This window comes from Miniopterus schreibersii, assembly GCF_964146895.1.
Source record: "Miniopterus schreibersii genome assembly, chromosome: 5".
Taxonomy (NCBI): Eukaryota; Metazoa; Chordata; class Mammalia; order Chiroptera; family Miniopteridae; genus Miniopterus; species Miniopterus schreibersii.
In genome coordinates, this window is record NC_138106.1 from 22,002,126 (window position 1) to 22,578,841 (window position 576,716).

At 36.0% G+C, this 576,716-nt stretch overlaps 1 pseudogene across 1 annotated transcript; it reads right to left on the minus strand.

The window, feature by feature from the left end:
• Positions 1 to 422,061: 422,061 nt before the first annotated feature.
• On the minus strand, positions 422,062 to 425,344 carry LOC308557940 (sodium/potassium-transporting ATPase subunit beta-3 pseudogene; annotated as a pseudogene). The gene is made up of 2 exons: positions 425,151 to 425,344; positions 422,062 to 422,868 (listed from the first exon to the last, which is right to left on the minus strand). The product of its transcript is annotated as a sodium/potassium-transporting ATPase subunit beta-3 pseudogene (transcript).
• Between the last annotated feature and the right edge of the window lie 151,372 nt (positions 425,345 to 576,716).

The following is a 576,716-nucleotide window of genomic DNA, read 5'->3' on the forward strand; positions in this document are numbered from 1 at the left end:
CCTCCAAACTGATTGCTTTTACTACTTTTCATTTCTTGGTCATTCTGCATTCTATGGGAATTTGTTTTTTTTTGCAAGGGAATTGAGGTTCCTGAGCTTGTATGCTGCAGTCAGGGCTTAGGTTTGCTCTAGCTGGCCTCTGGGTTCACAATGATGAGGATCATAGTGTGACAGGAGTCAAGGCAGAGTCAACTCCAACATCTATTGGCTGCTAGTTAGTGATCTCGTTAAAGTTTTTGGCTGGATATTGATATTTTCAGGATTTTGGAGTGGTGGTTGATTCTTGGGGCAATGAAATAATTAGATAAAATCTCTTTTATTAGCATGATTAAAAAAAATATTTTAAAAAGTAAGTTACATCTTAGTTCCATAGAAGGAAAAGTCTTTTACAAAATGAATTTGAGACTGAACACCATTACCAGAAGGTCCGATAGTGATCTTCTGTGTATTGCATCAAATCTAAACTCCTGAACCTGGTATCCAAAGCCTATAACAGGCCCTATATCAAGGCTTTGCCATCCTTATTTTGTGATTACAACGCATGATAGTTACCTTCAACTTATGTGCTTGTTGGCACACACACACACACACACACACACACACACACACACACACTAAACAATGCATTCTTTAGTAAACACCTACTGTGAATACATACTGCACCAAATATTGCATGAAGCAGCGGAGATAGAAAATATTCACCGAGGAGGTTGGGCTTTAGGGGGAGAGGAAAACTCATACATGAGAAGGAACAAACAGGGGCAGAACTGAGTGCCGGCCATGTGTGAAACCAGTGGCCTTGCAACTGAACTTTCCCTCTAACTTATTCCCTGACTTCTCTCAAGCGGTTAAAAGAACAGTGGTCATTGTCTTAATTAGAAATGAATAAAGGTGTTGTACTACTTTAGGTGACTCAAATCAGCCCCCTAGAACCCTTTGTTAAAACAGAGAACAGGATACACATTTAGGTTAAATTGCAAGTTGCCTCCTCCAACCACATTTAGAATCTTCTGTCGAACCAGACTTTTTCTACTTTTCTTTATATGTGTATGTGTTGGGTTTTTTTGTTTGTTTGTTTGTTTGTTTTTCCTTTAGCAAACTCCTGCTTTGTGGATGGGGCAGCTTTATTTGCTGTGAGAGAGATGAAGGATGTAAAATTCTGGTTGGTTCCTGTCCACAATGATTGTCTTCCCATTGCCTTGAAATGCTCCATGTCTGAGTGGTGTAAATCTGTATGTGCCCCTTGAAGGTCTAACTGTGTCTATAAAAGATGTTTTTCTCCATTGATTTGCAGCTAGATGACCCCATTATTTTGCATATACTCTTATTTGGGATTATCTCAAATTTAGCTTTTTCAAATTTTTCAACACCTTTTCCCTTTACACTTTCCTGGGGCTTCACTTCACCTGTATGCCAACAATTCCCAGCTACCAATCTCTAGATCAAACTTCTGCCTTAAACTCTTAAGCTCCATATTGAAATAACTACTTGACATGTCTACTACTTGACATGTCTACTACCCTGTCACCAGCGCCCCAAATTCAGGATGTCCAGTACTGAGTCCCCAGCAGCGCTGCTTGAGTGATCCTTGCTTCAGGAAGCAGCACCACGTCCTCAGCTGTTCCTTACCCTTAGACCCATGTTCAATCCATGTCAGGTCACAGATCTTTTATCTCCAAAATAGCTCCCCAGTTTTTTCACGTATCTCTATTTTTACAAGCATCACCCTGTTCCGAACTATTACTTATCAAGTTAATTATTTTATGGATGTGTTTGCCTGCTAAGCATTTTGCCCATATTTACATTTTCTACCCTTTAATTTATTCCCCTTTGTGTAGTCTGTGTGATCATTTTTGTGCTCAAGTGGCTTAAACACTTCCATTTCTTCCAGTTGCATTGTTTTGAAAGATCAAAATCATATTCTATCCAGAAAGCCTCTGTTGGGGAGGAAAATAATTTCCCTCTATCCTTATATCCTTGTGGCTGGTCTAGTAATTAAATTGACATAAGACAGATTAACAGGGGAAAAAATTATGTATGGACGGGAGTCCCATAAATATGAGACCCCAGGACAAGTTGGGCAGTTGAGGTTAATAGGCCATCTTGACATTAACAGGGGCCTGGGGCTTCCAAGGGGAGGAGGGTAATTCACAGGCCGATAAAGAAGAGCAGATGTTTGGTAATTAGATGTTCGCCCTGCTACATAGATAGGTCATTCAGATAGAAGTTTTCTATGGCAAGAGCTTTATCTCTAGGGCAGGCCCCTATGTAAATTCTTTTCAGCAGCTGAGGGAGAGAGAAACATTCTTCTAGAGTCTGCTGGGTCTTGACTGATTTCAGCTTAAAACAACCCACATGGCAAAGTGGTGCATTTTGGGGAGGCTTGTTCTGAACCCCTTCATCTCTATGGTCAGGTTGTTGCCTTCCCCTCCCACCTCATCCGAAGCCTTGCTCCCTTTAATATTGCCATTCTGACCTCCTTTCTATTCCTAATACTCCAGGTGTTCTTTCTCCTCAGAGCCTTTTGAAGGTCTGAAAAGAGAGTTCTCCTTGACCCCTCCAGTGACCTAGTTCAGCTACTCGTCCTTCAGATCACATCTGAGATGTTTCTTTCCATCTTCCTGGGCCCAGTAAACTAGGTCGTGATGGCCCCCTCTGCCCTCTCCTGGCACCTGGTAACCTCCCGGCAGAGCACTTACCAAGCTCCCACTACATATTATCTGCGCGATTGTTTTCTTTCTTTCCTGGGTACTGGGTACAAGGCTCCCTGAGGGCAGGGGCTGACTTAGCATTTTATCTGCATAAATTGAAAAATATTTGTTAAATGTAGGGAAAATACCCCTTCTAATTGAGGGCTTACTTTTATTGTTTATTATCAACCCCTGCCTCCCCCTTACGGAAGGGATGTGATAAGAAAATCTTTGGGAGAGTGGAGGGAGGAACAGAGAGAGAGAGAGGGGATGTTAAGACATAGAAAGGCGGCAGAGCATGCTGAGCAGCCTTCCTAAATTTGCCAAGCACAGATTTTGCCTCAAGGTGGTTTTCTTCCTTTCTTTTCTTCATACCCAGGGTTTGTGGTAGCCCAAGAAATAGGGTTAGAATTCTTACAAAAAATACAGCAAGGCTCTCCTAGGGTAGGGGCTCCTACTGACCTGTGCTATTTAGCACAGCTCAGTGCTACACATGTTCAAAGTTAACACACCCAAAGACCAAGTGAAAAAAATAATTAGGTATTTGTGAGCAAAAATATAACCAAGAAAACTCATAAAAACAGCAAAGGGAGGGAGGGAGAAAAGGAAAGCAGAGAGAGCGCGGAAACACCAGCTTTGGCGTTAGAATCATGCTGTGAGCGCTTTAAATAATTCTGTCTTTGCCTTAAGGAATCCAGCCCCCTCATTATTGCTTTGGGGACTAGAAGAAAGATCTAGGAGCAGTTCAATCCAATTAGAAGGGAAAAGAGGTTTTCTCTGGCAATTGCTCTGTAAATGTGTGTGTCAGGAAACAGAAAAAGGTGACACTAAGCAGCATATTTTGTTGTTGTCAACAGAATTCTTTTTTATTTCCCACATTCCAAAGCATTTGAAAAGGAACCATAACCTAATAGAAAGAAGTATAAGGTAGTCCTGCCAAGGTCAGTGTCAGCTTTCATCATTATCACCTGCAAAAGGACAGGTGGACCAGGTAAAACCACCTGGGGGGGGCTCCCCCTCACATTATATTCAATTGTCATATTCATGTGGTCAGTAATGGGACTGCTGGTGTGTGACACTTTTTGAAACTCTTGGTATTGTAGGCTTGCAAAATATTTCAGTGGGTAATAGTGTCAGACTGCGATAATTAATCTTGGAGGGGAAACCTGTTTCTGAACTGGAGCATCACTTCAAGGTGTGACAGTGTGGTGTCTACTCATTAAAAGTTGCTCGTGGGCTTCTACTTCTTACCTATAGTTTAAAAAATAAAAAAAAAACCCATAATCATGTTAGAAAGGCTTTTGCAGTTGGATTTTTAATGTTATGAAACACATACTCTGAGTGGTGCTGCTGCCAGGGAAAATGGGATCTTGTGGTGTCACGAGAAATGAATTTCAAAGGGCACAGGCGTGGGAGAAGTTTAAACATAGTGGTAAGATTTATTGGGGTGAAGGGAAGTAATACACCCTCAGGGATGCAGAGGGCAGGCAGGCTCTGGCAGCAACTGCTCAAAGATCCTTGATAATCCTGCATATATTGTCTTGGTTTTCGGAAAGAGCAAGGTCTTTCAAATTAACCAACCCCCTTCCTGGGTATTTCCTGGGCTTGTACTGGGCCCTGGCCTTAACCTGTCCTTTCCTAGGCCTTCTGGGGTTCCTGCTGTCACCCAATCTGATCCTTTCCCCAGACCAGGCCGTACCCCTTTATGGCACCTGCACATGCCTCAAAGTAGAAGGACCTCCCCCTGCGCCACCCTGGCTTCTACTGCACATGCCCCCCCCCCAGTGGAAGTCTCCCTTGCTCCCCCATAGCCCCGGTACCTCAGTACCCATTCCGCTGTTCCCCTGGGAGATTCTTCCTGCTCAGGGATTGCCTGGGATGAAGTTCTGAGGCCAGAGGATGCAGCTGTTCCCCGGCGGAAGCTGTGAGTGTTCTGGCCTCTTAGTGGGTCAGGCTTAATATCTGATTCCGCTCCTACTTTATTATGCTTAGTGTCTGCTTCTCTTTGCTCCCTTCCTTTGTTAATACTAACTAGCTACCTAGGCTAACATAGTTGGGAAGAGCTGGCTCTTTCCCGAAAACCAAGAAAAGATATGGAGGATTATCAGGGATCTCAGAGCAGTTGCTGCTGGAGCCTGCCCGCCCCCTACAGTACCACCTAAGATTTTCTCAGCCCTGCGCATGGCAATGGGGGGTGATGACAGTGGGGGGTGATGACAATGGAGGTGATGACAATGGGGGGTGATGATGGTGGGGGGCGATGACAATGGGGGGTGATGATGGTGGGGGGTGATGACAGCGGGGGGTGATGACAATGGGGGGTGATGATGGTGGGGGGCAATGAGGAAAAGCAGAGAACTGAGAAGGTTGAAGATGGGGGGTGGGGATGTAATGGACCCTGGAGATCATGGAATCTAGAGCAAAATCCTCATTTTACTAAGAACACAAAACCCAGAGAGATTAGGAGACTTGTTCAAAATCTTTCAGCTGGATATTGAAGGTGTGTAGTGTCAATGTGAAAAATGTCCAAAGCTGTAAAAAATTTTTATGAGTTTATTTGAGCCCAACTGATGACAATCGCTGGGAAGTAAAATCTCAATGGATTGAGAAAATGCTCCAGAGAATGACAGTTCTGCAGTTTATTAAGGAGGAGCCCTAAGGGGGTGACGTGGAATCCATTGGTGGTAGATTAGGGAGGTGGGAGAAAGCAAAGCGGGGAAATCTTTGAGATTGGATATATAGTAAAATGAGACAAAAACTTCTTTCACATTGGTGGGTATAGGATAATTAACAGGTAACACTGGTAGCATGTAGAGGTGGTATTTTGGGGCAACAGAATGACAATGAGAAGCTCTATTCTTTGGCCAGAGATTATGCCCTGAAGAGTCTGAAAAAAAGGGGATTACTCTGACATCCCAAAGGTATGTTATTGTAGGTGAAAAAAGACAATAGACAGGCTCAGTTAAGGTAAATATTGACCTTTGTCAAGGAAGGTACCTGCCTAGGACATGACTACCTGCCATGAATTGCTTTTAGTTAGAAATTTTTATGTTCAGCCATCATATGTGGTTACTTGAGGTCTCTGAGTTTGTAAACTCACCATGCAGTTCTCCCCTGAGCTTGTCAGGTTTAGTATGTGGCCCCTTCTCCATCCACAGTAGTCATAAATTAAAATAAAATTGAAAATAAACAAACCACACTAGGCCTGGCTGGCATGGCTCAGTGGTTGAGCATTGACCTAGGATCCAGGAGATCGAGGTTCGATTCCAGGTCAGGGCACATGCCTGGGTTGTGGGCTCGATTCCCAGCAGGGGGCGTGCAGGAGGCAGCTGATCAATAACTCTCTCATCACTGATGTTTCTGTCTCTCTCTCCCTCTCCCTTCCTCTCTCTGAAATCAATAAAAACATAAAAAATTTTAAAAAGTCCATATCCTTTAAAAAACACATACACACAAAAGAACAAAACAACAACAAAAACCCCCATGCTGTTTCAATGAACAATCAGTCTGATGGGATTTTTATGGAGTTTTAATCAACGTGATCTTTTCAGTATCAGAGTGATAACAAAGGTGTAGTTACTTTAATATCCCTTTCCTCTCTTCTTTTTATGGAACGTAGTTCTGAAGCCTCAGTGGCAGTGATGCATTAGCTATTAGATGGAGATTACATGCATAAGTCATCTCCCTGAGCCTTGTTCCACTCGGCCTTACATGCACGTTTAGGAACTATATTTATAGAATACACTGTATAACTTTTTGGTTTATCAAATAGATACATTTTCTATTCTACAAATATGTTCTGAATATGGGCACAAAATGGATTGATTCAGTCACCTCTTTTTGCTTCTCTTAGTTATCCTGTGAAATTTTAGTTAAGTGCAAAACTTTTGGCAACTGAGACTTCAAACCTTTGGGTTAAATAAACGTAGGAGGAAGAAAAATTTTACAGAATTCTGTAGCTGACAATTCCGTGCATTGAAATCAATCCAAGGATTCGAGTCCAAAATTTCTTTACAGCAGAGCCAGGATACATAAGCAGTTCAATTGAGCAGTGAGAAGAAATTGAAAATGCTAGCGGTGGGAGCTTGTTTTTTACCAGATGCAGGTAATTGCAGTCTGTGATTTGTTGTCAGCATCTAGGGTTTAAACAACAGCCCCACCCCTACCTAAAAATCAATCTCTACAAAGAATCTTCTTTGATTGATACAATTATTGCAGAACATACATTTGATAAAATTCAAATCTAGAATAAAAAACAAATTAGCGAAATTAAAAAGAAAATTGATGATTAGCCCTGGCTGGTGTGGCTCATTTGGTTGGGTGTTGTCTTGTGCATGGAAAGGTCACCAGTTCACCACCAGTAGGGGGTGTGCAGGAGGCAACCCATCCATGTTTCACTCTCACATCAATGTTTCTCTTTCTCTCTCCTTAAAAAAAAAAGATTGATTATATGTGTATATTTATCTCTAGCTCTAGCATTTCACTATTGGAGCTATTTTAATTTTAAGCCACAGCTTTTTATTTTATCATTTTTTAAAATTATTTTTTTCATTAAACCTTACCCAAGGATATTTTTTTAATTGATTTTTAGAGAGTGGAAAGGAGGGGTGGGAGAGGAAGGGAGAGAGAGATCTATCCATGCGAGCGAGACACATGATTGTTTTTTCTCCTGCATGTGCCCAGACCAGGGCTGGGAATTGAACTTTCAACCTTTCAGTACATGGGCGGACACTCTAACCACTGAGCCATGCCGGCCAGGGCAAGCCACAGCTTTTATGCAGGGTGGTTCACAGATTAAAACTTTGGCATTTGTAATTAATTGGAAATTATTTTTTATTTTGAAGGGAATAGAAACCTCATTTACCATTATTAGATTTTGATCTTCTAAACCTATCTAAAAGGAAATAAAAAGCCTCTAAACATTTTTTAAAGGTTACATAAATATTCTTATTATTATACCATAGATGTATTTATATTTTAAGTATTTTTAAAATTGATAATGCAATTCATACATGTATGATTTAAATAATTTCACCTCCATTAACATAACACCTGACATCAACTTAATCAAGCAGGGGATTATTTTTTGTACAGCAGATATTCTAATACTCTGATGTATTTGCAAATCACCTGGGGACCTTGTCAACAAAGTGTTTTAGATTCAGTAGGTCTGGGGTGAGGCCTGAGCATTGGCACTTCTAACAAGCTATCAAGTGATGTTTCTGGAGCTGGTAGGAAAACACTTGCGATCTTAGATAACAAGCGGTCAGGAGGTTCTGGCTTTAGTATACAGGTTCCACAATGTATCAAAATCTCTGTGATTCTGCCCAGCCAGCATGGCTCAGTGACTGAGCATCGACCTAGGATCCAGGAGTTCACAGTTCAGTTCCCGGTCAGGGCACATGCCCGGGGTTCAGGCTGGATCCCCGGTAGGGGCCGTGCAGGAGGCAGCCGATCAATGACTCTCTCATCACTGATGTTTCTCTCTCCCTCTCCCTCTCCCTCTCCCTTCCTTTCTCTGAAATCAATAAAAACATATTGAAAAAAAATCTCTGTGATTCTTTTGTCCTTGGCAGTGCTCTAAGATGTTTGTTTCATGTCCAGCCATCAGTCTGAAATTGTGTCAGGAACAAAAGATAAAGGGAAAAGGCAGTGCCATGCAAGCTGTTTATCAATGATTTTTTTTAAAGAAGTGCCTTACATGCTTCTCCTAGTTTCAAGGGAGCTGGGAAATCATGGAACATAATTGTCATGACTAGTGTAGATCATTTGGAGATCCATCACATCGCTATCCTGCACAAAACCAGGAGTCTCTTGGCAGGAAGGGGTGAGTGGGTTTTGGGTAGCAATCGACAGCCACTGACACAATGTACATGGTGAGGGAAGAAAAGGTTCATACAGTATAAATGATACACAAGAAAAATTATTTTCTAACCTTATTGCTTGGTCTTTTTCTCTAGAAGTAACCACTTCCTGGTGTGTATCTACAAATGTTGTCTGTATACTTGCAGATAGTTACATTGTATACATTTGTTTTCTTTCAATACTCAACAGATTTCAAAATGATATTTAAAAGTGGTGCAAATCATGATTTTCCCCCTTAATAAACTTAACTTAGTGTTTTGTTTTTTAAACAATGATCTGTTGATATTTTGTGTAGTTGAACACAATTTTCATCCAAAGGCACATCTTCCTGCCCTTCCTGTGTCTTGACCAGCAGCCTGTGGCTTTCTGCCTCCCAGGAAAGAGTGTGGCTGCTTTTTGCTTTCTCTCCCCACACAGCTCCTGCCCCACTTGATAGCTGTTGTTCTGTGCCCTGGTAAAATTATAGCAGATGGAGAAAGTTGATGAGAGAGATGAAGGATGGGGTGATTCTTGGCTGAGTGACTTTGCATTCTTTCTGTTTAGCAGATGGTTAAAGATGACACTTGGGGCACTTCCATGAATTCTCACTGCTGCACTGAAGATTACTTTTCTGCAGTTCTCTTGACCTGGGTGGATGCCTCTCTATTTCAGTAGTTGCTTGCAATGCTCTTTCTGGAATCTGGTGTTCGCTTCCATGCACTTGCTGCCATCGTCTCACCATCTTCGGGGTTCCTCTGATCATGTGATACTGGCCCTCTCCCCCGAGTCAGCGGTTACCCTAGAAAACATCACACATCCCTTGCTCTTAGAAGCGTGGGAGTCAGGACAAACTACACTCACTTCTTTTCTGCAGCGTTAAGGTCACTTAAATTTTCTCAGGTATGAGATAGGAACAAATCCTCCATGACTCCAACTGCAGACTCTCCAAGGGTCCCCAGAAGCATCCCTTTCCCCAGCCTCGAGGTGACGTGGAAAGTACTCCATGTTCCCCACCAGAGGAGGTGGTGGGAACCTATGTGGCAACATTGTTTCCTCAAACAAATCTGCAGCAAATTTTCCCTCTGGAGTCTTTGGCCATTTTTCATGTCTTACCTGGTTGAGGGTGCAAGAGACACAAAAGTAGTTCTTGACTGTTTTCATGATAAGTGTTGCACATAGGAATCAGTTTAATGTTTTAGTATCTATCGTATTGGTGTCTCAACTTTCAGCATCTTTTTACATGATCTGAAGGGTTTATCGCCCTCCTGTTGTTCTTCACCCCTTTGCATAGATCCATATTTCAACTTGGTAGCTTTTTCTTTCAGTCTGAAGACTTCTTAACATCTGCTGGCAGTGAATTCTTTCAACATTTTGGTGTCAGAAAAAGTAATTATTTATCTCTGAATTCTTGTTATTTTTTAATCCTCATGTGAGGATATGTTTTTATTGATTTTTAGAGAGAGAGAAAGGGAGGGAGGAAAGGAGGGAGAGGTAGAGGAAGAGAGAGGTTGAGAGAGAGAGAGACGGAGGGAGAGAAACATATGTGAGAGAAACATGGATGGATCGCCTCCCATAAGCACCCTGACCAGGGATAGAACCTGCAACCTAGATATGTGCCCTGACCAGGAATCAAACCCACAGCCTTTTTGTGCATGGGATGATGCTCCAACCAACCGGGCCACCTGGCCAAGGCTCTTTTTTATTTTTGAAAAATAATTTGGGTATACAATTCTAGGAAGGTAGATTTTTTTTCTTTCATTACTTTATAGATACTGCCCCACTGCATTTTTGTATTACATTGTTTCAAGTGAAAACTATAATGTCATTCTTTGTTTCTCTGTTCAAAAACTCCTCAGAAACAATTTTGGTTATTACTTCTTTTTATATATATTTTATTTTCCACTTCTCTCCTCCTTTAGAGACTCCAGTTACATGTATAATAGATGCCTGAAGTTGTCTCACAGATCACTGACGCTTTATTTCTTTTTCTCAATACTCCTTTCTATTTTCTTTTCTATTTGTATTTTATTTAAAATAGTGTTTATTGCTATGTCCTAAGGTTAACTAATCTTTTCTTCTGCAGTGTTTAATCTGTTGTCAATCCTACATCATGTGTTTTTCCTCTCAGACACTATAGTTTTCATGACTAGAAGTCTGATTTGGGTGTACATCTCTAGTTAACATGCTCAGTCTTCCTTCTGTCTTCTAGAACATAAGCAATATAGTTTAAATAGCTGTTTAATAACTGGTTGGGTCTTCTTGTTTACAGATGCTACTATCTGTGTCATTAGTGGTTCTGTTTTTATACATTTATTTTTCTTCCTGTTATGGTTAAATTTTCATGCTTTTGTTTGGATACCCTTGAAAATCAACCCAAATTGAATTTTACCTTTTTGGGTACTGGATATTTTTGTATTTCTATAGGTATTCTTTGGATTTTTTTCTAGGACACAGTTAAGTTCCTTGATTCTCTTGGGTCTTACTTTTCACATTTGTTAAGTGGGACCAGATCTGTGTTTAGTCTAGTCTGGATCTCTCCCCATGAATGAGGCACACTGTGACACAATCCGAGTACTCTGCCCAGAATTTTGTGATTTACAAGACTCTGTCACTCTGGCTGGTGGCAATACAAATTATTTCCTGTGTCGACATCCTGTAAACTCTGAGGATTGTTCCTCCTACTCTGTTCGAGTGGGTCTTGCCCTGGCCTTAAGTAGTTTCCTCACACTTAAGAATTCATCCTTAGTACTAGGACTGGATTGGGAGCCCTGCAGATATTTATAGTTTTCTCTTTGTGCAGCTCTCTCCTTTTCAGTCCTCAGCCCTTCAAAGCCACCTTGTCCTCTCCAGACTCCCAGCTCTGTCTCAATTAAGTGAGATAGCCAGGCTCTCTCTGGCCTCTCCCGGTGCTGCAGTTCAGAAGTTTTTTCAAGGAAGTCAGCTGGGGCAATCATAGGACTCACCTCATTTGTTTCCTTCCCCCAGGAGTCAGTTGTGTACTGCCTGATGTCCAAAGTCTAAAAACTATTCTTTTAAATTTTTAGTCTAGGCTTTTAATTGCTTTAGTCAGGAAGGTAAATGTTTGTGCTACTTCATCTTGGCCAGAAGAGGAAGTCCATGTTACAGAATTTCATGGTAAAACAACTTAGTATATTAGCCAGGGTCATCTGACATATGCAATTTTATTTTATTTTGACACTTTTGGCAAAGGCATTATCTCTACTCCATGTAATGATGTTATATATTTTAATTTTAATTTTTGGAAAAAGGTAACACACACACACACCCCTCTAAAAAACATGCACTAGATTATACAAGTAGGGTTTCACCTTTGAAGAAGAGTTTCTTATTTCACCTTTCAGGAGGAATCCAGTTTTACATTATTGGTGGCTCCTGGTGTTAAAGATAAGTGCTCACTTTAAATTTAAAAACTATCCATATCTATGAAGGTGCAATGGAATTGACCCCATGGATAGGTTCAGGTTAACAAGTTCAAAGGTCACCTGCCAAGGAAAGTTCCCTCTTGATTTAAGAAATCTTTCTTAACTTGGGTTATTTTTTTGTTGTGTAAAAATTAAGTTTCTCTCAAAAGTTTTAATTCCAGTAAAAAAAAAAAAATCAATCAATTCTGTCTTTGGTTAAAATATATACCTAAAGTTTCCTATTCATTTTCCTTTGCCTGCTGCTTCCTTTTGTTATGTTATAGTACAATAATCCTTTTTAATGATCTAGTCTGGATAGTCAGGTGATTTTTACCATTATTGTTATTATTCATCAATACATGGAAGGCCTTTTAATTTTAAGGTCTTTGAGTATATCGAGGAGGAGTCTGGGGTTGGACAGAAAGGAAGCTGCCATAAAACTTCAGAAAGTACAGGCACAGAAAAATGATTATATGCATAAATCTCAGTAGCATTTGTCCACCATGGTGCATCTCTGTGGTTAATTAATCAAAAGCCATTAAACAACAACAACCAACAAAAACCTGACTCCCTAGTCTGGCCAAATGGAGCTAAGATGACTCTCTTAATTATTTGCTGGTTGGCAAAATATATTGGTTGGCAGGAGCTAATCAGTGTGATGGAAGACGTGTTAAGACTATGCTGTAAATTCGTGTGATCTGCTGAGGTCCTACAGAAATGTGTCCTAGCCTCCTGCCGTGTGTCACAGCAGGTGGGGTGATGCGTCATGGTGCTTGTTAGTTGCCTTTTCCTTTTTGTTTGTTTATTTTTACTGTCTACTAGACAGAGAGCTTGCATGTGTTCAGCTTCTGTTCATTGACTGTCTTTTCAGTGCCCAGGACAGTGGTATTTGATTAATACAGGGGTGGGCAAAAGTTGGTTTACAGTTATAATACAAATAAATAATACAATAATTAATAAATAATAATACAAGGATAAATTATGCGTGTCGCATCCTCACAACTGTAAACCTATTTGAAATAAATGGATACATTTTACTCAACAGATTGTGAAACATGTAGTTTGAGAATTTATTTCTCTATACTTTTGGTATGTGTATGTACGTATTTCAGGAAAAGATTATGTTTTCATGTAGTTAAGAGTTTATTTTACTTTTTTCTGGGTACTAACCTTTGTTTATAACTATAATAGATTTAGTGCCTCTTTTGTCCTAAATATTAAAAGTTTCAGAAATTACTTTAGTCTGAAGTGATTACCTTGTTGGTAGTCCCAATTGCTTTGCTGTCCAAATTTCAGTATTGCCCTGTATCTTTGCTTCATGCCATAGCTCTAGTCTGGTAATAATTACTTTAAAATATACATCAAGATACATTTTCTTAAAGGAAAAACCTTTAGGTTGTCTTTTCATCCTATAGTAATGATTGCTATACTAAAAATAAGAAGTTGTAGCTATACTATTGTTGATCTACTGGGGATGTATTAGACATTACCCCTTAAAAATCAGCAATAGATTTTTGCTGAGTTAAAAAAGTTTTATCCATTTCAAAAGATTTAAGCTCAGGCTACAGTAGGAGTAATATCTAGATAGATAATAGCACCTTGTGGGGCTCTTTTACTGAAGCATCCTAGTGTCCGAACAGATATCAACCCATATCAGTTAGAACCAGATTAGGGACTGGCAGCACCTGGAATTGTACTGGCAACTAATAAGGTGAAAAATATAACTTTCCCTATAACCTTAATAGAAGCAATTGTTTGTATATAAAACTAGTTTTGAGCAGTAAGTATAAAGGATGGGGAATTTATGCAGTTTAGAGAATAAAGCATTTGCAGCAGGTAGTTACAATTGCTAATCTGACTGAAGAAGGTGAATGCCATTGAGAAAAAGCCTTACCACAAAGAATGGATAACCCCCAACCTGCACAATATTGGGTAAGCGGTCAAAAACAGAATGAGAGACAATGTAAACAGAGGGATTCAATGGCTTGTGTTCCAAACAGGGGATGCTGTAGGTAATCATGTGTGAGAAGAATAAAGGTTCGACCCTATATATTTTTTTATGATTAGAAGGAGCACAGAACCCCCTTTTTTTCAGTGAAAAGCTTACCAGAGAAAGAAGCATAGAACAGAGACCTAAGGGAGTTAGCCAAAGGCAGGAAGGGGCTGAGTGCAGAAAGCAAGTATAGAAGAGCTAACCTGAGCAGACCAGAGCCCGGGGCGAGGGAACCTGATGAGACTGGCGAACTAAAGGTATGGACTGAAGTATGAAATCGCCATTTTTATAGTCTGAAAGATTCAATATTGGCAATTTCATGTAGCTCAACCTAATAGATTAGTAAATGTGCAGCAGAAATAGTGAGAGCAAGTGGGAAGAGTTGAGACGGAAGAGATTAAAAGCCACCAAATACATGCCATGCAAGGCCTACGGGATGAATGAATGACATAGACTTTTTTTCTATATAACTTCAAGCTAAGAGTCAAGTAGGAACGCTACGTTCATAGAGAAAAATAGCATATAATAGGTTGTTAAAGAGAGCACTCTATTTTTTCACTTATGAATATTTAGGTCAACTTTGCCTTATTTCACTGCGCCCCTGCTACACAAAGAGGTTTTCCCCAGTGAGAAGATTGCGCCAGGATTTTATCTCTGCTTCTGTATGGGACACAAGTCCAGATAAAATATGTGTTTACATCTGTGTGTGTTAGGATGGAGAGGGTAATGTGGCATGGTGATTCTTTATTTTTACTTGATACATTTGTATAGCGAAGCAGAGAAGGGTGACTTAGTTCTCTTGGTCCGTAATCTGTCCAGATCCCCTGCCTAGACCATGGGTCACCAGCTTTTGGCAAACCCTGCACTTACCTTGTTCCAATGTTATTCTATTATATAACTCAATAATATTGCTTCATCTATATATGGAGTATGTGTATATATATGCACACATATACAAACATAAGTGTGCACACATATTCGCCTTATTACAGAAATACTTGAATAAATGCTCTAATAGATAAAAATGACTTTCCTCTTCTGTACTTTTCCTTTGGGCCATAGTAATTTCCAGGGAAGAGGCAAAATTTAAAAGATGAGAAAAATTGATTCTTAGTAAATAAAAGGATCTCCAGATGGCTCAGAGGAAATCAGTGCCACAATTAAATGAGAGTGCTAGACTGAAATCCAAGACTGAAACACCAGAAGAGAATTGAAAGGTTATCATCAACCAATCTTTCAATGATATTTTAAAGCAAATTGTTAATTCTATGTACTTAAAGTCAGCAAAATAATTAAGCTGAAGACCCTCTCTCCCTTTGATTTTTGTTTATTAGCTTTTCTGGGTCCAGTTGAGAAATGACTATTGTACTTATATTGCTCCCATAAATGTTGATTTTTGGCATTTGTCTTGAGTATATCACACTAAATAGAGAAGCATTTAAAATGTATTATTCTTTGAAAATTTTGTCTGTTGGTTATGCATCACTTCAGTATGTAGCAGCATCTTGTGACACATGTCAACCCTCTGTGACAAGTAGCATAAAAAATAGATTTGAAATCTGGAAGAAATAAATGCAGGAATCAATGACTTCTAGTGGCTGCAGTGAACTGTCTAGTCTGCCACGCTTGACAATTTCATGTTTTATGCAGAAGAAATACACTTGGAGAACACATTGGGAAGTCTATACCCAAAGCCATTTGCAATCAGTGAAAGAAAAGAAATATAAGCATGTGAGAAATAAGCTCACCTATTATTTTTCAGGGACTTTGGGAATTGTGTATATCAGTATCCCCCAAACGGGGGGGAAATCCTTTTCCCCCCTAGGGATTTTGTAGTTCATGAATGTATCTACTTCGGATAGATCCACTATAACAAAATATCAGGAAAGAAAAATTATATACACAAGGCTGGTCCTTGGTAAGGGAGGAAATAAAAGAACTTTACATATTTCTTCCCCTTTTTCTTTACTCTAGGCCCTTGATTGTCTGCCGCTATGATGCTGTTCTTGGTTATTCTAGTATACGGGAGACCATGGATTTTTCCTAAAGTACTTACTGAAAAATTAAGGCATCCTCTCCCTGATAGGAACATGGTGTATGCTCCCCTTAAGGATCTGCTCTTCCGTATAGTGAATTTCTGAAGTTAGAAAAGTCTTCGTAACTCAAAGACCAAAGAATGGGATAGAATAGAATTCAGATTAAATTGGATTTCATTTCCAGCTCTACCACTTTCAAAGGGCATGTTTCTGCTCACATATGTTTCTCCTCCTTGAGACTAGGTTTCTTTCTCTATAGAAGTTGAATGACCTTCCTTCTAGGGTTACTATGAGAATTAAATGAGATCACGTGTAAAAATTTCTGGTATGGGGCCCAACACATAGCACTCAAAAATGCGATTTTCCTTTCTATTCTTTCATTAAAAGGTGAAGTAATGTGTGGCAGTATTAAACATTGGACACAAGCTAAAACCCTACCTCGTATCCATTCAAATTAGACAATGTCCAGTGCTTTCCCAGTGACAGCATTATTTCAGCACAGTACCTAGAAAGCAGCAGACCCTTACTAAGAACTTAAACACTGAGTGGATGCCTGGGCTTGCCTCCCTTGGAGCATGTTTCAGGATTAGGCAGGTGCATCTGATAACTGTACCTCATCATTTCCTAGGTCTTAAAAGCCACAGGTTGCTACATGACCTTATACTTCAGTATCAACATCTAGTAGGAAACCCATCAACTTTGTTCAAATATCTTTCCATGCCTAAGTTTGGAAAAAAAAATCCAGAAGTCAATTTTACAAAGTAGATACTCAGAACAACCTTCAGGGGTTGGGGAAAGACTCTAATAATATTTTAAGATAGAACTGTTACATAAGAACATTAAGAACTCATTTCAGATTTATGCAGCAATTTGGTATTTAAGTAAGAACTCATTTCAGATTTATGCAACAATTGGTATTTATCATAGACTATGATGATGCTTTTTATTATTTAAAGTTTTCATGCTTATTTTTCCCCCCATAACAGCATTCTAGGTAATAATTTGACAGTCAAATCTTCTACACATCCTCCCAGTGGTTTTGTGAAAATTGAAAATAATTATGATTTTTAAAAATATGTAGGACTGTTCCCAGGCTGTCATTTACTGCTCTGGGACATGGTTTTCCTTCTGAATTGTATGTTCTTAAGGAGGGTCTTTCTCCTTAAACCTCTCCTTCACTTCATATTCAGGAACATTCAAGACTAACACCCTAAATAATAATGAGACGTAGCTTGTTAGAATGTGTGAAGCAGATCTAAAGAAAAGTAAAATGGGGACTTGGATACTATTATTTTACTCAGATCAAATTTAGCTAGTTTTGGTGGATGATTGAAGCAGCAGGAGATCTTTGAGAGGGATTGTTAGTAAGTTAGTAAGAAATGCACAGGTGAACAAATGTGCTACTTGTAATGCTGTTATAAAGTTGTGGTCACATGCTTACTGATATTGAGCTCTTCCACTCAGAATTTAATATTTACAAAAGTGGGAGATGCTATTCTCTTGCTTTTGCAAAGAACCTACAAATGCTCTCGTATTCTATTGACATGGTAAAAAAAACCCAAAAACAATTACTTCCTTTCTGACCAATTCAGTTTTTTATATAATCAAAAAAAGATGAACTTAATTGCAACGAACATCCTAGAGCCTATTAAAATAGAGTACAGCGAAAAGAGTATGAAAATATGCATAATACCTAACTCTTGAGAATTGGATGATTAGCATTAAGAAAAGGATGATGAAAGACTGAGTTTAAGATATGATTTAAACTCTTTTCTGTCACACACTGTCTGGCATGACTGATGATGCCACCACCATTGACAATGGGAGTTTGAGAAGATGTGGAGCACTTTCAGTGCAGTGATTTCAGACTCAGGTGATCTACAAACGAACTTGTGTTGGTGTTTCTTAATTTTATATGTTAAAAATTCAATTCCAGGAATATAGATTATTTGTATCAGCATCGAATTTCAACTTATAGCCTGTTAGCTGAGGCACGCTCAGTGCTCTGTTACAGAGTTATATTGATAATCTGAAATCCTTAAACTACAGGGGAGAGAGCGCGGGCCAGCAGTTTTCAGCATGTCAGAAAACATTAGGCTCCTAAAAATCAATCCGTGTCGCTTCTTCAAAACAGTTGTTCGTCCAGAGAAAACAAACTACTACCTTATGAAGTTGGTGACTTATGATGACGATATAACTTTGTTCCCAGCATCAGTAAAAATAGTAGGTTAACATGAATATTCTTTGACAAGTTCCATCTTGCTCTCACGTGTATTTTGTCGTTACACTAACTCTCAGGGAATGGGGGATAGTCATTGTGTTGCCTTAATATTCATCCCACTCTCCCAAGGTGATTTGCCCGGGAGTAGACCGGTCTGAGAGATGCACGGAGAAGCAAACACAAGCCTGCGCTGCCATTTCCTGCCTGAGCGGGCACAGCTAAAAAGTCTGTCCTGTGTGCCTTCCCCAAGAAGCTCAGAACGGGCTGGGAGGGAACGGCTGTATTGCATTTTTCTTTCTGCACATGCTGCCTGGCCGATTTCCTGTAATACTGTTTGCTGGATAAATGAGTGAGTGAAAAGCATTTAGAACCAACAGGACATAAACAGTTCACCAGCAGCGCTTCCTTTATGGCTTTGGCTCCTTGGACCCTTGCAAATCAGCATCTTCCTCATTGTTGAAGCACTGCTGGCTCTTTATCTTCTGAGCCCTGGGGTCATGTGAAAGGTAGAGCAGGAAGCCGACGCTCCCTGAGCATGTTAATGACAAATAATTTCCAAGACTTCTATCCAATATGAAGAATTATATCTAAGAAAATCAGAATTTGATTTTGAATATTACCAAGTACAGTCAATCCTAATTATTAGCATTGTATTTGTGCATTCACCCACTTGCTAAAATTTATTTGCAAGCCCCAAATCAGTACTCACAGCACTTGCAAGGCCTTTCATACATAGCCGTGCATGGAGTGGTGAAAATCTGAGTTGCCTCATGCTAGCATTCCCAGCTGAGGTCCAACAAGTCTCCGCTCCGCTTTCTTGTTTCAGCTCTCAGACCAAACAAGTGTCCCTCTCGTGGTCTGTTTAGGTGAGTGCCATGTCTTTCACGCTTTCGTACTTTTTGCTGGTGATTTTGCTGTTTAATAGGGTCCACACACACAGCACTGAAGTGCTGTCTAATGTTCCTCGCTGCAAGAAGGTTGTGTTAGAAATGCTTCACTAGTGTTAATGAATCACCAATGCATATTAAATAAGGTGTCTTTAAACAGAAATACACATACATAAGTGATGTCATCATCATTTGATGGAAATAGGAACAGAGACTTGCAGCAAACTAACCCTGTATTTTCACCAGGAGCAATGATTCAGTATTTGCTCATTCAGTGCTTGCAGCAACTTTATAGAACATATTTACCACGCATAATAACAATCCAATGTAGATAATACTTTCACCTCAATTTTACACATGAGGAAACAGATTGAAATCAGTTAAGTGGTGCCTGGCAAGAGATCGTATCACTGGAAGTAGTACAACTAAGACTTCCAAAATATTGCTCTTTTAACCAAAGTAGACAACTTTATGTGTGAATGTGTGTGTGTGTGGGTGCGCATGCCTTTGTGTATCCAGGAACATAACATTTTTTAAAGTATTTTTTAAAGGTGAAGGACAAGAGATACTAAATCCTATAAAAATAGGTGCCTTTATTATTTGGGTAGAGCTGAGTCAAAATTTGTTGAAGCTTTTATACTATTTTGTGAATGAATTAATTGCTGTTTGGCACTCAGCTATTTTTCTAAAGCCAGGTAGCCCTTAGACGTATGGATAGTCAAGGAATTTGGTCCTGGAAATACTATCACGGTGGCATTTTCCATGGCTTTTCCCATCAGTTTCCTTTGGAAATAAGAAATGGACTGCAAATATACCCAAGTGCTTTAAAAAAGAAACACAACACAACCTATAGTTCTTTTACTGAAATTGGTCTCCATAGACTCATTTTCCTCACAGAGAGGTTGATGGATAAACATATCTGCCTATGGGTGGAAGAAGTGTTTTGAAAAGAGTGCTTCAAGGTCACAAGGCTTTAAGAAGACATATTTTCCTGCCAGCTTGCTCAGTAGGGTCAAGCCTTTTCTTGGTGCTGTAAAAACTTAGAAGACAATTAAGCTATGGACTGTTTGACTCCACTTGGTTGCCTGTATCCACGGGGTCTGCATTGTTAGAGAATACATCTCATGGCAGATAGTACGTAAAGGCTTCGTGGTGGCAATAACTTGTACTGCCCCTGCCCCTCCATTCCATTGCATTCATTTTTATTTTGATAAAGCATTGCTCCTTGGAAAATAAAGAAAGATACACATGCCCCGAAGAGTGCATTTCAATTTAAGAACCATTTATTAAGAATCTGCTCTATGGCAAGCCCTATTACATTAGAAATGCCTTTATTTCCTGAGTTTAGAGAGGTTTCTAGTATTTGTAGAATTCTAGTATATAAAGATGTTTTCTTTTTTATTTTATTTTATTTATTTTTAGAGGGAGAGAGAGAAATGTTGATTTTGTTGCTCCATTTATTATTTGTGCATTCATTGGTTGATTCTAGTGTGTGCCTTGATTGGGGATCGAACCTGCAACCTTGGCATATTGTGATGATGCTGTAACTGACCTGCCCTGCCAGGGCAGAAAGTTTCTTATAGAATATTGGTATGAATTGGAGTGGCTTTAGTAGAAATGGACTGATTGTTTAACTGGTCCTAGAGCTAACCCTGTGACCAATGGGTCAATATGTAGTATCCTAGACAAGTTACCTAATATCTCCGACTCTCAGTTTCCTAATCTATAAGGTAGGATAATATTGTCTACCTTTCCGAGTTATTGTGAGGAATGAATTAAGAGACACATAAAGTGCCTGACACATAATTGCTCCATACAGGTTTGCTATTATGCTTTTATCACAAGGAGTGAATATAGGACCCGCAGCCCAGCCCGGTTTTTCTCTTTACCAAGGAGAACACTTAGCACTTACTGGAGCTTAGGAGAGTGAGGACAAAGAGCTGTTCCTGTGCCTGTCATTAAGACATCACAATGGACGTTATTTAATTTATTTCTTAAATTTACAACCTGGTGCCACTCTGGATGGACTTGTTTCTGGACGTAGCTGAAAAATAAAATGCTTATATTTAAAATTCATTCAGCAGTGTGGCTGTAGCAATTGGAAATTGCTACATTATCAGCTCTGAGGCTCCATTTAAAATGCTTTCTTGCTATGTCTTGCATATTTGCCAATTGAAGGTTTGTTGAATCCTGATGGATTGGTCATTCCTCTCGCTAGGGCCACCCAGGTGAAAACTTCTGACTCCCAGGGTCTATAGACAGAAAACTCAATTATCTGCTGTGGCCCCAATCATGCATAGACATCAAGAATCTCTTAGGTTTTACTTGAATCAGATATTGGAAAAAAGTCAGAAAGTTAACTGAGTTTTTCTATATTCATTTCCAATGTTTTACTGAATGATTGGAAAGTTAAGGGTCATTTTATAAGGGTATAAGTAATACCATGTGACACTATGTAAAGCAATCGTAGCCATGGCGTTATTATTAATGGAGGAGTAAAGAATTAAGAGCTCAAAATGTGAGCTCAGATAAGTTGAATTTCATGCCCCATTTCCCTACATGATTTTCATAGTATATTTCAAAAGTATATAGGCATTTTTCTTGTAAAAGACACCTTTTTGTTTTCTGATCACATTAAAGCTCTCTTTCTCTCTATTTTGTTAAATCATTTCTCTTCAACACATATTTATTACCCTTATTTCTTTCATATCTCTGACTTCCTTGCAATTATTACTCTACTCTTTACCCAAAGAGTAGCTTTACAAAGATAAATTAAGTGAAGAACATGTGTACTGTGCTTTATAAATCTCCATTGATTGACCTCAGCACTGTGGCTGACACTTGGTTCCTATCCCCATTTTTCTTTCTTCCTCTTGCTTATAAAGCAAAGATAATCTCTTTCCAGCTTCTCTTTAAGCTAGAAGTGGCCTTGTGGTCTACTTCTGGTCAATGAGATATAAACAAAATTCTCTTGTGTAGATCCTGGCAGATTTTTGTTCCCTGATAAAAGAGAAAGATACCTCGTAGACGCTTGCTGGTACCGCCACTTCCCACTTCTTCCTTTCTTGAACAAGGATTTGAAGTCTGATCTACAGTAGCCCTCATCACCATGAGGCAACAAGAAGAGTCATTATGGAAAAGATGTCAGTATAGGAGCCTGGGTATTAGATGACATCATTCTGCTGCTAAATTAATCCAGAGGCCGCCTACCTCCACATTTGTTACTAAAACAATAATTCTCTTTATGGTTTAAGTCCCTTTTAGAGTTGGGTTTCCTGTTACTTTTAACCTAAAGCATCTCTGAGGAATATAAGTAGTAAATTCATCAAATAATACATCTGAGCTTACACTATTTTTGTGTACTATTTATGGTGAGAGACACAAGGAAAAGAAAGAAAAAGTGATTCTGAGAAGTATGCTATCCATTAGGCAGAATCTCATACCGTGTAAACTTCAGCTTTGGTGAGGAACTGGATCAAGTAAGCAAAAACATACAGGTTAAGTGTAGATGACATTAGAAGTTTATAAATAAATTGTATATATGAGAAAGAGGGAGTCCTGGGAGCATAGCCCAATGATCTTCCTCGTAGAGAGCTAGGTCTTCTTCTGTGGCATTCATAATATTGGGGTACTGTTTTATTCCTGCCACTCACACAGCTCACAAGGAGCATACTCAATGATGTAGCATTGTGCCAAGGCACTGGAGACACACTGAAGATGACTATTCCTGGCTCGAAAATTGACTTGCTACCTGGCCTCAGGCAAGACACTCAATCTCCTTGTCTCGGTTTTCCCCATTTGAGCAGAATGATAATTTTCCACAAAATTTTTCTACAGAGGCCTATTGAAAGGAATATTAAAAGAAGATTTTGAGTCCATTGAAGAAAAAATGCTTTGTAAAAGTAGAAAAATTTGGTTATTTTCCCAGGAATGGAGAGCAGGAGACATATTTCATGGCTGCCCAAGGCCTTACATGGCCTGTACAGGCATCTAAGAATAGAGCTCTCTGGGAATGGAGTCAGTTACCCTCTGATCACCGTTTCCTCTAAGTGCAGAAAAGCAAACGATACCCTGCTGCACTGAGGGGACCTGGCAAGGCAGAGCTGTCCTCGTTAGCTTTTCCGTGAGCATGTGGGAAAGAGAATGTAATGAGGTGGCACGCATGAAAGGATGGGATGGCCTGGCTATTTAATCTGAGCACATCCATTTCATTCAAAATTATTAAGTACCTAACTGAACAACATTCTGTAATAGGTATTTTACCAGGAGAACTGTGTAGCACTACCTAGAGTCTTATGGTTTGGGCCCTCACTAATTATTTTCTAAAATAGGATTCTATTGATGTTCCAATAACCTATTGATCTCCATTACACTATTTCCTTCACATTGCTATCAGGTTCATCCTTTTAAGGCAGAATTTAAAAAAATCATATTATTTCCTTGTTCAAACATTTCTAGTGTTTAACAAGTGCTTATAATTTAAGATCAGAATCTTACCTAAGCTTTCCAGATCCTCTACAAAATGATCTACATCTACTATTCCCTATACATAAATTTTCCTCAGCCTGAATTATTGTTCTTTCTTTTGTACCTATTTGTCCCCAAACCCTCCCCCCCCCTTCTTTTCCCTTCAGTTTAAAAGGAGCCTAAACATACATCAAGGCTCTGCCAATCACCATCTCATAGAAGCTGTTCTTGGTCTCCTTCGTATATGGTACCCTTAGGGTTTCATTTTTCTCATATGGCACTTGTGCTATTTCATCTTATATTTTAGTCATTTGGGTATCATTTTATTTCACCCGTCTAGAACACATCCTTCCTGAAGGAAGAGGCTGTGTCTACTTGAGTACCTAACATAGGGTTCATTGGCCATCCTCAATGCTCAATTGAGAAAAATAAAAAGTGTTAGGTTAGATTACACTCTAAAACCACTAATGTGTACTGTATTATAATAGACAAATGAAATAATGAAGTAAAGCATGAGTGAACAGTAATGTATTTTATTTGCATTCTAATAGATTCACAACTGGCCGTGGTAGGGCCACGGGGGTGGAAAGTGAGGGTGCTTAGAAGTGAAACTCAGGTCCATGTCAGCTCAATATCACATACTCACCTGAAGCCTCATAGTTATGACTTGGAATCTGTTCAATATCAGCTGAGTAGATATTGAATGTAATTGATCAACATTAAAAGAGAGGGGGTGTAGAGAGAAAAACAACAATTTTAGAAAACACTGCTATAAGTACAAGTATAGCCTAGATTTTTATTCTATGATTATAAAGCTCATAGCATTTTGGGAAATAAAAATATTTAATAGATGAATTAAAACAATTATTCAAAATCAAAGAATAATACCCTCTAACGTCCATTGAATTTTTCTAGCGTGAATTTCACACATTCTAGTTCTTACTCTACCAACACCCCTGTAGAGTAGGCATTATTTTCCTCTGTTTTGCAGATACGGAAACTGAGCGAGAAAGCTAACGGTGGTAGGTGAGAAGTAGGGCTATAATTCCAACCCTAGGCAGTCTCCCTCCAAATCTCACGATCTTCCTAATTTACCCCTTTCTTCCAAACCATCTAAGCTTCTCTGAAAGTGTTCCGCAGTTTGACAATTTTAGAAATTTCCGGATTGAAAATATGAGAGGCATCTGCCTGGTTAGGAGGAGAGAATGACTCATTCCAGTTGAGGATGAAGCTCATAACCTCCAGGCACCATGAGCAGACCAACAATTTAGGACAGGAAGGCCGGAGTCCACAGTTTACATGCAGGCAGCAGGAGATTGAGTTCTTTGCTGGCCAGGTGTGTATAATAGATGAATAAGCGGAAGGAGGGAAAGTTCACTGTCACTGTCAGTGTGATGGGTTATAAAACGTGACCTCATCGGTTCATTTGGGGGATGCAAAATGTGTTCAAGGACTTAGCTGTAAAGTCTAGAAGTAGAAACCTCCTAGAGAAACACATATGAATTTTTAAAAAGTGACTGAAAAATTGGAAATACTTAGGAAAAAAATCTGCTTCAGCCAGGATGACATCATTATATAACTGCTGAAAGCAATTTGTTTTCTAGAATCAGAACAAACCCCTCAAATTGACTTCTAGTTTGCTTCTTAAAAGAGATAAATTGGGGCGGGGAGCTGCTCTGCTAATATTCACCAGATAAGTGTGTTTCCTTTGTGACAGACCCCTTGGAATGGGGTTTGTTAAAATGAATGCATTGCATTCACGGGGACAGCAGCGCTGCTGGGTCCTGCTGGCAATAAATGGAGCAATTCGGTTTTGACTTGGATGTTCATCATCTCTCCACTTCTGCACATCGCACAGGGAGGGGGACGACTGAAGTGCAGCCTGTGGGCTGCTGGTGTCATCCCATTACCGCACAGCCGAGATGGTGCACGGTGCGTTTCTATTCAAGCATTTAATACATTAGTCTGTAATTTTTGTCTTGGAGGTAATGAGGCCTGACAGCTTTGGCGGGTGAACGATAACAATCCCACACTTGTATCTTTGAAATTCTTTGTTGCCAAATTCATAAAGGAAGAAATGACTTTTGCAAAATGACAGTAAACATGCTTCATTTTATAAGACATTGTGGTTAACAACCTGAAACAATGAAGCGTCTTTTGAGCTATAGCTAAACTAATTTGAGCTATATTAAAAGTGCTGATGTGGAGGCTAAGCTACTGTCCTGCTTTCCTTTTATGTGTGTTTATTTTTGTTGGCTTTTTGTTTTGGGGAGGAAATAACCTCAGGAAAACACATATGGCCTAAATCTGAGAGATTGATAATAGTAATAATGATCATAGTAATAATAATCATCTCATCCAATATTTTCCCTCCATAGAGCCTCATCTTGAAAACTAAAAAGACAACCGGCAGGATGGTTTTGAGAAAGGCTGGGATTACTGAGCAGTGTTGTCACTCGGTACATGGATCAGCTGCCACGGGAGACAGGATGACATGACCCGCTGCTGAACACCTCACTGGAGTGAGTACCATGGGTTTTCAGTGACAGTGAAGTGCAAAAGGCTTTAATACAACTGAGAAACCTTTGGGAAAAGTGGCTTTTAACATCACGCTGACAATTAACTGGTTCTTAAGCATAATTAATGGAAAAAACCCACGGTAGGAATTATTTTTAGCTGAAATTAGCTGACAATTCAGGGCTCACCGGGAGTTGCTGGCATTTGAAGTGTGGACTGTTGCCCAATTCAGCGAGAAGTGCATTTGCCGGGCAAACCCGCTGTAAGTATCTTGTACTCTGTCAACCAGAGCGTTGCAGGGGGGAGCTCACTGTTCAGACACAAAGTTTCTCTTTTTGGACGCTGTTCAATCACCAATGCAAAGTCCTAAAAAAGAACACCAGAAGTGAAATAATGAATAGAGGCAAGTCTGAGAGGAATGATATGACCAGTTAAAATAATAAAATTGTTTCCTCTATTCAGAATAAAGCCAGGCTATAGAGATGTGAGAAATTTGGGGATGAAGAACAAAAACGCGTTGCTTTGAGTGTCTATAATTATAGGTAAAAATTGACGCATTGCGTTTTATTTTATAATAATTGTATCATTTAATCCTTGCTGCTAATTCTTGCTAAGGGGGGCGGATTAACTTTTCAAATGGACTTGGATGGTGGTTGAAAACAGGAATCCTAGGATAAGAACTGCTTTTTAAATGATGCTTAATGGTATCCCTGAAAGTTTATAGACTAGGCTGTTTATAGCACATAATGGGGACCTTTTGAAAGAAAGTAGAGGACTCAAACTGGTCAGGTAAGTAAAAGATCGTGTAACAAATGGGTACATTTTTCTAATAGAAAGTGTATTTTTAAAAGGTGGCTTTCTACTTACTGAAATTTCTCTTGCAGACAATACATGACCATTTAGTAAACTGTCTCTTTCAGAGCTGTCATTGTTTTAGAGATAGAACCCGGTCTCACATGTCAGACCAGAAAATGTCCTAAAATGTTTCTAGGAGACAAAAAAATGTTCACATCAAATGAGTGAGAGTTTATGTTCAAGGATGATACTACGTGTAGTCATTGGCCAACCATCTTGATAGTGTTCTCTGTCTAAATTCTTAGCCTTCAAGAATTCAAGTTCAAAATTATCATATCACATACTCTGAGATTTTAGGCAAACTTTTACTTTGGCTTCCTGTTCCTTATGTTAAATGATGACAGTGTTCTCAAGTAACCCCTCCACTCCCATAACATTCACTATTGTATGGAGTTCATCTTGCACAACTGCATAACTTTACTTAAAAGTTGAATTCATAATTTAGTTTTATTTCGTGTGATCATATTTGAAGACAACTTGAAAGCAGATGTTAGGACCAATTTTCAGTCTCCTGAGACAACACTGTGACTCAAAATGCTATGGATCTCTTCCAGAAGTCTGCAGGCAGTATTCCAAGACTGCCAGGAGATATCTAATAGGAGATGTACACAGTCAGACCTGCAGAAGGTTGGGGACAGGTTTTCTACTTAATTCAGATAGTCTAAGGAAGACTGATGTCATGCCTCATCAACACAAAGACACAGAGACATGTCCTCTTTGAGTTGTATCCTGTTCTGTATACTAATAAAAACATGTAAACTTGGATTACGAAGATTGGCATAAAGCTTCCTAGGTTTTACTTATTATTTTATTCCAGGGGCCTAGTTTATGAAAGACATTGGCAAACTAGAATGCTAATAGCCAACAATTATTAATGTGCTCAGGGGAATGATAATTATCTTGAGGCTTGAGGAATCTCAAGATGTTCAGCCTGAAGAGGAGAAGTCTTAATACTAGCCATCTTTTGCTAAGTCATTATATTTATTTTATTCTGACAGAAAATAAGAGGTTTCTGGCTCAGAGGCAGACATTTAATTACTTACAGGACATTTTAATCAGTTCCCCACCACCCAAACCCCCATGGGGTGACATAATGAGGGAAAATGTCACCATAACATACATTGGGGACAGGAACTCCAAAATATGAATCTCAGAGCTTGTTTAGGGGCTGATGGCACAGCTGTTCCCTGATCTCTGGGAGAATAGAGAGAGAGAGAGACATGAAGAGAGGGAGAGGGAGAAGGAGAGGGAGAAGTGGGGGGAAGGAGGGAGGTGAGACAGAACTTTGCTCTTTAAGTAAATCATCTCTGGGGAGAAAGGGTGATGATCCCTAGGTTTACTCCCCTTTGAAATGTAAATGAACAGCTCCAGGGGAGATACCTGCCTTGAACTTTCAAGACTTGTTTGCCATTCATATATCTTTTAATCCATCATGCCAGTAATATTTAGAAATAAGCTTTGACTACACCAAAACACAAACATATGTACTATTGTTTCCTGATATGCTTAAGAGTCTGAAGAACATTAAAATAATAGATGTAGGTTTGCTTTCTCTGAAGTCAAGTAATAAAATGGGGAAAATGGACTGACATCAGAGGGAAACATATTTCCATTCTACTTAGAAATTAATACCCATTTAACAATGGACCTGATTCCCTCACAAGTCTGTACATTCTTTTCCCCGGGAGATATACAAATATACTATTTATGTTGGAGGAGCAGTTCTTGCAATGAATAAATCGACTAGGTAATCTCCAGCAGTGACATGTGTTTCAGAATAGAGGCATTTTCATTTCAGCAAGACCCCATTAAAACTAAAATTCTATACAATATGAACTAAGAAATGTGGTTATATTGTTTGGCTCTCGCTCTGAAGAATCATGGTGTAGTGTTATCTGGGCTGTCTCACTCTCAGCATTCATATTTCTATATTTCTAATAGGATAAATTAGGAACAGCATAAATAAGAAAGGAAGACTTGTCTACATGCAGACCCGGCAATTATGAATTTGACTGAGATAATTTTATAGGCAGATAAATCATTCATTTTACACCCGCCTCTTATACTAGGCAGTAAACTCCTAAGGGTAGGTAAGTTGTCTCTCTCTCTCTCTTTTTAATCTTCACCTGAGGATATTTTTTCCATTGCTTTTCACAGGTAGTGGAAGGGAGGGAGAGAGAGAGAGAGACATGGATGTGAGAGAGACACATCAATCGGTTGCCTCCCGCACGAGCCCTGACCAGGGCCAGGGATCAAGTCTGCAACTGAGGTACGTGCCCTTGGCAGGAATCGAACCCGGGATCCTTCAGTCTGTGGGCTGTGCTCTAACCGCTGAGCCAAACCGGCTAGGGCACCTTGTCTCTTTTATTCACTGTATTTTCAGTGTACTGTACAGGGACTCAAACAAAATAGCCACTGAATACTTTTGTAATAATAAGTTAGTAGGTGGACGGATGAATGATAGGCGTTAAGGTTTCTGTAGGTTCTTGTCCAAGTCTTTAAATTGAGTTTAACAGCTCTTTGAAAACTCCAAGAAGAAAACCCATTCTGTTTATAAGCAAGAAAGGCATTAAGATCTAATTCTGTCTCAAGTTAGGCAATAACCCCATTGACCAAATTCATTGGTGATAGATTAGGGAATGGGAGAAAGCAAGACAGGGACACTTCTGGAACTGAATAAAAGTAAAATGAGTAGACACATACTCCTTTTACATTTGTGGATATAGGATAGTTAGCAGTTAACAATTAAGATAATAATAACAATGAGGGACTCGGTGGTCTCCTGCTCTGGTGGGGGATTGTGTCCTAAGGGGTTTGGGGAAATGAAATTACCCTGACACTCTAAAAGTATGTTATTGTAGATGCAAAAAGACAGTTAAGACAGGATCAGGTAAGGTAAAGATCCACGTTTGTCAAGCAAGATAACCACCCAGGGCTTAACTACCTGCTATGAATTGCTTTCAGTTAGAAAGTTTTAATTTTAGTTCATCCTATGTGGTTACATGAGGTCTCTGAGTTTGTAAGGCTGCCATGCAGTCTGCCCCTGAGTTTGTCAGGTTTAGTATGTGGCACCCTTTTTGTCCACATATTCCATATTTGAAAGTTGTTGGTAAGTGGATCTTAAATGCCTGGGTACAGCAGCAAAGCAACAGATTGCAGCTGGGAACACATGATAAGCTAGCCAAACGTGGGACAGGGGCTAAGCTTTAACATGGCACAGAATCTCTGGACCTTGGCTCTATTTCCGGCCCTGGTTTTCCATGGTGGGACAGATGGAGATGGGCCATTGGAGAGGCATCTTTTTGATTTTGCATCACAAATAAATATTACCAGCAGACTTCATCCTCCCTTGTGGGTCCCCAGAAATGCTTTTTCTTGTGACACTGCACAAACCCCACTTCCAGTGGCAACACGTTCACCTTGCGTAGATCACGGATCTCTCAAACACTAACCAAGTAGTGAATTATTACAAAGTACCTGCCCTGCAGGGGGTTCAGAGGGAAATGTGCATGTAGCCTTCTTGGTTTGGGGAAGAATGGGCATAAAAAGTGTCATTGTAGAGCCCTGATAGCCTAGGGCAAGTACTTACACCTCGTGAGTTTAGCTGGAAATTTAGTTGTCTCAAATCAGATGTGACTCCAGATTCCTGAAAGAACCAAATGCAAATAAACCCAGGCTTCAAAAACTTATCACAGATAAAGCTGCAAAAAATATGAAGACAAATTAAAAATCATAAGGTGAGAGAATGAATCCCCTTGCAGAAGCATCGGCTGGAACAGCAAATAGGACAATCTGCACTGTGTGGATAGCAGCGATCAGAAATAACAGACACAAAATAGGTGTGTTTGGGATAAAATGAAGTATTACTAGGAACAGGAATATACAAACTGACAAAACATTTTTAAGAAAAAGAATAGAAACTTCAGTGTTAGAATATATTATACATAATGATTGAACTTAGAAAGTCAGTGGATTGTTAACTTTCTGAAGAGCACAGATGAAGGGAATGTTAGTTTGGAAAATGAATCTGAAGAAAATAGGCACAGGCAAGTGCAGGCGAGCAAAGGAACAGAAGACGTCAGAGGTGGAAGGAGAGACTGAGCTCATCTAACACATATCTTCAGGTTCCCAGAAGGGAGAATGGAGGAAACAAAATAGTCAGAGAGAAAAAACCAATGTACATTTTTCAGAAATGAAAAACACCAGCCAAGAAGTTCTGAAATCTCAGAATAGCAAAGCAAATAGAATATCTAAAAGTGATCAGAGAAAAAAGAGAGATTACTCACAAAGATTCAACATTAGCCTAATAGCTGATTTCTCAGTAGTAATAATGGAAGACAGAAAACGACAACAAAGCTTTTTCAATGTGCTAAAAAAGTAATTATCACTTTGGTGTTTTATACTTAGTGAAACTGTCTTTAGAGAAAGAAGATAAAATACAGATACACTTATAGATGAAATAATGGCAAATAGAAATACTTATAATTAAGTGATAATGAAAATATAACAAAATTATAAGATGCAGTTAAAACATTATTTAAATCAAAGACTGGAGAACTTTCTCTGTCAAAGGCCAAAGAATAAATATTTTAAGCTTCATGAGCTACATATGATCTGTCATATATACCTTTTACATTTTCTATTTACAACCCTTTAAAAATGTAAAAACCATTATGAGCCTTGGGGGCATAGAACATGGCAGAATTTGGCCTGCAGGCTGTAAATTGCCAATCTCTGATTTAATGACTAGAAATTAATGATCTCAGAATTCAACTTAAAAATTAATAAAAGAACAAATCAAAGAAGATAGAATGAAATTATACAGACAAGAGTAAATTAAATTGCAAATACATTCAGTAAAATGGTCAGTACAACCAAAAGATGGTCTTTTGAATAGACTAATAAAGTTGAATTAGTGCATAAATATTTAATTTGATCAAAGTGACAAAGCAAGAAATGACAGATAAAGATAAGCCATTTATCACATGGAAACATATACTGCTGTGCATTTAATCCTGGATGCGTTGTAGTTGCAGAATAGATTATAATCTGGGTATCAGTGAACAAAATTATGCATGCATCGCTATGAGAAAAATGCTTTACACATGACCTGAAAGATGGTATAATTAAATCTAAAGTGCTTTTACTATAGTTTGACAATAGTTTAATCATAAAAAATTGTTTTGGCTTAATTAAAAAAAAAAAAGTTGTTAGGAATCAATTGCCAAGATTCCTTAGAAAATAAGCTCAAGGTGATTTAACACTATTTTTTTCAATATAGCAAATGATCAGTAGATAGATACTGCTTTTCTACCATGTGACAGTCACTAAGCTAGGCACTTTGTATGTAGTGGAGAACTATTCACTGTGGTTCCTCACCTCAGGAGCTTATGTCTATTAAAAGTCTCAAATTAAATTTGAAATAGTCCTGCAGGGCGTGGCTCAGTGGTTGAGTATTGGCCTAGGATCTAGGCCATCAGGGTTCCATTCCCGGTCAGGGCACATGCCCGGGTTGTGGGCTAGCCCATCAATGACTCTCTCATCATTGATGTTTCTATCTCTCTCTCTCCCTCTCCTTTCCTCTCTCTGAGATCAATAAAGATATATTAAAAATAAATAAATAAATAAATAAATAAATAAATAAATAAATAAATAATAAATTTGAAATATAGTTACAAAAAATGAGAAGTGTTAAGAAGAAAAACTTAGGATGTTATGAGAAAGGAAAATAGAAGGGAACAAAATTTTATTGGGAAACAGAGAAGTTCTCTCTGTAGAAGAGATATTTAGGTGGGAAGCCTAAATATGAGTTAAATGTGGAGGTGGGGATGTGGGTAGGTCAAAGGTCATGCCAGAAGCAACAGCTACTGGAGGCTCCTGAATTGTGGAATGATGGAGGGTAATGTTTGAATTAGACTGTGAGAGGAGAAGATGGACATACAATGAATGAGATTTTTTTTTTTTTTTTTTTTAAGTTTCAATGGATCACAAATAATTTTACTGATTCAGAAATCAGTCACCTCTCAAGCAATTAACTTAATTAAATGAGGTTGGGTGACAATACAGGTAGGCACCACAACCCTGGCCCAGGTAAATAGGGAATAGATCACATGGATATTGAAGGCCTTGTTAAAGAGCTTGGATTATATTCTTACTGAGATGAAAAGTCATAGAATGTTTATAACATTTAAAAACATCTGTGTAGATGATGGGTGGAGAATAGTTTGTAGGGTAACACACAGAAATAGGGAAGCCAATGGGAAGCTCCAGAGATCAGGTATGAGATGATGTTGGCTTGGGCCAGGATTGAAGCTGTGGAGACAGTGAGATGGGAACAAATGTGTGACATAATCTGGAGAAAGAATTGACATAGAATTGACAGGGTTTTGTGAATTTTCTGTAGGAAGATGAAGGAATTCTTATCTGATAGCTTCTATTTCTCACAGAAGTGTGAAACAAGATTAGTAGCGAAAAGTGGTGAAGGCAGTGATTTTTAATGGCTTCTGCACATTAGAATCGTCCAAGCAGCTTAAAGACACACTAATCATTGCCCAACCCCTAGAGATTGGTTTAATTGGTTTGGGGTAGGGCCCAGGCATCTTAATATTTTCCAAATAATTTACCTGTGGCTATAGTAGATACTCCCTTGCAGCAGAAATGAAATTTGAAGTGCATTTGAAGGTGGCAGTCACAAATTTAAAGTGCTGAAGCACTTTAGTTTCAAGAATCAGAGACTGAAAAAGCAAGTGAATCAGGGGCTTTGCTAGTCAAGTGTGATGGAAAAAATGGGTGAAATATGCTATTTACAGAGGGTGATTATGATGATGGGTCATGAAACCCAACAAGGAACTGCTGGCCCATAGGAAAGTGGTAGAATCATGAGGCAAGATACCTGGAAGGTCACTAGATGACTTAGCAAAGAGGAAAAGCAGGTGTGATTTGAATATTAAAAAATAAAATAAATGAATGAACAAAACAGAAACAAACTCATAGATATAGAGAATACATTGCTGCTTGCCAGATAGGAGGGGTAGTCAGGGATAGGTGAAAAAAGTGAAGGAATTAAGAAGTACACATTGGCAGCCATAAAAATAGTCACGGGGATATAAAGTATAGCATAGGGAATATAGTCAATAATATTGCAATAACTATGTATGGTGCCAGGTGGGTATTAGACTTATCAGGTTGATCACCTCACAAGTTATATAAATTTCTAATTACTGCTTTGTACACCTGAAACTAATATAATATTGTATGTCTACTGTAACTGAAAAGCAAAATTATTAAAAAATAATTTTATATAGAAGAAAAGTGCCCTAAGGGAATATCTGTGTGTGAATTGAAGCAGCAAAGTGAGAGGAGACATTTGAGGGTAAAGGGTATTTTGCCTTATGTGTATTACTTGTGACTATTATCGTCATTATTATTCCGAGATGCTTCCTAGGAAAAATTCATGTAAGACTTGAGAGAACACTTACCAAGCATACCTGAAATCCCCTATTCACTGGGAAGATGAGAAATAGTGAAAGATCCAGAATTTATCAGACTCAAAACATTGTCCACCTAGGAGACAATGGAGTGAATTCTGTGTAAATTCTGTGGAACACAATTTGTGTTGTGGGTATAGGGTAATATAGGCAACCTTAGATTGACTGGTCATTGACTTAGTGCTATAGTGTATTCCATAGTGGTTAAAAAGCACAAGTACTTCAATTATATTGCTTGGGTTCAAATGACAGCTCTGCCTATTATAAGGTGTGTTACTGTGGGAAAATTACTTCTCCTTCTGTGCCATGTCTTCCTTTCCATAAAGAGGTATGGCAATCGTTCCTAGGGTACTATGTAAAGTTCTTAGCATATTATCTGGCACATAGTAAGTATTCAATGTATTAGCTATGATAGGTAACTAAAAATTTAAAAACATATTCTTTTGAAAACTTATCAGATCACATCAGACCCCTACTTAAAAACCTTGACTGTCTTCCTATTACTCTTGGCGTTAAATCAGATTCCTTCCTGTGACATGGCTCCTTCCTACTTCTCTAGTCTCATCTCTGTGCCATCCTCCCCTCATTGTCCCTAAAGGTCAGTGCTCCAATCTTTCCCAGCCATTGGCATTTGCAAAGGCTTATGCTCCGCAGAACTAACACTCCTCCTTGGCATTCATTTGTGTTCCTAACATCCCTGGTGCATTCAATTGAGCGTCTCTTGCCCTTTTTCTTAAGGTTCTACATTTGAAAATACCCCTCAACCCCACATAAAAAAATCACAGCTTGAATCATGAAGTTCCCAGAAGCAGAATAAAACACTTTCAGTATTTAAAAGTTAATCAGCATTTTAATTACTAAGCTTTAAGCTTTTCTTAAAAAAAAAAAAGGGCAAAGCACATCCATGCTCACAACCAAGTCTGATGTTACTTGAAATATCAATTAAAAACCCTTGAAAGGAAAATCTGAATCAATGCTATAATAAGATGGTAAGAGGGGAAGAATCCCCTAGGAGTGGAGTGTCATTATCTGACAGCTTGTGCTTACATGTGGGGTCTGGGGTTACTGGCATCCCCAGGTACAACAAGCAGATAGGAGATCCAAGGTGGTGGTGGGCTGAGTGGAAGCTACACTGACACTCTCCCAGGACCAAACTGGAATCACAACTAAAATATAGAAAAACCATCCTGAATAACCAACTGCAGCTGAAGATGAGCTGGGGAGCACCCTCATAACCAAGGAGGAAAAGTGGAGACGGCATAGAGACTGGTAGGAAGTGCGGAGGTGCAAGAAGGCTGGCTGGGCTCCTACAGGCAGCAGCTGAAGGTCCAGAAGGAGATCTCAGCTGTGGGGGTCTCCCACTGAGAATTCTGGGGCCTAAACTCCAAGCTGGCCTTCCCACACAAGAGCACCAGAACTGAGAAAGGTGCTCACATAACACCTGGCTGTGAAAAGCAGCAGGGTTTCTATCTGCCAAGAAGAGACAGCTGAAAATGTAGGCACCTTTTTAAATGGCCAACACACAAAATGTCATGTGCAGCCACTCACCTTGGGCTCTGGTGGAGGCAGAGTGGACTAGAGCAGTGTTAGGAGAATCCAGAGGGGCTGGCTGGGGGAACAGATCTCAGAGGGCACTTCTCTGGACCCCAATGCTGAGTCATTCCCTCATAAGTCAGAGGACATCTTTCTCAGGCACACATTTACTCTCCAAGCAGCTTATGCCTAGGGGGGAAGCAATTGACCCACCCTTTTGGAAAACCTCTAGCCCTATCTGTTGGAGTTTCTATAGCCTGAGACTCATTAAGAGACTGAATAACAGCTCCTGGGTGCTTTGAATCTTTGCCTGATTTGCTTCTGGACCCAGGGCTTGGAAAAGCAGACCTCGGTGCACATCTTGGTCTTGAAACACACTCAGCCCCAGCAGAGGAAACCAGAAGTTGTGGAGTGTGGAAAACTTCAAACAGGGTACTTGAGGCCAGTCACAAACAGTGTCTGACATTGGCCTGCACCAGAGACCATCCAAAAGACTGGGGTTCCTAGCAGATCTGCCTAATACAGAGAAACAAATCCAAACAGGCAGCCAAAATGCAGGGACAAAAAAAAAAAGCCCCAAATGAAGAACAAAAGAATTCTCCAGAAGAAGAACTAAATGAAATGGAGATAAGCAATCTATTAGATATAGAGTTCAGAATACTGATCACAAGGATGCTCAACAGCATGAGAAAAGATATGGAAGCTATGAAGGAAATTAAGAATGACATAGGGAAAAAAAACAACCCACAAAACTGGAAGGAATGAACAGCAGGTTAGGGGAAACTGAGGATCAGATCAGTGAATTAGAAGACAGGGTAGAAAAAAATCACTGAATCAGAGAACCAAAAAGAAAAAAACAATGAAAAAACAGGAGGACAGTTTAAGGGAGCTGGGGAACAAGATGAAACTTATCTATTGCCATTTTTTTTTCTTTATACTTGTTTCTTGTTCTCTCTATTTCAACTTCTTATTACAGCAGTTGCTTTAACATTTCTTGCAATTCTGGTTTGGATAAGAGTGCCAGAAGAGATCGAAAGTAAGCAAGGGTTAGAGAACCTGTTTGAAGAAATAATGGCAGAAAACTTCCCTAACCTGATCAAGGAAAAAGGCACACAAGTTCAGGAGGTACAGAGAGTCCCAAGCAAGAAGAACCCAAAGAGGCCCAAGCTCAGACACATCATAATTAAAATGCCAAAAATCCAAGACAAAGAAAGAATCTTAAAGGCAGCAAGGGAAAAGCAAACTGTTACTTACAAAGGAGCTTCTATAAGACTGTCAGCTGATTTCTCATCCGAAACGCTACAAGCCAGAAGGGAATGGCATGAAGTATTCAAGGTAATGCAAAACAAGGATCTGAAACCAAGACTACTCTCTCCAGCAAGGCTATCATTCAAGATAGATGGTGAAATAAAGAGCTTCCCAGACAAAAAAAAGGCTAAAGGAGTTTATCACCACCAAACCAGCATTGCAAGAAATGTTAAAGGGACTGCTGTAATAAGAAGTTGAAAAGGAGAGAAAGAGAAACATAGGCATAAAGAAAAAAAATGGCAGTAGATAAGTACCTATAAATAATAACCTTAAATATAAATGGATTAAATGTCCCAATCAAAAGACATAGGGTAGCTGAATGGATAAGAAAACCAGACCCAAATATATGCTGTCTACAAGAGACCCACCTCATAACAAAAGACTCACACAGGCTGGAAAAAAAAACACACACACTAAAAACTTCTGGAGGACTTTAAAGGAGAGATCGACAGCAATACAGTCATACTAGGGGACTTTAACACCCCAATGACTTTGCTGGATAGATCTTCTAGAGAAAAAGCAACAAGGAAACAATGACTCTAAATGACACACTAGATCAGATGGATTTAATTGACATTTATAGAGCATTTCACCCCAAAACAGCAGAATAGGCATTCTCCTCAAGTGCGCATGAGACATTCTCAAAGATAGACCACATGTTAGACACAAAACAAGTCTCTACAAGTTCAAGAGGATTGAAATCATATCAAGCATCTTCTCAGACATTTACACCATGGAATACTATGCAGCTATAAAAACGAAGGATCCCTTACCCTTTGAAACAGCACCGTGAGACCTGGAGAGTATTATGCTAAGTGAAATAAGCCAATCAGAGAAAGACAAGTGTCACATGATCTTACTCCTACGTGGAATCCAATGAACAAAATAAACCAATGAGCAAAATAGATCCAGAGACATAGAAGCAAGCAACAGACTGACTAATCTCAGAGGGAAGGTGGGGTGGGTGGGTAGGTGGAGAGAGATTGACATAATTTATATGCATATAAGCATAACCCATGGGCACAGACAATAGTGGGGTGAAGGCCTGGGGGAGGAGTACAGGGTGGAAGGGATTCATGCGGGAAAATAGGGGGCATTTTTAATACTTTCAACAATAAAGATAAATTAAAAAAAAAAAAGAGTAGCTGATAGACTGGAGCTAGAGGTAGACTGGACCTGGTTGTTCATCTAGTAGCAAAGCCTTTTGTTCCGGGCATGCTAGGAAGCTAAACTGGCTGCAAAGGGAAAGTGACATGAGCTCACAGAAATGTGGGCTCTGATTAAACCATTATTCTAAATAAAGTTGCTTTACTCCTGCAAAATCCCTTGCTACCTTCAAATAGTGGCTTGTTTAAAATACCCATTTTTTGTGTGTGAAGTTTTGACAGTTCTCAACCTTGCAGGCAGTTTGTTTTCTGCCGGTCCCCCAGCCCTTTTCTGGCAGTCGGAACTGTCACTACTGTGAGCTCTGTTCTGCTGGTGAGTCCTGACTTGAAAATTCTTCAGGGTCATAGAGACCTAGGTATTTTCAGTGTTAATGACAGTGATTTTGAAATGAAAAATAATGTTTTCTTTTCTCAAGCAGTGGAAATATCCCAGGGCTGTTCATTATTTTGTACTTTGTTGATCAATTTTTCATACGTAGCCCATTTACCCAACTTGTTCATCCATTTCCCTTCAGGAAGCTTTGTCAGGCCCCTTCATTTACATACGGTAATGCTGTTGTGGCTGTCACTCCACTCACACTAATCTGTTCCTTAACCTCATAAAAACATTTGACAGGGCTGAGCCATCTTCCAGAAAGCAGAAAAGCGTAAATGCAGGCAAGTTTTTACTGGTTGACAGAGGATCAATTTGAAATCTCAATTTCTGGACAGTGGTCTGTGAACCTCTCTTGTGACATAATCATAGTGCTGGGTTCCCACAATAAAAGAAAATAAGTAATAATTTTTTAAACTTTAAGTAATCTGAAGATGCAGGGCTGTGGAGATGGAGAAAAAGATAAATAGCAATAAATACAATACTAGAAAGGTTTCATCAATACGGAAGCTGGAAGAAATCTTAATCACCTAGCAAACCAATTCATTTTGCAGATGATGAGATTAAGGTTCTCCCAGCTAATTAATGGCATAAATGGGCCAAGGGCTTAGGTCTTCTAATGCCCAGGCTAGTATTCTTGTGTTTCTGGTGCTTCTACTACTGTGCTTCTGGTCAATAAATGCTCCAAGGAGCCTCCAGCAGCTGTAATTGGTCCATGTGGCTCTTATCAATTAAAGCAAACCAAACCAAACAACTAATTAGTCATTTCCACTTCTGTGTTCCAATAACATCTTGAAAACACTCAGTTGTAACAATTCTACATTTTACCTGTTCATTTATGCATCTGTCTTCCTAATTGGATTGTCCTAGTGGGACCTACCTTTGTCTTTTGAGTATTCTCAAGGCTTGTACATTTTCTAACAGGAAGTCTATTCTATTTATTGAATGGCCATACATCTTATATACCTATCACATTAGGAATAAGATAAATCTCAGTCTCTAGCTATGGTAGATTATTTCAGAGAGTTTCCTATACTTACTATCTGGTGTGCTATTGACTCCCAAGTGGTAGCAAGATCTTTCACTTATGGAGCTTTTTCTTCTATAAGTGAAAAGACAGAACATGGGGGGAAAAGTTTCTTTAAAATAACTGCTCCAGGTCTCAGTATAAAAACAAACAAACCAAAAAGACACAAGAATTTATAAATTATTAAGTGATTGCACTTTGTGTTTTTACAGAGTGTGTTTCATCTCAGGAACTCCCTGGGCTTTGGGAGAATCAACTCCTTTATTTTGACAACAGTTTGGAGGTGGACAGGGGGTAGTATTATTTTGCTGATGGAAAAAAGTGAGGCTCAGTGGGGTTAAATGATTTGCTTGGGGTCACACAGGGCTCACTCTGTGTTCATTATTTGTTGAGGAGTTGCTTCTGAAAAGCATTGCTGGTCTACTGTAGAGAAGCTATTAGGTGGCCCTGAGTTGGAACCTCATCCCTGGGATTTTCTATTTACAGGAAAAGTTAAGATGCTACTTTTGGGTTAGGCTACATCTTCATAAAGGTTTCATTTAGCAGAGGAACAGAAATCAGAAATATTTTGCTTCTCTGACCTTTCATCTTTATCCCCTCCCCTAACAGCTGGACCTCTTTGCCACCCACCCTAAAATCCTTGTGTTTAAAGCTACTATATATATTCTTCCAGATAAAATTTAAAGTTATTGTCCAAAAGCACCTTCTAATGCTTTTTTCTGGGTACTCTTCCAACAAGAGATTGTTTCTGCCCTTTAAACACTTCACTGTTAAAGCCAATATTATTGATAGCTGAAAAATTCTCACACAACAACCTAATTAACCCACACCCATCTAGGGATATAGCAATGTTCATTTGATTTTGATTCGCAGTTTACTGACTAATTGTTCTGTGCAGGCACAATACCATCAATAATGGCAATAAAAACATTGGTATTTGGCTTTGCACTATAAACGGTGCTGTCATAAACATAATTTCATTTCATTCTGCCATTAGTCTTGGGAAATGGTCATCATCATCCCCATTTATTAATGAAGAAAATAAGGCTCAGAGAATTGGTCAGCCTCACTCAGACAGCAAGTAGTAGGGCTAAGATTCTAAGTCTAGGTTTTGAATTTAGTATCTTTAATATCATCATCATCAAGTTATCACACCAACAACAATGCTAAAATACTTTGCATAGTTATCAAATTCTCTTATGTCCTAAGTACTTTGCTAAATATTTTCTGTTAACACTCACCCACCTTTAAAGTCAAACGGATGCCATATATTAATGGCTATGTGTCTGGCACAGTGCTTGGCACTTGACATACATACTTTTATTTAATCTTAACAACAACCCCAGGAAACTGAAGTCAGCCAGTTAGGTAACTTGCCTAAAGTCATACAGTTAGATAATGGCAGATGATCTGTTTTTGTTTTTTAATATAGACGAGTTTTTTACCCAGGGAGTGTTGTATGAAGAGATATAGTATATATTCTCCAGGCATTGCTCTCAAGGGGAAGAGGTCATTGATAGCCTTAGAGCAGAGTTAAATTGTCGAGATGATAAGGTCCCCACCCTGGGTAGAGAGAGGAGCAACATCGCTAGCTCTGTTTCCCTCATCCATGCACAGAATCACTAGGAACTATGAAATTCAGTTCTGAAAACAGCAACCAGGATTGAAATACCAGGGGATAGAAACTTCCTCATTGAGGACTTTTATCTTAAGGAAGGCAGTTGTAATAAAATTTATGTACCCGTACCAGATTAAAGAAAAAGAAGGTTTAAAATGTGATTTCTGTTATATCTTAAATCATACTTGGGAGTGACAAGGCAGTAAATGCCTTCTGCACTTATGGTTCATGAGGCATGCGGAGAAACTTCATGACAATTTATATGAATAATTACACACAGGGTGATTCCTTAGAAGAAGTTTATGAAAAGTGTGAGACAAGGAAATTGCCCCTTCCACCCACAGAAAGAACATATATAAACGGTGCCTATATAGAAGCAGAAGGCTTTAACAAAATACTAGCAAACTGAATTTAGCCCCATATAAAAGGGATTATACAATATGACCAAGTGGGATTTATCACTGGAATGCAAGGCTAGATTAACATTCAAAAATCAATAAACGTAGGAGACCATATCAATAAAGGATAAAAATCAATGTTGCCTTATTCAGAAAAGGGATATTTGCACATGTAATTAAGCTAAAAATCTTTGAAATGAGATTATCCCAAACTTGGACTATTCAGTTTGTTCCAAAAACCCAATGACAAGTGTTTGTGTAATAGTGAGGCAGAGGGACACTTGATTCAAAAAGCAGCAGCAGCAATGTGACCACAGAGGCGGAGACTGGAGTAATGTGGCCACAAGTAAAAAAAAAAATGCCAGTTACCAGAGACTGGAAGAGACAAAGAACAGATTCCTTGTAGAGCCTCCACAGGGAGTATGATCCTGCGGACACCTTATTTTATAATTCTGGCCTTCAGAACTGTGAGAGAACACATTTTTATAGTTTGAAGCCACCAAATTTGTGGTGATTTGTTAAAGCAGCCCAAGTAAACAAATACACATTGCCAAATTTATTTAGATTCAACACCATCCCTCTTAAAATCCCAGCCGGCTTTTTTTTTTGTTGCAGAAATTGACAAGCTGATCCTAAAACTCACATGGAAATCCAAAGGACCCAGAATAGCCAAAATGATCTCGAAAAAAGAACAGTTGAAAGACTCACACTTCTTAATTTCAGTATTTACGACAAAGCTACAGTATTTGAGACAGTATAGTACTAACATAAGAACAGGGACACAGGCAGCCCCCGAAATGGGAAATAATATCTCTGATTCATACATCTAAATACTTCTAATTCATATTCCGATCTATAGATAGGGTATATAGATAGCAATATGATTTAGAGTCCAGAAATGAACACTTATATTTACAGTCAATTGACTTTAGACAGAGGTTCCAAAACGATTCATTAGGAAAAGAATCGTCTTTTCAAAAAAACGGTGCTGGGACAATTGAATATTCACATGCAAAAGAATGAGTTTGGATTCCTCCTTTATACCATGTAGAAAAGTTAATCTCAGATGGATCATAGACATATAGGTAAGAATTAAAACTATAAAATCCTTTGAAGAAAACATAAGAGTAAATCTTTTGACCCCGGGGTAGGTCATGGTTTCTCAGATATGATATCAAAACACAAGTGCCAGAGAACAACCTGGATTGGGCTACATCAAAATTGAAGACTTCTGTGCTTCAAAGAACACCATCAAGAAAGTGAGAAAGACACGCCCCAGAATGGAAGAAAATATTTCTAATTCACACATTTAATAGCTTACTGGTATTCAGAATATATAAAAAAACATTTGTAATGCTATAATGAAAGGAAAAATAACCTAATTAATACATGGGCAAAGAATCTGAATAGAATTTCTCCAAAGAATATTTACAAATGGGCAATAGGACATGAGAAGATGCTCAATATCATTAGTTATAAGGAAAATGCTAATCAAAATCACAGTAAGATATCACTTCATACTGACTAGCACGGGTAGAATAAAAAAACAGACAATAGCAAGTGTTGGTGAGGATTTGGAGAAATTGGAACCCATATACATTGCTGGTGGGGATGTAAAATGGTGCAGACAGTGTGGAAAAGTTTGGCAGTTCTCAAAAGTTAAACATAGAGCTACCATATGACGCAGAAATTCCACTCTTAAGTATATGTCCAAGACAAATGAAAACACATGTTTTTAAGAACTTGTACATCAATGTTCATAGCAACATTATTCATAATAGCCCCCAAATAGAAACAACACAAATGCCCATCAATTGATGAACATATAGATAAAATATGGTATATAGTGTAATATAATTTGGATACAAGAATGTATGAACCTTGAAAACATTATGCTAAGGGAAAGAAACCAGGCACAAAAGACCAAATTATTGCATGATTTTATTTATATAAAATGTTCAGCATGGGCAAATCTATAGAAAGTAGATTAGTGATTGCTTAGGGCGAGGGGTGGAGGTGGAGTTTGGGGGAAATGGGTAGTGAATGCTAATCCACATGGGGTTTGTTTTTGGAATTATGAAACATTCTAAAAGTGCATTAATAGTTGTGAAGTTCTATGAATATATTGAAGAGCATTGAGCTGTGCCATTTAAACTGGTGAATTATATGGTATGTGATTTATATTGCAATAAGGTTGTTAAAATCAAACAACTACAATATACCAAAATCTAACACTAGCCCCTTCTAAGAAAAGCACCCTTGCCAGATTATGCAAATCTTTTTCTTTTTGTTTGTAGTCATCAAGAAAAAGCCTACTGTTTTAGATAAATTTGGGTATAGACCTCAAAAGTATGTAGGTAATTATCATAAGTTATTAAGTGAAGCATTTAGAATTTCAAGACAGACCTATAAATGTTAAGTCAGATTTTCTATCAATCTTCATATCTATCCAGGGTGGGGTAAAAGTAGGTTTGCAGTTGTTCATATGGAAAATAATACAATAATTGATAAATAATAATACAAGAATAAACATGTTATTTTGTGTACTCACAACTGTAAACCAACTTTTGTCCCACTTTGTATATATGTAGTTTGGGGGCCCAGAGAGCCTTTCCCTTTGCCACAGAAATTGGCAGCTGCCATCTGTATCTAAATGTCTGATATTATCTCTAAGTTAACTCTAGTAAAAAGAAGTCCTCAGTTAGCAATGGAGGGTATTTTCCAGTATTAGGCCCATGAATCTTGAGATTTCTGTTGTTACCTAGAACCCAGAGCTACTTGCTGTAAATTACTGAGTTGTCTAGGAATCACCATAATCACCCACGAAATGTTAGATAAAATAGAATTCTTTCATCAACCCAACTTAAACCGGCTTAAACACAAAGGAAATTATTAGCGAAGACATGAACTGGCTTCAGGCATGGATAAACCAATGTACTCAAATGATGTCAGAAATCTGTCTCTCCGTTTCTTGGTCCAGCTTGCCTCTGTGTTGGCTTCTTTCTTGGGAATGGTCTCCCCATGTGGTAGAGTGATGCCCAGGCTTTCACCCCTTCAGATCAGCCACTCCAGCACTTATGTTTTTCCAGTAGTTCCCCCCCTGCCCCAAATCCCCAAGGATAATACATATTAAAAAGGGTTTGAAAGTCTGGCTTAGATTTGAGGCAAAACTGAGAAATTTCAAATAGAGAATAGATAGTTCCCCAAAGAAAATTGAGTTGTTGCTTTGAGAAGAATGAAGAGTGGATGCCAGTCAGACAAAAACAGCAGATGTCCACTATATGCCCTGGTCTCCACCACTCAAAACATCCTGGGTACAATCCACTGAAGTTTTATCCCTCTAGGGCCCACTTTGTATTTGTTTTCAAAAATAATTTTTGATTGCCAAGTCGATTACTTTCACAGTCAATGCAGAGGGCTGTATTAAACAATTTATACAGCAGCACTGTTGTCTCTCATGAATAGAAGAAATAAACCCTACAGACAGAACCTGACCTTGCCAGATCCCCCAGGCAAAGAAACCTGTTTTATACGCAGCTGATGTCGAGCTCCCTAATAATAATGCCATGCACCGCATGTGAGCTGTGCTAAATGCCAAGTTTTACAAAAATCAGTGTGATATTTCTCCTAGAAATGGAGCTAACAATTATTTTCAAATTCAGTGTTAGTTAAAAGTAATTGTTATAGGACAATTTCTCTGTATAGTTTTGAAATGTGTGTTCTCTTTGTAAAAATCATATTATACAAAGTTGAAGTGAGTCTACATTTTAAGTTAATTTCCTGTGGTGAAAAGGCTTTCTGGAACTCTGGAAAATTCAGATTGATGTCAAATTTTCATGGTACCAGTTACAAGTTGTATGACCTTGGCAAGATTTCTCAACCCCGAAGGTCTCAGTGGTCTTACCTGCAAAACAGGAACACCATCTAACTGCTCGAATAAAGGATGGCAAACCATGGAAGGCTTTGAGCATCTTTAATATGAGCAAAGCATAAAAGTAAAAATGCAAAATAAAACTAAGGGCATAAAATGTCTATATACGTCAATGAAAACTTTGAAGAAAGGAGATAAAATTCTATATAAATATTAATACTATTATACAGAATTATTGACCTTATCAAAATGTTTCAGAATAAAAATAATTTTCTATAAGCCAGTGTGTCATCATAATGGATAAAATAGATGGGAAAAATTATTGGAGTTCATTCATATTAAATCCAGTAAAGTGGCTAGGATACAGGTAAACCTCTATCTCAATTCCAGCAACATCCCTTTTTAAGTGTGAAGCTTTAGATTGATTAAATAACCACTCTATTTCCTTATCTGGAAACGGTGGATAGTATTTTTATCTACTTTGTAAAATTCTTACAAGGATAAAATAAGGGGATGCATAGAAAGTGATTTGCAAGGAGCCTCACACAAAATGAGTACTTGATAAATGATATTTGTTATATTAGGGTTATTATTTCTATTTATTAATAAACATTATTTCGGTGCTTAGTTGGGACAATAAGCTCAAGAAACCTATTACACATAGAGGTCATTGCTTAATAGTTGATGCTATCAGCTAGGAGATGCAGATCTATACAACTGGGAATAAAGTGAATCTCAACTCATTCCAAGGTACAAGTTGCTCTTGGATAAAATGTACATTTTTCTTATCTCAGGGAAAGTAAGGTCACATTTGTTAACAGTACTGAAGTGCAAGGAAAAGAACTGATTCTTTCTTCTAGCACACAAAGGTCTCCTCAGTGATCAGGATGCGACACTGGAAGGAATAGCAACCATTCTGGAAGGAACCTGCTTCACTATTCAAACCTTCCCTCCTGCCCCTTCAGTTTGCACCTCTTGAATACTTCTCTTGTGAGTGTCTTTATTACAGGATTTACCACACTGTATTGCAAATTTTCAGTTTCCCGCCTGTCTCCCCTGCTTGATGAAGGACTCTTTAAAGATGTCTAAATGGTAGTCATCTTTTATTTCCAGAGTTTAGGATGCTGCCTGGCAAATAATAGGTATGCAATAAAAGTTTATCATATTTAATTTAATTCATACAGGGAATTTTCAAAGCTCCTTTAACTTATACATGAATGATTTTTTTTCTTTGGAAGCATTACATCTTAGCTATTATTGCAAGCAGGTATTCTACCTCTTTAAGTGTAAAATGACAAAGATAATCCATCTCCTATACAAAACACATATGTGAAAAACACCAATTTTAAAGCACCCTGATACAGGGTGTCCCAAAAAATGTATACACATTATAAAGGCCGCGCTTATTAAAATATATTTCATGTTCAAAATGTAATACAATCTACAACTATCAGCTGTTAAACTGTATATGCATTTTTAGGGAACGCCCTATATATTGTTCCAGTAGGTTTAGCCCATATTACTTAAGAACATGCAAAAATTAACCATACTGCTTACCTGAAACTCAAAAGAGTTGGATTTAAAATAGCCTGTGCATCATTTGTATTAGTAAATTAGTCATCATTTTGCACATGAATAGGCCTCCTGAACCTTACACCTTGGTAATTCACACTCTTCAATCTTAATGTTGTATATTAAAATAGAGTCCTTAATATAAATATTTCCTAATGTGGGTTTTAAATTTTAATTTCAAAATATTTCTTAGCTTCAAAACAGAAATACTCAAATGAAACATTTCCTTTATAAATTTGATCAGGCAACACAAATATATGATCTCTCTTCATTAAGCTTCTAATATCCTGGCAGACAGAGATATCCTAGAGATTCCAGCCTTGCTTAGCCGGCACCCACTATTGCTTTAGCCAGTTCCTTGTTAAAAATCCTAGTGGTTCTGCTGTCGTGTTGAAGTCTGATATACACTCAGGTATCATTAATGAATTACTGTATATTATATGCATTAATGAATTACTGTATATTATATGCAAACACAAAACAGTAGTAGAATCAAATGTACTTCAAGATGCTACCCAATGTGGGAACGTCTTCTACAGCATCCCTGAAGTCCTATATCCAGAGACTGGTCTGCTAGTTTCTATATTTAATAGAGACTCCTTTCTGCCCATGATAAAGAGAACATAAAATTAAGAACTGGGAGAGTTCCAGATTTCAGCCTTAAGTTTGCAACTGCAGGGCTGGGTTAATTTTGGAGAATTGTGTAATGTCTGTCATACTGTGAAAAGACCCGAGATTTACAATGGAGTCAAGTAGGTATGATTTCCAGCTGCTTCCTAACTCTGATTTTGGGAACTCAATCTGTTTATGTTTCTAAGGGTGTTAAAAAAATCACATGAATTTATTACTTTAGGAATAATAAAAGAATATTTTAAATATCAGAAATTTTATTCTATAATGTTGATTAAGCTGGCTGGATATTGGTATATGTTGGTCCCAGAAATGATGTTATCTAATTGACATTTTTATTTGTTTGCCCTCATTATAACTGTTCTATAACAGCAATTATAACATTGTTCTATAACACATTATGAATACAAATATTTGATAAAGACATAAGACATATTTACTTTACTAATGCCTACATATGTTTTTAAAGTTACTAGGGGGAGATAAATTACAAATAACATGCTATTAAATTAGTTCACAAACATGGTCGTTTAAAAAATAATGAACCAAAGGTGTTAGAGCAGAGATTCAACATTCTTAGATTTTGCATTTGAGGTTCGACTACTTACAAGTGCCCTTTAAGGCCCAAGAGCCAGAGAAATGTGTAATTTTGCTGAAACACACATTTAACCACATCATTGACGAGCTTGTCAAACCGAAGTGAGTAAGTCAACCAAAAAAACAAAAACCACATCTCAAAGCTCGCCTTCATTATGGTCTACTTGTAAGAAAAAAAATAAAATAATGTGAGCTAAATTATTTGGTGAAGCAGTATTCATAACACTGAGATTTCTTCAAATGTTTTATATTTATCCCTTTTGAACATCAACACTTGAATGTTTTTCTAATTTCGTTTGCCTATTATTTGTTGGCTTATTGGTTGGTTTTGTTGTGGACTACATTTTGTTAATGGGATATAACCTGGTTATCTTTTAATAATGAAAGTTTTTTGATCACCCAAAGTGATTGTAACCATCTGGAGGACACTTTTCTTCATTGCTCCCACTCTGTCAGCACCTTGTCTGATTTGAAAACCTAGAGAAATAATTTGTATTTTTTATGATGCACTTTTTGTCAAATTATTTTAAATACATCATGTTTTTAGCTTATGAATTGAAAATCGAATATTATGGATGGAATGTGTCTGTCTGTGGTATGAGCCGGGGAGGGAGCCAGGAAAGCAGGGAGGAGGGGGGACAGGGGAAAAGTTTTGGAAATAAAGAGCTGGATGGTGTGCTTACTTTTCTTTCCACAATGGGAAAAACAGCAGCAAGAAAACAGCCTCTTCTGTCAATAGATCCTAACACAGATTCTGCTTTCATTTCTTTTCTTCTTCTTATAATAAGACAGCAGTGATATTTTTCTAACATTTTCTGTACATGTTGCAGTAAAAGCAGCACGTTGGCTTCTCCTAGTATTTTCTGTGAAGTTGGCAGGAAAAAGTATTTCCCAGTGGAAACAGGACAAAGCCTGAAGTCCCAGGGTCCGGCCCCTGCTCTGCCTCCCACCAACGGTGATGGCAACTGAGCTCGCTTTGTCCTCCAAATGCTTACCACAAAAGACGCTTACGGTGCCAAAATAAAGTATCCGTATCAGATACACAGAACAGCTAGAAAATTATTACAAATCAGTGTTAAATTGAATTTTATTTCTTCCTCCATGTTTAATAGACACCAGCGCTCATTTTCAAGAGATAATTCCAATTCTTTTTCTCCATGACCCCCAATTTTATATTTGGATGTAGCACCAAAAACCAACCAACCAAAAACAAGACCTCTCTTTTCTACAGAAAGCAGTAACTCACTACTATTCACAGTTTTCAACTGTTTCTGACAGATTTTAAGCATACAGAATATACCAGACATTTCTTTCTTGCCAATCCAAAGGCCTCTTGAAAATTTGCATCTTTCTTGACCCCTCTGTAGGATTTGAAACTGTTAAACCTGATGTAATTCTTGAAGTGTTTTCTTGCTGTGGCTTCCACGACAGCATTCCCTGCTGACATGTCCTGCTGTCCTCTGGCTGCCTCTTTCATTCTTTTTTAAGAGCTCTCCTTCCTATGCCTGCCACCCACATCACAGGTTCCCTGTGGCTCGCTCAGCTCTCTTCTTTCCATTCATCTACTTGACACAATTGGTTTCTTTTCCCCTTTTGAGATTTTAAAAGGATATAGTATTTGTTTTTTTCAGAAGTTTTATTGAGATATAAAGGACAAATAAAATTGTATATATTTAAAGTGTAGAATGTGAGAATTTGACATACGTGTATGTACATTGTGAAATGATTACCACAATCAAGTCGATTAACACATCCATCACCTCACATTCTTACCTTTTTATATTTTTTAGGTGAGAACACTTAAGATTTACTCTTTTAACAAATCTCAAATATACAATAAAGTGTTATTAAATATAGTCACCTTGCTATACATTTGATCTTCAGAATTTATTCATCTTACAACTTTTGTTTATAGTCCCTGGCAACTAACTATGTGTTCAGAACATTTTTTTTTTAAGGACTCCATATGCAAGTGATACCATCCGTTATTTGTCTGTCTTTGTCTCGATTATTTCTCTAAGCATAACCAAAAACCAACCAACCAAAAACAAGACCTCCCTTTTCTACAGAAAGCAGTAACTCACTACTATTCACAGTTTTCAACTGTTCATCCATGTTCATCCAGGTTCATCCATGTTGTCTCAAATGGAAGGGTTTCCTTCTCTTTTTAAGCTGAATAATATTTATATGTATATCTCCCATTTTCTCTGTCCATTCACCCACCGACAGACACTTATGTTGTTTCCATATATTGGCTACTATGACTAATGATCAATAAACTTGGGGGTTCAGCTATCTATTTGAGATACTGATTTAATTTCCTACGGATGTATATCCAAAAGTGGGAAAGCTGGATCATATGGCAGTTCCATTTTAAAGAATTTGAGAGACCTCAATATCATTTTGCATGATGATATCTCTTGTTTTTTTATAATAGCCATCTCGACAGGTGTGAGGATATGTCTTACTGTGGTTTTGACTTGCATTCATCTGATAACTAGTGATGTTAAGCACCTTTTCTTGAACCTGTTGGCCATTACATGTCCTTTGGAAAAGTGTCTATTTAGGTCCTTTGCCCGTTTTAAAATCAGATTCTTTGGTGTTTTTTACTACTGAGTTATATGTGTTCCATATATATTTTAGATATTACTCCCTTGTAAGACATATAGTTTGCAAATATTTTATTTCATTCAGTAGGTTTTTTTAATTTTGTTGATTAGTCTCTTTGCTGGGCAGAAAATTTTTACTTCGTTGTAATCCCTCTTCATTATTTTTCCTTTTATTGCCTGTACTTTTGGTGTCATTTCCAAAAAGTCATTGTCAAGACCAATATCAAGGAACTTTCCCCCTATGTTTTCTTTGAGTTTTATGGTCTCAGTTATTAAATTTGAGTCTTTAATGCATTTTGGGTTAATTTTTGTGATTGGTGTAAGATAGAGGTCCAGTGGACACTCGAGCTTTATCAGCTGGCAGCTTTAGAGCCCAACATTCTCTTTGGGTTTTAGACGTTAGTGTCTATGGCAAGTGCAGCAATGTCTGGTAGTCACAAGAAGAACTGAAAATGAGGAATTAGTCCTTCATAGATCTGTGCGTGCAAATATGTGTGTGGGGTGTGTGTGTCAGGCAGAGGTGGTCCCAAAGAGAGAAAGGGGAAGAAGCAAATCATCCCAGGTTGAAACCGTTTACAGGGTTGGGAAAAGTAGGATTGCAGTTGTCTGTATGGAAAATAATTAATGAATAATACAAGAATAAACTGTTTCATATTCTCACAACTGTAAACCCCCTTTTCCCTACCCTGTATACTATACTATCTTTTTGTTAGCATTTGACATTTTAAAAATATTTGGACACTCATAATTAGAGAAAATATTCAATGTGCAGAGATAGTGCACTAATTTAAACTTGTATGGGTGTATATATGACTAATACGATGCCATACTACTTTATTATTTATAACACTCTTTTGTATGTATCACCTGCACAAACCATAACAATAACATGTTAACTCTTACCAGTGTGTTGTGGGTTAGAAATCTAAGAAGCAAAGTGACTTCTTCAAGGTTACATGGCTAATAAAATCTGTTTTTTAAGTATTAAGAGTCCCTTCTGTCCCACATTCTAAGAAACTTGACTCAGGCATGGTTGCTGAGATTGGAACAGTGAAGTTCTGGGCAATTAATTCTTGGATTCATAGGAAATTGGTACCTTGAGAAGAGGAAAACTCTTAAAAGCAAGGCTGAGTATTGCAAAGACAGCATTATTAATTTCCTAAAGTACCCAGAGCCCGCCAGGACCCAAATGGACTTCTGAGGGTGAGGGTTTAAGATATATGGCATTATAATTTATATACCTCCATAAGTTCTCTTTTATATTTTTAAAAAATATGTCATTACTGATTTCATAGAGAGGAAGGGAGAGGGAGAGAGAGAGAGAAACATCAATGATGAGAGTCACTGATCAGCTGCCTCCTGCACGCCCCCTGCTGGGGATTGAGGCCTGACCCAAAATTGAACCTCAATCTCCTGGATCATATGTTGATGCTCAACCACTGAGCCATGCTGGCTGGGCCATAAATTCTCTTTTAGATGTCCATCAAGCCATCCTTTAGCTTCCAAGGTAATTATTTCTTATAGTCATGTGAGATTTTTTGTTTTGTTTGCATTTCTACACTCTAGAGTCTGGAAAGTTTGCTCTTTAAGGTGCCTTGTAGTATCTATAGAAATAGGGAAAAATGATTTTTGTTTGTTGAGGTTTAATGAGCTTCCCTGAGACAAATTTTTGCTGTATACTCAATTTTGAAATCAGGATGTGCTTGTGACAGGGAGGGAACATAATGGCAGCAATGCTGTGCCTTATACGTCAGATAATTATAACAATTAGTGTCAGTCAACAGAGACAGCTCTCCTGGGGAAGAAGCTATTGGAGATTCTGTTGCCTGAAAATTTGCACTAAAACCATTAGGTCTGGTGGAGGTGGATATAAGGGGGATAAATGGTGATGGGCAGAGACTTGACTTGGGGTGGTGAATGCACAATACAGTGTATAGATGATGTGTTGTAGAATTGTTCACCTGAAACCTGTATAATTTCTTGACCAATATCATCCCAATAAATTCAGTAAGAAATAAATATAAATTAAAAATTAAATGGAACATTCCTATGTTAGGTCTATGTGGATATTTCACATTGACTGTAGTGGGGAGCTACTGTTGTTACATCTGCAGCTCTTGCCCCCATGTGTGGTTTTCCTTGATTAGGCAAAGTTGGAAGACAAGGGGAGTGCTGTTAGTGAAGGAGAGCGTGTCTTCCACAACCCTCTCATGTAACATTCAAGTATTTTGCAATACATTTTGATCACTGTGTATTGTGTAACTTCCCGGAGACTTAAACATGATCTACTTGTGGCTCATAATAAATCTGGCTGAAATTTTACTGTCCATTCTTCCTAATAGAATGAATTTTAAAAGTGTGCTTAAAAATATAGAGGTAGTTTGAAAAACAGGGAATAAGCTTTTTGTTCAGACAGAAAGAAGTTCATGGGGTTGGGAGTTTGGACTGGAACAGCAGGAAAGACGTGGTATCATTTTGTATCTCTTTAGTCTGACATTAATGTTCATTCTAAATCTGTTGTAGATGGCCTTGTAGTCTTCAGTGGGTTTTAGTGACAGTTATAACTTTTAAAAATGATATAAAAGACCTAAAATAAAATTAGGAGCTTAGAGGTAGCAAATCAGAATTTGAGACCCATTTATGTCAGTCATTAGCTGGGTAAACTTGGCCAAGGTAGCCTATTCTTTGAGAACCAATCTCCTTTCTGTAAACTGAGAGGGTGCAAATTAATCATTGAACTTCTCTGCATGTTTATTCCCAAGGAAGGTAGGAAGGAAGGGTCAAGGGTGAGAGGGCAGGGGTTTCTGAGGGAAGAAGACCCGTCAGCTCTGAAGGTTTCCAGCAGAGAGGGGGAAGGTTTCGTAGAAGCAGTTTCTGGGATGAGCAGGAATTTGAGGACACACATGAAAAAAAAAAATTATAAAGGTTCCCTTCTGCATTAAACAACGTCACACCTTACTTTAGTAAATACTTAGAGGTGAGACACTTACAGGTTTTCTATGTCATGACGAAAAACTTTTCATACTTTTCAAGTGTAGTAGTGCTGGTAAGTTTAAGCCAAAACTTTAAAAAAATGCGACTTTTACATATTTCATCAAAAAGTTGAGAATAACGCTCTCCAGAGGTTATATAAGCTGAATATCTATGAATATTATTTAGCTATATTAAATAACAATATTTAATAGAAATAGAAATAGTTTACATTCAGTTCATTTTTGACACCAAGGGCAGTGAGAATGGTTTCTCACAACCTTCTCTTAGCGCTGCAGTCAAAGATCAGACCCAGTGAAGCAATTCTCACTGTCTAATGGGTATTCTAGGTAATGTTTTTAATATTAATGTGTACAATCCATAATTATGTTCTTTTCTTTTGTATATTGCTCTTGCCATATTGATCTTAGCTCTTTTAAACTTTAATTTACGTCTAGAAGAGAGTGTGTGTGTGTGTGTGTGTGTGTGTGTGTGCACACGTGCACATATACCTATTTTTTTTTTAAGGCTTGTAAAGATGCTTCTTTTATACTAAAAAGTATCTCTATACATAGATTTCTTTCTGGGCTATACATTCACTTGCATTGCTCAATTTGAGGGTTTTCACAGCAATACCACATAGTTATAGTTACTCTAGCTTTATAACAAAGATTTTAAAAAAATTTAAATTAAGTTTATTGGGATGACATTGATTAATAAAATTATATAGGTTTCAAGTGCACAATTCTATGATACATCATCTGGATACTACACTGTGTGTTTACCGCCCAAAGTGAAATCTCCTTTCGTCCCCGTATATTTGACGCCCTTTACCCTTTACTGCCTTCCTTCCCCAGTCCTCACCCCTCCCTCTGGTAACCACCACACTGCTGTCTGTGGCCATAAGTTCTCCTTTGTTCATTTGTTGCTTTCAGTTTTATATTCCTCAATGAGTGAAATCATATGGTTCCATATGGTTTAGTTGATCCCTAAAAACTATTACAAGGTAGTATGTTACTTGATAGTTGCACCAGAGTTTTAGCAAGACCAAGTGTCACTCAGTATTGGTCACAGAATCATCAGTGAGGTGAACTGTGGATCTAGAGCAGGTATGAGCGTGGACATACCTGAAGTGTGAGTGCGTTAGCATTCTCCAGAGAAACAGAGCCAATAGGATATATATGTTTGTGTATATACATGGAGAGTTATTTTTTATATATGGATATTTATTATTTATTTTACATACATGGAGATTTAGATATATGAAGATTTATTATATATGGAGATTTATTATTTGTTTTATATATGAATATATATGGAGATTTATTATTTATTTTAAACATACAGATATGTATGGAGATTACATATATATATGACCAAATATGTCTATATATATACATATCTTATAATTCAGTGTTGCACTGATTATGAACACAAGCAAAACAATGGTCCAGCAAGGTGAGGTAAAAGGTCATATTCGCCAGTACTCACTTGCAACTTGGGCCAAGTATTTCATCTCTCTTGACTTAGTTATCACATCATTAAAACTATCATTTGATGCTATGTAGTGCTAATGTACATGTAGTTGGCAAGCATTTTATATTTAATTATCATAACCACCTATGAGATTGTACAGTTATTACCTTCATTGTGATATAAGGAAACTGATACTTAGAAAAATCAAAGTAACTTATTCAAGATCATAGAACTCATGAATAACAGAGTTGTCTTTATCCAAACCTTGAGCTGTTAACCTTTACATTTTTCACTGCCTGTATTTCTCCATTCCACAAGGCATTTGGACTAGAACAGTGTTTCCTAAGATGTTTTCATGGATCTATATGACTAAGGGAAGTTTAAAGAGATTCTCTTTAAAAAGTCTTGGGAAATATGGATTTAAAGGCACTTAAACCCTGTTCTTTTAATAAGAATCTTTTAAAATCCTTTATTATGGTAACATACATTACTACTGGAAAGAAAATATTATACATGGTATTCCACAAACTCATCTTGACCATAGAATCTTATTTTCCCAAAATAATTGTGGGGCTTGTGTTCTGTGGAATGGGCTTTGTGAATCACTGTACTAGAAAATTTCTACGGTTTGTTATAACCCTTCCATTCTACACTTGATGATCTTAAAAGTGTTAGTGTGCCAAAGAAGCTTACTTTGTCATACCTCTTTGATGACCATTGCATTTTAGTAAGCATGTGTTGGGGAGGAAGAAGCTTTCCTCTACCCTCAAGGTTCTTTTGGCTGGTCTAATAATCAAATAGACATGAGAAAGATTAACAAGAGAAAATGACTGAATTTAATTACTATGTGTGTATGGGAACCCTGCATACATGTGAGAGTCAGAGACCTCACATATAATGAGAGGCTCAGAGGAAAGGAAGCTCATTGCAGGAAGAAGCAGATGTTCAGTAATTAGAAGTTTGCCCTGCCATATAGCTAGGTCAAAAGAGATGATCTCTGATAATTCCTTATTACGGGCATGTCCCCTAATTAAAATTCTTCTAGGTAGCTAAGGAGGGGGGGGCGGGAGCAGAAGTTTCTACTGAGCCCACAGATCTGGTTGCTTGTAGCTCAAAACAATCCATATGCCACAGAGGCACATTTGAGGTGACCCATTCTGAAACCCAACACACGCAAAAACTAAGTAATTATATCAGTTAATTCAGCAAAACCTGAAAATTTTGGGTGGGTAGGATTTCTGATGTCCTTAAAAATACAGTAATTCAATTCATGGAGTGTTTATGGATAGTCTGCACTGTGAAAAATGTTAAACTGTTCATAGCTGTAGAATATGAAAAAACAACAACATGATCCCTGTCTTCAAAGAGATGCAACTGAGATTTCAAAGCTTATGTCTATGAAATATGAATGCACATACTTATGAAACATATCATATAACTTGTAATAAGCGGTACAAGTGGTTTTTCTGCCTACAAATAAAATTGCTCCTTTATTTCACTTTATCTTTTTTTATTCCTAAAGAAAAGTGTTAGCATCATATTTAGTTTTTATGATTATCTTCTATGATCCTTGTATATTTTGGGTAGCTATTTCTCTTGTTCGGTTATTTTTCTTTCAGATACTTGTGTTTTTAAGTAGAGATGATTGCACACCAAATACTCTACAAAAAGTTCTGTACTTGCATTTTTAAAAATCAGTTCATTCATATAGGTAGTAATCATGGAATTCACACATTTCAAGAAGTTTACCTAAGCAAGTAAAATGAATTGTAAGTAATGAATTAATTTTATCTAAGCTCTTTTTGCTTTCCCAAGCTTAAGTTTCATTCACTATATAGTTGATTGGAATCTTTTTTTGGAAACTTAATTTGTTACTAAAAAAAAAAGTCCTGACTGATTGAGCCATTAGGAACAGCCCTTTTAGGTAAAGTTCCAAAGTCTTAAGTCAAGCACTCAAGATTTTCCATTATTGAGTTTTCAACTCCCATCTCCCTCTTTCATTCACAAATTACTTCCCACAATTCACCCTCTCTTACTCTATGTTTGAGTTAAGCTTAGTCATTTGCTTTTCCTCACACAAAGACAATGACAACTAATCAATCCGAATGCTCTTAAAAATAAATTTCCACATTAAATTATTTAGTATAGTGGTCATATATTTGAATAAACCATAAGCTCATTGATGGTAGAATCCATATATATTTTTTTTGCAACTCCTATAGCATCTAGCAAGACTATAATGAATATAATTGATGCTATATAAATATTTTTGAATGTGTTATGAATCACATGAAAAGTTAGTAACTTTTCTGTGCCTTTGTTAAATTTGGCAATTTAATGGACTCATAAAATCTCAAAGGGTTAGAAAGTGTTGTTTATATTTTACTTGTTAGTATTGGTAAATGACTAATAAAACTAGTGATCTTTTAAAATTATTTCAACGACTCTTTTCTTTCATCAGATACCTGACATAGAAATCACATTATGTGAAAATATTTGTAATGTTGCTGGGAAGTATTCATAATAGACAATTAAACATTTTAACGGATCCTATCTGCCAGAGCCTAGGTTATTAGTGGTTCTTTGATATCTTGTTTCTCTTGGTACTTTTCAGTTTGTCTATTAGCAATTTCATACCTTCTCTAAATCATATGTACTTGAGCTTTCCAAAGCTAGACTTTAATTAAACAGAATGGCAACAACGAGATTGCATTATTGCAGTCTTTTACTGTTTCAGGAAGAGAGTACTTTTCTTTTCTAATATATAAAATTCATTTCTTAAAGAATATTCCCCGAGACAAGGAAAATAAAATGTAAACTTGTGTCTTTTGAGTGCTTGCCAGGTAGCATTCAGCCTACAATGTAAGCCTTCCAGAACTAATTAAGGAGCCACATTATTATCTATAGAAACAGAATAAAAGCTCCGCCGAGCACACCCTCACCGCGTGGGGATTCTGCCTGGGCCGGCTGTCAGTTTTGGGGCTCCTTCTTCTTCCCTTTGAAGACTGTTCGTAACATGGAGATAAACACATTCCCTGCCTGCAAGAGAGGTGCACCTGCGAATGTTTAATGTATCGGGGCATTGGGGAGATTACTTTAATGGATTTTTACCAAATTATGTTTTGACAGTCAATTTAAATACATTTCAGTTACCACTTTCACCTAGGCTAACATCCAATGGGAGACAGGAAAGTTCTCTTGAGAAATGATGGAGGAAGCTGATGATAAAAGGCCCCAATCAAAATAAAAAACTCAGTAAAAGAAACATGAGTTAATCAAATTGCTGTGGCTGAGAAAATATCCTTTCCTGTACAAGTTCTCAAGTGTAAGTCATGTAGATACAGGGAAGCTGTTTCTATAAAACCCATATTCAATTCTCTTGATAACTGGTGAAGTTTTGAACCACTCTGCTATGATTGGACATAAAAATAGTAAATAGAAAATATGTTTTTTTCCCCTTTAAGTAGTAAAATAAAACTACTGGTTTTTGACAAAGATTTTTTTTTAGCTTCAGGAATAATATTGATTTTTCTATTTGCTCACCTAAAGTAAAAGCCACAGAACCTTTTTAGGATACTTCCATCCATGATAACATCCTGTACTTAATGCTAAGTTCAGGTAGATGTCTATTTGTTTCCATTGTGAACAGTGACTAATTGCGAGGAGGTGCTTAATGACACTTTAGAGAATGAAAACAGTTATTATAAAATGCTCCCTCCTTGGCTGGCTGAGTGAAAAAAACCAAACCAAACCAAACCAAAAAACCTGAGGAGAATAGAGTGAAATGCCATGGGAAAACATAGAAGTGAAATCAAGTTGTCTCCTTTGGATAGTAAGGTTTGAAAAAATATTTCAGAATACCTTACAAACATTAACTAATGATTCTCTACCCTATACACAAAGTCACATTATTAGCATTATAATTAATTGGATGAAGTTAAGGAGGTGTTGAAATAATTGTACGTGGGAGAAAATGCAGGCTGCTGGCCCAGTTATAAATCAGGGCATGCAGTGATCCTGCTCGCTACTGCTAGCTTTGGAATTGTGTGTGTGTGTGTGTATGTGCCTGTGTTAGTTTTTCTTGACCAATATACGTAGGTAAAGGTATAATCAGAATGTTCAACAACAAAATGATTTGAAAGTCCTCTATTATAATGATAAATATCTACATTAGAACTTGTTTGTATTTAGTTGTTTAAAAATAAGACTTTGAAGATAATAATAAAATCTTGTACGCTCATCGAGTTCACAATACGTGTCCCAGCCTCTATGTTAAACAATTTATTAAACATTTTTTTGTTATTTGTAAATTAAACTAATACCCTTTAGGAGGGTGGCATAATTATTTTCAGTTTACAGAGCAGGAGACAGAGACTTAGTCTACAGTTTGTTCAAGGCCAATTTAGTTAGCAGCAGAACTGAGATGCAGGCTTGGGATTGCCTGCTTCAGAGCCTCCAAGCTTTACCATTAATTTAGCTACTTTGCTTTGTGTTTTACTTGCAGTTTGCTGAAATGTGCTCCTGGTTTGTTGATTCCTTTTCAGAAATTATGCTGGTTTTTAGTAAAAATTGCATTATTTCCCTGCTACCCATATAGTACTTACTTGTATCATTTCCATGAGAGTAAAGAATAGACATCTGGCCCTACGGCTTTGGCTCAGTGATTAGAGCCTCAGCCTGAGGAATGAAGGGTCCTGGGTTCAGTTCTGGCCAAGGGCACGCACATTGGTTGCAGGCTTGATTCCAGGCCCTGGTCAGGGCCCGTCCCGGATTAAAAACAAAAAAAAGAATAGACATCTGTGTTACTCTTGCTCTGCTTGTGGGTATAATTTTTAGCTTATTTCTCCCATAGCCACCCACTTCAGTGAAGAACTTATAGCTGTGTTACCCTGTTCCATTCCAAATGTGTGCTGAAAATGGATTTGCACTGACTCCCTGGGACTGGGTCCCACCTTTTCCTGGCTGGCAGGGTGTCTTTGGGACCTCCCGGTGGAAGGCCTCCCGGTGGCAGTTCACAGTTCACATCACTCGCCTCCCGCCAACCGGACCCAGCTGTTGTTCAGGTTATTCAGTTTAGAGCGTTTCCTTGAGCATTCACGGCCAATTGTTGCAGCTGTCGCTCGGCCTTTGACAGTGTCCCCTCCCTGTTGTGTTCTCCATTCTCGGTTTCCGCTCCGAGCCCAGTGCGGCTGGTAAAACCACAGGGGCTGGATCCTGTCCCCAGGTTCGGGCCGGGGCTCCGCGTCCCCACAGCACTGCGACTGAGGCGTGGCTGTTGCCACTTTGTTATCCTGCAGCCTGCCTTGTGGTGTCAGCGATGTTGACGTGGAAAGAACGCCTTCTTTCTAAACAGACGCACTGCGGTGTGTGAATTGTCTTATTTCTCAAAGTCTCGAAAGAAATTTTGAAGAAATGAGACATGCATCTTTTCATCCGTAGCACACGCCTCCAAGAGTCCAGATATGACTCTGTGAGGACCTGGAACACGTATGAGTAAAAACATGATTTGGGCACCAGACTTTGGCTTTTTCTTCAAGGACAGAGGCGTTGCTATTGGGGGCATTTGAGGGCTGGTTCTGTTTTCTTGCAACTCTATCGACAGGACTCTAGAGTGCGTGGAATTCTTTGGGATACACTTTTGTAAATTTTTTATACTCTTGGACTTAGTTACCAAAATTATGGAATGTGTCATAAGGGAAATAATAAAATTCCAGAAATATAATGATGAACTTGATAGGATTGTTCACACACAAAAATATTTGGAGATAATCTAATTTTCCAACAGAAGTTGGGTTAATTCAGTAATGATATACCATAGAATGGGATATTACATGCTCACATTAATGTATTTTCTTTATACAAGTATAAAAATGGAGTTTATAAGGTATCAATTATATTAACATACACAATGGAAAATATATAAGAAAACAAAATAGGCTAATGGTGATTTCCTCCTAATGATGGTGTTTTGGTGATTTCAAAGTGTCTTTATACTCTTTCGTATTTTCTAAATTTCTGACATACTGTTCTAAATATCAGATAAAAAGAATCATTACATATACTTGTTATACAAGCATTGATTCTTGAGGCTGAGACTGACTATTGACAGTAAAGCCACTTCCTCTTCTTTGTATGGACATGGAAAGACCACATTGCCCAGTCTTTCTTGCAGGTTAGTAACATAAGGCTATGTCCTAGTCAATGTACCGTGAGCCCAAATGCTGTCCCTCTTCTAGGCAGAGCCAAGAAAAACATCCCCCTTTGGTGTTTTCTCTTTCCCTTCGGCAAACTTGATGTAGATGAGTCAACAAGTTTTGATTATACAGAACTTAGGTTCTCTGAATCTCAACTTGAGGAGAACCACCATGGAAGCAAATGTTTTATGAATGAGCAGTAAACCTTTATCTTATTTGAGTCAACATACATTTTATTGTTTAATTATCATAGCAGCTAGTATTACCTTAAAAACCTCTTTGCTTCGTTCTTCTCATAGGATTATTGTGAAGTAAATGTGCATTGCCAGCCCTTCATACATCTTAACTACCATTACAAGCTTTATGTATTAACTTATATTGGTACCTACCATAGATGGGTGTTGGGATATTATTTTGATCTTTTGTTTGAGAAAGTAGCTCCCTAGAGGCAAAATTTTGATGTTAACAATAGCTTATTTATCAAGGAGCTTACAAACCTAAAATAAAGCAGTTGATTTCCAAAAATAAGAAACTTAATGTCACACAACTTGATTCTTGTATACATTTTTAAAGATCTCTCTACTTTGATTAGGGATTTATGCATTAAAATATCTAAAGTTGTTGGTTGTAACTCTAATTTATAATATTAAAATATATATTTTCTATTGGTAGATTTCCAAAATTATATTTTAATATTCCTATTTTGTAGGAATTTCTAGTGAGTTTTATTTTAGGCAGAGTGATAAAATACATGAGCATTATATTTGAGTTTTCCTCATAGATTCAAATGTATAAGACTAAACTTCAGAATTTACTAGGTGCAAATCACAAAAAGAAAAGTGTCAAAACAAATGTGAGTTAGTGGAAGCCAATCTGTTCATTTTTTAAAAGGTGAACTGGCATAGATTACATAGTTGTGTTCTGTCATCCCTGTGTTAAATATTCTGGAGCCATTGCCATATACTAATTATTGAGATTGTCCATATGAAGCCAAATTAGGGTATTTTCTTAATGAAAAGTAATAAACATTGAACCAATGTTATAAAATTTTTCTTCACTGGAGTAATTTTTGGAAACTTTTCCAAGAATATATTATTTAATATACATAAAAAGAATATCATGCTTATAATACCCCTTTGGTTAGGTGAAAATGTGTAAATGATAAAGGGCAAGATGAAATGTCCTATAAAATATATAAATGAAAAAATATTGGGAGAAAGCTGCTTTTAAATATAGTTAAATATGAAATTTGCAGAAGTTTTAAAGTGGATTCAACTATAAAGATGTAAAAATGGGTTAAATGAGATAGGTCCATGCCATGCTAACCTTGGAGCAGGAGACTCTTTGGAGTGTGATTTATTCATCACAAAAAATCTTTGACAGTGTCAGCATTATAATTCACCTGAAAAAATGGTTGTGTAGGGGTGAGATTTGAGGGTTGTTAGGAGTGACTCCTCTCTCAAAAATTCTCTCTTCTAGCCCTGGCCTGGTTGCTCAGTTGGTTGAAGCATTGTCTGGATGCACCAGGGTTGTGGGTTCAGTCCCAATTAGAGCATATTTAGGGGTCAGCCAATTAAAGGGCAGAGCAGTGGATAAAGTTTTTTTTTTCTCTCTCTCTCTGATCAATGAAAAAAAAATTATCTCCTTTATAGGTGTCTAAAACTTCACCCATAGAAGCGCTTTGTATCAGACAGATTATGGTTTGAATTCTAGCTCTGCCATTTACTAACTATAACCTTGGATAAATTATCTAAACTTTCTGAGATAAAATTTCTTTATAGAATCCAGTAAACAATACCTCACTTCTAGTCTGTTTCTTATGGAGATTAAAAACTATATTGAACTGAAAGCACCAAACATCAGTCCTGGAAAGTAATTGTTTTTCAATAAATTGAAGAAACTCCTTACGAGTTTATTATTTGCTGATTTCTTCTGGCTAAGAAGTGGTGGGAACTGTACCCTTTTTGATCTTACTGTAGGATAGACAGCATATAAGTTAGTTTGGTGATGTCTAGAGGGAAAAGAAGAAATATATAAGAGCAACTTTTGATAATTTCATAATAAATTTTTTATCTTAACTTTGATGCAATAATGTCCCCTATGAAATTCTATCCTGAGGAATAATTATAAACCTGTAAAAGCTATATATAGCAAGATGTTTCTTTTTTTCTTTTTTTTTAAATGTATCTTTATTGATTTCAGAGAGAGGGGAAAGGAGATGGAGAAAGAGATATAGAAACATCAATGATGAGAGAGTCATTGATCGGCTGCAGCCCACAACCCGGGCATGTGCCCTGACTGGGAATCGAACCCCGATCGCCTGGATCCTAGGTCAATGCTCAACCAATGAGCCACGTCCAGCCCGGAGCAAGATGTTTATTACATACATTTTTACAGTAACATTAATAACAATAAAAATAGAAGAAAATACATATTTTAAGAACAAGGAAATATTTAAATATATTGCAATAAAAGCATTGGATAGAGTATTATGCAATTATTGAAAATAAATGCTATAAGAGAAAAAGGATTCTGATATGTGTATGTGTACACACACACACATATATATAAGATTGAGAGAAAATAAAGCAAAATCTTTGTAGAAATAGATAATTTTTGTTTTCCCTCTTTTCTGAAAAGGGCTTTTATTGCTTTTACAGAAACCAAACAAATAAAGGAAGATGGGTGATTTTTTTTTTTTTTTTAACAGCAAATTCCACAGCTGATTGCGGCCCATTTGTGATATCAGAACAGCCAATGGGTGGTGTGACCTGACAATAACTTGTATTAGTTTTCAAGCCTCAAAAACTAAAATTCATAAGTGGACACTGGTGAAAATAGTAGGTCAGTGCCCCTTGCTTTGCATTTGTCCTTTATGCATTTAGGCATGAAACCAAACTGCAACAGAATTCAAAATATTCGTAGTTCAGTATCATTAACGAACTTGAAACAAGTGACCTGCTATATTTGAAAACAAAATGAAGAAAAAAAAAGTTGATTTAAGGCTCAGGCTATTACTCTCTTTTCTGAATACCATCTCTTTACCACTCGTTGGTTATATCAAACTTTGATCTTGAATTTCCCTTGACTGTTTTGCATGACACTGTGGGGCCTATGGGCACCGCCGGAGTCTGAACTTCTCTCAAGGCAGTGGCATTACTGATGCCAGAGCTACATTTCTTCTGTGTAGTCTTGGAGAAAGCAGATCAACTAAATATTCTTAAGTGAATTTTCTGTAATACTGGAAAAATATACAGGGTGCGGCAAAAGTAGATTTATAGCGTTCGTATAAAAAATAATACAATAGTTAATAAAAAATAGTATAAGAATAAGTTGTGTGTTTTGCATACTTACAACTGTAAACCTACTTTTGCCCCACCCTGTACATGTCATGAAATGAAGTATTACATTTCATCCATGAGCGCCTTTATCTTTATGATATATACACCAACATAGCAAGGTGTGCTCAGCTGGTGGGGCTCAGCGGTAGAGCATCGACCTATGATCTAGGAAAATCATGGTTTGATTCCTGGTCAGGGCACATGCCCTGGTTGAGGGCTCAATCCCAGTGGGGGGCCTGCTGCAGGAAGCAGCCGATAAATGACCTTTACATCAATGATGTTTCTGTCTATCGCTCTCCCTCTCCCTCTCTCTTCCTCTCTCTTCTCTCTGAAATCAACAAAGACATATATATATATTTTTAAATAGCAAGTTGTTAAGGGAAGGTGACAGTGGACAATTAACACATACCATGCTACTCTTGTGTTGTGAGCGATATATGACTGGATTAATCTAGCCCTGATACACAGATTCTATAGCTTATGTTGCTTTTTAATTGCTATACTTCTTTTTAATTTTGTCAGCAGGTAATATAAGATAAACTTATAGCCCAGAAGCTTTGGAAATATGTCGAAGTGAATTGGAAAAGCTCAGCATATTTGCTTGAATGTTCTTATAAATTCACATTTCAGTTATGAATCTCACATTCTGTGTTTCTCTCCTTGTCATGTCAAAGAAGCAGTTGGGAGACAATTTTCTGTTGGTCTTTCTCATTTCTCCACTTTTGACCACATGCCCTCCCTGACCATTTTGGTTCCAGACTATGTTTTTCTAGGATGTTTTCATAGCAAATAGTCTTGGTAGATAAGAAAATCTCTTTGAAGCAGAGGACAGTTTTGTTTTCTGCCCAATATAGGAAAGATAATGTCTCCCTCTGGGGCAGAAGTCAAGCAGGTTTGCTTGCTGTCTGTTATAACAACATGGGGTTTCCTGAGCTTGGCGTCCCTCCCCTAAGAGTAAACTCACCGCATTCAATATCCCCAAACATTTGCCTGGCTCACTCTGAGTTGCTGATGGGACTTGAGGGATAAAGGAAATTGATACTAATGTGAAACTCATGCTGCTTTTTGTACTGTGTCTTCTGCCAGTATCCATATAATTGTTACATTCTAATTTGTGAGTCGACAAACATTGTTAAATCCTAGGCCCTTCCTATTTCTTGACAGAAATTTAGATCTAAATTGCTCACTATCTTTAGCAATAGCACATGTCAATTCTTACAGGAATCTTTTAAAATCTCATTTTCTGTTTCTTCAGATTATGTGTATGGTATATGTAATAATAGGTACGTATTATATATGTGTGGATATAGAAATAATAAATGTTGAGATTTAGATTTAAGATATAAACGTTGGCGCTTAGGGATATACTTTTGATGGGAGAGAAATAAACCTGATACTGAAAGGGAACGAAAAGCAATGGGAAAAGATCAATGTGCACTAGCTTCCTTGCTTCTTCCCTAGTCTCTCTTCCTCTTATCTTTGTATTTTTAAGTGGCATATTTCCACCCTTTGTTCTTTCTAAGCAGAGTCATTGTGATAAGGTTTGTGCCAATATAGGGAAGAAAGTGAAAACCTGAGAGAGAGACAGGGAAACAGGCGTGTTAGAGGGAATTTCCCCCCTTCTGTCTTCTCACGGTTCTTTATTCTGCTTCTGCTCTTAGTACTCTGACAGTGAATTGCAGCGTAAAGTTTCACGTTTTAGTAAATTGCCACTTAGAGGAAAAGCTTAACTGGGTTCTTTCTAACCCACTAACTTTCTACATTTGATGATGCTTATTGTCTCACATACGGATTGTTTCTGGTTTTTCTTGGGAACCTCGGTTGGCCTAGATCTAAAATTTTCTTTACTAGTTTAGGAGAAGCAATTCTGGGAATATAAACTGGCAGTTAGAGCCCACCCAGATAATCCAGTATAATTTTCTCATCTCAAAGCCTTAATTTAATATTATCCACAAAAATGTTTCCGTGTAAAGTAACATTCACAATTTTGAGGGATTGGGACTTGATATTTTTGAAGCCCATCACTGAGGGACTGGCCAAGGGGACAGCTGTGAACTGAGGACCCAGTCATCTCTCTGCCTAATAAGCTGAACCATGCAGAGAGCAATGACCCCTTTTACAATTTGCACAATGGATATTATGAGAACTGAGGACATTTGGAAAAATATTGGAAAGGTTGATACACATACCCAGAATTTTATGGGTAAAGTTTCTCCTAGAAGGCTATCCCAAAGACATAATTGGACTACAAATGGACAATGAATTGCCAAGGAATCTCTGTTTATAGATTGAAATGAATGGTATTTAATAGGAAGGAAAATGTTTTTGAAGAGAATATTTTTGTTTTTACCCATTTTTATAGAAACCAAACTACAATACTTCTATTTGAAATATTAACTTCTCGATCTTTGTAGTCTCCAAATAAGCATACTTCCCTTATTGATTTTTAAGGAAACATCTTGAGGGAAAGCCCATTATGGTAAGTCTCTGAAGCAATTAATCATCCCCCCTATTAAAATTGAAGTCCTAGCTGTTAAAACCACGAGGAGCAGCAGAGACACGGTCTCCTAAGAGCTGTTCATGGCTTAATGTAAAAAGGGCTGGATTTAGAGTTAGAGAAACCTACTTACTTGGCTATACCTCTAGCTGTGATTCTGTCCAAGTCATTGAACTTTTTTGAGCTTCAGTTTTCTATATAATAGATATTATCATATCTGCATCACAGGGATGCTATCTATAAAATAGATCATAAATAAACACATTAAACATGATATGAAAAAACATAAATTTACATATTATTCCTTTTTTTTTTTTTTCATGGAGAGAAGACTTATGTAACAAAGATCAGAAATACACCCCTAGTGGCCAGTCAAGCAGCAATTTCACGAATAGCAATCCAATGTAGCTTTCTTTTGCCATTTGTTTAAATGTTAAAAATGTCAATTATTCCAAAGTGTACTAGTCGGTGTCAGTATTTTCTTTTCATATCTGCATAGAAGAATCTGCACTGTTTCCTTTTTCTTTTGGGCACACAGGGGATAGCATTGCCCTGCTTGGCCTATAGATAGATAACCATGATCACTGAATTAAGACCGACAGAATATGGGCCTTCATTATACAGGCCACTTCTAGGCCTGGTCCCTTATGGAATATTCTATTTACTGTTTATTCCCTCGCCTGGTAGACAGAAAAAAATCAATAGAAGTCTTTGAAATCCTGGAGCAATGGTTGACAAACTACAGCCCATTGGACAAGTCCAGCTGTCTACCTTCTTGTATAAGTACTGTTTTGTTGGAATGGACCCATTGCCTACTCATTAATGCTGGTATGTGGCTGCAAAGGCTGAGTTGAATAGTTTTACTGAGACCCTATGACCCACACAGACCAAAATATTTACCACCTGGCCTTTTATAGAGAAAGTTTGTGGACCCCTTTCCTAGAGGGTAATGGACCTGCAAAGTGGAAGGAACTGAGGTTCCTAAATGATTGCAGCAGCCCTGTGCAGACTCCTGTTGAATTACAATGTGAGTGAAGATAGACCTTATCATTAAGATTATAGGGTTTTGTAATCCTCCAGCTGGCATTTACTTTAATAAAGAAATTGGTACTGGGAAACCTTAAATATGGCAATTATTTTTAAATAAAACAGCAGAGGCACAATCCATGAGAGAAATAATTGATAAACTGGATTTTATTAAAATTAAAAGCTGCTCTGTGAAAGAAAATGCCAAGAGAATGAGAAGGCAAACCACAGATTGGGACAAAAATCTTTGAAAAAGACACATTTGATAAAGGACTGTTATCAAACATACACACACACACACTTTTAAAACAACAAAAAGAACACAAACAACTTAATTAAAAAATAGCCAAAGACCTCAACAGATACCTAAGAAAGAAAGATATATGGACATATAGACAGCAAATAAATATATGAAAGATACTCCACATCACATGTCATCAGAGAATTGCAAGTTAAATCAATGGGATACCATCACACACCTATTAAAATGACCCGCGTCCAGAACACTGACAATGCCAGCTGCTGATGAAGACATGGAGCAGCAGGAACTCTCCTTTACTGCTGTGGGAATACAAAATGTTACAGCCGCTTTGGAAGGCAGGTTGGCAGTTTCTTACAAAACTAAACCTGCTCTTACCCTATGATCTGGCAATTATGCTTCTTGATATTTATCCAAAGGAGTTGAAAACATATGTCCACAAGAAAAACAAAAACAAAAAATCCCCACAGCAGCTTTATTCACAAATGTCAAAATTTGAAGCAACCAAGATATCTTTCAGTAGGTGAATAGTTAAGTGGACAGTGATATTTAACAATGAAAAGAAATGAGCTATGAAGCCATGAAAAGATGTGCAGGAAATGTAATGCATATGACTAAGTGGAAGAGGCCAATGTGGGAAGGCTATATGATTCCAACTATACGACTTTCTGGAATGACAAAGCTATGGTGACTTACAAAATGATGAGGGGCTGGGCAGTGGGTGGGAGCCATGGATAGGAAGAGCGAAGGAGATGTTTTTGGCCCGTGAAAACACTTTGTAGGATACCATAATGATGGATACATGCCATTATATATTTGTCCAAATTCACAGAACGTGCATGGCCAAGAATGAACCCTAATGTAAACTACATACTTTGGGTGATTATGATGTGTCAATGTAAACTCATTATTTGTAACAAATGTATTACTCTGCTAACAGATGTCCATAATGGGGGGCGGGGGGCTATGCCTGCGATACAGGGGATATTGGGAAATCTCTGTACTTTGTTTCTCCTTGATTTCACCTGAACTTAAAACTGCTCTAAAAAAAAGTAGTCTTAATAGAAAAATAATAGTGATACAGGAAAAAATAAATAAAAGTACTGCCCCCACCCCACCCACCTATAAAGAAGTGAGGCTGGTGTGAAATTCTCAGTAAGGGAGTGGAGGTCTGCTCGTGGAAAACCTGTTCCTGTGGAGTCCTATGGCCATATGCAAATGCTATTCCACCTTCTAATACAAATTTTGTGGTGACCCTTTAAAGACAAAAATAGTGCTTTTTCATTCTTTCTGCCCTTCCTCTTTATTCTTTTGTCATACTTTCATGTTCACCTGCTTTTGTGCTTTTTAAAAAACCTTCAAAGAAATCACCTCTGCAGCCTCCAGCAAATGCTGCCGGAGGGGGTTCGGTGGATGTAAAGGGAAGGCATGTTTGCCCCAAAGAAGGCCAATGTGTACAGCTTAAGCAGCGACAAAATTGGCTACATTCAGCATCCGGAGGGTTGAAAAGAATGTGAAAAACTTTGGTCTAAAAAGAAAAGTTATTTTAAAATCCTTGAGCATTTTGAGAACAAAATGAGCGAAACCGATATTGTACATTCCTACTTTAAGTGTATATGCTTTTCGTTATTGTGTGGTATTCATTTAAGATTTTTTATGGATAAAAGTATTACATTTTATCATCTCCTCTTCTCACCATCTTCTGTTTTTATGTTTCCTTTTTATATTTCATTTTGTTGAGTCCTGAGAATGTGGAATTGAGTGAAAGCCTGCCACACTGGATTGGGTAATAAGAAATCTTGTAGCATTTTAACAAGCAAAATTTTTTCAAAGAGAAATTGCAACTTCATATGAAAGATGTCTTTCAGTTACGACAGTAATAAAATCAAATAACATGTAATCTTTTTTTAAAAAGTATTTTTATTGATTGATTTTTTTAGAGAGAGAGAGGAAGGGAGAGGAAGAGAGAGAGAAACATCAATGTGAGAATGGAACATGGACTGGCTGCCTCCTACATGCCCCCTACCAGGGGTCGAGCCTGAAGCTCCAGGGAGGCGCCTTGACTGGAAATCAAACCAGCAGCCTTTTGATACATGGGGATGAGGCTCAACCGCTGAGCCACACCAGCCAGGGCAACATGCAATCTTAATAGTTTTGTATTGCACACTGCAGAGCTTTAGGGAGAGAAATTGAACATCTTAAAAAACATTTATTTTAGCTAATGTGTCTGTATCTGAACAGTGTGCCCCCCCCCCAAAAAAAAAAAAAACAAGAGGGAAAATTTGTGTTGGGAAATTTGGGTATGTATGTAATTCTGATGGAGCTTTTTGGGCCACTGACTAACATTAAAAATATTATGAATTTTTTTGCATCTGGACTATATCTAATAGGAGCTCAAAAAACACTTTTTCAACCTTCATAGTTAGAAAATAAAGTTGAGTCACTGCAAATGCCCCCCAAAAAGGACTTAATTATAAAATACACTTACAATTAGTGGCAGAATTTTCATAGGAAAACATTAAAGTTAGAAGGATATTCACTAGTATATTAATGTTTATTTCTTAGCAATAGAATTAATGATGGTTTTAATTTTTATTCTCTCTGCTTTTTAGTATTTTCCTATTTATTTTTTGCACAGAGGAATTCACTGCTTTTGCTATAGACACTATTCACACTATAATCATAAAAGTAGAGACTCTTGTAACCTAGACTACCACTGCTGAATTTGAATCCCAAAAGGAGTAATTATTTCATTCAATAAATACATACTCAGCACCTATAATGTGCTAGGAACTGTTCTACGTGCTGAATCTACAGCAGTGAACAAAACAGACAAAATCCCTAATCTCACTGATGCATCATTCAAGTATTGGCTGGCAGAAATCAATAATATATTAGGTTACAATAAGTGATAAAATAAAGCCAGATGAGATAAGATAAGGCAGAAAAAGAAGATGGAGAGGAGAGTGGGTAGAGCAGGATACTTTTTAGGTAGGCTGGTCAAGAAGGCCTCTGGTAGAGCCCTGGATGAATGGAGTTCTAGAACTGCAGTGCTCCACGTGTGAGTGTATGTACCTGTGTATGTAGGATGATGGTGTGGGTAAATTAGATTGAGCAAAAGGGAAATGTGGACAAAGATGAATCAGAGAAGTAGCCAGGGTCCAGATTTGATGTATGGACAAGCATTTTTGGGTTTTGACACGTAAGTGGAAAGAATACTTTGCGGAAATAGGCAGTCTGTCTTGGTGCAGGAGTAGATGCAAATAACATTAGGAGGCTGCTATTAGGAGGCAAGGGATGTAGCTTGTATAGTTGGCAGAGGTGGAAGAAGTGAGAAGTGCTGAGATTTTGGATAAATGCTTTAGTAAAGAATATTTCTGGTTGGAGGACCCATGAGTATTACTTAGTTTAAAAGATTTTAAGTTTTAGATTGCTCTTCTGATTTTCCAAGACTCATTGGTCTCTCTGAGATGTCACTTAAAGCCACAAAGTATCGCCCAGCTGGGCGTGGCTCAGCGGTTGAGCATCGACCTAGGATCCAGGTGACCAGGGTTCGATTCCCGGTCAGGGCACATGCCTGGGTTGTGGGCTCAATCAATGACTCTCTTATCATTGATGTTTCTGTCTCTCTTTCTCCCTCTCCTTTCCTCTCTCTGAAATCAATAAAGATATATTTTTTTTTTTTTAAAAAGCACAAAGTATCTGACAGGTCAAATACAAGAAGTTAATCTAGTTGATATGCACATGTATTTATAGTTGGAATCACTCTTATTTAGAGGTATGTTTTGAAGATGTAGATAGATGGATAGATGATAGATACAAACATTGGCAGCATTGCTACATGGAAATTTTAAAATTATACATACACATATACATATGAACAAATATGTATATCACATGTACATACATACACATAAGTATATATGTATATGTGTATGTATAGTTTGAAAACCTCCATATTGCAATATTATCATTATAAATATAGCTACCTATATTTCTTTTGTGTGTTTTTTCAAAAGAATATAAAAGGACAACTCAGAACATTTATAAAATTGTATGTGTGTGTATATATAAATTTATATCTATTATTTTAATTTTTTAATTTTTATTTTATTATTATTTTTTAGACATCCATCCTTAGAAATTTATTTGTAACTGCAATTCTTAGGGCTCAAAGATTTTGCTTCAGTCAAGAACAATTTTTTTTTTTTTAAATATATCTTTATTGATTTCAGAGAAAGGAAAGGAGTGGGAGAGAGAGATAGAAACATCAATGATGAGTCATTGATAGAGCCCACAACTTGGGCATGTGCCCTGACCGGGAATCGAACCCCGATCACCTGGATCCCAGGTCGATGCTCAATCGCTGAGCCACACCCAGCCGGGCTCAAGAACAATTTTTTACATTAAGAAAATCAGCCTCATACACACACGTGCACACACACACACACACACACACACAGAAAGGGTTGCTGATACCTGGGCAACCTAGAAGATCAAATTTTTTCCCCTTCATTCTTTTTTCCATGTAATGACTGAATCATTGTCAATAAGATAAAAGTGACCACCGAGGATGGTCTAAGATAAATGCCCAGGCAGACTTGAATTATTTACTTCCGCATCCAGAACTTAGATTTAGGCATAACGCTGTTATATTGTAAAGGTCTCCACATCATTTAAGGCAAATTATTGACTGATAAAATGCAATTATCTCTTCTTATGGACAGATATTCATTTGTATCATTATTGAATTATTTAAACATATTGGGTTCTTAAGATAGGGTCAAACTTTTCAAAAGATAAGGTTTTAGTTAGAAATTTAGAGGCTGGAAACTAATTTCTTATGTCCATTTGCTTTAAAGGGATCGTACTTTCAGTAAATACAGGTTAATTGTAAAGTAGACTAACTCAATTTTTAAGGTCAGCTACAATAACATCTTTCCCAAGGAAGGTATAAAACATTTATCATTTTCCTCCCCACCAATGTTCATGAGGTTATTGCTGTTTTGAGTGCACATTATGATGATGAATGACATCCCTCTTCTTTACTTCCATTTCAGGGACCAGCACTTTCGTGACTATTTACAAGCAGAAATTAAGGTGACTCACATGCTCGTTTGCATTTTCCTCAAGAGAAAAATTACTAAGAGGTTGGGTAGCTTTATTTAGTGTCGACATTTTGCCTCCCATGATGATTATCATAGGAAATGGTGTATGTAATGTACATTCAAATTGTTCATACGTATGGTTCGGAATTTGAGACTGCTAATCTAGAATGCAAATCAAAAGGAATGATTTTGCATTTGAAAGTTCCTTTGCATAAAAGTAAAAAAGAGTAATGGTTCTGTAGATTGGTCCCATTTTTAAAATTATAAAAATGGCATGAGTACACATTTCAGAATGTGTTGTTATTATCTTGTATTTTTGCTAATTAAATTTTGTGCAAATTAAATGGAGTTTTAAAATTATTAAATGACACCCATGATTAGTGTCAGTAGAATAGTGTTTTGTCATAATATAGTAGACCTTTAGCCAGAAAACCACACACAAGAAACAGAGGAAAAGGCAAGATATTTATCATTGTGAATTAGAAGCCATTCTTTCTCCAACAGGATGCTTTCCCTCTGTCACCACCTTCCACTCCCCACTTTTTGGGGGCTTTTTCTTTGTAGAAGCCCATGGTTAATGACTGCGGTCTGGCTTTATTGTCTCTTCACCTCTTCACTTCAGGTGGCCCAGGAAACTCCTTAAGGTTCGATCCAGTTGTCTCATTTGGCATTTTTTCCAAACAGACTGCACTAAATACACATCCAGTCAAATATCAATTAGCAAAAAGTTCTGTAAAAAACTGCTTAGCAGTTTTATTGACAGGTGGTGCCAGCAATTCCCTGCTTGGTTCCCTGCCTTTGTGGCCATTTCTCCATTGATTTTCAGTATGTGGGGGTCTTCCCAGACATTGAATGTTATTTGACATCAAGGGGGAAGAAACTCCGCTTTGCCATCATGATCGCTGGCCCCTTCCCGGACTGTCTAACCTTGGGTGTGAGAATCACTGCTGCAATGGCAACACCTATAATGCGTCTGTACTTTTGTTTTTCTGTGTGTGTCTAGTGCCTGCCATGTGCTAAGTGAGAACAGGAGGAAACATTCGTGTGTGTGTTCTCGAATTCTTCCTGTTCACTTCACACGCCCTGTTAGCTGTGATGAACTGCGAATCCTTTTCAAACCTAAACTTGTAAACATGCTTCTCCACTCATCCCAGAGAGTTCTTTGCCCCTGGCTTCTCTAGGTAACTTGCAGCCTGTAACAATGGGCAGTCTCCGATCCGACCGGTTCATTTAGTTAACTAAAGGGGAGACAAAGACTAGGTAAAGGGGCTCGTCAGATGCACCGGAATGAACCACAATGTGGGAGTATTTCTGCAGCCTGATGGCACAAAAGACCACATTTCAACCATTGCTTCTGGAGACAGAACAAATATTTTATGTTACTAACCAAAGGATAAAGTGCTTCATATGCATGTTCTCCATTTTATATTTCATGGTGGTAAAAGTCCACCAAAGAATATTAGATAATTCCTGATCTTGATATTCCAATACCTGGCACAGTGACTTAAAATAAGTGATTGATACATAGGTGTCGAAAGAATGCCTGAATGAAAAGATGAGTGTCTTAAATTAGGATTCTGTTTAAATGACTCAATTCATAGATTCCAGCTTCACATATAAATTCACCAATTATAATGCAACTCATGCAAACACTGTTTCTTCTCCAGGGAAGTTTCTTTTAGTCAGTTCATTTCTACTTTAACACAGTAGTGGCATCTGTTGTCCAAATATGTGTTTCCTCTTTCCCACAAGGCATGTGTGATATTGATGAATTAAGCATGGATCAATATGAGGAAACACAATCTAGTTTCTCAATAGATATCATTACTTGAGTCAATTCTAAGAACATTTACTCTGGCAATATATAAATGTAATTTAAAAAATCCAAACATCTAAGTTAAATTACTTTTGAATTACGTACCATTTCGTTTATCTACCTCCATTTGTGTAGATAACTAAGAGTTGGTATTTTATATTCGTGATTATGGTTTGAGTAAATAAGTGAAATTATTTTGAAATGCTATCATTCTACTGGAAACAGAATTGGATTCTACATTTTATTTTGTCCACCGTGATGAACAACTTTTAACTCTCTCTGATTCACAAGTCATCGTGTAACCCCAGCCTTCTATATTGTCAGACAGCCATCTCAAAGACCATCTATGAAGAGCAATGCGCAAAATAAAGAAATTATGAGCTCACAGGGGTTTGTTGTAGGTTCTCCTGATTATGCTACGTACATTTCTTCAACTCGGGTTGTATATATTTTAAACAACTTTCCATGATCTTGTTTTTGGAAACGAATATTGCCGATCAGTCTATGACTTTATGAATTTACCTTGTAGGTATGTCAGTTAATGGATGCACTCAAGTGTTGCTTGGATTCACTATGCGATTGATGGCTCAGACCACTGTTTTCAAAAGCAGATTATTTGTGCAACTGTCTTTTATCATTCAAATCCTTCTAACTCTGTAGATTTTTTTATATCCAATATAAAATGAAATAATGGGCTGTTCGTACAGTGATGTTGATGAGAATAAATAGGTTGCTCTTTTGTCCTTTAGGGACTCCATCTTTTCCTTCTTTCTCTCAAAAAAAAAAAGAAAAAAAAAGAAACAGAATGAAGGGGTGAGGCATGCTCTGAGCCACTCACTACGGCAGCCTTATTTGCTCAAAGAGACAGAGCAATTGAACAAATTGACAATCAGAATCTTCTGCTTTTTTTAGGAAAAATTCAACCAATGAGCTTTCAGGTCTTTTTCTCCATCTCTTTCCTCTCACATGTTACATTCTCAGGGGAAAAAGTATTAGTGGAAAATACACCCTATGGTGACAGACAGAAAGCACTGCAAACAAACCAAGGTCAGGGTTGCATTACCAGATTGCTCTCTTTTCAGTATGTAAAGGTGATTTCTGAATTTGTTTCTTCATCTCCCAGTGTTTTTTATTCGGAAAGGTTAAAATGTCTTCTTCAGATCCTACTTGACTTCTTTAGCTCTAACTAGGAAAGACAGGTCTAAGTGCAGCTGAAATAGTATCCAAGAAAATGCACTGTGCTTCTCCCATTTTCAATGCCTTGTATTACTGGATGAGATACGAAGTTCAGATGGGCCATGTGTGAAGCAGAATTGGAGCATGCTGCTTGTAGATCACTAAACCCAGTCCATTAGCCATTTGATATTTGTGTTTTTCTTATATGACACAGTTCATTCATGTGGATTTACACTAAAGGCAGGATGACAGTCTAAATAATTATCATCTTATTGAAACTGAGGAGGATAGTTTTGATCAAAATTTAGCCAATTTGAGGGCACCTGGAGGGCTTAGTGATATAGATTTTTGTAGCCCAGTAGTTCTCTGGGTTGAGTCTCCAGACTTTGCATTGCTAATAAGGTCTCAGGTGACACTGATGTTGCCTGTCTATGTGCAGTTTTTTCAGTACCACCGGTCTATGTAATTTCCAAAAATCACTGTGATGATGGCAGTTTCCATTTAGGGGATTCAAGAAAACACATCCCTCACTATAATCTATGTGTTATGTCCTAGATATCCTGGACTCTTCCCCCACAGGCATCTATTCTCTATGCTGTTTAGTATTCTTCCTTGGAAAGGAATTTTTCTGAGATTTCATTTCTGCATATCTTTAATCAGCTCTCAAATAGACTGGATTATCACATAGAGGATTTGGCTCCTCACAAGTACACACAGTACCACAGAATAAACACTAAGATGCAGGCTGCTAATATTTACTTGCACTGAGAAATTCAAGGGTTTTGTGCTAAGAAGCATTCTGCTTCTTGTCTGATATGTGAGCACTGCACCTGGCCTTATCCCTGGTACACAGGAGGTGATTAAGAGCTATTATCTTCAAATGAGAAGTAGAATGACTGAACAGTTTTAAGCATAATGATGAAACTGCTTTGTTTTTAGCTCTCTCTTATCCTGATGGGGCAGATAGGAAAGCCCTCTCTCATCTACTAATGCAAATTTTGTGCTCTTGCTCAGTTAAGTAGCACTGTACTATTGATTTGGTGAAATTGAATATGACTTGAGGAACTCCATCTGGTCAGGGAGTATATTTATGACATATGCTCAGGAGCAAATTATATTTAACCAAGTGTTAAAAATGCCTTTCTCTATTCCCCTAGTCCTGTCAAAGAATTCGAATTAGACCATTTTTCACATTTAAGAATGCATTGTACTACGTTTCTTTTGAACTTTCTGCAAACGTGTTATAAGCTTTATCTTGTCTTTCCTTACAACACTATTCAGAGGTGTGTGACCAAGCAGTGTTATCCTCTTTGTACAGGCCCATAGAAGTTAATTGACTTTCTCCTGGCCATGGAGAAGTAAGGAGAGTCAGCATTAAAAGGACCATGAGCCTGCTTTTTCAGAGTGTGAGCACAACGGCCGCCACAGAACTCTTAACCCTATCTTTCTACCACCTAACACAAAATATCCCCTATCCACGAGAATTACCTGCAGGGAGTGAGGCTTCTTGAAAGATGTCTGCATGAATTATAGTAGGTCCAATTTAGGATCAAGTAAAAGCATCTCTCTTCCTACACTCTCTGCTTGTGATTTCATAAAACTTCTAAAATATCCCTTATTTTAGTGGGGGGAAAATGAAGATTCTGGTAATTACCAAAACAGAGAAGTTGCTTAAAAATTTCTGAGATGTTTACTTAAAATTTTGCCTGTACTCTATGCTTACACACAAAATCCCATTTCTGATATAATGTGCCCTGACATATTGTTGGAGGCAGTCTGCTATGGGCTTCTTATGCCTCTACTTGCCTTGCTAAGTTTGCCAAAACCACCAGATCCTGCCTGCTCTTCCACCCTGGCCATATTTTGCATTGTTTCTGTGGCTGGCAATTCTCAACTGCGAGATAACCCTCACAGAAATGCATCATGTTTCCTTGCACAGCACTCTGTCTCTCTTTGGACACAGAGCAGACTTGCCTGCTGCTTGCTGTGAGTGGCAGATTTTTTAAAGCTCTGAGTTCCCCAGCTGCAGGGCAACTGGCTGCTTGCGGAGTCATCCGTCTGAGCCCATCACATTGCCCTGTGGAATTCCGAGGCAGGGGAGCTGCTAAAAACATGCTGATATGCCTGCTGCTGTTTTTGTCCTGATTAAGCAGTTCCTTTGATCCAGGAGCCTCATGTCTTCTGTAGGCAATCGTGATACTAACTTATGAGCTGTGTTTATTCCAGTGGGAATTCTGGTACTTGTTGCTCTCCTCCACACTGTAAAACATATTTAAGCTGGGCAAAATCCCCATTACTTTAGTTTCCCCCCAGCAGATTCTTCCTAAACTTGAGGTTATTTCTTGGAGAAAAGTTTATTTCAGTCACGTTGTGGTTCTCAATGAATTAAATGAGGCTGTAGAAGGATCAGATAAACATAATGTGAAAGTGTCAGAAGCGTAAGAAATTTGGCTTAGGAACCAGGAATGCCCTCTCACGATATTCTTATTTGAATTTCTTATCACTGTGGCAGCAATATCAGGGTTTCTGTGTGTCAGGCAGCTGTCCCAAATGCAAAGGTATATTACTGCCCATAGCAGCTGCAGATGGACTCAGAGGCGGGCTGAGGTGATATTGGGCAAACTAGCAGCAGCGTTTGCTGCAGGAAGACATAAGTGTACGGTATTGCTCTTCTGTTGTCACCGCTGTGAGCAGTCTGAGAGCAAGAGCGAGGTGATATTTATCTGTGTTCCTCTGTGACACCAGTTGTAATACCTGCAACTTAAAGGTTTTATTGAAGGCTTGTCAAATAAATGAAATCAAAGGCCTTGCTGGAAGAGGCTGTATGTTAGAGTCTGAAGCCAATCTACTTGGGTTCAAATCTCAACTCTGCCACTTCTTAGCTGTACACTTGGTCAGTGTCTTTAATCTCTGTCTCAGAGTTCTTATCTGTAAAGATGAAATAATAATAAAAACTTAGCACTCAGTAAATACTTGGTAGCTGTCTGTCAGTTATTATTAGCATGAAAGTATCAGAACCCCATAGAACTCTACTTCTAAAATATTCAAGGAAAAAAACCCTATCCTTGCTGACTTAGTTGTAAATTTTTTTATAGTAATCATTGGTTCAAACTTAGTTTTACATTGTAGTAACCATATTTTACCCTAAATCTAAATCTATCATAGAATGTAAAAGTCACCTTACATTTAATTATTTTAAATGTTATTATGCATGTTCTCCTGTAAGGTGATGAAATTTAAATATTAAGCTAGATTTTCATCTTTCATAAGTATTACCATTCTTTGGCAACATGAAACATTCCCACTTCTCTGTGTACACATTTCTCCCACATTCACCACCTTGCCAGACAGCATAGCTAATTCTGAGTCCAAATCAACACAGGCTGTCAATTTGGTATGCACAACATCTGGTTGCTTCCATAGTTACTATTTGTGGAGGTGAAGGTGGTATATTTCATTTGAAAAATGTCATTGGGTCCTGCCAATTCTGAGCACAGTTCTCCTTCTTGACAAATATGTTTCCAAACTCCTCTTCCTTACTTGAATTTTGAGATTTTTCTAAAGAAAACTTTACTACTAGATCAAGACTATCATGTAGTTGTTTCACTTTAAAGCACTCTTAAAAAGCATAATATCTTCTGTAATATCTACAATCAACACAGATAATGTTGTATTACCCAAATTGCTGGAAATCTATTATGCCCTATATATGCAGTAAATGAGCAACAAATCTACACAGCTGCTGCTAACAGCTCTTTTAGACTTTCCTGTAGTTAAGCAATGAATCTTTATCGACTTCCTGAATAATTTACTCCTAAATGCATTAAATTGAATGTAAAAGGAAGTTCTACAAAATGAAGACAAACCAGTTCTGGGAGTTGCTAATAATCTTAAAACTTCCATAATGTTCTTCTGCTTCATCTTTTTTTTTAATAGGCATGATTCCGCTTTTCTCCTTGGGTCTGAGCTTTAAGTGATGTAATATTCTTAGCTTTAAGAAACACTTAAGATAAAACAACTTTGTAGTTACTGGTATGAGTCTAAAATACAATTGAATATAAATAGGAGAGCAGAAATTTCTGTTATTAAAATAAAAATAAGTTGGTCACACTGATTTTGAATGATTGAATATTTTAACCTACTGTTTTAAAAATATCACTGTAAAAAATACAATAAAGACAAAAACAAAGAACATAATTTGGTAGAATTATTAGAAATAATGAAGTAATCACCTCGAATGAGGGCTGGCCCTAGGCCAAATTTGAATTATCCAAGCTTATCTTTGCAGCTATTCTTACGACCATTTCTCCATTTTCAACAGCTCATTACTCTCCTCTTTCTTAATGATAATGTTCATGATATTCAAAACCCAGAATTGGAAGGGTCTTGAACGTTCATTGGTGATATTTCTTCATTTACTGATTAAGAAAATGAAGCCCAATCAAGCAAATGACATACAAACCCTAGACCAGTTGGCTTGTGGGTGGCAGAGCACAAGACTGAAGTTAGGTTCCTAAATCTTAATCCGGTTCCTTAAAAATAAAAATCACTGCTCTATCTAACATGAGGGATATAAAATAAAATTCTTTCTAGAGAATCCTGGCAGAGCTCTTCCTTCGGTACCCAGATCAAGTGCTCTCTGATATAGTATCTAATACCTATTCCCTCGAGCTTGGCTTTCCCCACATGTCCTTTCTCCTCAAGGTGATGAATAGCTAATAACATAGAACGAACAAGTTATCGCTCACAGAGTCTACACTTACATTTTAATGAGGCCTTCTGCAGATACAGATATTTAATAAAAAAAAAAGTATGTCCATTGTCATTTCAGGTAATTTGATAAATCTACAAAGAATACTTTTTGAGAAGGGTACCTATTCAATAACTCTCAATTTATAACTATCGGGAAGATAACTGAGGCTACTGAGATTACTAATGAGGCTATGCCTTCAGCCAGCTTCACAAGAAAGGGTTACAGCTGTGTTCCAGTAACAGCAAGGAACAATTATTCACACAGCTACATGGTTTTCTAGAGACCTCACTTCCAGATAAATAAATAAATGAACAATCTTTCCTGTAGGTTCTCCCTTGCCAATTATTTCAACTGAATTTTTCACAAGAGATAATTGTATAGTAAGTGACTCAAAACTAAGATGCTAGTCAACAGTACAGATGTAGGTTTCCAAGGTTCTAATCAAAGTGGTGACATGACCATCTTCACCTCTTGATCAGTATTATCTTATATGATTTCAACTGGGGTAAGTGATTGATAAGTACATAAAAATTGCTTAGGGAATATTTAAATTTAATGAATTTCTTAGTAAATGCTTCATGAAGTCTGTTTAATATGTCCTCTTGGAGACTATTCTGGGTGTTTCTTGCTTCCTTTCAATTTTTCAATAAATTGTATCGGCAATTTTTATTTCTAAGTTGAAAGAATTGTTAGACTCTGAGCACGCTGAAATACATTTAAAATAAATACTAAAGAGTAATAAAGTTTATAGGGCAAACTAAGCCAGGAGTAGTGTCTAGTATATATTGCTTTTTAGGAAATCACTTTTTTAGTTTTTATTTTTGTTAATTCTCACCAGAGGATATTTTTCCATTGATTTTTAGAGGGAGTGAAGGGAGGGAGAGGGGGGAAGAGAGAGAAACATCTGTGAGAGAGACACATTGATTGGTTGCCTCCCACACACTGGATCGAACCTGCAACCCAAGTACGTGCCCTTGACTGGGAATTGAACCCGAGACCCTTCAGTGTGTGGGCCGACCCTCTAACCGCAGACCAGCACCAGCCAGGGCTCATTATTAATATTAATAGGGTGTCCAAATGCCCTAGTTTGCCTCCGACTGGGGCGTCCCCAGGAAGGGTGACTTTCCTGGGAAGGGTTTTGTTGTTCTGTGAGGGAAGTTCCGTCTCAAACTGGGACAAGTTGGTCACACTATTAAAATATCTGCAAACACTGGAACTTTTATTTGGTGTGTGTGTGTGTTTGTGAGAGAGCGAGTGAGCAATTGTGCTACTTTGCTATCTGTCCCACAGAATCTATATTTACCCTTAAAAAAAATATTAGAGATTTTGTTGGGCATATGGTAAAAGACCAAAAACATTTACCATCTCCTGTGAAGCTCCGTGTGGCTATGTAACTACACTGTGGACAGTGACATGCGACGGATAATGATTTGTGAGAACCCTGGCTTATGCTCCCTGAAGGGCAGGGGGCCCCCGTCACCTTTCCTTCCGCCCCACGAGCTGCGAACTGATTCCACCTGGAGCAGTCGTTTTGGATTTAAAGGTGGGGAAGCCATGTGGTCAGAACAGAAGGGCTACCCTGGCTGCTTCGGGTGGATCACGTTTAAATAATTATTATATAAATCAGAAATCTCCTGTTTTATTTTGAGGCCTCTGTTACAGCAACTTATCTTGTACCCTAAACCTGATTTCTTTTTCCGTTTCTGTTTGTCATAACTCCTTAGGCCCGTTGCGTGGGCTTTCTTTTCTTCTCTTCTTTGTTAGAAATCATCTCTACTGAATTATCTGTATCACAAGATCAGTTTCTTGGATACGTTAATTGAGAGAGAGAAATAAATTTAGAAAACACGTATTTTTTATTTCATGTTACAGATCCTGCCTTGCAAGGCTGCTGGCTTGCTAAGCACTGGAACGTCCTACCCTGGGTGTGGGCTTGTTCCCTGCATTTCTCCTGTATTACTGTGCCTTAGAAGGCTGTTGCTTCATTCCAGAAAACACATGAGGACAGTGGGTTAGGAAATATTTATGTGCCAGCAACACATATAATTCAGAGACCCTTCTGGTAAAATATAAAAAATAATGGGGTAGGAGGATTTTTATTAATCAGAAATGAAGAACAAAAAATACATTTTAAAGGCAGAAACTAGGAAGATTTTTTAACTGACCTACAGAGATCTCATTCCCCAATTTTGATTGTGACCTAGACAGTGAGCTTTCACATCTGAGAATGTCTCTATCTCTTGAAAGGAGGGGAGTCAAGAAGCAAGGCTTTGATAACTCAAATCTCTATGCCTGGGCAGGTGGATGGTGACCTTGAGAAAAAGTGCTTTTTGCGTTGCAAGACACAGGCTGAGAACTGTTCCATATTTCAGATGCCTCCCTTGGATAAAAAACAATGTGAGTGCCAGCAACAAATGGGTGGACAAAATAGGCTCGTCAGAACTCATCCTGTTACTGTCACTATTTTCTGCATCAAAGAGGTCCCAGGTCCAGAGCTCCAGGATGTCCAGCTGAGGAGTGCAGAAGGATACAGAGGGATAAGCCATGTATAACTGATAAATTACGAATTTTACTATCATAAACTCAAGTATACATAAGTGTAATTGTTCTGATTTTTCTTATAATTGGGATTAATTCTATTTCAAGCTTCCATTTCCCTTAATGAGAAAACTTGACCTTTTAACAGTCATTTAATATTTTCTTTAGTGGTATTATCTTTGATTTAAGACCATATCAGGAGTCCTTTCCTACTTTTCCCCAGTGTCCACCCCAGTGGCATCTGGGCTCAGTGGTGTCATGCCTGATGTCACAGCACTGGGAGCACAGTATCTGGCCCTCTATCAGTCTCTTTACTTACTATTTCCTGCTGTGCTATAACTTGTCCTGTCTGATTGGTCCTAAGCTGCTCACATCTCTGCCCTGACATTGACTGAAATAGTCCCTGGTAGATCCAGTCACAGGCTGGATAGAGGCATCTAAGCACCATCCTTGGCTGCAGAGTCCTCTTGATGAAGAGCTGACAATGACTTTTCCTCTTTGGCTCACCTGTAAGATGAGCTCAGAAGTTTGTCTATTCTCACCTCTCACCAAGATCCTCTGGATCCTCAATACCTCACTGCCCCCTCTCCCAAATACACATACCCAGGGAATAAAGGTACCTATTCACTGTGTTCTGGGTCTACCAAAACTATCCCATAATCACATGTAACTTTACATGTAAATATTATTCCACTCTGCTCCAAATGAGATACTTTCATTGATTCATTTTAAGGGGGTGGGGAGCGGAATCCGGTTTACAGATTATTTTTTTTCTTATGCTCTTTATGTCAGGACCTAGCTCTTAGATGTTGAAATTCCAAGAGTTCTCTTCATTTCTCTTTGCATTTCTGAGGGGGGCTTTCCTTTCCATTGGGAAGGGAGGATGATGTCTAGTTTGACTGACAGAGGTTGCCAATTATGCTGAGAATTTACAAGTTCTAGAAAACTACATTACAATTTCATGTACCAATTCACCACATGCACTTCCGATTTTGATTAATTCACCCAATACATAGCCCCCGTCCAGAATCCCAGCTCTGTGTTCATCCTTGCTCAAGACAGTCAAATGAGTAGAGACAGAATGCAGCCAGGACATCTGTCAGACATAACTAGGGTAGTTGTGTTTTATCTTGTTGTTATCTATAATTCTTTTCTCCCACTCTCTATAGTTACCCTCCTTCAACAAGGAATTAGGTTAAATTACATGTACTCAAGTCATATCCACTCCATAGATGATAAGTTGAAATTTATATTGATTTGTGATTTATGAAATTTATGTTGCTTCTTTTCTGTTCAAGGAAATCTAAATATAGACATGCTGTCCATTCCAAGGGGAAGATTTATTTTCTCTTTTCTGTAACAAAGAAACCTTAAGCTGCTGGGGACAGGGATGTATAGAGCCTAAGAGTTGGTATCTTAGTGACCATTGGCTCCAGTGGGTTCACTTTTCTTGTAGGTTAAGGGCGGCCCTATGCACTGGAGGGGATTTATAGATAGATGCCTCCACCTCCACGGCCATACACACACTTGAAAAGGACACCCTGCTTTATTTGTTCCTTTTATTGGGATTCGGCATAAGATGTTGGCTGGCAATTTTTTTCTCTACCAATTTAAAGTTTAGACAACTATAGTAGTTTGACATTGAAAAAGGAGAACTTTTTTGGTCAAAGTTACAGTTTCGTTTACTTGAGTTAAATCTAAGTTTCAAAATTTAAATAGAGTTTATAGGGAAAACAAAATAACCGGTAAACTCTATTATATTAATGCGTGACTTTAATTAGAATTATTAATTAAATGACTTTAATTAGAAGCAAAGTAATATTAAAAATATATGACTTTAATTCATTTCTCTTTTTTAGTGCTTCTGGCAAGAAAGTAGTATTTATCCACAATGACAGAATTTAAAGTACTAATTGGTTCTAACTTTAATTTACTGGAGATCTAGTTTAACTATAATGAAATTGAAAATCAATAGCTAAAATAATCAGGAAACTTGTTAATTTAGGAACAAAACTGATTTTATTCTCTTTTGGTATTATTAATTTACAAAACTAATTGTATGTAAAGTTTAGACTACCTGATTTTATTTTTATTCTAAACAGAATTTATACAGACAGTAATAGGCATATTGTCATTGTTCTAGTTTTGTGAATATATGTAATTACAAAATGTTAACTACTTAATCTTTGAATTAAAAAAAATTAATAAAGATGTGAATGCCAAGGTAAATGCATAATTCTAAAGTAAGAATTAAAAATGTCTTGGTATCCCTGGGCCGGGATAGAGTTTTAAAATAAAACCTCACAAAAATTTTATACTATTGCATATTCTAATTTTAAGTAAAAGAAATACATTGAAATAGTAAATAATATTCTCTAAAATTGTTGGAAGTAGAGAGTAGACCACTTCAGAATTTCTTTAGCAATGAAAAGCATTTCAATAGTGAAGTTTCTTTAGAAACAGAAGAAGTTAGATGTAATTCTAAAGAGTAGTATTTACCAGGTTGGGCTAGGTATGAGGTGAGTAAAGTATTTTCCAGGTTTTTGGTTGAAATATATTAACTTAAAAGCCATTTAGTGTCTTAGTAACCTCAGCAACTCATGCATTTACAGTTGCAGCTCTGCGCACGAGACTCGCCCAAATGCAAGGTTCTTTGGAATTCTTCTCCATGACCCTGTGGGGGAGGAAGATGCTTTCTTCTCCCCTTCAAGATTCTTTCAGCTGCTCTAATAATTAACTATACATGAGACACACTGATGATAAAATAAGCAAGTTTAACTACATGCATACCCCATGTACACAAGAAGCTCAGAGACAGAAAGGCAAAATGAGGCATGTGTGACATTTTGAGCTAAGGATGAGGCATGACGTCTTGGGGCTTTGAAGGGATGAAGGTCATCCGCTGGATGAAAAGAAGAGAGATGTTCAGCCCTGGCTGGTGTGGCTCAGTTGAAGCGTGTCCCATACACCAGAAGGTGGTGGGTTTGATTCCTGGTCAGGGCACGTACCCAGGTTGTGGGTTTGATCCCCAGGCATGTAGGGGTGGCAACTGATCTATATTTCTCTCTGACATCGATATTTCTCCCACTCCCTCTCTCTTCCTTCCTCTCTCTCTAAAAATCAATGGAAAGAACCTAGTTTATGGCTCAACACTATGCTGTAATTGAAAGAATTATGACTGTAACTGTGGTAATGTTAGTCACAGGTTTACATTTTGCTTTAGAGGATTTTTAAAAATTTGTTTGCTTGTTTTAACATATAGGATCTCATATAAAACTAACTTCCACTTATGAGATTATGAACATTTAATTAATGAGAAAATGAAGACCCAAAGAGGTTAAGTGACTTTTCAATATCACATCTTTAGACAGTAGATGAGCCAGTTCCTGAGAAAACCTTTTGGAACTAAATCCAGTATTTGTAAGTACTAGACATTATTGAGGAGATCACAGAAATGAATGAACAGTATGAGACAGAGTAGCTTTATTAACACCATGAACTAATAGAAGCCTTGTTAAGTTATATTATCTTAATAATAAAATAAGTATACTATTTTGATTTTTGCCTTTCGTGGGAATTGAATGTTTTAGTCAGGTAAAAATTTCTTACCAAAGTTTTATAATTTTAGATGTAAGACAATTTTATTCAACTTGTATTCTGGTGCATGAAATATTCATTTAGTCAATGAAACATAGGATTTAGAAGTAGAAAAATTTGTCTTTGTACATTCTCAAGGAAAAATGTCACTATTGGGAAAGTAGTCATGGCTTATGAATAATTGTGGGCCTTTTGAAGATACTTCACATAAGTATTCAGCAGCACATCTAAAAATGTTTAAATGGGTGCTGAAAATGATCTTCGATAACTTAATTTTATTTTTATGCTGTAATCTTGAAGAAATATATAAACTGATATAAATACATTACAATACATATAACCTAAAAGCTGCCTACCATGTAGGTTATATATACACAGTGTTGCATCATTAAAACAATATTTTTTAGTTCCAAGAATGAATAATGCTCCCCAAACTGCTGTTTACCATACAGGCTTTTGTTGTACTTAATGGGACCCAAATCCTGAAGTGGGGCAAAATGCTCTTTTTCTTTTAAATGTAATAGATTATTTGTGATCTCCTTAGAAGTTATTATAAGTACCTTTTAGTTAACTAAGATACTTAAATATGATATTAATGGATGTTTTCATTATTTACCATAACAGGTTAAAATAGGATACAATTTTATAACATGAAAATTTTATCCAACTAAAATGACGTTTTAGGCAAATTTCAATGACTTCAGAATCTATATTTTCCCATTAGAAAATCAGTTTTTATGGAATCTTGACTGTGTACACTATGGGTCATTCTCTGTGAAACTGTCAGTTTAGGTCCCACATATTTATATTTAGGGCTGGGGGATAAGAGAACCTCTAGATTAGCACTTATCAGAATGTAGCCCCTGGACCTTAGGGGGTTCTGAGATCCTTTTAGGGGGTCTGCATAGTCATACTCTTTTCATAATAGTAAATAATAGTATAAAATAAATGTCCACTTCGCTGAAATTTCCAATGAAAGTGTAAAAGCCACGGGGAGCAGACTGCTGTGGGTTCTTAGCAAGAATCAAGGCAGTGGCCCCAGGGTCTGAGAAGGGAGTTGGGAGCATGAGTAAGTGTGGAGTGACTGCTGTGACACTTTGGCCGCAGTTCCCAGAAGCTTGCTTCCTCTGGTTTGCTACTGTTGTATCTCTTTTTAAAAAAGTTTTTCTGATTATTATAGAACTCTTGGAAAATATTGAATCTTTATTTATTTTAAAAGCAGGAAAGGGAGAATAGTGAGAAAAACAGAAAAGGGAAGCTTCACGGGGAATGTGGTTGCAGGAAGATTTGCAGCGAAGTTGCGAGAGTCTATGAAAGGGAGCCGCCCGAGACCTGCTTTATTCACCAGCTGCTGGGTGGCGCCCCTTTCCCAGAATCTCTGCGTTAAAGCAGCCTCCGGTGACAGAGGGAAAGGTTGCCAGTCCTTGGGCTCCTTTTCCTGTCTTTGTCCCAATTCTTTTCTGTCTCTTCCCTCTCCCTGTGCCCTCCCTGCGTCATTAGGCTAAAAGCAAGAAAAGCCTTAGTTAGCACCTCCATTTGGTGCCATTAAGTCAAGCTTTTTAGCCTCAAAACCGTCCATACATACTGCATGATGTAATACGGGGATATTTTAGCCTCTGAAATGTCTCTTGGGGAATGCAGTGCATATGTTGATAAAGCAGGGGAAAGAGGTCCTAGAGGCTATGAAAAAAAGGGCACTATTATTTTCTTAAGAGAGCGTGTCCAGGCAAGTGTTTATACTTTTGTTTTTCTACACCTGGAATTGAATTTGGATTTGCAGTTTCAGGGTAGGAGCTTGAGCAAAACGGAATTGTTGTATATTTTTAGAAGAGAGAGGAATTGAAAGGATGAGTCAGGAGACGGAGCCCAGAGTAAAGGAAGACCAGAGGAAAAAATACTTTGCAATGGAAGGAAGGGCTTTGGAGATCAGAAATTGCTTCTTGAGTAGTTTTTAATTTGTTTGCTGTGTGTAATGTGAAATAAATATTCTTTACCATCTTCCTTACAAGTCTTCAGCAAAATGCACTCTTCTCTTTAATGCATTTTTGTGATTAGATTATTTTAGAGGACACAAAGAAAAGAGTTATATGTCTGAGTTGATAAGCAAAAGGAGGCTGCTTATATAAATAGAAGGTTGAGGGGTGATAGCTGATATCACAGTTCTAACTCCAGTTTCCAGAATAGGACTCTGATTGGTTCAGTTTGCCTTTTACTTCCTTCCTGCACCAATAAACTGTGGCCCCAAGGCACAATTGTGTCGCTTTGTACAAATATGACTTCTACTGCATGCATATGGATGAGGTGTTGTTCTCAGGCCAGCAGGATTTGGAGAACTGAACATTTAAATCACTTGGCGTTCCTATTTTTTTCTTGCAATGATATTTTCAACTAATATACTGAAGCAAGATTCCATTTTAAACATGTATGGTTTCTAACCTAAATCATTTCCATTTTTTTCCTACTAAAAATATTTGTATAGAAACATAGAAACCAGTAAAACATGCAAAAATTGATATATTTTGGAGGTGTATTCATATGAGAAATGACAAGGCAGTTGGGTTTTCCAAATTTGGAAGATTATTTTAGGGTCACTAGTTTCAACTGCATGAATCCTTTGCAAGAAAATTGATGTTCTGTGACTGATTATTTTATATAGAAAACTATTATTGGAAACAGTTGAAAAGTAATTAGAGAAAGGAAAATTTATTTGCTTAGAGGCTAATTGCATGAGTAGAATTTCCTTTTAATATTTAATGAAGTTACGATTTTAGAAATGTGCTAAAAAAAACTAATAGGCTCAGACCCAACAATCAGTGATTTGTTTGAAGGTTGATTATTTATTTCTTATGCTGTTTCCTCAAGTCACTTGAGTAAGTTTATTTTCACTAAAATGCTAGTATTCTAATTAACAGGATCTTGCTTACATGTTGCTTAAAAATAGCAACAAAATCTGCTCCCAAATTGCTCAAAAGTGAAATTTTCCAAATTTATCATGGAAATGATTAACAATTTAAGATTATACATAGAGTAACATAATAAAGCATGAAACATGTAAAAGTATAGACTTTGTCTCAGAGAAGAATATTTCCTGAATGCAGCTGGATAGTTTGAATAAATTAATACTAATGTAGCCTTACAGTTACAAAATTATTAGTAATGAGGAGACTTTTAATAATATAATAAAAGCAGTTATTTTCAACCTTTTGCATTTGAATTATGTTTGTTTTCACTTGCCCTCTCCCTTTTTACTTTACAGTTTTCCACCCCAAAAAGCAAACTCTCCTTAGCCTTCCTTGAAAGTGGAACTAAAAGTCCAAGTAAGAGGAAGCATGGTTTCTACGAGTGCTTTGAGTGCATCTTAGAGGACTTACCTCGATTATTTGGAAGGATGCAGAAGCACTTCACTCTGTAGTATGATGCTAACCTCTATTCTCATCAATGCCAAAGAGAACAAAGCTACTAGATCCACTATATTACATCTGGTTCCGTTGGCACTATTATCATCTATATTGCCTGGTGAAGAAAGGCGTAATGTTCACTGGAAATAAAAAATATTCCTATTGGCTAGAATTTGAGAAATCATAGAATTGAAATATAGAAGGGTCCTGGGAAATCTAATTCAACCTCTTTTCCTCTCACAAGTGAGGAAATTGCTATTTAGAGAATTCAAAATGCTCATGGTCACACTGATAGTTCTGCTTCACTTTTAAGCAGCACATTGACAATGACTTAATTGTATGAAAAGGACGTGTTTATTTAAAGATAATGGCAAGAAATTCATATTTTTTGAGGGGCTGGCAACTCTGAACAGTTACGTGGCTGTGAAGTGATCCTTAGGCTGTAGGAGTAAGGGAGTGTCTTTCTTCCACAGGTTGTCTCTTACAATAAATAGGGGACATTTTCAACCTTGTCACCAATTTTCATTGTGGCAGCTACTTTCAGAAGTAGCTAGGAAGCAGTGGTTAAATAGTCCACAGCCCAGTGGAAATTGATCATGATGTGACTTTGGTACACAAGCCAAAAGTGTTCAACATTCAGACTGTGTTTTCCAGCTAGCTGCTTTTAAAAACAATTTAGGCCATAATGTTTCATGGTACTTTAAACCAGATGTTCCTAGGCTTTTAACATTTAAAAAGAATTATGCACTATGATCTAACAAACAGAATTTTAGTGCAGTTTCACATGTTTAAACACTTGTCTTTCTTAGGGACAGTTAAAATTTGTATATATTTTTATATATTTGTATGTATCTGTGTGTATGTGTGTGTATGTGACACATACTTTTGATTAAAATATCAAGTAATGCCTACTTATCATTAAGTTCCACTCTCAAGTCTTTTAATTGTTTTAGCTGTTTCTTTTAGTATTACCTCTATATATTTCATGTGTACCGATTTTAGTTAATAACTATTTGTTTTCTGTTACGAGGCATTAATTTACTTCTATATAACTACCTATTCCTCTTCTATCCTCTTGCTGTAATTACATATTTTTTTGTTTGTTTAATGTGTACTTAGTATTATGACATGCAAAATTAATCACTAGAATACCCAAGAAAATGATCATCCCTCCTTCCTTCCTTTGTTCCTTCCTTCCTCCTCTCCTTCCTCTCCCTCTCTCTCTTTAGAGATTCTAATTGTGTGTTTTTTTCCAAATTTTCTTCTAATACCAAATACTTACATAGTTCTTTTTATCTATCAGGAGCTGTTTTCAGTGTTTTATATATATTTGCTCAATTTATCCTCACAATGACCTTATAATGTGAACACTATTATTATCATCACTATTTTATAAATAGGGAAACTGAAGGCCAGAAAAGATGAGTCAATGGTGCAAGATCACACAACTACTAGTACGGTTAGAGAGAGGATTTGGACCTAGGCACTGTGGTTCAGTGTCATGTTAAACACAGTATTAGTTTCTTGCTATATTTTGTGTTTTTAAAATATATATGTATATTTAGTGTTTTAAAAGCTCAATTATATGAGAAATTTCTATCATTTATTTCCCATGAGGAAAAATTCGTCTCCCAGAGTTTGTTTTATATTTTATTTTATTTTACTTTACTTTGGTTTAATAATTATTTAATTTAATTTAATTTAATTTAAAAGTCAGCATTAGAAAAAGAGAGAAGAAAAAGACTATTTACTATGTTCCCAGGTGGTTGCAGCAAATGAGAATTATCATTGTGTACCTGTTACTGCTTCAGGAATATAATGTGATCAGAAAGCCAATGACATTTGAGGCACAGAAGGAAGCTTGTTTTAGGTTAAGAGAAAAACTTAAGAAATTGCCTCAGAGGGGCCTCAATTTCGTCATTCAACACTAGAACACTCTTTCTCTTATTTTCTGTGTTTTGTTGATAACTGAGATCTCGATTTAACTTTAGTGAATTTGTTTAAGTCATTATTTTCTATTGTTTTATAGTTTCTGTTTCCTGTGCACTTTCTGGTTTCTGACTGTGACACAGCTGCCCATCTGGTTAATTATTTCTATGTGGCCTTCACTCCAGACCTTCCTGCTTTTTTCTCTGTTTTCTTCCCTGCTGAATCTCAGCATCCCTTCCCCGCACAAACAGGCAAGAAGGGCCGCCTGCGGTCATACAGTTGGCCACCCCTAACCCGAGGGCTCTCTGAGATCACCTGTCTTCAGGTGGTCATCCTCAGGAATCTGCAAGGATGGACTTGGTGTCAAGGCTCAGGTATTAACCATCCTGTTCTCAAAAGCTGGTGCTTTTATTTGAGTAAACTCTAAGAGAAAATTGCTTAGATTAAAACTTAGACAAATAATAGATCTAACTTTATGATGTAGGGAAGTTGGGAGGCCCATTTTCCTTAATTTAAATGAATTCACTTTACTTCTTTTCTGTACTTGGAATTTACAGATGAACTGAACCTCTGGGTAAAAAACTGAGATGTTTATTGAACATTTCTAGTCTGTAGGCATTGCTTTGTTTTCCATATTTCTTGAAATATTATTGTTAGAATTTGAACATATTCTTTCTCTGTGGCTTGAAATAATTCTATAGGCATCCCATCTCCTCCTGGGGATTTATTTCTTCCCAGTACTTTCAAGGGCAGCTTCTACTTCACTTTCTATAATTACAGGTCCTTCCTCATAGGAATCCTCTTCAAAAGTACCTGTCAGAGGTGGCCTCTTCTGTAAAGATCTTCAATAGAACCCTGTTCCCACCTTCCCTTTACTTTCTCCTGGTCAGATAATGTGTGTCCTTGTCAGTTGTTCAGCACTGCTAGTCCAGGTTTGAAATTTCCCGTTTATTTATTTAATCTTCTGGTAGAGATCTCTTTGTTTCCCTTTTCTGTTCCCTTTATCTCCTTACAGTGACTATGGTAGGAGTCCTCTTGATCTCTGCATGAGAGCCACTGAAAGCCTGCGTCCAGGGTTCTAGGCCTGCTCTGGCGCATTTGCCTCCTGCGCCTCGCCTGTCTTTAATAATCCTGCGTCTCTCCTTTCACCCACACCCGCGTTTACTTCCTTGCAACTCCTGGCGTTGTCTTTTCGCTTTTCCTCACTAACACTGCTTCCAGTTTCAGCCCACAGTTCTCCTGGCTCTCGGTCAGTTAGGTTTACCAGCGCCAGCCTGTTTCTTCTGTGGACTTGAAGTCCCCTGGGAATGCTATGGCCTTGTATTTTGGCGCTGCGATTCTTCAGGGTTCTTCTTCAGCTTTACTCTCATGTTTGATATTAGCGGTTACTGGAAAGTGCCTCGATCTGCTCCTGGCTCTGCTTTGGTGGAGAGAACAGAGCTTCTCCATCTCCCACCTGCAGTTCCCGGTCGGTCTATTTGATTCCTGCCTTGGCCATCCGGTGATGTCCATCCGGTTGTTTGAAGCACGTGTTTACGGTGGACAAGTGGCTGGCCTTGAGGAAATCTATGAGCTCACCTGCTGTTGCATTTCTGACCCCTAGTCCAGATCTTCTGATGGCATTTGATTCTGTTTTGCTTACTACTTTTGTATTCCAGTCATCTAGAATGATCAGCAGGCCTCGTTTGGTGTGTGGCCAGTTTCTTCTTTGATTCCTGTGTGAAAGCTTTCACTGTTGCTCCTGTAGTCTCCGCAGCTGGAGCATAGGCTTGGGTAATGGTGTTAATCGGTTTTCCTAGAAGTCCCATTGATATCACTCCACCAGACCTTGCCCTACAGCCCTCGCTGCCTGCTACATCTTGCCTCCGTATTAGAGCCGCTCACTACCTTCTGAGTTTGTCATTTCCAGAGTAGAGTACTTTATAGTTGCCCGACTGGAAGTGGCCCATTCAGGTTCACTTTAGTTGACTATCACCAGGCGCTGCAATGTTTATTTCTTTTTATTTTGTGGATTGCAACCCTCCTTCCTTTATTTATTTTTTCCCCAGCTTTATTGAGGAATAATTGACAAATAAAATTGTATGTATTTAAAGTTTACAGCCCTAGCCGGTTTGGATCAGTGGTTGGAGCGTTGGCCCGAGGACTGAAGGGTCCTGGGTTCGATTCCAGCCAAGAGCACGTACCTTGGTTGCAGGCTTGGCCCGTCATGGCTAGTGCGGGAGGCAACCAATCGATGTGTCTCTTTCGCATCCATGTTTCTCTCTCTCCCTCTCTCTCTCCCTCCCACTCTCTCTAAAAAAGTAATGGAAAAAATATCCTCAGGTGAGAATAAAAAAATAAAAAAAAGTTTACAACATGATGAATATATATAGGTACACACATATAAATTATTGCAACAATCAAGTTAATTAACACCTTTATCATCTTTTTTGTGCATGCGGTGAGAATGCTTATGATCTACTCTCAGCAAATTTCAAGTATACAATACCATTATATTAATTATAGTCCCATGCTGTATATTAGATCCTCAGAATTTATTCATATCTCAAAGTTTATATCCTTTGGCCTGTACCTCCCTATTTTTACCACCCTCAGGCCTCAGCAACCACCATTCTGCTGTGTTTCTATGAGATCAGCTTTTATTGTTTTTATTTGTTTTAGATTCCACCTAAAAATAATACCATGCAGTATTTGTTTCTCTCTGTCTGTCTTATTTCACTTAGTATAATGCCCTCCAGGGTCATCCATGTTGTCACAAATCAGTACACCTTCTTTTAGATGCACACTGTAAGACCTTAAACAAATCATTTTAGCTTGCTAAACATTGCAAATCAGATCTTAAGAACATTGGATTACGTTAGCTATCTCCAATAATCCTTCATAGAACACTAAATGCGTGCACTTCTCCATGGAGGGAATAAAAAAGATATATGTGGCCCAATAAGTTGGAAAACTTATTTCCCTGTTAGGACATTACAAAACTCTTTTACCATACTAAAGCTTCAAGAGGTACCAAGGAAAACATTTCTTTAACTTGGTTTAATCCAGCATTTCTGACACTTATTAACAAAGATTCTTTTTTTATTTCCCTCCCTCTCTCTCCCTCCCTTTAGCACTGCAATGTTTAGACGGCCCATTTCTTGCTTTACAGTTTCCAGATGACCTTGGTTCATGCTTCTTACGTTTTATGTTCCCATTGTGTGTGCTGTGCACACCAGCCGCTAGACATCCTTCCAGCTTTGGTCTAATTGTATCATTATAAACAGTGCTATTCCTATTTGTTCTCTACTTTTCCCCGTAACTATTTGAGAGCTTTCTGACCTGGGAGTCTCATCTTTCAGCGCTATTTCACATTTCATTTTGGGCTCTCTTGACCAACATAGGATATTCAAGGCAAAACAAAAAGACGAAAATAAAAACAATAAGAAAAAGTGCATCAGTGATTTACCATTGGCTTCTGCTGCGCAGTGTGTGGGTCTAAAACACATGCTCGGGTCCGTGATGTTGCAATCACTGAACACCTATGAGATGTAAGTGTCCCTGTGGGACATGGATACTTTATCCTTGCATAAATACATTCATATTTATATTTTATTACATGTTTTCTTCTAGTAGGTTCTGTTACCTCTTTATATCTTTCTGCCTTTAAACTCACCTCTTTTAATCTTAAGTGTACTATATTTTTATTTTATGTTAAAATTTTTGTTACATAGTGTTTATGCTTTTTTAAAAAAATATGTTTTTATTGAGTTTTTAGAAAGAGAGGAAGGGAGCAGGATAAAGAGATGGAAACATAGATGAGAGAGAAACTTCATTGATTGGGCCCACAACCAGGGCATGTGCCCTGACTAGGAATCAAACCGGTGACGTCTTGATTCCTAGGTCGATGCTTAACCACTGAGCAACATGGGCCAGGGAGTGTTTATGTGATTTATTAAGAGCAAAATACCGAGGCCCTCTATAATTGATTTCCTAAAATAAATTATATTTGGTTATTTTTTGTCTGTATACAATATGATCTTTCTTTGTCTTTCAGTGCTACATTCTAGTCCTGATTTAGGATTTTTAATATATTTCATGTTACTTCTGTTTTTCATTTGTTTGTTTTTTAGTTAAACCTTGCAAAAGAGCCTCTTACTTAGGTTTATTATTTGCCTCCAAACTGCGTAAGACGATTGTCCTTGCTTTGATCTTCTTAAGCTGTTTTGTTTTGTTTTTAATTGCCAATAAAATTGATCTGAGGAAAAATGGGTTTGGTTTTGGGGCTAATACCATTAGGTGAATTAACTGCCTACAGTTTTTCTGGCAAGAGATTCTATATTGAGGATGAAATAGAGCTCAAGATTTCACCTCTTATCCTCAAATATATTACAGAACAGAGAGCTTCTTGCCAGGTCTAGTTTCCTCTTTTTTATAATCCTTTTGTCATTTTACAGACTAGGAATGGTTGAGGATATATCTGTGCTCAAGTTGCTAGTTTCAGAAAATTATATGTAGAGTCTCAGGACAGCTCCAGAAATACCCTAAGTGTTTAATAAATGATAGTTGCTATTATTTGTATTCATTTATTTGAGCTTTTTTTTTTTTTTTTTTTTTACTTTACGCTTGATTATATTCCAGTCCCAGACTAAGTTACTGTTTTCCATTCCATTTACTGTTCCATAACTCATAAGATCTTTTTGTTGCCATTCTCGCTCTAAGGTTTTGTTTGTGTGCTTTTTCTCAAAATTACCTTTCCTTAGCATCCTGGTTCTACTGACCATATTTATTCATTTATTCTTTATATGGTTTCCCCATTGATCATGGTGCTCTCTAGCTGCCTAGGATCAAGTGGCCTCATTTTCAACAGCGAGTCTGCCGCTCACTTTCTCTCCCTCTTCTCTGCATTTCCAGTCCTCAGAAGTCCTCCTCACCTTTGCACAATATCAACAACTTGCATTAACCAGACACAAAGCATTTCACCCTTTTTGATGATTTCCTGCAAGTAAGATAAACTAAATTGTACGCGTGTATTGGGAAGAACCCACTTTTCTCCTGCAGGCTCTCCGATGCCTCAGAGTTTTAGATCTGGAAGAAATCATAGAGGCCAGCACTACACCTTCATTTTGCAAATCTCAGGCTGGAGACAGTAGGTGAGTGACTGAGTCATACAGAGTGACATTTTTAAAGATTACCCAGTTTGTATAAATTTTTTGAATTTTCTGATATATTATTGTTAACACTCAATGTTCAATTTTCTAAATCGCCATCCACAAGCCTGGGACAGCTTCCCAGATCACAAGCACATTGGAAAGAAGGCCACTTCCATAGCTTTCTTTTAAACAGTGGTTGGGGTTCATCTGGTGACTCAACGTTAACATCGTAGCTTTAGGACTCCATGTTTGAGTTACACGAAGACTATATTCCTCCTCCGTGCTTGAGTAGAGTGTGTCTAGTTCCTCTCAAACTATACAAAGAGAGCTGACAGAAATGTATGTCATATAAAAGCAGGTGCTAACGATTCATAAAGTAGCTTACATGATTAGAGTTTAAGTTAACATCAGTCATGCAAATATGTTTCTTAAAGTTACCACAAGAAGTATATGCTTGCAAAGATTATATGTATAGGTGTATGTGTGTGTGTACACACACACACACACACACACACACTTCATAGGAATTTCCCACTTATGCCTCTTACCTGTGCATATACCACACACATTTGTAGGACAAAAGAGGTCAATCTGGCTCATCTTTGCTTAAGTTTTACTTTGTACTCATGTGATTTTAAATAAATAGTTTCAAAGTAAATATTTTGGCACAAAAATGATTGTTATGCAGTAATCACTTTAAAACTATTTGCGATTATCACATGACTCCTAACACTCGATCTACAATTAATTGGGTTCTTAAAATGATTCTCAAACAGCTATGATTTTAAAGAAGTTTTTTTTAAAAAAATCCCACTCTGCACACTTGCGTAGCAAGAACCTCTTAAGACATTTATAAATGTCTCAATCTTTTCTTCTCTAGCATCATTATAAATGACTTCATGACAAGTGCAAATTTTCCTCCTTGTTCTTTGAAAAGTACCAGTCAGATGTGGCTTTGAGTGACATCTCTTTTAAGGAAGAACAAAGGAGGCCAGCAGCTCAAATAATCATAAAATTCTGACTTGTTACTGTCACAATGATTGCCTAAGCTTTAAAAAAGAAACGGGCCATTAATGGCACAATGTAAATAATTGTGTAGACTCTGAGGTGATTAGTTAGCAAGATGGCAGAATTATCTTGTCAAAAACAGAGTATTTTTAAATACCTGAAAATAACTCTATATCAATCCTTATAATGAAAATCATGGCTTCCAGCATTACTAGGCCCAGAATAATGAAAACTAAAAATAGGATTTGGTATTTTTCCACAAAATTGCTTATAAAGAAAATATTGAAGTTGTTCTCTGTGTCTCTTAATCTTTAGTTCATTATAAAATGCTCTCCTAGCAGCTGAGCTGTATCAAAATTGAAATGTCACATCTTTGAATCCTAGGCATTCCTGCTAAAACAAGTCCCATTTTGTTTATGAGCCGTTTCCATCGTCATTATTGCCATTGGTATAATAGGTTATATTGTTGATCACTTATTCTGTGCTGGTCATTGTTCTGAATTTTTTACATTTTTAAAATTGCACTTATTTCTCACAGCAACTCTATGGAATAGTTACAATTATTATACTCATTTTGTGGATATGAAAATTATGGTTTGGAGACTATGAGTAACTTGGCCAAAGTCACTTAGCTAGTATGGGGCAGAGGTAGGATTTATAAACAAATCAGTCTTCATTGCCTTAAAAAAAACAGTCTCAAAGGTCATCTTTTTCCCCCTATTTTTTACATAATATTTGAAAACAAAATTCAGTATTACATAATATTTCATCTTTTAGATATACATTTTCTCAATCATCCTGAAATTCCCCTTAAGGAAGGTTGCTAGAAGTAGTATTACTGGTTGAAAGGAATTCATTTTTTCAAAAAGTTTTTGATAAATGTTGCCAAACAGCTTTCAGATATTTATACCCTTACCTGTAGCATAGGGAAGTATTTTTTTTACTTCCACCTACTTTTCATGAGTATTTTTAAATTAAAAAATATATATATATCTTTATTGACTTCAGAGAGAGGAAGGGAGAGGGAGAGAGATAGAAACATCAATGATGAGAGAGTCATTGATCAGCTGCCTCCTGCTCTCTCCCTGCTGGGGATCGAGACCGTAACCCAGGCACGTGCCCTGACAGGGAACTGAACCACTATCTCCTAGATCCTAGGTCAATGCAACTGGGCCATGAATATTTTTAAAATTTGAATTACATGATATTTTTATGTGAAAAGGCAAATACTTTTTTATTTTCTTATTGGCTATTCTTTTTCAACAGAATATTTTATATGAAAACAAAAATAAAAATACATTATCTTTAGATTTTTGGCAATTAACAAAAGCTCTCAACATATTATTATCTCAACAATATTTATTTGTCATTTCAAGCTTTAATGAGCTCATTTTATTTAACTCTGCAAAGTTTTGATGGTCAAGATAAATAAAGCCCAGTTTGGGGGTTGAGGAGCCTTTATAGGAAACTATATAACAGCAGAAATGATACTGCATGACGTGTAATATAATAGGAGTGAAAAGGTGCTTTTGAGCCCTGAAGAGCTCCTCATGTAGGCCTGTGTTGTTCAGGAGAGCTTCTTGGGGGAGACCGCATTTGCATTTTGTCTTGATAGGTGAATAGGAATTTTCGAAGTAAAAATAGTTAAGAGATAAGAGTGTTTTAGAGAACACAGTGCGTAACCGAAGGAGGCATGAAAACAAAACATCAGATTCACTGAATGCTAAAAAATTAAGTTTTAACTGGAACATTGAGCGAGTGTGCTCAGAACTATAAGGAACGGAGCATGAAAGATTGTAGCAAGGCAGGAAAAGCCTTGTTTTGTGTCAGAATGAAACATCAGTAAATGGAGTCACTATTTAATTGTAATAAACTATTTTAGCTTTGACAAATCATTTAGAAAAGTATATTCATAATTACAAATTCAAAATCTGGTAATTTCTTTTAATTACTCCAATTTTGTAGCAAATTATTTTTGACTATCCTGATGATGATAATTGGTACCTTCTATTGAGTGATTTGAAATCTTGTTTAATAGCCACGCTTGCCTCACAACTCCTCAAAAATGCCCAACAGAACATCTCTTTATTTTCTCTAACAAACATTAAACTGGCTTCAACTACAACATTGTACTCATTTTCTTCTCATAGGAAATGCCCTCACTCTGCTCTCCTCTCCACTGGCCGTATTTAAACTTATCCATCAAGACTAAACTTAGATGTCTGCTCTTCTGTAAATATTACAGCTCCTATTGGAATAATTTCTATATCTCTGATTCTCTGTACCTCCAACTCTGCATTTTATGTAGTTTTCCCCCTCTGATTTCATAGTTCATTAAATTGAGCTTTCAGGAATTTATGTATTATCTTCCATTTTTGCTGCCAAAGAGAATTAGACTAAGAAACTAAACATCCTACTAATATTGTTTTGTTCATTGTTCATTCATTCATTTTTCAAGTAATTATCATGCACCTGAGTACACCCACTTCTCAGATCCTGAAGGTCAAAGGGAGCATGGTTCATATCCTTCAGAAGGAGTTTAGAGAAGGTAGATATTTAAACAAACTTTGGAGCTCTTTATGTGATACAGAGGTGGCGCAATGGAGGGGAAATATCAACTCATTGATTATGGCTGGATATGGAATTGAGATCTGTGAAATTTTTGGACACTTCATACAATGGAGAAAGCTTTACAGCTTTGCAAAGAGTAAGGTGTTTAGCAGGCTCATAAATACAGAAGACACAGCGTGTACTAGTGAGCAGAGGAAGACGTCAGGGAGCTTCAGGTGCGGCGCTGGTTAAATGACGGGGCCGGGAATGGGGAACAAGCAGATGAGACGCTAAGGTGAGCACGGGCCTGTATAACTTGAAATGCAGTTTGGAGTTTGTCTTGAAGTTGAAGGATATTCTTGAAGAACTGAACAGGAAGGAGCCAGGATCGCATTTGCGTGTGTAAAACATTACCCTTCTGGAATGGTAGAAAGTGGCTCAGGGGTAGCAGAAAGGAAAGGAGGGGGGATAAGGTTGAGGACCTATTTTGGCAGGTCAGGTGAGAGATGCTAAGGGCTTCACGATTGCACTGGGAAGAGGCAAAATAATACTTATCCTAAAAGCTTTTTTCAGATAGAAAAGAATACTTCTGATCAAAGTCTTTCGCAAGGATTTTGTGACCGAATGTAGCAAGCGAGAGATGAGAGGAACGGAAGGATGAAGCCCTGCGTTTTGTTAGGCGGCCGGGCGGCGCAGCATCCAGGACTAGGGGCGGGAGAGGAGCTGTGTGGGTGACGGGTGTAACGGACTGTTTTATAAATGCGACTTAGAGGCTGCTGTGGGCCCGGGATGTGGTCGTGGGAAGCAGGTTACTGCATATACCTGCTTCGGCTTTAGAGGAAAGATCTGGGCCCCGGATACAGATCCGCAAGGCGTCAGAAGGGAAAGGGGTCGAGTCGCTCAGGAAGACGGCAGAGACGAAAAGCGCAGCAGAACAAGCGCGCACTCCTGCTCGTAAGCGACTCGGTGGCTAAGGGGTCCCATTCCTTGTCATATGTCCTTCGATAAAAATCTCTCCCTCAACTTTTGCAATACAAAACTGTTGTCGGGACACATATATTTGCCAAGTCAGAGGCAACCTAGGACCTGTAATGGGGGTTTGGGGGCAGAGACTCCAGGAACCTGTATCCACCCCAGGGGAATCCAAACCCCTCTCTATCATTCTCTCCTTGTGACCCAGAAACAGATGGAGTTCAAAATAAGATTAAGAGCAACTAGTTTTAGGTTGACGGATTGAATACCCCCTACTAACACTTGTTCCTTTTCAGAACTTCACATCGTGATGAAAAGAAACTCATAGGAAACTTGGCTCCCTTTTGTTCATGTCGAACCTTTCAGTCCTTGTTAGACAAATTTCAGCTTAAAAAATCCTGCTACCCATAAGAGGCGAGGTGAACCCTGACTTGGACTAAAAGCGGTAAAATAATGAAGAGGAGCTAGAGCTAGCAAAGGAAACTGAGGCAATGTGCCAAAACTCTGCCCCATGTTTCGAAGCGTTCGTGCAATGTAAGCGGAGAGCATTCATTCGCATCCACTGGTCGGGCATTATATTACTGTAGGGGTCCTGATATCTGGGGATTGAGGGTTGAATGTGAGGTATGGAATCGGAGGAGCCTGTATAGACTTGAGAAGGGACTTCAAGGGGGAGTAAACACTTTATAGATTGCACATTTAATATTATAGTGATAGGGTGTCCAAATGCCCCAGTTGGCCTTGGACTGGGGCGTCCCCAGGAAGGGTGACTTTCCTGGGATGGGTTTTGTTGTTCTGTGAGGGAAGTTCCCTCTCAAACTGGTACAAGTTGGTCACACTATTAAAATATCTGCAAACACTGGAACTTTTATTTGGGGGGGGTGTGTGTTTGTTTGTGTGTGAGAGAGCACTGACCATAACATTTCGGTTAATAAATACTCATAAATTTGAATGAAAATTTTTAATCACTTAGTGTTCCATGGTGTAGGCAAACTTTGGATCATGTTTACAAATGAATATGTAAGTTTTTGTTCCTAAATCCATTTCTTCACATTTCATAGTCAACTTTTAAAACTTGGTATTCAAATTTTTTAACTTCAAAACACTAACAGTATTATAAGTCATTTGAAGTGCTTGAATTCCAAAAAAAAAAAAAAAAAATAGACTGATAATATTTTGCTAATGAAAGAGTGCTGAAGTATAGAGAATATGTTCAGCATAGTTGTTTGGATTTCTCCTTATTTTAAATTTATGGAAATTGGCAGCCATCTTTCTTTATCCAGAGGCAATGCTTCAGGCACTTTTCCTATTTTCATCATTATGTAGAGAAAAATATAAATGTATTTATCTGAAAAACATTTGAAGTTCCTTGTGCTCACGTTTCGATTCTAGTTTTAGGATCTTCTTTATCATGTGTACAGGGACTAATTATTCAAGTACCACATTCTGTTAAGTGTTCTGAGAGTATTTGTGTTTTTTCTTAATAAGTCACTGAAAATTGAGACTGAAAACTCTAGAAATAAAGTAACTGCCTGAATTATGTTCTACCTATTACTTTAAAATTAAGACCATAGATATACATTTTGTACAACAAAAACCAAATGTTGGGGTACCATACCTTGGGTTTGGAGGGGGGGGGGAAAGATTTGGTTTCTATGAGAGAGTTCCACCAAAACTCGATATATGATCTGCATTTTAGTTTCTATTGTTGTATAATGAACTATATCAAAACATGGTGCTTAAGACAATTGTCTTTGCTAACATTCAGATAGAACTTGGGTGGTTGTTTTTCTGCTCCATGTGTCATCAATCTCTCAAGTGGTTGCAGTGAGATGGAGGCTGGGCCTGAACATCCAACAGGGCCTCACTCGTCTAGCACCTTGGCAAGGGTGCTTTGGAGCTGAGCCTCTCGCTCTCCATGTGGCTCTCTGCACATGGCCTGCCTGAGCTTTCTTACCTGGGGAGGTCCCCAGAGCAAGTATTCTGAGCAGCAGAGGAAAAACTGCAGATCTTTTCAGGCCCAGCCCAGACTCAGAAGTTGCACAGCATCTCTTTGGCTGCATTCTGTTCATCAAAACAAGCCACGAGGCTAGTCCAGGTCCAAGGGAATAGGCACTAAACGTCATTCCTCGATAGGGGACTGTCAAGGTCCCACTGCAAATGAGCATGTGGGATAGGAAATATTGTTGTGACCATTGTTATAAAACCAGTCTATTGTAACCTGGTTTTGTTTCCTTCTTTTTATTGGGGCTAGGTTTTCTTCATTTGTGAATTGAGATGGTTAATTCATTTGTTCAACCTGTAATTACTAGACAGCTATAATGAACTGTTGAATAAAACAGATACAGCTTTTGTCCTATGGAACTTTTTTTTGGATTGGACTACGTAAAGTTTAAGATTCCCTCTCTTTAGAATATTTAATGGTATTTTAAAAAGAAGCAAAGGTACAGCCATAGTTTTTTAATGGAGAACATGCTGTGTCCTAAGGAATATTTTATTGTCCAATGTAGAATAGTTTTATTTCGATTTTTAAAAAGCAACCTGATTGCAACAGATACTGTTATACTTCATTATTTTAAAGTTAGTTCTATCTCCATATACAACAAATATAAAGGAGAAACTCAATCTCTGAACAGTTAAAACTTTGATGAAGAAAGATGCATTGACTGGGATTCTAGAAACTAGCTACAGATAGAATCAGGGCAATTATGTTTAATCAAGTTATCTTTTCATTTTCTAGGTGGGTAGATTAGACAATAAATGACAGGAAAAAAATACTAAAATTTTCCTCATTTTCACTAACTGATTGTAACAAAAACATAAAGCAAAACAGTCCAGCTTTTTGGTGAGATCAACTATTTAGGGAGAAAATTATGCTGTCCAACCTTTCAACAGCACCATTCATAATAAACTGAAATAACCCAATCATGCATCACACCTTTCGCCCACCATTGTATTTAGTTTTTCAAAAATCTTATGATTGTAGTTTTAAAAGCAGTCAATTACCCAGACAATGAAGCTGATGAATTAACTAATTTATATTCTCTCTAACTGTTTTGATGAAACTTCATAAACATGCTGTTAGTTACAGCCCTCTGAGCTTCCAATGGTTTACTATTTGTGACGATAAGAGGACGACAGGGAATATTTTAACATATGCCAGAGTCAAGCTGAGTGAAATATGACAGTTTATAATCTTTGAGAAGATTGATCTTTGAAAAATATTTGCATATAAAGTACTTGCTTTTACACCATATTTTAAAAGCCCGCATGAACCAAAACCCAGTGCTATCACTTAATACGTTGCTTAAATGATATGCAGTGCGTATTTTCCTTGTCCCATCTCAGACCTTTTTTGTAGATATTTTATAATTAATAATATAGGAAAGAATTGTGGAAATAGTAACCAAAATAAAATTACAGTTGCTCAGGTTAAGGGAAAGAAATGCTGTATTAATATATTTCTGAAAAATAACACATACACATAAAGATACAAGCATAACAATGTACTTAGAGCGCTTCTTACACTGTTTTCATTCAGGCCTTTCCCTTTGAAGAATAGCTAATGGCAGAGAGCTTTTTAATTTTTACTCATGAAAAGTTCAGGGACGTTGTTTTCTTAATCATTTTGTTCTGTTTAATTTTAATATTAACGTTTAGTGAATATACTTTAATACTTAGTTCTATGGATTTAAAACATGAATGGATTCATATAATTACTCCCACAATTAGGTACAGAACAGTTATATCAGCCCAAACTGCCTGTGTTTCCCCTTTGTCATCACTCCCTGCTCTGACAACTGCTAATCTTCATTTTGTCATTATAGTTTTATTTTTTTTAAGAGTATTATAGAAATGTAACCATACCTTAGGCAATGTTTTGAGACTGGCTTTTTCCACTCAGCATAATGCGTCTGAGATTTGTCCAAATAGTTGCATATACCAGTAGTTTACTCCTTTTTATGCTGAGTAGTATCTGTTGTGTAGCTATATCGCAGTGTTTCTTTCCATTCACCCACTGAAGCACATCTGGGTTCTTTGCAGTGTTTTGGGCTTAATTATAGAGCTGCTATAAAGATTCACGAATAGATTTTATATAGACATATGTTTTTTCATTCCTCTAAGGTAAATTCTCAGAGTAGGGTTGCTCGATTTATGGTAGATAGTATTCAATTTTTTCAGGAACTGCCAAACTGTTTTCCACGGTGGCCGAATCATTTAGCATCTCCACCAGCTAGATATTATAGCTCTAGTTGCTCCATGTTCTTGTCAGCACTTGTCATTGTCAGTGTATTTTTATTCTAGCCATTCTAAGAGGCATGTAGAACTATCTCATTGATATTTCCCTAATGTTTAATGATATTAGTAAAATAAAATGTAGACTGTGACTCAATTTTTATTATTGAAACTTAAGTAGGTAAAAATGTAAGTCAGAGTTACCTAAAATTTAGCTTTAAAATTAGTATATCATCTAAAAACATTTCAAAATAATTAATGAATATATTTTATCTTTTGTTACAAGTAATTTTTGAAGAGCAAATAGCTTTTGTATAAAACTAAAAATGCAATACATCACTGTGCCTTCTAAAATTATTCCTTTTTATGTTATTTTCCAAATTTTTTGGCCTATATCACAGATTTCTATATATTTGAAATTTATTTTTGTCTTTTTGTTAATATAACATGTTCAGCATGAAACTATGGAATTCGTAGAGTTTACATCAACTTTTTCTTCATTCTCTCAGCAATGGCCTCACTAGTTATGCATGAAAAAGCCATTGGAAACCTAGACTTCCCTGTCTTTTACTTCCCATGATAAAACACCCTGCTCTTCTCTGGTTCAGTCATCTAATTACCATTGGAAACCATTCCCTTTTCTTCCTGCCCCTGTCTGGGCAGAACATTCATTATCTCCCAATTGGGCAATAATGATAATAGCTTCCCAACAGGTATCACTACTTCAAGTGGGTAACATTGTCATCCTACAACACAAACCTAGTTCTAACGCTTTCCTGCTTTGGCCCCTTACTATCACCAGATAAAGTTTAAGTTCCTTGGTTTGTCATTTAAGAGTCTTTAATTATCCGTCACAATCTACCTTTACAGCATCCATGGGCAGTTATTCCAGGCCCTCTAGAATCGTCACTATTCTAAGTAATCTAATGATGTTTCAAGTTTTGATGTTCTTGTAGCTGTCTTGAAATACTCTACTCCATGCAGATTCACTTAAATTCCCTTCTCTATAAAACATCACTGATTACTCAGAAGTGAGCCCCTCCCTCTTCAGCTCTTCTTTTTTGAAGGGCAAAACAGAATATCATACTTAACGTAGTTTTTCTTTAATAATTAAAAAAAAATCATCATCATCAGTTTTATGTATGTAACATAACGGGCCTGTTGTCTTTGTAACTATAATGCATTTCCTGACATATGTATTTCAATTCATATGTGTTGGATGAAAAATGAGTGATTAGATTTTACAGATTAGAAAACAGGTATTAGTGCTTAATTAATAAAAGTTAACAAAAGAGCAGAGATACATTTAAAACAGAAATGCATTTATGAATATGGTAGCTTTTGCACCAAAGCCAAATAATCATGCTAAAGTAAGGGTCTTGGTGAGTTAAATTAGTTGATCTGAATGGTTGACTTAATAATGATCACACTTAGAAAAAGAGTTTGTTTTTAAGAATTTTAAATTGATTTTGAGAGAGAGAGAGAGAGAGACATCATCGATGAAAGAGTGAAACATCGATGAGCTGACTGGGAATGGAACCTGCAGCCTTTCCATGTACAGGATGATGCCAACTAACTGAGCCACACTGGCCAGGATTAAAAAAACAGTTTTGAGAATAAAAAAAGGAAGGAAAAAACCCAAGGTTTAAAATAATTTTTTAAGGGTCCTAGGGATTTGTTTTTATCAGGTATGGTAAGATGCTCAGACACAGACATGACTGTTTTGCAGGTTTATTATACCTGGACAGTTCCTGGAAACAGGAGTCACTGTGCGCCACGTCAGGAGGCCACTTGGGGAAGCACTGAGATGGTCAGGAGGCAGAGGGGTCAAGGAAAGTTGTGGGTAGAAGCCTCTGTTGTTGTTTCCTCAGAAGGAACTGGCAAAGCGAGGCAGGCAGCTGAGGACTGGCTAGTTAGAATATCAGCAGGCTCTGGGGCATAGGCGTTGGTTGTCTGCCACCTGGCTCTGGAGTGACTGGAGGTGCATAGGTCCTGGAGTGAGAGACCCCAGTAAAGCAGGTGGTTAGGGTATGGGCCCTAGATTGACTGGTTTGGATATAAAAGGGTGCTCTCCAGCCAGCTGTTTATTATCTCTAGGAACTGGCTCACCTTGGGAGGGACAGTCTCTCCAGGATCAGCAAGGCACCACAATGTCAAAGCGTCAGGATAGAGGAAAAATAAAAAATAAAACTTGTGAAATGAGTCTCAAATGATGATAACAAACCAGAGACACTCATCACCTACTCCTTGCTTTAGGCAAGAAAAATCTTTGTTTGCAACTATTTGGCTCTTGTGGCCTTATGAAGTATGTCAGTTTGTACCTGCAGCTGAGAGAAAACAGCTCTGAAAGATTTGTTTGCAAACCGCTCAAATAGCAAGACCTTTTGATGGAAAAACTGAAAGCTTGCTCTCAAGCACAGCCAGAGCCAGCAGCTCCAGCAGTGAGTGGCAGAGCCAGGACACCTTATCCACAGAAAATGACTCTCGTGCATTAGTCAACTGCTCTCACGGCAAAGGTCCCTGAGACCCTGGGAGAGGGCTGGGAAACGGCAGGAGCTGGATGATGTTTGTTTCCAAACCTTTGGTGACCCGGTCAATCGTTTATCAAATTATCGACTGTGGTGGGTGCATTCACTTGTATTTTGCTGGAGATAAAGAGTGATGGATTAAACCTTTGAAGCAAGGTAGGGTGAGAGATGGAGGAATATTTTTCAGCCACTCTATTTCAAAGCCATTTTTAAGCCTTGCCTGTCTGGCCTGTTAGCCCATCCATCATCCTCTTGTGCAATTCATCAATGCACTTTTGCTCATGGATAAGTAGTTACCTTCTATTTACACTCCGCTGAGGTGTTAGTACAGGGACATCATGGGGTCAGCTGATGGATTCTTTCAGGTTAATGCCCGAATGAGGGGCATGAATTAATCGAACCACAGCAAGCCAAGCTTCTCTAGCTTGAAGGATATTGTCCTAATTTTTTTTTTTTTAATCCTCACTTGAGGATATTTTTTCCATTGCTTTTCAGAGAGAGTGGAAGGGCGCGAGAGAGAAACATCGATGTGAGAAAGACACATTGATTGGTGGCCTCTGCACTCGCCCCAAGGAGCCCCAACTGTGGCTGGGGATTGAGCCTGCAACCGACGTGTGTGCTCTTGGCTGGAATTGAACCTGGGACCCTTCAGTCCATGGGCCAATGCTCGAACCACTGAGCAAAACTGGCCAGGGCTGCTATCCTAAAATTCTTAGCGGGTTAGGACAGTTAGAAAACAAGTATGCCCTTATTGAAAGTGATTCACTAACACTGGAGACCTGTTTCAGTTAAAGTCATATTAGTGCATATTTTTAGTCTCCACAGAAAATTAAATAGAAATGTGTGGCCAAGTCCCTTTCTCAGCTGGGACAAGAACTGCATAAAAGTCACCACCAGTGACCTTCATATAAAACAGGATACAGTTAGCAACTGAAATCCCAAAGAGTTTTAGATCCCTTAGCTTTTCTTCCTTCTTTCTGGCCTGCTCTAAACACACACCCAGCTTGGTTGGAATTCCTACCCCTCCATACAAGAGAGAAAGAACTTTAGGCTCCTGCTTCCTTCTCATTCACTGCTTTTTTGGAGTCTTGGTAAAGCAAATGAGAATGCTACAGAAAGAAAGAGAAAAATTCTGAGCTGTCCTTAATTAAATTACCACAGTCCAGAGGGTGGGAGGAAGAATAAAGGGGAGGTAATGGATTAACAACTGCGGGCTGAAACCAAAAACCACTGCTCACATGCCCCAATATTAGTTGAAACTTTGAATCTACTTCCAGGTGGTTGTCTAGGAAAAATAGCCCATCACCAGATGCCCGGGCCTCTTGCTTACACATGAACTTTTCAGACTACTGCTCACAAGCAGTCCAGAACCATCAAAAACTGACACTTAAAATAGGATTGCAACCTTAAAGTTTCTTTCTTTCTTATGGCCTATTTCAATGCAAAATAAACTTTCTATCTTCATCTTAAATCAGGTTTTAAAATGTGGTCATGTTCAAATTTAATATATTCACTTCTCTAGTATAAAATGTACTCCATTTCTCTGTAATTCAGACTTTCTATTTTTTTGTGACTCTAAAATATCAGGGTATTTATAAAATACTACTTCAGAAGCTGCTTAGCTCACAGTGTTGAAAATATTGGCTTCTGAAGTTCTATAATTTCTTGCAGTGTCAAGTACAAAATACAAGAGTTCTCCTAGGTCAAAACAATTCTCATCAGTATCAGAGAATGACGGAGTTATATGAGGTTAAGTGTAGAGATACTGAATTTAGATACTGTACGCTATACAAATAGAAGGCAAGGTCTGTTGATTCCAACTCTTTATTTTCCTTCCCATGGTCAACTTCTTGTGCCATTTTCTTCTTTTTATATGTATATTCTCCAGTCAAGAAACTTCATTTTTGCCTGGCCGGTGTGGCTCAGCAGTTGAGCATCCACCTAGGATCCAGGAGACTGTTGTTCGATTCCCAGTCAGGGCTCATGCCTGGGTTGCAGGCTCCATCCCCAGTAGGGGGCGTGCAGGAGGCAGCCGGTCAATGACTCTCTCATCACTGATGTTTCTCTCTCCCTCTCCCTTCTTCTCTCTGAAATCAATTAAGATATATTAAAAAAAAAAAAAAAAAAAAAGAAAGAAAGAAACTTCATTTTTGAAGCTTGTTTCTGGAGCTGCTTTTAAAAATGTATGTTAGAATTACATGTTTTCCTCTTCTTGGAAATTTTATTTCAGAGAATCTCTCATTTTAATTAAATGTTGTTTGTAGACTTATTTATAATTCTCTTTCAAAAGAAAAAATTGTAATTATTGAGTCTATGCAAGAGATTTTTTTAAAAAATTGCAACGTTTAGATGTTGAAAAAAATATTTGGATGTATTGTGTTTCTCTGGAAAGAAATATTTTTTGCATTATATTTCATTCATTCTTACATGAAGAATTTTTAATTCAACTGGCATCGCCACTTCCAAAATAAATGTAGATAATAATGCATTATTTCTTTACTTAGTTCTATAAGAAGCCAGGATTCATTGGGAAGTGTTATTTTAAAATTTCATGCACTTAGAATATAAGTATATTTACGAGCAAGAAAGTTTGGGGTAGCAAGACTAAGAGAGCTAATCTTAAGACCATTCCTCTTTGCTTTACTTCCTGTACTTAGTAGGTATCAATAGAAGAATTTAAATTTTTGTATGTGACCAACCTGATTGAACTGTTTTGACTAAATGGGTCAATAAAAAACAGTTGACCTAAGTGACTGGCAGAATATTTAGCCATGACATTTTTAGACACAGCCTCATTATCCCTGGAGATATTTCTAGACTTATGTTTGTATAGTGCATACCACTACTGATACTATTGTGATTATAAAGGATCCTACCTTAATAACATCATTTGGGTTTTGGAGATCATTCTTTAGTTTTCTGACTTCTCCAATATGTTATGTTTCTTATGTTTTTCTTCTTCCACTTGATTTAATCTTTTTCATTTCTTGGCTTTGTGCCCCTGGCCTTCAAAGTTCCCTTTTATTTCATTTTCTCTGTCTTTGCTTACAGATTTTATGCCTAAATTCTTAGAACCTATGTGACAGTCATTCAGTCCCTTTGCTCAAATTTGCAATACAGCACAACAGGCAATAAAAGCTTTGATACATCTATTATTAATAGATAAAATCTAAAAACTGTGTCCAGGTAATTCAAAAACATGAGCTTCTATAGCAGTGTCTATATAAGACAAGAAGTTGTGAAGGTCAAAAAAACAATAATAGGTGTTACAGAAATAAAGTAAATTGATCAACTCAATAAATCTAAATGTTTCTATGCAAAGATATCATTTTTGAGGAGTTTCTATCTCACTAACAAAGCATAACATTATCTGCATAACAGAATGCAAAAATTTTCTTATTGTCAATTATCCACGTGGTTGTCCACCAAAATCCAATCTCCATTTCTTCTACAGTAATAGCGCCTTCCAATTTTAGGTGGGCACATGGCTGCCCAAAATAAAACTAAATTTCTCAGGCTCCCTTTTAGTTAATCAGGATCAAGTGTTTATTCAATATAAAGAGATTTAAGGGAAGTTGGTTTGGTAACCTTTGAAAGGTATACTTAAAGGAGAGACAGACATGCCTTCCTGTTTCCTGTTACTTGGAGTCAGGACATAGATTGACTGGATATGGAATAGCCAGTTTGGGCCTTGAAGTAGAAGCTATAGAGGTTAATGAAATAATACAGAAGAAGATATGGTCCTGCACAATTGTGGAATTGCTAAACCAGGACAAGACGGTTCTAGTTTATACAAGAAGTAAATACATTTCCATATTGTTTAAGTCATTGCTCATTTTGATTGTGCCTTTGGTGTACCTGAAAAGGCATCAAAATACCCAGGGGTATCTGTTTTCTTCTAAGAATTTTGTAGTTTTGTATTTTACATTCAGGTCTGTGATCCATTTTCAGTTAAATTTTGTGAAGGCTATAATAAGGCCTGTGTCTCCTTAAGCCATGTTAGGGGAAGGTGATTGTCTATATCTCCTTCATTTCTTCTTCAGTTTATTATAGAGACACAAGCTCTATCTCTAGTTTCCCTTTGCCGCTTCCCTTTTAATGCTGAAAAGCTCATTTTAATTTGGATAGAGGGACAGCCTGAACATTTATCTTTCTTTTTGTATTTCTGCTAAAAGATCCAACTTATTTGCACGGTAGATGCCTCTTACTGACTAGGAATAAGTTCTTAGACGTGGCCATGAGAAAAGAGAATAAAAATATCAACATTTAAAGATATTAGTTCATAATATTATTTAAGCTAGGATACCTGGAGGTCAAGACATATAGAATGAAAGATTTTATTATATTAAATGTAAAGTCTCCTGTACAGCAAAAAAATAAATATAAATAAATAAGGGAACTATTAAATATAATTTGTATTAATTACAAAAAGGACTAATTTTCTAAAATTCTTACAAATCAATAATATAACATAAACACCAAATCTCGGAAGGAAGGAAGGAAGGAAGGAAGGAAGGAAGGAAGGAAGGAAGGAAGGAAGGAAGGAAATGAACTGGCAATAGATGGAGGAATAAATACTAAGGGCTTATAAGTAGATTAAAAGATGTTAAAACTCACCCATATTGAACTATTTCATATTGTAAGTAGTTCAGATTAAGACAACAATGAATAGGAATTTCCCATTTTTCACCTTGTCAGAAATAAAAAGAAATTGATTATATACAGTGTTGGAGAGGTTGTAGGAAAACAGGCTTCTTCGTACATTATTGGCAAAACGTACTTTGGTGTACCGAATGTGGTGTGGCTTTTACGACGTTTATGACACCCTCCCCGACGCCCACCTGTGGCTTTCGCAGGCGTGTGCGCACACGCCCGTCGCAGCTTGCTGTGCAGCACAGTCTGGACGGAGGCTGGGCGGTCGTCGAAGGGGCTGTAGGCACACAGTGAAACACTGCGCAGTGAGCTTCGGCTCCAGAATATAATGCTAAGTCAATTCATAACTTGTAAGCACAAAAACATAGAACAGAAAACTTAAATCTGCTTCCAGAAACGTATACAGGTAATGTATTTGTGTATGTTTAAAAAAAAAATAAAGATTTTAAGACGATGTCTATTATCAAGTAGGAACATACTCTGAGGTGGGAGAAAGTCACTTTTTATTGTGTAGACTTTCTTGTTTGAATGTTTTATCACACTTTTGTATTTTCCTACATAGACTAATGATTAGAAAAAGGAACTATGACTTATTTCAAACCTATCATATGAGGTCTCTTTTCTACTTATTGCTTTGGAATGTTTCGTCTACAATTGCAACCTGGCAACTGATGGCAAAACTCTGAAATGGCTTAGAATCGGTAGAAGTTAAAGGCACTATGATTTCATTAGAGTGGTATTTTCACTAATTCAAAATAAAACTTTGTAAGTAATGAGGAACCGTTCTGTTGATTCTTTGCTCCTATATTTTTGGGGTTTAGAATAATGACATATTGTTGATTCTGCTAATAGATAAGCTGTATGTTTATACTGCAAACTCTAATGACTAGAAAGCCTGCATTGAACTGCAAATGAGATTGCAGTGCTCAGCAGGAAGAGTATATGAATGTTTTCTTAAAACTATTTAACATTGATTGGTGGCTGTATGTACCAGGCACTTAGTGGGATGGCTATGTTTATTTATCATCGTCATCGCTTCCTTATTTCCTAATCATTCATCACTTATTTATTGTCCTCAGTATTTTGGGAACTATTCTAGGCCTGTGCGCTGATGGAGTTTATATTTTATATTCCAGTTGTGAGAAGGGGAGACAAACCAGTGAGCCAAAGAGAGAGAGAGAGAGAGAGAGAGAGAGGAAGAGGGAGGAGAGCCAGTAACTTAAAAGAAAGCAAAAGGAGCCCATCTGAATGACAGACACTGGTGGCAGGGGGGTGAGGTTGGGATTGGAGGTGGCCCATGGTATCTTAGTTTGTGACAGTTAAAGAGATGGCGAGATGCTATTTCAGAGCACCGAGTAGGTTTTATTTTCTCTATCTTTGCTTCTTTGTTCTTTTCAGCATATTTTGGGAGAAATGAGTGAATTTATTTCTATAGATGCAAGATTGCCACTTTCACAGAGAATTTAATGAAGAGACTCTCAATATTATTTGAAGACTATATTTGTTCCAACTTAAAGCAAATGGTAGATTTAATCAAGTCAGAGAGGGCAATAGTTTAATGAAGGCAAACTTTTAGTCTGGGCCATCTATTCTCTTATTCATTCATATAAAAACACTCTTTTAAAGTGTCTGTTTTCTGTGCAGCCTGGTGATTTAGATTCTCACGGATGTTAAGGTTGTAGGTTTATTTGTGTTGTTTTTTTGTAATATCAAGTGGTTCACTCACTCTTTTATATATTCTTAACATTGCGTTAGTTTGTATCTACTTAAGTAGCAGGAACTGCTACTGAAAGCGACACCGGCAAGTTGTCATTAGTTTCTCTTACAATAGGTAAAGCGGAGGGGGTGGGTTGGTTGCTGGCACTGACACGGTCGCCTCAGGAGTCACCTGCCTGCCATTCTCCATCATCCTAATAGGCTGGCGTTTTGCTTCTTGTCGTCAAAACGGCAGCTACGATTCCAGGCACGAGATGGGGAGAGGCAGCACTGGTGCTGTGATTGTCATCTGCCAGGGAAGCAAAACCTGTCCTAGAAATGTCCTGGCGCTTCTGCTCCAGCCTCCTGGCCTAGGACTGAGCGCTCGGGGAGCCGGGGGCAGGCCCCCGAAAGCCCTAAAACAACCTCCATGTGCTTCCCACAGCTCGTTCACTGACACTCCACGCAGAATCAAGGAATGTGGGTGACAGTGGGTATCAGGTAGCTAACGGTGAGCAATTTGCTATAAATACAACTTAAGTTAAAACACTGCAAAAAATAGACTGTTTTACCCAATGCATTCAAAGAAAGATATTCTCTGAGGAAAGTTTTAGCTGTTTGGCATTTTCTCAAAGTTGTATTATCTATTTTTGAACTGGGCTTTTCTTTTTAATTGACTATAAATAGGTGATTGTCAAAATTAACTGGGATGATAATAGTAAACACTTGTAATTTGCCTGTGTTCTACATGCTTTACATATAATAATTCATTTAATCCTCACAGCAGCTTTGGGAGAAAGGTACTACTATTATCTTCATTTTATAGGAAATTTGAGTCATGATGATGTTAAGTAACTTGCCCATGGTCTCACAGCCAGTAATTACTGGACCAGGATTGAAACTCCTGGTTTCAATCCACCAGCAAGCAAATAAGGACCTCAGTCAGCCTAAGGGACTGAATTCTGTCAACAAACTACCTGAGCTTGAGAGAGGACTCTCAGCTCCCACAAGGAATGGAGCCTGTTCAATCCTTTCATTGCCTTATCAGGGCCTGAACAGGACCCAGCTAAGCTGTGGCTGGAATCCTGACCCGCAGACACTATGAGCGAATGCATATGTGTTGTTTCAAGCCATTAAGTTTGTGGCAATGTTTTACACTGTAATAAAAACATTAATACAATATTTGAACTCCAACACTTGTACGTTGTATCTTAAATGAGATACTTAGTCATTTTGAATTTTTTTTTTTCACGCATTAAACTCATCACAAGTAATAACATTAATAGCCATGGCTGACAGTAACTGAGTACATTGCTTCATTCCAACTACTCTCTGTTTCTAAAAACACATTAATTTAATTCTCACAAGTATCTTGATGTAGGTACTGTTATTATCCTCATCTTACAGTTCAGAAAACAGAAAGAGTGAAACCTGAGGCAGAGTAACTTCTATAACGTAGGCAGCTAAGATCAAGGATTTGGCTCCATCTATAGGAACCCCCAGGGTCTGAGCACATGACCACAATGTTCCCACCTCTTGGCCTCTACTGCTGGAGTTCAGGACACTGATGTTTCCTTTCTTGGAACATAGTCTTTAAGAGGAACTATCAGGTGGGTTCCAAATATGTTTTCTTAAATCATAACATAAAGCAAATCAAAAAAAGAAGGACAGATGAAAAAATTTAGATTTTTTTATAAGCAAAATGAGAATCCTCCACTGAGAACCGTTGTAGAAGAGCCACATGAAAGGATATCAGCGTGATTTATTTTAAGATGAGCAATTTAAGTATATTCAATTTCTTATTGTCAATCATACCTCAGTAAAGCTGGAAAAGTAAATGAATACTTAAGAAAAGAAAGGATATCAGCATCCTTGAGAAAGTAGCAAATGTGTCCATGATTACTTTGTCATTTAAATGAATTTTAAAGAAGTTTTAAAAATTGTACATACCTACCAACATGGTTTGTTTGCTTTGTAATGTCTAATAATTTTTATTTCATTGTCCATATTTATTAAAATGGATGATTGTAGGAAAAATTGGAGCAATGCTGTTACCGTATATCCTGCTCCGCTATGGTTCATAGAGCCTACATCTCCTCATATTCTTCCTTGGGCTTTTTAAATTGAACAGAAATATTTTTGTGCAGCACATGAAGTTTTGCCGTGGCTTCCATTTCACATTCAATGTGCCCAGAATATCTAGGTGTCTGTGTAACTTTCATATTTAACTCTTCTTTATGTCCTAAATTATATCTTCATAATTGATTCTTGGAAGGAGGGCAACTAAAATGTATTGAAAATCAACAAGATGGCAATCATTTCATATGATACTTCATATAGTCCTCTGGTGTACTGTGTGGGTTTTATTGTTCACATTCTACATATGGCAAATATGAGAATCAGGAAGATTTAATAATTGCCCTAGATTACCTAATCACTTGATGGCCATTTGGGGACTTGAATCCAGGTGTCTCTTGCAAACACTGGGCTCTTTTTCCTATAAACAGACTGTCTCTTAATCTAGGTGTTAATCTATCTGCTTCCTTCTTTTATTATTGACAGTAGCCACCTGCCAAATAAATTTCAAAGGATTTTTGAAAAAAATTTTGGAATATGGATACATGTCTGTACTGGTTGCAATACACACTACAGCCCCCATACAAGCAGGTTTTAATGACACTATCTGCTTTACCCTTGGAACTCCTGATACCTGGGTTTGAAATCAGTACCCTCTTCAATAAATTTTTATTTATAAAAATAAGTTTCCCATCACAAAACTTCATCCACTGGAATACGTATAGCAAATAATTCAATTTCAGAATTTGAAGTGACTTGCAGAAGTAGAGTTTACTGTCACTTTTAATCTCCCATCGTGTAACTGAAAAATATTTAAAATGTGAGAAATTCACTTTAGTGTATATATCATATGACTTTGTTTTCTCTGTATGCCTATTTCTAGTTACATATAATGCCTTTAATGAGCCTTGATACCTTTAGATGCTGAATTTCCTGAACATTGAAGAACTACTTTCATGCAGAGACAAAATGACTGGTTCTTGTTTAATAGAATTCTATTAAAATTAATGATCTCTGAATTAGGAATTTTTAAAGGAATAAAATCTCAACTGTGCAACCTTAGGAAAAATGTCTAAAAATAATTTACAGAGTTTTCTCAATATGCCGGGTAGTGGTTATGTTTATTTACTTTTACATTTACATATTTATGTGGTTTATGTAATGCACACAAGTTAAGAAACCAGCACTGAATTGGCCAAGCTCCCAATAGATCCACCAGGTTTAAAGGAAGCATATTGAGACTGAGGAAAGATTAGAGAAGGGGAGGAAGTCAGTGCAACTGAAGCTTAAATCCTGTGTGAGCTAGTGGAGGGGTGGAAACAGGGCTGGACAAGAAGGGGGGCCATCTCAAGAAGGTTACAACAGGATTTCTTAAGTTGTGCCATGAAAACTTTAAAAAAGTGAGAGTGGATAGAATAACAAAACAGAGGGAATGGATTAGATGCAACTCATTCAGTTAAGAAAGACAAATCTCTGCATCCTGGAATAAATACATGCTCTGGAAAAGGAGTCTCACATTACCTTTAATAATATGATTATGTTTAAAAGTCCTTGCCCAGCCAGCGTGGCTCAGTGGTTGAGCGTCGGCCCACGAACCAGGAGAGCACTGTTGGATCCCCCGCCCGGGTTTCAGCTTGATGGGCCAGGGGGGCGCAGGGGGCAGCCCATCGATGACTCTCATCACTGATGTTTCCAACTCTCTCTCCCTCTCCCTTCCTCTCTGAAATCAATAAAAACATATTTAAAAGTCCTAGGAACTTAGGGGTGAGAAGCACCAACTAGGGAAAACGGATAATCATAGATTCTCTTTAAAGAAGATATTTCATAAATTCATCAGTGTTTCATTCTTATTTATACTTGATATATAATGTAAATAATGTCTCTTTTTAAAAATAATTTCTTTTACTTTTAAGTGTGTTTGTTACTAAAATATATAAATGTTATTATAGGAAGTGCAGGTGCCTCCATATCACAAATATGAACCATGTATGTCTACGTGGACAGCAAATTAGAGATGCTTTGCCACTTTTCTTTTACCCTATTTAGCTTTAGGTTTTTGTCTATAGACATTTGCTTTTTAGTTGATCAGTTTCTCAACAAGCAAGAGAAAACATACTTTTTTTCTTGAAGATTTTATTGGTACTAATTCAAAGTAATGCAGTATAAGAAACAGTATTTTTGGTTTACAAAAATATACTTGACCTTGAAGTTTAGAAAGGAATGCTCTGTACTAGTAAATAAACAGATTCATTCTGTCATTGAAAATATGAAGAGGTGATTTACCTAGAACATCAACCTGTCATTTTTGCTATATTTTTGGTTGATTTTTTTTTTTTTTTAAGTAGGAACATTTTGAAAAATATCTTTCAAAACAACAATCTTGCGGCATTTTCCCTATAACTATCAAAGCAAAGCCTGTGCTCATGTTCTAGAGAACAATAAAGGACAGCACAAAGTGAAATTAAACAGCAAATTATTGCCATAAAAAGACCACATTATTATTATTATATAAAAATTGGGTATATTTTATAAAATTGGTCTAATTTTATTATTGTTTCTCTTTTAGATTAGTGTTTAATTTAACCAACATTGGGAATATTATTTCATTATTGTTAATCTTTTTACTTTAAAGGGGAAAAAAAGTCCTTACAATATTAACTTTATATCTATTATCAAATACTTTACCATAAATTGAGGAATAGGCTGTTTCAGTATGCTGAGTTTCCCCAAGCTTATGTAAGTTTCAAAAAAAAATGTTAACAGTGTTTTTGCTGTTTATAAGACTAGCACTCTGGTTTATTTTTTAAAATACAAATGTTTCTCTTAAAAATCTATAAAGCCTTTTTCTTGAAAATTGTCCTCTGTTTGTAATTAACATGAGGGATAGGAAACTAAACAATCTTTTAAAGGAAATAATATTGTCCAAAGGATAAAGTATAAATTGAATTTCAGTAAGTAGCAATGCTCAAATTCTTTCAAGCTCAAAGCTATAATCTAAATGAGAAATGAAACAGTAATAAAACAAAAAGCATGTGTGCTCCCATTATAAGACAGAATTCAAGGACTAATAAGAAGACATATAAAAAGACCAATTTTGTATCAACTAGCTTTTCTTTTACCATAAACAACCTTGTCTAGAGCAATATTTAAGTCAACTTAGTTACAAATGAAATACTGAAAAATTTAATCAATAATATTAAAGGTAACCTAATTAGCAAATATAAAATTCAATGAATTGGAAGATTGAGCTACTATTGTGAGACAAGTTAAGCTTTCACTCTAGATGTTGGTTGCCTCTTTAATTTTTTGGATATCAATGGAACTTCAGGTAAGAAACTAGAAAAGTAGGATGGGAAAGTGTATTTAAGTAATAAGAAAGATTCTCCTAACTTAGAACCATGCCTTAAATGATTAGTTTGATCCTAGAACTCACCAAACCTCTAAAGAGTTGCTCTAGGAACCAATATAAAAAACATGACCTAGGGATGACCAAAGGGTTACTGCAAAGACACTTGGAGTTCGATATATTCTGCATATCAACAAATTATAGAGTAGCAACAGGAAAGGAAACATAGTAGAAAGATGAATAACAGTCATTAAACCTGTACAGTTAAGAAAGAAAATATTTGTGTTTTATTATTCAACTTTGAGTAAGTGTAGAAGAAATACTGAAAAATTTTCACTAGTATTTTCTTACAGAAATTGTAAGCAGATTAATACTGGAATACATCAAACTTATATATAACTTTGCATTTTTCTCTTAAAATGGGATACATTTCACGATAAAAGTAGAAACATGCATTTGCCTTCTCTAGGTCCCAATTCTAAGAATCTGTTATGCTTTTAAAAAGCAGCCCGGGGGTGGGGGCTGGGGGTGGGGGGTATGCTTGTAGTGTTTTGAGAGCTTCCATGAAGAGAATTCATTTTACAGATATAGTTCACTAAAAATAATAAAACTCTGATGGTAAATGAAATTTGGCTACTTCAGTTCCTCAAGTTGGTAGTTAATTCCCCGCCCCCCAATTTTTAATGCCCGGAGGTCCTTCTACAATTTCTATTTCTAGTCACAGAAATAATCAAACAGGCACCCTCTACCGTTGGCTAGCATCCTCCACCATAAGCTGCCCTTGTGAGTGAAGCCTTAGGGGAAGCAAGGCACCAACGCCAATGACCAGGCTGTGTGCTTCTGTGATATTCAGGCTGCCAAGTAATGTCTTCAGAGGGGTTATTGCTGGGCTGTTTATGTTTGAAATAGAGTGTTTCTGTTACAGAATGCACTTATTACACAAAGTTCACGGAAGAACCTGAAATAATGTAGAGAAGATCATTATGGCCAGGCATAAGGGTCAGTGAGAGCACAAAGCCTGCTGCCCCGAAGCACATGCGTGCGATTTTATCACAAAGCTCTGCTGGCTTTTCTCACTCAGCGGCATGTGTTGAGTGGTTTTTCTGTGCTCAGTACTAGGTGTGCAAAGCCGTGCATGAGGAGGGTGGTCGCTGTTCTCAGGAAGCTTCGAGTCTAGGAAAAAGGGTCAGTAAGAGTAAATGCTGAAAGTGCAAACAGTAATATGATAGGTGAAGTATCCAGGGCACAATTAAATTTTCGGGAGACTTCCTTAAGATGGATTTGAGGGACCACTAAGTCTCCCATCTTCTCAGTTGGCACCTTCTTAATCAATCAACTTTCCTTTTCTCCAAACTCGGATGTTTTGAGTTTTTGCCTCTCGAAGCATCAGGCAGAGCGAGAGGCCTTGGCCCGGCTGGTACACTCCCAGAGGAGGCGTGGGTGCTGAGGGCCTCTGGGAAGTGCTAAGGGGTGTGCTGTTCATGGCCTCGCAACTCCTCTCAAGGACACCTCGGCCGGGGAACACGCTGCCTCAGGCAGAGCGGAGCTTGCTCACAGAGGAGTGGTAAAGGGGAACATAGAAGCTGATTTATTCAATCGGTTCAAGAAGCTTCACACCTAAACATTCTCAAGTAGCCACTTATTTATTCCTATAATATTTTCAAATGAAGCACAGAGTTGGGAAAAGAAATATTTTATTAGTTTAGGTGGCACTGAAGACCAGGGCTCCTTCCTTCCTTCCATCCTCGCTTTGACAGGTAGTCTGGGGAATGTTTCCACCTTGCTTTACTGGGGTTCGTGCTCGGCCCTGGGAGGGTGGGGCGCTGGCCTAGAACCTCGGCAGCAGCGAGAAGAATCCTCGGAATTCAGACTAAATCATTCGATAAAAATTCTAAAAGCCATGATTGTGAAAGTCTCAGCCACCAACGGAAAAATAAGGGATGTTAGAAAAGAATAAAATAGCTGAAAATAAAAAATTATTACTATTTTAAAATTTGTATATGGTGAGGCGTTTTTAAAGAAACGTATTACAATTTTTTGCTAAGCTAATATTGAAGTAAAAATCATCAATACTGTTGAAGAGAGAACAGCAGGCCCAAATGGCGTTAGCCCTTTATGCCAAACCTGTATTGAATGTCGGACCCGATTCCCGCCTTAACCTTCCCTGAGCCGACCGGCCTGGATCCCCTGAGCCGACCGGCCTGGATCCCCTGAGCCGACCGGCCTGGATCCCCTGGCGCCCGGCCTGGATCCCCTGAGCCGACCGGCCTGGATCCCCTGAGCCGACCGGCCTGGATCCCCTGAGCCGACCGGCCTGGATCCCCTGAGCCGACCGGCCTGGATCCCCTGGCGCCCGGCCTGGATCCCCTGAGCCGACCGGCCTGGATCCCCTGAGCCGACCGGCCTGGATCCCCTGAGCCGACCGGCCTGGATCCCCTGGCGCCCGGCCTGGATCCCCTGAGCCGACCGGCCTGGATCCCCTGAGCCGACCGGCCTGGATCCCCTGGCGCCCGGCCTGGATCCCCTGAGCCGACCGGCCTGGATCCCCTGGCGGCCCGCTGTCCCCGGGAAGCAGCAGCCTGCGGGCAGAGCAGCCCCACGGGCCCCCCGCAGGCGTGCAGCCCGCGCAGGGCCCTTTCTCTCCTTCAGTGCACAGCTCCCTTGCCGCGCCCTGGGGGGGGGCACCCTGCCGCCTGCTGCCTGGGACGCTGGTGCTGCCCGGGCCGTGGGGCTCGCCCAGGGCGCTCCCCGGAAGGGGTGGAGCATCTGGGCGACCCATGCGTGGGGGGGTGGGGGCGGTGGTGAAACTTAGTGAGGCTGGAGCAGCCGCAGAGGCCTGTCCCCAGGCGCCCAGGGCCCCACGCGTGCCCCGGGGCCTCGGCTCTGCCGCTGCGGAAGAAGTGCGGGGCTGGGGCGCAGCGCGGCTCCCCAGGAGGGCGGCCCCTAGCTGCAGGGCGGAGCCTGGGGCCCGGGGTCCAGCCTCTGCCCCGGCGCCCTGGAGCCAGCCCAGGCCGGGCCCCCCGCCCCCCGCAGCGGGCAGGCGAGCGCGGGGCGCGCTGCCCAGCAGCCTGTGCCCAGCTCCCGCCGCTGCGCCCGGGCGTGGGCGCGGGAGAGGCTTTCCTTTCACCCCCGCCCCTCTCTTCCCTGCCCCTCCAACCCCCTTCCCAGGTCTGGCTCCGCCCCTCCCCACCCCCACCCTTCCCCAGGCTGGGCCCCGGGGCCCTCCCGCCCCCACCCCCACCCCCACCCCACCCCGCGGAGCGGCGCCGGGCACGGTCTCCTCCTCCCCGGAGACCCCAGACCCCACCCCAGTCTCCCCGGAGACCCCAGACCCCACCCCAGTCTCCCCGGAGACCCCAGGCCCCACCCCAGTCTCCCGGGAGCCGCAGGGTGGGGCCGCGCGGTCCCCTGGGGCTGTGACTGTCAGCTGTGCAGCAGGTCGAGCTCAGCGTCCGGCTCAGCCCCCTGGTTGCGTTTGCTCCCTGCCTTTGCTCGCACAACTAGCTGGCTCTTCCACCTTGGCGCGCTCAGATCCGCCCCGTGACATGATGTCTTTGAGCAATACGCACCCATAAAATAAGGGTAAGAAGATGGCAGGAAGGAAAAAAACCCCATTTTCACTCTAGGTTCTTTGGCTGGTCTACTGATTAGATGAACATAATATATTGATTAACAGGGGACGTTTACTAACAGGTGTGCATGGGAAAGACCAGGGGAAATGGGTAACCCCCAAACGGTCAAAACCATCACCTTAAATATCTGCCTTGGCTAAAGGCAAAAGCGGGTGTCTCTTACCAAGGGTAACTTCTACTTGGTTTTCATAGTTTCCCCCCTGTCTGCTCTTTCTTAAAAATAACCAGTGTAAAATGTTCCGTATACCAACGGGACATATTTTGGGGTGGCAAATTCTGCTCCCCGAGGTGTAAATATTTCTTAGAGGTTTGGCTTTGTTCTCTGCGCATTTTGTGGTTTACTCACGTAAAATGAGAATCCAACTAATTAAAGACTAAATGAGAATTCATTATATAACTGTTCAAATGTTTTTTTTAAAAAGAAGAAAAAGCCTGAAGGTATAAAAAATTTATTTCACCTTTCTTTTACTTTTATGGGATTCTTGGTCTCACTCAGCTGTCAGTCATTCTCATTAGTCTGGGCACATTCTTCAAGCAATCTAAATTGTTCCCACAGTGGCAGCCAAACCAAATAAACAGCCGAACATTGAAGAGTGTCTGATTCCACCAGAGACCTTAAACAACAGAGTGGCCCAGAAAATTCCTATTAAGTGGAAAAGGGTAGGAAACCACAATGACAGCTTTGGCCATAGAAGGAAAATACTCTCTGTAGCTTTTCCTCAATGTGCCCCATCAAAAACAAAATATCTTAAGGACACAAAATAAATAGAACAATGAAAGGCTTTTTGCTCAGCACCAGATAAGAAAAGTATTATAACAGGCAAAAAGTTGTACTTTGAAATGCAATGTAGCTCATTTAGGTTAATTATGCATATATGTGAGAGAGTACAATCTTATTAAACAGAGACATAATAAATATGGTCCGGTTTATTTAATATTTTTAAAATTATGAAATATATATGCTTACCTGGAATTTTCTCTTTTCTGAGGTTCTACTCTATGCACGTGAAGCATCACATATTTTATGAAGTAAAAGATCCACATTAATGGGTTTAAAATTTGAGGTCTTAAGTTTTTGAGAATCATACTCTTTTTCCATAATTCTGAACATAAACCTTAGCACCTTTTCCTATTTGCACCAAAAGCCAAATTAAAATAAATCTATACCTAATTTTTGGGGAGTTCCCTATTTCTAATATATAAAAACAATATTTTGTAGGCGAAATATTTAAAGAACTTGACATTTATGAATTCTTGACAAAAGAGCAAAAATTTAGACTCTTAACACTGTAACCTGCTCACTCAAAGTGGAAAAAAAATTCTATTATTAGGGGATGTTTAAAAAAACATACAACAGACTCAAAGCAGAGCCACTGTGATAAACACCACCAGGGCTTAGCACCTAACCCAACTTCGGGTTTCCTCTGGGATTTCCTGGCCATCTCCTTTCCACTAAGCGAAGGTGACCTTGCCTGAAATAATCAACTCTTTTAAATTTCTTGTCCTGCCCACTTTCTGCCGGTAAAACCCTTCCAGTTGTACACCTTCCTCAGAGCACCTTTCTCTTCTGCTTACTACGTAAAATGTGGTCTGATTTGTGACTCATTCAATAAAGCCAATTAGATCTTTCAATTTATTCACTTGGGTGAGATTTTGTTCTTTAACAGTGACATGATTTAGAAATGAATGTGCATAAATCCATTAATTTACTCAGTTTCCCACTACAAAATATGATGGGGATGGTAGCACTTTATTCTATGTCAGTACAGATGGTAGATTTTCCTACAAAACTTGTGGTGAAAGTTTTTAGGGGCTGATTTAAACAAACAGATACTTATATACTAAAGGGCATTCTTAGCATCTTTTAAAACTTGGATTCTTAATTTTCCAAGATTTGCTTTGCTTTTAACACTTAAGAGTGGGGGGTTTTTTAAGTCACAATTTTGGTAATTTAACTATATTTGATAGGAAATTAAAACTTGTTTCTAGTTACATAGGATATATTAAAATGTAAGACATAATTTATTAAATAATTGTGAAACAGAACCCCCTCCCCCAATGAATTAAAGTGGCTTTAATCTTTTGGGAAAGGATAATCCATATAGCACAATCTCAAATATTCTTGTTTAAATAATCAATTTTTAAACAATTTTCTAACTGGCAGTGATTAATCTCTTTCAATCTTTCTACCAGAATGAAAGGGTAATCGAAATTCTTTATCAAAATAAGTTTTCATCTTGAATGCAGCAGTCAAGCTGGTTTTCGTTATCTTTTAAAGAATTGATTAAACAAGTGGAGAATAGAATAGGCTGGGTAAAAAGCACAATGTTGCCCTTTATTCAGAACTTATTACATAAACAATTGAAAACATTGTCATTTACCTAGGCGAAGAAAGAAAGCAAATGAAAGACCTAATGATGAGGGCCACACAAAAGACTATGATTATAATGGAGATCAATGAGGTTTAATTTATTCTGTATCATATTATGAGGAGACGGAGCATTCTGAAGTGGAAGACAATAAATTAGAAGTAGATCTTAACTTTTTTATTTTGTGGAAGATAGCTAAAAAGTGATTAAAGGGAAAAACAATTAAAACTCAAATATCGTTAATAATGAATATTGAAAATCCTTGACACACTGTGGAAGGAATTTTTCGGTTAATTCTCTGCATAGAATCAGAGAGGAAGTATAATAAAGAATGTTTGCTTGGCATTTAGGAGGCCTCTGTAGTTGATAGTTTAATATGAAGACGTCTATATTTGGAGGGAATTATTCCAAATTAAATCAAGAAAAAGTTCACAGGGTACGGTTTTTGGCAGTCGTGAAGGAACTCTGGTGCACCTGCTTAGGAACATTTTCCCCTTGTATAAAGGTGTCTGCTATTTTGCCTAGTTTGTGGTAAGTAATTTGCATAAATCCATAATGTAGCTGTCAGATTCTTTTCTTTCTGGTAGCATTCTAATGCTAATAGAGAAGTGAAAAACAGAATTAAAAAAATCTTTGTAGACCCAACATCATTACATTTGACATCCGTATACTCTCTGTGATAAATATAGCATCGGCTTTTCTATGGTGATGCTTTCATAATCTTAGCTTCTGGGCGTTTGTGCTACACAGTGTTTGCACAGGACAGTAACATTTTACTGATGGCAGGTAGAGAGGGTTTTGTAGTGTGTGACTCACTCTCTCTGTATTTGAATGAGTGGGAACAGACAGTGGATAGCCTAACTAATATTTGAACACTTGTAAGCAACATTTGCCAGCCACTTCCTTGGCCTTTTTTGCCTAAAAATTTTCAATTGAAACATTGTAGTTACAGTGAAATTGTGATATGGAAGTATTGACTTAAAAATACCTTACTAACTCTTTAAAATATAATTTCCAATCTAGGAAAAGTGATCAAATAATTCATCCCAAAGATCTGAATCTTTGAGGGTCTTTTTGGCTGCTCATCATTTGGGGAAAGCATTAGCGACCATGAACAGAAGTTTGTCTTTCACAAATGGAAAATTTATTCACACTCAAAGCAATGTAAGAAGTAGTTATTTCCAAGTTCAGGAAAAATACCAAACAAACAAACAAAAATGAACATATAAATCAATCAACTATAAACTTTATTATTGTTATTTCCTCTTATATCTAACAGGGCACCCTCAGGTCATTAGGTTTAGAGCAAGCAATCATATAGCAAAAACAGTTTCTAGAGCACCTAATTAGAAATTTTCTTTGTACATTTATTTTTCTTGTTTAAAATACAATTTTATCTACAAAAGGACTACAAGCTGTGTTTATAAATAGGTCAGATTGATATAAAGAAGCAGCCAAGGTGTAAAATTCTACAAAATGCCAGGAACCATGTGAGGCAGCACAATTCAGAAGCAATTCTTAGGAGAGTATCTGAAAAGCCATCTTCCTTCCCATTGACAAGAGAGATGTTAGCAAACTGGAAAAAATGAAATAAAATTCAGAGGAGAAAAATATCTTATGTAGAAAGAAAGCATTAAACAAAAGCAATTATGCAGTCAGCGGAGGGGGTGTCCCTGAATGTTACCACTCCTAGAGACCCTCAACAACGAGATATCTTTCTTTATCCACTCGTCGGCTGATGGGCACTTGGGCTGTTTCCAGACCTTAGCTATGGTAAATTGCGCTCCTATGAACATAGGGGTGCATAAGTTCTTTGTGACTGGTGTTTCGGGTTCCTTAGGATATATTCCTAGGAGTGGGATCACTGGGTCAGATGGCAGGTCAATTTTTAATCTTTTGAGGAACCTCCATACTGCTTTCCACAGTGGCTGCCCCAGTCTGCATTCCCACCAGCAGTGCACTAGGGTCCCCTTTCCCCACACCCTCGCCAGCACTTGTCCTTTGTTGACTTGTTGATGGAGACATTCTGACAGATGTGAAGTGATACCTCATTGTGGTTTTAATTTGCATCTCTCTGATGATCGGTGACTGAGCATTTTTTCATATGTCTCTTACCATCTATATGTCCTCTTTGGAGAAGTGTCAATTTAGGTCCTTTGCCCATTTTTTAACTGGATTGTTTGTCTCCCTTTTGTTAAGTTGTATGAGTTCCCTACATATTTTGGATATTAACCCTTTATCCGATGTGTCGTTGGCAAATATGTTCTCCCATACAGTGGGCTCCCTTTTCATTTTGTTGATGGTTTCTTTTGCTGTGCAGAAGCTTTTATTTTGATGTAGTCCCATTTGTTTATTTTCTCCTTTGTTTCTCTTGCCCTAGGAGATGTATCGGGGAACATATTGCTAGGAGAGATGTCTGAGATTTTGCTGCCTATGTTTTCTTCTAGGATTTTTATGATTTCATGTCTTACATTTAAGTATTTTATCCATTTTGAGTTTACTTTTATGTATGGTGTAAGTTGGTGGTCTAGTTTCATTTTTTTGCATGTAGCTGTCCAATTTTCCCAGCACCATTTGTTGAAAAGACTGTCTTGACTCCATTGTATGTTCCTGCCTCCTTTGTCAAATATTAATTGACCATAATGGCCTGGGTCGATTTCTGGGTTCTCTGTTCTGTTTCACTGATCTATATGTCTGTTCTTGTGCCAGTACCACTCTGTGTTGATTACAGTGGCTTTGTAGTATAACTTGATATCTGGTATTGATATCCCTCCAACTTTGTTCTTTTTTCTCAAGATTGCCGTGGCTATTCAGGGTCTTTTTTGGTTCCATATAAATTTTCAAAGAAACTGGAAACACTAATTTGAAAGTATATATGCATCCTAATGTTCATTGCAGCATTATTTACAATAGTTAAGATTTGGAAACAGTCCAACTGCCCATCAATAGGGGAATGGATAAAAAAAAACAACTGTGGTACATTTCTATGATGAAATACTACTCAGTCATAAAAAAGGAAAGGAATCTTACCTTTTTTGACAACATGGATAGACCTAGAGAATATTATGCTAAGTGAAATAAGCCAGTGAGGGAAAGACAAGTACCATGTGATTTCACTTACATGTGGGATCTAATGAACAAAATAAACTAATAAAATGCAGAAAGGTTCATGGATACAGAGAACCAATTGACAGCTGTCAGGGAGGGGTATGGGGGCTGAGTTAGAAAGGTGAAGGGGTTAAGCAAAGAAAAAAAGAAAGATCCACAGACACAGATATGAGTGATTGCCAGTGGGAAAGGGAAGGTAGGGGGAGGTAGGAGAAAGTAAAGGGGGGATAAATAGTGATGGAAGGAGACTTGACTTGGGGTGGTGAACACACAGTACAATATACAGATGATGTATTTGAGAATTATATACCTTAAACCTATATTATTTTATTGACCAATGTCACCCCAATAAATTCAATTAAAAATACACATAGAAATTACTTTCTGGAATACAAAATTTTACTTTTCAAATTAAAAAACTCAGTAGATAAAATGGTGAGGATATTTACACTTGAGATTTGAGCTAATAAAATGCCCAATATAGGAGTCAGTCCTCTATTATCAGCAATAAAACTGGAAACCAAATAAAAATTGTCCTGGGGCTCACTGGTATACCTATGCTTGGACTATATTGCTGGAAATGGGGTAAACTAAGAAGGAATATTGTTAGTTATCACCAAGATTATATAGGCTAAACATATAAAATATATCCAAGAAGAAATTAGATTTATGAATGAGCTCCAAAAATAGTTTGTGAGATAAAGATAACTATTATCCTTCTACAAAGTGTCCATTAGCACCACTGTTTAAAACGAAAACCCTTTTGAGTGAAACATGATGGGACTAGACTGAATTTCTCAAATTTTTTTTTTTTAAACTATAGAATTCTTTGCTCAAATGCAATGGTTTACAAAAGGGTGAACAAGGTGGATAAGTCAGAGCCATACTGACATCTGGGTTCCCTCATCTCCTAGTCTTTGGTGGTAACTTTTAGGGAGACTCTCTAGATAAATATCTTATATCACCCTTGAAGTCTCTAAGCTGTATGAAAACTAATAAAATTTAAATATTTGTCATAGCAGATTGATTCAAAGTGGAGAACTGACCTAAGAGGAAAGCATTTGGGGGCTGTCCTGAGCCAATCTGTGGTGTCAGCGGTTTTGTCTCACAATCACATTGTGTACGCAGCAGTGAGAACTAAAGACACAGACTGGAATGAGCAGAAAGATCTTAATCTAAAAGACCATAGGGCAAGAATGTTGAATGTGTAGGAAATGAAAAAGCTAAGTAAGCCTGTCAAGAGGGAGAGGAGAGCGGAGCCAACACACGTGTACACAGACAGAGGTGACGGACACCACGTGGACCTCTCCCTGAGAGAGGGCGGGAGTGGCCCCCACTTTCCAATGAACTTTCTGTTCTTTAACTTGAGTTTGCCACAGGCCTCGCATCTCTATACTTTGGAAGATCTTACATGTCTGCTTTAACACAAAAAAAATTGTACCTTTACTTGATCACAGTTTAGTGGTGTGTGTTTTTTTCTTGTAATCAAAAGATTCTATATTGAAAAAAACCCAACACCATTAGAGCTATGAGTGTGGTTGTGAGCAGTAGCATCTAAACCATTTGGGAGTCTGCTTAAGGTGCCATGGCTGGGAAGAAGGCATTGAGAAGCCTTCACTCAAGAAGAAAGCTTTCAGTTCATGGATACGTAATAAGAAAAATGTTAACACAAACTTTTAGAATCCAGATCATAAGACTACTTAGGAAGAAAAATTGGGGCATTTAGAAAAATACCAGGTTGGTGATATTTATTGTTATTTCAGGTTACTCCTTATAGCTATAAGAACATTGAGAACACAGACGCACTCCTGTTTGGAGCTGCTTGGCTGGGAGCAGACCATGAAAAATGAAAATAATTATATAAAATTGCTTTATGAAGCCATTTCCACTGGTTGCTAGCACTCCAAGAACATTGAAGTTCAGGTACAAAAATGCAGTTTGCCAACTGAAGCTCATATCCCCAAATGTGCTGTGTTTTGGGTTAACGTCAATGCTTTCATGGAAAAAAACAATGGAGGGAAAATAATCTCTTGGAGATTGTAGTTCAGTATCTGAGATCAGCAGAATTCTTTGTGTTGTTGGAAAACTCTTCTTGGGAAGCCTTGGGGGGAGTGTGTGGGGGCAACCGGGCTGCAAATCTGTGCAGACTCCATCATTTAGAGTCAGCTGAGGTTGTTAAATGTTGGTTAGGTGGGTGCTCTAATAAAAAGGGTGGCAGGACAAACTTATGAATCTGAATTTGGCTTTTAATAAAATCCCCAAGAATGAAAATATAAGTAAATCCTATGAGAGTTTTATCACTAGCAAATCTTCTTGGACAGACGCATGTGCCTGACACAAAGTGCGTGGGAGTGAGTCCCAGGCTCTCAGGGGATGCTCGGCATTGATTGAAAGTCCTGGGGTGCTGACACAAAACTGCAGCTACGAGACCCTGAAAGGAGTTCACTCTCTTCCTCCCTACTCAAGACTGAGTCTCAGTAACTATGGAAGGAACCCACTCTCTTGCTTCCGCTAACTAAAGAGGGATTCATCTGGAGACTAAGCAAAACCCTTCCAAATATCTAACTTGGAAATAATTATGCTCAAATACTGTGTCCAGTTAACAGTATTGTGGGAGCTAAAAAATATTAATACTTTTTCTCTCACCTCTAAGTTCTTCTAGGCTGGGCTAATAACCAAATTAGCAGAGACAGATTAGCAGGAGAAAATCAAAGTTTAATACATGCACATGGGGAATCCACATAGTCATGATCATTCCATGAAAATTCCAAAGACAGTGAGGCAACATTGAGTATATAAGACATTTTTGGACAAAGGAGAAGGGGGTGGACATTGGGGTCTTAAATTTCAGGAGTGAGAATGGGTGATTCACAGGTAGTTGAGGAAGAGTGGAACACATGTGGCAGGCAAATCCTTGCTAGTGACCCAGAAATGTGGTCCACAGGGTATCTAGCTAACGGGCACTGCCTGAAGCCCTCTCATTGATCATCCCTAATTCACATTAGGTTAAGCTAATCCGGGATGTGGCAGCATTCCTTTTCCAGTTCCCAGCAAGCCAGCCTCTGCTTGGGGTTCCATGATATCTCCAGCCATGCCCTGGGACCTCCTTTTCAGTTAAGCTCAGCTGAAAGGGGTTCTCCTCCTCACATTTAAAAGCGACCTGGCTAGAAGAGTTGGAGGAGTCATAATTCTTTTCTTTATTGTCTTATTCCAGGCTGCTGGACATCACACCATAATTGCTGCTGCCTCCCCTCTTTAAACCCTTGCATTTCCTTGAGAACTTTGGAAAGAGAGCCAAATGCAGTAATTCACAGACTGCAGACCTAGAGCTGCTGAAGGACTCCATGCCCTGCCCTGCTCCAGGGCTTTTGTGTATGAAACCCTAAATTACTTCAGTGCCTTTGGATGGCTATATCCTATTTCAAGAGCATTTTGACATTTTAGATATTTTCTTAGTTCTCCCTGACATTTGAAAAACAACTAGCCATTGATTTTTTTTTCATTAGTTATGTCCCCCAAGCCCATGTGACACTCAGAGGCTGATCTGGGGCACCCTATATTCAAATATAACAGCTGACAAGCTGCAAGGGCAGGTCTTGACCCAACAACCTCCCTTCACTCCCTGCCATGGTGCAGTAAACATTATCCTGCCACAAAGCTGAGAAGCTTCTCGTATTGTGGCACCTACTGAGAATGCACAATTCGAAACGGCCACTGTGGTGAACAGAGATACGGGCTCTGGTGGCTAGGGGCTATTGACTAATAATAGCTTAATATTGGGTAATGGCAGGTATTCGTGCTATATAATGAGTATTTATTATATGCTGCTTGTAACTGAAGGCACTTGTTATTGTCATTTATGTGAAGAGTATCTTTGATAAGAAAATCAAAGCAATAAAGTAGCAGCTTATGCATAACAAAGCAGCAAACTTAGATCTGATACCTATTATTGAGATAGAAATTTAATATTTATGTAGCATATTAAAATGATCTTTTTGTATATACAGCTCTAGGGAAGTAATATTACTTTGTGTCATACATAGAGTTCAGGGCTTCTGTGATTTTTAAATGAATTTTTAAAGTATAAATCATTTCTTATAAGGTCATCTTTTAAGAGATTTTAAAACCTAGCCCTATTGATGAATACAAAATGGCCAGAAGGAACAGAACAGGAAATGTTTCTTTTTAAACTCATCCTGCCAGTGCTTTAGGGAAAGGTTTTTAGTTGATCTATTCTATTTGTTCTCATGAATAGTAAAAATATTCTCCTTGCAAACCAGCTCTGGTGGTGGTGGGTTGGTTACCTACTTTAGTCAATCCAATTTATTTCTACAACCTGGACGCTTTTTTGTTTGTATGTTTGTGTATTTTTTCAAAAACAGTTAACATAGAAACCTTGTTATGGAGAGAAGACAAGGAAAGGTGATTTAGGATCAGCAGAGGAAGAGCCTAAAGCATGGGTACATTAAAAACTCTTGTTCCATTTAATAGCAACTAATCAAACTCTCAAAACTTAAAATATATTTAACAAGCATATATGTGTATATATGTAATATAGGATAATTCCATATTCGTCTTGTGTAGAAAATGTAAAATAATGTTACCAAAATGTATATATGATTGTAAAGAAAGTTACTCTGGATTCCTCACAAATGTTTATATATAGAATAAAGTACTTCTTTTACGTTTGGGTGCATAACAATCTATTAAAAAGGACTTGATTCATGTTTGTCTTACTAACTTATTATATATGACATGAGGCCATGTGTTTGAGCCATAATTCTTTCTATAATTTAAAAAAAAAAAATCTTTATTGATTTCAGAGAGAGGAAGAGAGAGGGAGAGAGAGAGAAACATCAATGATGAGAGAGTCATTGATCGGCTGCCTCCTGCACGCCCCCAGCTGGGGATCGAGCTGCAACCGGGCCTGTGCCCTGATCGGGAATCAAACCAGGATCTCCTGGATCCTAGATCCATGCTCAGCCACTGAGCCGAGCCTGGCCAGGCCATAATTCTTTTTAAAATGAGGTCTTTATTTAATAAATAGAATATATGTACAAAATATCATAGAACTCACTGTAGCCATCCTAATAAATCCCAGAATATATTAACATACTTGAATACATTAAAAGTAAAAGCTGGCAATATGGTACCTTTCTTTCTTTGAATATTTATAACTATAGTTAGCAAAGGAGTAATTGTTAATATGCAAGAATTGTGTGGTATATTATATCTGATAATGCATTCATTTTAATAGCTATACCAGGGAAATATCCTCAAAAAAAATTCACCCAAACTAAATATTATTAGCATATGAAGAGTTAATGATTTATTATTATTATAGTTAATAATTAATTGTATGAGGTATATTTCAAGGAAATTTAAAAATATATATAGCAATATACAAAATAGTTTGTGAAATACCTTGTGTGTGTTGCAGAATTCAAAGATTAAAAAAGGAAACAATAGTACCCTATAAACAATGCTGGTTTTCTGAAGCAATATGAGTCCATATATTGTCTATTTTATGGAAATTTCTGTTTCAAGCAAGTCATGTAAGCTCCTGTGTTTTCCTCAGGCTTAATTTCATCAGTTGTAAAATACAAAAATAATACATGCCCTATAGTGTTGTTAGGATTCCATGGGCTATTATATCAGAAATGTCCTATAGGATGCTTGAAAAACAGTACCCTTCAAAAATTTTAAAACTATATATAATATGTTTTATATAATACATTTTAAATAATTCATTAAATATTTTATTTTCAAGGGTTCAAACTTTTTTATAGTAATATACTTTAATTTTGAGCAAAAAGAAACATTCAGCAGAAATTAAGTAGCTATATAGAAACACATAAAATATACTTTAAACTTCTTAAAATTTTTCATTATTATTATCCATGGAGTTTTGTTTTATATAGTTGATTGAACTTGTAATCTCTTTACTGAATTTAAATTTTCACATTTCTTTGTTTGAAGATTATGCATCAATCCAAAAGGAGATGTATTTCAATTTTTAATATTATACAGCCAAAGATTTACTATAAATATCTTCTGATGTATATAATTTGCTTAGTATTAAAAATCAATACATGTTTAAAATCTGGCATAATTCATGCAGCATATTACAACTAAATGTGACACTGTAGATGCAATCATTTGTTATTTCACAGTATTTATTGATATCATTGGAATAATTGGAGTGTTGTATTTTATTTGATAGCTAACATCTTGACTGACACTTTCAACGTCAGCATTAGGGGATACAAAAACCTTATGCCACAACTTCATACAACTGAATTTCTGGGCAATTGAAACCAATAGGGATGGCTTGAGTGACATTTTTAAATTGTTTTTTTCCTCTGAGTGGTTTTCATTTAATCACAATAATACTCTAGGTTCTATCTTAGGTCCTGAAGTCTTTTGAGGGAACACTGCTAACAAGACATATGTCCTTTTATACTATTTTCATCTGTTAATGTCATGGGATTATCTTTGCATGACCACAATTTTATTCAAGGAAATTAAATTCAGCTAGAGGAAAAACAGAAGAAAAAACAAGCTGGTAATGGAAATAAAATATTGCCCAAAAGGGGTTTTGGCAAATAGACTTATCACTTTTGTCAAACATTGTTAAGGTAGCTATTTGGAGCATTGTCTATGGAGAGTAAGTACACTGATGTTTAAGACCAATAATGAAGTATGCTGCCTCTGGGAACGCCTCCCACAGCCTCCTTCTAGCTTTACCCCCAGGGCTCCTGCTTGGTCTCTCACCAGCAGAGTGAGCTCACCTTTTCTCTCACAGGCCCCATTAACATAGCGGGTGTTGCTTTCTCCATATGACTGATAATCTAATCTATTCTATGGAGTCTAGTCTTCCTCTAAAACTTAGGGGTAAGGGTCTCAAAATTCAGTTCACTTTAATGCACTTTCTTGCACCACCCACTCAGCCCTCTTAGCCTCCCTTTGTTCGTGTTATTGCCTTTGATGTACAATTTTGGTAGGAAGGGGAAGTTCTAAGGGTTCTCACTGGCTTGTTTATTCCAACTCAGCTTTTAGGAACTTGGGAATTACCCTACTTGGATTGGCATAACCATTGGGCACACTGGGAGAGAGACTCTGGCACTAACTCCATTTATCACCTAATTTTCATAAACCCAAACTACAACCAATTGATCCCAATAGTATTTTGGGTCGTCAGATAAAATAAAATCAGTGTCCGCGTCTATAAAGCTCTGAATGATGTGTGTTCTTTCCTTCTCTCAGTGTGTATCTAGCTTCTCTGATAAATCGTCAGAGGGGTCCCATCAGGGAAGTTTTAAGGACAATTTACAGAACATTCTTGGCATGGTATCTTAGCATCCGTCCTTACATGGACCTGGCCTCTTTTTCAAATTCAAAGGATTCTGGTCGTGATCTGGCTGTGGTGAGATGACTCTTCATTGTGGTGACTGAAATCAGACCTCTGCTCACAAGCCCTAGTGCTTCTCTATAATTATATATTGAAAAACTGTAAGAATGACCACTCTTTTATTTCTAGGGATCAGTAAATTCCAGCCAAAGATGTATGTGGGTCAAATATCCTGACTACTGCTCTGGACCTGCTGCCTATTATAGTAGCTGTGACCTCCTTGCCTCGGGGGTGAGGTGATGCCACGGGGCCTCTGCCAGCCCAGAAACTCACATTTCAATGGCAACATCTCCCGCTTTGACCTCTGACTTGCAGAGGACAATCATGGGACTTCCTAAGAAGGCAGGAACTCTCCCTCATTAATAAAATGCTCAAGTTTGGGAGATAATTGGGCAGTTGGTGGGCAAATTGCACACAGAACAGTTTTGTACTCCAATATTCGTATCTGCTTATGCCTTTGGATCTTTCCTCTGTGTTCTTGTCAGAAAGTTCTGGCATCTCAAGTTCATCTGATGTAAATCACTGTTGAAGCCTGGTCCTAGTCAACCAACCAATAATTGTTAAAGCCATATTGAATCGAGGAACTTTGGGAAGTTCATCACATTGATACATTCAGACATTTAATATAGGGAATTGATTAGTACGGGAGTGCAGGGGGGCAAGGTGGTGCTATTCAGAGCTCACACAGAACACACTTGCCACTGAGGCCCCTGGAGCTGTGCTGCTGCGGCTGGACCTGCTCCCACTGCCACAGGGCACGGAGCCAGGAACCCACAGTCCCACTGCGGTGTCTGTGCTGATGTTGCTGGGACCTTTACCCCTCTGTGACCTACTGATGCCGTTCTCTTGGCCATCTCTACTATGTCAGGGGCTCGCAGGCGTTCCTCGTAGCCTGCAGTTGCTCCCTGCTGCCACCACGGTGATCAGAAGCAGCAAAAATAACATCTCTTTTCCTTCTATTCTCTGTTCTCCAGCTACTGCCTCTTATCAGCAGAACCCCATTGAAACCTTGAAGGTCAAGTGCATATGAAGAATTCAGATTAAAGGCTTCCAGGACCGGGCTGTATAGAGGAGGGTGTGGAAGGGTGAGTATGTGGGTGGACACCTACCCTCAAGTGCACTTACAATCCTTTTTAAAATTTGCAAAAAAGGATTTCAGGCAAGCTACCAGAGGTAATAGAGCAACCAAGAAGTTTTGAATTTTTTCAGAAATTTAGAAATTTTAGGTCACCTTAATTCCTTTTTTGCTCCACAGAATTTTAGCTGGCTCTGGAAATGTCAGTGTCTTCTTTCTGCAGCCCTTCTTTACCTGAGAGTGGAATCTTTCAATTTTCTTTGTCACTCTCCTGATAATTGCATTCTTTGTGCTTTACTTAGAAAAGGGGAAAAAATTGTATTTCATCATAGTGTTGATAAGTGGAATGCTATTAATATATTTCAAAAATATACTTACAGAATGAATAATTTAATCAAGGTTTATTAGAGAAAAACACTAAAATAGATTTAAGCCATTTTTAAAAATTTTATCTTGGTATTAGTGTCTTGAGGGTCCTCATATTTTATATTAAATATCATTTTTTTAAAAAAAATATTGTTGAGATATAATAGATATATAACAATATTAGTTTGGGGTATACAACATAATCATTCAATATTTAGGGAATATATTGCAAAATGATCACAAAAAGTCTAACATCCATTACTACCATAGTTACAAAAATATGTTTTCCTTGTGATTTGGACATTTAAGATCTTCTCTTTTAGCAACTTTCAAAGATGCAATTCAGTGTTATTAACTATATTCATGACGCTATACATTACATCCCCACAATTTATTTATTATATAACTGGAAGTTTGTACCTTTTGTTTGTACCTCAAGTTTTCAACTCAAATGTCATTCTTACGTTACAAAAAGAAAGAGATTCTGCGTATTATCATTTTCTTAAGTCATATATAAACCTATGAAGTATTGCCACATTCCCCAGCGTAACACATTAAAATTATCATAGAAAAATAAAAAAAAAAGTCATATGACATGTGCTTTCTCATTCTGGGAAACAAAATTAGATGAAAAGATTCCTGTTTTCTAGGATGGGGACATTTCCATGGGTTTGCATCAAGATGAAATGTGATGGCATGTGTTTCTCTCCCAGTGCATGTATTTAAGTAGTCTGATATTTTTGCAACAGCTAAAGTATGATTTTTAAACTTCCACTGCTGCAACTTGACTGTTTAAATTTCTTAGCTTTCCAAAAAATCTGTGTTTAATAGGCTTTCCTTCTATTTTTTAAGGTGTCTTTGGTCATTGTCTTAGTCTGTTCCAGCTGCTATAACAAAATATCATAGACTGGGTGGCTTAAATGATAAACATCTATCACTCACAGTTCTGGAGTCTGTGAAGTCCAAGATCAAAGTGCAAGGCAGATTCAGTCCCTGGATCAGAGCCCTCTTCTTGGTTTATAGTTGGTGGAATGAGAGCTGTGATGGCTCTTTTTTCTTTTTGTAGGGACATTAATTTCATCATGGGGGCTCCACCTTCATGACCTAATCTAACTCTAATTACTTTCCAAAGGCTCCATCTCCAAGTGCCATCATGGATTAGGGCTTCAACATTAATTTTCAGAGAATATAAATATTCAGTTCATAGCAGTCACCTTTCCAGGATGAGTATGAAGACGAAGCTCCACATGAAATTGTTCTTTCTTAGAGGCTGTTGCTAGTCATTCTTAAGAGAGTTTTCTGGTTTATTGTTTTCTGGTTTATGTTGGCGCTGATGACTTTGTAGGCTTTCTCAAACTCTGCATATTTACACCAATTTCTACCTTTCTGATAAGATCCAGAATCTTAGGTTTATCCTCAAGATTGATTTTGCCTTGAAACTTAGCATCTTACACTGCTGCTTTTTTGGGGAAAGAAATAGCACTCAGATTCTTTATCGTTTGATTACCATTAGTTTGTTTCACCTGTCTGTGAACTACATAAGGACAGGATTGGTTGGAATCTGTTCTGGTTTACCATTGAATCTCCTGGAACCTAACACAATGCACCATTCTTGATGTTCTATAAATAATTTTTGTATGACAATATGAGAAAGATATACTATTTGGAGTAGTAGAGTCAGGTTCAGAAAATGAGTAAGATTTTCATAGGCAAAGAAAGGAAGAAAGAAATAAAATGAAAGACATTTGGAATGGAATAGGAGAGTACAATATGTTTTCACGTAATGTCAAATAATAATAATATAATCCAGGAAGGCAAGATGCAGGCTGGCTTGACAATATAAGAAACAAATGGGGCCCGGCCGGGTGTGGCTCAGCGGTTGAGCGTCAACCTAGGATCCAGGCGATTGGGGTTCGATTCACGGTCAGGGCACTTGCCTGGGTTGCGGGCTGCAGCCGATCAATGACTCTCTCATCATTGATGTTTCTATCTCTCCCTCTCCCTCTCCCTTCCTCTCTCTGAAATCAATAAAGATATATTAAAAAAAAGAAAAAGAATAAACCTCATTAAAAAAAAAAAAAAAAAGAAACAAATGGGGCCTCGTGATTTTACCAGGGTCAGAACAATAAAAAGAAATAGCAAAAGTCAAGAGAGACTTGGGGAGGATTTGAGGGATAGAACTTGTGGGCGATCGATGGTGGGGGCCATGTGTGCTTAAGGAGCAGATGGTGCCTTTAGTCAGAGCGGAGAGAGTGCCGAAGGAAGGGCTGATTTAGAGAGATGATTATTTGGTCAGCTTTTGATGTGTTCAGTTGGTGGCGTTGCTGGGATACCCAGTTGGTTGGTCATTTAGCCTGTTGAGGAGAAGGCGGATTGGGACGTCAGTAGGCTGAACTGTGCTCCTGCCTGTGTGTCAGAAAATCAGCTTGGCCTTTTGCTCTTCTCTGTTAATTAGGGAGCCTGTTCAGGGGCTAGATGATTCATGAAGTCTCTTTTGTTCTCAAGTTTGCCTTTCCACCTTCTAGAATTTGCCCTGCATAAAATATACTTTCACTTTTAGGAATTTCATTTCTTTATTGTGGTAAAATACGCGTAACACACAACTTACCATTTTAACCATTTTTAAGCGTAGAGCTCAGTGGCATCAAGTACGTTCACATTGTCCTGAAGCCATCACTTCTATCCTTTTTGAAAACCGTTTCATCTTTTCAAATAGAAACTCTGTTCCCATTAAACAAGAATTCCTCTTTTCTCCTTATTTCAGTCCTGGCAACCTCTAGTACACTTTCTGTCTTGCTCAATGAGGTACCTAGAATAGGCAAATTCATAGAAAATGTACTTTTTTAAAATTGAGTTTGTACTTGCAATTTAGAAACCTACCAATTTCTGTATCATTTTGCTACCATGTACAATTTATAAGTACTTATAATATTAGGAGAACTAAAATATTATATGATTATTAATGGTCAATGAGGTTGTTTAGAATGTTTTTTTAGAAGTGCATTTAAATCTAAATATTATAATTCAGTTCTAAGAACACTTTGTCATCTCAGTTAATTGCATATATAAAGGATACGTATGGTTCTAATATATGTTTCAACAATGTTCTATATATTCCCAGAGATATATTATTTTTTGTGTCTAGGTGTAATAATAACTTTCTCTCAGAAAAAAAGTATCTGAGAGAGTTCCTATAGAACTGAAAGGATTATGGTCAAGATCAAGGAAAACAAGATATTGCAGTAAGACCAAAACCATTCTTCTACAATAGTATGATTCTTCAGTAGCCCGACTTTTGTCTTTGTCAGACAGAAAATAAATACTGTATACAAAAACCATAATGTTGATGGTTTATAGCTGAAACTTCAAAATTTCTAACATGAGCCCAAAGCTCAGGCTTTACACTCAGAAAATGAAGATGCCTTTGACATTGTCTGACATTGATTATTCTAAATAGGTTTGTGAGGTCGTCTTAATATTCATTCATGGAAGATTTTAAATCTACTAATCAGCCCGGCCGGGCGTGGCTCAGCGGTTGAGCCTCGATCTGGGATCCAGGCGATCGGGGTTCGATTCCCAGTCAGGGCACATGCCCAGGTTGCGGGCTCGATCAATGACTCTCTCATCATTGATGTTCCTGTCTCTCTTTCTCCCTCTCCTTTCCCCTCTCTGAAATCAATAAAGATATACTTAACTCTACTAATCATTGATATAATTATCTTCTGAATAGGCTCTGAAAATTAATTTAATTTGGCAATTTTTCATGTAAATATTTTTTAAATTAAATATACATATATTTATTGATTTCAGAGAGAGGAAGTGAGAGGGAGATATAGAAACATCAATGATGAGTCATTGATCGGCTGCCTCCTGCACACCCCTTATTGGGGACCAAGCTGGCAACCCGGGCATGTGCCCTGACAGGGAATCAAACCGCATCTCCTGAATCATAGTTTGATGCTCAACCACTGAGCTACGCTGGCTGGGCTCATGTAAATATTTTATTCAAGCTGATCCTAAAATGTACATGTTTTTCAGATTTAATTTTATGTGTTGATTATATATGACTGAACTTCACCTTTTGTCCCTAAAGCTTTAGGAGCAATTTCTACATGTTCTTATTTGCTGTATCACAGGTGTGCACGTGTATGGATGTGATAGGGGTGTCAGGAAACGGGCACAATTCAAATGTATACTTTCCAATAATTAACAATTTGAATACAAAATAAATGGTTAAATATCAAACTAGTAATTTTCATAATAGACTTTAGAGAGTTTAGGAAATGATATACCAATATAAGTAAGAATAATATGGATTGTCTTCCTATGGTCACGAAGCAGAACTCAAGGTGATGATTTAGATACCCCTATCTTTCTGGGTTCTTTTTTGAAAGAAAATGATCTCTTGTCCTCCTTGTCATATTATCTCTCAACTTCCTCTGTCAGAAACAGGTCAGTATTTATTTATTCATTCCTTTACCCAACAGACATTTCATAGGCATTTCTCTAGGTCCTGGGATAGAGATAGTGGTGAACAACATGGCAAGTGTCCTGCCTGCAAGGAGATTATACTCCAAAAGAGAGCAAGAAATGAATGAAAAATTTATTAATAATGAGTGCTTTGTGTTGGATTAAAACACAGTGATATGCTAGTTTATAACTAGTTAGGTGAGTTGTCAGGCTAGGTTTCTTTATGTAGGTGAATTACAAGCTGAGAACTGAGTGACTAAAAGGAGCCAGCCATGTGATTACCAAGAAGGGAGTTTCAGACATATAGACTATCAGCCTGGAGGTGGGACATCAGAGATTAGTCAGACAGCAGAAATAAGATAAATATAGATGAGAATAGGGAGTTGAGGAAAGCTGAGGTTGCAGAGGTAGACAGGGGCCATATCATGCCTGATAAAACTCATATCTCTAGTTGGGTGTTTAAGACCCTCCATAAATGGCCACAATCTATTAATCTGATTGAACTTCCACTATGCTCTACACTTTTGCTCACTATTTCCCAAACAAACCTGTGTTCTTGCCATCTCTGTCATTTTATGGTAGAATTCCATCCATTTAGAATGTCTATTTTTCTGCATACCAAAATGCCAATCTCTTATCAAAGACCATGTCTTTATAAGTAACTAAACTGATGTTATTTTAAATATAGAATCCAGTAGGAGATATTTCAAAATATTTAACTTAAAAATTTACCATATATAGTATTTTGATATATTGTCTAGGTTGACTCAATTATAATTTTTTTCTTTTCTTTAAAGAATTGCCTTTTTCTTGTTAAAAATGACATATATGCTCCTGCCCCCTGCAAGAAAACCCAAACTGAAACCACAGATATTTAAGAACACATGAGAGAAAAAAGAAATTATATTATTTCCACTACCTAGAGATACTTACTGTCAACATTTAAATCTGTGGATATATCTATCTTCCTATCATCAGTTTATCTACTGTTTCTATTAACTCATCCATATATAAATGTAAACAACTTAATAATATTGAACATTTTCATGTGATAAATATTTTTCATTTTACATAGATTATTATTTCATTTTGTGGAAAAAAACATATATATTTGATCAGTACTGTCAAGTTATAAGTTTGATTTTTTTGATTATTCACTAAGTTAATATACCAATGAAAATCTTTTTTTGGTAAATTTATATTGAGTTATACACTTAAGTTTTCATGACAAATTCCTAGAAGTGGAATGACTGGGTCAAATATTTTACAAAATTTTAAGACTTCTGATACTTATTGCTGAATTGGCTGTACTGAATTAAATAACAGTCATGTCACTCTTAACGTTATCTAATATTGCACACATCGGCGCATTATGCCCTTTACTACTTACTGGAGAGTGAAGATTACACTTTTAATTTAAGTCCTTCATATAACTTAGCAAAGTAGCTTTTCAACAGTAAAAATTTTAGGCCATAATTTTGATAGGTTGAAAACAATGAGAATGATCTGGAATACTTATGGGTTTTATGTCACACTGATTTCTCTCACACCCACTCTGCAGAATGATGCCCTCAATATTATATGTTGGCTTAATGCTGGCACTAGATTTGAAGACAATGATTGACCTATGTTGTTAAGCTGGGATGTAAGAACATGGTCTTCATAAGAAATTAATTGAACCATACCATTTATGTTCTCAACAATGCTGTATTATTTTATGAGTCATAAAAACAAAATTTTTCTTTTGCAATGATAACTCATAATTGAAAATATGTCCATAGAATAAGACTTAGTTTTTAATCTAGGCAATGTTTCCATAGCTGTGGTTTGTACGTTCTCAAGTTTAAGAGTTAAGACACACTGAAGAATAAATTAAGAAGTGCCTTATTCCTAGTTAGCATTAACCTATAAATTTAGCCAATATCTTCATATAGTTGCATCTTCAAATTGAAAAACTTTTATATCCATTCAATCATTTAAATATTACTAGATAGAACCTAAGTCAGAATCATTAGCGATGCTAAGGATATTCTGCAATCCACTGTGACAATGTTCACTTAATGAACAGTATTAGAATTACAATGTGTTTTTTAAAAAATTTTACCCAAATAAATAGCACCAGCAGAATTAAACTGGAATTTAATGATTAAGGAAAGGGAAGGCTTTGATTTCCTTCCCCTGTTGAGAATGATACTTTAGTTGATGATGACACTACCTCTATTGCACTCAAGTAAATGTCCACCCTAGGGGTCAGGCAAATATAAAATAATATATTAAAATAATCACAAAAATATTTTAATTTAGAAGCAATTTAAAATGTCTCAGAGATTACCTGCTGCCTCTTTATGCCCCTTTTTGTCATGAGAGTTTCTTAAAAACTGAAAACAGATTAGACAAAAATATATTGTCTTTTTATTTCTCACATATTAGTTCTTTTGACTTAATTTTTTCTCTTTAGAATGAGAAATAAATGAAAATAGCAGGAATAAAGAATAAAATGAACTTGAAATTTTTCATATTTTTTATATTCTATATATCAAATCAAATATAAAATGTTATAAGATAATCCTAAAAGCTGCAGAATATTATTTACATGTGATAAGACAGAGTGATGCCAAAGCTCATTAGCATGTGAGTTTTGACCCTGATAATAAAATTACAAAACAGTGTAAATCTATGGATTATCAAATTGAAAATTCAACAGTCAATCCAACGTGCGTACAGCATACAGTCTAGGGCAGATTTGGGTCAACTCATTGTGAACAAGACTGTTACACATCTAGATACATTAGGAGAAATGAATATTATGCGGCATACAAACATCTGAAGTCTTTTTCTTTATGGTTGTCAATTTTCTAAAAATATCTCATAATATTGTTTTTCCTAGACAGTTTAAATATATTTACTGTCATTCAGTATGGATGGACCTGGAGAATATTATGTTAAGCTAAATAAGCCAGGCAGAGAAAGACAAACATCACATGATCTCGCTTATACGTGGAATCTAAAGAACTTAATAAACTGATGAACAGCATAGAGTCAATGACATGGAAGCATAGATGAGACTGACGAATGTCAGAGGGATGGAGGCAGGTGGGTGGAGGGGGAGAGAGTAACCAAAGAACTTATATGCATATATGCACAACCCAAGGACATGGACAATGGTGGGGAGAGGGACTGAGGAGGGGGGTGGGATGGGGTGGAACGGGTCATTAGGGAGAAAAAGCGACAGCTGTAATATTCTAAACAAAAATAAACAAAACAAAACAAATATATATATATATTTACTGTCATAAATACTAAACATTAATGTTTATGTTAAGGTATCTGCAGATTCAATTAGCAATTTTATTTAGTATCTCACAGTCATGATAAAGAAATTATTTGGCTAAGTATTAGAAGATAAATCTGAACTAGCCAGGATCATGTTGTCAAATACCTATAGCATAATATCAATATTATATCAAAGTGCTCTATCTTATCACACTTTAGAAGAGAGAAAACATTCAAATATTTAAATAATTTTTTTTCATTTTCACTTAGATATTTGGTATTGGATTCAAAGCAAAACTAATCATTTTTCCTCTTTCAAAACAGCTTCTTCTTATGACTTCCAAATTTCTGTTGGAAATGTCACTGATGTTTAACTTATTCATATTTATAACCAGGAAATTATGCTTTAATTATCTATTCCCTTTACTCTCCCATTAAATGTGTCACCATGTTTTGTCTAACTTCTGTGTTTTTTTGTCATTGGATCCATTTTTTTCCATTCCCATTGCTAGAATTCCCACCACACATGCCCTGAACTATTTTGATAAACTCCCAGGATTTATTCTTATCATCTTTTTATTTTGGCACTATATCTTTTATACTAACTTCCTGATTAATCTTCCCAAAGTAAGATCTGACCAAAGCACTCTTTTGTTCCCCAAAACTGTTGTTTTTAAAAAGCAACAGCATCGCCATTCCTTACCTAGTTAAATGCAAACATCTTTTATCTTGGTCATTGACAATCAAATTTCAACCAAGATGATCAGATTTATCTCTGACATTTTTCCATACTCTGTGCTCAGAACAAACTGGAGAACTGGCTCTTCCCAAGGAAAAGCGCTTATGTTCCATCTTAGTAATTGGAATTTGCATTGAACTGTAAGCTACTTTAGGGTGGGGATTTAGCTTACTCACCTGGAACATAGTACGATACATAACAGATGCAGACTGTGAGTCGAATAAAGTATTAAAATATCAAAAATGTGAGGAGTATAAGTGCTTTTCAATAATAGTTTTCTTTCTTAAATAATTATTTACTAGCTAGAAAATTAACTCACAAAATCATCTCCTCTGATGCAAAGTCATTTTCCCAATGTACTTACTTACAGCACTGTCAGTCAGAACCCTGAAATGGGTCTCACTAGACTAAAATCAAGGTGTCAATAGGCAGAACTGCTTTCTTTTCCGGGGTCTCTAAGAGAGAATCCAGCTCATTTTGGTTGTTGCCAGAATTCACTTTGTGTGTGTGTAGGCCTGAGGTCCTCATATTTATGACCAGGAAATGGTTATAAATTCTTGCAGCTGTCCCTAAGCATTGTTTCTAGCTTCTGGAGGCGCTACAATCCTTGGTGTGTGGCCCTCTCTGTCTTCAAGCACAGCACTGGAAGGTCAAGTCTTTATCATGCTTTGCACCTCTCCTGCCTCTTTTTCTAACCTTGAATCTCTCGGACATTCCCCTCTTCCTTCCCCTTCTGTTTTAAGGACCCTTGTGATTAGATTGTGTCCATGTCAGATAATCCAGGATAAAATACCCATCTCAAGGTCAGTAACCTTAACTGAATTGACAAAGTCCTATTTACCATGTAAGGTAACATTCTCAGTTTCTGGAGATTTAGGGCATGGGTGTCTTTGGAGGGCCATGATTCTGCCTACTTCAGTAAATGCTTGGAAAATCTCTTGGAGAGGAGAAGAAACTCCAAATAATTTAGGGGAAATTATTAAGAATCTGGACCTTGAAGTGTGGAACTTGCTGTATGTACATTAAGTCAGATGAAAGCATTTAGGGCAATGGCTATAATGCAAAGATTCAACAATGGGGAATTTGAACGAATGATTCAGAAACAGTAGCAGCTTGGCGTAGCTGAAGATAAAGATTTAGTGAGAAAAGAGGCTGGAATTAGAGATTAAGTTGACCCTCACTGCTTGCAGATTCTGTATTTGAATGTGCATCTGCTTGCTGAAATTTACTTGCAACCCCCAAATCGATAATCTGCAGTGCTTTCGCATTCGTTTGCAGACATGAGCAGAGCCGTGAAAACTTTGAGTTGCTGGCTGCTCGTGTTCCCAGCCGAGGGCGAACAAGGCGGTGCTCTGCCTTCTCGTTTCAGCTCTCAGGCTGTAAACCTGCTAAATGTCACACAGGCAGTGGTGCTGTGGAAGGGCAGGTTTTCAGCTTTGATGAGAGTGGCTTGTTTTCCAAGGACCTTGGCGAATGAACAGAGAAAAGGCAAATGGCCTCCAAGCCTCTGGCTTTGAATCAAAGGCCATAAAACTAATTATTTCTAAGAAATATGTATTCAACAAGACGTCTTCAAACAGGAACATGCATGAAACAAGGCGATGGCAAAGATGTTGTCAGCAGAGGCCTGTAGGAGCCTAACCCCGTATGTCCCCTGGGAGCCGTGGTTCCTGGCTCACTAATGCAGTGCCCAAGGACACCGTGTAGAACATTGTCACCATGTAGAACATTATTACTGGGAATAAAGAGAATGAACTGGAGAATGGAGCGCCATGCTGAGGGATTAGGAGATTCTCAGCATGGGACAGAAAACTGTCAAACACCTTTAGATAGAATTAATCTAAATATGGGTTTTAGAAAAAAATTGGTAATTTATGAAATTTGGGTACTCACGGGATAAAAATAATATATTGAATTTCTTAAGAAGCAATGTCAGTGGTCATGGCAGGAGATTTTAAAGGTTTGAATTAGAGGGATAATCATGAAAAATACTGAATTCATGTGAAAGATATTTAGGAAATAGAATAAATGAAATTAGCCTGTTGGCTACATGAGATGGGGAAGGTGGTGCATGTAGATGATTCCTATATTCCAGTTATGATATTTTTCTGTCCTTAACTGAAATAGAGAACAATTTAATATCTATTCTAGAATTATTGCTAAGGATAAACAAGTTCTTCATAAAATCCCAGTGACCATAAAGTTAGTGAAATGTTATCCATTGTGACTCTCCACATATCTGATTATATTTAACAAAAGGTAGCAGAGGTAAGTGGTAGCCACGTGTGACCTGGAGACAGCCAGGCTGGGTTCAAATCCTGCCCTTTGTACTTACTATCTGAAGTAACTCGATATTACCATCTCAGATGGGATGATCATAAACTTATTTTGTGAGAAATAAATAAATTAATTAATGAAAGCATGTAACTTGTATCTGGAATTAGTAAGCATTAAATAAATGTTATATTTATAATTTCAGTGGAGTTTGTTTCCACTAATTACAGGAAACTATATTACACTTTGAACATAGAGCAAGAAAGATCAACTAGTTATGCTGATGAATAAAATTCACTAATTTTTTTGAGTGATTTTTAAAAATTTTATTTGTTAATCCTGAAAATATATTTCATTGATTAGACGCACATTTCAAGAGCCAAATATGACACATAATAATGGAGATTGGTGGGAAAGAGGAAAGCATATTTGTGTTGACTTGTTCTTATTGTAACATGAGTCTAAAAAATAATATTTTTCGTAGAAAGTTTCTTTTAGCCTTGTAGCACTTTAAGCTGTTTCTTGATTGTTTTATATAGGGATATGTTTAGACCATATAGAGTACAGTATTGCATTTTTCTTTTCTTCTTTTTTTATCCAGAACTTCTCTTCTGATACAATTTTTGTAAACTCCATTACCAAGTCAGCATGAGTATTTGGTCACAGACATTTAACTCATCCAAGTAATTTTTTGGATTCCCACTGCCTCACTAGCAGGATAGTCAATAACTCCCTCTGAACTCACCCCCTCTCTTCTAAATTGTCCAATCATATTGAAATTTTCCATAGTTCAAAAAAATAACAACCTGACACCCGTGCCCAAGTAGAGAATAGCTGGAATCTTACTCCTATCGCATGACACCTTTGCGGAAGACTTGCTACTACACTGTGAAAACCCTCTGTGACCACTGCTATGATGATGTCCCCTCTGCCAGGTCCCTGCACTGGCCCCTGTGGCTTTATTGAGGGGATTCCCCTTCTCTCGGCTAGTGAGCCCCATATTTATATTCTCAAGATTACAGCCCTCAGTGGTCAGATTATTGGATTATCATTCATGGTCATCTCCCAGGATACACTATCGTTCAGGAGCACAAGGTGAGGTAACAGCTAGCAGCCGGCCTCTCGTGGACTTAATTTCCCATCTTTCTTTGTGCCTGCCTAAGGACTGGACAAATTTCCCTTAATAATAGTGTCATAAAATAATATATCTTTTTCTATGGATAGTGGGGCTGCTTGTGACATTTCGAAGGGCTTTATTTTAAGTGGCCGTAAGGCAATTTATTCTATCTATGCAATTCTCAGATAATCACTCACCTTTCAGTCATTCAGGCAATGGAGGCCGGTGCCTTTATTGATTCTAAAGAATTTTCAGATAATCTCTTTCCTGCCACATGTGTATGTATGAGTGTGTGTGTGTATGTGTGTGTGCTGTGTGTATTATGGCAAGTTACTCCACTAAATAAAATGGGAGATAATTTGTTAAAATGCTGAATGTGCTCTTGCTATACATGTGCATGTTTGCACACAAAAGGTTTTTCAGACTTCAGAGCATATCTCACTCATTATGAATTTGCACCTTTAGGTTTTAGTTTTCAAACATTTTTTTTTTATCAATTTAAATAATTGAAACTGTTGACCAATCTTTAAAAATTATATAACCTTTAAATTTTACTTTTCTTCTCAGAGCTAAAAAATGCATTAATGCCTCAAATAAAAAGAACTCCCATAAGCTTTGATTTTAGTATGAAGGTCTGGACACATGGCAACTAGTTGATTGCTACCCATTGTTTCAAGTTTGAGAAAATAATGAACTCTGTAAGTCATGTTTGTCCTTGCCAAGGACTAACCGTTTTAAGGACCAAATGTATATGGAGAAATGTTTTAAAGTCAGCTTGGGGACAGCTAGATTTGAGGATTTGGGAAACCATTCATTCCCCGGCAGGAAGAATTAGAACATAGCATAAGGTAAATATCGAAGTAACATTTTAGATTAAGATCAAATGAACATCAGAGTGTAGCTATTTCATTCCAACCCTATTTATAATCAAGCATAATATACTAAAATAGCAGTGTGAGTGCACAGCTTTCTGATGATAAGGAAGATGATTAGAGCCTTATAGGCAAGTTGAGATAATCAGAGAGTCCCACCGAGATGAGGCTGGGCAAAGCGAACACCAGATTCAGCTCTAGGGCTGGGGCTGGCAGTGAGGAACTGGAGAAGCCCTCCCCAGAGGCCAGAGGAATCGTGCTGAAGCAACAATCAGTATGCTCCTGCTTTAAACCTTCCAAAGACTCTCCACTGCTTTTAATAAAATGCAAACTTCTTTAACATGCTCAACATGTAACTTTGTCCTACATCTATGGCTCCTGTTACCACAAACCCAGGTGCTTTTTCTGTTTCATTTGTTCTTCACACTGAACTTGTTTTTGTTTAGGGGCTTTGCATTTGCTAGTTTCTGTACGTAGCATATCAACCTCAGAACTGCTCCCATTTGTTTTTAAAATGCTTTAAGGATGTAGAAAGATAGTACAGCCTGTGATAAATGATAGAAATATAGTGAGGTTAAGCAGACAAATATAAATAACTGGAAAGCTTCATGGGACCCAGATAGCAGGCACTGGCGAAATAAGCGTGGTTGTCAATGACTTGTGAATAGAATATGGGAAAAATTTAATGGGAGGGGAAAAGAATGTTTTCTAGCAAGTAATTCCTATTAAAAGGATTCAAAGTAGCACCTTGTTTTTTGGCATGAAAGGATCATCTGTAGGACACTGGAAAAACTGTGTTATACCTTATGGTAAGTGAATATTTATCAACTGTTATTTACAAAAATTTTCAATGGATTTTTTCCAGTTGTCTATTGAACTACTCCTATATTTTATGACTCGAAAACAACAACCATTTTATTTTTGCACAATTTGCGGGATCAGGAATCCATGGAGAAATCAGGTGGCGATTCTTCTGCTCTCCATGGAGTTTGCTCCAATCACTTCGCGTATTTAGCTGGTGACTGGTTGGTCTGAAGAATCCCACATGGTTTCACCGATGAGTCTAGTTTCTTGGCAGAGACAGTTGGAAGGCTCAGCCCAACGGGGACTGTCTACCAGAGTGCTTACGTGTGTTCTTTCTAGCACAGCAGTATCAGCATAGTCAGATTTATTACAAGGCTGCCCAGGGCTTCCAGTGACAAGAAGTGGAAGCTGCCAGTTTCTTAAGAGCAAAGCTCCAGACTGGAATAAGATTACTTCCAACATATTTTGCTGGACAATGCAGATGCAGCCTCTCTAGGTTCAAGAGGGAGACAGTGGCACCCATTCTCTATGACAGGAGGGCCAGTGCATTTGTGGCCTTATTTAATTTGCCTAAGGACACGAGGTATTCCTATAGTATTAGCTAGGCTATGCATAATGTGAAGATGGTTGCAGATGGATTTCTAGATGTATTGGATATATAACCAGAGGTATGCAAAAATGAAAATAATTTTAGAATTTTGGTTTCTACGCTAAAAAATGTTTACAATTTCCTCCTCACAAGTCCATTCTCCTCTCTCCAAATGAATGGGTGTTTGTATTTACTATGATGACCTTTCTGTTTTAACTTTCATGTGTATGTAAATTACTAAATAATAACATGCTTTTGCAGTATTTAAAATTTGATAAGTATATTAATGTACTTCCTGTAATCTGTTTATTTGCTTAACATGTCAATGAGGTTTTTTTGTAGGCTGACATATGCATTTTCAACACCACCTGTTAAATTTATCTCACAGTTTCTTCTTCGACTCACATGTTCTTTGAAAGTGTGTCGCTTAATCTTCACATATGTTGCGATTTTCCATCTCTAATTAATTTTAAACCAATCAGCAGAACTCTACCACTTCTATCTTCATAATTTAGCTGTTTTTTGTTGGTTTGTTTTTACTTATGACCAGTTTCTTCAGTTTAGGTGATATGTAATATTAAATAAAATAGTTTTATGTAATTTTCCTGTGCGTTACTGTTTATCTGAATTTTACCTTTGGATTTTGAAGGCTTTCTAGACATTGGCCCATGACAGATTTGGGTAGACAATCAGTAAGCAATGATTTTTCCCTTAAAACTCTGTGACTGTACTTGATTTAAGTAGATTACATATTCAAGATACTTCTTAGTAAATTAAAGGTGGAGAACTGGCTTTCTAATTACTGTTATAAATCAAAGAACATTCATCATTTTCTCATTTTGGGTTAGTGACATCCACCCCTAATAACTGAATTTAAACTCCAAATGATTGGGTCCAATAAGTATTTCAAAATGAAAAAAGAAGTATATCATTTTCATTGGTCCTCACAATTTTTTTTTTTCATAAATATTGCCAGATTTTGCAGTCTTAAACTTAAATGTTGACTCCTATATTTTCTCCAAAAATCATTGTTCTTTCTTTTTTCTACAAATCTTTGTTCCTTCTCAGGTACCTTTAACTGCCAACACTTTTTTTCACAGGTAACTGTAGGTTTTCTTGTCCAGCTGAGAAAAATTAAGTACATCATTCTACATTATAGATCCAGTTTCTTTGAATAATAACTCCTTTTTATTTCACTCTTGGTCCATTTAGATGTACATTCCTTCAATCACACACAAATGTAACTGCGCAACTACTATGTACCAAATATTCCATTGGGGCTGGGTATACCATGGCAGGCAAAATCCTTGCCCTTATGGAGCCTCTGGTCTAATGGGAAAGATATTAAGCAAATACTGTAATTCCATTGGCTTTGATGGAATTGATCTGAAATTAGTGTGTTCCCCAAATACGTCCCCTTGCTATTCCTTGTTCTCAACAGAAATGTCCTCTTTCTTTCCAAATCTTCTTTGTTCCTTTCTAAGCCCTATACAGCATTCAAATCCAAGCTCAAACCAAACTCACTCCATTAGTGTTTTCCCCCCCAAAGATTATAATCTTTCCCCTGTGATTATAAATAACATTGATATTACCAGAGCGAGTGCTATATATTTGTCTGTCTTACTTATTAGAACTTCCTTGATACATCATTGATTCTAAACACTAATTAAATGTGTGAACCAGAGATTGAGCTTTAAAAAAATTCCAGTGTCCTCAGTGGTCTGCTGGGAAATGTTGAGAAACTTGTTCATGGGCGAAAGAGGGAGGAAAGGAGCGGGGAGAGAATCCCTGATTTGTAGCATTTGTGGCTTTATGTATTAAAAATACTTTCATCATGGACGATTTCAGTCTATCAAAAGGACATTACTGAATATGGAAAAAGGAAGAGACTTGCAGTAGCAAACCACTGTATAGTATTTCATACAAATTCCTGGGCTCATCTCGCACCTACTGATTTAGAAGCCCTGGGAGAGCGGCACAGCAATCTGTGTGTTAAAAAGCCTTCTTGGTGATTCTGATACATCCTGAAGCTTGAGAGCCACTGATCCCATATAATACCTGGCATGTAGTAGAAGCTTAATATATATTCTTTTAATTTGTTTGCACGAGTGATAATGTAACCAGTTTCATAAACATCATTTTCTCTACGCTATCCATCCTACTCTATCTGATCCTCTGACTTAGATAATAAAAGAGAATGTGATTTAAAGAAAAATAAGAAGAAGATATAACTTTGTGTGGTATGGAAAGTGAGATCAGTGTTGTATTCTAGAGCACAAGTTAGTCAAGGGAGATGGAAAATTTGCATTACGTGCGTTTATATTGTAGCTGTGGAAAATCAGCACCATGTGAGGGTAAATAATCTGGCTAAAGGTAAATAAGCATTGTTAAGTCTCTTAAATATAAAATCACAAGAAAAAAATGAGCTAAAAAGCAAAAGACAGAGACATAGACAACTGTGACCATAGGTTTTAGGTAAACTGGGAAGAATTTATTGTTCTGTCTTGTTTATTCTCTTCTGTGATAATTTACTAGCATAAGCTTCCACAATCAGGCACTGAGAGAAGAACAGCAAATATGCCAGTTTTGATAGTTGTTGAGAAAATGAATGCCATTTAATTAATGCTCTCTGTAACTTGATTAGTCAGTAAATCATCATTGTTGTGAGGAACACAAAATTGAGCGCAAGAGAAAGTAAAACTACCAATCTAATTAGGTAGCTTTTCCTGTTCTTTCCTCACTTTGGAGCTGTCTAATCTTTTGCTCCACTGGCTTCCTAAATTTTATACTCGGATTTAGTAAACCGGCCATTGTGTATATTCCATAAAACTCGCCACTAGATTTATTTAATCTTACAGTTTCTATTTTCCTCATAGAAACACATTTATACTCCTGTTTATCTACTGAGGGTGGAGTAGGTGTCTAATCTCCCCACAGCCAGTGTAGCTGATTCTAAGCTGCCTCTTTCCCAAACACACATACAAACGAACGTGTGACAACTCTCACCGCCCCCACCAGCAACTGTGCTGTGGCCCCAGAATTGTCTCCTCTTTCTCTCCTCGGGTTACTTAGAGTCAAGTGTGGTAAGAGTACCTACCCTGTTTCTATCCTGCCAACAGAGCTCATTGATTTTCAACCCTGGCTGTACCTTAGTATCACCTTGTGGTTTCAAAAAATAAAACCGATGTCTGGGCCCCACATGAGTCAGGCGAATAATAATATCTGCAGATGAGAGCCAGATGTCTGCGCTGGTTAAACCCCCTCCTGTGATGATTGTGTGCAGCCAGGCTGGAGAGCTGCTGATTTTCCCCGAGCTCTAAGGCCTGACAAACCCGAACAGGAGAAGGGGCTCTGCTGAGCCGGGCAGCCCAATTTGGAGACCGGCCTTGTCATAACAAAAGTAAATTGGATCCTCTGGCTTGGGGACTGGCTTTTAAAAATTGAAGGGGTTTCTTTAACTTGAAGTATTGCAATGCCAACTAAAACCTGAGTCTATAATGTGCGAATCACATTGTGAAAGCAACTCACTGCCTTATGTCCTATTCGCTGAAAGGTAGGCTTAGTCTTCTGTGCCCAGCACTTAGTAGCAGGAGCTTAATAAATGTGTTGAATCAATAAACATCCTAAAACATATTTCACAACTCTTTTTTTTTTTAGTGAGATCATCAATAGTGCTATTATTTAAATATTTTTGGCTTTTTCCTTATGTCTTTGAACCAAGAATGGCTAGAAAAGTGTTTTTGTTGTTTTCGTTTGTTTTGTTGTGGTGATGGGTTGTCGCCTTTGTTTGTTTTACTTACTATTTCAGAAGTTTGTACACATTCTAGAGCCATAACTCTCCTAACTGCCTCTTCTAATGCCATCTATAAAAATGCTATCACAAAATGCTCTTATAAAAGTCTGTGTTCCTTGGTCGAATGCTTCGTGTGACTATAAATGTGAAAATACGATCTTCTAGGGGTTCTGCAGTGTGTAAGGCTGTCTCCAGGGGCTGTGAAGGCCTTTGCTCTGGGCCCTTCCTTCTGTTCCATGTAAAACGTCCTTTCACTTTTCCCTCACACGCCAGCTTCCTCCCTAGGTAGACATTAGATGCTATTTGCTTCCTCGCTGGGTGGTTGTGATTTTATTCTGCTTATGTAGGTGGTGGTTTGCCAAAAATAAAGCTTTGGATCAAAACAACTTAGTCAGTGATTATACGTAGACAGCCGACGTTTTCATTGTGACCTGCTGTCTCGCGTACATTTAATTTTCCCTGATGACTTTTAGCTGATAAGCATTTGAACGAAAACTTAATTTCAAGGCTTGTAGGGAGGCTTTATTTCCGCAGGAACACTTTAATTCTCTTGGCAGACTGTAATATCTAGGATTAAAATATAATAAAATAACTTTATTAAGTTTTCTTAGAGCCAAGTTTTCGGCCACCTGAGTGTGAGAAACAAAACATTTGCCGGGGGTGATATTGCTTTGACAGTCGTTTTAACCAGGAATAGTATACATAAAACTGTTACTTTAGTAAACTGTAAAAATGGATTAATATTCACAAAACAGAATTAACCTTGTAGATATCTGATTTCTAAATATTTTCAACCACCGTTCTCTTATAGCTTAGCAATGGGACTTTATATAGTCCATCAGAATATATTACGTACATAAGGTGAGTTCTGAAAGATGTTATTGTATGATCTTTTTCAAGCCCCAAATGTTTCAAAGTAAAATATCTTTCATATTGAATATCCTGAAGCATATCTGTTCCATTCTTCACAGGGTTTCGTCATTACCGTAAGTGCATTTCCTCTGCGTGAACAGTATCTGCCAAGTTTCTCCTCATAGAGGAAAAGTCCAAAAAGTCTCCAGGGATTTTTCTAAGTAAGTGCTATTTTCTCATATATTTCTAGAAAAAAACAACAACCATGCAGTCTGCTACGTTCATATAATTTACACAACACTTAAAAGAGGAAATAGAGCAAGTTGAAAGTTGCCATCTATTTATTGGGAAATTGGGGCATTTAAAGAGCTAGTGAACCTCTGAAATAATTTTTTGTATTATTTTTTAATTATCTGCAAAAGGAGTAAGTTTCATGAGTTCCTTGCTTTTTACACTACTACCATCTTTGCAAATCAGTGGCATTCCGCATGTGGCACTGTATTTCTGATAGGAAACTCAGTTCTTGAGGAAACCAGGGACTAGATCATGCCGGATAAAGATAAAATCTATGGTTAAAAGACTTGATTCTTGAAACTCTCCTCACTGTATTCATGTATATTAGATGATATATGAGATGATTAGCGTTAGAGACTACAAATGATTTAATCTAGGTTCCAAAATTAATTTTCAGCTATTTATATCTGTTAATCTCCAACCAGAAGTGGGAAAGAAATCTCTCCTCTGGGTGTGGGGATGGGGAGCACTTCTGAACCTCAGCCCGCCTCCACCTCTTTGCTGTGTATCTCACCCTTGCCCTGCTTGTCCACAGAGAAGAGGGAAGTTGCTAATATAACTGATCAGAGTAAAGGGTCCACATTGGGTCTCAATTAATGACTTACTTTTTAGTTTTAGTGACATTTTCCTTTTGAAAATGCAATTTTGCAACCAAGCAAGGCCCTGGCTTTGTTTTTGTTTTATTTTTTGGTAGAGGTGGGGTGGGATTGATGCAGTCTGGATCACATTTTCTTGTCTTCTGAATTTATCAGGAGAATGGAGGATCTTTGAGGTCTGAGTTTGAGGAAGGAAATGGAATTTATTGAGTTTTAGGTAAAAAAATGCATGTATCAACCCACCTTGAACAAAAATTTTCATGGGAAATCAATGAGAGGACCCTGTTTCTCTGTTGTACATTGTATGTATGCGTTCCTTATGGATTCCCAAAGCAGGTTTCAAATCATCGGTGGGCTGCCCTGAGAACTGTTTCATCTTAATCTTATAAGAACCCTTGCTTTTACCTATATCATCTGTGTATTTTACTGGTCTTGAGGAGAGAAATGATCTAGACAATCTCTTCAAGGACTGTCCTCAAAGAATTTAAAATACTTTCCCCTCCCTCCTTCCCTGCCTCCTTCCTTCCATTCTTCCTTCCTTTCCTTCTTGTTTCTGTTTCTTTATTTGTTCTCTCTTCTTTGAAGAGGAGGGCAAGTCAGGATGAAAACCATAGAAGCATATCTGTGTCAGACTGTGGTATGTAACAGAGGAGAGGTACAGAAAATTTGCAGTGACTTTCTATATTAAGAAGAGATTCTTCCCATATTTTGTGTTGAGGTGGATGCAAGAAAAGATGTCTTGAAGGAGACAGTGATTTTTCCTAAGCTTCTGGCCAGTCCGGAGGGTGAGGTGCTATGCTACAGTGAAGCCAGGAGATGGGCAAAACCATGGCAGTAAGAAAGAGAAGAGGCTCGGTTTATCTAGAAGTCCTTCATGCACTGACAAGTCCTCAGGACAGATAATACTTTAAAGGTCACTTTTTTGCCACATAGATGAGGCATCTTGGGATCAGACAAGAAACTGGGTAGGAACACATTCCAGGTGTTATTTTAAATATTGGCTTTGGAATTTGTAACTGAGCAGGTTCTAATCATTGAAGGTTGCTGAGCTAGAAACTGATCTTTGGCGATTAACTTTTTTTGGCATAAATATGGAGGATTCATTTAAAGAAAAGATACTAGAGACAAAGAGATTTTTTTTTTTTTTTGCATATATTGTATTACACTGGTTGAGTAATAAGAGTCTGAAAAAAAAGTGGAGAAATTTGTAACCTGGTGAAATAGGTAAAAGAAGGAACAAACAGAATTGAGAGGCACAGTAGATGTAAAAAATGACTTGTTAACCGATTGGAAATGGTGATTGGGATAATAGATACAATGAGTCAAAATCTGCCATAACATTTTAAGCGTGGGGGCCCAAGAGAATAGTGGTGTATTAAATGGAAACATGAAAGACTGGAGGCCTCGCTGAAGATACTGAGTTCAGTGTTGGACAGACTGAATTTAATGTGGTCACGGATATACAGATGGAAATGTCTGTAAATATTGCTCTGGTGTTAGAGCTTATCATTTACACCTTCTGTGTGCCTGCCCAGCTCATTCTTTTTTCTATAAAGAAAATTAATCTCCCACAGCTTTTAAATGTCCCGCCCCTTTTATGGCCACTCCAGCAGCACTGCTGTGTAGGCAGCTGGCACTGTGACTTGTTTCCCAGCCACAGCTGAATAGACACTTGGCCCTAACTGTGTCAAATCGGAATCTTTTCCATTGCTCCGAATAATTTAACTTGGGTTTTATTTCTTAGGGTCTAGTTTGTTGCTTGAACTTGGGTTGGGACATTAGATGTATGTCGAGACAGAGAAATATAACTAATAAATATAAAATATAATTAAGCCATGTACAGAAAGATCCAGAGATGAGTGAACACATGGAATCAGGGGAAAGGAAATGGATATACACCTATAAGCAAATTCTTTATGATAAATGAAATTCAAGATAGAAAAAAAAGAATATTGGCTAGGGACACAATACCATTTATATAACTGTATGATAAAAATAATTGTTGCTCAATTATAGCAGATACTTCTTGAGATAATGCCCTGTCTCATATTGGTTTTGCCTTTTTGAACCTGTCAGCAGTATATCAGGATGGGGCCTCAGGAACTATATTTTCACTGTGTAACACTGATAGACTCAAAAGTTAGACTTTTACCCAACATGGATAAATTCCATTTGCCTTGGAAGAAATATGAAACTATTTGAACTGAGTGACCCACAGAACAAATGTGATTTTAGTCATGTTTCTCTCTAGTGGAAATGAACATGCCAAGGTCTCTAGGGGGTGGGTAGCTTGGATCTGCTCATTTTGATACTTGTGGATAGGATTTGGATTTTATAATTTAATTCAGTTCTTTCCATGCTTAGTTAAACAAGAATCATGTTTTTTGGTTATATGCAACTAAAATAAACAACTAATTCAGCATATGACAGTAGTGGAAAGAAAGTTACAATATAAAAGGGCGTTGACCATGGACAGGTGGTATCCAGGCATTTACCAATTAATTGGAGACTATGTATAAGCTGTTATGGGGATCACAACAAAGCAATATGGCATCATGCTCAACATATATAGCACTTAGTTTTTGAGGCCTTTTTCTAGACATGAACTTTTTTGGTCTACATTAACCACTTAAAATATTCTTGTATTTACTTAGATTTCACAAATAATAAATGTCAGGGTGAAAGAGGTTACACAACTCGGACCTTGTGACTAGTGAGTGGTGGTGGGCTTGGCCTCTAGGTTTTCTGATTTCAAATCTCAATTACTTTTCTCACTATATTATGTAATTATAGTTTTCAATTCAAACAGTTATGAAGCATTACCTAGATTTTGATACTTAAATTTAAAACTAAATAAATAAGAAGTAAAGTATAATAAGTTTGTTCTAATGAGATTTTAATAAAGCAGTAAAAATAAAGCTTTAAGATTTTGTGTTAGAAATGTCATTCTTGTTTTCACAACTCTTTCTTAAAAACTCTGCCCTTTTCATAAACCTGGAGTGTGCAGCCGTATGTTTCACGTAAACTCAATCCTTTGGCCTTAGTTTATAGGATCAGGGGTCAATGTCTAACTCAGGCCAGACCTACTGTGATTTTAAGCATAGACAGTAAGTTCCAGGGCACCAGGTCTGTAAGATCAAGTGGACTCAGGAGCTGAGAAGGCAGTTTTGGGGTAGTATTAGGGCAATGCACAGATGGCTGAATTAGCAGAGAACTCTAATCTGTAAAAGTAAGGAAGGTAAGCAGAGAAAAGCAGAAATGACAGACCATTCAACCTCCTGGAAAAGAGAGAGAAATTAAGCAAATGTATTTGCTGTGGTTACTGTTTGTCTACTTCCCAGGTCTCTTTTCATGGAAGGCTCAGTTTTACTTCTTGAGTATGTCCTTCCTCCAAACCCCCATTCAGTGGAAATGGGTTTCTGTAATAACATGTTGCCTACTTAAGAAAACATTTAAATATTCTAAGCAAATGACACTAAAATATAATGTAAATTCACCTAGCAATAATAAGTGAAATACAAATTTATATCTACACAGATTTTAAGTGACATTTTGATTATATCTTTAATCTAATATACATAAATAATATTGATTTATTTCTAATCATTATTTATAAAATAATTCATGAAATAATTTCCTATTATTGAAGCATTACCAACCAAATGAAGCATATACAGCTTTGTCAAACCATAAATACTGATTGTACGTGATAGCAGGTTGACAAGGTAATCATGATGCTCTCTGTATTAATTTTCTAGGGCTGTCAGAAAAAATATAGGCAAATTGGATGACTCAAAACAATAGTAAATTTATTCTCTCACAGTTATTGAGGCTAGAAGTCCAAAATCTCTCTGGAGGCACTAGAGGAGGAACTGTTCCATGCTTTTCTCTCAGCTCCTGGTGCTGCTGGCAAGGCTGGTGTCCCTTGTCTTGCATACACATCACTCCAGTCTCTGCCTCGGTGGTACTGTGGTGTTCTCTGTCTGTCTCAGGCTGTCTTTTCTCCTCAAAGGACATCAGTCATATTTAGCTAGGGTGGGCCCACCCTAATTTATTTTTTTCACAAATATTATTTTTTATTTGTCACCGTTAATTGTCTGAATTTTAAACAGATTCTTCGACTGGGGCTCAAATCCATCAGCTCATTCAACCAACACCTGCCTCACCCCAGTAGCTTCACCTGGAAGCTCCATGAGTTTTCCCAGTTCAAACGCGGCTTCCTCAGCATTTTCACCTTTCTAACAAAGACATCATGGGGTGAATACATTGATAGACAATCATTTTCTATGTCTTTTCCCGTGCTCTCTGGAATCAATTTTTTGACCACTTCTTTCAAGCCTTTGTCTGTAGTTCTCGGGTCATGATTTTCATCATCTTCTGGATTTTGCAGGCCTGTGGATGCTCCGCATAAGAGGTCTTCTGAGTCTGATTGTTGTGTGTTTTAGTGAAACCAACACAGAATAGACAAAGCAAATAATCCTGGGTAGTCTTGATGTCAACATGAGCTTCAATCGGGGCTTGCCAGATTTTTGTTCTTGGAGCACTTTTTTTTTCATGTGTAAGACCCATGCCATGGAAATGAGTCAGGCAGCTTTTGCCTTGAACATCCTCAGTAATTATCTTAAATTTTCTAAGCACAACTTCATCTATTCTGCAGCTCAGACATCATTTCTAGTGACAAGGAAGTGATGAAAAGCGATCTGGTATGTGTTAGAATGAATGAAAAAACACTAATAAATTTGTGTTATAATCTGAATAAATAAAAAAGACAATGCTGAAAACAGGAATGTACAGTATAGGCATGAGAAAATCAAGCAAAATAAAGTGGGGGAAATGATAGATATGGAAGAAAAAGGAGATTTGAGGTAAACATAACTGAATCCCTGAATGAAAGATTGGAAAGTATATTAAAGGTTACAGGAAAAAGCTTTCCTCATAGTAAGTCTTATAAAATTGATCCAGGTGCATCAACTGTGGTTCATACCTGGGTAATCTTTTTGGACTTGAAAGATTTCCATGGAGGCCCCTAGGCCAAAAATCACATCCTGTACAAGAAGGGAAAATCTCTACAATAGCATTCAGCGTGAGAAGGTAGTGACACAAATTCTACTAAAGTTCTTGGCCATAGACATATTTTGCAATACGTGCAAACACATGGAATATAGTACTCATGAGATCTTCTTTGAAACAAACAAAAATATAAACCATGAAAATGTAATCCGTGAGTGTAAGGGATGAATGGGGAAACTACCTAAGCACAGGTTCTTCAGGGGCAGGTCACTAAGGCCATGTTCAGATCATTGAATATCGCTATTACCAATGACAGTGCTGGCAAACTGGTACAATGTACAAATGTCCTCAGGCTCATGGTGACAAGCAACACAATTAAGCCATACGTTTTGTGCCCTGAGCAGGGATCAGTGTCATGAAAGAATTTTAGGAAACATCAGGCTGTATCTGCTGGATGACCTGTTGGAATAAATTCTCACCAGGCAGTTCCCACCCCAATCCTAGTCAGCAGTATTTTTGGTTGTATTTTGGTTGCCCAAAATACATACATCTAAGTCTTGGGATGCACATACATTTAATTTCAGTACAGCCTTCCAGATTGCCTTGCAAAATAGATGTAGCAGTTTATATCCCCGATTACTGCACAGGAATTCTTGACCATCCATATTGTTGTCAACACTAGGTGATATTATTTTTCTACCTTATGGACGTAAAATACTTTCTATTGTTAATTTTTATTATTCTGATGACAGATGAGATTGAGCATCCTTTTATTTACTTTATTCCCAGTTTAGTACTTCTTTGACATTCCTGTTTAACTATTTCACTCCTATTTTCAAATGAATTTTCAATAATTCTCTTTTGTATTGGGGGCAGTTGGTATATTTTATATTTTACATATTAATTTCATCAGTTTTAGATGTTGTAAGTATTTTCTCTTATTTTTAAAATCTATTTTAAGTTTGTGGTTAAACAGATCCTTAATTTTGATTTAAATCCCCCTTATTTTTCCTATAGATTTTGTGCTTTGGGGATCTTTGAAAATAAATCTATCTTATCGTAAATGAGGTTCTTCTACTATTTTTCTATAAAAACTTTACTTGCTTTACTCCATGTATAGTCTCCCTTTGTATACTATGTACATTAAAGAGTATTTTCTACAGAGAATAAGTTAGCTCTCCCAATATCAGTCACTGAGCAGTCTATAATTTCCCATTGCTCTGTGCTATCATCATTACCACAATTTCAAACTTATCAGTTACATAACAATCAGAATCCTATAATCTGTTCCATTTGTTCCTTCACATGATATTTCACACTATATCCATTAATAGGTCTTTTCATCATGGCTTACTATCTGGTATAAAGAATGTGCCTCTGTTATTTTTTTAAGTTGAATGAGCTCTTTATAGACTTTTTTCATGTATTTTACAAGGAGCGGTATGTGTTCCAGCTGAAGTTTTGATTGTGACAGTATTGGACTTGTAGATAAAGTTGGGGCAATTGCTATTTTTTCCATGTTAAGTCATATCTCTATTGCATGTTATATCTCTTGTTGCTAAAATATTTCTTTATGTTCTTATTAGAGTTTTAACATTTTCTTCACAACAGCTATCATTCTGAAAATTAAATATAAATAGCATGTCTTCTATATTTTTCTATCATAAGATTGGTAGAGTTAAGTTGGCCCATGAACAGTGCAGATTTGAAACATCTACTATATGTGCATTATTTTCAGTTAATATATAGTCAGACCTCTGTATCCCCTAATTTTGAGTCCACAGATCTATGAATTGATCTGAACTATTCTACATAAGGGACTTGAGTATCTGTGCATTTTACTTACTCATGGGACCCTAGAACCAGTCTCCAGCTACACCGAGGGAGGCATGTAGTTAAGTTTTTGGGGAAGTCAGAAGTTATATGTGGGTTTTTTACTACACAGGGCACAGTGCTCCTAACCCCTTTATTGTTTAAGGCATAAGTCTATATAAACATTTGGTGTAGGTAATAAATAAATTAATCAACATTTATTTCTCAGACCAAATATATTTCTTCCACTGATATTGCAAGTCTTACTAAAATAATATTAATAACTGTAGAAAATTCTAAAAAAATACTAAAAAGCATGAAAATAAAACAAAAATTATCTATAATTCCTACAGCCAGATATAAATTGTCTACTTTTACAGATTCAAAATAATAGGGTTTTATATTCTTAATGCTACTCTTAACTTTGAAAAGACAAAGTACCTCAAACATAATGGTTCTAATTTTAGGTTATTTTTATAAGATGGTCATCATTTTTATTTCCTTCTAAAGAGTAACAGCTAAAGTTAGTGTGACATTCTATAGGAGAAATAATACAGGAATGAAATTATGTCACATACAGAGAAATTGAGCCCCAATTAGTTGGTGCCTACTGCTTTATAAGCACTCATATTCAATGTAGATGATTAGCTTATAAGAAAAAAGGAATAGCATCCATTCTTGAAATGTAAAATTAAGTCAAGTCAAAACAAATAAGAATGAAAAGGTTAGCGTATGCCATGTTGTCTTCCCTATCTTATGAATTTGTGAGAGAAAAAAAGCCTAAAGATCCAGTGATAGATAAATTTTTAATTTTTTAGACATGTAACTGCTATTAATTAAGAGTTTCTTTTGATGAAAAGATCAAACAGTCTGAGTATAGAAAAAAACATGATATTTACAATCTGTACTATACTACGACTCACACTTATTGTGACATTTGAATGGAATTTCTAGTGGTTTAGCTTTATTTTTTCCTTTGTTTTGAAAGATTGCCATGTATGTATAACATGAGTCATAAAACTCTACATCGTAACAATTTACCTTCACCTAACTTTTCAGTTACTTTTCTTACTGTATAATCACTCTCACCCTCGGGCTATGTCTCTTATTAGCTCACAAACATTAAAAAATGTCTTTAGAAACACTGTTTGGGCTTAGAGGTCCTCTTTCTTTTTCTTCTTTTCTATTTTTGAGTCATGACTGAGAGCTACTATTAGAGATAAGTTGTCATTCATGGTGCATAAAATTTAGAATAATTGTAAGTAGCCTGGCTGGCCGTGGCTCAGTGGTTGAGCGTCGACCTGGGATCCAGGCGATCAGGGTTCGATTCCCGGTCAGGGCACATGCCCGGGTTGTGGGCTCGATCAATGACTCTCTCATCATTGATGTTTCTGTCTCTCTCTCTCCCTCTCCTTTCCTCTCTCTGAAATCAATAAAGATATATTTTTTTAAAAAAGAAAAAGAATAATTGTAAGTAAATATTTAAGCATTTTGACGTATACCACATCAAAATAGTCATCCCTAACCATAGATCATTGAAGACTGGAAACCTACATTTGAAAAGGAAACAAAAAATAAGTATTTAGGGGAAAATACCTAAAATATAACCGTATAGATTTGATGAAGGAGAAGATTATTTTAAAAATGAATTCTATAGAAATTCTAGAAAGAGAATGGACAAGTCATAAAGGGAAACATTAATTTGCTTACAACAAATACACTGTTTTTACATTTATTTCTGTTTTTGAAACAAGATCCTATACACAAAAGGAAAAGCTCCAGGAAGAAAAAGATTTTTCCAAAGCACTTGAACAATGAGGTTTTGCTGTCCAGAATTTACAAAAATTTCTATAAGTCAATTAAGGGCAAAAAGAAAAATAACTAAACAGTAGTAAATTGCAAAGCATTGAATCAAGTAGTTCACAGTCAAGGAAAACTAAATGGCTGATAAACATCACTCATGGCTCAAACTTATCACTAATCTCCCTAATCAGGTTATCATTTCCCACCTATCAGATTAAAATCAAATAAAAATTCCAATGCCGGGAGGTAATTTGAAGAACAAGATGAGGTTGGATAACACAGGAGCCAAGAGCATGGGCTATGGCATCGGTTGCTCGTGTTTCAAGCCTGTTACAAGCGTACAGCTGTGTGCCTGGAGCCAGCTACTTTATCCAGCCGGGAGACCACTCTCCACGGGCCTGCTGCACATCTGCAGATCCTGTGAGTGAAGCACTTTGCTTAGAACTGTCTTTTCAAGGCTATTTGTATAGTGAACAGTCTGAAGGTAGTGTCTTCCTCTGGAGCAGGGGACAGGCCTGCTTACAGAATATTAGCAACGGTTTCCTGAGCTCGCTGTTCTTCTTGCATCAGGGAACTCACTGCCTGCGCAGGTGTCACCTGACATCCTGGCGAAGGCCTGTGGGAACTGGACTAGGGAGCTGTGCAATAAGTGCTAATATGCTGGGCACTACTGTTACTATTAATAATAAATTGTCTTTTGTCTAACCCAGGACTCTCCTGTCTTCCACAAGTATCTTTGAGCCTTTGGCAGGCTAACTTGCTAGGTTGTAAGGAAGGTGCAATTTCAGACCTTCACAGTTCTTTGAGATTGTCTCTTTGTCTAATTTATTTTTTTTCTCATCTGCTTTGGAGTGGGGTGTGTGTGTGCTAATTTCCATTCATAAGACCATTATTATTTCACCTAAATTGAAAATGTTAATTGTTTAGAATAGTATTTGGTACAGAGAAAGTTCTCAATCTGTTTCTGTGTATAGAAAGTTCAAAACAATACAAAGCATTGCTATATATTTTTTACTGTATACGTATATAATAATAGGTTTTAAACATATGAAATAATAGACTACAAATCCATTGTAATCATTAATTCTGGGAAGGTAAGAAGGGTTAAATTTTTACATAGGGTGCCTCAATTCTATTTATTATGTTTCAGTGTTTTAAGAAGTATCTCTAAAGCAAATATAAAAAAAATATGTTAAGACTGTAAAAGGCTGGATATTATATACATGGTTTTTCATTTTATTATTACACATACTTGGCCATATTTTATTTTTAAATATATATCTTTATTGATTTCAGACAGAGGAAGGGAGAAGGAGAGAGAGAGAGAAACTTCAGCGATGAGAGAGCCATTGATCGGCTGCCCCCTGCACGCTCCTGACTGGGGATCGAGCCCCCAACCCGGGCATGTGCCCTGACAGGGAATCAAACCCCGATCGCCTGGATCCTAGGTCAATGCTCAACTGCTGAGCCACGCCCGGCCGGGCACTTGCCAGCATTTTAAAAATACTTTATGAAAATACATTTTAAAAATATGTGCAGGAGACAATTATTTTGAATAAGAATTTGAAATACAACCTAAACAATTATGACTATTGTATCTAATTTTCCACCTCCTTATTTTTAGTCATGATTTTTTTTTCTGGCGCTGAATTAGCTTATTTCATTCTGCGGTGGTTTTAAAGAAGGGATGCTGTGGGAAGCCCCGAGGTTAGGTCCCAGGGCCATGCAGCCTCCAGCCCACTTGCTGGCGCACTCACTCTGGGAGCCCTGAGCCGCCAGGGAAGAGTGAAACCACTGTGGCCTCGCCGCCAGTAAGCCACTTGGCGCTTTGGGCGACCCGGCCAGACAGGCGAGGGGAGGCCTCTCTCCCTGCTGCCCTCAGCTGCTTAGTCTCCCTTCCCCTGGGGCCCCTGACGTGGAGCAGCACCGACAAGCCGTCCCCACTGTGCCCTCTCTGCCGTTCAGTGAGCATCACACAGTGGTTTTTGTTGCTAAGTTTGGGGGCATTTATATGTGGCAACAGGTAGCAGAAGCAAGCCCCTCTTTAAAATGCCTGGTGTGACGGCTGCAATGGTGGTAAAGCTGCGAGCGCACGTGATTCAGACCCATTCAGCACCTGTTCAAGTACAAGAGGAATCCTGCACACAATGGATGGATAGAAAAGAAAAAACAGGCAAAGAAACAGAAGACAAATTCACAATAGTGTTGAACATGCTAATGTAGTTTGGTATGCAATAACTGTCGCAAACACATGAGAATGTTTTGAGGTCACATCTTGAAAACCAAGGTGATCGTAACTGAAATGCTTCAGCATGTACTTGTTCGAGGCAAGGACACCAGTAGGCTGATTTTTTTCATAGACCAGGGATGAATCAGGTTTTATTTCTGAGATTTTAGGATTCTGCAAGGCTTGACATTATATATATATAATTTGTCGTTGTTGTTTGGTTGTTTTGCTTTTGATACGTGGTGAGTGACCCGTGTTCTATGAGTTTTCCAGTTTGAAATTTATCCTGAATCAAACTTGACCAAAAGAGATTTATATATCTTTATCATTTTACGTTGAATGCCTTCTGAACTGTTTTCGCTGTAGCTCTATTTTACCAGTTTTCAAAGCTTTAAGATAGAGCTGTATTAGATTTCACATCATAGTTGCATTTCGGGTGCTGTTGGGGACATTGGATAATGCGTAATGAAGACCCTCAAGAGAAGTGTCGCCCACACTGTATTACCAGCAAAACATGTATTTCTGCTGAGTAACTTCACCGGTGGTGTCACAGTTTATTTTTCACTGCGTGCTTTCACCACTGAGAGTTCAGAACCAAATTCGGACCCTAGATGAAAATGGGCACAGGAGCTTTTGTTCCTTTGCAATTTCTGTTTACTTTTCTATTTCTATTTTCTCTTTGCTCTAAATGCTTTACCTTTTCATACTATGTTATTAAACAACATTATAAGCTGCCTAGAATTCTATTTTGCAATAGTTTAGGGAAGGAAGAAAGAAGGAAGGAAAGTAAGAAAGGAGATCTAGAGAACATTAAGCCCAGTTTTGCTTACTGTGCCTTATAAAAATATGGACAAAGTATACAATGTTAAGAGAAAAATCACAGAGATAATGTAAGGAATTAAATAAAATAATTACAAAGGACAAGAGAAATCAGGTAACTGTAAGAGAAAAGTAACAGACAACTTACTTTATACATTTAAGCACATAGAAGTTTTTGCGAAGTTTTCTAATCTTTTATATGCTATGTCTGTGACCTTGGGAGCTTAAATAAGAGGAAATCATGAATGATGGGTCATTGATGGCAATGAATAGAATTATATTGTAGGTGGAGGTTTTAAGCCAAGAGCAAAAGATCTCAAGGAATGTAGAATTTTTGACCTGGCTGCTAGCACTAGGTAATATATAGCTGGCTAGTATGAATAAAAAATGAGGGAATTTTTCATGAGATTGAAAAGGAAGAATGACATTGTGAGAGGAATTCTGATTTGTCTGCTCTTGTTTCCTGACCCCTTCATGTGCTGAGACATTGGGAACTTGAGGTTGGAGTAGTGAGCATCAGAAAATGCTATAATGGGATGCTAGGTCCTCAGGGAGAGTCAAGGTTCCTGGCAGGGAAAAGGGAGTGAGAATATTCTATTAAAAAAAAAGAAAAAAAGAGAGAACTATGTGGGGAAATTTGCTGACTGTATAAAGCCAAATAGAAATATTCTGAAGGAATATGAGTGGTAAGGTGGTTATAGGCAATATCACAAGAGAAAGGAAAATGTATAAGAGCAGAAGAAAGTTAGGAGATAGAAGTGGCCAAAATTTTGACAAGTGACCAAAGAGGTGAGGTGTCCTAGATGTGGATAGAATTTAGTGGCCCATGAGGTTTGGAATAAAACTTTATATAAGCATATTTTTGGTGCTAGGACTGTTGTTTGCAAATGTCAGAGAGGAGCTGATTAGTGTCTGTAGCTAATCTGCATCTCTCCCCTTCCTGATGGCTTACATAAGACTAACATCAGTTTTGGAAACATTGTTTTTATCAGCCTCCCTCCAGCACATTGATGATCAACGGCCTTGAGTAGCTCTTAATGCTGGAGGAAGCTTAGTAACTTGGTTAAGAAAGATATGCCACTTATTTGTTATAGCATAGGAAGAATGAATTAACTCATTGGAATTAACAAACATTATTCAGTGCTTATTATACACAAAGAACTAGGTTGGGCTCTTAGATTGGTACCTAAGGCAACACTTTTTAAAAATTGTTAAAAATCCTAAATTTAACAAGTAAGAGTCAATAAGATCTGTAAGGTCTTAGAGTCCTTCATAAAATAATAAATAGTAGGACTAATAATAAAATACTAGAACTACATCTGTCTTTGAAAAGGCTATTTCAGTGATTCTAGGGTATGTTTTTACTCCTTGACTTTTGACAGTGTCTTAGTTTGAGCTGCTATAACAGAACTATAGGCTGGGTGGCTCAAACAACAGAAATCTATTTCTCACAGTTCTGGAGGCCTCCAGACACTAGACATCCAGGGCGCCAGCCTGGTCAGGTTCTGGTGAACGCCCTTGTCCTGGTTTGCAGATGAAGGCCTTGCTGTATCCTCATATGGGTGTGGGAGAGAGATCATCTCTCTCCCAACTCCTCTTAAAGGGCACTAATCCCATATGAGATGACCTAATAACCCACCCTCATGACCTAATTACCTTCCAAAGGCCCCATGTCCAGACACCATCACATTGAGGATTAGGCCTTCAACATATGGATTTGGGAGAAAACATTCATTCCATAGCACTGAGCACCTGATTGTTTTGGTGCTGAAATTTTAAACTTCACTGTAATATAACCTTTGTCAAATCTTTGTTGTTTGTATTTATTGTGATAATATATAACATGTATTGTATATTATACTTATATATTTTATGTAATATAATAATAAAATGAATATAAAAGTTAATACAATGTGAATAAAATAAAATAATATCATAATAAAATAGTATGTATATATTTATATAAACTTAGAGAGTATCTGTATCAAGAAATGTTTTATATCAAAATATGAATAAGCTTAGAATAGCTGTCAAGTGACAACATTGGCAAGTGTGGCAACAATGACATAGGATAAGCTAGCAAGAATCACACAGCTAAGGGTTTGAAGGGAGGCATGTAAGGGTGATGGAGATGGGAAGGTTTCCTTCCCCAGCCACACACACATATCCACACATTAATTACCCTCTCTTGCCTCCTTGCCAGATTTGCAAACACGTGGACACCAGAGTACTGGCAACTGCAGAGAGCACATTTAAAGTGTTAGCTACTAACTCTGAGCACATCTGTTCTAATTCAGTTTCTCAAAGATACATTTCATTAAAATCATAGTCTTGCCAGCCTTTGTCATTTAGTTGCTAACTAGCTGTCACTCTCCCACCGTCACCTCCTTGACAGGATTCTGACAAGATCCAGAAGGTCAGTTAAGCTCTTTGCTCCTCTTTTCCATTAATGGTTTATTAACTAGGCAAGGCTAAATATATTCTTTTCAATTATGTGTCTCTAGCCAAAACTGGCTCTGCAGAATGATAAATTTCCTTCTAAATCCTTTCAAACTATCAATTATCTTCTCTTCCAGTCTCAAAAGAATATGCCTGCTGATCTTTTGACTTACTTTTAAACATGATTTTGGTTTTATTAACTGCACTGGACTGGATAAAAAATGTTTTCCGATAAAATCGATATTCTTTCCACAGTTCAATTTATTTATAGAAAATATTTTCTTTTCATTTTTTTCCTTCTAGGTTTTATTTGTTATTGTTCTTTTAATCTTTTCTCTTGGAGCCCAATTTAGAATCTCTCTCTTATTGTTAATAATACTCAGTTGAAGTCATTAAAATATCTCTCAGTTAACTCCCAATTAACGGACTGACTTCAGAGGTAAAGTGTTTCTGAGGAATCATCACCACGTTCATGGCTGGGTTTTCTTCCTTCTGCCTGCTGTGTGGTATTTCTGTCACAGCAGAGCCAACACAGCTTATTCCCCTGTAGTCTAATTCTAGGAGGATCTACTCTTATTGCCTCAATCAGGGTGTCTTCCCTATTAAAAAAAAAAAAAAAAAAAAAAAGGAGGGCCACTTACCATCAACATATATGTTCCAAAAAGAGATTTTTAAAATCTGGGATTTATGGAACCTGAGGTGTATACAGTGGCCTTTATAACTATGAGTCTGAAAACATATGCTATAGGTGGGTTTATGTGTACATTTCTAGGGAGAATATCTATAACTTTTAATAAAATTCTCAGTAAATCTACAGTTCTCCCTAAATTAAATACTCGAAGGGGTGGGGAATGTCCTGCCCGTGGGCCATATACAGTCAGCGAAATCATTTGGTCTGGTCCTGCCAAGGCCTCTCCAAAAGGAAGCAGTTCCAGACATCACATTAGGGATGAGTTAATTAATATAGCAGGCTAATTTTTAAGTTGACAATTTTGTATGGCCCCCAAATGATGTTATAAATATCCAAACGGCCCTTGGCAGAAAAAAGGTTCCCCATGTCTGAGGGGATGCGCAATTTTTCTATTTACGTACTTAATAGATGGCACATGGTAACATGCATAGAAAAAGTACAAACTTTTCAGCAAAATCGTTAGTGAAATTCATAGCTAATTTAGATTTCCATGTGGTGCCACCAAGCTTTCATTTCTTAGTTTAGTTGAAAACAACAGTCCACTCTCAGCCTTTACTTGCCCTCTGGCACATTGGTTGGGGGTCCATGCTGATGTGTACAGCAGCTACAGTCACAGGAACGTGCTGCTTGAAGATTCAGCCCGACACTACTGACAGCCTGCCACCTGCAGACATATGCTTTGTTGATTCATATATATATGTGTGTGTGTGTGTATATGTGTATGTATACACATACATGTATATGTGCATGTATATATATGTGTGTGTATATATATGTATATATGTGTGTATGTATACATACATATGTATATGTATGTGTGCAAAGGGGGTGGGGAAATGGGGACATATGCAATAGTGTCAGCAATAAAAATAAAGTAAAAAAAACCTTATTCAAGGTAATATCAATTTTTGTTTCTTTATTTCTGATGCATATCTCTGTTTGCTAATATGATTTCTCTTTGTTTTAAAGTTTTGTGGGGTTTTTTTGTTTGTTTGTTTGGCTGGTTGGTTGATTTTCTTTTCTTTCAAAGGATTTAATTTTACTCAACCTGTTTATAAAACAAATATTTAGTAAACTTTTGTGCTAAAAGACATAAACAGACTTGGGTCAGAGAAAAAAATTAAACAAATGCAAAAACCTGTGAAAAACAAATCAGTACAGAGTGTTTGATAATGTTAAGTTTTTGGACAAATTGTGTTTGTCCCGGTGAAGCTGCTAGGGTAACTGCTTCAGTCTATTTTGGGAAAGCCATGGATCTACCAATATGACAAATGGTGTTCACATGAGAACAAAACGTCCTGCCAGATTTAAAACATTGAGCACTCTGTGCTTAGAGAATACAGCTCATTTGTTACTGACTGAAATTGTTCCTAAATGTTCTAGCTTTCTTAATTATCCACAAAAAAACTGTCATTTTATTTCAAACTATTTTACACATTAAATTTCAGTGTAACTAACTGTGAAGATTTAATTGTGTCTTTCTTCTCTGCATGATAGGTGGGGGTCCAAAAAGAACATCAAGGGATATTTTTATTTGATTTTGTAGTGTAGTGGCTGGCAGGGTCAATGAGAATTACCCTACCCATGGACTGAACACACATAAGTACAGTAGAAACAGGGCCACAGAGTGATGACCGTGAGAGAGAGAGAAGGGAAGGGAAAAAAAGAAAAATCAGTTTCAGTAAACTTATGTGGCAAGGAAATAAAAACTTTAAACTATTCTTCATTACAATGGCAATGTGTGGGTTTGGGAGGTAAAGGTGTGCCATAGTATGTTTACTGCATGGACCCCTAAGCCACTTAATAGAGTTTACTCAAATTTAGATGTTTCTGTTTGGAGTGAAGCATTCTTTTTATTTAACCAGACGTTTTTACTTTTAAATTCGTTTGAGGTTATTCATATTAGAGATGTGATATTGTGATTTGTGATAAGACAAAGAGCAGTCCCCACTTATCCCTGGTTTTCTTTTCCATAATCTTAGGTATCTGTAGTCGACTGCAGTCCAAAAATATTAAGTGGAAAATTCCAGAAAAAAATTTATAAGTTTTAAATTGTGTGCTTTTCTGAGTAGCATGGTGAAATCTTGCAACTCCATGCTGTCCCTCCTGGGATGTGAATCATCCATTTGTCCATTAGTCACTTCGTAGCCATCTAGGTTATCAGGTGGAATGTTGTGTTATCGCAGTGCTGTGTTCAAGAAACCCTTATTTTACTTCATAATGGCCCTAAAGAGCAAGAGCGTGATGCTGGTACTTCAGATACGCGAAAGAGAAGCTGTAAAGCGCTTCCTTTACGTGAAAAGGTTAAGCACAGTACCACAAGATATTTTGCAAGAGAGGGAACACATTTGCCTAACTTTTATTAGAGTATATTTGTTATAACTGTGCTATTTTATTTTTAAAATTATATTAGAATTATAATTTAATTTTATTATTACATTTGTTCTATTTTATTATTAGAATATTTTATTATTCAGTGTTTTTGCAGTTGGGGGTCTAGAGTGCGTACGGAGTGGGAGGAGCAGTTTTGTACAACTGAACCCTTGACCTATGTAATCGGACGCTATCTTCAGGTCAGAATTGAGTTGAATCGTAGGACACCCAGCTGGTATCAGAGAATTGCGTGGTGGTGTCGTGAAGTGACAAAACTAAAACAATTTAGGAACAAGTCTGGTGCCCTTTATTCAAGAAAAAAGATGGATTGGGGGAATACAGTTTCTCACAAGCAGCGGGGCATTCTTCCTGAGGGAATCTGGGCAACAGTGAGTTTTATAGGGTATTGGAGTCAGCAATGTGGAGACAGGACATGGTTTGCTGGGGTTGCAGAGCTGACATTATTTAGAAAGATCAAGGAATAAGGAAATGAGTATACAGCCCAGAGCTGGCTTGCCACTGGGGGTTGGCTGACTGGTTATACTGTTTCTGGTCAAGCAAAGCATTTATAGGCAAGTGAAAGCTCGGTTTGCTGAGGTGACACCTTGGGAAAGAGTGGCTTCAACTTGGGCCTAGAGATTTATTTCAACAGTATGTTTAAAAAAAAATAAAAAGAAATGTCAGATTTAGTATCAGAATCCTAAGAGTTAAATGATAAGATAAATGCATTCAGCGATTACATTGTATATAGAGGATTATTTACACAAAACTACAATGTTTAAGTTTAATTTTTACCACCAGTCCATTTTATTGAGGCTTTGCTATTATTATTCTAGCAAGACTTTCTAATCTTTGAGTTTCCGCTGCTTTTTCTCTTAATCCATTGTCATCATTTCTTGTTTCCCTATGATTTTGCAAGGGGGCTCTCATATTTTTCCACCCCATTTCTCTAATCACTTCTTAGAGATTTACCAGAATGGGGGGTGGGGGTAGAATAGGAGTGTGAAGCTATCCCATTGACAATGATGCTCCTTCCTAGACACACCTGTCTTGACTGTGGAATTATTGAGACTCACTCAACATCCAATGTCCTAGCACTGGATCCCGGTACAAAGACTGTTATCCTTGCTGAAAATCCAGAGACACAGACCTTCCTCTCTGAGTGCTTGCTGTCTTGCATCTTCTCTGTCTTGGAACCCATCGTGAGAACACCCCCTTTTAGCATAAAGCTGTTGTGTTACCTCACCCTGATTCTTCTGCTGCTACAGCCACTCTGCGGCTTTTGTGCTCTAGGTCTGCGAAAAGTTCTATTTCATGCTGCTGATCTGTTAAAGAGCTCTTTCCACAATATATCTTTGTTGTTGCTGGCCTCTGGTAGGGGCACATTCTCTGCTAATTAATGAATTGATTAATGAACACCCTATGCCTAAAGGTGTAACAATAGTGCTAAGAACAAATAATGGACACGACAAACATATTCACTGCCCTTGTGAAGTTTTCAGTCTGGCAGAGGCCCACACCAAGACACATCATAACTAAAATGTGAAAGGTTAAAGAAAAAAGAGAGAGTCTTAAAAGCAGCAAAGAGAAAAGTGGTTAGTTACCTGCAAGGGAACGCCCATAAGACTGTTAGCTGATTTCTCAACTGAAACCTTGCAGGCCAGAAGGGAGTGGTAAGAAATACTCAAAGTAATAAAAAACAAGAACCTATAACCAAGATTACTCTACCCAGCAAAGCTATCATTTAGAATCAGTGGACATATAAAGAGCTTAACAGACAAGAAAAAGCTAAAGGAGTTTATCACCACTAAACCAGTGTTACATGAAATGTTGAAGGGTCTTCTTTAAGAAGAGGAAGGAAAAAAAGATTAAAAAAAATGAACAATTAAATGGCAATAAATGCATATTATCAACAATTGAATGTAAAAAAACAAAATAAGTGAAGAAGCAGAACAGAAACAGAATTATAGATACAGAGAGCATTTTGATGGTTGTTAGATGGGAGGGGGATTGGAGGATGGGTGAAAGAGGTGAAGGGATTAAGACATACAAATTGGTTGTTACAGAATAGTCATGGGGGTGTAAAGTACAGCATAAGGAATATAGTCAATCATATTCTAATAACTATGTGTGATGCCAGATGGGTATGAGATTTGTCAGGATGATCACTTAGCAAGTTATACAATGCCTAATCACTGGGGTGTACACATGAAACTAATATAATATTGTATGTCAACTGTAATTGAAAAATTAAAAATGATTAAATAAAAAGGTGATTCAAAAATGACATCTCTTAGAAACATAAATGAGCCACTTCAAGATTCTTCTTAGATGATGGGTATCCCTTATGCATAAATGTCAAATTCTGCCCCAAGAAATAAATGTAGATCCATGTAGGAATCCTGTGAATAAAAGATCTTGTTTTTATCCAAAGCTTTGATCAATACTACTACTACTAATAATAATAATTTAAAAAGTTATCTATAAAGAAAGTGAGTAAATTTTGTCAGTTAATTGTGAGAGGCAGAATGCAATTATGAAAATAATTTTTTTTAAAAAACATTAAGCAATATATCTATTTGGAGACCCATATCTCATGGTGAAAAATCAGCAGCGTAAAATAAATGCCAAATGAATGGCAAAATCATGTCACACAGCCTCTGGATATTGTAGGAATTCTGAAGAGGTGGGATCACGGAAACTAGAGAAATCAGCGGACGTTTGGAGAGAATGACTTGAGCTGGATAATACGGGAGAGAAAGATCTGAATGGGTGGAGTCCATGGGAGGAAAGGGCTTTCAAGGTCCAGGGATAGCGGGAGGAGTAAGACAGAGGCTTGGGCATCGCGGTGGTAGGTACAGAGAGAGAACGGAATGAGATGGGAGGATTTGTTTGTGAGACCAAAACTAATAAGTTAGAGGGGAGGAAGGTACAAGGTCAAATTCTAGTGAACCTTCAAGTCCTGCAGAGGAATTTCAGCTGCACTCAATAATAATCTTATTGGCTAAAGCCTCTTGAGTGCTCTAGGCCTAGAAAAAGTTTAAAATATCACATGTCTTTCCTCATGACTTTCTTCACAACAGCCCTGTGTGGATGAACATTATTATTTTCATTATTTTAAAGATGAAGAAACTGAAATGTGGTGAGAAGTAAGGAACAGTGCCTAGAAGGTGGCAGGGCTAATATAAAGTTTAATTCTAATCACTGAATTAATGTTAAATAGAAAAAGTTGGACTCCTTTGCCAACTAATGGAAGAATGGTTGGACCAGAACCACACTGGGCTACAGTTAACTCTTCTCCATACCTGGAAGCTACCTGTTGGGGACTCTACTTAATGCCTCAAGAATAATGTGATTTTCCAGTTTGGTTAAGGTCAAGAAAAGAACCATTTGGAATAATTGGAGAAAACAGTACTTGAGGGGCTGGAAATAATTAGCTCTAGACTAGGGACTGCATGCAATCCACCTATAATAGAAGTAAGACCCGAGAGAGTCAAGCTGTCGCCTAGCAACTTAGCTACATCCCAGAGCAAAGCTCGAGAATATCCAGTACTTAAAAATGTAGCTCTCACAATTCCTGATACCCAATCAAGGATTACCAGGCATACAAAGAAACAGAAAAACATGACCCACAGTGAGATGAACAACCAACCAATTAAAACCAACCCTAAAATATCACAGCCTTTTAGAATTAGCAGATGAGGGAGTTAAAACAGTTTCAACTGGCAGCTAGATAAAACACGAAAGAGAAGTGGAGTTAATTGACCTTGAAAGACAATTATTGAAGAAATGAGGTAATTAGTTCTTGGAAAAGAGCCACAGTATTAGTAAACAAAATGATCAGATATATTAGAAAATCAACACTGGGATGAGAAAATCCCAAGAAATTCTTATGGGGTTGGGTAGGAAAGATGAAAACATTACTGTAGATAAAGTATTAGATTTGGAGTCATTCCAAACAAGTTTCAGTCTCTGTTATATACGACTTTTGTGATCTTGGACAAAATATTAATCACTATAAATCTCAGTTTCCTTACCTGTGATATTGAGATAATAATAATGATGTCAAACTGGTACAAATATGTACACATATACCTTTATAATTATACATTTCACACATATACACATGCACACACATATATGTATATTCTCATGACAGTTTGACATGTGATGTACCAATAAACATAGCAAGTGAGTTTACATGGATGAAAGAATTGAGCACAACTTTTTCTATTGGGGTTATATTATTAAGCAACAAAGCTCTTTTTTATTTTTGTTCAGGACATGTGATAAACACAAGGTCTTTAAAAATCAAAAGAGAGGAGAAGGAATGTTCAACCTACAGCTTACAAATAAAAATAGGTTCAGGGAAGCCAACATGGTTATCCAAGTCAGAAAAAGAACTATTGTAAACCCCAGCAGGCTGTCAGGATTATGACAATGGAAAACTTCAGAAACGTGTTAATGAATGAGAAAAGAAAGGAATGAGACCTGCTCATTTTAGTGGTAAGGTCACAGTGGGTCAATCAGAATCTGAAGAAATATGATTAAAAAGAACAAAAAAGCAACTTATAGGAGGTTGGGTTATGAACTTCCTCTATACTTTCAGTATATGAGTTCTAAAGCAACCCAGAAAAGAGCTTAGCTCTTGGAGGTGAGTGGGAAGGGCCAACCTTATTGGGTCAAATACTATTGTATTTATAGTTCTGTATAAGAAGGGACATTTTTTACAGAGTGACTTTATAGTCGTCCAACCTCTAGGGGATTTATAAAATATACCAACAAACATTTCTGTAGGATACATTGGCTATTTAAATACATGACTATAATAAATCAGTGTTTTTTTCTAAGCAGTAATCTTATTTTCTACATAATATAAACATAATTTTAATGAGATACTTGAAACCAAGATTTGCTAAGAGGCATACAAAATGTTGCTGACATCTCAAAATGTTCCTATGAATTTGGATTTTTATCTTATACACAAATGTGATTAAATAATGAAATTAAAATGTAAACCGAGCATCTCACAAACACAAAAGTAAATAATTATGCATACTGCCACACTTGGTAGAGTGCTGGCTACTTTTAAGAACATGCTTTTTTATGGATACAAATATCTCTCTCTGTCTCTCTTTCTTCCTAAGTATAAAAGACTACCGACAAGAAAGCCAAGGTTAAGTGCAAATGTCTCTGCCATATTTCAGATTTTGTTGTTGATAATATTCCTGGGGAAGGGTTTCTGGGTCTGGTGGCTTAACTTTTCATGCTAATCCCGACTTGTTAAATTTAAGTAAAAGAATAGGCTGTCATAAAGCAAGAAAATGAAAGCTTAGCTGGATCTTGTAATCTCTCTTCATTTATGTACCTATTCTGAAGTGCCTCAGAATTTTCTATTAGGATTACTTTTTATTTATTTATTTATTTATTTTACTTTTACAGTAATATAAGAGAATCTTGTAAGCATTCTTAATCCCCACGATGTATACTCTGCAATTGAGTAGCACCATATGGTTTTAGGACTATAGTAGTGATTGTCTTTCTTGTTGCTTGTTGGGAATAGGCACTATTTAAGATTTATTTTTATTATTTATTTATATTTTTAATCCTTACCTGAGGACATGCTGAGGGGGGGGAGAGAGAGAGAGGGAGAGAGAGAGAAAGAGAGAGAGAGAGAAACATCCATTGATTGCCTGCCATATCCTTCAACCAGGTATGTGTCCTGACCAGGAATCTAACCTGCAACCTTTCGGGGCACAGGATCGTTGATCTGCTTCCTCCTGCACGCCCCCCACAGAGGACTGAGCCTCAGCCTCAGCATGTGCCCTGACCGGGAGTCCGACTGTGACAGCTGGTCCATAGGTCGATGCTCAACCACTGAGCCAGCACCGGCCGGGCCACACACACATTCTTGGTCATGAGCTTTGCTTAGCTACTTTCTGAAAGTGGATGTTGAAACACTATTGACTAAGACCCGGGTAAACATGCTTCCCATTCTCCCTCTCCTACCTCCTGCGTCTCCACTCAAGGGAGAAAAGCAGTGTGTACCGCGTGATGGCTGGGAATGCAGACAAGAGTCCTGCACAAAACATTTGAAATGTAAAATATGATAATAGCTATGTATTTTGTAGTAAATTGGACAGTGAGATTAAGTAGACAGTGATGACATTTGTATGGATAAAAAAGTAAAAGCCATTTGGAGAAATAAAGGGTAAAGCAGTGAGTTCAGTGAGGTGTACCTGAGTTCCCAGCCCACGCTTATTGCACTTGGCAGGTGAAAGATGTGTAGCACTTTTTCACCACAGTGTCTTAAAATGTTTGATTTATAGTGCTTTTTATTCATTGTATGAGACATAATAAAAGTAATGGACACCTTAATTCAGAAGAGTATATTATGCCTTAAAAGGTATAATTTAAATACCTAAAATAGAAAAAAGATACCATAACTTCAGAGTGTCTCCAAATATACCTAGTTCCATGGTGAGTCTAAGCATTAAGTGAAGAAAGCATATATATGCCAATTTTCCTCAAAGTATCCTAATTTTGGGCAAATCCTTAAAATTGATTGCTTCCTACTCCCTCCCAGCCCCAATTCCTCTGCTGCACACACTGTTCTAGGTGATAATTAGGAACAGGAAAGCAATTCTGGTAAGTGTCTGATACTGTTGCTCTGACACACACAGATTGGCACATATTACAAGAACATTGTATTCCTGTGACTTACTGGTTAGTCTATGTTTCCTTCTAAGCATTGGATTCAGTGGGTAGAATTGGCTACACATCATAGGCATGCAGCTACGTAATTAATTATCTACACTGACCTTGACCAGTGTGAGTAGGAGAAACAAGTTGTGCCAAAACCCAATGCTCTAGGATATAAACTAAATGTAACTTCCTAATCTTTTAAAAATTGTTTAGATTAATACCTTCGTATCCTCACACTTTTCATGTGGCACAATTCATCTCCGATTTCTCTGCAGATCTTCCCCATGGTAGGGTTAGACAGCATGTGGTTTCATCTCTAAATATTATCTATTTCATTTGCATGTGGCTTTTCTTATAATAATATTATTATATATAGGAATTATGCTGCCATGGCAACAAGGAGTGGCAGTATCGTATTATCTGAAATCTCAGTAATGCTTACCAAGTCCCCCTTCGTCTTCTGATCCTACCTTGTTATAATAATTTATAATCTGTGTAGCTCCTGTATTGCTATTTTGTTTCTTTATGAGGTTTTAATAATTTCTACCATTCTCCTAATTTCCTATATCTGCTAATTAACATTGATTTTTCTCCACACTAATATAAATTCCCCTTCTTATAAATATTATATATATATTCCATCTTCGAAGGTGCCAACTATATTAACTTTGAGTCAGAAAGTTATAGTAAAAAATTCAAAATTATTTTGATCTAATTCCCGTTATATACATTTCTATAGAATCAGCCGATATCATTCAGAAGTGAGCAATTTGTGTAGGTAAAACATTAAAGTTAGCTCTAACTAATCTACATTTACAATATGTGTTCTGTAAATAGTATATGCAGGTAAATTCGGGCACCGGAGTGATTTAGCACTTCACCATGGTTACACGAACAGCAGAGATATTTTGTGTTTATTTGAATCATAAGCATAGTTATTGTTTCAGTGTAAGTGTTAGAAAGTATATAACTATTTTCATTAATTTATTTCTTTATTTCTTAATTTTCTGTTGTATGAGGGCCATAGAGAAACGATAGTATTTCAAAGGTGAATAAGACGAAGTCCCATCCCTCAAGAAGATAGTTTTATTTGGCAGCTATCACTGGTTATTTTCTTGACTTGTAGAATGTTATTTTTCTTTTCATCCTGATAATTTAAAATTCAATGATCAAGGTATGCACTTATGTTATAGTTTATCATTCCCTCCTTACAAAAATTATAACTCAATGATACTTACCCTGATAGATTATGTTGCAGAATCAAGTGAATACTTTATTACTATTTGCAGTAAACATAGCACTTTGCCATATGCTATCTTTTTAGATACTATGGTGAACATAGTCTAGGCTTTGCATCTAGTGGTAATGAGTTTGAATCCCAGATCTCACTCACTTCCAAAGTCTGAAATATCTCCTCAACTTTCTCATCCCTGATTTCTCCTTGTAAAAATGAGCATACTTGCTTATAGGTGCTTATAAGAAATAAGTTTCATGAGTGTTTGTCACATAGTAGTAGCCTTATAATTACTATTTCATTCTAACAAAACTATATTTATGTTATTTATGAATATAGAGAATAAATGGAGGTCTGAAGTGGTTATGACTCTTAATTATGTGTTTTTAAACCCCACTAATTTATTTATCCTCAGGCTATATTTAATGGGACCTCTTGTTACCTGTAGAGTTATACTGGGGAGAGGGAGATAAGATGCTCAATACCGTTTCAAAAAGGAAACAGAAATTCTTTAGCAGGATTACTGTTTAGGCAGGAGAATAAGCTGTGTGTGAAAACGTCGGTGAAGATGTGAAATGATGCTGTCAGATGGTGAAGTGAAATAGTTGGTATGCACAAAGTTAGCAGGATGGTTAGTAAGAGATTGATGAAATCAGACGTCAAAGACCTGAGTGGAAAACAGGCCTCTATCACGTTTGTATAAAGTTCCAATGAGTATGGGTCATGGGGGGGAACTGCAGAGGGCATGCAGGCTTAGGAGGCAGTGCTCTGGTGAGGCCTGGTTTAACCTTAGCTGTACAATCATAAGCAGATTACTAAACCTTTCTGAGCTTCCGTCTTCTCATTTATACAATGTGTACAATAATACAATAATAATCCAATACCTTGTATTGGAGCTGTTGTGAGAATTTAATAAGCTAATGCTTGTCAGGTTCTTAGCAAGGTGTCTGGCACACAGTAAGCATCACAAATTTAACATTCTAACTCCAGCGAGGGGAAGCAGTCAGTTCAAAGTCAAAGAAAGTATACAATGTGTTCAAAAAAAGAGCAAAACATACATAATTTTGGATCAAGTTGAATATTATAACAATTAAGTAGCATATTAGTTTGGGGTCTGGTTGTAATAAGCTTTGAATGATGGAAATTTAGACTTTATACAGTAGCCAATGATGACCTTTTAAAAGTTTTAGTAGCCATGTGATAAGATCAACCAAGTACCTGTGTAGTCATTAAAAAACTAACTTCAGGAGCATAATTATAAACAGAATAGGAAACAGGTTATAAAAAATTTCTCACTATATCTCAAGTTCCAGGTGAAATTGAAATCCACTTATTAGAGAAAATGATGAACTGATAAAATAGAGCTGGAGGAGCAACCTGATGTACCTGCTGTTCTCTGCATAAAGTATACTAGCTAATGAGCTAAGATCTAAATTTCTAAAGAAGGGAAGATAATATTTTTACTAAAATATGTCACCAATATTGGAAGAGACTAAGGTGGCAATGCTTAGAAGAGATCATAGGACTAAAGATAGCAGTCCAGGATTCCTGTCTTGTGTCCGCCAGGGAACATTTCAGTCCCTGTGCAAAGTCCACCTATCTCTTCTGGACTCTACTTTCCACATTTATAAAATGAGGAGCAGATTTAACCATGTGATATGAAAAGGGTCAAATATAATTTTAATACTAAACAACTCTAATTTGATTAGGAAAATCATTTAAATATTCTTGAGATAATAAATGTAAATATAAACTTGCTTTTGTAAGAAATATAAAAGCATTATAAAAAATGCTCCCCCAAAGCAATTAACTCAGGAGCCTGTAATTGGAACCCTAAGCTGACCATCTCTATTTTGCGGAAATGTCTTCTGATACAACTTTTTGAAGCTTTTTGGGGTATGTGTTTAGACTGGGATGCGCACACGTGTGTGTTCATGTATGTATATGCATGCGGGTTTTTGAGAATATCTGGGGCTCTGTGTGTGGGTAGGGGTATTGAGCTACATTTAATTCTATTTAATTTCCCTTTAGGTTTTGTCATTGTTTTCTCAACCTCTTCAGTATAACACACACTTATTTCAGAATCACACATTTCTTAAGTTTTTTAGTGCCCTCTTTTAGTCAATCAAATATGCCAAAGAAAATCTATGATTCATTTTTTAATAAAAATTGTTTATCATATATATGTCATATCATAATTTTATCTCACTTGAGACCTATATATAAGAAGAATCTTTTTCTCGTTTCTGTACACTCGTAGGAAACACTGGGGAGGGGGATGCTTTTCTCATCTTTTTCCCCCCAGTGACTACAGAGTAGCAAGTATTCTTTATTTATATTTTTAGCTCCCGTGTTTGTCAGGAATACATTTTATCCCACTTCCACAGCTCTTGTTTGAATGAAAAGTCCTGGGATGGAAAACAAAAACAGATGAAAACCAAAAGACTCTAAAAATGATGTAGAGGCCCGTGCCTAGCGTTAGGGAGCAGATTACCCTGGTGACATTATTATTCTTCCCTTCTGTTGCTTTTTATAACCCAGGCCTGAAGGAAGTGGCAGTTTAATTTTTTTTTACAGAAGTGTTGTTTGTCTCAGGGATCTGACGAACAAACACAAATATTTATCTGCCCCCCACCCCCAACATTACGGATGCCCAGCTAACCCATGTGCTCTCCAGTCAGCAGGAGTTCCTTAAGCCATGAGGGGCCCTGTGCAGATTTTCACAGCTTTGCTATCAGTGTGCTCGATCGGTGAAGGTGCATTAAAGTTTAAAAATTGTATTAGAGCTCTACTAGTCACCACAACCGATGCGGCTAAGGATGAGCCATAGCTTCAGTTGTCAGGATTTCAGGGGGAGTTACTGAGCATGAGTGCACCACTCCTTCACCTGCCACCTTGAAAATGCGCCGTCAGCGCAGGACAAAGTTGGATCTGCACAAAATATGAGTCACTACTAAAACAGAAGAAATTGGGCATTGAGAAAAAAATAAAGAATTATACAGTAAGAGGGTAACCTCTGAAAATATAATGGGGACAGTAATAACTGTCTTATCTGGGGGACAGTATCGTTCTTCACTGCCAGTGGTGAGCATAAGGGGGCAGCTTGAAAGAAGGAGATGACAGAGCCTGTTCGGGCTGGAATCTGAACTTTCAAGGACAGAGAGAAAATTGTATTATTATGAAAAAAGGTCAGAGAAAGTGCCTTTTGCTCATGTAGGACCGTATACATGTATTAACAAAGGAACCCATGTTGGTGTTAAGTGTATTAGTAAAATCCTTTTTAAAATGTTCCTCATGCAGCCCGGCCGGTTGTGGCTCAGCTGTTGAGCATCGGCCTAGGATCCAGGAGATTTCAGTTCATTCCCAGTCAGGGCACATGCCCGGGTTGCGGGTTCGATCCCCAGTGGGGAGCATGCAGGAGGCAGCCGATCAATGATGACTCTCTCATCACTGATGTTTCTGTCTCTCTCTCCATCTCCCTTCCTCTCTCTGAAATCAATAAAGATATATTTAATAAAATAAAATGTTCCTCATGCAAACAATCCAATGACTTCTTATCTTTGGAGCAGTGATTGTACCATAAGGTCAGGGTCAACTCTAAAAGCTATATAATGTACCTTATTTTCTTAGACCAGGGTTTCAGTCTTCAAATAACATATGTAATAAGGTATCGAGGGGGAGTTAAAATAAAAAATTAAAAAAAAGCCCTTAAGTCAGCATCTGAGATTGAGAAATTACCACTGGAAAATGTCTTTTAGCTGCTCTAATGTATCTTGTCTCTGACAGGCAAATGATGCCCTTGGTTACCCTTACTTCAAACTGAAGCACTTACAAAATATATCATTATTGAAAACAAATACATTATCCCTGTGACCATTAAGATTTTCTTAAATGGGATTTAGTCGTCAACAGAAAACTGTGTTACTGCTAATCCTCGCAGAGCACCATTTCTGGGCTCTGTGCGCCCTGGAAGTGCCGCTTCGCGGGGCAGCCGGGCTTTGAGACGCTTGGAAAGAACCTCACCGTTCTGGCCAAGTAGCTAACGCTCACCGTCCTGAAAGCTTCAGTAGAAGTTTTCATAAGAGGAATATTTAAACACATTTAGGGTGAGTCCTTTATCAGTTTAAAAGAACAAAAGGGATCTAAGTGTTGTTTGGCTTGTTTGTTTTTCATGCTCCCCTCCCCAGTAACGCTCGCAGCCCCTACCCTCGCCCGGTGCCCCCGGTGCCAACCTAAGTCATTCATCTTAGCGAGCCTCGGTCTCCGCCTGTGACCGGGCCGGGAAGGCTTAGATGCGGACATGGCATTTTCCGAGGGCTGGTTTTGACCTATGCAACTTCTTTGACAGAAGCATTTGGATGCTTGGAGTTTTTCTGACGTGCCACTTTGGTGTGCAGTTTTGATGCGGGGTTGTTTTTGACATGGCTTTAAAAAAGATACTATTAAGCTTTGGGCATTTATCGTTGCCAGCCTCACCCAGCGCTGACCTGAGCTCACCTGTGGATCAGGCATGAGGCGGCTCTGAGCAGAGGGCAGCTCCTAGGGCGGGACCGACACTTGGGCAGAGTGTTAGAGGCTCTCGGAGGAGGCCCAGGCCTGTGCAAACCTCATGTGTCTGCAGGTGGATACTCACCCCCTTGGACGTATCACAAAACCCTTCAGTTGTTACAATAAGCACACACGCATTCTCACAAGACTCACTTGCATCCATGATTGCTTTATCTCAAATCCTCTGATATCTTTTCCCCTTAAACTTTAAGACCCATGGGTAAGTGGTATTTGAAACACAGTGGGGTCACTTACTATCATCTCCTAATGGCCTAGAACATGCAGTTTTTTATTACATTTGTAACAACTATCAGTATACTAATTACATACAATATTGTGAAACATCTTTAAACTGAAAATTTGGGAGACAAAACTTATACCCCTTAGAGATGAACGTATATCACAATCCTAACGTATTTCTTCATTTTGTCTTCTTATAAAGGTAACAACCATCACAGATATTTAAAAGTAAAAACCCTTGGTGACTGAGGGAGAAGAAATGAGATCTAAATATAATGCTTCCACAAGGTCATTTCTCTCTTGCTTTACCAAGTTGACTATCAAAATGCTGGTCTCAAAATGTATTGTTTCAAAAAAGTCAAGTAGAAACGTTTTTAAAGAGTTGGGCATTAGAAGAGGTAAATGCTACTGAATTTGTTCTGCATCGGCCTTATTAAATCTTGTGTCTGTGTTCTCAGCAAGGTATGAGGGCTCTCTGGGTGGTCTTCACACCAAGATGCCTCAACAGCATCATGGTTCAGAGAGAGACTGATAGTGCTGCGTGGCCAGCCCGGCGGCTGCAGATGAAAGGCCTGGAACGTTGCCTGATGAGATCCTTGAGGACCCCTGAGCTGGGGGGACATGGCCACCTCTCAGAGTATCCCCCAGCCCGCATTGCTTGTATCTAGCTGTGGGAGAGGTGACATAGGAAGTTGTTGAAGGATTTTGTGGAAAGGGACATAGGCTACATAAAATTTAATGACTCCCTTTCCCCTGATATGGGCTCGAGGCGTTGTCTCCTCCCAGGATGCGGGATGTGCCCTGCTGATGCTGTTGGTGTGGTCCACCGAGAGTACTAAAGCCACAGTACTCTCTTCGCTCCTGGCTCCTTATTTAAGGCTATATAGTATGAAGACACTGTGTGTGTGTGTGTGTGTGTGTGTGTGTGTGTGTGTGTGTGTGTGTGTGTGCGTGTGTGTGTGTGTTTAGGAGAGGGCTGTAAAGAGAAAAGTAAGTTTCCTTTTATTTTTAAAAATAAGTTGCTGAATAAATTAGTGACCTTACTTGATACCTTGGGTGTTCCTTGACTTCAAACAGTGGAAACTGAAGTCATCATTTCTACCCTGGGGCTCTCTAAGCTCTTCATAGCTTCCCTTCTCCTTATTTGATTTGATTTGACTTTTCCCTTATTAGCCAGGGGCTAAAATTAGTGATAGAAAGAGAAGACCAATGTTAACATGTTTGCATTCTGGTTATACATTAATCCGGCAATATTGTCACTAAACACACACAAACACATGCCTACACACAGTTCAAGATCACTCAGACCCACTCATGCCTCAGTCTCTGAACTTGGCTTACTATTTTGTTGAAACACAGACAATAAAGGTGAGATGGCTAATTTGCTAAAAAGGTTATTTTTTTTGGAAGAGCTGTATATAGGTGGCATATAAATTATTATTTTATAAATAAGTGAAGAAAAAGTTCTAAAGCTCTAGTATCTGATGAGAGGTCCTTTATGTGGCCTGAAACACTGATTTAATCCTCAAAATTGTGTTCAGCTCTGAAATAAAGTTGATATAGAAAAAAAAGAGATAAAGCTAATCTAGCATGGTGAATGTTTCAGTAAAAACAGTCTAGATATAAGACACATGACTGTGTTATTGAATTATTAATTTGTCTTTTTAATCTAGAAATCTGATTCTCTGAAGGGCTTAGCGGAAGTATTTATTCAAGACTAGAGCATCAATGTACAAATGCCTATTTTGTTTTTTCCCCATAAGCATAACGAAGTCAACCTAAAAGGAGGGGTGAGTAGAAAAGGCAGGGCAAGGAGAGGCACCAACAGAGGTCAGCCACTGTGGTTGGCACATACTAACTGAGGGCTGCGGTAGACAGTGCTCCTCTGGGTAAACTGAGTCTTCTTCTGCTCAGGGGAGGGACAGCACTTCTTTGTTCACATGAAGTATTAGCATGATCTTGCTAAAAATTACCCCAAAGAGGAAGCATAGTCCATTCCTTTATTTACAGATTTAACTCAGGCTAGTTGTAATTGGTAAACATTATACAATATGCCCGGGTATTTCACACTCTTCTTTATCCCGATTAACAAAGGAGAAGACACAAGATTTGGTCCAACACTTACGTCATTATTACCCATTTTCCTATTTACAATTTTAGGGTTATTAATTCTACAGGTTTATTTTTAAATGTGGTGGCTATCTAAGGGGGCTATTATATGTGGTTTATAGATGAGGTGATACCACCTGAAAAGGAGACTTTTGAGACTTTTCACTGGCAACACCCTTTTCTCTTTATGGAGAGTTCCTTTTATTTGTAGACTATTTTACAGTTGCCAAATGCTCTCTTATATGCTTTTTAATTTGCACAGCCATCCTGTGAAGGAGGCAAACTGTAGCAGCTCTGCAGACAACTTGGGCAGATGCTGTGCTTGCAATAGCGATGGTGCAGTGTCCCTCTTCCCCTCCTCACTATTAGATACAATCCATGCAGCTTGCAAGAATCATGCCTGGTTTCTTTCTAGATGTTTCTAATGCTTGTCAGGAGTAGAGTGGGAGAGCTGGACGTGGGGTGAGCCTTCTTTGCCACTCTCATCTGACCTCCATGGTGATGTTCCAAGAGGCAGAGCTGGGAGATATTTGAGAATTCCGCAGCTCACGAATCAGAGCACTATCTGAAAAAGAAGTGTAAAGGGCAATGACCTTGGGCTCCAAAGCCCAGCAAAGTTTTATTATTGGTCTTAATGTTGCTTTTTTGTCTCTCCCATTTCTCTCCACACTGCTCCCAGCTTAAGTACCCAACAAAGAGGCTGTTGTCTCCCTCTCTTTATGAGGATTACAGAGAATTGAGCTGCCCTTGAACGCGTGCCTCAACATTTTTATGTGCTATAATTTGAACACTCACTATAAAGCCACTCAAAATAGCTGCAGATGCCACAGGTTACTCATCTCTGCAATGCAATTTGAAAAGGCTTACAGTTCAGTTTCTAAAATATTTATCTCACATAGATGGGGTTTTTGATGACTTCTCCCTTTTGTGCTTTAAGCCTTGTTTATTAGTAGTTGTTTAAATCTTTTAAAGGAAATGATTATATATTTTCACACTTACTAGTTTATCATAAAGAAATAGCAATAAGACATCTGAGATTATAGATTAAAAACTAATGTGCTTTTCTCTCCATATATCTATTTTGTATTCTATAATGTTTTACTTTATTTTTAAAATATCATAGTTTGTGGAACTCTATTTCACGTCATAAAATGCTAGCTTGTGTCTTAATTCCTTTTGCATCTCAGTAACCATGCTAATCTATCTGACTAGACCATAATAAAGTCGTTGTTTCTACACATGATTGAAAGCTGTGAAGTGCTTAGAACCAGAAGCTGAATTCAGAAAACCCATGGTTGTCATGGCAGCTGTGAAATCCTTTGGCGTTTCACAGAAAGTATTGATCGAAAAACATTTACAAACTGTTCTCAAAATTTGGTAACCTTTTTTGTCCCAGGTCACTTGAAAGTCTCTGCTAGTAAAAATATCTATCTACAACAATTACAGAAGCAAAAATCATAGAAATGTGTTACTGAAATAATAGATTTACTTCCTATATTTTAAATGCCTATATTAATATCAATATTAAATATACTCTTTCATTATTGAAAAAAGGAAGGATGTTTGTATCAGGTTATATATGTACACCAAGTTGAACATAGTCCTATAATTTCCAGACTTCCAAAGTCAGAACACAATACCTAGAGCCAGTTTACTAATTTTTAACTATTACTTTTATGCATTTCCTTCTACCTAAAAAAGTGTATATAAGCTATGTTCTTTGAAAGAGTACCATTATCACCATTCTAAAATGCCACTCTAAGTTTGTCTATATTTCTATATGTAAATATATCTATTTTTTGAATCATTGAAATTAAGGTAGAAACTTTAAGTCGCAAATTACTTTCCCCATATACCCACTTTCCTTCCTTTAAGCAAACTTATCAGTTTTAAAGTAGCTCAATATGGTTTTAAGGGAAATTAAAATAGGACATTAGTCAGAGCTATTATAAACACTCGTGATAATGTATCATTTAATTTTATTTCCATGTATACTTTAAAATATAGTACCATTTTTTGTGTGTGAATAAAATAATCTAAAAGAAATATTGATCAACCAATTTAATGTAATATGAAATGGAAATCCTTTATTTTTTTGCTGTGAACCAGAAACTATGTAAAGTGCTTCATAATTTAATAAATTTAATGACTATATTTAATAGCCTACAAAGGGTTTATAATGGAAATGCCAACAGAAACCACACTCTAATACAGGCAAATATCCTTTCCCACTTAACTTCCTAGGCTGTAAGAAGAGTAACATGTGCAGCATGGGACAGCCAATCTTCAATGCTTCTCATTACCCCCCTCATCACCTTGGTATAGTGCATGGAGGTCAAACAGTTTCAAAATGAGTGGCAATGTCATTTTTAAAGATAAAAAGGCAGTATAGGAAATCATGGAGTCTCAAGGAATAATTGGATATAGGCTATTCCTTAGGTAGATGGAAGATTCAAAGGATGATTATTTATATACGAACCTAAGGCCTTTTGTACAAGGAGCCAACAAAGCCCTCTCCAACCTTGCCTGTGGCTCCCTTTTGCAGCCATTGCTGAGTTTCAGCACCAAAAAGTAAGGACCCAGGCAGTCAGTTAAGGATGGGGAACGCAGATGAGATCTTCCATTCATCTAAGATGATACAGTTCCAATTAAACAAAACTAAGTTTAAAGTATTAATCTGTGATATAAGGAGTTGTGAGTTCCTAATTGAATGCTGTGTCTAACAATCATGAGAACTGGTTGGAAACAGTAATCAAAACCCTATATTCCTTCTCTCTGTACCCAGCATTACCAACGTGTGTGCAGCCCAGTAGCAGAGGATGTACCAGAGGGAGGTACTCAGGAACTCACCTTCTCCTGGTGGCCCAGGAGGGCTTCAGCACCAAAGCATGGGCTAGCAGTTTTGTCCTTAATACCCAGACCAAATCTTTCAACTTTAGAATCCTTAATAATAGCTACCTACTCTATATTATCTCACATATTTGTATTAGTGGTATTTTCCATACTGTTTCAAGTTTCTCCACTGACAACCCATGTATCAATTAATGATCTACTCTGTAGTTCTTTCTTCACATGCTGCCAGAGGAACATGGCTATCTCATATCTGTTTATATCATAAAGAAGCATGTTCAACAAACAACAAAGAGAAACATATTTAATATAACTTTATTCTCTTTATGAAAACTGCTGAAAAAAATATCTTTTTTTTAACCTGGAAGGGATATATAAAAGATGGACTTAAAACAATAGAGAAAACATGTTTTTACTTTTAAATTTAAATTTAATTTAATTTTAAATTTAATTTTTTTATTGTGATAAGAACACATCATGAGACCTAACTCTTTGACAAATATTAAGTATACATTGCAGCATTTGGACCCTACGTACAATGTTGCACAGCAGATATTTAGAATTTATTCATCTTGCTTAACTGAAACTTTATGCTATTGATTAATAACTCTTTCTCCCTCCTCACAACCCTTGGAAACCATCATTCTACTCTTTAATTCTATTAATTTGACTAGTTTAGATACCTTATATAAGTGATATCATATAGTACTTGTCTTTATGTGACTGGATTATTTCATTTAGCATTAATGTCCTCAAGATTCATTCATATTATTGCGTATTGTGGAATTTCTTCAGGGTGGCTGTTTAAAAAAAGCAAAGGACAAAAAATATAGGTTAAGATGTGGAAATACAATCACCTTTTGTTTCCACTGAATTAATGTAACACCTTTATTATATACTAAATTTAAAAAAAATTATTGTTAGAAGAAAATGTCCAAAATAATTTTTAAAAAGTAGTTAAATCATCTATAACAGCAAATAAGTTAATTTTGTAAAATAAAATGTGCTCTTATTAATCAAAAATATATAGCCTAATACAAAACTAAGCAAATGACATGAACAAGACATTTTTATAAGTGTAACTACCCATTACCAATAAAATGAAACAAAGTGTCTCCTCACTTTTAATTCAATGAAAATAACAGCAAAGCAATTGCTTTTTTTTCCTCTTCCCTTTAGAACAGAAAAGATCAACGATTTTAATGGAACCCAGTTTAGACAAAGGTGTACAAAATAAACTCTCCTGTACATGTTGCAGGAGAAGTGAGTTGATATAGGTTCTTTGGAAACAATTTGGTAATACCTGTCACTCAATTGTCAATTTAGTAATATATAGCACGGTGAATTAGAGTTTATAAATTTACCTTGAAAGATATCTGCACTCCAACAAATGCAAACTAATTCACAGTATCAGAAAGCAGATCACTGGTTGCCTAGGAAAAATGCTGAGGGGCAGGAGGATAACATTAAAAAAGGGCAACTGTGGGGACTGGTGGATATATGCACCATCTTGATTGTGGGGATGGTTTGTAGTATGTATCCACTGTCAAAACATCAAACTGTACAGTTATGTGCAACTCATTGCATTGTGAATTATGCCTCAATTGATCTGTTAATAAAGAGAAAAATATACACAAACATGAAAAAATACTTGCCAAAACATTTTCCTTGCATTACTGTTTGAAATGGCAACAACTTGTATGCAATCCCCTGCATGAATAGCTAAAATAAAAATAACATCAACCAGAAAATACCCATAAATAACCTTTCATGTAAAAGTAATTTTAAAAATAATATAAAATGAACAAAACTTTTGTGCAGAGAAACAAAGATGAAGCAAATGGGTGAGACATTTTTTGACAGTTTTTCCTTTATTTGGAATACATACATTTCTTAATATTGCTTTAATAAGTGTGCATTTTTATTTAAAAATAGACAAAGAAAAGTTAACATTTTAACAGATAAGAGGTGAACACTATAAGCTACTGTATTCTCAGGATAAAACTTATCAAATAATTTTGACTTTATTGTAATAGTGACTACACTGTTAGACTATTCTATTCACCAATAAGAAAGCATTTTCATTTTTGCAAAGTATGCAGGAAAGTGTTGGTTCCGTATTTATGGAAAAAAGTGATGGCTCAGCTGGCTTCAGTTTAGTGGTGGTTTCAGTGTCAGTTCAGTTAAAGCGTGCACAGTACTATTCACTCCCTACAGAGCTGTCACTCCATGGCCTATATGGGCCGCGGAGGTTTTCTGTTAGTTGAGTCCTCAAAGTCTTAGTTTGCTGGCTGGGATCAGAGTCACGCAGGCACAGCTCTGGGAAAGGAGCCCAGGATTTTTATAAATAACTTTATGAGTTTTCTTTCCTGAGCCCTCTTTGCAATTTCCCCAGTACTTTCTGGTTCCCTATGGGCTTCCCTTTTTGGTCCTTCCATGGCTATGCCAACATCTGGGGCCAAGACAAAATTGCAAGGAAAAATTTCAACGCTAACTCAGTCCACTCTTTTGGGACCACAGCTGCCCCAGTTGGATAGGAAGATTCTACCCTCTGATAAGTTTGGTTCCTGTGGGGTCCCCTTGCTGGTGCTACTGCTACTGCTACAGGACTATTGGAACCAGGCAGGACTAGAGAACCTCTGCTAGAGCTCTGTCCACAGCCTAGCGCTGGCTTCCAGGTGTGGGGCTACCTGACCTTAGGCTGGGGAGAGTGGAGAAAAAGAAAAGAGTTAAATGCACCACGGGTTTCTTGAGACTTTAAATTGCCATCTTCCCCAATCTACCTGCTACTATTTAATTTTCAGAGCCCTTAGATAGCAAATCCATACATTCTGCCCTAAATTTTGTAGTTGCATTCCCTGGGAAAGACATGAGGGAGTGTGCCTACTCTCACACCTGGAACTGGAGCCCAAGCAAATGCTTTTTAGTGAATAAATTTTACTAGAAATCCTTGCTGTTAACATCAGTACCAGTGTGTCCCTTAGCTATTACTTGGGTAAAGTGTGCAACTTAATTTAAAAAATTACATAACTGTTAGATTTTTATTTTATGTAAGAGTATATACATATTAATATTGTGCATTAAATTAGTGTCATGAATATCAGTTTTTCTCAAGCTTTTCCTTGGTCAAGCTCAGAAATGGTCCAGAACTAGTTGTCTCTTAAATACTCCTGCTTGCAGTTCATTAATCACGATGTGCAGTTCATACCAATGACATTGGCAAGCTTTATTTTAAATTTAAAAATTGGTTTTGCATTTTAAAAAGCCTTAGAACAGACACTATTCATCTAGATGTCAGAGAGTCTGCTATCTTCTTTACATAATTCAATTAAATACACCTGTACGAAACGTGAAAAATGGGCAAAAGAGAGTTCTAAGAGTACAGAATGAACTAGCTGGGAAATCTCTGAATATGCACATGAATGTTGGAATACACTTAAATAAGGAAGATGCTTTACTGATTGACATGCGTGTATCCATCGGTACAGTTTAGACTGTTATATTTTGCTTTGGAAGCAAACTAAGCAAATTTAGATACTGCGGGCCATTGACTGGGGGATGGCGTATCTAGACAGGCTGGCTTAAAACAATTTCTTAAATTTAAACTCACTTTAAGGCCCACATATTCATCTTGATATACACATAACTGAAATAACTTTGTTCGTGAGTAACTCTATAAGAAGAGTTTGTCTTTTTTTGTATTCTAAGTAAATACAGACCGTGGCCACTTCCAACCACCTCCACGACTACCTCCCTGGGCTAGGCCAATGCGCTCTGTTTATTACCCTATCTTAGCACTAGCTGCCCAACTGACCACCCTGCTCTACACCCTGCTCCACACGGTCCAGTATCGGCAGCAGATTATTTTAGAACTTAGATCCTATCCCTCCTCCTCTAAAAACCTTCCAAAGGGGATCCCTCCTTCACCAGAGTGAAAGCTGAAGCCTGAGTCTTTGCAATGACCTGCACTACCCTACGCAGCTTGGGCCAAAGTTACTCCAACCACATCTCCTACTAATATTTTCCTGCCCTTCCTTCTTCAGCCACATTGTCTTCTCTGCACTTGTTTGAACGTGCTGGGTCCACTTATGTCTCAGGGTCTTTGTACTGGCTGTTCCCTCTGTGGGAACTCTCTTGTCCCCGCACCCACGTGCGTCATTTCCTCTCCTGCTTCAAGTCCTTACGCAGAGGTCGTTCCAAGGGCAGCTTTCCCCTTCCCCTGCTTTATTCGTCTACAGTTCTTATCACCCTCTGATCTACTCTAAGTTTTATCATATTGTCATAGTGTCCTGCATGAATATATAACATGTATATATGTATATATATATTGTGTCTCCCTCTCCCAGATGATAAGCTACAGGAGGGCACAAAATAATGTCTGTTTTGTTTACTGCTCTTATATCCTCAGAGCCTAGAAAAGTGCATAACACTTCATAAATATTTGATCAATATTTATTGAGTTAATAGGTACATTCTCTAGTAGGTGCATATAGGTAGAGAGGCACGGTGCTTGCTGAACTTAGAAACCAGATGAATCTCAGAAGGAAGAGGCCAGGGGAGCTGGAAAAGACTAACCAAAGAATTTATATGCAATAGGCATTGCCCCTGGACACACAATAGGGTGGTGAAGGCCTGGGGTGGGGCGGGAACCAGGTGGAGGGGGGTAGTGGGGGGAAACGGGGACATCTGTAATGCTCTCAACAATAAAGATAAAAAATAAATAATAAACCAGAAAGCACAGCACTGATTCTGACAGTTGTACAATGGTGATAGATTTCTAGTCAACAATATTCAGTAAAGGTCTTTGAATAAGAAAATGGAGTCCTAGCTGTTCTAGAAGTTCCTTTGCAATACAAGGGAGTCTGATTGTAATTATATGGGGTCATGGCAAAACCACTGGGGTTCATCTCTGGAACATTTCTCACACTGATCTTTGTCTTTCCGGTCTTCTGGTAATTGCCCTAGTTTCTCTTAGCTGCTCTTAGCTGCTTTATTACAGTGAGTTCATAACTGATCTTCCTATCTTCCCTATCCCCAGTCTATGATACCCATTGCTTTTTAAGTAATCATCATAAAAGATGCCTCCAATTTTGTCAGTGCCCCTGCTGATTATTTCATAGCATCCAGGGCCCTTCACGATCTGTCATTTTTGCCTTAACTAGTAGAAATTATTCCCCATTAAATATCTTTTCTTCTATGCAGTTAGAATCTTTTTTATTCCCCCAAATCCCTCTTTTTTTTCTGACTTCTCAGTTTCGTTCAACATTCTTTCCATAATCGTCACTTTGCAATCTCACCCAAGTAGTTTTGAATCAGAATGTGTACGTGAAACTGGAATCCGTGTGGGTGTCATTCCGTGGCAGGGCCACACTGCGGCTGCCACATGTTGCCTGCATGTCAGCAGGAGCCATCTCGAAACTGTGCCTGTTGCCTTCAGGCGGGCCGCCAGGCTGGCCTTCGGTATTTGTGCCCTAAGGCATTTCAAACCCGGCACCCCGTGTCAGGAGGGGGGGGGCATGCGGGGTTGGGAATGCCCCGTATACTCAGAGGGGCATCTTCCCTTCACCAGTATTGGGTGTTCATAGTTAGCTGGTGCTAATCTGAACCAGCTCAAAATTTCCTCCAGCCAGGATCCTAGAAAAACTCACTTTCATTACACTCAGATAAATGGTTCAAAAGTTTGTAAACTCTGGGATTTCCCTGGCTTGGGGCTGGAAGTTGTGACTATGCCTTTCGTAAACTTATTGGGGATATAATAGAAATCTTATCTCAAAGATATTTTTATAATGTGTTTAGTCTACAGAATGGAACAATTGACTCCACCTGAGAGATTGAGAAAATGCTTTATCGGGGTTTTACTTTCTTTTGTTCTCTTTCTCTCTCTCTCTGCCTGCCTGTCTGCCTGTCTGTCTGTCTTTCATCCTTCCTTGGGTGTGAGTGTCTAAATGAAAAACTGGGAACGGTGTTTGATAAGCAGAGTGTATAGCCTTAGAAACTTATAAACCAGCTCGCAAGAACTAATTTAAGTGACAGATAAATAACAAGACATTTTAGGTTTATGTGTAGAGGCAGAAGGGGAAACGATGGCATTGAAATAAGGTTGTGATTTCATCAGAAGGCGAGGCTGAGAAACACATCAGTCACTGTTATGGAAATGGGTTTTTGGGAACAACTTTGCAAATTATTTACAGGACAAAAATAACTTCTGTGAGCCACATAGGGTCAAACAGTATGGGCAAGTTAGGGGTCAGCGTGTGAGCGCAGGCACACCCTGGACCAGCCTGGGGGGGTCACAGTCAGGACGGCAGGCGTTAGTTAACATGGTGATTGACCTAAGGGGATGGGGGGGGGGGCAATGTGCGGTGTGTAGAACAAAATATCCAGGTCTGAGTTCCTCCTGGGTCTCTGTTTTCTCACCACGTCAAACAGAAATTAGGGCTCTGAGGCTGTTGCCTGGCTCACAGGGCTGTTGTCAAAATGAAACGAGATAATGCTCGTGAAAGCAATTTGAAAAACTCATACATTTTCTACCGATGAAGGTATTAGTAGCAACTCTTAAAAAGGCAGGGCACTTGCCCTATTACAAGGTATTAGAAAGATAAAGTACTTATTCTCAAAATTTAATTTAATACCATGTACAGCTACCCAGTTTTTAGTTTGTTAAAATTATTTCTAAGCTTGGAAGGATTCGTCGTAGACCTCTAAAAGGCTAACATGTAGGGCTACCCCTTGACCCCAGGTCCCCTGTCATGCTTGTACCCCGTGTCCAGATCAGACTCCCCCTGAGAAGCCCATGGGGAAGGTGAGCATGACTGCAGATGCTCACAGTCGGGCCCTGGGCGAATTATAATTCAGGAAGGAGGTAACGTTAGTCTCTTTTAATACGCCATGTATTGGCCACACAGCTTTTTCTCCATTTCTAAATTTGAATGCTTTGCTCCCTTGGTTTCTTTGTTTTACTATTTGTCTATTTTATTGGGATAATAATACAGAATCAAACATATAAAATAATCAAATCAAATCAAAGCAATAAACAAAGTAAATAAAATACACAATAAAATAGAACCAAAGAATCAGCTTTGTTTTTTATTCTTTCATTTTTATATTTCATTAATTTTAGTTCTTTTATTTCTTCCTACATTCTTTGATTGCTTTTTGTTTATACTTTTATAAAAAATCTTAATTTGAGGATTTCCTTTCTTTTTATAATATTTCTGGAATGTCGTAGGCATTTTTGAAGGTGTCTTTTGCTATATCCTGTAAGTTCAACAAATTCTAGAAGAAGATATATTTTCTCTCTTGCATTGCTTTCTAGAGAAGGTGCAATTTCAGGTTTTATTTATTCTTTGACACAAGGTATATTTCTTACTTTTCAATGAATCAAGTGTTTGAGGATAAATTTATTTTTTATTTGTAAAATTTTGGAATATGATTGTGAACTTTGGCTTAATTTTTTGAATTTTCATAGTTCATGCTAACTGCATAATTTTTAATTTGGTATATTTTCATGACAAACCAAAAGTATGTGTTCTTTATCTAAAAGATCGATTAAACAGAATTTGGTGATCTTAAAAATAAGTAAGCTTACTTATTTTTAGCTGCTAGTTCTGTCAGATTTTGGAATAGTTACTAAAATATCCTTATTATTTTATATTTATCATATTCTAATTGTATTTATAATAGTTTTGAGATTAATATGTTGGGCAGATACTCAATGCTGTTTACTTGCTATAGTGTTTACGTTCTTAATAAATCAAGCATTTTACCATTACAGAATTTTCCTCTTTACCATGTTTAGAGGTTTTACCTAATCTTGGTCTATTTGGTTAAGCATTTTCCCCATCATCTACTTTTACATTTTGTAAATTTATGTATTTCCTTTCTTGCTTCTGCCTACAAATTCTTTTCCATCATGAGTTCCACCTCAAATTCTCCATCTCCCAAGCTTATAAATCAGGTAGCAACCGTGGCCCTTAATTCACCTCTACACTGTTTTAATTCTAAAGCACTGTTTTTAATTTTCAGGAAGTATTTTTATGCTGTAATTGAGCAAATGCCATTGCTATTCTTTTCTGTTCAAGCTGTGAGCTGTCTCTTCATATCGTTATATTTATTTGGAATGGCCTTTTATGGTTTTGTCTGCTTGCTTCCCTAACAAACTTTAGTGGGGCTCATGCTTAGCTGCTGAGATGCTTAAGCAAAAGCATCTCTCCCTGGGGGCCAGCTGTCCACAGACCTAAGAGCTCTTATTCCCCTGTCAGGGCCTCAGCTGCCACAGCTGTCAGCCTCTAACCCTCAAGATTGAGGTAGAATCTGCTGACCTTTTCAGCTCTCTGCAGTGCTCCTGAAGCTAGATCGCCCTCAAAATAATCATGGGTATTTAGCTGCTTTCCGTTCGGTACAAAATTGCAACTTGTAATCAGTTTCGCAAAGGAGTTAAAATCCATGTCAAGACCTACCTGCTGTTCTCCCCAAGCTTGCACACCATCACTGGGCTATGTCCACCTGAAGGAAGGGACACTAAGTTTTTCAATCAGCACCATTTGTGTACCTAGTTGTCAGCCCAGAGGAGATGCTTAATGTCTAATCGTCCATCCAAAACAGGAACTTGTTCTAGTTCCCCAAAGGCCAGTGGAGGCCCAGCCTCTGGGCTCCCTATACAAAATCAGTCTCAATCAATGGACCTCTCTCTCTCTCTCTCCCTCTCCCTCTCCCTCTCTCCCTCCCCCCTTCCTCCCCTACTCTCCCCTCCTTCCCTCCCTCCCTCACCACCCCTCTCTCAAGCTCACACTAATCCTTACTTCAAAATTTGAATGCAAGTCTCCTGGCTCATTTTTGGGCCTGGATTGGGAGAAGAGAAATGGAAATGCCATCCTGTAGTCTAACAGGGCAAAAAGTCTCACTTGAGCCCTCCAAACCACCTCCTTTAGACCCAAGGGGCATCTTAGCTCAGTGGGTAGAAGTCACGAGTTTTTAAATTGGGACTGAATGTGAATGGGCAGCATGGACCCGTTAGGGGGTTATTTTCCCAGAACCCACGGACTCTCTGGATTTTAAGATCTCGAAGGCTATCTGTTTAAGGAGCATTATGGCAGTGTAAGCTAAATAACTGCCAGCACCCACTCCCTTCTCCAGCCCCACTGTGCACATCTCTTCTGCTTATTCTGCCAGGCCAGCCCCTTTGACCTTCTTTTAGTGCCTCAAGTATTCTTGCTTTCTCAGGTTCCTGTGGGATTTGTCGTATGAATAAAACAGGGCACCAAACCCATATTTTTCTACTATATTCTGAAACAGACAAAATGCAGTAGGCCTGGTGGGGTGAGAGGTGGAGGGGTCAGTGGGGGAAAAGAGGGGACACCTGTAATATTGTCAACAATGAAGATAAATTTAAAAAAACATTAAGACCGAAAGCTTGATTTATATATTTTGAGTGGGTCTTTTGAGAGCCCCTTAAGTTACACCACTTAAGTAGTTCTACCTGTAATACTACCAAATGTTCCTGAAAATGAGTGTTTTAAATCTCAAAAAGTTTAAATTTTCAATTACTTCACAGTCCTAAGGTTGTAAAAAAAAAAAACAGTGGATGTAAAGCAAAGTTGGCTCAGACGTGATTCTTCAGCTCGGCTGCCTATTATTCCAATCTTGGCTCTTTCCCCTACTGGATGTATAGTGGTGGGCAAGTTACCATCTTTATGTGTCTCAGTTTTCTCACCTGTGAAATGGGGACAATAATGCTTTTTACCTCATTGGACTGTTGTATAGATTTAATGTGTTCATATGTGTAAAGTTCTTAGAACATCACTTGGTTTATAGTAACCTCTCAATAAAATGAGCTCTCATTACTGGAGTTTCCCATAGATGCAGCTCTCAGTTCTATGCTGTGTGACCTTGTGTAAGTTACTTATCCTCTCTGAGTTTGGGTGTTCATATAAGTAAAATGTGATTAATAAAAAAACATTAAACAAAAATATTCAGGGGCAGTGCCTCACATATAGGCTTACAGGCATACAGGCACTGGTTGTTCTTGTTGCCTGTTTCTTTGTAGGTTCCAGTTTTAGAAAGGCATGGCAGGTTACATGCATTATTTAATCTAGAGGAAAGATTAAAAAAACACAACAAACTTCTATTTCAAATAAAAGAAAATTATTTATGAAAAGGTTAGATTCTCCAACACACTGATGCCCACCATGATTGTCTCATTAGCTGCCAAAGACGAGAATTTTGGGAACCTCTGCCCCAGGGAAGCTGTAAACACTGGCCAGAGAGAATCAACTACGGGGATCTCTGGGTTACATTCCATTCTGCTGCCTTAGCATCAATTTCACCATATCTTTGCAGAGAAATGTTGAGGATTAGATGCAGTATTAAAAATTTTCCAGTTATTATTATTATTTACAAAGGTCTTAGGAATACTTTCTTATTCCCCTTCTTTTAACCTAATGAATCGCTTTTGAATTCACCTTATGTAGCTATGTTTTTAGAAGGTTTTATCTTCGCATAATTCTTCTTAAATTGCTATCTTTTCTAGATCATATAAATTCTTCTCAATTTTATCCTATATGTATTTAATCTCACCAATTAGGCAAAACTTCATAAACCTACCATACATACTTTTGCCACTTTTGCATAGGTTTTAGAACCAAGATTTTTAGAAAGAGGAAAAGAAAATGAAAGCATTTCCAATGTTTTCTGTGCACATTTGCACTGTGAAATCACTTGTAACAGACCCACACAACTAATTAGCAGATCTTTATTTTGCTACGTTTCTGGCCAAGTCAATGTGACAGGATGTGGGAAGCCATACCAATTAACAGGCCTGAGCAAGCTCTCGTTTGACAAACATTTAATAAGCAATAAAACAGGAACTTGGAAGTTCTGAAACTCACTGATGAAAAAAGAGAGAGAGGAGCTCTGTTGCTTATCTGGAATAAAGAAGAAACTCAATTAAGCTAACAAGATGCAAGCTGTAAAATTTTTTTTCAGAGTTGAGCTGAATTTTTAGTTTAGCAAGCAACTTCCAGAGGTCACGGCGTCCTTCCTTTCTGTCCCAGTTTACATTAAAGCGCAGCTGTGCAGCCCACAGCCTGTTTTCTTTCTGAGAAGTACCCTTCTTAGTGGGGATGGCTATGGAGGAATATAAAATTTCTGCTTAAAATGCTAATGAAGGTATGGTATTTCAAGACCTAGCGTCAGGTTTTTATAAATTTTTTATGATCATCTTTTAACAATTTCAAGGGCTAATTATCTCCCTGTTTCTCCCTGCCTTCTTCCTGGTAGATCCGTGTATCTGATTCTAGTGCTGTTCCAGGCAGCTCACTAAACCTGAATGAAATGAAATCACGCCATCTGTATATTCTCTCCAGGCATTTCCTTATGAACAAGCCCTTCCCACGTGGCTTTATCATTCGATGAAAAGGTTCCATGTTTCTGAAAGTCAATCATATTTTAAAAATAATTTCATCAAGACCTGTATGACTTGAATATTAATATCTATATTTGTAAGAAATTTTAACTTACATGTTGTCTACACCTGATTTCATTTATTACTGGTGTATGTTAAAAAATTATCATAGAAAATGTGAACTGACAAGACAAAATAGACCTTCATTATTCAAATTAAAAATTATTTTCTATCAAATGGAGGCATACAGCATTTTAATTGCAAGATTTTAGTGAACCTTAAATATAGTTCAATTTATTTTAAAATAAAAATGTTTCATCAATATTGACACTTTGTGACTTAATTCAAATGTAATCTTAATATTTTTAATTGACTGAAAAAACATTAAAAGCAGTAAATAAAGCTAATAATAATCAGTGTGTCTTTTTAACTAATTCAAAATTAATTAATTTATTCAAACATTTGTTACATATTATCCAATTTCATGTGATGTAATTTAAAAAATAAATTTATTGAACACAGACGCCAAGTTAAGTTTCTTAGTAAGCATGGATTCAGAGGGTAGCAAGATATGGCCACTGCACTCTGGGTGCTAAGAAAGGCATATAAGAAAATATTTCAGAAGCAGCAAATTTGAGCCCTGAGTTTTAGCATAAAGTAATGACTTTGTTTTTCTACCGAGTTGGTTTGTAGTTATCTGTTCTTTGAAAGCCTCTTATGTTTTACAAAGTATATATTGTATACAGGTTCATAACATTCAAAGAAAGAGCATAATATTGTAATTAGCAACATTATTAGAAGAACAGCAAGACTATGAATGCCTCCTTTATACAGGACAACAAATTAACAGTTGACATTTTAATCTTTAGACAGTGTCTTCAGATACCTTTCATGTGGCACAGAGTGTTCTTGTAGGCTTCTTATTGAAATGCATTTACGCTTTTTATTGATTTTCCAGGTGCAAAGCTGATCTCAAATTCATTAACGTTAATATGAGAGCAACTAGCTTGCTGAAAATCAAAGCAGTATTACATTTTGAAGGCAGGAAATTCCCTTTACAGTGAATTGGGAATATTCCCAGAGCAAAGGACTCCTAATTAAACATTATTCTTTGGTAGAGAATGTCTTCATTTACTTCAATAAATTTATGGTAATGACTAAAACTGCAAGAAATTGTCTACTCAGGACAGTTTTAGGAGTTTGCAAGTGGGAAGTTTAGAAACATGAATACATCCTACACTAGTGAAAATAAACAACTGTATCTTGTGGTCCATAAACTGAGATTTTTTTCACTTACGTTTCTTTTATGAGTTTTCTGCTTCTGATTCTGTTATATACTGACTTTAATAGGCTTCTTTATATGTCTACTAATGTTAAATACAAAATAAATTCCTTGTATATAGGAGACCGTAATAATGTCAGGAAGGAAAAAATACAGGGGAAAAAAAAAAAACAAGAAAAGAGAGAAAGGAGGTGGTTCTAATAAGATCTTTCTGTTTTTCTATGATGCAGTATCAGGTAAAATGAAAACAAAGGCATGATGACCAGAGAATGGAGGGTTATGTGATGCGGTGGGGAGGTTGCCCATCACTAATGAATGCTGCGTGAGGCAGCTCCGAGAAAGCCCCAGAGCTACAGAGGTTTTCTTATCAGTATCCACCATAAAGCAAATTTGGGTGTTTAGTAGCTATTTTAATAATAATGCTACAAGGTTATCCACAGACACTGCTTTGTCCCTGAAACAGCTATTTGGACAGCCAGTTTCAGTTATATCGCATCCGTCACTGAGCATGAACTTCTGCATAATATGTCATTGATATATATTTGGTTTAGGAGAATCATTAGTGTAGAGAACCATATCTGGGCATTCTAGAGTTTTCCATTTTCATTAGTACATTCACTTATTGCAGAAGGTCATCAAAAAACGTGCTTTGATTCAAATCTACTTTGGAGAGTTAGCTTTCCATTTAATTTGAGGTGAAAGGAAATTAAAATTTTCATAACTAGAGACAGTTTATGTTATACAAAATGTTGCCAAAAACATTATATTGTCCTTGTTTCCAAGCAGTTTTGCATTTAAGTATTAAATAACGCCACTTAAAAGGCAAATGTGAGCAATAGCTTCAAATCTTTGTTTCAAATCTTATTTCCATTTGTTAATGAAAATAAAGATTTAGGGAAATGCTTTTGAACAATGAATATTTACTATTATCAATGATAGGTCATCTGAATTAGATTTCCAAATATTTTTCAAAGTTATTGATGACAAAGGAAGAGTAATTGCAAAGATAAACTATTTTAAAATTTTAAAATAAAATTTCTGAAAAAATGCTATTTATTTACTTCAACTTTATAAGTGAACAATCACTTATTTTAAACTGACTTATTTTAATTTAAGGTGGTTACATGTCCTGGATTTGACATTTAAATTATGAGTAATCATAGCTATAGATTTGTAGGCAAGTTTTACTGGCATGGATGAGATACCCAGCACACACACACACACACACACACACACACACACACACACAGATGAGTAGTTAAAAAAGACATTTTAAAGGTTAAATAGCATTATCGGAGCATTGCATAGCACAGACGGAAAGGAAGGCAGAGAGCTAAGGGTTTGTGTTTCTAAAAAGATTGTGCTGAGCTTATGAGACCTTTGAGCAAAGTAAGCAAACATTTTCCAATTGTAGTTAATTTGAGGAGTTAAATTGTAAACAAAGCTAAAAGTGAAGACACATATCTCTGCCAGGTCCCATTAAAGGACTTTAGGGTAGGGCTTGATTTAAAGCACTGGGGTGATTACTGTGTACATATGCACAATAGCAGTACAGGACATTATGTTACATTCTACCTTACTTCTTGTAAACCTCTGTCCCATAGACAAATACGTAGTTCCTCCAGGTCTTGGTCAATTGACAAAAATAAAGCCAAAGATACTGTCCCATAAAGTTGTTGTGAGGATTGAAGGATTTATAAGTACATTTTTAAATTAAAAAATCATCTATAAATGTAAGATATAGTTATTTTTATACCTTTATTATTTATGTTTATATTATTTTTTCTAGTTTACAGAATATTCTTATTCTGTATTTGGTCAAATGCAATTTTTAAAAAAATTGAACTCACAAGCAAGCTTTCTTTCTAGTAGCTAAGCTTCTAAATCTAACCAGAGAATTTTTATTTTTTATTGATCTTAAAGAAAGAGGAAGGGAGAGAGAGAGAGGGAAACACTGATGTGAGAGAGAAACATCAGCTGGCTGCCTCCTGTGCGCACCCTGACCTGGATCGGACTCCCAGCCGAGGCATGTGCCCTGGCAGGGGATCAAACCCGCAACCTTTGTGCTGTGTGGGATGACACTCCAACCAACTGAGCCACTTGGCCAGGATCTAACCAGAGCATTTTAAAAGTGTTTTTGAGGCATATCTTCTCTTACACAAGTAAATTTGATGTATAAGCCAGTGTTATTGAAAACTGCAAAAATATTATATTTATTCATTAAAGGTCTTAAAAATTAACTGGAGAACTTTCCAGCTAATTTAATCTTCATTAAATATGGAAGAAAATCCAATTTATAAGCTTTATTTTGATAAGGATTACAGTTTTTTTAAAATATGTTTTCTCATTAAATAAAATAGTATACTATTTATGGCATGCTGTCAATAATTATTGTATTTCCTATGAAATAACCACCAAACAAACCTTATGCAGATATATTAGTTTGCTAGGTCTGCTGAAACAAAGCCCATAAACACAGTAGAACTTTATTTTCTCACAATTCCTGAGACCAGAAGTGCAAGATCGAGGTATCTGCAGGGCTGGTTCCTTCTGAGGCTGTGAGGAAGGATCTGTTTCATGCCTCTCCCAGCCTCTGGTGGCGCACTGACACTCTCTGGTGTCCTTGGCTTGTGCCAACACGGCCCTGATCTCTGCCTTCATGTCTGCCTGGTGTTCTCTCCACGTGCATGTCTGCCCTTTGCATGAGGACACTAGCCAGGTTAGATCAAAGCCCAGCGAACGACAGTTTAAGTTGATTGCCTCTGTGAAGACTCTCTCTTCAAAGAAGGTCACATGCTGAGGCGCTGAGAATTTAGACTTCAACATATGAGTTTGTGGGGACACAACTCATAACAGTGGATCATCGGTTTAAGGAGAACTATGATGCTATGAAATATAACCAACAATAAAAATCATACAAAAGAAATTGTCAAGATTTATTTTTAAAAGTGCAAAATATAATGGGTTGGCAAGCACAGAAACTCTAAAATTGCTATCTTTTTGTCATTTTTATTTCTGAAAATAATTAGCATTTTATTTATTTAAGAAATATTTTTGAGCATTTCCTTTGTATGATGAACTGTTTTGGCTACTCATCTTTATCAGGCAAATACAAAAATGTTTTTACCCTTATGGAACTTATGGTGTTGCAGAAAATGTTTGCTATTCTAATTTTGAAACTTTGAAGTTTTGCGTGAAATTGAAAAATAGGTACTAATTTTAATGGTGTTAAGCTATTGATACAGGATCCCAATTACCCATGTTGTTCTGCAGCTATCACATAGGGCTTTTGTACACATGCTGGTTAAGAGAATTTTATTTCTTAGGATGTTAAATAATGAAGACTGTACTCTAAAAATTTAGTTTTAGGTTTGGCTATTCTTTGTTTTTACATTTGTATGTCACATGTTGCTCTTACTTTACAAATTAAGATTGGGGAAAATAATGACTTTCCTATTATAGCTGAAGCCATTGCATGATTACGTTTTATTGAGACTTACTCTCTGAACAGACTCTCGGGCATTTGCTCTTAAACCTGAAAAACAAATATGGAATGTGTTTTTAATTCCCTGGTGAAGTTTTTATAATATTTCCATTCCTGCCTTTATGGAGACTTCAAAGATGTATTTCACCTCTCAGGCAATGATGGAACTCTTAATATTTCCTTCTATTGCTAGAGCTGGGGCGAGACGAGGTGAAGTAAGTTGGCTGCCTGGGGAAATAGCATCATAAAGCATGGAGGCTCAGCTCATGTTCTAGTCCCTGGGATTTTGAAAGCCTCTATTATCATAGCGCAGCACAGTTGTACTTAGCACAATATTGAAATTCATAGACACAAAGGCAAGAATGTAGGAAACAGTCAACTAGGGAATCAGGATGCTTTTCATTTTATATCTCAGCTTCACCCGTGCTTAAATATCTTTTTTTTTTTTAATTTCTTAATCTTCACACAAATGTTTTGAATGACAGAACAATTAGAAGGAAACCAGATTGCAGTATCTATATCTGTCACTATAACTACACCCTGGCAGACATAAATTCCCTCTGATTTTGCTGCAGTGTATTATCTGAGAAGTAAGCTAAATCTTAACCTAGTTTTTTTCAATGTAGCAGTGCATTGGAAGAAATACCTTCTTCATTCTACTCTGAAAGTTGCATTTTTTTTCCTACTGTATGGTAGATTTTTAATGGATAAAATTTTACTTATTTTAGTACAAAAATGACATATATATTAAAAAAAACAATGTTGGCTGACACCGGCAACTGTGCTGCACGGTGGACTGTGTGAAATGGACTGGGAGTAACCAGATAATTTCAGAGACAATGAAGGCCAGTGTCCAGGACAACGAAAATACCAGTGCTCTCCCTGGATCACTAGTCTCAGTCCAATATCCAGAGGCAGTTGCTCCACTGGCTGTTGTTGCCGCCACGATGCCAAAGTATATTTTTATCAGCTTATACATACTATTCTCACAGCCCTGCAAACTGAGTTAAATAAAATATTTTTGTACAAATATACATAATTCTTAATCCATTGGAACCAAAAATTAAAGTATTTTTGCATGAACTATGTTAGTACACATCAACTCAGAAATACGTGGCTTCAGGAAATAACACAAGAGCACCTTTTTTTGTGCCTTAATTAGCTGATTTAAATCTGTCATAAGTTTTAAGGAAAAAAGTAATCGTCCTCATTTTCCACTTCTCATCATAACATAAATTGAGGCCGGTTTGATTTTATTATTGAGAAAATAAAGGTGAGTACATTTAGACATAGCAAAAGCTATGGCTATGAAAACCATTCATCAGACATCAGCGTACACAGTGAACATTTTTGACCCTGCCAGTTGGAAGCCCGTCACTAAAGAGCTTTTCTCAGCCCTCCAATTAACAAGATAGCAACTGTTCATAATTCTACGTAGATCTGATGCATCATCAACCCTTTTGTTCTTTAGTTGAAAATATTTGTTGTCTTGATGTCTCTCTCCATTGCTTGGAGTTGAATGAGCGCTTACGTTTTAGCCTTGATCCGTATTTCCTACCCCTCCCCTGGAAATGGCAAATAGAATTTCCACACAGTTTATCTTGCTGCGGAGGCCTCAGCTATCAGCTGCAGCAGGGACATTGGTGCTGAGTTAATTGGTGCAGATGGCCACAGCACTGATTCTACCATCTCTCTTAGCAGAGATCTGCAGTCTGGGGCTGGCACGCAGATGTCAGACCACGGGCTTTGCTGCTATTTGCTGGTGTTGCTTTCGATAACCGTTCTCTTTTCTCTCTTTCTCCCTCTCTCTCATCCTGTTTCTCATGGATCCTTTCATGAATTTAATACCAAGAGTCTACATGCTTAGAGACATAGATTTGGCTCGTATATTTAGCAATGTTTTTAAAAGATGCATTGATTTCTATATTATGTTTTTTTCCAGAATATTCTAGATACAATAAAAATAAATCTAACACGAATTGAAAAGCACTGTTGAGGAGTAAAGAACACAAGTTATAAAAAATACAGTCCCTAATTATAAGGGAGCAAGCTAGTAATTTGGAGATTAGGGGTGCACATTTTAAAAGTAGGGAAATATTTCAAAATATAACTTAACATTTAGAGTCAGAGAGGGGGAGAGAGTCCGAGACCAACATGATACGTGGTAGAATGTCTCCTATAAAAAATGGTAAAAAATAAAAGAGAAGAGGTGTAACTCCAGCCTAGAGTAAAATGCAGTGATTCAATAGAAAGGGAAGATTTGGAATCTAGAAAGAAGGGCAGAAGGTGGGTTTTGCAGGAGAAGAGTAGGGTGGCAAACCCACTAGACTTGTAAGGTTGGTGAGCAGTAAAACTTGTCAGACATTGGTAATTAATGACATAGGAGCTACCACTGGAAACTTTGGTTAGTGTTACTTTAGGGATTTTGAAGTTCTGGCTTGGGAATTTAAACTTTTTTCTAAAGTCATTAGTGATTCATTAAAGGTTATGGAAAAAGTTGAATCATGGGAAGGGGGCTCTAAAGAGAGAAGCTATAAAAATTTTATGTATGTAGTTGCATTTTTGGGGAGGGGAAATTATTTGTTTGGTTCAATCATCTAACCAGGGTTTGGGAATTTTTTCCCTGAAGGGTCAGGTAGTAAATATTTTTGGCTCTGTAGGCAATATTGTCTCTGCCACAACTATTCAACAAAGCAATCGCAGCATGAAAGCAGCCATAGACAATACGCAATAAATGGATATGACTGCATTCAATAAAACTTTTACTTATGCACACCAAAATTTGAATTCCATAAAGTTGTTATGTGTCATGAAATATTTTCTTCTGTTGATTATTTCGACCAGTTTAAAATTTTAAAACCATTTCTAACTCATGGGCTGTATAAAAATAGGCAAAGTGCCATAGATTGCTGACCCCAATCTAAACAATAGAAATTCTTCTCTTTCATTACGCTTCCCATGATACCTCCTCTTAAAGGCCCGTTGGGGATGCAGGGTGGAAGAGATCAACAGGGGCAAAAATACAGGGACATCTGTAATACTTTCAGCAGTAAAGATAAAATTTTTTAAAAAGATGTAGACTTTCTTATTTTGTAATAAAACATGCTTTGTAATAAACATTTAGCCTTCTTACAAAATTAGTTTTTTCATCTTCAATTTTATTTAAGTTTTGGGTGATCTTCATATAATTAATTATTAATTAATTTTGTTACACTTCTATTTGTTTTAATTTTTAAAAAATTAAATTAAATTTATTTTTTGATTTATTTTATCTTATTATTTTTTACCACCATTTATTCCTCATATGCCCCCTCCGCCTCCCCCCACAGTCACGGCTCTGTTGTCTATATCCATGAGTTCTTTCTCTTTTTTTTCTCTTTTCCTCAATCCCTTCACCCCACCAACAACCTCCACCCCACCCCCCAAAGCTGTGTCTGCTCTCTATCCACGAACAAACTGAACCAACAAGCAAAATAGAGACAGAGCATAAACTTCTATTCTGTCTACTTCATATACCCTATATATAAGCATACTTCCCATGGATGTATATTTCACTGAGGGAAAATCACTTGGAACGCAGCAGCTGAAATGTGAGCAATATCTCACTTAACTCCTTCCTAGAACATAGTTTTGCTTTGTATAAGTAATAGCATAATTAATTGCAATAAAATAGATTATAATGCTTTAAAATAATGTGCAACAAAATAAAATAAAAAGATTCATTCTCATGCCGCTAGTATTTACAATGTAGCTAAATGTTATTTATGAGTGCCATTTTTTGTTTCCTTGCGTGGTTCAATGCAGAAAATATGAAATCAGTCAGTTAGAAAAACAAAAACAAAAACAAAAATTGCTTATGAATCAACTGAGTTAGTCACTCATAGAAAAAGCTGAGCTTTTACTAATTTCATGTAATAATGCTGCCAATTATCTTGAAAGTTCTTTTTATCCAGAATCACTGCTAGTTCTCTGATGTCAATCCAGGGAGTTGATAGCATCTTAACCAAACTACTTCCACAGAGGCTCTTTCAGCTGTCTGAAGTTGGATGAGTTGCTTAAAACAAGTTTCCCCTTCTTCATATGTAAGGTGAGGATGATATTGCTGACCACGATATTGTCATTTTAAGAATTAAATGAGATAAAACATGCAAAGTGCTAGGCATGGTACCTGTGGCAAGCATATAATAGCTGTTCTCTGTGATGTTTATTCTGAAGTTGCCAGATAAGTCCACATTGATCTTTCTTACGTACCCCGTCAACTGCTCCAAGTGCTCCCCGCCACTGCTTTTGCTCTGCATCTGGAAATGAATCTTAGAAGCTCCAATGCTTTGTAAAAATATTTTTATTAAGTCATAGTAAAAGTATAGTCATTCTGTGCTCATGCTCTAACAACGTGTACAAATTTAAATGAAAACCACACAGTCAATAAAGCCAATGACTCGAGAGAGCAGGATTCATGTGTACAGACCCTGGGATAAAGCCATCTCTCTGCTGAGGACATTTTATCAGTTTTATTTTGGTGGATGTATAACCTTTCCTTCTGGAAATGCCTATTATCATCTGAGAAGAGGCAGGCGTAGAGATATAAACAGTTAAGACCTGTGCTGATCATTTGCCTGTTGGCTCTCCAGTCCATGCCCGTCTCCTCCCTGTCCTTTGTGTCACAGTGCACAGTGACACTGCACTTTATCTGTCCTGCCTGGTAAGTGGCTATTGCCAGGGAGGCCAATGGCAGCCCATTGGAGGGTGCGAGAAAGGAAAAACCCAGGACATTTTCCCCTCTGTTATTTTGGATGGAATTTCTCACAGTAGGTACATTTACTCCTTGGTTCCACGAATTGCCAACTAGTTCTGCTCTCTGATGTCACGGGCCCTGCCAAGGGTGGTGGTTCTCTCTTTCCTTTTTTTTCTCTTTCCTTCTTTCTCCTTTGTCATTAGCTGCGCATACTAAATGCTTCTATTAACTCACTGGATTGTGACTGATGGGATGTCGAAGACAAGAGGTCACATGGGCTCACCATTAGTTTGAACTTAAGGACATACGATTGAGTCTTGCCTGGGTATTTAGGTGTTCCTCATTAAGATAACAGCCAATACATGGATGATGACTTACATTTTCCAAATATATTTTATTTGGTCATTCAGTCTTTCAGAAGGGACAGATAAGACTTAGATTTATTCCATGACATGGTGAGTCAATAAAAAACATAATTAATGAGGCTAAAATCCAAGAATTCTGTCCCTCTACTCTGTGATCTTTCCCTTAATCCATCAGGAAGACATGTTGTCCTTTCATTTGTCTGGAAGATATAATGAGATGCTGGTATCTTTAAGTTTTGAATACAAGTGAACTTCACATCAAGTTTCTGATTTCTACTGCAGAAGGGTTTCTTGTGTTCTAATAGTATACATTCAAAAAGGAAGTATTTAGATTATTAATTATAAAAATAGATGTAACTCCATAGTCTTAAATAAACTGAAGATACTTGACCTATTGAAATGATTCAAAACAAAGAAGTATTCTAGAGTTTAGTATATCTGCATAAAAACATTACCTCCAGGGTTTAGAGACGATAGAAAAATATCATGCAATTTCAAGTGAATATTAAGAAAAATATTAAGTTGTGAATGTATATTCATTATAGCTATTTCCATAAATGTTTTCAATAAGCCTTATATCATTTCCCTCAGGAAGTTTTTATTTCATTTAAGAAATTATATTTTGTTATATTCTTATACAAATATTTTATTGTTTAACACGTTATATTTTATTTAATATGTCTAGTGTTCTTGGGCAATGCTAATTACTGAAATGTTTACATTATGCTTGCTATTTATCCTCAAGTAATAAATATGTATCTAATTAACTATTATAAAATATGAGTACAAAATTGATTTATTAATAGTTGCATTAAAATAAATTAGTTACTTTTAAATATGACATATACAAATGAAAATAATAAGAAGTGTAAAATTAATACGCTTGTATTTAAAAATATAAAAAAGAGTAATACTACTTTCCATGGCTTAATATTATTAGAGCAGGCATTAGAAATTCAACATCACTCTAGAAAATAAACACTTAGACTTAGAGGATTTTTATTCTTCTACTTTTAAAATATTTATATGTATATTCCCTTTAATTTTAAAAATCACCGTTAAAGTACCTTTGCTTTGAAGAATTTCAAGGAGCGAAAGAACAATTTTCTTTAGATACTTTAGTATTAGGAATGGGCCAGTGGTTTCCTGGGTAGTGTGAAGCTGTGGCTTCCTGGTGAAGCTGCCCAGATGACCATGCTTATAATGTCTGGCCTTCCCTTTACTCTTTTCCTATTATTAATATTAATAATCTAGCTAATTATGACAATAACAAAGTGAGACCTCTGAAAACATAATGTCATCCAGGAGAGGTGTAATGAAGAGCTCTCAGATTAATGTTCAATAATAGTTTTTCATTGTGTTTGGATAGCGTTAGTTTTAATTGAATTTGTTGGGCTGATACTGGTCAGCAAAATTAAATTCCTTCATATATTTTGCTTCACTTGCATGTTTTACCCAAATCTACAGTCTGAGAAGTTCCTAGAGAATGGGACAGTGTCTCAGAGTGCTTAAGCCCAAGGTTAGAACAATATTTAGTGATGTTCCCTGAACTTGAATGATAGTCATCGGGCCCTTAGATTAGTGCTGTTTTCACCATCTATTTTGTCCCTGCCAAATAAATAGAAATCAGATTCAATTTTTTTAAATTATTAAATATTTGAAAGTTCTTATATGTAATATAGTCCTTTAGTTGATTATCTGCTTACAGAAACTCACATTTCTGTTTTTTTGTTTGTTTAAAAAAATTTTTTTTAATATGTCTTTATTAATTTCAGAGAGAGGAACAGTAGAGGGAGAGGGAGAGAGAGAGAAACATCAATGATGAGAGAGTCATTGGTCGGCTGCCTCCTGCATGTCTCCTGCTGGGGGTTGAGCCAGCAACCCGGGCATGTGCCCCGACCGGGAATCGAACCCTGATCTCCTGGATCCTAGGTCGATGCTCAACCGCTGAGCCATGCCAGCCAGGCTCACATGTCTCTTTTTAATATCATACGTTAATTGAACAGCAAAAGTTTTTAGCTAAGTAAATTAGCATTTTGAGGGAATTCTTGCCTCATCTAGAGATGACTATTGGTCAGATTATTTGTAGCCAAGATAAAGTGAAGAAAAACATTTTCTAATGGAGTAAAGGGGAGTATAATTCTAATATTTAAGCAATGCTTTCCACAAGACAAGGAAAAATAACTTTCACATGAAAGCATCAAATAAGTCGCGCCATTTTTCCCCCTCAGTATTTTGTTCAGAAAAAAAATTTCCCTTAAGCATTGTGACCTGTTTGAATGTAATAGAGCTAAGTGGGGAATGTGTTTTTATATAGAACTGACTGACAAAAAGGTATTAACCACAACTAAAGCATCAAAAGTAAGCACTAAAGAAGTGGAAATGTGGGCTGGGGGTTAATCGCCTGCAGGGTTTTTAATACTAGTACTCAGCTTTTGAATACTTTGTAGATCATTCAATCCAATGGTGCCATCAGGTATGGCAACATGGAGAGTATGCTTTCACATTCTATTTTCAACAAGAGAACAAATCCAATTATAGCGGTGATGAAATCATATCAATTTGTACAAGATTCCATTTCATTGTATACGTGGCTCCCAGCCCAAATCAAGGGACAAATTCTGTCTTGGAGTGTTTCCTGTAAGGAGTAAGAGCCAGATCTATGTGAAAATTTTAAACACTTATGCTAAAACTTTAGGTCAAGAAGTAAAGGTTGCAAAATTGATACTAAGTGATAGAGTAGTGAAATGTTGCTAGATCAGGAAGTCTTCCTTTAAAACCAGGGGTGGGGAACCTTTTTACTGTCAAGGGCCATTTGGATATTTATAACATCATTTGCGTGCCATACAAAATTATCAACTTAAAAATTAGCCTGCTATATTTGGTTGAACATTTAATTAACTTATCCCTAAGGTGATGGCTGGAACTGCTTCTCTTTGGTGAGGCCTTGGCAGAGCCAGACCAAATGATTTCACAGGCCTTATGTAGCCCACAGGCCAGACGTTTCCTACCCCTGCTTAAAACCATTCATAATATTTAATACTCGTTAAATATAATTTATAAGATTATTTAAATTTTGAACATGAACATTTTTTCACTTTTGTGTTAAAAACAAATTGATCAAAAATATAGGTGCCAAATAAATTGAATATTTTTCATTTCAAATTCGGCACAATACATTAAGGGGACCTCACAGGAAATGGAGAGCAACACTTTATGACGAGATCCATACACGTGATACGTGTCTGCTCCCAAGCCAGGCTTGAAAAATCATACACAGAAAAGCCACATTTCGTGAGTTGCTATAATTTCTAACCGCAAATATTTATTTTATAACTAGGTAAAGCTAGTTACATTTACCTAAATATTTGAGTTCCAGCAATTATTTGAAAAGAGTAATTAGAACATATGGGTCTCTGGAACTGTTATCAGTGGAAGTGGAGTCCTTGGGGTGCCACGGGGAAAAGAATTTCCTGAGGCCCCCACAAGAGGGTGGGGCTTTGTGGAAAGCTTTATTGATGATGTAAAATTAAGGAGGTTCCCCTCCAAGGTCCCATCTTCATCTATCTCACCATGGAAGAAGTCCAATCTTTTCTCCTGCAGGGCCAGGATTAAGGCCACTGGCCAGAGTTTCTCTTCCATATCAAAGTCCAGTCCAGTCCAGTCCAGTCCAGCATCTGGCTGGCTTAGCTTGTGTTCCCAGCTGCAGTCCATTGTGTGTGGGGTCTGCACGGCCATGAGCCATGCAGCTGCTTAAGGCCACATGGCTATGGAGAGAACATGTGAGCACACAGGCAAGTGCTGGTCATGGAGCAAGGGAGCATAAGAAGAAGAGAGAAGGAACTCTTTGGGGATTTTACCCTTCCAAGATTTTGTGCACTTGCAGTGGCTACACCCTCCTAGCCAGTCCATTGTTCCCCAGACTAGACTGACAAGCAAGCACCTCCCTGTGTCACCCCGACTTCACTGCACCTGTGCTCACCTCCCCCTTTGTTTGATCCCTTCCTCCAGTGATCTGCAGGGAATGGACCAGTGAGTCCCCGAGGAGCCTGAAACTGTAGCTTCCTGGTGAAGCTGCCCAGATGACTGCGCTTATAATTCTGGCATCCTTTTTGCTCTCTTTTTATTATTAATATTAACCAGCTAATTACAAAGATAACAGAACAATATTGCAACATAGCAATAGTCACTTGGAACTGAGCTGTGATAGTCTATGTATCTTCCTTTCAGCATAGTCCCTCTCAATCTTTATTTTTCTTATATTTACCATGTTTATTTTTCACACTTGTAACTATTTATGTTCTTATTGCCTAATCCAGAAATTCTATAAGGAGCTTCTCATCACTCAATATGTTTGATTCATGAGGCTTCTGGTCAGAACACATTGAAATGTACAATTTTATGCCTTTTCACTGATAGCTAAAATGTTTTGAAATTTAAAACAAGTAAATCCCATAAAATACGTATAGTATTAAATTCATGACTTTAAAAGCCAACTATTGGGTTTTAAAATGAATTAAAGAAAGAAAGAAATACTGAATATAAATTTAGATATTGATAATGCAATGTATGTTATTACAAAGATTTAAAAGGCTGTGAACTTAAGTTTAGCTAAACTTTGCCAAATCATTAAGTGTTATATCTAAATATAAAAATGTTCTGCCATTTATAACAAATAGAAGAAAAACCGTAACTAACTTGTATTGAACTCAACTTACATGCCCAACACATTAAACATACATTCTGTATTACCATAGCCTTGTCTCCCAGCCCTCAGATGCATTGTTTCTTGCTTTCTTTTTATGCCCTGTGCTCAGGATGCTAACAGTTCAGACTATCTCACTTGAGATATGTTGCAAGTTGGGTTTCCAAATGCATTCTATCATCTTTTTTTTTATACAGTTATTAAAGATAAGAAAAACATCCTATTAAATAATGATATTTTCCAAAGTTCAAAAATTAGCAGGCCACGTACTCCAAAAGAAACGTCATAAATATAAATGCATAATTTTGGTTTCTATTTTTGCTTATTATATTAGTTTCTTAGGGCCGCAGTAGAAAAGTGTAACAAACTAGGTGGCTTAAAACGACAGAAATTTTTTGTTTTGTAGTTCTGGAGAATAGACACTTGGAATCACCGTGTGGGCAAGGCCTGTCCTCTCTGGAGGGTCCAGGGGAGGACGCTTCCTTGCCTCTTCCCAGCTTCTGGTGGGCCAGCCACCTCCGGCGTCTCTCCTTGCAGATGGGTCCCTGCAGTCGCCGTCTCTCCTTCACATAGGATCTTCCCTGTTCTTCTGCACATCATTTGTCCCCTGTGCGGGACTCTGTCCAGCTTTCCCTCTTTGAAGGACAGCCATCATTCGATTAGGGCTAACCCTCAACCCACACAGCCTCCCTCATCTCAACTGGGCTCCGTGGCGAAGACTGTTCCACTGTGTTCACAGGCCTAGGGGAGGGGATGCTGTTTAACTCGGCACAATCACTAAATATCTCATGCTGGGTGGGCATTTTGTACCTAAAGTTTTTCATCTATCAAATGAAAACTAAAAGAAAATGTCCCCGTTGTACACACACACACTATTTCCTAAAATTACTACATCCCTTGTCTGACTTACCTTCCCCAGAATTGAACTCTATTTTCTAGATTCTTTTTTCCCTCTTCTATATGCTGCAGGAGTCTTATCGCTAACATTTTGTGGAGGATGCCTTGACAGTAAGGTCGTGAAGGGCCTGAGTTCGGTTCATTTGTTAGATAAGTTAATTGTCTAGGTAAATAAAAATAGATGTACGCTTCTCCAAATACTTACCATAGGAAGAATCTCAGAGATTTTTCCTGTCTCTCTTCTAAATCATTAAGAGTTATATTCTCCTAGAGATTTTAAATAAATTCCTATTTAATACAAAAGATAGACTAAGATAATAGATTCTTTCAAAAATTTAAAAGTATATTAGGCTATAAGATTGTATTAATCATCACTAGGATTTTTGATAACTAATCACATGTCAATAAAGTAGTAAATTTAAACCAAGAAAATATATGATCAACATCTATTTAACATATTATAAAGTATTATTCTGTGGTCTATACTATCCCATCTCAACCCCACCTAGGGCAGACATACTAATAAATCTTGAAATATGAGAGGTCAATTGTAAAATAAATTTATTTTGGTTATTATTTTGCAATGATAAAAAATAAAACCAGTTGGAATAACTGAAAAATTAGATTACAATGCTTATGAATTAAATAAATGGCTATTATCTAAGGAAGTCAAATATAAATTTTATTTGAGATATAAAATGCTGCGATACACTCACTGAGTCTATTGAAGATTATTGTCATTATTGAATATTTAAATTCAATGATCAAAATATACATATTCAGAGCAAAATTATTTGGATTCAATTTTATATCACTTTTTTGGGGGATCTCATCATATATTTCTATTCATTATTATTGATCTTTGGGTCAATAAATTAATTTAATAATTAATTGAAAAATTCATGATTTTAATGGTTAGCTTTATTTTTAAGTATAAAATATTAAAATATATTGAGCATCTATAAAGAAAATTATGTATCAGATATAAAAGTATTCTCCTAATGATTTTACTAATGTTGGTACACTCCCATATTTGATTGATACATTTTAAGTAAAATTTCACAGATGCAGATATTCTACCCTGCCCAACAGACCATCTACTTTCCTTTCCTTTACCTCTACTCAGCAGATGGTGTATATGCTTCTTGTGCAAATCTTTATTTTATACTGTTTAAAATATATGTGTATATATTTATAACCATATGTATTTTATTTAGGATGGGTTTACAATATATATGAAGACTGCCTATAATTGTAATATATATTCCACATTATATTATTTGATAAAATATGTCTCAACTACATTTAATCTGAAAAATATTATATAACAATTTTATCTTTAATATTTGTCTAATATAGGGAGTCCCCCCAAAATTTATTCACACACTTGCAATTATTATAAAGGCGGTGCTTATTAAAATACACTTCATTTTCTAAATTGAGCTATCAGCTGTTAAAGTGTGTGTACATTTTTTGGGGACACCCTGTATGTTTTGAAAATATTGATACTTTTGGAAAATAATGGTTACATGTAGAAGACTCCGTATCACCAATCCATACTTCAGCTCTCCAAAGGTGGTTTCCTTCCAGGTATTGACATGTATTAGAGAGTAGAATTAAGAATATCAATAATACTTTATTGTATTAAAATATGTTGGGAGTAGGGAGAAGCATTTTTTATATTCAATTTTTCTCTTGATGCTTTCATTACATTCATAACAAATTTCCTTCAAGAATATTTATTAAATATTATCTGGAGAAGGAGTGGGCAAATAAATACTTCCTTAGAGTATTTATTGAAAGCACTTCTTGAAAATTGTCTGAGAAAGGGAGAGAAAAAAGTTTTCAAATAAAAATGGTATCACTCTACCCACTACCACATATATACTTATGTCAAACACACCAACTCAAATCAAAATGCCCCCTTTGCTGTGTTAAGTCATAATTAAAATTGTTCAATCAGGAACGAAAGACCGAATGTTTCTAACATTGTGATCAATCACTAAAGAGACTTTCCCTTGTTCAGAGCCTAGAAACTATCCTCACGGAGATGCAGCCTCATATGATCTGGGCTTGGAGAGTGACACGTCTTTCTTTTATAAGTGACATAAAGGCTATTAAGAAATCATAAGATTTCTCAAACAGATGAAATTTAGAATCCATATGAAAGTCGAAGACATACAAAATGATTCCCTTAAAAAAATTATTTTTGTTTCCATGCTTTTATTACTCTTCCTTGGAAAGTCTAGCTTTGTACACCCGGTGTTCTGTATTTCTATATCCCGGTTTAAAGAATTTGATTGAAGGTACCTGTCACTTTATAGGGCATTAATCTGTAGCATTGTGGGTGTTTTTTCCTTATAAGAATTGCTGAACATCCAAGCATAGGTACATAAATACTGAATGATGGAGTGATTCAAAATTGGATTTTGCTGGGTAGCTCAGAGAAATACAAAGGTGCAGTTGTTGACGTAGAAAAAAAATGGATTGAAATAACATCCTATGAAATTGATGAGGGTAGAGTGGAGCAGGAGGTTCTGAAAGACTGAGAGAACATGGAAGGAATGAAAACTCGAGTTCCTGGGAGGTGAAAGAAGAGGTCTTTTGTAGTGACAATAAAGGAGACCCAAAGAAGGACAGCAAAGAGTTTTTCACGAAGGGGCATTGTTTGTTGTTGTTGTTTGTGGTATTTTTGTTGTTATTGTTGTTGCCTGGGTTACCTTCCTCATGGAGGTGAAGACCTCATGTACTTACCCATAAACTGAGTGTACATAGTCACATATACCTAAGACTTCCTCTAGCTTTGAAATGAATGATTCTCTTGTGGAAGAAAATCAAACCCAGCACCATTAGCATAAGTCTTTATTTGGAAAAACCAGGCTTAAGAAAACTTCAAAGGAGCTAAAGGTGTGACTTGGGGGAAGCATAGCTGGCTCTTTATAGGGCTTCAGCAGGAGGCCTGGTGAAGTTAGGCTAGTTTTGAGACTAGTTGGTCAGGGTGGTACTCAGAAAAGGAGGGAATGGTTTTTGCAGATTAGCAGCCATTATTTGGGCTATTTGAGTTTTATCAAGGGCAAGAGAGAGGGAGAGTTCCAGGTTAAGGCCATGGCCTGGCGGGGCAAGGGAAGGCAGGAACAGCTACAGAGAACAAGGACCTGCAAGGACCACAGTGGATATTTCTTAGTTCTCAGAGTCTTTCATTGTCTTCTCATGTTTTACCCAGGACTGAATTTAAAATAATTAAATTAGCTTATGTCCTCAGATATAATCCAATAGCTTACAAACCAATGTGAAATGCTGGGTTTGGGGCCCATTTGGAGTTCAGGTTTCTTCATATTCTAAAAATAAACCTTTGCTCTTTTTACTAAAGCATAGGGTTAGTTTTGAATTTATGCAGGGTACAAGTTCAATGTCTGAGTCAACCTGTCATTCGTCCTTGCCTTCTTTTATCCAATGAGAAGTATTTATCAGAGTGCCAGGCTGTTGGTTCTAGGCACTCAGTAATCAGGGGATAGTGGGGGTGGGGAGACCTGCCCTTTAAAGAACTTGTATTTTTAAACTTTAGTTATAATATCTTGTCAAGCACAGTGACTTAATAATAAATGAATACCTCAAGCTAAAAAAAAACCTAAACTCCTAATTTTAAAACCATAAATTTTAAGTTATTTATTGGTAAATGTAAATTCCAAGCAAGAAGAAATCTTCCAATGTGTAAATCTTCCTCACACAGCTCCTATTTGTGGAGTGTCTCCTTACTCCAAGAAGAGACTTAAAAATATGGATAGAATGAGATCATTCCATATATGTAGCTCCAAAAAATTACTTAACTGAAGCACAAGTACTTGAAACATGAGTACTTTTACAGCAAACAAATTTGTTTACCACAAGGTGTCCTTACTTCCTCAAATAATCTGGAGTATTTTTAAATGTTCTTTAATAACAGTTCTGAAAGAAATGCATGTAACAAAAGTGGGAAAGTTGTTAGAGATTCAAATGGAATCTCCAGCCCTCTGTAAAGGTCTTATTCTCTTTAGAAAGGAGAGAAAATGTCTTAAAGGATTGAGGAGGCCGAAGGGAACTTTTTCTTGCATGACCGGAGCTCACCGACCTTGGCTGTTTTATGAAGGGTCCCATTCTATTTGTGTACAGATAAACTGCTAAATAATATCTGCAATGCATTGGAAGAAAAAGCATTTTTCTGCATTTATCATGCCGCTATAACCACTTCTTCCGCCCCCTGCTCAGCGATGCATTCACTTCTTTTTTAACCTTAGAGCAGGACAGAAGTTCACTGAGAAGATCCAGCTCATGCTTCTTCCCATGAGTCAGAGGTTTCATAAAACAGCGTTTCCCTAGCTGGGAATCTTAACCCATTCTTTAACCTGCAAGGAAAAAGGCTTTACAGCACTTTAGCACATCATTGATCCATTTTATATTTAACTGCTTGTAGTGAGAATAAAAGTCCTGCCCTAGCCGGTTTGGCTCAGTGGTTAGACCTTCAGCCCATGGACCAAAGGGGCTGGGCTTTGATTGCGGCCAAGGGCGTGTGCCTCGGTTGCCGGTTTGGCCCTGGGGGGGGGGCTCAAACAGGAGGCAACCACTCCATGTGTCTCTCTCACATCAATGTTTCCTCTCTCTCTCTCCCCCTGCCACTGTGTCTGAAAAAGCAATGAAAAAAATATCCTCAAGTGAGGATTTAAAAACAAAATTATCCTGAATATTAAGTCCTCTGTATTTTATTAATACTGACACATTCCACAGCAGAGTTTTCCTCTGTTCGATGGGTCACTTTTTGCCCATCCCACCCCTCTTTAACCATTTGTATATAGTGATGTTTTTTCACTTGTGTCTCTGGTTCCAAACTTTAGCTTCGTAATAGAGGGATAGACAAACAAATGGTGCTCTCAAGAAACAAGCGGACTTTCACTTGGGAGGCTGCAAATTCAATAACCCTCCAAAAGCATTTCCGAGGAATGGAAGGGTAAAAGTAAAGGGACCCAGTCACATTCAATGTGCGCAGTAGTCTCTGAAATCATCGCATCTTAATGAAGGAAGGGATAGCTAAAGAGTTTAGACTCTATTAAAATTTGGGTGGCAAAAGATTTGTCTCCATTTTACTTGCAAAGACCAGGAAGCTGCAAGAATAATTGTATATTTCTAAAGACAAAATGTGGCTTTTGATATGCTGCCCATTGAATTCTATGTTAATCCTATGATAACTCACAGAGTTAGAATAACCCTGACCTCAATTTATATTTCCCTTGTGCATTCGTGTAATGACTTTTCAGTCCTTGGCATCTCTTGAATTTTCAGTTATACGGTGACAAAAGTTTGTGTTTGCACAGTATTTTTTCTTAAGAAGGTTACATATATATCTTCATAACACTGTATAAGCCAATCCTTGCTAACTGGAATTTAAAATGGTACTGAGATTGATAAAAGGCTCATTACTCACCAGTATTTTCCTGACCTTTTACACAAGTTACAGTGGAGTCTGTTAATCCTGTTACTACATTGGCTATATGAAATTTAAGCGATTTCCCTCCAAAACTAGGATAAAGCTTTAAATTAATTGAACATATTCTTCCTTAATAATATATGATTTGTGCCTCCATAATTTTCCTTCTTGGTGCCTTCATTAATATCCTGTAAACAGTTTTACTTTCTGTTCCTCTGTCTGGCACAAGAGTGACAGAGGTGAGGACAGAGTGAGAGATGAGATGAGTGTCGATTTATTTCTTAATATTTTAGAATGACAGGCCTGTTGACATCTCTTGCTAATATTGTCATTTTCAACATTGCATTTAACTATCATATCTTACTAACTTGTCAGTTTAACATAATAAACGTATATTGAACATACACTAAATGCCAGGTTGCTGTGCCATAAGGAAGACCAAGTTTAGAAGTTCATGATTCATCCAGCAATCCTACTTCTCAGTATATATCCAAAGGAAATGAAAGTAGGATCTTAAGGCAATATCTGCACTCCCATGTTTATTCCAGCATTATTACCGGTAACTAACACAGGGAAACAGCCTGAGAGTGGGCCTACGAATAAATGGATAAAGAAGATAGGAGATCTACCTATCTATTCAGGAGAAAGAAGGAAATTCTGCCGTTTGTGACAACCTGGATGGACCCCAAGGGCGTTATGTTATGTGACATAAGTTACACAAAGACAGATGCTCTATGATATCTCTTATATATGGAATCTAAAAAGCCAAATTCATAGAAACAGAGAATAAAGTGGTAGTTACCAGAGGCTAGGAGTGGAGGAAATGTGGAGATGTTGGTAAAAGGGTATAAACTTCCAGTTATAAGATGAATAAGTTATGGGGGTCTAACATATAACATAGTGATTATACTAAATAATCCTGCATTATGTACTTGAAACTTGCTAAGAGAATAGATCTCAAATGTTCTCATTACAAAAAAATAAGTGAAAATTATGTGATATGAGAGCGGTGTTAGATACTACTATGGTGGTAATTATTTGACAACATACAGTTGACCCTTGAACAACATAGATTTGAACTGCATGGGTCTACTTATACACAGATTTTTTTCTTCAATAAATATACAGCCAGGCTCTGTATTCCTAGTTTTGCAACAAAGATTCAACCAGCAGCAGATTGAAAACAGTATTTTTGATCCACAGTTGGGAATCCAAGGGTATGGAGGGTGACTATATTCATTGTCCTATACCATTTTAAATAAGAGACTTGGGCATCTATGAATTTGGGTATCTGTGGGGGTCCTGGAACCAATCCCCTGTGAATAAACAAGGATCAACTAAACTTTTGGGGGAGTCAAAATTATACACACATTTTTTACTGTGATGGGTCAGTGACCCTAACCCCCAACTTGTTCAAGGGAAAACTATTTAAGTGCATCAAATCAACACATTGTGCACCTTAAACTTACACAATGTGTTATGTCAATGATATCTCTATAAAGCTTGAAAAAAAGTGTAGACTGAGGGGAGTAGACAAACGCAAACATAAATATTCTGATTCAGCAGATATACCACAAAATTCTGTGCTCAGTAGAAAGAACTCAGTTTTACCTGGAAGGTTCTAAAATGGTTTCATAAAGAGAAGGAGGTTAGAAGTGCTCCATATGCTTTACCCAGCTTGTTAGGTCATGTCCTTTTGTAAATTAAGAGGCGACTGACAACCATGTTGAATTGTCCTTTCACTGAACAACCGTGTCTTCCAGAATCAAGTGCCACCCTTTCGTGAGTGGTGTGGAATGGAAACTGGACTCCTAGGAACAATGGCTGTTAGCTAAATCAATCAAAAATACTCCCTCCAGGATATAGAGCAGATAATATTGAGATAGTTGAATTGTTAGTAATGAAAGGTGTTTGCGATATCTATCTAGAAAGAAAAATGCAAAGGGAGACGAACAGCAAAACTATTCCTCAGAGCTGCCTTGCTTCTGGAAGGCCTGCTTCCATTCCATAGCACAAAGGGGCCTAAAGCCTCTGCTGTTTGCCGTCAAAAGGTGACATTAACTCAACCTTGTATTGTAAGAGTGATTTGACTTTAATAGGTTAATTTGCAAGACATCATTCTAAGCAGAGCCTATAGCTCTAGTAAGAGTATTTCTGAAAAGCATGTTCAGTTAACACATGGAGGACAGTGCATTTGGACTCAGGGTTCATGGTAGAGTGTTGGAGAAGAAAATGGAGTGGTGGGTCGGCGCAATATTGTGGAAGTGTTTGAAGAAATGTGCTCTTTATGCAAGAGGTAATCACTTAAATGCTTATTTAAGGCCTGTGGAGAAACAGAAGTAGACATAGAGGTATACGTCTTGGTTTGTTTGGGAAAGCCCAGCTCTATGCTATGGTTCAAGAAGCGTTCTAAGGAGACTAATCATAAAATAAATCCTACAAACTGGGATATTTGGGGGTGGCCTCTTTCATTCTCAAAAATATTTCAGTTTGTAGGATTAATTCTATGGTCAGTCTATTTAGAATACTTCTCCTTGGGAGGCTATTCATTATTTCTTTACATTTGCCTGTGGAGTATTTATTTTAAAGTGCCTGTAGCTAGTTTTCTATATAACACCATGCAAGTTGGAATCAATATGAACAGGCAGATTTCTGAAGTTCTTGCTGTTCGTTTGATTCCAGCTCCTTTGATGCACTTACTGAAAATGCTTAATTTCAAAGCACATACTGGGGCTCCTAGGCAGTTTCTCAGCATAGTAATTAGTCAAATTTGGAAAATAAATGGCCTCATTAGTTACTCCTTCAAGCATTTGCAATACAAATATCTATTTGTAGAATAGATTTTTTTCAGCTGCTAATAAATTTGTAGATGATAAAAGAGAGAGCCGTATTTTTGTTAACAATTAGCATTTGTTGCCCTGAAATAAATACACTGAAGTGCTGGTGGCCTGAGGCTGAAAAGCAAGGGACTTCAAAATCCTATGGATTACTAAGATCACATGGTCACCTCCCCCACCAAGCAACTTCCTAGCGTAGTCAAAGGCATTCTTTTGTTATGCAAATGCCCTATTTAAAGATAACATGTGTACAAAGGAAAGTAATGGAAGGTCATTTCTAAGACTGGACAGATGGATGAAAAATTCCACAGAGCGCTTTGCCAAGCACCTGGCATTATATGTATGACAGCTGATGATTAGAATCACGAAGAACAATTTGTATTATCACAGGTGACAGTGTGACTAATTGAGGAGGTTGCTTATTGTGGAATTGGTCAGTCTCTGTTCAGCTATACCCAGGGTCCAAGGGCTGCAGAAAATGAACACAGCACACAATGTTTTCTTAGGGAACTAAATGAAAGTTGGAGGAAGAGGGGAGGAAGTCTTGCTGAGGGTGTAAAGACTCACAGCAGGCTTTAGATCTGTGCTGCTGAGATGATGCCCACAGCACAGTTTCAAAGATGCAGAGGAAATAAGAGAGAGCGTACCTTAAGACAAATTTTTGTCATTTTCTAACAGCACTCGACCACAGTATCTTTTGGAAGCATGAAAAATCCAATGGATTTGGGTCTCATTATGATATGTATAACTGTTTTCTAGATGATAGCATGCCATCAGGTGTCTTGGCTGAAGATAACAACAGTGCAGACTTCTAGTATCTGTGCCTCCATCAGAATATTCAGAAATTTCCCATCTTTCAAAGGGGATTTGCCAAAGGCTTCCCCAAGCTGCATGTGCCGCTGCTTTGTCTCTCTCTATGCCTTATTGAATCTATGAGAAGACAAACACATCTCTCAGCCATCAGACTTCTTGCTGACAAAACCTGTCAGTCTGTCACTCTACTTCAGAGAGAGACTGTAGGGTGTCATTTGGCAGAATTAGAAAGAAAATGTGAAGAAACATATCAGATAGTTATTCTCATGAAAGGAATGATACAACTACTATTATTTAAAAATAAATTCAAGGAACTACTTAAGAATTAAAGATTAGGATGATTTTTACCATGAATACTGATCCGTGGTAATACAAATCATGTTGGATTTTCAAATATAGTCAAGAAACTTAAAAAAATCTTAGATGGTTTGGATCAATAACTGAGTATTCTTTTTCAAAATCCATATATAATAAAGGGCAAACTTCCTCATAGAAATTTTTTGTAGAGTTAGAATATTAAATATTTGATTGTGAAAACAAGTTTCAGAAAAGTAAGTCACTTCAGAAAAGCTTTGAGACTTAATCTTATATAGCAATTTAAAGCCTAATAAGTAATAGATACGTCCAAGAGTGATGAATGTAAACAGAGTGTTTTTAGAGTTCGTTTATTGGTTTATCTTTTATTTTTTTCAGCAAATAGTAACATCAATCTTAATATAGCATATTTTACATTACCTATAAATGTGAAAGAAATTACTTAAATATATGTAGTTGAGTTTCTCTTCGTTGATTTACAGCTACTGGTGGGTGGGGAGAGACTAACCAAAGAATTTTATGCATCTCTGCATAACCCAGGGACACAGACAGTAGTGTGGTGAAGGCCGGGGCAGGGAGTGGCTGTGGGGTGGAGGGGTCAATGTGGGGAATCAGGGACATCTGTAATACTTTCAACAATAAAGATAAATTAAAAACAAACACGCAAACAAAAACTAAACCATCACATAATCAGTAAGCTTTAATGTCAACACACACACAGGCACACACACACACAGATATTTTAAGCTTTTGTGTTTATTGTTGTTATTTTTCTCTGTTTTGTTTGTATAGCTGACTTTACATTTTATGAATCTGTTTTAGATAGATGGGAGACATTGAATAGGAAATATTAAATTTTCCACATATGACAAATATTTTTCTACCCATGAGTCATAGAGGAGTGAGTGGAACACACTGGGGTTCTCCCCTTATACCTGTGACAACAATATTTTTATTTTCTAGTATTTTTGGTCAGTTTCCTTGAGGATGAAAAGTCAACCATAACCTTCACAAGGGAAAAAATGTAAATGAATGAAAATAATACCAAAACAAACTGTGCAATGTGGTCTTTTCTAAAATGACCATTAGAGTCTTTTTTAAAGAACTATTCCTATTAGATATGATTTTATTATTTATTATTAATATCAGAAGAAAATCATTCCCTTAATTCTTATTACTTTCAACAGCAGAGAATAATGCCTAAAGTGGATCAAATAAAGTATTTATGCCTTTTGGACCACAAATTACTTAATTTTACCTAAGTTTATGTAAGAATATTTTTCTGTAGTTTGGGTGCTTTTCTTTATGTGTATGTGTATAAGTATAGGTATCTACTTGTATGTCTGTGTCTATATCTCCTTTCAATCTGTTTATTTTTATTGTTGTTAAGGTACTTTCTACAAGATGAAAATTACCATGACAATAAAGTTTTCAAATTCATGTAAGGCATGAGATTTCCTAATGTTGCTCTATGTTATAGCTCCTTCCTTAAAATAGTAATTGTCAAAATTAATGCTTTTACTTATTTTCTGAGGAAATGTTTCTAAATATTTCTAAATGTTTCCAAAGTTGCCTACTTGCTCTCAAAGTACATCTTTAATGCCATTCATCAAAATAAAGCCATTACCACATTACCTTACTTAAAATAACTTTTGTCAATAAATAATTTTAATTGAAGAAGAAAAATAAACAAAATTTCCCCTCAAAAAGTTCTAAATCAGTGAAACACAAATCAGAATCATGGGAAAATGACTGAAGAGCTTGCCTTTAAAAATACTTCAACTGATTCTAATGTATACTAGTATTTGGCGTTCTCTGGTCTAAAGAATGTTGCTTTTTTATCTCTATGTAAATCTCACATTAAGTGTGCTCTTTGAAGGTAGCTAGTTCATTCACGTCTTCATTGCTTCTGAATATTTTTCGTGTTTGGTTTCCATTGCTCATTGTGTTCTATCTCAGTAATAAGAGGGTTTTGTTTTGTTTTGTTTTGTTTTGTTTTGTTTTCTATGGCTGTTTTCCTAAAGCTGGTTTTCTGAAAAATAGTCATTCTAAGTTCCTACATGCACTCTTTTCTGGAGCGACATTTTTTATTATTTCTCTTTTCTTAGCTTCTCTTTAGAGATCACTTCTAGATTTTCACAACTCTATCTTCAGGCATATATGGCGATTGGGGTGGAGGTGGGTAGATGTCTTAGTGTGATGCAGGTGCTCACAGTATCATTATACTGAAACCATGGGTGGCTTTAGCCCATTGTTCCAGGTACTGCGACTGGTCCGTATTATCTCATCTGCTCTCTCACGTTGTAAAAAGCCTTACACCCATTTATAACCCTTATTTTCAGGAAACTTATGGGGCACTTTGGAGAGGATGAGGTATACTTCCAGTGAAATCTTGCAAAATATACATCTAACAAGACCAAGAATAAGATTGTGAAAATGTGAGGTCTACTCTATGACGTAGAGCCTTAGAAGGACCAAGATTTGGGTCAATCATCAGCTTTTACAAGGACACTGAGTCCAAGAAGAAGTTTAGTTAACTTATTGGAAAACCATAAAAGAGTGGACTGCCTAAGTAATTATTGTTATTGAAAAATATTAATATATCTTTCTTTAGGAGATAGATACTTTTTAGGATATTTATTGATGACTGCTGTTACCTATTTACCTTAGCAAAAAACTAGGACAATTATGTTTAATACTTGATATAAAATGAACATAACATGTGGACTCTGACTCTTCCAGATCATTTTAGCTGACAGGGTATAAGTACCTAGAGTAGACTTGAATTTTCGCTTTACCGTCTCCAGGGAGTTTGATCATGTTGTTCACTCACTGGGCAGTGGATAGCATGTCATGGGATTGGTATTAACTCTGGGAAGTTAAAGTAAAGTGAGAGATCTGGGGACATTTGACATCAAATATAGAGAAAATGGTTGAAAATATGGTAAGAAAGATGGTTGTATTCGCTTTTTTATTTTCTGGGAGATTTTGTCTTATTTTTTGGCTAATGATAAACTAATTTCTTGAGCTTCTAATGCCCTTAGACACCTTTTTAAGTCCATCACTAAGAGTGGACTTCATCAAAAGTGGTTTCGTCTTAGTAGAAAATATGAAGACCAAGAAGGCAATGTGTGTGTGTGTGTGTGTGTGTGTGTGTGTGTGTGTGTGTGTGTATCTCCTCCAGAGCAAGAAATAAAAGAAGTGATGAGGTTGTCAGAGAAAATATATGAAGTAAAATTGACTTCCATATAGAGCTTTGGAGGAAGACTGTACAGTAAGAAGGGAGAAGTTAGCGACTATATTTCAGTTCAAATAACAGCAGTAAAACAGAACTCCAGTTATGAGATCTATTTTGTAAGAAAAAGATTGATTTTTCCCCCCAACAATTATAGACAGTAGAGTTGGACCTCACATGGAGGCCATTTGACAGATGGTCAAAGGAAAACATGGGCTTTTGTAGATCATGTTTATCAATTCTGACAACTAATTAAAAATTTAAAGACATGATTTATCACTTCAAAAGGAAAAAATGGAAGGTATGCATACTTCAATAGCTATTGGACCTAGCTTTAAAACTCTTCTTCCAACTGCTCTAACTTTAAGAAGTATCTTTGAGCTGAAAGGAACTCTTCTTGCCTGCAGAAATGCATCAGATCCTCTTCAGTAGAAACGGTTTTAAATATTTATACAGAAATCTACTAAGATGTCTACAGATATCAGGCAGAAGTTCTTCTCAGTTACTTCCAGTGGTTTAACGGAAGGAAATTGTAAAGGGGATTTATTTGTAGTCTTGAACTTGATGTAAAGCAGGTTATGACAGTTTCATAAACCTCTGTGTACCTTGTGCTGTCCATCAGATGTCATATAGGATAGCTTTGTGGAGCAGGCAAGTGACGACGGGACATCTGCTCCAGGCTTCAGGAAAGAGTGAAGATGGTGACATCATTCTGATAGTACTAAGCTTCCTGATGAAAGGTAAACTAAGAATCATTGTTAGACCCCTACTATATAAAGAGTAATATATTTTGCAGTGAGGAGACATAGTAAGATAAAAATAAAATAAACCAGTGCATGTTCTTGAGAAGACTGATGCTAGAAAGTCTGCACCAACTTGAAATTCCTCCTTGTTACATAGGCCCCACTAGCTCTGACATTTGGGCCTTAGTGCATGAAGTGACCTCTGCCTTTATTGACCCGGCCCCAGTCCCCTTTCCAACAGGGTAACTCTTATTTATTCCTATGGCTCAGCTCATGTGAGTCCCAGGGGACTCCACTTTCACGCTCCCATTTTCTGGCCTCAGGCTGGAGACACCACCGTATTTTTCTGCTCCTTGGGTCTCCTGCCCTGTACTGTAAACAATACGGAAGCAGATATATTGCTTCCTCACCTTTCTATCTTCAGTATCTAGCCCAGTGCCAGGCCTGGCCAAACAGTGCCCATGGAGGGACACAGGGAATGAACACATGGAGGGTGCTTCCCTGCCTGCACCCTGGGAGTGTGGCACCATCCATTCTTTCAGGTCAGAGAGGAGCTTACAACTATTGGGGGAAACTCAAAGTACATGTCACACTGCTGCATAATATGCAAGTCTTTAAATTCTTTAAATTCACTTTATAACTTTGGGTTTTAATTTTGCCACTTTGAATGAGAAGAGAAGAGGTCAGATGTGGGTGATATTGTCAAAAGCAGCTGCCATTTCCCTTCATAGAATTGTACCTGGAGGCAAGACAAGCAACAAGTGTGCCTTTTCTCTCACTTTTCAAGTGTGTGGTTATGTGTTTTCATCTTTTTGTATTTGAAGCCTCAGAAGGGCAGACACGTTTTCCCTTATAGTAGTTGGGGTCAGGGCAAAGAGGGATTCGAAACCAATTAATAGTAATATATAAGAATAGGCATGTTGGAAATGGCTTTCATTTTCTGTTTCCTTTATGGCCCTGAGCATAGTCAGACATTCAATATGCTATATTGTCAGTGCTTTTGAATAGAAATGAATTAAACTGAGTCATATGTTTTTCTCCCTACCTTGTACAAATTGCATCAGAAATGTATTTGAGTGTGTGTGTGTGCGTGTGTGTGTTTAAGTGTACAGAGGGAAAGAGACAGTGAGAGTGAGAGAGAGCTTTTTCTCACTTTTTAAAATAGGGAAATCTGGCTATCAAAAAAAATCAATTTTGTCTTTAGTGGCTCTATAGACTTGAACGTCATCCAAAGTGTCATGTCCTCTGGTGCAACTGGTGAACCTAATAGTCAGGGAAAGGAAAACAGAAAAGGGAGAGTGGCTGATGGTAATAAAGAGACATGCTTTTTGTTCATTAAAATATCAAGCTGCCACCAGACTTTGTTGTGGATTTCAATGACCTCACGTCAAATAGAGGCTTGAAGTGGGTATGGCCCTCAGACTCGTGCCTCATCCACTGCACGAGCTGTAGTCTGTAGCATGTTGAGTGTCTTCTGGGACACCACACAGCAGTGCCTGGGTGTCTGCACATAAATCTTAAATGGATTGTTTTCTTCTAAGGACTGGTAGACCATGGATCCTGGAGTTGCGAGATAATGTGCTTCATCTCCACTCTCCCGGCTTCCCCCCCAAAAGGAGAGAGAGAAACAGGAAGGTGTGGAAGCATGCAGGGGAAACAGGACAAGGGGAGGGGCATGTCCTGTGAGATGAGAGTGTTTCCAGGGCTGCCTTGGGAGTCCTGCATGTCAGTCATTCCACCTCTCTAGCCACAGTCTCTACTGTAGACATTGGACTATGTGAGAGAAAACAGCTGAACAATGGAAAGCCATTTTGTAATGCGACAAAGTAATATTGAGAGACTCTGGGACAGTGGATGCCACTAAATTTAATTCCTGGGGTGAGAGTCTAAGATATTTAGCAGAAGAACCTAATATAGCATTCTACTTAATGAACTGCTGGAAGAAAATGGAACAAAGCCCACTATATATTTATATTCTGCTAGTTAACTTAAACTTGTGTCCTATAAGCATATCACACCTATTGAAATGCTGCAGTGCTTTAACCTGAAGGAACATTTTTGTAATGATTAAATTAAGAACATTTTTGTGTGTGTGTCATAGTTGTTAGAAGCTGGGTTGAGAGTATGGTTTTAGCAGATGTAAAAATTAAAAATAAAGCTACATGCCACATCCAACGCAAATTAGATTCTTAATTTTGGAAAATTTGCTCTACCATGCTGAGCTTCAGTTTTTGTGAAGATTCAATTAGATCATTTTAAAAAACACTCAGCCAAATGGTAGACATAAAATAAGTACTTAATAAAAAAGAATTAATTATAAAAACTAAAGTTATCTGATATATCTTTAAACAAAAGGATATAATTCGAACTCATATTATTACTATATTTTAGGAGAGATTAATACTAGTAATGATCCCCATGAGTCTTATCATGTCCTCTAACAACTTCTGATGCAAAGTGCAGAATTAGATGTAAGGTTAGGCTATTTAGAAACTCAGCAAATATCATTTATTTCTTCATGTACCAAAAATGACAAAAAATCATCTCAAGAATGCATGTGTTTCTTTATATGGTGGCTCTTTTCATGGTCCCTCCAAGGAAAATGTTATAAACAAAAGAAATGCTATTTTAAAGAAGTTAAGTGTTACAAAATTTGGATAAGAAAATAAAGACGGAGACAGTCACCCTCTACGGGATCTTTTTCAAGAGGAAAAAGAATCATTGGACTGATCCCTTGAGTTATTTTAGACACCAATCTGCTCTTAATTATCTTAGAATCTCTCAGATCCACTGGCCCCCAAATCAGGCTCTCCTGGAATTCTGTTTAAATTCACATTCAAGACCGTTTAGACCAGTGTGTCTACTTTAGTAACTGTTTTTCTTTCATCATGGTTAAGGTTATACGAGATGTTTTCTCATTCCAGATAGTTGGTTTCTGTTACTTGATGCACTTTAAAAATACCCTCTAGATTCTTCTTTTTAAAAAAGTTCCACCTATCGATTATTAATTTTAAAAAATTATACTGCTAAGTTGCTGACAGTCCTATATGCTGTTAGCATCACGGCATTGCCAGCATGAACAGTCCTCTAAAGCCTCTGGCCAGCCCCATGAGGCGGCTTTTGGAAGCTGCCGGGCTGCGTGCAGGAAACAGTTTTGTCTGCACAGAGTCGCCTTGGCCGCTGGCTGCGCAGGCCGCTGCTGCCGCCGAAATGCTTGAAATAGAATAGGCCGGTTCCAAGTGGCATGATCCGCACAGGCCGTGCAAGTTTATTAGGGGGACTGAGCTTTGCCTTGGTCCTGAAAGAACTAAAGAACCATCACTTAAGTCTTAAACAATCTTTATTGCTGTGCGAGGGAAGGGGGTGTATTGCATTCACTTTATGCTGATGGTACTGCAATAAAGGGGGGCAGGCATGATTTAAACTCCCCAAAGAAGGCTAACAAAATAAAACAAAGCCGGATGTATATTGATATTAAGAAGTTCGGGTTCAAGCAATGTAATAGTGAGAGTTTTACATGCATTGGATATATTTCTGTTATTTGAAAATGATTATGTGTCTTGCTAATGATTTTTAAAAGTCCATATTGAGATGCCTTCCTTTGGCACAAGGTGGCACTTTAACTTCAGAGATCCAATGTAATCTTCATGAGCTTTCTCCTTGCAAAAGGGAAACAAGCCTCTGAAAGCTGAAACCAGTTAGAAACAGGCAAAGAAAAGCAGAGAATAGTTTTGCAGTAGGGAAGGTGTTTGCATTATGATGCGAGAGAGAGGGTGGGCAGGGCAACAGATGCAGGACTCTTTGGTTTAATGAGTTTGAATTTTGAAGGGTAAATTAATGTTATTTTACAGGTGAACAAAGAACACTTCTGGAAATTTATTTTTCATTTAAAAACTTATACAGTCCCTCATCAGTATAACTTTCTTGAAACATGTCTTAGATAACTCTATTGAGAATCAAAAATTCCATATATTGTTTGCATTATGTTACTTGCTGAGGTACTTGCAGTCACACAGCTGCCCCTGTTGTTGCTGTTCTTGGGGGGGGTGTGCATGTTTCCTTTCCTACAAGGAGTGACAATGCGTGTCTAGTTGATGCCTCTGGGGGACAACCGTTCTCCTTTCCATGCATGGTGATGTTTCAGTATAGTGCATCCCATGACTAGATATCTCCATTGTCTAATGCTATTTAGGAAGGAGCAGAGAATGGTCCTGAATTTAAGATGCATGAGCTTGTCAGAGTCCCTCTTGCCCTTCTCACTTTCATAGTTAGTTAAAACCATTGTTAGCTCATGGTCTTCTTTGTCCCTCATTTTATTGACCAGTTTCAGATGTGATACTTAAAATCTTTGGGACAAATGTGTCCTATTGCTGTGCCCACTAATATCCATTGTAAATTATTCATTATAAAAAAAGGGAAATAGTAGAGAAAAAAAGGCTAAGAACCTAGCATAACTGGATTTTTATAAAATATATGCAAAATTTGCTTCATTGCTTTTAAGAAGCACACAAAAACAGAAGTATAGTAATTATTTAAGGACATGTAATAATCATAACAAAAATAACACAGTCTTTTATTCACAGAGTACATAAAGGTGTACTGAGCATTATTCAGATGGATCCTTTCTCTTTTAAAATGTTGCACCTACAGTTATCAGTCCTTAATTGCAACAACTGAATTCAAGCTTGTGAATTTGAGCACATAGTGGCTTATGTCGTATCTCATGGAGCCTGCCACGGCGGGGGAAGCCACACGTGGGCATTACACTCGGGACAGAGTAGTCGGCAAAGCTGCCTCCGCACTACAGGACCGTCAGCAGCTGTCCGCAGCTGCTGCTGGGGGCTGGTCACTGTGGGCATGTGGAGCTGCTCCAGGGGAAGCAGGTTCCTTTGCGCCCTGCTGGCCAGATCTTCCTCCCACATCCACATTTTAAGAAGTCCAATGAGTTTGGTAAAACTTAAATCATGTGACTATTGAAAGGGATCTGAAAAACAGTTTTCTCATTTTTTTCCCTTGGCTGAGTGGGTGCACAATATGCAGAGTGTGGCAATACGGAGAGATGGTCCAAAAAGTTTTGGGAATGTGTGAACTCCAGGTGGTTAAAAAAAGTGTTATTATCCTGTTGTCTCAGATTGAAATAATGGAAACTCAGGAAATCTGAAGCCCAGTTCTTTTGAAGAACACCAGGTCTGCCCTGCAATTGTTAATATAGTCAAAATTATAATACTTTAATATTTAAATTATCTGTATTGTTAAGACCTCGTGGGAAATCTCAGCACTAACTGAGCTTATTTCTATGTATTAGAAACGTTCATTTTAAAATGTGAACCCTCAGTTTCATTTTAGTAGAGATATGCTCATTACGTATCTATCCCTAGGGCTAGAAGAATTTCTGGCTCAAAGGCAAAATCAGTTGGCTCTAGCACAGGCAAAAAAAATAAAGAAATAAATAGAAATCCAACTTCTTGCCAAAATCCTGGCCCTGGTGTTTCAGAAGGAATTTTTATTTTAGGAAAATAATTATTTGACGATATATTTTGTATGGAGAAAAAATAATAGCCTAAAGTATGAGGAATTTATAATTCAAACGCTCTCCAGAGCTACTTTTGGTTAATTATATCCAAATCTTAAATTGTTGCTATCTGTTGTCACTATTTCTTTTCTACCCCACACAAGGCTCTCACTCTTGTCTTCCCCTCTGTTTCTGGGCTGTGTCTGTGGAGTCCTGTGCTTTCTATTCCATTACTCTTCTCTGTCTCCCAGCAGTGGCTTCTATGGTTAGTAGAAGGAGCAGCCTGGAACTTATCCCTTTGATGTGGTCAGGCCTCACTAAAATCTAAAGTTTTACAAATGTATGGCCATATCTTTTGTAGACATTTCTACACCTGCTTCTTTCTTAAATTCTGAATTTTTATCACTGGCAAGAACCTAATGCAACAAATTTATGCAAAATGAAAATGTTCTGATTCATGATGCTGGAGAGGGTGTGGGAGTAGCTCAGAATGGATAAAAGCACGTCAAGGATTGGAAGGATCTGACTGCTACCAAAATCTTTCCTGTCTCCACTTGGATTCATTTTGTATACAGTCTCTATCCACCTGGCAGAGACAATGACAATTAGCAGTGCCAGTTTCCTATCACTCAAGTAAGTTGTCCTAGAGGGAAAAGAGTGTCTGCCTCCTGGCAAGCACATTTACCAACCTCAGGAAACCATGTCTCTGAAGATATTTGGGTTACTTGCCAATGGACCAATAGCAGTTATCAGCAGTCTGGGGCACTAGAATTTTGGGGGGCCTGTGTTAGGTGACCATCCCTGGGGAAATGATTACTATGGCTGAAAACTCCACTAGGACCCTGAGAAATGGAAAAAATCTTCCCAAAAGAAAAGGCCACTATTGAGAACACAAACAGCATGAGACTACCACAAAGTTACCCAACATTCTGCCCTACACTCTCCTCTCATTCTATAGACTGGTTGAGTCTTCTCAGGCCTTAGTTATATGCTTCAATATCTCCAGTGCCTCTATCACCTCAGCTTATAGTTTAATTTTTTTCCATAGTTTTTTTTGGCAAGAGTTTATGAAGAACAAAAAGAGGCCACATAGGATACGGCGACAGGAGACCCACTAGATGAAAACAAACATCAGAATTGGTTAGATTTGCTTCCACTGCTGCTGCATTTCTTTAATTCTTAAGTTTCCATGAATTTAAGGTAGATTTAGGGATAACCATTTTATCATTTCCTTTCCTATAAACAAGCATAGGATTATATCAGGCTTCCTTCTTTGTGTTCCCATAGTACTGTTTTAGCAATTACATCCAAGGGAGATGTGAAGTTTGAAAAAACAGAAAAATTATTGTATCCTTCCCATTACCTGTAGTAGCATGAGATGCTTCATATGAATGTGTCTTATTAGAACTGGTGTCCTATAATGCAGAAATGGTGGGAAAAGATTTTCTGGGACACCTCCTAAATCCCTACGTGTTACAGGGTGACCATAAAAATTAATTTAGGAATATCCTAAGAAGCAGATTCTGAATGTCATTCTGAGATCAACAGAAGACACTCATCAGTTCAGCATAATTAAGGTTTTATATGGTCTTAGTGCTGATATTTGACCTGGAGAGTATAGGCACTCTCAGATTATGCAAGGAGTCAAACCTCCAGGTTCCACCTCTGGAATTTTTTTCAGAGGGAAGGGTTAGGGAAGGAAGTCTAAAAATACTCGTTTCATACACATTTACTAGATCTTATCAACACGTCTTTACTTTTCTGCATCAGTGTTCAGCGGTTGGTCAATATTTCATAAATGCCACTTGGATCATGATTGAATATAAGCTATCTAATCATTTCTGTTCATAAGAAGAAACCCAAACATGATGTTCTGACAATAATTAATGAGACACATCTTCAGGTTAAATACTTTTGATGATCATTTCATTCCTTGACAACCTGGTATGTAACCTTACAGTACCGTTTATAACACTTTTATATTTGTTGCCTGTGCACCCTTATCTGCAACCAGCTTATAATACACAATTTTAAAACAATTTTATATTAGCAAACAAATATATTTTCAAAGTTTATATGAAAAATAGTAGGCTTCTGTTAGAAACTTAAGAGGGAGCCAGTGTTCCCCGTCACTTATCACTTACCATAATATCTAGCCCAAGGTAGGGTTTTAGTAAAAGTTTATTAAATGAACAAGTTATTTTGTTAATAATAAGATCATGAGCACACTCAGAGTCAATCTAGTGAGTGCCTTGTGTCTCTTTGTATGCTTTGGCTATTCAGTCCCTTAAGTGGGTTGAAGTAAAAACATCTTCAAGTGGCTCTCAAAATGAGCTGTAATAATCATTATGACTTTTCAAAAATATTCTGGTTTTGCCTCCTCTACACTCACGGTAGAATTGTACTTTCCCTGCCCCTTGGAATATACATGAGGGCATGAGACTTGTTTTGACAGTAAAGGATGAAGGGAAGTGATATGTGTCATTTCTAAGTGGTGGCTTGAGCTTGATTTACCACATTGATTTCTAAGTTAAAATAAACTTTACTATGGGAACCGTGAAAATGAGATAACCAATCACTAAGGAATATCATTAAGCAAAAAAAGATTCAATTATGATTAAGACTTAGAGAAATAGGCTTTTTAGACACAGTTGGTATTTATTAAATTTACAATCACAACTTGAAACTACAAATAGACTCTTATTTTGTCCTTAGACATGGGACTTAATCTACATTTACGGTCACAGTAGCTTCTTCTAGCTGTTAAGTATTGTGTTTATCTTTTTAGAATAACCTAAAATTGTTACCAGATTATAAATGATCACTTCATTATTTATAATATTTCCATTAGCCATCACCTATAAGCTGTTGCTGTAACTCCTTATATTTACAGTTTGCTTTGTAAGAGTTTTCTGTCTTTCATTGTGTTTTTGCTTCTTTTTATCAAATTGGAACAGGGAAAACATCTCTTACTCAGGGTTCTTTTTTCCGATTCCATGGCCTTCCACCTTCAATGGTAAATAAATAAGCTGTACAATTTCAAACATAGGCAGTCTCTAGTGTATCTTTTCATTAAGCTTTTTCCTGATGACTCTTTAGTTTTTATAAATAAGAAATGCGTTGTCATAAATACATTCTTTCATAAAGAAGTTGGTGATGTTCAATCTCCTTATTTTTAATGTCTATATGGGATGAGATTATATATATATATATAATATATCTTTATTGATTTCAGAGAGAGGAAAGGAGAGGGAGAGAGAGAGACAGAAATATCAATGATGAGAGAGTCATTGATCTAGCCCACAACCCAGGCATGTGCCCTGACAGGAAATCGAACCCCGAACGCCTGGATCCTAGGTCGACGCTCAACCGCTGAGCCACGCCCGGCCTGGGGGGGATGATATTTTTGAAAAGATTTTCATAAAACTGAATGCCTTACTCACCTTCATGTGAGTATGAAGAAAACCTCTCTGTGATCACAGAGATTTGAAAAAACAACTTATTGTTCAACATGAAGTTATTTGTTCTTCCAATATTAATTTTAAGTCCTTGATTAGGCAAAACTAGAAGAACTCTCCAGTCTTTTTCCATGAACCATATATACACAATTAGATTCTCAGTAGCAGATAAGAATTAAGTTTCTTTGCTTTTCCAAGGCCACTAGATACTTCTGTTCCAGCTATGCCATACACTGTATTCTCTATCTCCTTAAAAACAAAGTTAGAGACAGAGCCTGAAAGTGGGGGCAAAGCTTTAGCTGTTAATTTTTTGAATGTTGATGTGATTAATAAGAAGATAATGAGATCTTAGAGCAGAATTGTAAAACGTTGTAAAGAGTAATTAAAGAATGATCCCCTTTAACACGCTTTGTTGGAGAGTCCCCCAAACCACTTCTGGGTTTCGTGATTCATTAGGGAGGACTCATAGGACACAGCATACAGTCATGGCAAAGATTTATGACAGTGAAAGGGTACAAAGCAAAGCAAAATCAGCACAGGAAAAAGTCTCTTAAGGCAAAGTCCATAGGAAACCAGGCACAAGCTTCCAAGAGTCCTCTTGCTGTGGGCTTACACAAGATGTGCTTAATTCCTCCAGCAGCAAGTTCTGGCAACAGAAGTGTCATCTAACTGAGAAGCTCATTAGAGACCCAGTGCCTAAATTTTGAGAGGTCATTTAGGCACTTTTGGCCTCTCAGGTACCAGACTTCCAGAAGGAAAGTATAAATCACATTATTTGTACAGATTACACAAAGTGAGACACTCTTATCATATCAGTGTGGGTGAGTGTCCACCAGTCAAGTTCCCAGGCATAAGCCATGGGCCAACCCTTGAAGCAGGCGTTTGAGTGATAGACGTCTCAGGCCTCCTGTGTGAACTCTTTTCTGTATACACATTTTGTCCCTTCCCCTTCTTACAGCTCTCTTTGTTTATTTTCTGTTTGTTTGAGTCTATGTTTGTCCTAAATGACTACGTATTTCTCTAATTACCACTGTCAACTTTTCTATTCCAGAAGATATCGTCTGGGTACAATATTTCTTTTTGGGTAATAAAGATGTTTTGGAATGAGTGGTGATCATTGAACAGCTTTGTAAATATACTAAAAACCACTGAGTGGTACACCTTAAAAATGTGAATCTTATGGCATGTGAACTATATCTTAAACATTATTTTAAAGACACCCTTTCCTTCAGATCTATTTTAAAAGTTTCCTTGTTGTTTGTTTGTTTGTTTTAACAGTGCTTCTGTGTAACAATATCATTTATTTCCCCTGGTTTCAGACTAAATGTTTTCCAGTCTCAAATGTTTCAGAGAGAAAGGTATTCATGAAAGCTTGGCAGTAGTGATACCTCAATTTTGGCATGTATTTTATATTTTGTAAAGGAAGTTTATGCACAGTATGTTACTCCATGCCCCACTCTCCCTGTTTGTTAGGCAATCAGGTAATCAAACATATCATAGAATTATCTACTAATGTAATAGTTTGCTCAAAAGGCATGACTAGAAATTTGTCACTTAGAGAGGTCTTCAAAGTCTGATGTGAGGATAGGCCTCCGGCTATTTACAGATTTGTGTGAATTGCTTTGAAAAAGCAATTTAGGGTTCTCCCAGGTGGGTACAAGGAACAGTTCATCTGGACTGCTGAAAAATGACACAAAGTGCTCTGCCGCTGTTCTGGTTATTAATTGCTGCATAACAAATTACCCCAAAACATAGTGGCTTAAAATGGCAACCATCTTATATTATATCATAATTTTTGAAGGTCAGGCATTTGGGAAAGGCTTCACAGAGTGATACTTCTACTCCACATGGCCTAACAGAGTAAACTTGGTGCTATTCAGCTCACTGCTTCTCTGTTCAGAAAGGTCTCTCTCAGTTTCAGTCAAATGCTTGGCATCTTGGTGGGAACAAAAGAAAACTGGGTGCACTTGAGCACTTCTCTCTCTATGGACCCCTCCATCAGGGTAGTCAGACAGTTCACATGTAGTTTAAAGCTCCAAAAGCCCAAAGCAGAAGCTCTCGGTCCTCTTGAAGGCTGGACCAAGAGCTTCCTAGTGTTATTTTGGTCCTTCTCTTCAGGTCACAGCAGCCCCAGCCAGCCGAGATGCCAGGAGAGAAGGCAGCCACTCCCTCCCAATGTGAGGAGCATCACATAATGTGTGGTCAGGCTAACTCCACCGCGATTGCTCACAGATGAGTTTGTGGCTTTGATTATGCCTACCTTTGGGGTGGAATCTCAGTGCCTTTAGCTGGCTCCTCAGCCATTCAACAGTAACCTGAGAGTTGATAGCCCAGGGCTTTTCTTGCATCTCCTTGGTAAGTATCAGGATAAAACAACATAAACTGGCTAGGAAATCTTCCTGCACAATTGCTAAAATAAAACCTTTTGGATTCCCCACTGCTGACCTTCATTGTACGCATACAGTTATTACCAAGCTTTCATGCCAACACTTAAGTGAAAATTTAGAATAAACAATTCAGTGAATTTCTGCTTATAGCTACGTTAAAAATTAAAGATTTACCAAAGATCAGGTAAAATATACCTAGTGTATCACGGAGCTGCCTTCTCTGTAGTGAGTGAGGGATTAGTTTAGCCTATTACCTTTTTGGAGCACTAGAATAGATGAGATAAAGGATGAATATATATATACGCACACACATATATACATATATACATATATATATATACATATGTATATATATATAGAGAGAGAGAGGGATAAAGGATGAATATGTGTGTGTGTGTGTATATATAATTTCTCTTTATTGAAAGTACTACAGATGTCTCCTTTATTCCTCCATTGACCCCCTTCATCCCACTCCCACCCCCTCCCCTGGCCTTCCCCATGTTATTGTCTCTCTGTGGACTATGCAAAAATGCATGTAAATGATGTAAATGTATTGGTGAATCCCCCTTCCCTCTGAAATACATCAGTCTGTTGCATGCTTCAGTGTCTCTGGATTTTTTTGTTCATCAGTTTGTTTTGTTTATTAGATTCCACATATAAGTGAGATCATGTGATACTTGTTTTTCTCTGACTGGCTTATTTTGCTTAGCATAATACTCTCCAGGTTCCTCCATGCCATATAAAAAGAGATCCTTCTTTTTCACAGCTGCGTAGTATTCCATGGTGTAAATGTACCAGTTTTTTTATCCACTCATCTACTGATGGGCACTTGGGCTGTTTCCAGATCTTAGCTATTGTCAACTGTGCTGCTATGAACATAGGGGTGCACATATTCTTTCTGATTAGTGTTTCTCGCTTCTTAAGGTATGTTCCTAGAAGTGGGAATCACTGTGTCAAATAGCAGCTCCATTTTTAATTTTTTGAGACAACTCCACACTGTTTTCCTTAGTGGTTATACCAGTGCATTCCCACGAGCAGTGTACTAGGGCTCCCTTTTCTCCACATCCTTGCCAGTGCTTGTTTTTTGTTGATTTATTAATGGTAGCCATTCTGGCAGGTGTGAGGTGGTAAACATAGTTTAAAGGAGAGGGGGTGAAATGAGAAAAATGAAGTGCAGAGATTTAGAATTCATGAAAATGATAACTCCAAGTTAAAAAAAGTGCAGGACTTATATTCTACGGTGTCCAGGCAGACATTTATATAGGACATTGTTCTGAAAGAGCAACATTATGAAGAAAAACAAATTTCATTTACTTTATACTATGACATTCTCTGGCTGTGATCTGAGGTAAAATACTATGACTTGGTTTAAATATTTACATTTTCCAACTTACAAGTATAATAAATGGGGATCTAATCATTAATTCTGCCTTACCTTAGGAATTTTGAAGGCTTAGAATCAAGGTATGTTGTTGAGTCATTGATATAACTGGTCTTTGGTTATAAAATATCTATGTATAATGCAAATATTATTCAGTATTGATTTGTTATATGATTTTTTTTAAACACTATGTTCAAGGCCTTGTAAAATTAAGTTGAATTTGGAAATTTACAATGACTATAACTTAGTCACATAAATCGCTATCTTTCCCTTCTTTATACTTCTTTCTAGGTTTCTTTTTATTTTTGGAATAGAAGTAGCCTTAAAAATTTTTTCTGACCTTCCTCAAAAAGTTTCCTGTCCATTAGAGAGACCTGGACTCTATGGCTGATACCTGGGACCGTGAAATATGCACTTGCCTAAGGTGGTAGAAATACTGTTATGAAGTGTCTCTTGGCATTTAAAAATAAACATTGTCATGTCCAGACAAGTGGAAAAAATAGCTCCCCCTGCTGCACTTCCAGGCCTCCTCTCTGTTTGCTGTCCAGAAGCTCTGCCTGAGGTTGAAACGCTGAATGGTTCTCAGATACGTCTAAATGCATTCCTTGCTGTGAAGCAGGATGGAAACTGGCTGCTTCTCATGGTCTGAATTTCCTTGCAGTGTTATTAACTTTTTCAACTTTTTTCCCCAAAGGCCATGATAGGAAGAAAGAAAAGAAATAAAGTACATCTTTTGGCATGCAGCATGTTGCAGGCTTTAGTTTCCACCTCTTTCACTGTAACTCCTTATGAATCTACGACAATACACTCTTTCTTGAAAAGTTTTCCTTGATGTTTTAGCCAAGTCTTACTTCACTCAGGCTCCATTACAGCATTCGACTTCATGCTCCATGCGCCACTCTTAACAGTATTTTTATCTCCTCTCTGTTCCAAATTCTTGGAGGCTGTTGAGTTATTATTTCATATAAATTTTTGGTAGTTGGTTATCTGGAAAGCAAAGATGCAGACATGGCATTTTACAAAGATCCTTACTGTGCATTTGAAAACAAATAGTTTCTGAGCTAAAAATACTGATATTTTCAAATGACAATTAAAAACCCATTCACCACAATAATTATATATATACTAAAAAGATAAGATAATAATTGGCCAAGTGTTAAAATGGTTAAAAATCTCTAAGTATGTGTACAATTGAACATCAGTTTTATATAATGATGAATAATTGATGCTATGAAAGATAAGGCTGAGGTTATTCAATGTTTAAAGGCCCTGTAAAATGTCTAGTCTCATTTTCATGATCCCTAGTCCAAAAAGCAGCAGAATATTTGGAATTAATTGTAAATATTTAGAATGAAAATATAAATGTCCATGTTGCTATATACTACTTTAGATAAAATGTTGGGTTTATAGGGAGGTAAGAAATGGGATAACACAAAGTTTTAACAGAAAAAGTGCTGTAGGATAGAAGCAACACTGGTCCTCTCTGCATCTACTCTCCCTGTTCTCCTAAGTGACCCACATCTGCAAAAGCCAGGTTCCAAGGAGAGTCACAGTGCTCCAGTGCAGTTTCAGGCATGTGTCAATATAAGAAATGTCTAGTTAAAGATCAACCAAGGACCTTATGATTTCTGTAAAGTATCAAGGCTCTTTATAAATGCAGGTAATGTTGCTTATCTGCTGAGGAAGCTATTAGGTATAAAATAGGGAGACTGGAAACCAGATTCAGGATCCCAGGAGATGGAATTGGGCAATGTACCAGTATCCATCTGAATGCCAAAAATACAGAGCTGAAAAACCATAAATATCCTAAAAATACAAGGATAAGAATGCCCAATATTCATGCCCATATTTTTAAAAATTGTAAAGTATATTTATATCTATCTATCTATCTATCTATCTATCTATCTATCTATCTATCTATCTATCATCTATCTATCTATCCATCCATCCATCCATATATCTATCTATCTATCTATCATCTATCTATCATCTATCATCTATCATCTATCTATCTATACCTATTATCTATCATCATCATCTATCATCATCATCTGTCTATCCTCTCTCTCTCCCTCTCTCTCTCTCTCTATATATATATATATATGTATGTATGTGTATATGTGTATTTGTATGTGTATGTGTATGTGTATGTGTATGTGTATGTGTATGTATATGTATATGTATATGTATATGTATATGTATATGTATATGTATATATATGGCCAGGCACTGTGCTAACTAAGCACTAGAGATAAAGTAATAAGACAAAAATTGTCCATCACCTTTGACTCTTATATCCTCATGGGAGACACAGACACTGACAATACAGAAAGATAAATTATAACGATGTTATAAAACAAAAATAGAGCAGCTTATCTGACACCATAAGGAGAGATGTTTTTCCCACTTACTTATGGAAGGTAAACCAGGGAATGCTTGCTAATGTTGCAAAATATCATGGATCCATTGCCTTTGGGCATGGAGTCCTGTATATCTGTTTCTAAGCCCCTTTTGCAGAGCTTTTTGTCATCAAGCCTGGCTTCTTGGATGCTAGTGAGTTGATTGACTGCAACTGACTTATGACTGAAGAGAAAATTACATCACTAGTTAAGTCCACAGAGAATCAGATTTTCTCATGGAGAAAGTTTTTTCCAAGGATTAATGTATGATTGCAGTCTTCTTAAGGCTGTTTTCTTTTCCTATCCCACTTCCTATTTCCTCTTCATTTCTTTTTATTGTATCAACAGCACTCATTTCTATTATTACCGAGAATAGGTGGTCTACTCAGAATCTTGTGCCTTTAGAAAAGATTCAAGTCTTGCTGTTAAAATATCACATAGACATTGTACGTAGCCTTCTATCAAAAAGGTCAACACAGCTGTTAAACTATTTAAATAACCATCATCGCCCTGATAAATTAATGTAAGGTGCATGTTGAAATAGCACACTGCCTCTGTTAATGACCTTGACCTCTATTTAAATTGGTAAGGTAATCGGTTTGAGGGATTCTGTATTGTAACCAGCATATAGGTTAACAATTTTAAGATGATAATGTCGAAATATGTGTATTTCTCCCTTAATATTTAGATTTCTACTGTTTCCATCATTATACACACTGTTTTTATACTTCCCTTCAGTATGTGTAATTATCATTTTCAGCAGAAGTGGAAAAAGGAAATTGTCATGGTCAAACTGGTTCTGGCTAAGTCACCGTCTATTACAGAGTGTGTATAGTGGAATCTCAGTGTGCTTAATCATCTCCAGGAACAAGGACCACTTTACGTTTTTCATTCATTTGCTTTCAGAGTTTTGCTTTGATTAATCTGAAGGTGCTTGAACACTGGTTTCATAGCTGTCTCAAGTATCTTATAAGCCACTGGGCATAGAAGTGGCATATGCACTTCCAGGTTATCTGAAACTGAAGCATACAAATTTTAAAAATCTCAATATTTTGATGACATCACTGCTATTTATATCAGATTCAGACATTTCTAAAACCCACAAATAAACAGGTAGATTTCTAAGGTAAGGAAACCATTTGAAATATATGCTTTTAGGCTCTCAGGCCTAAAATATATTTGTTTTTAAAAACCTTATTACTAAAATATGCATCTTGAAAAATGCATTCTATTAATGTTTTATCAGAATGATTCTGCTTTAATTAAATAATTACATTTCCTATTGGATCCCTTACCCACGTGCTCCCAGAACTGTCTGTCCTGTGCTTCAGTTTGCTCAACTTTATTAGCCCTGGCTCTGCTTCTGTCACTTTCACCTCATTAGCTAGGTGACTTTAGGCAAGTTCATTAACCTCCCTGGACCTCAATTACTTCACCTGTATGAGGAAAGATTCAGATTAGAAGTCACCCATGTTCTAACCCAGTAAATACCTACTGATGTTCTATGATGAATAGCAGCCTTTTGGTTAATAGTGAAGCTCTCTCAGCACTTTCACTCTAAACAATTACTTAACTAAAGTTAATTTGAATAAAATGATCACATTCTGACTGCATGTTGTCCTTGGCTATCCTATTTTTAGTTTCATAATACTTCAGTCAGTTATAAATTAGGGAACTTAGCAAAGTAGATTAGTTTATGCCTGAAGTAAGGTAACATTTCAATACTCTAAATATTAAAAAATGTATATTTTTCCTATTTTCCAATCTAAATAATTGACATGCTCACATAGAAATAATTTGCTCACATGAGTGATGGATGATCTGGAGGAGCTCTTTCATTCAGCCTCCCCTCATCCAGAGGCTGAGTGATTGAACAATATAGTGGGGACTATGTGGGAATGAAAATACTCCCAGCACCTCATTCCTCATAAAGCGGTACTTACCAACTTGACTTGGACCTGGAGCTGAGGTCTCATGCTCTCTTTCCTAAAATGTGAACAGTAGGACCTGTCAATAAGGAACATTTGGATTCTTGGAGATTACCTAGTTAGACGCAGGCAGAATAATAACCTGTAATGACCTGTCTTGCAGAAGATCCCATTTTCCTTTTTCAATAAGGGTAAAGAATGAGGCAAGTAGAGCGAGCGAGAGAGGGAATATTACCATATTGTAGATAGAAACTGAAGCTCTAAAAGGCCATTAAGAAGGTATAAGAGTGGTCTCTTTGGTGCTAAAGTGAGTGCCTTTTGCTCCCACCATCTCCTGCCCTGTGTCTAGTAGGCATGTCTCACTGGCACAAAACATAGGCACATATTGCCATCTACTTCACAGCCATTCAGCAAGCCTCCATGTTGCACATCAATGCTTTCCTAACCTTCTACAAAGTGAACAAAAATCTCAGTGTGAAACACAAGGTGTCAGTGTGATCCTAAGACAGGTGAGTAACTAATGTAAAGGCAGATATAGTCAAATAGAGAGTGTTTCACTTTATTAAGGTGGCAATCTATGTAAAAATTAGAAAATAAAGTATTTTGCGATAAATGTGCATGTGAGATTTGGGTATCAAACTAATTGTAACCCTAGTTTGTCTTCTGATGAGCATCGTTGGGGAATGGGTCGGACCGTTCAGAGCACTAGTGCAGCTTGAACAAGGGCATCCTTGGATGTGCCCTTGCCTTTGCTGTCTCACACCCACCCTGTTCCCTCTAAACGGGTCAGCTAGAAGGCATAGGATCGCTTATCAGAGTTGTGAGCAGATCAATATGAAGTAGGCATAGGTTGACCCAGTGCCTCAGTGACTCAACTGCTTTATTGTGCAGTGTGTTGAACAAGCCTACTAATTAAGTGCTGTCAGGTTCCTTTGGAGAGAGCAGTAGTTGCCTCAAGCCATAGGACCCTCTAGTAGGAGAGGCCAACCTGATGCTTCACTAGGCTAACAGACTCCCCTTAACCAGTCTGAAGGAGGCTGGAGAAGCACACCTGTGTCATCCATTCCAAGCTGAAGCCATGTTTTCATAAAAATGTGTTTCTGTGCAAAGAGTGACGTTATAGAATGGCCAAGATAAAATGAATTTAGAGTGAATTATATTTCTCAATGAACAAAGTTGCATCAAACACGCCTTGCAACAATGCTTGAGCAAGCATTTATTTGTAGGTTCAGTGGTTTGTTTATTTAATAATTATCCTTAATATATTTTAATATATTTATTACTCATATTTATATTTAATTACATGTATTTTATCTGTATTATATATATACTCGATAAACTATCTTGAAATGTCAGATTAAATGATGCAACATATTAATCTTGACAATGGTTAACCTATATTACTGTAGCCTTGCTGGAATCTGGGAAGAATAATATCTCATAAAATGCCTGACTTGGGTGACCATTAAGAGCAACAGCCACAATAACAGGTAAAAAGAGAAAGTGTAAAGAAAAATATTTACTTTAGACAAAATTGTCTGGCTTTAGTCATTGCTCTCTTCTATTGAAAAATAACTTAACTTGTGCAATCTTAATGAAAATTAAGAATGCTTGGATTAAAGAAACCTCAACAATATGAAGCTGATATTCAGAATGAATGCAAAGGAGGGCCTTAGGAGAAGTCAACTTTTAAGCATTTTCAGGAATATCTTGGACTAGCTTGAATGAAAGAATTAAGATTCTTCTTTAACTGGAAACATCATGAAATTCCTGTTTTCCTGTCTTCAGTACTCATTATTCCTGTCCAGGTTATACTTACACATGAATTAAGATACTAAACTTGTGGTACATAACTTGAATTTTCAGAAATGTCACTTGTATAGACAATGAAATTGAAAGCTGTGTAATTAAAATATATGTGTATATACATATATATGTACACACATATCTTAACATGTTTTTCTTTTTAATCTCAATAGAAAAAAGAAAACTGAAAAATATAAAATGGCTTATTTTAGTAAACAAATCATCAAGTCTATTATTAATAATTTCTGAGAAGGAAAAGTCACTATTCAGATAATACAACTGTGTATTTGAACACAGTTTTGTTTGTTGTTTTGTTTCATTTTGTGTGAGGGCTGATTAATTGATTTATATATTCAGCAGATTAACTTTTTAGTAGCCACAAACTATAGTTGATATATATTCGACATACTTAGCCTTCTCTTTTCTAATTATTCGTATCCCTCATTATTTCAAAAGGTGCCTATGTTTTTTCTTAATAATTCCACAAATATAATTTTGCCACTTGAACTAGATTATTAACACTTTTCATCAAAGACTCAATTACATCCCTTCATATCTTGATCTATATTGTGTGGCTCTAAGGCTCACTCTGATCCTAGCTTTCTCTCAGTCTGAAAATCTATAGTAGTTCTATGGTCCATATCACACTAGATAATTAGTAAATAAACAGGGTCTTCTGCTCAGTTGAACTTTATTTTGAGTTGATATGACTAATAATTACAAATACAGGAATAAAGGTTACTTTTCCTCTCCCTCCTGAGATAGAGGCATCCTTCCCCAGTCATCCTTTGGGGGAAAGAATAGTGTCTCATTTGACCTCAACTCTCTTCTACTTGTAGTATATTTATTGGGCAAATGAACACAGTGTCACTAGTGCTAAGTATGCTAATCTCAAAATTAGTTCTTATTTTTTAATAGCAAAAATTAACACACATAGTACCTTTAGAATACATTGTTTCTACATCTTATTATGGAATTCCAAAACCACACAATATTTATTGAGAAAATTGTTAAAGATACACAGTATTCATTAACGATTTAAAAAATTTGAGGCTTCACAGGACTCCTACATCTATCTCTAAAAAGAAATATTATGAGTTCTTATGAAGCATTACATTGGAAAATGAGAATTTTGTATTATTTTCCTTCTTGTCACAAGTTTTGGCTAGTAGAACATGATGGAAGTAACAGTGAGCCAGTTCTGTGCATAGACCTCAAGAACTTGAGAGTATCCACTTACTTTCTTAAAACTGTGAATAAGCCCAGGCTAGCCTGAGACACAATGACAGACCCATGATCTTATACCTTGATAGCCTCAGCCAGATGCCAACTCGTTGCAGGAAGGATTGATTGAGCCTGGCCCAGAGCTAAAGAACTGCCCAGCTGACCTGCCAATTTATGAACCAAATAAATGCTTATTGTTTCAATCACTAAGCTTTGAGACGGTATGTTATACAACAATAAGACCTTAAAATAACTGAGCACATTCCAAGCACATGGTAGGAGCGTGAGGTGGCAAGTTTTATTAATAATTATATATAATTTAAATCTCCTCCATGTGCTATATTGCACCATTCTGTCTCTAACCATGTCTCCCTGTCTCATCTCTACTACCGTTGCCTTAAATAGTCAATTTAACTGGTGAATTTTTGTATTGTTAAGATTATTGATCTAAATGTAGAAAATTTTAAATATAAATTAAATGATTGGAAAAGCAGGCAACAAAGTAAGGAGTTTTGTTCCCAAAATCTAAGTAGGTAGTCAGAGAATTAAGTAGAGCTCTGAAGCTGGCTTTGAGAATTGAGAGCATTGGCCAAGGTGGGCTTCAACTTCACACTTCAGAGCATCATGGAATTTGGGACCCCAGAGGCTCATGTAAAGAGTCTCTCCTCAAAAAATAGCATGCAAAAGTCTATACTTTTAGTTAAAGGATAAATAAAAAATGAACTTGCCCAGCCCAGCCAGGGAATCACTGACAAGTGGAAAACACAGATGGTCCCTCCCTAGATTTATAGTTTGAAATCATCTAATCTGCTGGTCCCCAAACTCTGGAAGATTAGAATTTAACTTAGAACTATGGCACACAGTGCTTGTTTGCTCAGTTCTTTTGTGAAAATTTATTTCAGATAATAGAGTACAGTGTTTAATTGATTAGGGGGACCTCTTGACTCAGCTTGTCTGGATTTGAATCCTGGTTCCATTTTCCTTTTACCTGTGTGATTTTGACTAACTAATTTAATCTCCTTTTTGCTTTGTCTTCCTTATTTGTAAAATAAGAATTAAGCGAATTATTTTAAAAGTGCTTAGAGCATTGCTGGATGCATAATACGTACAACTTAAAGTACAATTTCAAAATATACGGGCATTTATGTTACAAATAATACATGCCATCATGATGAATAGTATTATAATCAGGAAAAAAGATTTTGGTGACCGAAACTTGAGTTCTGGATCAATTAACTTGGCAAATTAGATATTTTTGTTAATTGAGCATAAAAATCTATGACAAATATAACACCTGTCAAATAAAGTGTCTGAAACATTTATTTGATAATGTTTCAAGGTCTTAAATATCACTATTGAGTAAGGTAGTTGTATCACTTGTATTAAGGGATTTAAATCACATTTAGTTGAAAACAATTTAATTTCAGAAATAATCAATTTAAATAGTTTTCTGCAAGGTAAATGAAAATTAAAATTCAGAGAAATTGTTAAAAAGCAAATAGATATTATACCAATGAAGAAAAATGTATTTTTAAAAAGTGTCTTATCAAAATCTTTTTGAATCAGCAGTGAAACAAAACAACACAGACGTGCATAATGACAGTGTAGTTAGCAATTTAAATATCGAATGTACTAATACCAGGAAGTAATTAGTGAGCTTAGCCTAGAAGCAATAATAGAAGACTTACAAAGTTGTGGAAATTGAAAAATCCAAGTGATTTAGATTCTTTTGGAAGGCCATATGTTTGCATTTTAAGGTCTCTTGAAAATTATACTAGAATGATTGTTGCATCTATACACAAGAAATGAGGATTTAAAGAACAGTATGAATTAATTATTATAATATATTGTTACATAGTTAAATTTAAGCAAACTTATTTCAAAATCAGCTTTAAGAATAACCCTTAAAGAGGGTTTAATAACATTACAGATACACTATAATGATCAGCTCTTGAGAACAGTTGAGAGAATATTTTATGGATAGGCATATCCATTAAAAGAGAGAAACACTTGAATGTTGCTTTTTAAAATCCTACAATTCACCAGGTCACTGTTTACAAATTAGTGAGACATGTTGCAATATGTGAGAAGCTAAATTACATCATACTGATTAAATAAGCCTCTCAGTTTTAATGGACATTAATTTTATTCTAAAATAGAGATAATGGAAAGAAGAACAATTTCCTATGCAGTTTCAATGATAGTAAAGTACTATTAAATTACTTATAATATACTTGAGTTCTCTTAATGTTCTTCTTTTAAGTGCAGTTTATATTATCAAACTGAAAAGGCATTTAGAAAATGTGGGTCATAGATGGTATTAAATTCTTGATTCTAAATGAATGGACATTGGGTTGTATTGAAACTGTCTGATATCATTGAACATAATTTTGATTGCTTTATTTTAATAGCAAAATAAGTATAAACTTGGAAATTGTCAAATGTCATTTTCAATTAAATCAAATTTCAAAAGAATACATGTATACTATGATAGATTATTCACAGGAAACAGTGTCCTTATAAATACTGACATGAGCGGCATATCTTTCTTTGCTGACAGCTTAGCCTTCAGTTAGTAAAAAGACATTATTTCATTCAAAGAAATCAGGAACATTTCATCCTAGCCCTGAGTCATCTTTTTTATATCTAATAATAGTAGCAATATGTTGAAGGACATAGGGTGCTACACACACCATATGCCCATCAATCAAAACAACTGCTGCTTTCCTAACTTGAACTCTCAAAATGTCAAAGTTTTTTCAAATTCAATTACAAATAACATGAAGTTACTGAGTACTGTGGTGTTTGTTTTTACAAAAATTTTTTGGGTGGAGGGTGACAGGAGCATAGCACAATGTTATTTTTCTTTTTAAAAGTTGATGTGTGGAAGTTAAATGTAAACTAATGGAAAAAAGCCAAATAGAACAAAAAATATATACATTTATTTTAGCTGGATTTTTCTTTCCCTCTATCATGATATGCCATTTGCTCTTGTATAAAAGCAGATGTGGAGAAGCATTTTATATGGACATATAATTAGGTATTTATATATATATGTATATTTATGCATATTATATATGTGTATATATAGTTATACACATATTTTTCATAATCAAAGAGACAAAAAAGTTTAGAGGTACAGGAAAAGTCTGGCCTCTTTAAAATATGGGAAAATTGAATACTAATGGCAGTACCAACTGGGAAAACTACAAGGACTGCAGAACAGGAAAATTTTTCATTTTTTACAGTAAAAAGCTAATGTTCCCCAAGGAAAAGATGTGGAGAGGCAGAGATAATAGTAGATAATAGGAACTGAGTGGATATGTTCCATATGGATAACTTGGGCAGCCAGAAACTGACCTTGAGGGTGAGGTGAGATCTGAACCCTGGGACCATTCCTGAGAGGAAAAGGGACATAACCCACTTGTCCTTGATGGAGGAACAGGGCGGGAAGACAGGCTTTCAAAGTGCTGTGGCAGCTTCTTGTACTGATAATTGAACCAAAAAATCTCAGTTTAATAGAGCCGGATAAAGCAGGGGAAAGTATTTTGGGGGCATCACAGTGATAAACTGAATTGCTCAGAGGAGACCATAGACGGTCACAGGCATCATTTCAGTAATCCTGAAGTTTTACCCAAGTAAACCAGGCATAACTAGTAGAGATTCAAACACACACACACACACTTACGTGTTTAAGTTGGTGAAATGTGAAAAAAATAAGTCTTAATAGTGTTGCATATGTGGAAAATGTCTTATCTAGCTTCTAGCTACTAATCTAAAAGTAAAAACCAGTGTGGCGCTGGTGGAAGTGTAGCCACCTAACACACACGTGGAGTGCTCCAGGGGAAATCGCCTGTGTCCTGGAGCAACCAGCACCCCCATCAGGTTTCAAGAATGATAAATTCAAACAGAGAGCCATAGCATTTTTGTAAAGATCAAGCAGATATTTAAGGGATATATATTAAGACATTTTTTTAGTGTGGAAAAAGATTAAGTTTTTTTATGTGACGTGAGTTGACCATTTCTGTTAGATATTTGATAATTATTATTCCTTTAGTTCTTGACCAGTAGGTCTTAAAAGGACTTTAACTTTTAAAGCAGAGCAATTGCTTTCCATTTGAGAGAGAAAAAAAGAGGAACTCTTCATCAAGAATTGGCATAGGCCAAGGACCTTATGAATGTATCCGATGTGCAATTCCAGAGAGCAATTTCTTTGTTCCAGTTGGCCAGGACCTTCCCACTGCGTTTTGATCGCAGTAATGACGGTGACCTCACTACTGCTGTCCATTAAAATCCCTGGAGGTGCAGAGGGAGGGAGGCTGACTGACGGGGTTGACAGAGTTCTTGGCTCTAGTCCATTCCACAGTGAGCACAGAGTAATTTTACTTTCAGGCATTCAGCCTTTCCTTCCTAGTCTTTGTGTCATTTATCAAATGAAACGGTCTTTCCTTTAAAAGGCAAAGGGAGCGGCCCAGCGGTATTCACCTACCTGCTTTGCTCATTAGTGGGATATTGTTCTGCTGTGCACAAGAATTAGATGCCATGTATGGATTCGGGACAGGATATCTGCAACATCAGTGCCGTCACATTTTACGAGGAGGAGAAGTTAAAATTAAACTCTGTTCAGCATTCTGTTTGAAATGTTAACCAACCCTCCCATTTAAAGAAACTAATTCAGTTCAATAATTGGCTTTCAAACAAATACATATGTTATGATCTGCATATTGAGTTAAACTTAATACACCTACAAAATTCTGATCATGCATCTTCCATTTCAGACTCAAAGTTGGCAGCAAGATACAGGATAATTTCTAGAGAGCAAAACCAACTTTAAGTAAAAGCAAAATAAGGCAAAGGTTATTTCCTCGTGGTGGAATGTTGATTGGGAATATGAAGGTTTCATTACTCTTAAAATTATATCTTGACACAGTACTTGCAAATTTCTCATTGCTTGTACCAATAACCTCAATATTTGATATCTGTAGATGTATTATATTAGCTCACACATAAATACATAATTTTAACATTTCTTAATCTTTGTTCATAGGAATGGAATGAATTCCCTGTGTCTCATTAGGTATTTATTTCTTCAGAGAAAAGATTAGGTAAAGGCTTAATGGATGTAGAAAATCATGAAAGGTTAATTCCCTACTTCGAAGTTATTTGTAGATGCATTCCCCACATTTATCAAAATAGTGTGTCACAGAAGTTATTATAAGAAATCAAAGAATATTAGTCATAAAAGACTCTTGGATATGATTCCATACAATTTCATTTAATTGACAAAGAATTATAGGCAGAAAAGTGGACTGACATCACTAACATCACAGAGTTTATCAGTGACAGCCTTACATCTTTTGGTTCCACACATTCGTTTGTACATATATTTATTCATTCATTTATGTATTTATTTTTGAAAGTCACTAGGAAACAGGATACCAATATCACCTAGGCCTTTGAAAGTCTCTGTGTAGCCTTTCATAATCAGATCCTTGCTTTTTAATCCAAGGATAATTAGTAATTTTAATGCTACCATCCCCTTGCTTTACTTTATAGTTTTCTATGTGTGTATTTATTAGTAAAATACATATTGTTCATTTTGCACATCTTGGAACTTTATGTAAGCAGCCACGTGCATGTAGTATTCCTCTGAGGCTTGTTTTATCACCCAACACTTTGTTTTTGAATTGCAACTATGATGTGTAGGATGTGGCCCACTCATTTTTATTGCCGAACAGTATTCTATTTGTGGATACACCAGTTCGCATTCTTACATTCTCCTTTCAATATATATTTCAGTTGTTTTCAGCTTCTTGTTATTACAAGCACTGCTGTTACGGCCACTCTTGTACAGTCTTGTGTTAACAGGGACAAGGGTTTCCATAGGTGACACACTTGTGGATTTGCTGGGTCAGGGAATGATCTTATTAAGTTTTACTAGGTAATGTGAAATTGTTTTCCAAAGTTCAGGTTCTCTCCCGCCTGCAGTGAATGAGTTTCTAGTGAATTATATTTGGACTAACAATTTCATTGTCTAACATTTTTAATTTTGCCAGCCTGGCGGATTTGCAATGATATCTTGCTGTCATTTTAACTAACGTAGCTCTGTATTCTAATATTGATCATCTTATATTTCCTGGCCACTCATCTTTTCTCTTCTGTGGAATATCTATGTATTTATTTTACTTATTCTACTTATGAATTTATATGAGTTATTAATTGCAATACAAATTATTTGCTTGGTAATGTATGTGGCAAATATGTTCTCCTTGGGTTTTGTCCTGATCAGGGACACTTGTGAGGACAAACACTTTTTTAATACACTCATTTTATATGAGTATAGCATCCTTACATATGTCTTAATTAAAAAAAATATATATAGGCATTTGTAAAGCAAGGTGCTTAAGAAAGTAAATAAACTTTCTCGACAGGAAAGTCTGTATTGATATCTTGAAACTGTTAACATTAAAGTGTCCCATTTTGATATTTAAAAATGTGTACTTTGTACTCATTGCCTTACATATCCTGACATTTAAAAATAATAAACAGCCCCTGAAAATATAAATGCAAGAAATTAGTAGCCAAATTTACACTATGAAAACAATAGCTGACATCCACTTGCTCTTTAATGCCCCCTTTAAAGGGGAATTTTGGCTTTATCCTGTTTTATTTTTCTGATGAAACAAATGTCATGCAAGAATGACGGGATCTCTGGTTATTGGCTAACGTTCAAAAGGAAGGTTTCCAGGTTCCCAGCAATCCCTTTCTGGGTAAGCTTAATTTTTACCTCTTTTTATTAGTGTGCAGAGTTTCTCTCTGTCCCTATCAACTCCCCACCCCAAACACATGTGCACATTCTGAACATTTAAAAAAAATACTTTTATTTTTAATTGATTTTTATAGAGAGAGAGAGGAAGAGAGAGAGAGAAGGAGGGAGAGAGAAAGACTGACTTGCCCTTCCACTTACCTCTGCATTCTTTGGTTGACTCTTCCCTCGTTTCCTGACCTGGGATCCAGCCCACAACCCTGGCGTATCAGGACTGAGCTCTAACCAACTGAGTTACCTGGCCAGGGCCTGAATATATTTCTATTGTTCAAATATGGGACTTTTATTAATTGTAAACACATTTTCTTCTCTGGTTTTGAGAGAAACTTTTCTGGTTTTGAGAACAAATAATCTGACCAACACTTTATCTTTTATTTTGCAACTGAAACTTTTTCTGCAGAGATGAAAATGCTGATTCTCATTGTTTTGTGATTTTTTAAAAAATTAAAGCCATGTAGCTGTCAGAGCATAGTGATTTTCAGTCAGCATTAGGCTTGCAAGAATTCAAAGTTGTGACCTGAAGGTGATGAACTTGAGTTTCCCTCACCCAGTAGCAATCCCTAGAGTTTATTTTTTATCATTTGATTGTCTTAAACTGAATTAGTAACAGTCTATCATTTTATGTCCAAAAAATTCTTTCTTTGTATCTAAGACTTTTAAACCAAGTAAAACTGTTTTTACCACTATCTCCTTTTGTAAATAAAACATTCTATCAATTGGATTTTAGTTTATTTACGGAATGTTATTCGTTATCATTGCTATAAATTATATGTTCAGGAAGAATATTTGCTTTGTGAAAACATGAACAAATAATTAGTATAACAATTTAATTTTGTGAATCAGTTATATATTATAAAAGGCTTTGATTAGAATATAGTTATTTGAATGACCTAGACCTAATGTTGTCTCCCCACATATGACCTTGATGATCTTGAGAAATGATTTCATTTCTTGGAGCCTTATTTTCTAATCAGTAAAAAAAGAGTTAATATGGAATATTACCACTGAGTGCTTTTGATTATTAAACAGACACTGCATATGAACTGGCAGCTCTGAGAGCAAGAACCCTTCCATGTTTGGTATCAGCAGAAAGTTAAGGTTAACAATTTGCAGGCCAAAAATCAGGAACAGCCAAAATACCCATCGATAAGGGAACATACAACCAAAATCTTAAATATTCATTTTGTGGACTACATGTGCAGAAAAGGGCACTCATATATTGCTGGAGCGAATGTAAAATATTACAGGGTTGTTTTTTTTGGAAAGTAATCTTACAATATCTGCGTAATTTAAAACTACTTAGTGCACATTTGCTGCACAATTGATTAAAGATATATGTCATACTTTATGCTAAATTATCAGTAGTAACATTTCAGATTTTAAATATAATATGATTTCTAAATTTTAATTATAGGTATAAACTTTTAAATTATAATAATTCTGGCAACTAGTACCCCAGAAGTGCAAGCAGATGTTGAACAATTTGATTCCTAGAATCTGTCCAGCTCTGACATGTTCTGATTCTCTGTCAGTTTCTAGACCCTAAACAACAGCTAAACTGATTAAAAAGTCAGATTTAATGTCATGGTGGTGTCCTATATAGAAATTTCATGGGGTTACTGAGAAAAAATTAAGAAAAACTACAAAAAATAATTAATTCAAAGCAAGTTTAGATTAAATAGAGAGGAAAATTTCATAAATGTGTCCACTGCTAATAAGGACTATAAAAGTTCTGATTCAATATTAACACCTTTCAATAAAAATGCCAAATTACTAAAATCAGTTTATATTAGTATTTCATTTCTCTTTGCTCTACAATTAAAGCTAATTTCTATAATCAGATCATCAACTTTACTTAAACTCATCTTCAGCAATTGATACCTATTTTGGTTTCTGAATCATGCATTTTCTCTCTGTGGTTTAATAATTAACCTAGGTCAGCTCTTAATTATCAGAATTCTTAGGCATCTAGATTTTCATATAAGCAGGAGTGAAGTTCTGGTATAATATTTTAAAATGTCAAGTGAAAATGATAGAGTTAATATTAAACCTTCTAGCCTAATAATAAACCAATCAACCAGCATTAATTTGACAAATGTTGCACTTGACTCTTTTATCAATACAGTGTGACATAATTTATGTAATTTTATTTGCCTAGGAGCTATTTTTGTCAAATATATTTATCTTTACTTATAATTATGGAGAAACATTTCTATTTTCCATAGACTAGGTATAACATAAGCTTCAGTTTAGAAAAAAATTCCATATAAAATGTTTCTGCATATTATCTGTATAAAATATAATTGGATTGGTATTTTGGATACTTTAGTTTATGCTGGTTCTTAACCTGTGACTTCTGGAGTCTGAAGGATTGTGTTTCATGATCTGCTCTTTTGAGACTCCTCCCCCAATAACCAAAGTTTAAGCAGAGAATTGTTAACAGTATTTTAAATGCAGTTCAAAATCATATGCAGAGGCTGTTAACATATCACTAGATTGTAAGTGTTGAATGAAAAAAAATTCAAAAATGGCTATAGCATGATCCAAAGTTCTTCCATTCATAGCTTTACCTTCACTTTCTCCTAAAGGAAATAATAAAACAAAGTGAACTTTAAGAATGAAAACAACATGCTTGATTTTAATGGAAACATTATTTTATAGAATGATATAAAAACAAATTCAGCAAATTCATCATTTATGCCCTTTGTTTATCTTATTTCTCATCATTAGCTAGGCATAAGGCCCGAAATAAAATACATTCTCATCAGTCTTTCACTGACAGGCCACTTTTATCAATCGTATGCTGTACTGCTATGCAATAGATCAGTATGTGTGAACTTGACATTTCCATCCTAAGATATGACTCCCGTTGAAATGGTGTCTACACGAGTCACAGAAACTATATACTAAAATTATAGCAGGAGCTCGGATTCTGAGAGTTCACCATAGAGATAATTGAATAAAGCGTTGTTCACCTTCAAACAGGAAATCCCATCAGCATTTAGAGCAGAGGGCAATAAACAATAGCATGAAACTCAGTTTACTTGGCATTCTGATAAGGATGATAAATTAATGCTCTTTTTCCTTTGAAGAATTAAAATGGAAGGGATGAGGTAAGAATCCTATATGCACCAGCCCTTTTTCTAAACAGTGTAAGGGTTTTTAATACTCCATTCTAGCAAGCTTTATTTAACTCATCAGCTATATACCAGAGACTCTGAAAGATTCTGTCATACAAATAAGAATAAGGCTTTTTCTTGCCCTCAGAGAGCTCATAGTCAGTTATGACAGATATTTTCATAGTTATAGCCCGGTCAGTGTGGCTCAGAGGTTGAGCATTGACCTAGGATCCAGGAGATGGCGGTTAGGTCCCTGGTCAGGGCACATGCCCGGGTTGCAGGCTAGGTCCCCGGTGGGGGGCTGCAGGAGGCAGCCGATCAATGACCCTCTCATCATTGATGTTTCTCTCTCTCTCTCCCTCTCCCTTCTTCTCTCTGAAATCAATAAAGACACATTAAAAAATAGATGTTAACAGTTAATTATAATAAAATTTTGACTGTTTACTGAGAGTTGAAACATGCTGTCCATTCCTGTGAGTACAGAGAAAAGTATGTTTGGTCTGGGGTTTTAGGAGGTGATTGTGGAAGGCCTCTTGAGAGATGAATATTAAAGAGACACCTGAAGGAATCTCTGTATACACTCCCACGTATGTAGCGTCTCTATTTGAGGTATTTGAATTAGCCTGCATTAGTGGATTCTTTTCTGCCTCCCCTCTCTCCACTTCCCAAGGACTGGTTATTCTGTCTGTGAGTTCTGCCACATTGATCTAAAACTCCTGATGTCCCATGGTTTTGGAAAGGGCTCTTGAGCATGTTGATATAGTTTTAATGATAAGGTAGACTGGGACATGTGGACATGTTGTGCTGGGGCTATTATTTTAATCTTGCAAGAACTGATTATTAAATATTTAAGATTATTAAATATTTAGCAAGCCAGTTGTGAGAGCTTGAAATTTACCATGGTGATACTATTTACACGATGCACGATGAAAGCTGGTACACGCTAGAAATCACGCCCTCTATCCTCTCCCACAATTGATTTACCAGTACACCACTACGCATACCAAACGAGCCCCAAATTGGTGGCCTAGGCAGATAGTATTTTGGCATTCATTCAAACAATTTTTAAAAATTTTTTTCATTAATGTTATGGACAGTCAGTCATGTGGCCTATCTTCTGGGGCTGTGTTGACTGCTGATGGCCTATTTTAACTGATAAATATTCCAAGATGATATGCAATGTTAATTAAGATGCCTCTTTTATTTCACCTTTTTTATGCTTCTTCTTCAGGATTACCAGATAAAATATAATATTATTTATTAGTTATCTGAAATTAAAATTTAACTGGACATACTGTATTTTTATTTTCTAAACCTGTCTTCCCTACTCCTCTCTAAATTTCAGTCTGACCCCCAGACACCAATAGAAGTTTGGAAAGTTTATAAGCTTTTCAGATTTATAATGGAAGGAAATGGCAATGAGGGGGAGATGATCTTTTTAATCTGCTGGTTCTCTGTAGAAAGTTGCAGAGGCTTACAGGCTCACCTCTAAAAACCTTATTTATGAATGTGTTTCTGGTATACTTTAAGTTTGGGAAAGGAGAAAACCAGGTTTAAATTGGAAAACATAAACAACTTTCTCAGAACATACAATCTCTCCAAAAACAAAAAATAAACAAGAGTGATAAAGAAAATAACCCCAACATATAAAAGTGCTTTATTTAGAAAGGACATTTCTAGGTCATAATGTGTAATTTTAATGTATAATTTTAAATGCATGCTGTATTTTCATGCAATTATTTGAAATTCTGATGTGTGAGGTTTGGAGTTTATTAAAAACAACTTCTTAATTCAGTAGCTATATGGTTGATTCCATGGAAGAGTTGATACTTTGCAGTTAAATTTCAGGCTTAAGATTCCTCTATCTCAGTATGAATTCTGTCTTCATTCCCTATCTCCTGCGTGCCATTGTGCAAAATTACTTATTTTTCTGGGTCACAGTTTTGTCATTCTAGAATAGGGGAATAACCAAAGCACCTTATGCTTAGAGTTGCTGTGGAAATTGAATGTTTATAGAACACTTGGAGTATAGTATTCCCTGGCATAAGATTTGTACTCAACATACATCAAATATTACTGTCCTCATTATAACTTGATAAAGGAAAACTAGAAACCAAACAATCAACCATGAAAAATGTGGAAGTGGTTAATAAAATGTAATTATAAATGTTTACTGCATTCAAACACAGTATAGAATTTTCATGGATTATCTTAGTACTTGTGCAGTGAGTCCATGAAATAAACTGGGAGAGTCAGGTGAAAATGTTGCGGCCATCTACCTCTGACAGCCTCCAGGGAGTGGATCTTCTGTATTGGGTAACGATATATTGGTGGAAAACCAAAAGAGTGCACTTTCATGTTGAAAACTTTATTCTTAATTGAGTCAATATTTAAAATACTATTACTAAGGATTTATCGAAATATCTTAATAGCTCAGCATATTCCTCCCACTTTAATAATGTATTAATAGAATTATGGCTAAGCAGTCCATAATTATCTGTGCTTTTGTCTATTAAAACTAACTATCGAATAATACCATCAAAGTACAAATCATAAGCTGACTTACTTAAGAGTAAAATGGAGGCCTTTCAAGTGGCACTTACACTATTATTTTAGAGGAATGGCCTATTAGAACATTAGCAGTCTGCTTTTGTTCACAGACACTTTTCTGATTTTAGCTAGAAAGCCTTGTAGTAGCTCCATTTCCTGAAGAATATATTATGTCTTCTATCAGTGCTTATACACGGTATACAAGCAAATGAAACTTTTTAACAGAACACTAGCACTGTAGATTCTTAAATAAATTTAACCACCACAGTGCCTTATTAACATAGACATAAAATAATAAACAGAGTGACAGCTTAGCATGGGCATATTTATAAAAAGAGATTAGCCTCTTCAAGATCATCTTCCCTTCCTTTGGTGATCATTGGCAATACTTCTCTATGCGTTGTGGGGAATGACAAATGTACACTTACGCTTTTAATTTAGAAAGTTTTTGAGTTGGCCTTACATACCTTGATCATTAACAGATTGTTTTTTGAAAAAGAAAAGAAAAAAAAAAAAGAAGGGGAAAAGAGTCTGCTTCATCCTAGGCAAAAATTGAATGTATGTGTCATTCAAACTAAACTACATCATAGCTTTTAATGAAATATCTGGTCAACGTTTTAGTAAACACCTCGCAATTTCTATGCTAGTTTCCATTCACTATTTCCCTTTCCTCTTCTCCCAAGCTTATCTTTGTGATAGTGCCACAATGTCATAATTATGATAGCTTAATAATGTCTCATTTTATAGTAGTTCAAGGTCCACAAACATATGCCTTTCCTTCTAAATTGATTTGGCTGTTATTGACCCTTTGCTAGATCCTATAGATCTTAGAGTTAGTTATTAAGTCTATATGCATATTCAATAATCTTTTGTTATTTTTATTGGAACTGCATTGAGTTAATAGTTAATATGAGAAGGAGTTTTGGGGACATTATAAATTATTGAGTTTTCTATACATTAAAACATTCTACTCAATATATTTAGATTTTTTTATATTATGTTAAGACTTCTTCAACTTCCTTTTATTAATGTCTAATCATTTTTATAATATGCATACTTCTATTAAATTATTTAACATTTTAAGCTGAATATCCATCTATATCTTCATGGAGCCTATTATAGGCTTAATTCTGCCTCCCACAAAAGGCAATGTATTGGAGTTCTAACAGTCAGTACCTGTGAATGTGACCATATTTGGAAATTGGATCTTGGAAGATGTAATCAAGTTAAGGTGAAGTCATGGTAGATATGAATGAACAGTAAATCCAATGATTGCTGTCTTTATAAGGGAAAGGAGAGGGAGATAGACACAAAGACACAGAATTAAAACCAACATCTTCATTGTACTAATAAGGAAATGAGACTTATGGTGACAAAGTGACTTGCCTACAGTCGTATCAGATCCTGACAGAAATGAGATCAATGGAAGTCCTGCTGAAAAGAAAACTAGCCAACACTTTTTACAGCATAATTAATATGGCCCATCTGGGCTTCATATTTTTATTCTCATAGACAAAATAGGAAACCCAGGCATTACTAAGCAAACTATCCCACAGCTTTAAGCAGCACCACGAATAGCTGTGAGCAATGTGCATCTGAATTAATACAGATGTTCTCCATTATAAATATTGCTGAGACATTAAATTTCATTTTAAATAGAGATGAATTACAAAAGTAAAAATTGACAGTGGTAGAAAATGCACATCTCTTAGCTAGGCATAAAGCATTGTCTTTCATGTATTATTTATTAGACTGTAAAAGAGAGATTTTTTGAGCCTATGGAGGAAAGAATAAATTTGAACCAAGTGCTGAAATTTTTCTTCTATTATTTTTCCTTGTATCGAATCATTTGAAAGCTACATTGATCTTGATGAGCATGAACAAATATCTTTTGATGTAAGTATGTTAGCTGGAGTGAGCTGCCTCTAACCTACATCACAAATGTGTAAATATCTGAATATCTCTCTTGTGGCCCTACTTTCTGGAAATATGTTTGGGGTAATAAATAGCCAGAAAAGGGTTAAAGCTAGACCTTGAAGATTGTGGAAGTAAACAAAATAATCAGGATGGATATATATATATATATATATATATATATATATATATATAGCCTTCAATGCTATCAGTATATTCAGATAACCAGTATGTAACAAGCAACCAGTGATTGTCTAACTCATTGGTATATACAATGAGCATTTTCAAATTTGTCTATACCTCCCTGAATTCCTCTACATGTAACAGTCAAATAACTCTCTCAGGTATAACTGAGAGGAAGGCTGTTATACTCATCTGTACCAATAACATGTGCCTCAGGCAACTGAAGAGCCTGAAAGAGCTTGATGTCATCTTGTGGAAATCAGTGCTATTGTAACAACTAAAGAGTTATTTTGACATTTACTACAAATTTCACCCATATTACTCTCATACATCTTCTCAGATCATAATTATACAGTAAATGTACTAAAAACAGCTTTCTTCCTTTCTTAAAAATCTTAGTCTGGAGCTCCCAAGTTCAGATCAATGTTTAAAATATCCTGCTTTGAGCTGTTGTGGTCCTTTGGGTAGAAAATTTGAAAACACAATAGTGAAAAGATCCAAATAGCCAATAAAGATATGAAAAGTTGTTCAACTATTAGTCATTAAGAAATGCAAATCAAATTTCTAATATGATACCACCAGAATGGCTAAATGAAACAGAAAAAGCCACCTGTGATGAAGATGTGTAGTCAACACAATTTCCTACATTCCTGAGGGTGCATAAATTACCTAAAAGATTTGGGAAAACAGTTAACCAGCATTTACTAGAGCTGAATTGCATACCTCATGATGCAGCAATTTTATACCCAGCTATATACCCAGAAGAAGTAGGCATATATGCTTAACAAAAGTCATGAGGTACAATGTTTACAGCAGTGAATAGTAGATAAATTGTGGTTCACAGTAAGAGAATAGTAGATAAATTGTGGTATATTGACACAATGGACTATTATTCAGCAATGAGAATCAATGACCTATAACCAGACACAAAAGTATGAATGAATCTTATAAAGTTCTCTTGAGCCAGAAAAGCCAGATGCAAAAGCATACATAGTATATAATTTAATTTGTAAAGTGGAATAAATATCAGGTAAAACCTATTTAATGTTTTTAGAGGTCAGGATAATGGGAACTTTTGGGAGATAATAATGACTGGAAGGGATCATCAAAGAAGCCTGAAGAGCCCTGATAATATTCTGTTTCTTTTTTTGAGTTCTGGTTACACAGATGTATTCAATTTGTGGAAAGTTATCAAGCTGACACTTAACAATGTTTGCACTTTTATTTTATATTACAATTCAATAAAATGTTAAAAAAATATATGTAGAAGTACCTATAAGTAGTCTTCTTTTTCCACTCTTAAACCCAGCTCTTATTTTCTGGCCTAACTTGTTCTCAGTCCTCAGATTCTGCTTAATGTTTATTACTTGAACAGGAGTTTGTTCCAGAAAGTCAAGCATGTTGCCTAGAGCTCTCCTCATTCCCATGAAATTTCTTTTTTTTTTTTTTACCTGGAGCTGCACATCACTCTGATGGCCTTCTCTCGCTAGAGATAAATAGCTATCACCACTGACATAAAGCCCCTCCAGTCCTGACAATTTCTGCTGGTCCTTTTTGGGTACATACACACCGAGGTCTGGACGGGGCATGGGTTTTCATGGTCCCCTCAAGAGTTGATGATTTGATCTATAAATTTCTCCCAGCAAGAGACTAGTTCTTATTTCTTGGTGAGTTTATTTTAGTCCTATCTAGGCTACTTCTAGAGCATTCCTCCTGTTCCCCACTCCATGCATTCAAGTATACCTTTGACACCTTAAACCCCTATAAGAAGTGCTCCCCTAGACTAGCTAGCTATTTATTTGTCTGAAAAGTTGTCTTGTTAAGTTATGTTTGGAATTTAAATTGTAAGATATATATATATAAACATAAAAGAAGTGAAGATTTATAATTTGTGTGATGCTGTAACATTTAAAGTGCAATGTTTTATACACAGCATTTTGAGGCAGTATCATATCAAATAAGGACAAGAGTTTCTTTGACAGTATGAAAAGTTAATCGGTATATAAATAAAGTTCAAAACCACTGGTGAGTTGCTCTAAGTTATCTCTTACAGTTCACCTTATTTCCCATTTAACAGGTACAGTCAGCTCTCCACATTCGTGGGTTTCTCATTCGCAGACGAAACATATTTGAAAAACACAATATTAGCCTGTTGCTGGTGTGCACTGTGTACACATACAATGGCTATGTCTGCACCGTGCACAGACTTTCTTTTCTTGTCATTGTTCCCTGAACAATACAGTCTGACAACCATTTACGTAGCATTTGCATTGTATTAGGTATTATAAGTAATCTAGAGGTGATTTAAAATATACGGAAGGATGTGGTTGGTTATAGACAAACACTTTGTCATTTTTACATAAGAGGCTTGAGCGTCCTCAAATTTTGTTATTTGCGGGGGTTCTGGAACTAATCCCCTGTGGACACGAAGGGACAACTGTCCTGACCAGAGTGAAGTGGATGGTTATGACCAGGTAAGTACTTTATTTTTTATGGCTGCTTATTTCAAACATTCTTCATCAGATGCTGATTTGCACCCTATCATTGACATCTTAAACAGACACCACAACATTCTGTTTACTTTCAGACATTAAAACGGCTTCATTTTCATTTAAGAAAATTCTAAATCAGAGCTTTGTTCTCACATTTTTCCCCAGTCATCTCCTTGAACCCTCCGCTCAAGCCTGGTCTGCTTTTTCCAGAACAAAGAGTGGGTAAAAATGCTGTTTTCAGCCCCCCCTTGTTCCATTTAATTCTCCTGAGCCACTTGCCCCCATCTGCTAAGTCACGTAGAGCTGAACTGGTAAAGCAGCATGAGAAGAGTAAAGACAATGATTTCTTTACCGGTCTGACACCTGCGGTTCAATGTTAGCTGGTGAAGCCCCTTTTCCCAAAGCAGGTGTTCTAATGCTTGTTCTTTTGTTTGGGATCATTGGTGCATTCTCTCAAAGACTGTGTAAGGCCCCCTAACCGTTACTGCCTCTAACAAGGTGATATGCCCTCTGGCTGACCTCATATTAATTAATAATACCTGTTATTCTGTTGTGGAGCCCATTGTGGATTCTCTCTTCTGGGACCCCTTCTGTGACGAGGTGTTTCTCTTGGGCAGGACCCTTTAAAAATATGTCAGTCCTAGCTACACTTTTGGTGTCTCCTTGGCTTTAGGGAGCTGAGGTGCTCTTGCCAATCACAGGAGTGCAGGTTGCCCCCATTGTGGTCGGGGTTTTTTTCAGGCTGCCCAAGGAGTTTGCTGTTCCTTAAAATATGATCTTGAGTTTGAATAAGTCACTTAAGAGCAATTATTTTAAAGCAAACCAAATAAAAATCCCAGTAGTTCCTTTAACAGAGTTAAGCATATTGGTGGTGATCATGGGCCCTTGGATCCTGAGAGCACTGATGCACCATCCCTCACCTGTTGTCTGCTTATGCTAAGTCTCGTTCAGTTTACTCGGAGGAACACCCCCCCCCCCCCCCCCCCGCCAAACCCATGATATTCTGAGTTAGTCATTTGGCCCACAACCATCCATGAGGAGCCTACCAGTCACATCTACAAAAGGTGCCTTTGCTAAGAAGAAGAGGGGACAGTTTGCTCTTCCCTCCTTTCATTTGCTGCCCATTGATACAGTTGTTTCAGGACAAGAAACAATTACGTATTGTATTTCTGTTTCACTTAGGAGAATTTCTGAGTTTCACAGAAATAGCGTCATGCTTTACTTCCAGGCAAATCTACCCAGAGACAGTATTGACTATTCTATTGAGTTTGCAGGGGGTTATAAGTGTTTTTACTGCATTCAGGTGAAACTTGAACCTATTCTATTGATATAAATCATATAATTTATGAGAACAATATTAGATTATGACCATAATGAGTATAATAACTATTTTAAGGTAGTCTATTTTATTTTGTTTTATTTGGGATAATAAAAAGTATATTTGTACAGAGAACATGAGATTTGGAGATTGGGTTTCCTAAATTTAGATCCTAGAGGGACTGGTATTATGTTGGGAAAACTCCTCAAGCATTCCAGCATCCATTATAAATGGTTGTCAGAATTAAAAATAATCTAGCAAGTGCTTATTAGCAGACAGCCACTCAATAACTGGCCACTTCGCCACTTTGTTTTTTCAATCACACATATGACGTTCACGTATTAACCAATGTCTTAGTGTTTAAAAGTATAAATGGTTGAATTTCTTTGACAAAGATGCACATGATTGGGGGAAACAGAGATTAGCTCTAGTTGGAGGTGGAGGGGCGACTGGGAAGTTTCCATGTTGGAGCTGACATTGAGCTGGTCTTTGAGGAATGTGTATGTGACAAGTAAAAGAGGGAAGGAGAAAAACACACACAAAGAAACGCAGCTATTAGTGTGTTTGTGCTGAAATTATTTGGATGCCAAATTTAAAAACTTAAACGTTTAACTGAACCTATTTATTTATTCTTTTGGTCTTCATTTTTTAAAAATTTATCTTTATTCTTGAAAGTATTACAGATGCCCCCCCCTTTCCCCCCATTGATCCCCTCTACCTGGCATCCATTTCTGTCCCCCCCACCCCCCCGGCCTTCTCCACTCTGTTGTCTGTGTCCACAGGTCATGCATAGATGCATCGAAGTTCTTTGCTTAGTCTCTCCCTCCCCTCCCCGACCCCCACCCTCCCTCTGAAATTCCTCAGTCCGCTCCATGCTTCCATATCTTTGGATCTATTTTGTTCATCAGTTTACTTTGCTCATTAGATTCCACATATGAGTGTGACCATGTGATGCTGGGTCCTCATTAACTTAACACCTTCATTAGTGGTGTGTCAGTATCAATCTTGAACCCCCGTGAACAGATCACATAGCTATTAGGCTGTTATTTTGTGTGGAAGATTGCCTTTGAGATTCCAGTCGGAGAGGATAAAGTATTTGTTGGTTGGCATTTACTTGACAAGGTCTTCATTATCTTACCCTAGTATGTTTTTCTATCCTTTACGACACTTTGTACTTTTTCGACACATAATCAATGCGCCTGAGCTGAATAAATGCTTGATGTTTAAACAATTATATAGAAAACTAATTATCAAGTAGACATTAAAATTGGAATAAAGACTTGAGGGAAAGGCAGGCATATTACTTCTAAATTAATGGTATAAACAACTGTGATTCTAGGCTTAAGAACAATCCTGGTTCTAAATATATGGATTCTAAAATGAAGGGAGTAATTTTAGGATGTGATTTCATTATCATAGGTTGGGTTGGATTGTTGGACTGTATTGGGTATTTATCACATTTCAGCTCAATTCTATTTGCTTTTAAAAGGTCATTTGTTTATAAGATGTAGGATGCAGGGTTTCAGTTATACTTTTCTAAGGCAGTCAAATAAATCATTGGTTAATCAAGGGTTATATGAAAAATAATGTAATTGCTTCCCTGAATATTTATATATCATTTTAATATACTATTAAAAATCACAATGCCATATTTTTAGAAATGCATTTTTCTCTTCATTTTTGTTTCATGAATTAAGAAGTGACATCCTATTAGAAAAGAAAAATGGGACTAAAGATGTGATCTTTAAACTCCTAGCCCACTTGACTGTTTTATCAGATAATGCATTTTTACTCAAGCTGAAGAAAATAGAATGTTTGGAATTAGAATATTAAGCTTAGCAGAAAGTATAAAATGATGGAAGAGTGTTCTTATTTCCATGAAAAATTGCTCACAGTCCTATTCCTCTCCTATATCCCCTCCCTCATAAAGAGACATTTTTGGTTCTATTAAAAACTTTAGATTACGACTTGCTCAGACCAGAAAATATTGTTGTGGGAAACAATCCTAAAGCCCCAGGCTAGAGCAGGATTAAGGTTCTTGAGAATGAAACAGGCTGTGTAATATTTTCCCCATTTGGAATTTTCCAGACATTACACTGGTGTTAGGTAAAAGAGTGGAGTGATTTTCTTTTTAAAATGTTAGTACTGCAAAGATATACTGAAAAACTTCAAATACCAAATGAGAGTTCTATAATAAAGAATGACATTTATTTAGTTTTTTAGCCCTGGGTTAAACCACCCAAGTTTTAAGACATCGGCACTGGTTATTTTCTAGCTAAAATAACTAAAAAGATAATTTCTGAAATGCTGTATTACTTTCATTCTTTATCCTAGGTTGCATAATTTGTTACAACAGTTGCAATGCATTTTAGGCTACTTGATTTGGAGGTAAGCACAGGGGCAAATCACAGCTCTTAAATATTTAAGTCAATCCTGAGTATAACCTTAGTACTTTCCAGATGCTTTAGTGTTCTCGATATAGCATTTATGTCAGGAAGTTGCTAAAAGAAAAAAGAAAAATTAAACCAAAAAAATCTTCTCATTCCTGCAGGGCTCAGAAAACTACAGTTTTTCTTCTGGTCAATGATCTCCTACTTGTCTCTTTATCTGAAGTCTTTCCTCTGAGCATGCGGGGCATATGAGTTCTCTCAAAAAACACACCTCACTCTGTTGTTCTATGCAAAACCTTCCAAGAATTGTTAGCTCACTATGATTAAATGCTTGGCATGGAAGCCTTTCTTCAGTTTATGCAACAAACACACCTTCATCTTTTTAAAATTACATTTTCTATTTACAGTTGACTTACAATATTATATTACTTTCAGGTGTACAAAACGGCAATTAGACATTTATATACCTTACGAAGTATCCATCTGACCACCACACAAAGCCAGTACAAAGGTTAAAAAACAAAAGTAGAGCCTGGCCAGGCGTGGCTCAGCGGTGGAGCGTCGACCTGGGATCCAGGCAATCAGGGTTCGATTCCCGGTCAGGGCACATGCCCGGGTTGTGGGCTCAATCCCTGGTCGGGACATGCAGGAGGCAGCTGATCAATGACTCTCTCATCATTGATGTTTCTATCTCTCTCCCTCTCCTTTCCTCTCTCTGAAATCAATAAAAGATATATTTAAAACGAAACAAAACAAAAAAAACAAAAGTAGAAACATCATGTGTAATTACAACAATATGTAAAGGTATAGACACAAACTCACACCCAAAAGAAGTAATAGCCCTGGCCGGGTAGCTCAGTTACAATATTATTGATTATATTTCCTATGTACTTTACATCCCCTTGACTATCTTTATAACTGACAATTTGTACTTCTTAATTCCTTTCATCATTTTTTCACCCGTCATCCCAAACCCACTTCCATCTGGCAACCATCAATTTGTTCTCTGTATCCATGAGTCTGTTTCTATTATGTTTCTTCTGTCCTGTGAAAGACAATGTCAAGGGAATGAGAACAGAAGCCACAGACTGGGAGAAAATATTTGCAAAAGACACATCTGATAAATATTATTCAAAATAGACAAAGAATTCTTAAAACTCAACAATAAAAAACAAGTAGCCTGACTAAAAAATGGACAAAAGCCCTGAGAAAGACACCTAGCCAAAGAAGATATATGGGTGACAAATTAGCCTATATAAAGATGTTCAGTGTCATATGTCATTGGGAAATTGAAAATTAAACTAATGAGATAATAAATGATGAGATGATACTACATATCTATTCCGATAGCCAAAATCTAAAACACGGACCCCACCAAATGCCGGCAAGGGTGTGGAACAACAGGAACTCTTGTTTTTTGCTAATGGGAATAAAAAATGACCTTTACCCTTTTTTACAGCCAGGATGGAACCGGGAACATTATGCTGAAGTGAAATAAGCCAGTCAGAGAAAGACAAGTGCCACATAATTAAACTCATGTGGAATCTAATGAACAAACATGAACTAACAAGCAAAACAGAGACAGACTGAGAGTAGAGAGCAGGCCGGCAGCTTCAGGGGTGGAGGGTAGACTGGGGGATGGAGGGATTGAGCAAAAAAGACAAAAGACGGCTCTGCAATTGTGTCCGAATGCAGTCAAAGCATGAACTTTCCTGCTTGACATAAATGATTGTTGCTACCTTCCAATTCCATGCTTAGTTTCTGTCTATTATTTATTTGCCTGTAGACTGTAAAAATTTCCTTGGCTTCCCCCCCCGCCCCTAAAGTGGTTATGCTTCATTTAGCAAACATTTGGTTTGTTCTTAGTTGGCATAAATTTTTGTTAACACCCATCCCATCTCATCTACTATCTTCACACTCACATACAAAGAGATGCACATTAATACAAACACACATTCATGCTGTATTTCCTTGTGAATTATTTTTATGAAAAAAATGGTCATTCATCGGTTTTTTTTGGTGTGTGTGTGTGTGTTTGGTTTTTTTTTATGTTAGCTTTCTTATTTATTAATGTTTCATGGACTTTCTTCCATCATCCATTCATGAAGGTCAATTGATTAAACTTTTTAACAAAATGATTTTAAAATGTTTTATGTACTCACTGAATAATAGGCCAATTGAGGGATATTTGGATTCTTTCTTTTTCTTTCTTTCACTACTAGAATAATGCTATGTTATACGTAATTGTTACAATATTTATGTATATTTTTAATTTCTATTGGTTATTTTCTTAAAAGTGAAATTGTTTGAATAAAAAGCATGCACATTTAAAATTCTAAAAGATATTTCAATGTTAAATTCCAACAACAATAGAAATTCATAAATGATTAATCTATCACCAATGTATGGCATTTCTTAATCTTTTGAATCTCATGGGTGAAAAATTAATATATCACTGTACAGTGACTCTGTATTTCCCTTGTTGCTGGGCATTTCAGCTTGTTTTCAAATGCTTATTGATTATTTGCAGATATTTATATTGGATTGTTTCTATTTTTTTAAAAATCAGCTAGTATAAACTTTCTGCATATTAATGTCAACTCTATATTTCTTATGTACATTTCCCTGTTTCCCCAGGCTATTATTAATCTTTTAGCTTTTTATAACTCATAGCTATATCTACCTTGCCTCTTTAATAGTTTCTGGGTTTTTTGATTGGATGTAGTCCTAAATTTTGTTCAAAAATAATTTATCATTCTTATTATGTTTAAAATTTTAATTTAAAAATCTATAATAATTTTATGTGATATTAGGAAGGGTTTTATCCACTCCTTTCTCTCAGATCTCTAGTATGAGCACTATTTTCTAGACACACCATTCTTTTTTTAATGCATTGAAATACCAAGTTTATTTGGTTACTGGTTGCCTCTTATCTGCTAACACTTCTTTGTGGAATAGTCTTCTCTTATACTGATCTATTTTTTTATTACTGTGATGATTCCATCCCACATGTTTCTTTCAGCGGTTCTATAGTTTTTCATCTGCTAAGATACTTTTCCACAAATTTTTGACCCTTTTTAGATGTTGAAGTACATAAAGATTATTTTATTTTTAGCTAGAAGATAATAAAGTGAGGTCCACTACTATGAGTTCAATCATTCATGGCCTTTTCATGGAAAGAATTTCTAATGATAACTGCAGGAGGGCACACTTTCAACATATGAGACGGGTGCTGAAAAGGAGGGAAGAAATGTTTGCATAAGAGGAAAAAGAGGAAAGAAAGTGTGTCAGGTATAGTGTTAATGTTCTCCACGTATTTTTTTTTATAAGCTCACATTAAAAGAAGGTATTATGTTCACTTTAGGGATACAACGTAGAGTTTGTGATACTTTAGTATAAGCTATACAACACGGATAATTTTATCCTATCGCACTGTGTCTTTGTCAATATACTCATACATGCAAGGCGAGCAGGCCTGGGTGTGTTGCTCAGGAGAGCGGTTGACCTTTGTTAAATAAAAAATCCCTGCTGCTACTTGTCCTGGAATATGCTACACTGAGCTGCATGTGTGAGAAACAGCTAGATTCAAGACAACCCTAGCAATTCTGAGCATCTACCTTTTGGGACTTTTAGTGTGAATTGTTTTAAAATTGTCCCCTTTCCCAATAGTGAATTTCACATATGCCACATGGCCTTACCTACATCCTAAGTTGCGCCTTACCTGCAAATGGGTGGGGGAAAAAACATCCAATTTTATTTTTGTCATATAGTAAAACAAAATAGAAAAGAAAAGCATTCTTTAGTCTTAGGTGTTCTTGTGATAACATTACACTGAAGGTCTGAACATAAACAGTGTAACACTTTAATATACTTTCACTAAAATAACAAAAGTAAATTAGTATTTACTGCGATGGCATTCTAGAATGATTCAGTATCCCCATTCAGCGTATTAGAGAAAAGTCTGAGGAGGGATATTAAAGGTAACTTATTTATACAGCTAAATATAGTCCTATCTAAGAACTGCAGATGTACAGGGGTGGGCAAAAAACTAAATGCACAGTTGTGAGTATGAAAAGCAGAGTTTATTCTTGTATTATTTATTAATTATTGTATTATTTTCCATGCAAACAATTGTAAACCTACCTTTGCCCACCCCTTTATATATCACTGATAATGAAAAAAACATTAAATGATTGTTTGGTACCCAACCCTATCTTTATCTTCGTTGATACAAATGTATGCATCTGAGCCTATTCCTGAATTGTATGAAGAAATGCCCCTATAGTTTTTACAACTGTGGAATATCTTAAAACCAGTATGATTTACTACTTATAAGCTCTAGCCTTTGCATTAAGTATACCCTCTGTTTGAATCTTGGGATCACTCATTTTTGAAGATTTGGATGCACAGAGATTAAGTAAATTACCCTTCATTTTCATCTGCAAAATGTGATAATACTTCTTACTTAAAGAATTGGAAGGACACTATGAGGTTATGTTTCCAGGTAGTATGCACTTATTTTCATAACAGTTGTAATTTTATATTTATTTATTGTAAGTATATATATCCCTATAACTGGGAGTGCCATAAAGGTAGAAATCTTGTGTCTGTTTTTATCATTGCATTCTTATTGTCTTACATAGGCATGACACATAGTAGGCCCTCAAAATTTACATGTTAAATCAATAGAAATATATAAAAATGGCTTAGTGCAGTATCTGACACATGATCTCTATTACTTATTAAATATATCTTTTCATTATAAAATGCTTCATAGCCCACAGTATATTAAAATTTGGCCTTTGAGATTATAGACAGTAACTACACTATGAGGGGAATTTTTTTTAGCATTAAAATTTCAACTGGTTTAAAGTGAATGATGAATAAAAAATGTGTTCACCAAAATCTGGTTTACTAGGTTTTAGCCTGAGTCTCCAAATGGATTTCTTTCAAATCTTGTTGAATTAAAGTTATAAAAAATAGAGTTGCTAACAAGATACTGAGAGGCCATTAACTATAGAGATGTTAGACACAATAATAAATGGGATCAGTTGAATGTCATAAGCTCTCTTTGTTGACGTGGCTACTTTATATTATTGTAAACATAGCGATAATTAATTACATTTCCTGAAACTATAAACACAATGTCTATACTGAGCGCTGAAACAAATCTGATATTTTACAGCAAAATGCCAAGTGGCGTTTGTTGTTTTGTTAGTGTTCCCCGGAATAAGGTACTTGAACAGGATAAAGATAGAAGGGCAATGCCAAAAAGATGATTTATATCCCAATTGTTCATTCTTTTCCAATAAGCAAACAACAATGCTACACACTTAGAGAGTACACTGCATTGACAAGGGAAAAGAAATCTGTAGTTCATCATCATTTGTTTTATTTTTTAATACCAACTTTCTGTTCATTTAAGAATTCAAATAAATTTTGGTATTTTGAATGTCTAGGCCATTCTATGTCTCTCTAGAGCTTAGCATTATGCTAGGTACTTTGTATGTAAATAATAAGTATTCAGGGAAGGGCTGTGCTTCCACTGTTTAAATAAATGTTGTCAAAAATAAGTAGTCTAACGGTCACTGATATGCAAATCTTGCTCAAGAAACTCTCAAAGTTTAATAAATTTTGCATGAAACCCACTGCTATTGTTTGATCAAAATTAGTAGTAAGTAGTGTTCCCATAGCAATTATATAAAACTAAGATCAACTACAATCAATTTAGACATAACACAACTCTTATTTGGTAAGAGAAAGAAATTCCAGATTCCGGTTCCTCCGGATCTGCTCAACCTAAATAATTCTGATTGTTTCATAAAGAAATTAAAACCTCCAGCAGCTTGCTCAGATCACTCAGATGGTTGATGGCAGAACCCAAATTAATATCCAGGTTTCTCTGCTTCTAACTCAATCCCTTTTTAATGCATAGCAGAGATACTATGGGAAACCTGACCCTACTCCTTTGTCAAGACAAATCACTTAATTTGTCAAATGTTCTGCCTTTAATAAATCCACATTTTCCAACAACATATAAAAAATGCATTAACATTTCTTAAGTTTTAAAATCTAATATTAATATATTCTTCTGACCCAAAACTATGTTTTCCTATTCAGATAAACTTACTGAAATCATCAAATGATTATATGACACAATACAATCACAACTTTAACTTTGATTTATGAATGACCTAATTTTCCTTAAGTAATTTACATTACTTAAGATAATGAAGGTGTAATCTACTAGTATAGTAGAAATATCAAATAAATATATGAAGATAAATATTTGATTCTTTCTTTCGTTGTAATATGTACCATTTATCGCAACTATAATTAATTCTTCTCTATTTAACTCAACTATTAATTGTTGAACTTTGGGTTCCTTAGAGCATATTATAAGTGACAGATGAATGTAAAGGAAGCATGGGACAAGTTTTAAGAAAATGCTCAATCAAAGTTGTAATTACAAAGTCTGCTCATTTTAACTTCCTTTAAAAGGTTTTTATTATATGGAATTGTGACTTTATCTGTTTCTTGTGCTATTTTTTTTTCTTCCCACTGGAACACAGAATGTCAAAATAACTAATTTATTAATGTTCCTTAAAATTCACATGGCGATTCCATCAACGTATATTCCTTTTGTTCAGAATGCGCACCCTCTGAACTTAAAAGCTGGCCAAATTATAATGAAGCATTTGGAAAATAATACATTGAAAATCCAACCAGAGGCAGTTTCTCTGTTCTCATTGTCTCACCAGTGCCATTATTTTTTCTAATAACAGTTTGGGGAAACCGTGAGATATAGCTGATATTTTTTACTTTTAAGACTGAAACACCTAATGATTGACAATAATAAGTATCTTCCCACAATATTAACATCTCTATGTTTAAGAAATGCTGCCAACTCAGGCGGACTGTAGGCCCACAACCCTCTTAGCCCTCCTTTTACTTCACCTCTCTGCATAATTTCATAATGTCGTGGTGCTTCTTTCCTGTTCTTTACTGTAGACAAGAGCTAAAGATAGGCTCAGCTATCAGAAACTACCCATGTATTTGTAAATCCATGAAAAAAAGCTAAGTTAACTTTTTTTACAAAGTGTATTCAACTGTTTCAAAGTTTATTCTCAAGTGTTTGAAAACCATTTGTGCTTTTCAGGTTTCAAAAGAATAATAGCCTGTTAGATTTGTTGGATGTCCTATTTATTTTGTAGCCTATGAAAATTTCTTCCATAAATAATACTAAAAGGCAGTCTGGCAGGTGTACCTTCAAACTTACTGTAGCAAATGTGATGATAAAACTCACAAAAATTATAAACTGATGCAGTACACAGCCAAGAAGTAAAATCCCGAGGATTAGACCCCTTGCTTCTTTTCTGCTCTTTCTTTAGTTAGCTGTGGTGCTTTTGCCTTAACTATGATACTTTGCCCCAAGGAAATTCAGGTTATAATTAGCCATTTCCATATAAAGGGGTGGATGAAGTCATTTCTCAAGGTGTAAGTACTGTCATTTATGGTCTCAAAGGCCAAATATTAATATATTGTGGACTAAGGAGCATGTTATAATTTATTTTTCTCATTGTGTCTTTCTTATGCAAAACCTATGCTGTCCACATTCCTGAACGTCATGCTAACCCACAGCGTGAGCTCTAAGACACATTCATGTCCTACTCAGAGCCGGATTGTTATAACATACAGCTTGATCTTCCTACCTACATCAAATATTTTTACTATGGTTTTCACAGTTTTACTTCTCTTTTTGCTACAATATATTTGGGTAGAATATTATGTACTGCAAGATATCATCTCTCTAGTGTTATGTTTTTCATTCATTGAGTTTTTCTTGGTTATTTTAAGAGAGGCCAAATATGTTTTAAAAATAAGGAAATGACTTGTAACTTTTAGCTACATGGCTACAAGGTGAAAACCTACTCAGGACTGGAAGGATGTGTGTTTTGGGGCTGGGAGGCTGTCCTGAGAGAGCTTGGCCCATAGCCTGCAGGCTCTCATTTGGGGGGAAGGGGCATCAAGACTATTCTCAGTAAATAGAGAAGGTTCTCCTTATGCTTCTTAGAGAAACCTCCTAGGTGTTTCCGCTTGTTTGTTTGTTTTTAAGAAAATCTGTTTGGTTTTTGTGCTTGTGCCAGTTGTTAAAATGCCTTTTCATGAAATGATAACTACATTTTCTCTTTTTTCTCCCAGTTTTCAGTCAAATCCTTTCCATCAAACCCACAGTTTTGCAAATGTATGCAACCTGCTGAGACAAGCTCAGAAACTCTTCTGATCACTGAGTAATTATTTAGATTCCTGTCATCCCTGCCACTAAAATGTATACTACACTCACATACAAGCACACACAGACTTATGACACATTCAGTTTCTCCCAGAGCTACTTTTTTTTGCTATAAAAAATGTTGTAATTGAATGATTAGAGCGCAGATTTGAACTCGCTTCTTTCTGTCTGTAAGGCCCAGGCAGTATTTCTGTAGCACTGCAGACACTGCGCTCTAGAAGAGGGCGGTGGCTTGATGGCCCCCTGATTCCCTCGAACTGAAACTTCAGCAGTGTTTTAAACTTCACAAAGCATTGTCATCGGTCTGACTCCACCTGAGCCTCTCAACCACAGAACAGGCTGCGGATTCTCTCTCCAGTTTAAATGAGGGAGAAGCTGAGAGTCATAGAGCTATGGACGGAGAGAGAGAAATTCCAGGTTCAATTAGAGGATTTGAAAGTGATATCCAAAACACCCTCGCATTTTATGTAGACATAATAACAACTGAGGAAATCACCTTTGAGAAACCCCTGCTCTTGCAGAACGTGATAATGAGCAGATGACAGGAGGGGAGGCTCTAGGTGTGTCCATGAGGTGATTGTCGTCTTCATCTTGGATTTATTTTGGGCTCTCAACCTGTGGAGAGAGGGCTCAACTATGAACAGCCAATGACACACCTGCTGGATGAATTGTCTTGTCTTCCTCATTTATCACTTTCCCCGCCGTGAATTCTTCACAGCGCCTGTCCCACAGAGCCTGTGCCAAGGCCCTCTTGCTCCCACTGAGCTGGTAGCATGCTCTGCTGAGCCTGCCCCGGGATATGACCTGTTTCTCTGTCCCAAACCCACTTCACATACTTAGCGTAATAAATTTACCCATTGTAACAAGCATTAGTTGGGAGGCCATCCCATAACAGGACTTCACATTAGAAAGAAATCTCTGGGAAAAATGCCTTATTGGAAACAGCGATGGTAATCGTAATCATTGTGACACATTTCTCAGGCCCTTGCGCTAGGTGGCACTATGCTAAGCACAACATTATCTTCTTTCATCCATGGGTTAGATATGATTTCCATCTTCCTTTCTTTGTACATGAATTTGTGGATGCTTAAAAAGATTAGCGTTGCCTAAAGTCACGTAGAGAGTAAGGAGAGATTATTAACACTGATTTGTTGGATATCAAAGTCTGCCTCTGAACCACTACACTATATGGGGCTGGCAGACACTACTTGATGAGATTACACCTTCATGTGTCCCACATGGACCCGTTTCAAGTTCTGAGGGGCAATTCTGATTTATAGTAATTCTGTGGAGCTCTAATGTGGGTCACTAGTCTTTTTCTTTAAATTGCAGCTGTTTCTTATGATGTCAGCTGATTACTCATGAGTTTCATTTGATGCTGGGAACACGTGTTTAAGGTGAGCAGAAAACAGGGAAACAGTGGCATCATCGAGTATTAGCACACTGGGCACAGGGCTGCAGCAACGCAGGTCATCCAAGGTAGGGGCTGTGTCACCAACGCAAATTCTGAGTAACCTGCATCTCAAAGGCAGAAAATAGTCATTCTATGAAGGCAAATAGGGTGCCTCATGATCTTCCACCAGAATAAATATATTGTGTTCTCAGGTGTTTATTTTTCAACACTCTCCAGCCTGCATAGTCATCTAACCCACCAAAAACACAGAAACCGGATTAAGTGGCCACAAAGACTCCTAGGAAGCCTTGAACTCCCAGTCCTTGGAGGCGCTGATGAGTGATCACTGCCTTGCAGTGTGCGGCTCGCAGAGTCAAACAGTAAATGAACAGCTCGGGCTGCCCTGTCTGAGGCATTATGGAAGGATCTCCATTTGAGAACTGCTTGTCTCTGTACATGCTGAGGCGCCTCCTCCATTCCTCCATACCATCCCCTAACGAGACATTCAGAATCAATCGTCTCTGCTGCAAAGCTCTTTAACATCTGAGATCTTGGGCAACTGACTGTTATATATGACAAGGAGGAGAAGCCCTTTCCTCACTCTTGTTTCTGAAACACTCTTTGGCTTCTCCCTGCCCTAGGTTGTTCCAGACATCAGCCCGTGGGCAGTGGCAGCCGGTTTTGGATTCACTGCTCTGAGTCTTGGAAAAACATAGGTTCCAGGCCGTCATTACAAAGGCATTATCTGAACCACAGGCCGCTGGGTTAGTCCCTGCTTTATCACACTTTGTTGCTGTTTTTCAGTGCACCCATCAGCCTGTCAGATCTTGTTTTCCTGGTTCTGACAATCACTGAGCCATGGCCAGAAGACAAATATGTACAGGGATTCTGTGTTTTCGGAGGAAAGAAGAAATCAGCCCTAATAGACTAGCTGTTCCTCACCCTCGAGGCCTAGCTATGCCACACACCAAATGGCTTCTGTCAGAGCAGCCATTCTTCCGGTTTAGGCAGCTCACAAAGGTTCCCGGGTGCTGTACACTCTTTTTAAATTTGTTGATATAGCCTGGCATCAAATGAAAAACTAAGCTCAACTTCTGTGACCCTTGGAACAAGCCTGTATTGCAAATAGCCACAGAACTTCCAGCCAGGATTTGGCTTGACGACCTGCTGACACTTCTCAGAAGCAAAATGTCCATCAGGCTTCTCATTGCTGGGCCTGAGTAAATAATGCCAAATAAAGGAGGCCTGTCACTTGATTCTTTGGCCATTTATCTGTTACTCTTCTGTAGTTTTGTAAGATTATTCCTCTAGCCATGTTCAGTGTTTCCTTGTTCAGTGTTTCAATCTGAAAGCGTTCAAAGGTTATTGCAAGTAAACCAATAAAGTGACTGGATATAATTTACAGCAGAAAAAAGAAGTAAATGACTATAAGATTTCTAATTTTGACTGTAACATGAACTAAAAATAATAAATTGCCAAAAGTTTGGAAGCAAGATTGAAAATCAAATTGCAGGCTCTTAGCAGGTCCTTTTCATACTCCAGAGTTGTGTTCCAAATGCATTTTGCAAGTAAGATGTAACTATTTTTCAATCCAGTTTGTTGCCTGAAAAAGGGCATTAGGCATGAGCTCAATGGCAACTTTGTAAATCCCTTGAGCATTTTAAGTAATGAGTATTTCTTCTACTTTGGATGCTGTTCACCCAATATATGGCCATACCTGTGATAGACGAGTTAGTCCCTCCTTAGCATTTCACCTGCACCAAGTGGTCTTTTGTCATAACACTCCTAAATGTTTAAAGAGAACTATCTTAGAAAGTCAGAAGTTCAAGTTGAAATAAAGCAAGAGTGGGAGATGGGTGTTTTACCCTTTTGGACTTACAGTTCATTAAAAATAACAAAACGAGGTACGCAGTACTCCTGGTGAATACTGGCTTATCTTAAGGGGCATGTGTGTGAATGTGTGTGTTCACCCACCTCCGTGTATTTGGGCATGCACATGTTCATGTATCCTGCTGTTTACAGCTCTAAGTTTTCCAAGGACTATCATCTGTTTCTTAAACATTATGGAACAGTGCTGTACTGGGCACTATTTCAGCACTTGCCAAAGGTCAGAAGACCTGATTTCCCTTCCTGATCCTGCTTCTTAATAATTTTGTGACCTTGACATATCACTAAATTTCTTAAGTTAATTTCATTCATTTTCATTGAAAAGAATAATTATTCTGACCCTTTTCCGTCTCTCTCCTATTCCATTTCAGAAATGCTGTAACCTTCCTCAGTGTTTCAGTTGATACTGTTAAATAGGTTTATGTTCTTATTACTTGGTTGGACAGCTATAGGAGACATTGTGTGCCATCCATCATCAGGGAGGCTATCAGCAAACGTCCCCTACTTGGCACATTCTTGCATTCTCATTGCATTCTGATTGGTTTCTGGTTGCACTGCGTCTACATTGTCATTGCACGCTATATATGCATTCCGAGCTGTCACACTGCACCGCACTCAGTTCACGCACCACACTGGATTTGTGAACTTGTTTGCTTTCTGGCTACAGCATCCCCAGCAAGAGCTTCCCCTTCTAGCGGGCAGGCAGTTAGGTTGTGGTTGCTGCCATAGGCTCTAAAGACCAAAGGTTCTGCTTTAGTAGTTGCTCCAGGTCTTTCCTGTCACGCATAGAAAACAAAACAAAACAAAGCCCCAGTGGTGTGTAGTCTGATGCCGGCTTCACTGGCCTCCCACATTTAGCCCTGGAGCTTTTCTGCTGCTGCTGAGGCGTGAGAAACGGCAGGGTGTGCTTGTCAGCCAGGTATACCTGGCGGGGCCCATTAGCCAGCAGGGACCCCTGGGCGGGCAGGGAGTTCACTGACCTGAGCAGGGCCCAGGATGCCACCGTCGCTGTCTTGGGCATTGGCTTTCACAGCAGCTGTTGGGCACCTAGTGGTGCAATTCAGAAGCATGGGAGGGTTGAGGCAAACTTTGACTAATAGGGTAAATTCTTCCTCCCTGTCCTCAGGACAGATGTTTCAAGGGTCCAATAAAGCCTCTGGGAAAGTGTCCTTCAGCTAAAGCAGACTTAGCCAGTGCAGTGAAACACTCTGCTACTTTGGTTCTCTCTTCTCTGCTTCATTTCCTTTCTCTCCCGCTTCTGCATTCCTGAAATTGCACCCTCAAACAATATATTTGCATATTTCTTTTCCTTTAGGATGAGTTTTGTTTTGTTTTGAGGGGCGCAGGCTATGACAGACATTAATTCCTATATTTTAAGTCTTTTTTTTAATGTCTTGTAGCTCATTTTTCAAATCCTTTTGTCGTACAAATTTGACCCTGAATTCTTAGTTTTCTGCTCTATAATTTTTAATGGGGGTGATTGAGTCTTTACAACTGTGTTTTAGTTTATTCATGGTAAAATGTTGATCATAATTTTATTCTGCTAGGTGGAAATATATCTGCATTGAGTAAATTCACTTCATTTTTTTACATGTTTTCTTATTGTATTTCTAAAAATCTCTTTGTCAGTTTGCTTTTATTTCTGCTAAACAAAGGAGCTGGGTTTTCTGCCTCGGGTGTTTGCAGGAGGTTCTGGTGAGGGATAGGGAAGGGCAGGCTTCTAGGCTGTTCAACAGGGAAGCTCTTCCTTGTGGTCACAGAGAAAGTGGCTTCTTGTAAAGATTGCTAGTCTGTGCAATTTTTGTATGTGGCTTTGCCTCCCTTGCATTTCTGATACCAGATTTAGGAGGACATCTGTCAAAAACCATTGAGCCCTCCATTCCACGATTTAGTGTGAAACAAAGAGATGCAGGCTTTGCACTTCAGGGTAAGCCCCGCCCCCTTAATTATTTATAATTACTTATGTGGACGATTGTTTTTTAAAGTTTGGTCTTATCAGGCCCCTTACACTCATTTTGCTCCTTCCCTTATTTCCTTCTGTCCATTTTCAGCTTCTTCTGTCAGCCTTTACATATATTTTGTCATGTGCGGATCATAGCTGAAAACACACCAGTATTTACCATCATCTGCTTTATAGATTGGCTAGGTCATAGTAAGTGTTTTCCAGTCCTACAAAAAATGACAAGGTGTATAATGGCAATTTTTGTTCAAGAATGCTAATACACATTTTAGTAACTATTTTGTCTAAAAGAAAAGAAATATTCAAATCACTGGGAACTAGATTAAGTACAATAATATATTGTTAAAATGTATGTTTTTCACATAAGGGGCAAATATACTTATTTCTATTCATATGACATATTTAAGAAAGTAATAAGTAGTAATTATAAATTCACAGAGAATTTACAATTACTATAGAAATTAATTTAAAATATCTCATAGTTAATCTGATTTTCTATTTGAACAACTTCTGCAAAGGGGTATTTACTACATTAGAAGGCCACATATTCCATATTTCTGTAGCTGTCATTTAAAAAAATTAATTCAAGCTTTTGCAACGCTGTGCTAAATACTGTGCTAGGCATATTAATGAATAAGAAGACTTTTTTTTCCCTCAAAGGAGCAAACTAACTAAAATTCAACATAATGCTGCTATAATAGATGCATGAGAAACCAGTAACCAATAATTTCTCCACATTTTTGAGTGTATAACTAACTGCATATGTTTATTTATAAAATATGTACATATAATATCTCCATGTATATTATTAGTACACCTTAAGCTCTTTTTATTGTTTCAGATAAAATAAATACTGATTGAAAGCCTCTGTGTGTGTACATATGTATGTATATATAAAGTAATATGTAAACACACATGCATACATAGCGCAATGCCTTGTTCATATATGGTATGTACTCAATGATTACGGAAGAATTGAGGTGTTTTATCAAAAGCCAAGTTTATGACTGTTCCTTCGTGGCTATCTTCTCAGAATTTAACACACTATTCACATAACGTAAATAAATATTTGTTGCCTGACTAAACCGAATGAAAAAGTGTCATGACAGAGCAATAATACTCTATATTATATCTGCCTAGAGAATTAGCAGTCTTTTCGGTAGAATAGCTTGTTATGGATTAGTAGCTTTAGGAAAATTAAAAATTTATGGTGAGAAAAGCTGTCAGCTAGAGAAGATCTGTCAGGGATTCCATTACACTAATGCACAGCCACTCCTCAAAATAACTGAAGCTAGAAAAGTAAAGGTGATTAAATTTTTGTTGTTTATACATAGACAATAGAGAATTAACTTGAATTTTTCACATACGTGAAGAGAATAGATAAGAGATTTTGTTTCTATATACTATAATCTTGTAGGTGAAAAACTATAATATAATTTTGGGGGGCATTTTTCCCATTACCCTATGGTTTTGGGGGAGAGTATTGTAATTACTGAAGTGAGCAGCTCCAACTGGGCCTTTTGTATCCAGTAAATAAAACAATATCTTTACTTAAAAAAAAGTTAGTTTCTCTGTGAGCATTGCTTTCTTCGTTATTAATTATGTTAATGTTCTTTCCACAGAAAGCACCAACCAGATTAAAATTGGGCTTTTATGCAGTCAAAAATCTAAGTATGTCCTCTTAAATGGGCTTTATGCTTCTAATTATGCAAAATGCTTGCTTTCTTTTGCTTGGCATTTTCTTATGTTAGATTATTTTAATCAGAGGTATTCAATAATACAAAAAAGTGTTGACAACTCTTAAACTACTGGTGTATGTGTGTGTGTATCTACCAGGGTAAGACACAGAGTTTCATCAAAAGGCTCATGGGAGGAGCTTTAAGGACGATAATTTACATTATGAAGTTGGATAATTCTGTTCTCTTTTGGGAGAGAATATATGTTCACAAATATCTTTTCCTTTAAGATTGAAAACTTTCATTCAGAGATCAGGAAGGTCCGCTCCAATATTCTGTATTACCTCTGTCCTTCAGACGGAGTCCATGACTTGCATCAGAGTGAAGGTGCTTATTAAAAATGCCTGTGCGAGGCCTCTCCCAAGTGAACAAATGCCAAGTCAAAATGAACCAGTTGTTGGAATCCTCAGCCTTAAATGTTAAACAGCTTTCACTATGCTCTGTGACATGAGTAAAAACTCGAAATGAATAGAAGGATATATTTCAGCAGAGAAATAGAAACTGTAAAAGAGAACCTGATAGAAACACACTATCTGAAATAAAAGTTTCAGTGAATGGGCTCAATAACAGAATGACAATAATAGAGAAAAAGTCAGTGAACTTTATCATATGTTGATGGAAATCATCCAAACTGAAGAACAGAGGGGAAAAAATGGAAAACAAAAGAACAGAGCCTCAGTGTTCCCTGAGATAATATCCAAGTATATAATACCTTTGTCACTGAAGTTTCAGAAGAGGAGAAAGATATTGGTGCAGAAAAATATTTTTAAAAATAATCGCTAACAATTTCCAAACAGGGAAATTTACAGATTCAAAAAAATTAGTGAGTATCAAACGGAATAAAATCAAAGAAAACCACTCTCGGACATATTACACACACACTATAAATCATAAATAAAGAAAACATCTTGCAAATAGCCCCTCCACCAAAAAAAGGGACACGTTATATATATGGGAACCATAATTCAAATGGCTGAAAATTTCACGTATAAATGTTGAACATAGAGGGAAACAACAAATATTAAGTTCTTAGAGAAATGAGGTGTCAGTCTAGAATTTAATATATCTTGCAAGTAGCTCCTATTCAGTAAATTGCAAGGAGGTGGTTCAAGAGCCTTGGCATTTGTGCCAACAGGGCACACATCTAACCTGCGGACTTTGCTCTATAGTCTCCCTCTGGGTGGCAGATATGACCTCGATCCACATCCCAGTGGACCAGCTCCCCTTGCCTGAGGCTGCTTCCTCCCTTTACTTCCCAAAACACCTGTTCAACTTCTAACTCTGGCTCAACATCTGCTTCTCACAGCACATGTTTGGAGTGATATTTGGTAGATGCTGGGGATGATATTCCATCAGGTTTTTCGAATTCACAGAGTTCCCAATTTCTCACTTGACTTGCACCCTTGAATAGTGATCTAGTTCATTGGCTCTTATTGACACTCTACTAACACAATGCGTGAAATCATCACTGAAGTATGAAAGCAGGCTTTAAAGTTGTTATTTGGAAAGAAATAAATCTGTAAGATTTCTAATAGCTTTTGTGCTCTATATTTTATAAAATACTACTTAGCATAACTTCAAAAGTATTTCATTTACATGAGAATGACAGCATATCATTTTGGGGCATACAATTCAACCCATAACAACCACTAATATATAGATCTCAATATACAATTTCAAACACACAGTGTTCGCCATCCTCTTAAGCAGTAGCTTACTTATACTTTGAAGAAAAATAGCACCAGGTGGTCTACTCATTACATTCAATGTTTCTAGAAAACATGGATGATTTTTAAATCTAGGAGATTATCAAAATTACCTAGGGACCTCTTAAATATATATATATGTCTTTCCTGTTTCCAGAAACACACACACACACACACACACACACACACTGATTGCTGAAGCTACCACAAGCTTTCTGAGTCAGAATTTCCAGATAGCTACATTATAAAGAAATTTCCCAGATGATTCCGTTTGTCAAAACAAGTTTCAAAACCATTTTCCTAACAGGACTTCAACTATCAGAAGAAGGAGATGGGTACGTTAAACTTAAGGCAAAAACATATCATCTTCTTTGTGATGTGTTCCTGCAGAAACCCTGCTGAACATAACAAGGCAGAAACACTGGCTCATTGACTTCAGGCTCAATGCGAGAGGACTGAAGACTGTCAGCTGCAAACACCCTGCATCCTTTGATTTTCTAGCTCCAATTCTTTACAAATTCCACTGACTATATATTATTTTAGAAAAATACTAACACTATTTAGTTATAGAAAAAAATCAATCTGTATGTATTGTCTCTCAAAACAATTTAGAGTAAATTTTATTATGAAGATCCCTCTATGTAGAAGAAAAAAAGAAAGGATCCTTTAATAAATTTAGCAAGAACCATCTTTCTTTTTCTTGTCCAATTTAAAATATTTATTACATAAAGAATGTATGAATTAATTATTTTGTTAAAAACTCAAACAAGATAGAAGAGCTCATGTATCCTCTATAACTATATATAATAGATATCAACATGTAGAGAAATGTGTATAATATATTTTACATATCATTCTGATTATTGACTTTATCTCTTAAAATATGTCTTGGAGATCCTTCTCTATCATTGTATTTAGATTTATTTCATTCCTTAGAACTACTTCCTACTATTTTTTGTAACCATTATACTTTGATAGTTGAAAAAAAATTGCTCATAAAGTAATGATGTAATGAATTTTCTTATGTGCTTCATTGTACAAAAATGCCAGTATTTCTCTGTACTATGTAAATTAGACATCAATGAAAATTTTGACAATTTTAATTTTAGGGAAAACTAAATTTTTACATTTAGTTTACACACAAACTAAACGCCCTCCAAAGATATTATATCACATTACCCCACAGTTTCACAGGGGATGAGATTAATGATTTCCCAAATATTCATCAATACTAGACATTATCTGTCGCTTTATTTTGGCAATTTAGAGTTTAGAAAGGATACTTTCCCAAAACTTCACCTGTACTAGATATTATAAATCCATTCGATTTTGAGTCTTGAATGTTAAAAATATTTTTGTCATTTCAGTTTTGTATTCCTGAGTTTTATTTGATAAACAATCTTTTCTACATTTATTGGCCATTAATTTTTCTTCTACATGAGTTGGTTGGTTTTTATCATTTGCATATTTTCTTAGGTTTTCCAGTGTTTGCATTTTAATTTCTAGGTTTTCTTTATATATTTTGGATTTTGCCATTGTTTCTGATCAGTATCAGAAACATTCCCAATCTGTCACTTTTCCTCTATTCAGTTTACTGCATAGTTATTATCAATAAGCTAACTTTTACTAATATTCATCAATGGTTTTTCTTATTTCGGTGTTAACTACAATAATTACAGAAAGAAACATTAATCTAAATCAGCTTATGTTTATTAAGAATTAAAACAAAACGTGTTCTGGAAGAAAAGAAAATAAGACTTTTCCAGAATAAAGGAAAACAGTGTTACCAGTTATTGGCCTCAACCAAATTCAGGACCTGGATAGAATGTTTAGACAAAATGGGATTAAGTCCAGAAGGAGTTGAAAGAGAATTTGAACAGGTGTCTGTATACATCTGTCGTCATTTGTAATGGCCAAGAGACAAGACCTCTGGTTCTAACTTTGTCTTGTAATATATGTTTATTGGTCTTAGAAATGTAAATACATTGAACTCCCTCAAATTTAAGAGTTCAAACATTGGAAGCAATCAAAGCTTGTATTTTAAAAAATAGCACTTGTAAATAAGAGCTGTAGTGATGTTTAAATGGTTCTTTTAGGATTTAAAACATTGTGTACATGATTATTAAATAACTGATTTACATATTCTAAAATAAATTTTTTATTTTAAAACTCTCAGAATCATGTGCCTCAACTGGTTGATTTGCACTAATCCAAAAAAATTGAAGAGGAAAGTATTTGCTGAGATAACTGAATTCTGATTTGAAATATACCAGTGATTTTTTTTTTAATTTTTATTTTTGGCACTTGGAAAAGAACTCCTACAAATTGCATAACAAAAATTAGCTTTTATCGCATTTAAAATTTTGCATATTGGATAAAAAGATGGCCTTGGGCAGGAACAGATCTCCTATATGAATGTCAGATCTGCTGTGTTGTCATGTTATTTAATCCTTAATCCCATTCTCCCTATCTGTAAAAGGGAGAAAATAGTTACGTGTCCTAGGGTAATTTTGAGGACTCAGTAAAATATTTTAAGCGCTTAGAACAATGCCTGATGCAAAATGATATATGTTAGTTGTTACCTATCTACTTATTAACCTATTTTAAAACTTGTCTTCCTATTGTTCAGTGAAAACAGTTTAAAGACAATTTACTTTGAAAGCTATTTATATTAATTTTAAAATTCCCTCTGGCTATTGAAGATTTCTCAGTGTCTTCTGTTGAAACAAAGTGAAGGGTTAAGGAAATAAATTGCCCTATTAAGTTGATCTGGATTCTAAGATCAGGTTTAAGTTTTAATAAGAGATAAATGTATATTATTTCACTTAGTTTTCGTTGTCAGTTTTATCAGCTTTAGCACAGTGAGACAATTTTGCTCTTGTCTTGGAATGAATGGTTAATTGTAGTAATGAACCCAACTATAACAACATATTAATTGCAAAATCAACATGCAAGTGGCTTTCAACTTTCCTCGAAACCCTTAAACCTTAAAGTAACTAAAACATGCATCTCCTATGAACAGAGTTACTTGAATCATTTCTGCACGGCTGCTCCAGCACTGTCAAAACAAAAGAAGTCATCGAATACTAGGATTAAGCACTTTGCAAGCCTGCATTTGAACTTAATTAGAAAGTGAGGAATACAGCTCGAAGCTTATCAAAATGGACTCAGGGATATTTTCTCTCATATGTTTGATATAGTTTTGTTTCTAAGAAGGTAGGGTCTTTCCATGGGGTATACATTAGAAATAATGTTGGAGATCTAATTGTGTTAGAAGAATAGAGAAAAATGACTAATAACAGATGCCTCTGGCTGCCTCATGAAGTGACCCCTGAACAATAACCTAATTTGTGACAGCTCTGCTATCCAAGAAGGAAATAACCTCTGTTCAGCCACTTGCCCCCGAGGCCCGGGGAGGGGATTTCACTAGTGTGCACACTGCCTTGCATCACACTTCCCATTGCCCATTCCCCAGGGAGCCTTGAAAACCCGAAACCAAACCGTGAAGGGCTTAGTGGAGGCCTGTGGGGCGCTGTGGGGACTCTTACTCGCTAGAAGGAGTAGAGAAAGAAGATTATAGAATATTGTACTTTGACAAGTAGTCTGAATTGAAAACACACCAATTTAAAGAATCAGAGGAGGACACCATCACCGCAACTGGAATAAGAGGAAATCTGTTAAAACTCTTTGGAGAAACAATCAGGAAAAGTTAGAAGGAAAAGAGTTTTTAAATGAGACTTGGGATTCTTCTCACAGATGTATATTTATGACTGCTGTAGAGACATACAAACGATAAGGGAAGCTGCAGGTTCTGCAGAGGGAAAGGAGCGAAGTCACGTTGACGCGGGTCCCCGGCACAGTCGTTTCAGGGCAATTTTCCTGTTAACTTTTTGTTCATCTGCTTCTTTTCTGCGGGGTGGTGTGATTCACCTTTGAAAGGTCTTTGTGTGCACCGTGTTTTACCATCTCTTTAGCTACAATCATCTGTGCTTCTGCCCTTCATCTGACACTGTCTTTGCTCTGAATAGGAAAATACAGCAGGAGTTCCTAGAGCTGGAAGGGTAGAATGTTAACAAGTGGAGACTCGGCAAGGAGTCTTGCTCTTGGTAGAACTAGGACTATTATAATATTATGTGTTTGTGTGTGTGCGTGTGTGTGTGTGTTTTGAGTGAGACTGTAGAAGTCTGACTTAAGAGGCTAGAGAAAATAAACAAGGTAACTTGTATCAGTCAGGGTCCCGATGAGAGATACATCTCATAATCAAGTCTTGAAAGTGAGGGGAGTTTAATAAAGGAATTGTTATGGACACATGGCTAGGACTAATGGGAACTGTCAAGAGCTGACCTAAACTATCTGGAGCTTGGACCACCTGTAGACTTCAGAGGTACCTGGAGGGAATGGTCACGGAGATCCAGAAAGAAGAGCTGAGGCTCTAATAGAGGCATTATCTCCCCTGACAGAAGCTGTGGTCCTTGGTAGAGACATTGACAAACTCTGATGGCCCTTCAGGAAGGGAGAATGTGGGAATGAATATTTATTCCCAACCTCCAGTCTCTTGCCAATGACACTCACTGGCTGAAAGAAACTGGAATCCAGAGAGCAAGGAGCCCTGCGGTGAAGTCCTTGGAGTTAGTCCCACATGGCCCAGAGGACAATGAGGAGTGGCCAGTGGGTCTTGAGGGGCCAACAGAAAATATCCAGGACACAAGAACCAAGTGCCTGGAATGAACAACCAGAATTTATAGTTATTTAAGAAGTATTTTCTCCTGTGATAGGTATCCTTAAAGGTGTGGAGAACACAAAGATGAGAAAGTAGGCACAGTCCCTGGCCTGTTTGAAGCTCATATTCTAGTAATTCTTATAATGTGCATGTGCATGGGTGTGCATGCATTTCTCACTTACATGAATACATGTATATGCATGTAGCTACATAGGATCTTAGAATATGTACTTTTGTGTGCATTTTTCCTCTCCCACAATTTCCAAATTTTCCTCTGGTGGACAGAAAAATTCACATTTCCTGGAGGCAAATTAGAAGTGTTATAGGAAAATAAAGGAGGAAACTAATGTTCAGTTTGGTTTTGTGTATTTTAAAAATTTTTTCCAAGCAAGACTTTTGAAAATTAAAAGGGAAGGCACCTGAGGGGAGAGGCATTTTCAAATAATGCCACAACAAGATTAAAAAACAGGAAAGAGGGAGATGCACAAAAATCAATCCTGACCTCTGCTCCCAAGATGTAAGTCCCCCAGGGCTTTGAGGGGACCCATGTGGTAGTAGGTCCTGACCACTAAGGAGAGAAAGAAGGAGTGGATGGATATAAGGATGTTGAGATAGCTGAGTGAGTTTTGGGAAGTTCCAGGGTCTACCTTGAAAATGAGCATGCCTGTGTCCCATTCTTTGTCATTCAAGTTATCATGTGACATCCTTCATGTGTGAACATGGAGGCCAGTTTTGTAGTTGGGGGGCGAGGGTTTCAGTAGCCTCATTAACTATGTGCTGCCTGTGGGGCCTGCTTAGTTTGGGGCAGAAAAATAATATCCTGTCCTCTGATATTTCCCCAACACCCATCAACTCTGCCCATAGTCCAGAACACTTATTAGCCTCCTCTCAATTTTCTCAATCATTAAGCGAGGTTCTTGAAGCACTAATAGAGTGAACAGTAATGACACGGAAAGAAAAGCCCACTGGACAATGCAAAAGTGGCTCATGGTAGACTGGTTTAGGTGACGTGTCAACTACCTGCTCATGCTGACTACCTAGCGCACTGTAAATTGTAATCACAAGTAACTCAGTTACAAGAACTTGTTTTAACTTTTTCCTTCTTAATTATTGTCGTGTTCCTGGAAAACACCAACAATAGGCATTGTTATTTTTTGCGTTAATTGAAATATAATAATAATGTCTTTTTTTATCTTTATTTTTCAGGATTCATTGAAAACAAACCACTGTTTCAAGAAGTCACCAGTTGTTGTAGAGAAAGGAGCTATTTAGAGCTTTTGGGAAAAAGTCACAACTGAATTTGTACCCTGACTGGTAAGTAATTTAACTTTCCTAAACTTCACTTGTTTGTATTAAAAAAATAAGGGTAATAATGCCAAACTCTGTGGGTGTGGGACACATGAAATATGCATGAAAATCTAATTCTCCTGCTCTGCCATTCCTCCTTTTCACTTGCCATCACCAATCTGGCAATATTTCCTTGGATCCTATCAAAAACACTGACCAGTGATATAATCTTCGTTTATCCAGTTCCATGTTGCCCGTTAATGTGTTCTGTCATTCCTGAAGAACTCAACATGCTAGGGACATGAAAGCTTAAATGGATAAAAAGCTATTTGTCTCATATTTTGCTTCCTCTTATCTTGGCTCACATCTTGAAAACAGAAAATATTGCCCACATGCAAATGTGTTTTTCCCCTCTAAGATTCCTTTCATCCAGACACGAAACTAAAGGTGCCAGGCTCTTTGCATTTGCTGCCAGTCTAACAACGCTTCATAAACAGAGCCAATTTTGAAGAAAGTCAAAGCCTAAAATAAAATCTGTGCCTCCTTACCCGTGTCTAATTAAGGGGATGCACATGTAAAATAGAGCACATTGGATGTCAAATCCAAGATTACTTAAGCAGACAAATAGAAGGAAAAAAATAGGAGCCCTGCTTTATCATTCATTTCCCATCAGTACTATAAATAATTGATTCTACAACTACCGGAATATGAAATTTAGCCATAGTATTGTCATGAAAACTGTAAAATTAATGGTGTAAAAAATTACCTCACAAATACTGTCATGCAAGGATATTGGTAACCAGTACTAGAAATGGCAATGAGACATTAGGCTTTAAATAAATCCCAGGAGGAAACTATATAATATGCTATTAAATGTTATTGATTCCTGAAAACTTTACATGAGACATGAAGAAGTTCCAGCTTCTTCAAGAGCAGACAAAGTCCTAAAGTGCTCTCCCAATGAGATATTCCGGAAGCTATTTTTGGATATTTGGGATGATGATACTCAATTCACCACATTTGTATTAAATCTGGATGGAGAATGAATATTTTCAGGTTAACTTTAACCAAAAAACTTATAAGCATATATGAACAGCCCATGGACATAGACAATGGACAGGCGGGGGCCTGGGAGGGGTGGGAGATGGATGGGGGATATGGGGGACATCTCTAATACTCTCAACAGTAAAAAAAATTTAAAAAGAAATCTGTCTTTAAAAAAGTAAGACAGACAATCAAAAAATGATGATGAATGTATTATGAGTAAGATATTTAATTAAGAATGGTTTTGTAAATGGGGGAGCTAATAAGTGTGTTTAAATTATGTGAAAGAAAAAGGGAAGGTATAGCTAATATTCAGATATTTAACATACAGTTATGTATACACACATCCATACATGCGCACACTTACATACACCCACATCTGTAAAAATGCTTTGTGCAAAATTTTAAAGGTTTAGAGAAAGTTGATTAACTCTCTAAGCTCAGCATAAAAGAATGAATAACTAATGTCAACGTCCTGGTTTTGATGTCTTTACTCACTGAAGATGTGTTAACATTGGGATTGGCTGATGAAGGGTCTACAGCCCATCCCTGCACATTTCTTTGCAACTAGCTGTGCATCTATAACTACTCAAAAACAAATGTTTTTAAAGTTGTGATAATGTTGAACTAAAATGATTTTTTAAAGTAAATAGAACATTTAGAGAAAAATTATGCTGTGGGTGTGAAAGCAAGATAATACTAAATGGGAATTAAAAATGTACAAATAATTAGAGGCATTAAATTTGACCCTAGGATTTAACATAGAAAGTGAAAGATCAGTAGGAATTTAAAAATCCATTTTTCTTGTGTAGAAAGACAATTATATTATGCATTACTTAGAGTTTATGGTTATAATCACTATCTAGAATTTTATGTGGGAAGCATGGTAGAAAGAAAAGAATATTTCACTTTTGAAACTACATGTGAAACATTCTCTAGGGATAATTTAAAACAAGATTATGAATCACTTATTCCGTTTCCCTGTTTTAATGGAAAGTCCATTTTGATTATATAACAACATAATAAATGCTTTCTTTTGAGTTCATGAAACATCTTAATTCTGTATAGTGAACTTAGAAAGCCTCAGTATCCTCATCTGAAATCCAGGGCAATAATGCATTTTCAATGTTATTTTTATATTCTTTAGCACTATAAAATATTTGTTACAATTAACTTATCAGTTAATAGAAACCGTGAAATATCTCATAAAATGGCCACATAATTTATAAAACACAACAGGGATATGCTTTAAAACTATATTAAAGAATGAAATTAAGTTTCCTGGATTCATTTTAGATGTTCATTTATTTTCTAAGTAAAAATTAACAAATAAAAAATAAAGTCTTAATGCACAAACACAGATAATGTAACTTTGTTTTTCTATAACATTTTATTTGAAATCAATATGATCTATTTGCATAAATGTGAGCTTTATGAATTAGCAGTTTTCAATCCTTACCTGGAGAGTAGCACGATTTCCAGAATGTGCTAAAAGAATTACTTAAGTATATCATTGGGGAAAGAGCTATTCAAGTCGACTAGGTCGCTTACATAATCTCCTTTCAAACTATCAGCTATGATGTCATCGTCTACTAACTTCTGTCCCCCTGTGGTACATCATCAGGGTGACATGGTCTGGAAATCATGTTTTCTCTTTGTCACTCCACTCTGATTATCCCGGTTAAAATAAGATATTTGCTTTTATATTTTATTGACTCACTTGATGTACAATATATGCTAGTTTTGTGGGATTTTCAGTCCACTGTTTTAAAAGGAACAGTATTCCTCCACATAAACGATATTTCGGCAGCTTTGGGAATGTACGTAGACATTAATATGAAAGAAGAGTTGGGAAGAACAGCATCTGAACTGCTGAGAAAATTACTATCAGCCATAGTGCTCAGAACTGGCTTGTGTCCACCTGGTGCCGTCTGGTCCTGTGGTCTCACTGAAGGCAGCGCTCTGCATATTATCTTTGATCGAGTTACACTTGAATGATTTTGGCTGAAGATGGAACATTTTCCTACTCTTCAGAGCTTTATGGTTACACTTGCTAGTAAACCCATGGAGTTATTTATTTATTTTCCTCTGTGAGTTAGTTCTGAATTATAGTTCTGGATTTTAAATTCACAATATAAATTTTGATTTGTTAGAGAAAAAAATATATAGTATCTAGACATAATAACCCAATGCAGTCTTGGTTTTGTTTTTGTTTTTAACTACAACATTGAAATGAATTATCATTATGGCATATCTAACTATCTTAGACTGCTAGGGCTACTATCACAAAATACCATAGACTGGATGACTTAAAAAACAGACATTGATTTTCTCACAGTTCTGAATCTGGAAGTCCAAGATCAGGGTGCCAGCATGGTTGGTTACTGGTGATGGCTCTCTTCCTGCCTTGCAGATAGCCACTTTCTGTCTTCTGTATGGAAGAGAGAGAGAGGTCTGCTGTCTCTTATAATGGCATAAATCCCATCATGATGGCCCCAAGATACTCATGACTTTATCTGACCTTAATTACCTCCCAAAGGCCCCAAATCCAAATAGTGCCACATTGAAGGTTAGGGCTTCAACATATGAATTTCAGGGGAATACAAACATTTAGGCCATAACGTCTACTATATTACGAATTTCTCTTAAAAACATTTTTTAACAATTTCCGCAGCACTTAACAACCACCATTCTAAGAGCACCATACGATTTTATACTGAAAATAAACTTTTTAGAGTTTATAAAGTGCTTCTAAGTAATCGTGATATTTGCTTCTAGAAAATACTAGGAGACAGGAAAAACTACCTGTTCTTTACAGTTGAAACTAAGTCTCAGAGAGGTTCCATGAGTTACCTGCCATGGTACTAAGACAGGAGCCCAGGTTTTCATGCTGGTTTATGAAGACCTCAAAGTCCCTAAATGACTTTTTACTATTCTATAATAACATATGTTTCCCAAAGTTTCTGTTTCTTCTCTCATTTCTTTTTACTAATAGTTTGGATAGTATTTTTAAAGTCATAATTACTATCTAAAAATTTCAGAGTTACAGCTTTCTAGGAACTCACCATGGGTGGGTAGCAGGTTTCTTTAACATATTTCACCAGAGCATTATCTGTGGTTCAAAACAGTGGGAATATTCTCAATGTTTTGCTAAAAAGTTATTACAAGAAGAAGCAAAAATGTAAAGCCAAATATTAATGATATATATATTTTTCTATTCTTGTTTCAGTACTCTCTCCAAATTCTGTCATATTTGTATATTTCTCTCAATATGCAGACCTCAAACTAAACAAAACACTTCAGTAGGAATCTAATCTAGTTTAATTCACATCTGGAATGATTATTTTGAAGTCAAATAGCTTTTGGGTTGATATCTGATATCTAAATTCATAACTTAAGGGATGTGTGACCTGGAACAGCTTAATTGTTTTTATACTAAAAATTTTAGCTAATTTTACTCTATATAAAATTGAGGAAAATAATAAATCTATTAAATGACATAACTCATTGGGTAGTAGGCATATATATGGTAGAAAGATAATTAGCTAATTATCTCTCTTCACTATTACAATTAGAATACTAGTTTCTTTGTTGTACATAACACTGCTTTGAAGCCAGCATATTGTTTTCAGTTTTGAAAATAGTTAAGATTCAGAAATTTGAGTCACAATATAAAAACATTATTGTTGATAAGTGATGAGTAGTCAGTACATTTTACATATTCATTATAATACATTTTTATGAATGAAAATAGGAATGAGAGCCAGTGTTACTGGTTAATGTGAACATCTACTTCAATGAAGTTTTAAGCCTCTTAGGGAATTACAATTTTTAGCCTATTGACTATAATAATTAATGGCCATATTAAAAGACCATTCTAGGAGGTTAGCCTGTATATTTAAATTTCTATCAGGTTGAACTGAACTCACAAGCTATCATCAGGAGGTATCTCGGGGTTAGAAGGACGCGTAAGCCTGTCTTCATTTATATGCCAGAGAACAGACTGGGGCTTAGGCATTCTCAGCATGATGTATCCAGAGTTAAAAGATTAGGAATTCATCTAAAATAACCTGTTTATATTAATATTTTACAGTGACATACAAGATGTGATGGTAATGTGGCACCAACAAATAAACCTACATGTCTTTTTTTTTTTTTTTTAATTTAAGCACTGCTCATGAATAATATCATCAAATGCTATATTTAATATCTGCTCTGATCCCAGTTTTCTTTAAGTCTGACAGTGGCTCCTTCAAACATACAAAACAAGAAGATTCTCTTTAAGATGGAGTTCAGTTCATCATTTCTCTGGCATTTATGGTTTTATATCCTAGCCCCAGAACTTAGGAATATACTGTGCTTCAAGGATAGACCAGGGGGTGAATTGTGAAATGTGTTCAATTTCAATTTGAAATTGATCAAGTGGGCCTGGGTACGGCCTGATGGTGGCAAATTTGGGGTGGGAGGAATGGATGCAGCTTTCGGATCTATGAGCAAATGATGAAGTTTACCACAACCTTCCAAGCCTGTTTATAAACACTTGAATGAATCAGTTAATGTTATTATGCCAGGATGGTTGTCCTTGCTGAGCTTGATTTGCTGTACATTTAAAGAAAAAATTATTAATCAGAAAACCCTAGGGACTAACTAGTATTATGCATAAGGTTCATTTCTTCTTTATACTCTTTGTATATTTAATTCCCTTGCATTTAAAAGGAAGTATAGTCTCAAAAAATTAAAGACATTCTCTATTAACATTTTTCTTGTAGTGGCATTGGTAAAAATTAAATGATTTTTTAAACCTTAATTCCTTAATTAATTTTATCTGCCACTTATTAATTTATGTTGCAACCAAAAGGTTGACCCTATATATAATTCTTTCACAGACTTATTAAAGATTTGGATTTGAACATATAAAGTACAATCAGAATAAAAATTTAGAGTACAAAATATAGGAAGGAAAGCAAAAAACTAATGAAATAGGTTATTTGGGTTACTTTAGGTAGAAATATCAAATATATACTAAATTACTGCATAGTGTTTTATAAATTACTATTATATCTCTAAAGAAAATATTTTTCCCCATTTCAAGTATCAGTTGAGCATCTCTGAATTTTAAAAATTCATCTTTAAAAAAGTCATAGAAATCTTCTGGCAGCACTCAGAAGATTTAATTTGGAATTTGAAGTATTAAAATAGCCCAAATACCCTTGTAATTTAAGCTGATGAATACCAATGGAGGCACCTAAGGAGACTATTCTTTGATTCCTCATACCTACAGCTCTAGAATTCTTTTTAATTCATTAATTATGAACATAATTCCCAAAATTTCCTTTCAGAAATCAGTTGTCACTTACCTTTTCAATCAATTCTTGGTTTCAGGTAGACAGAGTGCACCAAACTTAACTGCAATAAAAACCAAATCAAGTCAATATAATTTTACACAATGGAATTGATAACAGTTTTCTATTTTTGTGGAATATATGAAAGCAATAGCTGACATAAAATCTTTAATAAACAGGTTTGCAAAGACGTATAGGATCAATATGAGAATAATGAAAATATTTATCAATTTTTTAAATGAAAACCTTTAAATCTATGTACTGTAGAATATGCACAATTCCTGGGTAAAATTAATTGCTATTCACAGTGTCACATTTCCTCAAAGCACTTTATTTTTATTTTTTAAATTATTGGAAAATTTCAAACAGCTGAACATCATCTAAAAGAATATATCCAACATCTACATGGTAGTAGATGATAGTAGCAGGTATGCATTCTTACATATTTGAAGATAGCTGACTATTTGATTCATAGTTTAGTAACATATTTTCTACTTATACAATACATTTTGTTGAAATATAACAACCAAGAAAAAAATACAAAAAATATCCAGATGAAGAAAAAGTCCTTTGTTAGCTAATCCAGAGTCTGTCCTGCACCACGGTCAGTACCTGCATCTTTATACCTGAAGATAAACACCATCTGGAATTGTCACATTGTACCTTAGCTTAGTTTTGAACTCTTAGAATTAGAGTCATAGAGCATGTTTTCTTTTGCATCTGCCTCTTCTCAATGTTATGTTTGTGAGATTTTTACATCCTGCTATATGTAGCAAATTTATTCACGCTCCTTGCTGCCAGCGTCCCATTGCATGAATATAACATACCCATTGCACTGTTTTTTTTTTTGACTGTTTGCATTGTTATCAGTTGGGGGCTATTATGAATTGTGCAGCCGGAAATATTTCGGCACATATCTTTTAGTGAACATATGTAGCCATTTTTATTGAGCAATAGAATTGTTTGCTCATAGACATGTTTGTATTCAGCTGTCGCTGAGAACGATAAACAGCTTCTAAACTAGTTGATCCAGTTTACTCTCAACTGCTGGGTATATAATTCAAAATTGTAACCTCTTTTACTTTAGCTATCCTAGTAGGTGTAGACTGATATTCGAGGAACAGAGACTTATATAGTCAAAGAATTCCTGAAAACAACTGAAACAGAAATAAAACTGTTAAATGTTCTATAAGCCTTAAAAGTGAAACCCTGAAAACTTTTGGCGTATCTTTTCTATCTGACAAAAACCTGTAAGTTAACATTTAATTTCACAGTTTCAGGGCTCTAATAAAATATAAATAGCAAAGCAAAATGCAGGTGCATTCTCCTAGGTAATTAAATAATTCGTGAGTGAGCCTGTTCAACAATGACATTGAAAGGACATGCAGCCATCCTCCTGCTTTACTTCCATGTCAGGGATATTTTTTTCTTAACCAAGAGATGGTGAGAAAAATCTCACCACACATAAAAGGCTTAAGCAAGGTCACGCAAACCCAGAAAGCAAATTCACTTTAACTTTCACAATCTGGCATGATATTGTAAGTTTCACAAGGGAATTATTTTTATCATCAGCTAACAACCACACGTTAAGTGAAAAGAGAGTGCCTAGCCGATATCTTTTAATTAAAAATGGAAATTACGAGTCATAAATATTAAATATGTAAACAACAAATTCTCTACAATAATATACACTTTCAAGCATTTTCTTGACTCTTAATACAATGTCATATAAAACAACATGGGGCATGTTTCTTTATCCCCCATTTTACCAGTTATATTTCAATTTTGGGCCCTTTATAAGAAAGATATCTTTGCTTAGAATGTTGTGTTATGAAGATCTAGATTAAGCACGGGACTGTAAAAATAAACAGTTTATATATTATCAAAATATGTCACCCCATTCATGTATTCAATAATTATGTTTTTAATAATCAGTTGAATTTCTTTGAAGAGATACAATTTAGATCTCCTTCAAAAGAACCTGATTCCTCAAGTTGAGAAAAATTCCTAAATAGGTTAAAAAAAAACCAAGCAACGTTCTTTGCTCAACACATATTTTCCCACTTGCATGGATGGCATTTAAAACACCTGCTGTTGTAAATGATCTTATTATCATTAACAGCCAAACCCAGGAACAGTAGCGTGCTTGCTGCCCTGTGTTCAAATAGTCCATCTGTTTGCAATTAGTTAAACCATCAATGTCTACCTACAGCAAGGCATTTTGTGTTGTATGTGGCAGCTGCTATAAGGACAGAACTTTCATTTAACCCAATGACATTTGATATTTTCTAATCTTCTTCATTGTGTGTGTGTGTATAAATATATATATAATATTTACCTGTTGTGAGATTCCATATGGTTATAGCATTTCCATTTTCTATGTGTTTTAAAATTGGGGGAGACTAGGAACTCGGGAATCAAACTGTTCACTTACAAGTTAAATCGTTTATCTAGTTCATTGATTTTTATTTCTAGTGCTATAGAAAGACTCCAAGGCAAAATAATTTTGGAAAGAAAACTACTTTATTTTAAGCGGGTTTTTTCAAGGGGATCCATGTTTTGGATATACAGGTTTAACAAATAAAAGATACAAGTATTTAAAAGAAAACAAACTTTAAAAAGCAAGCAAGCAGAAATCCGCACTGGAGAACCGGTTACAGTTGGTCTGTCCGTGGCGGCAGAGAGAAGCTTGTCCCCGCATGACCATTGCTACTGCAAGGGCTCTCACCTATCGCAGTCGCCAAGGTCAGAAACTTACGGAAAATGACTCGAGGTTTTCTTTATTTGGGGGACAGACCTAGAGAGGGTCACTGTGGGGGTTCTGTTGTTGTGGCTGTTGTGTTCGTCCGTTTCAATGGTTTTACATTTCTGACTATAGGTTACAATGCACATGTAGAGGAACAGCAAGATGTTAGTTTTGTTTCTGTAAAACCGGTAAGTGTGACAGAGAAGAAAATAGCAGTTATAGCAATGTTATGATGCCTTTGTTATTCTTGATTCAAAAAATATTTATTGAGCATCTCCTCTGAACCAGATTCTGGGGCTAGGACAGTGAAAGAACAAACGTCTGATTTTCATGAAGTTTATGGTTGAGCAGGGTGGCAGCAAGTAACAGACCGACAAACGTGCGGCTCAGCTGTCAAAGGCCAGGAGCCCCGAGCCGGGGCCTCCGGGGGCAACGTGAAGTCCATCAAGTCTGATTTTGGTCGCTGCAGAAGAGAGCACACGCCCGAGGCAGCTGCCGAGGGGATTTGAATTCGGGGGCCCGGGAGGCCCTAGAGTGGCCGGGCCTAGGGAGGGATTAGGAAGGGGGGCAGCTGGTCCTGACTTGTGCTCGGGGGTGGAAATAGGGCTCAGAGGCGCTGGCACCGGAACCGCATGTAAAGCTCCGGGGCCGCCTTGTGGGGAGAGAACGCAGCTAAAGAGCAGCTTTCCCAAGACCAAGCTCCCCACGCTTCACAACGGGAAGAAACAGCCAAAAGGTAAGAGGAAAACCCCAAGCGGCCCAGGCTCTGAGGACGGAGGTGAGTGTTTGTGGATCAATAAATTCATTGTGACCGGTGACCAGTGAATGTGTGACTCCAGGGCCCATTCAAGGTGTGCCAGAGGAAGAGCAATTTAGCCACAGGGAGGAAAGGGCTTGACTATGTTTTGTGTTGTTATTGTTGCTTTTTTTTTTTAAAAAAAAAGAGAAATACTTTAATATCATGATTAATGGCTTTAATGTTTTTCCAGTCAATCGTTAGTTATATCGGTGAGGTGTCTGCTGTCATTCGATCCCTATGGTAAACTGCTAAATAAGTTTCATGTTATATTTATCTCATGCTATGTGGTTATTAAATGCATTATAGGGCTCAAACTACGGTTTTGGATTGCAGTCATGGCTTTTATCACTATAACTAATTGAAACTGTAGAACAATGAAGATTTAAACAATCTCGCTGCCCAGGTGATACTTTGTGTCAGTGAAATCAGAATATTCTGGAGTGGGAAGCAGGCATTAGTAGGTATCAGATCTTCCCAGGTGACTCCAATGTGTAGCAGAGTTTGGGAACCACTGGTATAATGACTCAAGCAAAATACAAAAGTGATACAGATTATGTATATTGATAAAGATAAAGCTACTAATTTTGAACAAGTGAAACTATTCGACTTTTTGACCTACAAAATGAAAATTCCTACAGCTCAATTTAAAATACAATGTTGCCCATGAATATTCTGCCGAACCAATTTATTTGCCATTCACCAAATATTTCAAAAATCACAACTTTGTCCTGGAGAGTATAAACAATGATATGTTTTACAGACCAAAGAATAACTCTGAAATCTGAATCCACTTTTTTAGCCTTACGTTAGCATTTTTTGGAAGTCTTGGAGTTTTGTTGAACACAATTTAAAATCATTATAACACCTTTTTCATATACAGATGTGAACATTGCATAATTAAGTTTTCATTTATCAGTTTTTTGAGAGCTTGAATTTATTTCATTGACGTTAAAGTAACTGCTTTGGTTAGTTGGGGCACTTTGAACATTTTGTCCTGTGATTAATAAAAACACATTCCAAGGTTGAAATCATGGCAAGTAAACTAATTGAGCTCAGGGAAATTGAAAGTGATGAGAAGAATTGGTTTAGCCAAATGTTACATAAATTTGCGCCTCAGCGTCCTTTTGCTAATAAACCCACAGTTTGCACTTCTGCGACAAACTTGTCCTGAATCAGTTACACATTGAAGACACTTTATTTTAAGCATCAGTGTCCCTCTGCCCTGGAAGCCCTTGGCTCTCTGAGAGGCTGATACAGATCCAACGTTTTCCTGATTAGGGAGCAAACGGGGGCTGCATCTGTTGTGTGGATGAAACTTGTGGGGCAGAAGTGAAACAGTCTAAAATTGGAAATACCTTAGGCCCAATACACATAAACCAGGTTTATGCAGTTTTTGAATTTTAAGATGATTTCAAAAGTTAACCATAATACCTAATGCAAATATGTTAACAGAAGAAATGTAAAATTACCTGATTTGGCTATATGACTTGGGTTTATGAAAAACTGCTTGCACATTTTGTGTACAATTTCATTTTCCTTATTGGCATTAATGACTTAAACATTTTCATGAGTATATATACATTTTTAGAAGCCCTACCAGCACTAATTATAGCTTTAATTATTTTTCATATAAACTGTGAGATGCAGAAATACAAGCAACCAGGCAACAAATGGATGGGGAATCCAACTATTTAATGATTAAAGTACACACTTTGTGTTACCATTTTCCCTCCTCAAATAGCTTTGAGCTTTTTGACCTGACCAGGCTCCTAATTTTGTTAATTTGTTTCCATTACTTAGGCATCATATTAGTAAAAATTCATTTTGTATTACCTCCTTTTGCACTTGGATATGGTATCTGCTGTTCATAGGGAAAAGCCTTTTAAACAGTAGCTTCAGATGTGCAGTACAGATGTGAAGTACAGATGTGTTACGTTTGCTTAATCTTTTTTATTTATGATTTATGGAATTCACTTTTCAAGACCAGTTAATGTGTTTGAATGATGTCAACGTTACATCACTTAATATTCTTTTCATTACCTAATAGAATTGAAATATTACATTGCAGCTTATAAAAGTACCAAAATTGCAAAAGGAACTATAATGATTCTAAAGGAATAATCATGTTCAATAAATTAATAGATTATCACATGACTGTAATAAATATGCTCAAAACAACAAATTTCATACATTTTTTAAACACAGAAGAAAAAATATAATCAGCATAATTGTGAAATTTTATACTACTTTAACTTTTAATTATAGACATTCATAATTTTCATTGTGAAAAAATGTATTGCTTGTAGTCAATGATATTAAAGTCAACTTTTAAGTAAGTATTTAGGCATCACTGCTGATATCTTTGGAATATTTGGCATAATGATTTCGGTGGTTTGGGCTCATTTTTCTGACTACATTTGCCATTTAGACTAGTGATGATTAATTTTATCTGTCAATTTGTTGGCCATGTGGTGCCCTGTTAGACATTCTTCTGGATGTGTCTGGATGTGTCTGTGGTGGTGTTTCTGGATGAAATTAACATTTAATAGATACACTGAGTAGAGCAGTTTGCCCTCCCTAAGGTAGATGGACTTTGTCCAATTACTTGAAGACCTGACTGAACAAAAAGGCCGAGGAAAAGGAAACTTCCCCTGCCTGCCTGACTGAGCTAAAACCCTGGTCTTCTGCCCTCAGACGGGAACTGACCCATCAGCTCTCCTGGGCATCCAGCCTGCCGACTGCAGATGCTGGGACTTTGCAGTCTCCATGATCATGCAGACAAATTCCTTACAATATGTATAGTCATATCCATTTCCCATTTGTTCTTTTTCTCCAGAGAACCCAGATGAATACAGGTTGGGCACTGAGGAACATAATTTTAAAAATGAGTTTTCTGAGTTTGTTCTGGGGTTTCTGGCATTGTCTCTCTAATCTGATTAAAGATATTCATGACTTTATTTTCAGTGGTAAAGGGACCACTGATAGTCCATGGCATGATCTAATAGAGATATGGAAAATATATCCACTGTTTACCCTAATCCGCCATGTATAAAAAGAAAGGAGCTATATTATATTTTCAAACATTTGATCAAACTAACAAATATAATGTGTTTTACTGGTTGTTCTTAACGTCACTTGACAAAGCGGTGAAAAAACAAGATCATGAATTTAAATTCCAAGTTCAAGGGCCACAAAGTGACCAGAAAGCTTCTATGTGTGCCTTGAAGGGGACCCTTATCTCCTATAGCCACAGTACTCACGTTGCTGAAAATGAAACGCAGAATCTCATCCTGTGACTGGCTAAACTACAGTACAAGTTGGACTCCCAGTCTTGCAAAAGGTCTACTGTTTAAATGAGCAATACCTTATTCCTAGAGGGATTGCTGAAATTTGCACCACCACATGGGACTTGAAGGACACATGGGTGGTGATTCCCACCACATCCCCATTCAGCATGGCTACTTGACCTGTGCAGAGGACAGGCGGATCTTGGAGAATGACAGTGGGTGATTGATTGTAACCTCAACCAGGTGGCAACTCCTATTGTAGCTGTGATTTCATTGCTTGAGCAAATTAACACATCCTGTGGTCCCTGGTATGCAGCTGTTGGTCTGACAAATGCATTTTTCCACCATCACTGTGCATAGGCCCACCCAAAACAGTTTGCATTCAGCTGGCCAGTGATACACCTTCACTGACATACCTCAGGGATCTATTAACTTTCCCGGTGGATGCCATAATTCAGTTCGTAGGCATCTTCATGGCCTTTCCCTTTCACAAGCTACCGCTCTGGTCCATTACACTGATGACATTATGCTGAGTGAGCCTAGTGAGTGAGAAACAGCAAGTGCTCTAGACTTACTGGTCAGATGTTTCCATGAGAGAGGGTGGGAAATAACTCCAACTGAAACTGAAGGGCCTTCCACTTCAGTGAAATTTGAAGGGTCCAGCGGTATGAGACCTGCCAAGATATCCCTTCTAAAGTGAAGAATGAATGGGTGCCTACGGACCCTCCTATAACCAAAAAAGAGGTACGATACCTATTGAGCCCCTTTCGATTTTGGAGGCAGTGTATTCCTCACTTTGCGTTATTTCAGCCCATTACTGAGCAACCTCAAAAGCTGCTATTATCAGTGGAGCCCAGAACAAGAGAAGACTCTGCAACAGGTCCAGGCTGCTGTGCAAGCTGCTCTGCTGCTCAGGCCATGGGGTCCAGCAGATCCAATGGTGTTCGAAGTTCAGAGGGAAATAGGGATGCTGTTTGGAGACCTTGGCAGCCCCTAGAGGTGAATCACAGAGCAGGCGTTCAGAATTTTGGAGCAAATCCCTGACATCCTCCACAGATCATTCCTCTCCTTTTAAGAAATGGCTCTTGGCCTGCAACTGGACCTTAACAGAGACTGAATGTTTAACTATTGTCACCAAATTACCATGTTACCAGAGTACCTCATCATGAATTGGCTGTTAACTGACCCACCAAGCCATAAAATTTGGCTTGAATTAGTATATAATTGTGCGGCCAGCCATTTCTCAGAGCAAGCACAGTGAACACCCAGGTGTGCTGCTCACGGCTCTGCCCACAGGGAGGATTTCCCTTCCCCAGGGTGCTTCAGGACTGGCCCAGAAAGGGGCTGTAACGCTGGCACTGCCCACTTTCCAGTGGGGTCTGCGCCCCATGCAGAGCCATCTGTAAACCAGCCTGAGTCACCTCTTCTCTCGGCTGATTGTAGGGACTTCCCCGGGAGGCTCTAGGTTCAGGATGGGCTGGAGAAGGCAGTGTCGTGGGCACGGGGGCCACATGCCTTCTAGGCTTCCTGTTCCTTACTTGTGCCTTCAGGGCCTGCTCGGGCCAGATGCAGCACAGCCCACTTCCATTCTCCCAGCATCCGCAGCTGGCCAGCTGGCCAGCCAGGAGAGCCGAAAGTTCCAGTCCAAGGGCAGCAAACCAATGTTTTAGCTCAGCCAGGCAGGTGCAATTGCCTCTTCGTCGGCCTTTTTGTTTAATTCAGGTCCTCAAGTAGTTGCATGAGGTCCATCCCATAGTGAGGGCAGACTACTTGGCTCACTATAGGTCATGAAACCTGTAGGAACCTAGCGCTTTGCATTGCTATGCATTCCTGCACACCATCACCTCGGCCCACGTTTCCAGAACACTCCTTTCTGGCTCTGCTGTCCTGACTCCCTCCACCCCTCCTCTAACCCCTCCTTAGGCTTTACTACAACAGCACACCTCCGACTCTCTCAGGGGCAACTTTCCTGGCATCTTAAATTTATATTTCCTTCAAAACTGCCTATTTCTCTCCTCTCCAGAGGTTCTCATCCCAGAGAAATGTACATGCATGATTTAGAATTTAGCAGAAAGAAGCCATCTGGGTTATTTAAGAGCCCACAGTTTCTGAGCAAAGAAGCTGAACTTGGTGGTTGTTTACTTTGCTCCAGGGTGGCTGAGTTTTTGGTATGTTTTGCTCCCGGGCAGAACTGTCTTTTCTTTTGTCCAGAGAGATTACTGACTTCGTTTCAAAGGAGGATCTTGAGTTTGAAAGCGCCGTAGAAACCCTTGGCACTCCCTCTTGCGTTCCCTTTGAGCCACTGAAAATACGTTAAAGAGAGGAAGGATGTGACCATCCTTATTGTACTCCTACTATTTTATACATAAGAATGTTCCTTATCTGTGATCCGGATCAGGAAATATTCTTTAGCTTTTTCTTTAAAAGAAAAAGATGGGGGCTACCTACTTGGCCTAAGCTCTATGTAGTTGTCCAAAAAGAAATTGGTGATTATGTGTGTTCCTGGCAAGATAAATTCAACTCTAAATACATTTTTCATTTGAACTTTGTTGTTTATGGCGATCAGTGTTGATAATAATAAATATGAGGAATGACAGACTTGAATGTCAGTGTTGGGCTTTGATCATGCCCGTGCTTAGAACACAAAGTGTGCTTTCCTCAGGGAAAAACAGGTGACTAAAGCATAATTATAAATTATAGTTGGTTATTAAATTTTGGATATACTTTACCTTATAAAAATAAGTGAAAGACTAAAATTATTCAAATACGCAAATTTAGTAGGCTAAGGCAAATAAATATGATCTTTTATTCATACTTGGATCCTACTCCTGAAAAATAAATATTTATTTTCCCTTTTACAATAATGAGAATTAATGGGACAATTGGTGAGATTTGCGTATAATCTATAAATTAGATAAAACGCCACTGATAACTTTCTGATTTTGATAATTGTATTATGGTAATATAAAAAATATTTAAGAAAACATACTCTTAAATATTTAGAGGCAAACCGGCAGCATGATTGTAACTTAAAATGTTTCAGAAAAATTATGTGTAGGGGGTTAAAGACTGGGGAGAGAAAGAGAGAGATTAAAAAAGTGAAACTGTAAAATGTTAACAGTGAGAAGTTTGGGATAATGTTAAATAGACATGATGCTATTTTTGCAACTTTTCTTCAAGTCTGAAATATTAAAAATAAAAGGATGAATATAAAAGTTAACTATAAAAAAGGTACATTAATAAGTTGTAAGAATAAGTCATAGCATTGTTTGAAGAAAATTTCATATTATTTTTTTCCTGTTAGATGCTTTAGTGCATTTTCTTTTCTTGCATTCATTTTTTTTTTTTTAGAAACTTGTATACTACTTTTCTATCAAAATAATGATCTGTCATAGCTATTTCATTTTAATATTTATATATTATTTATGGCAGAGAGCATTAATAATAGTTATATCTATACAAATTGTAATTGCTAATTAATACTTATTACTATCATTAAACTGTTTTCAGGTAAGGATATAAGTAAAAATTTTAAAGTAATCAAATGGACAATATTAAGAATTATTTTCAGTTGATAAATAGTAAACAGTGTTTTTTTCTTACCAATCAAAAACAAAGAAATGTGTTGCCTGAAATAAAAATGTTTAAACAATTAAAAGGTTCTCAACTTGTAACTGGTTAGCTTTTATTCTTGCACAAAAAGAAAGTCATTTTTAGATAGTGATGGTAAAAATTGAATAACATTTTGTTAAAAATTATGAGGAATAGACTAAAATAGATGTTTTACAAAAAGTTAAATATTTTCAACTAGCTACCAAAGTTGACTGCATAATACAAGACTTTTCTAGTAATGTCAAAGATCGATTGGTTCAAAATTCAATTTGCAAGTAATTTTCCAGCTTTAGATTAACCATGCAATAGAAGAGACACTGCCCCGTTAATATTTTCATTTGTTTTAAAGACTTCCAAATATATACATAAATAATGTAAATTTGAAGCCTGAAATATATAGGATTTGTGGCATAGTAATTTTTGTATATTTTATCTGTCAAGGAAAAATTTCAGCTATATAAAACAAAATTAGTTTCTATCATGGCAGATGGTACTCTTCCTGTTAAGCCAAAAATTAAGATTTATTGCAATTGCAAAACAAAAGACAAATGTTCCCCTTCTAGTTTTATTCCACTATATGATACATATTGAACATATTTGTGCTCAGTTTTCTGAAGCAGATGCTTAGAAAAGTGTCATGGATATAGTTGTTAAATCTTTTAGTGTATCTATGCAAATGCTATGAATCATCACCAGTTTGCAGCACTGTTTAGAAAAATAGAAGACAATGAATTTAATGATCTCGTGTTCTTTGTCAGTGCTCATTGGTTGAATCTTGAAAAAGTGCTGTAAAGATTGCTTGTTCCTTTAACTCCAATTCAAGATTTTCTTGAAACAAAAGGAATGCTTGCCAAATATGCAACAATCAAGACAAAAATGTCAGTGTGATTTGTTTTCTCACCAATATTACACTGCATACAAATAAACTCCAAAGACAGGAAAGGCTCATTTCAGACCTAAATAGACAACATGAGAATCTATGTTGTAAACGAAACATTTCATAATATAAATTAAGAATAATGATTTTACCTATAATTCTAACATTGTTATGTAGACTTAAATTTTAATTAATTGATACAATTTTGTAATTGTAATTGGCATTATGTTCATTTTTTGATATTGATTTATTTAGTTTTTGATTCAATGTTAACAATACTTTGACTTCAGTGTTGGTAATACTAAGTTGACACAAGCCTTAATGTCAGAGATCTAGTTTTGAAATTGACATACTTTTGTTTCAAAGTAAAATCCATTCTCCAAAAACAAAAAAGTGAACAGCTTCATCAATGTGGGTATGAAAGCTAAATGAAAATGAATTGCGATATTCGAATCAGACATTAAAAGTATGTTTGAAACAACTTAGGTTTATGTAAAATATACACCAGTACCTTTCCATTACATTGTAAAATAAAAGAATATAAACTATCTCAGTAATTTTACAATGATTAATTATTAAATGACTATATTTTAAATATATTGGGTTTAATATTAGGTTAAATAAAATGTATTATTTAGTTTTGCCTTTTTCCTTCTACTTTTAAAAATGTGGTTACTAGAAAATTTTAAATGACATATGTAGCTCTAATATTTCTAATCAATGGCACTATTTTAGACCATGTCCAAGAGCTTGGTGTTAGCAAATGTACTTTACTGAGTTTCTCTGGAAACCAAATGGTAACATTATTGTGAATTGTTTCTGCCCTGTGGAATGTATATGAAGCAATATTGCTTCTGGTTTGGTTAATTTACAGAGGCTGTCTTTGTTCCTTTGCCTTGATCTATGGGCATGTGGACATGGTACTATGAAGTTTTCTGTATTACCGATTTGGTTACTTTGCAGTGTGTACCTCTTTACTTTCTGTATCTGCATATGAATAGGGTTATAACTGAAGGTCAACATAAATGTTCATCTTTGAAAAACTAAAAATATAATTTTAAGAAAACAGCACAAAATAGTTGTTTTTGTTCCCAACTCTTGAAAGAAATTGAGAAGTCTAAAATTGCAAAACAAAAAGTGAACTGGTAATTCTTTAATAATAGATAGCCCAGCCGGTGTGGCTCGGTGGTTGAGTGTCAACCCATGAACCAAGAGGCCACCGGTTCCATTCCTGGTCAGCTCACATGCCCGGGTTGTGGGCTCGATCCCTGGTGGGGGTTTGTGCAGGAGGCAACTGATTGATGTTTCTCTCTCACGGATGTTTCTGTTTCTTTACCCCTCTCCCTTCCTCTCTCTCTAAAGTCAATTAAAACATATTTTTAAAAAATAGTAGATAAATAAGAGTATAGTAAGTTTTAACCACTCATAAGAACAGGATGTGGCGTGTATAAATGAATAGCTAACACTACAATATTAATTATTTGAATTCAAAAAATATCTCCTGTAATAACACTGCTTAATAAACATTTGAATTAAGTACCATATGATCTCACTAGTATGTGGAATCTAATGAACAAAATAAACTGGTGAACAAAATGGAACCAGAAGCATGGATACATGGAACAGACTGACTGTATGTCTCTAATACCTTTTCCAAAAGACCTAGTGTTCTCGTTTTAGGTCATGCAAGGGTTGTTAGAAAGATGTTAAAGAAGGTAAAGGGATTGAGAAGTACACATTGGTAGTTATAAAATAGTCATGGGGATGTCAAGTACAGGATAGGAAATATAGTCAATAGTATTGTGATAACTATGTATGGTGCCAGTTGGGTACTAGAAATATTGGGGGGAACACTTTGTAAAGTATATGATTGTCTCACCACTATGCTGTAAACCAGAAACTGATACAAAATAATATTGAATGTAAACTGTAGTTGAAAAAATAAATAAAATACTTTTCAAAAAAGATGTTAAGGAAAGGCTGCCCACTCATGCTGATAAGACTGGATATGTTGTATGAATCTCTTGAAGAATTTGGCCATCTCTCATTAAAATGGGATATAATCTAGAAATAGAGTTGATATTCACATGCATGGTATGGCTGTTTCTGCATTCCCACCAACAGCGCACAAGGGTTTCCTTTTCTCCACACCCTCGCCAACACTTATTGTTTGCTGATTTGTTGATGGTAGCGATTCTGACAAGTTCGAAGTGATATCTCATTGTGGTTTTAATTTGCATTTCTCTGATGATCAAGTGACATTCAGCATCTTTTCATATGTCTCTTGGCCATCTGCATGTCCTCTTTGGAGAAGTATCTGTTCAGATCCTTTCCCATTTTTAATTGGATTGTTTATTTTTGGTGTTAAGTTATATGAGTTCTTTGAAAATTCTGGATATTTATCCTTTATTAGATGAATCATTAGTGATATGTTCTCCCATTCAGTGGGTTGGCTTTTCACTTTGTTGCTGGCTTCCTTTACTGTGCAAAAGCTTTTTAGTTTGATGTAGTTCCATTTGTTTATTTTTTTCCTTTGCTTTTCTTGCTTGAGGAGACATATCAGAAAAAAATATTGCTATGAGAAATGTCTGAGATTTTACTGCCTATGTTTTCTTCTAGGAGTTTTATAGTTTCAAGTCTTACATTTAAGTCTTTAATCCATTTTTTAATTTGTGGTCTATGATCACTTTGAGTTACTTTTTGGGGAAGGGTGTAAGATCTCTGTCTAAATTAATTTTTGGGGGGATGTGGGAATCTAGGTGTTCCAACTCCATTTGTTGTAAAGACTATCTTTGCTCCTTTGTGTTGCCTTTGCTCCTTTGTCGCAGATCAGTTAACTGTATTTATGTGGGTCTATTTCTAGTCTCCCTTTTTTGTTCCATTGATCTATTTATGTATTTTTTGGCCAATGTTACACTGTCTTGATCACTGTAGAGTACTTTATAGTAAGACTTGAAGACGAGGAGTGTCAGTCCTGTGACTTTGTTCTTCTGTAATATTGAGTGGGCTATTCTGGGTCTTTTGCTTCTTTATATAAACTTTAGATCCATTACTATTTTTGTGTATTTTATTTTCCAAGCAAAGAGAGTTTATCCTACATTTATTGTTGAGTTGCTTTAAACCACTTATAAGTATTGAACGTTAGCAGATATTTTTGCTGCATTACTTGTACTTACCTCCCTGACATTATTTATGAGTCAGTTTTCACACATAGACAACAAAGCATGTGTTTTTGTTGCATTCTTGCTCCCAGTGATAAACCCACCTGACATGTTACAAAATTGGATAATCCGAAAAGAAAACTGGCCAACAAAGGTAAAAATGCAGCCAAAAGAAAAAAGAAGCGGAGGTGGAAGAAGAAAGAAAAGAAAGCGATAAAGCTGGAAGCAAAAATGAAATTGATTGTTGATGACCTCAAATAGCTGACCGTGGGGATGTTGGTCTTACTACCACTGGGAAGACTCTCGAGTTGCAGCCAGAGGAACTTAGCGAAGGTGAAGTTGTTGACATAGTGAGGAAAATGGTTTTGATAAAAGGGTGAAGAGATCCCAGAGGAAGCGACATTGACACTTAACTTCACATAAAAGGACATCATAGAGAATTTTATGACATTGGAAAGCTCTAAGGATAAAATGATGGGGGCCCATCCAGACTTTTGGAAAAGTGTCTGACAATTCTTAAAGGCTTTGAAAAGATGCCTGCTTGGTTTTTTAAAGTTATACTATAACAGGAGGAAGGTAAACTCTGTTTAAACAACTTTGATAACTATTTTACAACAAAATAAGAGACTAATTCTCATTGTTTCTAATGTTGTATATTACAGTGTGCTAAATGATGCAGCTTTATTGTATTTTTATTTTTTGATACATTGTTAATCAAATATAAGAAAGTTTTCAATATTTAACAAATTTTTAAAGATCACAGAACAAAGTAAAGACTTTCTGTACTTCTGTTCCCTAAATTAGGCTTCTGATTTAAAAAATTGGGTGAAGAAAAATAATGCAAATATTTTATTGTTTTCTATTTTAGTAAGAATCATAGATCATATCTCATTTTCCTTTAAAGAATCGAATTAAGGTTACCACTGAAACTAGATTACAACTTTTTTTTTATAGACTGAATTGGTTTCTTACAGTCATTCAACATTTATTGTGTCTTATGCACCTATTTATACCATTTTAGTGAATATTCTATTTTTGTTTGAATTCCTTGAGAAAGAAGCATTATGATTAAGAATATTTTTGGTGATTAAAACAGAAACAATGTATTTTATATAGATATAGGGAACTGCAAAAAACCCTGAATAGGCAAAGCAATCATGTAATAATGCTAAATACATGAGTCCCCCAAAATAACAACAAAGCTAACATCTTAGCAGCTTTGCCGTGTGTACTTCCCTAGAGTAACATCATATAGGAACATGATCAGCTCCTCCTATATAAATAGGCTACATAATCGTTTGGATGCACATGCTTATGTATTTAAAACTCTTGTAGTAAAATAAACCATCTTTATTGAAGACCGGTAGCAGTCTGAACATTGATATATTTAAGGCTTTTAGTTCTTAATAAACTGCAATCTGCTACATTATAAAATGTGACTGATTTGCATAAGTTTATCTGTTGAAGACTCAAACTCATTTCCAAATGTTTGAACAAGCTCATATTATAATAAGTAAATATTAAAAAATATTTATCTGCTGGTAATAGATTCTCCCAAATAAATACATTTCAGCCATAAGCACAGTATATTATGGATATCCTGCCATTTCTATCATCTGAATTTTAGTTTAATTTTCTGAAGCTCATTACTGAAAAGTGGATGATTTGCTGATTTGCACTATTAAGAGTTTTCTTAGTTTAGTAGATATCTTATATTACATCCTGTATGTGTAACATTTGCTTATAAAATGATCTAAGCAGCCTAACATTTTAATTAGTAAAAAGCTTTAGTCATTCTCATAAAACCCTGCAAACCCTTTTAATATTAAATTTATTAATAACTAGGAGACATAACTGATTTTTTCACATTCCACAGATAATTTGGGAAATAAAATATCTAGAGGTAGAGAATAAACATTATGAAAATATGAACTCAGTGATGAAACTAAATATTTTTAGCATAGGATAAAAGATGAGAATTATTGCTCTGAAGATATTTAGAAAAATACTTTTGTGGAGAACACAAATTCATTTTATCAACATCACATGATATAGTGGTTTAAAAAACAAAATGCATGCCTCTTTAACATATTTTTAACTCACAGTTGTAAAGAAATTGATTGCATTAAAAATAATCGGAAGTTCACAACCTTTGAAAAGTATTTAAAACATTGCAGATAATTTAGATGAGGGAATGGAGGGAGTTCAAAGTCCATTCCCAAACACAAGTAAAACCCACTGAAAGAATTTCCTTTGAATAATTTCTAAATATTTAGCTTTCCCCATAAAGTACTTTCATCAGAAGATGGCAGTGAAATCTTGTAATCCATGATGTTTACAAGTTTTCCAACAGTGTAATCCAATTGTTTGGAATATTTATATAACTCTATTTTATTCTTATTTAAACTGCTAATCTGTTGGAATGTTGTTTGATATGAATAATGCAGCAGCACACTGATTTTTGAAGGCAGTGAGATGAGAGACACTTTATAATTTGAACAACTCCAGCAAAAATAACAATTTTTTGATCCTTTAAATTAGTGGAAATTTTAAGTTGTTTTTGTATGTGTTCTTTTCTTAGAGAAGTACTTCAAAGAATTACTACAATATGGAAACTTTTAAAAAAAAATTCAATAACTGTTCAATTTATTTTCTCTGAAGAACAATTAAAAAATACATTTTACTTTCTAAATAAAAAAAAAGTTATTTGGTGAATGCAAATATATTTTGGTCTTTAAATTATCTAGTTGTTAGTTTAAATTTATTAATCATAGTCTCTTTCCTAATAGTATTTAATATTCTGTTAGTGACTTACACTTGAGCATAAGGAAAATTTGTTCTTGGTAGGTTTATTTAATAGTAAATGTGTATAATGAAGAAATAGGTAAGAACCGCATAATGAAAATTCCTGTGCCCCAAACTATGGGATTTGAATTCATTCCTCATAATCCCATAATCAGCAGAGCCTGCTTCAACGTTCAATGCGCATATATCAATTACCTACAGAAGGTACGTACGTAGCTGTTGTATATGAGTTGTTTACACATTATCTATGAATATCTTTTGTGTATATATCAGTTATTTACTTATCATCCTTCAGCCCTTCTTTGTGTCAGTTGATCTGGGACCTGGTCATCTGCAAACCACAGTTCTAGACTCTTTTTAGTTGGATTGCTCTCAGAGTCTTACCAAGGACGCACTGGCAGATGACTGCACTATGGGGGGGGGGGATGGTTTACTGTCCCAGCTTCCAGCTTCTTTCTTCCCCCCCAGCACCAACCAGGCTCACGGTGCCTGCCCTGGTCATCTTAGTGGTCTGAGCAGCAGCCATGAAATGCCTGCCCTCCAGGGCTCTGTGCACCAGCCTCAGGGCCACTCCCCCTGAGATCCAAACACAGCTATACACGCCTCACACGAAAGAGTAAGAACCTTCTGCCTTCTCTTACCTCGAGTTCTGGAAAGTTTAGCTGTTGCCTGCCTTGTCAAAGCCTGGGCTTCCTCTCATTCAGTTGGTTCTCTCAGCTTCCAATGTCTATGTAATCAATCTCTGAATTAAATTCCCTCTGTTTGAAATACCTATATGGTTTCTGTTTCCCTGAATGAATCCCTGTTACCTGATAGGAGAATATCATTGAAACCCAGCAAGGTAGTGAGTTGTAAGAAGAAAGGATGGTACCTAGTTTAGTTTCAAAGGATTGTTTAGTTTCATTGCTATTTGGTTCAGGTTTATTATCTTTAAAACCATCCAATTTATTTTTGTCCTGCAAGGAAAATTCCATTAGAGTAATACTACAAAGAATGTGCCTTTTATAATAGTGCTTTTTACTTGTATGATAAGCTCACAACATATACTCTAAAATTCATAGTACTGTGTGAGAAATGCTCTCACTAATGTTTAAAAAAGTCATTTTTTAAAAATTGTTGTTTTTATGTTCCACGAATGTCTGAGTGCATGTGAATTCATAGTCAGGGATTGGAGTATCTTGTATCTTGAGACTTAAACAGACTTTGCTCAATTACTTGATATGGGATAAAACCAAAGTTGGTGTGATTTGGAGTTTAAGCATTATAAAATCTCTGCTCTCTCTCAAAAAAAAAAAAAAGGGCTCCTGCTTTAGAATCTCAGTCAAGCAAGAATTATATCTATGGAAAATGTCAGAAACTGACTGGAGTTCAAGAAGGTGACACACATGGTCTAAGATGGTTTCATAGAGCATTGCAATACCTCAAATATCAACAGATTGGAACTTTACAAGGTGCAATATTTGGAAATCATGTGGCAAACATCTGCATTAAAGAGGCAGGTCAGACAGTATATAAAGCATTAAGAAAAACAAAAATATTTACAAATAGGTCCGCGATTCACTCATGAAGAACTGATAAGAGCAAGGCCAAGTCCTAGGAATAGAGGGAGCTGGATAGTTTGTCAGGCCATTTAGAAAGCTGTGGACCGTGTGTATCACTGAGGCCAAGGCTCCGTAAGGCATTTAGTCCTTAGGACATGCAGAAACCCGTTTCTCAAAAAGGTGCACGCATTTAGGTATCATAAGATGCTGAGCCACAGAATGTGAGCTAAAGGCTGAGGGTGTGTTGAGATTCATCCTAAGAACTGGAGGCAGAACCTGCAGGAAGGGAGTGGTGTGTCCCAGCTTTCAGGAGGAGGGGTTAGGGATATAGGTTGGGGAAGATGGGATTCATGTTTTAACACGTGAAACCAAACTAACAACAACAAAGAATCCTGGGATACTACAGCACATAGAAGTTCTAGGATAAATATCATTAGTCTTTTATCCAACTGAGAACTTTGAATATTGTGTATTTTGTGATTTATTCCCACCTACATTTGTTTACATGTCATAAACAGCTCAAGCAGTAGCACATCAGTAAGATTAGACTTAAGAGTATGTTTCTTTTTTTATTTGTGTTTAAATGTCAAGGCTTCTATCTGATCCTCTTTTATTTAAATAATAAAATATTTACTTAATCCTAAAAACTGCCAAAATGTAATATTCCCAGAGAACTTCAAAATATTCTTTGTAATGATCCATCAAAACAAATGTAATTTTTGTAAGCATTTTTTTTCCCCTTCTGGTTATATTTCAAGTGCTATTTTGATTTTTGTCTGTTTTTGTTTGTTTGTTGTTTGTTTTTATAAAGGGCATCTAAAAGAGAGTAATTTGGGACATATACATATTGGAGGAATTCAAAGAATTGTAGAAATTATGTGATCAAAGCTCTAGAATTTTACTCTCCTAGTTTTATACTTGGTGTTTTATTTTGTTTTTAATTTCACGCCATGAGAAATTAATTTTGCCATAACAAATTGGATGTATATTAAATTTAAATTTATCTTTAAACTAGATTGTTCTTATATTAAAAAGAAAAAATCATTTAAATTACAAAGAAGAAAAAGAAAACTATTAGAACAGATAAGAGTGCCTTGCTTTTTTGAATTAAAAAATACATTTTATTTATAATGATAATTGGTTTTTTAGGTATGGTCACAGTGACATTTCAATTCCCACATGTTGAGGGTAATGGACCAAAATTATAACTAGGTCTTCATCCGACACATACAATGACTTGATATAGAACAACCAATTAATAAGTGGCAACAGAGATTATTGACATTTTGAAAATACTATGTTTTTGCATAGATTTTTAAAAATGGCTAATGTTCTATTGACCAATTAACCTGGCTTCAAAAATTACAACTGCTCCAAAAAGAAAAGAAACACATGAGTTAAAATAAGGTATTTTTCACTAAATAGCCCTACTTTCCTTGCAGCTTTATGGTTCTATGACTCCATATATATTTCTTAAAATATCTTCAGTTCTAGCAGTCAGGTCACTTACCGTCAATGTCCTTCTCATGAGTAATATTCCCTTAGTTTACGGCTTGTATCTCTGTGCACACATAGGGATCTGATGACAAGCAGGAGTGTTGCCTCACTTCTCAGAGTGATGGCAAAGGAGTGCTGACTGCCCAGGTGGAAAAGGCACAGATGTTGGGCTGCTGGGATGGAGATTCAAGCCCTCTGACTTTCTGCTCCATCCTGGGCCTGGGCACACAGATATTAAATGGAACCTCTCTACCCTGCCCTCTCGCATTACTGCCAAGTTTTCTCAGAACTTAAGATTTTCTCTTTTTTTCTTACTTTCTCTTTTTTTATTATTTTTGTTGGAATAAGTCCTCATTTAAAAATTTTTTTTTTTTTTTTTTTTCAGATAGTGCATATGTGAATGCTAGCTTATATGAAAATTTTCTTAACTGATTGAGCTGGACTGTGTATAATATTCTGTGTTCAGAATTATTTTTCCATATAACGTTAGAGTCATAGTCCAATTTTCTTTTATGATTCTGTACTATTAGAGACGAATCTAGTATTTTGTCCATATTACGTAAAGGGATCAACATCACATATGTCTTTGTATTAATTCTTTCAACAGCATGCTCAAGTTTTGGGAGCATCTGTACAGCTCTGTATTGTTCTTATGTTAATAAGACTTTTAAACATCCACCCTCTCCTCTAAATTATCTCACCTTTCAGTTATTTTATTTATTTGGATTCTCTATTTTTGTGTTGTGTATGCGTTTCAAATTTCTAGTTGTTTTCTCTGTTCTTTTCTTTTTAACAAGGTAGGTAGCTAGTATGAATGTTTTGTTAATAGCTAGTTCTGTTTCTAAAACAGGCCTTGCTTCTGAGCGGCAAGCCTGCTCTGCAGCGCTGGGCTTGCAAGTGAGGTGCCCCCTCCCCACGCACACTTCCTCTCCTCCTGCCCCCTTGACTTCCCCTGCACCACTTACCCACCTGCGCAACACGCACCCTATTTGTGGGGCCATTGACTTTCCCTCCCACACCCTTCTGGCACGTACAGTTCGCGATGCTTGGGGTGTTTACCCTTTCAATTCGTGTCCAGATCCCCATCACCTAAGAAGCCCGCCTGAGCAAATATTTGGAGAAAGAATGACTAGACCGATGGCCAGGAATCAGGTCCCCCCTTCCCTGTGCAAAAACGTGGAGCACACTTGCGACCTTGGTGGGGTAGCAGCACCCACAAGATGCCCCTGACCTCTCCAGGCTTTTTTTTGTCTTTTTTAATTCTTAGAGCAAACAGAGAAACTGGTTTTGGCAGGAAGGAAACTCCATGCGTGGAGCAGGCAGGTGTATCAAGTGACCTTCCCTGGGAAGAAGCTGCTGCAGGCTCAGGGCCACGCTCTTAGCCCGCCCTTTGTCCTTTAGGGTCCCAGTTTGCAGCCGCTTCGGGTCTCTGCGGAAAGGGTGCTCGGTTTCTGTCGCAGGTCTCCTCCGAGGCTGCGGCTCCTGCTCGTCCTGATGGCCCCGCAGACTCGCCAACACCCCTGCCCGGCTGCCCGCGTTTGTCCCGCTCCCCGCTGCCCGTCGTGGTGGTGGTTACAGTGGGGGGGCAGGCCATTCCCTCCTGTCTGTGGCTCCACCTGCTCGCCCGGGGCTTGTCGGTGACGGGTAGACTTTAGCCCTTCCAGGCAGCCTCAGGGAGAGAGTTACACACACAGCGCGAAGCGGGATTTCTTTAGGAAGTTCATACAGGATGAGGGGGGCAAAGGACCCTAATTAAAATCATTGCATTAAGAACGTTCCTGGCATCGTATTCTTTTTCATACACTAGCTGGTTCCAGGGCTTTGCTAGTGACATGTATACTGCATGCCAGTGCTCCGTAGCAGTGGGCCTGCAGAGTAAGGAATTTCACAGAAAGGCAGAATGACAGCCAGCGGGGAGGAGGGCGGGGGGACACTCACAATGCTGGCCTGCTTTTTTTTTTTTTTTTTTTTAATATATTTTTACTGATTTCAGAGAGAGGAAGGGAGAGGGAGAGAGAGAGAGATAGAAACATCAATGATGAGAGTCACTGATCGGCCGCCTCCTGCAGGCCTCGCACTGGGATCGAGCCCGCAACCCGGGCATGTGCCCTGACCGGGAATCGAACCTCGATCTCCTGGGTCCTAGGTCAATGCTGAGCCACACCGGCTGGGTGCTGGCCTCTTTTTAAAGACATTTGATTTACTTAAAAAATCATGTTCAATTATAAAATAGTCTTCATTATCAAGCTGTCGGGTAAAAAAGAGGTTTAGAGGGAAAAAGGAGAGAAAATTATATTCTAAAAGAGTCCCACATTTTGTTTTCTTCACATGTCTAATCTAACAACAAGAAGACAAGATACGGTCCTAATTTCCTTCAGACACCACTCAGAGGAGGCATAAGGGAAATCATTATTCAACTCATAAAAAATTCATTTATGCTGAGCTGTCTTTTTAAAAATAGAAACTTCTAAAAGAATTTTGCTCCCCTCCAGCATGCCCTGTTCCTTTATCTTGCCATGCCAAAAATGAAGTTGGAAGGTGATAATATCTTCTAGTGACAGGTGTCTTGCTGTCTTATATTTAATATTTTCTTTATGTTGGAGAGAAAGTTTTTTCAATCTATCACTCAGGAGGAGGCAAGAATGGTCCAGAGAGTGATTTCAAGTAAGTCCTGAGCTGCTTGACCTATCCTAAGGATATACTTGAATAACTCCTGATAATGTTACAGAAGAGGGCATTTTTTGCACTTACAACATGCTGATGGTAATATCTTCTCATCCTATTGAAATACATTAGTATTTATCATATACATTGCATAAGTGAGGATTCTAGCATTTATAGGGGTTATATAATTTTCCAAATTTTACACATCTTATAAATTGAAGATCAGTTTAAACACTGTTGGGTTTGAATCCCAAATGATTGCTCTGCATCAGGCTGTTTCTTCAATCTCCTGATATGACAAATTTTCAGTCGGTCAATGTTTGAGAAGTTATGTCTCAATATATGAGGGAACCACTAAGAAAGAGAACAATACATGAGGGAGAAATTAATCCTTTCAATTATATCTCCTGATGGAGACCCTAGAAGTGATCTAACAGAATTGCTCAACAATTCTCTGTCATGAGTCTCAGTAATGTTACAAGAAATAGAACCGTGCCATTCCCACAAAGCTTCTGTTGTCATTTTATGATCACATGTACCTCTCCCCGAAACCCTGGTAACCACTACTTTGTTGTTTTTATATGTATCTTTAAAAGGCAGGACTGTAATCATTGAGCGTTAGTATCATGCTGAAGTGGTCCCCTAGGGTATGTGGTACTAGTTTGCCAAAAGATGCTCACTTGCTATAGGAAGTATCTCCTTTGAGCTGCATCCAGAAAGCAAAGTGGATTTAAAAGGGCAATTGTGTCGTTTCTCTTTCTCAGTGACCCCCATCACCCATTCTCTGGATGCACAGCTGCGGGATCAATTAAAGACATGCACGGGTACAACATATCAGATGCTAGCTGACAGATTCTACAATAAAATTTTAACGATATAGTGTTGCCCGAGAAAGTCTCCAGAAATTAAATATTTCTCTAGGAATAGCTGCAGTAATTACTTTCTGTAATTTGTGTCATTTATCTAATAATATAACATGTTATATCCATAGCCAGAGTCAACTCTGAACTCCAATATGAACAATATTTATTTTTGGAGTCATTGGAATAATAACTACGTCTTCTTTTGCCTCAGTCTCTCCAATTATAAATTAAAACTTTATGATGTGTAATTTGTCGGTAGAGTAATTAAGACTAGAGAATCTATATAATTTTTAAAGAGAATCCATTTTCCTTTGCTAACCTAGTGTTTTCCATCTACACACAAACACACATACACACAGATGCAAATATGCGTATGTAAAATTTTAAAGGAGTATTTTTTATCACTCTTTTCGTTTTAATTTTATATTTGACATGGCCTTGGCTTTCTTTGGAAGTGCTATTGAGCCCTGAACTGCTTTTTTCAGCAGTGAATACCTGTAAGAAACCAGTGTGGCCCAGAATCATTCCCGTTAACTGGGTCTCCGAATGAAGTGCTATATATCAATGCCTTCAGGCCCGAGGGACACTGTGGGACTCTTTCTTCTGGTAAATGAAGCATGCTTTTTTAGAGCACTGTGCATATCCGTGAATTGGAGTCTAGGGAAAAATAAAGTGTTGATCATCTTAATATCTAGTTTAGAAAGAAGTGAACCAGGATGTAAGCTTCAGCAGATAGAAACATACTCGAGATATATTTCTTAAAGGATGGGAGTACTTTAATGAGTTGGAATGTCAAACAATATAATTAAATGAGTTAGGGTCAGATGTTCTCATTTCAATGAATAGCTCATTAGCTAAAGGCTATTTATTATTTTTTACAAATAATTTCCCTGATACAATTAACACTTGCTTTTTAAAAACCATTGGAGAAACAACCAAAGAAGATGACGATTAAATATGAGAATAAATATTGGTTTTTCTTTTCCCTAAACCCCTTCTGGTATTAAGGTATGCAAATGTACTTAAAGGTTTCATTTTGTCTTTAGAACATGGACCAGAAAAGGAAACAGTGCTTGTTACTTAAAACACTCCAGTGCTTCGGTGCTAAGTGTTACTAATAGCTTTGTTGTTCTAATATAATTCTCCTGGTGCTCCTCTTTCCCTCTGTAATCTGCCTTTCATTAATTAAAGCACAGAGTCTTATGATTTGAATTCAGAAGTATATGAGCTGTGAAAATATGTTCATACGTATCTGCTAACGAGACGATTTTGTAGCAAACACACCAGGCCTTGTGTGTCTCCGTATGTGTTTACCCTCAGAACAGTCACTTTAGGCGAATGGTACAATTTCTACCCATTCTGTTGCTCTTCCTTGAATTATCTCTTTGCAATTCTCCTTTGAGTTGGCTTTGGTTCTGGTTTTGAGTATTTTTTTAAATGATCGGCATATTACATGCTTCAATAGGTTTAGGATAGATTCATCTCTTTCAAGTCGTCAGAAGACTTCCAAAGTGGAAACTAGTCCGTAGGGAATGTGAACAATTGAGTCTTTCTAGTCTGCATTCTCTGGTCATTAAGCCCTCTTTGTGAGCACAATAGGGAGAGCGTAAGGGACCCCGAAAGCAGCAGCTACCTCCACTCAGGTTTGCCCTAGGGATGTCCTCAGTGAGTGAAGTTCATCAGCTCCATTGTACTCCATGCTGTGATCCCTACAGGTAGGAGGGGTGTGTTTTAAGTACTGCTTTCATCACGAAGAAAGCAGGAAAAAATAACAGGTGCAGTGCTTAAGAGAGTCTAGGGCTGTTCTGCTTGTGAATACATTTTATTTATAAATCCAAAATGTCCTCATGTGGTCACAGGGTTTTTATCTTCTGCACAATGCTGCTAAATTCCATTCTATTTCCTTCCACTTTCTTGTGTTTGAAAGTATGTCGGGACTATGCCTTCCTTGCAGGGTGGAGGGGATCAATAGGGGGAGAAAGGGGACATTTGTAATACTTTCAACAATAAAGATAAATTAAAAAATAAGAGGACTGTGCCTCCTTATTTTCATGTCTGAATTTCCCTGTGCTTTGCTCACCGCTACATTGTTCTTGCTACTGGAATCATGGTCAATTAATTAAATGAGTTTTAAATTCTTTTTACACTAATTCCAAAATTTATATGGCCACACAGTTAACAAAATTCTCTTTAAATATGAATTTTAAATATTTATTAGTTAATTAAGTACTCTGACTCTCTTACAATATATTCTCTTCCCGGAACAGTGTATCCCATTATCTTGCGGGCTGTGAGATTAATTATAATAATAAAATAATAGGGACAGATTATCACAGCTATAGTGGCTACCATCCCTCTGGATTTAAAGTAAATGACACACAAAAAAATACAAAATAAAAACACAAAAAACCACAAATAAAGTGAATGACAGTATGCTATTGGTTGCATACAACTTGACAAAAATGTTTCCTTCCCTTTTCCCAAAGCTCAAATGAAAAAAGGACATGAATCAGAATGATGCTTATTAGCATCTGTAACCTAGCTTCACTGAAGGCCACACTCATACATATGTCAGATCTACGTCGGAAACTTCCCCCAACTTCTTTTCACCACACACACAGTTTCCTACTTGCCTCTGTTCAAGAAAACACTATAGAATTTACCAGTATTCTCTAACTCAGCCCTCTGGGTCCCTGTACCCACACTACAGTAATGCAAGTTCAAGGCTGTGGTGTTTTTGCAACTCCCATTCCAAACTTGTTTTAATATTCTTCTATTTTTCATCAATATAAATACATACTGTACTGAGTTGATTCAGAAATTTGAGGGAAATGGGTTCTATTTCATACCATGTGAGTTCAATCAACAGGATCAAAGAATCCTTATTTTCTCTTATTTTGACAAAATCCCATTCAAATTTATCTAAGATCATTGACTGTTATATTTTTGGAACACCATTATTTATACTGTGGTAAAATAAAAGATGTGTCCATTCCAGTGCACGAGCCCAAACTTTTCCTTTAACTATAATGTGACTAGGATATAAAGAGGAACAGTGATTCACAAATATTTGATCAAAGTATATAAATAAATGTATAATAGGCATTCAGACCCTACTTATCAAAGTTATTTGATCTAACTTAATGGTGTAGATAAGGGGTCAGGAAACTTTTTTTTTTTTTAAAGGGCCAGATAGTAAAATAATTTGGCTTTGCAGGCCATATGATCTGTGGGAATTACTCAACTCTGCCTTATAGTGCAAAGGCAGCCTTAGACAATATACCAATGAATGGTCATAATTGTGCTTCAATGTATTTTTACTTATAAAGACGAGTGGTGGGCCAGATTTGGCACATGGGCCATAGTTTGCTCACTCCTACTCCAGAAGGATGAAATCAAGTATAAAAGTTTCATCTATCTAAAATTAAAATAAGTACATCTAATTAATTAGAGATACATTTATTGGCCTAATCATTACAATTTCTTCTTGTCTAGTAAAACAATTGTTGCAATATAAAAGAACTCTTATACTGCACAATAATATGAGATTAATTTAATCAAGTCACTCCTGAAAATTGTTTATTCTTACTGATCAAAAATGATGGCGATACAGTCAGTCCTCTGTATTTGTGAGTTCTGCATCCATGAATTCAACCAACAGCTGATAGAAAATATTTGGAAAAACTATTACATTGTTGCTGACACGATGGTTGTGTCTGTACTGAGCATGCACAGACTTTATTTTCATTATTCCCTAAACCATACAGCATAACAATTAACTATATAGAATTTACATTGTGCTAGATATTGTAATTCAGTAATGATTTAAAGTATATGAAAGGATGTTTGTAGGTTGTATGCAAATACTACACTATTTTTTATAAGGAACTTGAGTATTAGCAGATATTATCTGCAGGTGTCCTGGAACCAATCCTCCACCGATACCGAGGTGCAATTGTCTATATTTTTTAAATGGCCTATTTAAAGGACATGTCATATTATTTAGAATTTATCATCCAGGCTTTTTTTAAGTTTAGTGAAACATCATTACCCTTTGATGCTTTTGAACTTTAAATTGCTATCATGTTATAAGATCTCCACTCAAATTACTATCATAAGATTTCCACTCAAACCTCAAAGACAACTTTAGATAAGAGAACAAAACTGAACAGGGGTATACCTCATTATAGTCTTTAATCAAATTCATATACTTTTCAAATTTGGTTATTGTAAGAGCTTTCTAAAACCAAATAAGGAAGCAATAATTTTATTTGCTATTTTCAGCAATTAATTCATTTTTTATTAATTTGTTTATTTGTTATATCTCTTTGTCATCTACAGAAATGTAGAGGATTATAACTATCATTTTGCTTCAGAAGGCATTTGACTAGAAATTTGGAGTCTTAGAGAAGCTAAAGGTAGAAGAGAGATTTTTTAAATTATTTCCGACAAGGGAGAGATGATATATTAAAGCGCCCCCATAGCCAGGGTTTTGCCTTAACTATAATGTATCTACTTTGATTTCCCTTTAGAAAAGACTTGTTCGGGGCCCATTAGAAAACCTCTTTCTTCCCTTCTAAGTAACATCACAAATGAAAGTGAGATGAGAAAAATGCATGCAATATTTTTAACTCTATTTCTTTACTGTGTGCTTATAGAGAATGCAATACATACAGGGGTGAGCAAAAGTAGCTTAAGTTACCAGCCATCATTACCTAAAAGATAAATCATAAGTAAGAATTCAAAATAATAACAATGATAAGAAGACAAATAATACAAATAAATAATACAATAATTAATAAACAAATAATAATAAAAGAATAAAGTGTTTCACGTACAACTGTAAACCTACTTTTGCCCACTCCTTTATATACATATATTTATATACAAATTCTAAATATAGTTTCTTAGGTTAAAAAGTAGACTTTCAATATCAAAGCATTTTCAAGTGTTTCATAATGGAAAAAAATATATTCTAAACTAGATTTTTTTCTAGCATTAATAACAGGGCTGTGTTGACATCCCTAGTAAAATGTTGATGACAGATACCATACGGATGGTGCTTATGTTTCTGAAAGAGCTTTGACTTTTATTTTACAGCTAGTACTGCTGAGTAAATCATCATCTTGGAGTGTATTTACTATATTTTAAACACCATTAAAAAAAACTCTCACTGTATAGTTTTCCTGTTTCCCCAAAGGAATAGAAATGTATTGTAAAAATAATACAGTAGTGTATCTTAAAAACCAATAATCAACCAAGAAATACTTAGGAAACAATACTTATATTCTATGAAAAAAAATTTTTGCCCTAGGAACAATGACCTAAGAACAAATGCAGGAAATATATGTTCTTAATTATTGGGTGGAAAATGCCACATTTTCTTTTAATTTCTAAATCTTATGTTTATGATCCTAACTTATTTCCTCCCTCCCACCCCTCTATTTTAATCACATCTTCCTGTCATTATTGGTGAGGGAGGGATTCATGCCCTAGAGTTAGGGGGAAGGACAAACACAGACCACCCAACACTGGACAGACGAGATAAAGAGCAGTTTAATAATCACATACAGCCCTGGGGTAGAAAGACACTGCTCCACGCAGGGTCACACAGGGCTGCAATTGGGGAACAGAGTGAAAAGTGAGGGTTAGTGGGGAGCATGAGTCTGCAATATCAAGAGGATTGAGGATCTTTAAAATAGATCCAAGAAAAAAAACAATTAGAAACAAAACATCATAGATAGGTAAATTAAATTAAGCGCCAATCAATAGAACAAACAGTAAATTAAAAACAGTGGGAAAGAGAAAAACTAGAATCCCATCCTCAGGTAACGATGGGCTAATAAATTTACATAAAACCTGCTACTGAGAATAATTAGCCCAGGTATGTCTTGGCACCTGGATGCTGACAAAAGCACCAGAGTAAAGTATTGGGGAAAGGGCTACCTTTTCAATAACTAATACTTGGTACATTTAATATCCATATGGAACTAATGAAACTCTTCCCCCCAACCCCTACCTCATGGCTGCATACAATGAACTGTTCATTGTAGACTATTTTAAAATCATAAACATGCATCATGTTTTATAATTTTAGAAAACTGTTCTATTATCAGCTTCTGTGGGGATACAGATTTTTCTCATATCTGATATTTAACTTTCTTTCATGGTGTGTGATATTCTTATGTGTTTTGTTATGGGTTCACTTTGTCTTCTTCAGCTTCTATTGTTTTCTGTATCCCCACAGAACCTTTTGAAATTCATTTAAAGCCAGACAATGTTCGGTGAGTACCTACTAAGTATTCGGTAGGTGGTGATAGATGCAAAGGTTGCAGAGATGAGAAAGCTTGTAATCTGTGGAAGGAAACGGGAGTGTGTGCCCTTGACACAGCACAGGCGGGAGAGGGACGGAGAGGGGCCAAGCGCCGTGCAGCAGAGGGGGGCTGGGAAATGCTCCCCAGAACAGGGAGCAGCAGGGGTCAGTAATCTACCAAAGAAATAATCTTTTCAATCCCTGTACCTGCTGCTGGAGTTTCTTAGACCCCTTTTGCCGGCAACCTGAGAGTTTTAAGGCTCCTTTCAGTCCCAACTAAATCTTTAAACACCTCCAAGTTTTAAAACATTCCTCTCGTGGCCCATCGATAGTAAATTTAAAACCTACAGGTCAGAACCAAAAGCTTTTCAAAGTGTAATTGACAAATACCGGGAAGCATTTCACTTTATCACAGAAAACTTTAAAACTTCAAAATGAACCTGGCAAACGTGGGGCGCATTGCCTTCAATCAGGATCACTGCAGCTATTTCTCTCAAACTCTGTGGGAAGGTAAGAACAAATTTCAGAAGGCCGAAAATAATCCTAAAAGCTTCTTACAATAGCATGCAGCAAGCAATACTGAGTCCCCACAGTCTCAATATGAGACAAATTTATTTCAGATGTCAAAACCCTATAACTAATTTTGCAGCACTCTAAATCTAGTGCAACTTCAGGTTTCTGGCTAAAATTCCCTTTATACAACTGTATTCTTCAGTTGCTGTAACTTTCTGTTCTCATGAGGAAATCTTTGCAGTTAGTGAAAACATATGTTGGTTTGTAATGCTTGTTAATCACTGCTAATTTTATGCCACTTTTGTATAATCAATTTTTAAATTTTTTCTCAAAATAACTTTAATTCTGCCCTGGCCAGTGTGGCTCAGTCGGTTGGGCATTGTCTGATACACCCAAAGGTTGTTGGTTCGATTCCGGGTCAGGGCACATGCTCCTGCTGCAGGCTCAGTCCCCACTAGGGGCGTGCAGGAGGCAGCCCTTCAGTGTTCTGGTCTTGCATCGATGTTCTCTCTCTCCCTCTCCATTCCTCTCTGTCTAAAAAATAAATAAATAAATACTTACCAAAAATTTTAATTCCTACACATGGATTCTGATAAAATTATAACTTGCTTTGGTATCAGGCCTATACATTCATGGCTTGATAAAGACAACTGTACCCCCAACATAATAATCCATAGAAAAAAATGAGTTGAAAATTTTCATTAAGCAACATATCCAGAAATATAATACTGTTGCTGCTCTGTCTTCACTATAGAGGTTTTAATTTTTTCAATATATACTTTGGGATTTAACAGTCATTTGCTGTTGTTTTTATTGTATTAACTAGGTCATCTATCAGTTCTTTTTATTTTAGAGTTTCTACCTTCTTAGATATTAAGTAGATTGTTTCAGAGTCCACACCCTGTAAATATGAATACTCTCAAAGTATAAATTTAATTTGCAAAAATTCAAATTAAGCATTAACTATATTTTATCTTGATTTTCCTTTCTACTCTTTTTTATATTGTATGCTCAATGTCAATAGAACTTTCACTGTTCACCTAGATATTTCAAAGAATAACTCCATATGCATTCATGGGGAAACAAAATGAATTTGGCTTCACATGCATCTCTCCTTAGCAGGGGTGTCATATCCTGCTTTGAAATAACTCTTCTGAAATATCTTTTCAGAATATATTTTTTCAAATTTGGAGGAAACATTCTAGTCCCTCTACTTTTGCAAATGTTTATTAAATATAATTTCAGAGGTAAAATACATACAAAAGCCTATGTATGACTACTTTTCTAATAGTGTCTTGAATGTCTTTCATGATAAAAGTGCATTGTTTTTTAATATTTTTCTTACTCAGCTTGTATTTAGGTAAATTATACTTTTGAAATGAAAATCAAAATACATCCCTATGCATATAACCAGGAACACTTTTCCTGATGCTTAAAACTAAAGTATTGAATTTTACTCAAATTTCATAAAATGATAGAAATGATTTTTGAAGCCCTTTAATAAGTATCACTTTGTATAGACTGTGGTTTTCTTTCCAGTAGGATAATAATAAGAATCAGATTTGAAATGAAATCTATGTACTAAATAATACTGCCTGATTGATAATACTTCTCCCTTTTGCCCTTTACCTTAATTAGGACTGAAATGTTATTCTCTGCATATATACTTAGTAAAGATTTATTATAGCTAGAAATGCCAAATCCTGCATTGATAACATAAGTAATTGTCTAATTGGTATTTGGAGTGGATAAAAAAATATGGCCAAGCAATAGCAGAGTCCCATTCCTCCACCTGTGTTACCTGACTAAAGGCCTGTTTGCCTGCACACATCAAAGCCCAATAAGAAAGGAACCGGAGTTTATAACAAAGTAAGTAAGGGTGTATTTTAGGAAGTGTCCCAAGCCCAGGGACAGATGAGCTAATGCTCAAAGACCTGGCTCCCCGATGGCTTCCAGGAGATGGGTTATATAGGGGGAAAATTATTAATCGTGGTGACTAAGGGAGTTAGGGTGGTGGTCAGGGTCCTGGTTTCTGGCTGATTGGTTGGTGCTTAGGGTAGGTGTTAGTTGATGAGTGTATCTGGTCCTGATGTCAGCCTTGGCAATGCTTTGTCTGGTTTCCATGCTTTTCTGGGGCTGGAGCTGAAACACAACTGAGTCCTAGAGGCTCTCTCTAGTTGTATTGAAACTCCCTGTGGTCAGTATACCTGAGGCTTTGTTTCCTAAGATTATTTGATGCTGATCAAAACCTCACTGTCTTAAAGGCTTAATGATTAAGGAAGTGGTCCTGCAAGGAAGCAGGCAGGCCAGTCGGTGCTGGATGAAGCCAGTTTGAATGGAAAGGAAAGAAAGTAGAAAAGATCATAGTAAAGAAATGGAGTTTCTGCGTAGTTACACCAGCTCTATCCTCAAAGAACATAAAAAGCAAAACCACTTAATGATAGAGACAATTTATGTCACTAGATCGATTTGACCTTATATTAGAGAAAGCAAATTCCTGAGAGATGGGAAATTGCCTAGAGCTATAAAAAAGTGGATATTTGGAAGACAATTAGTAGAAAGGCTCTGTTCTATGGAAAGCAAGGATAAAAAGAGGAAAGAAGGGAGAAAATAGCAGGAAATGGAACTTTAAATATCTGTGATTGGGAGGGGAAGGCATCCTATTTGCACTCTTGCCTGAGGCTGATCTTCCCCTGAGGCTTGAATATAAAACCAAACAAGGCAATTAGGATCTGCAGATTTTTATTCTATGCAAGTCTCTATTTAGCTACTTTCTTGTGTTTTTTTTTTTTTCCACTGGAAATTCAAACATACATGTTTTAAACCATGTCCTAACCTCATTTTTCAAATGGTATTTACAAAATTAGTTCTTAATATCTCTCCAGTTGTAATTTTACTAAGAAATGATTACACAAAACATAAAGTAACTAGAATTGTTTATTTGATGAAAAAACATAATCCAGACCATTACTATTTACTAAAAATTGATGCTTAAAGAGGTTGAGGAATTATTACAGCACAGAACACAACTGTTGAGTCTTGAAGGGGAAGCGTGACTAAGATTTTTAAGAGGATTTGAATGCGAAAAGTGTGTCTGATAGTCACAGATGCCTCCTTTGGAGAAATGTGAATCTTTAACAGCTCTCTTTCTAGAGGGAGTAAAGATAGTTTATTCATTGATGTTTGAGCTGTGAATGTTAATGACTTTTTGGTATTATGGATAAGCAAATGCTCTGGGTGATGACATTTTACAAATGATTTTGAACTTTAATAATTCAACTTGGGCTCACCCCTCTCGTCTACTAGAGTTAAGAACCAATATAGCATTTAAGCAGCCCACCAGTTTGCACATGATTTGCAGAAGGCTTGAGCCTGCCTTTGCCTGTCCTCTCAGGGCTCTAAGAGGTGATTTTCAGGGGTGTTTAGGAACATGATTTTAAAAAGTAAAATTTTGATGCCCTGGCTGGTGTGGCTCAGTTGGTTGAGGGTCATCCCAGGCACCAAGAGGTCACTGGTTCAGGGCACATCCCTGGGTTGTGGGCTCTATTCAAAGTGGGAGGTGTAAAGGAGGCAGCCAATCAGTGTTTCTCTCTCTCCTTCTTCCTTCCTCTCTATCTCTAAAATCAATAAAAAAGTAAAATTTTGAACTGCTGACCATTTATAACTGGATATGTCCCCACAGATGTTCTTCCTCCTTGCATCTCAAAAGACCAGTAATTAGGCCATATGTTAGGTTGCTGAGGGCATAATGAAACAAGAAATACATATATTTGTGTATGTTATATGGTTATACTGTGTTTCTTGTCAAAACTCTACTTTTACTAAAAATGACCTTTTAAATCAAAACAGCTCTTCACCTATAGGTTTTTTGAGGAGGAGGGAGTAGAAAATATAACTGACTTTCATTTGAGTTTTGCATGCCTGACAGTATAAACCATGTTTATTTTTATTTTATTGTCAATTAAGTTTCATGTGACTAGAACTGTAGAATGAATAAAAATTTGGGGTTCAACATGATTGAAACTGTATAAAGTTATTTTTACATATATGAGAGTGAAACAAGAATGACAGTTGATAATGAAGATATAAGCACCCATTCAAAACCATCCAAGCATAAAACATTAAGACTGTGCTTACATGAAGGAAAGCTGATTAACTTCATATGTAGTAAAAATAATTATTATGGTTATAAACTTAGAAAATGACTATAATCAATAATTATTAAATATTTTAAGATATTATAAATGATATATCATGTACATATATAGTACTATCTAAAAATAAATATTGTGAGAATGGATATAAAATTATATCTCATTTGTGTCATAATATACTTTCTTAAGATTATTATTATAAAGTTTATGTAGCAGTCTAGTTGAATACTTTTGATACATTAAAATTGTGCCTATACTATCATTACGGCTATGAATTCTCATAGATAAAGAATAGATTTTGAAAGTGGGGTAATAAGTTGGGAAATCATAGTGAATCAACCTTTTTGTTTTGTTTTGTTAGGCAGTCTATTAAAATCAAGACAAAAAATTCTTATCTTAAACATCAAATAGGTTCAATAAAATTTGGAGCTCTGAAGTCCACCTCTTTACCATATGGCCACCCATTACTGTGAGGCTTGTAGAAAACTCTGTGAAAGGCTTTGTGGTGTAAATGTTGAAATCCAATAACCTGAACAATCTTACTTAGCCATAATATAGACGTGAGAATGATTATTTTAAGGTTCATATTCAGGAATAAAGATATTTTAAGCAAAGCACTTATTGAACTGTAATCCTTAATGAGTCAAGGGAGCAGTATCCCCAGAGGACTAAAACTCATGAGTGTGTAAACAGTTGCAAGTAGCTTTAGAGATAAATTAACCCAACATCACCCTTTGGGTCTGGTAATTATTCTCATGATTTATGATTACACCTGGGCTCACAGATGTCTAGGGACTTCAAGGCCCAGATACATATTTAAGTTGGCAAACATTAGCTTTTGATTATAATTCCTTATTCACCACTTTTCCTCATTCAGCTGTATCTATCTAATGCATTTAAGTGACTATTACATCAAAATTATATCTTTTGCTGAGAGTTAAAACTGAATAAAAATTATATGGATGTTTAAATTATATTATTTATATTTCTGAATCAAAGGAATTAAACAGAAGGACATCAAGATGATGCAGTGCTCATCCTCTACAAAAACAATGATTAAACAACTACCTACTGATAAAAAACAAACACAAAACAAAACAAAACAACTGTGGGAGAGTTCTGGAGTACAATGAAGTTGTAGTACCCATTGGACCACAAAGAACAAATAGAAAAGAGTAGGAAGAATTTTACCTACATCACTATGTGCCTGAGTTCATCACTATGACTTGGTGCCAAGAGGGAGCCCTTTGGCCATGACATTCCCCTGTGAGGGAAAATAAAATCAGGAGGACCCCAACCACCTATACCACTGATAGAAACCTGCCACTTGCAACACCAAAGACTCCCCTAGTCTTCACCAAAGCAGACCATGGCTGACAGAGCGGCCCAGAGTTCATGCCACTGGGTACCCCTAGAGAAGGAAGTGTTGATTTGTGCCCCCCACCCTATCCTGGCACCACTGTGCACAAACTCCAATGTTACAAGCACGATTCTTCACTTGCACCCAGAACCTGGTCCTTCCATTGATCCTTGTATGACTGCATCCCAGACCCTGGCTCTGCAGCTGCTCACATCACAATGTCGGTATCATTGCTGTTCTGTATATGTCAGCATCCCAGACTCCAGGTTTGTGGACTCTCCAGACATACCTATACCTACACCACTACCACATGCATACCATAAGGTTTAAATAAAATATTATAAAAAGTCTATTTTAAACTGACAATTTAGTTTTGATAGTATTCCTAGACTATATTTTTACTTATCTTCCTACTCACGTTTTAGTTTACATATAATACAACTTACTTATTTTTTATATTGTACTCAATAACATTATTGTAGCTATGGTTATTTTTACTAAATTTGCTTTTTTAAATATTTATTTATTATTTTATTTATTTAATCATTTATTTACTATTATAAGTGAGTGTTACACTACCATCTTGACTTTGTATGATGTTAATTAGCTTTCTTTTACTCCACTGAAAGAACTCCCTTTAGCATTTCTTGTAATGTAAGTCTAGTGGTGATAAACTTCCTCTACCTTTTGTTTGTTTGTTTTTTTGACCAAATCTTTATCTCTCCTTCATTTGTGAAGGACAGCTTTGCCCGGTATAGAATTTTTGGTTGAGAGGTTTTTTTTCTTTCAATATTTTGAATATATCATCCCATTGTCCCCTGGCCTAAAAAGTGTCTATTGAGAAATCTACATAAAGTCCTATAGGGGTTTCATTGTATGTAACATTTTTCTCTTGCTGCTTTGAAATGTATTTGTCTTTGACTTTTGACAATTTAATAATATGTCTCAGCACAGCCATATTTTGGTTCAACCTATTTGGGTTCCTTAAACCTCTTCAATCCAATGTCCATTTGTCTCCCCAGATTTGAGGATTTTTCAGCCAGGATTGCTTTACATATATACGTCTGTCCCTTTCTCTTTCTTGACTCCTTTGGAATTCCCATAAAGCAGATATTGTTTCTTCTTATTTTGTGCCATAAGCCCCAAGAGTTTCTTGATTCTATTTTCTTTTTCCTCCTCTGATTGGATGATCTCAATATCTTTTTTTAATCTAGGCCAGTAATTCTTTCTTCTGCTTGGTTGAGTCTGCTTTAGAAGATTTTTATTAAAATTTTCAGGTTAGTTATTGTATATTTCAGCTCTAGAATTTTTATTTGTTTTTTAATTGTTTCTATTTCTTTGTTGAACTTTTTGTTTTATTCATAGATTGTTTTCATAGCTTTGCTTAGTTGTATGTCTATGTGTTCTTGTATTTTATTGAATTTTTTAAGAGGATTATTCTGAATTTTAGATGGTTCCTAGATTTCCATTTCTTTAGGTTCAGTTACTGAAGCTTAATTAGTTTCCTTTAGTGGTACCATGTTTACCTGATATTTTGATTGCATTGGTATCTGTGCATTTGAGTAAGTGGTCTCTTCTAAACTTTAGAAGTTCACTTTGGCAGAGTTTTTCACTAGTCAATCAGTCTGGGTTTCTGGATGCATCTCCTGATAATGTCCTTGGCAAGGTGGGCTTACTCTGAGGATCTATTTTTGGGCAAGGCCACTGCCTGAGTTCTGAGGTTGAGGGTGGGGGTACCACTAGCTGAGAGCAGTTGGATGAAACTGTTACTTGATTTCTCCCAAGTGAGGCTATAGGATGGGCTCCATGGTTGCCTGGGTTCTCTGGTTAGGGTTCCTAGATATTTGGGACTGGGTACTGAAGTCATTAGTAGGTGGGGCTATAAATTAGCTCCCCTGTATAGGGCAGAATGGGCCTCTGGGACTACATTGACTATTGTTTGGAAACCTGAATTGGGATAGATAGTGCACTAAATTTCCTGGCCAGTTGGGGTCACCTGTTTTGCTCCGCAGATGGGTTAAGCCATGGGCTGTGCTCTTTGTTAGGTTTCCCTTTAAGCACGGGTGTTGAACAGGCTATGCCACTTCCTGTTGCTCTGGTTCAGTTCCCTAGTCGGGCATGCTGAAGGCTTTATTCAGTAATGGGCAGGGATATGAAGAAGTTTCCCTGCCTGGGCTAAGCAGGCTCTTTATTTGTGGTCTTAAACCTAACCGCTCCTCAGGTTCCCTGGTAGAGCAGGGACACTGGCTTTTCTTTGGGTGATCAGCAATATCTACCAGACTATCTGCTTGAGTGTTGCTGGGCTACACAGCTTGGCAAGGCTTTCTGGTCAAGCAAGCCTGAAAGCTACACTCAGTAATGGGTAGGGCTATGAAATAGCTCCACTGCCTGGGCAGGAGGAGACCAGGTTCCAGGGCCAGTAAGACTCTTTGAGTACCAGAGTCAGTTAAACTTACACCCTGCAAAGTTTCCTGGTCAGACGGTAATACTGTCTTGGCTGTGTAACTGAGCAAAGCCACTGGTTGGGACTACTATGTGGGTGCTGCAGGTAGGAGCTAGGTCTCCCAAGATCTGAGTGCTGGTTGTTGCAAGCCCTTCCCCTCTTCTCCTTTACAATGAAATTCTGAATGGTCAGCTATGAAGATTCCCCTGCAGTCTCTGTGAGGCAAGACCAGAGTGGGGACTCCTAAGAAGTGACCTAGCACGCTGGGTCACTTGTTACGTGTCTAGCCTGGGTTCTTTTTCCCATTGGAATAGCTGTAGAGTCAGAGAGGGTAACGGCTCAGGGGAGACTTGTCAGTGTGGTGCTACACCAGCCTGGAGGATGGGTAGTGTTGTCACCATGTAACCACTACACGTATTCTTCTAATCTAGTCTATCTTGGTCTCTGTGGTGCTAGGGATTGCTTGAGTTTCACCCCCTGTCCTAGAATTTTTTCAGCGAAGTTAGGTCCATGAATTATTGTTAGTTGTTTTTGTGAGAGAAAGCAAAGCTGGGAATGACCTTTGTCACTGTCTTGGTGACATTACTGTTCTAGTACTTTCATTATTTGGTGTATCTTTCTATGATTGGGTAGCAAACATTAAATTACATATTTTTTTTTCATTGATTAGACACGATCATTTTAGTTAAGGGAATATTTTCATGTTTCTTCTTTGAGCTCAAGATTTCATATACATCAGTTTCTATAATATAGGTATTTTATTTTTTCTTACATATCACAGTAAATTTGTTGCTATCTGAAAAGCATATAAAATAATATATCACATAATAAAACAAGAAAATCTTTCAAGGCCATGCCTGTATCCTTCTTTCAGTTCTGATTTTCTGTTATCCTATTAGGTTTATACATGCATACTCAAAAACCTCTTTTAGAAATGCCTAGAAATAAGAAACTGTAAATGTAGCTCCTTGAAATAGTAAGACACTTTTTTGAAAGAAATATGTATGCATGAGAGCCTAGAAAGGATACTTTTTCATGTGTATTATTTAAATTACAGAAACAAATTGCTCTATAATGATCTATAAGTTTCCTAAGTCAAGAAGAACCAAGTATGGAGTAAAAGGAACTTCAATAGATCTCTACTTTCTTGTTCTTCCCTGTAACCCCTGGATAAAATGGTAGCTCCTCTCTTTGTTTAATAAGCAAACAAACAAAAGAATAATACAAAAAGTAAAACAAGCAAACAAAAAAGAATATTTGATTTATAACTAGTGAACCAATCCAGGATACAAAATTCTGAAAGCATATACAATAACCCCAAAGAAAGCCTGGTGAATTTGCTTTAAATCTTTTATTCAGCCATTGGTTTAAACTCATAACCCTTCTATAAGGTAAGAGACTGGTTTTCAGTGGTCAGCCAACTAGCCTGGGAAACTAGGAGAGTAAGGCTTATACTACATAAATTCAGGGAGGGCTACTCAGTGGGTCTATAGAGAAATGTCAGTAAGATTAGAATCAATATAGTTGTGTGGGAAAATAATCCTATGTGCTTTTTGGATACAAAAAGGGACAGTGCAGTGTAAATTGGCATTGCAACACCGTCTTTGAAGTGTAGGTCCATTTCAAGATGCTTCAGTTTGTGGTCAGTACTTCTGATTAACTCCATAAAATGAACTATTTTTGAGAAATTATACATATTTTAAATTTGAACACTGAACTACTAAAAAGAATGAGATTTTAAAAATTCCAAAGTAAAACTCCAAACGTATAGTAAATCGACATCAACAAAGATTAGACAAATGACAGAAGCATCAAAGAGGCCAAGACGTGGGTCTTTTCTACTTCTAAATTTAAAAAAAAAAAACAACTAGATGCAATAAAACATGTTCTGAGTAGCAAAATTTTAGATTTATCACAGGAAGCTTTCTAAGTTTAAAGGATTTCATTATTATATTTTTTCAAAGAACCTAAATTTAGAATAATGTACTATTTTTGCTGCCTCTATGACCTTTTACAATGTTATCTCTTTATTGTCATCCCACCCTTCCTCATGATTTAACCAACTTAGTTCAGTTCAGCCAACATAGCTTCAAACAAGCAGAATTACACACAGCATCTGCAGATTTCACAAAATCAACTTGGACATTCCAAACAGATGCTTCCAGCCAGGATAGAAATAAATTCTCGTGACTCATCAGTATGTAGCTCTTTTGGAAAATAGTACTTTGCTCACCAGGAACAAAGTGGTTTTTTTGAACTCTTACTGAACATATTTTTATTTTGTGGTAGTTCCCTCCAGTCTTTCTTCAATGTATAAAGTGTATCTGTATTTTCTATATTTAATATTATGGTAATATTCACCTACACACACACGCATGCTTAATACACACACACACACACACACACACACACATATATATACACACACACACACACACAGAGTAGTGTGCATATATCCAGAGATACAATGGTCATGTTATGTGCTCTCCTGCCTGCTCTCAAAGCTCCTTTAGTGTATATAGTTTCACATTACTGTCCATCAAAGAGAGACACTCAAGAGAGACTCAGAAAGTAGGAAAGAGAGAGATCATTATTTATTTCCTGGGGGCTATTGCAGACAAGTGTGTGGATGTGATGTCCTAAGAAGCTTCCAAGGATGCCTCTGGAAAATCTACACACTGATTTGTGCTGCATAAAAGGTGCCAAAGAGTGTAACAACGTGGGGCTTAATCAGGGTTTCTTGAGATTTGCTGTACCTTTGGTCAGAGTTCTTGAAAACCAACTTCAACCTTTTCTGGCTTTCACCAGCCCAATGTTTGTAGGCTTCTGATTCTCTATGGTAAAATTCTTCATCTGTGTTTTCCTAAACAAATTCTAACCAACAAAGCATTTTGTACTGTAAGTGGCTCTGAGAAATAGCAGCTCAGTTTCTAGAATCTGTAACTGCTTCTCTGCTCTGATTAGATTTGAAGGCACTAATATATTCATTGCTAATGGGAAATGAGACCCTGGTATTTCATGGCATTGACTGCAAAAAATACTTTCCTTAGCACATTAAAGTGTCTTTAATGAAGTACCTATAGAAAGCAAGGCTATGGGAGACCTATTAGGTCTTAAATTAGAACATTAGGGAAATAAATAATATAATATTACAGAAACTGCAAGTATGTGGTTGGTTAACACTTGAACCCCTGAAGAATCTGAGAGAAGAAAAAGATAAGTTTAGGGTTTCAAATTACCCACTAAAAGCTTGGGTAGGAAAACTGGAGATCTTTCTTCTTATCCCGAGAGAATCCCTAATTTCTTGAAGCCACAAGCTAAAGTAACTGAAAATCACATAAGTTTGATTCTATAATAGGCTTAATTTTAATATGCAAGTTTAATTCAAAGCCTCAGCAGATCTTTTAGTTAAAGTTACAATGCTGATCAGAACAGACTGGGGCCTTGAATTACAATGTGGACATTTGGGTGGATTTTGATGCATATGAAGACCTTGAATTTCCCTCTGAGTTTCTCTTGCTGGTGGAAGTAGCAGAATCCTCCCCACTCAATGGATTAACTGTCTTGCCTGACATCCCCACAATGATCTCACCTAAGACATTCGCTTTTTAGGCCGATGCCAGTTCTCAGTTCCTACATCCATTAATTTCCCTGCTTTTAGACTTATAACTAGACACAAATCCCAGCAGACCACAAAAGGATGACCACAAAGCCTAACCTGGAAGGATGCACCAGATGCAATAAACAAGTGCAAAATGTGGCCAAGCTATATTCACATAAACTTGATGAATATAGGTGAGAGTAATTTCTTTTTTTGTTTGTTTCAGGCTTTTTTTTTTCCAGTTACAGTTTATAATCAATATTATTTTATATTAGTTTCAGGTGTACGGCATAATGATTAGACAATCATATACTTTACAAAATGTTCAACTGATGTTTCCAATAACCACCTGGCACCATACATAATAATTAGAATATTATTGATTATATTTCCTATGCTGTACTTTATATCCCCTTAAATATTTTGTGAACTCCAACCTGTACTTTCTCAATTCCTTCACTTTTCACCCAGTCCCTCAACCCTTCTCCCCATTGGTAACCATCAGTGTGTTCTCAGTATCTATGAGTCTGTTTCTGTTTTGTTTGTTTGTTTATTTTATTCTTTAGATTCAACATATAAATGAAATCATATCGTATATGTCTTTATCTTAATAACTTATTTCACTTAACATAATACCCTCTAGGTCCATGAATGCTTTCACAAATGGGAAGATTTCATTCTTTTTTATGGCTGAGGAATATTCCATTGCATATATGTACCACAACTTTTTTCTCCGCTCATCTATTGATGGGCACTTGGGCTGCTTCCATATCTTGACTATTGTAAATAATGCTGCAGTGAACATAGGAATGCAGAAATTCTTTCTAATTAGTGTTTTGGGTTTCTTTGGATATATTCCCAGAAGTGGAATCACTGAATAATAAGGCAATTCCACTTTTAATTTTTTAAGGAACCTCCATACTGTCATCCACAGTGATTGGACCAATTGGCATTCCTGCCAACAGTGCACCAGGATTTCCTGTTTTCCACATCCTCACCAGCACTTGTTGTTTGTTGATTTATTAATGATAGTCATTCTGAGAGGTGTGAGGTGATATCTCATTGTGGTTTTAATTTGTGTTTTTGTGATGATTAATGACCTTAAGCATCTTTTTCCTGTCGGCCATCTGTATGTCTTCTTTGGAGAAGTGTCTATTCAGGTTCTTTCCCCTTTTTTAAAAATCGGGTTGTTTGTTTTTTTAGTGTTTAGTTGTATGAGTTCTTTATAAATTTTGGCTGTTAAACCCTTGTCAGATGTATTATTGGTAAATATGTTCTCTCATTCAGTGGGTTGTAAAGACATAATTTTGTTGATGGTTTCTTTTGCTGTGCGAAAACCTTTTAGTTTGATGTAGTCCCATTTATTTATTTTTATTTTATTTCCCTTGCCTGAGGAGATATATCAGAAAAAATATTACTAAGAGAAATGTTCAAGATTTCACTGCCTATGTTTTCTTCTAGGAGTTTTACGGATTTGAGTCTTACATTTAGGTCTTTAATCCATTTTGAGTTTATTCTTGTATATGTTGTAAGAAGGTTGTCTAGCTGTGTCAGTCCAATTTTCCAGCATCATTTATTGAATAGAGAGTAATTTCTAAGAGTGTTATAGGAGAATGGAAAAATATATTGTTCAATCTGGATGAATTTATTCACATTCTGAAGAATAAATTCTGAGCATTAACAGTATTAAATCTGTTATCATTAGCATATTAAAGTGATTCTAACACTTTACTCATTTGATTGAATGAAACCTGGCCTCAAAATTATCCTAAATTTAACAAAATTGAGATTTCAACACATTTTTCTTATACTCTAAAGAAAGGAATCTAAAGGAGATGAGCGTAAATGTTAATGTATTATGTATGATATTCTCCCACCCCTTACCTCTGTCCCCTGGGACTATGCAGAGGGCATTTCTTCTCCATCAGTAAATTAAGCAATACATTTATATGGGAAGGATTGAAAAGCTCTATATTTAATGATTATCAGCAAGTCAAAAATTACAGGTAAGATACTATCATTGCAATGAGCTCTCAGAAACTAGTACAAATGTAGGATGATACCATAGTAATAACCTGATACGTGTGTATAGCATTAAGTTAGCAGGAGGAGTATGTGAAAATGTTTCAAATAGCAACATGAGTGAATCTCATAATGTTTTGAGCAAAATCATATCAAAAAATTAATATATACAAATCAGTACCACTTAAGACTTTAAATACACAACTTCAAAATATTCACATGTGCCCATAATCACAGTAGCTGTTGTGAAGGTGGATTGTAAAAACAGATTAGCAAACCAGACTGACCATCTTTGAAAAGAGGCCTGGAGGTAAAGAAGGAGAAGGCAAATAGCATTAAAAATAATGAAAACTATAACAAAGGAGTAGCACTGCACACCTATCACTCTTGTCTGTCATCAATCTAAGGGTGTAGTTAATTAAATTTTCTTCACCGCCTGAGCATACTTCCAGTATTGGAAATGTACCGAATGAAATTGAGATTAATTTTAAAAAATAAGACCTTAAACATTTATCACAGTTCTCCGGTGTAGGTTTGTGCCCCCTGGTCCTCATGAGTAGCCTCTGCTCTGGACTGTAAAAGGAGAGTTCAGTACCTCCAATTCGATAAACAATATGGCATACCCATGGCGCCACAATTATTTATATGTAAGTGCCACCTAATTGAACAAACTACCTACAGCTTAGTCTCTCTGACAAAGAAACTGACATTGAACAAGTTCCTTGAAAACATTTTGGGTAAATAAGGTAAACTCTTGACTGGGTAGCACTTCAAGCAGCACAGGTGTATACAAAAGAACATCTAATCATTACCCACGTCCCCTACTTCTTTTTTCATCTTTGTTCATTTAATAATAGTTAAGCAGGTGTGCTTACCTTAATCTTGGAATCTTGCATGCATATTCAGGAGCAATTTTTGGTCAAAGTTTATTTTATTGTTAATGCATTTTGGAAATTATTTGCAATGTCACAGAGCAGTGTTACGTATATCATGGTAACCACAGTAAAAGGCAGCCGTGGAAATGCTGTTCTCCTGGGAATGTAATGTGTTTTTCCCTGCGTTGGTGGCCAGTGGTGAAGAACAGCCACATCAGAAGCAAATCAGTCACCAGTCGCATTGTTTTCCCTTGACTGAGCTTTTGTCAATGTCACTGAAAATCACAGGACATTGAAGACTTGGATCCCATAAACCTGTAAGCATTCAGTTTCTCTGTTGTGATCCCCCCCCCCCACCTCATTTTGTTGTATTTAAATGGACTTTGTTTCAGTCTCCAGCTGCTGGGTATCCTACATGAGTGAAATTCTGATGGGATGTTTTCAAAAGACTTAAACAACTCTAGTGATTATTTAGGCTCAGCAGTTAGTGGAATAAGTTGAAGTTCATCTCTGCCAGCATTTCAAATGAGCGAACTTCATTTAGGAGTGAAGAGGTCAGTAATTCAGAATGTTCTATTGCAGTTGGAAAAGAAAAGTAGATAGCTAAGAGATTCCCTGTAGACTCTGTGATCAGGTATAAAACACAGGATGGAAATGAGGAAGGCTGCAAATCTGAGAAGCTAGCATTTCCAAGAAGAGAGAAATAAAATAGAAATAAAAGGTTGGTACAAAGAATACCCTTTTTAAAGGTACCCAGGAGAAATCATCCAGGAGTTTTGAGTGATGATCCTTTCATGAACAGCAGGAGGTTGAGTAATATACTTTCATTCGCCATTGTAACCATAATTACTAGCCTACCTGCATTTTGCATTCCAATGAGAGAAAAGCAGTTTAAATTATTTTGAGTAGTTTCATTCTAAATGTTCTAAGAAAATCAAAGGGTTCTATACCAGTGGTTCTTTCGGTAATAGGCCAGGATAAATGTATTCAATTTTGAATGCATAAATGAAGGTTTGCAAATTTGATTAGGTTTGTTTTTAGCAAGAAACACTGAGAAAGTCCTTCCTTAGGAAATGGCAATTAATGAATAACAACTACTAGTATTTCTTACCTATCTTGTCTCTCACTATAGAGGTCAACTGAAGATCAAACAAGGGTTTATCACTTATTTGGGAATTAATAAAATCACTGTCTGAAAGATGCTCTTAACCACTGTAGGGAAACACACACACACACACACACACACACACACACACACACACACACACAGAAGCATGGAATTATGCACTGGGGAAACATCAGCCAATACACTATATTTTGTTTTAAATTGTCTTACAAGTAGTTTTCATTTTCTGTTCAAATTTACATATGGCTCCACCACTTATTTTATATCCATAAGTTCTGTCCAATAAGAATAGATAACTTTTAGCATTAATTTAACATTTTATCACATATATACATTCAAGAGGAGCATTAATTCAGCTCATTAAAATAGTGTATGTATTCTATTGTATTATTCATTTTTAAAAATTGCAGTTCTTTTAGATTTATAATTATAACTTGTATGGGTAAACCTCCAAATAACTCCAGTTTATCTCTCTGAAATAACTGCTAATTCCATAATACATTTTCTGTAAAACAAAGCCACATTTTAGTTAATCCATGTCATTCTGGGTTTTAGAAGACTGATTTAGGAAAATTCCCCCTGGATCACCTAACTCTCTATCTGATTTCTGTGGACAGAGGATTATCAATAAATAGTTTGAATTGCAGCATCATTGGGTTGGGTACATCTATAGTCATTAAAATTATCTAGGTGATGGAAGATGGGGTGAGATAACACTGTGTCTTAAACTATAATATACAATTGATGCCAATTTGCCAGGATCTAGAGAATTTAAAAATCAATGACTTTCATTTATTAAAAGCATTAGAAATCTGTGATTATTCTGCAAATAGGTCCTAATTGCTTTGGTATAAATCTAGTCATAGTAATTGGTTCATATTTTCATGGGTTAACTCACTCATTAAAAAAAAAATCTTATAGTATTTGTCTTCTGTGTCTGACTTACCTCAACCATAGTGCCCTCAAGTTCCATGCATGTTGTTGCAAAAGGCAGGATTTCCTTCTTTCTCATGAATGAGTAATAATCTATCGTGTGTGTATACATATATATTTAGATTGTTTCCTTATTTTGGTTATTGTGAGTAATGCTGCAATGAACATGGAAGTGCATATACCTGTTTTCATTTCTGTTGGATATGTACTCAGAAGTGGATTTCTGGATCATATGGTTCAATACAAACTAAGTAAATAATTTAAAAATCACGCAACCTAAAAAATGATGATTTAAAAAAAGTGGAAGTATGTAAAGGAATATACATGTGAAAATTTAAATTTTTATCATTGTTTTTAGAGAAAAAACTTTTTGTGTTAAGAAAAATGTGGTTTTCCTCTGAACATACATTACGCACAGAAAAACATGATTCACATACACATGTGTATGTGCATATTTGTGTGTGTGTGTATTGATTTGCTTAACCTGAAAATACGCATATATATGTACATATGAATATGTGCACATATACGTATACATTATACATGCACGAAATGCACATCTCTGCAGATTCATACCAGAGTGCAGACCCCGATAGGATATATAGAATGGGAAAACTTGCGTCAACATAACAGCATGCACCAATGCCCCTGGTATTCCCAGCCAAGGAGAACAACTCCCTTCTTCTTGCTATAGGACAACAGCCCCTTTCACTGGAAACCATGCAGAGACCTCACTTGAGGCAAATGCCGCACAAACTTGGTATGTCCAGCTCAATACCTCAATTTCCAGGCTAACCTTCATTTTGTCTTAAAACAAATAAATATCCTTAGGTTGCTGCAAAGAACACTACTGGAATAACCACAACTTTGTTATATTCCTAGAAAGGGCTCAAAAGAAACTGTGTTTCCTAAGAAATGCACTGGGGAAAGCACATGAGGATATTTAAGAAGCTGAACAGACCGCAGTTGACAGTAACAACTGATTTACCTCTGTATTTTAATTACCTTGTATACCAGTTACCTTGGTACAGGCATGAAACTGGTTTACTTTGTATTGATGGGATTGTTAATATTCTCAAAAAACAGAAGGCCAGAGACAGCACTCAATGGTAAGAGACAAGATGGAAGTAATTACCAAGATAGACTTTGGATTGGAATGGTAACCAGGATGTCTTGATGTGAGGGAATTTATACCACAATGTTTCTAGAGGTGAGATGGGCAGTCAACTAGGATTTTACTTAGTCTACTACAAAAGACATCAGAGTACTACCTGATCGTAGAAAACTCTATTAAATATATTCTTTCAATGAATGGTGGCTGAATTAGTCAACTTTTATAGACTATCATTTTATTTATTACCAATTGATATTAAATTTAAAAGTGGTTAATTGCCTTGGTGTATTTTTATTTTTCATGCTGAAGTTTGTAGAGATCAGATATGGAGGGGTCCTCCTGCAAACTAATATGCAATATAAGTCTGAAGAATTTGTACATTTTGTACTTTGTATGATTCTGAAGACTAGAGTGACTTATTCTATATCTCTTCTCCCAATACCTGGAGGAGTTAGATGACATCTGTAAATATGAACCCATAAATCTTCAGTGAATTTAGCTGCTGGCTTTTTAAGGAAAAAAATATTGCCGATAAAGAAATGTATTTGCTCAAAATTTACAAGTAAAGAAATGAAACATTTTAGTACTTTAACTTTGTAACTTTAGAAGAGGATTATTGCAGATAAAAGGTTCTTTTCCTAAATTTATAATGCATCTTAATCAGGTTTTCAAATCTTTTCAAATATATATATATGGCACATTCAAAGAAAGCAAAAATCTAACCATAGTTTTCTGAAAATGTTTTTCTATAAATGGATGCAATTATGTATATTTTAAGTGAAAACTAAGCTTTCAGTAAAAAGTGATATTTTTCACAGTTGAAAACAATTTGTATTGTATGGCAGGCTAATTTTCATCATTAATGAGTGGAGTATTATCTCTAATTTGTAATTGAAAGAATGGTATTTAAAATATCAAATAATCTAAAAACATGAAATGCAGATTTCATACAGACTGTATTATCATAATGCAAATTGTCATTAATAGAAGCCAATGTGGATTTGTTGATGTTTATTTCAAGTAGATACTTTAATTGTTGAAAATAATATTCTCTATCAGGAGAAATATAATTTTCTGGAATAATGCAGGAAAATCAAAAGTAACTGCATTAGTGTTTGCTCCTGAGAGATATGCCACTCAGGATTATACTGATAGCTTATTATGAACAGGCTTTTGCCTTGATTATATGAGTCTGGGCTCTTCCAGTCTATAGGTCTTGGTAACCAAGAAAAAAATATATATATACATATATATATATAAATATAGTGATTGACCATTACTTTGGAGAAGAAAGAGGGCTGGTTTATCCAAAGAAGAGCTAAATAAAATTGATGTTTGTGACATATCTGGAGCACTTCATAGTATTCCTATGCTTAGAGAAAAAGATTATTAGAAAGCAACTGCTGCCAAACAGGCAGGGCCACCAAAGTTCTTGTACCTTGTTTCTATGTAAAAGCAATATTATCTTCCCACATAGTATTATGCATATTTTGCTGGTGGTGAGAACTGGAAGGAACATGAGCAGTGCTGTCATCCAGTGGTTCTGGATTTGGACAGCACTGGCTCCATAATATTGTCTCTTGAGACTCAGTAGCAAGTTGTGAGCTTGTCTTTTTGCTGATTGAGAAAGGAACACATGTATTTGTTTTTTGTTTGTTAGAAGAATGGTTGCTTGCTAAATGGGAACATTTTCTGGATTTGTATGCATGAAAGAAAAGTTTGAGTGTACAGTGGCCACAGGGTAAAATATAGCAGCCACTTCTTTTCTTTTTAAAAAAGATTTACTCTCCATTAGGGAGCCTTCTTGCCCTCCACTTTGTGTGAATCTTGAGAAAAGATCATTACAAGACCCTAATCTAAAACAAATGTATGTGTAGACTAGATTGGGCTACTTGCAATCTCTCACCTAGGAATTTAAATGGTGACCAGAGACACACTGAAAATTTATTGAAGAAGCATCATCTAATGTTACAACTATAAATAGAAGATCCATAATTTTTTGTTGCTGAAAGCCCCGGGTCTGCTCTATTTCCTTTTTGTCTTGTTAATCACATATTATTTCAGTCCTGTGACCATGGACCCTGTGTACATCAAGGCTTTTGTTTTTGTTTTGGAGCTGAATGATTCCCTAATTTACTTAGTACAAAACTATCAGTTCTAATTTTCACAATAAAGAAGGAAAATTATTAGAGGCATAAAACCTGGATAAACTTTTAAAAATGTTAATGTTTTATTTTCATTTCAATGTAGTGTAAAGTAGAAAAATTATAATTGAGATAATAACATCTAGTTATTTCAAGGATATCATTATTTAGAATAAGCCTAAGGAAAACAAAATGAATCATTTTCAAGAACACTTACAGAAAATTATTAAATAGTATGCCAGTATGATAAAAAAAACTTGTTAAAAATGATTAAATTTGGAACACTCATAAGATGCTAAGAAAATGAGAGCCAAATATGATAATATAGAAGACAACCCTCTGTGCATGTTTGTATATGTGTATATGTATATAAAGTCAAGCCCATAGAGAAAAAATATTGACTATGGTTACTTTTGGTTTGTATTATGAATAATTTCTTTTCCTTGTTTATAATTTTTTATGAAAAAACATTTTTAAGTATAAAATCAAATGTATATTCTCATGCCTTGAAATTGTTAAAGTAGAAACTATAAAGGAGCTTACTTAGAGTTTACCTTTGTGTATATGCATGTGCATATATATATAGACAAATGATAAATAGAGAGCTACAAGCATACATACGTACATATATATGTGCACACTGGCAGAAACATCAAGCCTCTAGGTCAGAGATCAAAGCTTTATTTACTCACAGCAACCCAGGGGAATAATATTCTAGCATTGGTCTCTCACATCTAGCACACTGCAGGCAGAAGAAGTCTGCACATATGTAGTGGGTTGTCCTGCCAGAGAGCATTGTGTGCCTCAGCCTATTGATAGTTTTCTTCTCAGCTAGGATTGCCTGAGACACTGCTCTGAACCCATATGGACTCCTAAGAATCCTACAGACCTTTCCAGGCCACCACCAGAGCCAGTGTTTGTAACTGGACCAGCCCTTGTGGTTCTTATTATGATTGCAGGTTGCACCTCAGCAAAACCATTAGGAAACTTTGAAGGACAAGATTTACTCCACACGGGTCCTAGAGAGTGCACATGTGGCGTGCTTTAGGGCCACACGTAAAGTCAAGGGTAGAGACAAGGAGGCAGCTTGGGCCTGGGGCTCTGCCTTTCTTAGGCTCTGAGGGCTAAGAGTCTTGAGAGTTCACTCTTTATTGGAGAATTAGGGTGTGGGAAGGGAGATGCAGAGGACCTCAAGTGGTCAGTTGGTCATCTAGGTTACCCGGGCTTTCTAAGAGAGAAATTTCGTGGGTGGGGGCAGCTGGTTTCTTATCTTATTGTTTTACCAGTAGTTGTGTTATACATTACAATAAAAAAGCTTAATGTCAAGTACTAACACTGCAGAGAAGATCCCCAAAATATGAATCTGCAAGTTTATATAGAAATAGGACAGCTGTTCCCCACTTCCTGCTAAGACAGAGAGAAACCTTTGTTCCCTCATATAAAGACATCCTCCTTGGGGATGGGAGAGGGAAGGATCCAGGCTTTTAGGCTTCTTATACTTGGGAGTATATAAGACAAGTATTATAAATATATTAGTATAATACATTTGGCATAATCAATCATTGTTGATACATTATTAATTAAAGTCCATAATTAATTCAGATTCCCCCTGATACTTTTTCTTCTTTCAGGATTCCAATCAGGGTACCACATTGCATTTATTTGTCATATCTCCTTAAGATACTCTTGGTTTTGACAGTTTCTCAGACTCTCCTTGATTTTGATGACCTTGACAGTTTTGAGGAGTGGCCAGATATTTTGTAGAATGTCCCTCGATTGGTATTTATTCATGAAATTTTTAATCATGATTAGATTGGGGTGATGTGTTTTGGGAGGAAGACCAGAGAGGTAAAGTGCCATTTTTATCAAATCATATCAATGGCACATACTAATCAACAGGACTTACCACTGTTCCTGTTGACCTTGATCACCTGCCTTGAGATAGTGTTTATCAGTTTTATCCACTGTAAATTTACTCTTGTTTTTCTTTCCTTTCTTTACTGCACTCTTTCAAATCAAGTACTAAAAAAGTGGGAAGATATGCTCCATCGCCTTAAAGGAGCAATAGCTGCAGAAGTTACTTGGAATTCAGCACGGGGGCTTTCTTTACTGCCCCCCCCCCATTTATTTATGTAGTCAATCATTAATTTATTTACAAACAAATCATAGCTATTTGTTTCATTCTTTGGGTTATAATCCCATACAACATAGTTTTGTTGCTCAAATTCTTCCACCTTCGGCCATCGAGGGCTCTTTCATTTGACTTCCGTGCCATTTTGACGTGTGCTCTTCATTGTGGGTTGTTTTCAAGCACTTCCTTACATTCTCCCACGACAAGAAGCTTCGAGACCATCTTGTATATAACCCATTCCCTCCTGGAATCAGCCGTTTTGCCAGGAGCCTGGCTTCTTTGATTGGATAATGCTTTCGAAACCGAAGCCTTGGTATCAGACATGCTTATTGCTACTCAGATATCCTTGTTTCTAGGCCATCTCGAATGACAAAGCAAGGAAATATGTGTACATATACTAAGTGTGTGTGTGTGTGTGTGTGTGTGTATTTCTGTATTATCCATCTGACCCACATTAAGCTAAGCCAGAGTTCATTTTGACGTCTCCAACTCTAAGCCATTACCGCCAGGATAATTCCAGCCTCTCATCGTTGTCTCTACACTTCTACTACAACTTCCACTATAGCAGTAAGAAACCTGGCTCCCGTCTGCCATGAGTTTATTTACTTGTTAAATTGCGTATTTGGATAGTGTTTTCAGGGCTGATAACCTGTGTACCTTGGGAAACAACCTTATCAAATCAAGTACGGTGTTTCCTTACAAGTCTCTCTGCATTCTGTTGATGAGATCATATGATTTTTCTTATACAGTCTGCTAATACATTGAAACATTGATTAATATATGAAGGTTGGACCAATCTTGCATGGAACAAACCTCACTTGGTCACATTTATTTTATGTGCTGTTGGATTCCCTTTGATAATATTTTGTTAAAAATTATCGCTTTTATATTCATAGATTTTTGTCTGTAGTTTTCTTTTCTTGTAATGTCTATTGGTTTTGCAAATAAGGTAATGCTGGCCTCATGGAGTGAGTTAGGAAGTGTTCCCTCTGTTTCTATTTTTGGAGTGAGATTGCAGAGATTTATCTTTAAATGTTTGATATAATTCAGTGAAACTATCTGGATGTGGAGATTTTCTTTTTGGAAGTTTTAAATTTATTAATGAAGTTTAATTAATAGATATAGGGAAGTTCAGGTTATTCATTTATCCTTTTGTGAATTTTGATAGTTTTTGAGGAATTAGTTTAAGTTATTAAATATGTCAGCATAGAATGTTAATGGGATACAGTTCCTGACCTTTTAATTTTCATGGCACCCATTGCAATGATCAGATTCTCATTTTTTATATTAGTAATTTATGTCTACTCTCTTTTTCTTGGTTAGCATTTGTAAAAGCTTTTTTAATGTACAGATTTTTGTTTCAAAGAACCAGCTTTGGATTGCCTTCATTTTCTCTATTGCTTTCCTGTCTTCAATTCCACGTCTTTCTGCTCTAATTTTTTATTTTCTTTTTTCTTACTTTACGTTTAATTTCCTCTTATTGCTCTAGATTCCCAAGATGGAGGTCAGGCTATTTATTTTAGGTCTTTATTCTTTTCTAATATATGCACTGAGTGCAACAAATTTCCTTCTCAGTGCTGCTTTTGATGCACCTCACAGATTCTGATGCATTGTATTTTCATTTACTTATCGTGAGACATCGTCTTTGACTCATGGGTTATTGAGAAGTGTGTTGCATAATTTTAAAATAGTTTGGGAATTTCCTAGCTATCTTTCTGCCATTGATTTCTAGTTTAATTCCTTTGTGGTCTGAGAACATATTATATAGACTTTCTATACTTTAAAATTTGTTAAGGTGTGTTTAATGGCCCAGCACATATTCTATCTTGGTGAAAGTTTTATGTAAGTTTGAGAAGAATGTTTTTGTTGTTGTTGCTGGAGTTTTCTACATATGCAAATTAGGTCCAACTGAGTGATAGTGCTATTCAGGTGATCTATATCCTTACTAATTTTCTGCCTGTTTATTCTTTAATTATTTATAGAGGTGTTTTCAGCCTCCAACTAATATATTGGATATATTTATTTCTAGTTGCAATTCCATCAGCTTTTGTCTCGTATATTTCCATCTCTGTTGTTAAATGCACAGATATATAGGATTGTTTCATGTTCTTGGAGAAATGATGCCTTTTGCATTATATAATGGTCCCACTCTATATCCCTAACAACCTGTCTTGTTTTCATGCCTGATTTAATTAGTGTAGCTACTTCACCTTTCTTTTGATTAGCATTATAGGTGTTTATATTTCTTCATGTCTTTACCTTCACCCTACTTGTGTCTTTATATTAAAAGTGGGTTTCTGGTATGTAACATATAGTTGATTCTTGTTTTGCTTTGTTTTATAATCCACTCTTAACAGTTTCTGCCTTTTCATTGGTGTTTTTAGACATTCATCATTAAAGTTTTATTATTGATATCCTTGGGTGATATTTACCCTGCTTATAGCTATTTTTTGTTCATTGCTCTTGATCGTTTCCTCCTTTTTTTCTCCTTTGTCTGGTTTTAATTAAGCATTTTATAGTATGTCATTTTATTTCAGGCTTACCATATCAATTATATATCTTTTAAAAATGTATAATTGCCCTGGAGCTTATAATATACATTTTCAACTAATCTAAGCCCACTTTCATGTAACACTGTATCCCTTTACATGTAGTCCAGGTATCATTTAAGGGAGTAGTTCCAACACTTACATTGTTGTCACTCAATTCATTTATCTGTATGCTAAAAGCACCTAATATATTGTCACTATTATTGAATTAAATGGTATGCTAAACAAATAAAGGCTAAAATATCTATTATACCTTCATTTATTTGCTCTTTGGTACTTCTCACTTCTCTCTGCAAGTCCATGTTTTTAACCTATATCATTTTCCACCTTGACTTTTGTCATGTTTCCTATTTTTTGTTGAAAGCCACACATATTATCCAGGAAACTGGGGAATAGGAAATGAGGCAAATAGGCCTTTAATGCAAGGATTGAAGTTAATTTGGCTAGAAGTTGAGCTACCTTGAATGTTTGTTGCAGTTTTACATATTAGACGTTTCAAATTCTTTCGTTATTTTCATGCCGTCTTTCTCACAGAGTGTCTGTACTGTGTACCTCTTTTGTCTAAACCCGCTGTAATTATATTATAGTGGAGTCCTATTTGCGTGGTGATCAAGGGACAGGTAGGGATGTGTTCTATATTTTACTGATTAAGATTTAGTTTTTTAGTGGGTCTGTGTTTCAATGCTGTTACTTTCATAAGCATTTGTTTAATAGTTTATTGTTTTCCCTGCCCTCTACATTTTTCCCTGGCTGAAAAGCTCCCAATCTACTTTTTGAAGCCTTGTGCCCTGTTGACCCTGTTGTTGTTTTTTTACCCCTGCTAGAGGGAGCAGGACTGGGGATCCGTTCTCTTTTCCATGCTGGAATAATGTTTCCTCCTTGTGCTCTGTCAAAATCCTTTCCCCTGAGAGTAGTCCTTTGTTATGGAGCGGGCTCTGGCTGTGTTTCAAACAGTTATGCTCCTTCTCCTCTTGCCAAAGCTAAGAGAGAATACTTCTTGATTCCTCATAGTAAGAACTCGAAATTCATGGGGTTGCTAGAAGAAAGCCCGCTGTAGCTCAGGCCCCCTTAAGACTGGAGCCACATAGGTTCCTCACTCTTGCACTAGTCTTCACTGAGCCTCCAACAACTCACAGAAGCATGAAAAACCCTTTTTCCAAATTCTATCAGAAAGTTCTCTCACTTCCACTTTGGTTATCTGTTAACACTTGTAAACATTATAAAATAGTCTTTATTTCATATATATTACATAAACACAAAAATCCTAGTCCACAGCACATCCTTCAGAAGGTCTTGCTTTCCTGCACTGATCCTGACCCTGGAGCAGTTCTTCAAAACCTGTGAATTTGTCACCATCTCTCACTGCATTTTAGGGAGAATTATCTTCTTATCTAAATTTTGTGCTACAGAAGAGAACCCTTCAAAGGACTCCACAAGCAACATTTTTCCATGTACAGTACTGATTCTCAAACTAGCAGTACTGTAGAGTGACTGATTTCCCTGATAAACAGGGGGCCAGGAGTGACTTTTGCATTAAACTTTGTGATTAAAATGTACAAAATGAAGTAAAAACCAGTGCTATTTTTGAAATATTGGACTTTATCAAAATTTAAAAAATTTACTAAAGAAGATACAGGAATGGTCAATAAACACATAAATATTCAACCTTATTTTTCATTTAAAAACCATCATGATATAACACTTTACACGTACTATAATGGCTTTAAGAAAAAGCACAAATAATAAAGTGTTGGCAAGGACAGAGAGCAACAAATTCTCATCCATTAATGATTAGAATGCAAAATAGTTGAGCTGCGTTGGAACACTGTGGAAATTTCTAAAAATGTTAAACATGCATTTACCCTGTGACTCCACTCCTGGGTATCTACCCCAGAAGAATGAAAACAGGTGTCCACATATATTGTTTATTACATATATTACATAACAGTCTTGGTCCTAAAATCAAAAAGTAGAAATAACCTACATATCTATCCAATGGAGAAAGATAAACATAGTGTGGTATACAGCATGGATTGAAGCATCTCAAAACCATTGTTACGTGAGAGAAGCCAGATGCATAAGAACACATTGTATGATTTAATTTACATGAAATGTGCAGAAAAGGCAAATCTATTGAAACAGAAATGAGTTTAGAGTTTCCTGGGCTGTGAGTGGGAAAGGGCATTGACTGCAAATGGCCACAAGAGATCATCTCAGGGTGATGAAAATGTTCTAAAACTGGATGACCTCCCAACTCTAAATTTACTAAAAAATCACTGTACCCTAAAACTGGATGAATTTCGTGGTATGTAATTTACATCTCAAGAAAACTGTTAAAAACACTGATACAGAATGTGAGAAGGGACAGATACTAAAAAGACACATACAACAACAATCTATGTACCTGGCAGAAAGATGATTATATGATATGAAATCACTGTGTATTCTGGGAATTCACATATTAAAATATTAATATGTACAACAGAAGATACACTGAAGATGAAATACATAAGGAATTAAAAACATGGGTTCCTCTATGTATGGCAAACACTTAGCTGCCCTAGATTTAGGAGTTACGTAGACATTGACCATCATGTGTAGTATGTGATTTCTTTGTGATTTGATTTCTTTACCTACAAATTAGGGATATTAATGTTCTCCTCAATCTATTATTTATAGTCAAAATGTAAAAGATTTCAATAAAAATGCATTTAATACAGACCCTGGAATATAGTGGAAAGTCCCCTCAAATATGTAGGTTCATGAACAAGTTCCTAGCAGGTTGTATTCGTTTCCTGGGGCTGCAATAACAAATTACCAGCAAATGGGTAGCTTCAAACAACAGACGTTTTCTCACAGTTATGAGAACAAGAAGCCCAAAGCAAGAGGCGAGCAGGGCCATGCTCGCTCTGAAGATTCTAGAGGACCCTTCCTTGTGCATTTCTACCTTCCGAAGGTTCTCGGCATCCCTCGTGTTCTTAGGCTGACGGCCACATCACTCCAGTTTCTGCCTCTGTCCTTGCAGCCTTCTTACCTCTGAGCCTTCACGTGGTCTTCCCTCTGTGCACCTCCGTGTCCAATTACTCCCCTTATAGGGATGTTAGTCATTAGTTCAGGGCCCACTCTAATCACAAATCACCTCATCTTCGCCTGACTGAATCTGCGATGACCTGATTTTTAAATTAGGTCACATTCACAAGTGCTAGGGATTAGGACTAGAACATTTTTTTGGGGGAAGGGGCACAATTCAAGCTACAAAACAGATGTAAAAACCAATTATGCAAAACCTAATATGAATTAAAAAATACGAGTACCAAGACTGGCTTCAATAAATCATTTTACTGTGATAAATTAATTTCCTAAAGGGCCGCTTTGAAGTGAGCTCTCTCATTATGTTTTATAATATATTTGAGTCATTAAGATTTTATTTATACTGGTGCATATGAATGTTTCCTAAGAACTCAATGTTTTTGGTGCTCAATATCAGGAGTTTCAAAAGTCTCCTTATATAAAACTTAATAAATGTTTCCAGAATATCATTTAAATTATTTACACTTATACAATATCAATTTCTTTAGAACATCTGAGAAACAGGATTTTTAAAAAAATTAAATATGATTAAATAACAAAATGAAATGTAAGAGGGTGAAAATACAGTTAATGTGTATATGCCTTTAAGGCATATTTTACTGTTAGCTGACAAATAGATTGATTACAAATACATGTGCAAGAGACAGTATAATTAATTTCGCAGTCAGGAATTAATCTTGTTTCATTTTTGGTTTTTGAAAGTTCAGTGAAACTTCTATTGGGCCCCTAACATAACTTAGTTTACAATTGACTAATGAAAATGAGAGTCATGGGAAATTGTCATTCCACATAAATCAGAGAGAAATAATATATCATTTAATTGGTTTATCTGGGGGATATAAGACATGTAATTAGATCATTCATATACATATTGTTTCAAATTTGGCATTTTTATATACTTTCAGAATAACTGTATTAAGATCCACTTATGGAGATAGGCATATTTGCAAATAAACTGAGTTACTGAAAGCTAGACAATGATAATTGCTAAAGTACATTAAAATTAGAAAGTTAAAAAAAATAATTTAGAACCATGATGATGTCAAAATAATCCCTCATTGAGTTAAAATTAATTTTAAAATTCTAACACATTTCCTTATTTGATAGAAAAGTTAATACAAAAAAATCAATATAATATTGAGTTTTTGAGTCCTGAAATGAAAATACTTGAAGCATTTGTGAACTATGTATGCCACATCTACCCATGGGTCATTACAATCACAACAGTGAAACAGCTGACAATTTAGAAATGTCTAAACTTGTCTCCGATTTGTCAGTTACAGTAACCTCAGTTTTTGCAGTGGCTGCTTTAAATCTGATAAACAAAACATATCTCATAACTGTTGTGATTCTTGATAATGCTCTCTTCAAATCTGTTACATGTCAAATAATAAACTGATACATTTCATAATGAAATGCACTAGTGACAGACATCTGATAAACCCCAGTGACCTTATAACTCCAATCTAACAGATATTCTCACCACAGAGGTAGATATCTGCTAATGCTCCCGTGCACACACCCACACACATGCACACACAGGGCCGAGTTCAAAGTTGCTAAAGATGATGAGCTCATTCAAAATGGACAGATCTTTTTTGCCAGAGATACAGAGAATTATTAGTGTTGGTTTCAAAAGATTGCCCCCAAATACTCCTGTTTCATACATCTTTTATATAAAATCAAGACTGTTACTGACTCAGTAATCTTTCTTGCAGAATTTGTGATCTAAAGTCATAAGTAATAGTTTATATTCTAAGGACATTGGATAATGGTGAGTTCCAATATGACAATGTATGTCAGTTATTGACATCCGATTCTTGGAGACCTCCTGGAACTCTGTGCAGGTCTCTCTGTGCAGGATGCTTTTTGCTTTATTTGTTGCTATTTTTTTTTAAAATACACAACTGTGAGTGATTATATTAATTAAGTTCAATAAAATTAATTTGTTTTCAATGAAATATTATTAAAAAATAAAAACTGGAACAGAATAGAATGCAGAAGCAGATCCACACACGGGCACTTACTTTTGACAAGTGTAGTACTAGAAACAGCCTTTTGGTAAATATTTCTAGGTAATTTGTATTTTCATGTAGAGAACTAAAAATAAGCCTAATCCCCTATCTCACATTATATTGATTCAGTCACTACTTTGGAACTATCTGTTTCAGTGGGACATATGCATATTTTTGACCAGCACTTTCATTCCTAAATATATACCCAAGAGAAATACATGTACATATGCAGTAAAGACATGTATCAGAATGTTCATAGCTATGATATTTGTAATAACCTCACAATGAAAACAAATGTCCATCATTGTTAAATAGATAAATAATGAACTTGGAATTAGACACAACAATTAAAATGAACAAATAGCTACACTTAAGAATGTGTAGTGGCAACACATTTTTTAAATTAAAGAAGCAGGGCAGAAAATAATGCAACCTACATGATTCTGTTTATACAAATATTAAAATCAAACTTAAAAACAACAAGACAGCAGTAACTTTGAGGAGAGGAGAAAAATAGCGATTACTTTAGAGTAGCGAGTTTCAACCAGTGCGCAGCAAGAATGTTTAAAACATGCAATACCTGACTGTTTAGTCAAGGGCACTGACCTCTTTCCCCTTTAGATTGTCAACTAAAAGAATGACAACAGCAAACGCAACAACTGTCCAGTGTGAATGAATCAAAATTATACCTTTTTTTTGGTCAAATCTGCAAAAAATATATGTTTTGGTGTGCTATAGAATTTTAGTAATTAGTTTGTGTGCGCCATGGGCTGATAGAGGCTGAAGATCCCTGCTGTAGGGTATGAGAGAGACCTTATGAATGCTGGAACTATTCTAGGGTGTTCGCCTTTTTTTATTTATTGTCTTTGATGATGGTTTGACTTGTGGTAATACATGAAGCTGTAAATTGTAATGTGGTTTTGTATTGTGTTCTTAGTTTAAAAGTTTTGTTAAACACATAAAATATGTTAGAATATAAATTCTGAATAGTTTTAGTTATTAATCTGAGTATATTTTTCATCACATGTTGGTTTGCCCATACTTGAGGTTAAGTTTAAAATTAAATTTCTATACTAAAAAATGTTTTATTATTATATATCATTTATCTCATACAGAGAATTAAGAGCTTGACAAAAAATATAGACCCTGTCAATTAAAGTGTTTCTAAAAGTTCAGAATACAATGCCAATGATAAAATAACTATACAGTAGACCATGATAACAGAAATACATGCAAAAAGAACACATTTATACGTACCTAAGTAAAGAAATGTATGGCACAGACTGCCGCAGGAACATAGGAGCATTTATTTAACTTAGGAGACTGTACACATGGCAACTGAAAGAAATTTCACAGTCATAAGAACTAAATCTACAAACTAGAGAGGCATGTAGTAAAATCAGTCCATGAAATTGCAATTCAAATTGGCAGAAATTCAATTAAATATCTTCAAATGTGCGCATAAATCTTAGAGATAAATGGTGTTCATTTCTTGTTAGGTTAATGAATATTTTCATTTAAAAATAATCAGAAAAAGATCTGAATTATTAATTAAAGCCATTTGATTTACTCATACTTTATCCACAAGATAAAGTATTTGTTTTAGTTTTACAGGGTCATTATGTTTTAAATCTAGAATGTATCTTAGAGCTCAAACATTCTGTTTTATTCTATAATTGTGCAAATTAAAAACTTTTAAAGTTAGAGGAAAGAGGCATGATAGGAAGAAATAACTTGTATTATTATAAAGGAAACCAAAGTGACAACATTTCTCTTTGTATACACAACAGTCTTTCTCAAATGATATTATACACACACAAATAAAATTCAGAAATTACTAACAAATGAATTAAGTAATAGTCCAATATGTTTAAGGAATCTGCATTCTATAGCACCCTCCTAAAGATTAACAACAGATATTAGTAGTTATTAGTGGCTCATACAAGAAGCGTTCATAGATATAGAAGGATCCCAAAAGTTCCAGTTTTAAAAAAAATGGAAAATGATTAGCCCAGACTTTTTCAAGGTTATTTGGTCAAAGAACACATTACCTCCTGCCCCCTCTCCCCCCATGACCCTTACCAGAGAAGTGTTGAGGTTAAATTCTTGTTTTCGATTGATTGGTCAGAGATTTCGAATTACCTGAGGTTTTCCGCGCCATTTAGGAGAATAGATGGGGCAGGGTGGCCACAGAAGATGCAGGTCTAACCAAGTAAAATTTGAAAATCTACAGGTAAATTTTCTACCTGGAAATTACAAGCCCTGTAACAGTGCCTACTTCAGGATTTTAGTATTAAAATCTTCCTACACTTGTTATTATTTCCTTCGGAGATGATTTCCCTTTCTCCAGTTTGCCCTGGTTGTCCAGGTCAGTGTAAATTTGGACTCTCTGCTATATTTCTGTGGATCTCCATGAGAGATTTCTTTCATGGGAGGAATATGTGACTACGCTTTCTAAAATTAAAAGCACTGAACAAATGTATGCATCCATTATTCCATTTATCCGTTCAACAAATGATCACTGAGTGCCTAACGGATGCACAGGCTGTCAGTTATAAAGAGAAATAACAATGATTTCTGTCCCCAAGGAAACCACACATGGAAGAGAATGTTTATAAGTAAAATAAATAGTATTCATTTTGAAATATCATGAATACAATAAAATAAATGTTATGGGAACACAAATTTTAAAAATCAAAGAAAAATAACTGTTCAGGGTAAAAGAAAAATGGGTCAAGGAACAGTCACAGAAAAAAAAATTTATTTTATCCCATCCCCCCCCATGAGTCTTAATGTAGGAAGAGGCGCCTGAGAAGAGAATGCATCAGATACAGCACAAAGAGAAATATTGTTTTTGTTAAATTTGTGTTTATGTAAGAAAAATAATTCCACCATTGCCATCATAGCTTTTCACTCTCTTAGGAAAAAAAAAATACTATTAGAACAATCTGTGTCATAATTTGGTACCAAAAAAACCAGCTTAGAGTAAAATGGGGAAGTAGGAAGGTACTAAAGAAAAATTTCACCTAGTTTCATTTATTACAGATAATTATACCAAAGGATTATATAGAATCCTCTTTTGATCTCTAGGTTAGAAATAACAAAGATTTGCTGGGTTAGAATTAGTTTCTATTTGGATATGCAAATATTTTTCTGAAAAATAACAGCTTATCAAAGTTGAGTTAGGATAATGGTGCTAAAGAACACAATTTGCAAAGAACATGATGAAAATGTTTCCACTAGTATTTTTTTTTGTTTATTTTTCATTGCGGTGAGAACACTTGATGAGATACCCTCTTAACAGGTCTTCAGTGTAGAGCACAAAATTGTTGACATGAACAGTATTGTTCAGCAGATTGCCAGGATGTGTTCCTCTTGCATAACTGACTCTTCATGCCCCTGGGTTAGCAATTCCCCACTGCCTCCCTACACCCCCCCCCCCCCCCGCCCGACAGCCACTATTCCTCTCTGACTCTTCATGCCCCTGGGTTAGCAATTCCCCACTGCCACCCCCCCCCCCCCCCCGACAGCCACTATTCCTCTCTCTGCTGCTATGAGCTTGACTGTTTGGGGACCTCATGTAAATAAGGGCATTCAATCCGGGCCCTTCTGTAGCTGGCTGGTTACAGTTAGTATAGTGACCTAAAGGTTCAGCCATATTGTCGGATTTCTTTTTAAAAAACTGAATAGTATTCCGTTGTATGTATATACCACATTTTATATATCCATCCACTTGCCGATGCACATTGAGGTTGTCTCCCCATCTTGGCTCTGGTAAACGGTGCTGCAAAACACCAGGGGGTAATACCATCCCTCAAGATCCTGATCTTAATCCTTTTGATAAATACTCAGAAGTAGGATTGTTGAATCAGATGATAGTTATATATATATTTTTAGTTTTTGAGGGACCTATGCTCTTTCACATAACTTTTATACCATTTTGCATTTTCTCCACTGTGTACAATGCTTATCTTTTTACCACATCCTCACCAAGAATTGTTTTATTTCTTGTTTTCTTTCAGTTTAATAATGGTCATCCTAACAAGCGTGCAGTGGTATCGCATTGTGGTTTTGATTTGCATTTGACATTGAACATCTTTTCATACACCCATTGACCATTTGTATATTTTCTTTGGAAGAATGTCTGTTTAAGTCCTTAACCCATTTTGTTATCATGTTATTTTTTTGCTACAGAGTTGAAGTTTTTTAAAAATATATTTTGGAAAGTAACCCCTTGAGAGATATATAGTTTGTGAATACTTATTTCCATTCCATAGGTTGCTTTTCCCCCTAGGATGCAAGGATGTTTCAGCATATAAAAATCAATTAATGTGATATGCCATATTAACAGAAGAAAGATTAAAAAAAAAATGATCATCTCCATGGATGCAGAAAAAGTGTTTGATAAAATGCAGTATCCTTTCAATGTCTTTTCACTCCACCTAGGAATGGATGTAATTGACAGTGACTCACAGGTTTAGTGATTCCTCTTAGACCATAAACTTTGCTGCTAAAATCATATCTTTGGTTTTTTTTTCCAAAGGTAGGAGATTGGGGATTGAACTGAATATCAATTAGAAAGCATTTTGTTTTTCTGTCTCCCTCTCCAAGGATGCTGGCAAAGAGGCAAGGGGTTACTTTTTATTGAATTGTTCATTCTTTAGAGAACTGCTCAGAGTAGAGTATCATTTTGTGGTTGCAATAGTTTTATCTTGTTCTGAAGACAAAGTTTAGTAACCTTAGGAAACAAATTATGTTTTATGACTAGGTCTTGCTGAAAAATATAAAGTTTTCTCCAGTTTATTTGCATTTTCCCTAAATCTTTAAATGAGCATTTAAATGAGCATCTTTAAATGGGCATTTCAACCACCACCCAACAACCAAATACCAGAAATGTTATCAAAAACTCCATGTATTTATTAATATGTTTATAAAACAAATTTTTTTTGTTTGGAAATGCATTCAAAATTAGCAATGCACACTAAGTTCTTATTTGATTATATAATTGGCAGAAAGGTTTATGAAAATGAATAGGACTAGAAATTGGAATCTTTAAAAAAATAATGTTTATTAAACATAGGCTATGAATGCTTTCAATATTAAGGTATTTGATAAATATAATAAGAGATATGTTTAAAAAGTTTAACTCCTGCTGCCTGGTCATTCTCAATGCCTTCTACTGAATTATATAATAAATAGTTTATCTTATAGACTGAGATAAAGGTTTCTCTCAACACTGCTCTGGAACAATAATCATTTTAGAGATTAAAGATAAAGTGTTGGTTGTAAAGAGAAACCAATAATTACAATTTTATACAATTCCAGAATTTTAAGTTCCAAAAAGGATAAGTATTTAATTAAATTTTTCTTCATTAATAAAAATATAAATTAATTGCCTGGTATAAAATACCACCATTTCTTCTCTATAAATATGCACAAAATAGTGCCATTATATATATTTAAATAGGGAAATATACAGAAGTCAAGGCCCTGTCTGGCTCACCTCCCCTTCTCTCTGTGCCTCACTCGCCTTGGCCTCAGCATTTAAGTGCAGCGTCAGTTTTCTTTTGACAAAACCTAGAGTGAAAATCATTAAAGAACAAGGAGAACACTCTGTTTTGATAATAAAATGTTCTAGAAGTTTGAGTTTCGTAGAGAACAAATGAGAAGCCAAAATGAAAGAAAGACCATCAGGCTAATGGTTGTTATTTAAGTTTTCGATTTCTTTTTATCACATACCAGTTCAAGATAGGAATTTATTATTAGTGTGTTCTCCCAGAGTTTGCTATTCTTTTTATGGTGTTCTGTCTGCTTCTTATTTCCTTTTTATTTATTTTTTTATTAAGAGGTTGTGAAAATTGTTTCTCAGTGTGTTCTCTTGTTCTTATTTTCATGTATGGTTTTTTTGATATTGTGCCTATTAATTCTATGTAGAGGCCTCTCCCACTGAGAATTTCAAAGGGGTGTCTGGCCTGTCTCTATTTTAGTTAGAACAGCTCCTGGGACGTCTTACCACCATAGAATATTCTCTTTATTTTTGGATAATAGCCTCAATTTTCTTTTCTTATTCTTTATTCCATCATTTCAATGCAGACAGACTTTCTGAGTTTTGTTTTTCTTGTACTGTATTTAAACATTAAAATAGAAAATGAAATATATTTGCCTTGCTGCATGAGAGCAATATATTCATTTGACATTAATTACATTCTATCTGTCAACAAACACATTCTGTGCTCAGAGTGTGCTTCTTCGAGCTGTCTTTCCTAGATGGTAATTATAAAATGATAAAATTTAAATGAAGCAAAGTCAATTTAAGTATAAAATGTGTGGAGAAAAACAGAAGAGAGAGTCATTTGTCTCTTAATTGACTACCTCCTGTGAAGAGAGATGGATGTTTGTTCTGGTTTTTCAGGCACTTCTATTTTCAATTTGTATTCCCTGTAGTAGAGATGGTACAGGCATACTCATCACTAATTACCAAATAAATTACATTAAACAAATATTTGCTGAGTGCTTTATATGTGAATGAGAGAAAATAATAGAGAGGAAAGGATTTGTTTAGATAGGAGCTATTGCTTCATTCTTAATCTGACTAGGTCAGATCGCACCATGGAGTTATCATAAAAGCACCTAGGTAAGGGTTGTATAAATTGGAAAATTCAGCATTGCAAAGATAGGGATACTCTCCCATACTAATCTACAGATTTAATACAATCCTAGTCAAAAATGTATACCAACAACAAGAAAAAATATTTTTCGGTGGAAATTGATAAATTGGTTCTAGATCTTATGTGGACAGCAAAGTTTCAGAGAGTAGTCAAGAATCAAATGGGAGGGTTTAGATAAATAGTTGTCTAGATTATACTAAAACTAAGACAGCAACTGTGATTTTACTGCCCTAGAAAATGATTTAATCCTAAAATAAGAAACAAGGCAGGCCAGTGGTTGGAGAAGTGTGGAGGAGCAGATATGGATTTGTGGACAAGTGCCTCTTGCTGTCTGGACACCAAGGGCCTCGAATGAGAGCAGAGAGAATGGCCTGAGGTCAGTGAACATCAGCATGAGCCTCTCCCAGAAGCTCAGGGAAAAGACACAAAAATGCAAAATTGCGGAGACTTTTACAATTATGGTCACTGAGGAAAAAGCCTTGGGATTTAAGAGTGAACAGGTCATAAAAATGTTTTAGAAGAAATTTCAGTGGAGAGGTGAGGGCAGAAGCAACACCCACAGGGTTGAAAGAGGATGAGTAATTAGGATATGAATCATGGGGTGTCCGTGACCCTTTCTGGGCACTGCACCTGCATCTTGGGTAAATTTGGGCACATAACTCTTACTGGCTTGGTTTAAACAGAGATAATGAGTTAAACAGAGTTAATATTTAACTTTAGAACAATTTGTGGAGGGTTAAAATATAAGACAGTGTGTTGTTATACTGTCTATATTTTAACTTATACCGGTTTTACATTTTATTTTCACTATTACTATTATATTAACAATAATAATATCTTGGGAGAAAACATAGTTGAGCCAGAATAAAAGTGAAAATCAGTTGCAGGATTTAATTATTTGAGTAGCAGAGGTACAGTGAGTATTCAATTTTCAACTCTGTCGTATCTGCTATGCCAAGGTAAGGGCTATGATTAGAGAAGAGAGGGTCTCTGAGATTTGGAATAGGAACCTTGAACTCATAAAATCTCCCAAATCTGAATTTGCTGAAGTGGCCAACTTTTTCCTGTTAGAAAGAAGCTCGTACTTCTTGCGTAAACATGACTCACAGGGCAATTACTTGTGTCTCTCTCAGGATCTATATATATACCCATTCTCTCCTACCTGGCAAATAAGCAACTAGGATTATATAACAACATAATCCATTTGGGGAAGAACTGGGCTGGCCGTGGGAGGAAAGGGCCTATACACTCAAGGATCTGCAGAACCTAGCCAAGTGTAAGTGGACAGATGGTCAATGGCAAATGGCTGATTGGTTTATCAGTCTTAAAATAAAACACACTAGTAGTTTGGGGACAGAGGGTCTTGGGAAGAGACATGAAAATCGATGGGAAGGCATGAAATATGAAATAAGAAGATATTTATACTGTACATTAATGCCTATGAGAAAGCACCTACTGAAGAAGTAACCGAGTAAGCAGAATGACTCATCAAGCTGATGTCAGCCATCCTCTGTGCCATTGTATCCACTGTGCTTGCTCACTCCAGTTCTGAAAAAATGAGTCCTTAGATGGAGTTCTCCATAGTGCCTGCAATGGTCATTATGCATGGGTCCCAGTCCCATGGGAACAACGTGAATAAACCGATATAGCTATTGCTGCTGATCGGTGTTGAACATACCAGTAAAAGAGACCAAAGCTGTGCCAAAATATGGCATTATCTCTTAAAGGGACCAACAAGCCATTAGTTGGCAAGTTGGCCACATCAGAACGTTTCATCATGGACATGACAGAAATTCATCTTGACTGGAATAAACACATATTCCAGGTTAGTATTTGCTTTTGTTGATTATACTACCTTGGGAAGCACCACTCTATGAAGGCTCAGAATGTTTGTTCCGTCAAAATAGGATCGGACTATTTTATTTATTTATTTATTTTATTTTATTTTTTAATTTTATTTTTGTTTAAAATATTACAGATGTCCCTTTTTCTCCTCAATGACCCATTCCACCCCGTCCCTTCCCCCTCCCCAGTCCCCCTCCCCACCATTGTCCATGTCCTTGGGTTGTGCATAGATGCATATAAGTTCTTTGGTTACTCTCTCCCCCTCCACCCACCCGCCCTCCTCCATCCCTCCGACATTCGTCAGTCTCATCTATGCTTCCATGTCATTGAATCTATTCTGTTCATCAGTTTATTAAGTTCTTTAGATTCCACGTATAAGCGAGATCATGTGATGTTTGTCTTTTGCTACCTGGCTTATTTCACTTAGCATAATATTTGGACTATTTTAAAAGCACTCCTTAATCTTCTGTGGGCAAATTTCTGTCTTCAAGTCTACTCCCCAGGGACACTACTTGTCCTATACCTTTGAATACAACATGCTTAGGCATGTAATATTAAAAATGTTGAGAAACATAGGAAAACAGAAATCTTAAAAGCCACTATATAAAAAAAAGACCTATTATCTTTAAAGCAGCAAGAAGACTTACTGCTGACTTTGAAACAAGAAAGACAGAAGGCAGAAGTAAATAAAAATGACATCTTTAAAGTGCTGAAAGGAAATTTACCAACACAGTCTATCATGCCCAGGAAAAATGATATTCAAATGTAGAGAGAAAGTTATTTTTTAGAGAAACATGAACTGAGGAATTTGTTGCCAGGAGTCTTCACTAAAAGAAAAACAATAAATAAATAGAGTGCTTCAGGAAGAACAGTGATTCCAGGCAGGAACCTGGAAGTGCAGGAAGAACCAAAAGATCATTGGAAAGGAATTTAGCAGAATAAAACTAGAATAATAAATATGAGTAATCCAAAAGAAGGAAAAAAGGGGGGAAAACAGACAAATACAAAATCATAATCTTATTGCTATCTTTAACAATTAATGGGACTTTAATGATCCTCTATATTTTGATTTTCTTTGTGCGTATGTGAAATAGGAAGCCATTAAGCTCATCATTAGAAGATCAAAGTAGTTTCAATCACTGAGAATTCCAGAGTAAGGGTTATCAGAGTAAAGAAGGACATAAGGAATTTAATTATCCCTATGTCACAATTCTTAAAGATTGAGGCTGTGTGTTACATGTGAAAATTTCACAGCATTAAACATGCTGAGAGAATTAAAGTGGATTTAGGAAATGTGAATTCAGGAGTGCAGTTTCTGTACCAGAAATAATTACATGACCAAGATAGAAGACCATGAAAAAAAAATTCTATAATTCTAAATTGTTATTAAACAAAAAAGGAGATACACAGTGAGCTAAAAGGCTTGAACCAGAAGATAAATCAAAGCACTGCTTCTTTCATTGAGAAAGTCTTGATATGAAAGACATGTCAGATGGACTAATCGGTGACTAGTGAGAAAGTTACTATAGATTCTGGTAAAGACTGACTAACTCTATGCAGACTGTAAATTAATAGCAAGGTCATGGATAAAACTTGGTTTAGCAATGGCTTTGAGCATATGATATCGAGGGAAAATATTTTTAATAGCCTTTCTTTAAAATACTAATTGCAGAGGAACATCAGTGTAGAGTCATATCAAAGCATCGCTATTCAGATAACATCATGAACAGCCTCCCTTATGTCACCATGTCCAAAGTGAAAAAGAGAATGAACCAAGACCAATAAAGGTAGCTAATGTTATCACTCTCATTACATTGTCCTTTCAGATAATTAATGATGTCATTATGTAGAAACATAGATATTGCAAATTTAGAGGGTTGGGAACAATAATTCTCTCTTCATAAGAAAGCATAGAGAGAAATGATCCCCCACAAGGGGAGGATATTTATCAGAAAAAATAATCCTCCAAGCAAAATTCTGTTCCGCCCACCTCTGGGCAAAGATGCCTTGTCCAATGAAGTGAATTCAGTATAGTTTATAAAAATAGATTCTACATTTCACAGTGGAATTTAAAATATTCTGAGGAAATGCATGACAATTATGGTAGAGTTACATGTAACAAGTAGACCACATTTCTCCCAATCTCCAATCAAAAGGACTGTGTGACTAGTTTTCATCACAGCAACATGAGTGGAATGTGACATTTCTAGGCTGAGGGGCTGAAAAGTGAGAATGTCTTCTCCAATCTTTTTATTTTTAATTCATTAACTAAATGGAGAATACTCTGAGGACTTGGAACAGGGGAGGGCTGCTAAAATGGAAGAAGTTGGTTTCTGAGTTACTGCCTAAATTCAAGTCATCCAGGAGAGAGACCCACCCAGAAATACTCCTCTGAGTAGTTGCAGGAAAAACATTACACTTTTACATGCTATGGCACTGATTATTTAGATTTTCTCTTATACCATATAATATTACTTTGATTAATAAGTGATTAGCTCTTCTTTTTCCTAAGTCCATCTCTCTATCTGCATAAGTAGCATGAAAAATTATTTAATTTATTCCCAAAATATTTATGGGTTTTCTTTGTTACTTGAGAAACACACACAATGAAAAATAACTATTCTCTTGAGTATTTAATGGTGTGCAAACCAACATATGCATTTTGATGGGTAAATGGCTATTAGGCCAAGTCTCAGTTCTCAGTGAATTCATAGGCTAGTGGAAGATGGGATAAAATAATAAGTAGCCCTAATGAGAGGCAGAACAAAAAGCCAGCTGTCACAGAGGTGATTTATAAACCTTTTAGAAAAGATTTTTAAATGGTGTCCACTCAGATATGGGGATGTTTTATCAGGGTATATGACATTTGAAAAATACTTATTTTAAATATTTAGATGTGTTTGTAAACCAATAAATTTGTCACAGTATGAGGTAGACAACTACTATCTCTATGGAATTAGAGTTCTGGCATTAGTTTGCATATATGTCATAAATTCTATATTTTTGTTAGACTAGGTAATTATTTAGTGTCTTCATTTTTTACAGAATTATTTTAATCTTTGAAATTAAATTATTATATATTTCTATTTTTATTCTCAAAAAAGTTTATGGCAGAGTAAATTAAAATACATGGTGTCTTATCAAAAAGAGAGGCCAAAATTCCATCATATCATGATAAATTACATGTATATTTTGGTTTGGTTCATTGAATTTACCAATGTAAAAGGTAGTTTCTCTTGACTTAAATTCATTTTAATTTTTTGCTAGGGAAATAAAACCTATTTAAAGTGACTGATAATCTTGCTGAAAAAAGAAACTTAGGGATAATATACAAAATTAGTAGTCTAAATGTAGGAAAACAATATAGTTACGTACAATACAATGCAATATACTCCCACACAAAGTCTGCTAAGCAATTATTTGCTGTCAATAAAGATTCTTAAATTTCAGTTAACTCTATCATTGGTATTGCTAATGTAAAATCTAGTATCTGGAAATACTTTTTCCTAATTATTAAGCTTTGTTTTAAAATACATTTTCAATTAAAATTCTGAATAATTTTGTATCTGCCAAAAATTATTGAAAATTTTAAGTGTACTTTTAGATTCTAAAGAACATAAATTTAAATAAATTTTTTTCTTCATCATTTAAATTTGAAAGGAAACTATGTTTAATTAAATATTTCTATTTAACAAACAAAACTGGTTTTAGGAAGAAGTCTCATAGAACACACTGTTTTTAGGAATTAGTTGAGCGACAGTTTTCCAACTGAGCTTTCGGAGTTGGAAATATAATTGCAATATAAGTTTTAGTTCTGTCATTTTTTAGTCACTATAGAATGTTGATGCTGTAATTGCAATGCAACCTTAAGAAAAGACGAAAACACTTATAACAATAATTTTATTCATTGAATTAATTTTATGTTTTGGATTTTAATTGCTAAAATAGCATGCTGCACATCTTTTCATATAAAATTAAAAATTTTTAAATAAATTCACAGGGTTAAATTTAAAATTTTGTTTGTCATTTTGTTTATTGTATTTAAAAATCAACTTAATTAATTGAAAGTTATATTTAGATTTAGAAACTGATATGTAAGTTAATATATTTCAAATATATAAAATTAAAATTTAAAAAGACATAAGATCCACTCTGTTAGCTATTAGTTTATTTAATGGAAGGTGTCTGTGTTTTTATTTATTATTTGCTTATGTTTCTATGGGCTGGGAAGCACTCAACAAAATACAGAAAACAAGAAATGTGGAATTGTTTCTAGAATGATCAAAATTAAATATGTTCCTGTAAAATGTGTTTGTCCATTTTATAAACTGGAAAGCATCTAAATTATTATTTTTAGAATTCAATTTTCCTGAAATATATTAATTTTAAAAAAGCATTCAGATTCAATATAAAACTTTAAATTTACAATATTTATTTTCTCCAATACATCTTGTATAGGTAGAAGCTAAATGTGTTTGAGATAAAATCATAAGTTCCATAAATTTAGTGTATTATCAATTTTCTAGCAATTTAAAAGTTACATTAAAAATCTGTTTTCAAGATTCCTATTACTTTACTGGTTGAGAATCACTATATTTGAAAATCTGGAAAGTGCCCTGATATTTATTTGAGACATTATTTTTTTTGAGGACAGACAGGACTCACCTAATTAAGTCAAGCTCACAAAGGGTAATCTTCCTATCTTAGAGACCTTAATTACATCTACAAAATACCATCGTAACAGCAACTAGATTACTGTTCAGTTGAATAAATGCCAAAAGGTGTGTGTTTCCCAGTGGGATGAGAATCTTGGGACGCATCTTAAAATTCTGCCTGTGATTAATTGAAAAAATCAATCACAATCACTTCTTTCATAGTATAGTCAACTGAGTTTGGAAAAAAAAATTCATACCCAAATAATGATTTCAATGTATATTTGACCAATGTTAAATAGGAGAAGTTTAGGTTGAGTACAATCTTAACCAAGATTGTTTTAATTGGATAATGAGCGGCTATCCATTTGTGCCAAAAGCGTAACCTGTTTTGAGATTTCCACTGAGGGCATGTGTCTTTCTAAATCTTTTTTTGGTCAACATTCCTCCCACAGGTTTACCGTGGCATGTGGATGCTGCACCGGTTGTTTCCATCTGCCCTCCAGGTCTATCACCTCCCTTGGCCTCCTGCTTCCCCCCCTCCTCTCACCTTCCCCGGGAAGGGGAAATGAATGGACTGTTTTGCTGGGTTCTTACCCTCTGCCTTCTGCTTGCACTTGGTCAGGGGCAGGCACCAGTAAGCGATCAGAGGTGGGAGGATAGTGATGGTGAGCTGGTTATTCCCCTGCCAGCTTGCAGATTGACACAGCTCCTGTGCAGGCTGCTCCTGCGACTGCAGCTCTCTCCCCGCTCCCCTTCACTCTAGGCAGGGTAGTGGCTCCTGCTGTTTCTCGCCTGGGGTTCTTTATCATCTTTCTCTCATTTCCCAACTAGTGTGAATATTCCCTTCCTCAGTTGTCCTATTTGGGTGTGGATTCTGTTACCTGATCCTCTGGTACAAATATTGCAGTATTATGTGGTATTCTTTCTTGCCAAAATACCCCGGAATTTGTTTAGGCTGGAAATGTGCTGTGTGTGAGACCGTGAAGCACAGTCGCGGCCAATGGGACACAATCAGTTGAGCACTGCGGGAAAGCAGCTTACTTTCCTACTAGAGATGACAGCTGTTCCGTGGTCCCCCTCCTTGTTTCCTCCCGCTTGGGTGGGAGGGAGACACATGTAGCCGTAAAACCACAAGCGTGTGGTGAAAAACCAAGCCCCGAAGGGTGAGAGAATAAAACTTGGAGTCACCACACCAGCCCTGAGCTTCACAATACCAGTAAATTCTACTGACAATAGTACTTTCTGTTTCCAGCTGACAGATGAGTGTGTTCTGACTAATATAGTACCTGCCCCATTCCTCTTGTGCTACTTTTCATGTTACAAATGTTATCCACAGGTTAAGTAAATAAATACGTGGAAGATAATTACTTATTACCATGATCAGAGCACAGGTACAGTAGGTCTGCAATTCCCAAGGTTCTTGAGCGTGCAAGCTCAAGTTAACCCCTTAGTGCTTACATTCCTCCAGTGTCATTTTCAGTAGAAGCCCATCAAGACTCCCGTCCAGACTCTCCTAATACTTTGAATAAGTTTCACGCTCCCCATCTTCCAGTTTCTAAGCACTTTATGTTTAGTTTCATCCCATAGTCAGGGGAGGGGGTGGCCAGTTCAGTGCCCTTTTATAGGTGTGCAGTTCAGCATTTATAGGGCCCTTAATACAATTTATTAAATTGCCTCCTTTGTTTTTGGCTCACCTCACACTTCTCACTGCTGGTGGCATAAAAGCAAACCATTGCATCTCCCCGTTTTGATTTCTCCTCCCATATGAACTTCCTCGCCTGTGTATTTTGTCCCCACTTTACTTTCTTAATTCATTGTCTTTCCATCAAATAATCTGGTAGATATTTCCTCTGTTACATGATTAATACGCTCTGATTTTCCTCTGGTAAGCACTGCTCACTACACGTTTGATCTGTGATGTAGTGCTGTTCTTCTCGGTGAGATTTAGAAAACTTTTTTTTTTTTTTTCCTTTCAGGAAACCCTTATTCCTTTACCCACAATTGAGGCTATGTGAGCAATCAAAGATTTTTGATCAGCTATCTGCTTGGTCATGATTTAGCTAAGAGAGGCCTGAAGTGATTAGGCCTGAGAAATTTTTTCCGTATGTGTGGAAATAGGTGGAGTTGAGAGATAGCAAGATGGTAGGGAATTTTACTTTAATAACATGGGCAGAAGGGATCTCATGATACGTGTTGTCTGATAATTAGCAATATTTGGTAGAGAAGCAGATTTAATGAGGCAAATATATTTTTTAAATAGAAGACTAGGTCATAAGGCAGCGTGAGACTTTGTTTTATGGGCTATGCCTTCACATAACATTCATTTGGTTCTGATTTCAGAGGCCGAGCTTTGCTACAGACCATTAGGTTTTAACTGTGAGCTGCTGAGATGAGACAGCAGCGAGATAAAACAGCAAACAAAAAACAATGTGAGAAACTGAAATGGCCAGCTTGTTGAACTTGCATACATTTTACTGATACGAGGGAAAATAAAATCTGTCGCTGCAGTAATAAGGAAATGCTAGATAATCATTTTATAAATTGTTCATTTTCTGTCTCGTTTTTATTATGGTAACAATTAAAACCGAAATTGCATTACCAGCATTATGGTAGTTACAGTGATATTTCACAGATACTACTCGGTGCTTTAGTATTGAGACATTAGTACTGAGTGATAAAAGGGAACAATATGCATTTTATGCTTTAGTGTAGTAAAGAGTTTTCATGCTTCTAACTTTAAAGTTTGAGATTATTCTCATTAACAAAATTAAATAAAATGATGATTTTGGGACTTCTCTGTCACTGCTATTATGCTTTTTCTGGCTTATTTGTACTTATTGAAAAGTTTCTGTTAGTACAACAATAAGCTACACAACTTGAAAGGACATCCTTGGATGAGCAGGGCATATGTCCTGGTGGCTAATGGATTTGATCCTATTTCATCCTGCCCACCCCTGGCTAATGTGGCATTTTGAGGTCTAGGATTTTTACCTGTTGTGTTTCTGGCAGTCACTTCAGGGACTTACACAGAGTAGGTGTCAGTAAATATTCACTGAACGATTAAAGTTTTATTTCTGTGTTCTTTTTTATATAGGCAAATTATCTACCAAAAGACAAATATGTACACATACTAAAAGAGACTTGGAGGAATGATAACATGTCATATAAACAAATTACAGATGCCCATAAATTTCTTACAGATTTGATTATATTTAATATCTTTGTATGTCAGAATGAAGAATCATTAATCATTTCACATAAAAAAGTTAATTTACAGATAATCTTACTCTAAAAAAATAAGTAAAAGCTTTCATTTCAAATTTGATAATCTTTAAGAAAGATTATTTCATTCCTGAGAAATGGATATTTTCCATTTATAGGTTATTTTTCATTATTATGGGGAATTAAGATGGTCATTTTAGCAGCTTATTTTTAAAAAATTTCCTCTATATTTGCCAATTCATTCTTGACCCATACCTCTTTGTTAATAATAATAATGATAATAATAACATATAGTGCAGCCCTGGGCAGCGTGCCTCAGTGGTTAGAGAATCGGCCTGCAGACCTAAGGGTCACGGGTTCAATTCTGGTCAAGGACACGTCCCTGGGTTGTGGGTTCATTCCCTGGTCAGTGTGCTTGCAGAAGGCAATCGATTGATAAGTTTCTCTCTCACCAATGTTTCTCTCTCTTTCTCTCTCCCCCCGTCCCTTCCTTCCACTTTCTCTAAAACTCAATGGAAAAAATATCCTCAGGTGAGGATTAACAACAGCAAGAAAAAAAAAAATAATATATAGTGCAGTTAAATATAATTCTACTTTCAATATTAACCTCAGATAATATTAGACAGTGTCCCTCTTATTTTATCTCTACCTTTGTAATTAATTTGAAAATATTTAACAAATTTGAAATTATGAGAACAATTATATAAAATGTGAAAATTTTAATCATAGTATTATTTTCAGTATCTTAATTCAGTTGGGAACTAATTAATTCATGAAGAAGGCATAGACTAGGAAAATAAAATTTGATTGTATTAAATCACTTTATATTCAATACTTTCATCTGAGCATGCACACCTTTTAATTTGAGGGCATCCATATTACAAAGGTTCATAAACTTATAGCATTTATCTGAATATGTTTTTTTTCCCTGCTAAAATTCCATAAATATTACAGCTGGAAGATTTGCTTTATAATTGGAGTATGAATAGATACTGTCAATTCAATGATAATACCATAATTTAAATTAAATACCCTTTACCACTTACCTCAGAGTAATTACTTTTGTGTCTGACCTATGCTATCTTTTCTCAGTAAATCACTTCAGACATTGATTCTACTCTTCAATGATCCTAGCTATGTCTAGGAGTACAATATCCATCTATGCCTCAGATTCCTACAACCATTAATTTTAATAATGCTTAGTTACAACACTTTTTCTATTTAAAAAAATCAGAATTAGAAATATTTAAAAACACAAATTCAAATAGAAAATTAAATGACATATTTTTCTTTTGTTCTCTCTCTACCCTCTTGCATTTTTTCTTACATACGATAATAGGAGCATGTGCAACCATATATTTTTATGCCATAAAATAAATTCCATGTCCTAAACGTTGAACCCAGCTAGAGTGAATACCTGAAAACTGAAGTAGGTGTCATTACTTAATATGTGTCATCAAGTGTTATAAAGACTTACTTCCCATGATTTATGTATTATGACTGAAGGGTCAACCTTTCTAACAGACTGTATTAGTCATACAGGAAATATTACTTTGACAAATAAGCTAATATGAAATGGTTATAAGTACAATTTTTCCTGAGGGGGATGGAACTTTAACCCTCCCTGTTTCAATCTCTTAATTATAATGTGGGAGGTTGTCTAGTTCTTAGCAACAGCTGTTCATGCTTCTGCAGGTAATATGACCTTGGGAAAGTTATTTAGTGTATCCTAATCCTTACTTTACATATTTACATATATATTTGAAAGATATGGTTTATTTTATCATTAAATATTTGGTTGGAACAGCAACCAAGCTAAAGGATATGACACTATGTGTAGAAAATAGGTCTGTAAAGGGGTAACCAAATACAAAGATTTATTACTAAAAGAAAAAGATTAGTGATATAAACAATATTTTTAGAACAATGTGATCTACCACTCTTGAGCTTCCTTCTTCTGTATAATTTATCATTGATTAGGTTTTTGCCTCTATATACTACACTCTTATTTAATAAATATTCATTTGTATTTAAATTGAAGTCAGATTGGTTGACATGGTCCAGTAAATTCATTCTCTGATGCACCTTCTGGCCTTCAAATATATAAATACAGTGTGTGCTGTGGTATATCTATATGGTATTTAAAATGTAAAAAAAACCCCATATTTTAATTTATTTTCTCTGAATCAATTAAATTAATTTGATACAATGTAAAAAGAACTTTAGCAAATAGATATATGAAATATGCTTAAAATGATAATTGCAGATATATCCATTTAAAAAGAACAAAAAAGAAAAATGAACGAGAAGTGAAAACTGAACAACAGTGTATGGAAAAGAGAACATTAAACATTATTTACTAATCTTTATTAGTAAAACAAATCTCATGTTTCTTTTCTAAGTTTAGTGCTTTCTTTTCACTTTCTTAAAGATGTTATTTGATAAGAAGATGCTATTAAGTTTAATGTAGACCAATTTATCTTTATATTTAATACCTTTTGTATTTATTACATAAAATCTCCCCCTACCCTAATGTCAGAAACATTTATACAACTGCTATTTTTTAAATTTTTAACACTGGTTTTAACATTTAAAAACTTAATCTAGTGACATTTAATTTCTATTAACAGTATGAGGTAGGTATTTAATTTAATTTTTATTCACATGAGTAACCAAATCTCTAGCTCCAGTAACTGAACACTTCTATTACTCTCGCTTGTTCTGCATGGCCAAGTATGACACATATCAAGGTTTCTTTGGTGAGTTTATATCCGTACCACATTTTCTTAATTAAAATAGCTTTGTATTAAAATCTGCTAAGGGTCTTTTTTTCTTTATTCTTCAACTCTAGAGGTTTCTTGTCTGTTCTTTGCATGGGAGCACAGCTCCCGGTTTTTACCTCGAAACTCTGACAGTAGCAACAGTGGAAATGTTCATCTCTTCCATTGTGACCCTGAGCCTTTAGGACTTGGTGCGGGAGGGGTGGAGAAGAGATGACAGCAAGACCACCAGATCCTACAGTCCACCCCAGCAAGACACGTGGGCTGCCCGATATTAATCTTACATGCATCTGAATCTTCGTTTGGGGCCACAGGAGACGATTTCTACAATAAATAGGCAGGCATTGATTGTTTCAAAGGAAAGTGAGGAGAGGCAAAAATAATTTAAGGAATTTTTCTCTAGCCTCTATTCTAACGGCCATGCACAGCATCCCTTTGCCCAGGTTATATTCCCATCCAACACCGGTACATCAGTGGAAGATAAGCATTTGTTCCAGGGTTTTCTCAGATAACTTATTTTTTGTTAATTCCTAACAACCATGTTTCCCCTTAATATTCTCAAGATAGCTGGAGGGAGGTGGCGGTAACAGCAGTCCTTTCCAGTTGGCCATCTAAATAGGGATTAGAAAAGTTGCCTTTACTCTTCACTATCTGGAAGTTATTATTGAACCTAATCCTTGCCTTGATTTTGTGGATTAATTGCATCTTCCTAGGTAAATGCTTTATTCCCTTAAAATTCTATAAACACAGCCAGATATTTTTTTTCTCATTTATTATTTTTTGCCTATTGTACCAAACATTTCTTATGAACTACTCTAGATTTTCTTACCCCCATTTTTTTTTTTTCATTCACTACTACAGTGTTGGCTCTAACTAATTGATGAGGGCTCAACCTCACAAAGCCTGGGGGAAATGTTAATAAATGTCATGGCAAATCATTAACCAATGGGAGATAAGAGCCAGTGAATAAGTTATCCATTCTCATCTGGACAAGCTATCTTGAAAAATAGTTTATATGGCTTGTCAGAAGATAGTTCTATGAGATGGAATAATCAGTTGCACTTAGCAAAAGCCAAATCAGTAACACTTCCTCCTGTAGGCTCTCTCCCCTAATCAGCCTCACTTTTGTTCCTGAGATTACCAACTTTATTAATACAGCACATAAGTCTTTGACTCAGGCTCTAATTTCTGGGGACCCATGCAAGACTTCTCCTCTACGTTGATCATACATTATCTGAAAATGTAAGTGTTCTATAGTTGATGAATGAACCTTCCTTATGCAAATATAAAGAGTTTCTATGATATCTTGTATGATTCCTTTTTCCAGGAAAATATCTCTACATTTTTCATATACAGGCTGGGGCAAAAGTAGTTTTATGATTGTGAGTAGATGAAACACAGAGTTTATTTTTATATTATTATTTATTATTTTTCCATATGTACAACTATAAACCTACTTTTGCCTTATGCTGTATACCTAAAGAGGTCAGTGCATAATGATTTGATATAACGTTGAGCTTGGTTTTAGTGTTATGACCACTGACTAGAAAATTTCTGAGTAATATAATGGGAACATTCTCATCTAATGTTTACTTTAACATATAGTAGAATTTAATAACTACCTAGAATGGAGTATATAAAGAGTCTTGAATGTGTCCTCACAAATTACTTAATATCACAAAGGAAAAATAGTAAATATATTGTAGAAAAACCAGACAATTCCTCTAAATTATCAAAATCAGCATAACCAGGTATGTGCCTGAAAATCTGATACTCTGCAAAAAAATAAAGTTTATATTATTGTAGCCCAACATACATAGCCTGAACCAAATAATGAGAAAGCAAGTCAGAAAACAACCAACCTCTAATTGAAATAACTTCTATTGCAAACACAAGAAAGACATGAAAAGACTGAGGAAGATTCAGCAACGTAGAAGCATGGAACTGACTGAGGAATCTCAGAGGGAAGGGGGGGTGAGTGAGGAGAGATGAACCAAAGAATTTACCTGCAACTGAGGAAAACTACAAGATTAAGAGACTAAATGAGCATGGCAAACATTGGCAAGTGTTTTTCCCAACTTAATTCTTTAGAGGAAAAAGGAAGGACATCTTTGCAGGGTCACGGTGAGAAGGGTGAATTTCAGTGTTGCCGCAGGTTAGTGTCCTGTGGACAGCAAGCTCTGCACATTATAGCCCCAGCATCATGCTTTTAGGACACACACTGAATAACGTGTTAAGGCCTAAAGGAGCAAGTTAGAACTTGTTGAAACTAGGCAAAGAGTATACGGATTATTTTGTGTATCGTTTCAACTTTTCTGAAAGTTAGAACTTATTTGAAAATGAAATGTTAAAAGATATAAATAACTGTCTACATAAAATCAAATGCACGCTTGAGAAACTAAAAATTCTTAGCGATTGAGTTATAGGCACCTCAGTTTAGATTATTTTTTAAAGTATGTGCATTTCCTGAATTTTAAAGAAGGATAAGACAGATTTATTCACATGAGATTTAGGCAGAATCTATCTGGTTCAATAAGTTTATGCATTAAATTTTTCATATATATGTAAGGTTATAATAATTAAAAGAAAAGGTGAAGCAAAAATGAAGCACACTGAAATAGAGAATAAATATCCAAAAAGCATGGAAAACATTAAAAACAGACCCCTAAATGGTTCAGATAATGTTATTATTAACCATATACTTTAAAAACAATTATAATTATTCTATTTTAAAAAACAAAGGGAAATATGGATTAAATATATGAAGAATTAGGAAATGTAAACAAAGAATCGATCTAAACTATACTTTTAAATTATCTGAAATTAAGAAGTCATTCAGTGTGATTAATGGCAAAATACAGAGTTATTCATCTGAAAGACTAAAGAATTTAAAATTATGAAGAAAAACTGAGGAAATGGACAGAAAAATCGAAAGAAAGAAAAAACAGAAATAAGCATAGGAAAGCTGTGAAATTCAGGAAAATGATTTAAGTTTAAATGGAATTCCAGATTGAAAGAAGAGTGAGACTGAGGCAGAAGGAATATGTTATAATATAATGTCTAATTAATTTTCAGAACTGAAGAAAGACTAACTCACAGAGTTAAAAAAACTTGGGCTGCTCCTTAAAAAACATAAAATACAAAGACCTAAAACTGTTAAAATTCTAAATGAAAACAGGAGAAAAGCTTCAGGAGCTTGGGTGTGGCTACAATCCTGCTGATATTATAGCAAAAGAATAGGCAATGAAATAAAGAAGACAAATGAGACTGCAAAAAACATCAAAAAATCAGCTATTGAACTGGACATTTAGCACTGGTTATTATAATGGAAAATATAATGCTGTGGGTTTTTACTATAATGAAAAAAAGCTAACAATATTTTTGCTACACATAGCCATTGCTGTTCAGCAAAGTAAAGCTTCAATGCATCTTGAGAATAATGAAGTGATAATTAGGATTCCACCCCCCCCAAAAAAAATGAGTGCTGGAGTAGTTGTATGAAATCTATTTAGAGATATTTAAAAGAATCCTGCAGCTTGAGCTGTTTCCATGTTATACCTTTACAGTTTTACCAAGATTATGTTGGTGGCACATGAGACCTCAGGGGCATCCTCAGCTATTTTTGTAGATTTTCTGCTGATGACGATTGGTTGTGCTGGCAATGTCTTTGGACTATGGTGGGCGAGTTGATGCTGATATTTTTTTTTTCTTTCAGAATTTTATCTGATGCTCTTTAGTGTCATCAAATACTATGCTAAAATTCCCAGGTATTATCCTTATGTTATATATGATTTTATTTTTCCAAATATCTCTTTTCTGATTTTGGAGAAAATGCTAAACCATATAATGCTTTGTTTTGTTTTGTTTTGTTTTAAACTCTCTAAACAGCACTTTGGAGTATTACCGGGCAAGGTCTTGTTTACTGCTTCCTATCTACTTAAAAAATCAGCAATGGCATTTCTTGGCTATTATTCCTTTCTTTGTGAGCCTGTACCTTTGTAGACACAGGCAATAGAGGACTTAAAATATCCTTAATTAGTTGATCATTCTTAAGGAAGTTTCTTCTGAGATCAAGAATTCTCGTAGTTTCTGTAATATTCCAAATCATGGGCTACCCCCAAAGCATTGCTGCTCTCCATAAATACATTAGCTCTCTTAATTTCAGATTCTCAGCAAGCTAGGTGAGGGGCATGAGTTCTGCCATCTCAACAAAGGTTTTTGTCCTGCAAGGAGACATATCATAGGAGTGAGTCTGGATTTGTTGGGTTATATGGGGCCTGATATTTTCCTTTTCCTGTCTCAGAGTGTGGTCCTTCAAAACATAAGCTTTCCTAGGGAAGGGGTTTTTAATACATGTATTTGGAATATGGACCTTTGTCAGAAAGATGCTAGAGCACTTGTGAGTTTCCCCTTCACTGGTAGTAAAAGGAGAGGTGGGTAGAAATGTTTGAGGAAGAAAAGAACATAAGAATTTGCCTCCTAATTATAGATCATTTCCTAGGGGACTTATTTCTTTTAATAATATTATAACATGAATTTGGAAGTTTAATATTTTTTCTGAGCTAAAATAGCAGATAGATAGTTGTAATAATTCTTAGAAGTCACCTCATATTTAGAACATATCAAAAGATCATTTGTATATTGGGTAAGACTAGAATTTCAGGGAAATCTAAAAATCTAATAAATTTCCTCAAGGCCCTGGCTAAAGGCTTATGAAAAGTAGGGCAGTGCCTAAATAAATTCTGGAGACAGAACTGTCGCAATTAGTTTTGTTTTTTCTGGAACAGGAAAGGTAGATATTTACTGTCTTCTTGTAAATGGACCCAGTTGTAAAGGTTCTAGGATGGGGCGTGGGAAGCATCTGTGTGCTATTAGAAACTGAACGCGTCGATTTATATAAAAGTGACAGGTATTTAAGGTTCATATTCCAAGCCTATACCTATCAAAAATTGTAGAACTGTCATTTAATATTTAGACAAATTTCTCCGTGGTTGTTAAAGGACAAAATAGAATATTGGGCACTTGGTTCTCACTCAGAGCACCTTCACTGATCAGCAGCCTCATTTTATTTCTTCTTCAGTTTCTTAGTGAACACAGGGCAAGTTTTCACAATGTTGTTTCCTGCTTGCTATTTTTGCAAGTGTCATTTTCAAAAGGTTCTCTTCCTGGTATATAATGACTAGATAAGAGCAGCTAGTTGTATTGTTTGTAAGTCCATCAGCATCCGTTTTTCCTGGGCCTTGCTTTACTCTTCTCTCACTTGAAGACTCTTTTAAAGTGCTGAAAAAGTAGTTGGAGACCTGACAAGAGGACCTTTTCTAAGCCCAGATTTTGCTGCATTTTAAATTCTCATTTCCTGACTTAACGCTGGCCACAAAACATAAAGACAATGACCAGGCACATCTGTTTCAAAATTTACACCTGATCATTGCATAAAAGGGTTAACCTATTCCTGAGGTCTTCTAAGAATTCATTTTCTCTTTGCTTGCAGGACTGTATTAAATTATGAACTATTTTTTTAAAAAAATGAAGAGAAGCTCTGAAGATATTATCTAGCATTTTCTGCTTTTGAAACCACTGTTGTTCCCTGTACAAAATGGGGTCTCTAAAATCAATCTTAGGAAATTCCTCTTCATTTGGCATCCATTATTTGCATGTGAGGTTTTTAGATTACATTCTTAGAATTATTTTAAATTCTTTTATAAATTTCTGTTTATCTTTCTAGGTTTCGGGTTATTAGCAATAGCTTTCAGCTATTACCAAGATCAGAGCTTAAATAAAATAAGCTGTAAGAGGCCTATTCTATTCTAATTATGGCTCAACTTTAACAGGAAATTAAGCACTGGGAGGTTCTGGGTGGTTAGCATGGCAGATAAATTAGTCAGATGGAAAGGTAGAGACAGGGAGTAACGGAGGTCTGTAGGAGAAGTGAAGGGATAAAAACCATTTATTGTTAGGGGAATATAAAATATATATAGATTTAAATGTTTCACACTTTTTATTTGCCTTGGTACAGTTTTAAAATATAATTTTGTTATCTGAATTCATTTGGAAGCATTTTCTTACCAGTTAAAATGAAGACCATTGGATGTTTGGGGTTTTGCTCTTTTTTCCCCTCTCTGAGCTATTTTTCAAATAAATAATTTTGTTTATATTATAAATTTAGGATTGTTGAACATAAAAGGGTCAAGATGGGCAATCTATTTTTTTTTAAAAGTAAGCAGTTTCTTGTCCAATTGGGCAACTATTGCTCAGATAAGCAATTTATTGTCCAATTGGGCAACTATTGCTCAGATAAGCAAACTACTTGCCTGGATAAATTGTTGTTCGAGAATTTGCTGGAGCAAATTGTAGTTATTTATTGGGTTATGGACTTATTTTGTGGGCAAGCATTTAATAAAATGGACACCTAAGTTAGGTTGATAAAGATTGTCTAGGTTCTAAGTGCCAATAGTTGAACTGTATTGAAATAGGTGGTCTCAATTTCACAGAAAAGTGTCAAAACTCTTTTCTGTTATTAAAACAGGCTATTGGTAACACTGGTCCTAAATTTATCTCAAATTAAAGGTGGACTTTGCATACTATATGGCCCAGATCTTTGGGAAAATTGAAGTTTTACAATAATTTTATCATATAAAAATATGTACCTACTACTTGGTAAAGTATTTAACATTGTCCAAAGAGAAGTCTGGCCTTTGTACTCAGCTCCTGGGAGGTAGTTACTAATTCCTTGGAATGTTTTGCCAAATAAAAGTTTAACTTGGGGGCATTGGGACAAGCCAGGCAGTCTAACAATGTGATTCATTAAGAGTTCTAGGTTTTATAGTATTAGTTGAATCACTGGACGGCAGGAAAGTGAGTTCAGCCTTATGGGCAGTTGATCATGCCTATGTGAAGGAGCACCAACAAGGAATCCAGGCATCATGTCTTAATTGAGCTTCCCTGGTTGTTAAGATTACTTGCATATATTCACATGAACAAAATAGATTCAGAGACATGGAAGCATGGAACAGACTGAGGAATCTTAGAGGGAAGGGTAAGGGGTGGGAAGAGATTAACCAAAGAACTTATATGCATCTATGCATAGCCCATGGGACACAGACAATAGTGTGATGAAGGCCTAGGGTGGGGCAGATGCCCTGTGGAGGGAGACAAGGAGGGGGAAAAAGGGGAGGGGCATCTGTAATACTCTCCACAATTAAGATAAATTTTAAAAAATAATAAAATACATGAAGATAAAAACATAAAATTACCTGCATATATTCACACATGTTGCTGGGAGAAGAGGCCAACTGGAAACTCCATGTTTGGAGCCTTCTAGGCTCTGCCCATGGTTTTTTCCCTTGGCTGATTTTAATCTATATCCTTTCACTATAAAAAAAAAACAATAATTGTGAGCTCTGTGAACCCTTCTAATGAGTTATGAAAGGCAAGAGTGGTCTTGGGAACTCCTGAATTTGCACTTGGTGTCAGAAGTTGTGGTGGTCTTATAGAATGTTCCATAACTTCACATACACATATAAACACACACTTGCTTCCCCACTTCTAACATATGAGATATGCAAATCACGATTTTTCAGATGCTACATGGTGTATTTCTATTGTGCATATGTATGATAATTCAGCTATTATAATAGTCTTAAACTTTTATTTGAGATTGCACACTCAAAGGTTTAGTATTGATTCTTTTGAGGTTTTCTAATTTATATTCCTATAATTTAGTCAGATGTATGTAAAATATCATACCAGTGCTCTATCAAAATGCCTCCACATGTTTAAACTTCCATGTATTATAGTTTGTGTAATTTTTAAAACTTAAAGACCTACCTCTCATATTATCCAATGTTTCTCATAAAAGTATTTGCATGATCAATTATTTCTTTAATTTAAAATAAACACATACTTGCTTTAATTTAAAGGGAAAAGACGTGCCTGTAGATTATTTTATTTCTGTAAAATTCATGTTTTAATTTTTTTAACTAGGAAAAGTTTACATAATTCTCATTATAATTCCATTTCTACTTTAGCTACCAAAAATCTAAGAGTGAAATGGAAGCTCAGTGTAAAACTTAGTTTCAATCAGATGATTGCAGTGTTTAAATATCTATGTTTATTAATATTATCCTAAATTCTCGCACAAGGTTTCAGAAAGAGATTTCATTTATTCACAGCAAATAATGCATTAGTTGTCCTGTGCTATAACTTCCCCCTTCCAGTATGACGTGATGAGAACCAGACATCACCCTAACAAATCAGATCAGTATTGTCAGTAAGGAACGCTAAAAAAATAAATCTGTGAATTTATTAGGATGGAGAGGCATTTGCTGTCTCCCCTTCCCACTCTGAAAAATCATCTTAGAAATTTTATAAGAAGGATACTGGGGCGCCTCATGCTTTGGAATGCAAATATATTTATTCGGGGGAAATAAGACTAGAGTCTCCAGCTTTACAACTCAAAGATGTCTCCAGTGTCCCATGGATCTCATGTCCCCTTTGAAAAATGAACATATATCTCTGGAGTAATAGATCTCTTTGAAGTTATCACTGACTAATCAGTCATAAATTAACTTCTAAGATTTGTCTTTTAGCCCTGGTCTCATGTTTTCGTAAAATTTTCTCAGAGACACTTAATTGTATCAAAACGTAAAAATATTTTTTCTATGCTCTCAAATTGGTAACATCTAATCCCCTCCAATATTTGGTTAGCTTTTCTATTGTTCTGATTTTTAAAAATTTAAGCCAATAGAATGACGGGAAAGTATTCCTGAAACACTGATATCCCTTATTATCTTGTTAAATTCTTTAAGACTTTGATTACATAAGGCAAATATTTACAGTGGAGTTCACTGAGAATTCATTTGTCACATAAAGAATGTTTTGGTATCAGGATAATATTAGCTTCATTAAATTATTTTGGAAGAGTTCCCTCTTGTATTTTCTACAGGAGATTGCATATTTGTCTTAATTCTTCCATGGGCTGGCAGAATTCCTCAGTAAAGCCATCTGGGCCTGGAGATGTTTTGTGGTAGTTTTTATTAATTACAAAATCATTTTCCTTAGTAGGTACAGGGTTATTCAAGTTATCTATATAATTATGGGCAATTTTTAGTAGTTTTAACTTTTTGAGGACTTGTTCCATCTCACCAAAGTTGTTAAATTTATGTATGTAACATTGTTAATGTGATTTCTTGAATCTCATTTTGATGTTTATAACATCTGCTGCAGCGATATCACCGTGTTTCATTCCTGATAGTGATAATTTGTCTTCTCCCTTTTGATTCTGTGGCTAAAGTTGGGCCAATTACATTAATCTCATCCAAGAAACAGCTCTACATTTTGTGTTTCTGCTTCTTGTTTGTTTTTAATCTCATTGATTTCTGTCCTTATTATTGTCGGCTCCCTTTTTTTGCTTGAGTGTATTGTGTTCTTTTTCTGGGTTCTTGAGGTGAGAGCTCAGTCACTGAAAGAGCCTCTGGCTGTCCTCTATGTGCATTTGAAACCACATCGAACACTGCTATAGTTTTCCTTTCAACCACAAAACAAGGCTAAGAACACTCAAAAGGAAGATAATTTATTGCATTTACCTCTACTTACCTTTTCTTATTGTTCTTTATCCCTTCCTGATGCTCCAAGTTTCCTTCTTAACCGTTCTTTGAAGGTGAGTTTGCTGGCAATGCATTCTCATTGTTTTTCTGTATCTGAAAACATCTTGATTTCTTTCTCATTTATGACAGACACTTGAACTTGGTAGAGGACCGTAGGTTGCCAGGATTTTCTTTAAAACCTGGACAAATGCTGTATCCTTTCATCTGGCCTCCATGGTTTCTAAGGAGAAATTCGCTTCCACTAGAGTGATGCTTCCCCAATAAATGAGGCGCTCTCTCTCTCTCTCTCTCTCTCTCTCTCTCTCTCTCTCTCTCTCTCTCCCTCCCCCTGCATAGTCTTTTATTTTGGTATTTTATTTTTCTTTCTCTTTGGTTTACAGCCCTTTTATGTACCAGCTGGACATGAGTGGGGTAGTCTGAGGCGCTGCATTATAACTTTGTGAGGGGTGGAGATCCAGTCTCTCTACTCAGTTTTTGGTGGCATGGATTGGGGTGGGACCAGTTTTTTCTGTGCTGTTCGTCTGCAGTGTAGCAGTTGTTTTCTAAGAGTTTTCTATCTTCTTAGGCTCTCTCTTTTCTGGTCCTTTGACTGAAGACAACAGGAATTTTTAAAGGGCTTTTTTGTTTTTTTCTGTTCCCGCTGGCATTTTGAGGTTGCTAGCTGCTTCAGTACCAAGTCTGGGAATCATGGGGAAAAATCCAGACTAAGTAGCTCATCTCTGTATCTTTCCTTGGATTGCAGCATCCCGAGCCAGTTGGCTGCCACCTTTTTCCTTTTCAAAATCTTCTTAGATTGGTTTTATGTCTAATGGTTTTAATTGTACTTAATGGAAGAAATATTCAAACGTATGTTTTCTCTATCTTTCTGGAAGTGAAGTCCTTCTATTGGCTTTGTAAATGGTGTTCTATCTCTATCATCTATCATCTATCTATCATCTATCTATCTATCTATCTATCTATCTATCTATCTATCTATCTATCATCTATCTATATCTATCATCAATCATCTATCGTCTATCTATCATCATCTATCTATCATCTAATCTATTAATCATCTACCATCCATCTATCATCCATCACCAAGATGTATATTAATTTCCAAAAGATTATTTGGTTCATTATTTTATTGTCTTGTGGGTTTCCCCCCTGCATTATTTTTTATTGTTGTTGTTGTTAATTCTCAACTGAGGATATTTTTTTCCATTGATTTTTCAGAGAGAGTGGGAGGGAGGGGGAGAGACATACAGAGAGAAACATCGATGTGAGAGAAACATGATTGCTTGCCTCCCGCATGCATTCTGACTGGGGCTGAGTACAGAGCCTGCAACCGAGGTACATGCCCTTGACTGGAATTGAACCAGTGACCCTTCAGTCCAAGGGCTGGTGCTCTAACCACTGAACCAAACCAGCCAGGGCTGTATTGTCATTTTTAAACAGAAATGTTATACAAAAATGTTGAGGAACTCTTGACTTAGATTGCTTTTGTTCTAAGTATACATGCAGAAAAACGTGCTCAGTTCACTAATTTTCTCTTATAGTGTAAGAATAGCTATATTTATAGTCAATTATTCTTCAAAATAAGTAAAACACTGGAAGGTTAAGTGCTCAGTGACTTCCAAGGTGTATTAAGGTAATGTAATCTAATCAGGCAACTAAGATCTACCCTCCAGCATGTAGAGTATATGAAACTGTTGACCTAAGTTAAAAATAATTTCAAAGGAAATGACTTCCAGTTAAATGTAATTCTTGTCTCAGTGTAGGTGGAATCAGCATTGTAGGTGCATTTTTTTTCATTGCAGTAAGAAAAATTATCGTTAACAAGTAATCAAAGATTCTAAAGTTCCTAGGACCTATTTTTTTTCTTCCCTTTTTCTTTTTTCTGGATCAACTAGGATTTTATTTAGGATCTTTTCAGTAACATGGAAACATTGCTAACACCGAGATCTATAATACTAACCCTGACTGATTTACAAAATCAGCATATTATCAGATATTCAGTAGTGGGGATCCTTGTAAGAAAAACATCCAGAGCCAGAAATAACTTTATGAACAATAGTGCTCATACCGAGGTTCTGTAATAGTGACCAGCTGCACCTACTGAACAATCTCATTTGGTTTTTATTGCTTCTTATTTTTAACTTTGGTACTAAAGTGCTGAGGCTGCTAAAGTAAGCACAGAGGTGCTTTTTGAAAACTAATCTCTTAAACAGCAACCTCTGTTATATCAAATACATTTTTAATGGAAAAAAAGAAGATAGAAAGTTTCAACACTAACTTAATTTAGAGCTTCCCATTTTTTCCTTACTAGATGTAAATTTCCACCATCTGATTATTTTTCGTGTTACTTTAGTAGGGCAAATATCATCTGCAGAACTACTGCGCTGCTACACAATACTATTTATAGCAACAAACAACTGCTACTTTAATCATATTGACACACTTTATAGCTATGCTGTAAACTATTTTTTATAGCTGACACTTATGACAGAAAACCAAATCAAACTAAGCCTTAATGATGGCTGTTCTCTGAATATATGAAACAGAAGAATATAATAATAACTGAAAATATATTTTCAGAGATTAAAAACAATCAATTTGCTATTCAAGGACAAGCAAAAGAACTGTCTAAATGTGATAAGAAACAATAAAGAAGAGAAAAACAATATAATCTTTAGCAGGTATATGAATATGTAGCTTATATCTCTTGATACTAATTAACTTTTGGAACAGAGCATAATATCAATGGTTGTCACTAATATAAAGTAAGAAAAACTAGAATTAACCGAAACATCATCATAAAGTTATTGTCTTGATTCTGCAGTCTTTACTGAAGATAATCACGGGTTAATTAGTGCTTAAGCTGTTAAAATACCAGTTGAAATGTCCAATTGTCTTAAGTGTTCACTGCAAAGGAATCTAGCAATCTTTTCTCCATTATTAAGGAACATGTGAATTTCCCAAGATATCCTATAGTTGAAATATCCCCAATGATTTTTCTCTATTCAAATTGGTTATGTACATCTGACTCTGGTGGGTGTCAGCATATAAATAGATGGTAACTGGCCAAAGTCAAGTGGTCTCAACAGCTAATCTCATTAATGTTGAGCTAGATGATTAGCTGAAGGATAAATCTCTATCGAGTACTGAGTATTGCTTACTGAAGAATCATTTTGCTTAAATATTCAGATTCGGTGGGAGGGACAAACTCTTGATCTTTATGTTGTATGTTATTACAGAAATACGTTTTTAAATAATATGTTTTGATATCTACAGGAAGATATTTTAAAATTTTATTTTAATCAAGTCAAGTTTTTTCCTGAATTCTGAAACTTGTGTCACATTATAGCAAATATTTCATTATTATCATGTGGCATATAATACATTTATATTAATAAAATTTTAATGCCAAATCTATACTCACTATGAGAAATATGTTCAACTTGTAATATGTGCTCTATATTCGTAGATACCAAAATTTTATATGTGTAGTATTTTATATCTAAGAGTTTGTTTTACCTAATTAAAATATATATATATACATTTTAATCTTCACCCGAGGATATTTTTTCCATTGCTTTTCAGAGAGTGGAAGGCGGGGAGAGAGAAAGAGAGAAAGATTGATGTGAAAAGAAATGGTTGCCTCCTGCATAGGCCCCAACTAGGGCTGGGATGCAGCCTGCAACCAAGGTATATGCCCTTAGCCGGTTTTGAACCTGAGACCCTTCAGTCAGCAGGCCAAAGCTCGAACCACTGAGCAAGCTTTCATTCTACTTCAGTGAATTTAGATACGTTTGACTACCTATTAATGTAATCTAATTTACTTCTAATGAATAACATTGATGTTAATTAATAACTTTGATGTTAATACAGTAAAAAGTAGCTTTGCACAGTAGACAGCATTAAGTTTAATAATAAATAAGTAAGCAAATGAAGAGTAAATGTTTGATTGGTTATTGCTATTGCTGTCATTATTTTTAGTTACCTAGTTCCTGAGTATTTGTTTGAAAGATATTCTTACTGGAACATGTTCAGAAAATGACTATTTTGGAGTTAAGCATAAGTGGAAGTAATAGTTGAATGAATGTTTCTATTACTTTGTTAAAGTTTTAAACCTTTTCTTTTGACTAATTGTAAGCTTACAGAAATGTTACAAAAATAGCACAAAGAATTCCAGTGTACCTCTTACCCAGCTTTGCCACACAATGTAAAAAGCTTTGACACTGCCAAAGGTCAAAGCTACAGAACTGAACCATGCTGCATGATTTATGGCTTTGAAATGAAAATTTAGAGCTGAATGTGATTCTGTCCTAGCTAACTTTCAATGTATATTTTTCATGGACACAAGTAATATTTTCACTCCATCTATTGCTTAGAAAATAGATATTAAAGTGAAACTAGATATGGCTCCAGATTAAGAGCTAATATGGTATAATAGCTATGTCACTATAATTTCCAAAGGAAAGGCAAATTCTCACCCTTCACTCCTGTTTCTTGCTAAATTCTTGACAGCCATAGTTCAGAAACATCCTTAGACCTGAAAAAGTTATTTCATTCACTAGATGCTTTTTGCAGTAAAAGTTTAATGCATTTTTTACTAGATTTTAATTTTTTTAATTAAATTAAAAATTTAAAATACAGTTGACATTATATTAGTTTCAGGTGTACAGCTTAGTGATTAGACATTCATATACCATGAAAAGTGATCAGTTTTAATCATATAAAGACATACTTTAACCCACAATTTTGTTAGTTAAAATAATTAGAAGATAGGTATTGTTTTAATTTACAGCATTATTTACTTCATCAGTCCTATAATCACTAAGAAACATGTAAATTCAAAGAGTATTAATTCTAACTATATATTCTATTACTTCCTATGTTTAAGAATCTTTTGTAACTATCCTCACCTAGATATAATGTTGAAACTCTTTATCATAGCATCCCAGACACTTTACTGTATGACTCGAATTTCTTTTGTTACTCGTTTCCTATCCCTGTTTTTACCCTTATATTATTTCCCTCAGCCTCGAAAATCCTTGCCTCTGTAATGACCTGTCCACATTGTACTGCTCCCCTTCCCCTCCACTGCAGATTTAAATGTTCCGTATTCTGTACTTTGATATTACTTTGGTCATAACACAAGAAGAGCACTTAACACATTGTTCTATATTTAGCTTTATGATCTTCTCTTTCCTCTGCTAGATAATGGATCTCATTAAGCAAGGGCCACGGAGGCATATTTGTATCCACAAAGCACAGCATAATTTCTGGAATGTGGCAGATAGTCAATATAGAGATTTTGCTTCAATAAATTTTTTTAAAATGGGATTTCATAACTAACCTAAAATGTAAAAGTGATTATCATTGTACAGATCTTTGGTAAAAATAGCACATCCTATTTTTTTTTTTTTTTTTTTGCATTACATCACCGTAACTTATTTTATAACTGGAAGTCTGTACCTCCTATTCTGCTTCACCATTTTCACCCACTCTTGCACTCTCCTCCCCTCTGGAAAACATCAGTTTGTTCTCTGTATCTATAAGTCTGTTTATATATAATTTTGTTATTTTTTTTTTTTTTGCTTTCTCAAATTTCACATAAGTGAAATCATATGGTTATATGTCTTTTGCTGTCCGACTTATGTCACTTAGTTTAATATGCCCTAGGTCCATCCATGTCACAAAGGCAAGATTTAATTTTTCCATTGTTTATATAACACATCTTCCTTACGCATTCATCTATTGATAGACACCTAGGTTGCTTTCGTATCTTAGCTATTTAAATAATGCTACAATGAATATAGGGGTACATATCCTTTTGAATTAGTGTCTTTATTTTGTTCAGATAAATACCCAGAAGGGGAATCTCTGGGTCTATGGTAGTTCTAATTTTAAGTTTCTGAGTAATCTCCATACTGTTTCCCATAGTGGATGCACCAATTTACAATCCCGCCAACATGCACAAAGATTCCCTTTTCTCCACATCTTTGCCAACACTGATTATTTGTAGACTTTGGGACAAGAGTTACTTTGGCAGGTGTGAGGTAATGTCTCTTTATGGTTTTGATCTGCATATCCCTGATGATTAGTGATGCTTAGTACCTTTTCATATGTCTGTTGTCTTCTTTGGAGAAATTTATATTCAGTTCCTTTGCCTATGGCTTTGAATTCTTAATCAGGCAAAGTATGTATCTGTTTCATTAGTTTTTTCCCCCTAATTTTTAAATGTTTTTCCCCCTTATTTCATTGGTAACATATTTCTATTCTTTTCAATTTTTGGCTTGCTTGTTTTTATGAATTAGAAGAAACAGCTATCTCTCATAATCTTGAAAGAGTGGCCTTGTGTAGGAGAGACGTGTGTGTGCTAGGTAGCTTTGGCAGGCTAAAGTTGTCATGCACACCACTAGGAGTGCCTTGGTGGGCCCAACGGCCATGTCTGGAGTGGGTATGGGGCATGGTGTCTTGTGGTGTGTGGCTGCTGAGGTGCCCTGGGACTTTGGCTGGCCAGAGCTGCAGCTGTGTGGAGCAGGGCAGCCCGGGGCTCACTGACTAGGTCTTGCAGGTTGAATACAGTGCTTGGTCTGAGCTCCCACCCGTTATCTAGGTGGAGGTAGAAACAAACAATGATGCTCACTAGCATCTCTCATCCCAGAGAATTCCTGCAGTTTCCCACCCATTCGGCATGCTTCTTGGGGTTAGTAAATTGATTTTTTTTTAATGTTGTCTAGGTGCTCTGTAAATCATTGTTTTATGGCTGTGTCCCAGGGCAGATAAGTCTGCATCTGGACCCCTCAATGCTATCCCTCCCTACCAAGGTTGCCCCATGGGGTAGGGTTCCCATGGTTACCAAGTTTCCATCTCTCCTACCTTTCTCTACGTGGTCTCTTTCATGTTTCTTGTGCAGAAGCTCTTCAAACAGCGCTCAGTTTTTTAGGAGGAATTGCTTTATGTATCCTCATATATTTAGTGTGCTGTGTTCTTTCCACATTGCCATCTCGAACATGTAATAGCACCTTTTAAATATTAAATAAGAAGTTGATAGAATATCGTGTAGGTGGAGGTATTACCTGGAGGAGTAATTTTTTTCTGAAGAGTTACTATTTCATTTACTCTCTAGTGCTGAAAATGTTATTTGAGTAATACTGCATGCAATTAGACAAGACATACAGAAATGGCAGCAATAGATCTCTTTATTTCCTTCTGATTAATGAATGAAAATAATGGTTAACATTGTTGAATACTTACTATAGTTAGTTCTAAATTCTTTGCATGTAGCAACTCTTCTAATCCTTGCATGCTTTCTATGATGAAGATACTCGTATTCTTCCTGTTTAATAGATGCCAAGTTATGACATATATAGGCTAAATAATTTGCCAAAGGACTCCAATAGGAAGTTGTAGTGCTTGGCAGCCAGAAGTCTTGCTTAAAATTCTGAGTTGTTACTCATATATTACGCTGTTTCATAGTATTGACAAAAGCAAGCTGTAGTAGGAGCAATGTATTAAAAGATGATAACAGAGAAGCCTGTCCAGTCCGATCGTAATCATCTAGGCAAAAATAAGGCCTTGGTTTGTTAAATCTAGTGTATGATTTTCTAGAGAGTTGTCTATTTGATTTATTTGGAAAGTTCCCACTTTTTCCCACTTGGTTCACTCTCCTTTTTTATTTTGTCATAATCCTTGTTTCCCCCCCTCATTTTCTTCCCAAACATATTCTCTTTCTCATGCCCCCCAAATAATGTCAATGAGTGGACACCCGAGCATTATCTCTTAATGGTAAAGAGATGGCTGGTGTAGATTGTAGGGTTTTAATGAAAAAAAAGAAGAGTATTACGTAGTTTTATGAGGTAGTCACATTTCAAAGTGCTTGCCTCTCCACAACTTTCTGCCATGTTAAGGCCTATTTTTCAGTGACTGGAGAACATTCCAACTCTGCACACCTCCTAGAAAAGTTTTATTTTATTTATTTTTTGGCAAGCTTGGAACAGAATATCCCTAATTGGAAAACAATAAACAAAACTTTCCTTTTTTGCTGGTGGCGGTATGATTGTAATACCCTGATGTATATTAGTCACTCTTGAAGCGCATAGTTGTTTAAATTTGAATGGGCCAGAAGTAAAATGATGCAATACTGAGTTATGAAACAGAAATAAAGCATATTTACTAAATACCTTCTTCACCAAATGAAAATATACACATGTGATATAACAGTAAAAGGAATGAAGCATTTTAAAAGGAAGTTCTCCTTGTTCATAATCTTCTTTCCCTAGTTACGCGGCTGCTGATACAGTATTCACGGTCAAATTCAACTTCTGAGACCATCTGCTCTACGCAAGATTTCATGGAGATAAAAGCTGTTTTAAAATGAAAAAAAACAAAAAAAAACCAAAAATCTTATTCAGAAAACACGGCCCAGCTGTTACCAGTTACTGTGTGATCATCTTTCATTACCCAGGCCTGTGGGGCACAGAGCACAGTCAGGCTGGTGGTTGGAACGTGCCGGCTCCCTCAGGGCTCGGTCTGCTCGGAGGGAGTTAGCCTCAGGTCCAATTGCATCTCGTGACACGTTTTGCCAAGTCACTGATGCTTACTGAGCGATCATGTAATATTCTGAACGATCTACTAAATACAAGTTCTTGAGCTCTTATATTTATAGGGTACTAGACACGCAGCAGTGTGAGACCAAGCAAAATTGCAGCCACGTTGCTCTGTCGTCTTTTCCTTCCGAATGGCTGTCTACCGGGGGAAGAGCGTAGCAAGAGTCCAGTTCTACGAGTTCTCACTATATATGTTTGAGGGATATATACATATATATATATTTACATTTGACCCAAAGTCAAGGCCGTTACCGATTCTGTGGGTGTGGTTTTTGACAGCCTGTCATTTTAAGACACAGCTGAAGTATATAGCCAGATGATCCCGCAGAAAGATGACATACCTGATCTTTTGTGGCTCCCTTCTGCACTGATCAGAGGTCACTTCCTGGGGATGGCAGGAGCTGGCTCACTCTGCCACTGACTTCTGCACTGTAGCTGCGCCGTGTTCAATGGCCCCAGTCGCCTCCTGCTGCCTCATGAGCCGCCCTAAACCCGAGCCTGTGCTGGTTAAAACGCCGGTCGCTCGCCGCGTCCGTTCCTTCGGGGTCAGGAGCGCGAGCAGGCCCGGCGCTCGCTCCCGGCGGCCTGGGGCGCCGGCTCCAGTCCCCCGAGTGGTCCCAGGCGTCTCTGTGCGCCCCCGGGCCACCGCCACACAGCTCAGAGGTCAGGGCCCCAGAGCGGGCTGCCGGCTTCCCCGAGAGGTCTATGCCGCGCAGGTCAGCGCGGGGTCAAGGGCAGGAGAGGGTCCCTCCCGGGCGCCGAGGGCCCCTGGCGCGCAACTTGCCCCACGGCTCTCTGGTCAACCGCAGGCCACAGTATGACCCTGTGGGTGCTTTATGTCCGTCAGCACATTCCGACCAGGCATGCTGATGGGTCAGAAAATGCTGATCGGTATTTATAATTCTGACAAATGTTCCAAACGTTTCGCAAACCTATTTTACTGTCTTATTCATCTTTTTCCTTTTTTTAATGTTAACAGTGCCCAACAAAAACAACAAAAAGATGTTTCCTAATATGCACATAAATAAAGAACGTAGGCCTGAAAGGAAGGGAGCAGTGTGAAGGCACATAAAGAAGAGCAAAGAAAGAGAGTTTTTAAAATGGAAAAATAATAGTGCAACAGAAAAATCAATTGCTTGAAAGTTGAATTTTCTATTATCTCTTTTTTCTCTGTTATAACATAGAAGTGGGTTAGCTAATGTTTCAGGTCCATTCTACTGATAATATTTTATAATCTCATGATTGTATATTTAAAAAAAATAATGTTCCAATGAAGGGTAACTTTAAAATACTTATTTCTTTACACATAAAATATTTTTATTTTGAGCAAATGTGAAAAAACTGAGACCTGTAAGTAATGCAGAGATCACTTACAATTACATTTCAGTAAGTCTGACAGGGCAGCATTAATGTTTTTTGTCAAAAACTTAGCAATTAGAATTGTTTAGATTTTATATGATCATCTTTACCAAAGCAAGTATTGAGAATAACTCTAATTTTGGAGAATGTAATAGCTATAATTGGGTTATATTAGTATTTGTTTAAATATTTACTTAAATGTTACTACTTGCTGTAACATCCAAAGAGGTCAGTCATTCTAAAGAGATCAATCACAAACTAGTCAGCAGTACATCATATCAGTGGCTTAACATTTCCTTCATTTCAGCTAGAATAAATTTTAAAAGTTTCGGCTAAGTATAATTTATATGTCTGTAGTAAAAGATAAGCCAACATTGACTATTATATCATCAAAAATATATATATTATTCTTGTATACATATATTGTATCTAATAATCTCACAAAAGTTAAAAATCAGACTTTAGAATCTCAACAGTAATGAAGTCACAAAAGTGATCACAAGATACCACACAAAGGAAAAGTACTTGGTGGGTATCTCAATGGCTAAAGTTTTAACTTTGAGAAGCTGTTAAATAAAACTTCGCATGATACATGACACCTTAAAAAAGTGGTTGTTAAAAGGACTCTTATTTCAAAGACCTACTTGCTAGCCATTAAAATATTATGTATGTAAAATGTGCATTTATAAAATATTATCTAAACTATGAAATAAGTTTTTACCTAAGGTTACAAAATAAACTCCAAATTATCCCATATCCCATTTACATTTTTGTTGTTTATTTTAAACAGAACTTACATGATGACCATAATCTAAGCTTAGAATTTGGAAATTTCCTTCTGTTAATTTATTAAAATGAGGGACTGGGGTAGAGGGGGAAGCTAAGTGACAAGATGTCACTGATTGACTGAGATTAGAGTCTTTAGTATTTTTTTGCTTCCTATTTTCTTTTCCTTGGATAAAAATCTTGATAGTCTATGTAACAGTCTGGTTTATAATTAGTTGTGGATGTAATAGAGGGTATTGCATTACTTAACAAGCTTTAGCCTCTTTTTTTTTTTTTTTTTTGGTATGTCTCAAGTCTTTGTCTGACCCCATTATGTTTCTCTTCAGCATAAACTATACCTGAATTCTACCAAAGACCCCCACTGACCTCAAGCTGTAGTAGTTTGTAGTGTAGTATTAACTCTCCAATGTTTATCAACTCCCATTTAAAATATATTTGCTTTCACTTCCAGGCTGCTAAACACTGTGACAGAAAGTCAATCCACTTTGCTGACAAATTGCTTCATAATTTAATGTGATCTTTTATACATGGACACGACCACCACTCCCACTCTCACCTCTGCCCTGTTGGTTGGCCATTTTTTCAAAGATTTTCCATTGTACTCTCCATTGCAGTGGTTAGGCATTTTTGTTTTAAAAGAACATATTCCTGGACCCTTTTTAAAGCAATGATAATGTGATCAGCAATTGGGCATTCATAATATATGCAGAGATGAAGTGCCTTTCATCTAGTGCTTTAATCTTTAGCCTTAAAACAAATTAATAAAATAGACTGCTTCCTTCTTACAGATGAGGGAATTGAAAACAAGATAAGTTACTTAGGTAAGTTTTATGCCTAGTAAGACAGAAGGAGAGTAAACCTGGTGCCTAAACAGTCTCCCTCTTACTCATTCATTTATTCTATGTATCACATATAGATTGTCGGTTTTGTGCCTCTCTATTAATATTAAGTACCCAAGAGTCTCGACAAATATTGTTACCTGCCATGTGGAGTTGACAGTCACTCAAAGAACTGACATTGGCCAAGTGATGACATTGTACTCAGGAGTAACAAGGACAAGTGCACACTATGCAAATCTGGAGTGGGGTTTGGAACAGGAAGTTTTTATTAAGTAATAGTTATAAACAGCTAAGCAGATATCTGAAAAATAAATAGGATTTAACTATACAAAACATATTTATGGGATACAGAAGACACTAGACAATGCCTAAAAAAATGACATTTTCAAAATGAAACAAGGATAGTAGCTTGGAGTACAGAGAAACTAGAGAAAGGTTTATTTCTCTGTATTTCTTTCTCTTGTCAAAGTCTCCTTAAGAAGTTATTACTGTGTACAATGTATTTGTAGTATTTTAAAAGGTAAATGTATTTTCTAATAATATTTCAATACGTGTTTATTCAGAATGAGAAAATAATATTTAGCAAAAGTAAAACATATCTCTAATTCTAGCATCCAGAGATAACCACTGTTAAATCTTTGATGTGTATACTTTCAAACATCTTCTATATAAGAATGTGTATATTTTTACTGAAAAAAATATGAATGTAACTAATATAAGGCTTTGAAGCCTTTTATTAATGTGATATCTGGAACTCTTTTCCATGTCCATAAATTTCCACCTACAACATAATGTGTGAACAGTGTAGTACTGGTATCAGAATGAACTGACAGATCAAAGAAAAGAAATATTCTGAAGATCATGTTACTATGTACTATGGATAAACATCACAGTCTAAAGAAAAAGAGGTCAGTTATTTAGCAAGCATTTTGAGACACTTATTAAGCATGTGGGGAAAATAAAATGTATTCTTTCTCTTATACCCCATAGGTTTCCAAAATTACAAATGACTATTTTACATAAATTTATATTCACCAACCTGGAGTAGGATAGAGGCATGCAATGGGCATGGGCTTTCAAATAATAAAATTTGTAAAAGAAATTCTTAAAGTTTGATGTATTTAAAAAAATTACAGATAAGCTCTACTTCATGACTTTAACAATATCATAAATCAATAGTATATGAAACAAAAATTCAAGAGAAAACTAGAAACATACTTGTTATATAGTTATCAGATAAGGGGTTGATATAGAAGTACCTTATATAAAATAATAGAAAATTTCCAAACACTCGAATGGAATGTCTGGTAAGATTCACGAGCAAAATCAAATTTAAACATACACCTGAAACTCTTTGTGTGTCCTGTGGAACACAACCAATTATAGGCACAAAATAAAGAATCCTTAATGCGCCTGCGAAATTTCACTTCCTATTCCTGCTCTGTGACATTGAGCTCGCGTCTGATGTTATTTCTCTTGCCATTCTCTCAAGAGATGACCCTTTTCTCTCTCACACTCCATGGTCCTCACTTACCGGAGGTGAAGCAGGTGCCCTCCTAATTTTTCATTGTGGTTTCAAAGCCATTCTCCTTTCCCTTTAAATCTCAAAGCAACCACGTGGCCATCTGTTCCTCTGTGGTCCCCAACCTACCTGCCTGGATCTCCTGTCATAGGATGTATGATTACAGAATACAGAAAGGTAATCCTTGTATTACTTTTTCCTCTTGCTTCCTTCATCTCTCCTGCAATGATTTGGTTTTCCATCTTTAGCCATTTGGTTAATGCCATTACCATAAGGCGAAGCACTTCTATAATCTCAATTTCAAACATCCCATAAACCACCCACCAGTCTTTACCTTTCCAACTCATTCTCTCTAATGTCTTTAACCCCGAACATTCTGTAATCCCACTTGACCCAACATGCCACTGACGCTACACCATCTCCCAACATTCTCATTTCCTTACCCCTCTGCATTCATCAAAATCCCCAAGGTGAACCCCTATATTCGCTTATTTCCACACACACTTGTTCCCTTGCCTTGGTTTTCTTTATTATACTTACATGAAATAACTCCAAATTTCTGCTTACTGCAGGTCTATATTCTGTTGCTGAATGTAACTGAAAAAAATACAATTATGCTCACTGGTCTCACATTATATATATTTTCAATATAGATACATATATATTTAAATCACAAAATTAAAATAGCCCTTAGTGCTGCTGCCAAGACAAATTATATATTCTAAACCATTTATTCTCTCAGAACAATGATTTGATACATAGTTCATCCCTTTAAGCTTACTATAGCTCCTATTAATCTTTACTCTGAGATGATGACCCTAATTATTGTTAAACAAAGATAAAAAAGTGTAATTCTTTGGAAACACTTGTCACGAGCTTCCACTGCCATGTCCTTCGCCCGTGAGTATACATACCACCCTCTGCGTAGACTAGCATCCAGGGCTCACACCTCTAGTTGTGAATTATATTCCATGCGCTCTTAACTCCTAAGGGTAATTCTCTGTCTCTGTCTAAGCAGCATTAGAGCAGGTATTTAAATCTATTTTGCTTATTGTTAAATCCCCAGAGCCTGTAACAGTACTTGGCCCACAGAGGGTACTCCGTAATGAGTGAATTAAAAATAAGATGCATGAAGGAGAATAAGCCAGTCAAATGTAATAGTTTAATAGACTCTTTAACCTGTCAGGGGTGCAAAGAAATGATTACTCCCTTCCATGGTTGATAGGATATGAAATTAAACATTTCTCAAAAGTAATCTTACAAAAGAATCATGGATTCATGGACTTAAAGCCTTAATATATAATCCTGCTGTTTATAGCCTCCTCTAAGTAAGTAGGCAAGAATTAATATACAATAAGTCCTCCGTTTATACAGTGCTAATTTGAGTGAAAAATTGAAAACAGAGTAAATATTTTGACAAGTTATAATGAGTCTACATGTTTAGAAAATTGTGTTATTGCAATTACATCCATAAAGCATTTCTATTCACTTTGGAAAGGGTTGGTTGTATGGCCACTCAAAGTGTGGCCCTGTTCATAGGCTCATCCTAGAGGATAAGTCCTGCAGTCTTCATATGAGAGAACTGGTCAAGAAGAGGCTGTGAGGATTATTATTCGTGGTCAAGTTCAACACCACTGACTACATGTTGCTCTCTGCAGCACTACCCTCCCCCAAAGTTGTGTTTGATTGAATGCTGAAAGGGTATCTAATTGGTAGCCTGTGAGCCACTTACTGATGAAGTAGCCTGACATCTCTTGAAGTGTGAGTCAGAGTCATCATCTGGCTTCTAGAGAAGATATATGGGAATGAAGACTTGGTGTTAAAGCTGGTGTTATGCAATGAAAAAGTAAAATGATTTATCTTTGTCATAATTATCTTATTTATTCACAGTCATATATTTGACTAAAAAGTATCACAAACAGAGTTTTGCTTAGATAGACAGATAGGCAAGCGATGCAAGCTGCCAGAAAAGAACATACTAAAAATGTCATTTTCTTGCTTGCAGAATCAAAGCTACAACATCTGCTTGCTTCACCTGATGGAAAAAAAAAAATCCTCCAGCTTGTACTTTATGGTTAAGGAGACTGAACACTTTGAAACACATTTCTCTAGTCCACCCAACCTGTAAATTAAATACATCAGCAACGCAATTATTACATTGTGCTCTTTTCACAGGTATAAATCACATATAAAAGAGTTGCTGTGCTGAGCAATGAAAACTATAATTTATGTTTTACTGTCAGTGCCTGAAACTTCACAATATAAACCAGGGTTGCTGAAGTTGAAAATAGGTTCCATGGCTGCTATGATGAGGTGATCTCAGAGGGAGGAAAGAAATCAGGCTAAAGAGCAATGATATTCTGTGGAAACTTTTTCGGAAGTTGTTTCTTTCTCTTGCGATATGCATACCTTTAATAGAATGGCTATATCATTTTTGATAGTTTAACATTTTGGATTACATAGTACTTTTTTTAAATAAAAATTTTGGAAACGAGATAAATAGAAATCATAATAGTCAATTCTGAAATCACCAGAGAGAGTCACTATTAATAATTGAAGAACATATACATATGTTATAATTACAGGTGTACTATAGGCTCAATGCAGAAAACATTAAAAAGACAAAATACTAAAACAGAGGGCAAACATAATTCATACAACAAAAAGTCATGGACTTTAACATTTTTGATAATCTTTTCCAATTTTGGGTTTCTTCTTTTATTGAAGATTTTCCTAAATAATTATTTAGACTGAAAGTTCATATTTACTTTCACCTTTTTCCTGTCATTACATTTTGATTTAGTTTCTTTGTATGAGGATCAGACATAGATTACTTTCACATTTTCTAGTGGTTCTAATATGCAATCAGGATTGAGGACTATTCAGTGTAATGGCAGTGATTTAAATCAGAATATAGGCAAAACGATTTTGACGATGAAGGCCTGAAAGTATAAACAGGTTGTCACTACAATTTTTAATTTAATTTCTGACCCATGATTTATTTAGGCAGTTGTTTTCTTCATTTTCCAATTTATTAGTTTTATAAATTTAAAATGAGAATACAAAATTTTTCCTGTTAATTACAGAGTACAATTGACCCTTGAACAACACGGAGGTTAGAGGCACCAACCCACAGCACAGTTGAAAATCCACATATAACAAGTCAGCTCTCCACTTACACAGATTCCCAAACATAAATTGAAAATACAGTTGACCCTTGAACAACGTGGGTTGAACTGTGTGTGTCCATTTATAAGCTGCACAGTTCAAACTCATGTTTTTCAAGTGTCAACTGTACTCTGAAAATACATAGGGATGAGTACTATGTTCTATCAAGTTCTTATAACTCATTTCACCTATGATAAAAGGGGAACAAAAATATTAAAATATGTTTTAAAAATATTTAGATCACCAAGCCTCTATATCCTTGAGCTATTAAGTCAGTCAGTCATGTTGGAACAATTGCTTCTGTGTGAATGATGTAACCAATTGTTTCCTTTCATATTTCGTTTTCTGCATGTACGCTGGTCTGCCTGGATATAGCTCACTATGATGAAGTATAAAGGGGATGAGTTCTCCTTGACGAATGCTGAAGGGCATCACAATGTGTATGTGATGTGGCATATGCCACCTGGCTGTGCTGTCTTGGAGCATTTGGAGAAGGCTTATGTAGCCAAATCATTAGCACACCTGCGGAGTACAGGATCACGTGATAGAGAGTGACATTGAAATTCTCCCCCTAAAGAAGCACAGACAGAGTTATTCCCATTGTTATTATAAATAATCAAACCAAAACAAATGCTTTACGTAATATTTAGATATGAAAGGACACACATACGCCAAAAAAAAATTAGATAAATCAATAAATAGGGGCTATCTTTCCCTTATTACATTTCTGTACTTTAGTCTAAAGAATGACCAGTGGAAACCGAAGTAAATTTAGCATTACTTGATAACAGCTTTGGAATCGAATAGTGGATATACAAAGTTTATTTTAGCCCCTTCTGAATTTGGAAATGTCATTATTCTAGACTCAGTAGTTTCGAAATTGTCTCTCTTCTCCCATTGGTAAGTTGGGATAAATAATATTCAGGTGAAAACCATGTAGAAATATTTTTTTCTGAAATGAGTGTTTCATTTTCTCTCTTATTCCAAAAATAGAATTTAGGCCATAAAAAACATAAGTATCAAAGATCAATTTAAAACTATTTTTTTCATCTCCTTTTTTGAACCAAAATAAACAAAGAAAACACAAAGTTGATTTGAACAAGGTAATGGCAACAGGACCGATTCCAGATTAAATGTTTTTCAGGACCCATATTGTATGGTGGTTTTGATGAGGACTGGTCCAGGGTCCAGCCATGGCTGGGCTGCCAGGACAGTGTAGGAATTGGCAAGCTAAAGAAGCAAGGGAGCCGACCCAGGCTTTTAAGTTAATATACAAAGTAAAATAAAGCAAAGCTATTCTTTTTTGCAAAAAATTATGGGCAAATATTTAAACCTTCCACAATTTTAAAAGACACATAACCTTGGAACATAGTAAGATTTCTAAATTTATTGTATGCATAATAATTTATTACAAAATATTCAAATTAAGTAAGTTTTATGTACAAATTACACATGCTTTATTCATATAGCCATAGTATATTTTTATATAGAAAAAAACACAAATACTTAAATTAAGTATGTTGATTTTGTTGCCTCAAGTAAGCATGCCCTATTTGGCTTACAATATGAATATTCTTCCTTAGTATAAACATCTACTGATATAACCCAATATTTGTCTGGCTGTGTTTAAAAGCAGCTTTATTGATCAATACTGAATTACTGTGTTAGTAAAGGGAACTAAAAGGCAGAACCATACACACCAACCTATTGTTTAAATTTGTGTTAATTACTTGGTTATAAATGAAGTAGAAAAAAATTAGCTGTCTTTAGAAAGTTCCACTTCATAACTTATTCAAAAATTAGAAAATATATTTGTGCAGGAATGTCTAAAAATTGAAAACTGATATTTATTTTATATTTTTTTCTCAATGCCAGCTGTCACAGACACAAACTTATAAATATTTCATGATTATTAAAGCATTTGATAATTATATGAAATCACATTTACTAACAACTAGGTATTCATGAATAAACTTAAAATTTTATATTGCTACATTTAAGTACTGAGACCCAGATTCAGGCAAAGATGATTTTAAAGTCAGGCTTTGCATTTCCCTAATTGCTAGTGCGGTCGAACATCTTTTCATATATCTATTGGCTGTTCGTATGTCTTCTTGGGAGAGACATCTGTTCAGGTCCTCTGCCCACTTTTTGATTGGGTTGGTTGGTGTTGAGTTATATGAGTTCTTTATACATTTTGGAAACTAAACCTTTGTTGGAGCTACTGTTTGCAAATATCATCTCCCATCTGGTTGGCTGCCTGTTTGTTTTGCTGTCCTTTCTTTTGCTGTGCAGAAGCTTTTTAGTTTGATATAGTCCCATTCATTTATTTTTGCCTTTACTTCCCTTGCCTTTGGGGTCAAGTTCATAAAATGTTCTCTATGACCAAGGTCCATAAGTTGGGTACCTATGCTTTCTTCTATGTAACTTTTTGTTTCAGGTCTCACATTTAGGTCTTTGATCCATTTTGAGTTAATTTTTGTGCATGGGGACAAACTGTAATCCAGTTTCATTCTTTTGCATGTGGCTTTCCAGTTTTTCAAGAACCATTTATTGAAGAGACTATCTTTACTCCACTGTGTGTTTCTCGCTCCTTTGTCGAAAATTATCTGCCCATATACGTGTGGTTTTATATCTGGGCTCTCTATTCTGATCCACTGATCTATGTGTTTGTTTCTGTGCTGATACAATGCTGTTTTGATTATTGTAGCTCTGTAGTATAATTTGAAGTCAGGTAGTGTGATACCTATAGCTTCATTCTTTTTTCTCAGGATTGCTTTGGCTATTAAGGGTCATTTGTGGTTCCATACAAATCTGATTTCTTATTCTATTTCTTTAAAAAATGACATTGGTATTTTGATGGGGATTTCATTCAATCCGTATATTGCTTTGGGTAATATGGACATTTTAATTATGTTGATTCTTCCAGTCCATGAACTCGGGACATTTTTCTATTTTGCTGTCTTTTTTTTCAATCTCTTTTAATAATAATTTGTAATTTTCAGTATATAGGTCTTTCACATTCTTTGTTAAGTTTATTCATAGGTATTTTATTCTTTTGGTTGCAATTGCAAAAGGAATTATTTTTTTCATTTTGTTTTCTGAAGTTTTGTTGTTAGTGTACAGGAAGGAAAAAAAAAATAAAACAAAAAAATTAATCAGGTTTTATCAGGTATTATTCATCAGATTTTGTACAACTTTCTTAAATTCTGTGTGCAAGTGACCTTATCCATAAAATGAGAAGATAATGGTAACTCACTATTAATTTGAGTTATGTTTGTTAAAGGATATAATGCATCTAAAGTACTGACTACTTGGCAGAGAGTGTCTAATAAATCTTATTTTCTCATTTTTAGTTGTTTATTTTCTATATAATCTTTTACCTTAGAAATAAAATGAGATACTGAAAATATTCCATGATGACTCACCAAAATATTCTATTTATATAAACTACTTCAGTATAGTTTCCTGTACATATTATATTCAGTGGTTAAAATAATTTAATTTGAACTGGTCACAATTGATTGGCTTGCCAGAGCATGTACTTGTACAATTTGTTTCTTGTAGCATTTGTTATGTGCACATTCATAAAACATCCGTCAGTGATCCATAGAGGGAATTAATTACAAATGACAACAAAAGAATAATTCTAGAAGTGTTATGGATTTAGCTACAAAGAGTATAAAGAAATTTCTATAGACATTACAGTCACATTGCATTTTTTCAGAGTGACATTTAAAGCTTATTAAGGGTGATTTAGAGAAATTTAATATCTACTTAAAATACCTCTCTAAAATATTAGAAGCTTGATGTATGCACATGTGCATACTATTTTCCTATTAAAAATAAATCATGTGCACATCAATTAAGTTAAAGTTTTCCTAGAAATTTGTATAGTTGACCTAATCAATCAACAATTGGATCACCCACTTGAGTCAACAAGGGCCTAAACTAATACATCAGAAAAGAGAACAAAGTGGAATTTGTGAACCTGAAAAAAAAAAAATGTTAAAGTATCCTTGAACACAATCTGAAGGTCTGAATAAAGAGGCCAAATTAGATATAAAGCAATGGGAGGGGATCCTTGCTTCCATAGACTTGATGTCATAGCAAGAAGGATTAGAACACTTGGAAGAGTTCACTATGAGAAGTAAATGATTCTGGGAACATGGCTCTAGAGACCCAGCTTCCTTTCCACCAGTGAGATAATTCTAGTCTGTCTAGCTTGCCTAAGTGAAAGGACCACTGGGGTTTAAAGGCACATAGGTGCAAAGAGGGCTGTTTGCTCTATGGTAGTCGAGTTAAAGGAACTGTTATGTAACTTTCTCCTCAATGACCTGCATGACCTTTAAGACACTGAAGTGAAGAATCACAGATGGGAGATTCTCAAAGCAGAGGATCCTGAGTAAACTTTGACCTTTAGCTGTCTGAGCATTCAGGCCAGCATAAATTACAACTCACCCTAATCTCTTCCAGGGAAAGGAGACAAAGAAATGAAGGAGCAAGTTAAGATATGAGACCACCCCTGGGACTGGAAAGCTTGAGGGGATTCAGAGTAAGGAGAGAATTCCATGTTCCATGGCCTTATAAATGTAACAAAGGAAAAAATATTCTTCAATCTCTGGCTGGGTCTGAAAATTGAAGTGACAAAAGCATTACAGGAGAAAGGTGTATAAATTTTATTGAATTTTTACATGTACATGGGAGCCTTCCAAAGAGAATGAAGACCTGAACAAGTCACCAGAACAGGAAGCTTTTATACCTTTTAAACAAGGAAACAATAAATTTGTACAGAATTGGCAAAACAAAGAGGTTTGACTACAGATATTAAATGGTGAAGTAACAATGTCTTTTTACGCAACCCTCTCAGCCCTAAATTTCCCACCTTTGGTGATAAGGATGACTTTTACCCACCTGGTACCAGGCAGATATCTTTCATATGGGAGATTTACCTCCTGCTATCATGGGGAAAAAGGAGAATCAGAATCCTTCTTGCACTGGTTGTTTCTTAAGTACCTTTAATTCAAAACGATCAATATGCCAAAGTGAAATATTTTGGATGACATATTCTGCTCCCCTTCATGAGTCTCTTTTTTAACTTTTGGCCCATGCAAGAAATTGTCACACTCTCTACTGAAGGATTACCACTGCACAGGGTAGGGCAAAAAAACCTGAGCCCCCATAATCAAGTAACTCAAGAAAGAACAGTAGTGGTATATCTAAGCAACCCTAGTAGTTACAGAGAAGAACTTTCACAACTCTAGCATATTAGAGCAAGGGGAAGGGTAATTAAAAACAAAACCTAACAAGAAAACATAAAACATCTAGAAGAAAACATAGGCAGTAAAATCTCTGACATTTCTCGTAGCAATATTTTTTCTGCTATATCTCCTTGGTCAAGGGAAACAAAAGAAAAAATAAACAAATGGGACTACATTACACTAAAAAATTTTTGCACAGCAAAGTAAACCATCAACAAAACAAAAAGACAACATACTGAATGGAAGGATATATTTGCCAATGTTACATCTGATAAGACATTAATTTCCAAATTTTATGAAGAACTCATACTACTTAACATCAAAACAAACAAACAATCCAATTAAAAAATGGGCAGAATACCTGAATAGACACTTCTCTAAAGAGGACATACAGATGGACAATAGACATATTAAAAGATGCATAAAGTCACTAATTGTCAGAGAGATGCAAATAAAACCATAATGAGATACCACCTCATACTTGTCAGAATGGCTACAATCAACAAATCAACAAACAACAAGTGCTGGTGAGGGTGTGGAGAAAAGGGAACCCTCCTGCACTGTTGCTGGGAATGCATATTGGTGCATCCATTATAAAAAATAGTATGAAGTTTTGTCAAAAAATGAAAAGTGGAACTACCTTATGACCCAATGATTCCATTTCTGAGTATGTATCTAAGGAAACCCAAAACAGTAATTTGGAAGAATATATGCACCCCTATGTTTATTGCAGCATTATTTACAATAGTCAAGCTATGGAAGCAACTCAAGTGCCCCTTCAAAAAACAAGTCAATAAAAAAGCAGTGCATATATACAATGTAATATGACTCAGCCATTAAAAAAGAAAAAACAAATCTTACCATTTGCTACAGCATATATGGACCTAGGGGATATTATACTAAGTGAAATAAGTCAGTCAAAGAAAGACAAATATTATATGATTTTAATTATATGTGGAATCTAAGTAATAAAATAATCCCAAAACCAAAATTGAAACAGACTCATAGATACAGATAATAGACTGATAGTTTCCAGAGGGGAAGGAGGTTTAGGGGTGAGTTAAAAAGTGAAGGGATTAAGGAGAACCAATTGGTAGTTCTAAAATAGTAACAGGGATGCAAAGTACAACGTAGGGAATATAGTCAGTAATATTGTAATAACTATGTATGGTGCCAAGTGGGTACTGGAAATATTGGGGGAACATTTTGTAAAGTATATGATTGTCTAACATCTATGCTGTATGCAAGAAACTAATATAAAATATTGACTGTAAACTGTAATTGAACAATAAAATGTAACGTTCTTTTTCAAAGAAGTACTAAAAGGCATTCTGAAGGTCACACTGATGACAAAAAAACTACATTATTTTTAAAATATGACATATAATTTAAAAAAAGATGATCATTGTTGTCACCCAAAATTAGTGGCTTGGAAATATAAAACAATATTGCTAACAGCAGAGGAAAAATATAAAGGGATACAACATATGTACAAAAAAGATACATGGAAGGGAAATCTAGGACACTCAATATGCAGATAATTTCAAAGGGGAGAAAGAAAACAAAACAGATGCAGGATAGGCAAGGAATAAACAAGTAATGGGAGGAAATCTGTCTGAACTTTAAGAAGACCTGGGTCTGAATATGAACATATCTACCAGATTATAAAGTAGATTAATGAAAAGAGAAATATACCTCATTAAAATGTAACGAAATTTTGAATTTTACAGATAAAACTAAAATCAATTCCTGGAGCATAATAATAATTTATACCATTGTTAACAATATTGTGAATAATAAAAAGAAACTATTACCTACATAGGTAAAAAGGAATGGCATCAAATTTATCATTTGTAACACTTGTCACTTGAAGAGGGTAGTATAACATTTGCTGAATACTTAGAAAAATTTTTATGCTGGCTCAGCTAGGAATAGGGCCATTCTAAGGCCTCATAGTGGGGACAGAGCAGAGAGGAGATAAGATACATTAGAGTGGTATCTTACATCTAATCTCAGTGGGATGGGTGACACAGACCGTCCTGGTGGGGAATCATATGCTGTCATGGGGAAATATTTATTTTTCTTTCTTTTTCTTTTTATTGAATTTGTTGGGGTGACACTGGTTAACAAAATTATAAAAGTTTCAGGTGCAGAATTCTATAGCACATCATCTCTAGGCTGTATTGTGTGTTCAACACCCCAAGTCAAGTCTCAATCTATCAACATTTATCCTCAGTATACCTCCCTCCACCTCCCTCTACGGCCCCCCCGGCCTGCTTTCTATCTATGAGTCTGTCTCTATTTTGCTTGTTAGTTAATTTTGTTTTCTTTGCAAACAATAGTAGAGAAATCTGTATCAAATTATAAATGCAGGATCAGGTAGTGTAGTGGAATTATAGTTAGAATATCTAAATATGTGGGGAAAACATTAAATGAGTAGCAACTTGATAAAAACATGCAAAAGAATAATGAAATACAGGAAAATGCAGTTTAAAATAAGCACAAACATAAAACAAGAAGCATGACAACTATATACCTTTACCCTGTATGTAGATATAATTACAACTCCTATTAAAGGACAGGAGTTCAAAAGCATCTGTTTAAATGAAGTCTTAAGAAACAGACTTAAAACCAATTATAAAGAAAGATGGAAAATGAAGGGTTTGTCAAATAAGTACCTGAGGGAAAACACCAGAAGAGGCTTTGTTAATATCATACGTGTGCTTTCTGTAGTTTAAGGTTAGAGGTGTGAGACTGATGAAAAGCATTGTCATAATAAAAGACCCACTTTACAAAGAGGGTAAAACAGCCATAAACTTGTATAAATCTGATCACTTAGCAGCTGAATTCACAAAGCAGGAATCATTAGAAATGCAAGGAGAATTTCATGAAAATAAAAAGAGTTTTACAAGGAAACTTCAATGGAAGAGAGGGAAGTAGGCAGAGAATGTGGAGATTCCCTGGGGAACTGACAGCTGATGTTTAGCATCCCAGAGGATCCAATATGAACAGGGGGGAAACAGTCAAAATTATCTGCCAGTTCAGGTGATCAGGATGAAATCCCTGCACAAAATCACTTTAGGATGATGGAAATAAAAGCCAAGATACTGAATCTGTGTGTCAAGAGCATAGAGAAAGAGCCCTGGCTGACAGGATAAAAAGCTGTTCTGTCTTCAAACAGAGGTGCTGCATTCTTTTCACACATTAAAGAAGCCTACATCCCTCTAAAAGGAAAGCATATAGACTGAAGGATTATGGCATATACCTACTGTAGTAAAACTTGAAATAGAATCACTCTGAAATGATATCTCTTTTCTTAGTACAAAGCAGAATTTTAAATCCCACGTTAGACTACTTACTAACCTCCATGTGTATGTAAAGTGCACTGGGCTCCTTACTAGACAAACTAGAAGATAAAAGTCAACATGTATGACGTTATGCTTTAATTAAGCTTTAAGTTCTAAAGGAGTGAAGAAGACCAATGGTTTACAACAATGAACATGAAATCATATTGAGGAATAGACTCTTAAAAAAGAGGTTTAGTCCAATATGGTGACATAGCAGGACCTCTAACACAGCTTGCCCCATGGGTGCACTGAAACTATAGCTTATAGAATGATTTCCTCAGCAAAAACTTCCAAAACTAGCTGAGCAACCCCTAAACACAGGGCAATTGAGAAAAAAACCCAAAGGGACTTATAGCCTTTTGTCAGGGTAATTTTGTTACTGTAGTTAGCTAATATTTATGGGAAAGGAAGCAGAGGAGGATTCAGACATTGTTGAGTATGTTCAGCTGGGGTTTTATTTTATTTTTTGCAATTGCCCCACATGTAGGTATTTATTATAAGGAATTGGCTCACATAATCATAGAAGCAGAGTTGTGGCATGATCTGCCATCTGCAAGCTGAAGCCTGGAAAGCCATGGTGTCAGTACAAGTACAAAGATCTGAGAACCAACCAAGTCAATGGAGTAGGAGGGGAAGGAAAAGATATCTCTTTCAAGCAATCAGGCCAGAAGGACTGAATTAGAATTCTTTCCTCTGCCTTTTTTGTTCTATTCAGGACTTCAAAGGATTGGAAATGACCACTCACTTTGGGCAAAAGAAACTGCTTTGCTGAGTCCACCAATTCAAATGCTAATTTCATCCAGAAATACCCTCACAAACCCACTCAGAAATAACATTTACCAAAGTATCTAGCCACCTAAGATCCGTTCAAGTTGACATATAAAATTAACCACTATAGGCACCAATCCCATCAGTGAGGCACGACACCACAAACTCATTGGAACATAATTACATTTCAAAGGCCCACCTCCAATATCATCACATTGGGATTTAGGTCTTTAAAGTCATTATTGGGGGGTAGGGGCTGAATCCAAACATTCAGTTAATAGCTTATGTCATCAGATGGACATTAGGAAGTATATTTATACTGAAATTCTAAGCAGAATAATCTGGAGGAAAGTATCTGCCTTAGGGTAGTGATAATAATGATGAATATGTATAGATATATTCAGCAAATGTAAGAGGTAGATTTGATGATTCTTGGCAATTAATTGCATTTGGGAGAATATGGAATTAAATAAGACCCAGGTGTATGGCGCTGAAGGCATATTGCAGAGCATCATGAATAATATATTACAGATTATTAAACTCCCTCATCTTCCCTTCATACTTTTTTCCTAAAAGTTGTGAGAACCTGTGAGTGGGTTGTCTTTATGCTGAATGCTCCAACTCTACTACAAAGATCTTGGTTCTGTTTATTTTCTGAACTTTAGTGCTGTTTTGCCTCTACATATGTTAACATGCTAAACAATATTTTCAGATGACAAGCAATCAAAAAGGGTCCCAATTTTCTTCCAGAAGAGACCGTTTGGCAAGAAATAGCAGACCAAAGGGAAACACACAGTGAGACAGAAAAGTGTAATGAAAGTATCCATAGCTTTTCCAATCTAATTATTTTTCAACATCTCCAACACAGAGACAAAAATGTAGACTTAGTTACCAGGGATCAGCAATATTTGCAAAAGAAGTGTTTTCAAGACAAAAGAGGACACTAAAATTATTAAGAACCTATTTTTTGTAAGGAACTGTGTTAGATCAACATTGTCACCTTTTATCTCCACAAGACCATATGAGGTGTTTCTATTTTAAAGAAATACTCAGCCATAAGAAAAGATGAAATACTGCCATTTGTGACAATATGAATGGACCTTGAGAATATCATGCTCAGAGAGCTGTCAGTCAAAAGAAAGAAAAGAACCATATGGTTTCACTCATATGTGAGATATAAAACTAAAACTCATGACACAGGCAACAATATGGTGGTTACTGGACAGAAGGGAGCTGGGAGTACTAACGGGTAAAGGGGGTCAACTATATGGCAACAGAAGATGATTTGACTTTGCGTGGTGGGCACACAATACAATATACAGACCATGTCTCATGGATGTGTACACTTGAAATCTGTGTAATCTTATTAACCAGTGTCACCCCAATAAAGTTAATAAAAATATACATTGAAAAAAAAATTAAGAAAATAACAATGTTCATAGAGTTTATGTAAATCATCCAAATCCAGGGGAAGAATGTTAAAATTCAAATATAGCTTTGCCTCTTTTATTAAAAACTCTCCAGAGGGTAAGACTCTCAGTACTATGAAAAATACAATTTTAAGTCTTAACTCCCTCTCGTATCAAAATTTACCTTCTAATTGAAAGAAATTATGTTTCTACATCTGAAAGTTTGAAATATAGGCAATAAAATCATTAAGACAAAAAAATGATGACAAAGCCTCAGGAAAACTTTTCTAAGTATATAGCTGCAGGCAAATGCTAGTTAAACTAATTATAATAATCTTTAAGAAGTTGTCAAAATTCTATGAAATAGAACTTTTATTTGAATAAGATGAATAGCCTTGTTAGCATAATTTGATAAATTTATATTAAGTTTCTTACTATAAAATTTATCAGTCATTATGGTAGTTGATAGATTTTTATAAATCAATATTATAAGAAAAAATAAAGTAACAAACAGCAGAATTTTATCTTAAATTATTTAATGTATTAAAATATATTTGTTCCTTATAGAGTCATGTTTTTTAATAACAGCATATGTACCTTTTTCCTATTTCACAACTTATCTTTTTATTAGAGTCCATAGTCTACTAAATAAAAAGAGTAACAAGATGCTTAAAAAAATATTATACAATTTAAATCTTATAAATTTCATTTCATAAAAAAATTAAGTGTATGCTTATATTGGCTAACCAAAAATGCTGTTTCATCTCTGGTCTAAAATATTTTATAAGATATAGTTAGGGCACTAAAATAATCCCATCATTATTTTTTTAAGTTTTACAACAAAAAGTTTGTGTTCTTAATAAAAAAGATACAGACTAATTCAGCATGTAAAAAATAATTTTACAAAAAAATCTAAGACAACACTTAAAAAGTTTTTTTTTTTAACTTTATTGATTTTGGAGAGTGAGAGAGTGAGGGAGAGAGAAACATTGATTTATTGTTCCACTTACTTATGAATTCATTAGTTGACTCTTGAATGTACCTTGACAGGGCATAGAACCCACAACCTTTACATAAGGGGACAAAGCACCAACCACTGAGCCACTGGGCCAGGGCTAAGACAACACTTTTGAATCCACTTTTCTTTTTCTTGCTTACATACAGAACTTCTCCACATACCACAGTTTTGCAGCTATGAAGTCACCTGATGTTGATCGGGTACCATTTTATTCCCCAAACTTTGTTTACATTAAAATGTGACAGTTTACTCCTATTAAATCCATATAAAATATTTACATAGTACAGGATATTAATCCTTAGACACTTAAGCAATTCAACCACATAACAATAGACCAGATCCCATTCTCCATGTTCAGAATCCAGTGTTTGACTACACTCGTGTTCAAAAGGCAGCTACTTCAGAGAGCACTGAACATGATGATCTGGAGGCTCATTCTGATGTTAGCTCAGTGTCCTGTATCATCTCATTTTTCTCCAATGTGGCCTCAAAATTCTAAAATGGCAGGTCTAGTTTGTATAAAATGAAGACAGACAGCAAGACATTTACCCTGTGGACATATCTTACTCAAACTCTGCATGCGTTGTGACACTGAACACAACTAGTCCTAAAAACTTGACACCATCATCCTGCTTTTTAGTTTGGGTGATCCATCAAACCTGCACCCGACTATTAGTTCTTTCACAGTGCTGTTAGGATAAAAGATGACCTGGACAGCAACCAATGGCCATAGATACCTATGGAAAGTATTTTAAGCCTATAATTCCTTTGGGAAGATAAGTTCATAGAACTGCTGTGTTTCATCCTTTGAAATACTACATGCTCTTCTCAGTTCTCCTTGAGGCTTTAATCCAATTATAGTATTCTATTTATTTTCACAGAAATACAGAGCATTTCCTTTGGAATAGCCAAAATCAGGATCATTCACTCCTTTGCATACTTGAAGTAAGAAAACAGACAGACATGCAGCATAAATTGGATCTTTTTGTTCAAAAAGTGCTCTGTCAGGGCAGACTGTGGGATTCTTCCATTCTAAATCATACCATAGCTTTAGAAACTTCTAAAGGTCTTCAGTGTACCATTCATAGGAATTTGGATCCAACGCAATATATATTCCAATGCAGTCACTGGTTTTGGAAAAACCACAAGTCTTGGGCTAGGAATCTGGTCACAGTAACGGGACCTCATCATTCAGAGTCTGAAGCAGAGCCCACATTGTGAGTGAAAAGAGTGCAGACAGGAACCCATGAAAAACTAGGCAGAAGAGCAAAATCAAACTCCAGCTCTTGGCAGTGTACCCCAGGAACGCTCTGGTGGCCTGGAGGTAGATGGGGAACTTGCAGTAGGCCGGGCTCTGGTTGAAGGACTCCCTGTGGCATGTGCGGGAGTGGCCACAGGCTGGAGGCGGCTAGGGCAGAGGTGCTGCCCTGCTCTGGCCCCGCAGCCCTGGAGCAGCGAGGGAGGCTGGCCGGCCAGTGGCTGAGGGTGCCTCCCTGCAGAGGGTGCTCCAGCAACTCCAGGTGTATCTTTCAATGCTGATTTATGTGCCAGGTGCTCCAATCCAATGACACTATAAATTAGGTGGCGATTTACCATTTTAGAGTTGATGGAAATAAGTTCCAGACTAATTATCTTTAAGTAAAAAAAAAAGTAGTTAATAGCTGAGCTGAGATTTAAACCATTTTCTGTCTGACTCCAAAGCAGGTGTTGTTTACTAGTACTTGATACCAATATCATGTTACTGGTGATGCTTCTCCTTTTTTATTCATTCAACAAATATCTTTCAGGCATCATTAAGGCCAACCACTGTTCTAAACACTAGGAACATATTCATGAAGAATAGAAACTCTTGCCCTCTTAAGGATGACAATCTGTATTATTCTGAGTTATGCCATTATGAAATCATCTGACTCTTAAATATTAAAGGGCATTCTTTGATAAAATTTTAACAACTTCCTGAGCCACAGGTTTTATGAATATATGTATAAATCTCTAGAACCTATAGCTGAGTCAATGCTATTACCACATTTACAATTCAATTTTTCAGTAATTCCCAAAATTCAGCTTTAAAATTATATATTTTATCACATAATATAGAGAAAACAATGACAAAACAATTGTATTTGTATATTTATAATTGGCAATAATTTTAAGTTCTAGCCAATATATTCCAAGAGATTATTTTTTGTAAAACAGTATTCCATGCACAATATTACTACTGCTATTATCTATTCATACTCATCAACAACCTTGAAATTGATAACTTCCTTACATAACCCTAAAGATATAGAGTCAGAGTGATACCCTTCTGATGACAAGATAAATATTTTATCTAAAGGGACTTAAAAATATTTGTAGAGACTGTCTGTTTTTAAAGACAACAACATACATTATAAAAAAAAAAAATACTTCCAAAGAAGTAGAAACCTAGATTAATGCCTATTGCTCTCTTCATATTTTTAATACTAAGTAAAAATAAATACAGTTTCCCCATCATACTCAAAAGGGCAATCAAATATACTTCAAAGAATCAGGGTATCTTTTTCTGCTTTGTTCTTAGTGACACTGACAACAGCTGCTGTGTAAACTGGAGAAGTAACTTTGGACTTCAGACAGGAGGCTGGAAGCACATACCCCTTGGGCTGCTTTATTTGTTGGCTTCCTTACTGATTATCTGCTATACTGAAGATGCCTCTTTAATCATTGATGTTCCTGTGGGGGGTTTGTTCTTCGGCAGCATCATAAACGCAAATAGAGCTGAAACTCAAAGACTTGCACATCCACTTATGTGGATCTCAAAGCCCAGTAGAATATTAGACAGTTAATGAAATCTGTACTTTTTTTGGATCCTCGAATAGTATATTCTGTAAAGTTTGCAAGGATATGCCCAGAGACAATAATAGCTAACTTTTGGGAATAGAGGCAATAGGCTCAAATTACTACATAAATAGAATTTTCACAGTCACATACATGCTAAAATCTTAAAAAAAGTTCATTTTAATTTTACAAGATGGGAACAGTTTTGTAAAGTATATAATATTTTCTGAAGTATAAAAAGAATATTAGCACACTACAGACTGTTTAATACAGAAGTATTAATCACTATGCAAAATGTAACTAGTTTATTAAACATATTGGTCTCCATATGCAAGTCATAAAGCGATTTTCTTTCTTTCCCTGGTCTCTTCAAACTTACTTAGCCTAGCTTTGTACACTTCTGGGATAAATTTGTGGGTAGGTCCTCAGGTATTTCCAAGTCCCAAAATGGTTTTATTTAATTAGATGAAATCATGAGTTAGTGTAATAATCAAAACACTGAACCTCAAATATATTAAAGCTTCTCTCCTCCCGCCGAGTGCTGCTCAGGCCTGGCAAGCCTGCGCTTGATGAGAAGGAACTGCCAGCTTATTTCCTCCCTTGCCATTCCTCCCTGACTGCTTAGCACCGTCCTCTGATCCCACAGCCCCCATCAAGGGTTCAATCAGAAGAGAGGTGATTTGGAGTGAGGAGCGCACCCAATTCTATTTTGATCTGCCTTTGGCCCTTTCTCTACCTGGCAGACATTCAATGCTGACTTCTTTCTTGAAATTAGTTTCTCTGCATTTTTCAGAGAATCCCCCTTCCCACTCTGCCAAGTTCCAAATGCCACTACCTTGGTACTGAGGTCTGTAGCTGACCTTTATGCCAACCCCACCCTAAGTCAGCTTCAGACCTAGCAAGACGCTCCCGTAGTCTTCTCAATCCTGGTACAGTTGGGCGAAGTCCTTTCAGAACCTGGCAAATTCTCTTGCAGCCCTCGTCTGTCTGTCCTGCCTCTTCAAGCATAAAATGATATTCTTTGACCATTATGTTTTGGGGATGTATTGCAGACTCTCTTTCATGGCCTGTAAAACCTGACAATAGGAAGCTTTGCTCTTGGTTGGTTCTCAGGAAACTTCTCTCATTTGGTTTAAGATGAGAATGGGAAACGCCATAGTGCTCCAACAATTTTTACCAATGCAATTCTGCTTGTCTCTTTAACTGCACCTGAAATTTTCTACCAGCCCCTTCCACATCCTCAAATAGATGAGCTCAGAGTTCAAAAACATTTGTCAGCTCTTTTGCAGGTTTTTATACATCTTCTAGCACATTCCGTCGGAATCTGAGTGCTCTTGCCTGAGCCGCTTCCAGGACGGACTATTTTGTTTTGCTCTGCTGCTGACTTCCTCACTAGAGGATCACCAACTGCAGCAGCAGCAGCACCAAGGTCACTGTGTTCTGATCCTCACATATCAGTTTTATGCCATTTTCAGAGGATGATACTATTATAGAATATTTGTGCCCCTGCACACACCTAAATTCATGTGCTGAAGCCCCACCCCCCAATATGACAATATTGGGAAGCTGGGCCTTTTGGAAGTAATTTAGATTAGTTCGGGTAGGACTCTTAATGACCTTATAAGAAGAGGAAGACAGGTATGTTTCTCCCCCGCCCCCCCCCATGCACACACCAAGGGAGGGTCATGGGAGGGCCAGAAAGAGACCACCTGCAAGACAGAGATAGAGCCCTCAGCAGCCCCATATGCCCTAGCATCTTGATCTTAGACATTCCAGCCTCTAGAACCCTGTGAAATCAATTTCTGTTGTTTAAGCCACCCAGTCTATGGTATTTTCTAAGCAGCACAAGTGGACTAAGATCAATACAAGGTTTGAAACTCTTGAAAACCTGTCATAATGTCATAGCTAAGCATTAAAGTCAGGATTTAAACCTAGAGCTGTATGAATACAACCCCTGCTCTTTTGACATAGCCCACTGTTCTCTCCTACAGTTTTGGACTTCTCAGATGTGTTCTGGGGCAATGTTTCACAATTGGTCTGCTTCTTCTGAAATTGTGTTCATCCATTCACTAAATATTCCCAGTATCTTTAAACTGAGCAGTGCCCTGTTCACCCTTTGGCTTTGCATTTAAATGCTTGCTGTTTCAGTCAGCTAATGTGCATACACACCCTGTGTATTTTATATATATATGTGTACATTTGTATATTTATAGCATGTTAAAATAATGCCAACTGCTACATTCTGTTTATTAACACCTAGAGCCTTGAAACTATTGTGTATACTTTCCTTTGAAAGTACGCACATGTCTGGATCTCTTCTGTTAGCACATACATAGACTTGAAAATATGATTTAATTATTACCTACCTTGGCTTTTCAGAGGTCTTCAAGGGATCAAGATGTAATAGGGTAATTCATGTTCAATGATGTTTGATAAAACTATGTGAAGATTTCCATTTTTGATAAAGCATATAGGTAAAACAAAAGCCAGATATATTACTATACTACACTATACTATACTATACTATACTATACTATACTATACTATACTATACACTATACTATACTATACTATACTATACTATACTATACTATACTATACTGTACTATACTTCTATGTAAATCCTGGTAGACCCTTTCCACTATTTTATTTTGTCATTTGGAAAGTCCTCTCTCTAAAGGAATAAAAGGACTGAAGCAGCAGCAGCCCATTGTTAGTATTATAGTTTAATAACTGTGCATAGAAAATCCATTCATACTCCATGGATCCAATTAAATTGCTGACATGCTTTCTTATTTGACTACAAACAGTTTAAATTGCTGTTCAGTGATTCCAATATTCTACACGTGGTCTGAAATAAGACAAGTATTTCCATATTCTTTCCTTTAAATATGATATTTACTTGGCATTTATTGAAGTATATGAGAAAGAGCAACAGAAATGTTGAAAAGGCTGAGATGTGATGATCACAAAACTTATTATAATTAAAATATTCCTGTGAAGATCTTAGAGTGGTGTTACACTTCAGAATACGTGATATATTTCAGCTTCCTTTGATCATACTTGTGTTTCACTGACTAAAAAGAAAATATATTTACTAGTCACCCAAGCTTACTACTTCAGATCAATTTTATTTTGGAAACAAAACTGATATAGATTCTTATTCTCTAAAAAGAGTTGAACTAAATCACTCAGCTTTATTTTCAGCTCAAAATTCTCCTTCTAGACACAGTTTTTTAATTCTTTGTAAAAATAAGAGTACTACTATAACTCTGATAAATGTTTTTTGGAATGGAGTATTATACAAATAGAGCTATATTTGGCACAGTAAGGCAAACAAGGTCTCAATCTCATAAACAAGCATATTCAAGAGAAACTAGAATCAGATAAACAAATCACAGTGGTTTTCAGCATTGCTCAGAATTGTCTATTTTGTGTCTTAGAGTTTAGACTGTACACATTTCAGCTGCTAAAATTTAGGCAATTTATATTATGGGATAATGCTGAATGAGTAAAATGCAGTTTGAACTGTAAGCTGTCACTAACAGTAATAGAAACACCACATCAGAAAACTCACCCAATGTATATATGATATCTTCCTGTGTGTTCAAAACTTAAAATGCTGTTTATCATCCTTTCAGAAGTGAGGGGTAGAGGAGACGGCCATTGGTGCTCCATAGTATTTTTATCCATTAGCAAGTGTCACTGCTCAAGCCTCATTATTGCTCCTAATGAAGCAATACACCAAAGCTAAATTCAAGTCAGTATAAATATTTGAATGAGCTCCTACAGTGCATTGAACTTGCTGAGAAACATTTTGAGAAAAGAGAAACCAGAGAACAATCTTTCAACTATCTTAATTTCCCTGGTGATAAATGGTGATATTCCTAGTGCAATATTTTCCCCAAACTGATACTCATATAAATAGCACAAAGGCTATTTGTAGGGCTATCTGCTTCTCTGGGTGCTTCTACACATAGCAGTATTATGAAATGGTTTGTGGACACTCAACAAAGTGCTTTCTTGAAATCTACAAATCACTGGTCAGTAAGCTTGTCAAAGAAGACAATAGACTTTGCTGCTAACTATATAATTTTACAATATTCCGTTTCCCTGATGAGAATTCTTTATTGTACAAATTTTCCATCAGAGAACCAAAGATGTAGAGTGTCGTTTTTATATGTTTCCATGACCATATGTAAATAAGTCAAAAATGTCTTAAAATATCACTTAAAAAAAAATACCTTCTCTTATCAACTTTCAAAGTACAACCAACCTAAGTAAAATGGTACTAGCTCCAAAGATAAATGTGTAATATAAAGTTAAGATATTTATGTTTTAAATAGTGAGTAATAAGATTTAAAGAGAGAAAAATGAACCAGTTGAACAATTACATAAATAGGTGAAAAAGTACAAAGTTGAGGAAATTTAGTAAGAGAAAACAAGGTGTTGAAACAGAACAATAGAGCATTTGGATGAAGAGTGCCCAGGCGAGGAGGGAGGCGGGGCTGTTTTGCTCAGAGAGTCAGTTAGATGTTTTAAGGAAGGTGCAGTACCCAGCAGAAGTCATCTGGGAAACTCTGGAACCTTCAGTAGAGCTCGCTAGGTGGAAGGCAGGGCAGAGCAAGGCTAGCGCAGCTACAGATGCGAATGTGTGTGGCTGGCTCATCAAGGTCAGGGAGCTTTCTGAAAACAGGAATTCAGAAATTCTCTCATGATAGAAATCTCTCTCACCCTGCCCGGATGGCAGCTTAGATGTGTTTCCAGCAGGGCAGGATCTCATGTTTTCCATCAAATATGCCATCAGAAGCTCCTTTTGGAAAGTAATTCATGTGAGAGTTACATCTAATAATACCTTCATAAACTTGGCCCTGCCTTGGTTTACTCATTTGTAAATGGGAATAATATTACCCCACTCTCAGATGTTTATACTATTCATTTATTTTCTTATTTGGAACCATGTACTTATTGAATTGGATTAATTGCAATGTTTGCTTTATATACATTCTCATAGGTTTTCTACAAAAAATTTTCCTTTATTTATGTATTTACTTATCTATAATAATATAAGAAATATCCATGCCTGGCTGATATGGCTCAGTGGTTGAGCATTGCCCTAGGATCCAGAAGATCGTGGTTTGATTCCCGGTCAGGGCACATGCCCCGGTTGCAGGCTCGATCCCCAGCAGGGATGTGCAGGAGGCAGCCGATCATTGACTCTCTCATCATTGATGTTTCTATCTCTCTCTCCCTTCCTCTCTCTGAAATAAATAAAAACATATATATACACACACACACACACACACACACATATATATTACTTTTCTTATTTTAACTTTATTGTTTAACTTTCAATAAAAAGAAAAACACACAAAACTTTCAGCTTTAGTAAACAGGGTATAATATTCTATGTAATATTAGGGAGGCTTTTTTACTCAAATGAGTACTGTGATTTCATCAATATTATAGCATGTAGCTCTATTTATTTTTACTCCTATTAAGTACTTCGTTGTAAGCAGACTTACAGTTTATTAATTCATTCTCCTGTCAATGTACATTCAGGTTCATTCAAGGACTTTGCTATTGTAAACCTTTTCTATTATTGTCCTTTTTACCTGCACAAGAGTCATTCTTGAGCATGGATCTGGGGCGTGGAATTACTGGCTCTTAAGACACGTAAATGCTCCGAGTGAAAGCCAAATGTTTTTCTTAAGAGACTCAACCAATTTACACTGCCATGAGCAAGGTATAAGAATTCGCTTTCTCTCCAGCACTTGGTAGCCAGCCTCTGCCTTTGAAGAGGCACTTGGGGACTGATGACTGAGCAATTTTGCCCCTGGGAAATGAAACGATAAACATTAATGTGATCTCATGAGTATGCAGAAGTTGACGCAGCTTGTTATAGATCAGTTACTGATGCAGAATAACTACCACAGTCCCTGGCAAATAATATTAGTTTGAATCACATGAAATTGCTGTATTAGATTAAAAAATAAAATATTAGTAATTTCATATGATTCAAACCAAGGGTTCCTCAAGACGTTCTGTTGTTGTCCCTCTTTCCAACAATCCTGAATTACTGTGTCAGTAATGACTATTATTTTGTTATCTCTTTGACCATTAATCTGTCACTGTTCCTGTTCATGCTTCAATGAATCACCAGTACAGAGTTCTTTTTTCCCCCAGACTCTAACTTTTAGTAAAAGGTGACTGATTCTATTTTAATTAGTAATGTCTTTTCATTGTCTCTTCTTTCTATTCTTGATTTCTCAGGTTGTGATTGTATGTTTAAAAAAATTTTATTAAAAAAGTTTATTTAAAAAAAATTGCCCTGGCCAGTGTGGTTCAGTTGGTTGGAGTGCTCTCCTGTGCACCGAAAGGCCATGGGTTGGATTCCCGGTCAGGGCACATGCCTAGGTTGGGGGTTTGATCGCAGGTTAGGACTGTGTGGGAGGCAACCAATTGATGTTCACTTGCACATCGACGACTCTCTCTCTCTACCCCCCTTCTTCTCTCTCTAAAATCAATAAAAGCATGTCCTTGGGTGAGAATTTAAAAAATAATGTGCTCAGCAATAGTATTTCAAAGAGAGCACAGACATGTTAGGAGGCAGTAACCATCCCAGTTATCAACACAGGAAAAAATGAAAATTTAGGGATTGACTAAATGTCAGATTGATGTTATAGTGAGGTGTGACTACACCTTGAATCTTTAAATTTCCATTTCTGCTGGGTATTTATGTTGGATATAGGAGAATATATGATATAAACTTTATTAATTTGGAAATTTAATCCAACAATGTATTATGAGCATATGAGAAATACTGGATTAAAAGAAACTGATTTAAAAAAAAAATAGTGACCCATAATGCTTTAAAGAAACTAAAACTATATTGCTTCTATATTGAATTTGACTTCGGCTTATTTTTAAATATGCAGAAACCATAGATGAATGCATGATACTCTGATGTCATACCTATTGCCCCAAACAAAATCAAGAGGTGCTTTCTGTTTGTTTTCTGTTTTGTTTTAAATCTAGATTTTGTTTTTAGTAGAACCTTAATATCTGAACATTGTGTATGTTTAGTTATACACCCATGCTCTTCTTGACAACAGTGTGGTGAACTAACAGGGTGTCATTGCATAGATGTAGGCCTAGCTTTCAGTTTCTTTAACTACTGACTTGTGAACACATTCATCTAATTTCAGCAAAAAGATGTCACTTGTAGGTATAAATCAATTTAACTTATGTATTCATACTAAAATTTTAAAATGCTTTTCTCTGTGACCTATTGTTTTGTAATATATGTCAGTGCCTTAGGCTCTTGATGGAATGATGGCATTAATAGAGAGAAAAGTTATTCTCTCTAAATGCAAGCAGTGTCCTTATCAAATAGAAAATAATGTTCCCTGACATACACATTATAAAGTTCCATTTTTACCATGAAATGAGATCCTGACAAAATACAGCAAACCTAACAAAGTAGAGTATAATAAAAACATAGAATTTCTTGAACATTTTGCTCAGTGAATCAACAATGTTCATAGTTTTTAATCCACTCATTTGTTAAACATGCATTTATGGAACACTCATTATTTCTCAAGCATTGTCATGTTTCAAACTTCAAAGCACTCAGAATCCAGTAAGTAGACATGTAAAAAACTGTAATGATTGGTGATGGGTGGTACAAACTAACTTTTCTGTTAAGGGTAAGTGTCTAGTAATGCTTCCTCAGATAAACTTTTCGAAGGAAACAAGAAGCATTTCAACTGTTTCTTGAGAAATAAATATTATTCTCAAGTCATAAAATGATTTTCCAAACAAGACAAATTATTTCTTTTTCCATTCAATCTATCACTCAGTCATTCATTCATTAAATATATAAGTCAGGCACAGAAATAGAAAAGGTTCACTCACATGGAGCTTATATGACAAGGGCACTATTTGAATAGACAGGAAATACCACTCTTAAAAAATACAAGTTGTAATGTAATTGGAAAAAGTACTCAATTACTGTTTATACTAGTAATTCCCTATAACATACTTTATCTTATTTATTTATTGACTCATTTAGTATCTGTGCTTCCATTTCCTGTTCTTATACTATTTGTAAGTTCCATGAGAACAGGAGCCTTTTCTGTCTTTATATCTGCCTTGTATGTTAAATGACTGACTGATTTCTTGAATGAATGAATAAATACGTTACTTTTGCTTTGCAAAAAAATTTATGACTTTAGAAAGCATCCACTTAACATTATAGTTAGTGTTGAAAACACCTCCCTAGGAGATGTTTGTCTGGGACAACAGATCGAGAATGTCTGTTCCTGCTACCATATCTAATGAGTGTGGTTCTCATGGTGCTGACTTGTAAGAAGGCAAGCAAACAAAAAAAAGGCATAAATGTTAGAAATAAGGAAGGAAAGCTGTTTGGAGATAACTTAATTGTTAACAGACTATCTTATGGAAATCTGAGAAAAAGAAAAGTGCACAAACATTAAATGAAGTTAGCAAGCATAGGATTCATGGCTAGCTTCAACAATATATGTATTTCTATAACTAGAAGCAAAATATATATATATATACATATATACATAGATATGTGTATATATATATCACTTGAAATAGCATAGAGCATCAAAACTCTATAAAAATAAAGCAAAGTGTGATTTTTAGACCCTTAGAAAATGTAGATAAAAGTAACTAAAGAAGACAGATATATAGAATACAAATTATCATGAATTAGAAGAATCAATATAAATAGTAAAAAACACTAGATTTTTACCGTTAAATTAAGATATGTTATAGTTCTATATCTAAAATCCTAAGTTAAATATAAAGCTTCTTGATGAAATTTTACAATATCTTGGAAACCTTTGAAGAGGCAAAAATTTATTTGATAGGACCTAAAAACATTTACGATAAAAAAATAAGATAATCGAAATTATAAACTTAGGCTGATCAAAAGACACTGCTTCAGAAATAAAAAGACAAGTCACATACTGGGGAAAAATCTCAATGCTTATGTCTGAAAAAAGGATTGTATCTAGAGTATGTAAAGGACATTCATAATTTTATAGTAAGAAGATAAACACCCCAATTGACAAAACAGGCAAACTATTTGAATAAAACCTTCACAAAGGAGATATATGAATATCGACAAGTGCATGAAAGAGTGCTCACTGTCAGTACAGAGCAGAGAAATGCAAATTGATACCGTCATGATGCTATAGCACTTCACACCCTCCAGAATGACAAAAATGACTGGAGGTACCAAATGCAGGCAGGGATGTAGAGACACTTGAATTCTCATATATTACTGGAGGGAATGTAAAATGTTATAACCATTTGGGTACAGTGGTTTCTTATAATATGAACCATGCACACTTTACTCAAGAGAAATGAAGACCTATATCTACAACATGAATTTCACAAAAACATTTATAGATTTCCTTTCCTAAAACTGAAAAACACTCAAATGTCCATAAACCGGGAGAATGGGTAAGGCGCGGTATATTCATACAAGGCAATACTATCTATAGTACCATCTAGGCAATAATGAACTAATGACATGCAACAGAAAGGATGAATCACAGAAGCTATTTTGAGCAAGAGAAGGAAGACGTGATTCAGTTTATATAACATCCAAAACCAAGCAAAACTAACTTACAGTGATAGAAATCAAAACTAATGATTATGGGAGTGGGAATTTACTGAAAGGAAGCATGTGAAAATTTTCTGGGATGATGGAAAATATTTTATATGTGAATTTTAATTGTATGTATAAAATTGACAACATCAATCTGCACACTAAAGATGTGTGTATTTTACTGTATGCAAATCTAACATAGATACACACTCATTGGATACATTTGACAGCAAATGTAACATGCCGAAAGAAATTAGTAAACATAAAGTAGGTGAGAAAAATTCACAGAAATATAGAAGCAAATAACTGGGAAATAGAGAAGAGAGGTTGGAGAAGAACAGTTAGACCATTCACTGTTCATAATTTTGTCTGCTAGTAACATATACTGTAATGACTTGAAAATAAATGTTCTATATTAAGCTACTAGCTCAAATTGTGTTTGTTGCAGATCTGCTGATGTCAGAAGGGCAGTCCTGTTAATAATAGCTCTGCAAATTAAGCAGTTAATTACATACTGGAAAACTCTAATTCTTTTCAAGACACTTTCCCTAAAGCTTTTGAATTCCTTTGTCTGGGTCACAATTTGTTATACGTGTTTTGTCAAGTTGTTATGTTAGTTATAATTATTTCACTTAAAAATGTGTCTGCATGCATTTTTCATTTGGGCCATGTGGTTCTCTAGAGTTCTACACATTTGCAGATTGAGATGGTCATATGAAAACAGCCTGATTTTGTAAGAAAGAAAATGCAATGGAACCCACACTATCTGTAGTTGCTCATGTCCATTAAATAACACATCCTGCAAGTCTACTTCTAAAAGTGTTGTTTTCAGATGAAAAACACTAGGTATGCTCATACATTTTCTGAAATACCAAGTATAGTTTTACTGTGAAGTCAAACAAAGCTTTCAGTTAGAGTGAGATATATAGAAAAGAAAGCCAAGTATTCTGCTGATGTGTAAATAAGGGCCTACAACTGTACTGTTCGGCGAATAAATCCTATCACTTCTTTGCTAATACACTGCTGTGATGTTGCATGACCTGCAACTCAAATTGTGCTAGGAACGTCTCTTCAAAAGAACTATAATATGGAGACAAGGCAGAGGGTGATTTACATTATTGTCTTATTCTATCAAAAATTCTATTCTCTTTAATTTGAGATTCAATCCATTTTAATTTGAGAGTTTCAGACAAAGTCAAATAGAATTGAAATTAATTGATAAAACTCATTGTTTCTTTCTATTAAAGTTCTTGGCATAATTGCCAACCCTTTAGTCTGAACTCAGATATAAGCTTGTATTTATTATTAACTTTAAATTGCATGGTAATTAGGTTAATAGCATGGGGACAGGACAAATTAAGATACTTTCACTGCAGGATTTCAGCCTGTGTCCTACTGCGTGTGACTCAATTCATTATTCTTTTTGATTAAGAGACAATACATCAAGCTACTGACCCATAGATTTTTAACTAAAGTCTTAACAAAAGCCATGCCTCCTGGTGTTTGAAATGAATCTTTTATTAGATGTACTAACCGGTATAGTTTATTAACTAATGACAAATATTTGGAAAGGCTTAGCGTATTTATAAATTTTGCAGAATGTTGTCCTGCTGGGAGGACAGCCACTCTGAGGACTTGTAATGAGCTACACATTTCTATATGTGTTCCCAAAAGGAAACCCATTATCACACCACGATTCTTTTTTTTTCCTTTCTTTGGAGATATAAAGATAATTGTTCATTGTTTTTCTTTTTTATTGAATTTATTAGGGTGACACTGGTTAACAAAATTACACAGGTTTCAGGTGCCCGGTTCTACAGCACATCATCTATACACTGTATTGTGTGTTCACCACCCCAAGTCAAGTCTCTGCCCATCACCATTTATCCCCCCCGTGCCCTTCTCTCCTCCCTCTCCCCCCTCCCCTGACAACCACCACACTGTTGTCCACGCCCATGAGTTTTCTTCTCTTTTTTTCTTTTTTGGTGAATCCCTCCACCCCCCCTCTCTCCCACCCCCGCCCCACAGCGGTCAGCCGGCTCTCTATGGGTCTGTCACTATGTTGCTTGTTAGTTTATTTGTTAGATTCCACATATGAGTGAAAACATATGGTACTTGTTTTTTTCTGACTGGCTTATTTCACATAGCATAATCTTTTCCATGCTGTCTCAAAGGATAAGATTTCTTTCTTTTTTTTACAGCCGAATAGTATTCCATGAGTAAATGGCCCACAGCTTTTTTATTCTCTCATCTACTAATGGACACTTGGGCTGCTTCCAGGTCTTGGTTGTTGTAAATAATGCTGCAGTGAACATAGGGGTGCATATATTCTTTCAAATTAGTGTTTCTGGTTTCTTCAGATAAATTCCCAGGGGTGGCACTGCAGAGTCATACGGCAGTTCCATTTTTTAAATTTTTTAAGGTAACTGCCTGTGCTTTCCACAGTGGCTGCACCCGTCTGCATTCCCATCAAATTCAAGAGGAGGGAAAACTCCCAAGCCCATTTTATGAGTATTTCATTACTCTAATACCAAAACCAGATATAGACACCAGAAAGAAAACATATATATATATATATATATATATATATATATATATATATATATGCCAGAATCCCCGATGAACATAGATGCTAAAATCCTCAACAAAATATTAGCAAACCAGGTCCAGCAATTCATTAAAAAGCTCATATACCATAATTTAGTGGGAGTTATTTCAGGGATGCAAGGTTGGCACAATATCCGCAGATCAATAAGCATGACACATCACATAAACAAACTGAAGGACAAAAACCATATGAGCATGTCAACAGATGCAGAAAAGGCATTTGGTAAAACCCAGCACCCAATTGTGATAAAAACTCTCGGCAAAGCGGGAATAGGGGGGACATCCCTCGATGCAATAAAGGCCATATATGACAAACCTACAGCCAATATTATACTCAAGGGTAGACAACTGCAAGCGTTTCCCTTAAGCTCTGGAGCAAGACTGGATGTCGCTTTCCCCACACTTAGTCAACACAGAACTGAAACTCCTAGCCGCAGTCATCAGACAGGAGGAAACGCAAGGCAATGAAGCTGGAAAGGAGGAAGGGAAACTGTCATCATTTGCAGATGACACGATGCTGCATATAGAGAACCCTAAAGATTCCACCCAAAATTACGAGGACTGATAAATGAATTCAGTAAAGCAGCAGGATATAAAATAAATACCCAGAACTCGGTTGCATTTTTATGCACCAATAATGAACTATCAGAAAGGGAAACTAAGAAAACAATTCCATTCATGGTTGCTACCAAAAGAATAAAATACCTGGGAATAAATATCACATTGTGATTCTTAGTAATTTTTATATTTTGGGGGGCCTTGAAGAAATTACCCGTAGGATTCAATTTAAAAAGCTGCTCTGACACAATCTGTAACTTGCCCTGTCGTTTTTACATAGTATCAGACCTCAAGTTTAACCCTAACCATACCTAGGACTCTGAAACAAAAATTCTAAGTCAGACAGGATTGTTGTATTACATGCCCTTTCTAAGGTTGCTACTATGTAAGTTATTCAATAATTGGATTTTCTGTTATTAAAAACTGGTGCCATTGGCAAGGAAACCAGTACTTGCCAATATTTCTGGTCAAGGATGCGCTTACTGAATTCTCATTTCTATTTGAAAAATCTTATTAAAGTGGGGGCTTAAATCAGTTTATTATTTTCATTAGTATAAAAATGCAAGTAAGTCATTTGGTACCCCGGATCAATTTAGTGTCAGGGGGCTTGGGATAAAATCCTAGTCCTGTGTTTACCACCTATGACAAAGGGTTGATCAGCCAGACTACTCACTGCACAGGAGGAAAGCCTAGAGTTCAGAGATGCCCTCCCAGAGATGTCGAGAGTCAAGAGTGGAGGAATCAATCTGTCCTAGGGAAAAAGCTGAAGGGTATTCTACTTAAAATTATAAAAGTCCAACTTTGTAATATCTTAACACAATCTTGGATTTGTTTCAGTGGGAATTATGATAAAGAGTCAAAAGCAATTAGCAACTGATGCCAACTGAGGATCTGAATAGTATTAGGATGACACATATTTTTTAGCACCATTTGAAAGTTAACACCAGAATTATGTGGTATTTATAGGCAGCTTTTTATTTACTAGTATGTACCTTTTTTTTCAAAAAGGCTTTGGAGAAAATGCATAAGCTCTGTCTTCCAGAATGAGTTTGTTCATTTACAACTAGCCACTATTGTTCTTACACACTACAGAGTAAAGGAAATTCACCAATGATTAAAAATTATCCATATTACCCTGGAGTCATTTCAGTAACTTTGCACACTCATTGTAACTACATGTTGTGGCCACACACTAAACATTTGTGTTGGCTGCTTATGATATCCACCTGTTTTAATATATTGCCCATTTTAGCAAATGAAATATTGTAAAAGTAATTATGAAGCCTCTGTGAAATCAGTCACTGAAACCTCAAATAACTCATTTTACAGTGGCCAGCTAATAGTTCCCATTTAAATGAAGGAAATAGGCACTACTGAGGTGCAGCAAGTTACAACAAACCAATGGTATTATATCCTATTTTAACTGTGCATTTTAGAATTTAAGTTGCATCTTTAATGTTTTTTGTTCTATGCTGGATTTGAGTGGGAATTTACTAAATCTAATACTTTATAAAAATTATAAAACATAATCCTGGTAAAATTTACTGTGAATAATTTTCTTTTAAGGACAGAATTTGTTTTACTGTTTTATTTCTGCTGCTATTAGCCTGGAATCTGTACAGAAAGATTACCTAATTAGTGTGCTGGAGGCCACAGAGCTCACAAATATCAGAGTTCAGGACACACCCTTGAATTGTGAGCCTTGCTCTAGAACCCATGCTCATAACAGTTATACACCGTACTGCTCTGCCTTGGCTGATAAAAACTGAAATAATACTCATCTCACTCCTTTGGATCTTGAAGTTCAATGAATTAGGAAGATAAATAAACTTATTAGGTTACATCTCTAATAACAATCAACCTTCTGTCCAAGACACAACGCAGGGGAAACATTCGTTTTTGTCCCTCACTCACCAACACTAGGATATCCGATTGAGTTGAGTTGCGTATTGGAGTTTGATGTATATAACTTAAGAATACAGGGAGAGGGCCAAGAAGTAAAGTGAACCAAGGACTCTACAAATATATAAATACAAGGTAGTAGAGGTATAGAGCATCTGCACTGATACAGATGATAAAGAGAGCTATAAAAATGTAATCCCAGTATTTTGGCCACTCAAGGTCTTTTCAATCCATCCGTCCAGCATTTTAAAGGCCGCCTGTACTTCATTCAGTCCTCAGTAAAACTCTGATACTAATTTCCAATTCCTTCCTTCAATCAATTGTAGCTCATATGTGTATCTTTGACATGTGTGTATTTTCAATTATCAGTTTCATTCTCAGAATATTCAGGAGTTTCTTTAATCTTTTGCAAGCCATCTTTAGACTCTTTCATCTTCCTCCAGGCATCCTTTGCATTTCCATTAAATTGCCTACCTGCTGTAATAAAGTTTAGACACTTTCAATTCTGGGAAGCCTTGAATATATTTTAAGGTGATGTTTTGGACACCCAGTGGGCTTTAGAAATGCAGAAATTAAAAGTTCTATCACTTTTCCGTACTTTAAATCTGGTTAACATATTTCTCTAGGCAAATGATTTTCAATTATGCATGTACATCTGAGTCACACAAGGTCTTTTAAAAATTCAAACATACAGAATGCACCCCAGAATTTCTAGGGAAGGGACACAAACAATAGAAAGTTTAAAAACTCTCCTGGTGATTACAGTGTGCCCTCAAGTATGAAAACCCTTGGACCTGAATTTTTTCCTGTTCATTGATCAGATTATGTTTGATATGTCTTCTCCTACTGCACTGCATAAACCATTGCTTCAAGCATTTAGGCTCTTTCCTTACCCTATAATTCAGTGTCTAGAAGAATGCTGTACAGAGCACGTAGCAAAAAAAAAAAAAAAATGTTTTAAAGAAACAAAAAAAGCAATGAATGCTACATCAGTTTTTCCAGGGATCTATAATTTAGTGATTTTATTATGGTTGGGATTCTCTTCCTCAGATTTGTAATTTTAGGAAATTAATTTTATCAAGTATCCCAGAGATATCTATGCTCACATTTAAATAGGTTTATAATGATCATGAAAGCTAAATGGCATTTAATTAAATTAACAGATTGACAGGCCATTCTAGTGCTCTGAACATGAAGCCGAGCATCATTTTTCGGGTTCTGGATGACCTGGAAAATCAGGACAATTCAGAAGACTCTGTAGTAAGCATGGAATCACCACATCAGTACTTCAATAGTCAGCTTCGGACAGTGCTGTACTCATATATTTTCTCTCTCTGATTTTCTACAAGTTTTTATGGAGTTAGGTTGTACTACAGATTTTTTTTGAGGTGGTAAAAATTCTTAAGTTTATTATTAACTTTTATACCATTTACCTTACAAATACCAAAGTTTAAATAAAGCAGATAATTTTATAGCTCAAAAAAAAATTAATAAATGAAAAGAGTCCTTGACTGCAACTCTCTCCAGAGACGGCAGTGCACTAGCTGTGCACCGAGTTGGTGTGGGGAGGGCGGCTTTCCCAGGTGAGGCCCCCCAGGCCCTACAGTCTCTAGGTGAAGAACCCTGAATTAATGTAACAGTGTCAGCAGAGTCATACTGCTGGGACCTGGGGACTAAACTTGCACAGAGGAGAGAAGAGTGAGAGGGCAGAGGCTAAAGGGAGGACACCCTAGGGCGCGGCCTGCAGGGGAGGAAGCTTAGCTCCTGGTGGGCTCTGCTGGCACCAGGGAAGCATGGGACAGGGGCAATTTTTTGGAGGAAAATAATATTTGGAGTCCATTTGTAAGAAAAGAAAGGGAGCAATGACCTAAGGCCTAGAGTGGGATCCTGTTAAATTGGTAAACATTGCTGTCTTCATAAAGTAATTTAAGGCACGAGAGGCAAGGAAGAAATGGTATTCCTCTTGGAGGGACCCAAAGCACCTTGACATTTTAAGGAAATGTAATGATCACTCCTGAAACCACCTTTGTTACCATAATGGATGAAGTACTTCAAATTTAAAAGGTAACAGCAATTCTCCTGTTATGTTACATTTCCACCAAGACCTTTAGATGACTTGAAAGGATTTCTTTTTATGTTTAAATATTTACCTGCTTCTCTTTCATGTACTTTATTATTGCCTAGCCGATCATTGTGTGGGAGTGTGTGTGAAAACTAATAAATCTTATTAAAACAAGAAATCTATAGGCAGTTTAAATCCATTCTTAATTACTAAATGGTTTAATGCATTACCAGAGTCACACTGGAAACAGCAAAACTTTCCTTCAAATATCTACTTTGAATATTTTAGAGCATTTGTCAGGTATGATACTTCCTGGGATTCACATGCCAGGGGGATTTTATTCAATTTGTGGGCAAAATAAAAATAGCATGCACTGAGCAGAAGGAATAGGTGCTCCTGTCTACCCTAACACAAACTTTTACCATTCCCGCTTCCCCCAGGAGCAAGATACACTGTGATGAACTTTGGAGAATATTTATGGCACACTTCTTGCTGTTCCCACGAGTCAGTGCTTAAAGCAGGGTTTGCAGCCTCAAATGCCTATGGGGGCGAGCAGGTAATGCGCAGCTTTGAAATATGCCACTTTGAACAATATCCTTCACTTACAGGATTAAAAAAAAAGCACTTTTATCTTTTCTTGAAACATGTAGCCCTCTGGGTCAAATTCTACTTCCCCTGCTTGAGAAATAGATTGAGGGTAGAAGCCGTGGTTAGCTTCCCCTGGACTCCCCAGTAGAAGAGTGGAGGTGGGGAGCCTGCCGGCCAAGTGGCCTGCTGGTTCTGCAGCCAAAAGCCTGGTGGCTCTCGGGCTCTAGGAATGTGCCAGCCTGCTCACAGGGCCAGGTCTCTGTGTGTCAAGAGAATCTAGAAACCTGTATCTTTACATAGAAGAGGACAATTCTTTTTTTTTTTTTTTTTTTTTCAGAAGCTGCTAAGACTTTTATTTTTAAATATCCTCTAGTAAAGGGTGGTGGTGGTCAGAAAAGATACATCAACCAGAGATAACTCTTGATCTAATGTGAAAACCTCTATTTTTATAGATTTACTATCCAGAATATATAAAGAGTTTCTATAACTCAACAATAAAAAAACAAATAACCCAATTTTAAAACAGGCAAAAGGCTTAAATAGATATTTGTCCAAATAAGATACACAAATAATTAACAAGCATATGAAAAGATGAGCAGTCTCCCTAATCCCTAGGGAAATGCAAATCAAGTCACAGTGAAATACTACCGCAAACACCTCAGGATGGCAGTGACCAAAAGAACACAAAATAACAAGTGATGGTAAGAATGTGGAGAAGTCAGAGCCCTTGTACACTGTCTGGAATGTAAGCTGGCACAGCTATTATGGAAACCAGTTGGGGGGGCCTCAGAAAATTAAAAATAGAATTACCATATGACACAGCAATCCCGCTTTTGGGTATACACCCATACACCCAAAGTAACTCCAAGCAAGACCAAGAAGAAAGATTTGCGCACCCATGTTCATCACAACATTTTTTCACAATAGTCAAGAGGTGGAAGCAACCCAAATTTCTATTAATGAATGAATGGATAAAGAAAACATTGCGTATGCTACAATGGAATACTGTGCAGCCTTAAAAAGACGGAATTCTGTCACATGCTACAACATGAATTAATCTCAAGGGCATTTAAGAAAAATAAGTCAGTCACCAAAGGACAAATACTGTTTGATACCACTTATTTGATGTATCTAATGTAGTCAAAAATCATAGGATCAGAAAAACAGAAAGGTGGTTGTCAAGGGCGAGTAGGGAGGGAGAACTAGTACTTAATGGATTTCAGTGTTGTAAGGCAAGACGTTTTTCGAGATCTACTGCTCAATAATGTGAGGATAATTATCACTACTGAACTGTACACTTAAAATAATTGAAATAGTAACTTTAATATGTGTTTTTACCACAATAAAAAAATATTACTGCAGCTGTCTCATCTACACAATCATTAAAACTTGCAGAACATTTTAAAATTTCATTTAATAATGCCCTTGCCTTTCTTTGACCATTTATTAAATGCACGATATATTTATAAAGAACTTATTTTAAACTATGAAGAAAGATAGACATAAGGATCAGGCACAAAGAATTTACCATAGTGGATTTTACCACTGCTTTATTACTAAACCAGTTTTAATGGTATAAGAATTTCACTAAATACAAAATCCAGTGAAGCCACATAAATTTATGTTTCATAAGTAGCCACTTGTGAAAGGGGCTCCTTATGAAACATAAATGCTAGTTATGCATTTATGTTTCATAAGTATGCTAATGCTATTGGCAAGTTTCTATGTGATATTTCTGTAGAAACTTGCCAATAGCATTAACAGAAAATAAGAAGTATTATTTTTGTAACAGCTGAAGATCAGTACTGACTTACCAGGTTCTGCTATGAGTCTTCACACTCAAACTGTGCAGACAGAATCAGATATTGAAAACTGCTGATTTTACAAAGGTAAGTGGCACTATGAGAAATTTTATTCTTGCAAGTATAGAGGAGGGAAATAGAAGTTTAAACATTTGGGGCACTTCATGAATATTGTTGGAATAAGGTGGGTTTTATGCACATACACCACACACACACTCACACATGCATACAATCCAGCTTTGGCTTTTCTATCTCTATTTCTGATTTCCAGTTGTAATATCGCTTATTACATTGAGAAATCCCAAGCCCTTTCCCCCTTAGGGTATGCTGCTTCTCTGCCTCTGCCTATTTAGTTCTCTTGTTTTTAGAAAGAGCCTTAGAAATGGCAAATGAGCTTTTCATGAAACCTATATAAGCCGAACATGTTGAAAAATATCTAAACTCAAAGGGGATGTCTAAAAAGCATATTATTGTTCATGGTATTGAACCCTTTAAAACCAGGGGAAATTTGCATAGTTTGGGATAATAATTTTTTTTATGAATGCTTTCAAAATTCCCACCTTGACACTGATTATGGTCCTCCTTAAAATATGGGGAAACAGCTAATAAGCTGTGAAGATTAGTTAAACTAGTCTTACTTAGAAGTACAGTTGACCCTTAAATAACATGGGTTTGAAGTGTTCAGATCCACTTAAAAGCAGGTTTTTCTTCAATAAGTAATGTAAATATATTTTCTCTTCCTTATGATTTTGTAACATTCTTTTTTAGCTAGCTCACTTTATTGTAGTCTTATAGCATATAATACATACAGCAGACAAAATATGTGTCAATCCACTCTTTGTTATTGGTCAGGCTTCTGGTCAATGATAGGCTATTACTAGTTAAGCTTTGGGGGAGTTTAGTTATTTAACTTCCATCATATTTACATATAATAATAGAAGCACGCAGTCTTATATTTAGCATCTTTATTTTTAATGTTTTATTACATTAATAATAACTAGAACCAGGAACCAAAATATTTACTAAGATGCCTCATTATAAGTTTTGAATACCTATGTTCAGTTTTTACTTATATTGACAAAGGATCAGTTCCACTGTTTGGTGTTTTTCTTTTAGTGTGAAATATGTTTAATTCTTTAGGTTATTGGCTTAACTTCTGTCTGCATTGATGGTTGTTCTTTAAAAATAATACATTCTTTATAAACTGTCTATGAATGGAAGAATCAATGTAAAACAGCCAGTTTTTTTCCCAAGCAAAGAAAATATAAATGTTCAGCAAAGAAAAATAGATATTTGATGCAAACAATGATGAAAAGGCTAGAGAAAAACCTAATCATTGTAATTGCATAAAAGTAATGAGGTTATTTTGCATTCCTCACTTTTCACTGGTATAGAAGCTACAAATCAAAAGAGAAAGATCTCAGGAATGGCCATAGGTCATTACCCACACCTGGAAAAATACTTTTGCACCTCTAAAATATCAATAACAAGAGGTTAGGAACTATTTGGGAAGATAACAATGATTACAGGGGCGTATGTTGTAATATATACGGTACCACACTCAACCGTGGTCAAAGCTATTACTGTTTCATACTCCTGACCAATTATTTTTCTCACTTATTACAAGCTCAGCTATCTTACATTAACAGCACATTTCTATAAAGACGAATTTACAAATTGCCTTAACAAGTAATCTGTTTAGTAAGGAATACTAAACAGATAAGACTCAAAGGTTTTTGAAATAGATTTCTTTCTAATTTGATCCTAATTACTTTTTCTGCAGGAATATTACTTTAAATGAATGTTACATACAAAGGGTCACAAAGGCTAAAAAATAGATCCTTTTTATCCTTGGTTCCAGAACAAGGGTATGATGTTATATTTACCAAATTGGACTTTTCTACTTTTAATAATAGTATCAAGCACACACAGTGCGTCAGCATGGTGCTAAATTATATACAACGTTATACTTTATCTTCACTATAGAAATGGCCAGGTGAGGACCTAGCTCACTCTGAAGTTGTTAGCAACTAGAGTTTTATATTCATACCCTGACAGAAAATCTGAGGCCTCTAGGTCAGAGACAAAGAGTTTGCTACCCATGGAAAAAGCAGCAACATCCAAAAGTAACATCAGAGCATCTGTTCCCATGTCCCAGCCCGTACAGAGTGACAGGGGGAGGGCGAGATGGTATTTCAAGGAGCTGCTGAGTGCGTAATAGGAGAGGTGTCCTGAGTTCAGGAGACGGTGACGTCATAGAGGCTGCTGGTAACAGACCTGCCTCTGGAGAGACAGTGAGAGATTTTATCTTAATTCTGAAAGGTAAACTCTTCTCTACAAAGGGAAAGAAAATGTCTTTATTTTTACTATCCCGGAACATCTCCAGGGAGAAGACATCTCTAAACTTTGCTCTCCTGGAATGTTTCTGTACTGACATCCTTCACTTAGCTGTAAGTCCCTTAGCTCACAGTGGAAATGCGAGCTATTGTCTCTCAAGAGCTAGACAGGGTCTTATGGCCTGTTTCGCTTAGTAAATGATGAATGGCAGTGATAGTATTTCTTCCAGATGGAATCTTTTAAGGATCAGTAAATGATTCACTGTGTTCCTTTCTCTTTCCTTAGTGACCAGCAAAATTCTAGATGACAGATGTTATAGCAGGCAGCTTTCCAGAATTGCTATGACATGAAACAAAGGTCATGGTAAACCATAGATGCATATGAACAAACAAACAAAAAGACATTAGTATTTAGGCTACTAAGATGAGGTCAGCGGTTTATTATGCAACACAATTTAACTTACTCTAACTGATACACCATGAAAATTAGGCGTTACGTTCTATGCATGCTGGCTCCATTTACTTTCATACCTTCTGATAACTCTCTTTGTTTTACTTAAGAGACAAACAATAACGCCATTCTCCAAAATATGTAGTGGTTCTAAATTATTTTCCTTTGCTCAGCCTTTCTCTTACCTGCCTATTAGATTTTATCTGATAAAATCCTGCTAGTCTTCCAACAAAGATTGTCACCTTTTAAACAAAGTCTTCTCTAATTTCTCTGACTAAAATGATAATTTTCAAGCCCACCACTATTTGAAAATTATGTTTTATTTTTTTTCAAATTTTGCATTGTTTCATAGACATACATAAATGTCTCTTGTACAAAAAAGTTAAACTCCGGAGACCAGGATCCATTTGAAAGGACTCAGCACCAGGCTTTGCACTAATAGGAATTAATAAATAGTTACTAAGTTGCATGATTTTCACTTTTAACATATTTATAAGTGTCTAAGAGATATGCAAAGCATTTTCTTATAGGTAGATTAGATTGTTTTATATAAAGAGCCTGAATCTGTTCAAACCATTTATATTATCATAAATTATAGAAACATAAATTGTAGCAAATATATATAAAATTTTATTATGTGCCTGCATGTATGCAAGACAATAATCTAACTCAAATGCTAAGCATGTAAGCAGTTGAACAAGGTGGGGAACTGAGGCAAACTAGAGAGCATATGCTTTGGTAAAAAGAGACAGTGACTCACAGAGTAATATACAGATCTTGTAACATAGAAACCCACACCTGAAACCTTTATGTTCACATTAACCATTGTTATCCCAATAAATTTAATGAAATGTTAAAAAAAATTTTTAAAAAAGAGGCAATGACTAATGAGTTCTAACAACTACACAACAAAGGAATGTAGGGATAGTAATATGAGACCTTTCAAATTATCAACTAATGCTGAATATCAATTTATGCAAAAATATATTTAATTTAAAAATCAGAGCAAAACAATGAATATTGTCTAGTTTTAACTTCAGGTAAGTAGCCTATGTATGTTTTTTATTAAAACATTCATTATATGTTTTATTTAAATAAGTTAATTAGCATTGCCACATAACAAATAATTACTCAAAAGACAATTCATTATTTCTACAATTAAATTAGAATCATCACTCTAAATGTTATATTTGCAAATCATATGATCATGCTTATGTCTTTAATCAATGTATTCAAATTACATAAAATTAGTTATTAAATTACGCGATTTTCAATAACAAATAGATAGGAAGATTCCATCACTTTTATCCATATTATATCATTGTTTTTGTTTTGTTCTTTGACAACTCAGTTGCTTTGCAGATGATAAATTCCCTATTTAAAATTCCTAACAATTGTATCCTATTTGCATTCTTCACGAACTTTGTAAATAGAAGTATGTTTCCGTGAACTCCCATTCTCCCCTGCCCCATCTAGCTTCTATTTCTCAAAAGAAAAGAAGAGAATAGCTTCAACTCCTTTGACTTTTTCAAAGTCTTAATTTGTTCTGAATTTTAAAAGATGGACAGACAGCTGTCTTTTGAGGAACATGATGTCAGCTCCCAGGATGAGAAATGAAATCTCGCGAACTTAACATCAGCTCACCTAGCAGCAGAGAGAATTTCTACCTTTCTTTTTTCCTAACATTAATTTCCTGAACTCTCAAATTCTGAAAAAAATCACATTTAAGCTCAGGGTACTTGTCCTTTCCTTACAACAAATGACTATTTTTATCCAGATTTTGTTTACAAACTGTACCCTCAGAAAAAAATTTTTTATCCTAACTACAGGATATGTTCTATTGATTTTAGAGAGGGGGGAAAGGGGGAAAGAGAGAAGCAGGGAGGGAAACATCGATCGCTGCATCCTGTATGTGCCCCCCACTGTGTCCCAAACCCAAAACCTAGGTATGTGCCCTGACCTGAATCAAACCCACAACCTCTAGGTGTATGGGACAACATTCCCACCCACTGAGCCACACAGGCTAAGGCAGGAAAATATATTTCTAATATTACCTTAGTAATATTACCTTTCTAATATATTTCAGTATATTACCTTAGTGAAGATTCCAAGATTTAAAACATGAAGACATTTTGACTCTAAATTCCTACTGTTGTTTAGCTGAGAGCCTGTATGTTAACACTGCCTTGCACGCTTTTCCAAAGCGGCCTTTCCAGAATGTCCATAAGGCACCAGCCACTGGCCTTTCCTCCATGAGCAGGAGCGCTTTTAGGGACCCTTTTTCCCTGTAGGTCCCAGATCTTGCTCCTGCACAGGGCCTAGGCCAATGTGACTTTAATGTTCAATGAATACATAAGTTTGATCACATTTCATTTATTGAATTATAAAATATCAAAACAAATATCCAATCTTAACCAATAAAGTTGAATTTTTGAGTCAGACTAAAACTGTTCATATAGCTTTCTTGTTGTTGGCCATGATATGCTTGTTTTCTAGACATTTTTTTTTGTATGTCAGTAATGTAGAGAAATTAACCTAATTGCAGTTGAGTATGGCATAACAATTAGGATCATAGAATCTGTAGTAAAATAATTTACCTTCTTATCCTTACAATTTATTCATAGATTTATCTATTTTATGAGATAATGCACAACAGTGTTTATCCCAGTGCTTGATAATGGGAAGCTTATGTTTTAGATGTTTCAGTATTTTATGTTTATGAGGTCCTAGAAACATGTTCTTTTGTTTTAACGTGTTTTGTAATTTTTACAAAGTTAAAATAGTTTAACTCTGGATATTCCTATTTCTTCTCATTGGTATTTTCTCTTTAGCATTCTTTGCTGTTGTTTTTTGTGTGCCAAGTACACTGAAATAGCTGTGGACATTTTTGAGATCAGGCTAAGGGCATATTGAATTGGAAATATATTTAGTTTGGGGTTAGGAGATATATGTATGGGTTTTATATCATTTATGTGCATCATTATTATATTAGTAATTTATCACTGTATATAAAAAATTACTACAGACTTAGTGGTTTAAACAACACTGATTTTTTAAATCTAAAAATGGATATTAGTCAAAGTTAGATCATGGCTGAGTTGGGTGCTATCATTGGGGTTCTACAAAGCATAAATCAAGGTGTTAGCTAGGCATTATTCCTTTCTGTAATCAGGGTTTCTTTTTAAACATATGTATTTTTTTATTTTTTGGTAAAATGAAGGTCTTTGTATATGTAGGACTGAGGCCTCCATTTGTCTTTCTGCCTATGAGCTAGGAGTTCCTCTGTTTCTAGAGGCCACCCGGAGGTCCTTGGCACGTGGCTCTCCCCCTTTGGCTTATTATATCCTCATGCTCTGAGTCTGTTCCTTCAGGGAGAGCCCAGGCCCTTTTAGGACTCACCTAGTAATGGCAGGTCAACCCAGGATGGTTGCCCTTTTGATCAACTCACAGTCCACTGATTTGTGACCTAATGCATCTATAGAACTTCTTCACCTTTGTCATATAGATAAACTTAACTATGAGAGTGCAGTCCATCATTTTCACGGGTCTGCCCATACTTAAGCAGAAAGGATAACATGGTATATGCACCGAGAGGCCAAAATCTCAAAATTCATGGCAGAATTCTGCCTACCATAATTAATCACTGCTAGCCACCCAGAGTAGGACTGGTTCCCAGGGACATGACTACCAGGTGCTTCGCTATGACACTACAGAGCAGAGCTGGATATCACATAATGACATGAAGGTGGCCTTCGGCCCCTGGTGATAAAAATTTGAGGGGATATAAATCAAGGACAATTCAACATTTCCTGAAATATGACAGCATGCATAAAAATTGGTGGAATTTTCCTCAATTTTGACAATAATCCTAAAAATTTACATTATATGAATGAGCTGTGAAGCTAAAAGAAACTTTTCAAAACTCCAGATGATAAAAACCAGATTCCAGTAAACCATGCTAGAAGAAAGATGAAATTATCTCTCTCTTTAGAAAATGTCATTTAAAGAGGCAAAGGGTATGTACCCAGAACATGTAAGAAAACATTTTAATTTCTCATTTTTATTCTTTTCCTTGAAGAGCCCCAATATTTTATAAACTTCAGTTTCTACAAAACCTGTTGCTCTATTATTATTATTATTATTATTATTATTATTATTATTATTAAACTTTGAATATATACAGTTTGAGGTCATATATCCTAATATCTCTGCAGTTGGATGAAAAGATCACTATCAACAATATTAAAAACATGAAACATATAATAAATAAAGCTTACCTCAAACCACATTACATAAACATAAACATTAGCATTTCATGGTATAATCAAATATTCCCTAAGTGATCTGGATATATATTTTATTGGTAATCTTTATTATGAGTATAAATCCACTGGTTGGGGTTTCTTGTAGGCTTTCTTTTAAAAATCATACCTACAATGCATCCTACAAGAGTATGTCTTAGTTTCTCAAAAGTGGAATAAGAACTTAAAAAAAATAGTAAAGCAAAATGGGGGCCAGTTTTCTATGATTTTTCTATGATTTTTTTTTGCCTTATAAAAGCACTTTTTTTTTAGCCACCCTGTTTGCTGGGGGTCTTCTAATTCATTTATAAGCAATTGCAATGAATACACAATGGAACAAGCTTGTAATTTGACAGCATCAGGTTTATTGCCTCAGTGTCAGAACAGAGCTCTCTTCTGAGGAACTTCGGGAAATAGGTTCCCACAGAAGAATTTGAGCAGGATCTAAGGGAAGTCGGTTGTGGATTGGTTGTTGTTTCTGAGGCAGATTTTAAATGGAGATGAGCCAAGGGTGGGTGCTCCCCTGAGGATAAGCACATCCATGGCATCATGGGTTTAAAAAACAGCAGTATCATGAAGAGGGATTGGTTAGGGCATCTTATAGCCACTGCATGACCTTGTGAGAGGCTCTTTTCCATCAACTTTGCAACTGGTTTTCTCTCTCTCTACGCTCCCAACCTGATTACACTGCGAGGATGCTTTTTTATCTTTTTAGTCTGATATGATTTTAACTCAACACCCAGAATGTTTTACACTCTTTGAAATGTAGATCTCTGACTGGAGCTTTTAGTTCTTCAAGAAAAGTAGTACCAACTTCTACTCTTTCAGCTACAACATGCAAGTAAAAAAGGAAGGAAGGAAGGAAGGAAGGAAGGAAGGAAGGAAGGAAGGAAGGAAGGAAGGAAGGAAGGAAGGAGGGAGGGAGGGAGGGAGGGAGGGAGGGAGGGAGGGAGGGAGGGAGGGAGGGAGGAAGGAGGGAGGGAGGGGTATTAATTTATGAACTGTAGATACATGTGATGCAAAACTAATGGTCTCACAGTTTTAACAAAGGAGTGAGTAGAGCCAAAGGAACGGAAGAGGAAAGTTTGACTTGATAAACTTATTTCTCAAAGGGAAAGAAGAAATTCTAAGGGAAGACAGGAAAATCTACTTGAATTCCATCAAATATTCTGAAACAGTAAAGAGGGATCATACTGCACTGCTTGAGATAAGAAATACAGCTCAGAAGTAACATTCACGTTAGCACAATAACAGCTGGGGCTCTAAGAGTATTTCACTGCAAACATAAATATGCATGATACATGAAGTGGGATTATTATTAAATCTTGGACTTGTGGGAAGATTCTCTCTACTTATTTTTATTTTTACAATTTAGCATTGCTCTTTTCATCACTCCACTATTTGGTAGTCTGATAAATATTTACAGTATTTAGAAAAGAACTGACTTAAATTATTTTATTATTTTAGATGTATTTTTATCTGAGTAACTCATAAAGTATTCAAAGAACCCTGCCTATTGATTTTATGGATTATATGTACTAATGGTCCAATTCTGTACCCTACATCATTTCAAATTCCTTCCTGTCTTTGAATCCTCATATCCACTGCATTGGCTCATGTTATTATTACTAAATTAATAAAATAACCTTTATATGGCCTCCTCTTGCTTTCGCTCTTGCCTATTCCATCTATATAGGGCAGCAAATAGTAGTTTCTATAACATTAATATGAAGACTTCAGTCTTTTATCCTCATGCTAAAATAGAGTTTGGTAAGAAATAATGAGGTGCCGTTCATTAAAATAAGTTTAAAATTTTTGGATATACCATAGTAGAGTTTTAAAAATCTTTTTGATTGTGTTATAACTTGTTTCATTATAGGGAATTTGAGATTTAAAAAGTCCAGTAATCAAAATATTATATTGTTTTTCTGTGAACAATTTGGAAAGACAGAGGCACTCAGAGTCAACATGCTAACAAAATCCATAACATACTCTAAAGTGTTTATTTAATTTGTAGCAAAGTATGGATAAATTGAAGTTAAATGTAGTGCAACAGTACTATGCCTTTGCACTATAAATTCCAAACATTTTAAACATAAGTTTCTAAAATTGAATCTGATTTTACCCTGTTACTTATGATAACGCCTTTCAAATGGCAAATAAAATATGCTTAGCTGCCATGATCAGGTTAATTTCAATAGCTCATTGGGATACTTTTCAGATGTATCTAAGCATTAAAATACCTCAGGGGCACAAATACTATGAAATAATTATTCCTCTGAAAATAATCGGATATGAAATGTGTTCAAATTCCAGATGGTTATAACAAATAATTGGATACTAAGCCAAAAAAGAGCATTTTATTGGCCTTTTAAAAAGGAATAACATCTATCTTCTACCCCTAAGGTAATTTCCTTTTAGAACATTTATTATGATATAATCACCCATCTTGTTTTTTGGAAACCCTTTCTTCTCTCCTGTGTCTTATAATTCCATAGCTGCATTTCTCCAATAGCTTGTAATAATTGTATGGTACTCACTGCCCAGATTACATTATTCATTAATCTCCTGGTTTTTGAAGTATATCAACAATAAAAAAAGAAAAGGAAACCCTAAAAAAAAAATCTTTAAAATGAAGCCGGTAACTATATTTTAGATGGCTGTCTTAAATATGCCAAAATAGAAGACATATTCTGTTATGGGGCTTGTAATTTATTGATAATTTCCCACTGTTTTTAAAAGAACTGAAATTGCCACTGTTACTTTGAAGTATAATTTATCCCCATGACAAACTAACTTTTGTAATTAGTGATCACTATCTCTTGTTACTGAAAAAGGGTGTCACAGTTTATGGAATATATTGAATGGAGAAATTTTTTTATTAGGAAAGTTCAAATGTGATCACTGAGTTTTAGAGATTCAGAGGTGGGAAAAATATTTTAATACAGCACCTATTATTAATAATAATTCAAGAAATTTTATGAAGCTAGTAATCTGTATGGGAAATTAAAATCAATGTTCAAATGCAATGGAAGGGGGAAAGTCATGAAAAGAAAAACTTTTGGAAGCCATTTACCTAACCTCTCTTTGTACTTCTTGGGGGGTGATGGGGATGGTGTATGTTTTATTTAATAAGATGACGAGCTACTTTTAGAAACATTGAGCTGAGTGAATATTTTCTAACAATAATTCATAATATATTTTTTAAATTCTAGAAAAATTTAGTGTCATTATAGACCAGCAAAATCTTGTGTTTAAACAGAAGAAAGTCAAATAACTGGGAGGATAATTTTAGGCAAAAGGGCCTGAACATTTTTGCTCAAAAAATCAAGAGGTAGGCTTATGTAGGAAGCCTTGGCTAACAGAATGAAAATCTTATACAGGTACACAGGAAAATGCAATCACTATAACTTTGTCAGGAATGGGTTTCCCATTCCTTTATTTTATTCTTCAGTTTTCCCTGAAACACTTAATATAATTCTGATGATATTATTTCCTCATTTAAAGCCACCCAATGAATTTTTATATATTTTTTTAATAAGGATTAATTTAATTAGCATGGCCTACAAGGCCCTAAAGGATCTTGTTCCACCTTGATCTGTCTCCTGCCAGCACTTGAAGTCTTCTCTGAAAACCTTCTCACTATTCACACTGCAGCTTTACCAATGGCCTTTTTTAGCTTCAAAAGAGAAATCAATCCCCTACCACTTAAAAATTTCAGTAAGTCTTCTTTTTTCCCCTCCATAAATTATCCTTTCTTTCCTTAGGTTTTAGCTTAATTACTTTCTAATCAACCTTTAGACACTTTGAAATTATGAATTGGCCTTTGATGTCACTTGGCTCAAAATACTTCAACAGTGATTTTCAAAGTGTGGTACATCCACCAGCTGCAGCAGCATCACCTGGGAACTTGATAGAAATGCACATTGTCAGGCCCAACTTCCAAAACACTGAATCAGAAACTCTGGGGCCGAGGCCCAGCAATGAGCTTGAACCGGCCCAATGATTCTGATGCTGGCTGAAGCTGGAGAGAGACACTCCTCTACAATGTCTTCCCATTATATTAAAACAAAAAGTTAAAATATTTATTATCTGATGCATCATATTGCTTTTGGAATATTGTTTAAAAAATGGGGACCCTCTCAGTAAAATCTAATAAGGTTTATGGAATATGCATTTTTACTTAGCAACTTGAGTTATTTTTCCCCCAAATCTCTTTTACCCAGCCCTAAAAAATGATGTCCCTGCCTTCTCTCAGCCTGTGCTGCATATGACAACCCCATCTTTAAATTCAAGGTCAAGATCTCTGTCTTCCCTTTGTCCACATGATCTTAACATAGATGTGAACGTGGCTTTCTCCTTTATGTCACCAGGATCTCAACTCAAAAGTCACTTTAACAAAAAGACTTTCCTGAGTACCATGTGGAAAATATAGCATCTCTGTCATTCTCTATGCCCTTATTTCATTTAATATTTCATAGCACTGTCTATTACAGACATAATTTTAATTTATCTGTATACTTCCCTTGGCACCTTTCAGTATGAAGAAAGAGAACTACAGTTTTGTATTATTAAGCCTAAAATATGTTAAGTAGTGGGGAATAGCTAGGGAGAAGGTAGTCATGTTATCTAGGGCACAGTGGTGTGCTAGTTAAGATATAATCCTGCCCCCATGCCGACCCTGCTGGATCAGATTTTCTGGGGTAGACCCTGGAACAGACGTGAGATGAATCTAGTAAGTCTGCCCGTGATACACAAGCACAATAATGTTTTCAAACCACTGACCTAAGGGACTGCATGTCTAGTATGCTCAGAGTAACGGGAGACCATCTAAAGGTGTGAAATATTTTGGTTTGGATGAGTCTCCATAGAGGACATGTAAAGAATGTAATTGAATAAAATTAGAATGGAGACTGGAAGAAAGGTTATGGCTGCTTTAGTTGTACAGATAAAGAGCTATCATTTCTAATATAATTACATTATTAACAGTAGGTATGAAAGAAGAAAATAGCTTTGAAAACATGTTGAAGATAAAAAATCAACAAAATTTGGTAACAGAGATATGGAGTTATTAGGTAAAAGATAGCTTTCAGGTGATTGCCGGGCACTTGGAATGAGGGACAGAATACATAATGAGAACTGCAAGAAGTTGGTCCAATACCTAGAAACTAAAATTCTTTTCATAAGAAATTTCTTTAAATACCTTTCTGGGTTTAAAACAACCAATGCAATCAAACAAACACTGATGTGAAGTGTGGCATTTCACCAATGCATAAAATATTTCATTCAATCTTAATTTAAGTAACAGATTCAGTTTTCCTTTTCTCTTTTTGGAAAATACGAAGTTCAAGTTGGCTACTTGATATTGTCAGGTGACAGTCCCTGAGAGTCTGTGACACTGGCTCATACGACCAAGCAGTCGAGTGACCTGCGGTGCTTTACAGCTGATGATGGCATCATACGACCTTCATGTGGGCTAGATGATGGTCATTACCTAAGCTCGGTCACCATTACCCTGGAGGCTGGCAGGTTAAGTGCAGTTCAGAATGTGTTCACTGACCATTTTAACAGCATACACTCAAATAACACATTCTTTCTCCTTTCCCTTCCATTATATATTTTGAGTAAGAACTTTATTTTTTTAATTATTAGACTAATACCATAGGGTGTAATGATATACTAGGTAGTAACATAAAATTAATGTAATTACTTTCTAGATTTTAAACAAAATTTAGACCAAAAACATTCATTGGTGAAAATATTTCCAAATTATGCAATTAGAATTCATTAGAAATAATGTTAAAATAACATATGTGAACACAAACTGTTTTATGCCCATGCTTTTGTAAATCATTCGGCATTATGTAAGAATTGTGGCCCTATGACTTTAGTTGATCATTCCACATATCGGTCTTCATACAGCTGAAGGCATGGTATTTTATAGCCTTGTGCAACTGCATTTCACTTACTGTCTAGATTTAATAGCATTACCATTCCAGCGATGAGTTATGGTTTAAATATTGCTGTAATAGCTATTGTTGATCATATCTAAGGTGTTGTAGAAATTGCCAGGATGTCATTTTAGTTTGCTGGTGGTTTAGACCTAATATTCAGTCATACCAAATAACCCCACTGTCATTAATCAGACCTTACTACCATTTGTGATGGACATTGATGCTTAATAACTCTGTGGAGAGATTGGAACCTATGTTTTAACCATTAGTTTGAACATGATATGCAAGTTTCGTTCAACCAGCTATGAGATAAGTTTGGTTATTGATAGACTATTTAAAAATCAGAATAACCTTTATAACTGGCTATACATTATAAAATACTGATATCGATCTTCATATTAAGGTTTTGAAGGAGTATTAATTCTTTTTAAAAATATATTCTTATTGATTTCAGAGAGAGGAAGGGAGAGGGAGAAAGAGATAGAAACATCAATGATGAGGGGATTGAGCCCGCAACCCGGGCATGTGCCCTGATCAGGAATCGAACTGAGATCTCCTAGATCATAGGTTGATGCTGGACCACTGGGCCACACTGGCCAGGCAGGAGTGTTAATTCTAACATACTTAATATAGACCCATGCATATCTATGTATATGTACAGTGGAGCCCAAATTTTAGTATGTATCATAATCAGTTGGAGAGTATTAAAACACAGATTTCTGAGTACATTTCCAGAGATCCTAATTCAGTAGATTAGAATGAGGCCCAATAATATACACTTCTAACAAATCCCCAGGTCGATTGAATGCTGCTGAGTCAGGGATCACACTTTGAGAACCACCTACAGAGGTTTGCCTATCAAAGTCTTTTTTAAATTTCCAAGTAAAGCTTTTTGTTTTTTGTTTGGGTCAATTTTTTATTATTGACTTCTTAGTGGAGTGAATTTTGATCAGGAAATCAAGCTCACTTTAGGAAACTTGGGCTCGAGGGAGATGAAGAAGACACCACGGGGCTGGTCATTCTACACCCCACCTCCCCCTGCCCTGTGAAGCATATTCCATCTCTGTTCTTTTCCTTGGCAAATCGTACAACCTTTTCCCAGGCAGAATAGTTCAATGCGTTTATCAATAACTCTGATTAAGTAAAGAATCAATGGCTTCCTTTTGTCAGTTATGGGTCTGGTATATGTATCCAGTTAACCTATAAATCCAGAGTCGAGAACCAAGCATATGTGAAGTACTGAACTGATTGCAAATAATCTTCCAGAACTTCTTCATATCTATGTGACATTCACATCATTTTCATGATGAAATATTCAGTATATACTAGATTTATCTTTAGAAAGGTCTACAATTATGTTATTTTTTTTGTTAAAATTACAAAATTAAGTATTCATGTCTTAAGCACTGGATTCTTCAAAAAATTTCCTCGCTTTCACATAGCAAGGAAATGCATGCAGCTTGGCAAATATGCAATTTATTTATATTGAACCATCTGCTTGCTGGGCAGTTTGAAGCTTTTTTTCACTGCTGACAAGCCTATGTAAAGATTTTTTATTTTTTTTTTTGAACAAGCCAGTCTTGAAAGGATTGCCAATTAGTTTTAACTTCACAAAATGAATGACAACCTGATGAAGGCCATCACAGAACACATCATTACTTGAAAATTTGGCAGTCATAAAGAAATTCACAAAGGCAGTCATTAAAATTAGCAGAAAAAGGAAAGCTGCTTCAACTTGGTGTTTTCAACAAAAACATATCCTTATATGTTAATGATGGCTTTCAGTGATATTTTCAACAACTTTTCCACATATAGGGTAAATCTTGTTCTTTCATTTCACAACTGTAATCTTCAGCAATAAGTGAAAATGAAGTGCAGTGTTAGCATTTTATGAAGGAATAACAAAGCTGTCTTGATGGTGTAATTATTCACATGTCTGTTAGTCTAAAATGTTGCACTTATTATAGCAGTGGCATGACACAAATTGTCAACTAATGTTTCAGAAAATCTGAAGAACAATGTGGAAACACAAGTGTCTTGTACAAATCAAATAAAACCAATGACAAGTTCAAGTCATATACCGAACTCAATGTATGAACATTACTATTTTTCTCAATATAGGGTATATATGAATAGAGAAGTAGAGAGTAGCCTTGAGTAGACAGATACAGGTGTCAAAGGTACTATCAATTTTACAATCCTATTTTTAAAATCTATTTGAAAGTAACAGCGTTGCCTCATTTAAATTGTGTTACAACACCTAAGTGCATAATTTCACTTGGATTGAAGAAAAAACACACATTCCTTCTCATATAACTAATAAAATGTCTCTAAATAGAATGTTCAATTTCAAGCACTAGTGAATTAGATGGTATTTCTATTTAGACATTATTAGCTGATTTTTGAATGGTATGTTATTTATGAAGTAACCATTTCTCATGGGGAGATGCTTGTGAAATAAATTCTAAAATTGCACCCAAGTTTTGAATATAATGTAACAGATTGTTTAGGGGGGAAAAGTGAAATTTTCTTTCCATAGCAACCGACGGAAAGCAAAATCTAAGTGAAAAATGTATTTATTAAGGAAAAGAACAAAGCAGTCAATGTATTAACTTAGAATAGGAAATCCTGAACTCTAGTGAAAATAGGAGACATTTATGCGATTTGTCCAAATGACTATCCAGGTGTCTGAAAGGAAGAATATTTTGAAATGTTTATTATCTAATGGATTTCTATATGTAGTTCATTCTTTTTCAGGACTCTCCATTCTACTTAGGTTGCAGTATCACACTAATTAGAGAGGCTTTATATTATGTCGTATTATGTGGTAAGATTATTTACTTCTTTATCTGTTTTCCCTTTTAGTGCATCCCTAGCTCTTCAATGTTTATTTCTCCATATGAACTTTGGTATGCGCTTGTCTAACTCCATTCAAAAAAAAAATCTTTGCTATATTTATTGGAATGAATTAAAACTAACAAGTCTCTGTTTTCTGATCCCAAGGTCCATTTACTTTCTTATACATCATAATGCTTATCTGAGAACCATAACCCCCAAATTTTATATAGACTTTAGGAATGTTGTTGCTTTTCATGGACCAAAGCACTCCATGCATTATACAGCCAAATGAAGAAAACACGTTCATGGATAATCAGGAACAGAATGACAAAATTATCATTCTATTCATTAAAGCATTCTTTAAAAAACTAAACACTAAGATACCTCAATGTATTTTAATAGGATTCTAGGATGTCAAAAAACCAGGAACAGACCACAGCCTATGTTTTTTAGAAAGATTATTGACTATATATTCTTTAAAAAATAATCTAAGGGTAATTTCCTAAATTATATTTATTAATGTAAAATAAATGTTGTCTTAAGGTATACCCCTATTTGCCGCATTAAATTATTTCTCATTTCTAAATGCTAGTATATATTTTAGCTATAGATATTTTCACTAAAATAATACTGTACGAGCAAATAAGTTATAATGTGTATTCTTAGGAATTGTTTGTATCTTATCCATTTGATAGTGACTGTTCTAAATGAGGAAACAAATGTAAATTGACACTGCAGAATGTATTCTAACATCACTTTAAGTTGGTAAATACAATTTCTTTAAATATTAATGAACAGATCATTATGTTTAAGGAAATGACTCTACTCATGAGAGTTTAGCATAGGACTCATCTAAGCACAACAGTAATTGTATATAACACAAACAAAATCAGGTATACAGCAAAGCAACACAGTGCATGATGAATTAGCCTTTTGGCCTTAACTTTTAATAATATGTTCATATTTTGTTCCATTACCCACACATAAAGTGCCAGCCTCAGTTGCTTTCTTCACTTAAAAGGGAGCCAAACATTTCAATTATTGAGTTTCCAAAGACAGTTCTACTGTTCTTACAATTATAATTTGTGAATTAGGATTTTCTAATTCAAGTTGAGAAATCATTTTCTGTATGGAGAATATATTACTGAAAATGTAGTTAAATTCTACATTTCCCACAGTGAGTCAGATGCTAAATAACCTTTTCAAGTGATTTAAATCAGTGGTGAACAGCACCTGTTATTGAAATAAAGCACAAAAAATTTGAATGCATTGTTAATATTTTATAGAAATAAGAAATCTACATATAGTGTCAGATTTTTTTCTTTACTTTTTATTTTTCCTTATTCTATATTTTATAGAAATACACACACACATACATATGTATATGGATATACACATATATATCATTTGCATACATGGATAAAACATTATGCTTGATAGATTTTTATAAAATTTCACATACCGTCTGTTAAATTGCCTTGAATATTTAGTTTAAATATAAGGAAAAGAAGTGAGAAAACTACTGCAATTTGTTTTATTATTATTATTATTATTGAATTTATTGAGGTGACACTGGTTAACAAAATTATAGTTTTCGGGTGCCGAATTCCACACCGCACCACCTGACTCTGTGTCGCGTGTTCACCCCCAGCCAAGTCTCCTTCCATCACCACTTACCTTCCCGATCGCCGCCTCCATCTCGCCCACCTCTACCTCCCAATGGCGATCACCGCACTGTCGTCTGTGTCCATGAGAGTTTTTTCTTTTTTCTTTTGCTCAATTCCTGCACCCCCCCACCCAGGCCCCACCCCCTGAACGCTGTCAGCCTGCTCTCTATGAGTCTGTCTCTATTTTGCTTATTAACTCATTTTGTTCACTAGATTCCACATATGAGTGAGATCATGTGGTACTTGACTTTCTCTGACTGGCTTTTTTCACTTATCATAATGCTCTCCAGATCCATCAATTTTTTTTTTGCATGCAAAGTGTTCATTCTTGAACAATGAGCTTTATGAAAGTTAATTTTTTAGCAAGCGACACAATCTGAGATTAAGGGAACAAAAGCTATAATTTTCTAATGGAGAGGAAATGACTATTATAAAAACTGAGCTTGTAACTTATATTCAAAATAACTTCAAATGCTCTTACTTATGCCTGCCTTGCAGACATACGTTTCCTACTTCTTGAGTATACTGAATGTTAACTCCACTGATCAGTTATCTAGCTTCTTCAATATGAGTTGAATAAAAGAGGTTATATTTTTTTGGTCATGGCTTAAATATCATCATCTCCAATATGCACAGCCCAAATGCTCTTTATATAATTGAAACAAACACCACATATATAGACTCATGGATTTGGTTATTTTATTTCTTTCTCCATAGCATTTATCACACTCTAAAATAGTATATAATTTAGTTATTTCTGATGTTTATAGTATTTAATCTGCCTCATTCCTTAAGAATAAAATTGCCATGAAGACAAGTTATTTGTTTATTTATTTCACTTATTCACAGGTGTATCCCAAGAAGTTTGTACAGTCTCTGGCATTAAATGTTTAGATATGAATGAGAAACCTACTAAACTGGATTCTAAAGGAATCCAAGAGTCTACGAAGTTTACACATAGCCTTAAGCAACTTTATCCAACTTTAAGGACCCTACAATTTTTCCTTGGCATAAGTGATGGGAAAATTAGTCTGTTTAATAAATTACAAAACCTTTAAAGTTAAGAGGCTTAAAGGAGTAGTCATTTGGCATTTTCAAAACTGGTCAACTACTGATTGGTATAGAAAACAAGTCATAAATGTTACCAAAATCCTATCAAAATTGTGGTCAAGATGACAGACCATATAATGGGGTTCGAGAGCAAACTAAAAGAAGACAAATATTTAGACAGGTGAAGGAGAAGACGGCAGAGAGAGCAGACTAGTAGAGGGCAGAGAGAAAGCCAGGGGTGTGCACTTTGTTTTTGTTCATTTGAGCAAATGTTTCAAATGTTTAGAGTAAATAAATTCAGAAAGAAATAGTATGATTTGGTGGAACCTGCCTTTGAAATTAAAACAGAACTTGGATTTAAATGTGTATCTGAGCTATGTACCTAAAAGGAAATGCTTAATAAATTAAGCATGGCACTATTTTAAATTGAGGTACATAAGCTATTTAACATAATTTTTAAAAGGAAATTATAAGAAAATCTATCTTCTGCCACTTTTTCCTTTAAATTTCAGTCGCACTGGTGGGCTTTCTATCACTCTAATATGCCACATTCTTCAAACCTCTGGGACTTTGCTGTCCCTGCTCCTCTGGCTGAAATATTTTCCCTTCACAGTTCTGCCTACTTTCCATCACTTACCTCTCAGTTCAAATGCCACCTTTACTGAAGGGCCTTTATGAGCACGCTAGCTGGCTAATGTAGTGCCACTGAAACTCCACCAGGCATTTCCCGTATCAGTTATATATTTTATATTTTATTTTCTTTATAAATTATGGGGCTATTTAATTAGAGAAACATTTAAAATAAATTTGTTTATATCATCTACTTAGCTTCTGTCTCCTCAGTGGTTTCCCAAATAAAAAGGGAAGTTCTGCAATAGTTAAAAGGTTACTTCCCCCTGCCCTTTTCACCACAATATCCCTAGTTCCCATCACAATCCCTCAAACATAGTTGGTATTCAACACATTATTCTTCATTCAATGAATTATTCTGAGCAGTCCATTAATTCTGGTCTCAGGAATAGCAACTTGCCAAAATACTTTAGGCATGTTTTGTGGATGTGGTCCATGTTAATATCTCCACTTGAGAATAACAAACTTGTTTTTTTTTGCTTTTAAAAAAACATGTTAAATGGAATGACTTAAATAATACAGAAGCTGTTCCAATTATTTATATACGTGGAGGTTTTTAGTTTATTATTTGTGAAAATAAGAATGTGAAACTGATTACTAATTAATTACCAATGAAAATACACATGTTAATATAAAAGTTTATTGTGTTTACTGTTTTTAACAATGTGATAAACTAGAAGCATGATATAAAATTTCATATGAGAGAGTATAAGTAAGGCAAGGTTATTCAAGTCAAACCAACTTATGAATTACCAAGGAGGATTGTTAGTCTGCTCACCAACAATTATTTCTACCCCTATTATAACATTTATTAAGTAAATATATATATCTAATATGTGCATATCTGTGTGCATATATAATGTATATATGTGTATATAGTATACATATGTTTAAATAGTATATAGAGGGTGGAGCAAAAATCGGTTTACAGTTCATATGGAAAATAATAAATAATAATACAAGAATAAACTGCTTCGGGTACTCATGGCTGTAAACCTACTTGGCTATGACTCTAAAAGTAAAGACAACAAAGGCAAAAGTAATCAGGTGTGATGGCATAAAACTAATCTGCATGGCAAAGGAAACAAAAAATGAAAAGGCAACATACTGAATGAGAGAAAATATTTGTAAATCATATATCTGATAAAGGGTTAATATTTCAAAATATAGAGAGAATGCATACAACTCAGTAGCAAAAACAAATAATCCAATTAAAAATGGGCAGAAGATATGTCTGGACATTTTATTTTACTCCAAAGACGACATACAGATGGCCAACAGGCACATAAGGACTAAACATCACTAATCATCAGGAAAATGCAAATCAAAACCTTAATGAAGTATCACCTCAAACCTGTTAGAATGACATCCTCAAAGAAGGCAAATGAGTGTTGATGACAATGTGGAGAAAAGGAAACCCTTGTGTGCTGTTGGTCGGAATGCAAATTGGTTCAGTCACTATGGAAATAATGTGTGTTCCTCAAAATATTAAAAACAAACCCAGCAATCCCACCTCTGCGTATATATCTGAAGAAAATGAAATCAGTATGTTGAAAAGATGTCTCTATCTCCACGTTCATTGCAGCATTATTTGCAATAGCCAAGATATGGAAGCAAAGACACATATATATATATACACACACACACACATATACACACACACATACAATATGCAATAGAATATTATCCAGCATAAGAAAAAGAAGAATATCTTGCCATTTGTGATGACATGGATTCTATATTATACTAAGTAAATAAGTCATACAGAGAAATATAGAGAAAGTCAAATACAATATGGTCTCACTTATATGTGGAATAAAATAGAAACATATTAGATACAGAGAACAGACTGGCAGTTGACAGAGGAAAGGGGGCAAAATTGGGAGACGTGATCAACAGGTACAAACAAAAATAAAAACAAAAACAATGTCACCATTTCTCACAATAAGTGCAAATGATTAAGTATGATTCTGAAACATCCAAGTCATTGGGTGTATTTGAAGCAAATCTGGGTATGATAAATAAAATGTCTAATTAAGAAAGAAATTCTTTTTTTGTTGTTGTTAATCCTTACCCGAGGACATTTTTTCCATTGATTTTTTTTTGTTTTTAAGAGGTAATGGAAGGGAGTAGGGAGGGAGGAGGAGAGGGAGAAAAACATTGATATGAGAGAGACACATCTATTGGTTGCCTCCCGCACAAGCCCCGACCATGGCTAAAAATTGAACCTACAACCCAGGTACATGCCCTTGACCCGGAATTGAACCAGCGACCCTTTGGTTGCCAGGCCGATGCTCTGACCGTTGAGCAACATCATCCAGGGCGAGTATGAAATTCTTAACATTGGGTAGTTAAGCAAGTAAAATCCAAGATAAACATTCTTACAAATACTTACGTAGTAAATGTGTGAGGAAGGAAAACAGAAAGCATCTATATCCACCTTTTTATGAGCCCTTTCCAGACAAAGTCAAGATTTATTCTTATTGGAGACCACTAACATCTTGTTTTCAGAGAAATAGAAGCCATAAAGTGATTCATTTTGATATCTTTTTAAGGCAAAATTTCACTGTTGTTGCTGAAACTAGTTGCAATGTTCAAACATCATAATTTACTTTTGATCTCTGAAAAATTTTAGTACTTGATATTAATTTTAAATTGAGCTAAATTAGGTATCTGTGCATGTGTGGATGTCATTATATAGGACTGTATGTTTAAGGCTTATTAATATCATAATAAAATCATTTTATATTGTAAGCAGGAATTTAAACATGGGGCATTAACTTACACTTATCCTAATAAAATTATTACTCACATCATCAAGTTCAATGGAAGCAATCATCATCTTCAGCTAAGGAATTCTCATCAGTGGCTATTGTCTTTGAAAATAATTGATACATTAAATTGGATTATATATTATACACATGAACTCTTGATGTGCATTTGTACGTGTGTACTTTTTTTATAGGTTTTTTGTTAACCTTTGCTGAAAAGACCAAGAAAATATTTTTCTTAAAGCAAATAAGTTAGTAATGTAAGCATCACAGTATATGTTTATTTCATAAAATACATAAACTAAAACTCAAACGGCTAGACTTTGCTAGATTGCATTCGAAGCCTCCCATTCACTTGCTCATTACTTCTGTTCAGTCTTGTATCTAAACTCGTCTTTTACTGCACTAGCTCCCTCACTTCACATATCCCATTGCATGCAAATGTCGGTCATTTTACTTTCACAACGTCTGAAATGTACCCTTGTCTTTCCTTTTCCATTACCCTGCCTTTGTTTAATGCCTTGTCAATAAGAAGTGGGCTGATCTGAAGGATGAGATTCTTTTTAGGAATGTACAGTAAGTTTATTCTGTTTGTTTGTTTGTTCCTTTGTTCTGTTATTCCCATTCACCCCCAGGCGTTGTTAGTCACTTCTTAAAAAAACAAAACAAAAATCCAAAAATCCACAAAGGACACCATGCCTCCATGAGTTCCATGATGATAAAGTATCGGTAACCCTTAATGAAATGAGAAAATCTGAGTAAACACGGAGGCCATGCACATGTAGAATAGGATGAAATAAACTAGGTGTGGCTAAAGGTGAAAGTCAGGGAGACTCCCTGGTAGCAGAGGCATTTAAAAAAAAAATTATCGTTCAATTACAATTTACATTTAATATTATTTTGTATTAGTTTCAGGTGTATAATGCTCTACTATGTCACATACTATAGCATACTATACTATAATGCTAGTGGTTAGGCAATCATATACTTTACAAAGTGGTCCCCCTGATATTTCCAGCACCCACCGGGCACAGTGCATATTACAATACACTGTGCTTTATATCCCCATGACTGTTTTGTAACTACCAATTTGTAGTCCTTAATCCCATCATCTTTTTCACCTAGCCCCCCAATTCTCCTCCTACCTGGCAGCCATCAATCTGTTATTTGTATCTATGGGTCTGTTTCTGTTTTGTTGGTTCATTTATTTTGCTCTTTAGATTCCGCTAGAAGTGAAATTATATGATATTGTACTGTGAGGTAGTGCCAGTGGAGGAGCAGACTCAGGATATAATTGTCAAGATCACTGAGGTACAAAGACTACTGAATGTTCAGCCTAAGCAGGTCTGTTATGATATGTTTAGGGCCCTGGTTGAGAAAACTTAGAATAGAAAAATCTGTGTGGATCCTTTCTAAGAATCTAACTCTGAATCCTCAATGTCTTTAGAAGAAGCTTTACCAATTGCCCAATTTGGTGATACTCCGCTAAGTCTTCTTCCTTTCAAGGCAACAGGTTCCTCTCAAGCACTGTCCCTACCCTCTCTTCTGACAGCCAGATAGATAAGTACAGTTAAATTCCAGAATAACATACAAGGATATATGACCATTTTGATAACCCATGAGGTCATCTTCAGGTTAAATGGATCTGGCAACATTTCATTATAGGATAAAAATGGGACAACTAGAATTGAGCCAGAGCAAGAACAAAAGGCATCAGTAAATTGCAGGAGCATAGCCTAGATTTCCATGTCACTGACCATATTAGCATCCCCCCCTTGCCTTATATCTGTGGGTATATTGAAGGGATATAAAAAAATCAGTCTTATTTTATGGGTAGATTGGCTTCATATATAAAGCAAACCAAAAATAAATGGAGCCTACACTGCAGCCAGACTCAGTGGTAGCTTTGAATGACAGTGGGTGGGTGAAAATATTCCCAACAGACAGAGCTGCTATTGTTACAACTGTTCCTTTACTTTATTGGAAAGGAAATGTGGCCAGAGATGAGAATACATGTGGAATTATGGGAAGTGGTGAATGGCCTGAAAGTTGAAGGACCTGAATATCAGATAAAGGAGATCCAGGAGGGAGGCGTGTGGATGGACAAATGTAAATGGCATTAAGTGTGGAAATTTCCATGTCAGGTATGAATACCCATCCAAGAGTACTCATCTTGGAAGAAGCAATGAACAACCAACTAGACAAAATGACTCAGCCAATGATTGATATTAAATAGCCTTTGTCTTTGGTTATACCACTGGGTTGGAGATGAAAACCACATATAAGCCCAATGGCATGGACTCTCACAATCTAGCTTCTGCCTTCTCAGCATGTTCAATCTCTCAGAAAGAAAGGTCAATTTTGAAAGACCCATATGGCACATTTCCTTTGGAAGACAAAACATCCTAGTTGACTCTATTAGGTTCCTCCATCCTGGAAGTGGTAACAAGTTATTCTCACAGGGAGTGACATTTATTTTGAGCTTGAGATATTTTTTGTAGCTGCAGAACCCCAGCCAGCACTACTCTCTAGGGACTTAAAAAATGCCTGATACACAGGCATAAAGTTTCAAACAATATGACATCTAGCCAGGAACATATTCACACTGAAGGAAGTGTAAGACAATACAACTGGCACGTACACTCAATAGAAAATAATTAGTGTAGTTATTTCTTGAGGAAGGAAGCCCAATAAAATTCACATTACCATTACACACATCTTAAGCTTTCCCAATGGGCCCATAAAAATTCAGAATTACAGTGAAAGTGGCCTCTGCATAATAATTGTAGTAGAGGTTTATGCTCTAGATAGAAGGTTAAAAATAGAGTCTAATGGTACAATCATGTTTTCTAAACACAGATCATGACTTAAACTTTATTAAATATTATGTAAAAAATTTCATACAGATGAGCAGAATAAAGCATATTGAAAGCTCTATGACTAAAATAAATATGACTTGTCAATTGAGTAATTAAATATATTTTCAATTAGATAAAAATGAAGCCAGAAACATAGGCTATCAGGTTAACAAACTTATATCCACTCTCAATTCTCATAGCTAATACTGATCCATAAAATTTTGTGCCACAGGAAATAGGAAGATAGACAAATGTGGACATACAATGAATTAATTAGAAATTTCATAATTTCAGGTATAATCATGGTTTGAAGAACTTTAGAGAAATTTTGTTTACCCAAAATATATAACGTAATGTACTGAAATGCTACCTTAAATTTCACCACTTGTTTTTTTGTTTTAGTGCAATGCATATATGCATATTATATACATATTATATGTAAGTACAAACATTTTTAAAGATGGATTAGAGGTAAAAGTACGGCTTCCAGAAATAGTCTAAATGACTAGAGACAACACATGTATGTATATATACAGGGTGTCCCAAAATAATGTATAAACACTATAACAGTTGAAAGCTCAGTTTTGAAAATGAAATATATTTTAATAAACACTGCCTTTATAATTATTCAAAGTGTGTGTATACATTTTATTTGGGACACCCTATATGTTGTTGAGAAAAGTCCATAATTCTGTCAACAAAAGCCCTCTCCTACTAATACAGAAGGGGCAGAGGACAATTGTATATTTGAGTAAGAATTAAGATTCATGCAAGTAAAGGAGAACAAGAATGGTTCCAGGGGCTGGACAGAATTTAATGCAATTCATGCAGAGAAGTTAAAAAAAAGAAAAAAGAAAATTTCTCTCATTTTCTTGAGAAACAAAATAAACACTTTGTGATTGCTTCCAATACCCCTTGAGAAACAAAATATATACTTTGTGATTACTTCCAATACCCCTCCAGGGGGGTTTCTAAATTGATCTTAGAGATTTGTGTTTACAGTCCCAAGAATCAGAAGGCCATGGGTATTTTGTTGTAAAAATCAAAAGGTCTGTGCTCTCAAGAAAGATACCCTTAGAGAGAAGAGTGGGGGGAAAGTGCCTCCCCCTCCTTTATTAAACAAGGAAGGTTTGGTTACCACACACTTTATACACAAACACATATATACACACATTTTTGCTAAGGCTGTGAAAAATATAAGTATAAAAACATTAAAATATTTAAGCTTTTTTCACTCTTCTATGTCTTTTTAATTTTTTTAATTGAGTTCAGAGAGAGGAAGGGAGAGGGAGAGAGAGAGAAACATCAACGATGAGAGAGAATCATTGATCAACGGCCTCCTGTACGCCCCCTACTGTGGATGGAGCCTGGAACTTGGGCATGTGTCCTGACAGGAAATCGAAATGGGACCTTCTGGGTGATGGGTTGACACTCAACCACTGAGACACACAGGCTGGGCTCCCGTATGTCTTTTTATTTTTTTTATTATTTTTTTAAAATTTATATTTATTGTTGAAAGCATTATAGATGTCCCCTTTTTGCCCCCCTTGATCTTTGCTACCCTTCACCCACCCCCAACCTCCAGGCCTTCACATTATTGTCTGTGTCCATGGGTTATGCATATAGGCAGATAAGTTCTTAGGTTAATCTCTCCCCAACCACCCACCCTTGTATTCCCTCTGAGATTCATCCGTCTCTTCCATGATTCCTTGTCTCTGGATCTATTTTGTTCATCGGTGTATTTTGTTCATTAGATTCCACATATGAGTGAGATCATGTGATACTTGTTCTTCTCTGTCTTATTTCACTTAGCATAATACTCTCAGTTCCATCCATGCTGTCTTAAAGGGTAAGAGATCCTTCCTATTTTTTAAATTTTCTTTTTTACAGCTGCATAGTATTCCATGGTGTAAATGTACGACAGCTTTTTTTATTCAGTCATCTGCTGATGGGCACTTTGGCTGTTCCCAGATCTTAGTTATTGTAAATTGAACTGCTATGGTCATAGGGGTGCATAAATTCTTTCTAATTGGTGTTTCAAGTTTCTTAGGATATATTCCTAGAAGTGAGATCACTGGGTCAAATGGCAGTTCCATATTTAATTTTCTGAGGAAAACTCGATACTGTTTTTCTTAGTGGCTACACCAGTCTGCATTCCCACCATCAGTGTTTCCAAGGAGATGCTTGATATGATTTCAACCTTCTGGAACGTGACGACTTGTTTTGTGTCCTAATATGTGTTCTATCTTTGATAATATCCCATGTACACATGAGAAGAATGTATATTCTTCAGCTTTGGGGTAAAATGTTCTGTAAATGTCAATCAAATCCATCTGATCTAGTGTGTCATTTAGAGTAACTATTTTCTTGTTGATTTTTTGTCTCAAAGATCTATCGAGTGAAGTCAGTGGGGTGTTAAAGTCCCCTACTATGACTTTATTGCTGCTGATCTCTCCTTTAAAGTCCTCCAGAAGTTTTATATATATATATACATATATATATAATATATATATATGTATATATTTAGGTGCTCCTGTATCGGGTGCATAGATGTTTACCAGGATTATAGCCTCTTGTTGGATCTATCACTTTAATATTATGTAGTGACCTTTATTGTCTCTTGTTATGGTCTTCAGTTTGAAGTCTATTTTGTCAGATATGAGTTATTACTACCCCAGCTTTTTTTTTCATTTCCCTTTGCATGGAAAAATTTTTCCCATCCCTTCACTCCCAGCCTGTGTGAGTCTTTTGTAGACAGCATATATTTGGGTTATGTTTTCTTATCCATTCAGCTACCCTATGTTTTTTGATTGGAGTATTTAATCCATTTACACTTGAGGTTATTATTGAAAGGTACTTATCTACTGCCATTTTAATTCTTTATGCCTATATTTCTCTCACTCTATTTCTACCTCTTATTACAGCAGTCCCTTTAACATTTCTTGCAGTGCTGGTTTGGTGGTGATAAACTACTTTAGCCTTTTTTTTTTTTGGTCTGGGAAAGTCTGTATTTCACCACCTATTTTGAATGATAGCCTTGCTGGATAGAGTAGTCTTGGTTTCAGATCCTTGCTTTTCGTTGCCTTGAATACTTCATGCCATTCCCTTCTGGCCTGTAGAGTTTCTAATGAGAAATCATCTGATAGCCTTATGGGGGCTCCTTTGTAGGTAACAGATTGCTTTTCTCTAGCTGCCTTTAAGATTCTCTCTTTGTCTTTAATTTTTGGCATTTTAATTATGATGTGTCTGGGCATGGGCTTCTTTGGGTTCTTCTAGCTTGAGACTCTCTGTGCCTCCTGAGCCTGTGTGGCTTTTTCCTTCACCAAGTTAGGGAAATTTTCTACCATTATTTCTTCAAACAGGTTCTCTACCCTTGCTCACTTTCTTCACCGTACGGCACTCCTATGTGAATGTTGTTACATTTCATGTTGTCCCACAGCTCCCAAAAATTGTCCTCCTATTTTTTGTGTTTGTTTTTTAAATATATCTTTATTGATTTCAGAGAAAGGATGGGGGAGGAAGAGAAAGAGATAGAAACATCAGTGATGAGAGAGGCTGCCTCCTGTACAGCCGCCACTGGGGACTGAGCCCGCAACCAGGCACCTGCCCTAACTAGGAATCAAACTGTGATGTCCTGGATCATAGGTCGATGCTCAACCACTGAGCCACTGTGGCTGGGCAGTCCTCCTGTTTTTTAATTGTTTTTTTCTTTTTGGTTTTCTGATTGGGTGATTTTTTTTCTACCTTGTCTTCTAATTTGTTGATCTAATTCTCAGCTTCCCCTAATCTGCTGTTTATTCCTTCCAATGTATTTTTTATTTCTGTTATGTCACTCTCAATTTCCTTCATAGTTTCCATATATTTTCTCATGTTGTTGAACATCCTTACAATCATTATTCTGTACTATATATCTGATAGATTGTTTATCTTCATTTAATTTAGCTCTTCTTCTGGAGAATTCTCTTATTCTTTCACTTGCCTCTTTGTCTCACATTTTGGCTGCCTGTTTGGGTTTGTTATTATGTATTAGGTAGATCTGCTAGGACTCCCAGTCTTTTTGGAGAGTCTCTGGTGCAGGATAGTGTCAGACACTGTTTATAACTGACCTTTAGTTCCCTGTTTGGAACTATCAGTGATCCCTAGGTGTGAGTCCCTCTGCTGAGGCTGAGTGCATTTGGAAAGGGCCAAGATGTGCACCAAAGCCTACTTTTCCAAGCTCTGGGTCCAGAAGCAGATTAGGTGAAGGTTCAAAGCATCCAGAGATCTACCTTTGCCTGCATGCTGATTTTTATTCACTATCTCTTAACGAGCCTCAGGCTGTATACCACAGCAAGATGTAAACTCCAAGGTGGGGTGAGAGGTTTGCAGTAGGTGGGGCAATTGCTTCCCATGCAGGCAAAGCTCCCTGGATGGTAAAGGTCTGCCTGAGAAATATGTCCTTTGCTGCACAGGGGAATGACTCAGCATAGGAATCCAGATTGGTGCCTTTTGAACTCTATCCCCAGAGCTTGCAACCCTAGATTATCCTCACACAGATCTAGTCCACTCTGCTGGAGCCCAAGGTGAGTGGCCCTTTAAGAGGGGCCTGCATTTCCAGGTTCCTTTCCCTGGCAGACAAAACTCTGCTGCTTTTCACAGCCAGATGTTATGTGGGAACCTTTCTCAGTTCTGGTGCCCTGGGCTGGGGAGCCCAGCTTGGAGTTCAGGCCCAAGAGTTTTCAGTGGGAACCCTCCCAACTGAGATATCCCTTCGGACTTTCAGCTGCTGCCTGTGGGAGTCCAGCCAGCCCTCTTGTGCCTCCACACTTCTTACCAGTCTCTATGTGGTCTCCACTTTATGTCCCTGGTTATATGGGTTCTCTCCAGCTAGTTTCAGTTGATTATTCAGGATGATTTTCTTATATTTTAGTTGTAATTCCAGTTTGGTCCTGGGAGAGTATCAGTATAGCTTCTTCTTCACCTGCTGCCATCTTCTGTCTTTTTATTTTGAGTCAATGCTCTCAAATTCCCCTTGGATATCGTTTGAATTTAAAAATAAGAAATTTATTAATATGAATTGATGGCATGGGTTTCTTCACCAGCTATGTAGTGTAGTTCTGTTTCTTTAAGAGATATGTCCCTGAATAAAAGAGTTGACTGAGCATTCTGTTTAATGAAGGTGGCTAACTTAATAGATTGGTTCATATTCAAAATCAAAATCACCATCCAATGCCACAATAAGGGTCCCTTTTCTCTGAAGAACCAATAGTACAGAGCCCAAGCCCTTTCCAGACAGATCATGCCTTTATGATTGTAATCTGAGGACCAACGCAGGTGCTGCCAGTGTTCTTATTTTCCTGAAAATGTGGAAAGAGTGAACGATCTATCCCTGCTATTCATATACAGTCCTTTGTTTATTCACCTGTGTTTCTGTCACACAACATAGTCTTGCTTTCCATACCAAACATAACTCTCACAGTCTTTCTCCACCTGCACTATCTGTCAGTGGCATTTCTGCCTTCCAAATTTAAAACAAACAAAAAAGATGGGTCTCCCACTGTTTCTCCTTTTCCTATTCATAGAATTATATATTTATCAGTTCTCTCTGTCATGTTTCCTGTCATTTCCTTGAGATTTTGGTAGAAGGGAAACAGGGATTGGTAGTTGCCATCATAAATGAGAATCCTAAACTACAATTCTGACATGTGTGCACCCTGGTGCTTTGTTTCCGCTGCCTGGGGTACTTTTTCTCCCCTGCCATTTCCCTAACACATGCCTCAGAAAAATCTTAGATAAATTTGGAGATACAATGAATCCTCCCTTCAGAGTGACATCTGAAACCCATTCCCATATCTGAGGAATACATCAGTGAGTAGTTCCTAGGGGGAAGCAGTACACTGCTTTCTACTACCACAGGGAAACATCTCAGATCCTAGACTTCTTTCTTCCTTTGACGAATTGATGGCATGTGTTTCTTCACCAGCTATGTAGTGTAGTTCTGTTTCTTTAAGAGAGATGTCCCCCAAATAAAAGAGTTGACAAGTATAGGATGGTATTTGACCTAAGATTTGCCATTTTGATATACTGTCTGGGGCTTTGAATTCAGATAATGGTACATTAAAGCATCATATTAACTACAGAATATATTTCTAATAAGTACATGTTCTGTGTAGTTAATGGCAGTTGATTTTTGATATATTCAACCAAGGTCTCTGACTGACACAAATACTGGTACAGGACTTCCAGCAAGAGATCCTTAGGAAGCAGAGACAATTTGAAACTGGGTATTTTGTTTAATTCAGACTGAATGCAGTACAAATTAGTGTTAGTATTAGAGCCTGACAGTCTAAGACTTTCACTAATGAAAGAATTAATTAAATCGATGTAGAGGATCTACTGGAATGAGGTGCTCATTGAAGCCTTTGGGGTTTAGTTGGCTACTCCTTAAAATAGAGAAAAGAACAGGAGAATTTTAATAACTGCGTGATGGATTGGCTGCCACTAATGACATAGAAAAAGAAAATATCAAGCTAAAATCCTTTTATTATTCATCAACTGAGGAACTATCTGTGACCTGGCTAAATAATATCTTCTGTAGCCTCAGGGTGAAGAAAGCAAATGAAAAGTTTGATCTTATAATTTGCTGAATTACTGCTCCATTTCATCAGAGTGAAGATGCTAATCACTATTAAGGTAATATACCAATATTTTATATACCACTATGAAAAAAATTTTAAAAATTACTGACCTCCAGCCCTTTGGAAAGCTGGACATGTGTCCCCAGCCAAAGTTGAGAAGAAGGATTCACTGGGCAGGATTCTCCTTGGGAAAAGCAGTGAGAGCCAGGAGATGCACCAGGCCTGTAGGACTTTTTGTCCCAGCAGGTGCAGGCCCCGGAGAAACACTCCTCTGACTGGCTACTTATGAGCCATGTGCACAAGTTTTTGCACTTGGTTCCTGAGTCCAACAGGAGGGGTTTTCAGCTGACCTTGGCTGACTGTTTGTAGGAGCAGCTGAGCAAGGGCCACGGAGAGGCTCTCCTGTTCAAATGGGTAAAAAAAATAAAAAGGCAGAAAATAATGGTTATTTTGTCAAAAATAGATTGAAATAAAACAATTTATAGGGAGAGCTGCATTGACTGCAAGCATGAGGTGGCTGAAGTGACAGCTGGTCTTGAAAAAATAAGATGCTATAGGCATCCCACTCCCAAGACCTTTGGCCCATCAACAGCTGCTACTGCCTGGAGGAGAAGGTGTGGTTCCTGCTGGAGCTGCTGGGCCTCCACCTGGACCTTCATTGATGACTCCTCCACCTGACATGTTTTGGGGAGTGCAATGTGGCCAATGTGTCACTAAAGTGCACCAGAAGCCCTTCTCCTTTAAGTGGTGGAATGTGGTACCCCGAGCCCATCCTCTGGTGTCATCTCTCTTGGAAACCTCCTGGCTAGAGGATCTGACTCCTGCAGTGTAGCAGTGTAGGAGCTCTTGGGGACATTTAGACTCCCTAAGAGTAGCCGACCTTCTGGCAGTGGCTTGCTTGCTTCTACTGTGCCCTGGCCCCCGGGTCCCCTTCTGAGGATTCCAAGATGATCCTGGCATTGAAAACTCAGTTTTGCTGGGATGACAGACAATTAAATTTTATTTAAAAAAAATAAACAACTAAACTATGACATCAGGTTCTGATATAAATTATTGTTTTACACTTATTAAAGAGGTACTGATTTAGACAAAATTTTATCATGTATTAATCCCTCTTATGGTCCATAATGGAAATTGTAATGAAATAAACTAGATAAGGTGTTGCAAATTATCTTTAAATTCATTGTCTGAATTTTTGAATCACACTTCAACTTGGAGTCATTAATATATTGGCGTTTCCATGCATTATGTTCCCTTGTGTCCCCAAGACTAGTGATGGTGCAGCAGCATTTGTTTTTTAAAGAGTGTTCTAGCCTCTAGGGTATGCTTCCTAGCTTCTGACACTCTTCTTCAAGTTTTGAAGCTAGTCCATTCTAAATTTACTAAGCTCTTATACATTTGCTCAATTGAATCACATGGAAATTAAACAGTTCTGTCTAAAATGCAAATTTTCTGACAAATTGTCAACGAATGAACAATGGTCCGGCCTGTCACATGAATTTACTAACTTCTTGGCTCTTTAAAATTTAATTCCTCTCTTCTAAAGAATTTGGCAATTTTTTTCTGCCTCCAGTTGCATTACATTTAGTTTGATAGTCTACCCTGTTGAACCCAATTTCTAAAAGTTAACACAGCTTCTTCTACTTCTGGGATACTTTATTTCTGTGATAGCTCAAACCAGTGCTTCTCATGTGCATATAAATTATGAGTTGATGCTTAATTTTATGTGTCAACTTGACTGGGCCGTAGGGTGCCCTGATATGTGGTTAGACAGCATTCAGAGTGTGTCTGTGAGGGTATTTCTGGGATGAAATTAACATTTGAATGGGTACCCTGAGTGAAATTGCTTGCCCTCCTCAATATTCTGGGGGCACCTCGTCCAAATTCTTGAACATGTGAGTAGAACAAAAGGCTGAGTAAGGGAGAATTTGCTCTGTCTGCCTGATTATCTTTGAGCTGAAATATCTGCCTTCACGTGCTTTACACTCGGACTCTGGGTGGAGCTACACCATCTGCTTGCTCCGGTCTTCAGCCTGCTAACTGCAGGTCTTGGGACTTTTTAGCCTCCATAACAACATAAGCCAATTCCTTATAGTAAATCATATATATATATATAAAATATACAAAATATATAATAAATTATATATACATGTATATGCATATATATACATATATAATTGGTCTGTTTCTCTTGAGGACCAAGACTAATACAAACGATAATCTGTTAAAATGCAGGTTCTGAGTTGAGGGTGGAGGGATGGGAGCTATGACTCTGCACTTTTTACAAACCCCAGTGATGCCAATACTTGAGTAGCAAGTCACAGGGATATCAAGCAAGCATTTGCCTTTTTCGTAACAGGTTATGGAATTGTAGTAACGTCCCCATTAGTATAAAATACACACTTTCTGTGAACAGTAAACTCTAGTTTTAAAAACAAATTGAGGTAACCTGTATCCCATGATTTTGTGGTTTGTTTCAGAAAAGATAAGTCTGTAAACCAAAAAATGACTTTACGCTTTGCTTCAGGAAAATTTTAACAGCCAGTATGAATAAGACAGAAGCCTCATAAACTTTGCTCAGTCCCCATCAGTTCTCTGCCTTAAAAGATCCACCATAAACCACATGAGCTCAGACTCCCCAAAACCCTAGATATGTCCCTGTTCTGACTCCCCCTTAACGAGATAGTTTAAAGGCTCTGTCAAGTTAGTGTTTCCCCCTCCTGCAGTGAGGTTCAATAATGCAAGGTTTGCTATCTAACACACTGTCTGGTGATAATTCATAGAGTTTTGTTTTTTATCATAGCTTAATGTTTTTGAAAACATTTTGAGTGACAATTAAATACAACACGTGTTGTTCCAATAATGTAGTTAACTTGGTTTAATGATAAGAAAAGCAATGATTATCATTGCACAAATGTAGATGATAGCAACTGAATCTGGACTGCCACCTGACCAACATTGAGTGTTAGGTGCCGTTTCTTGAAAGGTGCATTCAAAAATAGGTGATGTTAAAAAATGATGTTAAAGTATACATTTAGAATCCCTTTAGATTATTTCTTCATAATCTACCATTAGATGTCATATGCACATACATGCTTTGTACAGTGAGGAATGGAAACCTGGGAACAGAATTAAACTATTTAGAAGAATTCTAAAGGCTCGGAGCAGGACTGGCTACATAATTGGTAGGGCCAGTGCAAAATGAAAATGTGGGGCCCTATGTTCAAAAGCTAGAATTTCAAGATGCATTAAACCAGTCTTGGGACCATTTTAAGGTTGGGGTCACATGACAAGAAAAATGGCCCTGGCTTACCACATCTGACACATTGACACCTGAGTCTCCATTGCAGCAGTGTAGCCTTGTGGCTAAGAGCAAGAGTGGAAGAGCCAGTTTACCTCATTCAAATCTCAGCTTTACCATTGACATTTTCATGGTACTGAACATGTTCAGTAACTACTCTGAGCCTAATTTCCACATCTATAAATGGGAATCATAATAATACCTATGAAATAGGTATGTTGAGAAAATTAAATCAGCTTAAAATATACAAAGTGCTAAAAGGAGATAAACTCTGATGGGCCTAGGAGACTTATTTCCTCTCCTCAGTGGGTCATTTAGCAAAAGGCTAGTTAAACAGAATCTCTGACTAATAGCATCAATATTACTATTTAAACTTTCTAGTTGTACTCCTCAGCTCAATTTACTGAAGATTTATTCCTGTGCCAGGAGTGTTCAGTCCGTTATTACATAGTTGGATGTATGGTCTGTTTTTTTATAATGTATATTATAAAAAATCTGAGAACTGCAGTAGGGGGGATTCTAATTATATAATTACAGATTTTGTTGAAATGATATTGTCTTTGTGCTAGAGTTTCTGGATTCAATATGGTAGTATAAACAACGGTAAGTGGTTCACATTATTAATCAGGTGGCACTGATAGGCTATGCTAAATTAAATGAAAATACCAGCAAATCTAAGTACTATGTTGAGAAATATATCCAAACAATTTTGGTAGAAAAAAAATTGGGGTGAATTTAACATGGCCCATCCACTTCATAAAGACATTCCCTAGGAGGGCATTCTCTTTATGAAGAACAAGGGATATACTTCAGGAGGGGGGCTGGGGTGTCATAGTCTTTGAAAAGTGATTTCATGCAATTTTATATAGCCTATAGACAGTGGTAGGATGTTCTGTAGTTGAAATGAATTCAATCCAACTGTATTCTAGAGAATGAGAGGACCCCAAGAGGGTAGAGACCAAATAGTGGAATATAGCTCTTAGGCCAAGTGAGTGTGATTGCTGAAATAGATTTCAGAGCTGGCATAGTTACCAAACTAGTCTGCCTTAAAGGAGCCTTGTATAGTCCAATTGTTCATGACCCTAAAGACTAAGATACTGGGCAGGCTCCCAAAGGTAATTTTCATGTTAGCTACAAATTATTTTTTAAAGGTACAACTGAAAAGTATGTATGTGTGCATATGTACCTAACTCATTTTCAGAAATGTGTGAATTCAGAATCTCAGAACTCATTGAATGAAAGGGAGATTAGATACTCCTGTGAGACTCTCCTATAATAATTTGTGCTGTATGGACTTAGGTTCTTTCCCTTAGCCTTTCTCAGTGAAACCAGGGGACATTCTCCAAAGTAACTATGCATACAGCGAGAGAAATGCTAAGATATTCAAAGGAATTTTAAACGCAGTCTCAAGTAATACTTTAGATATGGTCACATTGTTATGTGAAACAGCTGTGTTATTTTAGACATCACCAGAAGTATAAACTAGGTCCCATTTCCCTACATCCTTTCCAATTTATTATGAAGATTATTATGATGATTATGAATATTGTTATTAATGTGGTAAATAACATGGAAACACTTTAGAAAACATGGTTTTGATTCACAATTCCTTCTTGAGGTATAGCATATTTTTATATTCATTCACTTTCCCTTGTTGATAAGTTTTTTTATGTCTTAATTTTTGGATTGGGTGGTTTGTCTTTTTAAACTTACATTTAGGAATTTTTGATAGATTCTAGATATTAACTTATTTTTAGCTATATTAGAGCTAATTACTTTCTTTGACTTAGAGATGTCTTAATAGACTCTATTTTGTAGAGCAGTTTTATGTTCACAGCAAAAGTGAGCAAAAAAGGGAGATAGTTCCAAAGAGGAGACAGACCCCTTGGCCCCATACACAGCCTCAGCCACTATCAACATCCTTCACCAGGGTGCTGCATTTGTTACAAGTGATGGACCTACACTGACACATCATTATCACCCAAAGTCCATAGTTTACATTGGGGTTCACCTTTGGTGCTGCACTTTCTATGGGTTTTGACAAATGTATAATGTACATCTATCCATCGCTATAGTATAATTCAGAATAGTTTCACTGCCTTAAAAGCTCTTTGTGACCTGCCTCTTCATCCCTATTTCTTTCCTAATACTCGCTCAAGGGTAGGTCATTTTTCTTGTGGAAAAGATGAGAGGCAAACAGTAGAAATACATATAAAAGAATAAATTACTAGTTGATGTTTTCCTTGGGATAAAATGGAGTGGGGTGAGTGGATTAGGAATCCTAGGGCAAGAGGGCAGGTTGCATTTTGGAAGAGTGTAAGCAGCAGAGACTTGAGGGAGAAAAGGGAGTTAGTCATGTGGGTACCTGAGGAGGAGCATTTTCTGCAGAGGGACTAGCAGGTGAGAGGATCTAAAGTGGAGCATATCTACCTTTATGAGGGAGTGACAGTGTTGTCAGTAGGACTAAAACAGGGGTTAGGACCGAACAGGAGGCCAAATCTCTCAGGCCCTTGTGTCCAGCCATCCAATAAGCTTTGCCAAGGACTTGGGTTTCTTCTGAGTGAAATTGCAAGACATTGGAGAGATTTAAGCAGAAGAGTGATAAGATTTATGATTTAAAAGGTCACACTTAAGAGACTTACTGTAATCCAGGCAAGAGATCCTAGCAAACTTGGATCGTGATACAGTGGAGATAGTGAAACGTGGCTGATTCTTCAGATATTCTGAAATTAAAGGTGACAGAAATTCCTTAAGATTAGGTGTGGATTGAGAGAGAGAGAATGTTGAGTTAACCATGATTCTATCTTTCTGAATTCAGCTTGGAAAGACTGGTGCAAAGAACCTGGGACTCTTTAACATCTGTTAAAATTCCTTTGAATGTCAGGACCATCAGGTGCCCAGGAGCAGCTGTGCCAGCAGGACTAGTGATAGCACTAGTGATAGCAGCATCCAGTTCCAGTGGGGAAAGACCAGCCGTGGGGCTCAGGCACCGGTAGCGATGATAACAGCACAAGCTGACATTTATTTTAGCGTGCTTTGTTTGTGGCTCACGCTATCTGGCTACTTTTTGTTTCTGCCCATGTCCCAACAATTATTTTATTTATGTTTCAAGTGAAATTCATTGCTGCTAGATTAACTAGCATAGTTTTCTGTTATTCTAAATAAGAAACCTGTTTTATAGAAAGATTTTTCTGAGTCTTTAAGCGCAAATACAAGAATTATATCTCATTCTGTTTACGTGCAGTGCCCAGTTACACGGTCATGATTCAAATATATACTTTGCTAAATATAGTAATACATTATTAGCAAAGGAGTAAATCAATGGATGCAGTAAATTAAGTCATTAAACATATTTGGTGTTGCATGATCTTCTGAAATGCCTAGGAATTTTATACAATAGAGCTTCTTGTTTATTGAACACTATATATTAGTTCAAAATAGAGTGTATTTGGAAGGCAAAAAGGCAGTACACATAATTAAAAGTAAGGGGGAAAGAGCAACCTGCTTTGCAGAGTAGGTCATTACCTGAAACATGTATTCTTGATTTTCATACCTCCTCTATTAGAGGAACAGTCTTTAAATTGTGGTTTGCTTTCTGAAAGGTCTTACTTTATGGTTTTATTTTTCTGATTTGTATGCCACAAAAATGAAAAACCTAATTTTATAATTGTTTCCTGCGTTGTTTTATACATACACACACACGGTGTAATTTTAATGTGCTTTGGTAACTAGGGAGGACTGTATATTTTACAAGGCAATGCTGCAGCACCTTAGGCACCTGAAAATTGCAGGCGCGAGCATCTGTGTGTTAGCACAATGGAAGGTCCTCTGACCTTATTATAAAAATGGCCCATTTTGGACAATATAAAAAACAGTTTTATGCCAAAAATCTCACTTAATACATTAACAGGAGTATATTAAATTGGTAAATATCTATTATTAATTAAGCTCATATAGGTCACATTGTTAGTATTTTGGATGTTTTATCATTTCAATTTGATTCTTAGAGTTTCTGTCACTCTGCTTACCTTACATGTGTGTTCTTGCAAATTGTCTGCTTTTCATGTAAGAGTTCTTAATGTAGTAACCATAGTTATTTTAAACTCTGCCTGATGCTTTAACAATGTGTGCCATATCTGAATCCAGTTCTGATGTTTGCTTTGCATATTCAATCTATGCTTTTTTCTGACTTGTATCATTACTTTTTTGTTGAATGCTGGACATGACATATCAGGTAACAGGAACTTAGGCCAGCAGTGTGAGATTTATATGAATCTGGCTGGGAACTGGGCTGTGTTTAAACTGTAGGTGTCAGGGGTGTCACATTTTTTATTTCTCTTATTTTCTTTGTGCTTCTCTAAGGATTTCTTCCTAAATAGAGTCTGTGCCTTGCATTGTTTGCAGCTATAATTATCTTATTATATTGAAGCCCCATTAAAGTGGCGGTAAGAAATTGGGGAAGGGAAGCATTTTATCATCTTTTGATTAAATCTCAGTATTTTAAGCTTATTTCCCTTGGCTGTGACCTTCAAAAGTGTTTTTTACTTTTTTTCTCTCTCTAACTTATGTGAGATTGAAAGACTAGTGAGTGCCTGTGTTAGGTAATTAACACAAGCCTATGTGGAATAAGGATCCTGTAAAGTTTTTTCACTTCAAAGTAGGCCTTTTATGGAGTTCCCAGCAGGTATTTTTCAAAATGGTTATTACCTAGTAAGAATGGTGTTAAGGCAATATAGAACTATAACAGAATATGCATATAAGCCCCTCAAACAAGAATGAAGTGATATGCTACCTTGATTGGTGGCTTGCAAATTATTTAAACATGTTTTCTATATGGTACAGATGATTAGCCTTATCTCTCCATAATCATAAACTTATTCCATATTTCCTTAACAATAAAATTAATATTAAAAATTTAAAAATACCAACATATTAGAACATTACAAATTAAAAACAAAATGAATACTATTCTCTTAATTAATGAATTAATCATGTTTTTATAAACATGAGACACCACTCCACTGACAGTTCATTTAAAACCACATAAAACACAATCGTATATCCTATTTAATTCTGTCAATTAACATTAACTTTTTAGTGTTCATTTGATTTTCATTGGGATGACAAAGAATTTTAAAAACCATTTAAATGCCGAATGGACTGAAAACAGTCGAGAATCACAATTTAGAGGAGGAAAATGATGCACTAAAATTTGATAAACTAAGCATGACAGTAACTGAAAACACAAAAGAATAATACATTCAGCTACATCAAAATTAACATATATGAGGCAGCAATAAACACATACATTAAAGGGGTAATATTTTCAAGTCATGAAATGCAGTGTTAGTGTAACTTATATAGAGTGAACCACTTACAGATCAACAAGAACAAAGATAGATAAACACCCAAAAGAGTAAGTGGGTAAGAAGCACACACAGCATTTTATAAATGAAGCAATTATGGTAAACATGTAAAAATGACACTGTCTCTTATATAGGCATTGAGAGAAATAAAAACTGAATAAAATGATATAACATTTTTCTCCTTTAAGATCAGAATTATTAACAAGGTTCAATACTAAGTCTGCATTAGCATGTTACAAAATAAATATTTTTATGGACATACGGATATGAGTCATTATAAACATATGGAGGACAGTGTTGTTATCTATAAATTTGAACATTTACAATATGTACATTGGTTGACCTACATGTCAGACTTCTAGCAATAATCCTACAGAGTTAATAAAATAATTGCACAAAAAGCCATGTCAAGATTTTGCTACTACAGAATCTAGTATAGTAACAAAACATAATAAAAGAGAAAAATGAAATATTCTAGACATCCATTAATGAGGGCGTGCTGAAATAGAATAAACTAACATTCATTCATACCCTGCTTACTAAAAATTTATGAAAACTGAAAATAGGCCTGGGATAGTATAAGCAACCAGTACATAAACTGCGTTTGCACTGATTCTCAGAGGGAAAGAGGGGTGCGGGGGGCTGGGAGAGGGCAAAGAGGAGTATAAATGATGGTGGAGAGAGACTTGACTTTGGGTGGTGAGTGCATGATGCATCATGCAGATGATGTGTCATAGACTTGTACACTTAAAACACGTATGGTTTTACTAACCAATACCATCCCAATAAATTCAGTTTAAAAATGTAAAAATTTTTAAAAATCTACTTGAACCATTGTCTGTTTGCAATCAAGAACTGTGACAGATAGAGAACACATGCAATGAAGTGGGAGAGATTCGCTTCATGAGGAAGACATTCACTTTCCATATCACAATCTAGATAAGAGGTTTGGAAGCACGTGAGCAGACTTCAGTGTACCCTTCTCATATTGCAAAGATGTCCTTTATGATACTTTCAGAATTTAGCATAATGGTGGTACCAAATATTAGCTCTAAGTTCAGAAAGGTTCTCAGACATTTGGGTCCCCTATAGAGAACATAGCTGTGGCATTAATTAGACAGTTGTCAACTTTCCTGGTTCTGCTACTATTGCACCTTGGGTAGGGCGGTTCATAGGACTATCATTTTGTGCTTAAGAAAGGACTGCAGGAACCCCAAACCATTGCAGTGGAGTGCCTTTATGCATAACAAATGTCACCTTATGATACGGGGAGACACAATTAAACAATAATGCTTTCAGCCTCAACTCCTTACGAAGCTTAATGAGATTCCACAGGGGGGTTAAGGAGCCTACCTTTCTCAGAGTTGAGAAACTTATGTCTGTTTTAAAACTCAAAATGGAGAGAGCTCCACTGAACCAGGAGATTTAAAAATTATCTCCTGCAGTCACAGTATCTGAAAAAAATAACTTTGATAAAAATATAGTCAACAAAGAAAACCATCCTTTGTAAACACAGTGTGCATTGGTTTGAGAGTGAGAGCAAGAGCTAGGGAGAGCAACTAATAGTATAATGAAAACCTCAGTGACATTTTTAAAAAATTATCAAACAAATCAAATTCTACCCCTGAAAACCTGCAGACTCACTTTTTACAGGTTTTATCTCAGCAACTGTTCTCAGGAAAAAAACACACACACACAAAAACACACCAGAATAAACAATTTAATGAGAAGAATTTAGAAAGAAGCAAGAATTAGATACTCTAACACAAATGTGAGAGACGTAATAATAGCAAGTACTTACTATGTTCCAGACATGCCTATAACTCTTTTAAAAGTATTAACTTATTTAATTTTCATAAAAACCTTATGAGATGTACAATTATTATCTTTAAGTTCCAGATATGAAAAGGTGATATTGAGTAGCTTGTCCAAGGGCACACAGCTGGTAAAGGGAGAGCTGAGGCTTAAACAAGTGCTCTAATTCTAGAGCACACTTGACCATGTGTAAGAATATAGGAAGACATGAACAAATCTGTAGTATATTAGAGTGCAGGATAAAAACACAGATAGAAAACTTTTTTTTTCTCTATTTAATGAGGCATGAGATAAAACATATATATATATATATATATATACACATACCAAAATTTCATGAGAAACAACATTAATAGCCCTAAAGTGAACTACAAATACATCATAGAATGTGTTAGTATATAATGCAGGTAGCTGGTGGAAACAGTCAGTTCTGGAATTTCCTGTTGAACATGGTTTTACATAGTACAGAAAAAAAACCACCATCACAGTACCCAAAAAATAAGATTGAGGCAGATTATAAAAGCACACACAGTAATTCAAGAAATGTTAGATGGTGCACTTAGGCTTACAAGAATATGACATAAATGAAGTCATGCTATGGGAACTCTTTCTTCATTTATTCTGGAAGTATTATTGGAGCACCACTATGCCCCATGAGCTTGGGATTTTCAGTGAACTAAAACGATCAAAAAACCTGCATTTCTACACTTACAGTTAATGAACAGACAATAGAGTATCAATAACACATATAGTGTCTCATAAGATGATTTTCAAACAGGTTTGGGAACAAAAGGAAGAGAATGGTGTGGGGAATTTGGTATGCCAGGGTTGAGATGAGGGTTGAATTTTTTTAAAAAGAAACATTTGAACAAATGTTGAAGAAGATAATCGAGTTAGCCATAAAAATATCTGGCAAAATTTTGTGGTGTTCATGGTGGCACAAAGACCCTAAGACAGGGGCGGATTTTGTATGTTCAAGGAATGGCAAGAGGGGTAGTGCCGCAGAGTGAGTAAGATGAATAGTACTAGAAATAAGCTCAGAAAAAAATGGAAGGTTCGATCATATAGGGCCATGAAGTTAAAAGTGATGCCATTAACTGAAAGTACACATGTGTTTCTGCACCCGCGGGTGGTAGTATTTGCTCACTTGTAGACTAGTGTTTGGGGGAAGAATAGAGAAAACGTGTCATTTTGATATTATATTTTATTAATTTCTGATAACATGTAGTCTGATAGTATCAAAATTCCTGAACACTAGCTTATAGTAGCTTTCTTTCCTAGCATTATAAGAGCATATAGAAGCCTATTCCATATAATTATTTATTTTTATTGTTTTTTTAAATCAGAGGACAAGAAAATTGTTGGGGAACTTGAAAAATTACTTTTAAAACCTTGGCCCGGCCGGGCATGGCTCGGCTGTTGAGTGTCGACCTAGGATCCAGGCGATTGGGGTTCGATTCCCGGTCAGGGCACATGCCCGGGTTGTGGGCTCGATCAATGACTCTCTCATCATTGATGTTTCTATCTCTCTCTCTCTCCCTCTCCTTTCCTCTCTCTGAAATCAATAAAGATATATTTTAAAACAACAACAAAAAACCTTTACCTTAAATAGTATTTGTTAAAATCATCCCAAGAGAGATGATTGCTATTTTGCTTCTGACTCAGATTTAGTTATATTCAAACTAAATGTTTATTCTTAAAGTTCAGTTTCATATGAATAATTTATATCAGTTTTATTGGATATGCTTACACTGTAAATAAAAGTTTGACATGTTATTTCTGTTTGCATTTGGATTTTTGGTAGTACACACACATGCAGATAAAAAACTCAGAAATCAATAGCTTCTGAGCACTTTATGATAGAGAGTGTTATCATTTAGTACAAGAAAAAATTATAAAAATGAAAATTATGAACCTTATTTTGGATATTTTAGATTAGCCAAAATAAAACTAAATATTCTTGGAAATAACATAGCTATCAGAAATGTCAAAGAATGGAAGAAAATGTTGGATCTACCATGATTGAGTTTGTGTGATATCAATATACATTATAGAAGTAATAAACATTCAGTCTTCTTCAGTCATAAATACATTTTCATGCATATGTAAGATGCATTTTTAGAAAAGTTCTTTGATTTTATTTTACCTAATACCTAAAACAAAATTTACTTAAGAGAAAAAAACTTCAACATTTGATATACTTGAGATAGCCGATAATATCAATCCTTTCCATTTCTTGATTTTGTGTGTTTAACACAAAATCAAGTTAGTGTGTGTGTGTGTATGTGTGTGTATAACTACTTTAGACTAGCAACCTGGCAGACTTAACCACTAACGTCTTGTTAATGTTAAATGTAGATGGACATTTGTTAAAAATAATAAATAATAAATTTTAGAGAACTGTTCTCTTCATCCATTCATTCAATCAATTAGGAAATTAAGACATTTGTATTGACTACCTATAGCATACCAGGTCCAGTGATGGTACTGGGAATATTAAAAAGACTAAGCACAATCAATCTCTAACCTCAGAGAAAGTGCATTCTAGCAGACTGTTTTTTATATCAACAGCTCCAGGCTAAACCAATTATCCAAATGCTTTCTTTGGCTGACAGACTGTCAAAATTAGTGAATTATGTTGTGCAGGTCATGCACTCACAAATATTTTATTGACATCACCACTCGTTGTTTTTATACTTAGCCTGGCCCAGACATTTAGGAAACCTGCTTAACATTTGCACTATGTGTTTATAGATCCTGGTGTGATACATGAATACAAGATTGTGGCCATAAATTGGATTTGAGGGTCACTTGATAGTTTACAGGTGATTTTTGTTTCTAAATATTGGGGTTTCTGCATATACAAAATAAATTACTCTCTAGATTCTAAGCCAATTAAAAATGGACACAAGAGTAAAAAAATCAAAGTCAAACAATATCAGAAAATATGGCTTTGTGTTCAACATGGGCTTAGAGTTTTCTTCTCCTGAATTAAAATTACTTTCCAGATCAAATGAAGTACATAGAGGCTCCAGCTGGTTCCCAAAGGAGCATTTAAACGGTGTGCTGTTGTTAGGCCCCAAGAGAGAGCCCAGGGTAATTTTTCTGCTTAAATCCCACTTTCAATAAACCACTCTGCATCCTTTAGTCATGATGGGGAATCAGGGAACAAAGTTTGGAGAGGAGTGTTGAAGTTTTCCCAGCACTTGGGAATAGTACCTCCCTTAGACTTGGGCAAGCGTGTCGCTGGCTCAGGCGCTGGGCCCCCAGGGGCCTGGTGCTTCGGGGCGCCTTCCGGGAGATGCCCACATCCCCTCCTGGCCAAGGAACTGACTGGGCCGCAGAGGCTATGGCTCTGCAGAATGCAGGGACACCTGGACTGCAGAAAGAGGGCACGACTGTACTGTGGTTACAAAAATAACAACAATAATGCGGAGAGTCGTAGACAACCATGTTTTTCTTCTATGCCTCTCACAGCAGCCTTAGGAGGTAGGTAATAACGTGATATTACAAATAGTTATAAAGACATTTAGATGTTAAGTGAGCTGCCCAAATTCACATAGCCCCGTGTCAGGACTGGATGTGATGTCTTAGCATCATCTTTACATCATAATGTTATTTTACAGACCAAAGCTATATATTTAGGAGCTGAGGCAAAATAGACACACCTTTACTGGGAGAAGATTCATGATAAGTATCAACTCTGGGACACCACATTTAGGTCAGGGGAGATTTCTTCTTTTAACCTTGGTTTATATGGTTGCAAATGAATTGTTATAATGATTGTTACACTGTACAGTTTAATAAAGTGAAAGAATGGTGTGGAAATTTTATTGACTTTAAAAATGTATCAGTCTGTTTAGTTTAATTTAGTGCTGTTTAGTTTCAGTTCAAATTAAATGGAAAATAAGCACTTGCTCAATATTTAGTTAACAGATTGATAAATCTGTGCTGCCCTCTCCACTTGTCCTTTTGGTACTTTTCAAACCTGCCTCCTAAGCAGCAAAATTTCTAAAATGGAGTAAATGATATCAGGCTTCCACAGACTATCCAGAGGTCCCTGTTATAATATCTTACATTGATTTACCCCAACTATGGCAAGAGACCTCCTTCCCTCTCTGTCTGTCTATATACAGCTCAGTACTGCTTGCTGCCCATGGAATAGGGGTGTGTTAGGCTAATGTCACTAACAAACCTCTAGGCTAATGTCACTAACAAATTTAGACATCTTTAACAAAGAGCTGTGTATTTTTCATGGTCTGTAATAAATGATGGTATTGTTGTCTCACCTTTTTAAAGCCCATGTGCCTTTTTGATAAACCTTAAAATCGCGTGCTATGCATCAATACTGTGGCATTTCACAACATGCTATACACTGTGACCAAAAGCCAACCCGAGTGGTTTAGGTAATGTAAATGCTTCTTATAACCACTCATCACAGCAAAATGATTTTCTGTTCTTAGTGCAGGGGAATTCCTCAAGTGCTACAGCACTCCAAAGTTGATGATCTTAGCAGGTACAAACTCTCAGCCTCTACAGTTGAGAATAACTGGTATATAACCACAAGTAGTTGTGTCATTTACTTTACTATTAAAAACAACAGTATATTAGACTATACAAGACCACTATGCAGTCATAATCAAGCTATATTTCGTATCTTGACCTCCGTTAATGACACTGGTTTGGGCCCATCTTCCCTTCATCTCCTCTACTATAGCCACACTAGTGTTCTATCTGTCGTGTTAACCGAGCAAGCTCATTCCTGCCTTGGTCTTGGTGCTATTTCTATTACCTACAATAGCATCCTTCCAGCTCTTGTAGAATAGACTCCTTTCTGTCATTCTCATTTTAGGTTATATATAAACTCCTCAGAGGGGTCTTTTCTGATCATGTAATGTGCTCCCCCTCCCCTGTGTTTTATTTTCATTTTAGCACTTACCTTGAATTTTTCTGTTTATTGTCTCTCTTCCAAGTCGTCACCCACATTAGATTATACACATTTTGAGACTACAGTTCTTAACAACATTATTCAAGCTCTAATACCTCTTTTTAGAGCAGCCTGCTACTCGATAGGTATTCCCAACAGTCTGTTGAAAAACGCTGAGACAGTGAATCAGGAAAATATATAATACAAACGATAAGCACAAAACATTGGTTTCTAGATAAGCCCACGTGAAAGTACCAATGCCTACTATTTTCTTAATATTTTATTTTATCAAATTTTTTTCCAAGAAGAGTCTTATGAAATTAATTATCTATAAAAAATGTAAAACCGACAGTAAAGAATGCAGACTAGTACAACCACTGTGGAAAATAGTATGAAGTTTCCTCAAAAATTTAAAAATGAAACTGCCTTTTGAACCAGCAATCCCACTTCTGGGAATATATCAGTATGGACTCATAGATATTAACTTAAACCTTTGGTTTATAATCCAGTGCTAGTTTATATCTCAAGTTGTCTCAGTTTTGGCCAGTGGGAGTTCTTTCAGTTGGCTTTGTGTCACTTTGACATATGTCTCATCAATGTACTTTTTATAAAAAAATATGTTTTTATTGATTTCAGAGAAAGGAAGGGAGAGGGAGAGAGAGAAACATTAATGATGAGAGAGTCATTGATCGACTGCCTCCTTGCACGCCCCCGAACTGGGCATGTGCCCTGACCGGGAATTGAACCGTGACCTCCTGGTTCATAGGTCAAAGCTCAATCACTGAGCCATGCCAGCAGGACTGTAATTTAGTTTTCTTAGAATGTTCTTACTTCCCAGCACTATAAGATGCTCCAGGCTCATGTTGCCTATTTCTTAGAATTAGACATTGTCCCAAACTTTGTGGTTCCTTTCTTTGGCACATGGTATTAGAAACAAATGTTTGAGTGCTAGGTGTGTTCGTTGCTACTGGGGTATGATTGTTTCTAGGACCAACCTCTCAGCTGACATAAAAAAATATACGTGTATACTACCCACGTACATATATACATCTATAAAAACTTCTATAAGTAAACGTCTATATCTGTATTAAACTAAACATGACCTCATACTAATGTTTCCAACTCTAATCCATTACTATACAGAACATTCTAACCTGTTCCCAATGTTTTTACATAACCCCTCACTCCAATGGTAAGAAATCTGACTCCCAGCATCTGCCATCCATTTACTTAATTATTGAATTCCATTAAGCATGCATAGTGTTATCAGAATCTTAACCCATGACCCTTTAGAAAACAACTTCATCAAGTACAGTACTTATGTACAATATTTATGTACAGTTTCTTTTGCCTTTAGTCTTACAGACTCTACTAATTTATAAAACTACTTAGGTAAGCACATTCTTCTCTCATCACCTTCAGTGCGGTTGTTTTACATATTTATAATGGAGTTAGATTATTTTGTTATAACCTGCATGGGATTCCAGTATGGGATCCTCTGGCCTGCTAAATGATATTTTAAAAATTGCATTTATTAAGGTTCACTCTTTGTGCTTTATTTATTGATTTATTTTTAACATATATCTTTATTGAACATTCTTTGTGCTTTAAAGTTCTATGGATTTTGACAAATGCACGTGTAATGTATTCACTATCATAGTATCATATTATATAGTTTCACTGCCCTAAAAATCCCCTGTTCTCCAGCTTTTGATCTCCCACCTCCAAAACCCTGGCAACTGGTGATGTTTTCATTGTATTATTTTGCCTTCTTCAGGATGTCATATAATTGGAATCATACAGTGTGTAAGCTTTCAAACTGCTTTCTTTTGCTTACCGGTATGCATTGATCCATCCATCTTTTAGTCATGCCCTGATAGCTCATTTTTTAAAGCTGATGAATAATATTTCATTGTATGTCTGTACCAGATTTTATTTTTTTTTCACCTATTAAGAACATCTTGTTTGGATCTGCAATAAGAAGTGCAATAACTGGTTCTTATGGAAAGTCTTTGTTTGGCTCTTTAAGAAACTTCCAAACCGTCTTTCAAAGTTTTGTGCTCTTTTGCATTGTCACAACCAATCAGTGAGTGTTTCCATTGTTCCACATTTTTTGCCAGTAATTGGTATTGCTGGAGTTTTTGGATTTTAGTCATTTTAATAGATGTTAGTGGTATTTCATTAATATTTAATTTTAAATTCTCTAGTGACAAATGCTGTTGAGAATCTCCTCATATACCATTTGCCATCTGTATATATTATTTGATGAAATATCTTTTCAGGTTTTTGACAATTTTTAATCAATTTATTTATATTCTTTTTGTTGAGTCTTCAAAATATTTTATATAGGTTTTAAATAAAGTACTGTATTTAAAATTTTATTTTAATTTCCTCCCTATTTAACTGAGGATTTTTTCAGTGCAATTCTTTATTTTTACACTGGATGTAGAACAACTTCTAATTTGAATTTTAATTTGAATTCAGTGAGAGTGGTTATATTATTATATGTTTACCATGCAAATAAACCCAGAGGAAATGGACTTAACAAAAATATAATAGGTAAGAAAAAAAAGAGTCATAACAATGCATACATAAAAAGACATTTAAAGAGATGCAAAGAATTACTTTTTACACCATTTAATTAACTTAAAACTTTATAAATACTAAAATTGTAACTGCATTCACATGAATGTATTAACCTTCAGGCATCTATACAGGTGCATGATTTGTACATAGCAAGATATAAATATCAGATTAGGTGTCAATTAATTGATTAAAATATCTTATATTTGAGTAGCTATTTTAAACCTGACATTCAATAAACACCTATGAGAAGCAGATGAAGTTTTAATCTTCATTTCCCCATCTATTTTCAGTCAAATATTATTTACCATTCATTCAACTCCTAATATGTGTCAGGTGCCATGTGATGTTCTCATTCCTCTCTAAGACACATTTCTCTAATTTAACTCCTACCAATTATGATCCTTTCTGTTGCCAGATGTTTATTTCTTTCTCAAGATAAATTGAATGAGGTGGTCCTAGGAATGAAGTCAGTAAGGTTGATAAACTTTTCTAGTATCTTTGAACTTTAATTCTCCTAGTCAATACCTACTTTATTTTAATTAATCTTAACTTTATTCCATCACCTCTGTATCACTCAATGTTAAATTATGCCATTTTGACATCATTTATAATTGTATTTGTTTTAATAATTTTTTTATAACAATGATTTGTAAGTTATTCATTCTTGATTCTCTTAATGATAATAGCCACTAATATTCTATGGACACCTATATAAGCTATATAATAGTCAGGAAGCTTCTCAATTTGGTTCAATATTTATTAATTATTTTATTAATGGATCTTATGCGTTTTAAATAAGACCTGCTGATTAAATTAAAACAAATTTGATTCAAGGTTAAAGCACTAACATTTATCCAGTGTTTTTGAATCTCAAAATGATATTAACCAAACATTACTGTTCAGAATACTACAAAATAAATTTGGATTACTTATTTAAGCAATATAACTTTATTACATGAGTGGAAATATAATGGAATAACTTATCACTTAACTTTTCTCTCTCCAAGAATCCCTCACCCTTGTGTAGTTATGCACTATCTTAATTTATATTTATCCAGCTATCTTGCTCATTTTCAAAATGAAATTCAAGAGAGGCAAAGGTTAAGCTGCATAAACTGACTTAAATTTAAGCTGCATTTTATCATATACCATGAAGATATCTCATAGATTATTCAAGAAAGTCCATTTCAATTACGTGTTCTTTTATTTTCGATGATTTTGACACATATTTGAATAAAATATACAGGAGACACCCGTTTAAAAGCTCTGGTTTGTGCTATGGTCATACTTTACATTTATCAATTAATTGTTTTTCCTCTCCCACCAGCCAGAATTTCCAACTGCAAATACACAACCACAAGAGTACATCTCTGCAAAATAATCACATTCTTTCACAAACATAATTGTAGGCTCCTTCCTCTGGGACAAGTTCAAGGTGGCTTTGAGTGCTAAAATCATTCTCTACTCTTCCACTTGAAGTAAAGGTCATTTTAAATTCTTCTTTTCAAACACTGGCAGAACTATTTTTATTATGATCCAGTTTAATATTGAATTATAGAATAGGAATATCTATGAGAGCCGGAATCAAGATATATCTCTGGGACAGAGCATTGGCAGAAACAATACCACACATTCAATCATGTTTAGAGCAGGTGAGAAGAGGATTGTTTTTAAAAAAATCCTTCATGTCTTATGTATATTTGTCAGTTTCTCTCCACTCCTCCAAACTCCAAATCATGTTCTTTTGCCTAACTTTCCTTAGTTTGCTGTATTTTTTAAGCCCATCATTTCATCTACTTTCTCAAAAGAGAATTTAAAGGTTGTTTCTCATTGACACATATAATAGATTCTCTTATAAAGTGAAATTAAAGCTATAGGAAAAATGATTATATATACCTAAGGCAAATGGAAATAAATCTGTTTTAACTTTTTCTTTTTTTATATTACCGTATTTTGCAAAATAACATAGACTTGTTAATTAAGGCATTTATAGTCTCCTGTACATTTCTTTAATTTAATAAACAATATTGAAGATTAAAAAAACTGGGAAAATAATTGCAACGAGTGTGATAGAGAAAGGATTATTGTCCTTAATACATGAGTGTTTGAAAATATAGAACAAATCTCTTCCTATCCAGTAGAAAAATGAATAAGTACAATGAAAAGATTACATGTGGGAGGAGAGATACAAATAGTCAGCAAACAGCAAAATATGCTCATATTCATTAGGGAACAATCAAGAATAAACATTTTATATGATATAAATCAAATTGATGTAATTTTGTTTATTACTAATACTGATGGCTGGCAGGACTGTGCAGAGATGGACATTTTTATAGAGTGGTGGAAAGCCTTCTGACTAAATATATTTGTGATTTTTGATTCAGAATTTCTCTAGTAAATTATCCTAATGATGTCAAGAAATATTAATAAATTAAACATGTCCTTCATAACATTTTTCATAATAGTAAAATATTGGGTGCATCACATATATCTAATACTAGGAGTTTTGCTTAATTACTATGGTGCAATTATATGGTGCATACCACATTGCCATTAAAAGTAAATAGTATAAAAATAGTTATTATAACCATAACAAGGCAGATCAACCATAGAACTGTAAACACAATGTTACCTTAACTTTTCTGTTGGTTACATTCAAATAAAGTGTAAGGAAGGGAATTCACCCAAATTTTAACGCTGGTTATCTCTTTGGTGGATTTGCATATATAGTTTTTAAGTCTCTTTATCTTTATTGTTGAAAATATTACAGATGTCCCCTTTTTCCCGCCATTGATCCCCTCCACCCCACATCCATCCCACCCCCAGGCCTTCCCCACAACTGTGTCTGTGTCCATCGGTTATGCTTATAAACATATAAGTTCTTTGATTAATCTCTCCCTACCCCCTCCCCACCTTTGCATGCTTTTAATGTAGATATTTATTTGTCAATATTTTTAGCAATGAGTTAAGATATTATTTAAAATTTAAATATATAATACTATTGAAAGAGAATGAAGTTAAACTATTTAAATACATTATTGAAACAATTGATAACATATTACTACATTTTCAGTAGCAATTTTTCAATATATGACAGCATTAACATTTTACTTGTTTCAAAGCATAAACAAACCTACATAGAGAATAATTTACTTTAAAAATTTTTATTTATTTTTATTTTTTAATCTATGCCCAAATGGCAGATATATAATTTTATTTGTAAATATTTTATTATGCAGCTATAGAGAATAAGTTACTTTTGAAAATGATAAAACATTTTGTATACACATAGATTTCACAACATGACTGAAATCAATTTGCATTTCCCCAGACATTGATAAAAATGCTTTCACAGAATTTTAGCTATTTGTTTCTCTGAAATGCTATATGTAAATAACATACATGATATATATCATATACCTCAAATAACTTCATTCATATCATTAATAATTGCATACTTTGCCCTGGTTGGGTGGCTCAGTTGGTTGCAACATGGTCACCTACACCAAAAAGGTTGTAGGTTTCATGCCTGGTCAGGGTGCATATGGGAGGCAACCAATCAGTGTTTCTCTCTCACATCAATGTTTCTTTCTCCCCTTTCCCCTTTCTCTAAAAATCAATAAACATATTCTCTGGTGAAGATTAAAAAAATAAAAAATGTATACGTTGATGTTGTTAAATAGCAGCCTTTTGGTAGGACTGTCCTACAGAAATGTGGAGATATATACATATATACACACACAGAGTTTGGAATTAAGTGCCTACATTTTATATAAGAGCTGTTTCAAATGTAAAATTTTCATTTCAAAATTACTTTTAGGAAATGAGAAGATATGACATAACTCAGCTACATGTTTTTTGCAAGACACCATTGGCTGATGGCATTTTTTTTATTTTACCACAGATCTCAGCTGTCCAACTTTATCAGCTAGGTTATCTTTAACAGGCTTGGCATTTGAACTTGAAATCTGTATTGACCAAAATATCATGCAGTAGTGGCATGCTATTAATAAGACTGAGCCCTAGATTATCAAGTTTATGACGTTCTAAATTCTTTTCTTTTTTATTGTTCAAAATATTACAGATGTCCCTTTTCTCCCCATTGACCCCTTCTACCCCTTCCTCCCCTCCATCCCTCTGAGGTTCATCAGTCTGATTCATGCTTCCATGTCACTGAATCTATTTTGTTCATCAATTTATTAAGTTCTTTAGATTCCACATATGAGTGAGATCATGTGATATTTGTCTTTGTCTGCCTGGTTTATTTCTCTTAGCATAATATTCTCTAGTTCCCTCCATGCTGCCCCAAAGGATATAAGATCCTTCTTCTTTACAGCTGCATAGTATTCCACAGCTTTGTAAATGTCCCACAGCTTTTTATCCACTCATCTACTGATGGGCACTTGGGCTGTTTCCAGATCTTAGCTATTGTGAACTGCACTGCTATGAACATAGGGGTGCATATATTCTTTCTAATTAGTGTTTCAGGATTCTTAAAATACTATAATTGTGTGTGTGTGTTTCTTGAGACAGGTGTAATTTATTTATTTTTATTTGTGTTCATGCTACCCAGCAAGATCATAAAATAAAGGACAATGAAGTAAAGTTTAATTTAAAAATAACAGATATGTTAAAAGAGAAATTCAGTCTTTTCTTTAGTACTAAATAAATTTAGAGGTTGCAATTAAACATTGAAAGTTTCTTCACAGAGCACTTATGTGCATCACAGCTTATTTTGTTTACTCTTTCACATTTGCCTGCCACCGTTCATATACTCATGTTCAGAGTAAGTGCAGTGATAATAACAACAGAAATCTATACCTGATGGAAATATTTACATGTGGAATTGTTTGAACGAATTATAACAGATAGTACTTCTTTTATTTGATATGAACAAAGATAGTGCTTTTCCAAGGGACATATAGGTAACTCAGATTATAACACATTCAGGGATTTGTAAGAGTGTTTCAACTCCAAGCAGGCTGATCTCCTTTGCCCTAGTCTCTACTTTTCTCTTTCTGTGTCTCACTGCATGAATTCCTCCCTGATAGACAGCATGCATATGCAACCCAGGCTGTAGAAGCTTAAGACAAACTAAAGTCATTCATCTTCTCCAAATGCCTGGATGACTATATGCAGAAGATTTTGTGTGTGACATAGAATTACACTGGAAAGATTGGTTGAGTATATATTTGTTTGATTGCCAGACCTGTATATGGAATCCTTCATATAGAATACATTGTTGTGTTCTGCCACCGAGTTAAATAAAATCAGCAGAGAGTTTGTAACTGGACTAAGCATTTTATTGCTTTTAGGAAATTGCTTTTAGGAAATTCCTTATCAGTGTTTACAGGAGAAAATGCTAAGACAGGAGGCCAGGAAGCAGAGCCCCATTGCAACTATGCCAAAATGAGGCCATGAAGAACTTGATTATAGTAAACATTGTCCTGAAAGAATAACCATTGTTTCTCCAAGAACATATTTAATCTTGTGGTCACTGTGAAATGTGTAAATGAGTAAAATACATTTTTACAGAAGTTTCTAACAAACCTCGAGCCAAAATTATGGTGCATGGAAGAATGAAGATAAATGTTATGAATGTATTCAGTTTATTATTAACTAATTCCTCTAGTTTTTCTTTGTTTTTCCTTATGTTATAAGATATAAACTATAGATTTATGTATAGTCATAAGCCACCAAACATTATTTCTGGAACAATGTGTATCATAAACAAATACATACAGAATATGAAATTTTCCAAGATTTCATGAGTGTGTGTGTGTGTGTTTAAATTAGTAAACTTTATTTTTTAGAGCAGTTTTAGGCTTGCAGCAAAATTGAGCTAAAAGTACAGAGTTCCCATATACATCCTGTCCATCTCCCCACCCAGGCCCTGAAGCACACAACACAAACTGTTCTCTACTACTGACCTCCAGCGCCACCGTGTCACGTTTGTTATAGTCAATGAACCAACACTGATACATCATCACCCAAAGTCCATAGTTAACACAGGAGGTCACTCTTGGGGTAGCACGTCCTATGAGTTTTGTTAAACTTATGACACGTACCCTCCAATGTAGCATCATACAGAAGAGTTTCACTACTCTAAAATCCTCTGTGCTCTGCCTATTCATTCCTCTCTCCTAACCTCTGGTAATCACTTATTTTTTGTACGATCACCAAAGTTTCACCTTTTCCAGAATGTCATAGAGTTGGAATCATACAGTGTATTATTTTCACATTAGTTTCTTCCACTTAGTAATATGCATATAGTTCCCCCATATCTTTTCATGGCCTTTATAGCTCATTTCTTTTGAACACTAGATAACATTGCAACTTTGGGTGTACCACAATTTATTTATCCTTTCACCTACTGAAGGACATCTTGGTTGCTTTCAAGTTTGAGCAATTATGAATAAAGCTGCTATAAACTTCCGTGTGCATGCTTTTGTGTGGACATACATTTTAAACTCCTTTGAGTAAATACCAAGAAACATGATTACTGGATCAAATAGTAAGAGAATGTTTATAGTTTTGTAAGACACACCAAACTCTCTTCCAAAGTAGCTGTAACATTTTGCATTCCCACTAGCAGTGCCTGAGGGTCTCTGTTGCACCAATTTGTTCTAAATTGAACCCATCACTCATCACCACCCCCCACTACCATAAAGCTTCTCCTGCCAATTACTTGTTACATAGCAGAATGACCCTGTTTCCACTTGCTCCAGCCAGAAAGCCATGAATCTCTTTTAATTCCATCTTCTCCCTCAATGGCCTCGTTTTCAGCGTCACTGACTACTGACAAGTCAAACTGTGCAAAATTTATTCAATCTATACTCTTCCCTCCAACATGACTACTTTCCCCTGAATCAAGGAGTATTCTTCCAGCTTATTCTCTGACTCCAACCTCGTCTCCCCTTCATGTATTATTCACACTGCAAAGTAAAATTTCTGAAACGCAAATTACACTATTCATTGCTTTCTGGATAAAATCCAATAACTTTGCATAACCAGTAAGAGCCATTATATCCTTCCACATTGCCTCACTTTAAAAATATTGAAATTCCCTTCTACATGGTATCCCTTTTCCTATGAAGTCATCTGGCCTTTGCGAGAAAAATCCTAATAAAACCCACATACCCAGTTCTATTGCAGTTGCCTGTACTAAAGTTCATACTCCTGGTTTGCAAAGCTTCCACAGGCTGAAAAATACATTACAAGTGATATGATGTGTTTGTTCTACTTGTCTGTTCAGTATCCTCCAGATCTTTACGTGCATAGTTCCTCTCTCCTTCACGTCTCGGAGGCTTTTACTTGCCTAAAATGTGTTCCATGTTGTACGTCTGCTTCCATTCATCCATTCATGAAGCTCTAACACTCACCGCTCGCACTGCTATTGCAACAGTGTCCTGCCATCCAGAAAGTGTAGGTTTTATTTCTCCTCTCAGGGTCTGTAAAATTAAATAAAAAATAATGATCTCAATTATTGTCTCTTAATTGGGTGCCCAGACCTGTGTATTCAGAACGGCGGACGGCAAGCTTTCGGTAAGCGTGCCTGTGCCAGCCAGCTATGGCTCCAAGGCATTAAAGCAGATATTTTGAACACCATACACCTCTCTCTTTTCTCTATATAGTTTTCTAGTTCTTCTCCAGTCGCAGACATCTCCACATTCACTCTTTAAACCTATGAAATATAAACCTTAACTGCAGACTGCTAATATCACTCATTTTCATATCAATTACACTATATTTTTAAATAACTTATATTTTTCACTTGATTCTCTCTCTCAAATTAACAACTTGAAATAAACATGCCTCACAGGAGTCTGGCAGATTATCACTCAATTATTTTTTAAAGGAGATATTTCTCTGAAATTATTTTTTAAATAAAAAAAAGGTTTACTTAAAATTCTCTGGCAAGACAGCACTGTTATTTGCCAGATAAAGTTGTAAATCACTTACTATTAACTGAAGCAAGCAACCGAAACTATCTTTAACTTTCCTACCTATATTTTTGATCAATAGTTGATGTGGTTTCATTTATCTATAATTTATTTCTTTCAGCTATTTCCTCTTTTCTGCTTTATCAAATCTGAGTATACAAATTGAAGCAATTTAAATATTGCTTCAAATATTTGTCCATGTGTTTATTTATTGGTCTTTCTTATATGAAAACAGCAAGGCTTATAGTCAGTGTAGTATAGTTGTAAAACTCCTTTAAAAATAAATTTCTAAATATATTTTGTGCTTTTTACAGTAAGTTATATTTATTATTGATTTATTTATTATACTTGTGAAGTAATATCCTTGCTGAATAGCTTTTTGGGGGTTTGAACAATACATTGTTTGACATATATTAAGGATTTCATGTTTGATGTTAATCCTTAAAATAAATAATTCATTGATATTAATCTTTGATATTGCAAACTTCTTGTTTATAATCACTAAAACGTTGTTTCCACTAAAGCATAATTCAAACATTGTTTTATAAGTTTATATATTTTGAATGATGATGTTTTGATAAGTTTATCAAGCCAACCAATTACAGAAGCAAAATAATGTTTGTTGATTTTCTATTTTTTCTCTGGCTGGAGGTGGAACTTAACATTAATTAAAAAGTTAACATTATTTGTAGGAAATACATATATTACTTCAAATAATAATAAACTCATTTTCTTAAAGTTGGCTTTTTAAAAACCCCTAAAGGCTGATGATGAAATCTTAAATCTTCACATTTTTTACCTGACCACCATTAGCTGATCAGATAAATAACATTAGATGGATTATCTGTTCTCCCTGGAGAAACTCACTAAACAGGGGAATGATTATAGCCTTAGTAACACTGATAATAACAACAACAGCTCAAAACACATTGATAAAGAAAGACAAAAAATAATTCTCTCTCTAAAAATCCTATGATCACCCCCCCCCCCGCCCAAACTCTTTGGAGATTCTTTATATCTCATATAAGTCTCTTAATATCTGGAACTATATTTTATTTATCTTTGTATTACCTTAATTATGGCATTCTTCTGTATAAGACAATTTTCCTAGGTTGTACTTTCCCTGTAAGCTATTTTATAGAGTTGGGGAAAATATTATTATTCAGAAAATTTATTACTTAATGATGACAAATTAATCAAGACATATGTCCTCGCTTGATACAATAATTTAGATGCACAGTTTATTTTTTCTAAATGCAGTTTCAGCTCACTCAGGTTTTGAAGGATGCATACAACATTTACATTTTGACATGTTGTAAGCACTTGAACTCGCTGTTTGTCCATTACAACAGGTGACAATGTACGGACCTGATGCTCTAGGTTAAAATCATTTCATTATTTCAGTCTTTGCTTTTCCCAATTACTTGCCTGTCACCACTGAATAGCTATTCTAGGTCAGCTTTTGAAGCAAAGGTGCCCTTGACCCTTTCTTTTTTTCGAATTGCTCTCAGAATGAAAGGAATATTTGTGAAGTACAGCCCTTCTTACATCCCACCTATGAAAGGAGATGTTTTATCTAATCTCTTGATTCTGTCTTCGTGTTAGGTCTGTGCCATTTCTTGTGAATTATGCCCTGTCTGAGCCTCCTCACATCAGCAAGATAATCATAGGAAATGTAGTGCCGACAGTTCATGGGCAGCTTTTTAATCAAAGTAGGTGAAACTTTTCAAAACAGAACCTAACTTTTTTTCACTTCGATCAACCACAAAACAGTTAATTATATAGAATATTTCTAAGTGCTAAGTTGAATAATAGATTCTCAAGGATACTACTGCACTGTTCATAGGGTAATACCCAATATGTCCAAAGTAAATATTTGTTGAATGAAAGAAGAAATAGATTAATGCATTTCCTAATTCAGCATGAAGTACTTAATGCCCCAAGGTCATCGGTGGTAGGTTGGTGATGCCCCCGTGCTTTATGCTTATCTTTAAGTGTTAGCTAAAGTTGCTTGCCTTTGTTTGTTGGAAACCAGGTGGAAAGATAGATAAAAAATTATCTGGGATTGAAGTGCATTTATGCCCAAAGGCTATCAAGAAATAGCTAAGTATCTAGTTTTGAAAGATTTCCAATATCTGATCTCTATAGATATCTATTTTAATTAGTGTGTAGGGCATATGATCTCTATCCCTGAGCTCACTATTTATGAGTTTTTCTTAGTCTATTAAATTTGAGGAAAACATATTATTATTATTAAATATATAATTGCTCTCTATTTTAAATTGTTAAACTCCATTATTGGATTTTTTTTTTCTAAGAAAATAAGACATTGGTGTAAATTGCAATCATTTTAAAGAGTCATTTAAAATAAGAATTTTAAAATAAAAATAGATATAAGTTTGAATTTGGATGTGTATTTTTATTTGGACAGGTGAACACTACTAGCTACCCAGAGAATATTCAAAAGTTTACCAATAGAGATAAGATTGCTCTGGCCAACAAATATAAGTGAGAATTACTGATTTGCAGAAAATGCTTTAAAAGGAACTGGAACATGCAGTTTGCCCTTAGCCCTTTCTTTCCTCTATCTTCCCTCGAACATTGTAATGATACTGGAGGTAGAGCAGCCACTTGTAGCTATCAGGTGACAAACCTTAGGATAAAGATGACGGCATGAGGAGAGGAAGAATGGGTATTTTATGATTCTACCAGGATTATTTGCTTCTGGAATTCTTTTAGGTAAGAAAAATGCAAACTCCAATTTGTTCAACCTATTTTTTAGTTATATCTTTTGTTATTTGCAGTAAAAAATGCAACCCTAACTAATGAGGATGCTTAAACTTTAACAGGAACATGTGACCTGACAAATACATTTTTTAAATTATTAGGTTCACAGAAAATTATTTGACCTGAAAGCTTTACTGTGAATACAAATTTTTAAAAAACAACATATTTTAAAGGTTAACACTACACTTGAAAATGAGTAAAATGAATACCCAGAGCCTATTTTAGATAGCCTAAACTCAAAATGCAATCAGTTGTTGCAGACTTTTTCAGTGATTTAGAGTTTTTCAATGCAACTTTTTCCTACTAAAAATTAAAATCTGGTTTTATTACAAAAATAAGTTCATATTTCTGTTATTTTTCTTTATTTTCACTTCCTCTAACAGTTTTTAATAGTTATAATTTTGTAAGTAATTTATTTTTTATCTTTCATGTTGCAAATGAGAGAGGATAAGAGGGGAGTAATTGATGATTTAAATATTTTCTATTGAGAAAACTAAAAATAGAAATTTCTAACCTTTATCGAGAATTTGTATTGATAAACTATGTATTAGTTTATTTATCTTCACAAAAATCCCATCTGAATGCACCTGCATTCTCCATTTTACAGACTAGGAAACTGAGGCATGCTGAGGTCAATTACCAAGCTCAAGGTCACAGAGCTAAGTAAGGGCTGAAGCTGGGATGTGAACACAAATTATCTGCTCCATAGCTTGCACGCTTAACCTGACCAGTTTAGCATACTGCCTAAAGTCAGTATCATATCCACCCTGAAAATATTTCACACGTACTTATTGACTAATTTGAATATAATAGCAAACCCTACATATTGAGTTTTCATGAAGAAACATGCTTTATCTTCCTCAACACAGTAATAGATCCATTAACAAACGCCTTGAGGAGGAAGGCAGATGTTCACTAAAGGTATAATAGGGGCACAAGGGTTGGGGTCAAACCCTTTGATTTACATTATTTTCCTTAATTGCAGTTCCCACCCTATGCAAAAAGTCACTGCTGTGTTTTACTTTGTGTGATGTTGAGAAAGGCAACATTTGCTTCCTTACCCACTATCCTACCGCACCCCACAGTAGCTGGAGAGGTTGGGTGGCAGACTAAAAAGAGTGCTCCCTCTTTATAAAGGGAGAGGGGAGAATTGAAAATGTTTAAGATTTTTTCTCCTTATTGCACCCTTTAATGCCAAACCTTACTTCTACTCAGCTGGACTATCCAATAGTCAAATCTCTGTCTCTGTTTTCTCCCCACCATGTTGACTTATTCAACACACTGAATTGCTTAATGGTCATTCCTGATCATTACCGCGCTTCCCATACTCTGTGTAGAAACTTGGAAATAGAACAATGGGAGAGCAATGTATTCTCATTGACTCATCTTCTGTTCTCTCTCTATTGTGATAACAAGAATGACAGGTGACATAATTTCTGATACCAGTCAGTTACTTAAACAGGTCTTTGCTACACCTCAAATGGTTGTCAAGTTCAAATTCAGAAGTTCTTTCAGGCATAAAACACTTATCACCATCTGACACACAATTTACCTGTGTTAAGCTGTCTATTATAAGTCTCCCCATGACGAAAGGTGTAAAAGCAGTTTTGTTCGCTGCTGTGCCTGAAACAATATGTGTACCAACCTCATCACAGTACATAGCATATGGTAAATTTCTAATACAATCAGCTGGTTTCATTACCTTTCCAGGCAAAGGTGCTCTATTTCATGTGCAATGCGTGATGATTTGGTATATGTATATGTTGGGAAAGGATTACCACAATAAAGTTAGTTAACACATCTATCACCTCACATAGTTACAATGTTTTGTGTGTGTATTAAGAAGTTTAAAGATATACTGGCTTAGCAATCTTAAATACATAGTACAGCACTGTTAACTATAGTCACCATACTGTACATTACAACCCCAGACTTATCTTAAAACAGGAAGTTTATGTCCTTGACCACCTTCAACCAATTTTACCTACCCAACCCCCTGCCCCTGGCAACTGTCAATGTACTCTGTTTTTGTAAGTTTGACATTTTGTTTTAGGTTTTACATATAAGTGACATTAAGCTATATTTGTCTTTCTCTATATGACTTATTCCCCATTAGCATAATGTCCTTAAGTTCCATCCATGCTGTTACAAATGGCAGGATTTCCTTCTTACCATGGCTGATTAATAGAATAAAATTCCATTGTGTGTGTATATATAATCATGGGGGTACAGATATCTCATCAAGATACTGATTACATTTCTTTAGATATATACACAGAAATGGCATTGCTGGATCATATGGTAATTTTATTTTTAATTCACTAAGGAATATTCATGTTGTTTTATAAAGTGGCTGTAAAAATTTGCATTCCCAGTAATAGTATACAAAGGTTCCCTTTTCTCCAAATTTTCTGCAGAACTTGTTATCTCTTGTCTTTTTTATATATTTTAACAGGTGTGAGGTGACACCTCATTGTGGCTTTGATTTCTCTGATGACTCATGATGTTGAGTCCCTTTCCATGTGCCTGTTGATAATTTGCATATCTCCCTTGGAAAAATGACTATTCAGGTCCTTTACTCATTTATTAATAAGATGATTATTATATTTTGCTACTGAGTTGTGTGAGTTGTATTTTGGATATCAACCCCTTATAAGATACATGGTTTGCAAATATTTTCTCCCATTCTGTAAGTTGCCTTTTTCATTTTGTTGATCAACTCTTTTTCTGTATAGACAGAGATTTTTTATAGTCCCACTTTTATTTTTGCCTTTATTACCTGTGTTTGGTGTCATATCTCTTTCTGATAATGCATTGTTAGTGTACAGAAATGCAATTGCTTCTTGTATATCGATTTTAAAATGATTGCCAAGACCCATGTCAAGAGCTTTTTGTCTATGTGTTCTTCTAGGAGTTTTAATGGTTGCAGGTCTTTAAGTCTTTAATCATTTCAAGATATTTTTTGTGAGTGCTGTATGATAGGGGTTCAGTTTCATTATTTTACATGGGAATATCCAGTATTACCAGCACCATTTATCAAAGGCACTATCTTTTCCTCATTGAGTATTCTTGGCTTTCTAGTCAAATATTTGCTGAACATACATTCTTGGATTTATTTCTGGGCTCTCAACTATGTTTCATTGCTCTATGTGTCTGTTTTTATGCCAATACCATACTGTTTTGATTACTACAGCTTTGTATAGTTTGAAATCATGAACAGTGATGCCTCTACTTTTGTTTTTCTTTTTCAGGATTGCTTTGGCTTTTCAGCATCTTTGTGAATTTTAATTCTTTTTTTTTATTTCTGTAAAAAATACCGTTGGAATTTTGATAGGGATTGCATTGAATCTATAGATGGCTTTTGCTAGTATGAACATTTCAACAGTATTTATTCTTCCAATCAAAGAGCAAGGACATCTTTCAATTTACTTGTGTCTTCATTTTTTTTTTTTATCAATGTTTTATTGTTTACAGCTTACAGATGTTTCACCTCTTTGGTTAATTTTATTTCTAAGTGCTTTATTGTTTTTGATACATTATAAATGGTATTCTTTTCTTTCTTCCTGATAATTCACACTTAGTGTACAGAAATGCAATTGTTTCTTGTCTATTGATTTTATATTTCTGTAACTGTACTGACTTTATTAGTTCTGACAGCTTTTGTTGTAGTGTTCAGAATTTTCTATATATAAAATCATGTCTCTAAAAAGAGAGACAACTTTACTTTTTCTGTCACCATTTGTATGCCTTTTATTTCTTTTTCTTACCTGATGCTCCAGCTAAGACTTCTAGTATTATGTTGAATAAAAGTGGTAAGAGTGAACATCCTTTCGTTGATCATAGAGGAAAAGCTTTCAACTCTCCACAATTGCGTATGATACTAGCTGCAGGCTTGTCATATGTGACCTTTATTATAGTGAGGTATGTTACCTCTAGACTCAGTTTGTTGAGAGTTTTTATCACAAATGGATGTTGAGTTTTTCATATGCTTTTCTGCACCTATTGATATGATCTTATGTCATTATTCAGGCTCCAGGTTTATGCAGGGCCAGAAGCTCAGCTCAACATTTTAGTAGGACTGCCAGGTTGATTCACTGCCTGAATCAGGCTGTAGCATAGGCTCTGGGTCTGTGCAGGTTTTATGGTCAAGCTTCCTGGATGAGCAAGATTAAAAGCTATGGTCAGCCCCAGCCAGTGTGGCTCGCTTGGTTGGACATTGTCTTGTGCACTGTAAAGTTGCTGATTATATTCCTGGTGGTCAGGGCACTTGCCAGGGTTGCAGGCTCAGTCCTGGGTAGGGAGCGTGCTGGAAGCAGCCAATGGATGTTTCACTCTCACATCGATGTTTCCCTCTCCCTTACTCTCTCTCAAAAATCAATAAAAACCTTTAAAAAATAAACAAATAAAGTCTATGATCAGCATTAGGCAGGGCTGTAAATATGCTTCCCTGCCTGTCTGGGGCATTAGAACAAGCTACAAAGCTAAGATAGTCTGTTGACAAGGGACTTCGATCAGGCAGACCTTCCAATTGAGCTACTTGGCAAAACAGGGTCACAAACTTGGCTCTGGGCATGGGCAGAGCTGCTAGCTGGGATCCCTCCTTGTGTGCTTATAGCAGCACAAAAGCATCCTCAAATACCTGAGCACTGGTTGCTATAAGCCCTGCCACATTCCCCATCTCTAGATGCCCATGAGGCAAGACCAGAATAGGCCTCCTGGCAAGTGTCCCACAATTTTGGGGGAGCTGGATGTCCATTTGGGGCTCTCTTTTCCCACTGGCAAAACCATTGGTTGGTTGGGACTCTCTTGGTTCAGTGCTGTGCTGGTCTGTTGTAGAGACAATATGGTCAAAGTGTAGCTGCCCCTCTTACCCTTCTAATATAGTCCTTCTTGGTCTCTGTGGTTCTGTGATTTTCAAAATGGTCTTAATTATGGATAATTACAGGTTGGTCTTCTTGTGAGGGGGATTGTACTGAGGAATGGCCTATGTTGCCATCTTGATGACATCTCCTCTTCCTGACATCAGTCTTCCTTTGAAAATAAAAAAAAAAAGTCCTATGAGTTTAATACTCTATTATAGTGGTTTACACTGTAATCTATAAATATGTTCCTTACTAATATTTAATCCAACTCAATAAATCAGAATAAAATGATTGTGAATCCAAAAAGTATTAAGTATAAGAGAAAATATTAGTGAATATGAAAAACTAATTACATAGAGAAGATCGAAGTAATCAAAACTGGTTCTATAAAGTGACTCAAAATGAAAAAAAAAATCTCTGGCACAATGTTTTGAGGAAAAAACAGAAGATATTAATGAAACAGAAGACATTGGGAAAATATTAGGTAAGCACTGTAAAATACAAATAAACTGGACAATTTTTGATAAAAATATCGATCACCACTGGACGGTGGTAAAAACTTAGGCTCTCCTCAGCCTCTAATGACATCACCACAGTGGGGAAGAGGGAGGTGCCTCATCGCTGCCAACGAAGGCTAAGATTCTCCACTCAGACTTTGCTGTCTGTGTGTTTTTCCCTTGACGTGTTGCTGAAGTAGAGAATACATTGTATAACTTTTCTGTGGTGCTAGGCTGCTACTTTTTTTGTTTTTTTGGCAAGAGAGAACAGGCTTTTCTTGGAACTTTTGTTGTTGTTGTTGGCACAGTTGGGACTCTGGTTGGCTTTTTCAGCAATCATTAGACATGAAGCAGACAAAAATACCCCACAATCATCTCACCACTATGTTGTACCTTCCTCGTAGGATATACAGTCAGTCTTCCTTCTTTAACAGTCTTCTTTTGTTTATTTTCCACATCATATCCAGTTTTTAGCCTTACTTAGTGGGGAAGATAAAAAGAAACTCATCTCCTCAGTATTTTCCAGAACTGGGAGGAGTATTAAATTTTTGATTACCTGTCTTGTTGTGATGTTGTCATCTAAAAAGTCATTTTTGGTTGATTTCTAATTAACTGGTTTATTAAAATAACATAACAAGGGAAGCTAGATGACAGCTAAGAAAAATTAGAAGTAAGGTGCTTGATATCCTCTCGAAGTAGCTTTATTGGCCATCAACTATATTTTCCTCCACAAGTTTCTGAGCCAGTACAGTACAATTATTTTTCTAATATCTTTTCTGCTTACAGTGTCCTCAGGTGTTTTTATTAAGATGCTACTTCTTCAGGTTCTTCATGGCTGGGGTCTCATTTTTGTTGTAAGCCTTTTTAAAAATGTTTAATGAGGAGTTGGGAATCTGGCAATGAAACTATTTACCAATCTAGTTGTGACTCACAAATGAAATCCATTTAATTTTGGCTTAAAACTGGTCATAAAAAGTTAAAAGAAAGCTAATGACACATCTGCTTCAGGATTCACATTTGCACAGTGTCTTGTGGTGTTATTAGCTTATTTCAAGAGTTTCTAATGGATTTACCCTTTCTTACCTGCAGAACTGGATTTGAGTCCAATCTATTTTTATAGGAAAGGCTCTGGGTAAAGCCTTCAAAAGATGTTTGTCCAATATCTAGATTTACCTAAACTACCTGGTATTCTATGCAGTTTGAAATCTCATAAATACAACTTTCAGAATCTTTGAACCTGATTTTATACACCAATTTTCTTTTTCATCGGAGAGTGTATAAGAATATAAACCTGTTGCTATAGATTGGGAAATGCTGAGTTACATATTCTCAGAATTTTGAAAATTTTAGATAATATTTCTTAACAAAAAAATGAGACCAAGACTTAAATTCAACCATGAGTATCTTGCCTGTTTCAGAGGGAGATGAATTTAAGAAGCAATTAAGCTATGGGTATTCCTGGCCTGAGAAAATGAAAGGAAAATGGGTCATAAAGAGGATTATGAAAAGATGTTAATAAAAGTACACAGTACAGAGTAAGAAGGCTACTAAAAGAAAGGCCATTGTGTTTAAGCTGTGATTTGGGTCACGAGTACAAGGATATAAAACTTTTATGTTTTTAAATTTTCTTTGGCCAAGGAATATCTTAACAAAACTATTCTGAATTTCTTTAGAAAACTTTCACATATTAATCCAAAATGCAGGCCATTAGATGTTTGGAATTTTACAGCCCCCTTCTTAATATGTAATTTTCAAATGAATATTTTGTTAATATTGAAAGTTTCTCAAGTGACACATTAATTCTCATTTATCTTTGGTAAAACTGTGACATTTTTAAAGATAAGGGAAGAATTTGAATGTCATAGGAAGCAGTAATTTGACACAGAGTGTTCAGCATTTACCAGGATACAGACTTATGAGGGTCTGAAAATTGTTCGACTCTGTTGTTTGTGTACCTTATTTCTCAACCTCCGAACCTAATGGCTGATGCCCTGTTGCGGACCTGACACATTTCCAATTCCTGGCAGATAGAAATTTTGGAGAGGAGATCGCTTCAGATGAGGCTTGTGCGACAAAACCAGATGAGACTGGGGAAAATTGTCACAAAGTTTTGATATTAGAACAAAAAAATTGTAAAGACAATTTTGTTGAAACCTAAATTGACCAGTTTTTACACCCCGTTTTAGAGATGACCTTATTGGCCTCATGTCCAGCCTCTTCCCCATGACTTTCCTCTTAACAGCTCACAGCAAAATATGGCAAGAACAGACAGTCGTGTTTTTACTGGGGCTGCCCAGAATAAAAGTTTTCATTTCTGGTCAGAAAAATCAAAGGATTCCTAAATGTGCTGCTCATTTCTATGAAACTATTTGAGAGCTTGACGAAAAGAATTCAGAGTCAGACATGATACTACATGTTTTTCATTATAACTACTGGAATAACCTCTGGCTGAAGGGTTAAAGGGCCCTCTGACAAGTATACTGTTTCCAAGTTGGGTGGTTTAAATATAGCAGTGACAGTGTGTTGATTGGACTTCCCTGTGACTTCCAGGGTTGTCAGCTGTTAGGTTTCTCCAGAAAGCCACACAGGCAACTGATTATTCAAGCAAAATTATCTTTATTAATTTTATTTTAATAAGAGAGAACACCATTTTGATGGTCTGAATTATTTTTGGAAGAAATTGGGTTGTTTATCTAAGATATTTACACATCTTTGGGTCTGCACTCAAGCAGCTTAAAAGGTTTCAAGATGAGAAACAGTAGAATCAGGCCACGTCGGTGACATGATGGTGCAGGATTGATGGACATGATGAAGCGAAGATTGTGAAATGAATCTTGATAAGTAGATTATTATTTCATAAGTGAATTGTTTGCTCAGCTTAGCTTTCTATTTTTTGATAGGAAATAGTTTGTCCAGATACACAAATTGGTTTGCTGACAATAAAGTTATTTATTGATTTATAGCCTTAGCTTTCTGGGCAAGAATTTCCCTAAACAAATAGTTGTCATGTTGACATAGATAGTCTTGATTCTTAATTCCGACAATCAAGTTGTATGAATGTTAATAATCTTAATTATCAACATTAATTATAATCCATGAAAATAAATATTGACATGTTTATAATGAATCACTCTTTATAAAATAAAAAAGCCACCAAAAATAAATTAGAAGATAATCCTAGCCTGTGAAAAGAAATTTGCAACAACTAAAACAAATAAATGATTACTATCAGGTATATATAAATAACTGCTAAAATCAGAAAAAGAAATATAAACAAAATATATTTTGTAGAAGAAACCTTCTTATTAGTCACTAATATATGAGAATATATTCAACTTTTCTAGAATTTGAAAATATTAAAACAATGAAGCACCAATTAATAACTCTAAAATGGTCTTAAATTCAAATTTTATAAAACTTTCATAAAATAAAATATTAAAACTTGTTAATAAAAATATACAGAAGCATTAACTCCTAGAACCAACCAATAGTGGGACTAAAAATTGACTTTGTCACTTAGGAGAACATAAAAATACTATTTAATAAAACTGAATCTGAACACTTCTATTTTAAAACAATACTACTTTCAAGTAGATATACTGAAAACACTTGAGTGTATGCATAAGGACACATATTCAAGATAAATCAGTGGAGAATTTTTTTGAAGGGGAAAAATTTAAGTAAACTAAATGATCATCAATAAAATAATAGAAAAGTAAGATGTGAAATATTCTGAAATTTGAATATCATACAGCACTTACAAATTATAAACTTGATCTCTGTATGCCTAGATGGGTGACTGATACGTGAAAAATAACTTAGAAGAACATTAGAATATTTTCCAGTTTAGGTAAATGTTAAAAATGACAAATAATAAGAATTTTGGACATGTGCCATATACTGTAGTGAAATATAAAACATGACAAAGCATGTAAACCCAAACTTCAGGATCACGGTTTTCTTGGTGGAGAGAAGGGAATACATTTCAAGTGAAAATCTAACACATTTTAAGAGATCTAAAACTATGGCTTAAGGCTAACACTTGTTAAACCTGGATGTTAAGGACATGGCTGCTGTTATATTTTTCTCTTCAATTCTTTGTTTACTTTAAATATTTTATGATTTGAAATAAAGGTTGTTAATTTGGGACACAAAAAATAAAGAAAAGAAAGTTATCTTAGATTTGTATATATGCAAAGATGTATGTCGAAAGATGTTTTTTGCTTGTTGCTATTTTGTAAGAAAGTACTATTTGAACACCTTAAACATTTATCATTGAGAAAAGCAAGCAGCAAAACATATTATCATATATATACACATATATATATAAAATGTTACATATATTCAAATAATCTGCAACTATTGTTAAAAACTATGTGGTGGCTCTTTGGCTAAATTAAGAGATATTGAAAAATTTATCAGATTATGCAATGTGTTATAACATTTAGGTAAATTTAATACGTAATTTTAATCAGATAGTTATTGAAATGTCATTTTATGAGTCCCTAATATGAGAATGTGTGTGTGTGTGTAATATGAGAATATATATTCATATTAATTTATTGTTATTGTTGAAAGTATTTCAGATGACCTCTTTTTTCCCCCATGGACCCCTTCTACCTGCACCCACCCCCCACCCCAGGCCTTCACCACACTATTGCCTGTGTCCATGGGTCATGCATATAAATTCTTTGGTTAATCTCTCCCCACCCACCCACCCACCCACCCCCACCTTCCCTCTGAGATTTGTCATTTTTAAGCATTGGGAGGAATACAAAAAGATGTTAACTGTGATAACTTTGGAGAGTGGGTGGGATTCAGGATATAGAGAAGCAGTTATGTATTATTCTTGTAATCATAATGAGTAAAAAGTTTAAAAATCAGAAATGAATACAGTAAAATTGGAGTATACATTTTGAAGTGAGGCATAAGGAAAGGTTTTGCATTTTTTTCTAATTCTCATTTACCAAGACATTTAAAAGATGAGATTAATAATTAATAATCTTAATTAATTAAGAGAATGTATTCTGAATTTGCATAGAGAAAATGACATAGAAACATAAGTAAGGATTTTTACAGGGTACATCATGATGTCAAGATGCTGTGAATGAACATCCTGACAAATACATTAAGTCCAGTGTGAAGAAACCAAATTATTGCTACAATCCCAACATAGTCATTTTCATACAAAACTGTTGAAATTAATATAATCTGTCACATCTTAAAATAAAGCAACTATTTAGTTGTTACTGTGTTTAACGTATACTTGCAGCTGTAAAATTTTTATTATGGAATTTAATTTATTTTCTAAACCAGGATCTTCAGAGAAATATGTTGAGTAATTAGCTCATGATAGTTTCTGGGTTGTTTCTCAGGTCTTAGTCTGCTCCCTGTGGGAAATTTTGATCACAAAATTTAAAGGCTGCTTTGGTTCTGGTTTTATAAGGGATATTACATTCAGTTCAACCTTCACAATCTAGATTGAAAGAAGATGAAGGGATTAGCTGAAATTGAACACTATGCCTACAGTCCAAGGAAGAAAGAAAAAAAGTTAAACTTTCAGAGTCATAAATTATACATGAGAAGTTTTATGCTAATAATATAATCTTAAGTCACCAGAATTTCTACATTATCTGAAAGTGTAGGTATTTGGTTAGTTGAATGATAATAATGACTTTAAAAAAGACATTGAAAGCCTAGATAGGAAAAGCATTTTCTTAATTTTACAATTCTTTATTGTATAAAACACAAAACACTTGCAAATTGTCAGTATGAAAAAATAATTATAATTTCAGGATTTTAAATCTCATTTAAATTATTATACTGTCTTTGTAACAAATTTTATAATTGTTGCAAAAGTATTTGTTTACATCTATGTGAAAAATCATTATAAGAAACACTTACTAATTACTTCTATTTTTTAAATAAAATATTCCTGGTATCACTTGACTCCTTTAATTCATTTTATCTATCTATCTATCTATCTATCTATCTATCTATCTATCTATCTATCTATCTATCATCTATCTATCTATCTATCTATCTATCTATCTATCTAATCTATCATCATCTATCTATCTATCATCTATTTATTTCTTTAAAATATGTCTTTATTGATTTCAGAAAGAGGAAGGGAGAGGGAGAGAGAGAGATAGAAATATCAATGATGAGAAAGTCATTGATTGGCTGCCTCCTGCATGCCCCCCACTGGGGATCGAGCCCGCAACCCGGGCATGGGCCCTGACTGGGAATCAAACTGCAATCTCCTGGATCATAGGCTTTGACTTATTTTAAAAGTATGTTTCTTTCTTTAGGTTAAAAGGTTGTCAAATTCACTCTCATTCACTCTTATGGAACATTTAAAATACAGATTTGTAAAGTATGTGATGGCAATTGGAATTTTGCAAGAAGTTAGAAAAATAAAGGCATGGTACAGTATGTCATGCAATATTTCCAAAATGTCTTTTCGATTCACTGTGAAACATATATTTTTTCACATTCTGAAGGAAGACTTTGTCACCTTTGGGCTTCAAGTACAAGGCTGCTGCTATCTTTCAGGTCTGTTTTCCATTGACCAATGGCTTCATGCCTTGTTGCATTCATTATAAAAATTGTTTCCTTTGAGAAAGGGTGAAAGGGCATTATCTATGTACCACAACCCACTTTAGTAGGTGTATCTCTGTCCAGAATTATGGCTATATGATGCCATAATTATGTCATTAATATTAGCATATCCACTTTTTCAAATTTCAAATATATCCTTCACTTTAAAAGTGTTTTGGAGTTTGTGAGTAGACACAACTTGACCATGGGACAGAGTAGTGTGTTCAGAGGATGAGAGCGATGCAAGAATTATCCTTCTAGTCTCTAATATTTGGATGTAGATAAAGCCAGAATCATAAAAAGTCACGTGTCTAGAATCTAAATAAATAATGTCAGTCAATTCTGCCATGGACAACAAATGGACTTTGATTGATTTGATGCCACGCTCCTCAGTTTTTAGAAATGTTCATCATTGTGATAGGATAATTTAGTAAAATAAGCTGTGTTCTGTGCATTGGCACTAGGTATTTTTACTTATCAGCTCCAAGACGATAGGGTGTAAATGTGTTTTCTTGCTGCAGGGCCTATCATAGTTCACACCTGGAGGGAGAAATCGAGGAACATTTTCTCCAACCCTCAACCTCTCCAGGTTTCTCTTATTGAAACCTATGAATATTTCATCAACAAAATTTAATGAGTGTTTACTAATTTCTCAACCTGATTTTAAGGTTGTCAATTGAATTTACAATACCAAAAACAAAACAAAACAAAACAAACAAAAATGCAAGATGAATGAAAAATTAAAATTCAGTTTATAAATTACTATGAAAAAGTTAAGAGAAAGTTTTCACATATAAAATATATCCCTCTTATTTCATATCAAAATATCAGTGGCAATGAGCATAATAATTGTTAGTGTGCATTGTTTTATCTCTGTCATGCCCTGGGCTATATAGTTTATACATATTATCTATACAGGGCACATCATTATACTATGATTAGTCTAATTCTATCTAATTATGAGCTAAAAGTGAAACTTTAAGAAGTCAAGTAATTCAAAAATAAATGCTAAAACCAAAATTTCTATTCAAGATCTGCCTCATCATAGAAAGAGAGTCAAAACTAATCATTGAGCTATTATACATGTACATAAACATATGCCAATAGACCCAAGGAAACATTCAGTGTTGGTACAATGATACAGAATGCCCTCTAATTTTAATAAGCATCGACCCATGATCCAGGAGGTCATGGTTCAATTCCTAGTCTGGGCACATGCCTGGGTTGCGGGCTCCATACACAGTAGGAGGCAGGTGATCAATGATCCATTGATTTTTCTATTTCTTTCTCCCTCTCTCTGAAATCAATAAAAACATATTAAAAAAAGAGTTCTTTATGGGAGAGGGCACTTTACATCACTTGATCAGACAGAATTACAAGAAAAACATAAATGAAGGATAACCACTGGGTTCATTAGAGGCTCCCAAATTGTTAATGGACAACATAATACTTTCTGAACTCTTGGCTCATAAGCAGCTATTCCAGTTATATTTTTATAATACATCTGTGCTTAAGAGTATCTATTTTTTTCATTTATTCATTTATTCACTGTGCCAACACTGTTTTAAGAGCTTGAATACAGTGTTCAATGGAACAGACAGAGTCTTTGCCCATATGAATGTTGAGACATTTACCCAATCTACCAATAAATAAGTTGCCATGAGATACTATCATGTAGTAATGAGATAGAGAGGGGTCAGGGGCAAATTCAGATAGGATTGTCAGATGTTTCTTCTATGAGAAGATGACATGTATGTACGATTTGGACAAACAACAATGATAAAGAGCTCTGTTCAATTATTTTCATGTTTTATTTATTATGAAAGCAAGTTAGACTTTCTTATTTTCATTTTCAGTGAAGTAAATCCAGTTACTTGCTCATAAACTCAGTCCAACAGAAAATAAGAAAACATATACACCCAGGAGAGGAGATTGGGTCAGAAATTTATACTGGTTTAAAAATAGGTAGACAAATTAAGATATTTCCATGGGAGAAGTAGAATTTCATAAAAGAATTTTCTGACTTGATCAGTTGGGTGGTTGATGATGCCTTTTTTACAGCGAGAAAGTCAAGGAAAAGATAAGATTTAGAAGGACTGAAAGCTTGTTGACATTTTATTTTTAAAAGTTTCAAAACAATTCAGAGGATGTTTGTAAAGGATTGGATAATGAATGCTAGAGCTCAGAGAAGAAAAATAGTGTTGAAATATACTCTTGTGAATCATCATCATAAGTGGTATTACTTAGGGAGAAAGAGACAGTACACGAGAGCAGCATCCTCAGAACAGGCCCACCGATACCTCACTAATAGGAATGGATTTTTACCCGCTGTACTCCACCTTTCTCTAGGACTGCTGAATCCCCCATGTCACTTCTCTTGAAGGATTTTTGCCATGTTCCAGTCGCTATTTTGTCCATCCTGTTGTTTCCAAAGTTTTAGGTTTTTTAAAAATTTTGTTTGTTTGTTTCTTTTTCCATGGATAACCTGAACAGAAATCCCAGGTAGTAGAATATGTACTAATCGGGCCCCACCATGACTTTTCATTTTATTGCAGTTGCAAGGAATTTGAACTTAATGGAAATGTAGAAGTGATCAGAATTCATAAATTCGTAATCGGTTCTTGTATATTGATAATCATGGTGATTAATTAGGAAGTGAATGCTTCCCAAATCACCACCTGCTCAGATGCTAACACTGATACTATGCTGATACAAACTGGAGAGCCCAATGAGAGCCTGACCAATTTTCCCCTAGAAACCATGTTACATCCTGTCTCTGCTGAGGTACCTAGGAGCAGTCATACAACCATGTCACGGAAAAATGTGCCTTTGAACAACTAAATCAGAATTACATAGAGTTATACCCAGGGTGTGTATCCACACCAAAAAAATGGGCATCTCCCTGTCAGCTTCTTGTCTACTTTTGTTCCCTAAAAATTCAGTTACAAGTTTAGGGTGAGTCCTCATGTTTTCAAATGTGTCCTTCAGGGATATTTCATTACATAACTCTTTATCTGGTAGTCAGCACCTAATTGAGGGAATTGTGGGGTATAGATCTAGTCCTCAAGCCCCATTAAATCATTTTTTCTGTGATACCCAGAACTCCACTACACATTCTTAGCAGAACTGGTAAGCTTGCAAGTTGAAAAGTAACAGTGACCCTATTTCATAAGTTTTAGAAGGATTGATTGTAAACCAAGAAGGTAAAGATTTAATTTTTGTATTAATAAACAGCAAAATATACCATAACTTGGCTTATGTTTTACAATAAAATGTAAATCCTATGATGCTTTTAAAATAAATTTTACCCTTATTTTGAGGACTTTATCATTCTCTGGACTTGCTCTTGCACTAAGAATATTTTGCAGTCTCTTTAGCTGCTGTGAAAAACAACACAACATCCAGATTACCAGGTGTCTAATTCAGCAGGATTCTCCATAAAGGAAGAATGTCATCTACTTGGATCCAGAGTTCAGCCTGTTCCATGGGGCTGATAATTCCCTTACAGCTTCTCGGTCTGTGCTGTGTCCTCCTGCTGGTCCTCATTATTGTCACCTCCAGTGACGCCTTTTCAAGCCCGTTGTCATACAGCGCGCAGCCTCTCAGTGCTGGAAGGAGCATCATTATCGTCTCTGTCAAAGGGAACAGGAGCCTCTGACCCCACGGCCTCTCTAAGCTCATTCCCTGCTAGGGATCTTGAAAGGAAAAAAGTGCGTGTGTCTGTATCTATACAAACATTTTTCTCTCTTGTAAACTATATTCCTCTCTCACACACAAACTCGATATAATGATGTATATATGGAATGATGCAATTTAAGTAAAAGATATGTTTTTTATGTTATCATTCTTCAAAGAAAGTAAAAATAATTGGGAACAACATTTTGCAAAATGGCACATTTTCCTAACTTTTATTCTTTTTTTATTATTATTATTTTAAGGATACCATACAATTTAATAGAAATAGAATAAGCCTGTCTTTAGAGACATAAAAAAGCTTAATTTTGTTTTCTGTTTTAAAATTTTAAATAAGGTATAAAATGCAAGGTACCTCAATGATATTTCCCAAAATAGAGAAATATGTCTTTAAAAGATATAAAAATTGTAATGGTTCTTTAGCAGCATCTGTGTGAAGGAGAAGACAAACTGTGATTGTCTGTAATTAAATTTATAGATGTAGGAGTAAGGGAAAATTGTAAAAGGAGACAACTTGCTGACATTTCCAATGGCGATAAAAACAAATTCTTTATGAAACTCCAGCATTCAACTCAAAGAAACACTGTTTTGGACCAAAGAATAGAATGTGAACTGAGAATTATAATACTAATTTTTGAGAAAACAAAAAAAAGCTTATAAAATGTAAGGCTTAGATATTATAATTTATTATATCAGAGTTTTATTTTTACGATATTAAAACATAAAGTGCATATATATGTGTGTGTATATATATATATATATATATATATATATATATATATATGTAGATATATATCTATATTCTTATTTTTCCCCAAAACTTTTCAACTTTATTTTTTTTTCTTAGACAGTTATTTTATTGTGGTTTTTAAAGTAGGATATCTTTTTAAATTTTTTTATTTAATTTATTGGGGTGACATTAGTTCGCAAAACCATACAGGTTTCAAGTGTACAACTGGAAACATCATCTGCACACTGCACTGTGCACCCATCTCGCCAAGCAAAGTCTCTTTCCACCCTCATTTCCCCGCTTCGCCCACCTCCACCTGCCTGCCACCTCCCTTCCCCTCTGGCTATCGCCACACTTGACTGTGCCTATGTTTTATTTTTTGCTTAATCCTTTTACCCCCTTTCATCCAGTCCTCCACCCCCCTCCCCTCTGAAAGCTGTCAGTCTGCTCCGTGTATCCAGGCTCTGTTTCTACTTTGTTCATCATTTGGTTTGGTTCATTAGGTTCCACATATAAGTGCAATCAATTCATATGGTATTTGTCTTTCTCTGACTGGCTTGTTTCACTTAGCATAATAACATGCATCCATGCTGTCACAAAAGGTAAGATTTCCAGTTTTTTTCCGGCTGCGTAGTATTCCACTGTGTAAATGTCCCACAGCTTTTTTATCCACTCATCTACTGATGGGCACTTGGCCTGTTTCCAGATCTTAGCTCTTGTAAGTAACCTGGAATGGGATGCATATATTCTTTCAAATTAGTGTTTTGGATTCTTAGGATATATTCCCAGTAGTGGAATCACAAGGTCAAAAGGCAGCTCCACTTTTAATTTTTTGAGGAACCTCCATACTGCTTTCCATAGTGGCTGCCCCAGTCTGCATTCCCACCAGCAGTGTACCAGGGTTCCCCTTTCTCCACACCCTCAGAAGTCGTTTGTTGATTTGTTGATGGAGCCATTCTGACAGGTGTGAAGTGACACCTCATTGTGGTTTTAACTTGCATCTCTCTGATGATTGACACTGAGCATTTTCTCATGTGTCTCTTGGTCATCTCTATGTCCTCTTTGGAAAAGTGTCTCTTCAGATTCTTTGTCCATTTTTTAATTGGGTTGTCTTCCTGGTGTTGAGTTTTAAAAGTTCTTTATATATTTTAGAAATTAACCCCTTATCACGTTGGCAATATGTTCTCCCATTCAGTGGGTTTCATTTTCATTTTGTTGATGATTTATTTTGCTGTGCAAAAGATTTTTAATTTGATATAGTACCATTTGTTTTTTTTTCCTTTGTTTCTCTTGCCCGAGGAGATATATTGACAAAGCTATTGTATACAAATTCTAGAAAAAATATAGCCAGTAAAATCTCAGACATCTCTCATAGCAATATATATTCTTCTAACAAGGTGATATTTAAATATGTCTATTATGATTTCAAAAAATATTGAATAAATGTTAGCACTACCTATGAAAATATTTTTGAAAGAGTGAAAGGCATTTGAACAGGTCAGAGGAAAAGAAATCTCTAATAAAAAAGGAACAAATTGTTAAAAAATATCTTATTTTATGTATTTTAGATAAATATAGATATAAATATACATTTTAAATGTGTTACAAATCTGCCTTTTAGAGTCATGAGTAGGTGGTAGAATATTTCTCATCTATAAAAGACAGCTTCTGTTTTCTATTTATGAAGTAGCAGTCTTTCATATTCTTCAAAATCAAGGTATAAATAAATTTAGTAATTAATGCAATGCATTGCTTTATGAATATAATTATCATAATATAGAAATTCACTATTAGCTAAAAATGTTGACTGTATTCATAATATGAATGTAATTTTATAACATATATTAAAATGTAATTTGTATAGTATTATAGGAATAACAATGTCAAGAATGAAACTGACTCACTCATCAGGACAAATTTTGAAACTGATTAAGAATTCTCTATTATTTTATTGTACTTAAGCACTTTAATTTTTCTGAGTAAAAAGGAGCCATGTGGTTATTTTAATTATATATATATATATATATATATATATATATATATATATATATATACACACACACACACACACATATATATAAAAGATTTTATAGCAAAAATTAGAATAAATCACTGATAGTTTTCTTTAAAAAGTTTTTTCCAGTAATAAATTTGGTCTAGACTAATTTATCCAATGTCATAATTATGCTAGTAGATCGTCAAGGGGTCCCAGGATAGAATGCAGCCTGTGACAAAAGTATCCAATTGTGTTACAAATGTATGAAGCCATCTAAATTAAGGAGTAGGGTACAGGGGTAGACTTGAATAACTTTGTAAATGAACTGCACATAAGACTGATAATCTGTCACAGCTAAGTAGAGCCTATGGAGACATGACCTCTGAATGTAGCATTGTATTCCGAATGAGATCCTGGATAATGAAAGGGCACATTGGGACCCTGCTATAATTGATGGGTATATCCTGTATGGGCCTAGGAGTTAGCAGTAAAACCATTGCTTGGAACCTAGCCAAGCCTATATAGGTAAAGGAATAGTGGTGGCTTTCCTTTATAAGAGAAGGAAAGGGCATCTAACTTCCGCTTCATTGTTTAAAATGCACTCTCCTGCCTCTATATAAGTATTCAAATGCCACACATTTAGAAAACTTCAAATGGATGAATCCTAGTTTTTAACTAGCAGGAAATAGAAATATATTAATTTAAAGCACCATAGTTTTCCTACAGTCTGTGAAGATGGCTGAATGGCAAGCACACATGATTCCAAGTACACAGGCCATGACATTGACTGGTTTTCAATCATTTTACTAGTAATTCCATTTGATTGCATTGGCAAGAAAAATGGCCAAAACACCAGATGGAATATTTTCCATATTACTTTTTATCGTAGAGGAATATTCCATTTATATTACCAACAAGTCTGTTGATGTTATTGCAATTTATTTCTTTTAGAGATAGTGTAAGCCTAAAGTTGAAACGAGATATTGTAAAGTATTTGACTACTTTACTTTTATTGAAATTTTCTTTTCTATTGCTTAGAGATGATCTGTTCTCTAATACATGTTAATTTGCACTGATAGCTCAATATTTCAATTAAAAATCTCGATGCAATAGTGTGAAAGTATCCATTTTTAAAAATTATATGCCAACAGGTTCTTGACTCCCTCATTCTGGCTCACTTATTAATTTCATTTTACTCAGTGAAATTCAGTTATTTTTTATTCAATGTGCTTTATTGTTTTATCATCAAAAAATTAAAGTTCAAGAAAGCAGCATTTATAAAAACATGGTTCCTTTTTTTTTTTAAGTTCCAAGAGGAGCATAGGAAAATACAGAAATAATTGGATAAAGCCCTGAGATATTATTTTTATAAGCTGTTTTATTTAACTACATGATGCAAAGATGCATAAATAATTTCATTCCAAAGATTTATCAAGATGTGTGGAGTTTTAATGAGTGTTTCATTTTGGAAGCTGTATTAATGAAACTTTCTTCTTTGGAAAGTGTTTCATTTTATTGGTGTGATTAAAAATAAATAAATGTAACACAAAATAAATATTTAGCACACATTTTGGAGATAAACTGAAGTTGATTTCAAACTACTTTTATCTTTTACAAAAGAAATTTATTCTGTAATTTTTCCCCAAAAACATAAAACTTGGGCATGAACTAGTTGACTATTTTAGCCTCACATATTTTGCACTGAGAATTTCATTATATATTTAGTAAGGTGGCATTCACAGGCTATTACTATATGGTAAATAAATATAAAAATATCAGACTACCACAATGATTTCAAAATCAGTATCATCTTCAAAGCAGTTGTTTGGGAGGACAGACATTTATTTCACCAACTGCAACACTGTCATTATACAAGTTTTTATTTTGTTTACATTTGCACTACAAGATAGATTACACACTTTGAACCTATAGCAGCTTTAAAAACAAGCAATAATCAGATGCTTTAAAAAAACCAAAACACTTCTAAAGGATAATGGCCTTTTTTCATCATAAAGATATTTATATTCTCTTTAAAAGTGATTTCAAAGACTTGCTAAAACTTTTGGACCGATTTTGGAGGCATCCTTGAATGAGCTGTTACCCTCTCAGAATAAGCACTTCATTAGCACATTTGATTTAAATGCCTAGTCACTTTCATTTTTATTCATGCTTTGAGTTTTCTTTATTGTTCTGACAATGAATTTTGTTGCTTTCTGGAATAAATGATCAATGGTAATAGCAGATTGTCAATAAAAGATAAAAGAAGTGGAATGTGAAACGCTCTCACTGCAGTCTACTAGGCAGATATGCCATTTGTGCGAGAGCTGAGGGTAGGGACTCTGCTGAAGGCTGATGTGTGTAGGAGCTGCTCAGAAGATTCAGTCTCACCCTGGGCAGGAGCAGTAATGATTTCTTGGTTATAAAGAAATAACCAGCAGAAATAGTGTTTAGTACTAATAAAACTTTCTCACATCTCCTTGAGATATACAAGTGAAAATGATTGAATATTCGGTGTATTTCCATAAGTTAAGAAAGACATTTTCACTATCAGAAAATTACTTGTTTTTCCCAGTAGCAGGTATTAAAGCTGAATTTGTTTTTTATACGAGTTAGGTGCCCCCTTCTTAAGGAGTTTTTAAATTATTTGATGCCCCAAGACTTTCAACTTATTCTTTCCTTTAGAAACATTGTCAGTCAACAAGATATCGAACATCACTAAAGTGAAATATTTAAGTTACACATTATCATTGAGGCGTGTGGTGTGTTTATTTCAAATGAAAATGCTTTTACAAATAGCAATGCCTCTTCTTGGGAGCACTTTCCCATCAGGTCTGATATAACATTTATCGCATTTATTCTTCACACGACTTCACCAACCCCTTACCAGCTGGCTGCTGGCGGATCTGGATTTGGACCCTGGTTTCCTTTTACTCACTGTGTATCTCATCAACTATGAAAATAATATAAAATATGCCTAGTGTGCAAGGGGGGCTGAACGTTAAAACCTGTGTCATTAACACAATATTTGCCACATTGTAGCCTCTCAATGACCATTTATGGCTGTTTTCTCGGGACCTGGGAGTGAGCAGCAGGTATACAATAAGATACGACTTTTTAATGGAAGTGGTGCACCAACAGGGGGATGGATATAGAGACAAAAGCTCGAAGAGCGCCAAAACAAGGACACAAATTAAAAGTAAACTTTTGTTATTAGCAATTAGTTGCGCTTCTAAAAAATCACGAACTACAGTAAACTGTATTAAAAGCAATATTATCCTTATTAAAACCATGACTTTGAGCTCAAATAAAATTATTTAAATGAGGTAAGAATAAATCTGTAAGCCCAATATACAAACAATACAATTTGTATTTTTAATTCTAGAAAAAAAACCTTGTTTTTTATTTTATCAACTTTATTTCCTTTAAAAATAAACTATATGTTTTGCTAACAGAATTAAACTAAATTAGCATAACAAAGTAACAAAAAATGAAATTATTCAAAAAAAAAAAAACACAACACACCAGAAGGATCTCCTCTGGAATGAAAGAGAAATGAATCACAGATCATTTGGTTAACTCCTTTTTTCCCAGAAATTTCAAATGTGAGAAATTAGAAATAAGATTTAACATAACATGATATGCATGATAATTTTTTAAAAATTTATCTTTATCGTTGAAAGTATTATAGATGTCCCCCTTTTCCCCTCCATTGATCCCCTCCACCCTGTATCCACCCCACCCCCAGGCCTTCCCCATACCAATGTCTGTGTCTATGGGTTATGCTTATAAACATATAAGTTCTTTCATTAATCTCTCCCCACCCACACACCCCCTCCCCCACCTTCCCTCTAAGATCCCTCATCTGTTCCATACTTCTATCTCTCTTGATCTATTATGTTCATCAGTTTATTTTATTTATTATATTCCACATCTGAGTGAGATCATGTGGTACTTATCTTTCTCTGACTGGCTTATTTCACTTAGCATAATACTTTCTAGTTCCCTCCATGGTATGTCAAAGGCTAAAAGGTCCTTCCTCTTTACAGCTGCGTAGTATTCTATGGTGTGAATGTGCCACAGCTTTTCTATCCACTCATCTACTGATGGGCACTTGGCCTGTTTCCAGATCTTAGCTATTGTAAATTGTGCTGCTATGAACATAGGGGTGCATAAGTTCTTTGTGATTGCTGCTTCAAGTTTCTTAGGATATATTCCCAGAAGTGGGATCACTGGGTCAAATGGCAGGACAATTTTTAATCTTTCGAGGAACCTCCATACTGCTTTCCATAGTGGTTGCACCAGTCTGCATTCCCACCAGCAGTGTACAGGGTTCCCTTTTCTCCACACCCTCGCCAGCACTTGAGTTCATTGACTTGTTGATGGTGCCATTCTGACAGGGATGAAGTGACACCTCATTGTGGTTTTAACTTGCATCTCTCTAATGATTGTTGACACTGAGAATTTTCTCATGTGTCTCTTGGTCATCTCTATGTCCTCTTTGGAGAAGTGTCTCCTCAGATTCTTTGTCCGTTTTTTAATTGGACTGTCTTCCTGGTGTTAATTTTGTATCCTGCTGCCTGGCTGAATTCATTTATTAAATCTAGTAGTTTTCTGGTGGAGTCTTTAGGATTCTGTATATACAATATCATGTCATCTGCAAATAATGACAGTTTTGTTTGCTCCTTTCCAATTTGGATGCCTTTTATGTTTTCTTCTTGTCTGATTACTGTGGCTACGGCTTCCAGTACTATATTGAATAAGAGTGGTGAACGTGGACATCCCTGTCTTGTTCCTGTTCTTAGGGGAAATGGTTTTAGTTTTTGCCCATTGAGTATGATGTTGGCTGTAGGTTTGTCATATATGGCCTTTATTGTGTTGAGGTATGATCCCTCTATTCCCACTTTGCTGAGCGTTTTTATGAAAAATGGGTGGTGGATTTTATCAAATGCTTTTTCTGCATCTATTGATATGATCATGTGATTTTTGTCTTTCAGTTTGTTTACGTGATGTATCTTGTTTATTGATCTGTGAATACTGGACTAGCCTTGCATCCCTGGAATAAATCTCATTTGGTCATAGTGTATGATCTTTTCAATATATTGCTGGATCTAATTTGCTAATATTTTGTTGAGAATTTGAGTATCTATGTTCATCAGGGATATTGGCCTATAATTCTCTTTCTTTATAGTGTCTTTGTCTGGTTTTGGAATTAGGCTAATGCTGGCCTTGTAAAAAGAGTTTGGAAGTGTTCCTTCCTTTTGGATTTTTTGGAATAGTTTGAGGAGGATAGGTGTTAGTTCTTCTTTGAATGTTTGGTAAAACTCCCCTGTGAAGCCATCCAGACCAGGGCTTTTGTGTGCTGGGAGCCCTTTGATTACTGCTTCAATTTCATCCAGGTTGTTTAGCTTGGTGGCATGCATGATAAATATTTTAATAACAGTGTACTATACCAATAAGTACAAAGTTCTTGAAGAAAATAGACAATGTCCCCTCTAATTAAAAAGCTATTGCTATAACCTGAAAGTTTTTGTCAACCCCAAAATCCACATTAGGAGGTGGGGCATTTGGGAGGTGATTAGGTCACGAGGGTGTTGCCTGTTATAAGACTTATATATAATAAGAGATGAAGTCATTATATTGATGTAGGATTCTGAAGCTTTGGCTTTATTTATAGCTGTGTAAATTTTAGCTATTTGACATTTATTTGATGTCATCAGACTTGGGCTTGTTTTCTTAATCTAAAAATGACAGAGTTAGACTAGATGAGGGGTCAGAAAAGTATTGCATGTGGGCCAAATATGGTTTGTCACCTGTTTTTGTAAATAACTTTTATTGGGACATAGTCACCCCCATTTTTTACACCTTGTTTATGACTGCTTTTGCACTACAATAGAAGAGTTAAGTAGTTGCCCTTAAAGCTGAAAATGTTTATTATCACTCCTTTTTCTAAATTACTTACTAGATTATTTTAAGGTCCTTATGTTCTGATCTTCTATGATTTATATATAATAATTATTTCTATATAAGCCAACTTGTTTGGAAAGAAGAAATAATGGAAATGTATAATTATATCTTCCTGTTCCTGTGTTCCTATGGAAACAAACTCCACAGGTTTTTACTGTGAAATCATAGTCCCCGAACCCTGTGTTTAATTTTAATCAATTACTTACAGGCTTTAGTGGTAGGCAACTGGTGGCAGGTCATGTGTTTGTTCTAGCCTTCTGCCCTATGCTTACAGCACTACTTTGATGAAGCTCACCACCTCCTGCCACTGTAGCCTCTATCAGTTCCACCTCTTATTTGACCAACAGTGATACTAGATCCTCAACCAGATTTTTAAAAATCATATGTATAATATGCTGCATTGTGTACTTGGATAGTATGTCAGATCCACAGTGGTAACTATCCAATTTGAGGCTAGGATTATATCTCATTTTAGATTTGTAATTTCATTTGAAGTTACTTTTCTCCTAAAACTGGGTACCATTGACTGAGGAATTCATGGCACCGTACTTCTCCCAGTCAAACAGAAACTGGTCGTGCTTGATCATGTCAACCTTCCAGTGAAGTAGCTCTGTCTCTCATCAGTTTTATTGTCTTTCAATCTCATTCTGTCATGTCTTTGGTAGCTTGAAAATTACTATGGGCAAGTATGTAAGTGCTTCCAAGTCACACTTGGGCAGAGGTTGCTGTACATTGGAAAGGGGCTTAACCAGGCCTTTCCTATTCCCTTAGGATTGCCCTAAATATCATCAGATCTTATTTCTCAAGGTAGTTTTTGAAGTGTTAGAAATCAAGTTAAATTCTGGGGAAGTTTGTGTTGCTCAAAGCACAGGTTTCAGAGTCAGGTCAATCCCTGTTCAAGTAACAATTCTACTTCTGGTGCCATTCATTTTACTAAATTTCAGCCTTCCTTCTCCACTTTTAAATAGAAGTAATAATTGCTATAATAATTAAATTATGTGATTCTTATAATGTGCTTAGTACAGTGGCTGGCACTTGTTAAGCACTCAGTAAGTAGTGGTCGCCATTATAATATTATTGTTCAGCCCTTTAAGAATTGGCAGGTTGAGCTATAATATCAGCACCATTCTAGAATTCCTAGTAGTTCTGCATTACATAGCATGGCTTTCTATGATAATTGGCTTAAATAGATATATAAATAAAACATATCTTTTGTGTTAATGGAAAAAATAAAATAATGAATCAGAAATTCACAGTCACATTAAAAATGTATAAGAAATGAGAGGTTCAGTGAGTTCCTCCTTACATTATGGTCAAAGTCAGCCTCATTTTGACTACATTGCTCTGTTTGAGACTGGGCTCTAAAGTGATCAAAAGAAGCATACTTTGAAAGATTATAGCAAAATCATAAGGTTTATAAATAGATAAAGCAAATAAAGCAATGGAATGAGTTTCAAAATAAATAAATAAAAAGAAAGAAATGAGGCTGAGTCATATAATATTTCAAGTCTATAAAGGATATTATTCAATAGATAATAACAAACGATTTTTCTCTCATTACCTAGAATGGAAGAAGATAAAGGGAATTAGACTGCAGCATGGAGGGTGTAAGCTATAAATAATAAAGGAGTTCCTCACAGGTAAGGGTGTTAACATAAAAATGGGATAGCCAAGGAAGGAAGTTCTTTTCAAGGAAAGAGATTGTCATCATCCAAGGTAGTTTAAATGTGGTCTTGCCTGAAGGTCAGAAAATGGACTTGATAGCCTCTCAGGGCTCCATGCAGCCCTGTGATTCTATGAATAAATATTTGAGTAAATGTTATTATATTTTTACAGTGGGAAGGTTTTGTGCTTTCAGGAAGTATTATCACCCATATTTTAACATCATCTTCACAAATTCACTTTTATGGTACTCCCTGAAGAGATATTTACAACTTTTACAAGTGAATTTCCTATAGAGACTCTAAATGCAAGCAAACTCTGTCCCATATTGCCTTTATCTGGATTTGATGCTAAGCTCAGTGGGCATTAGAGTTTTTAAATGAATACATTTCAGAAGCATTGAGAAATAAACTTTAAATGGCTTATATTGCTCATAAAGCTTCTAGCCATTAGAGTAAAAATACCAGTGCATTCCAAGGAAATACTATTTGATATTCTTTAAACTGTATAAAATAAAATGGTAGGAAGTAAGGCTTTTATTGTGATAGGAGGGAAATACAAACATGGAATGTAGGAGGAAAGGAAGAGCTCTGTGGTAATCAATTGGTATCAATATGAAATTATGAATATATATGTATATATGTCAGTATATATTGAAATATTTATATGTGTTAACACATACATTTGTGTTTGTGTGTGCAATTTATAGCTCTACTCACTAAAATGGCCTAAGAACAATGAGACACCAGTATCAATGAGAAAACAGATGTTCTCATAAATATTAATAATTCTAGTACTGGGCCAGGGAAAATACACAATGTACCTGAAACATCTGATTGTATCAGAAAGCGCTCAAAAACTGATAGGATTTAAGAGTTGTTAAGGTAACCCTAATCAAGGAGTAAAAATGTCTCAAAGACTGGGAAAACCACAGAGAGAAGTGAGCTAATATTTTACACATGCTATTTCAAGCAGGGCCTTTTCTGTTCCAGGACATAGAGAGGCTGAGGATATGGGTGGAGAAGTGAGGCAGAGATCCTACTATAAAGAAGGAAATCAGCAGAGCCTTGGCAGTCTCGTGCTTAGGAAGACAAGAGTGAGAAACTTGCCAGTTTCTAGTAAAGAGAATGAGTGAGAGCTAACCCTGAATCTGCGCTACTTTTCCTCTCAGGACTTTTGCCCAATGCCAAAACTGGACATTTCAGTAGAGGAGGGAACAAAGCAGAAAGCCTTTAAAAAACAGATTACAATTTCGGGCAGTCTCACAATCCAAAGAAAGAAAACTAGATTTTCAAATTTGCCTGGGGAAGTAGCCCAGGAGAACACCTCACCCTCTGCCAGGTCACTTCTGATTAAGAGGATCAGCCCATGCCATTGTACAGGAGAACAAGCTCTTAGAGGAAAATAACATCATACAGAACCTATGCATTTTTTTTCCAATTATCTATGATTAAATGTATCACATTTAATCATGGAAAATCAATCAGAAGTAAATTATCAATGAGATAACCAAGACAAATACATATACACACACACTACACAAATAAGCATTAGAAACAGACAAACAAATGGTCCAGACTCTAAATCAAATTAGACTGGAGAGATGCACTAAGTGCACCTAAATCACCGCCTACCTTTCTCAAAGACGCCATGCCTGGACTTCCCCTGGACTTCTGTGATAGCTTCACAATGATCAGTCTGCTTTCTCTCTCACTGCCCCTGCTCCCCAGGAGTCAGAATAAACTTTTTCTAAGGTAATTTTTGTTTCACCACTTCCCTACTTAAAGCTCTGAAGAAGAGTTTTTTGTTTTATATATATTTACTTGTGTCAGTGGAAGCAAACCCATGCCCCTTACAACATGGTTTCCTGAGACGTCTTTTATGTAGCCCTTCTCAACCCCTGTGCCCCCTCCTCCCTGCCCCATCCGTCTTCTCTCCGCTCCAGCCACTCTGACTTCTTTTTGCTTCTTGTAAATGATAATTCTGCACTTTAGAGGCTTGCCCTGAAACTGGTTCTCCACAATATTTGCAGGACTAAAGTAGTCTTGGCCTTAGCACATGTGTGGACCACTCTAATGATGCTCATATTTTAGGACCTGTTGCTATATATAAATATATATAAAACACATGTGTATTTATATGTATGTGTGTATACACATGAACATATACATGTGTGTATAAACATATATACATATATACATACATATATACACTGAAGCTCTTTCTATCTTGCAGTTCTGCCATCTCAAAGGCTATCACTTCCGTCCGATTGGAAGAAGAAGAAAGAGAGAGAAAGAGAGAGAGAGAGAAACCAAGATATCCTCTTTGTTCAGATTCCGTTGTTATTAGGCAAATAGCCTGACTCCTTTTGTTCACATTAGTGATTAGTTTCAATGTAAAGGTTTAAAAATATATTATTAGGTGGTGGGCACACAATGCAATATACAGATCATGTATCATAGAAATGTATACTTGAAATCTATATAATTTAATTAACCAATGTCACCCCAATAAATTTAATTTAAAAATGCAGGACTGTATAAAATAAAATAGATATTATTATATTTCAAAATGCAAATATAAACTATTGCATTACAGCAACATTTAACTCAAGTCCTTTATTCTGTAATTAAAGAAACAAGTAGAAAATTTATGCAACTTAATCATACAATGGAACAGAACTGAGCTGCACTAACTCTCCACTTCAATTACTCTAGAACCTAGGATTTTAAAATGAAGGATTATTTTCTTTGCCCTAAATTGTCATTTCCCTTTCATGCAGTCTATTTCTTCTCCAAATATTTTGAATGTAAAAATGAAACAAAAAAGAATATTGTGATTTTAAAATGGAAATAGTAATAAGAAGAGTAAATTTTATGGCGGTTAGTTTTCTGAAATAAAGTAATTTAAACTTTTACCACTTCAATTGTTAAAGAGAAAATGAGGAGTGATTGCAATCCTGCATTTGGTTTGAATGAGAATGAGAGGATTTGATGAAAAACAATATGAAACTGCTCTAATCTTGAAAAAGTTTTGTCAGGGAATCCAAACATTTAACATTTGTAAAATTCTTATTTTTAAAAAATATCAAACTCTATTTTGTAGTTCACAAAATACTCCCAATCTGCTCTATTTTATATACCCTCATCAAGTCCTGGGTTAAGTAATCCTGGTCCAGCAATCTCTCTCTCATCTCAAAGTCTCATCTCTTCAGGCTACTCTTAACTCTTTAGAAATCAGATTTTTCAATTTAGAAATAATAATATTGACAAGAAAATAAGTATAAACACTATGAAAGTGTTCACTTAGACTATTGTCTTAATTCAATTACATTGTTTTATAGATCCATTTACTTAAAATTTGCAAAAGAGTAATATCTGTGCTTTTCCTGTTTATGAAGAACACATACAATTACAACAGTCATGATTGTATTAAAGAAGCCAGCAGCCTTCTTATAAATATATCACTGTGTTTTATTTATTACTATAGTCATTATGGTATTATTTCATATTTAGTTTGATAATATGGGTCACATAAGACAAAGGAATGTTCTAATGTCAAATAAAAACTAAAATAAAGTGTTTAATACAGTAAATGTACTATTCCAGTGACAATAATATGGGATACAGTGTTATATTTAGAAAACAACATGACTGCCATTTTAATTAAAAGATGATGAGCTGGTTATTATTGCTGCCTAGGAAGACTACAGAGATGCTGGGGGTTATCATTCTAATAACCTTAATTATCATTTTGGAGTCTGTACAAATGATCTGGGCTTTAGCTCAGCTGATGAACAAATGGAAACATTCTCAGAGTGCTATGTTGCAAAGCCAGTGCCAAGAAAATGCTGCAAATAAGACATTTTTGTAGCAATTTAATAGACTTCTTAAATATTTTGAGATTGCTGATCCTTATGTATGTAATCTTTCTACATCTATGGTTTTAAAGTTTTACTACAGATCTACAGAATGGGTAGGTGCAAATCTCGGCCTCAGCTAACAGCTGCTGTTGGCCTCTGTGCAACTCCATTAGGAGAAAAAAGGAGTATATAAATGTGAACTCTCTGGGCGAAAGTTTCCACAGTGGAAGACTAGCTCTAAAGTGGGGTTACATGTAGTTTTAATTGAGTTAGAGGAAATATAAATCATTTTGTCAAAGGGGTGAGAGTTTTGAGTTTTCTGTGCAATAAGAAAGCTTGAAAGTCAGATTATCAGCTTGTCACTGTTGCTGGGCCCTGTGTTATTGTTCTGCCTTTTTTTTATAGACCCCCTAGGTTTTGTCAAGATTCTTTCCATGTTTATTTCTAAACACAAAACTTTCAAAATAATTTTTTCTTAAATATTTAATTGTCTATTAATAATTTTTAAAAACCTGTTTTTTTTTTACTAAAATACTTGAAAGAACAATGGCAAGTAATCCCGATTAATTACATTAATATACATTTAAAATTACTCTAAGCTTGTGATAAATGTCCTTGTAAAACATCTCCCACAGTTTATATTTATGCATCCTGAGAGCTTGCAAGTCATCGGGTTTATATAGTATGCAGGAAAATTAACAGTGATAAATACATGATGGTAATTTTATTGCTTAGGAAGGTTTTCTCCTTTCCCCCAGAAAATGGAATTCCAGACCATCTGTAGCTTTGTATCTTATTTCGTATTATGAGCAGAGGCACTGACTGCTTTTGTGACTATTTTTTCAAAGATGTTTGTATAGTGAACAGCCATGAAAACTAGGCAGAAGTGCCTTTCTCCAGAAAAAAAGGGAAGTTGCTGTTTTTTTTTTTAATTGTGTGCTATAATAAAGATAATGTTCTCCAGAAATGCAAAGAACAGGCAGTTTGATTGCCTAATATAGAAGATTCAGATTCCCAAATTTAGGGTTTATGTTCTGTCCTGGAACCCTCTGTGCATGCAGGCATCCATCTCTTCAGGCTCTTGCGGCGTGTGGGAATTGGGACTCTAGAAGCTCGTACAGAGACTGGTGTTCTGACTGTTGAGCTTGCTGAGTCATAAAGCCCCTTGTTTCTGACTGTGGTGGGCTAGCATGAGAGCTGTAAGGAGCACACAGCCTCAGAAAGAGGGGGGCGGGGAGCACAGGAGGAAGAGAGGGAGAGAGACAGGGTGGGGGGGAAGGAAAGAGTGAGTCGGGCAGAGAGAAAGGAATAAAAAAATCACAATCACAACAGATTTCATTAACATTGAGACTAGGAAAGACTGAGCATTGCATATTCAATAAGTGCTAGCTAGATATCAACTGCTTTAACACAGATTAAGACTGATGTTTATTAACTGAAGGTCCAGGCACTGTGTTCAGTTTGGGGTGCTTTTCTTATCTTTGGGGTGACGGCTGTGTGCTCACTTGTTACTGGTGGAAGTGGAGCTTTGGGGGTGCCATGGGGAAGATAGTTTCCTGAGACGTCCACTGGAGGACGAGGTATGGTGGGAAGATTCACTGCTGATGTAAAATTAAGGGAGTTCTCCAAGGTCCCATCTCCCTCTGTTCCACCATGGAAAAAGTCCAGCCTTGTCTTCAGCAGAGCTAGGCTTAAAGCCACTGTCCAGAGACTCCACTCCATAGTAAAGCACATTCCAGTCCAGCACCTGTCTGGGTTTGCTTGTGTCCCCGGCTGAAGTCCATTGCATGTGTGGTCTGCATGGCCATGGGCCATGCTGCTGCTGAGGCCACATAGTGGGCTAGCACACCGACAAGTGCAGATCATGGAGCAAGAGAGTGCAAGGGAGCAGGAGCCCGAGCAAGAGAGAGAGGATTCATTGTATGGGGATTTTAACTGGGAGCTTAACCAATGAACCCTTCAGGATTTTGCCTGTTGCGTTGGTTCAGCCCTCCTAGCCGATGATCTTTGTTCCCCAGGCTTGACTGACAGATAAGTACCTTCCCAACATCACCCCAACTTTACTGTGCATGCATCCATCTTCGCCTTTGATGGACCCCTGCCCCCAGTGATTTGCAGGGAATATACTGGTGGTTCCCTGGGGAATATAAAGTTGCAGATTCCTGGTGTAGCTGCTCAAATGACCATGCTTACAATGTCTGGCCTCCCTTTGCTCTCTTTCTGTTTTAATATTAGCTAGCTAATTAGGGGATAACACTTTGGTTTAGGGAAGATATGAAAAAATGATGGGACCTAAATGATGATAAAAGATTATTTTATGAAAAGCAGATGAAACCCTGGATGTGTGTACTTTAAAAACAGAAGATTGGGAAGAACCATTAAAAGGTATATAAATGTTTGAAGAATCATCCTGCAAATGTGATAATAGAAAATATTCTGTTCCCCCTGGAGAAGACTAGGACAATTAAGTTGAAACTAAAGAAATACTTGAATGTACCATAGACCTTTTGATGAATAGGTCTGCTCATTGCTAGAATAAACTGTCCTGCATTATAACAAGTTCTGTTTTCTGATACTGTGCCCATGCATGGATGGTTAAATATAATACCACTGTTTCTGCTTCTGTAAAACAAGCAGGTTAAAGGAAGTGATCTCTGAGTCATTTGCATCTGTAAATCATACTATGAACTTCCAGAGCTGCAGAGAAACAGGTTATAATCAAGAATAAACTTGAGATGTCTATTTGCTGGGTCAGAAAAATTAAAATTTAGACACAAGACTTATATACCAAAAATAGGAATGGTGTCAGAAAGATGCCTTCTTCTTTCTCGCTCTACTTTTATATGTTTATTAAACCTGTCTCAATCTTTTAAAATTGGAAAAATAATTATTAGTCCCAGAAGCTCTCTATTACTTAATATCCTTTGAATGAATTCCATGGCATAGCAATTATTTGAACTAAATGTGTTGGACAGTAGCAGGCAGGATGGAGTGAGGACATGGCTACAGATAAAGTGGGACAAGAACCATAAACTTAGAATGCTAACTTTGCTTTCTGTTTTGAGAATGACGGCATTAAAATATTAACTGTGACGTGTGGTATTCCAGAGAGTGGATTTCTTAGCGAAGAGTTGGAAAGAAAACTTACCTCTCATCTCTTATTTCTCTAATCTCATGAAAGAAAAGCAGAATTGATGTGGAACTGATTTGTTGGCTTGTTGTCATAGTTCAGCTAATACAATATTCTGCCAGGAAAATCCTTTCACTTCAGCCAAGGAAGTGTCTGTGTATTATTAGAGGAATAAAACATGATCATACTAACCTTCTTTTGTATAATAATCTTAAAGTATGAACAGTTAAAATAAAATTGTTTGTATTGTAGCCCTGGCCAGTGTGGCTCAGTCGGGAGTAACACCCTATGTACTGAAAGGTTGTGGGTTTAATTCCCACTCAGGGCACATACCCAGGCTGCAGGTTTAATCCCTGGTTGGGGCAACCCACTGATGTTTCTCTCTCACATCTATGTTTCTTTCTCCCTCTTGCTTCCTTTCTCTCTGGGATCAATGAAAGACATATCCATGGGGGAGAGTTAAACAAAAAATGTGTTTATGTTGTGACTTAACCATTAAAAAGTGCTAATTCAGACAGTATTGAAGTTTTCTGATGACTTGGCTTCATGATTTCCATTTGGTTATTGTTATTTTAAATCTAACTCGCCATGTTAATTATGTTCGGAGGAAGGCAGTTGAGTATTCTAAGCATGAGCTTGTATTTATATTACCAAAAATAAAAATCACTTTTAATTACAAAAAGGTTTGGCAGTTCGTACCCATCAACAGAATAAAGAACAGAGAAATGTCTCATAAAGCCTTGGTTTTGTTACAGAATTACATGTATCAAATTTATTTTAAGAGCTTTAGAGAAAGAAATTTTAGTTGTTTAAGCCAATAAGGATGTGGCTTCTCTAATAGAAAAACTGAGCTCTAATGTATCCTTGCAAATAATTTCCTACAAAATGAACTGTTCCACTCTTCACACCATCTTGATCACAGGGGCAAGGCTGACTGCGATGTCAGCCGCACAAGCCACAGGCAAACACACACATGTGAATGTATATGATCTGTCTTTATCAGAAAAAACATTTCTAAATTCTATAAAAATAATATATAAATTCAATAATTTTAAAAATAAAAGTAAAGCAAATATAAAGGTAGCCAAAGATTTGGCAAAAATTAAATTGAAATTTTGATATACTTGAGAAATGTCAATATATGTTGTTGAAGCTGCATGCTCCAAAGAGAAATGGAGAGTTTGTGTTATGAGATAGCGATGTAATATCTCTCAAGCTAGAGGATAGAACACAGAGCATAAAATCCTAATGAATTATTTCAAACATCAAAGAATCAGAAAATACATGTCATTCAAACATATAGTCTTTTAACAAATAAAATAGGTATTAAATGCTTATCATATATGATAAGAATAAAAATAAGAATTATTCTCAATGTTGGGCATAAAAGAAAGACCAAAGAGACAAATTCTCTTATGTTATAGATCTTATATTCTAGTGGGTAGGTCAAATGCTAAAGATAAATAAATGAATAAATAAATAAATAAGCATACCTATATGACAAAACATCGTCTAGATAAGTGCTATAATGACACTTTATGCAAAATAAGGGGATCGAGCATGATATTAGAATCAGGGAAATGCCTTCTGAGCAGAGATCCGAAGGAAGTGAATGAGCAATTATGTTGATGTGTATGGGAGGAGTATTCCAGGCAATGACATTGGTAGATGCTAAGTTGGGAGTAAATAGTTTAGAAAGATCATGGGATTTCATGGGGCAGGGAGCCCAGAATTCCATGACCATAGGGAATATCTTAGAAGATGAAACCCAAGAGAAAACTATGCATTGGACCTTCCATTCTATTCTATTGAGAATGCTATTCTAAAAGACTGGGGAAACTTAAGAGCCTTAAGCATCTGCATGTGAGGGGGAAGACATAAATTAATGTACATTTTAAAGTGATCACCAGATGCAGCCTAATAATGGACAAAAAAAGATTCATTAAGAGGCTACAATACTAGTTCAAATGAGGTATGATGGTGGATTGGTCTAATAGGCAGGTAATGAAAAATATTCTAGTTTTAGAATTAATTTGGAAATAGCTATGACAGGGTTTGATGATGTTTTTGTCTATGGAGTATGGGAGCAAAAAAGAGGTCCAGGATGGATCCAAGTTTTTGATCTGAGAAAATTAGTCATGACAATTACTAATTTAATAAACACTAGAAAAACCCAGTTTGGAGGAGGAAATCAGATGTTTTATTATGAACATACTAGAAGTGAGATGCCTGCGAGATAGTGATAAGGCAAAAGAAAGCAGTGACTGTGAAATGTGAGTCTGGATAAAGGGAAATATCATGGCTGAAGACATAAATTTGAGAGTCAGGGTGTTAAAGGTCCTGTAGCTGGATGAGATCCCCTACAAAGTGAGTTAAAATAAGAAAGAGAAGACGTCAGGAGCATTGAGCCCTGGGGCATCTAATGTTTATGTGTTCATGGTGGAGAAAATAAGAAGATTTCAGCCAAGGTGACTAGAAAGAAATCACCAGTGGAGTAGGGGAAAAACTAGGGGACTGTTGTTTCACCAGAAGCAAAAGTAGGGAAATCCTTGCAAAAGGGAAGGTTGATTATGCCAGGTGATTCTGAGACTGAGAAAATGAGAAAAAGTATTTAATTAGATAACAAAAAATCACTTATGCTATTCATGTGCATTGCTTAAAAATACATAGGTATGGAACCTTGAAAGAAGGAATATATGAATTAGATGAGTTGGGTGGGGCCTACACTCTCCCTAAGAGGGTCCATCCTAACATCAGCTCAAAAACAGCCATTAAAACATCGAAGTATCCTGCTGCTCAAATGATGAACAGTTACTCTTTCTAAGTTCTATCCTGAGCTAAATATTCTGGGGTGCTCAGATTCACAGGTTTATTAAATGGTTATTCAGACTCAAAGCTATATCAAATGCTTAACACTTTTCCAGATGGTTCATAAGGCCATTTGAAAAATAATGACTGGATACAATAGAAATAGAATCCTGTAAAAATCTCTGAAAGTGCATATTCCTAGACTCTACCAAGAGAGATTTTACTTCAGTTGGCCTGCTAACAGCAGCGGGCATTGGTAATTTTTAAAAATCTCTAGAGAATACATTTAGAGAGTCCATGTTATGAATCAAGAGTAAGAACAAAAAAACAACAACACACACACAGGAGGATAGATGAGAATAACATTTATTAAATGCATGTGTCTGCACTGTGCTGGATGTTTTATATATTTATATTCAACTTTACATATGAGAAAACCCAGGACATATTTGAGAGCTTAAGCAACACTCTCAACACCTGCAGGTGTTTGAAGCCAGTAAGATTTAAATATCTGATACTATAATCTCTATCTTGCATTTTAACCTTGGTTCACATCCTAACTTTCATAATTTCTGTTTGTACTAAACCTCACAGCAGTCTTCTTCCTCTTTGTCTTTTGGCCGGAAGCACAGATAAATCCTCTAGTCCATATGCCAGATACACATGTGGTGAAGGCTTTATGAGGAATATTATACTGAATTAAAATAAACAAACAAAAAATACGACATTGTATTTGTTCCAAGCTGCTCTTGTTCTGCTGCTGGCAGACTTTTTTAAATGCCCAAGTTGTAATATAAAAACAACCATTAGAACCCAACTATTCAATTAAACTCCTTTTCTTGAGGAAATTCAACATTCCTTGTCTTTTAAAACTCAACTGCTTATGAACAAAAGATTTGTAAAATTAGACTGAAATCTTCCAAATTTCTCTTTTCTTTGATTTTCAAACCTGAAGTTAAAAGCCTGTTCATGTAATACTTCACTGAACTCACATCACAGTACAGTATTTAAAACTATTTGAAAAAAATGATGTTTTACAATGAATAAATATTTTTAAGGAAAGTCAAAGAAAAAAGGAAGCAAGGTTTATCTAGGAGGGAGATTAGAACATTAAATATATTCTAATAATTTCAATATACCTGCTGGAAGAAGATAATAGATTTAGTGCTAAGGTGTTAAGCAGCCAATGCAAACAGGAGAATGGTATCATTTTATTTATAGTGCACTTAAGATAAAAGCAACGCAGATGTTTCATAGGAGAACACTATGCCTAAGATGAGAAATTCCTCCCAGAACTCTTATAGAGAACACTGTGTAATACAGGGAACAATTTGAACTGAATTGTTAAAGTTCAGCATGCGTTTCATAGGTCTCTTTCTGACAAAGTAGACTAATGACATCAAGCAAAGAGATTCTGTAAAAGTGATTCATAGGGAGACGACAGCAATACTGAAAATAACTTCTATACTGTTTTAATTGAGTTCTAAATTTACTCCTCAGATTACACACTGTGTTGAATGTCAGAATAACCATCATTAAATGCCATCTGTGCCTCAGGTAAAACATGGAATTACAGAGGCCAGACAAAAATATGCACTCTGAGAGGAATTGCTGGAGAGCTATTAAAAATAACTCCGAGTATTTATAAGTGTACTTGGTTTTCAGGATCATTTTTATTATTCCAACTTGCAAGAGAAAAATTATCCTTTACCTGTTTTGGGTGGTTCTTGACTGGGGTCCTGGTAACAAAGGACGGATTAAAAAGAGAAAGGCATACAAATTTATTTCATATTAAGTTTTATGTGACATGGGAGCCTTTGTAAGAAAATGAAGATCTGAAGGAGTGGTTGAACTAGAGAGATTTTAGGCTAGGTTCAATGAAAAGTGAAAAGTCACGGAAAAGAAAAAATGTATAGATTAAAAAGTGTGGAAACAAAGTGTAGCAATCTGGTGGCAACAGCAGGGCATGTTTGTTCAGGTTCCTCTCCAGTATCTCTCTGGCGGTAAGGATGCTCCTTTGCTCCCGATGGCATCTCTCACCTGAGGCTCTTATCACCTGCTTCAGGGGAAGGTCAGAAAATCCCTCCTGCATCTGCTGTTTTACAGATTCCTTTAGCCTGAGATATTCACTATGCCAAGGGGCCATATTTAAAGTGGCTTGTTTTGAACCCCATCACATATATTAACTATTTCTGCGTACTTTACTAAGATTGGTTTTCCATAGATAATACATAGTCAATTCCTCTTTTTAGCATTAGTGAGATTTTTTTAAGGTTTTATGGGGGAGAGGGTATGGAAGCACTAGAGTAATCTAAAAATTAAATACTTAAGTGTTTTCAAAAGTATTAAAATTTTACAAACACCTATGTGCTTATATATAACTTTTATTTGTTTGCTTAATGATTCTTCTTGTGTACTACACAGGAAATAGGTTAGAATTTGAGTCATGATAGAACTAAGAACCTCAGAGATGATACCAGTTTCTCAGGTGAAAATGGTAATGGAGCAAAAATACACTGATTCTTTCAAGAATGCAATACAACCCTTATTCAGCACAGGCCCTGAATGAATTCAGGCGATTCTCCACCCCCGTGGCAGCGATTTTCAACCCGAGAACCGCAAGAATGTTTAAAACATGCAATACCTGACTATTTAGTCAGGGGCACTGACCTCTTTTCCCTTAGATTGTCAAATAAAAAAATGACATTGGTCAATACAACAATAGCCCTCCAGTATGGATGAATGAAAATCATACCTAATTTTTCTGTGAGATCTCCAAAAAACATATATTTTGGTGTGTCACAGAATTTTAGTGAATAGTTTATGTGTGCCGTGAGATGAAAAAGGTTAGAAATTGCTGCTTTATGGGCTTAAAGTGGAAAACAATGTTTTACATACAGTGTCAAAATTAATGCTAATACCAGTATTCTGAGATAAATGCAAAGTAAATAAATGTTTTGGTTTTCCCTCTGTGTTTCATCATCAGTCTGGCGGGTTCCCTTTTTGATTTTTTAATTTGTTTTGCTGATTTGTTGAAAGTCGGGATATAAGCATTTAGTTGAATATTAATTGGCATATTGTTTCTATGTGAAAATTAGGAAATGTGTAGCAGAAATCTAAAAATATATATTACGTTTATAAAAACATTTCTGACATCTCATACAGATGTGGGTATAGAATCATTACTCCCAATAACAAGGAAAAAAACACCATAATATCAAAATATATTTTAGATAAATTATGCTACATCAAAATACAAACATATAACATGGCCACAAAAAATGATGAATTACTTTATTCTTAAATATTTATAGTATCTACTCTTACCTGATAGAATGTTCAAGTTTTACCCTTTACATTTTATAAATACTAGAATTCTAGGTAAAACATACATGTTCTTTTATAAATTTTATTTTTAGGGCATGTCCACAGCCTATTCACACCATTTTGTTCTATGAAAAAATGCTAATTTTGAAATTATTGAAGCATAAAACAGTACTCTTCTTTTGACTCATTCAATATTTGAATATAGGGTAAAAGTTTTGTGGTCAATGACAACAGTAATATTTATTATAATTGTCTTGAGTGAGAGCAGTGTGTCAGAAGGTAAAATTGACATTTTATAATATCATAATATATTACATCAAAAAAATTAAGTGAAACATAATTGAGGCGGTGATAAAAACCTACAATAATAATGCTTGCAATCATTTAGGAATTTGGCTCGGCTGCAGGTTGACTGAGCCAACAATGTAATGTGAGTGCCAAAGAGATAATGCAAGTTTAGGACGTGTTAATAATTGTAGTACTTAAGGCAAACAATTTTATAGGAAGTTATTACCCAGTGAGTCATCTTTTATTACTCACAACTAAGAACTCTAAGGAATATCCACAAAAACAAGGGAAAAGTAGCGTTGGGGTATGATCCGGGACTGACTTTGAAGCGATAAAAATTCTGAATGAAATTGTCTCACGTGTCCTTGACTCTTGAACATATCTGGTTTGACCTTCATGTGTGTCAAGCTCAGGAAACACAAATATAATTTATAACTCTATGTCTCAAACCCACCCCTTATTTATGTTCTCACTCTATGTCTTTATAGCCTTGCCAGTTAAACTCTCATTTTCTCTCACTGCAAGTGTTAAAATAATATCCTGTGTCACCTTTCTGCATCAAGTTTTTAATATCTCATATCTATCTCCTACATTACCTACAGGCTAAATTATCTCAAGAGGTGAATTTGATCATGTCTCTCCTGAAATCTTGTCAGTAGCTTGCTGTCTTCTCCACAGGATGAAGACCAATGTCTAGTACAGAAGCCTTTGGCGTGAAAGGCTTACAAGTTTCACAAACAGTGTCTCAGTGCTTTCTGCTCTAGTGTTTCAGGGTTCCGGCCTGGTTGTGGCTTGCTGTACACACTTTACTACCTTATAAATCTGAACCTTTATCTATGCTATTCTCCTTTTGACTATCCTTCCTTGCCTGTTGGTTTGGCTTGCTTAAATAGATGACAAAGGACATTTTTCTCAGGTAGACCGATCCCCAGGCAGGAATAAATGCCTGTGTTAATCTTCACACGGACGTTATACAACCTTCTATCAAGTCTGTATTTTTTCATGTGTAAAATACTGATTTCCTTGATTTTCCCAGAACTTGAATGTTTTTAAAAGGTAAAATCTGAATCTTGTTTTTGTTTGGTCCCTACTGCCTATTAACATTAACAATAGGTAGCACATACTTATGCTTAAGGAATGATTATTTTGTAATTGTAGGCAGTGTAGGAGACTGGTTGGAATATGAAGATGAAATTAGATGATGCATTTGAAAGCATGTTACAAACTCCATGGGTCATGCCTTAGTTATCATTGTGGCCACCCTTAGAATACTTTTAACTAAAAAGGGGAGTTAATATTATAACATACATGTTTTTAGGGATTAATTGCCTATATTCCACAATGTAGAAATATATTTAGTGATTTTACTTACAAAATAATGTATTGTGCAGTTTGATAAAATTTTGGCAACTTAACACAGTTTTATAATATAATGCTTTTAAAATATAATTCTTATAATTTGAATTCTTTTTACTTTAGAAAATAATGTCATTGTAGAATAAATTATCACTTGCTTTTGTCAATGTCCTATGACATTTCCATTCAAGCATAATAATGTTGTGGAGTATTATTAGATTTCCATATGAAATAACCATGATGCCTAAAATATCGAATCTATCAGAATTATAATAGTTTTTGGAAATAAATAATTTATTGTATGTGTTAATTTAAGACACTCAAATATACCATATCTCTATGTTCAAATTATATCACCACTTCTGGGAATCAAGCATTGTGAAATAACCTTTTGAACCATTTTATTAACTGAGGAAAATTAATTATAATATTGCTTTTGATATTTTGATACTCATAATTACAAGTTCATATTTGAATCTCCCAGACACAAACACCAATTATTATTTTCTAATACAGAAAGTTAAAACATACAAATTGCTTCTGAGATATTAATAAAACTGTGTAACATATATATCTTATTTCATAAGAAACAAAAGCATGCCTATCCAACAGTGTATTTAGCGTAACTATATTATACATTTTTATTGCATCAGAGAAATGTTATTTAAAAAAAATAAATATAAATGTTCTCCATTATTGCAGAAATATATTTACTTCATTTATATTGTACATAATCAACAAATAGTTGTAAATTTCTCAACTTTCATTAAAAATATCTATTATGTGTATATATTGTCATATATTCAATATTAGAATAGACATTTTAAATTTTCCAAGGGGTATATACAAACATATTTATATATAGAAGTACATAACAATTCAAGGCTATGGGCGACAATACTTCTCTCCATATAGCTAATATGTCTGATTATATATAACAGGTGGCATTTAAAACAGACATAGAGCAAATTAAGATCAACTCCTCTCTAGAAGTGCTTGTGTTCTGATTTTCTCTGACCTTGAATAGTACTAATCTTCCTATTGCTTTACATAGTTTCCACCCTTTTTTCTTCTTTCAATTTTCTTTGAAACCAAGGTCAGACTTGCTTTGTCAGTTCCCTACAGAGTAAGAAATGGCTTATGAGAAAGTACAAAAGCTATTTGGGGTTAGAGATATAGCTAAAGGGGAAACATCTAAAGACAAAAAGTTGGAAAGGCCCAAAGGTTTCATGTGCAACCCTTAAAAGAAAAGAAAAAAATAAGGAAAGGTCACACAGTTACTGAAACTATATATGAGTTGATTTCAACTTTGATGGAAAGTTCTTCCAGAGCCTGAGTAGGAGAATTACAAGTAATTGCAATTTTAAGAGACTTCTTGCTTATTGTTACATCAGAACTGTATTACATACTTTGTAACATTTTCACCTATACTATTCCTCATTGCTTTAGCTCTTCAAGTGTCCAAAATCTATTTATTTTAACAGCTCTTATAAAGTCAATGAAAACAATTCAGTTTTAAAACTTTTATGGTTCTTATATGTGAATGAAGAAGGGAATGAGAGGTAAATAACAGTGTTCTTTGCCTCCGATGCTTAAATCTAAGCAAAATATTGCTTTGTGTTTCAAGGTGTATCTTTATTAAATGCCTGACTTTCATCACCCCTGGGACCTTATATTTTAGGAATATCTATTGTAAACATCACATAGCTGAAGTTTTATATTCCATTCTGACAATCTTTGACCCATAAGTTTTAGTCTTTTACATTTCTTGATATTGCTGAAAAATTGGATTTACTTCTGTCATCTTGTTGTGTTTAAGTGTGGGTTTATTTCTTCATGAATGGTTTCTAACACAGTAGTATATTCATATGGACCTGAAAATTGGTATACCATTAATTAAAAGACTACTAATAGTTAGTGTTAAAAACCATTCATGAAGAAATAAACCCACACTTAATAGATTCAATGACATGGAAGCATAGCCAAGATTGATGAATGTCAGAGGGATGGAGGAGGTCGGGTGGGTGGGGGGGAGAGAGTAACCAAAGAATTTATATGCATATATGCACAACCCAAGGACATGGACAGTGGTGGGGAGAGGGACTGGGGAGGGGAAAGGAATGGGGTGGAACAGGTCATTGGGGAGAAAAAGGGACATCTGTAATATTTTAAACAAAAATAAAATTAAAAAAAAAAAAAAAGACTACTAACTATTCTATTTCTGCCTGAGCCCATTATGGTAAATTATATTATTTTTTAGAAATAGGAAACTATTTCTAAAAGGAGACTTGACTTTGGGTGGTGGACACACAATGCAATATGCAGATGATGTATTATAGAATTGTACACTTTAAACCTATATAATCTTATTAACCAATGTCACCCCAATAAATTAAAAATAATAAAAATATTTTGTGTTTATTATCCTGGTTTTATATTATTTTATTTTTTAATGTTTTTTTATTTTTATTGTTGAGACCATTACAGATGTCCCCTTTTTAACCCCACTGATGCCCTCCACTCCACATCCATCCCACCCCCAGGCCCTCCCCACACCAATCCTGGTTTTATTTTAATCTCATTATTTTTTCATTGTTTATAATATCTTTGGTATTGTTCTCTTTTAATTTCTAAAGTCAGTTATTTGTGTTTCTCTACCCTTTTTCTTTGGATCGGCGTTTTAATTTTATTTGCTTCTAAAAAATCTAGTTCTAGCTTTCTTAATACTGTACATGTAAATATGCTATTTAATTTTAAGTATTTTTCTTTTAATTATTCTTTGATTTTTTTCTATTCTAATTTTATTGCTGATGTTTTTAAACCATCTTTAGACAAGTTATATTATTTTTACAAGTACTTCAGCTGCATTTGATGTTATAATATATTTAATAAAACACCATATATTGACTATACATTGTTATTAGTTAAATAATCCTAGTTTATATTACCATTTGTTGATCAGTGTTTTAAAATAATTTATTAATTTCTAAAAATATTTGGTATTTCTATTTATTATTTTAGTATTGATATTTAGCTAATTCCATTGGGATTAGAGAACTACTTTATGTTAGTTCAGGCCTTTCAGAGTTAGAAGAAGGTAAAGGGCTTCTAATATATGGTGACAGAAGGAGACTTGACTTTGAGTGGTGGACACACAATGCAATATGCAGATGATGTATTATAGAATTGTACACTTTAAACCTATATAATCTTATTAACCAATGTCACCCCAATAAATTAAAAAGAATAAAAATACTAATAAAAAATCAATATTATTTTATACTCTATTGGCATTGTACTGTTAATAATTTAGCTGTAAAAATAATTGCCAGTCTTTAAATTTCCTTCCATTCCTTTGTTTTCTGTAGTTTCACTCTAATGATTTGCAGTTATCCTATTTTATATTAATTTGAATTTTGATGTCCTTCATCATTTAAAAAAATCAACCAATATATCTCCAAATATTGCTGCTCACTGATTAATGTTTTCTGTTTCATCTTGGAAATTCAATCTTATAATAAATATATTCATTCTATCTTTTATATCTTGCCCTTTCTTCTTTCATCTTGTTTCTCCTTACTATGTTCCAGGTAATATTTTATCTTCTGTTTCACTAATACTCTCTTTAACTATATCTATCTGCTAAACATATACTCAGTATATAATTTTTTATGTGTCATTTCTAGAGATAGTTCACATACTTGTTTCACTATTGGTAGTTTTCTATTTCTTCAAAATATACTTTTTAAACTTGGTCTTTTTTTTAAAGCATAATAAGTCTAATTGTTTTATAAACTATATTGAATAATATCAGAAGTTTTATAGATGTCACTTGTTTTTATGATGGCTCTCTTTTATTTTAACTTGCATTCTTGTATGTCAGATTATATTTGATAATGTATTAGTTATTATACTAGAAACACTATTTTTTATAAGTAATATGAAATCTATATGTGTATACTTTTATTCAGAGTATATTTGCTTTAGCTCTTCTTAGACAATTAGGGTTATTTGAATCTAAGTTCAAATTTTGAGGTAACATGGGTCATCCTGCTGATGTGAAATTAGGTGAAAATTTCTCAACAGCTGTTTTGTATCTTTTCCATTTGTCTATAAGTTTGTAGCACTTTATATTTCCATCTCACTTTTGAAAGAGAATGTTTTATTATATTTCCATATCTTCAAGGGGCCTATACTTTTTCATTCTAATCACCTTTCATCGATGAACCTATCAAAATGAATTTAAAGCTTCCAGGAATGGCAAATACCCTCAAAAGAAATACAGTAAATGCTTCATTTAACTTTCTGTCTTTGTTTTCTTTTCATTATTGGCAACATATTCCCCTAATATCTTTTTATCTTAATATGTTCAAAAACACTTTAAGAATAAATGTTTTGTTAAACATTTTTACATTTTCATTAGTGAGGTTATTTTTCTGAATAAACTATTAAGAATATATATTACATTTTAAATATCTCCATTTTGAGGAAAATCAGTTTATGTGTTTTTATAAAAGGACTTATTTGATTTCTCAGTTTGAACACCATCTAAAATATACATACATACATTAAGTTTAGATTTGGTTTGTTTTTTTAAATCTGAAAACCTTAAATTTCAGTATCATAACCACATAAAGATTTATTTCCTCTTAAGCTAAAAAAAAAAAAAAAAAAAAAGTCTAGATAGTGGCAGTCCAGAGCTGTTATAATATTAGGATGCCAAGAATATTAAGACAAGCATTTTTTTCTATCTGATCCTCTGTATAATACCACATTACATTTATTCATGGAATCATTTCAGTGGTTTGGTATTCTTATTAGAAATAAAGCATAACAAACATGGGGAGAGAAAAATGATGGTATTAATCTCCATTTTGATAACCTTCACAAAAGTTCATCTCATAACATTGACTTGGACTTAGTCATCTTGTCACATGGCCTATGCCAAGTGCGAGGGACATTATGAAACATTAGCTGGATTCAGTATGACCCTCAGTAATGCAGGACTTCTGTTAGGCAAGAGGAGGTGAAGACTAGATTAGAGTCTAATGAAAAATTTCTACATTCTCTAAGCCGATGTCAGTAATGGGGAAAGACTTCAACACATTGAAATATAATATTTATTAATACTTTTTATACAAAACATTTTTAACTATTATAGAAATATTTTTCTGATTACAGATACCTGTCTATCAGTGTTCCTTGTCAGCGAGTAATGAAATCTCCCCTTGCAGAGCACACTATTCACTAATAATTACAGATTAAAGAATTGCTAAGATAGAGAATGATGTTTAGGATAAAAATATTTCACCAATTTACCAAAAGTTCCAATTTGAAATGACTTGCCTTGACAGGTGATGAAAACAGTTTCATTAGAAACAAATCAAATGCTTTACCTCTGCGTTATTCTGATCCAAACCTTCTCTTTTCCATTAATGTTAATATTTCTAAAATGCATCATGGACCTTGACAATTTAAAAGGCATTATGTGAGAAAACATCATTCTGCAACTGAAAAAGCATTATTGTTGTCTTGACTGTGGTGACATTATCATCAATGAGGTAATGGCCTGAGTCACCAAAGAAGCTGTTCTTCCTGTTTGCATCATTTATACTTGCTTTCTTTAAAAAAAATCAATGAGACCTAGAAACATCTTAAAAGTAATATCTGTCTCGTAAAACCCTCCATATTTGTCTTCGATCTAGTAATAAATCTTAATTAAACGTTAAGAGAGGTATTAAAAATTAAATCCACTCGGTGATTGCAGCTCAGAGAAAATAATAGAATATTCTGATAGAATTGATCTAACATTTTGATGGACTCGTTTTATTTTATTTTATTTTTTTTATCTTTTTGCAGTTTTACTGAGATATAACTGACATATAGCATTGCATAAGTTTAAGGTGTACAACATACTAATTTGATATATGTATTTATTTTGAAATGGTTACAACTCTGAGTTTAGCTAACATCACCACTTCACATAATGCTACAATGAACATTCAACATAGTGATTTCATTTTCTTTAGATACACACTTAGAAGTAGAAGTGCTAGATCATATGCTAGTTCTATTTCTAATTTTTGAGGAACCTCTATACTGGTTTTCATAGTGGCTGCACTAATTGGCATTCCCATCAACAATGTACAAGGGTTTCCTTTCTCTCCATCCTCACCAACACTTGTTACCGTGTTTTTGAGAATGGCCATTCTAACAGATGTGTGATGATATCTAATTGCAATTTTGATTTGCATTTTTCTGATAATTAGTGATGTTGAGCAATTTTTCATGTTCCTCTGGCTGTTTGAGTATCTTCTTTCAAAAAATGTCTATTCAAGTCTTTTGCCCATTTTCTTTTATTGGCTTATTTAAGAAAAAAAAAATTTTCCATTGAATTGTCTCTGAGTTCCTTAAATATTTCGGATATTAACCCTTATGAGATATGAGGTTTGCAAATATTTTCTCCCATTCCATAAGTTTCCCTTTAATGTTTTTCATTATTTTTTTGAGGTGCAGCAAAGTCTTGTTTTCTATATGGGGTAAGTCTAAGATATGTTAAAATTCCCCCATACTAAAAAACAATAATTCAGATGTGGTGATTGTGATTTTTTAAGCCTCATAATCTGGAAATATACCATCAGTTATTGACATCTTATTGATATTTATAAAATGAAATAATTTCATAACAAGACATTTGGAACTTTCCAAACTTCAGTAAATAGGAAGACCAAGCCAATGTTAGAGGACACAGTAATCTACATTTGTGGCTGCTAAAATCAGGGGAACTATTGGTATCCATTCAAGAAGTGACACAAGATGAGAAAAAATGAGATAACTCTAAAGCAGAATTCTTATGCCATATCATTTCTCTAGATAGTTTGTGGATGTATATATTGTTTTGGATAACTACTATATCTCATCTCCCCCTGGTTTTATTTGCTACATCAAAGAGATTCTTAGAAAGAGAAAGAAAGAAAGAAAGAAAGAAAGAAAGAAAGAAAGAGAGAGAGAGAGAGAGAGAGAGAGAGAGAGAGAGAGAGAGAGAGAGAGAGAGAGAGAGAAAGAGAGAGAGAAAGAGAGAAAGAGAGAAAGAGAGAAAAAGAGAGAAAGAAGAAAGAAAGAAAGAAAGAAAGAAAGAAAGAAAGAAAGAAAGAAAGAAAGAAAGAAAGAAAGAAAGAAAGAAAGAAAGAAAGAAAGAAAGAGGAGGAGGGAGGGAGGGAGGGAGGGAGGGAGGGAGGGAGGGAGGGAGGGAGGGAGGGAGGGAGGGGAAAAACTCAGTATAAGCTTTAGCTTTTTTCTTGATGAATAATTAATTTCCAGTGATAATTCCTAGATAACTATGAATCCAACCTGTAGGACAAGTGTTCTTTATATTTGACCTCAATGGGGCTAAATTCTTCTTGTATGACTGCTTAAGATGACCAAGCATTGGGAACTATGTTACATTAAGTCCTTGCAATGTCTCTCTATGTAATATCCCAGGTTAGCAAATGAGCAAAGTGAACATCAAAATTAATAACTTGACAATGACCCAGCTGGTAATTGTCAGAATAGGGATTTGAATAAATGTTGAATGGCTTTACAGTTCCTCCTGCTTTACTAGGTTAAAAAATAGAAAGTCCTTTAGCAATAAAAAGCATTTGCTTTATTGATATCATCTTAATTATGGTCAAAATCCATTTATGTTTTAAAACATGGGATTGGAAAGCAGGAAGAAGAGGAGGGAGAGAGAGTGAGATGAAGTGAGAAAAGGCCTATTATCATTAAACATGCTTTTGTTGTTTGACCTAGTTACTTTGGCACCAAGTGATAGCTTCAAAGAATAAAAATTCAAAGGATATAAAAGTTAAAGATGTAGGAAATTGCCCTGTAGGCATGTACAATAATCCCAAAGTTTCAAAACCATTGAAGTAATGGCATCTTGACGCTTTCAGCTGGGCCACACCACCTATTACTGAAAGAGGAAATGCTGTTGTGAATCTCTTTGTTGGAAACATTTTAATTATTAAAAATTTTCTTTAATGTTAACACATAGATCTTTATTTTATGGGAATATATATGTTATATACAATTTATTTATATATAATTTATATATTCATATAATTTATATATATATATATATCTCAGATGTGTCTTTAAAAATGAGTCTTATAATTGTACTTAACCCAAAGCTTACTATGATGAAAATAAGTAAATGCACATATAAAAAACCCATAAAACTGATCAGAGCACATAGGGTCTCCTTGTGTAGTAGACAGTATCATTATAATGATGACAATAATCACATTATCAAGAGTGTATTATTGGCAATCTGATGATGACAATGTGGAGAACATATTGAAGTGGGTGAGCATAAAGTCAGGGATAAAAATTAGGAGGCACTGCAATAATCCAGATAAAATGTTACCCAAATAAATGTAGGGACTTCTGGGAAGACATTGATGGGATGCCAGAGTTGATATCAGATGGCCCATAAAGGGAGAATGTAGTATAGAGGACACAGAATATTATCTGAGAGATACTTAGGAGATTATTGATGGGTCAAGTAGGAAAGGACTTTTTTGTGTATTCTGTTGTGGTCTGGTTTATAGTCTGTTTGTAACTTTAGTAGAACCTGAGGAAGGAACTACTAATCCCAGCACAGATGGGCTGCACGGGGTAGGGTTTGGTAAAAAACAAAACAAAACACAAACACCCAAAAATCCAAAACCCCCTGTAATTAATTTTATCAATTGGATGTCTATGACACCGAATATCATGCTGTGTTATGAGATTTAAGATCTCAAGTTACCCTGTGCTGGAGAGGAGAAAAGCCTACTACCTGTTTAGTCTATTGTCTTTTTCCTTTGTTCATTGGAGAGATTAATTTCATAGTTGTAATACCAAAGGTTATCAGTCACGACACAAAAACAAAGTGGAATTCCAACAGGAACATTTCATCCCTTACAACTTTTAAGTGGCTCACCTTTTGCTTTCGAAACTAATTTTTTTATCAGCTCGCTATTCAATGGTCTTATCTAAACACACTTACTTCTCTCTCCTTGCACACTTAAATTTATAGTGTGGTCAGTTATACTTGACTGCCTACACTCATTTATGCTTCCTTCTCTTATCAATTATAAGAACACAGAGCCTTGTCCTACTTGCTACATGGTTTTATTTACACTCATTTTTCTTTACTCTTTGAAATGATATAAATTGTTTGATGCACAGAAAAGTATAAAGAGATAGATACAGATTTGAAAACTCAAAACTTCTCAATCAACTGTTTAAATATAAGACAATTAACATTATTAATAATATTGGAACTACCTATATGAAATTCATATGTTTATTATTTTCCACATATACAGAAAATATTGAATAAAGTCTTATTGATACCTTTGTTCCTGCAACATCCAGCATAGAATTTTATCCATAGATGATATTCACCATATATTTTTAGTTGAATGTAAGAATATCCAGGCTGAAGAGAGTAGGAGTAAAAAAGAAAATAAAACTTTTAGAGCTGAAAAATAAAGTATCTTTACTTTTGCTTTCCAAGTTTAAGTATCTTGTGTGTAGCTTAGTCACTGAATTTCAAATGCTGGTAGGTCAGCAGAGAATTTAGAAATGGCACCACATATTTGTGATTTTTTCACTTTTCTTCATGTTCCAGTTGTATACAACTGTGGTTGGAAAAATGGTTGATATTTCAATCTTCTTAAATTTATTGACTTGTTTTAATAAATGTATCCTAACATATGATCCAACATGGAGAATGTTTCATGTGCACTTGAGAAGAATGTATCTTCTGGTGCCACTGGATGGAATATTTTGTATATGTCTGTCAGTATCATCTGGTCTAATTTGTAATTTAAGAACATTTCCTTATTGATTTTCTGTCTATGTGATCTATTCATTGTTGAAAGTGTGGTATTGTAATTTCATACAGTTATTGTATTGCTGTCTATTTCTACCTTCCTATCTGTTAATATGCGCTTTAAATATTTAGGTACTTAAAAATTAGGTGCATAAATATTTATAATTATTATTTACTCTGGGTGAATTGATCTTTTTATTATATGATTACCTTGTTTGTCTCTTGTTACAGTTTTTGGCTTAGTTTGTTTTATTTATGTAAGTATAACTACACATTCTGTCTTTCGGTTTCTACTTACTTGGAACTGCATCTTTGAATTCTCTAGGACTTGGGAATGCAAGTTGCATTGATTTTCAGAGCTAGTTGCTTTTGAGGTTCATCCCTCAGGTGAGAACTTTAAAAGCTGGGGTTCTGGAGGTATGGTCCAAGTCCTGCTTTACCCAGAGAGTAGTGGGAGTTGGGGGTTTTCTCCTGATTGCATGGCATTGTGCCAGGGGTGGGGTTCATGTTGAGAATGTATATCAGCCTTTCTTTTTTCCATTGCAGTGTGGATACTTCTCAGTTGCCCCATGTATAGGAGCTCTCAGCCAGTTTCTGAATTCCCTTCAAAGGGAATTGCTCCATGTGTAGCTGTATATTCAGTGCTCAGTGGGTTGAGAAAACTCATTAGTTTCTGATATCACCACCTTAGTCTAGAGTCAGAGTCAAACCTTCCTTACAGTATAAACTGAAAGATTCCCTGGTGAGTGGAAGCAAACTACACTTTCTCTGTAATAAAATATGCGGAGCTGGCTTTGTAGAAAAAACACTGCTGTCTGACAAAGTTCTGCACTCATGGTTTAATGCTCTGTGGCTGCCATCATGGAATTCTCACTAATTTTATCTTAGAGTATATGATTTGTAAATTAAGTCCACTGGAAGATGGAGTGTGTGCAGGGATTAGGTGGAGGGGGCAGGGAGTGTCTTGGAGCTTCGGTTCATTTGCCGTCCTGCATCCCTCCATCCTTGGGATGGGTTTTTGTTTGCCTGCTCCCCACTTCCTCACTACCCTGCCCCACTCACATTTCTTAGTCCTAGCCCAGCCTCACACTCCGGGCCCTGCCCCAAGATGACTGCCACCTTCTTCCAGGGCAGCAACCAGATCACACCTGTAAGGAGAGGCTGGAGCGCTGCCGTCGGCAGACATTCCAAGGGGAGGGCCGGGCTGTGGGACAGAAGAGAATGGCAGTCTGCGGGTGGGCAGTGTCATTGCCCCAGGCTACCAGTGTCACAGTCTCAGTGATGACTCTGCTAGAGCCAGACTCTCACCCCTGTTCCAGGTAAGGAAAGCATCCTGGTGCAGGGGTGCAGTCCCTTGAGAGTCATCCATCCTTCCTCCATGGGTTAAGGGCGGCGGGCCATGAAAAGCGATGGATTTATCTGCCCTCAAGCAACAGTGTGATGTGTCATTCTGGCTGATGGCAGGAGGGGGACCTGGGGCTCTCCCTATAAATCTCCTTGGCTCTTATTTGGCTTAAGATATATTATAGTTTTATATATTATATATATTATATATATATTATATATATTGTTTTATCTGAATGTTTGGGATATTCATATCATTTTACTTGTTGAATTTACTACCAAACATGTTACATTAAAAGGACAATAAAAAAGATTAAAATGCTAAATAATGACATTTAAATAAAGTTAGTAGATGATAAAAGAGTTAATTAATAAGAGTTAATTCACAACCCTGCTTAAAACTCATTAAACTAGTGAGATACTTATTTAATATTTTCTAATATAGTAGTAATCAACAGCCACTCTCAAACTTAATTGTTAAATATAAAGTCATTGTCACTGAAATTCAGAGGAAGATAATATACAGGGACATTTTGCATGTTCAAACCAATGCAATAAAAACAAATATAGAAATGTAACAATTACCTAGTGGAAAAGGTGATGATACTTTAATCATGTATAGGTTGTTTAATTTTATAACAATAGAAATTTAAATAAGTCAACTAGAAAAAAATAATTATTAGTAATGAGTGTTCAGTAAGATAGCATATTCACAAACCATTAACTTTATTTGGAAATAAAACTGTAAGAACTTATTCTGAACATTTGTGAGGCAACACACAAAATGTGAATAAATGGAACAATATACCTAATTTTAGAGTACATGAAACAATGTTTAAATAATTTAAGCTAATTAGCTGAATACTTTAATATAAGCTCTGAAAAGACAATATGTCAAATTAACAAAACAGATTTGAAAGACTAACATGGAAATAGAAATATCTGTAGCTGTTGTTATAGATATTTCATGTGTCTGTAATGGGTTGATGTGAAGAATATACTTATTTAGCCATATTGTTGCCTATCTTATTAATATGCATAATTGTGGTATGTCATAGAAAAGGTAGATCTGTCAGTTGATGACTTAACTTGCTAACCTGTTGGAAACAAAAACAGATCCACCATGCATCACACATTGTACCAAAATAAGTCCTGAACTAAATAAATTTTGTCTGATAACATTTTTTGTCAGAAAAAAAAATTATATGTGCACTAAGAAATTATAAAATATAATATATAAAAATAAAATTATATATATATGCTGTATGGGTATAGTTCATTTAATCTCAAGATAAGAATACTTGTGAATCTATGAAAATGTGATCATTAAAAATGTCCAGCCAGTGCGTGGCTCAGAGGTTGAGCAGTGACCTAGGATCCAGGAGATTGCAGTTCGATTCTCAGTCAGGGCACAAGCCAGGGATGTGGGCTCAATCCCTAGTGTGGGGCATGCAGGAGGCAGCCGATCAATGACTCTCTCATCATTGATGATTCTATTTCTCTCTCTCCCTCTCCCTTCCCCTCTCTGAGATCAATAAAGATATATTTAAAAAAATCCACAAACATCAGTCTTATAATTTGATCACAATTAATGAAATGCCACATAAAGCACCTAGAATAATCTGGCATATCTTGTCTACTCTTTTTCATATATGGAAAGGATAACTGGGGTTTTCATTAGTACATCTCTATATATGCACATATAAAATAATACCAATAAGAATGCCAAGTTGAAATAAAACAGAAATACTGTACCTCAATATTATTGTGCAATATCATACTTTTTTCTGTCAGTTCTCACCAGTTTGCAATAACTGTCACCTTGTCCTGCAGAATTAACAGGCCTGTGCCACAAAGCTCTTCTTGAAATAAACTTATATTTTAATGAACAGCATGAATCTCTTGATCTAGTTTCTTCTCTTTGGAAAAATTATGTTTTGCAGTGAATACAAACATTGAACTAGCTTGTTGAAGAAACCACAAGATATAAACTAAGATCTTTGATTAAATGTGTCTGTCAATCAAAATAACTGTATTTGATAAACACTTTTCTAATACTGTGCAAGTAATTCTGGTCCTTGTATAGGATGACTTGATTGTGAGTTGGTTACCTCAGATAAGCGCACCTCTTATATTTCTCATTCTATTGAGGCTGTGTCAACACAAGCTGTACTATCAACTACTTAAGCTGTTTTCCAATTTACAATCAGAACAATCTCTTGGGAATATACTATTAGAATATACTTTAGAATATACTATTTGGCATTAGCTAATTGATCCCAAATACCACTTAAAATGATTTTTTTTCATCCAAAATCAATTTGATTTTTTCTTGAAAAACCTTTACTATATTCCTGGATAAACTTAGCAATTAACAAAGTTAACCATCAGGGACATGAAATTTTGCCTGGAAAACATTCATAATCGTTTCTCAGAATATATAAAAGGAATGTCTATTGTGACTTAGAATTTACTTCAGTAAAGAGAGAAAAGTACATTTTATAGAGGTACTAAGTAGTATTGAATTGTGAAGAGGAAGATTATAAGATTTCTTTAAAAGAATTCTTGTGGAAGTCCCAGTCTACTTGGGCAGAGAGTTTGGTAGAAAGATGTAGTGTAAATGGGCGCCATCAATAACATTAATTACTTGTGGGCTCTGTAGATGTGTATGTTAGAGACACCAGGCCTGTGGTTTTACTAAAGTGAGACAAACCCTTGAATCATACAGCCATGAAGGGCAAGCTGTATCGTGGAACCACTTAAAGCTGATTTCTTCACTGAAACAGACATGCTACCAAATGAAAATGCACACCATGCCACCAGTGCTGAACAACACTATACACAGAAAACCAGAGATGCTTTATGTACAAATAAGCAAATCTCTAGCCCGTGGAATGCTTTATGCATTTGGGAAACACATGCAGAGAATAACACTTTTTTGATGGGCTACATGCTTAAATAACTACTCATTTTCTACCTTATCCCACTTCAGGATCCTGTATCTAATGGATTTCCTGAATGCCTTACAATATTCTTCCTAACTTATTTTCTATACCAATCAACCACTTTTGTTAAATTCAGTGGAGATACAAAAAGGTAATATACTGTATTGATTCAGAGAGAGATATCAAAATTTAGTTAGTAAATGCATTTAGCTAACAATATCAGAATTAAAAAGAAGTGTGTCTGTTCCCTCATGCAAAAACAAAGCAAATATACCAAAAAGGCATCAATAATGTGATAACATCACATTTTTAGAAGCTATAAAGAAGAATGATTGGTTACTACATGAAGAGACCAAAAAGAGTAATATCTATCTCTGCCTCAGTTTCCTCATCTATAAAATAGGAGTAATAGAACCTAACATATGGAGAATTACGGAGTTAATAAACATAAAGGCCTCAAAACAGTGGCATGCAGTTGTTGCTATAGAAGTGTTTATTGATATTAGTACTAATACCAAGCTGGATGGAGTTTAGGAGTGAAGGCAGCAAGCCATACTTATATAGAGTCTTATAAAGGAGGATTTTTCAACACCTGGCACTTTGATATTTGGGTTGAATAATACTTTGATATGGGAGACAGTCTTTTACATTGTAAGGTGTTTAACAGAATCCCTGAGCTTTACCTACTGATGCCAATAGCACTCCTCATTTGTGACAACCAAAAATGTCTCTAGTCGTTGCCACATATATCCTGGAGTAGGAGAGGTATTGCCCTAGGTTAAAAAGCCCTGTTGTAGGGAAAGGATACAAATTTCTTTGGCTGTGGGCTCATGTAATCAGTCTTCCTCCTGTATTCATCCCTATGGGCCAATCTAGGGTTTCAAGCAGACAATTCGAAAACACACTTGAGGCTTTTTGGGAAGGGAGGAAATGAGGCCTATATTCCATTCTTCTGAGATTTAAGGAATGTCTTTGATCAACTCCTCATGCTCTGACCACATAATCTGATAAGAAGATGTGGCAGAACCTGAAAGTGTGTTTGTAGTATTTGACAGTAGTGTATGTTACAGGACAGATTTTGTGACTAAGTGCATTTCTGATGCTAGAATGTCCCATACCCTGCCACTTTGGAACAATATTAACTAAATTATATTAAAAGCCTTTGTCAAAAATTGATCATTCAGGAAGGTCTAGTTGACATAGGGATGGAAAAGAGATGAATTGCTTATATGGTAATAATAAAATGGGGGGGATGGCTGGGAAGACTGAATTGTGTTAAGATATCACCTCCCTTCAGCACACAAAGGAATTACTGATAAACCAGAAGGTGTGATGGAAATTATAGTTTCCACATTATCTCTTACAAATAGTTATGGCCTGTTGAGAGTTCTCAGTGATGGAAAAGACCAGAGCCCACATCGCCTGGCTGCAAAGTTCAGCTGTTCACAACACAATACAGGGAAAGGCTTTGCCTTAGCCAGTTGAATATCGTAATTCCTGTGACAACATCACTTTGTAGTGGAAACATTCAATGAAATGGGATATCGTACCTTTCAGGGAACTGATGTAGTCAACTGAACTCCATAAAGTAGCAGAAATAACCATAATTAAGGCAACTTAGCTCAATATTCAGCCTTTCCAGTTTTTGCTTAATGAAACACAGTACTCAGACCTGACCTGACTGATCTGGGTTATACTTTGGAATACCTGTTTGTTCCTAGAAGCAGTGGGCTGTGTAAGGAGGTTTTGCTGAAGATAAAGTACAAGTTTCTGATCATTTATAGACAAGGGTCTCAGAATTACTTAAGACACTAAATGAAATGAAAACACATTTGATTACTGAGCTAATTGTTAGAGTTGGACAAAAGAGTTACACTAATCCACACCAAACAAGGATGGTAAGCTGTTTAAACATTTGTAGTTCACTCTCTATTCAGGTCTGGAAATTCAAGTGGAGAGATTTATGAATTTACTTATGGTGAGGTTAGGAAATGACAAAAATAATTAAAGAATTTCTGCTTTGCATAATCTTTATCATCATCATTTCTCTTTTCAAAGGTTGATTTATCTTTCATAACAGCTTAAGAGATTTCAAGTCAAACTCCCATCTGTTTTGTAACTCACATGACTTTGGAATTCTCTCGTAATTAAACCAAAGACCTACTATCCTGGAATTGCTCCTTTTTTTGGTTTCAACTTTAATAGTTTTATCTATCTTTTCTTAAATTGCATTATAAACTCTAGCTAAATAGTACGGAGTTTATTTTAGGGTGTGTGTGTGTGTGTGTGTTGGGGATGAGACTTCTCTCTCTTTATCTGAATTCTGAATCACATGGAAAAGTGGTAAGAATGTGATATTTAATGTAAGAAGACTTTAAATTTTGTTTTCTCTATTTTGTATTAAGAAAATTGAAATAGACTCATAGATACAGACTGATGGTTTCCAGAGGGGAAGGGATTGAGGGGTTGTGAAAAAACGTGAGGGGATTAAGAGGTAAAAATTGGTAGGTACAAACAGTCATAGGATGTGAAGTACAGCATAGGGAATATAGTCAATAATATTTTAACAACTATGTATTGTGTCAGATGGGTACTGGGGACATCAGGAGAGTACTCGGTGAAGCATATTATTGTCTGATACAAAATAATATTGAATGCAAACTGTAATTTTTAAAAGAGATGAAATAAAATGATGGATAAGAATATAGTATATATACTAACTTCAAAAATGTTAATGGCAATATCATTATCCATCAGAATAGAATTTAATGTGGCTGTAAGGCAGCTATAAGCAAATGAATTACACTGTAACAATAAGAATAAATCTCAAAAACATGATATTTAGTAAATAAAACAAGCTTCATAAGAAATGAAAAAAGAATGAACATGGTAAAATACTTAAATATCAGTTTCCTCATCAATACCACTGAGGTAAAATAGTTTATATAATTAACTGTTTGAATGCTGTCAAGAAGACATTTGAAAAATACTTAAAAATAGCTTTATTGTGATATTGTTTTTCTTGTTAGTCTAGAGATTGATTGAATATGTTGATCAACCTTCATAAAAATTCACTCTTAATTCTCTTCTGAGCATTATTATTCCTCCCTTTTTCAGCATAGATCATTTCTAAAGAAGATATTTTAAGTAGACCTGACTTTATTCTTTCTTTGAACATTTTTTTTTAAATATATCTTTATTGATTTCAGAGAGAGGAAAGGAGAGGGAGAGAGAGAGACAGAAACATCAATGACGAGAGAGTCATTGATAGAACCCACAACCCAGGCATGTGCCCTGACCGGGAATCGAACCCCAATCGCCTGGATCCTACGTGGATGCTCAACCACTGAGCCACGCCCGGCCGGGCTCTTTGAACATTTTAAACACACTTCGAACACACAGAATATAGGTGAGGGTTAAAATAAACTGCAATATTTCTTTTAGCTATATGGTGGAGAATTTTTACCATGGTTGACAGAGATTGTCTTATCTGCTAATTTTGATTTGCCTGACATAAACAGCAAACGTGTACCTCAAAACACTTAAGCTTTTAAAGAACCGTTGAACTATAAATTCAAGGCAATTATGAAATAGAAATGTCAAACTATAGATCATTTAACCTTGAGGAAATCTAATTACATTCTGATGCCATTTGCTTATTTGCATAATGGAAGAAATATTACGGTTTTGAACTGCACCATGATTTAGACATATGTTCTTTACGGTAGGCTTCTGAAATCAGTGCCAGAAATTGCATATAATGTTATTGATTTACAAATAAAACACTTAAGTAAATCGTTGAACCAAAATTTGGAAAATTAAAATGTATCCTTCATCACTCTCTTTTTGTCATCAGTTTTAATGATTTTATGTTATTGTAATATGGCTGAAAATTCTTACCTTGCTTTCTTGGCATGCTGATAAAACTTAATTTACATATTTAGTATCTGGTGATAATTCTACAGTGTCTACATTATACTAAAATAACCTGGCTGAATAATAAGTAATATACAGATGTTTGAAATTATGTATAGCAAAAAATATTAAGTGAATGAATGTTATAATCTTTTCTCAGATTTATCTGAAAATCACGAAATGCATTTTTCCCTTCCTCCCTCCCTTCACTCACCCAGCCAGCCCCCTTTCACCCCCTTCTCTCCCTCTCATACTTCCTCCCTCCCTCCCTCCCTCCCTCCCTCCCTCCCTCCCTCCCTCCCTCCCTCCCTCCCTCCCTCCCTCTCTCCTCTCTTCCTTCCTTCCTTCCTTCCTTCCTTCCTTCCTTCCTTCCTTCCTTCCTTCCTTCCTTCCTTCCTTCCTTCCTTCCTTCCTTCCCTTACAAAAATGCTTTTAAGTATAGAATTAAGTATGGAAACAGTACCAGAGTGAAGGTCCTTTCTTGTTTTATGAGCACTAACATGTCAATAGGTATAGAAATTAAAGAAAAGTCCAATTAGTTGAGGTTTTGGTAATATAATGATTTTCATAGTTATGTTTTATTAAATGTAGGGATGATTGTTTTTTCTTAAATTATTTAAAGTAATCAAAATTAACAAAGAAAGTATGTTTTTATTTTATTTTTTATTTGAAGGGATCATAGAGCAGTCAATAAAGTTTAGTCCAGAAAATAAAGAAAGAATGCAGTGCTTCATTTTGGAAAATGTTCAGATTACCTTGGAGGGTTACCGACAACTCGCCACCATATTTAAATTACCTAGTATATGACCTGTAGTGAGTAAATGTTAATTATTTTCATTTTTTATCCAGAATTTTGATCAATAATACAAAAAGTCATATTACAAAATATGATATATTGGTAGAAGCAATTTTTAAAATTTCTCATTATATTTATATCTTCAAGTTCTCTATGGTGTTTTATAATGTTCTAATTTGTCTATTAGTACATCATACATTTGTCTGTTTCCTGTAATATTTCTAGAAGCTAAAAATGTTATTTTTATGCAAGAGGAGAGAAAAGGCATGCGGCAAACATTAACATAGTGATCTTCTTTGATATGTAAAGTGCTAGAGCAATGGAGCAGCCCCAAGCTCATGTGGACAACAATATGCTTCCTTTTACCTTCCTTAATCACATGACTAGCTATTCCATAAATGAAAAAAAAAAATTCAAACTACGATTACAAACCCTCAGTGAAACAATCGTACAACTTCATTATGGAATGAATGGCCTTTTCTGGGCTAGTATTGAAACTCCCATGACCATGTATAATCTTGTGGGGGAAGGAAATGTTCAGATCCCAGCATAGTGCTTGGTCTGTAGTGCTCAATGCATTTTTGTTGAATGTATCAGTTAATAAGCATACATTCTTGTTTCTGTCTTACAAATGACTTTTTGGAGTACAATCTAAGAATTGTCTCACTCTATTATGAAATTCAGCCTGGGATTTGGAGCATTTCTTTTAACATATCTAACAATTTAAAGACAGTGTTAGAATAATCTTATGAAAATGATTATGTTAACATTTTGTCTTTGAAGGAGAAATGTGGGGAGTAATGGTGGAAATTAGATACTAAACATCTCTACAGCATTATGCGTTGTTTTTCCACATAGTCATTTTGTCTGAAGACAGGCAAATTTCAATACCTTTAATTTGCCTGAAATTGACAAATAAAAGTAATGCAATACAATTTTACACTGATAAAGAAAATTTGAGGGGAAAAAATAAATCTAGTTTATCCCTTGAGTTTTCAATTGGGACATTCATATTTCACATAAAAATATTTATATAAAAAATCCAGTACACTATTTCTCAAAATAAAATATTGTTTGTCTATTTTTAGTTAATTGATTAAATAACATTTTAGAACTGTTATTTGATAACTGGATATCATGCTTTATACTGTATTTATTTTCCCCATCTGCAAATAGAGCCTGTGATTTGACATGTGTTCATTGAGACATAATTTATACCCAGAGAAAGGTCAAAGTGAAGGTGTCTCAGCATTGCCTTATGGTTTAATTGACTCCATTGTCATTCCATGCCCATAGGTTTCCAATAAATTGATATATTTAGAAATATGTAAATATGGAGTACTCAATTGTGTTGGCATCTTAACAGCTGTTCTACTTCTTACTGGCAGATTTACTGCTTCTTGGCCAATTCACAGTGAGACAGATTCAAGAGCTTTTAATTGTTCACTATTTTCACTACTTCAGGAGATATAAATGTTAATGGGGGTCAGTATCAAAAAACACAATATCAACTTTATATTTTTATATCTAAAAATAAACAGTTAAAATAATCAGCATATTGTAGATTTTACTCTTGATAGTTTTCAATGAAATGTATATTCATTTCTGGTTAAGGTTGTTTTGTTCTGGTTTCATGAAAATGGAAACTAGTAGAAATTGTTTTATATACTCTTATAACTTGATAGTATACAACTTTCTCGCGTGGATCTAGCTCTAATCCATGTAGTTTGGGAATTAGTACAGCATTTCCCCATGGTAATATGTGTTGTTAATCACAACATTTTTCAGAAAGTATACGGAGTGGTTTTCTTAAATACATTTTCATTTCTAACCTGCACCCCACATGACTGTATTTCTTTAGTCTTATAAGGAAGCGGTGCAAATGAATTTTTATTATGATTGCCTATTGAGGAATATTATTCTCTTAAATGAAATGAGCTTTCATTGTTTCTGAATCTCTATTCTGCATATCATCCTGTAATAGAACCTATTTTATTTTCAGAGGAAAATAGGAAACATTCTTTAGTTTTTCTAAATTTCTCTTCAGTAAGTTAAGGCCAATGAGAGGCTCATAGCCTAAAATTCAGTCATCTAAATCCAGCAACTCTGATTAAAGAAACAGTCCTGCATTGATGACCTTCGGTCAATGCTAGATGAATTTTCAGAAATATATTTGTCCCTTGAACAGCAAGAATTTAAATTAGCTCTGAGCCTTGTTGTTTTATAGGTCCTGAATAAGTAAGTTAGCTGTTAACAGGATAATCAGTGCAAGTAAAAAAAAAAAAAAATGTCAGATTCTTTAACTGCACAAATGTGAATTTTCTTGAGAACATTATATCTGAGGCACATAAATTAGAGCAACATGTGTATAATCCATATGCATTTGAGAGGTTATTTAACAATAGTCCTAAATACACTAAAAGTGGCCATAAGGGAGATAATCAATTGACAAGCCAATTCCTAGTTTTAATATTTTAAGTAGAATGTTAATGATTTACTATTCCTCTTATCACTAATATAAAAGTTTAAAATAGAAAAATAAGAATTGCATTTTATATGGCTATTATTAAGTGTACAATTAAAACCTCAAGAGTTTAAATTATATACTTCATCAGTAAATTCACAGCAGTAAGGTCATATAAGGCCCCATGCTGGTTCGCCAGCCTCTCTTTGTGTATCAAAGTTCCAGAGGCTCCTATAGTGCATTTGATAACACAGAGGTCTTAACAAATTAATGTAAATGTGATAAGGTGTATTATGGAATTGCGAATTAAGTGTTAGCATGTCAAAGGCTGGAAAACCAAATCTTTCTGGGGGTGTTAGGGATGTTTTCATTGTGGTAGTAACATTTGAATTGAGTCTCGGAGGATGTGTAGAATTTTGCTAATCAGATTATTAGAGAAAAATACTCTTATTTCTGGCAGAAGGAATAATAAATCACGACAATGCCTCATGGAAAAGTCCAGGGCAATGTCACATTCAGTGTTTATGTCACATAGGTGTGTCTATGGAAACTGATGAACTAGAAGGATATTGGGAGACTATGGTAGCCTCAATTGTAAGGGCCAAATTACCAAAATTGATTTATACCTTATAATTTGCATAAACAAAGAGGTCTACATATAGTGGAGTAAAATTATTGCTTTTTGTTGTTAATTTACACCCAAATATATTTTTTCCATTTATTTTTAGAGAAAGTGGGAGGGGTTGAGGGAGAGGAGAGAAAGACACATCAATTGGTTGCCTCTGCCTCCCGCATGCACCCTGACCGGGGCCTGCGGTCAAACCTGCAACCCAGGTATGTGCCCTTGACCTCGACTCAAACCTGGACCCTTTGGTGCAAGGGCCAACGCTCTAACCGCTGAGCAATTGTCACCGGCCATGACAATTGCTTTATATTTTAAGAAAATAATTCTGAAAAGTATATTTAGGATGTATTAATCATGAAAGTCAAGTGATAATGAAGCCAAGTAGAAGACCCTTAAAACAGTTCAACTGACAGAAAATAAGAGTCTATCTTAAAGTAGAGCTCTGGAAGATAGAGAAGAGTAGCTAATTTTAGGAGATATTACTGTTTTAATAATAGTAACTGGTGACTGATTTGATATGGGAATCAGAAAATGGGAGCCATAAATTATGATACTAGATTTTCTATTTAAGGAGAAAGGATTAAATGAGGGCAGCATCAGAAATTTCATGTCAGTATTTTTGTTCTTATTAAACACAGCTACTACTACTCATAAACTCAGTAATTATTCTATCTCTGTGTTCTTAAAGTTAATAGATAATAATGACCAACTCACCTATTACAAATGAGACTTTCTTTTTCTAACATTGTGCTGATCAAAATACTTTTTTATTTAAAAATAGAAATTACATCCATAGACTCCAGAGTTTTAACCAAGCACATCTTCAGTATGATAATTAGCGTGGAAGATATTTTTAATTTGTGTTACTTTATTTTACATGTCACTAGTCAATTATTTTTGCCTGGGCCTTTGATGGTTTTATTTTCAATTGAAAAAAAATCCCTTCTGATATAATTGGGCCATTTTCACTTTTACTGGACTCTATAACTGCATATTCAGCAATGAGAGTGAAAACATTATCAAAAAGTTAACATACACAGTTGTAGGCATGTGGAGGACAAGAGAGCTTATGGGTTGTGTAGATAATAACTAAGATTAAAGCTATGTAATATAAACTCAGAATTCTACTATATACTTCTACCATTTTTCTTTTTTTTAAGGGAGGAAAAGTTTCATAAATCTTTATTGCATATTTTTTGAACTCAACTGTAGTTAAATAACAATGTAAAAGTGAAAATATTTTACACAAAAAGTAAGTATAAAATATAAAGCGTTCCTTTCAATAGTATCCTGCAATATTTACAATAGCAAAAAGCATGACTTTGGTAAACTTGAGCATATAATAGTAATTTGTCATTTTTTCTCTCCAAGTTCATTGACATTGTCAAGGCATATTTAACTCAGCAGGAGAATTTAAATTTCATACTTGGTGATTTCATAAAGCATTCTTCTTACCCTGAGGTTTCAGCTAAAAACTCCCTTTTCGTTTCTTTCAATAAATTACCACCTATTCATATCTCATGACTTCATTAGAATGTTCAGATATAAATAATCAAAACACCACCTGTTTCAAAACTATGTTTGTATAAAAGTTTTACTTCTGATTTGTAATTTGGATAATGGCTGAAGACATTTATAAATGTAATCTCTCTGTAGGCAAGCAGAGTTAGGGAGTGTGGTCAGAATCCCCTGTGGTACAACCAGATCTGTTTTATCATTTGGCTTGTACTTAAATTGGTTGTGTTTTATTAGACTGTTGCTACCACTGGGGAAAACTTAAACAAGGGAAGACAAAATCTAACAATGGTGCTTGAATTTTAATAAGCAAAAGGAAATAAAAACTCTCTTTAGTAGAAACTGTGTGCTCCTTCAGTTTTACTCTAACTCCACTTGATGGAGAGCATCTCTCTCAAACCAGGTACACAGTATATTGTTCTATAATTCTCCTCTTCCTACCCTAGCCCCAAATTGATGTCCCTACATTCTTATGAATTATAAAACAATTTTTCAATTTATGTAGACAATGGGCTTTAAAAACATCTTTCATTATCTTTTCCTGATTATTCAAATTCTAATTATATCTATTAAATCCATATGATAGCAAAGTGCTGTGCTAAGTACTATACATATCATCTTTATATAATAACTAAAGGCAAAAAAAATTTAAAACAAAAATAAATTAGATCTAATAACAAATCTAGTAATTATTGATTTATATTATATCATCCACATTTTATAGAGGAGGAAACTGCACTTTGGTTAATTATTTACTTTGCCCTATCAAAGCACGCAGTAGGTAAAGGCCAGAGCTCAAACTCGAACCATTTCTTTTCACTGGATTACACTGTATTTTTCTATTTCAAGTTTGAGAGTATGTTATCAAATTATAACTTGTTTTATTTCTATATGACTCTTGACTTCACTTTCCTTTCCTATTGTACTTCTTGGAACCACCACCAGAGTTCTGACAGTCTACACTTAATTTACTTCCACACCTGCTCTAAGATAGTCTCCCTGCTTCCACCCTCATTCATTCTTCATTTCCCCTACAAGCCAGAATTCCTCCTGTCAAAAATTTACATTCAGTTAGTATAATGCTACAAAGCATTAAATTTTATGTTTGACTTGCAAGGGTTTCCTTAATTTTTCTTTACCTCTTGTTAAATATACTTCCCATTTTTATTACTGTTAGATGTCAGATATATTGCTTTTATTGCTGTCAGCAGGACATTAATGACTGGATGAATTTTGTATTGAACTTCAAACTTGAATTCTCTCCTATCATTTGTATCTCCCCTCTATACAAGTCCCATCTACTCTACAAAGCACAGTTAGACTCTACCACTTACATAGACATAATTTTAAAGCCTGTTGCTTCCCATACTCAACTTCCCCATTATAAACTTGATCGGGCCCCTATAGTGAGTGCTATACATTTTTCTAAAATTAGCTCTAGTTTATTAAGTGCTTAGCATGTATCAAGAATCCTGACGATTATACTATGTTTTAATCTTGTCAATAACACAATGAGTTATGAACGATCATTCAGAAGAAAATCAGGTTTCTCAGGGTTGCAGAATTACTGATAGTAAATTTATAAGATCTAAATATTTATTGCATTATGGTTGATAGAAAAATTGATTATTTTTCTTTCTCCATAATGAATAGAAATTATTTTAAAAACCTTAGGATTCCTAGTCTTCACGCCTTCTTTCAACCAATGTTTTTAAAGCCATTACAAGAGGAGATATGGTTATTCATCAAGGAAATGGAAGCCAGTCACACAAAATTTGGGGATGCTTGGTTTTCAAGATGTATGAAAACCCTTTTATAAAAGGAAATATTTATTCTGAAAAATAATATCATAACATATGGTTTTCAAAGAAACCAAATTATGCTATGATTAACAGTGAGATCACATGATTAAATCTTATCCCACCTGAGAATTCATCAGAATGTAAATAACCAATCAACTGTTTCAAATATTCCTTAATCAGACTCTCCACTTTTCTGTGAGAAGCTGGAGGTGAAGGTAAGGAAATAAAGAGAACACTGAGACTCCAAAAGGCGGCAATGGAAGAATTAGGAAAGATCACCAGGAGCAAAGATGTGCTTTTAGAGACGAAAGCTAAGACATCAACACCCTCATAGTCCAAATTATTATGTGCAGATGTAAAAGCTGAAGAGTGAAGAAGGCTGAAGGAAGGAAGAAAAAAAAGATTCATTTGAAATATGGTGCTGGAGGAGAGCTCTACAGTTCGCCTGGACGGCCAGAAGGATGAAAAAGTGGGTCCTAGAGCAAATTAAGCCTGAAACATCACGGGAGCCATAAATGACAGAGCTGAAGCTATCCTGCTTTGGACACATCCTGAAGGCAGGATTCTTTGGAAAATATGATAATGCTGGGAGAGATAGAAGGTAGCAGGAAAAGAGGAAGACCAAATATGGGGTAGACTGACTCCATAAAGGAATTGGTAGGCATCACTCTATAGAGGGGAGCGGGGCTGCTGAGGACAGGGCGTGATGGGCATCACTCATTCCTTGAGTCTCCAACAGTCAGAGCAAACTCGCCGACACATTACATATGGCCCAAGAATAAAATGAAGAAAAATCCATTTTTGTGGATAACACATTTTTAAAACTTCACCACCATCATTTCAGTAATGAGGTGGCTGCAGGATATGCCTTTAATCAGTGACCACAGCGAAATCAAAAGGAATTCCTCATGTCTGACTTCTAAGATAGGATTTGGCCAACTCTGTCTAGCAAGTAAAGATAAAATGGAACATTTATATAGAGCAAGGAGCAAAGGAAAATAATCTCTTACTGGATTTTTTCTTTGGAGTAACAGAAATAGCATCTTAACATTGTAAAGATATATAATAAATCAGTAAATCTTTATTAACCTTCAAACTTTTAATGTTTGAAAGATGTTCAGAATTCAGTGTGGCATCTGGTTACATCGGTGTTCTCCTTTGACAGTATATTTCTGGTTCAAAAGATAACTAAAGAGAATAATACTAATGAGATTTAATTAAAAAATATGGCATGTGGCAGAATGAGAAAAGTCACTTAATGTTCATCAGTAATTAGTTTTTTGGTTTTTTTTAAAATGCATCCTCTAAGGCTTTTACTGTTAATGATGAGAAATTCTTGGTCTGACATTAAGTGAAGGCAACAATGAAGCTGGAAGGAAGGAAGATATCCTAAAGTAACAGTTCTAAATTAATTATGAGAATGATCCAGCTGCCCAGCCAGGTCAGAAAATAAAATAACAACACTATTTTTACATTTGATGTTCTTTCTTGAGTGTATAGTCCGATTTTATGCAAGTGGTTTTTAAAATTAATTGTCAAAGAAAATCAGCTGCATAAGTAAGACTTTCTATAGTAGTATGTACTTAGATCAGGTGTAGCTCTAGGTACATAATAACAAATTTGTATGCTTCACAAAGAAAATAAGCCTCAATTTATATGTCAGAAATTTAGTAATTTTTTTGCGTAGTTATATTTTTATAAGAAAACTCTTAGTTTAGAAATTATAAATCATTATATGAGACATCTAATTAAAAATGCATAGAATAATTTGTTTTTAGCGCTAAGAACAAAACAGACAATCAGTTGAACTACTATTGCTTTGTCCATCTCTAAATCTACAACAATATCTACTCTGCTTTTGCTTTTTTGATTAGCTTTTATAACCCCCAAATCCAAATACCCATGTTTACAACACTATGCTGGACTATTAATCTCACATACATTGAATTTATATTAATTCTTTCTGTAATCCACTCAGATTTCATTTTGGATAGGTCACTAAATTGAAGACTCATACCTGGAGAATATTACACTAACCAAAATGAGCCAGTCAGAGAAAGACAAATATTACATGATCTCACTTATATGTGGAATCTAAAGAGCAAAATAAATTGATGAACAAGGTAGGACCACAGCCATGGAAGCATGAAATAGAAAGACAGATCTCATCTCAGGGGGAAGCAGGGTGGGAAGAGATTAACCAAAGAATTTATAAGTATATATGCAGAGCCCATGGACACAGACAATAGACAGGTGAAGTCCTGGGGTGGGGTGGAAGATGGGTGGAGGGGGCAAAGGGGGGAAATGAGAGACATCTGTAATACTCTCAAGAATAAAATAATTTTTTTTTTTAAAGAAAGAAACATGGCATTGAGGCTGGAAATACATACCCCTACTAGGAGCAGAGTACTGAGGTATGAGGCTAGATTAGAAGTCCTGAATAAAGAGATTTGCTGGTAGACAAAGCACAGGATCCAAAGGGTTAAGATGATAAAATTTTGTATTTTAGTAATTCATAGAAGAATTTCCAGAAATTATGGCGAGGGAGCCAAAAAGGTAAATAGAGTAGATTGTACTCATGAACATTTGCAGTTAGGTGGTGGGCTCCTGTTCTGAGAAATGAGTTTTATCAGAAAAAGAAAATATTAAGTCTTACATTGTTGACTGACCAGTAAGAACCTGTGGACAAAGAATAGTTCGCATTCCAGTTATCACAATTATGACAAGGAAAAAAATTTCTAGCAGCAAGAACTGACAGTACCAGATCTGCCTAATTATCCATGTCCTGGATTACTGTGAGGGCAAACTTAGTTCATAAAATACCCATCACATTATGTTTTCATAATACATTGTAATTTTCCCTTTTAATGGAGCTGGAGCCAGGGAACAGGTTCTCAATTTATTTCAGCTGTGGAGCCTGGTAGCCAGTGTTATTTGAAGTCCAGGTAGTGGGTGACAGCTTATGGACAGACACTTGTAATGAAACTGGGAATGTGACAGATCATGCAGTGTTGAAATATATATTTTGATAAGTCATTTTCTTAGGGGTTGTAATTAAAGTAAAAAGAAGTCAGGTCAGTTCATGTTAAAATGTCTTATCAAATTATAATTTCTTTTGAATAACTGACTAAGAGCCATATGTTTTGGAATGTGTTTAATGCTTTTTTGGTGTTGCTTTTTTTGTTTTGTGTTTTTTTTGTATGGTAGATTAGAACTTTCAGGCACTTAAATTATTTTCCAATTATGAAGCATGAATGATAGAATTCATTAGGAGATGTCAAAGCATGAGACACGGTTAAGTTTGCACTTACAATATAATAAAGCATTTCCACAGCCAGCTGTACATTACTTGTCCTATTATGTAACATTCACATGGGAAATCATTAAACATTTTAAATAAAAGCATAAAAGCAATGCATTGCTTAGGCTTATGGTCCTTATGTAATTACACTGTGATTTAATCAAAGAAAGGTAACAAATGCCCTGTAGATTTTTGTGTACATATACACTGATCTTAGATTTAGTCCTGAAATGGGTTAAAATATAGTTTTTATACTTTATTCATTTAATTCTCAAGAATCTGTTCATAGCAAATATTAAATAGTCTAATATACATGGAAATTAGAAACTGAGGAGAAGGGATATAATGGGATATGAAATATTTGAAAAAAGTAATATCCACAATTTCCCAATTTTGAAAAAAGGTATCAACTATAGAAAATTATGGTAACCTCACCCAAGATAAATACAAAGAAAATCAAAGCTATGGAACTCACAGTAACACTGATGGCAACAAACAAGCAAAAGAGGAGTTGCATTATAATTTTTCTTTGCCTTCCAACAACTAGCTATGTAATGTTGATTTGATTATCCTGTGTTCAGTCCTTTATCTTTCTAATCCATTCTAAAAGCTGCCACTTAAAAAAAAAATTCCAAAATAAACTTTTTAACAATTGCGAAACACTACTACTATGTGGAATTTTGGAAGAAGTATACCTGTCAATTGATGTAATAATGAAAAGAAGAAGTAATAATGTTGAAAAATAATGTTATTTTTAAGTGGAAATCACCCATAGGAATTAAAAACATAAGAAGGAATCATTGGAGAGAGAAAAAATATTCGAGATGGAGAGAATAAATACTGGAGATATTTCTTGAGAATGCCAAACAAATATTGCTGTTAGTAGATCAGGCTAGTGGGTTAGCCTTGGAAGGGGAAAAGTATGATTCTTCATCTGACAGTGTCAGAACACAGGCAATAATAGGTACTATTTCAGAAACAGTTTTAGATGTAAGGTTGGAAAATTGGACAATTGATGTCAGACAGTCTCTATTTAATCTAGATTGTGTAATATAAGGTCATCACTTGCAATGATAGGGGCAGTGATAGAGATTCAGACTGGAAAATAGTGTTAAAACTTTGAGTAACTCTTGTAGAATTGGAAAATTTACCTGACTCTGGATAACTATAAGGATTCTGACTAGGCTTGAAAGCTTTGGCTTAAAATAAAATATCTTATATGTGTAATACAGTAGAGCCAAAAAAAAGTGTTTTTGTGGTGTGTGTTTTTCTGGCACCACTCAGCAGGCTGAGAAAGTGGGACCTCAATTTATTTTTCATGTGTAGGAGGTGCACACGATAGGTGAGAAAATTATGTTAATTTTCTAACTAGAGATCTTACAGCAGAACTTCACACCTTTTACTAATGAGCAGAAATTTTATACAGAATCATCTGGAGTCATCGTCGAGCCAATGAAGTCATTTGTTGTTCATGGAATTCACATGAGAGATGCTATGTCACAGTTTCAGTGCCTGGCAGACAGTTATGGAAACACACAGCCAGGAAATTTATGTTGATAGTAGCACTTGAGAATTAAGTGCTGAAATTCTTACTACTTCATAATTGGATCTTGGCACCTCCTCTTAACCTCCTCTGGATAAAACACAGCACCACTCGCAAGTGACATACTACAGTGTTACTTGGAGTTTTGGTAAGTGGCAAATTGCTACTGATGCTACTGGTATTTTTTAGTACAGAAAAGCACAATACGAACTTGAACAAATGGGGTTAACATGAAATGTTGCAAGCTGAAGGAATGTTACCCCCAGTAGGAAACAAATTAGATTTTATAAAATACTTACATTCTAGGCTATTTAATAATGGATTTTGTGTGCCTGCTTTTTTGTAGTTGCTGCTGTTGTTTCAAGTAAAAAATGAAAAATGATAACTTTAATTCTTCAAAATATTTATAAAATGACCCAGAACTATATGTTAGTTATATATCTTATAAATATCTTGTAGAAGGTCAAGATCTTAAATAGAAGATCAAGCTGCTTGCAGCAATTTCTTTGTTGTCAAGGTCAAATAGACTTAAGGCTAAAGAGCAGAAAGGAGCAAGCCTTTTCCAATTTCTTTATAAAGCCTGAAGACTAATTGGTAAGCACAAGAGAGAAGCTCTGTCCTTTCCCCAGATGGATGTAAGATTGGCTAACTAAGGACTGTGGTCATGAAGACAAAAAGTATCCACTTGGCGCCCAGCTGGTGTGGCGCAGCAGTTGAGCATCCACCTAGGATCCAGGAGATGGCAGTTTGATTCCCGGTCAGGGCACATGCCTGGGTTTCAGGCTTGATCCCCAGCAGGGGGCGTGCAGGAGGCAACCGATCAATGACTCATCGCTGATGAAGTATTCACTTGGATGTGGTGGTAAGGAATTTAGTTTACTTACCTCAAGGGGTATGATTATTTAGTATTATTTGTAAAATTGTCAAAACACCTTCCCTAATGATTTATATGTCATTAATATACTTAACATGATAAAATTGTTGAGTTTTAAATGAAGTTGCCCTGTAGAGGTATTTACAATTCATTTTACAATAGTTTGTCTTCATTTTTTAAGTGTTCATTTATAAACCAATGGTTTTTACTTTGAAATGGATTTGCTTCCCAGAACCAAAAAATAAACCTTCCAAAGTATTATTTTTTGTTTTACTTGCCCTACCAAAGTCCATTTTGTAAGCTATAGCCAGAATCTTCTTTTTAATAAAATAAATATGTAAATTTTCAAAAAAAAATCAGAAAACTCAAGGTCTTGAAATTATCTTCTAGCTGTCCTGCTCACTTAGACCAAAACCCAGCTCCTGAGCACTGACTGCAAGGCTCTGTGTGGTGTGCCGGCCGCTGGCCTCTCGGCGTGATCCTTCATTCCAGTCCAGCCATGTGGACCTACTTTCTGGTTCTAAAGCATACCACGTGCATTCTTACCTTAGGGCATTGTCAAATTCTCCTCCCTTTGCCTGTAATCTTTTCATTCTGTATCTTTACAGGGCAGGCTTTTCCCCCATCATTTAGATTTTAGCTAAATATATCACTTTTTCTTAGGTGTCCTCCGTGAAATCATTTCCAAAGTAAAACATATCCCATTCCTCAAAATCACTCTTTATCTAAACGCTCTCTTTATTTTTCAGTTATGTTATACTTATCCGAAATTATCATTTTTTAATCCTTTCATTGTTTATTTCCCTTTAACATAATATAATTTTCTTCAAAAGATGAACCTTCTTTCCCTTGTTCCTACTATATCCCCAGTAGAGGTAACCTTGACATTGAGACCCCATTAAACACTTGGAGAACCCTCTTTCTTGTAAGATTCTTTCCCCTTTTGATGAATAAAAAACACTCTAGCCTTCATTCTTAGATATTTCTCCACTTAAGTTCAATTTATTTCACTTGAAGTAAATGCCAAGGAGGAGAAAAGCGTCATCATTATGGCAGGCGTGGGAAGTGACAAGCTATAAATAATCTTTTTGTAAAAAAAAAACAAAAACCCTACAATGAAAGCATTAATATCTCCGTTTTACAAATGAGATACAAGAGGCTGAGAGAAATTAAGTCTAAGTTCAGGAACTACCTCAATCTCTATTTCAAAACTTGTGATATTTTCATTACACTACTCTCATTCTCTTTGCTAGAGGCTGTCTCATGTTAAT